Source organism: Nomascus leucogenys, chromosome 15 (assembly GCF_006542625.1).
Source record: "Nomascus leucogenys isolate Asia chromosome 15, Asia_NLE_v1, whole genome shotgun sequence".
NCBI lineage: Eukaryota > Metazoa > Chordata > Mammalia > Primates > Hylobatidae > Nomascus > Nomascus leucogenys.
In genome coordinates this window covers 27,913,516-28,490,231 of record NC_044395.1, presented here as the reverse complement: position 1 = coordinate 28,490,231, position 576,716 = coordinate 27,913,516, and the positions used below count along the sequence as shown (strand labels likewise).

General features: G+C 36.7%; 1 protein-coding gene across 1 annotated transcript; it reads right to left on the bottom strand.

Annotated features, from left to right (window-relative positions):
* Positions 1-155,655: 155,655 nt before the first annotated feature.
* Positions 155,656-513,385, bottom strand: GUCY1A2 (guanylate cyclase 1 soluble subunit alpha 2). The gene is made up of 8 exons (XM_030828948.1): positions 512,667-513,385; positions 481,200-481,261; positions 473,727-473,848; positions 427,988-428,706; positions 299,029-299,514; positions 264,232-264,375; positions 190,121-190,275; positions 155,656-169,350 (listed from the first exon to the last, which is right to left on the bottom strand). Exons 1-8 carry the CDS (start codon positions 512,973-512,975, stop codon positions 169,143-169,145), a joined length of 2,205 nt encoding a protein of 734 aa, XP_030684808.1. The 5' UTR covers positions 512,976-513,385; the 3' UTR covers positions 155,656-169,142.
* Positions 513,386-576,716: the final 63,331 nt, after the last annotated feature.

The following is a 576,716-nucleotide window of genomic DNA, read 5'->3' as shown; positions in this document are numbered from 1 at the left end:
GGATGGTCTTGATCTCCTGACCTTGTGATCCACCCACCTCAGCCTCCCAAAGTGCTGGGATCACAGGTGTGAGCCACCGTGCCCAGCTTAAAAAATTTTATGACTATATTCCATATGTTCTAGAAGCCAGATGAATGATTGAACTTTAAGTGAAGGCATGGAAGATATAAACATAACCCAACTAAACTATCTAGAATTGGAAATTTAAATGTCTAAGGTGAAAGAACATTTCATAATGTTAGCATAAGCTTAGACATTACAAGAGACTACTTAACAGTAATAAATAGTAAAACTGAAACACAAAGAGATTAAATATTTAAGGAAGAAGGGTCAGAAAAATGATTTGAAAAAACTAATGCCTGACAGCACACTACTTGACTTCAAAATATACAACAAAGCTATAGTTATCAAAACAGAATGTTTGTGGTATACGAACAGACACATAGAACAATGGAACAGAATAGAGCACCCCTCAAAAAAAATTCCACATATTTACATCATTTGACTTTTGACAAAACTGCAATGAACACACAATGGGGAAAAAGAGTCTCTTCAATAAATGGTGTTGGGAAAGCTGGATATCCACATGCAGCAGAATAAAATGCTACCCTTATGTTATATAAAAATCAACTCAAATTAAAGTCTTAAACAGTGGACCTGAAACTATAAAACTACTAGAAGAAACCATAGGAGGAATGTTCCATCAAATTGGTCTGTGCAATGGCTTTTTGAATGTCACCCCAGAAGCAAAGGCAACAAAAGTAAGAATAAACAAATGGGATTGCGTCAAACTAAAAAGCTTCCTCACAGCCAAGGAAATAGTCAACAGAAAGAAGAGACAATCTATGGAATGGGAGATAATATTTTCAAACTGTACATCTGATAAGGGATCAGTATCAAAAAAACATAAGCAACTCAACCCAATAGCAAGAAAACAAATAACCCAATTTAAAAAAATGGGCAAAGGACCCAAATAGGCATTTCTCAATAAGGCATAAAAATAACCAACTGATATATGAAAAGATGCTTGACATCATTAATCATCAGGGGTATGCAAATTAAAACCAAAATGAGCTATCATCTGACACCTGTTATTAACAGAATCATTATTATCAAACAGGTGAAAAATAAAGAATGTGGAGAAAAGGGAATCCTTGTACACTGTTGGTGGGAATGTAAATTAGTACAGCCACTATGAAAAACATGAAGATTCTTTAAAGATTCAAAAATAGAATTATCAGATGGTTCCACAATCCCACTGCTATGTATATATTCAAAGGAAATAAAATCATTATCTTGAGAAGAGATACCTGCACTTTCATGTTCACTGGTGCGTTATTCACAATAGCCAATGGATGGAATCAACTTATATGTCTATCAACAGATGAATGGATAAAGAAAACGTGATATATATGCACAATGGAATACTATTCAGCCTTAAAATAGGAGAGTTTGTCATTTGCTACACCATAGATAAAACTGGAGAATACTGTTAAGTGAGATAAGCCAGACAAAGAAAGATATCTACCATATGATCTCATTTATTTGTAGAATCTAAAAAGTTGGAACTCATGTAAGTAAAGAGTACAATGTTAGTTACTAGGAACTGGAAGGAAGTTGTGGATGGGGAGATTTTGATCAAACAATACAAAATTTCAAGATATCTATTGCACAACATGGTGACTATAGAAATATAAATAGATCTGAAAAATTATGAATATTTAGAAAGTAAATACCACACTTGGAATAACACTGTCAAATAGCAATCAAAGAGGAAATTTTAAAGTATTTTGAACTGAATGAAAATAAAACTATAACATATCAATATTTGTGAAATGTTGCTAAAGCAGAAGTTAAAGGGAAATTTATAATTAAATGCCTATAATATTTTAGAAAAAAAAAGCACTAGCAGCTTTAGCCCATCAAATCCGAAAATATAAAAAGAATAATACATTACAACCAAGTGTGATTTGCCCTCAAAGTTCAAGGTTGGTTTAATATTAATAAAATTTAATATTCAAAATGCATTTAATTCATTGTATTAACAGACTAAAAAATAAAAAGAATAAAGAAAAATCTATGACCAATATAATAGATTCAAATAAAGCATTTGACGATTTTTGATATTTACCATTTATTTATGGTAAAATGTTTCAAAATCTTTCAAAAAAACATGAGAACGTTTGTGACAAACCTAAGCTAAAATTGTATTTATTTATTTTTTGAGACGGAGTCTCGCTCTGTCGCCCAGGCTGGAGTGCAGTGGCGCAATCTCGGCTCACTGCAAGCTCCGCCTCCCGGGTTCACGCCATTCTCCTGGCTCAGCCTCTCCGAGTAGCTGGGACTACAGGCGCCCGCCACCACGCCCGGCTAATTTTTTGTATTTTTAGTAGAGATGGGGTTTCACCGTGGTCTCGATCTCCTGACCTCGTGATCCGCCCGTCTCGGCCTCCCAAAGCGCTGGGATTACAAGCGTGAGCGACTGCGCCCGGCCAGCTAAAATTGTATTTAATGATTTAAGACTACATGCTTTCCCTGTATAACCACGAATGATGCCCATTTTACTAATTCTATTCAGTGTTGTACTTGAAGTTCTAACCAGTGCAGTACCATCAGAAGAAAATAATAAAAATGTATCCAGATTGAAAAGGATGATATAGAATTATTTTTATTTATAGATGAGTTGATTGTCTACATAGAAAACCCCATGGAATCTACAGAAAGAGCTATTGTAACTAACTAGTGAGGTTAGCAACATCGCAAGATACAAAGTCAGTACACATAAACCAGTTGTATACCTAATAATAGCATTTTTTTATTAAAATCTTATTTACAATAATATTAAAATATAAAATTTTCACACCTATATCTGAGAAAAGACTTGCAAGACCTACAAACAGGTTAAACATTCCTAATTCAAGAATCTGAAATCCAAAATGTTCCAAAATCTGAAACTTTTGACACATAGAAGTGGAAAATTCCACACCTAGTGCTTGCTTTCTGATGGTTGACTGTACACACACTTTGTTTCATGCACACATTTTACCTTTGGGCTATGTATATGCAGAGTATATAAAACATAAATATATTTTATGTTTATACTTGGGTCTCATTCTCGAGATTTCTAATTATGTAAATGCAAATATTCCAAAATAAAAAAAAGAAAACTCAAAACACTTCTGCCTCCAAGTAATTTGGATAAGGGCTACTCAACCTGTACTGAATAGATACTGTGTTTATGGATTGGAAAATTTATTATTGTTAACATTTCCATTCTATCTAATTGATTTATGAAAACAATGCAATTTTAGGTAAAATTTCAGCAGAATTTTTATAGAAATTAAAAAGTTGATTCATATGGTAATATGAAACAACTTTGGAAAAGAACAAAATTGGAAGACTCACACTCCTGGTTTCTAGACTTACTTTAAAGCTACTATAATCAAGACAATATGGTGTTGGCATCAAAATAGACAACAGATCTATGAAAAAGAATAGAGACCAGAAATAGGTTAACACATATGTTACAGACAGAATGTTTTTCCACTCCCCCCGACCCATATGTTTAAGCCCTAACCTCAAGTGTGGCTATATGAAAAGATATTATATAAAGAGATAATTAAGGTTAAATTATTCATAAGCGTGGGGCCTTTGTCAGATAGGATTAGTGTCCTTATAAGAGAGACCAGAAAATTTGTTCTCTCACTCTTCATGGCAAGAATCTATAAAAGACCATGGGAGGATATAGCAAGAAGGTGGCCATCTGCAAGTCTGGAAGAGAGCCCTCACTAAAAACCAAATCAGCTGGAACCTTGATCTTGGACTTCTAGCCTCCAGAATTATGAGAAATAAATGTCTGTTGTTTAAGCAACCAAGTCTAAGGTATTTTGTATTGCAGCTCTTGCTGAGAAAAACAACTATATTGTTAGTCAATTAGTCAATTATTTTTGATTAAGATGTAAAGGAAATTTTGTGAAGAAAGGGTAACCTAATTAACAAATAGTGCAGAAGCAATCACATGTCCATATGCAAAGAAAACTCTCAATATATGCCTAACCCTACATCTAAAAATTACCTCCAAATGGATTATAGACCTAAATGTGAAATCTAAAGCTTCTAGAAACTTCTAAAAGAAAACATGAGAGAAAATATTTGTTACTCTGGGTTGGGGAAATATTGTGTAAATACAACATAAGTGTATAATCCATAAATTTAAAAATTGATAAATTGAACTTTAAAAAAAGCTCCTTGTCTTCCGAAGGACACTGTCAAGAGAATGAAAATACAAGCCATCGATTGAGAAAAAATATTTGCAAATTATATATCTGATAAAGGACTTGTAGCCAGACTATATACAGTATCCTCAAATTTCAGTAAGAAAAAAATTAATATACAGTGGGAAAAACACATGGATAGACAGAAGATGTATAGATGGCACATGAACAGATGAAAAGATGATCACTCAACATCTTTAGTCATTAGAAAGTACAAAGTTTTTACTTGTAAAAACAAGTAAGCAATGATATACCACTACATACTTACTAGAATGGCTAAAATTATTAATAAATATCAGCGATACAAAGTGCTGGTGGGAAAATAAAATGGATACCACAACTTTGGAAAACTGTTCAGCAGTTTCTTAAAAGTGTTAAACATGCACCTACTCTATGACCCAGTTATTCTACTCCTAGGTATTTACTCAAGAGAAATGAAAGTATGTAAGTCTGTACAAAGACATGTATTTACTATAAATTTTTATAATAACTTTATTTGGATAGCCCCAAACCAATGACAATCCAAATATTCATCAACAGATGAACATATTTAAAAACTGCACTATACTTATACAATTGAATTCCACTCATCGATAAAAAATGAATAAACTGCTCGCACAAAACTATAGGTATGACTCTCAGAATAGTTATACTGAGTGACAAATGCCAGACAAAAAAATTGAACATACTGTGTGATCCCATATATAATAAATATAAACATATACTACAATAAATATATAACATAATATAAAATTCGATATACATGGAATATATAATTACATAAAATGTAAATTAATCTCTGCTATTAGAAAGAATATTCGTGTTGCCTAGTAATAACAGACTTGGATAGAGTGGGAAGGATTGTAAAGTAGCATTAGGAAACTTTTAGGGATGATGGATATGTCTGTTATCATGATTGTGATGACGGTTTCATGGGGACTTATATTGGTCAAAATTGCTAAATTGTATACTTTAGATATTTTCAGTTTGTTATATTTAGATTATACTGCAATAAAGCTATTTTTAAAAACCATAATGATAATAGGTTGTTATTTCATACCAGTAGGAACATCTCTTTAGTGGTGAGTGAATGAACACCTTTCATTAATTCATTCCCTAAATTACATTATGTTGCCTGTGAGTTCCTATTTCTACAACAATGCTGTGCACCCATGTGAGATTTCTGTGACATGTATTTCCAGACGGTTGAGCATTGGTCCAAGTTGTTTCTCTGTCAGTATACAAACGAAAAGAGATTAGGATGATTCAAGTTTTATTTACAAAGATACTGATTGCTGGGGTGTGGTTGGGATGTAAAGAAACCAGAAGGGATTGTCCAAGATCCCTGGGAAAAATCAACAGCAATAAAATTGTTACACCCCTCAACTCAAGAAAAAGGTTTTTAGGACATTTAGGGAAAGTGTAACATTCAGACTTCTCTTGGGAGATGTGATGTTTGGTGGTGGCTATGATACATCTGATACATCACCACCGTGTGACCATCCTACAGGGTGGGAAACCAAATATTCGATTTTTCTTCTTTCTCCAGTCTCCTGCTTGGACTCTCAATGGCTCAGCTCAGCTAGAAACCAGAATGCATAAGAACTCTGTTGATGTAACCCATAGAGGTCAAGCTCCCAGGGAGCAGAGAATAAGTTGAAGAAAGGTGAGGCTCACAGTGAATCTAGAGGGGCATGTGGAGGACATGTGGCATAGGGTGAAAGTAATGTTGTTTCTAGAATGCTTGTAGAAGTTGGTTCTCCTAACGGTGGTACGTGAGAGTTTCCCCTCCTCTCTATCTTCATGAGAAACCTGATGCAACACGTTGCTCAATTTTAGGTATTCTTTTTCTTGATAAGCTCTTGGTTACCACAAGAAAAGTTGGTAGAAACAAACAAACAAAAAAGGTTAGTTTGAAAGAATTACATTTAGTGAATTCTTCCTGGATCCTATTACCTTGGGTCAGTACTTTTAGAGCTGATTAGACAAGGATCAATATCAAATTCACTGATAAAAAATTTGACCCATCTCTACTCTTGGCGTTCTATGTCATTTTTGGTGATACTTCAAAGATTATTAAAATGGTTCTATAATCACAGCTGCAGATGTTTTCAGTGCTATGGCAAAGGGTGATAGGAAGAAATGAGGAGAATCTAAGGGGCAAGATTAGCAAATTTCTTCATCCTACATGGCACTGGTTTCCTAATTTGTAGGGTTTGGGACTGGATAATCTCTAGATTCCTTTCTAAATTAAGATCCTGTATTTTGGTTAAAAAGAATGTTCATCTACTCTGGTGATAACAGTAATTTCAGATGCCACTATTTGCATATTGAAAGACCTTGAAGACAAAAAGGTCATGTGGGTATACTGGATGAAATCAGCCACAGGGATGTGTTTCTTATGACTCGTCACTTTTGCTGAACTCCCTTTGCTGACCCAGTGATCACACAGCAACTATCAGCTTGCTGACATTTTCAGTCTGTTTATTGAGATTGAGAATTGATCTTAATTACCAATCTTGAGATTGAGCTACCCATCTCTCTTATTTGTTAAATCTCCCTTGTCTGATAATAGCTTTGGCCCAATAGACATTTTATTCCATTTATGTTGCTAGCATCAGTGTAAAAGTAATTCTTTTCAGTACATCTATCCTCATGCATGTCCATTAACTCTGATAGTATTTATTTGTATGCAAAGCACATGTTCAAATGCATATGTATAAGCACATCTGTTATAACTGTCCCCTTTTTGATTGCCCTGTGCATAAAATCCAGCCTCCTCTATCCCTTATCACAAGCTCCTTATGGTCAGAGAAATCTGGAAATCCAGTAGTTCTTAATAGACCACCTTGCATACAGTGTTCACTCAAAGAGCATTTGCTGCTCCTTAGCTGGTAATCAAACAGGAAAATAGAGGCTAGGCTCAATCCACCCCTTAGCCACTGCTTTGAATTTGCCAACACATGCAGCCTCTTCAAGAGCAGTTAATAAGTGACGGGATTGAATTAGGTGTCCTTCCGTGATGGACATTTTAATGAGGTGGGTAATGAACCAAAGGTAGAAAGAATCAGGCAAAGGAAGAAACTAGAGATGCATGAAGAGTTTGGAAAACATATAACCCACCAGAATGATAGTGCCTGGACTAAACCAATGAGTTCTTAGGATATTTCTAAGCAATGAATATTTTTTAATGGAGTCATGGTTGGTCTTTTCAAAAGAATAAACCCAGAGAAATAGGCATGCAGTTTAGAAAAGTCTTTATTTAGTTTTTCTTACCTCTCAGTAACTAATTTTTCTTGAATATTTGAATGTGATATTTTCTAAATGTTAGAACTTCAGAGCCTACTAGAGAAAACTGGAACTAAACATTTTCAAGGGTATCCTTTTTCCTACATTTTAGTCCACCTGCCATTCATCTTGACTGTTAACACAAATAGCAACTGTGTCAAATTGGCGAATATACTCCTGAGGTTGTGTTGTAATAATTAAATTGTGAGGGTGACTAAAAGATAGAAGGAAGAAATACAGTGTCAGCCTATTTCTGGGATTTTTTTTTCTCTCTTAGCAGCCTTTATTTGCCTGCTGCTCTTTTCAAACTGTTATTTTATGTATTTCAGCTGGAAGATTCCAACAATTTTTTTTCTAGGAATCATGAATATTGTATATTATTTGTAAGGGTCCCTAAGGGCATCTGAAATTAAACAGTTGATCTTGGGGGATAAGGAGAAAATTCAAACGTAATTTCAACTTAATTTAGCATTTAGGCAATGTGGTGTGATAGATCCCAGGCTTTTAACTGGCTTTGATTTAAACCTAGTTCTGCTACTTATACGTTATACATCCTCAAGCAAGTAACTAACGACCCTCTAAGACTCAGTGTACTCATCTGTAAATGGCGTTTAATTTCTCTTAGCTTTAATATACATTTGAGAGATTAAATTAATTTCAAAGATAAAAATTTTCTAGGTAACAAACCTGGGATATCTTTTCGAAAACCCATAAACTAGGGAGTAGAAACAGTAGAAATAAAAAGGATTCAGAAAGGATATTTTGATGCCTAATTAGAAAGCTAACATGGGTATTTCTTTTCTAATTAAAATAATTATAATTTTAAAAACACCTCACAGAAAGTAGATAAAACAGTAATGGAAGACATCAATCAGCTATATATTTACTAGAGATACTCTGTCCAAAGTAGTTTCTATTATTTTTTGCCTTGCTTCATCGACGAGTTTTGCTTTCCGAAGTTTATGAGAGAAATACAGAAACATGTCTGGTTTCCTTTCCAGTAAACAAGAAAAAACTGGTTAGTAAAGTGGAAATGAGGGCAATATTTGGGGAAAAGTGTAGTCCTTAATAGCCAAGAAAATGAAAACTAGCTCATATGTTTATTGTAAATGCTTATTGTAAAATAATTTTTTCAGGAGAAATTTTTAAACTCAGATACCCTAATCCCATTGCCAGCGAATCAATGGGGATGGATAGTCCAATAATCTGAATGAAACGTTTCCCACGTCAATCTCGTGTTAGCTAGAATTTGAAGCAGATGTCCTAGACAACAGAATAACAAGTATTATAAGGTTCATAGAAAACCATAAACCTATAAGGGGAAGATAGATCTGGAGAAATCGGAGATTCTCAAATTGGATTCTGATGAGGAAGAAAATAGGGAGATCTATAAAGAAACATCTGAGGCACTCACATTTTTAAAAGACTTGTAGATAAGGTGGAAGGACAGATGTGTTAACCAAGGACATAGTGACATAATTTTGAGGATGTCAAATTTACATGAACTAAAAGTCCAGTGGTTGGGACAAATAGAGTAATATTAAAAATCACAATAACTAAACAGCATCCTCAGCTCCTGTTTTTCCCCCTTTCTGTTTCCTATAACTGACAGTGATCTTTTTAATTAGGATAAAGCAGGTTGTTAGTTAAATATTGCTGCATAACAAACAACCTCAAAATCTCAGTGGCATACAGCAATAAGCATCTATTTCTCTTTTATATGTTGGCAGGTGGATCCTCCTCCTGGGACCAGCAACCAAGCCAGAACATGTTCTCAGGAGAATGGCAGATGTATAGGAAAGAATGCCCAGTCGTATAAATCAATGCCAATGCTCTGTTTATACCATTTCTGCTTACATTCCATTGGCCAAAACAGCTACATGGCTGAGCCCAAAATCAAAAGACCCTTTTTAGGAGAAGCAATATTTTTGTCATTGTGAAGTTGAAGGACAAAAAGAATAGATATAAGGAAGAGCAAATAATTTGGGTCAATAATTTAATCTACCACAAACACTGATGAAATCATAATGTAATACCTATTTTTATTTTATTATGTCATAAAATTGAATGCCAAAGTATTGAAACATTTATTTTCTGGCTGAGGAAGCTGATCAAAAATATGAAACCTGTGCTCTGACTTTAAACTCTGTTGTCTCTCCAGTGGAAATATACTGCCTCAAAATATCTGAGGCATAATTACATTGCTAAATAAATATATTCAAATTTTTTAAATCCTTCAAAATATATTCATTTATTTGTTCAATATTTACCGAGCTTCTGCTATGTACAGGTACAGGGTTCAATCTAAGGATTTGCTAGCAAAAAAATCTGTCTCTTGATTTTAAAAGCATACAGAGTAGTAGCATTGACTTAAAATGGAAAGTTACCTAAAAATTTCCAAATACCTTGTTAATTTTGTAAAAAAAAATTCCACTTAAAAAAGCTGAATACAGACCCAGTAAATGAATACTTAAGAAGGTGAAGGTTTCAGAGTCAGTAGTAATAAGGGGTTGTATGGCATAATGGGGCGGGGGGAACATTGGATTAAAATCAGAGCATGTGCATTCTAAGGTCTAAATCTGCCTCTTAATAGCTGTGCTGACATTAAGAAAGTGATTTACCTCCTCTCAGGTTCTGATTTCACATTAGTAAAATTGGGATAATAATATCTGTTCTTCCTACCTCAGGTAAATGTTACATATCAAACCTGTGAAAAATATAAAATGCTTTAAAATTGAAGCACTATTAAAACGTTATTAAACAAGTATCAGAAAACAGATAAAATAATAGTCAAACTTGCTGGCACAAATCTAATCTGGCACTCTGCAACTGTATGTTACTTCTCAAAGCACCAGAGAAGAAAGTTAAAAGAACTGTTTCAAAGGACCTTCCAAATGCTATGACTCTACTTCTGTAGACAATTACAAAAAAAAAAAAAATTTTTTTTCCTCTGGACCGCTAGAGTTTGAATTTGTTGCCATATTGCAGAAGGCTGAATGAATATCAAACACCAACATATGTTCATGTTTCAGCATCCCATATGGAGAAAAACAGCTGACTTCACTGCTATTTTTGATAATCTGTTACTCTGGTGAAACTAGATACTCTTCCCTCCTCTGGAAGCTGACTGGAGTTACTTAGAATGGGATCCATTATTACTTGTGTTTGAGTTTTAATTAGGAATTAGCATTTCATTCAGGGGCAAAAGCTCACCTTCATAGAATCCTGTGTTCTGCAGTCAAAGAGCTTCTAGGAGATCATTCTGTAGTGAAACAAAGATGCCTTGTCTTATTTTATTTCTGACACTAATTGGACAACTTCAATATCTATAAGCATGATTTTGTTGTTACAGCCTCTTAGTTTTAGCCTCTTACTTTTTTTCACTTTTTCTGGTCCTCAGTAACCTCCACATCCATCAGTAACCCTCCCTGGATCATATTATTCATACTTCCATCCTTAAATAATATACCACCTGTGAAATATTCACTTCTCTGCATACCACACCGCCTCCCATCCTTCTAGCTTACCTAGTGTGGCTATTCCATTCCAGCAATTATTCAACCTCTGCAGAGTTTTTTCTTTTCTGAATTTGTTTTTAAGTAAACTATTTAATTTTAGACTAGTTTAGATTTAAAGAAACATCAGAAGAGAGTATGGAGAGTTCTCAGATGTCCCACATCTAGTTTCCCCTATTATTAACTAACTTCTTATGTTAGTGCAGGTACTTCGTCACAATTAGTGAACAATATTGACACCTTATTTTTAAGTGAAGTCTCTATTCTGTTTTCTTTAGTTTTTACCTAGTACTCTTTTTCTGTTTGTTTCAAGATGCCTTACAGACTCCTTTCCATGATGACGTTTACCTATCATGTTTCCTCAGGCTCTTCTTGTCTGTGACAGTTTCTCAGACTTGCCTTGACAGTTTAAAAAAACACTGGTCTTGTGTTTTGTAGAATGGAGATTTGTCTGTTGTTTTTCTCATGATTTGACTGAGGTTGTGGGTTTCAGGGAGGAAGACCACAGAGATGTACTGCCATTCTCATCATATCATATCAAGGTTGCATAACTATTGGCATGACTTATCATTGTTGATGTTAACCTTGATCACCTGGCTGGAGTAATGCTTGTTAGTTTTCTTCACTGTAAAGTTACTTTGTCCCCCTTTTCCATACTGCAGTATCTGGAAGCCAGTTACTATGCACAGCCCACACACAAGAGGTAAAGAGTTATAGTCTACCTCCATAAGAGGTGGAGTATCTACATAAATTATTTGGAATTCTGTATCACAGATTTATCTCTTCTCCCTATTTATTTATTCAATCTTTTGTTTACATCACTATGGACCCAAGGACATTTGTTTTATACTTTAGGTTATAATTAAAAGCTACCATATGTATTTTGTTGCCCAAATTCTTCCAGCCTTGGCCATTATAAGCTCTTTTAGTTGGCTTTCATGTCCCTTTGACATACTTCGCATCCTTGTAGTTATTTTATTTTCTAGCACTTTCCTACTTTCTAGCAATACAAGATGCTCCAAGCTTCAGTTACATATTTCTTGCCACAGTCCTAGAATTGGACGTCTCTGCAAGGAGCCCTGGTTTCTATTATTGGAGAATAATGTTAGAAACAAAGATTAGGGCACTATCCTAGAGACTTTGATTCATTAATCTACTACTTTCTCACATGAATGAGCCCCTATTTTTCCTCCTGTATTCTCATTTCCACTCTTCAACCGATTACCTAATAACTCTTTTCTTCTCAAGATTGATCATCCTGATCAATTCTTTTTACCTTTACTTGAGGATCTTGCCTCATATTTCATACTTTACTGAGTAAATAGATGCAAAAGAAATCTCTCATATTTTTGTCACCAAAACTGCCAATGGATCCATTTTTAACTAAATTATGCTTCTCCATCCAACACTGAGGTTGATATGTCTACATCTAAGGACTGAGAGAATGAGAGAAAGGTGAATTTCTTGTTATTCCATTTACAGAATTTCACATAATCCCCTTGCTTCCAATATCACACTCATCCTTGTACACAGCTATTTCTGTGCGCCTGATTTCCCTGAGTCAATTGCTCCTCAGGTTCAACTTCTTCAGGGAGTAAATATCCATCTTCTGCCGGGGCGGAGGCAAAGTATCACTGGTAAGAGGAGAGGAGATGGAGTTCCTACTGTTTCAGCCCACTTTAAATGCTAACCTTGAGAGACACATAGACCCACTGTTCCTTGCACCTTTCCAGGTTCTTTGGTTTGAAATCCCTTTGTTTGGCCTCCACTCTCTCACTTTGTTCCACTTCCCTTACCTCAGTCTTTGCCCATCCCCAATCACTTAGGTTTTTCTTTCTTTGCTAAAATCAGTTACCATTCATACATTCATAAATATGCTTTCCATAATCCAAAAGTTTTTACCTGCTGTGTTCTCCTCTCATCATCTGTAGGATTTTTAATTTTCATATTTATTTATTCCTATTTCAGTGAGACTTTGGGAAAGAGGTGAAATAAATAAAGATGCTCAATCTGCCAAGCTTTATCAAAGTCTCAGTGAGATTTTGAAAAATCCTGCCGTCTTAGATCAACTCTTTTAAAAATCACCTATTTGCTTCCCCAACTTCCAAGTTCCATTATCATTGTTAGATCTGAATGAGCAGAATCTAGTGTGAAAAACTTTTTGTCCTTAGGCCAAAGAGACTTTGTTTTGGTTCCTAATTGTTCTGTCTATGGTCGTATAATATCAAATTTAGGAGCTTAGTCTCTGAATAAATTGCTGGAGTAGCTTGTTTTATTTCTTACTATCACTTTGACTTAACTTTTTCTGTCTTTAAATGTGTATTTAATAATATAGCCTTATAATTTTGTTCTTTCTAATAAATGAATTTATGTGAAATACACTAACTCATTTAAAATTCAGAACAAACCTATGAGTTCCATATTATTTTCTTTGTATCACAAATGAGAAAAAGCCTAAGCTTGAGTGGTTTAAGCAAAGTTAAGTGTTTGAAACACATGAATTTTAGAAAAAGAAATGACCCCAGAAGGCGTTATTGGTGCAAAATACAGGTAACTCTCTCTCTCTCTGTTTTTTCTCTCTCTTTCTTATTGTAGGCACACTGAATTACTTGCCTTTCCCAGGTCATAGCAAAAACATGGGCATGTCTGTACTTTGGTGAATGCCATTTTTCTCTGCCTGTATTGAGCATTTGCTCTCCATGCTGTGTCTGATGAAGACTGAGCTCTGAAATCTCTGCCTCACAAATGAGTTTCTTAGAGACAGCGACAAGGCCTATATATAGTTCCTGGTACAGTGTCTGACACATTATAGGTACCTATTGATTACACAATTAACAATAGCTATAATAATAGTAATAATAATAACATTAGGTTGGCACACAAGTAATTGTGGTGTTCATCATTATTTTCAATGGCAAAATTGCAATTACTTTTGCATCAACTTATGATGGCATTCACCTACCAATTTATTCATCTTAGACACATTATGTAAAAGATACTAACATAAACTTTTGTGATAGATGGCTAAGTAGATAGATATATAGTTGATGGATTCTATCCAATATTCATTAAAATGTGTAAGGAAGGTGTATTCTTTTCTGTGGCTGTTATAATGAATTACCTCCTGTGGCTTAAAACAACAAAAATGTATTCTCATTGTTCTATAGGCCAAAATCTATGTTGCACTGCTCCATAGGCTCTAGGAGGAATTCCATTCCTGCTTTTGGCTTCACCATCCCTTGGCTGTGGCTGCATCATTTCAGTCCCTGTCTCCATTTTCACATGGACTTCTCCTCTGTGAATGTTTTTCTGTTCCTCTCTTTTACAAGGACACATGTGATCAACTCTCTCATCTCTAAATCCTTACCTTAATTATACATGCAAAGACTCTTTTTCCAAATGCTATTCACAAGTTCTAAGGATTAGGACTTAATATGTTTCAGTGGGCATTATTCAACCTATTATACTAGGTGTTCAAGTCAGAGTATTTGCTTGCAAGCAACAGCAAACAATAGAAATTGACCTACGTTGTCTTAGAAGAGCGGAAATTTGTCGTAGTATGCTACTGAAGGTTCACAATTGATTGGTTATCTGAAGGTCAGTTTTGGAAAATTATAAAGAACAAGGAGGTGGGTGTTGAGAGTCCAAGTGATAGCAACAGGAGGCAGCCAAATGTCTAGGCAGATAGGGGTGGGTCCTGGGTGAAACCCCACCTCCAAGCCAAAAAGAGCCGCTGAACGACTGGACTGCTGGTTCTGGATTAAACCTGCAACCCAGAGTGAGGACTTCTGTTCCTGTTTGCCCGCCCTTCCCAGATTGATTCTTTCTGAATAACACCTTTTAACCAATCTAATGTTGCCTTTTCCAATGCTATCTATAGCCTGACCTTCTGCTATTCTGAGCCCATAAAAAGGCCTGGACCCAGCTACATGGGGAGGAGAGAACCACCTGACTACAGGGGTGGGGAACCACCCCCTCATCCCCTCTCCGCTGAGAGCTGTTCCGTTGCTCAGTAAAATTCTTCTCTGCCCTCCTCACCCGTCAATGTCCAGCATATCCTCATTCTTCTTGGGTGTGGTACAAGAGCTTGAGAACTGATGAACCAGGGTAGAAGCTGTAATACAGGCAAGCTATGGCATACCAGCATCCTCAAGGGAGGGGAGAATGGGGCTCTACCACAAATAAGTATTTCAAACAAGGGGTTTGGGGTTAGATATTAGACACTAAAGATAAAAATTTTAAAAATTGTCCCCTAGGAAGAGTAACTATATTCTTCAATTAAAAAAAAAATGAAGAAACTAATACTCAATTCAGTAAGTGTAGGAAATAGGATAAAAATCCCAGGGCTGCATAACTCCATAGATTACATTCTTTTCACTCAATGATGCTTCCTTCTGAAGTATCAAAATTCACTTGACTTATAGAAAAGTTTTAGAATAATGATCAATTGTATATATCTTCCCTAATTTGCAGAATAAATAAATGTCAAAAATTCAAGTAACTAGTTTGAATGAGAATCAGGCCTTCACTTCATAGAGTGCAAAAACATTCAAACTTCATTCTTTAAATATTAAACAGTGCCCTTTAAAATCACATTATAAAAAGTCAGTTTTTTTCTATAATGCTGTCATTATTCCAAGCAATTTTGGAACTCATTCCTATTTTTAAAATTACCACCAGAGTTCCCATATTGCAAGTTTATGTCTTAAAGACCAATCAAGCATGTTTAAATTACATTATTGTGCCTATTAAAATTTTTCCTTTAAATGTCATTCTGGAAAAAAATGATTATTTCAAAAAACGATTTTTGACATAAACTTTAATCTGCAGGCCATTGTTCAGAACAATGCAGGTTGCTACAGAAACCTTAAATGCAGATTTAATGTCCTGCAAAAATTTAAGGGAAGAGGGAGAAATCGACTTATGATGATATTAATCACTTGCCAGCTTTGTAACAAAACAAAAATCTTTATTTTGTAATTGAAGACACTAAGAAAGTTTATATACCTGTTTCAAAATCTTAAAACTAGTAAACATTTTTAATTATGCATTAACACAAATTTTAAACTTAAAAAAAAGATAAGAGCAAGTGGAGTTACATCTCAGTTCTCTTTGAAAAAAAAAAGATAGCTTGTAAAGTATAATGAGGGGAATGAATCATGGAGTTTCTTTTTTGTTTGTTTGTTTATTTGTTTCTCTCACTTAATGTAGAATTGAAAGATGCTCCTGGAAACAGTGGTGGGAAAGAAGGATGTAGACTTCAGTAGCAAGTAACACCTTCATTGTCTTCCAAGGAAAAGCAAAACAAGGATTGTCATTTAAAACAAGTACTTGGTGAAAGAACTATGAAACTGCATATGGTCATTTTTTTCTATAAGAAAATGCCCCTTAACAATTCTAAATTTAATCGTTTTAATGAACATTTTTCTTTTCAATTGTTTTTAAGATAGTATATGAAAGGGAAAATGCTTCTCTCTCTCTCTCTCTCAGTTCACCATTAAGTGACTCTAATTTTTCAGACAAAATCAGGACATATAACCTGAGATTTGTTGGGATATATTTATAAATATTGAAATCAGGATCATTTGGGGGAATATCAAAAGTTTACTTATTGGCTTCCTACACAAATCACTTGATATTTGCTGGTTCCTCTGCCTAAATGCCCTTTTAATCTGGTAGCTTCTACTTATTTTTACGCTTAGTTCTATAAGGCCTTATTCAGGATTCCTAGTAATATTGACGCTATCTGAACCATGTTATAATTATTTATAAACCTCTATCACACATATCCATGAGTGCCTCAAGGATAGGACTCACCTATTATGAAGCTTTCCATTCTAAATGCCAAGTATAGCGCCTGATGAAACTTACTAAGTTATCATTAAATATTTTTAGAGTAGATACATCGTATATCAGAATGAATAGATGAGAGAAGAAATTGAATGAACAAAATTCTATCTTACTTGGGAAAGGTAACTGTTTAAAATATGCTCATTCATGAAGTCAATCATATGTTTTCTTTATTAACTCTAGCTTTTACTTATTGTCCCTATCACTTGTATTGGTTATTTTGTTCACATTCCTAGGAAAATGGTAAGAAGAATAGCAAAGAATGAATATAAAACAGCTTGAAACTTAAGATTGATAAAAGAGACTAGCCCTGTAATAATCTCTGTCATATTGAAATCCTCCCCAAGCCAGTTCCTAGAGCCACTTAAATACCTCTCTCAGATTAAGAGGAACTTTGCCTCTGAGCTAGGGAGTCCAGGGCTCAGAGTCTGGTACTCAAATGGCAAACATGAGAGTATATTTGAACTCTAAACAAGTTGAAGCCATTCCTTGACACTTAGCAGATTTTTCCCACATAACAAAGCATTGACATCTGCAAAGCTGTGGAGCATTGCTACTGAAAATTTACTGGAGAAGCAAACATTTTCTTGTTTTTCTAAATGTGAAAAAATAAACATTTCTGAAGTGTGTGTGCGTGTGGTTTTTTTTTTTTTTTTTTTTTTTTTTTTTTTGGTATGTAGATGAGAGGTTTCTATGTTGCCCAAGCTGGCCTCGAACGCCTAGCCTCACCTCCTTATGCTCCAGGACAACAGGCCTGAGCCACTGCGGCTCCTGGTTTTTCATCTGAGATTTCAGAAAAGTGTAGCAGGTGAAATTCTTGTCTCAGTAGTAGTGTTTTTGAGGAGAAGGAGAGGCAGTTGTTTATATTTCTTTTTTTGTTTGTCTGTTTGTTTGAGACAGAGTCTCGCTCTGTCACCAAGGCTGGAGTGCAGTGGTGCGATCTCGGCTCACTGCAACCTCCGCCTCCTGGGTTCGCGCCATTCTCCTGCCTCAGCCTCCCAAATAGCTGGGACTACAGGCACCTGCCACCACGCCTGGCTAATTTTTTTATATTTTTAGTAGAGACAGGGTTTCACCTTGTTAGCCAGGATGGTCTCTATCTCCTGACCTTGTGATCCGCCCGACTTGGCCTCCCAAAGTGCTGGGATTACAGGCGTGAGCCACCGCGCCTGGCTGGCAGTTGTTTATATTTCTAAGAAGATTGAGACATCTGATTTCTTCTATGTGAACTGGTAGCTGCTTTGTGAATATTTATAGGAATGACAAAAATCTCAAAGAAGGTTAATGAATATACAAATTTTCTCATTTGAGTAAAGGAAAACTGTAAATCCTCCTACTAGGTTTTTCAGCCAGGGGATTATCAAAGCCTTACGTTTAGGCAAAAATGATTATTAAGTCAATTAATAGGGAGTCAAAACATTGGTGCATGCTATTTATATCCATTTGAATTAAGCATATATTTTCTAATTTTGCCATGTGGAAGAGCTGGCAATAATACACTATATTCACCTACAGTTACTGATAGAAGTCTGGTTTTCCTTGTAAACTATAAACTTCTTGAATACACGGGTCAGATCTGTACTGTTTTTTAGCTCTGTTGCTGCTTTCTCACTGTATACACAGTCACTGCCAGGTGCTGATATAACTAAAGGGTCAGCTTTTTCTTTTTAATTACAGGCTATTTCCTGCTAATATTTTGGAGGAAAGAGGGGAGAGGTTTTCTGAAACTCTCTTCTGAGTTATCCACTTAATTACTACTTCTGGGAAATGCTTGATTTCAGATCTGGGAGAAGAAATATAGAAGATAAATCTGGAACATTGTGTGCCACAAAATAAGAAAACTGTGAAAGGAAAATGAGGCATTGTCAAAATGACACATGAGCCAGCTTGAGTAGACTTTCATTATCCAAAGGTGAGACAATTAAAGAATCAATAATAACTATGATTGATTAAAACACATTTAAGATATAAAAAGCCATGCATTGTTAATATTTTAAAGAGAGAGAAACAATAAAAACTCTTGGGATATTGGATAAACATTAGAGCTTGTCTGGGCACCAAGTCAATATTCTGAAAATTGTCACTGAAGGGAAAGAATTAGGCATTTACCTTGCCATTCTGAAGTAAACTGTATTTCAGGGTGTCCCAAAAGTCCTGTAGGTATGGAAAAGTGTATTGTATAGAAACAGTTCAGTTAATAAATGTAGAATTATGGTAGAATTAGAAAAACACTTTGCAATCTCTAATGAAATAACTGACTAAGGTAATCATCATCAATATCAAGGTTGATGGGTAATTTATTGTCTAAATTAATTACCAATTTCTTAGATTAGTAGTAATTTATTAGATTTATTAGTAATTAGTAATTAATTATTAATTTATTAGAGTAAAATAATTACTCTAATAAAATAAAGAGATACTTTGTGAGAAAAAAAGGGTGCACTATTGATAATTATGCCAGGAAATAGGCATAAACTGGTGCGATTCCAGGCAAATATATGTCAGGTCAGCCTGTACTGGGGAACCTGACAATAAAGAGAACAGGCTGTCACTGGCTGAACTCACTGATTAATTTTAGCAGAATAAAGATAAGACAATAAAACCTTATATGCCTCCTGATATGAGGTAATATGAAGAATTCAGCATTGTCTATGATGCATTGTATACATATATAATATCTCAAAAATGTGTATATATAAGTGTGTATACATGTATAATATTCAAGAATTTAAATCTTATCCCCAGTATACAGAAAATACAGGGGATGGAGAAGCAAGTCAAATGGTACCATGGGGAAGTATATTTGCTGATTACTACTTATATGACTAATAAATGCTTACATTGAACCATATTCTACAGGATCACAGATTTAGGCATGTTTTCTGTAACCTTAGTGGGCTCAGAAGAATATTGAAAGTGGTGGAGTTTGATGATGTGTCACTTTCTTTCATGGTAGTGGCTTTTGAATTAACAGTAATGTTTAAGACCTAGTATCACAAAGAAAACTTATGTTATAGAGAAAAAGCCAATCTTACCATATGAAGTCAAATAATTATTCAACAGATGATCTACTTTTAAAACCAACATGCTTCAATAATGAATGCAATTTTCAAGACAGAGGTAGGAACAGTAAGTTCTGTAAGGATTAGAAGTAAATAAATTCCATTTAATCTCAGCGGACCAGGAAAGCTTTATAGAAGAGATAAGTTTTGAGCTTGGCTTTTTAAAAAATGTAGAATTTATATAGAGAGAAAGGAGAGAGAATTCCAGACGGTCAGAAGAATATGTGCAAAAGCATTTAACAGCCAAAGATATTTGACAGTTTACAAACAAGCTCTACTGGAGTAGAGTTAATGGGAAATAAGACTGGAAAGATAGGTTGCTAATGCCTTCCTGGGTCCCTTGCATAGTTCCCCCAAGCATTCAGACCCTGTCCATCATGGAGGCATATTAAACCACATAGCTCAGTAGCTCACTAGAGTAATAATGAGTCAACCCTGTTACTGCACATTATAGAACTTTGTGCTTCTGGTTTTCTTGTTCTCCCCTACTTTAAGCCAGTCTTTTAGCTAGCTCTTGCCTGAGTGTTTGCCTCTTGGTATTTCAGAAACAGACAAATCTTTCATGAGATCCCAAACAAGCCCATTCCTAATATATCTAAGATGTAAAATAATAAAGATTACAGGTTTGAATACACTTATTTTATTTATGCAAACCCAGACTTCAGACTTTTAATTTTAATGGTGCTTTGCTATTCTAAAACGAAGATATTGATTTTTATTATTGATTGTTCTTTTTAAAGTCCGTTTCTAATATTCCTCGTTTTTGTTGTTGTTGTTGTTGTTTGGTTTTTTCTACTCTGTCTAGTGAAAGTAAGTTTTCTTGTTTGCTTTGTTTAATTGATTCAGGAGCTTACTTCATTGACCATTTTTTATGAGATAGGCTGATTTCAGAATATGTGCTCTGATTGTTTTAGCTAATTGCTCTTAATAATCTACTGCCGTGCAAAACTGGCACGTTAACGTTTTCATTAAAGGCACTGCTAACTCCAAATAATCAAAGCAATATTCATCATCCTTGGCCACTGTGCTGCCAATCTTGCCCACCACATGCATGTGAGCAAATGAACACAGGTTACATTAAAAACTAATAGAGTCTTTGGTTGCTTAACATTAGTGGCTCATTTGTTTGCAGGGAACAAATATCTTCTAACACTAGGTCAATTAAAGTTTATTCTACAAATACCAGTGATCTGGAAACTAAGCATTAACAGGGCTGAGGCAGTCCCAGGGACTGGATACTCAGTGTCTCTCTGTTACCCTCTTTTAGCATCTCTACTTTTCTCTGTGAATCTGCTCTAGGCCTTTCTATATCAATCAGGATTTTTTCACTTTCCAAAATTCTGATCCTTCAAAATTTTGTCTTTGCATTACTATGGCCATTCCAGTCTGAATTCTTTCTCATGGGATGCCTCCATGCAAATGTTGCCTTGTCTTTCAAATAAATAGTCCTAATCTAAGAGTTCCCAAGGAAGAAATTGATTGCCTCATTATATCTTACCACACCAGGCTATGGATATTAAATGTGAGATAATACAGTAATTTGTTGACTTGCCAGTTGACTATACTTGGGTCAATTTTACAACCTTCGTCTGATAGTCTGTGATTAAAGAACCAGGAGATTTTGCTACAAAATATGGTCACTGTTCACTTATCAGTGCCATGGGCAGAGATATTTGTTTTTGAAGGGAAAGTAGACAGGGTCATCTTGTTTTAACTTGTATGCTTCCAAAGATTGAAAACTTATTTCAAGGGGCTATTAGCCTGCTGAAAAGCACTAGCCCTGAAGGGAATATCATCTTCAATTGTGTTCAATATTTATTTGTTTTTTTTTAATATGTTTGTTGGCCATATAAATGTCTTCTTTTTAGAAGTGTCTGTTATTTCCTTTGCCCACTTTTAGTTTGTTTTACATCACTGATCATTAGAGAAATGCAAATCAAAATCACAATGAGATACTAACTCATGCCAGTCAGAATGGCAATTATTAAAAAGTCAAGAAACAATAGATGCTGGTGAGGCTGTGGAGAAATAGGAACACTTTTACACTGTTGGTGGGAGTGTAAATTAGGTTAACCGTTGTGGAAGACAGCGTGGTGATTCTTCAAGGATCTAGAACCAGAAATACCATTTGACCCAGCAGTCCTGTTACTGGGTGTACACTCAAAGGAATATAAATCATTCTACCATAAAGACACTTGTCCATGTATGTTTACTGCAACACTATTTACAATAACAAAGACATGGATCCAACACAAATGCCCATCAAGGATAGACTAGATAATGAAAATGTGGCACATATACACCATGGAATACTATGCAGCCATAAAAAGGAATGAGATATGTCCTTTACAGGGACGTGGATAAAGCTGGAAGCCGTCATCCTCAGCAAACTAACACAGGAACAGAAAGCCAAACTGCATGTTCTCACTCATAAGTGGGAGTTGAACAATGAGAACACATGGACACAGGGAGGGGAACAACACACACTGGGGTCAGTCCGGGGGTTGGGAGCAAGGGATGGGAGAGCATTAGGACAAATACCTAATGCATCCAGAGCTAAAAACCTAGATGACAGATTGATAGGTGCAGCAAACCACCATGGCACATGTATACTGATGTAACGAACCTATACGTTCTGCACTTGTGTCCTGGAAATTAAAGTAAAATTTAAAAATATATATTTATGTTGTATTGTGAGGGAGAATAGTTTATGAGTGTTCTCAATTGCCTGGGCATTCATTAAGATATAAATAACAGAAACAGATTTTGAGAGCTAAAGCACAACGTGAATGTATTAATGGAGTATGTCTATCTCAAAAAATTCAGAGCACAGCCAAGCAACTAAGATTTGGGAAAAACAAAAATCAGAATTTCTCTGGGAATATAATGAGTGCTACTTTTTAAAACTTCCCTCTAAATACTGTAAGTAATGTGACTCAGTTACACATAACTCCTACCCCTGTGTTTCTGAATTTAAAATTCTGGATTCCTAAGACAGAATAATTGACATATATATATATATATATGTCAGCTGTTCACCCTTCAATAGTCTGCTACAGGATCAATTAGCAGAAACATGGCTTCTGGAGTTTCTCCTGGCAGATGCATGGGCAATTTTGAGAGAAATAAACACTAAAGCCAGAAATTAAAGTCCAAACCCTTTCACAGAGTACTCAAATGTGTCAGTGTTCTTGTCTCACTCAACCTCTATTTTCAGCCTCATGTTTTACTACTTATTTTCCCTTTCCAGATCTTTATTTAGACCACACTGTATTACTTGACAGTGACTGATTATACCATTTACCATCAAACTTCTTGTCCCTGCCCATACTGTTCCCTCTGCATGGTAAACGTATCTAGAACTGTCCCAACAGCACCCCATTTTAAAATTTTAATTTCTATCAATTAGTTTAAAGGCATAATCTTCCCAGAGACAACCACTTGCAATTGTTTGGCTGCTTGTTTTGATATTTACATCCATATTGCTAAATAAAATATTTATACTGCATTTTACATTTTTTTTTCCCGCTTCACATCTAATTGTTGAACTCCCACGATGGTAGCTTCCTCCAACTACACAGGCTTTCCTCCCTTCTCCATGCTTCCAAGATAGTTTATATCTTTATAAGTTTTTGCTTGATAACTACTCAATGTGTACATCATTATATCCATGTAAATACTATTCACAGGTAAACCAGATAATATACATTTACTTTTTGCATAATCTTTTATTTTTTCTTGGAGTTAATCATTGATTCATTTTTGGTTGCTTTATTTTCTAATTACTTGGTACTAACATATCCACAAATTCTCTATCATGGGTATAAATCATCCTGATATGTTTAAACATGCTGAGTAATCTCACCATTTCATCTTTTTTTTTTTTTTGAAACAACTCTTCTGGAGCCTTTCTTTCTCCTAATAAAATATGGATCAGCTGTTTCCTAGAACTGTGGAAACCTAATTAACCTTGGATATCTATTTATAGTCTTTTTGGGGATTCCCTCTCCCTCTTTTCCTGTATTCTATTATTTTCCTCTCCTGGTTCCCTCCAAGTGCTACATGAAAAAGCATGGGTGGTGAAATCTGGAGAACTTTTATGACTGAAATGTGTTTATTCTATCCTCCCCCTTGATTATTTGGGCTACATGTAGAATCTTATGTTGAAAATCATTTTTCCTCAGAAGTTTGAAAGCATTGCTCCATATTAATTTAGCTTCCATCTTTACCATTATAAATTTGATGCCGTTCAAATTCTTGACACTTTGCATATATATTCTGTCTCTCTCCCCAACTCACTTTCCCCATCTCATTCCTTCTCTCTCTTATTCTCTCCCTCCCTTCCTCATCCTCTCTCATCTTTATTTCTGTCTATTTCAGATTTTAGAATCTTCTCTTTGTCTACATGTTCTCAAATTTCTTGACGATATCTGTTGCTGTTTGTGCATTTTCTCATTCATTTTGCTAGACACTTGATCAGCACTTTCAACTTGGAAACTTTTTCCCTTCGTTTCCAGTAATTTATTTTTATTTATTATTTGGTAATTTACTCCCTTTAGATATCTCTGTTGTGTCTGTTTTCAACTCCTACTTTCAGTTTTAGAATCTGTGGGATTCATCTTACGTTTTTTCTGTGGTTTTTTTTTCCTCTCCTTTTTCCTGTCTTGTTGTCTTTTTCTTGTTGTTTTACTTTCTTGAGAATTTGTTCATGAAATTCCCCCAAAGGAAAAGTTTGTGATGAATATGTGTGAATGTCTGTGTGTTAGTTGGATTCATAATGCATAAATTATGAATATTTTGCAGAGTGCCCCTATTAATTCTCTAAATAAAGGTTTGTTAATTGGTGATTCTTTATACTGTATTTCTCAGAGCAGCCAAATACTTAGGATTTTATGTTACAATCAAAACCAAGATACAAATGTCCTAAAAGAATGCTAAAGCTGTCAAAGTTTCTGTTTGTATTGCATATTAACATCATTTGGCTACTGTGTAATTAATTTAGAAAAATTAAAATGGTCTTTTGCATCATTTTCTTGATAAACCCATTCTATGAAGACCCACCTTGTTATACAAATAAGGAGGTAAAACTAGTTTTTGACGTGCTTTTCTTTTAAATGCCCTCTCCAACTCTGACCACCCTGGCTATCATACAGCACAATTATGCTTGCTACTTCTCCCCACATAAAGACCCTCCTGTCTACAAGTAATTGAAGGTTGATGATTATCACCATCAGGTAATATGTCTGCAGTTTTCCAGAAGCTCTCTTTTCCAAAGCCTTAACCCAAAGGATAGTGATTAAAGTGGCACTAGCAGTCATCTACCCCTCTAGGGGTAGACTGGAAGAAGAAAACATTTGGAGCCTCCCAGATCACATCATGTAGGTAGGGCTGCCTCACTCATATACTGTATGGAAAGCTGGAATACAGAAGAAAATGAATGAAGTTACCTTCTCCCAAAGCCTACCTCTTCATGAATATTCCCTTTTAGTAAATGGCATGGTCTAAAACAATTCCTAACTCTTCCTTCTCACTCATTCTGTTGGTCACCAAGTCCTTTATTATACCTTAAATGTCTCTGGAAATCCTGATATCTTCTCATGTTCATTGCCATTCCTGAGTTCATATCCTAATAATTCATTTCCAAATTACTGCAGTAACTTCCTCATTGTTTTTCTATCTCCAGACTTGTCCCCATTTGATTCATTCTCTATTCTACAATCAATGTTTTTGCTACAAAATACACAACTGACACCTTCAGCTTAAATTGTTTTTAGAGGCTGCTATGACTTTGAGGAAAACTCAAACTCTAAACCGTGCCATTGAGGTTGTGACATAGCTGGCCTCCTGGGACCTTTCTCACTTCTGCTCATGCTAATTTATGTTCCAGCCAGGACTGATCACATAATTGGCAGGGCCTAGTGCAGAATGAAAATACAAACACCTTGTTCAAATATTATTAAGAATTTTAAGAAGACGACAAGAAAGCATTTAACTAAGTGTGGGGTTCTTCTAAGCACAGGACTTACGTGACTGTACAGGTTGCATGACCATGAAGCAAGTCATGACCTGCACGACCAATATGCCATCCTATTTTATTTCATTTTTTTAGCTTCTTTTGCTCAGACTGTTTCCTCTGCCTGCTACCCTTTTCCATTATTACCAAGCTAAATCCTATTACTCCTTACAAACTCAGTTCAGATATCTTGAACTCTCAAAATACTTTTCCTGATCTCACCCCTCCCCTTACTTCCTGCTTTGATTAAATATCCCTCTTCTATGTTCCTAGGATACCCTGTATGTACGTTTGTGATAGATTCTATCATTAAATTGTTTATATCTTTCTCTTTCAGTCTGTACACTCTGACTTTCCCCTTGACATCCCAGAGTCTAGAACAGTTCTTGGCACACAGTATGTGCATAAAAGTTTGTTTAGTATAAAATTAAAAATAAATGTATTTTAGAATTAAAGCTCAGAATTTTAATTCAGTGTTTCCTTTCATAACAGCACACATAATTATTCTTTTTGTACATACTTAGGAGTGCATATTTTGCTGGCGTATATCAGGTAAAGTGTTAAAACACAGACTTCACTATATGTTATGAAGTTTAGAAGGAATAATTTGACCTTTAAAATTGATATGAGTCTATACTATAGCTATTAAGTACACAATTTTAACTCAGCCCTTTGATGCGTATATTAGCCTGGTGAATGATTACTTTTTCAGAAGCTTGGCATATTTTAAAAATACTCTAGGGATTTTTAAAAAGAATATGTTTCTTAATTTCTTACTAATGTTCTGAGTGACATTTAATGTCTAAACTAAGAACCAGAGAAATTGATCTATCAATCAGTATTTACCCTTTCCTAGAAGGCTTTAGCTGTTTTTTGCTCTTACTGAAGATATTATATTTGTAGTAGACTTTTACAGCAAAATACGGTCTCCTGTGGAGTCATTCGGACAAATATAAAACCCCCTTTAACTCAATTAGGTAAACTGTGCAACAATTTTATTCCTGTTTTAAAGAAGTGGAACTCTAACTGCCTAACATGGTGGATACCCCAAATTTACTCATTCATAGTATTTTTTAAGAATAACCTAATAAAAAGTAAAACCATCTCATTTAATTATTTCAATAAAAAGAATAACCTAATAATCCAATTAATTACTCAAAGTATTCGAAGCTAAAGTCTTTTCACCAATGTATTTTTAGATATTTGAAAATATATTGTACTTAAAATTTTCACTTAACCTCATATCAAAATTATGTCCCTGTTATTAAAAACCTTATTATCATAAATATTAAAAATTATATGTTTTTATGTGAAGATGGCATTATTAACTTATTATTTCCCTTTGTGTAAGTTTTCTGTTGTTGCTAAGTTTTTCTGAAATGAATAGCATTATAATAAATATATAGTAAATACATATAATTGGGTCAAATTGCATTATCAAATTGCTTTCTACAAACATTGTACCAAACTACATTTTAAATATCTGTGCATTGATCATTTCTAACATGTATTTTCTTTTTCTCTCAATATTTTACAAAGTATTTACTAATTCAGTGAAAATATTGTTTAAACATGTATTTGATTATTTATGAGATTTGAGACTTTTTTTTTACAAATTTTTATTATTTGTTTACATTTGTTTGAATACAAAAGGAAGTAGTAAAACTTTACATTAGTATCACTGTATTAATTATTTCCCTGAGCCATTTTCCCACTCCCTTTGATTAATGGAATTCTAAATAGTTCTTGCCTTATAGTACATTCCGGACTCCTCTTTTTCTTTCTTCCTCCTCTCTTTGTCTCTTATATGCTTATATTTTCAGGCTTCCTTCTCTTCTGCCTATACAACTCTCCCCATTTGATTTCATCTGCTCTAAGTGCTAAAGAAATCATTTATATTTTTATCTTCAACTGACGTGTCCTTTTCCTTTCTTTGAGCTTTAAACACAGATTGCCAACTGTTTACTGAATGCTTGTAGTTGGCTCTCTGATAGCTACTTCAAAATTAACAAATCTAAAATTTAATAGGTCATTTCCTGAGCAGCCCCAAGCTTGCCCCTTTCTGATGTTTCAGTCATTGGATAATCATATAACCATCATCCAATAACTCAAAGGCATATATTATCAGCCTTTAAATCTTCAACTATCAGATTTCATCAATTATAATTTTGAAATATTTCTCAAATTGTGTTCAAACCCACTGATATCATCCTTGTCCAAAACACGTTGCCTGGACTATTTAAATAATCTCTTAGCTGCAACCCTCCATTTCCAATCAATTTGCACATAACAGTGAGAATTATATTCTTAAATGCATATTCTATCATGGCACTCTCATTCTTAAGACCGTTAAGACTTCAGCTTCCAGCCAATATGGAGTAACCAAGACTAGATTTGTCTCCCACTTAAAATAACTAAGCGTGTTGACAAAAAATATGAAATAATAGCTTTCTTAAGGTAGATGTCAAGCAATGAGAGGCAGTGACACCTGAGAGACAGGAAATAAATTGCTCAGTCACAGCATGGAGAATTTCTAGGCATACAGTAAGATATAGGAGAGGAAATAGCTGCACAGAAAAAGAATTGCTAAAATCTTTCAAAAATCCTTTTCAATAATTCAAGAAAGAACTGATCAACACGTGTATGTGAGGAAACTCTAAAAGCTTCCTTCCAAAGCTGAAGGAAGAATCACCTGAAGAAATTAAGATTAGAGAAAACAGCAGTGGGAATATTTTATTTTGTCCTTGGCAGAGTGGAAAATCTTCTATTCTGGAAGTTTTACATAGGGAATTATATAGAATACTCAGAGGAATTGACTTAGTGAGGAATAATTAGGACTAGACTAAAGATTACTCTGACTACACTTAACCAATCTTAAAAGCAAGACATGAAATATTTCTCAAAAATTAAGGTATAAAAAGTCATTTTTTGGCTGGGCACAGTGGCTTACGTCTATAATCCTAGCACTTTGGGAGGCTGAGGTGGGTGTATCACCTGAGGTAAGGAGTTCGTGACCAGCCTGGCCAACATGGTGAAACCCCGTCTCTACTAAAAGTACAAAACTTAGCCAGGTGTGGTGGCGCATGTCTGTAATCCCAGCTATTCAGGAGGCTGATGGAGGAGAATCGCTTGAATCCAGGAGGCGGAGGTTGCAGTGAGCCGAGATGGCGCCACTGCACTCCAGCCTGGGCGACAGAGCAAGACTCCGTCTCAAAAAAAAAAAAAAGTCATTTTTTTAGACACAGAAAAGCTGAAAGAATTTATCACCAGCAGAGTACCCTACAAAAAATATTAAAGGAAGTTCAGACAGAAGGAAAATGCTACCAGATAGAACTACACATAAGAACAAAAAGCATTAATATGGTAACTACCTGGGTAAATACATAAGATTTCTCATTATTATTTAACTTACATTAAGCAATCATTAATTTTTAAACAAAATAACAATATAGGGTTGGGTTAATAACTATGTGGAAGAAAAATGATGAAAATATTGGCACAGAACCAAGAAGGGATAAGTGAAATTATATCAATATAAGGATTTTAGACTGTCTGTGAAATGATATAATATCACTTAAAGGTAGACCATGCTAAGTTGAAGCTGTTTAATATAAACTTGAATGTGACCACTGATATAACAAGGCAGAGTCATAGCTAATAAGCCAGAAAAAAGGACATGAAATGAAATAATTAATAATAATCCAAAAAAAGAAATGAAAAGAGGAAAAAATAGTTAAAAGAAGAGATGGAACAAATAGATGAAAAGCAAGACAATAGATTTGACCTTAATCATATTAAAAATCAAATAATTATAAGTGGTCAAAATACACCAATTAAAAGGCAAAGATTTGTCAAGTTGGATTTTAAAAAGCAAGGCCCAGCTGAATGTGGTGGCTCACACCTGTAATCCCAGCACTCTGGGAGGCCAAGGTGGGTGAATGGCTTGAGCCAGTAGCTCAAGTCCAGCCTGGGCAACGTAGCAAGATTATGTCTCTACAAAAAAAAAAAAAAAAAGAAATCAAAACAATTAGCTGGACATGGTGGCATGTACCTGTAGCCCCAGCTACTTGGGAGGCTGAAGTGGGTGGGAGAATCACTTCAGCCTCAGAGGTCAAAGCTGCAGTGAGCTGAGATTGTGTCACTGTACTCCAGCCTGGGCAACAGAGTGAGACTCTGTCTCAAAAATTAAAAAAATGAAAAAGCAAGGCCCAATTAAATGCTATCTTCAAGAAAGTCACTTTAAACATAAAGACATAAATAGGATAAAAGTAAATAGGAAATAAGGAAATAAGGAAATGTCACTTTAAACATAAAGACATAAATAGGAAAAAAGATACAACATGATAAAACTAATCAAAATAAAGCTGGAGTGATGATGTTAACAACAAAGTAGATTTCAGAGCAAAGACTGTTAATAAAGTTCATTTCATAATGATAAAGAGTCAACTGCTCACGAGGACAAAAATTTAGATAATTTCACAATTTCAGTTGGAGATTTCAAAACCATTCTCTCACTAGTTGATACAACAAAAATCAGAAAATCCATAGAAATATAGAAGACTTTAACAACACTCTCAGACAATTGAGCGTAATTGATATTCATAAAATAAAAACGTGAGGATGTTCATTATTTTTATGTGCACATGCAATATTTATTAAGATAGACCTTATTTGGGGTCATAAAGCAAGTATCAATAAACGTAAAAGAATTTAAGCCATAACAAATATGTTCTCTGACCAAAAAGAAGGATAAAAATCAATAACGGAAAGATATCTGGAAAATACCCCAAATATTTGGAAACTCCAAAGAAAAAAAATCAAAGGGGAAAACAAAATATTTTGAGCATAATAAAACGAAATAAATATCTAAATTTATTGGATGCAGCTAAAGCAGTAACTTTATGGCACAAAATGTGTATAATAGAAAAGGAGAATCTCAAATCAATAACTTCAATTTCACCTTAAATAACTAGAAAAAGTAGAGCAGATGAAGCCCAAAGTAAAAAGAAAAGTCAGAGTGTAATTCAGTGAAATAGAAAACAGAAACAATGGAGAAAATCAGTACAATCAAAAGCTCGTTCTTTAAAAAGATTTATGAGATTAGTAAAACTCATCCATATTGGTTAGACCAAATAAAGAGAGATTGCGTATATCACCAGTATCATGAAGGAGACACATACCCACTATAGGTTTTACAGATATTGAAGGGATAATAATAAGGAATACTATGACAAATCTTAGACCAAAAAGTAGACAATTTAGGTGAAATGTACACATTTCTTGAAGGACACAAGCTAGCAAATATAACTCAAGAAGAAACAGATAACCTAAATCATCCTATATAAAAGAAATGTGTGGCAGTTAAAACATTATACACACATTCACAGTTCAGATGGTTTCACTGGTGAAATCTAAAAACTTTTTAAAGGAAGTAAAAAAAAGTCTATAATATTTTCCATAAAACTGAAGAGTAGGGAACACTTTCAAATCAGTCTATCAGTTGAACATATTATTTCAAAACAAGACAAATATATTACAAGAAAAGAAAACTATAGGTCAACATCACTTGTAAATGTAGATTCAAAATTTCCAAACCAAGTTTTAGCAAATCTAAGTCATATATATATATATATATGACCAAATGGATTGATCCTATGAATGTAATGTTGATCTCATAAAGAGATCAATAATAACTAAAGTTATTAATGATATTAATAAACTAACAAGAACATATGATTATTCCAAAGGATTCTGAAAAAATGGCAATATCCAACATCTATTCCTAAAAAAATCCTCTCAGAAAACTATGATAGAAGGGAAGTTCTTGTACTTAATAAAGATTATCTACAAAACGTAAAGTTAACATCCAACTTAATAGTGACACACTGGATAATTTCTCCCAAAGAAGAAGGACAAGGTAGGGATTTCTACTCTCACCACTCTTATTCAACATTGTACTTGTGGCACTAGCCAGTAAGATAAGAAGTAAAACATACATCAAAATTAAAAAATAAGATATGAAATAATCTTTATTCGCAGAAGACATAACAGTTTATGTAGAAAATGTTTTGGAGTTTGCGAAAAGTAGCTCCTACAGTAACCAGTACGTATGTTTAGCAAGGTTGCACAATACAAAATCAATATAAAAATATCAATTATATTTCTATATTCAAGAAACAAACAATCCAGAATTGAAAAAATAAACATTCCGTTTAAAATAGCACAAAAATATAATATGCTTAGGGACAAATCTTACAAAATATGACATACTTAGAGATGAATCTGACAAATCTGACAAAACTACAATCAAAACATGGTTTAAAAAATCAAGGAAAACATAAACAAATGGAGAGAAATACCAACTTCGTGGGCCAGAAGACCAAGTATTGCTAAGATGTCAATTCTCCCAAAATTCAAATATTCAACACAGTCCCATAAAAATCTCAGAAGACTTTTTGATGAATTGAAAAAGTGATTTTAAAATTCATAAAAAATGCAAATGGCTCTAGAACAGCTACATTAAACTTGAAAGTGAAGATCAAAATTAGAGGACTAACAATACTTGAATTTAAAGTTTAATATAAAGCTAAATTTATAAGGAGTGTGGGACATCAGCATAAAAATTGAAAAAGCAACCAATAGAACTAAACAGATCATCCTGAAATAGAACCCTACACATAGGGACAGCTAAATTTTGGAAAAGGTGTAGAGGCAGCTCAGTGGGGAGAGAATATTATTTTCAGCAAATGGTGTTGTAGCTATTGAATATTCACATGCAAAAAAAGAACTTTAATCCATACCTCTTACTATATCAAAAACTCAAAATGGATCATATATTTATATGTAAAACTTGAAACTAAAAACATGTAAAGGAAAACATAGTAAAGAACATTCTTTGTGACATTGGATTAGACAAACAACAAAAGCGTAATACTTAAAAAGATAAATTGGACTTTAATATTAAAACCTCTGCTCTTTGAAAGACACTGATAAAAGAATGAAAAGGCAAGCCAAAGACTGAGAGGAAATATTTGCAAACTATACTTCTGATAAAAACTTGTATCCAAAATATGTAAAGAATTCTGTAATCTAAATAATAAGAAAATAAACAACCCTGAATAATAAGAAAATAAACAACAAATAAAAATTGGGCAAGATATTTGAACAGACACTTCATCAAAGAAGATATATGGATGACACACATGAAAACATTCAACATCATTAATCATTAGGAAAATTCCAGTGATATCACAGAAAATTCCAATGACATCACAACATGTTTATTAGAAAGGCTAAAAGACAGCTAGCTCTACGAAGTGTTGACAAGAATATAGAGGAACTGGAATTCTCATACACTAATGGCGGAAATATATTGTTTTAGTCCAATAGAGTTTGGATGTTTTTTTCCCCTCCAAATCTCATGTTGAAATGTGATCTCCAATACTGAAGGTGGCCCTAGAAGAAGGTGTTTGGATTATGGGAGTGAATCCTTCATGAATGGCTTAGTGTCATCCTTTTGGTGATAAATTAGTTCTTGCTCATTAGTTCTATTAGTTCTTGCTCTATTATTCCACACTAATGCTCTATTAGTTTACAAAAGAGCTGGTTTTTTAAAAGGCTTCTGGCACATCCTCCTTTCTCTCTTGCTCCATCTCTCACTATGTGATAGGCCTGCTTCTCTTCACTTTTTGCCGTAAGTAAAGCGTCTTGGGCCTCATCAGAAGCCATGCAGATGCTGGTGCCATGCTAGTACAGCCTGCAGAACTGTGAGCCAAATAAATCTCTTTTCTCTATAAATTACCCAGCCCCAGGTATTCCTTTATAATAATGCAAATGGAATAATACATAGTCAAAGGTACTCATCTAAGAGAAAAGCATATGTTCATACAGATATTTTAAACATGAATGTTCACTGAAGCTTTATTTATAACAGCCCAAAACTGGAAACAAATCAAATGTCTATCAAGAAGTCAATGGTTAAAGAAAGTGCTATGTCTTCATTAAAGGAAATACATGTTGGGCATCCCAAATTCAAAATTCCAAAATCTAAAATGTTCCAAAATTCAAAACTTTTTGAGTACTGATATGATGCTTTAAAATATGTTCATTGTAGCATTTGGATTTTTGGATTAGAGATGCTCAACTAGTAAATAGAATGCCAATATTTCAAAATCTGAAAAAACATAAAAAATCTGAAATACTTGTGACTCCAAGCATTTTGAATAAAGCATACTCAATCTTACCGTTTAGCCATAAAAGGGAATAAGCAATTGATACGTATAGCAACATGGGTGAATTGAAAATGATCATGCTGAATAAAAGAAGCCAGACAAATGAGGGCATATATATTTTTTTCATTTATATAAAATGTTAAAAAGTGAACACTAATCTATCATGACAAAGATGTTCAGTGATTATTTTAGTATGGGAAGGAGTATGATAGCACAGAAGGGAAAAATGACAAGGGGATGTGAGAAAAAATTTGGGGTTGATTAATATGTTCACTATATTCATTATGGTGATAGTTTTTCTGTTTTTATGGGAATAGTTTTACAGGTGTATACAGCTGTCAAAACACCAAATTGTGTAAACTTTATATATATGAAATTTATTATATGTAAAGTATATCTGTATAAGAAAAAAAAAGCCATAGACACTTTAAGCATAGAGGTTAGCATTTTAGCCTGTGCACATGCTGACTTTATCCAAACCTGGTTAAATCCTACTCTACCAGCATCTTTTAGCTTAAACATCACCTTCTGAAGAAGTCCTCCCTGAACCCCAGGGCGTCAAAATTCCCCTGCTACATGCTCCCATGCTGTCTCGTATTTTTTCTTTTGTACATCCAGATGCAAAATTTGCTTTTCAGACTCACTTGTAGCTTGTCTGAAAACAGAAACTGTCATTCTCTTATTTGTGCCTATGATCTGGAACCTTATTCAGTGTCTAGTTCATAATGAGCTTTCAAAAAGTAAGATTTCATTATATTGTAATTGAATTGAGGAGAAAGAAAGGAAACACTTTTAATCGGGCAAAATTTCCCACTACTCACAAAATGATTCCAGGTAGAAGCCCTCTTCTTTGCCTACCCTCAGATTTAAACCTACCCTTTTTTAGCCAAAACCAAAATTGTACATTCTCTGTCCTTTCTTCTGAGGAATTTAAACTGCCTGTTAAGAGGGCAAGAAATCCTTTCAAGTGGTCTTCTTAGCTTAGCTAGAATAACTAAAAACAGAAAAGCAAGTTAAGAAAGTTAATGTGAACTTGTTCTTTTCATATTGTTATCTCCAGACTGTGGACACTCCGAGCTGGCTTTATTTACCATCTGAAAGATGAAATAAACTCAATAAACTCTTAGTGAAGGAAGAACTATGACCCCACAGCAATGGGAAAAATATTTTAGCTCATTCAGACTCTTCTCTTGATAGAAAAATTAGAGGACCTCAGAAAAAAAGGGGAGTCTTTTCCCAAAGAAATATTCACACATAAAAATGCATAAAATGTGACCTGCCCTAGGTTCTTGTATGCCATTGAACAGGATCGTGTTAAGCAAAATGCATGATCAGGAACAAACTACATTGCATACTTATTCATGACATGTGCTCAATATTTTTGTACAGGTGATATATTTTTATCTGCACAAAAAATGTATATTCAACATCTGACATGTACCCATCATTGTGCTATGAACTTTAGCTATAGCAGTTGTTTTCAAGTGGGAGCAATTTTGCCTTCTGAGGGGGGATTTAGCAATGCGTGGACACAGTGTTAGTTGTCTCAATTCGGAGGTAAGGGGTGCTGCTAGCATCTAGTCTGTAGAAGCCAAGGATGCTACTAAACATCCTACAATGCATAAGACAGCCCCACACAGCAAATAATTATTCAGCTCAAAATATCAATAGTGTCAAGGTTGGGAAACCTTGGGCTAGAACAATAAAGTAGGTTGTGATGGCCCCTGCTCTCAGATAGTTCCTATCCTCAGTGAATTTGTGGTTAAAGTAACCCTTAAGACAAATAGTTACAAAGGCAGCAATGTGACTGTAAGCACACTTATGTCCAATTCATATTTTCACCTTAAATGTACAGCATAGTTTTTCGTCCATTGTAGGTGAATAATGAACATGTGATGAGTAATAGAATAGGTGATGCAAGTCTTCTTACTTTTCCTCTCTATAATTTTATTTAGGTATGGATGTAGAATGTGTGTGTATTTGCATGAGAAGATACATAGTGTGCTGTTGGGATTTCATGTTAATTTCTTTTAATGGCTTTGTTGAGATGCAATTGGCATACAGTATACTACATACACTTCAAGTATACAATTTGCTAAATTTTGAGATGCATATACACCCATGAAGACCTCATCAAAATACAAATAATGAACATATTCCTCACCACCAAAAAGTTCCTCATGATATTTTGTAATCCTTCCTACCTGCCACAATCTATTCTTTGACTAGCAGCTAACCACCGACCTGCTTGTTGTCACTATAAATTAGTTTGCACTTTCTTGAATTTTATATAATGGAATAAGAAAGTATGTATTCTGTCTTTTCTATCTACTTTCATGTGGCAAAATTATTTTGGAAAACAATATTGATTTTGTGTATCAATAGTTCATTCCTTGTTATTGCTAAGTAATATTTCATTTTATACCACAATTTCTTTATCCATTCACCTCATGATGGACATTTGGGTTATTCCAGTTTGGGGCTATTAAAAAAAAAAGTTGTCATGAACGTTCATGTCTTTTTGTTTGAGCACATGAGCTTTCATTTCTTTTGGATAAATACCTAAGACTGGTATGGCTATATCATATGATAGTGATGGCAGCAACAGGCCATCGGAGTGGCCGCTGCCATCAGCTGGCTGCAGCAAGGAGGCTGCAGCAGGGAGGCATGGGCAGTGGTGGCAGCAGCTGCAGGTGCAGCAATGGTGGCAGTGGGTCCCCTGTGCCCCATCCCCAAAGCAGTTGAATGCACTGTCACTACCCACACGTGGCTGGACAGGACCTGCCCCCAGGCCTGGAGTTTCCATGGCTCTGGACCCTGGCCCTCCATTGCTCCCCTCCTCCACCTCTTCTGCAGGGAGGGCATGGGGAGGAGGTGAAGCTGGGCCCAGGGGGGTGCAGCACTTCACAGAGCCAGAGGGAGCCAGGGGCAGGGGAGCAGCACAGTCAGGAACAGAGGGACAGGCAGAGAGGGTGCCCAGTGAGGACCTGGAGCCTCTGCCTCAGGCTGTGAGGAGGCCCAGCAGGAGCTGCTCCGTGGGGAGGGGGGTGGGAGCCCCACCCTCCCAGGTGCAGGAACCCTGAGTCTCTGCACTCTCGGGGCCAGGAAGGCCCTCCTGCCCCTGCCAGCTGAGGGGTGTCTGCTCCTGCTTCCTGACCTCTCCCAACTCCCTGCATTGCTCCGATCTTGAAGTGGGGTTGGGGCCAAGCCTGGTTACTGTCACAGCCCAGAAGGGTGTGTGCACACTCGAGGCAGCACTGGCATGCCAACCTCCTGCTGCCTCGGACCCCTCTGGACTCTGGGCACTAGCGAGCAGGAAGGAAGCTGAGGGTGTGTGAGGGTGACTTGGTGCTGGCCTACAGGTGCCCCTTGGCACAAGCAGCATGAGTGCCATGGATGGAAGCAGGAGGCAGACAGGCTTCTGGGCAGAAGAGAACAGGTCCTGGGTGAGGCCCCACCTTCAGGTCAGGGAAGGCCTGAAGGCTGGAGGCCAGGCTGCCAGTCCCACAGACTGAAGTGGGAACTTGTGGTGCCTTTCCTAGGCTCGCTCATGGACCAATCAGCCTGCACTTCCTCTTCTCTGAGGCCCATAAAAACCCAGGGCTCAGCCAAAGCTGGACAGATGATGGGACACCCAGCTGCAGAGAGGCGCTACGCTCTCTGCTGAGAACTGAACACTCCTCAGGATGACCAGCTGTGGAGAGGAGCTAAACACTTGTTGGGATGATCTGCCTGCAAAGAGGAGCTACCCTCTCTGCTTGGAGCCAAACACTCCACGGGACACCTTGGCTGTGGAAAGGGAGCTGCCCCCTGCAGGTCTCCTCTGAGTTGTTCTATCACTCAGTAAAGCTCCTCTTCCTCTTGCTCACTTTTCACTTGTCTGCGTACCTCGTTCTTCCTGGTCCCAGGACAAGAACTCAGACCCGTTGAATGGCAAGGCTAAAAGAGCTGTGAAAAACAGGGTGTGAAACATGCCTGTTGTTCACTACATTTCAGGAAAAGAGAGGGAGAGAACAGCTCTGGCCCTGTGAGGAGCCCTGACCTGGGAGCTCCCTGAGCCCGGGCTGTGAATTCCTCTTTGGGGCCCTGAAGTTCCTGGCATCTCCAAGCTTCTGGGTGCCACTGCATTCTCCAAGCTTCTGAGTGCCACTGCATTCTCCAAGCTTCGGGGTGCCACTGCATTCCCCAGTGCTAGCCATGGAAGCTGCTTGCTGTGTACCTGGTCCTGCCACAGCCTCACAGATAGCCAGTGTCTGGGATGGCACCTGGAGCTGCCCACCCTGCTGCAGCAGCCAGCATGTCTGACTGTGCACAGTGGCCAGACCCCACCCTCACTCACACACTCCTTGCTGCTCCACGCCTGACTTGCCCTTGGCAGGCATAGGATCCAGGCTCTGGACAGGCATGAAATCCAGGCTGGTAGCATGAGCCAAGTGCAGCCTGTCAGGCCAAGTGGGCAAAATGAGCCCAGTGGGCCTGAGCAAAATTTGGGCAAAGGTGCCACCAGCCACAGGACTCTGGCCAGAAAAGCAATACCCCAAGGATCCCATAACAATAGGTGTGTGTTTAATATTTTAAGAACCTTTCCACTGTTTTCCAAAATGTTTGGACTATTTTACATTCACATCAGTGGTATAAAGAGCTCAAGCTCCTACACATCCTCACCAACTTTTGTAATGGTTACTTTTTAATTTCAGTCATTCTAATAGGCATGTAATAGTATCTCATTATGGTTTTAATTTGCATTTCCTTAGTAACTAGTGATGTGGAACATTTTTCCATGTGTCCACTTGCTATCTATTAACATATTTGGTGAAATATCTGTTCAAATATTTTGTCCATTTTTATTATTTGTATATCCAGTTTTGAAAGTTCTTTCATGTCAGTGATACAAGTTCTTTATCAAGTATATGATTTTCAAATATTTTCATTATTTCTGTCTCTTATATTTTCATCTTCTTAACAGTATCCTTTGAAAAACAAGTTTTAAATTTTTACTAAATTTTGTTTAATTTTTTTCTTTTATGGATAATTTTGGTGTTATTGAAAATATGAAATCTTTGCCTAAGGCCACAAAGGTTTTCTCCTGTAGCAGCTTCTAGAGGTTTTTAATTTGTGGTTTTATATTTAGGACTATAATCCATTTTGAAGTAGTTATTATACATTTTGGAAGGTAGGGATCAAAGATTTTTTTTTATGAATATACATTTAATTACCTTGCAACTACATTAAAAAATCAATTGATCATTTATTTGAAGTTCTATTTTTAGGCTGTTTATTCTGTTCCATTTATTTATTTGTCTGTCTTGGTGCCAACACCTTACTTTGTTGATTACTGCTGCTTAATAATAAATCTTAGGCTGAGATACTGTAACTTCTTCAACTTGTTTTTTTTTTTCAAAGTTGTTTTGGTTATTCTAGATCCTTTGTATTCATATTCCATATTTTAAGTTCTATGAATTTCAGAATCAAGTTGAAAAGTAGTTCTCATTCAATTTATTGGAAGAGCTTTTTTTTTTTCTTTTTTTCTTTTGAGACAGAGTCTCACTCTGTCACCCAGGCTGGAGTGCAGTGACTTGATCTCAGCTCACTGCAACCTCCACCTGCTGGGTTCAAGCAATTCTTCTGCCTCAGCCTCCCAAGTAGCTGGCACTACAGGTGCATGCCTCCACGCCTGGCTAATTTTTTGTATTTTAGTAGAGATGGGATTTCACCATGTTGCCCAGGCTGCTCTCAAACTCCTGGGCTCAGGCAATCCTCCTGTCTCGGCCTCCGGAGTGCTAGGATTAGAGGACTGAACCACTGTGCCTGGCCTGAAGAGTTTTTATAGAACTGGCATTATTTCTTGCTGAGACAGCAAGGCTTTATTGTCCATTGTCACAGTGCAGCACTGAGTTCAGTGTAAAGTCCCCTAGTCACTGTGCTCTCTTTCCCCAAAGTGCATAGATTCTCTATATCCGCGCCCTATGTCTCTGCCGGGGAATGGGGGAGGGGTGGCATCAGCAATTCAAGACTGTCTCTCCTGCTCTCCTCAAAGCCTCCCTCAGCAATATAAAGTTAAAACCAGGTACTGTTATTGCTCACCTGATTTTTGGTTCTTGTGATGGTGTTTGTCTGTATGCAGATAGTCATTAAAATTTGGTGTTCCAGTAAAGGTAGGGGAGGGACAAACGGTGTAAGCTTCCATTCCACCATCTTGCTCCCAGAAGAAATTTTCATTGAGTGGAAAATTCTAAGTTGACATTTAAAAATTTTCTTTATCTCAAAAATGTGTATTACTGCCTTCTAGCTTGCATTGTTTCTAATAAGAAATCTGCTGTCATTCTTTTTTTCCTCTATTTGTAGCAGGTCCTGTTTTCTCTGGGGTCTTTTAAAATTCTTTATCACTGGTTTTAAGCAATTTTGTAATGATGTTGAGAGGTGAAGCCAGCTGGACTTCCTGGGTCAAGTGGGGACTTGGAGAACTTTTCTGTCTAGCTAGAGGATTGTAAATGCACCAATCAGCACTCTGTAAAAAAAATCTGGTAAAAAAATGCACCAGTCAGCACTCTGTAAAATGGACCAATCAGCACTCTGTAAAATGGACCAATCAGCTCTCTGTATAATGGACCAATCAGCAGGATGTGGGCAGGGCCAAATAAGGGAATAAAAGCTGGCCACCTGAGTGAGCAGCAGCAACCCAGTTGGGTCCCCTTGTCCACGGTGGAAGCTTTGTTTTTTCGTTCTTCACAGTAAATCTTGCTGCTGCTCACTCTTTGGGTCTGTGCTACCTTTATGAGCTGTAACACTCACCGTGAGGGTCTTTGGCTTCATTCCTGAATCAGTGAGACCACAAACCCACCAGGAGGAATAAACAACTCTGGACGCGCCACCTTTGAGAGCTGTAACACTCACTGCGAAGGTCTGTGGCTTCACTCCTAAAGTCAGCGAGACCATGAACCCACTGGAAGGAAGAAACTCCGGACACATCTGAACATCTGAAGGAACAAACTCTGGACACACCATCTTTACGAACGGTAACAGTAACTGCAAAGGTCCGTGGCTTCATTCTTGAAGTCAGCAAGACCAAGGACCCACCAGAAGGAACCAATTCCGGACACAATGTGACTTGATGTAGTTTTCTTTGTTTCTTAAGTTTCAGGTTTGTTGTGCTTCATGGATCTGCGGGTTTAAAGTTGTATTCAAATTTGAAATTTTGCTTTATTTAAATACTGCAAATAATTTTATGTCTCCTCTCGCTCCCTTTGATAAATACTATTACATATATACTGGGCTGCTTTAAGTTGTCCCATAACTCACTAATTCCCTTTTCATTTTCCTTCAGTTATTTTTTTTTCTTTGTGTTTTACTATGGATATTTTCTATTGCTGTGCCATTAAGTCCTCTAATTGTTTCTTCCACAATGTTCGACCTACCATTAATTTTATTCAGTGTATTTTTCATCTTAGACATTACAGTTTTTCTCTCTAGAAGTTTGATTTACATCTTTTAAAAATATATTTTATATCTCTAGTAAACATACTCAATCTTTCCTTTCACTTCTTGAACACGTGAAATGTTTAATTGTCCTTTTCAGTTAATTCAATCAGGCAATTTTTCTTCCTGACCTTGGATAGTTTCCTCACAGGGTTTTACTTTTAAGTTCTCAGCTGAACACATTAGGAGGACCTTGTGCCTGTCTCCGGAGTAATTTCTCTTTGCAAGCTTCTCTCATCTCTTGCACTCTGCTCTGTGAGTTAGTTGCTTTGCCTTATTCAGACTCCCAGCTCTGTCTCCTCAGCTGTGGTAGTCTGCCTTAATTCACCCTTCCTGCAGTCAGGCCTAAAAACTATTTTGAGACATTAATCTGGGTGAATTATAGGGTTCATCACATTTGTTTTGCCTCTCTCATGGAAAACTATCTCTTGTTGCCTGATAGCCAAAGTTAAAGCCATTGTTTCATATAGTTTGTTCAGTTCATTTAGTTATTTCATCTGGGAGGGCAAGGCCAGTCTGGGTACTCCATCTTGGCCAGAAGCAAATCAGTCATTTTGGAATTTGATTTTTTTATCTCCTTAGATTCAGTTTATCTTAAGCCAGCTAATGAATAGACCATTTGTCTCTTCTGCCATGTGCCTTAAGTAATAGTATTTTAGAGAAGAATGCTTGCCTCCCCAAAGATACAGTCCCCATTTAGTATATATTAAAGGTGGAGAAGAATGTGAATATTACTTAGTTATATTTTAAATTCAATGTAATTGAAAAGATTGAAGTCTGTGTTTTAAATTATACAATTCCAGTGACTAAAAGGAGAGAGAAAAAAAAATTGAAAATGTTCCCTTATAGAAGGTACTTCCAAATTCGTATGGAAACTACAAAATCACATATAAAGACATATAAATAAGACAGGATGCATCATTATAAAAGTATAAAGGTGGTACTAAAGAGTTTCTTAAGAAGGACAAATATCTTCTTGGAGGAAAAATTAAGAAAACCATTTCAAAAGCATCCACAAATTTCTGTCACCACGTCTATTAACCTGCCCTTTTCTATATCCAGATATTCTGGCTTCTTTTGTGTTACTATTAATGATCCTTCAGTGACCTAAAAAAACCTCCAAACTCCCCTATTTGCATATCCCCTTCTTTCTATTCATCAACATTGACCCAGACAGTCTCCTTTTAATCTCCTGCATCAAGATTTTTCTTTTCTTTGTTTTATTCCTCCTGTATCTTTTTCATCAGCTTACAGGCTTGCTTTTATTACTCCCATCTTAAGAAAAAAACAAACCTCTTGACAATAACTTCTTTTTTATGTACCAGTGCATTTCTCACCTTCCTCATGAGGTCAAACTCATTACTTTCTCCAATATCTCTCCAAGATCCTCTCTGGAGTTTTACTCTAATCTGGCTCTCAACCTCTACGGCTTTACCCGAACTGCTATTATCAAGATTACAAACATGTTTGTTTTGCTAAATCTAAGTTTTTCATCCTCATCTTCCATGAACTAACAGTATCTTACACACTTGATCACCGATCTCTTCAAGAAAAAACAAAAGCAAACAAAAACGTCTTTTTCTGAACAGAAATTACCCCACAGGCTTTTTCTTATCATTTTGGGTTAATTTTGTTTTGTCTTCTTTATCAGTTTTTCCACACCTCCGAAGCTTTTAATGTTAGAAGACTTGATCTTTGGATCACTATTCTTCTCTTGCTATATTCTTTTTCTCAATTATCTCATTCTTTATCATAACAATATAATAGTTTGCTGTTGATATTTTTTTAAGTGCAGCACATTCACTTGACTTCTTGTACTATCTCTTTTATAGCACCCATAGTATATTTTATAATATAAATCATGAGGAGACATACAAAAATAATAAGACATTAAATTTTAGCCTCCCTTTATATTTGTTACATAGGATTACATATATAAATTTTATCTATTTGTATACATAAAAAGAGCTTGTGTCTGAACTGGTAATTCTTCCAGTTAGATGTTCATTCCTGGCTTTCAGCTATTTTCTAACTATTTGTTTTTAAGTAATTAAGACAATGATTTGAATCAGTGCAAACTGCTTCCAGGCCCTACTGCTTCTATAGCTTTTCAAAATCTACAACTTGTTTTATTTGTGTAAGGCCCAGATAAAGCATATTGCTTGCCTTCTTTTCCTGTTTCTTTCTGTTTCTATTTTGCTTTATTTAAAATGTTAGCTAAAAATACATCTTTATTATTAACATACATTTCCAAATTTATGTCTTCCTACGTGATTTCTTCCTGCATTTAACTTTGCCATACTGTTAGGAAGGTGACAGCATAAATCACTTATGAAATAAGCCTTCCACGATGATGACATCCACATGGTATTTTTAAGTAGAATTTGTAAGTCTAATGGCAAATTTAAAACCTTGGCATCATAAGTGGGTTCTTCTTCCTTGGTTTTGCCAGCAATAACAGCTTAACTTTTCAGATCACTTTCTATTACCGATAAAAATATTAACCCAAATTAAACCTAAGAAAAGTGTATCGTTATGAGCCAGTATTCACTTAGCATTCTAGAAGACAGAAATAAATAATAAACTAGTCAAATAAATTTATAGAATGCTGCATTGTAATATGTGATAAGGAAAAATTAAAGCAAAGGAAACAAATGATTATTTTGAGGAGGGAGGCAGTTTGAGTTAGTGAAGTCAAGGATGGCCTTAGGTGATGTAAATAGCCTAGAGAAGGCAAGGGAGAAAGCCATGTAGTGGTCCGTGGAAGCAATGAACACTCAGAAGGAATAGTAAGTCTGAAGGTGCTTAACTGGCATATTTAGAGGACAGCAGGGGACTTGCTTGGTTGGAGATGAGTAACTTCGAGCAGGGGTTCCCACCTCCCAGGCTTCAGACCAGTACCAGTCCATGACCTGTTAGGAACAGGGCCACACAGTAGGAGGTGAGTGGCAGGCCAGCAAGCATTACCACCTGAGCTCAGCCTCCTATCAGATCAGCTGCAGCATCAGATTCTCTTAGGAGAGCAAACCCTATAGTGAACTGCGCATGTGAGGGATCTAGGTTGTGTGCTCCTCATGAGAATCTAATGGTAAATGTAATGTACCTGAATCACCCTGAAATGATCCCCTCCAACCCTCCATCCATGGAAAAATTGTCTTCCACGAAACCCATCCTCGGTGCTAAAATGTTTGGGGACTGCTGAATTAGCGAATAGTAGGAGATGATAGCACAGAAGAAAATGGGTTCAGAGAAGTACATTGTGTATGCCTTTCAGTACTTACTAAGAATTTAGGCTTTTTCTAACAGTCAGTATGAAATCTGTTGGGAGGGTTGGAGCAGAGGAGAGTTGTAATTTGATTTAGGTTTGAACAAAATCATTGGATTTTATATTGAGAATAGACTCTTGGTGGCAGATGATAAGACAAAGGAAACCAGTCAGGATGCTATTGCAATATTGCAGTGAGATATCGTGATGGTTTGAACTAAAAAGTTAGTGGTGGTGTTGGTGGGGAATGATTCTGGATATGCTGATACATTTGATATGGCGCATTAGAGAAAGGGAGGATTCAAGGATGACTCTTGAATGACTGGAAGAATGGAGTTGTCATTTGCCAAGATAGAAAAAGAAATCAATTTTTGGTCATGTAAATTTGATCTTGAGTAGACAGATGGTTACATGAGTCTGCAGTTAATGTCAGCAGTGTAAACTTGAGAATAAACATTGCATAGTTTGCATCTAGAGCCATGATTCTGGATTAGGTCACCAAGAAAATGGGCATAAATTGGAAAGAAAAGAGGTCTAAGCACTAAGCCCTGACACATTCTTACAATAACAAGATGTTGAAATAAAAGGAACCAATTAAAGAGACTAAAAAGGGAAAGCTAGAGGATAGAAGAAAAACCAGCAGAGTGTTTCAGAAAGATGGAGCAGATAATAACCAACTGCCTCAAACACTATATCTAGATCAAGTACAATGATTATTTACAAGAGAATTTACTCTTGCATTTAGCACTATAGAATTCATCATCTTAATGAGAGAAGTTTTATGATTTTTTTTTTTTTTTTTTTTTTTTTTGGACGGAGTCTCGCTCTGTCACCCAGGCTGGAGTGCAGTGGCGCGATCTCGGCTCACTGCAAGCTCCGCCTCCCGGGTTCACGCCATTCTCCTGCCTCAGCCTCTCCGAGTAGCTGGGACTACAGGCGCCCGCCACCACGCCCGGCTAATTTTTTGTATTTTTAGTAGAGACGGGGTTTCACCGTGGTCTCGATCTCCTGACCTCGTGATCCACCCGCCTCGGCCTCCCAAAGTGCTGGGATTACAAGCGTGAGCCACCGCGCCCGGCTATTATGATGTTTTATAAGAGATTAGAATGGATTTCGGATAGAATAAGAGTAGGAAAGTTGGGGAAAGCATAGACCACTTTTTCAAGAGATTTTTCTGTAGAGAGAAGGGAAGAAATGGAGCACTAGATGAAAGAAATGATGGCAAAAGAGGGTTTTAAAAAAAAGATAAAAGCAATAGCTTGTTTCTTGACTTACAAGAAAGATCCAGTAGTGATGGACAAAACTAATGCTGTACTAACAAAAGAGTATTTGCTAGGGCAGTATCCTTGAGTAGAAGAAAGAAGTGTGATTTAGTGCTGAAGTGTAGGGTTACTAGGATCACTGATGTTATATCCATAGAAAGAGAAGGAGTGGCAGATTCTTGGGCAACAGTATAGGCAGGGGTAAAAACGTGGTGGTGGGAATGTCTGGAAGTTCTCTCTTGACTATTTTTACTATTTTTTAGTAAAATTGTAGGGAAGGTCATCAGCTGAGCATGGCAATGGGGAAAAATGTTGGCATTTGAGAGAAGAGTATTAAATAGCTATCTAAGAGAGAGGGAGAACAAATGAACTAGAAAAATATAGTGGGCATTTATCAAATAGGTTGTTACTTGGATTAGACTTTTGGCTTAGAAAAGTGAATACAGCAAGAAAGGGGCAAGGAAGTGGAGAATGTAAAGAAGGTGTGATTATGACTGGCCATGATACTAGATCAAAGTCTGGAGGGAAAAGACTTGAGGGGGTAAGGGACAGTGAAACGTTAATAAGACAAATTGATTTTATGTTACCCGATTGTTTGAATAATTGTTGGAATTAGAGAGCTACAGGAAATGAGCTAGATAGGAAGTGGAGTTACAAAATATGGTGCTTGAAATTCAGCCAACAGAGAGGTTTTAATTATTGTTAGTTATATAGTAATAGGATGTGCCCATGGGTGGGAGTGGCTGAGTTGGGATGAAGGAAAATGTTATTGGAAGAAAAGTGTTCTAGAAGCTGCAATTATAATAATATGAATGGTGTCCATAGATATCAGTAGGGATTCTATAAATTGCCTCTTCTCTTACGCAATGGTTTAAATGTATGTGTCCCCACAAAATTCATATGCTGGAACTTAAGGGTCAATGCAACAGTATTAAGAGGTAAGGCCTTTAGGGGGTGATTAAGTCATGAGAGTAGGACCCTCATAAATGGGATTAGTGCCTGACATCATTTGGATGTGTGTCTCCTCCAAATCTCATATTGAAATGTAATCCCCAGTGTTGGAGGTGGGGCCTGGTGAGAGGTAATTGGATGGATCATGGGGCATATTCCTCATGAATGGCTTAGTACCATTCCCATGGTGATGAGTGAGTTCATGCAAGATCTAGTTATTTAAAAGTGTGTGGTACCTCCCCTCTCTCTCTCTTGCTCTCATTCTCACCATGTGATGTGCCTGCTCCCATAATGCCTTCTGCTATGGTTGTAAGCTACCTGAGGCCCTCACCAGAAACTGAGCTGATGTTGGTGCCATGCTTGTACAGTCTACAGAACCTTGAGCCAATGAAACTTTTCTTTATAAATTACCTAGCCTCAGGTATGTCTTTATAGCAACACAAGAATGGCCTAACAGAAGCCCTTATAAAACGGTTTGAGGAAACTAACTTGCCAATTTCCCCTCCCATCCTTCTCCCATATGAAGATACAGCATTTGTCTCATTTTCCCTTTTTATCCCTTTTGCTTTTTCATCTCTTCTGCCATGTGAGGACTCAGCAAGAAGCCACACCGGACACCAAATATTGGTGCCTTGATCTTGGACTTCTCAGCCTCCAAAGCTGTGAGAAATAAATTTCTGTTGTGTATAAAGTACTCTTTAATTCCTATTTATACGTCACCACATGAAGCCCAGGCTTCCCCAGTCATCCCTATTCCTTCAGACTGTGATTTCCATATAGCTCTGTACATTTATTTTTCTGACATGATCTTCCACATTTACCCATCTTCTGAATCTTTCACTGTACTCCCTCTGTAACTTAAAGCTGTCTCTCCTCTGAGGATTATTCCCACATTGGCTTTCTCTCCCGTACCTCTCTTACTTTAAACCTGGAGGTGAAGATTCCTCATTGCCTCATCCGCATCATTTTCCTGCATTTTCTTACATCATACCAGCTTTGACTGTCATGTCATTAAACAATACCATTGACACACCTTCCTTGTTTTAGCGATCTTCTGCCCCTACATAAATCTCTCTTATTCCTTGACGGTTGTGTCTACATGCCCCCTTCCAATCACATTGTCAAACTCTATTCCTGTCAAAATTCCTGACAACTTATATATCCTTCAATAATATGGCCAGTATTATGTTAGGTTGTCATTGGTTTGAGGTGATAGAGGTGCTCTATCCCTAGAAAGTCATCAAAGAGACTAGATACCATCTTAGGACATATTTTACACAAAAAAATATGAGTTAGTAGACTGAGAAAAAGATCAAGAGTTTTAAAAATAAAGTCTATTAAAGATATATGGCAATCATTCTCAAGTGGGGACAGTTTTGCCCCCAGGAGACATTTGGCAATGTGTGGAGACATTTTTGGTTGTTGCAACTCGGGGTGGGGGTGGGATGTGCTACTGGCACTTAGCGAAGAGAGGCCAAAGATGCTGCTAAACATCTTGCAACTCACAGCACAGGCCCCTGCAACAAAGAATTATCCAGCCCAAAAGGTCTATAGTGCTGGTTGAGAAACCCTGGTGTATGGTAATAATTGCCCTTCATTTTAGGATTTCCAATCAGGAAAATGCACTGATTTATCTCTCTTAAGCACACTAGCAGCTTTTATATAGAGTAAGAATACAGTAAAAACTTTTTTTAAAAAAAGCCTAAAACCTATGGAGGATTACAGGATTTTTGAAATATAAAAAGATGAAGTTCACACTGTTAGAGCCTCCATGTTTTTAAAAATTTCCTCCCCCATGAGTACAGAAAGCCTAACTAGGCGTTTTGTCTTAAGTTGAAATGTGGCGTGGTTCATGATTTCAAGTTATCATTTTTTATTCACAGCCTAAGGAGCTTTCCTCTTAGACTCTTTACTCCTGGACTTACATTTGGAAGAAGCATATTTTCAAGCAAATGTGATGTCATTGGTAGAAAGAAAAATCTAGCCTGGTCTTTCAAGCTGCTTTATTTAAAAGTGAATGGAAGGGGTTTATTAGCCTCATTTATGGTCCAATGGCATTACTCTGCAGAGTGACTGGCTTGAGTTCACTGGCTCTCATTTGTTTATATATGCATTTATTTTAAAAGTATTTATCGAATTCCTACTATATGCTAAACAATGTGTTAGCAATGGGGATACTCAGATAAACAGAAAAAGTCTCTGGATTCAAATTTCTTTCCATATGGTCAAGGATGAAAACCATAGAAATTATAATAATAATTTAGTAAATTGTTATTTAATGAATTAATTTAATAAATTAAGATAATAAATAATAAAAAGTAGGTAATAACACAAAGAAAGGAGTGACTTACAATTCTGTGTAGTATTGGAAAGTAATTTCAGAAGTGTTACAAGATAAAATGATACTTAAATTGAAATTTATGGGTAAAAAGAAAGAGAAATTTAACATTTGGGGTAGCCTACCATGTGTCAGACCCTCTACAAAGCACTTTCTGAGCTTTTCTCTTTTAATCTTCACAATAACCTTGTATGATACAGTTATTATCCACATTTTGCATTTGAGAAAACAGAAGCTTCAGTAAGTCAGTCAAGGTTACCGTGGAAAGAAGTGCTAGAACTGAGATCTGGATCTACGTCTAACTCCCAATAGATATGTATGTTGTTTTCAATAAGCCAAAAGGAGGAGACAGGTTTAAATACTGAGGATGCAATTTACTCACATTTACCAAGTATACCAGAGTTTTATTTCTCATTTAACCCACCTCACCTAAAACTCCCAGAGCATCTGATTCCCTCCATGTTGCCATAGTTGCCCTGACCCACAATGAACCCATCAATAGGTAGGGCTGAGTCAGTGAGATCATTTTTCAAGAATATGAACAAAAATATTGTACTCAAAAAGATCTTATGCCTATGGTGATGGCTTGCTGCTCTGCTAAGTCACTTCATGCTGGGGCTGAAGTAGACTAGAAAGAAAAAAATTGAGTCAATGTTGTATAGAGGCAACATGCTGTAGGATCAGAAACCATAAGGAAGCAGAGAAAGCTGTCAGGGGAAGAAGAAAGAAATTTCTGGAAAATAAAAGACACCAAGGCAGCAGCAGATATAGCTCTTGAAGGAAGCTTTCTGTTTCCTGTTAGGCCTGGCATCTTACAATATTACCCCTCTCCTCACCACCACCATGCTTACAGCCCTTTAACTGGAGCTCAAAGTTGGTTAGATCGCTTTTAATGAAAAGAAAAATTTGAACTGGAATAATACTAGTAAAAATACAGAGCTATGGGACAATAAGGAAGAAGTACTTTAGAATCACGGGAGCACAGTGGGCACCTGGTGTACACTAATGAACTGGAAGAGGAAGGAGGAAGGAGGGCAGACTGAGAATGTAAAGTGCCTTTTCTGTTGGGCCAAGGATTTGGATCTTATTCTAAAAGCTTTGAGGAGCCTTTAAATGCTTTAAAGCAGCTCTTGAAACTAGACTGGTTTATTTATCTCTGTATCCACAGCACCTGGCTGAGAGAGTTATACAAAGTTTATGTTTGATAAATATGTATTATATCAATGAAAAAAATTAGTGAGGAAAATAAAAATAACCATGGAGTTCAGTTCTACATCACAATTATGGTAAGTAAAACCATAACTGATAAGAAAGCCGGTTATAAGGAGCTTCGAGGATCAGGTATTAGAGGACACCTGCTAGTAAGCCAACAACAGAATGTGGAACTCCAGCCATGACATGGAACCATGAGGTGGGGGTGAGTGATGAGTAGTGTGATACAACTTTAAAGAACAAGGAAGCGTTGACAAAGGGTGAGGTAGAAGAGATCAGCATGAATCTCTTTAAGAAAGACCTAGTATGATCTGCTAACAATCTTAACATTAATGTTCTATAGTTTATAAGCAACTATTAAGGATTTTCCATAGAGGAATTAATTTATTAACTCCCTACAACATATAGTTATTGAGAAACAATTACATTCCAAATATTATTATTCATGCAGTGAATACCTTGGTGAACAAGATGGTAAAAAAGTTTATTGTTGAATTTACGTTATATTGGGAGAAGACTCATGAGAAAATACATTTTCTTGTTTATTATTTAAGCATAATAAACAAGAAAATGTATTCAACTTGTTAGAGGTAATGTGTGCTATGGAAAAGAAATTAAGCTTGATTGTGTGCTAAAATCTTAACAGAGTGGTTGGTGTAGACATCACTGAGAAGATGATGTTTGAGCAGAGATTTGAAGGAGATGAGGAAGTGAACCTGGCAAGTATCTAGTGGAAGAACACTCCAGAAATGAATTTTCTCCAGTCACCACAAACGGCCTAAGACAAGAGAATGTCTAGCAAGCCAGGGAAATCCAGGGGAGCTGTAAGGACAGAGTAGAAGGGGTGAGATGAAGAGAAGGAAATAAGATCAGAGAAGGAATGCAAGGCAAGATCCTGTAAGACTTTATAGCCAGACATATATTTTAAGGTGACTATTCTGTCAGCTATGCAGAAGATATATTTTAGAGGAATAAATTACTTGGTATAATTTTGGTTCTAAGCAATAGAAATTGCAACAAAAACATATTAGGTCATATTACAGGATATGAAAATTAAAAGCTTAGAACAGATTAGACACCGAAGAAGAAGTATAAAGGTGTACCAGTAGACTATCCAAAATAAAGCACAGAAAAGAAAATGAAAGTGTAAAAATGGTAGCAGAGCAGCATTGACCTATGTGATCTAACATATGTTTGAGTCCAGGAAAAATGGAAAAACAGAAAAAAAATGATAAAACAATGGACAAATTTCTTTCTAAATTCAATTAAAACGATAAATCCAAGACTCAATGATTTTAGCATACTCCTAGCGTCATAGAGAAAAACCACACCACACTAGTTAACCATGTTGCAAAAAAATTTCTGAAAACCAGTGGTAAAGGGAAAATCATAAAAGAAGCAAAAGAAAAAAGACACATTGCATACAATGGAACAAAGTTAAGAAATACCATAGACTTAAATTAAAAATACACCTCATTACAACTCCATGAACTAGATAATGTATGCATTTTACAAATAAGAAAAATGATGTTTGAGCTACATAGTAAAATCCTGTTGATCTGAACAGTATTATTCAGCAATTCTATGTAACATTAGAGATTGTAATTGGAAGCACTCTATCACCTTAACTCCAAAGTTCACAACTACCATAATTTGATGAAGGTAACAAAAAAATTACTACAGACTTGGTGTCAGAACCCTTGCATAGCTTGCTTGCCAGAAAATGATGGAGAGATATCTTTAAACTATCAAAAGAGAAAAATAAAGTCAACTTAGAATTCTCTATTATGCAGAAGTACCTTTTACAGCTGACTACGAGATAAAGACATTTTTTAAATAAACAAGAGCTGAGAGAATTTATCTCTCGTAGACTGGAACTACAAGGAACAATAAAAGTAGTTCTTTGGCATAAGGAGAATTATACCAGATAGAAATTTGATCTACACAAAGAAATAAAGATTTCCAGATGTGCTATATATGTTGGTGTATTACTCTCTTCTCATGCTGCTAATAAAAATATGCCTGAGACTGGGTAATTTATAAAGCAAAGGGGTTTAATGGAATCACAGCTTCACATGGCTTGGGAGGCCTCACGATCATGGCAGAAGTCAAAGGAGAAGCAAAGGCATGTCTTACACGGCAGCAGGCAAAAGGGCATGTGCAGGGGAACTCGTCTTTATAAAACCACCAGATCTCATGAGACTTATTCACTAGCCACCCACCCCCCATGATTCAATTACATCCCACTGGTTCCGCCCACAACACTTGGGGATTATTACAATTCACAGTGAGATTTGGGTGGGGACACAGAGCCAAACCATATTGGTGGGTAAAGAGAAAACACGTTTTTCCCCCAAAATATCAATTATTTGTTTATCTAACATTACTGCCACATTTAACACTCTGCTAGCCCTCTGCACCAAACCACCATCATCTCAATTTATCTAGATTTCTGCATGAGCCTTCTAACTGTTCTCCCTGCCCTGACTCCAAGACAGTCTATTCTCAACACAGTAGCCAGGCTTTTAAAATATATCTTGCAGATTATCTCACCCCTTTGCTCAGATTCCTCCAATGGCTACTCAGCTTGTTTTTAGTAAAATATGAAGTCTTCACAATACCCATAAGGCCTTATAACATTGACTTTCCCATTATTCCCCTCATCTCTAAGATCTTGTGTTGGAGTACCAGCCCATTCATTGATTGTATCCAGCAACGCTGGTCTCCTTGCCTAGTCTTTGACACCAGGCATTGTTCTACCTCAGGGTCTTTACCCTCATTCTTCTCTCTACCAAAACACTCTCCTCCAGGATATCCACATAGCCACTCCCGCATCTCCCTTGTTTTTTGTACAGTGGCACCTCAGGAAAGCCTTCCCTATCCATATTTTAAAATCACACATCCCCAACCCCAAGATTTCGTCTCCTTCTTCCATGTTACATTTTTTATATAGCATGTATTATCATCTGCCATACTCTATATTTTCTTATTCTGTGTACTGTCTGTATCTTTTACTAAAATGGAAGCTGCATAATGATTCAGATGTATTCACTATGAATTTTTTTTTTTACTTCTCCCAAGACAGTTGATCCCCCCTTCAGCTTCCCATTCAGACCATAGTGCGTGAGAATTCCAATTGATTACGTTCTTGCTAATACTTGGTATTGTCAGCCTTTTTCTCTATGGCCATTTTGGTGGTGGGGGAGGATTAACTCCCCAAAAGATGGAAAGTGTTGTTTCTGGGAAAAGGAATACATGCTATGGAACAAAAAGCACCAAATACTACACATGATTTCCGGGGAAATACCACTGTTCACAGAACTTACAAAAGTAAAACTATAAAATGAGCTCAATTCCATTCCAAACATCTCTAGGTTAAGCATTCAGCTGAAGGGCAAATAGATAAAAAGGTAGAATATTTCAGTGAATTTATGACATATGCTGAATTATTTCTCTTGTTCTTCAGTAAGCACTGACAGCAGATCCTTGTCAGGCAGATTGTTGTTGATTTCATGCTTTTGACAAGGCTGAAAGATTTTAGAGTCCAATTATTTAAATTGTTGTTGAATTCACTAGAGCAAATTTTAACTAGCAACTTGTGTGGAGAACCCTTTATGTATCTTTTTAATGTTATTGAAGTAAAATTTAAATACAGAAAGTGGCACATATCATAAAGCTCAATGAATATTCATAAATTGAATACACCAGTGTAAACCTTGCCCAGATCCAAAAACCAAAACGTTGCAAACATTTAAGTCTCCTTTATGTTCTCTTCTACTCACTATCCATCGTCACTGATAACCACTACTCAGACTTCCTCCTGATTAGTTTTGCCTATTTTTCCATTTTCTGTAAATTCGATCAAATTATGTTTTACTATTGGTGTCAGGTTTCTTTTGCTCAACCATCGTATTTGTGACACGCATTCGTGTTGTTGATTGTAGTTGTAGACTGCTTATTCTCATTGCTTTGTAGTATTCAACAGTTCCTTTCTGTATTCTACTATTAGAGGGCATTTGAGTATTTACAGTTTTGGGCAATTTTACTGCTACTAACATTCTAGTGGATCTTTTTTGGTGAACAAATACATACACAATTCTTTAAAATATATATCAAAGAATAGAATTACTAGCATATGGGTCCACCTGTGCTTAACATTGGATGATACTGTCAATGTTCTAATTTTATTTCTCATTACAAATAGTGTATTTGATTGGACAAAGTGTTTTACTATACGGTTATTGCAAGGATGTAAGTAAGCTGCTAATATATGCAAAATATGCAAATTTATCTTTAAACTATATACCATAAGAAACTCTCTTATTAGTTTTTTTTCCCTCAGGGAATTCTGTACTGTCTATTGTCCAATATTTGTTTCATATATTATTTCCAGTTTTCTAGCTATTTATAGTAGGGGAGCAAAAACAGGCAATCTATTAAAGCTAGAAACACGTCTCTTTCTTTATTTTGTCTTTATTTTCTCTCAACATGTTTTAAAGCTTTCTGTGTAGGATTCTTGTATGGAATGTATTTATTCCTAGATATTTTATGGTTTTTAATGTTCTTGTAAATTGTATCTTTTAAAATATTTTCTTTTATATTTTGCTGCTATATATAAATACGATTGATTTTAAAATATTAACCTGATCTCCAGCAACCTTGTTGAATTTGGTTATTAATTTTAATGATATATGTGAAGATTTTTTTTATTGTCTCAGTATGCAGTCGTGTTCAAATAATGACATTTTAATTTCTTCATTTCCAATCCTTTGTTTCTTATTTCATTTCTTGCACTATTATGGTGACTGGAATGTCCAGTATAATGTTACATAGAATTGGCATTGAATAGTGAGAATTCTTGTCTCATTCCTACTCTTAGGGGAAAGCATTGGATATTTCATTATTAAAATGTTTTCACTAAGTTTTTAAATTTGTAGACATTATTTAGAAAATTAAGGAAGTTCCCTTGTATTCCTGGTTTGTTAAAAGTTTACCATAAAGAGGGCTGATTTTTTTCAATGCTTTTTCTGCATTAATTGATTTTTATTCTTTATTTCTCTTAATGTTTTCTATCAAATGATTTACTTTTAAATGCTGAAACACATTTGCAAACCTAAAATAAACCACCGTTGTAGTGTGATAGCATCCATTTTATACAATTAAAGTTGCTTATTTTGTCAGGAACTTTTTCGTGTATATTCTTGAGAAATATTAATCTGTAATATTTCTGCCTTGTAATGTCATTGAAGACTTTGGAATCAAGGTTGGCGGTTTTTGCTTTTAAAAAAGAATTAGAAATCACCCCTCTTCCGTCTACCCTTCGGAAAAACCTATACCTGACTGATGTGGTTTATAAGAATCTGATAGTAAAGCCGTATGGAACTGGCTTCTTACAGGCCCCCTGCCAGAAGGGTTTTAGTAAGAGATTTACCTTCTATAATAAATGTAGAAGTACTTGGATTTTAAAAATTTTTTAGCTTTGCAAAATACAGTTTTTGAGAAATTTGTCTATTGAATTCAAATAGTCCAGTTATCTCTAATATTGCGTTATCTTTTTAAAATCTGTACAACAAATACTTCTGTTACTTTTGCAGTATTAATATTGGTTATTTGCAATTTGGGGTGTTGTCAGTATGAGATATATTTTCAAAGATCGAATTTTTGCTTTCTTGAATTTTCCATATTGTGTCTCGTATTTCATCAGCTTGGTTTTACTTTTATATCTTTTAGTCTAATTTATTTGGGCTAAATTTGCTCTGTCCTATTTCCAGATTCTCAAGCTAGAAGTCTAAATTATTGATTTTCAGTCTTTCTTCTTTTCTAATATATGTATTGAGGCTACAAAGTTTCCACTATGTTATGATATGAAAATATCATATCTTCAATTCCTTTTACTTAAAAATATTTTTTAAATTTCTACTCTGAATTCTTTTTTTTAAACCAATGTGCCATTTAAAAGTCATTGCTAATTTCCAGGCAGTTGGATTTTCCTAGTTATCTTTTTCTTATTGAATTTTAGCTTATCCCCCTGTGGTCACAGAATATACTCTGCAATCTTCTACATTTACTTAAGTTCTTTTGTTTGTATTTTTTTAATAGCACAGCCTATGGTATGTTCCATGTATAAATGAAAATAATGTAATTGTGGTTAATAGAAACAGTACTCTGTTGCCCTAAATATCAATTTGATTGAGTTTATAATTATTCTCTGCAGATCTTCTAAATCCTTATTGATTATCTGCTTGTTGTACCAGCAATAGAGAGAAGTAGGCTGAAGTCTTCACTAGGTTTTGGATTTATCTATTACTTGTTTTAGTTCTGTTAAACTTTATGTTTTATGTTGTGAAGCTATTAAGGACAAACAAATTCAGTGGTTATATATCCTATTACATTGGGCCTCTCGATATTATGAAATGACTTTATTCCTAGCAATGTTTAAAGTATACATTGTTGTTGCCATAGCTACCTCAGCCTTTTCATAATTAGTGTTTCCATAACATATATTTTCTCCTCTTTTTAGTTTCAACTTTCTGTGTCTCTTGAGAGATTCATAAAAGTGTTTTTGTTTTGTTTTTAATTCAATCTGGTTATCCTAGTCCTTTAATTGAAGTGTTTAGTTCATTTATATTAAATATAATTACAGAAATAATTGGGTTCTATTTTTCTCTTTCTTTCATATATTTAACTAATAAAGTATGTGTTTTCTTATTACTTCATTTTTTCTCCTAAGAACATGCTGGTGATATTCTATTAGTAGTTATTTAGAGACTAAAATATGCATCCTTGACTCTAAAATTTTATATAAATTATAACATTTAAAACTTCCCCCAAACTTCTAGGACCTTAGAACCCTTTAAACCCATTTACTCCCTCTCACCTATTGTATCATCTTTCTTGCATTTTAATTCTATATATATTTTAGACAACATAATGCATTGCAAATATCATTTTATTTAATCAGTATTCACTTTTTTACCGACTCATGTACTTTTCCTGAAGCATTTTATTCCTGTGGCAGTTTTCTACCACAGTTGAGATAATTTTCCTCACAAACCTAAGAACTTAAGCCTTAAAAGCTCTGTCTAGTATTTCTTGTAGTGCAGATTTTCTGTCAACCAATTATCTTAGCTTTTGCTTTGCTGAAAATGTCTTTACTCGACTTTATTTTTGGAAGATATTTTCATTTGATATAGAGTTGTAGGTGACAATGTGGGATTTTTTTTTTTTCCCTGAAAGCATCATAAAATTGTCTTTCATTGTCTTTTGACTCCCATGGCTTTAGTTGACAACGCGGCTGTACATTCCACAATTGCCCCAATGAAGGCATTCTATCTGATTCCTTTGGCTGCTTTTAAAAACGTCTGTAGTTTCTAGCAGTTTTACCACGATACTCCTAGTGTGATTTTCTTTATATTAATTTTCTTCTTCAGTTTTATCAAACTTTTTGAATCTTTCGACTGATACTTTTCAACAACTTTGGAAAATTTTAGGCCATTCTCTCTTTATGTTACTATTGTTTTATTCTTCTATGTCTCATCTTGCATTTAACCTATCCAGCAAGTTCTTAATTTCAGACACAGTACTTTTCAGTTCTAGAATATATATTTGATTTTTTCAAAAACAATTACAATTTTATTTTAATTATTTTTTCATATTTTCCTTAATACAGTAATCATAGTTGTTTCAAATTACCTTTCTGAGAACTTCAATATCTAGATCATCTGTGAGTCTGTTTCTATTGAATGTTTTTTCACATCTTCATTAGTCATATTTTTTACCTTTTTGTATATAGAGTAATTTTTGATTGTGTATAAAAGAACTAGGCACTGTGTATTAAAAAACTACAGAGGGTCCTCGTGGTGTTATATTTCAAAAAGAACATCCTATTTTCTCTGTTGGAGAGATAGGGTGAATGACTAATTTTAACACAGTTAGAGGTTCTGCTTGTCTAGGGCTGGGCTTCAGTGTTGTTGAGACTTTGCTTACCTCTCTTTACCTCCATTTCTAAGGTGTGACACTGCTGAACTTTTGACTGAGGTCCTGGCAGATCTTCTCATTTCCAAAAGACCATAGGAGATTTAACTTTGTTCTTCAAAGACTCTCAGCCCAGCTCTCCAGCTTTACTCCTTCAAAATATGGTAAAATTCTTAATAAGGAGACAAGTTGTGTGCTTGAGACAGCCTACATAGTCTTGCAGGCTGGTCTTCTTTTTCTTTCTTTTCTTTTTTTTTTCCCGTAAGCATGGCAAGTCTGTAACTCTGCCTTTAGAAGCTTTCAGTATAGTTTTGCAGGCTCCTGTGCAAATTTCCAATGAGAAATTTAACGTTTTAAAAATTAGCTTCTCAAAATCGCTAGTTTTAAAATTATGTATCTTTCCGGGCCAACCTGGATCCTTAGCCAGTAACAGAATTTTCAAATTCTCAAAAAAAAAAAAAAAAGATAAAACAGGTAGCAATGTCAGTTTACCTCAAAGGATTATTTTCTTTCCTCATAAAAATTTAATTCATCTAGTTCTCATTTTCTCCACAGAAATCTGATATCTTTAAAATATACTTCTGAAATGAATTTCCCAGATTTTAAAATTTATTACAGCAAGAACATTGGCTTGTTGTGCACAACTATGTTATTTGGAAATGGATATCTCTTTGTAACTTCTACATGTTCAAATTTGATTTGCTAAAAAGAGGAACTTGGGACAATTTCTGTAGAAAACATGTTTTTTCTAGAAATACACAAGGCACAATCAGTCCTAGAACCCAGCAAAGTAATTTCTTAAACCCCAATATGATCTCCTCTATTTACTTGTTAGTACTCAAAGTGTCACCACTTGAGAATTTTTTTAATATGAATTGTTGTCTTTGTTAAACTGCAATGGGCAACACTCACTTTATGCCCATATGCCATAGTATGAATTAATCAATTTTATTGAAAGCAAATATAGGAAAAAGGCAGATTAGAAATGATCTGAAGACACAAAGTACCTGGGCAAGAGAGTGAGAAGGGATATAAAGGAAGAAGAAAAAAATAACAACAAGAAATTTGCTGCCAGTTACCAAATCAACCAAGTGTCATACAGATTTCCTGTCTTCATCATCAGTAGGCATTGGGTAGGCACTAGTGATTCAGATCTTGTAATAGTTGCATTTGGTGTTTATTAAGTACTGCTTGCTCTTGTAAGTGCTTCTATTATTGTATAATTTCTAACATTGATTTATATTTTACTTGACAATAATTGTATATATTGATGGTGCACAATATGTTATTTTGAAATATATATACACTGTAGAATGGCTAATTGAACTAATTAACAGATGTATTCCCTCAAATACTTACTATTTTTGACATTTTAAAAAAATTTTTAGTTATTTATTTATTTTTCCATAAGTTATTGGGGTATAGTTGGTATTTGGTTACATGAGTAAGTTCTTTAGTGGTGATTTGTGAGATTTTGGTGCACCTATCACCCAAGCTGTATACACTGCACCATATTTGTAGTCTTTTATGCCTTGTCCCCATCCCACTCTTCCTCCCAAGTGCCCAAAGTCCATGTATCATTTTTATGCCTTTGCATCCTCACAGCTTAGCTCCCACATATCAGTGAGAACATACAGCATTTGGTTTTCCATTCCTGAGTTACTTCACTTAGAATAATAGTCTCCAGTTTCATCCAGGTCACTGCAAATGCTGTTAATTCATCCATCATATATATATATATGATGGAATACTACACAGCCATAAAAGGAATAATATACATATTATGGAATACTATACAGCCATAAAAAGGAATGGATATATATATATATATATATATATATATTTCATTTATCTTTTGTATTTTTTTTTTGAGACGGAGTCTCGCTCTGTCTCCCAGGCTGGAGTGCAGTGACGCGATCTCGGCTCACTGCAAGCTCCACCTCCTGGGTTCATGCCATTCTCCTGCCTCAGCCTCCTGAGTAGCTGGGACTACAGGCGCCCGCCACCACGCCTGGCTAATTTTTTGTATTTTTGGTAGAGACGGAGTTTCACAGTGTTAGCCAGGATGGTCTTGATCTCCTGACCTTGTGATCCTCCTGCCTCGGCCTCCCAAAGTGCTGGGATTACAGACGTGAGCCACCATGCCTGGACTTATCTTTTGTATTTTTTTGTTGGTTTGTTTGCTTTTTCAATTTCACTTAGTTCTGCTCTGATCTTGATTATTTCCTTTCTTCTGCTGTATTTGGATTTGGTTTGTCTTGTTTCTTTAGTTCCTTGAGGTGTGACTTTAGATTGTTTGTTTGTGCTCTTTCAGACTTTTTGATGTATATATTTAGGGCTATGAACTTTCCTCTTAGCACCATCTTAGCTGTATCCCAGAGGTTTTGATAGGTTGTGTCATTATTGTCATTCAGTTTGAATAATTTTTAAATTTCCATCTTGATTTCATTTTTGACCCAATGCTCATTCAGGAGCAGGTTATTTAATTTCCATATATTTACATGGTTTTGAAGCTTCCTTTTGGAGTTGATTTCCAGTTTTATTCCACTGTGGTCTGAGAGAGTGTTTGATATAATTTCAATTTTCTTAAATTTATTGAGGCTCATTTTATGGCCTATTAGATGGTCTGTCTTGGAGAAAGTTCCATGCACTGTTGAATAGAATGTGTATCTGTGGATGTTGGATGAATTGTTCTGTATATATTTATATTTGTTAAGTCCATTTGTTCCAAGGCATAGTTTAAATCCATTGTTTCTTTGTTGACTTTCTGTCTTCATGACCTATCTACTGCTGTCAGTGGAGTATTGAAGTCCCCCACTATTATTGTGTTGCGGTCTATCTCATTTCTTTGGTCTATTAGTAATTGTCTTATAATTTTGAGAGCTCCAGTGTTAGGTTTATATATGTTTAGAATTGTGACATTTTCCTGACAGACAAGGCCTTTTACCATTATATAATGCCCCTCTTTGTCTCTTTTAACTGCTCTTGCCTTAAAGTTTGTTTTGTCTGATATAAGAATAGTTACCCCTGCTCACTTTTGGTGTCCATTTGCCTGAAATGCCTTTTTCCACCCCTTTACTTTAAGTTTATGTGAGTCCTTATGTGTTAGGTGAGTCTCCTGAAGGCAGCAGAGAGTTGGTTGGTGAGTTCTCATCCGTTCTGTCATTCTGTAACTTTTAAGTGGAGCATTTAGGCCATTTACATTCAATATTAGTATTGAAGTGTGAGGTACCCTTGCATTCATCATGCTCTTTTTTGCCTGTGTACTTTGTTTTGTTTTGTTTTGTTTTTTGCTTTTGCTTTTTAACTTGTATTTTTATCTTATAGATCTGTGTGATTTATGCTTTAAAAGGTTCTGTCTTGATGTATTTCCAAGATTTGTTTCAAGATTTAGAGCTCCTTTTAGCAGTTCTCATAGTGGTGGCTTGGTAATGGCAAATTCTCTCAGCATTTGTTTGTCTGAAAATGACTGTATCTTTCCTTCATATATGATGCTTAGTTTTGTTGGATACAAAATTCTTGGCTGATAAATGTTTTATTTGAGGAGGCTGAATATAGGGCCCCAGTCCCTTTTAGCTTATAGGGATCTGCTGAGAAATCTGCTGTTGATCTGACGGGTTTTCCTTTATTGGTTACCTGGTGCTTCTGTCTCACAGCTCTTAAGATTCTTTCCATCATCTTAACTTTAGATAACCTGATGACAATGTGCCTAGGCAAAGATCTTTTTGCAATGAATTTCACAGGTATTCTTTGTGCTTCTCGTATTTGGATGTCTAGGTCTCTAGCAAGGCTGGGGAAGTTTTCCTTGATTATTCTCCCAAATATGTTTTCCAGGCTTTTAGAATGGTCGTCTTCCTCAGGAACACCGTTTATTATAACATAATCCCAGACTTGTTGGAAGCTTTGTTCATATTTTCTTATTCTTTTTTCTTTGTCTTTGTTGGATTGAATGAATTCAAAGACCTTGTCTTTGAGCTCCAAATTTCTTTCTTCTACTTATTCAGTTCTATTGCTGAGACTTTCTAGAGCATTTCGCATTCCTAAAAGTGTATCCAAAGTTTCTAGAATTTTTTATTGTTTTTTCTTTAAGCTATCTATTTCCTTGAATATTTCTCCCTTCACTTCTTGTATCATTTTTTGGATTTCCTTGCACTGGGCTTCGCCTTTCTCTTGTCCCTCCCTGATGAGCTTAATAACTAACCCCCTGAATTCTTTTTCGGGTAAATCAGGGATTTCTTTTTGGTATAGATCCACTGCTGGTGAACTAGTTTCATTTTTGGGGGGTGTTTAAGAACCTTGTTTTGTCATATTACCAGAATTGGTTTTCTGGTTCCTTCTCGTTTGGGTAGGCTGTGTCAGAGGAAAGGTCTAGGGCTGAAGGCTGTTGTTCAGATTCTTTTGTCCCATGGGGTGTTCCCTTGATGTAGTGCCCTCCCCATTTTCCTGTGGTTGTGGCTTCCTGTGAGCCAAACTGCAGTGATTGTTGTCTCTCTTGTTGGTCTAGCCACCCAGAGAATCCACTCGGCTCTGGGATGGTACTGGGGGTTGTCTGCACAGAGTCCTGTGATGTGAACACGTACAGGTCTCTCAGTCATGGCTACCAGAGCCTGTTCCAGTGGAGGTGGCAGAGGGTGCAGTGGATTCTGTGAGGGTCCTTAGCTTTGGTGGTTTAACGCTCTATTTTTGTGCTGGTTAGCCTCTGCCAGGAGGTGGCACTTTCTAGAAAGCATCAGCTGTAGTATTGTGGAAAGGGACCAGCGGTAGGCGTGGCCCTAGAACTCCCAGGATTATATGCCTTTTGTCTTCCACTACCATGGTGGATAGGGAAGGACCATCAGGTGGGAGTGGGGCTAGGTATGTCTGACCTCAGACTCTCCTTGGGCGGGTCTTGCTACAGTTGCTATGGGTATGGGAGTGAGATTCCCAGGACACTGGAGTTGTGTCCCTGGGAGGATTATGGCTGCCTCTGCTGAGTCATGCAGGTTGTCAGGGAAGTGGGGGAAAGCTGGCAGTCACAGGACTCACCCAGCATCCAAGCAAACCGAAGGGCTGGTCTCACTTTCACCATGCCTCCCACAACAGCCCCGAGTCTGTTTCCAGGTGGAAGGTGAGACGGTCTTGAAAACTTGCCTGAGGCTTTATGCCTCCTGGAGTATTTGGAGTGTCTCCCAGGTCCTGCAGGAGCAGTCTGCTTCCTTCAGAGGGTCTGTTGGTCCTCTCAGGATAGCTGGTTTTTTCTTGCCGTCAATCTGGGGGTGTCCAATGACTCTGTTTCAGCTACTCAACAGACCATCCGTAATGGGATCTGTGCAGCCAGTTCTAGCTGTTGAAAGTCTGGGATCAAGATGTTAGCAGAGGGGTTTCACCTGAGGTCTCTCTCCTTGGCTTGCAGATGGTCCTCTTCTCTCTGGGCCTTTACATGATCTTCCCTCTGCCTTTTATTTTTTCGTGTGACAGAGTCTCACTCTGTCTGCCAGGCTAGAGTGCAGTGGTGCGACCTCGGCTCACTGCAACCTCTGCCTCCCTGGGTTCAAGTGATTCTCCTGTCTCAACCTCCCAAGTAGCTGGGGATTACAGGCACACACCACCATGCTTGGCTAATTTTTGTATTTTTAGTAGAGACGGGGTTTTGCCATGTTGGCCAGGCTGGTCTTGAGCTCGTGGTCTCAGGTGATCCACCCGCCTTGGCCTCCCAAAGTTCTGGGATTACAGGTGTGAACCACTGAGCCCAGCCTATTTTTGTATAAATGTTATAGACAAGAAAACTGTAGCAGAAAGTTTGACTTTTCAAAGATGACATGGCAAGAAAGAAATATATCTAGGTGTTTAAAACAGAGATACATTAGGACTGGAATAGGGCAGCTTTTTGCTTCTTTTTGGGGATGCATGAAAGTCCAATACTGACTTCTGCCGCATAATAAGGGGAGGGAGGGAGCTAGCTAATAATTTATTATGTGCTATTTAATTCTAAAATTGTCCTGGTGGCACCCATAGTCAATTTGTTTACATTGTTTATGGATGAAGAGACTGATGAATTATACCCAATTTAACTGGTTCCTCCAACATTTCTTAGTAGTCCATTATCTAGAGGTGAAATACATTTGCCACAACTAAGAAAGAACTTGGAGAGCTGTATTTTTAAATCTATTGCATCTCCATTACTTGGCTGCACTTTCTTTCGCCTTAGGTACCAGATCCTTTACCTTTATTAAAGTCTAATATGCGTATGCTTTGTAGAGTCTCGTGACAAACTGTTGAACTTTGTGTAACCCAGCCAGTCCACATTCACATCTACTGCCTCTACATAGATACTTTTATCTCCTAACTCACTCACTGTCTTTAACAAGTTTGCAGTGACTTGAGGGAGATGATGCTTTAGTCTGTTTGTGCTGTTATAACAAAATACTTGAGACTGGGTAATTTATAAAGAACCGAAATTTATTTCTCAGAGTTGAAGGCTGGGAAATCCAAGATACAGGCACTGGCAGGCTCATTGTCTGGTGAAGGCTTCTCTCTGCTTCCAAGATGGTAGCTTGTGGCTGCATCCTCCAGAAGGGAGCAATGATGTGTCCTTACATGGCAGAAGCCAGAAGAGCAAGAGAGTTGAATGAAGCCTCTGTTATAGGGGCCTTAATTCCATTCATAAGGGGAGGAGTCCTCATGACGTAATCATCTCTTAAAGAACCCATCTCTTAATACCATCACATTGGCCATTAAGTTTCAACACCTGAATTATGTAGGGGACACAGTCAAGCCATAGCAGATGATCTTGAAAATAAGTTACTGTTAGGCAATGTAACTGCTAAATTACATATTTTCAGAGGTGAAATGTCAGAGTTAGGAGTATGCAGCTCTAAGTCCAAGAGAGGATTAGAGAAAGGCTTCTCAGTGGTGGTGACATTCAGGTTTCAACTTGAGTGACAAATAGGATGTACCAGTTACAATGAAGGGAATAGACATTTTAGCTTGAAGGAACAGTCTGTTCAATGATAGAAAGAATTGACGAGGAATGGTGGATTCTGACATTGTTAGAAGATATAGAATGGGTGTGGTGGAAGATTATAGAAAAAAGAAAGAACCAAATGGGAAGAGTCCCCGCATGTCAAATCAGGGAATTTGGAGATTTTTCTACTGAAACTTGAGAGTATTAATGTATTTTAGTAGAGGAGTAAAGTGGTCAGTTTTGAGATTTAAAGACTCTACCCCTACAGCTAGTGCTGTCATGTGTAGCCACAGACATTATGCCTTGTACAATTCTAGGGGATGCCATTTACCTCTATTGCTGTGTAAATAATGCCCTCTGAAGTTGTGTAACAGGCAGTCCTGCTAGTGGAAGCATGGAAGATAGTTCTAAGAGGTGTTCATGGAGACAGGGAGACTAATGTTAAATGAAAACAAATCCAGACTGAAATAAGTAGGAAGTTTATTTGAAAAGATATAGAGATAGTTCTCTCTCTTGCAGGGAGAGAGAACTCTACCTATAAGATCTGCAAGTATCTTAAAGGTCAGACAGAAAAAGGCCTTTCTTTTATATGGCAGGGTAAACAAGACTAGAAAGAACCAGGTTCAGGGAGTAGGACAGAGAATGGTTTTCCTGAGATCAGCTATGATGCTTGGGAGGTGCCTCAGGAGGAGCGGTTCTGCTTTATGCTGCTGGATCAGGCTAGAAAGAACCAGGTTCAGGGAGTAGGACAGAGAATGGTTTTCCTGAGATCAGCTATGATGCTTGGGAGGTGCCTCAGGAGGAGCGGTTCGGCTTTATGCTGCTGAATCAGGCTAGAGTCAACGTTCAGGTCCTTTGGGGAGGAGAGAAGTTTAAGTTTGGCCAAGTCAAGTAAACTAACATTTTGTTGACCAATGGAGACAAACAATTTAGCTAATCACTTATGAGGCAAAAAATGGAAATTGGAGGATCTGCGTCTGGCCTTGTCCTAAGGAAGCAAGGGGCTATTAAGAAATCTTAACTTCTTAGTCACATCGGGAGGACTGGCTCCTTGCAGTAAGTTTTCTCCAGGAACACAAAGGTTAAGAAGATTTTTTTTTTTTTAAACTGTTGCTGTTTCCTGGGATTACAGGGATTAAAGTTCAAATCTGTCATGACTTAGCAGACTGATATGAATGTCTAGGGAAAAAGAGTGGTTAGAAATTAAAATATTTACAGGTATTCCAAACCCAACGTGTTTGTGAGACACGATGAGTATCAACAAAGTGACATGCTTTTCTGGGGAAGAAAACAGAATTAATGTTGTTGTTTTTCTGGCAAAACTAAATGTCTGCCTCCAACTGTCCCCACAGTAGAGCCCCTTTCTCTGGTCTAATACTTACCTTTTACTCATGGATCTTCTGATACTCTACTCCTCACTATCTTATTAGGGTTGTTGTAAGTACTATAAATTACAATGAATGTAAAGCATGAATAGCATTAAAAGAAAAACTTTAGACAAATTAAATTTAACAGAGTTTAACTGAGCGAAGAACAATTTGCGAATCTGGCAGCCCCGAGAACCAGACAGGTTCAGAGTGACTCCAGGTCAGCTCTGTGGTCGTATAACATCGCTGGACAAAAAGGAAAGCGACACAGAAACTTTAAGTGAGGGACAGAAACAGCTGGACTGATTACAGCTGGGCGTTTGCCTTATTTGAACTGCTTTGAACAGTTGGCAACTCTTGGCTGGCTGAGACTCAGCTACTTTTTACACAAATAGGTTCCAGTCACCTTACACATCAAATTAAGTCACAGTTCACCATGTATGGAGAAACCTTTAGGCCAAATGCAATTTAACAATACAGAGCTTGGTATACAGTGAGCTCTCAATAATTGTTACACCTGCTTTTGCTTTTTTTTCATTCTTTTCCTTGCTGTAGCTGAACAAGAAATATGTTGTCAATAGGTATGCAGACCAGCACAGGACCTTATTTAATGCATGGATATGGGAAACAGACTGAAACAAGACAAATCTGATTATTAATTGCTGGTCAGTTTCTCTAGAAATGTATTATAAATCCATGTATATAAATGAATGTTCCAAATGCCAAGGATAAAAGAAGCATTTCTGCCCCACCTCTTCCCCCTACCCGCCTTTTCTGCAAGGAGAGGGTCCAGGTATGAAGTATTTCTACCACTTATCTAATTGGTATGCTATAACTCATGTAACTTAGAGGTTGTTTTATTCCCCTATCCTTCTTAGAATTCATTGTCTGCAAGTTTCTGGGAGATAACTGGGAAACTCTTTCAACACTTTCCATTCTATTACTTCCAGCAATTACCTGTAATTATATCTCCAACTAAGACAATTAGTAGATAAATACAAATTCTTTTTTCATGATTTTTGTTGATGCTATTTAAATTCTAAGAAGCTTTATTAATTTTGGCTGCTTATAATAATTTCTTTCTTTCTCCTCTAACCAAAATTGTTTAGTGCTCTGGTCTCAAAAGCTTGCTTGTTAGTCAATGAATTGCATGCAGTAAGTAAGACTAATATTCTGAAGGAAAAAAACAAACTACCTTAGTGAAACCACTGAGACTACAGGGTGGTAGCAATTATATCTTAACAAAGAAAGGACACTGAAATATTTACTAAATATTTATTTACATTCATAATAACTAAATGTATTAGTTTGACATGCATATATTTATCTATCCATGCATCTGTTGTTGTTTTTTTTCTTGAGGAGAGATTAAAATAAAACAGAGATATACTTATTTGCTCAAATGCTCTGCCTTCAGACATTGCTATATATGCACAAAAACTCCCAGGTAGTCTTACATGTAAATTTTAAATAGCAATTCTCTCAGCAGTCACAACACATGCAATCATATCCCACCAATTCAAGCCAATAAGATGACATGTATTTAATTTAGACCTTTGCTTGCAAAGTGCAGTTCACGGAAGCAGTAGCTGTATCACTCAGGATCTTGTTAGAAATTTAGAATCTTGGGCTCCACCCTAGGACCCCGAATCAGAATTTGCACTTTAACAAGAACTCCACATGATGCAAATAAACGCACATACAATTTGAGAAGCTCTGCTCTAGCCCAGGATGTACATTTCAATCACCTTTTAAAAACGCAATTGCCAAGCTTCTGGGCCAGATTTACTGAATGCAGATCTCTGAAGCTGAGTCCCAGGACTTGGTAAAGATTTTTACAGGTGATGTTCATAAAAAGCCAGGACTGGAGATCTAAGGGAATTCTTTAATGCTGTAACAGAGTGACTTCCTCTGACCCTAATTTGCTAAACCACTTGTCTGCACTTTAGAAAAGCAGATTTTGACAAAATAAAGAGGATAGATTCTATGTGTTCTCAGAGGCAAAAATTCAAGAATGGAAAATATCTCAGTATACTGGAAGGTTCTCTAAAGTCCATATTTGTATGAACAGTTGCATATTAATAGCCTTTTTGGAAAGGAGAGTTGCTGAGTAGTAAGGAGTCCAAAGTGCTCAGATTTTAATATACCATATATAGAAGATGGGTTAGAGCTGGCTAAGAAAATGTACAGCAAAGTGTCATAAGTCTATTATTATTTTGTAATAATATGAAAACTAAAACCTAGAATCCATTTATTTATTCATCATTTCTTTTTATGTATTTATTATGATAAATATTTTATTTTATTGAATGCATCCTAAGTGCGTACCTCTGTGGCAGAAGCTGATATAAGCTGAGCTATAAAAAGTATAAAGATGATGTACAAACACATGCTTTTTAAATTAATTTTTTTAAAAAAATTTTGAATACATAGTAGGTTTATATCTTTATGGAGTACATGAGATACTTTGATACAAGCCATAAGTAATAATCACATCATGGAAAATGGGGATCTGTCCCCACAAGCATTTGTCCTTTGTGTTACACACAATCTAATTATACTCTTTTAGTTATTTTCAAATGTACAATTAAATTATTATTGGCTATAGTCACCCTATTGTGCTATCAAATACTGTCTTATTTATTCTTTCTAAGTATACATATATTTGTACTCATTAATCATCCCCCACTTCCCCCTTATAGCCTCACTACCCTTTGGTTACCTCTGGTAACCAACCTTCTATTCTCTATCTCCCTGAGTTCAATTGTTTTGAATTTTAGATCCCACAAATAAGTGTTAACATGTGATATTTACCTTTCTGTGCCTGACTTATTTCACTTAACATAATGAACTACGTACAGTTCCATCCATATTATTGCAAATGAAAGTATCACTTTTTTTATGTCTGCAAAATCCTCCACTGTGTATAGGTACCACATTGTCTGTATATATCTGTCTATCGATGAACACTTAGGTTGCTTCAGAATCTTAGCTATTGTAAACAGTGGTGCAACAAACATAAGAATTCAGGTATCTCTTCCATATATTGATTACCTTTCTTTTGGTAGGTACCAGTAGTGGGGTCACTGAATCGTGGTAGTTCTATTTTTAATTTTTGAGGAACCCCCAAACTGTTCTCCATAGTGGTTGTGATAGTGACGGGGGACAGGAAAATCCCTAAGCAGACAGGGATGGATCCCCAGTGAAACCCAACTTTCAAACCAAGGACAGTTTAAAACCTGAAAACCAAGCTGCCAGTTCCAGATAAAGCCCATGACCAGAGGGAGAACTTCCATCCCCATCTTACCCACTCTCTCTCTATTGGTTCCTTCTGAGTGATGGCTTTTAACCAACCAAATGGTGCTTTTTCCAAGACCACCCATACACCAATCAGCATGCACTCCCCCATTCTGTTTTTTTGTTTGTTTGTTTTTGAGACCAAGTTTCACTCTTGTTGCCCAGGCTGTAGTGCAATGGCATGATCTCAGCTCACTACAACCTCTGCCTCCCGGGTTCAAGTGACTCTCCTGCCTCAGCCTCCAGAGTAGCTGGGATTACAGGCGCCCACCACCACACCTGGCTATTTTTTTGTATTTTTAGTAGAGACAGGGTTTCACCATGTTGACCAGGCTGGTCTCGAACTCCTGACCTCAGGTGACCCACCCGCCTCAGCCACCCAAAGTGTTGGGATTACAGGCGTGAGCCACTACAGCCAGCCTGCACTCCCCCGTTCTAAACCCATAAAAATCCTGGACTCAGTTTCACAGATGGCGACCCACTTTCAGGTTCTCTCTTGATGCTGAGAGCTTTCTTTATGTCGCTCAATAAAATTCTCTGCCTTACTCAGTCTCCCATGTCCACATACCTCATTCCTCTTGGTTGCAGGACAAGAACCCAGAACTCGCAAAACTGTGACAGTAAAAGAACAGTAGTGCTCCTGCTCACTGAGCTGCTGGCAGCAGGAGTAAAAGAGCTGTAACACTCCCTCCTGCTGGCTGAACAATGAAAGAGAAGAAGCCGCACAGTACTAATTTACATTTTCACCAACAGGGTACTAGAGTTCTCTTTTCTTCACACCCTTGCCAGCATTTGTTATTGCTTGAATTTTTGGATAAAAGCCATTTTAACTGGGGTGAGATGACATTTCATTGTAGTTTTGACTTGCATTTCTCTAGTGATCAGTGCTGTTGAGTACCTTTTCATATGCCTGTTTGCCATTTGTATGTCTTCTTTTTGAGAAATGTCTGTTCAAATCTTTAGCCCATTTTTTGATCAGATTATTAGATTTTTTCCTATAGAGGTGTTTGAGCTCTTTATATATTCAGGTTATTAATCCCTTGTCAGATGGGTTATTTGCAAATATTTTCTCCCATTCCATGGGACTTCATCTCACTGTGTTGATTATTCCTGTGATGTGCAGAAGTTTTTTAACTTGATGTGATTCCATTTGTTCATTTTTGCTTGGTTGCCTGTACTTATGGGATATTACTCAAGAAATTTTTGCCCAGGCTAGTGTCCTGGAGAGCTTCCCCAGTGTTATCTTGTAGTAGTTTCACAGTTTGAGGTCTTAGATTTAAGTCTTTAATCTGCTTTGATTTTTGTATATGGTGAGAGAGAAGGGTAAAGTTCTATTCTTCTTCATACAGATTTCCAGTTTTTCTAGCACCATCTACTGAAGAGATTGCCCTTTCTCCAGTGTATGTTCTTTGGCACCTTTGTCAAAAACAAGTTCACTGTAAGTGTATAAATTTGCTTTTGGGTTATCTGTTCTGTTCAGTTGTTCTATGGATCTGTTTTTCTGCCAGTACCATACTGTTTTGGTTACTATAGCTCTGTAGTGTAATTAGAAGTCATATAGTGTCATTCTTCCAGTTTGTTCTTTTTGCTCAGGATAGCTTTGGCTATTCTGAATCTTTTTGCACGCAAATTCTTATAGCTACATTCAGATCAATGAGATGAGACAGGGCCATTGCTTGAGTAAAGCTATAATTTTACAAAGAAAAATATTATGGAGAAATAAAGTAGTCCTTATTTTACTTCTCTCTTCTCTGCCATTAAGAATAATACACATGGCTGGTCACAGTGGCTCACACCTGTGATTCCAGCACGTTGGGAGGCCGAGGTGAGCGGATCATGAGGTCAGGAGATCGAGACCATCCTGGCTAACACGGTGAAACCCCATCTCTACTAAAAATACAAAAAATTAGCCAGGTGTGGTGGTGAGCACCTGTAGTCCCAGCTACTTGGGAGGCTGAGGCAGGAGAATGGTGTGAATCCAGGAGGCAGAGTTTGTAGTGAGCGGAGATTGCGCCACTGCACTCCAGCCTGGGTGACAGAGTGAGACTCTGTCTCAAAAAAAAAAAAAAGCATAATACACACTAACAGAAAGGGTACATGAAACATTACATACAATGAATTAAAACCCAAAAAGGAAATAAGTTGTTAACCGAACGTATAGTTATTGTTAATTAAGTCATGCCTGCAAAATTACCTGGCAGTGAATGGGAAGAACTTGCAGGTGTGTTCCTAGAAATATTATAAACATGGAGAATGTTACCTTCACTTGAAAAGTAGCACTTGCCTTATGGTTTTATCTACCAGTACCTTGCCTTTTTCACTGTACCATGGAATATTCCCTCAATATTGTTTAACTGAATTTTCTTGACAAACTCTTTTGTTACAAACAGCACAAAATATCTTCTAACCTAGTTGCACTGAAAACATATTAATTTTAAATTAAAATATATCACTTGTGAGTTCTTACATATATTATTAATTCTAAGTTCTATTCAGTGGTTACCAGTTTCTGCACGTTCAGGAGCACCAGTTTTGTGTAGCTCTTCCCAACTCTGGGTTCAACAATCCCATTGGTTAAAATTGGTCATAATGGGAACATGGGAAATTAGTAAATACTACAATTGGGGGTCTTTTTTTTTTTTGAGATACAGTTTATTAAGATATCATTGGACATTCCTGATGAATGTATTGGTGAAGATCTATAAAAAATGCACTGCAGGAAAAATATAAATTCAAGTAAACCTAAAAATTGTTTAATTTTTATAGTCTTTTTCATTGCCAGTCTTTTTTTTTTTTTCAGTTGCTATCATTCTAAAAAGATCTTAATAGTTTTCCTGGATATAATACTGGAATAGCCCCCTTAGTTCTTCTAACTCCATGGACTGTCTATTTCTGAACACTATATAAACTGACTCATTCACTATATATTATTTTGTGTGTGGCATCTTTTGTTAAATGTGAAATTTATTTATACTGTTGCATGAAACTGAAATTTATTCATTTTCATTAGTATAAAGTATACTCCATAATATGCTATAATTTATTTTTTATTTACTATTTATAGACATATTAATTATATCCTGTTTGAGGATATTATGATTGCACATATATATGCATTTCTATTCAAGATTCCTAAGACTGAAATATCTGGGTCAAAGAATATGTGTATGTTCAATTTCATCAAATACTACTGAAGAGTTTTCCAAAGGGGCTGTAAAAATTTATATTCCCTTCAGCAATGTATGAGGTTTGGGATACTCCACATTTTCATAAACACTTGACATTGCCAGTCTTTTTAATTGTAGTCATTTTGATGTATGTATAGTGGAGTCTCATTAGGTGCTAATTTGTTTTCCTCCGATGAGTAAGGAGGGTAAGTACTTTTTCAATACTCATTGGCTCTTAGGATGTGCTTCTTTTTTGGAATTCCTCTTCAAGTTTTTGTTTTTGTTTTGTTTTGCCAAGATTTCACTATTTTTTCTATTGATTTCTAGAAATTCTTTATTTATTTTGAAAATGAGCCTTCAGTTGGATATAAGTATGAAATCATGTTCCAATTTGTGTATTTGTCTTTTCACTCTTTTAATGGAATATTTTTATTAACAGAATTATTTCAATTTTATCACAGTTAAATCAATGCTTTTATACTACAAAATCTTTACCTAAACCAAGTTCATAAAAATTATATTTTATGTTATCTTCTAATAGCTTCTGGAAACTTTTTTATCTTTCTTGTTTGGATCTGATTTCATCTGGAATTTACGTTTATGTATGAACTAGGAGTCAGGTCAGTTCCTCATCACCTGCCACACATATGCGCGCGCGCGCACACACACACACACACACACACACACACACACACACAGACAGATAACTAGGTGTTCCAGCACTGTTTTTTGAATGGATAATCTTACCCTATAACCCTGAAGTATGTACTTTTTTATAGTTCAAAAGTTTGTATATGTATGGACTTGTTTCTAGTATATCTATTCTAAATCATTGGTCTATTTATGTATCCTAACACTAATATCATGACCTAATTAATGTAGTTTATAGTAAGTCTTGATTGGTGACATACTGTGTCTTCTCTATGTGTTCATCTTTAACATCGTCTTAGTTATTGCTGGATGCTTAGTTTACATGTATATATTAGAAATAGCTTGCCAATTTACATACATATACCTGAGATTTTGAAAAGGATTATATCGAATCTATTATATTGACCCTTCTCATCAATGAATACTGTATAATCTCAATTTATTTAGGTCTTCTATAAATCTCTTAAAAATGTTTTAGACTTTTAATATATCCTTAGATTTGGCTTGCTCATGTTTTGTTTAAGATTGTTAAAGCTGTTTGCATGGGAAATACTACCTGTAATTGTCCTTTTGTAATGTTCTTTGTTAGGTTTTGATATCAAGATTACACAGATCTCACAAAACATCATGGTAAGTATTCCATTCCAATTTTTTCTCTAGAATAATTTTTGCAAGATTAATGTCATGTCTTTAGCTGTTAGAAATCACCAAACTTCTAGTAGAAAACATCTGAGCATGGAGTTTCTTTTGGGGAAGGTTTTGAATAATGTATACAATTTCTTTCGTAGGTATAACTAATCTGATTTTCTTTCTTCTGTGGGGGGAGGTAAGTTTGATGAGTTGTATTCTTTATAGGATTTTTCTCCATGCCAACCAAATGTATAGCCATAAAGTTTTCACCTTTTCCTTGTAGTATTGTTTTCAATTTCTAAATTTCTTTTCTTTATTATTTCTCTTATTTTCTTTGGGTTAATATTCTGTTCTTTGTCGAACTCCTTGATTCAGATGCTTAGATTATTGATTGTCATTTGTAATATATAAACCTAAGTGTATAATTTTCTCTGTAGGCATGTATTTAGCTATATTCCATAAATTTTCATATGTAGTATTTTCATTATTATTTGGTTCAAAATATTTTCTACTTTTCATTATGATTTCTTCATTGACTCATGGGTTGTTTAAAAGTGCATTTTAAAATTTCCAGATATAAGAGAATTTTTCAGTTATCTTTTTTATTATTTCTAACATTATTCCACTGTGGTCAGGAAACATATTTAGTGTGATTTGAGCCCTTCTAAATCTGCTGAGACTTGCTTTATCACCTACAATATTTTTAATTTCAGTAAATATTTTACATGCATTTAATAAGAATGAGTGTTCTAGAGCTTTGTATGTGGTTATTATATTGTATGTAGTCAATTAGGTCAAATTTGTTAAATATATTGAAGTATTCTACAGTCTTAGTGACTTTTTTGGTCTTGTTCTTTGTGTTACTGAGAGAAATGTGCTGAAGTTTTCCACTTTTAAATGTAGAGTTGTACATTTCTTCTTCTACCAATAATTTATTTTATCATAAACCTCCTTGACAAAAAATGTTACCTGAAGAAATTAGTTGTTAAAACCAATAGCTTGTAATGCAGATCTTTTACTTTCAATCTTATATCCATAAAATATAATGTTCTACTTATATCTTTATTGATACAATATGATGGACAGAAATGACCAGGTTCCTGCTCCTACTCACTGGAGCCTCACCATTGCATTTAATAGAAACTAATCAAGAGATTTGCAAGCTGGAAGACCCTGGATTCAGGGCCACTGTTGGAGGATAGCATTGATGAATAGCAGACAAGAGCTCAGATTTTGTTACTCACGCCATGCATAAAATAGCCATGGTACCACCACTGACCCACGGGCCATACATCCTAACTGCAGGTGAAGTATCCATGTGAAAATAAACTTACTTCGGCTGCTACTACAACACTAAAAATATAAATTGAGAAAAAATATTTATAGTTCTTAGGCATAAGGAAAACCTTGAGTATCAGATTGAATCAACTGATTTCCTCAAAGACAGGGCCTATGCCTTATGGATCATTTTAGCTTTGGCACTAATTTTTCTATTTGGCTTTGATAACAGTTGATAAATATTTGTTGAAGGAAACTCTTGGTCCTGCTTGAACAGAGAGAGAAGAACAATAAGTCATGTTTCAGTGAGGCTAGAAATCCATGACAGCACAGATAGGTCTCCAAGGCTTCAGCAGTATCAAATACAATCACATTTTCCCACAAGACAGAAAAGGCTTTTTACAGCAGGATCACCTCTCCTATGACTATTATCTTCCTATGTCATAGATCACTGGAGGAAAAGCCCTGGAAACTGGATCACCTTGCCTGAGATAAATCTGAGTTTCTCAATGATTCTTTTTTTCTTTCTCCTCCTCTTCTCCTGGTGTCCAAACCTAAAATGGCTTCCCTGCTGATTATCCTCCAAAGGCAGCATCCATTCTCCAGAATCACTAACTAAGTTCCAACAGAACAAGGCTATATTTAATTTGGAGCCCCACAGATTAGTCTTCATTGCAGTATATTTGTAGAGATAATTATTTTAAGAGTAATATGCCCTTTAAAAAGCACACTGGTTATGTCTTCAGTTCTTAAGAAGAAAATTAAGTTTGAACATAAATGAGTTCAGGAATCAAGTCTCTGTGCCCTTATATACTGGGCTAGTTACATGAAACTTGTAAGGGAGGAACTTCCGTTAGCTGTTAAATATTTGGGGTCTTTCTGACACAATGCAGTATCCCAAGTACACATAAGAGAATTTTGTTGTAGATTTGTCAAGGCCCAAAGGGTAAAGATCTGTAATGGACACCGGTATACCAATATCTGTAAGTTTAGCTATGATCTCTCAGCAGAAATGATGGGTTGGACATAATACCCTAGCAGGACAAATGAGTAAAGTCAGTTAGGGTGCCAAATCATTTTCATAGACCAAGATAGATGGTATTCATCCTGCCCTTTCAAGGGGCTTCCTATAATTCTTGGTGTTTGTTTGTTTTTGAGGCAGGGTCTCTCTCTGTTGCCCAGGCTGGGGTTCAGTGGCACAATCTCAGCTCACTGCAACCTCTGCTTCCTTAGTTCAAGCTATTCTCCTGCCTCAGCCTCCTCAGTAGCTGGGACTACAGGCACACGCCACCACACCCAGCTAATTTGCATATTTTTAGTAGAGATGAGGTTTCACCATGTTGGCCAGGCTGGTCTCTAACTCCAGGCCTCAAGTGATCCACCCACCTTGGCCTCCTGAAGTGCCGGGATTAAAGGCATGAGCCACTGTACCCAGCCACTTCTATTTTTAAGTCATTAGTGGAAATAATTCAAAGAACAGGAATTGCCATAACCTTTCCTGAAGAATTACCTCTTTCAGAGAAACACCGACCACTTCCTTTGATGTATAATTGTCTCATCTGTGTTTGGCCGCTGGCTGCAGCAAAATCTATAAGACCTTCTTATAAAGGAGTTGCATTCCACCCAACAGGTGGTCTTGAATCTGTGCACTGTATGTTCACAGCTTTGAACAAACCTCTAATTGGAAATACCACCGATCAACAGGCGAGATCTGGCTTACCTAGATTAGGGCAACAAGTTACACTAAAAAACTTGCTAAGTTGAAAGTAACCGGTTTCAATATTAATATTCAGGTCCTCTTGCCTCTCTGCTGTGAGTCAAATTCAATATAAACCCAGTGGATCCCTGGAACTCCACTGATTCCCAAGATTCTCCAGTGTGAATCAGCCTCCTTGCCAACTTTCACCTACATCCGTTGCATTAATAAGTCCTGTCAAATGTACTTTCCATGTACATCTTGAAGACACGCACTTCTCCATCTTCACTCTGTCTGTCCTAACTACCATCTTTTCTCCTCTGGTCTACTTTAATGTCTCCTAACTGACCACTCAGTGTTTACTCCTACCTCCCTGAAGTTATCTCCATACAGTTGCAAGAATAATCTCTTAACACAAAAATGTGATATTACTGTTGAACCTAAAATCTGTGGTGGTAAATGCCTGTAATCCCAGCACTTTGTGAGGCCAAGGCAGGTGGACCACTTGAGGTCAGAAGTTCGAGACCAGCCTTGCCAATGTGGTGAAACCCTGTCTTTACTAAAAATATAAAAATTAGCCAGGCATAGTGCCAGGCACCTGTAATCCCAGCTACCTGGGGGGCTGAGGCAGGAGAATCACATGAACCCATGAGGCGGAGGTTGCAGTGAGCTGAGATCACACCACTGTACTGACAGAGTGAGACACCATCTCAAAAAAAAATACAATAAAATGAATAAATAATCTATTAATGACTTCTTTCGTTTTACTCCAATCTCATTATTATTGTCTACCTATTTTCCTATTTTGAAGTTAATTTCATGAGGGCAGAGACTGTAACTCTCTTGTATGCCACCAAATTCTAAAACCTAGAATTAAATAGTGGGCCAACCAAACTGCAAGCCAGCTTTCTATCACAGCAGACTCACCACAGGGTCACTGGACTAGATTCAGAGCCCAATTCAGGGAATTCCTTTCCAGATAATGCCCTGAGGCCTGGGTCCTGGAGGTCTTTGAGAAGACTAATGGTATTGTCCCTGCCCCACTTTTGCAGCACAAGAGGCAGTGGGAGTATTACTGAATGCAGTGTCCATAGGGAGTTCCCGGCCAGAGCCAGGAATACAAACTGAAAATGAGTTAGCCAACCAAGCAGGAATAGAGAAAGAATAGAAAGATAAGGAGGCAATTAAAATAAAGAATAAAAGGAAGCTGGGAAAAGATCTTTAGAATCAGATGCTAAAGAACTAGGACTTAAAAAATTTCTGATCCTAAGAGTAGATAGAGTGATAAACTTTAATACTCATGACATGACCCTTCTGGAAGTGAGTAGTGTCAGAAGCAGAGGGTCCACACGTTTCAAACCCTCACCACCATGTTAAATGCACACAATTCACTTCAAAATGTACTTGTTCACTCATTCACTTATTCATCCATTCATTTATAACATTTCTTGAGAATTTGTGAATATTCTTTGGAAACATTAAAATACACTAAAATGCAATTTACCTCAAAGCCTCTGGCTGTTCATCTGTAACAAGACAGATTGACTTTCTCACTTCTCATACTCTTCCTTCTTTTGCTCATCACTCAAGATTCAGTCCAAGTCCTCCTTTCATCTAGAGTTTTCCAAGTTCCCTGCTGGTTTCCCTTTATCTGAGCTCCATTAGCATATACGATGGCATCACATCTTTTAAGCCGTGAAGAGTGGCTATCTGTATTATTTCTTAAAGACTGGCGCATTTTATTATGTCTGGTGTGTTTCTCACATTGAACTTAGCTCAGATATGTGTACTTAGTGCGTGATAAATGCTTGGTACATATTTCAAACATATTGGCTGGTTAGTGTGGTCATTGTTCCCAGATTAAAACTCTAGTTGAGTTATTCCTCTTATTCTTTAGTTAATTTGTGTATATGTAAAGATCTTTCTCAGCAGTTATAGACGTTTATTGCGTCTGTCTGCCAGCCAGAACCCATTCTTGTGCTCTCCCAACTGGGTCCTATAATATCCCTTTGGCACACTAATCCCTGCTGGTAGATTTCTATTTATACCATTTGGGTTATTGGCTGCCTTGTATCCTTTAATGCAACCAATATAGGAATTCTGAAACTTTAAAAGTAAATACATCTTAAATATGTATACACAAACACATACTCATTTAAAGAATACTAATAAAATAGCATTTTTCAAGATTATTGTACTTTTTTATTTTCTTAAATACATGGAAATTATAAATGTTTGACAGAGAAAAGAAAATCCTTATAATCCCAACTTCACAATAAACTTTGCATTTTGTAAATATGTTGGCATTTTTGTACATTTCTGTCCAAATGCACACAATCTGGACAATTCACTTTGGAGCCTGCATTTTTCTTCTTCTGCTTCATATAGAAATCAGTTATCATATACTTATCAGTTACTTCATATTCTTTGTTATCCACTTTGTTTTGAACCTGTCAACTTCCCCTGAGAAGATGAAATGAAATAAAAAGAAGGTATGGTGTACTAAATATTATATTAGAAATATTAATTTTTCTGTATTGTATATCCTTGAAGTATTTTTAATATTTCTTTGGTATTTTATACATTATTTGTATAATTTTAACTGTTACTAATATTGTAGCCACCAATTCATGGGTGGAGGCAGCAATGCAAACACTAGTTTCTTTTACTTCGGCTTGTGTAACTGGTTTCCCACCCCTAGATGTCTGTTGTCAGATCACACATACACAAACACCTGCAGGATGTGGCTCTGTGAGGGGTGGTCAGAAAAGGCATATCAATCTCAGGATGTGAAAGGGAAGGAGGACAGACAAGGCAGGATGAAAGGAACTCTCAAGTGGAGTCTTCTTCAGGTTCAATTGCTTTTACAGCTTTACTCTTGCTCTTTGTGCAGAGTTGGAAATGTGTTATTTTAAAGTTAGTTTTTATAGAAACAAATGTCAAGAGAGGTGAGTCATCCTGATGTCTCTAAAAATAAACTCAGGTTGTCAAAGAAATCAAAACTTTGCCTTCAAGCTTAGCCAGCAAGAGAACAAGTCTTCCCACCCATGGGCTGTGCAGCTGCTCGAAGTAATCCCAGATTTTGAGGGCAGTATGGGGTTGGAATGAATGAAACTGTGAAGCAAAAAGAACTTTGGATTTTGGCTATATGCAACTCAAAAACGTCCTGTAGGAAAGAAGGAGAAAAATTATTTGACTATTTCAACTGAGGCCCAAGATAGGAATTCCTAAGGGAATACTATCTGTAGTGGCCAAGGGAAAGCTTCTCTTCCAGTCTGAAGGTTCATGGAAAGTGAACTGACAACAGACAGGTTAATAGGAGAAAAAAGGCATACCAAATTTAAGGTACATAGCATGGAGGGAATTTCAGTTGAATGGCTACCCAATAATTCACTGAGTTCCAGATGTTTGTATACCCTTTTTCGTAGAGGGGTGGGGGATGGGGATGTAGGAAATTAATGAGCCCAAAGAATAATGGCCTGGGACAAAGTTCTTCTGTGCTCTGGGGGAGGTGGAAGAAAGGTGGTGGGGGCGGGGGCAGTGCATAACTTTACTGTGAAAAAAAATTATCTTATTATGCAGATAAATCCTCCCTGGTAATCTTGCAGAGATTAGAATAGTCTCTGAGAAGAATCTCTCAGAAGAATAGATAAAAAGCCTGTCTAGGCAAGGTGACAACTCCTGGAGAACTTCTGTTCTCCAGCTCTCCAGTGGTTAATCTTTCCTGGTTATTGGCTGAGATCTTAGGGAGGGGGTCTTAAGCCAATTGCATTTCTTTTGGAGAGGAACTTTCTTAGATAAAGAAATTCCAAGGAGATTTCCTCCCAGTGCTTCAAGAAAGAGGATCAGAGAGACAGGGAGGCAGGGAAAGGTTGACTAGAGAGCTTGAGGCTGCTTCTTCAGTTCAGCATGTCAAAGCATTATATTTGGGGCTGTCGTTTTCTGAGCCCCAAGATTTCCATTGTGCAGATTTTAAATGTAGCTTTGTCAGCAGCCTAGAGAGTTAACATGTGATAATGAGCATCAATAGTGATCTGAGTTCTGAGGGAGAAAAAAATGCCAAAGCCCTCAGTAGGATATTTAGGATCTCAAGCTGTGGTCAATCAATATGTGCCCTAATGTAGACATAATGTGAAGATCAAAAGGAAATAAAAATTGAGTTCTAACTTTAGAGATAGTAAAACCATCTGATATAATGTGGCTGTGCCCCCACCCAAATCTCATCTTGAATTGTAGCTCCCATAATTCCCTTGTGTTGTGGGAGGGACCCAGTGGGAGATAATTGGATCATGGGGGAAGTTTCCTCCATACTGTGTTCCTGTTAGTTACTAAGTCTTACAAGATCTGATGAGTTTTAAGGGGAAACTCCTTTCACTTGGCTCTCATTTCTCTCTTTGCTGGCCGCCATGTAATATGTGCTTTCCACTTCCTGCCATGATTGTGAAGCCTCCCCAGCCATGTGGAACTGTGAGTCAATTAAACCTCTTTCCTTTATAAATTACCCAGTCTCAGGTATATCTTTATTAGCAGCATGAGAACAGACTTAATACACCATCCTATGTTTGTCGTGCTCTCACCTTCCTCCTCCGTGGCCCTCTCTCGCATTTCAACAGTCATCCTGATGGCCCGTACCCTTTGGCTGCTCTGCCTTGGCCTGCCCACTCAGTGACTGCATACTTCCTCCCGCCTGCCTGAGAATCCCAACTGGTCAAGTTTTGGTTTTGTTTCTTTGTTTTAACTGAGCACCTCCCTAACCTGTACTCAAGACTGATGATACAATGGTGAACAAGACAAAGTCCCTGCCATCACAAAACTTACAGTGAAAAATGACTCTCTCTCTCTCTATATATATATATATGTAATATAGATACTATATTATTTCATATATTATTTCTACTATATTATTTTTATATATAGTATATAGTATGTATATTGTATATAGAATTTTTATATATAAAATATATATACATACTATATACTATATATAAAAATAATATAGTAGAAATATAGTAGAAATAATATAGTAGAAATATAGTAGAAATAATATATGAAATAATATAGTATCTATATTATATATATAGAGAAATAATATACGATAATATATAATATAGTAGAAATAATGTATGAAATATATATATTATATAGCATGAAATATATATATACTATATATAGTATATAGAATTTCATATATTATGAAAAAAAGTAATATATGAAATTCTAACATATATGTAAAATATAGTAGAATTCTATATATAGAATTCTATATATAGTAGAATTTCATAAATGAAGAAAATATAGGGTAGAAGAAAGAGTGTGTGAGGGTACAGAGGTCTCAGAGATATTCTTTCTTCCATTTATACATGTCATACTTGCATGTGGTATATATTCAGAAGTACAAAGAGGTATACAGTTTAAAAGAAGCCTGTGTGTGCAACCTTGTAGTAATGTAGTAATGTTGAATGGATTTTACAGTAAACATCCATATACTCACCACTTCGATTCTACCACTAACATTTAATAGTTGTTTTAGCATTTATCTATCTATTTATCCACCTGTCGTGGACCATTTTGTGTTACTATAACAGAATACTTGAGACTGGGTAATTTATAAAGAGAAGAGGTTTATTTGGCTCTGGTTCTGCAGGTTGGAAAGTTTGGAGGCATGGCACTAGCTTCTGGAGAGGGCTTCTATGGTGCATCATAACATGGCAGGGAAGTTCAAAAGGAAAGTGACACATGTAAAGAGACAAAAATCCCAAGAGTGTCTTGGCTTTTTAACAACCAACTCTCCTGGGAAACATTCCGTCAAGAACTAATCCAGTCTCATGAGAGTGAGAACTCACTACCAAGCCATTCATGAGGGATCTGTCCCATGACCCAAACAGCTCCCACTAGATGCCACCTTCTAATATGACCACATTGGGGATCACATTTCAACATGAGTTTTCGTGGGGACAAACTATATCCAAACCATAGCACTATTTCTTTAATCATCTCTCTTTTTTAATGCATTTCAAAGTAAATTGCAGACATTACAGCCCTCTAAACATTTTGGTATGTATACCATGAATTAGAGCTCAGTATTTGTTTACATTCTCTTTTGATATAAACTTGAAATACAAAAGTTTTAAATGTTTTTCAATCCATGACCATGCTATGGTTCTACATTTGTTTGTGTCTTTTAAAATTTCTCTCAAAAATGTTTTGCAACTTTTCATGCATTTTGTTAAATTTACTTGTGTGTTTTATGTTTTCTGATGCTACTCATACAGCATCATACTCAATGGTGTAAGACTAAAAACGATTCCAATAAGATTAGGAATAAGATACAGATGCCTGCTTTTGCCACTTCTGTGTAACCTAATATTGCAAGTTCTAACCACAGCAATTAGGCAAGAAAAATAAAAGTCACCCAAATTGGAAAGAAAGAAGGGAAGTTATCTACATTCACAGAGAACAAAATCATACATGTAGTCAACCTTAAATATTTGACATAGACACAAAAACAGTTAGCAAAACTGTTAGAAATAATACATGAATTTAGGAAAGTTGCAGGATACAAACTCAACACTCAAAAATTAGTTTTATTTCTATACACTGACAATGAACAATCCAAAAAGAAAACCAAGAAAACAATTACATTTACACTAGCATCAAAAAGAATAAAATAAGAATAAACTTAACTAAGGGGGCACCAGGGTTATACGCCGAAAACTACAAAATACTGCTGAAAGAAATTAAAGACATAAATAAATGGAAAGGTATCTCATGTTCATATATTGGAAGACAATATTGTTAAGCTGTCAATACTACCCAAGGAGATCTACAAATTCAAAGAAATCCCTATCAAAATTCCAACAATGTTTCTGGCATACGTAGAAAAATTTATCCTCAAAGTCATATGTGATCTCAAGGGATCCCAAATAGCTAAAACAATATTGAGAAAGAACAAAGTCGGAGGGCTCACACTTTCTGTTATCAGTATCTACTATGTGGGCACCAAGGCCCTTGTCCCACTAAAGGTTCACTGAAAATCGCTGACATGAAACGGATTGATTAGTAGGAGAAAAGGCATACAGATTTATTTAATGTGCATACACAGGTGTCTTCAGAATGAAGACATAAAGATACAGGGGAAATCGTTCATTGTTATGCTTATGTTCAACGAAGTATGGACAGCTAGTAGAACTATGATTGGACAAAAAGTCTATGATCTAATGTGAATAGACTGAGTGGGGAAATCCAGCAAAGCCTGTCCATCTAGATTCTTTTGGCCTCTGTGAGCATGTATGTCTTCCTTCTGGGTGTGAGGGCACAGTCCTCTCTGGAATGGGGGTCTTAAGATCTACATTCAAACAAGGCAGGTCAAATAATTTCTTTATGGCCAATTTTTACATAGAATATGTTTAGGTTTTATGGCTGCTTTTCAGGAAAAGGGGTTCTGGTTTCTACAACCCAGCTTGAAAAAGAGGGGTTCTAGTTTCTATGGCCAACCTTGGGGGAGGATGGGACTGAGAGACAGGAGGGTAGGGGTAGGTCAGATAAAATCTTTTGTTTCTGAGGTTGCTGCTGAGTCCTTCATTTTGGGGTATTGTTTTCTGAACTCCAACAACTACAAAGCTACAGTAGTTAAAGTAGTGATACTGGCATAAGTATTGACATATAAGCAAATGGAATAAAATAGGAAGCCCAGAAATAAATCCTTGCACATATAATCAAATAGTTTTCAATGACGATGCCAAGATCATTTAATGGGGGTAAAGCAGTCTTTTCAAAAAGTGGTTCCGGGAAAACCAGGTATTGAAAACCATGTGAAAGAACGAATTTGGACCCTTGTCTTTCGCAATACATAAACGTTAACTCAAAATCAATTTAATACCTAAATGTAAGAGCTAAAACTGCAAAACTCTTAGATGAAAACCTAGGAGAAAGGCTTTGTGACATTAGATTTGGCAGTAATTTGGTGGATATAACACTAAAAGCATAGGCAACAACAACAACAAAAAATGATTACATAGGACTACATGAAAATTTATAACTTCTGTGCATCAAATGACAAAACAAGCAGAGTGAAAAGGCAACCATGGAATGGGAGAAAATATTTGCAAATTACATATTTGACAAATAATATGTAGAAAATGATTTCTAAAAGTCTTACAATTCAGCAACAAAAAGAACTCAATTTTTTTAATGGGTAAATAATTTGAGTAGACATTTCTTCAAAAGAGATATACAAATGGCCAATAAATACATAAAAAGATGTCCAGTATTGCTAGTCATTAGAAAAATGCAAATGAAAACCACTTCACATCCATTAGGTTAGCTATTATCAAAAACCAACCAACAAACATAAAACCAGAAAATAGCATGTGTTAAGGATGTAGAGAAATTGGGGTTCAGAGAGCCTCCACTCCTCAGCATGAACAGTAGAGCACAGGTTGAACACTAGAAGTAAAGTACAGAAATAATTTGATTGATTGGTTACCGCTAGCTGTTTGCCTCATTTGGACATGTTCTGAACAGTTGGCTGCCTGTAACTAGCTGAAGCTATTTGTGAATGTCTAAGACCCTGCTATCCATTACAAAAAATAAACTCTGAAGTTAGGTTTCAGTTTGTTCATATACTGAGTTAGGTTGTAGTTCATGACCTCCTGCTTACTTAGTTTAACATGGTTGAGAATCTTGGGTGCTCTGTCTTGTAGATAGGTACTGGTTAATTCAGGGACTGTAAAACAAGCATTTTAAAAACGATTGAATATATTTCTCACCATTGCTGTGAGGTGACATAGAACGCATGGAAGGTTGTTGGAACAAACATACTGAAAATAGAACTCTGTATCTTTAGCTTCAGACATTACACGGATCACAGAGTGGTCAGAAATAGGATAAGCTATTTTGAATTTAAGAGATACCCTAAGTAACAGGTAAAAACAATTTTTTGACTTTTCTGAAAATCAGCCTGATTGTTTTTCTTTTAATTTGTTCTTTAAATAATTACTCAGAAATAAGATTTAAATGGCAAAAATGGATACTTATGTATCTTTCTGAAATTAATTTATATATTTTTTCTACCAAGATGTCCAAAGTACTTTATAACATTATCAAAATGTTTCATCAAATGCCATTTTGCAGAGAATAGGGACATCTTTCAGTGGGAAATAGATAACTGAGAAGTAAAATAATGTCTACCAGATTACAAAACAAATTAGAAGTGGAGACCTTAAAGGAAAAAAGAAACGTTACCACATTCTCAAATTGAACATGCTTTATGCCATTTAAGTAGTGCTGAATAGCTCTTTTTGCTGCAAATCATTCCTTATTCCAGTTTTTTATTCTACCTGAAATTCTGCCAATTAGAGATTCATTTTCAATAACAATTCAGTATGAAATAGGAAATAACTCTGGGACTCTGAGGCTGTACATTGTTCACACATTTGTATGATTTAGTTGAACATATTTCTCTTTCTTTTGCTTTAACTGAACTGAACTGTATTGAAGAAAGTGATAGAGGTTGATGAAAGGGGAGTAGAGAGGAGAGAGATAATTGGAAAAGACTAGGATATTTATAATGATATTATCTGGCTTCCCTACTCTAAGACAGTGGTATGCATCCTGGTTGCATATTAAAACTGCCTAGGGAGCTATTTTAATAGGAAACAAAACAAACTCAAACAAGCAAGCAAAGATCAATGCCTGAGCTCCTCATCCCCTAAGGACAATTATATCTGAATCTTTGTAAGGGGCAGGGTGTTTAATGTTTTCTTTTGAAGGCTCACAAGGTGATTTTAATTGAACAACTGAGACTGAGAACTACTCTCTCAATCTTGATGCCGCGGTCATACCTCATACCAATTAAGTAGAATATCTGGAACAAGGAGCTAGGCATTGGTATTTTTTAAAAGATCCCCAGATAATTCTAATGTGCAGGAAGGTTTAGGAACCACTGCTCTTGAACTTACATCAGGATAATCTAGAAGACTTATTAAAACACAGATTGCTAGGCTCCACCCCCGGAGTTTCTGATTCTGCTGGCAGGGTGATTTGCATTTCTAACAAGTTCCCAGGTGAAACTGATGATACAAGTGTGGGAACCATTCCATAGGATCACTTTGCAAAACTCCTTAGCCTTAGGTGCTAAAATTAAAGTTATGCATACCCTACCTAGCAATTTATGTGCTCAGTAAATTTATTACAGAATTGATGTTTTAATGCAACAGGTTACATGGATAAAAATATTTCTTAGCAGTATTATTTTTAATGACCCCAACCGGGAAACAATCCAAATATCTACCAGCAATAGAATAAAAACAATTTGCTCAGACAATAACATGACATATAGCAATAACAATGAATAAATACATCTATATACACAGTATGGATGATTCTATATTTTATTTTATTTATTTTTGAGAAACAGCCTGGCTCTGTTGCCCAGGCTGGAGTGCAGTGGCACCATCTCGGCTCAGTGCAACCTCTGCCTCCCAGGTTCAAGCGATTCTCCTGCCTCAGCCTTCTGAGTAGCTGGGATTATAGGTGTGCACCATCACACCCAGCTAATTTTTTGTATTTTTAGTGGAGACAGGGTTTCACCATGTTGGTCAGGCTGGTCTCGAATGCCTGACCTCATGGGATCCACCCGCCTCGGGCTCCCAAAGTGTGGGGATTACAGGCGTGAGCCACCACACCCAGCCTACACAGTATGGATGATTATTTAAAACGTAATATGGAACAGAAAAAGCCAGACACACATATAAAACACATGCAATATGATTTCACTTATATAAATTTTAAGTAAAATGAGCAAGACGAAACTATATTGGTTAGGAATTCATACTTTGGGGTAAATCTAGTTTAAAAATTAAGTAAATTCCCTTAGTATGAGTAGTGGTTTCCTTTCAGGGGTGAGAAAATATTGCTATTGGGAAATGCCTCACAGGGTCATTGGGGTAATAAGAGTATTCCATCTCTTTACCCAGGAGGTTGTTATGTAGATGTTTTCTTTACAATAATTAAAATAGACTTGTTTTACATATGTTTTTATATGTCTATAATATTTCACCATAAAATAATCAAATGTAAAACAATAAAATTAGGAAGGCCAAGTAACTAGAAGATATTACATAGAATCAAACACTAACTTCAAAGGTGACACCGGATGAATCTCAAGTTGTCTATATTAAGGGAAATGTTATGTTTGAAGTCAATTCTATGAAGTAAATGGGGAACATTTTAATTATTTTGTTTGGAAAACTAGAGGAAAACCATTTTCAATTATTTTGATCTTTTGTGAGAAAATGGTGATAACTACGGCCTTGTTTGTAAGGTATACTGGTTTGTACATATTGTTCCAGTATAATTATTAATAGTGTCCTCTCATTGTCAAAGGGTTCTCATTTAGACAATGAGTTGTAAGTTTTATTGGAAAAATATGTTTTTTCAATGATGAATTTTAGTCTGTAGAATAATTTTCAACTGAGTGAATGCAGAATGGCTTCTTCATATGTTTATGGTTTTGAAAAAATATTATGCATTTCCAAAGCCATAGCATTTCATTTGTATTACAAACTTTTTTCCTTTCTCTTGATCTAAAAGATTTTGCCTAATGTAATGGTTCTGCTGAAATTAATCACTTTACATGCTTATACTCACCTGTCAAAAAATAAGCTGATTTCTTAAGAACAATGAACAAAGGACATAAATTTATGTCCAGACCCCAAAACAATAATTAATAGTCTATAGCCAATGCCCCCACTTTTCAATCTAAATGTCATTTGCAGAAGTAATTCTCATCATCAGTGAAAACTGGAATCATGCAAGAGAGCTGCGAGGAGACTAGAAAGGGGTTAAGAAGCGAGATGAGATGTCAATGCACAAAAAGAAATAAAACTCGGTGCTAAGTTTCTTCTAACTTAAACTTTCTAAGTAAAATCTCCAAGTACAACATTGGGAACATCAAAGTGTTCCCACATAGTCACATCCCCCTCTTTTCCAACCCACTCTTGAAAAGGAAAAAGCTAAAGCCTTCAGATCAGATTGAAATAACTCAGCAAAATGTATTAACGCTCACCTAATTCTTAGGCCCTCAGGATAAACTCCTATTGACGTCAGCAGGAGCTTTCTCTTGCAGACAGTTGTGAATTCATCCCAATAGGTTTCATCTGGGTTATTTAGAGCCCTGCAATTTTAGGATGGAGCTTCAAAGACCTGACCTGCCACTGCTGAGAAATTGGCATTGAGAATCTGAACCCTCAGGTGGTGAAAGATGCTGCTTGAATTTTGTTATCTGTAATGGAGAAATAGTACGAAAGTTTGCTTGACTCTAGAGGTTGCTCATTTGTGGCCATTGTCTAGTTAAGATTGTGAGCACTGGCCAATAGAAATGATGTTTCTGATTAAAGCGCCAAGAGTCAATTTATGCGCATACAAGCTGTGTTTGCATGTACAGACTGATTTGAGGAGGCAGAGTGAGTTAACCCAGACAGACCTTTTTTTTTTTTTTTTTTTGAGACATAGTCTTGTTCTCTCTCCCAGGCTGGAGTGCGGTGGTGCAATCTCGGCTCACTGCAACCTCCACCTCCTCAGCCTCCCAAGTAGCTAGGATTATAGGCGCGTGCCACCACACCCGGCTAATTTTTGTATTTTTAGTAGAGACGGGGTTGCACCATGTTGGCCAGGATGGTCTTGAACTCCTGACCCCAGATGATCCACCTGCCTTGGCCTCCCAAAGTGCTGGGATTACAGGCGTGAGCCACTTGCACTTGGCCCAGACAGACCTTTTTATAAAATAATATATCAGACCAGGATCAAGTGGCAAGAAAGAAAAGCCTGTGTAAGCTAGCTTAAGTTAAGGAGAATTTATTTTAGGCTAAAGCAACCTCTCCAGCATTTAAGGATGAGAAATGAAATAAAGCCAAGCCACATGGGGACAGACACTAGGAGAGAAAAATCAGTTATAAGATTATTCTTCCTGTGCTTCTAAAGCATGAAGTATCCTCCTCACCTTGCCTCCTTCTTTTTTCTCGTTTGGCTTCACATGGTTCCACATTCCTCTACTTGCCCTGATATTTTCATTTTCAATTCAGTTGTCCACAAATAGTCCCTGTACCCTCAAGGGCAACTTCTCAAGAGAAAGAATCGATTAGTACAACCCAGTCTACCCACTGTTGCTTCTTATGTTGGCATTCAACCCAAGCTGACTCAGCTAGTGGTGAGGAGTTGCTTCCTACAGAGGGGCTGTGAACGGGGTACATTCTCAGAAAGGCAGAATAGATTGGGTGGGTTCTCCAAAAATGTCTACTATAATAAATTAATACAAATTGTTTAAATGTACTATACCCTGGATGGAGCCGTGTATAGACACCCAAAGTGCTGGCCCTTCTTTCCTTGTCTTCCAGGTCAATATGAAATTTAGGAAAGTGGTAACCCACAAATGACAATTGTTATTTCAAATGACAATGTGAAAGATTCAGTTAGAGTCTTCAGTGTCCTGCAATGCAAATATATTCACACACACACACACACACACACACACACGTTTTCAAAGTCCAAGGCTTTCTTTCCTCAGAAGGCCTCTTGCCATTCTCTTAATGAAGACTCATGCATTTCTAACACGTTTCTGTTTAATATTCACCCTCTACATCTAAAGTGAAGAGTTGTTTTTAATGTTACTTTAATAATAAAAATATAGTTTAATTTTCCTAGCAAATGCCAAGATTTTCAAAAGATGATATACTTAGGTGCTGCTGAGCCTCTCAGAATAAATTTTAAGAACCAATGGAGTAAAATCTTCATCAAGCTTTTGTTGTCTTAATTTTCTATTGTTTTGATCTCATCTTTTAGCTAATTTCTTCCCTAAAGTTAGACTATTTGGTGTATTTTCTTTTAAAAGGAAAATAAGTATTGGTTATTTGTTTCAATCCCTTCAAAGTGAGTTTTTGCAAAAATTACATATTGCAATCTACTCTTCCTGCTAGAAGATTACAAAAGGCATATCTGACCCATTTCCAGGAATAATAAACTACTTTTTATGTGACATATTTTTTGGTGTTAACATGCAGAATCTGAAAGCTTGGGGTGCTTTTATCAATATCTTAATGTACACAATTCCCTTTTAAGTTTTTTAGATTTTTCAAGTTTTAATTATCATCATTTAGGGGTGGTAATGAAACTTAATATAGACATTCATTTATTTACTGTTAACCAACTTGACTTATGCCTCAAAACTTATGATCTGGGATGAGGGAGGAAGGTGGCAAGATCTTTCAGTTACTTAATCTCTAGCCAAGAGATGTTACCTGTGGCCAAGCTCAGCTAACTCAGTTCTGGCCATGAAAGTAGTTTGCCCTTCTAGTAGTAACTGTGGCCACTGTTTCTCCTGGCTAAGTCATAGTACACCTATGCTATGGTTTGAATGTCCCCACTAAAACTCATGTTGAAATTTAATTTCCATTTTAACGGTATTAAGAGATGGGACCTTTAGGAAGTGATTAGGCCATGAGGGGGTCTGTCTTCATGAAAAGATTAATACTATTATCTCAGGAGTAGGTTAGTTATGGCAGCAGTGGGTTCCTGATGAAAGGAGTGAGTTCAGCCTGATTTTTTCTCTCACATACACATGTGTGCTTTCTCACTGTGTGATGACTTCTGCTGTGTTTTGACACAGATGGCATCACATGGTGAGAAAGCACACAGATCTTGGACTTCCCAGCCTCCATAACTGTGAGCCAAATAAACTTCTGTTGTTTATAAGTTACTGTCCGTGGTGTTCTGTTATAGCAGTAGGAAGTGGACTAAGACAAGCAGTCACTTGATGAATATCTTTGGCAGATAACACTGGAGGAGATGTCAACTGGTAAAAGTGGTTACCTCTTTGAGTAGGAAGCAGGTTGATGACTGTGGCTTTATTCACTATTTTATTGATTTAATCATTCAACCAATTAAGCGACTATTTTTTTAACAAGTGTTTATTGAACTGCTACTATGTACCAAGTACTCTGCTAGGATTCGAAATAAAGAAGTAAACAAAAGAGATATGACCCCTGCTTAAGCTCAGTGGGGAATACAGTCACATAGATAATTTTTCTGTGAAGGGTTACAAGGATCTGTGAGAGAGTATAGGAAGATAGAATAATTGACACTGTGGATCAAAGAATGCCTTTGTATGTGGAAACAGCATTGAGGCAAATAAATGAATGTTACATAGGAGGCAATCAGGTAGTAAGGTTATGAGACATGGAGGAAAATTTTATATTTGAAGAACAGAAAAGTCAAAGCACCTAGCCCATAGAAAACACTAGCTAAAATGGCTCGAAATAAGACCGGGCCTGTGGACACAGGTCCAGATATCCTGGGCTCATAATCAATATTAACCATTGGGGCTTGATCCTAAGCACAATGGAAAACCATCCATGTGTTCAGAGCCATGGGTGAAATTATCTCATTAACTTAAAAAATAATGCTGAAATGGAGTGGAAAGGGTCAGAGATCAAGACTAAACAGACATTCAGTAAAGTGACTTTAAATTAGAGTTGAGACAGTGGAAATAAGCAAAGTGGGTTGATTCAAGATATCTTGAGAAGAAATATCCAATCTAACAGCAAGTTTGCTTACTTATGGGCATTTAGCTAATAAGAGTGAGCCCCATGATTTGGAATTAACCAGTTGAGTGGATGGTAGTCCCCTTTGCTAAGATGGGGAAGATTGAAGAAAAAGGGTGCTGTGAACTGGATTTTGTCCTCCTTTCCAAAATATTGTATGTTGAAGCCCGAACATCCAGTGTGACTGTATTTGGAGAAAGGCCTGCAAAGGGGTGATAAACGTTAAATGAAGTCACAAGAGTGGGGCCCTAATCCCATAGGACCAGTGCCCTTACAAGAAGAAGACTTGAGAGGTCAATCTCTTTCTCTTCCATGTGAGGACACAGCAAGAAGGTAACTAATTGCCTGCAAGCCAGAAAAAGAACGCTCATTGAATCCAAATTGGCTGGACTTTGGTCTTGGATTTCTGGCCTCCAGAACTGTGAGAAATAAATTTCTGTTGTTGAAGCCACTAAGCCGGTAGTATTTTGTTATGGTAGCCCGAGCTGACTACGAGGTGCTTTGGAGGATGTTTAGAGTTTGAAACGTGTGTGGACTAATTGATATAATGGGTCCAGAGCTCAGAGTGCAGTCTAGGAGGCAAATCAAAATCTAGACATTATTAGCATTTAAAAGACATTTGAAGTTACAAGTGAATGAGATTATCTAAAGCAAATGTGTAGATAAAGAGCAAGAATCCTGAGGACTCCTTCCATATAGAGTTTGCTACTAGAAAAGTAGCCAGACAAATAAATTGAGAAGGTGAGAGATTTATTATCAGGAGTTTGTGGTGTTTGGCAAGTCAAAACAAGAAAGCAGAAGAGTACTAGTCAAATATGCTGAATATTACTGAAACGATAAATAAGAGGAAGATAAAGAAGCTTCCAGTAGATTTGGCAATATGAGAGTAGTGAGCTATGGGAAAACAGTGTTTGTGTAGTGGTGTAGTAGAATCCATATTTGAGTGGGTCAAAGACTAAATCAAAGGTAAAGAAGGGGAGGCATCTTTTAGAGACGTGTGTGTGCGTGTGTGTGTGCATGTGTGATATTTGATGGTTGCGGGAAGCAGAGTAATAGGAAGGTAATTGAATCTAATGTGTGCTAATGACTCCCCTGGTTCTGGCCTAGGATGAGTCACAGTTGCTCCTTAGGCAATGAACATGCCTCTATACCTAGTACTCTATAAATGATACAACAAAGTTTCTCACTACCAACTCTTACAGAAAAGTTACTTCTGAAATACTCATTTTAGGGTTAGGTTTTCAAAAAATGCACTTCATAGCTATGGCCAGGGTTGTCTACATTTTCATTTCTTTGAAAATGGAATCCTTTGATATGTTCTCCACAGTCCTTCCAGGAATTTGCCTGTGGCCCTGAATCCCACCTACTTTATTTGGGTTTGTTACTTACTTTCAGACTCTCAGAGCAGCCCACCTGCCTCTCTACCTCTTTGTCTCTTATCAGCTTCCAGAATTTCTGTATATGGATTTTTATATCACCTTCAGGAACTTGTTTTCTCCATACTCTAAAACTCCATGATGACAACTTGACTTCCTGAACTATGTCTCATTAGTTGGCATTTGCCCTCTTTTGGCCACCTGGCATCCATGCCATCTATGGGCTACATGTATGGTGGTTAAGAGCTCAACCCCTGTGGAATAAGAGATGTGGATGTGAAGACCATTCATACTACCTAACAGCTATGAGTCCTTGGTCATATTTAGTTCTCTAAGCCCAGGATCCTTTTCCTGGAAGAAGGAGATAATATCCCTCCTTTTGGGTTGCTGAAAATACAAAATGAAACATTGTCCATGAATATTTTAAGCCTGTTGAAGTCTAATTAATAAAAATGATTTTTAAAACTGTTTTCCTTCTTTGTTTTAGAAATTAATAACTTTAAGCAGTCTGTAACATTAAACAACAGTCTGCCCTTTGATTGTTTTGTGGCTTAACTCTTTGTTTGTTTGTTTTTGCAAATAGGAGAAAAGAATCTTTACACATTGCTCATTGGCCATTTAGTTAGTTAATCCATGTGGCATTTCTGGACTCAAGAAAAATCACATTCCCTAAAATACAGTATAGGGAAGAGCACTGATGAAAGAATAAGTAATATGATCAAGTCTTCCCAGAAACTCAAGTGCCGCATTGTACCCTTGCCTTCTTCCCACTACTTCCAAACTCACTACTTCACTCTAGTACTAAGTCAGTATGAGGAGAGCTCTGTCCAATAGCAACATAATGCAAGCCACATCTGTGATTTTAGATTATCTAGTAGTCACATTTTTAAATAAATCATTTTATATTCACATTTTATTCACTATGTTGGTTTATTTTTATCAGCTTTATTGAGACAATTGTCATATAATTTATTTAAAGTATACAATTTAATGGTTTCTAATATGTTTGCAGAGTTGTTCAACTATCACTACAGTCAATTTTAGAACATTTTTATTATTCCAAAAAGAAACTCTTTGCCATTTAGCAGTCATTCCCCACTTACCTCCCAACGTCTTGCCCAGCCCTAGGCAATCAGTAGTCTATTTTCTGTCTCTACAGATTTGCCAATTCTCCTATTCTGAACATTCTCTTTTGTAGTTCCCAGGTAGTCAATGGCAGCATGTAGCCTTTTGAATATAGCTACTTTAACTAGCACAATGCATTTGTGATTCATGAGTGTAGTGGTGAGTATCAGGAGTGCTCCTTTATTAAGAAGTATTCCACTGTATGGATACATTACAGTTACTTACTCGTCTGTTGGTGGACATTCAGTTATTTTCAGTTCAGGTGGTCATTAATAAAGTTGCTACAGACATTCTTGTACAAGTTTTAATGTAAACACAACTTTTAATTCTTGTTAGGTAAATACCTAGAGTAGGATTGGTGGCTCATAAGGGAAGTATTATATTTAACTTCATGAGAAATTGTCAAACTATTTTCCAAAATGGCTCTACCATGTTAAAGTCTCACCAGTAGCGTATGAAGTTTCCAGTTGCCTCTCATTGTTGCCAGCACTTGGTATGGTCAGTTTTCATTTGTTTGCCATTTTAATAGGTATGTAGGGGTATAGCCACATTTTTAAATGTTAAAAAAAGATGAGATTATTTTTTATAATATATTTTATGTAACCCAGTGTTTCCAAAATAGTATCATTCCCACGTGTACTCTTGAGATAGCACGTGGTCAAAGCAAATGGTTAGTTTCATATGGTATATATGGTACTTAGTGTGACAGTACTGAACTGAACTTAGGATGGTCATGTCTATATTGAATTGAGACCTGGAATCTAGCTGAATTTATCTCTTTTCATTGAGTTTTATCAGTGTTGAGGAAACTCTGTTTTGAGTAGCTGCTTTCAGCCCATAGGATCAGTTTATAGTCCAGATAAAGAAACACATTGATTAATAGCAGGGGTCTGCCTAGCAGGTGTCTAATTCTATCATTGAGAGCAGAAATCATATTTCTGCCTTACAGTCAGGCTCAGATTCAGTGGTGAAAGTAGAGGAAAACCTCAAGGCAATTCATATAAAGCAAAGGTCAAGAAGAACACAGTGAGGAGAGAAGATCTAGGGGTCAGTCCAGTGTTTAGACCAAAAAAGAAGGGCTGAGAGAGACATTTGGAGTGAGGGAAAGGGAGAAGCATTGCTCAAGCTTAGAAAGCAAATATGCCATCAGAGAGAGAGAGAGAGAGAGAGCAAGCAAGCCAGCCCCCTCAGAAGACCAAGAGACAGTATCAGCAGATGATTAGCCCAAGCCAGGAGCAAAGTTTTAACAGAGATGTTAGTGATCAGGGGCTGGAAGAATCTGAAAAAGAAGCCAGACTTCTTATCCTATTGTTGGTTCAATTCCTAGGACTCGCAAAGACCCACTTGTACATGTTGTTACACCAAAGATCTCTTCTTGAGAGGGACTTGACAAAAAGCCACACCCGTTCTCAAGACCAAAGGGCATAGGGGTAAAAATTAATTGGAAGTTCATCTGAAATAAAGGGAGATAGCAGGCCATGCATAGACAACAGCATTAAAATGTGTACTACAAAAGCCATTTTTATAGATTTCAATGATAGGCCTACTACCAGAAAGGCAGCTGAGCAGGGCCACAATAATGCTTCTGCTGCGGTTCAAGCTATGACTTGTCCAACTGGATAGTAAGAAAGCAAAGCCTGTTGGAGAGAGAGGATGCTTAGGGTAACCATATAATTTATTGAGACTGCAAGGAGTTGCTAGCAATGGGACACCAGATAATAGACATAATTTGTAACTGTCCTGGGCAAATTAGAGCAAACAGTTACCCTGGGATGTTTTATCACTGTTATGGACTGAATTGCATCCCCCCCAAAACTCACATATTGAAGCCCTACCACTTAGTGTGAATACATTTGGAGACAGAGCTTTTTAAAAATGGTAAGTAAGATTAAATGAGTTCATAAAGGTAGAAATTCTTAAGGGTGGGATTGTAATCCAATAGAACTGGTGTCCTTGTAAGGAAAGGAAGAGAGACCAGAGATCCTCCTCTCCATATGTGACAAAGAACAGGCTTTATGGTGACACAGTGAAAAGGCAGCTGTCTACAAGTTGGGAAGAGAGGCCTCACCAGAAACCAAGTCGGACAGCACCTTGATCTTTGACTTTCAGCTTCCAGAAATGTGAGAAAATACATTTCTGTTGTTCAGAGCACCCATTCTGTACATTCTGTTATGGCAGACCAAGACTAAGCTGACTAAGACAATCACAAAATCAGAATCTTCATTTCTTTGACTAGAGCTACAAACGGAGTAGAACAAATGTGAATCAGGCTAACTTTGCTGGCTGCTGCCTGACATGTCCTAATTTCAGAGGAATACCACTGAAGTGGCTCTAGAATTGGAATGAAAACATCTTGAAGATCTGTTTCTAAATAAGGCATTCTGTTTGTGTTTAGGTGGGGCTTCTCTTAAAAAAAAATCCAAGCAATATCAGGTATTCTTAGGATGCAGTTATTGCTATTCAGTCCAAAGCTATGCACAGAAAAAGTCAGGATTTGAAAGGCAGCATGGAGGGAGAACAGTGGTAAATTGCTTTGACTTCATTCAAATCAAAGCCTACCTCATTTGAAAGTGGAAAGGCCGTGTGTTTCTGTTTCAATAATAACATTTATTCCTCTAGCATTTGTTATGTGTGTCCTCTATGCCAAACACCATACTACATAGAAGGGATGTAGAATGAGAAGGATAAATCCTCTCTGTTTTAATCAGTTCAGGTACACGCATATTGTAGAATATCATGATGTTATTTAAACCAATTTATTGACATGGTAAAATGTTTATGATGGTGTTAAATATATTAAAAAGCAAGCTTCAGACCAATTTGTATACTATTTTGAGTGTGTAAATGTTTATAAAACTCTAAATATTATAAATTTAAATATATACATAGAAAGTGTCTGGTAGCACATACACAAACCTGTTACTGATCACATCTGGAGTATAGAATTGGGACTAGAGGTAGGGAGGACAGATTGACTTAATTTCAATAAATACCATTTGTAGGTAGAGGGTTAATTAATTCAGTCTAGTTACAAAGGAGATGAGTAAAAATAAATGAAATAACGTATTCTAGGTGCTATAACAGAAATAAGCATAGAATTAGACCAGGATATAAAGAAGGGAGTGTTCATTTTCATATGGAATGATCAGAAATAACTTTTTAAGGGGAAGTAACGTGTGAGCTAAGTTTTGAAAACTGGATAATAAGAAAAGGAGCAAGGAAGCCAAACATCTCAAGGAAGAGAAAACTAGAGCTATGTAACATTTTAGAATGTTAGAGGATCTGCAAGTGGTCCTCTATACCCACTCTAGCCAGCCAAATATCTGGGGCACAATGCAGGGATTGTGCCCCAATCTCATCAACTTTATCCATGGCAAAGTTGATGAGAGAAGTAATCATAAGCAAATACAAAATTTAGTGAACCATGTTGAGTGTTAAATATTGTGCTGTGAGCTTTGTCATTGCAGATGATGGTGAGGAAATTGAGACAAACTTTTAAGAAAGGTTGAGGCCGGGCACGATGGCTCACACCTGTAATCCCAGCACTTTGCAAGGCCAAGACGGGCAGATCACTTGAGGTCAGGAGTTTGAGACCAGCCTGGCCAACATGGTGAAACCCCGTCTTTATTAAAAATACAAAAATTAGCTAGGCGTCGTGGTGCATGCCTGTAATCCCAGCCACTCGGGAGGCTGAGGCAGGAGAATCGCTTGAACCTGGGAGGCGGAGGTTGCAGTGAGCCAAGGTCACACAACTGTACTCTATAGCCTGGGTGACAGAGCAAGACTCCGTCTTAAAAAAAAAAAAAAAAAAAAAGGAAAAGAAAGAAAGAAAGTTTGAACAGGCAACAGTATGAAATAGTACAGGAAAGATCAGCCATCAGAGACCTGGGAAGAGATTTGACTATTAGGAGATCATGGTTACCTCTCACAGTGTTTAGTGAGTTGAAGAATGACGGGCATTGTGGGCAATGTTGGTAAACGACAGTGCCACAAGGTGGTTGATCACCGTAGGAGCTTAAGTCTCAGGTAGCCTGAGACACAAAATGAGCTATTAGGTTGCCTTTAAGCCATATGTAGACTGGAAGTTGCTTAGTCATCATTCTCAGGCTTGGAAGGGAACTTTGCATAGAAAGTTGCTGGGGAACCTTCAGCTCAAACCAATGCAGCCCAAGTGAGTGGGCCTGTTACAGCTTCATAGCAGGCAACAAAGAAGCTTAGAGCATCTGGGGGAAAGGGCCCTGATGGCTGTGAGAATAGAAGCAGCCAGGGTAAAAGAGCCCTTGAATAAAATAATTGTCTTTTGAGAGTTTCACAGATAATTAAAAACTTCTGTCCTATAAGGACATTTCTAGGGATGAACATCTAAATATTTTCACATCTGGCTCTATCCAGACCTATTATTCCCTATAAATGGCCCTTGGTGTGCTAATTCAAATGTCCCATTGAATTCACTTTTGCTTTAAAGGTTAAGAACTAGGCTTTGGCATCAGGTCGATCTGGGCTCAGATCCTGGTTTTGTCACTTGGTTAGGTTATGGGATTTATCCAAGCCTTCATCATACTACCACAAATTGAAGAGAGTATGTGAATTACCTCCTGAGTGTTCTTTGGAAGTTCCATTGAGAGATAGTATTTAAAGGCCTTAGCATAAAGTCATGCAGAAAGTAAGGACCTTAAAGGGGAAAGAAAGCTAGATTTATTTTATTATTATTTTAATAATTTATCTTTTCATAATTTTATCTGACAAGTTTTGCTCTTCCATAAACTCAATATAATTTTTTTCAGGTGCTCAGTTAAAGATAATCTTGAATTTTAATAAATATTACTGATGGTAAGCTATCTGAAATCCTTTTGGCTATAAATATTATTATTTTTTATTAAATAACAAAACACTAACTGGATATAGAAAATCTTCTATTTTCTGTGACTCTATACTCAAATGTAGTGAATTTATGTATTATTGCTCACATTAGATGTATTTGGAATATTGCTGTGATTTGTCTCAGTATAGTAGAAAATGCTAGTTTCACTTTGAGGTTAGATAGGCTGGGTCTGATTCCTGAAACTGCTACTCATTAATTTTATGGCCTCATGCAAGAGACTCCAAACTAATAAATGCTAAGATATATTGAGCATTTAGTACATACTAGTGCATTCCTAACTTGATTCTTATAATACACACCTGAAATAAGTACTAATAATTCCATTTTATGAGAATTAAATGCAGAAAGGGATAGAAGCGAACATCATTTGCCCAACATTGCCAGTAAGGAATACATTTGAACCCAGGTCTGTGAGGATGTGAATCCAGGTTTGTGAGATTTGAACCCAGGTTTGTGAGACTACAAAACTCATACTCTTCACTCTAAGTTATGTGCTGTGGCAACCTTTCTGTCAGTAAAATGAAACTAAAGAAAATTATTTTGAAGAGTTATTATGAAGACTGGTGATAACATATGTCATTTTCACATGGTGAATGTTCCATAAATGTTAGTGATTTTTAAATTCTCATTCATGTGAACCATAGTAATTTAAAATGGAAAAAACCCTGATATTTTGAAACTTATAATATATTCATAGATTTCTAAATTTTCTGGCAATAAAATGCATAACTGGACAGAATCAGTACTGAGAAATTGCAAGAATGTCATATGCAGTGAAGCTTCTGGTTTTCAATAGGGAAAAACTGGTAGAACCACCATTTAGATATTTACAAATAATGGGCAGTATCTAATGTTTAGATTTCTACCAAACGGCCAATTTTACCCAATGTTTGTGGGTGTGTGTGTGAAATACAGAATACCTCACAGTTCAGTTAGAATTTTAATCAACAAAGAATTTGTGTTCTTTTAAAAACGCCTTTTTATTCAATAAAAAAATCAAAATATGTTCTCAATGTTTTGTCTAACTCAGTATACTCCCTGCATGACCTGCCTTCTAACTGACCATTTTATTCTTCTTTTTGTCTTAATTTTTACCAATTCTCCTTTAGGTGAACTCAAAGAGCACTTTACATGAAAGCAAAGAATGTAACATTTTCAAACGCATCAAACTATGCCAAATGAGATGCAATCTGCTATACATATTTCAAATGGCAAGTAACTATTAGGATTGCTGTGTTTGACTTCAGAAATCGAAAAGAAATAACTAAACTGATGTATTTTTAATAAAGAGTTCAAAGAACTGTGATGATAAATGAGCCATTCCCCAAACTCTAAGTCCTCAGGGTGAATCACTGCTAAATTATCCAAACTAATAGAGAGGAGGAGAGGTGCAGGGCATTGGATGGGTTCAGTCCACTTCATGGCTGCTGCTACCACTCCCTCAGAGCTGGCCTCTCATGGCCAATACCTAGCCTTTCCATTTAGAATCCTGTCTCTTCAGCCCTACCTCTACTGGCCTGTTCCACCCACAGACTTTCCCATGAGACAAATAAAAAACAAGCCCTATTTAAGTTTACATCTTGCTCAAGGAGTGAAATAAGTTAAGCCTCAATTCATTTATAATTTTGAGCTTAGTTTACCCCCATTAATCAAAGATACGTATTCTCTTTGATGGCTACTCAACATCCTACTAGTAGGGAACATAATATTCACTTGAAGTTAGAACTTCTATTTAAAGTTATGCTGAAAGGCTGTTTTACCCTCCAGAAGTACCCTCTATTCTTTTATCCTTCCTTCCTTCTCCCTTTCCCCCTTTTTCTCTTTCTGAAATATGGGCATGAATCTACTTTATGATGAAGGAAAAAATCTTGAAATATTCTTTTTTTATTGTATAAAACCAATACACCAAATATTTGTTCATTGCTTTAAAAATGTGCTTTCTTCCTTTCCTCCCTCCTTTTTCCTTTCTTCTTTTCCTCTTTCCCCTCTTTCTTTCTCCCATTTCTTCTTTCTTACCATTTCTGCCTGTCTTCCTGCCTGCACTTTGTCATGTGTGTTGTGTGAAATGCTACATAAACATAAATAAATGATAAGGCAAGATCTGATCAGGAAATTCATAATCCTACTGGCCTATTGACCAGTCAATTTAGCTTATTCAGTAAAACCTGGTCAAAGAGACCTTAAAATTATATTTTAAAGCAAGAAACAAATGCTTGGTTTATTGATTTTATCCAGTAAGTAAAATAAAGAATATTTCAAGATTTTTTTTCCATTGTAAAGTAGATTCATGCCCATATTTCAGAAAGTGGCATATTCTCAAAAAGTCACATTTTTTTTTCAAATTATAGGGTTCCTGTTAAGGAAACTAAACAGGGAAAATGACTTGCCTCACACCGCTTTTATTAGGCAGTAAAGAGGTACCTTAGGGAGAAACTGTTATTTTTCTATTATTTTCATAATGGAGATGATGACATTGAAATGCTGTATTTCTCTCCACTCAAGCTACGCTTTAAGAGTGTTAAGCTACTGCTTTTGCATCACTAGTACTGAACGTTATGATTTCATCAGGACATCTTTTATTGCAAAGCGGTCTCAAATGAAATTCAGGGGAAATGAGATAAACCTAACATGCTGTTGCTTTGCCAAGGCCAATCTTCTGCTCACAAAATTCAAGTGCCACTTGTCTTTGTAATTGCAAGCATAGGGACGTATCTTCCCTCATTTAGAAGCACTCACATAGTACTAGATTATTATCAGGCAAGAGAGCATTTGAATCTTAAATGATCACGGATCCATATTAACTGTGCAATTTGTTATATAGTAATTTGGTGAGGGGGTCAAGTAGGAAATAAATTTTAGGTTTCTCTTTATTCAAGTTGACTGCATAAAAGAGAGTTCAAATCTTACTGTGCTTTCTACAAAGACAAATATACTACGATTTTTTTTTTTTTTTTGAGACGGAGTCTCGCTCTGTCGCCCAGGCTGGAGTGCAGGGGCATGATCTCGGCTCACTGCAAGCTCCACCTCCCAGGTTCATGCCATTCTCCTGCCTCAGCCTCCCAAGTAGCTGGGACTACAGGCGCCCGCCACTACGCCCGGCTAATTTTTTGTATTTTTAGTAGAGACGGGGTTTCACCGTGTTAGCCAGGATGGTGTCAATCTCCTGACCTCGTGATCCGCCCGCCTCAGCCTCCCAAAGTGCTGGGATTACAGGCGTGAGCCACTGCGCCCGGCCTATACTACGATTTTTTAAAAGGCATACTTCATTTGAATATAAATCAATTATTCAGTTTTGACTATTTTTTTTTTGTTTTTGGTTTTTAGAAAATGCTAAGCAGCTTTTAGAGACTATCATGTTATGATTGGCAAGAGGACAGGCATCAGATGGAAAAAGAAAGCAAGTATTCTCAACAAAGAAGATTGACAGTGTAGTAGTCCCTTTTCACACCGCTATAAATAACTAACCAAGACTGGGTAATTTATGAAGAAAAGATGTTTAGTTGATTCACAGCTGCATTGGCTTAACAGGAAGCATGACTGGGAGACCTCAGGAAACTTAAAATCATGGTGGTAGACAAAGCATGGGCCTTCTTCACATGGTGTCAGGAAAGAGAGAGAGGGTGCACCAGGGGGAAGTGCCACACACTTCTAAACAACCAGATCTCATGAGAACTCTATCAGGAGACAGCCCTAGAGGGATGGTGCTAAACCATTAGAAACTTCCGCAATGATTTAATCACCTCCCACTAGGCCCCACTGTCAACACGTGGGGATTCCAATTAGACAGGAGATTTGGGTGGGGACACAAAGCCAAATCATATCAGACAGTGAGAGTGGGAAATTGCCTTTATATTTAATTTGAAATAAATAATCATGGGCATTGATGTAAGCCAGTGCTTTCATGATGGTAAATTATCTTCTTTATTTTTTGGTTTCTGCTTTCTCTGATGAAGCTGGAGTTGAAAATGGTTACTCTGAAAAAATAATCTAAGCCTTTCTTCACATGAATTGTAGACAGGTCATTAGAAGTCTTCCTTGAAAAAAGATGTGAAACAAAACAAAAACAAGAAGCAATCTGCAAGTTTGACACAAGCCTAGCTAAGAGCATCTTCACCTTTTTTTTTTTCTAATCTCAGGAAAAAAATTGAGTTTTGTTTCATCAATTTAGGATTTTAGAAAAAACATCTAATTAAGCTAGGATAAGAGCAGTTAATTAAGCAACTTTGGACCACATCTGTGCTTGTGAACAACCTTGATTATATCAGTATGCATATATAGTAAGTGGCCTCTGAACATTGCATTTCAAATATAGAAATTAATAAATTGATGTTACTTTAATTAGCAATAATTACATAATATTTAGCAACACTCATTAATACAGTTTTTAAGACTCTCATAAAATGTAAGACAATATTGATTGCAAGACCCATTATTATTTTACAAACCATTAAGACAGAAGCTCTGCCAAATAAAATATGGCACAAGGCATTAAAGAAAATGTTGTGTTATGTATGAATTTTTCACACAAGCCTTTTATTGCTTGGAAATTTATATCCATCTATTTTAAGAATTTTGATAGTTTATCCTGACTTTTGTTGAGTTGCCTAGCATGAGTCAGGCAATCCCTTTACACATTCTGCACAAATAGAATGTAACAGAGTCTTATATATTCACAAGCATCTTCCTTTCTTTGATCTCCTAAAGTACTTGGGTGTTTGCAAGAAAACGTGGAATTTAGGTTGTCCTTACAACAATGAATATTTGCTTCCCTCTCTTCTTTCTCTATGTTTTTCCACATAAAGAAAAACTTTTGTTTCTACACTGAAATACTGTGTGATCTTTAACGTATTTTAAATAGCTCCACACTACTCAACAAAGGTAGTATTGACTATGATGATAAAGCCAGAAATATGAATACCTATGACCCAGCTCATTCATGTAGGAATGAAAAATATGGCGTGATTGTTGTCTGGTCAAAAACAACTATAAGCACCATAAATTTTAAGACGCATTCTTATTTTAGAGATTTATAAACATAACCGAAAAGAAATGTGTCTTAATGAAAAGATAACTTATTTATAATGGTATATATTCACATAAAGAAAAAGGCATATATTTTATAAGTATACTAATGAGTACTCTGGGAGCTTAGATGTACAAAAGAGAGAGCCACAAAAATGCAGTCTGAGCCACCGGGGGATTTTAGTGTTTGAAGACAAAGTGCCCTAAAGCACTTTTTGCAAACTCAACTCTGTAAAGATATGCCCATATAAAGGGGCAATCGTGTATAAAACAGAGTGCTGATACTTTGCTAAAAATATCAGGGTGAAAAAATATTGAGGCAGAAATCTTGAAAGAAAACAGGCAGTGTGGGGAAATAATAATTACCTTTTATCAATCAGTAAGGAATAAACAATAGCAACAAGTCTAGTTATCACAGTTCCTTAAGAAATACAGTCTTGAGTGGGGGTTAGAAAACTTTGTTTGTGAAGGGCCAGATGAGAAATAGTTTAAGCTTTGCTGCCCACATACGTTCTCTGTTAGATATTTTTCTTGTTTTTATTTTGACCACTTTTTAAAGTTGTAAAAACCATTCTTAGCTTGGGGCAGTGATATGGTTTGGCTCTGTATCCCCACCCAAACTCACCTTGAATTGTAATAATCCCCACGTGTCATGGGAGTGACGCGGTGGGAGGTAATTGAATCATGGGGATAGGTTTTTCCTGTGCTGTTCTTGTGTTAGTGAATAAGTCTCACGAGATCTGATGGTTTTATAAAGGGCAGTTCCCCTGCACGTTTTCTCTCTTGCCTGCTACCACCCGTAAGAGGAGCCTTTCACCTTCCACCATGATTGTGAGGCCTCCCCAGCCACGTGGAACTGTGAGTCCATTAAACCTCTTTTTCTTTATAAATTACCCAGTTTCGGGTATGTCTTTATCAGCAGCGTGAAGCAGACTAATACAGGCAGTAAGAGGCTGTGGGCTGGATTTGTCTCTCGGCTTGTGGTTTGCAGACCCCTGGTTTGCACTAGTGGTTGTCAAATTTTAGCATGCATAAGGGCCTCCTGGAGCGCTGTCTGACACAGATTGCCATTTAGAGAGCTTTTGATTCAGAAGGTCTGGGATGGGGCCTGAAAACTTGCATTTTTAACAAGTTCCTAGTTGATAACTGATGCTGTGTATGCAGGAACCACACTTGGAGAATCACTGGTCTAGTAGTGAAAAGCAGCTTTGGAGTAGAGTAGATTTGGATCCTTACCCTGTCACTAACCATCTATGAGAACTTGGGTAGCTGATTGAATACTGAATCTTGGCTTCCTCAGCTATAGAATGGACAGCAATGGGACCTACACAAGTTTAACCTCACGATTACAATTCACGAGTAAGATCTGGGGAGCACATAGCACCGTGCTTGGCACGCAGTGATTGCTACATACATGTTAACTATTAATCATCCCAGATGGAAGACCATTTTGAGGAACCCAAATTGGAATGAAAAAAGTTATATTATTTTACCCTCCATCGATGTATTTGGGGTGAGAAAAAATATCAGTGAGAAAGTTAAAAAGAAGGGAAAATGGAAGTAGCAATATAGCCCTAATTGAAAAAGTTACCAGGTTCTTTTACTTGTGAAAAGGCGTGGCATTTTCCTGAAGATGGATTCCTGGGATAAATGGCTAGATTTGTAGCCCATGAGCATGCCTTGTGATGAGCCATGTACCATGCTGCTCAAGAAGTGAAACAGCTGGGAGGCTCTTTTACACTAGAAACATGGGACTCATTTCTAGTGACGGCACAGGTGATAAACATCAACAGCTGTTGATGTTTCCTTGTTTTAACGTCTCAGCTGCTCAGAGGATACTTGAGCAAAGCCTCTTGCTACCTGGTGCAGCTGTTAGATAGTTGCGAATGCACTCTCTGGATCTGTTTGGTGTTCGTTCCTGCTGTGTAATAATGCAATAAAACTGATTTCCCCTTGGAAGTAAACAACTCAGCTATCAAAGGCACATTTGGGAGTTGGCATACGATTCACCTCTACCAAGACACAGATAAAAAGAGTGGGCTTCCCAAGTTAAGGAAGCTGTCCTCCTCTCGAACTTGCCTGGTATGTAATATATGCTTGTCACTAACAATTGCAGAATTAACAATGCTCCTAGCACCTAGTAAATGGTAGCTTTTTGCAGATCACCTTTAAAAGACTCATGGTGAAGCCAGTGATCCATTTGTCTTGCCTTAGGCTATTTCTATCACAAGAATGTCCATCTTCTAAGACAAGCTTTTTCTTATCTATCTAATGATGGATAAAGGAGCTCAGACGTTGGGTCAGATAGGCCTGGACATGCATTATGAATCTACGGAAAGTTTTTAACAAACCATTGAACTTCTCTAAACATCAGTTTCTTCTGCAATCTTTAACCGGTTTCATGCTTTACTCTTGCCTTTGTAAAATCCGTCATTCAGAGTAAATTTTTTGAAAAGCAAAAGCAAATCACATCACTTCACTGCCCACTTAAGACCCTTCTGTGGCTTCAGTAACACTAGAATTTTATACAAACATCATATCAAAACCCAAAGCCTCAGTATTCGAACTGTGATCTGCAGGATCACCTGGGAGCAGAATTGCAGGCTCTTCTACAGACCTTCTGAGGCAGTTACTGTTTTTTAACAATATCCTTATGTAATTCATATATACATTAAAGCCTGAGAAGCAGTGGCCTGTAAGGCCCTTCTAACTTTCCCATGAGTCTTACTTCATCTTCAACTACTCAACCTCTCATTCATTACACTGCGTGTGCTCTTCTTCTATCCGAGAATGCAAGAGACTCAGGGCCTTTGCTCTCTGCCTAAAATATCCAGTTCCAAGATTGGCTCCTGGCCAGTCCCTCCTTGTCATTTGAGTTTGAGATTAAAATGTTACTTCCTCAAAATCACCATCCATCCCTTTGTTTGGTTTTGTTTTTGCTTTTCTATTGTATGCCTCCACCTTAGGAGAATATAAGAGCTGGAAGAGGTGGGATCTGATCTGTCTTGTTTATTGCTCTATCACTAGTACATAGAACAGTGCCTGATATATAGTATATAGTCGACAAATAATTTTCAATAAATCCAGAAATTATATTCACCTCTCAAGATTGTTTTGGGGATTCAATGATAGAATATCTAATAAACATTAGCACATCTTGGTTGCTTACTCAATGTTAGCGCCCACCCTTTCCCTTCTTCTTCCCTTCTTTGCCTGTATAGATTGATACGCAGTGATGCCTAGGTTGTGTAGGTCATCTCTGTGATAATTGGAAACCCTCTATTCCACAATCTTGAGAGAAAGTCTAGCAGTTGCATCATTGATTGACTTCTCTGAACATCAATTTCATCTGCAATCAATCCCTAACAATTTGTCCACGAGTCAGAAACACAGTTAAGAAAAGGGATGGTCAAAGAGAGAATAGAATAGAGTACTTAGTCTGCCAGATAGAGATGGAACTGCACCCTTTACCTGCCTCAGGCTGGCCCTGGTTCTTGTAAAGATAATTCTAACAGGAATATGCAGTGTGAGTGATAATGTAAATGTAAATTTGAGTGCTGAGAGTCATAACCTATGCAGTTCATTTAATTTTCTGAACATTTGGTTGTGAGAATATGAAACAATTTGTGACAAATATAGGCAATTACCTATCCATGCAAAATATTTAAAATGTTTCACTTTTAGTACAATAGAAATATGAGGAAAATGCTAGAGGTTTAGAATTGAGGGAATGGGAAAAGCTAAAAGATCCATGAAACTTCTGGAAATGAGTGAAGTGGTGCACCTGTGAGAAACAGTTTGGAGGTACCTTTGTAGTGGCAAGAGCTTTGACTTCAGAGTCAGATGGACACAGGTTGGAATTGTTAAGCAGTAGGTAACTGTGAAATATTAATTTCTTAATATTACGTCTGGCCCTTGGTATTCTAATCTGTAAAAGGTAGAAAATATTAATACTTAGCTCACAGAGTCAGAATAAATGATCTATGTGTCAGAGTTTCTCAGTGCACATGGCAGGCAAACCACCTGACACAGTCTCTAATCAAGACACATTTGCCATTGTTATAGTTATTGGAAGTCAGGGGGCAGATGGACCCAGTGCTGTCATGTTTGTTCTGTTTCTCCATAACAAATATGTGTAAATATCTTTTGGTATTTTTTGAGACTGAGTCTTGCCGTGTCACCCAGGCTGGAGTGCACTGGCGCTATCTTGGGTCACCGCAACCTCTGCCTCCCGGGTTCAAGCGACTCTCCTGCCTCAGCCTCCTGAGTAGCTGGGATTGCAGGCTTGTGCCATGATGTCTGCCTAACTTTTGTATTTTTAGTAGAGAAGGGGGTTTCACCATGTTGGTGAGGCTGGTCTCGAACTCCTGACCTTGTGATCTGCCCGCCTTGGCCTCCCAAAGTGCTGGGATTTTCAGGCATGAGCCACCGTGCCCAGCCTTAAATGTCTTTCAAATGCCCCTGTCTTTCCTTTTTATACCCTCACACATCCCTCTGTCCTCTTCTACTTATTTCCTTCTTCTGGAAAAATTTCTCCGACTACTATTTGTATGGGTCAGAAACACAGAAATGGAAATACTAAAAGAGGGAAGGGGCCAGGCTGACAAAAAAAAAAAAAAAAAAAAACAAAAAAAAAACATACAAGTTTCTCCTGTTGTATCAGGTTTCATTGCTGTAACCTGATACAATTGGCTTCCTCTGGAAGTGGATCCCACTTAGAACAACTACACATCTGTGAAAGCAGTGAAGGAGAAAAATGAGACTAAATGGAAAAAAATTGTTATCTACATTGCAAGTAGATTTCTGTGCTTGCTATATTAACTGCAAGAGTAATTCTTCCCTTACCTAGCAAACTAAAAGTAGGTTAATATTCCACATGATTGTACTTGAAAAATTAAGCTATAGTGTAGCACAGATGGAATGATTTAACTAGCATCTGAAGAAGTATATAATTTATATTATGTAGGACAGTGCACATTGAGATTTATTCTAATGAAATGTCTGCTTTTTTTTCTTCTTTCATCTAAGATAGTTTTAATTATGTTGGTGGCAATGTCTAAATTAATTTAACTTTTCTCCTTGAGATTCTGTAACTATTTTTATTAAAATAATAGTAACATAATGAATGTCTTGTTACCACTCCTCATGGACTTTAAATTCTATACAGTTTATTTCTCACTGAGCTGTACAGCTAGGAGCTATATAAAATATGGCATTTATTATTATTCTGAACAGCTGACATAAATATTGGCAAATAATCTGTTTTATTCTTGATAAAGAAATAAATGTACTGGAATTACCATTAAAAACAATTTACTTGTAATCTAACCCCCTCATTTTCCAAACAAGAAACATAATTGCCCAAATACACAAGTTAATGATAGAGCCAGGAGTATAGCTGAGCTCTCTCTCACCTGAACCTTATTCCAAGCTCTTACCATGACACCGTATTGATTCTTTTTACATACATATGTTTTATAGCTTGAATGAAAAATACTGAAGACTCCCAGATTTTAAGCTTGAATTCCTGGTAGCTTGCCGCAGGCCTGGGATTGATTCTAAAACCTGCTGAAGTATAAACCAGTGATGGTCACTAAATCTCTTAAGAAGAAGAAAAGTGTACCATGAACAGCTTTATCCAACAAGGAATATTAGTTTCCTGTTGCTACTGTAACAAGTTACCACAAACGCAGTGTATTAAAAAAATTATTTTTTGACGTTCTCGTGGTTAAAAAGCCTAAAATAAGTCGCAGTGGGCTAAAATCAGCAGATTTTGAAGGTCTATGGGAGAAACCATTCCCTTGGCTTTTCCAGCTCCTAGAGGCCCCCTGCATTCCTTAGCTTATGACCTGGCATCACTCCAGTCTCTTCTGCTGTCACATTTTCTCCTCTGACTCTCATCCTCCTGCCTTCCTCTTATAAGAACCTTAGGATTACCTTGTGCCCACTTAGATGATCCAAGATTATCTCCCCATCTCGAGGCCTTAAATTTAATCACAAAAATCCCTCTGTAATGAAAGATAGCATATTTACCAATGCTAGGGATTAGGATGTGAACATCTTTCGAGAGCCATTATGCTGCCTGTCACATAAGAATACTATAAGTCTGTCAATTTTGTGCCTTGGCCTAACTGAGTCACCCCCTAACAAATACGTACTGTAATACTGATGTAGGGGAAGGTGGAAGCAGTTCACATGTGTTTCCCCACCGCCATTCATTCTGTAATCTCACAATGAAAGAGCTATCTCTAAGAAATGCCACCTAAAGTTTAACCTGTAAAGTTAAATCAGCAATTCCCATCTGTAAGTTTTATTTGTCTTTGTAACATTTTCTAGGGGGTTTGAGATTGTTCCTATTCTACTCTGCAAAACCTGGAAAGGGTTGGGTGTGACTATTCAAAAATGAATGTCTTCTGTAGACAACTGAGGTGATAGCAAAAAAAAAAAAAGTTGCTATCAAAAGAGATTGCAGACTTTCTTAACTAGGCACAGCCTGAGTGCCTATATTACATACTGAACACTCAGAGCTGTCAAGAAAGAATTCATGTATCCTAAAGCTCACTGCACATTCTATATGCCGTATCATGTTTTTTTTAAAAAAAAAAAATCTTTTAAGCACAAAGAGCTATTCAGGACCTCAACATGAATTTATTAAATGTTGACTCTCTCCCAGATATTGGCCTATATTCTAGGATAAAAAAGTGTATCAGGCATAGTATCTATCTTAAAATAAGGTATTGTTCAATGTGGTGGTTTTTAATGAACTAATCAGCATCACCTGAAAAGTTAAGAAAAATGCAAATTACCGGCCTCATTCAAGACCTACAGAGTCAGAAACTCTGGAGATGAAGCCCAGCCATTTTTGTTTCAGTAAGTCCTTCAGGTGATTCAAATGCATGGTAGCTTGAGACTACTGGGCTCATAAGTGAGCTAGAAATAGAAATATATTACAACACAATGTAATCAATGTTTTAATCATGTTGTGTATGTGATATGGAAACACAATAAGGCAGTTATTGGGAAAATTATACAGGCTTTACATCAAGGTGATGTGCCACCTGGAAGGGTGAGTAGGGGACTTTCTTAGGTTGTCCTTAGAATCTTGATAATGCTTTGAAATTCTTGAAGTTCAACATGGCTGATCTACATTGTGTGTGTCTGGGTAGAGTAAGGACTATTTGACAAACCTAGGAGTTACAAAGGAGTTAGATTTTGAAGGCTAAAATGAATGGCATGATCATATTTTCTTTTTAGTTAGAAGACTATGGCACCAATATGAACATGGATCAGAGAAGATAGATATCTGTGGTAAGGATATCAGATAAGAGCCTGGAATAAAATCAAAATGGCTAACAAAAAGGGCCTTAACTACGGGTATCTAATAATTTTTCTAAAATTTTAGAAACAAGCAGCAAAATTAAAAGAATTTTAAAGTGAACACAGATATAAATATCATCTAGACATTACTATTAACATTTTCCTAAACTTGCTTTATCACGTATCCATCCGTTCATCTATTACTATAGCCAACCACCCACTAATTTTATTTTTTATCTACCACAAAGTAAATTGAAAGCATCACTTGCCTTTGCACTGCATACATCAGCATTCATATTATTCACCAGTGCTTGATATTTGTATGCAATTTTATCTTTTTTAGTATCATTTATGTACAATAAAATGCACAAATCTTAAATGTACATTAGCTACATTTTGACAAATGCCTATACCTATTTGACTTGTATGAAGATAGAAAACCTTTCCTCCAGAAAATTCTCTCATTCCACTGCCCAGTCATTCCCTATGTTCTGCCCCAGAGACAAACACTGCCTTGATATTTTTTTGACTATTAGTTTGGGCTACTCTAGGAATTTATATAAATGATATTATACAATATATACTCTTTGCGCAAAGTGTGTTCCACTCAGTATAATGTTTTTGAGATTCATCTGTGTTGTGCATGTCATTAGCACGTTCCTTCTTATTGCACAATAATAATCCTTTGTATGAGTAATTATACCACAGTTTGTTCAAGCATTGTTGTATTGTTGAACACCTGAGCTGTTTCTAGTGTTTGGTTAGTACTAATTAAATTTCCATGAGCATTCTTATACAAATCTTTCATTTTTTCAGGGTGGACGTTGTAAGAGTTAAAGAGGAAAGAAACATGAAAAGTAGCTGAACAGTCAAAGACACGTTTGTTTTGGAGGATAAACCTGAGAGGTGCTTCAGGAGCATTCTCTCTTACAGACTAAGAGTATTTAAGTGTTCAGGGCGAGAGGGCTTATACACAGGCTTGGAATGTTTCTGCGTCAGGGAGAAGTTTATTGTGGGGTTGGAATGTCTCTGGTCGGAGGGGAGGTTATCTTGGGGCTGGCATGTCTCTGGTTGGGGAGGGGTTTATCTTAGTGTTGGAATGTTTCTAGCTGGAGATGGCATTTGTGATTTATGGTCATGCTGACATTAGCCATTAGGCTGATACCCTTTGGGTTGGATTTAGGTGGTTTTTGATCAAGGGGAACTTTAAAATGGTGGTGCTTGTCCAAGATGGTGATGCTCCTGCTCTGTCAGGTATACATTATGTTTTATAAGAAATTATCAAATAATGTTTCAAAGTTATTGTACTCCATTTACACTCCCACCTAACAATGTATGAGGATCCCATTTACTCCATATCCTTACCAGCATTTGTATTTGTCAGTCTTTTAGGTTTTAGCCATTCTGAAGGATATGTAGAGGTATCTATTTGTGATTGTAATTTGCATTTTCCTAATGAGAAATGAGATTGAGCATTTCTTCATGTACTTATTGGTTATTTGTATATCTTTTTGTGAAGTTTCTGCTCAAAACTTTGACCCATTTTTATAGGTTGTCTTTTAGTTGTAAAAGTTCTTAATATATATTATACTAGACATGGGTCCTTTGACAGATATTTTGTGATGCTTAATAATTTGAGAGTCAGCATGTTTAATAAGTCTTAGTATTGGCTGCCTAAAGTTTATTGAGGTAAATTTTGAGATTGTAGACAGATTGAGCAGGAAAGGATTCATGATCACTTAACACTTGCCATGTAGACAAGAAAAAAAAAAAAAAACTAAACTTATATTCTTGTTCTTGACCAACACAGTGTCAGTGCAGATAGAATGGAAACAAATTTCTGAGGCAAAATACTGAGAATCTGATCACAGTATAGATGATGGAACAGAAGGAAATAGAAGAGTTGAGTAAGATTCTAGATTACTAGCTCATACGAATAGGTGGGTTCAATTATAACAATACAAATAAGAAGTAAGTATAATGAGTTTGGTTTGAGACTTGTTATATTTGAGATCAATTTGGGCATAGATGTCTGATGAGGAGTATAGATGTCTAATGGGGAGCTGGATTTAAAGGTCTAGAATTCCTTATGAGAGAGCTATTCCCCCCTCATTTGACAGATTAAGAAACTTGATGTCTTAGAGAGGAAGAGAGACGGTATCAAAATCTCAGTGGCAGCTCTAGGTCTAGATCCATGTTTCTTGCTCCTTCATCTTGTATTTTCCCTACCGGGCAACCCACAGATGGCATTCCCACAGCTGAAGTCAGAATATTAGTGCAGAAACAAAACTTTATTTGATAAACATTTAAATCTTTTCCCCGAAGAGCAGCACAGCACTGGGAAAATACTAGATGTATCCTGCAGTTTATTCGCTGGTTTAATGCCAGCTGCTGGATTTACTCGCCTGTGGTAACTAGAGGTACAAGCTGCATCATGTTTCAAATGATGCCTGGTGTAGTTCAAAGTCCTCTGGATCTTCACCTTTTGCTATTAAAAAAAATTGATTTGACGCCCAATATGATGCAGCTTAATTGACTACCTGATATCAAAACAACTTGCCAAAAAAACAGGCGTTTCCTAAAGCAGATGCAAGGAGAGACAAAAACATAGCTGTTGTGATCCTATATTGAAGCATTGTTGGCTTCTCACATGGAGGCAGAAGAGACAAGAAGTGCCATTTTATCTTATTTCAGATTTAAATGTCAACAATTTCACATCTACTATTCTTGCAAAAGCCTTGAACTCCACTTCTTAATACCCAAAGCCAAGACCAATGACTTCTTAGTAGAATAGGCCCCATCCACCAACCGTACCAACCTCTAGATTCCAAGCATTTCTAAAATCAATTTATATCCAAGAGTTCCATTAAGAATTCTGGGACTTAAAGAGAAAGTTCATGAATATGACTTTATTGTAGGGAATGCTATCAATTTGAGCTAGAAGATATTTCACATTCACAAATAATAAAATAACAGATATACTGGGGAAGAGTTGATGTTATGCATGTGGGAACAAAAATTAAAATACTCTAGCTCCTATTAATGTAGTATCCCACCACTCAGTATAGGAGTAGAGAACTTCTTTAAATTGAGATTCCAAATGAGAATTAAATAAGAATCCTTACTAAATACTCAGGAATCCCAGACCCTCATCTGAAATCACTCATTTTCCTGTTCAGCGTATGGCACACCAATTTGGAACTGCTACCTTAGATGTGATTCTTCCTCCTTTTTCCCTCACCTGTAACTCAAATAGAAACAAGTTCTCAGTGATTGTACTTTTAAAATCGTAATAATACATTTGAGGAATTATTTTCTTTATCACATTATAGCACCAGTGTTCTGGATTTCTTCATTATTATCTAGGTCCAAAAATTTACTTAACATTTTAAGTGCCAACTATGGACCATGCATGGTCCTGGGTGCAGGGTATAAAGTGACAAATACGAGAAAGAAATGGTACCACGGGGTTTACATTCTACTGGATAATAACCCATATTTATATAATGCCTATTCTGTGCTAGTCATGCCCCAAGTGGGTTACATATACTGTGTTAACATCATGTAATCTTTACTACACTCTAGTACTTCATTACGCAGATAAGGAAACCAGAGGACAGAGAGGTTAAATAACATGCCCAAAGTCGGAGAGTAAACATCAGCTGGAGTACAAACTCCTTTCTCTTCGATCCATACTCATTCCCGTGGGAATTTCATCTAGTCTCATGTCGTTAAACAACATTTATGCAGCAATGACCACCAATTGATATCTCACTTATATTTCTCCTAAATTTCAGGTGCATAGATCCCATTGCCTATCCAATTTATCCACTTGGATTTCTAACAGATTTCAGTTGAAAATGTAACTAACTGATCTCTTGATACACCCCCCAGACCCGTGCCCTAAAATTACTCCCCTTGCAATAGCCTTTATCTCAATTGGCAACAACTGCATCTTTCTAGTTGCTCAGAATCCCCTGTTTCTATGACACCTCATGTACAATCTGTCTTGGCTCTACATTACAAAATTTCTGGCACTTTGCAGCAGCTCCACTGCTACCACCCTAGCATGAGCCACATCGTCTCTCCCCTGAATTCTGCGGCGGCCTCCTAACTTGTGTCTCTGCTTCCAATCTTGCCTCCGTATCACAGCCTGATAATCTTTCTAAATTTTTTCAAGTCCATCAACTTTGAAGTCATCTCTGATCACTCTGCTTTAGCAATGCTGGCCTTCTCGATCTCCATTGAACAGACAGGCTCTCACCTTTGGGCCTTTGCGCAGTCTCTGGCACCTACTGGGATGTTCTTTCTTCAGGCATCCACACACTAAATCTTGCCCTTTTTCCAAGCCTTCGTTCAAATGTTACATTCTCCAAGAAGTCTATCCTGTACTTGGTATTTAAAATTATAACATCCCTTTCCCTCGGTATTTCTATTCCTGCTCCAATTTTTTGACACTTACTCCTTTTGTCTTCTAAGATATTATATAATTTATTTAGTCTATCTTCTCCTACATGACTCTACAAGTCCCCCAAGAGGGCAGCAGTTTTTGTCTGTTTTGTTCATTAATGTATCTTGATAACGTACAATGTCTAATATCTAATAGCTGCTCAGTAAGTAATTCTTGTTTTAATTTAAACAGAACCACTTATAAAAAGTCAAGTGGAACAGCATTCCAAAGTTAGAAACAATCAGAGAAAAGAACTTGGGTGGCTATGAGCTTGGCAGCTTCTTGAACTGAAAGATCAGTGTAACTGCAGCCCAGTAACTCAATAGGAAAGTGGTATGAAGCTGTGCTGCTGGGGCAGGAGGGGCAAAACTGTGGAGGGCTTTGTAGGCCACAGTAAGAAGTGTGGGCTTCATTTTTAGTGTTGTATGAATCACCCAGAGGTCTTAAACAGAGTAGAGGCATAACTGAGTTTATATTTTAAAAATATATTGGGTGCTGTACGCAGGGTCAGTTGTAGGGAGGCAAAATTTAACATAGGCTGGTGGCATTTTAAAAAATTAAGACTATTTTGGAAAACTATTTGGCATTATCTTCTAAAGTTGAACTTAGATGTGTCATAGACTCTGCAATTCCATGCTTAGTTATAACAAATATATGTATTAACCTAGGCACTAAAAAGACAGGCACAAGAAGGTTCATGACAGCATCGTTCATAACAGATGAAAATTAGAATCAGTCCAAATGACCTCAAGAGTAAAATGGATAATTAAATTGTGACACATTCATACAATGGAATATAGCATGGCAGAAAAAAGACCCTCAACTCCCGCTGCAAGGAACTGTGAAAATTGATTTCACAATATCTTCCAGCAAAAGAAGCTCAACACTAAATGATACATACTATGACAACTGGTCTCCAAAGATGGCCCCTCAATGAACTAGGCCTCTAGGAATTCACATTTTTATGTAATTCCCTACAGCATTGAATTCAGCCTCAGTTGGAACTAACTTAAACCCACAGATTATGGTAGAAGTGACATGTGCCAGTTCTAAGCCTAAGCCTTAAGAAGGCTTTTTGTGCATTTGGGAATTCTGACCTGCATGCAAAATCAGCTATCCTGCTGAAAAGACCACTTGGACAGGCCCCATGATAAGGCCACATGGAAAAGAGAGGCCCTGGGACTACTTTGTAGGGGAAATACCCAGATGTCCCACGTGACATCAGCTGCCATCTGACTGTTAGCACATGAGAGAGCCAAGGCAAGAACCACCCAGCTAAGTCCAGCCAACTGTCAGAACCATGGGAGATAACAAATACTTGTTGTTTTAAGCCACTGAGTTTTCGGATGGTTTGTTAGAAAGCAATAAATAATAAAAACATAAATTAGAACATATTTATTAGAGAAGAGTTCTGTTTACAATATAAACTGCTCTAACAAAAACCTAAACATGTAGCATTGGCTTTGGTAATGGGCAACATTTGGAGGCCAGAAGGCCTAAACCTTACTGTTAAAGGAGGCTACAAGGACAAGGACGCTGCAATAATGGTGACCCTTGGAATGCAAGGACGCATAGTTTGGCAGCACTGTCATCTGTAGTAACATAGAAAATAGAAAATATATCTAATAAATAGTGCATATTTGGTTAAGGAGATTGCTAGGCAAAATGTTAAAAGTGCCAACAATTTTCCTTTAGCTTTACTTAATCAGATCCGGATACAGAAAAAGATTAGGAACTATTCAGTTTTCAACAAGATAAACATTTCCATGTCAAGACTTTCTGGGTCCCTGGCAAAATACTCTAAAACAAAGAAAGAGCCTTAGGGGGAATATCAAACCCAGTGTTTTTCATTTAAAATGTGATCTCAGGGTAAATGTCTCAAGATCCTTTTTTTTTAAGATCTCAGAAAAAATGAAGGTGGTGCCTCAAAGGCCCCCTCAGCTAGATGCAGGGCTTTTGAAATCCTAAAGATACTGTTTCATAATATCCTGCCAACTTAATCCAACATAGAGAGAGACCTGTCTTACAGAGATACGTGGGTATGGCTTTTGTCTCATGCTATAAATTATAATTTGAATTACAAGAAAACCCTCAAAGTTTTAAAAAGAACTTACGTAATTTTGAACTGAAAAGGAAAGAAGAGAAGCCATTTGAAATAGAAGAAAAAAAAAAGCAAACCAAAAGGTCTTTGGGCCCCTAAATTCTGACGAGAGGGAGCAAACCAAGAAAACAAACATAAATTTTTTATTAAAAAAGGAAGAATGACTCAGAAGCTGGAGCCAAAAGCTCTGAGGGTAGAACTAAGAGGGGAAAACCACTTCCAGGGAACAGAAATGGGCATTTATCAGGAGCTGGCAACAGGTGCCTGCTGAAAATCTAGAGTTCAGATTTGTTATGAAGGAGTGACTGCTGTGTGCTTGCTGGTTTTCCATTCTCTTTTTAAAGGGAAGTGTCTACTGTGGTCCTTTCATTACAGTCTCATCACTGTATGTTGGTGGTGGATGAAAAGTGGGGAGAGAACATCTCTTTAGTTCACATGTCTTCCCCTGAGAGAAGTCATACTCAGCCTTATCCACACCTGGACCTAATTTAAAAGACAAGGTCCTAAAATCCAACCCTTAGCCTGATGCTATATCAGAATGAGATCTGAGAATGGGACATAGTGGGTGCATTTTACACCTGGGAATGACACGAATCATTGGGGGCCATGTGGCAAACTGGTAGCCATCCAAAGATGGCTCCCCAGTGAATACTTCCTGATGTTTATGCTCTTGTACAGTAATTTTCAGGATCTCTTTCTCCGTTTATCTTTCACTTAGCATCGTGTTCTCGGTTTATGGATGCAATAATCTTCTTAATCTGTCTAGAGATACTAATTAGAGTTACTCTGATATAAAGTGATGCTCCCTGTCACACCCTGAATTAGCTCGTATTCCATTTGGAATTATTTTCTTCTATATGTGTGTGTATTTTTTTTCATGTTGCAACCTTTCCTCAAATAATAGCTGATGTTAGGTTGCCCATATATACTGAAGGATTAGATACTAAAACTCACTGAAACAATGGATGGAGCTTGTCAATTAGCAAGGCTTCATTTTAAGATCAACATTTGTTCCTGCCACAAAGCCTTGTACTGATTGCTCCTCCTACCTGGGAATTGCTTGAGAGGATATTTGCATAGCTAATTTCTTTGGGTCATTTTAGTATCATTTGAAATATCCCATATTCAGCAATACCTTCTCTGACAAAAGTATTATTATTTAATGTTACCTACTACTAACACCTCCCCTCAACCAGGTACATGCTCTCTCTACATTTTATTTTCTGAAGACTGATTACTATTTTAAATGATCCTTTCGGTTGACTTGTTTGGCTGTCTTTTGTACTAGAAAGTAAAACTGTGAGGGCAAGGGTCTCAAAGGCTTTGTTCACCACAATGTCCCAACACCTAGAACAAGGCACTGAATGTTGCATGTTCTTAATAAAAATTCATTGAATCAGTGATTGAGACCCAGGCAGCCACCTTGTTCTGGAAGTCTTGCACACGTATCTTAACTCCCATTGTCCAGTAAACCCTCTCAGTGCTCTAACGAAACTTTAGGAAACTGACTTTGAAAAGTTACAATAAAAACGGTTAAAATCCACTATGAAACTCTCTCCTTATGGCATTACTACTAAATCACACAAATCCAGGCCGAGGACACTATTTTCAGCAGCGTTTTTATAAGAAAGATCATCTCATACACCAACTGTCCTTTTCCTATAGAGCAGAATGAGGCATGGAAAAAAGAACACTAGAATTAGGTCAGAACACCTGGGTTTGAGTCTGGGCTCTGTCACTTATTAGTTGTATGATCTTATTCAAGTTGCTTAAAATCTCTGAGCCAATATCTTTATATGTAATTTGAGGATAATACACAGTTGAGGTTCTATATGAAAATATCCACATAGTGTATGTCATGAGTAGTGATTTAATGAATAATCCTTTTCTTCCTACACTGTATTTTACAATTAGGAAGCATTTTTCCTGTCTAAATTCCTCTATTCTTTGTTCCTAAATCTGCCTATTCTTTGTTCTCTATTGTGAATGTACTAACAGAAACTACCCACCAGATATGGTGATTCTAAAGTTTTACTTTAATTCTCATACCAAGCAGGGAGTGGGAAAAGCTGCCTGCTTTGTAAAGAAAATCTGAAATACAGCCATATTCATTCTTTTACATACTATCCAGCTTACAGCTGCTTTCATGTTATAACATCAGAGTTGAGTAGCTGCAATGGAGACTGGATCTACAAAGATCAATATATTTAGTTCTTGCCCTTTAGAGAAAAAATGTGTTGAGCCTTGCTTTAATCCATTGGCAAGCAAACTTTTAAGCAAATAAAATGTTTAAAACAGAATTTTAAAAGTAATTTTTGTATTACAAAAAGTTAAGGCAAAATGTGTAGAAGTCTTAGGTGATTGACATGTTTTAAAATCCCATTAAAAAACAAATTCAGAAAAATCATAAAAGTTACTGTTCTCTAAGGGACGAAGCTTTTACTTTGTAGAACAGTGGCTTCCAACTGGGGGAAATTTTGTCCCCCAGTGGATATTTGGAAATGTTTGCAGACATTTCACTGTTGTCTCAACTAGGGGTCAGGCAGCTACTGGCACCTAGCAGGTAGAGGCCATGGATTCTGCTAAATAGCCTGCAATGCACAAAGCCTCCCCCAACAATGAATTATTCAGCCTCAAATGTTAATAGTGCTGAAGGCGAGATGGAGGGACACGGTGTAAAACAAGCTGTGTACATAATTAAACAGCTCCTTTGGGATTTGTCATGGTATCTAGTGTAGCTTTCAAAACCTTTGACGTGCTGACCTTGCTCTCCAAGGAGAGTCCAAAACACTCAAGTAAGTCAGCCTTCTACTTATGACTGACTGACAAGTGTAAAAAGCATATGGCTGTTTATCACGATAATAGAGATGTTTTTGTTGTCCCTACATTCCCTCTTCCCAGGGTGCAAATAGTTACACCTTCGCAGGTTCCCCCATCTCTGCCTGCACCAGAGGCACTGAAACAAACCATGTCAGGTCATTAGCCCCTAAATGCTGCCCCATGGCTGAAAATGTCCAGATAATGTCCACGTGCTTCTGCCAGCCATTGCTAGCCAGCATTTCCCTAATCATCACCATTACAGGCTTATTTTAAATAAGGCTAAAATTTTTATTTCTTCTTCTAATCAGGCAGTAAAGGTATTAAGAAATAGCACCTCTGTATGAAAATTGGCTCCAGTGTCTGGTCCTCAAAATAGCATTCAGACACTGAAAAATGCTTTTGGGAGAACAGAATAGTTATAATGAACATTTATTATATATCATTTTCTCCCCACAGGAGAATAAATTAACAAATGGACAATTTAGTGTACCCTCAATGATTTTGTCATTAAAAGTGTTTTTATGCAAAGACAATGCTAACAAAGATTGTCTGAACACATCATATGCACAGCATGTCCCAGTTCCCTTTCTTATGGGGCCTGTGGGTACATTTGTATACGTCCACTTCAATATTGAGCTTGACTCATTTTCAGACACAACATTCTATGGTAGTGATGTAAAATAATATCTACTCTGTGCCTCTTGTCTTCTTTAGTGTCACAAATATTAATCAAATAGAACGTTTGATAGCCAAAGTTATTTCAGTCCCTGTAGTTGATTCTATGCTCCTCTGTGATGGTTAATACTGAATGTTAACTTGATTGGATTGAAGGATGCAAAGTATTGATCCTGGGTGTGTCTGTGAGGGTGTTGCCAAAGGAGATTAACATTTGAGTAAGTGGACTGGGAAAGGCAGACCCATCCTTAATCTGGGTGGGTACCATCTAATCAGCTGCCAGCATGGCCAGAATAATAAGCAGGCAGAAGAACACGAAAAGACTAGACTGGCCTAGCCTCCCAGCCCACATCTTTCTCCCATGTTGGATGCTTTCTGCCCTCGAACATTGGACTCCAACTTCTTCAGCTTTGGGAGTCAGGCTGGCTTTCTTCCTTCTCAGCTTGCAGATGGCCTGTTGTGGGACCCCATGATCGTGTAAGTTAATACTCCTCATTAAACTCCCATATATATATACACACATATATGTGTGTATATATATATGTGTGTGTGTATATATGTGTATATATATGTGTGTATATATGTATATATAGGATATATATGTGTGTATATAGGATATATGTATATATAGGATATATGTGTATATATATAGGATATATGTGTGTGTATATATATAGGATATATAAATAGGATATATATATATAGGATATATATATAGGATATATATAGGATATATGTGTATATATATAGGATATATGTGTATATATATATCCTATATAGGATATATGTGTATATATATAGGATATATATGTGTGTGTGTATATATATAGGATATATATATATAGGATATATATACGATATATATATATATATAGGATATATATATATATATATCCTATTAGTTCTGTCTCTAGAGAACCCTGACTAATACATCCCCCATACCTCACTGCATGAACAAACAGGAAAACATGGGCAGCCAAGCACTTCTGGGCTATATAATGTTCTGGGGCTAGTTTACTGTATTAGTCAAGGTTCTCCAGACTAACAGAACAAGGATATAGATAGATTCGATAAATATGGATATAGATACAGGCTTTTAAAAATTTCGGAGATTTTTATATTCTCTCTCCTTTGTTTCTTTTTCTTGCTCGATTAAATAGGGTAAAATTATTGGCTAAGTTGATCAAAGAGATCTGAGAACCAAAGCCAAGATTTAATGTAAAAATTGGATCCTTAATTATAAATAACCAAGTAGTCAGACTTCTGGCTATGCCTACCTTTACATGTATAAGTATCATGCCCCAGAAGAAGAAAATGCTTACAACAATAGCCAGATTATACTAAGGAAAATTTAAAATTACAGCGGAACATTCCAAATCCACAATAGTGTACTTTTAGAAGTGCATGTAAAAAAGAGAGCTCCTGAATTAGGTTAAACCAGGGATATATATTGATATGTGAAACCTTCGTAAAAGATTTTAATATTTTTATTGCCTCTTTTAAAAACTCTTTACAAGAGGAAATTAAAAGCTTAAGTGACTAATAACAAAACTTAAATCTGCTCACCATTTGGCTTAGTTACTATTGTACAATAAAGGCCAAAGAAAGGTGGATAATGTGTTTATGAAAGGGAGGCCCTCAGATAATACAGGCTTGCTTCTTTTTCAGAGCTATTCATGCTGAGTCCCTGCATAGGGAATGCTTTCTTTGCCCTACTAGTTAATGGAGTCTTTTCTGAACTCAATAGTTTTAGCTAACAAACAGTGGCTAAGTTAAAAATATCTATATCCAAAATATACCTTTCTGGTATTTAGCTGGCTATTCTGAAATCCTTTTTAAAATAAATTTATATCTATAAAGAAAATCTCCATTTGTAAAGATGTTTGCCTCTGCAACGTGGAGTGAGGAAGGACTGAGTCACTGGGAACCCTTACAATTGGTTTAAATTTACAAACAAATCTTACTTTTGTTTAAGGTGCTTTTTCTGATCATCCTGTCTCAACTGGCCTTCACCTAAACCCTCCCTCCTTGGTTTGGGCAAATGATGATAAAACATACATACCTGAAATCTCAGATTTATGCTTTTGAGATAAAAATTTTCTATCTTATTTCATCTAGCAGTCAACTGTTTAGATATAAAAATTTAGGATTGCTTAGCTAACAGTTGCTTAGGGCAATGAAACAGGTAATTGACAAATTGATAGTATGAAGGGGAAAAGGAAAAAAACTATTTGGAAAGTGGCAAATGAAAAATCTTTATGAAAGCTGTAACATCTACTTCTGTCTGTGTATCTATGTCTTTATGTCTGTGTTATGTGTATGTGATATCTCTAATATTTGGCAATTAAAGCTAGCTTTAAAATTGGTGGTAAAATAAAATAGAAATGTCTTCAGAATTATTAGTATTAAATATAATTCAGACTTTTTGCCTGGGTCTACTCATTAAACTAATTTATACTGTCTCTGCTAGATGTTTGAAGGTAATAACATTCCTACTTTCATAATTTTTTTGATACTTGCTTGATTTGTCCTTAAGCCAAAGCTATACGAGCTGGCTGCTGGGTTCCCCCAAAGCTTTGCACACACCTTACTGTGAGCTTGTGTCTTTGGTTTGGAGCTTCTGGATTCTGAGGTCTGGACAGGTGGCCATGATGATGTTAGGAATATATGGGATTAATAGTGCTTGGGCCACCATTTGCAAAGCAAATGCAAGCTCAATATGGCCCCATCCTTTCTGGCCTAGCTGCCTCTTGACCATGCTGAGAGGCATCAGTTCCTCTGAGCATCAGCTGCACAACTCTGTCTTCTGTCCTGAGCTTTACATTTGCTATGTAAATTTAGGGCCCAGACAGGCCATGTTCTTCATATCCTTTCTTGGGTGCCCCATGGGTACTTGAGAACCAGGACAACTGGGGAAGATATAAGGAAGAGTACTTGTGTAATAGTTTCAAAACTATTTTTAGTAATTTAAAATCCTAAAATCATGTTATGTTAAGTAACATATTACCATAAAATGTATGAGGCATCTCTAAGTAAATTACCAAACCATTAATTTTTAAATGTAAGTTTAAGTTTATATATGTTGGAATCTTATTTTTTTATGGTATAGAAAAGCTAAACATATTTAGATCTAATAAACATAAAAAATGAGAAAACATTTATAAAATTACATCTACAAATTTCAAATTGATGGAATAAAAAGAAATATAGGTAAAACTAGATTAATATATAAAGTTGGGAAAACAAAAAGAACAGATAAGAATTATAAAATGTTTATGGAAATCTCAATGTGGTCAAAAGCTAACTGACATTGGATGAATTTTTTTATAAAATTTTATTAAAATTAGCTAATACAAATTTGGTTTTCTTTTTTGAACAAGATTTTCATGTAGTCTTAATACGAAACAGTAGAAGATTTTTGTTCACCTGTTGAGTAAACTGCAAAACAAGAACAAAAACAAACAAAAAACAAAAGAAAAACAGAGGAGAGATGAGACTAATTCCATCTCATGCTGTTGTTATTGGGTCTTTTAATTGTTTGGAAAACTGAGTCTCCACTCTGTAAAAGAGTAAAAATACTTGCTTTTAAAAAAACTTTTTTAGTTATCATTTGGCTAAATAAATTATATTACTTTACATTGACCTGTGATTTGATTTGGATTAAGTATTAACCTTTGATGTATTTAACAGACTTTCCAAAATCAAATTTTAAATTCTAAAATTGTTTATTGACCTCAAACTAACTTTGAGATGTTCCCAAGGGCCCCTGAAGCATCCAAAAGACTGATAATTACAGGTTTATTTGATATGTTATGTTACATGGGAGGCATTGCAGTAAGAAATAATATTTAATTTTTAAGTTATATTTCTACAAATATAACTTAATTTGTATTTCAGAATTGTATGAAGTTTCTAAAACTCTGATATGTTTTGGTATATGTTATCACACATAATTATGGCTATTATTTTAAATTATCGAAGGCCACAGAAGTTACTGAATTTTTCATCAATTGTGTCTATAGTCATGAAAATTTATCTTGTCCCAGTTAATTGCTTAATTCTGATTATTTCTCTACAAGCTCTTTGCAAGCAATTGTAATTCTAAAATATTGTTTCTTCAAGGAGATTCATAAACAGAATGAAAATAATACTGACAAGCACTCCTGAATAAAAGTTTCTGATAACATTAGGATTATATCATTTGGCCTGAGTAAGAATTCCCAGAAATCTAATGAAGAGACTGAATGGATGATAAACCAGCTAGCCCATGCAGAATAATAAACAATTTAATACCAACAAAGTGCTTTGCCACATTTTCATGCTAAATCAGCCAGTATTAAAATGCTAAGATAGGCAATTTGAATGAGCTCCAAGCTCAAAGGTTCAATATACCTGTGGTCTCCCATTTAATAATCAGTGCTATGCACCTAAGTTAAAAAAACAAAATTGTTATTTAAGAGGATATAAGCTCAATGTGGACTCATGGAGAGCTTGAATGGTCTCCTGGTTCTTCTGAGTCCTTAAAGCTTCCTTTATTAAAAGCTCTGTATTCCATGACTCATCGTGGAAGAGATAAAATGAACTAAATAAAATACATATGCACATGCCCATATATAGTGTGGTGACTGTTCTGACTTTCTGAAAGTTTATACCAATGTTTGTTTTGTCAAATCTTTAATCCTGGGAAAGAGAACTTCTGGTTCATTCTGCTACCTGATGGATCCCATGACATTAATAGAGATATTTCCTTCAACTGCCATTTTCAATACATGTTTTCTGGTTTTATAGAAACTCTCCCAATCAGGAAGGTCAATGATATAACAGTAGCTAAAATGTTGTTAGGAACTGTATTTCTTTCATGAGACTTATTTGAGAAATATCCATTGATAGAAGTACTTGTTTTACTAGACATGTTGTAAAACAATTAAATAAGGCATTACAGATACAATTGCATTAGGCAAAACTAAATGAATTGAGGATTGCCTTGGTCAAAGGTATTACAGATTTGTAGCAATTGGATCCACTTTCAGTGTAAAGCAGAAGTTGACACCTTATAGAATAGTCAGTGGAAGGCTATTTATGTATCTTCTACGTATCTTCTCATGTGTCCTCCACTGCTTAACTCTGCTATGTGTAAATGCTGTGAGGCTTTAATACATTATGCCGAAGTGTATTTTCAGCAGGTAAAGGAAGCTTTTCATGATCTACTGACTGAGAGCAATCAAACCCTTCATAATCTAGAACTTAGAGATTGGATCTTCTGAAAACCAAGAGAAAAACTGTCTTTTCCACACACACTTCCACAAGCCTTTGGGACTTCAAACCTTGGGTCTGTAATCTCACAACTCAGAAGGGTTTCTCCAAACTCTTCGAATATGGCACACCATTGGAAACCTTAAGAATCAAGAAAGCTTCTCCCCAGAAGCAGATGACATCCTAGATTTGGACAGTTTCCTCCAGATCACAAATCAATACTTCTCTGCCATCACAATACTTTTAGCTCTCTTAATTGTTTTCCTTGCTATGAACAATAGAACTGGAAAAGGGGCCTTGTATTTACCCACTTCTATTTGTGAAGGATTTTGCAGCCAGTCTTATACATGGGCAGTCTTATGTCTTGATGAATGAAAGATGAAAGTCCAATGTGGGTTAGAAATTTTAATGGTACCTTTGTTACTTCATAGTTGGAACACTGGTCAGCTACTCTTAACCTACATCATAGGTTAGAGAGAACAGTGCCAGGAGTGTTAGGTAACAGGGGTACCTTAATGGCGCCGATTCCGGGTTCTTCTCCCCTCCTTGACCGGGCACTGTCTGAACCCGCCAAAGGAGGGCCAATCAGAAAGAAGCATCTCCCGCCTTCCCTTGGGCCCGCCCCACGTAGGCCCAAGGGATATAAAACCCAGCACACCAGCAGCTCTCTCTCTTCTCTTCTCCTCTCTCTTCTCTTCCTTCTCTCTCTCTCCTCTTCCTTCTCCGCTCGATACCTCCAATAAAGATCTCTTGACCGCGACCAGTGTAGTTTGGTCTCCTCCCGGCCCCTTTCAAGGAGAACTTCACCTTTCTGGCTGGGCATCAGTTTTAGGTCACTTTTTCCATGGCTTGGAGTAAATGAGGCAATAATCAAAAATTTATCCCTCATAATAAGCTCTATAGTAGGATTCCACTGCGAGGTTATTGTTGCACAATAGAATTTCAAAAATTATCTCGCTAAAATTGTACTAGATTATAGAATTGCTCAAGATTACCTACTGGATGACAAAGGAAAAATTTGTGCAGTTGCTGATATTTTTTGTTGGGCACGGATGAATATATAATGCATTATAAAGACTCAGTTGCAGGGGGCTAATGAACAGGCTGCTTGGTTAAAGCAAGTAGACTCTTCATTTGGCTCATTCTTTGACTGATTTGATTTTAGTTGGCTTGGATCATGGGGACCCTGGCTAAGGAACATACTCCAAACTTTGGTATTATCCTCCTAATAATCATAATGGTAGTCTCCTTGGTGTGCTACATTCTTTCAAAAGTTTAAATGTCTACATGCAGCCATTAATACAATGTCAAATGGTCGCTCTTCAACTGGAACGACAACAACTCAAAGAAATGCATAATCATAAGGACAACATTATCCACAAATGCTATGCTGAGACCGAAAACCCAAAATGATGTTAACTGGGAGTAGCATTAAAGCCCCAAGTTTTGGTCACTCTCACCTAACTGAGAACCTCATCAAAAGGGGGTAATTGTAAAATAAAATTATGAGAGGCAATTGTTTTGGACTGAGCTTGTACACTACATCACAAAAGACCAAACCAAAATAAAGTCACTCATGCTAAGTGCAATATAATCAAACTGAAACTTTAAACAAACAGATATAACCCTAAACAGACCAGCTTTTTTTTTTCTGCTAGAAACAGGAGATTCCAGCAAAATAAGAAAGTTTTCTGCTCTAACCCTTACAAAAAAGTAAGCTGAAGTGACCTTATGTTAACCCATTAGGTTTTTTTCCTATTGTTCTGTTTCCTTGTTTGCAGCATACGAAACCCACTGATTTGTTATTTCCCAGAAAAGTGGGAACAGATAAGTACCCCAGTAAGTCCATTTATAATGGTGACAGAGTGATGTCAATGCCTGAAGTTTTGGTCAATCTCTTTGGTCAAAATTGAGAGGCTGACCAAAAGGGAGGAATTATTATATCAAGTTTAGCCTAAAGTTGCCTCCCTAAAGGTTTTTCCATACATAGTAAACTGTAGCATAACTGAATGTGTAAACTAACTGTAACCTACTCATGTAACAAGTAGCAGAGTCTCAGCCAATCACAGGCAGCCAACTGTTCAAACCATGTTCAAATAAAGCAAACACCCAGCTGTGACCAATTCAGTTGTTTCTGTACCTTGCTTTCATTTTCCTTCTCTGTCCATAAATGTTACCTGACCGTGTGGCAGCCGGAGTCACTCTGAACCTATTCAGGTTCTGGAGGCTGCCTGATGTGTGAATCATTTTTTGCTCAATTAACTCTGTTAAATTTAGTTCATCTGAAAAGTTTTCTTTTAACACTTAAAAATGCCAATTGGATCAAAGACTTAGTAGAAAAATATAATTTATTAAATGACTCTATTAGACCTAGAAAGCTTAACAGAACAATTCAATATAGGAAAGAAAATGGAAAAAAGCCTACCAAGCTTTTAAAAATCATATATTTCTAGTGCTACTTAAACTGTACCAAAATTGAAAAAGAAACTAATTTAATGAAAAGAATATAATATTGTTACTAAAGCTTGATAGATTATTTTAAAAAGAAAAACTACATACCACTTAATAGTTACAAAAGCATAACCATTATCCTGTACAATTCAACTGCATATTCAAAAACACATTATAATCTACTGGGGTTCATTCCATGAACCCAATTTCAATAAGTAGAAAATACAATTCATTGTGTAAGTAGGTCTGAAAAAGAAAAATTCCGCTTACCTCCATAGATATTTTAAAATCCTCTAACTTTTTATTTAATGGGGAACCATTAGAGGCATCCTAGTAAAGTGAAGAAGTGACACAAGCATGATGACTTCTGCTACTATTTAGCAAGCTATTGGTAGCATTATGAGATGTATTTAAGTAAACAAAAGCAATTAGTCAGATACCTAGAAACTCACAACCTAACAAAACTGACTCATGAAAAAATAAAGTCTAAATAAAACTATACTACTAAGGAAATTGAATCAGTAATCAAAAAACCTCCCAACAAGGAAAAGTCCATAACCAGATGGCTTTACTGATGATTTCTACCAAACATTTATAGAATTACCACCAATACTCTTTGAATTTTTCCAAAAAACTGAAGAGAATACTTTTGACAAAGGTTATAAGTTGTCTCAAAGGGGGCAAGGCAGTCTTCAACTAACGTTGTTGGGAAAACTGGATATGAATATAGTTATAGAAAACCATGGGCAAAGAACTAAAGGAAATCAGAAAAATAAACAGTGAGGATGTCAATAAAGAGATATAAATTATTAAAAAACCAAGCATAATTTCTGTGCTTAAAAGTACATTAACTAAAATGAAAAATTTGCTACAGGAGTCAACAGTAGATTTGAACAGGCAGAAGAAAAATGTAAGTGAACTTGAAATTATCCAATCTGAGAAGCAGAAAGAAAAAGAATGAGATTGCCAGTTCTAACCTCTCCTATATAGGTTCCAGAGCTGCCACTAAAGATAAAGTATTCTATTTTAGCCCTCTTTACCACTTAAATGTCTGTATTCCCTTTGCAAATCTAGTTCTGGATGAAGAAATTGCTGGATGAAGGAAGATCATCCTTTCTGGCCAACTCCAGGGGTTTGCTATATCCTGGTTGCCTTTTTGGGTATCAGCACTTCGGAAGTCAAGAACGCCTAGAGAATTCTGTGCTTCAGTGATGTTTACAGATTGTGCCTAGGCCTCCTCAAAATATATTTTTCCCTGCACACACAGTCCTGGTGAGTGGGAGTTGAGATTCAGATTCATAGGAAGCCATTTACGTGAGTATAGAACATTTACCTTGACCTGAAAAATCTCAGAGATCCTTTCATCTCAAAGTGTTTTCCAAATACTTATCTCACTTTGCAGAAGTGTTCCAAGTCTTCTTCCTGTGTATATACTTTTGACATTTTCAGTCTCTTCCTTTTAACCTCTCGCTGGAAGCTCTTCAGAGACCTGAGGTTATCCTGATTATAGAATGTCAGGTTCTTTTCTTAAACTAACTCCTTAGGAAAAACATTGTTTTTCTAGATTTAAGAAGGAAAACTTACAGTTCAGCCTTCTCAATGTTCTATATTTAATTAAGGATAACCCTTTGCCTTTTCTTCACATACCAGTAAGCACCAACAAGTTGTGAAAACTAAAATTTCAAAACATGAATTCAACCAAAACCAGTAACTTAAATTTTACTATTGTTTATATTTGTGTTCTCGTTTGTTCATACATGAATACAAAGTAAAATATAGTTAATGAAAATTGAATATATCCAACAATGTACTCATCTTAATTAACTGGAACTCTGTCAGCCTATATTTCTGCTTAAACCCTATGTAGTGTTATTGGAAATTTATTAAATAGCCTTGAAGCACTTAAAGAAATGAAAAAAAGTGGAATCAGTAACAAATTTTTAAAAGTAAAACCTGCATTCATTTGATAAACTTTTAGGTCTGAATACATTTGAACAATTGTAAACTGGTAATTTTTTTAGTGATATGTATAGAAATTTTCCGTTAACTGAAATATTTGATTAAATCCTGATATATCAAAACAAGAGTGACAGTCAAAATATTTAACAACTTGTATGGTACAGACAACTTCATCGGAATGGGCATTGGTCATAAACAACCAGTTTGACCCATACTACTGAGTCTCTATTATAAGTCTTTTTGGGGGTTTTGACCTTAATTTTTTTTTTTTTTTTTAGCTTTAATAGTAGGCCATTTTCCTCATCACCATGCTGTTTACATTAGGCTTTAAGAATATTACTTAATGTCAATATGCTGAAACCTGTCAATGAGAACATTTCAGATGGTTCAAGATATTTTATATAACAGAATTTTATTTTGCTCTATATTCCCTTATACCGTGCAATCAATGAAAAATATACATGGTCTCTTAAATAACATCTAAGTTGTGATCTAGCTCTGATTTCTTAAGAAATCAGATGGCACTATGTGTCATCCCATTATTTAGCTTTATCAAATATTATTTTTGTCATCTTTGTTTCCACTCACTCTCTTTAAATATATATTAAACCAATACTGACAAAGTGATCCCTTCTGGATACCCATGTCTGAACATATTTATCACCAGGGGTTGTCAATATTGTGAATTTATCCATCTTTATACGTCCATTTTTCATTCTAGCTAATTAGAATTATATGACTAGATTACATTTTAAAACTATTTTTATACAGGTCTCCTTCTGTACATATGCATACATTTCTCCTGCATATTAAACATAGGCTTGGAATATGTGGTATCTGTAACTTCAGTTTGGCCAAACCATGGGGTGGGGGTTGTTTTGTTTATGTTTTATTTCATTTTAAATTGACAATTATTGTATGTACTTATAAAGTGCATTGTATTAGTCTCTTCTCACACTGCTGATAAAGACATACCCAAGAGTGGGTAATTGATAAAGAAAAAGAGGTTTAACGGAGTCACAGTTCCATGTGGCTGAGGAGGCCTCACAATCATAGCTGAAAGTGAAAGGCACGTCTTACATGGTGGCAGACAAGAGAGAATGAGAACAAAGTGAAAGGGGAAACTCCTTATAAAACCATCAGATCTCCTGAGACTTATTTATTACCACGAGAACAGTATGGGGGATACTGCCCCCAATGATTTAGTTATCTCTCACCAGGTCCCTCCGACAACATGTGAGAATTATAGGAGCTACAATTCAATATAAAATTGGGGTAAGGACACAACCAAATGATATCATTCTCCCCCTGGCCCCTCCCAAATCTCATGTCCTCACATTTCAAAACCAATCATGCCCAACAGTCTCCCAAAGTCTTAATTTATTTCAGCATTAACTCAAAAGTCCACAGTCCAAAGTCTCATCTGAGACAAAGCAAGTCACTTCCACCTATGAGCCTGCAAAATCAAAAGCAAGTTAGTTACTTCCTAGATACAATGGGGGTATAGGCATTGGGTAAATATAGCCATTCCAAATGGGAGAAATTGGCCAAAACAAAGGGGCTACAGGCCCCGTGCAAGTCCGAAATCCAGCAGGGCAGTCAAATCTTAAAGCTCCAAAATGATCTCCTTTGACTCCATGTCTCACAACCAGGTCATGCTGATGTAAGAGGTGGGCTCCCATGGTCTTGGGCAGTTCTGCCATTGTGGCTTTGCAGGGTACGACCCCCCTCCTGGCTGCTTTCACAGGCTGGCGTTAAATGTCTGTGGCTTTTCCAGGCACACAATGTAAGCTGCCGGTGTATCTCCCATTCTGGGGTTTGGAGGACGGTGGCCCTCTTCTCACAGCTCCACTAGGCAGTGCCCCAGTGGGGGCTTCCCACTGGAGAAGGGAGAACCCCACATTTCCCTTCCGCACTGCTCTAGCAGAGGTTCTCCATGAGGGCCCTGCCCCTGCAGCAAATGTCTGCCTGGACATCCAGGCATTTCCATACATCCTCTGAAATCTAGGCAGAGGTTCTAAAATCTCCTGTGCAGCTGCAGGCTCAACACCACATGTAAGCTGCCAAGGCTTGGGGCTTGCACCCTCTGAAGCCATGGTCTGAGCTGTACGTTGGGCCCTTTCAGTCATGGCTAGAGCAGCTGGGATGCAGGGAACCAAGTCCTTAGGCTTCACACAGCAGAAGAGCCCCACAAAACGCTTTTTTTCTTCCTAGGCCTCTGGGCCTGTGATGGGAGGGATTGCCGCAAAGGTCTCTGACATGCCCTGGAGACATTTCCCCCATTGTTTTTGGCTACTACCATTTGACTCTTTCTGCAGCCAGCTTGTATTTCTCCTCAGAAAATGGGTTTTTCTTTTGCAATGTCAGGCTGCAAATTTTCTGAAATTTTATTTTATCTCCCTTTTAAAACTGAATAATTTTAACAGCACCCAAGTCACCTCCTGAATGCCTTGCCACTTAGAAATTTCTTCTGCCAGATTCCCTAAATCATCTCCTTCAAGTTCAAAGTTCCACAAATCTCTAGGGCGGGGGCAAAATGCTGTCAGCTTCTTTGCTAAAACATAGCAAGAGTCACCTTTACTCTCATTCCCAACAAGTTCCTCATTTCCACCTGAGACCACCTCAGCCTGGATTTTATTATCCATATCATTATGAGCATTTTGGTCAAAGCCATTCAACAAGTCTCCAGGAAGTTCCAAACTTTCCCACATTTTCATGTCTTTTTCTGAGCACTCCAAACTGTTCCTACCTCTGCTTGTTACCTAGTTCCAGTTCCTTTCACATTTTCAGGTATCTTTACAGCAGTGCCTCATTCTACTGGTACCAATTTACTGTGTTACTCTGTTCTCATGATGCTGAAAAAGACACACCTGAGACTGGGTAATTTATTAATGAAAAGGGGTTTAATGGACTCACAGTTCCATGTGGCTAGGGAGGCCTCATAATCATGATGGAAGGCAAAAGCCATGTCTTACATGGTGGCAGACAAGAGAGAATGAGAGCCAAGTGAAAGGGGAAATCCATTATAAAACCATCAGATCTCATGAGACATTATCATGAGAACAGTATGGAGGAAACCATCCCCATGATTCAATTATCTACCACCGGGTCCCTCCCACAATACATGGGAATTATGGGAGCTACAATTCAAGATAAGATTTAGGTGAGGACACAGCCAAACCATATCATGCAGTGTGGTGTTTTGATACATATATATGGTGTAATGATCAGATCAGGGTATTCAGCTTATTCATCATCTCAAACATTTATCATTTTTTTTGTGGTGAGACAATTGAAAGTCTCTGTCTTCTAGTTATTTTGAAATATACAATATTGTTAACTATAATCATCTTACTTTGGTTTTCAATGGAACACCAGGACTGATTTCTCCCAGCTTTAACAATAATCCTTTCCTGTAATATTTTCCTTTATAGTTTCTCTGGGGCTTACATTAAAAATCCTGTAGAAGACTATTTTCAACTGGTGACAATTTAACATTGGTCATATAAAAATATTCTAGACTTTTATCTTCCTTCCCCATAATTTGTTATTTTGTTACCTTAATTTGCATTTTTATAGGGTATATTCCTTAACAACTTATTGTAGCTATAGATATCAATGTCTATTTTGATGTTTTATCTTCATAGGGGAGACTTAAAAGGTTATGTGCCATTATTACAGTAATGAGGTCTTCTGAATTTAATTATGCATTTACCTCTACCAGTCAGTTTTATACTTTCATATAATTTCATGGTAGTAATTGGCATCCTTTCACTTCTGGTTGAAGTATTGCCATAAACCTTCTTTGTAAGGCTGCTGTAGTGGTGATGAATTCCCTCAGCTTCTGCTTGCTTCCTTTCTGAAAGACAGCTTTGCTGGTGATATTCTTTGATAACAGTTGTCTTCTTTTCAGCATTTTGAATATATAATCCCATTCTCTCCTCACCTTCAAGGTTTTGCTGAGAAATCTGCTGATAATCTAATGAGGATTAAATATGACTTGACACTTTTCTCTTGCTGCTTTTAGAATGTTCTCTTTGTCTTTGATGTTTGGGAGTTTGATTATAATGTGCCTTGAAGAGGACCTCTTTGGATTGATTCTAATTGCAACCTTTAAACTTCATGTATCTCATTGTCCATGTCTCTCTCATGACCTGGCAAGTTTTTAGCTTTTATTTTGCTAAATAGCTTTCCGTGCCTTTCTCTGTCTCTTCTCCCTTTGTAATGCCCATAATATAAATATTTATGAGTCCATAGGTCTTGAAAGATATTTTCACACTTTTCATATTGTTTCTTTATTTTCCCTCTGACTAGGCTATTTCAAAAGACCTGTTTTGAGTTCAGAAATGGTTTCTTCTGCTTGATCTAGTCTGTTCTCAAAGCTCTCAATTGTATTTTTTATTTTATTCATCAAAGGCTTTAGCTCAAAGATTTTTTTAATATCTATCTCTGTTAAATTTTTCATTCAGATCATGAATTGTTTTTCTGATGTCACTGAATTGTCTATGTATGTTCTCTTTTATCTTGCTGAGTTTCCTTAAGATCATGATTTTGAACTCCTTTTCAGGCAATTTGTAAATTTTCTTTGGGGTGAGTTATTGGAGAGTTATTTTGTTTCTTTGGTGGTTTGAAGTTTCTTTGCTTTTTCATGTTTCTTTTTTCCCTGCATTGACATCTGTGCATCTGGTATAAGAGTTACCACTTCTAATTTTACAGAGCATCTTTCACTGGGAAAGATTATCACCTATAGATACATCTTCTGGTGTTGGCTTTGGTTCCAGGTGGGCACAGAAGTGTAGTCTCGTGCAGTTTCTTTAGCTGTAGTCAACTTCAGTGATGCCTGCCAGTGACTCAGTGGCTTAGGCTACAGAAGTTTGTGCAGCTTCTCAAGAGCAGCCTCCCCACTGGAGCCAAGGGCACCAGGTTGTTCCATGCACCAAGGGTATACCAAGGCTGCTCTACCACTGGGTCTGCCATGACCTCCCTGCTGGTGATGGGAGCACTGAGCTGTGCCATGGTCAAAGGTGCCTGGGGGCGACTCCACCACCAGTTCAGTCACAGCCTCCATGCTGGGCAGGACTGCCTATTCCTTGGAAGGCAGGGCACCTTGTAAGATTGAGTGCTCGGATTATGGCTATTCTTCTGGGCCTAGGCTTTGAATAGCAGGGTCAGGATTTTGCACCAACTTGAACGGGAAAGATACAATGCCTCCTATACAGTTTATTCTGAGAAGGTACAGCTGTAGCTCCTTGGCTAGGAGATGGTGTGTTATGTGTGAGCACTGTGTAGTGGCAGCAGAGCCTCAGGTTTGGGGAGTTGCAGTGGCTACTGGCCCCCAGTGCAGGACACACTAGCAGTGGCTTCGGTCTCAAGATAGCACCTTACAGCAGCAGCTTGGATCATGTCATGAGGTAGAGGAAGCACAATGTAGACTTCCACTTTGGAGCAATGCAGTCATGTGAACTCTTGGCAGCCCCACTCCAGACTGGGCTCAGGACCTGAGAGTACTAGATCATTCTCAATCAACAAAGACAATACGTTTTGACGGTTTTAACTAGGACTTCTGGGGACCTCCTGCTTACCTTTTCCCCACAGGAAGAGTCCCTCCTAGTTCCAAACTGACCCCAACTAGGGGGATGGAGTAGCAAAAACACAGTGTTTAGTTTCCTTTTCTATGCATCCATTCTGATCTGGTTTGCCTGTGTCCCACCCAAATCTCATCTTGAATTGTAATCCCCGTAATTCTCACATGTCGTGGGAGGGACCCAGTGGATGGTAATTGATCGCTGGGGGCAGTTTCCCCCATGATGTTCTCATGATAGTGAATGAGTTCTTATGAGATCTGATTATTTTATAAGCATCTGATATTTCCCCTGCTGGCATTCATTCTTTCTCCTGCCACCTTGAGAAGAGGTGCCTTCCACCATAATTGTAAGTTTTCTGAGGCCTCCCCAGCCATTGAAACTGTGAGTCAATTAAACCTCTTTTCTTTATAAATTACCCAGTCTTGGGTATTTATTCATAGCAGCCTAAGAATGAACTAATACACATCCCATGTCTCCATGCTCTACAGGAGATCTGCCAGTCCCCTGCTGCACTCCAGCACTCTGCTTCAAGAACTTTGGTTAAAATATGGTTGGTTGTTTGTTGTTTGGGTCTTTTTTCTTGTAGGGGAGAAATGAACATTAGGCACCTCTTGTTAGCCATCTTGCTGACATCACTCCTAAACCTTGATTTTGTAACTCTTTTTAATTTTTGCCAATAACTGGATTTGAAATGGGATATCATTGTTGTCTTAATTTGCATTTCCATGATTACTAGTGAGTAGCACACCCTTCGTATGTGTATTGGCCATTTGTGCTTCCTCTTTTGTGCTACTTATTCTCATGCTTTTCCTTTGTAGTTTTTGTATCTGTACATTTGTCTCTTCCCAAACAATATATTTTTAGATTTATTTACTCTTGAATATTATACAAATAAATCATATTTATATGATTTAAAAAATTTGTTTCTTTTGGTCCACATTATGTTTTAGAGATTTATTAATGTTGCACCATATTTTATTTCATCAATTTACATGCCTTTTCTTAGATCATTTTAAGAGCATACCATAACTGAATTAATCTTTCTATTGTTGATAGACATTTGAATAGTTTTGGGGGGGTTTGCCTTAAAACAAGGATTTTGTAAATATCCTTGTACCTGACTTCCAGTGCATATGAAAAATTTCTTTCACATATAAATATAGTAGTGGAATTAAGAAGCCATAGGTTATAGGTATGTTGTGTATATTCAGCTTTAATAAGTAATACGAAACTGGTTTTTAAAGTAGTCTTCCCTACTTCATATTTGTACCAAAAGTGAACAAACATTTCAATCTCTCTACACACTCTGGCCATCACTTGATATTGTTTGATTATTTAATTTTGTCCATCTGGAGGATGAAAATGGTGTCACATGGTGGTTTTAATGTGTATATCCCAAATGATTAATGGCTTTAACATTCTTCATATGTTTGGGACAATTATAGTATCTCTTTTGTGAAATTTCTTTTTCTTTTGTTTATTAGGTAGTTGTTTTTTTTTACCTATTTTTGGAAGTTCTTTAATATAGTATTCCTTTTCTAAAATGCTTGGGACAAGAAATGTTTCTGATTTTGGAATATTTTCATATGTATAATGAACTATCTTGGGAATGAGATCATGTCTAAACACAGAATTTATGTTTCATGTAGACCTTATACACATAAACTGAAGTTAATTTTATATAGTATTTTTAATAATTTTGAGCACAAAACAGTTTGTGTACATTAAACCACCAGAAAGCAAAGGTGTCACTACTTTAGCTACCCATGTGGACAATCTGTGGTTGTTTGGCATCACCATCATTCTCACTATACATTCATAAACTACCGATAAGCAATCGTTTTTTACATTTATTCACACATAAGCACTTAACATTAAAAAAATGCCATATTTAACACAATGAAAACATAATGTGTTCAGGGTAACTAAACAGCACAGTAGCATCACCAGAATACCTGTATCAGTTATTCAACAACAGTAACAACAAATAATATTGTTTTTTTTGGTCTCCATCTATGAATCTGTGTTTTGATTAAATGGTTACTATATACTGTATTTTAAATTTTTTATGAGGAGAAACATCAGAAGGAATTGAGGGCCCAGAAAGTAGGTTCTCTGGGGATGAGCAGGCATTCTGCTGGATGGCTTTTAAAACTATTTCTTCCAGAGTCATTTTCCTCATTAATGATAGTTTTTGTCTTAGAAGTCTATCTTTAATTTTATAAACTGATGTGATTTCTTGTTCTGTTATGAGGGCATGCTGCTCTAGTATGATAAAAGCACATCACACATTTTCACCATGTCATCTATAGGCACTTTTTCTCCAGTGTTAACATCATCTTCATTGTCACTATTATCACAATCACCTTAACTTGGAATTATTTTAACTAATTTACCACTGGTTAATGAATGAACAACTGGACCCTCATTATTGATGTTAAAATCTTCAATATCTACTTCTTCCAGCTTACAGATGGACTCTGAAGGTACATATTTAGCATAAAGGAAATGAAACATTTTTTTTCTCATTTGAATACAGAATCAAAGTCAACATCATGTTCATGATCACTGTACATAGCTCAGGCCAGAGGTTGTGCCAGGCATGCACACTGTGTCTTTAGTCACCGTGTTCCAAGCATTGGGAATAGCATGTATGGCATCTTTCATGCTAAACTTATTTTGAAGCCCTTCCGCACCCACACCTCTGTTCACTGCTATTACCATGCCATTCGAGAAAGTGTTTCTATATCTACTGTTCATTGATCTAAGGATATCTGGTCACAGAGTTGAATTAATAAAGTCATATTTGGAATAAAGCACATGACATAAACATTATTTTCAATGGGAATTATAGCTGGAGAATGAGCATAACAGTTGTCAAGAAATAACAAAATTTTATAATCGTTATCCAGTCCTACTTCACTGCAATCAGCATGTGCTGCTAGTACAAAATATTTGTGAAATCAATCAAAAAAGATGTCCCTAGGGATCTATGCCTTCTTGTTAGCATAATAATATAAGAAACTCACTACTTGAATACTGAGAGAATGCAAAGTTTTGCGTATCACAGCAAGTTTACACTTATGCATACTTGCTATATTAGCACATCTCCACACAATTAGTATTACTTGGCATCTTTAATTACAAGGCTATCTCATCAACTGTAGTCAATGTCCTCCGAAACAAAAATGCCAAATTAGTGATGCTTCATCATCACTATTTTTCTCTTGGAGATGCTGAATGATTGTGCGTTGTGTGCCCACATTTTGACTGTGACTCAGGTCAGGGCTAAAATTAGTAGTAGGGAGAAGAAGTTACAGTTTCGTTTACTCTTACATCAAAGGTATAGTTCTTTGTGGTCTGAGTTTAAGAAATGAAGGCAAAATACTGGGTTTATCTTCTATTTTCTGATGATACTAAGCTCTCAACTCACACATGTTCAATTCTACTGGATATGATAAAATGTTCAAGGGTAGATTGGCTTTATGGCTCTTAAATACTTGGCTCATGTTCTATTTCGTATACCTCAATTATACATATATAAACACACACACAAACACACACACACATGTAAATTATTTTTAGTATTCCACAGAAAGGCTGCAATGGGCAGACTGAGTGCTTGCAAAATTCATATTATAATCTTAGCCCCCAGTGTGGTGGTATTAGAAGGTAGGGCCTTTGGGAAGTGATTAAATCATGAGGTGGAACCCTCGTGAACAGAATTTATAACCTTATAAAGGCCCAGAGGAGCTTGTTTATTCCTTTCATCAGGTGAGGACACAGCTAGATGGCACCATATGTGAGGAAGCTGGCCTTCACCAGACAAGTATGTGTGTGCTTTGATCTTGGACTGGCAATGTGAGAAATAAAATTTTGCTGTTTATAAGCTACCTAGTTTATGGTATTTTGCTATAGCAGCCTTGAAAGACTAAAAGACCAAGGCCTAGGCACCTGGACTGTTCATCTTTCGAGAAATTGAACAAAGTATTTCTCTTTACCACTTAAGCTGAAAATTATCATTTTTGGACTGGCAACATTAATTGATTTACATTATTGTCATTACTCTTATATTTATACACATTCTATTTTGTATTTTTTCTTGACCATGCCTATGTATTCTCTTTTTCTGTTTCTTTGTATTAATTGAAGCTTTTTAATTTCTTTCCACACACTTATTTTTTCTTTGTTTTCTCTTTCTGTGTTTGAAAGTTTACAATTTATTTCTGTTTCTGTTGAGTTTACTTTTAAATTGTAACAGGCATAACTGATGTAGAAAGTCTAATGTTAATCAACATTTATATCCTCCTCTCAAGAATAAGCCTCAAAAAACTTAACTCTGATCACTTATTCTCATTTTACATGTTGTTATTTTTTGTATTATCCCACTTTGATTTTTTTAATCTCCTAAATTAGCATTTTGATTTTTATTTATGTATATAGTCAGTGCTTATTTGCATTTACCAAAGCATGCATTAATATCTTCCTTCCTATTCTTCCTACATCTCAGATCATCTTTTCTTCCAGAAATATATTCTTAAGTAGCTTTTTGTGATGAGTTCATCTTCATGTAAAAATGTCTTTATTTTGCCCTAACTTGTGAATTCTAAATTTATAGTCTTTTTCTCCCAGCACACAAAAATATACCAACTCCTTTCTGACTTGTGTTACGGTTACTGAGAAACATGCTGCTTGTCTAAATATTATTCCTCTGTGGAAATTCTATTTCTTTCCTCAGGTTACTTTTAAGGTCTACTTTTTTTATAAGATAATTCTTTTGCGTTTACTGAGATCAACAACTCTTCTCCTTTTTGTCATTTTCTGTTTGTACATTTTTGGTGGAAGTTTTTTTTCTGCTTCTATGTCTTGAAATTTTAGATTGTGAACTAATGTTTGGTAGTGCTTTATCTTTAGGAATTCTATTTCTTCTGGGTTGGAATAATCTCATTCCAGAGATATTTTGCATTTTCTTTTTGCTAGGCACCCAAGGAGTTTTAGCATTTCAGGGGAAATTTTTTATAGTAGCATAATTTCAGTAGCCTAATTCTGGCCTGTGGTCATCAATTCTTAGGAGAAATTATTATTTGTGTCCCACCTGAGTCATACTGAGACACAAAAACTTCCTCCATGCAACTGTCCAGGAGAGGATGGATTTTTTTCTCCCCAGTCCACCTTTTTACTGACCCCATATAAGTTTTGAATTTCTCCCAAGTGTTTCTATTTCCCTGTGGCCTATGACCTTGTGTCTGTTAGATGTAAAAATTTCTTATTTAATGAGACCAACGGTCATCTTTTTTTCTCCCTCTCCTCATACCACTACAAGGCTTCTGAAGCATCAGCTCAAGTGTTTCTCTGACTTTTTGGCTTCCAGTTCATCCTCTTACTTTCTTGTATGCCAATCTATATATTTCATCCTTAATTTCTACCTCTTTTTTAGAGGGGCACTTTCAGGCTTTCTCTTCTTTTACAGTGCTGGAGATAGAGGCCTCTCTTCTATTTTTTTAGAACTCCCACTCACCCATCAGAACTGAGCTCAAAGTCTACATTCTCAGTGATTTTTTTCTTTCATCTCTATTGTACATATCACAGTACTTCTTAAGATTCCCGTATCACATCATTCACAATTTGTATTTATACATTTGATTGTGCAGTTCTGATTAATCTTTGTCTCCTTTATAATTTATTCAGTTCCCTGATGGGAGGAAGCATGTGTATTACTCATGATTGTCCATGAGCCAAGCACAGCTCCAGGCACAAGTTTATGTTTAGTAAATAAATGTTTGATAAATTAGTGAATGTTAGAACCTGGATAGGGATGATGAAAAATTAACACATACCATTCAAGGGTTGCAATTCAGGCTCTTTAATGTAAGATGAGGAAAACTGGAGGTGATTTTAAGACAGGGAAAATTAACAAAAGGAAAGATTTAGTGTTCATCTGTAAATATTGGAGAAATACAGGTAATAACACTGAATCTGATGTTTAGCTCTGTAATCTACCAGGTGATTTTGGAACCGTTGCTAATTCTCAGTGTTCTCTTTTTTGACTGATAATAACAGATATGCACATACTAATGTTAAGATGGGGACAAAATGAAATAAATAATGTAAAATGGGACCTTACACATAGTCCAAATTTACTAATAACCATAGCCCTTTTTTACCTGGGAAACTTTAAAAGAGAATTTACTATTAAACTCAGCCTTAAGAAAACCCTTCTGAATATAAAGATGTGCAAGGATTGGCCATGAAGCTTGGTGATAATTGGGCATCTTCTGTTGGAAACCTGCATGTGGGGTCATTGTGATTATGTACAGTGGTTCTAGTTATCTTGTGCTGAGGTGGTGGTGGATTAGGTAGCCATTCTTATCTATGAGTCTTGATTAATTGCACATAACCAGAAAAAGCAGCAAAAGTTATTTGGAGAGTCCTTTTCATCTTAACTGGCTGAAAGTCTAGCTCTACATTTAAATGTGTTACTCAGTGTGTATCAGGTATTTAAATCAATCTTCACTCTCTTATATTAGCACTAATAAACTCAGAGTTGCATTAACTTATTGAGACATATTTATATTTGGTCCCAAAGCAGAAAAATCAGTCTTCTGGCTAGATACATGTTCAGTATTACCATTGATCATGAACCTCCTTCCATAAGAGCATGTAGGAATCCTTCTTGGTGAATGATGAGGAGCAGACAGAAGGCAGAGAGACAGGCTTTAAAAAATCCGTTTTAAGATTTTAATATCTCTCCACATAGTAGATTCTATCCCAAAGTCCCTACCCTCAATACAGTTAATAATTTAAAAGAGGCATGATTTAGCAGTGATATTAAAGCTCACATTACCTTTTATCTGGTCCTAGAATTGCTTTCATGCGTATACAAAGCAGGAGGCTACCTATGTGATGTGACTTATAGGATACTAGGAACTAGCCTTCATCTGAAAATATTACCTTCTATGCGCTATTTCATCACTGATGTTGATTCCTACTTTGAAAATGCAAATATCTCTACTGCACTGAATTGGTTACACTGGGTACTAGATTTGTCTAAAATGTGTTGCATATTTTGGGTGACCCACTGGCAGATTAAATAATCCTGAGATATTTGGCATAACTATGGCTAACCTGCTAAATCCACTCCACCCTTTTCCCATTGGATAACTGCCAATCAAAAGCTACACGGATGCTTATTTATTGCCGTAAACTATCAGTATAATTTTCTCCCTCTTTAATTCAGGCTGGGGTTCAGGGATGTGTTATAATCCACCTTCCACTAGTGAGGGTACAGCATTCCTCCAGTCAAAGCAATTACTTTAAATTTGTTTTATGCTTCACATCAGAACATAATCCAGAGAAAGAGAGAGGGCCTTCTTTTCCTTCAATGACTGAAGAAAAGTACTACCAAAGCCATTTTGTTTTACAAGAGAAGCCAGTCTGCAGACCAAACTGACAGGAAAAAGAGGGTGGAGTCACAGGTACACAAAATCTGTGCAGCACATCTAAATTTTTCAATTCTATGAACCTATAATTTTTCTTTATTTTTTTAAAAGCCCATTGCATTCAGTTTTCTGTTACTTGCTAGTATACCCATCTTAAAAGACACTCTTGCCTTTCCATCATTGGCTGTAAATGAATAATTGTCTGTTCTGTTTTAGATTCCTAAGGCTGGGACAACCTCCCTCCAATACTAGTGTCCCACAGTGGCATTAAAGTCTGTTGGGAAGAAGATAAGAAAAATTTCATAAAGGCAGAGATAATAGTGGTCACACTGAAGAATGGATAAACATTCTCTAGGTAGGTCAGGACAATGAGCAAGTATTCCTGCAAACTGAAAAATGAACATCTGTTGTCAACTGTGGCTCTCAATACAGCTAAATTGGGCTTTCTGTTACTCAACCTCTAAATTAAAAGCTGTTTTTCAAATTAAATTGATTTAGCAACACATAATTTTTTTTTCATTTTTTTTATGAACAAAGAAAGTTTTTACATATAAGTGCTGTTTCATGGACAGTGCTAGTGAGGCATTGTCAGGGTAAGAGACAATTGCATCTGCCATATCCATGACAGCAAGAACCACAATGCTTTGGTTGAGGGTGGAAAAGAAGTTATCTAAAGCAGAAACTTCAGGATTTGATGATAGCAAACACGTATTATGTGTTACATTTAATTATGTGATAGTGCTTTTGTGTGACCTTATCTCTAAAAACTCAGTAACATTTTGAATTTTAATCCTCTCTCTAAAGTTTAAACAGATCTTTTGGGGAGGACATCTCTTCCACACTCTGTTAAATTCATCACCTGGGCTTTGAAACAACATTCCTTATTGTCTAGGTAGCATGTGAGTCTTTAGCAGAACAAATTTTCAGCTTTGGCTTTTGAAGTTCCCTCCTGTAAGAGTCCCTGGGGCCAGGTTGGGGAGCAAATACTAATGTTTCTGTTTTTCTCCTTGGAGCCCACCTGTAACTCCGCCTTCCCTTTAGCATGTGAATAAATATCTTCAGGTTAATCAAATCATGCACATAAACAACTATGCTTGTTCATCCAATTCTTTTTTTTTTTTTTGAGACGGAGTCTCGCTGTCGCCCAGGCTGGAGTGCAGTGGCGCGATCCCGGCTCACTGCAGGCTCCGCCTCTCGGGGTCCACGCCATTCTCCTGCCTCAGCCTCCCCAGCAGCTGGGACCACAGGCGCCTGCCACCTTGCCTGGCTAATTTTTTGTATTTTTAGTAGAGATGGGGTTTCATCGTGTTAGCCAGGATGGTCTCGATCTCCTGACCTTGTGATCCGCCCGCCTCAGCCTCCCAAAGTGCTGGGATTACAGGTGTGAGCCACTGCGCCCGGCTTATTCATCCAATTCTTAAATTAGCTAGGACACTCTGTAGCCCATTTTTTTCCTTTTAATTTTTTTGCCACATAATAATCGTACATGTTTATGGGATATAGAATGATATTTTGATACATGTATGCAATGTATAATAATCTTATCGTGGCAATCAGCATATCTATTACCTCAAACATCATTTCTTTGTGTTGGGAACATTCAAAATCTTCGAGCTTTTTAAAAATATACAATACATTGTTAACTATATTCACCTTACAATGCTATAGAGCACTAGAACTTTTTTCTACTATAGAGCTATAACTTTTTATCCATTAAAAATCCTCTCCCTGTCCTCCCCTGTCTCCTCCTCTTCCCAGGCTCTAATAACCACAGTTCTACTCTTTATTTCCACGTGCTCAACTTTGTAGATCCCACATGAGTGAGAATGTGCATTATTTATCTTTCTGGGTCTGACTTACTTCACTTAATGTAATGTCCTCCAGGATCATCCATGTTGCCTCTAATGACAGGATTTTATTCTTTTTTATGACTGAAGAGTGTTCCTTTGTGTATATATTCAACATTTTCTTTATTTATCTGTTGATGGGCATTTGGGCTGATTTTATATTCAGGCTATTGGGAATAATGCTGCAATTAACATGGAGATACAGATACGTCTTTGAAACACTGATTTCCTTTCCTTTGCATAAATATCCAGTAGAGGGACTGCTAGATCATATGGTTTTATCTTTAGTTTTGTTGAGGACTCTCCATACTGTTTGCCATAATGGCTGTATAATTTACATTTCCACCAATAATGTATAGGAGCTCCCTTTTCTTTGCATCCTTGCCAGCATTTGGGGTAAGGTGATATCTCATTGTGGTTTTAATTTGTATTTCCCTGATGATTAGTGATCTTGAGAATTTTTTCATACACTTTTGGCCACTTGAATGTCTTTTTTTGAAAAGTGTCTATTCATATCCCGTATTTTAATGGGATTTTAAAAGAACCCTTGTGTTATTTGACTCTCTTGCATATTCTGGATGTTATATGGATACTTGTCATATGGATAGTTTGCAAAGATGTTCTCCCATTCTATAAGTTGTCTTCTCATTCTGTTGATTATTTCCTTTGCTGTGCAGAAGCTTTTTAGTTTGAGATAGTACCATTTGTCTGTTTTTGTTTTTGTTGTCTGTGCTTTTTAAGTCTTATCCATAAAGTATTTTACTAACCAATGTCCTAAAGCTTTTATCTTATGTTTTCTTCTAGTGTTTTGATAATTTCAGGTCTTTCATTTAGTTCTGTAACCTATGTTGAGTTGATTTTTGTATGTGATGAGAGATAGGGGTTTATTTCATTCTCGTGAATATGAATATCCAATTTTCCTAGCAGCAGTTACTAAAGAGGGTGTCCTTTTTCAGCAGTACATTTAATATAATTGATTATCTAGACATTTAGCATTTATCTAGCAGAAATGCATTAATGATTACAGCCAAGAACATAGTGAAATGATATGTAGGATAATACAAAATATTTAAATCAAATATGCATTTGATTAAGAGGTCGATCCCAAAACCTGTAAGATCAAGAAAGTGGAAACATTGAGCTGCAACTATATTCTGATGAATGTTCTCTTGGTAACGTCCTACTAATCAATACTTATCTTGTTACACAGAGGACACCATATAAATAAATCTTGAATTATAATTTAAAGATAGCTAATATTGGAAATTTAGCTTTTGGAAGATGTAACTGGTCTAATCTTGGATAGTTAGCTCTTTGTTAAAACAGCAACAAACTTAATGACAACTCCTGAGACTAAGGCCATCTGAATCACTAATGCTGTCAAAAAAGTTGTGTGTGGAAGTCACATAAAATCAACATATTCCCTCCTATTTGTATGTAATTTAAAAGTAGAGCATGTGATTTTTAGTCAGCCCCTCAAGCATTCTGCATTGAGAGACAAAGCTTATTAGTCACAGATCCAGCATCAAAGAACATTTTAAAACGTAAGCAATTCCCTTCTTCAAAGTGAGAAGATCAGCCAAGTTACATGCTAAAATAAGGAAATTAACAACGTCTCGAAGAGCCTTATCTTGTCTTAAAAAAGAGACTCATGCCAGTCTTCCCATGGGGTTTATTACAGGAATGGGAAAAGAGTTTTCCAATTTTACTGGAAATCTGGACTGACTGAAGTACAATTATCTAATTTAGTAGGAATATTTTCTTGTCATTTTCTAGCTAATAAATTTCACAGCTGGAACAGAATACAGAACTCAGAAATAAAGCAAAATACTGATTTTTGATACAATTGACAAGAACATACACTGGGGAAACGACATCATTTTCAATAAGTGCTGGGAATATTGGATTGTTGTATGCAGAAGAATGAAATTAGACTCCTATCTCTCACTGTATACAGAAATCAAGGTGGGTTAAAGACTTAAATGTAAGACCTAAAATTATTTTTTAAAAAGTACTAGAAGAAAACCTAGGGAAAACTCTTCTGGACATTGGTCTAGGCAAAAAATTCATTGTTAAGACCTCAAAAGCACAAGAAACAAAAATAAAAATAGACAAATGGGACTTAGATAAACTAAAAAGCTTCTGCACAGCAAAGGAAATAATCAACAGAGTAAACAGAAAACCTGCAGAATGAGAGAAAATTTTTGCAAACTGTGTATCATTCAGGGGACTAACATCCATAATATATAAGGAACTCAACAAAAAACTCCCCAAATAATCCTATTAATAAGTGGGCAAAGGGCATGAATAGACACTTCTCAAAACAATGACATACAAATAGCCAATAAGCATATGAAAAAATGCTCAACATCACCAGTCATCAGATAACTGCAAGTTAAAACCACAATGGGATGTCAGCTTACACCAGTCAGAATGGCTATTATCAAAAAGCCAAAAATAACAGATGGAGAGGATGCGGAGGAAAAAGAATGTTAGTGGGAATGTAATATGGTTTGACTGTGTCCCCACCTGAATTTCACCTTGAATTGTAATAATCCCCGTGTGTCAAGGGCAGGGCCAGGTAGAGATAATTGAATCATGCAGGTGGTTCTCCCATACTGTTTTTGTGGTAGATCTGATGGTTTTGTAAATGGCAGTTCCCCTGCACAAGCTTTCTTGCCCTCCTGCCATGTAAGAAGTCCCCTTTATTCTTTCTTCATCTTTCTCCATGATTGTGAGGCCTCCCCAGCCATGTGGAACTGTGAGTTCATTAAATCTCTCTCCTTTATAAATTACCCAGTCTTGGGTATTAGCAACAAGAAATGGACAAATACAGAATGTAAATTAATACAACCTGTATGAAAAACAGTATGGAAATTTCTCAAAGAACAAAAAATAGAACTACCATGTGATCCTGCAATCCTACTACTGGGTATGTACCCAAAGTGAAAGAAATTCTTATATCAAAAAGACACCTGTACTTATCTGTTTATCGCAACACTATTCCCAATATGGAATCAACCTGTGTGTCCATCAATGGATGATTGGATAAAGAAAATGTGATACATATATACACATAATGGAATCCTATTCAGGTATAAAAAATAAAATTGAGTCTTTTGCAGCAACGTAAATGGAACCAGAAGCCATTATCCTAAGTGAAACAACTCAGAAACAGACAACTGCTACCCTCACTTATAAGTGGGAGCTAAGTAATACGCACACGTAGACATACAGTGTGGACTGATGGGCATTGGAGATTCAGAAATGGGGAGAGTTGGTGGGCGGGGGGGTGAAGGCGGAGAAATTACTTAATGAATACAATGTACATTATTTTGGTAGTGGATACACTAAAAACCTAGACTTAGCTGGGCACAGTGGCTCACGTCTGTAATCCCAGCATTTTGGGAGGCCGAGGCAGGTGGATCACCTGTGGCAAACATGTTGAAACCCCATTTCTACTAAAAATAGAAAAATTAGCTGGGCATAGTGACACAGGCCTGTAATCCCAGCTACTCGGGAAGCTGAGGCAGGAGAATCACTTGAACCCAGGAGGCGGATAAATAAATCTTGAGATTATAATTTAAACATAGCTAATATTGCACATTTAGCCTTTGGAAGAAGATGTAATTGGTCTAATCTTGGATAGAGCCAAGATTGCGCCATTGCACTTCAGCCTGGGCAACAAGAATGAAACTCCATCTCAGAAATTAAGTAAATAAATAGAAAATACAAACTTAGACTTCACTTCTACACAATATATCCATGTAACAAAATTGCACTTTACCCCCTAAATTTACATAAATAATAAATAAATGAATAAATTAAAATAAATTGCATAGCTGAGATTGATTCCAGGTCTGTGTAATTGTTAATATCACACACTTAAATTATAACACCACGTACTTGCTTCTTTTGTTTCTGTAGTCATAACTTTGAACTAAAAGGCAGACATTCAGGTCAAAATCTGGTAACGTGCTTCTATATAACTTTTGTATCTTGAAAATTGAAATCGTACAGGTATTGCCTCCTCATAATGGAAAATGTCCTAGGTTTGAAGTCTAATGCTGAAAACCTAGAACTGTATGTAATCTATCCAGTACTGGGGTGGAAAAGAGTTACTTACTTCCCTTGTTCTGCTCATTGTAATTCTAATGGCATATGCACTTTGCATATGCCAACAGTTCTATTCAACTGGATTATTGGGCCCTTTTAACTTAGTGCTTGGCATATAGATGAGAGGAAATAGTAATGGGGAGGCTTTGTCCTAAGGAATTTATGTTACCCTCTATCCTATTTGATCATGGTGATGACTACACTTTTCATTGAAGTCCCTCCCTGATTAGTATAGCTCACTCAAGAGGAAACTGAGAACCTTGTGGGATCTGTGGTCTAGTCAATGTTTTATCTGGGGGATTTGTTAGCAGATACTAATCATCATTTGGTTAGAACATCTCTATCCATGGGAATTAGAGAACCAAGACAATCTCATAGCTGATATTATAATTATGATTTTGAATGATCTGAGTTCTGTTTTGAATAGAAAGACATAGCTTTAATTCTGAGATGGTTTCATTTTCCTGAGAATAAGATAATAAATAATCTCAAAAAATACAATTGTGGCAGAAATAGCTGTCCACCAAAATCCTTACTCTTCTTTCTGGTGACAGTGACTCCCTCCTAGACCAAATCTGAGTCAGGGTCCTCTCAGCCCCCTGTCTGATTAGGCCCCAACCTTGTCCTGCTTAGCCAGTTTTAGCATTAATCCTGCTGAGTCAGCTTAGAGAAAATGGCTCAACCCTTGATATCTCTCAACATTTGATCAAATTCCTCATATTCCACTCTCAATATCTCATCATGCTGACCTCTCATCAGCAGGAATCTTGTCAGATGTTTAGCCAGAATTTCCCTAGCTTTGATGTTTTCTTTTGGTAATTTTCCATCCCTCCATTGACCCCCACCCTGCTCGTTGGCTATAAATCCCCATTGGTCCTTGTTGGAGTTAGAGTTGAGCCCAATGTCTCTCCCCTACTGCAAAGCCCCATTGCAGTATCTCACAAATAAAGTGTGCCTTATCTTTAACAAGTGTTTGAAAGATTTTTCTTTAACACTGGTATGCAACTGGCGTGCATTTTCCATCTTTTTTGCAGTTTGATATGGTTGTGTGACTGATTCTAGAGGTGGGAATGTGAGTGAAAGTCATCTGTGTTGTTACCAGGCCTGGCCTATGAAATCTTTTTTTTTTTTTTTTAAGACAGAGTCTCGCTCTGTCACCCAGGCTGGAGTGCAGTGGCGCGATCTTGGCTCACTGCAAGCCCTGCCTCCTGGGTCCATGCCATTCTGCCTCAGCCTCCTGAGTAGCTGGGACTACAGGTGCCCGCCACCAGGCCCGGCTAATTTTTTGTATTTTTAGTAGATTCGGGGCTTCACCGTGTTAGCCAGGATGGTCTTGATCTCCTGACCTTGTGATCCGCCCACCTCGGCCTCCCAAAGTGCTGGGGTTACAGGTATGAGCCACGGCGCCTGGACCTGGCCTATGAAATCTTAACAGGTAGAGTCCCTGTCAGCCTGGGCCTCTAAATAGCATGAAGCAGCTTTACTCCAATCTGGTACCCTTTTGGCCTGATATATTAGTGGGAAATACACATTTATTGTAAGAGGTCTTTATCTGTTTGGATTGTTTAACCTAGCCTAAGTAATATGCAGAATATGAAGCCTTGAAGATGAGTGCTCCTAAAACAGAAGCCTAAATTCTGTGGCACTGGCTGAGAACCAAGGTGGGAGTTTCTGAGATCAAAAAGAGCTAGGTGGTAGCAAAACACTTGGTAAATATGCTGACCTTGGATAACTTGGAAGGCAGATCAAGTGCTCTGAGTGTCTACATTTACAGGAGAGTGGTTGAGGGGAACCAGAATATCAGTAAGTGTTGGCTTCTTCTTGTGTTACAAGAAGGTTTTGGACAAACCTGGGTGGTTTGCAGGTGGAAACTGGAGAATGCCAATGACTTCTGTCCTTCAAAAAAAAGGAGACAAGATTGATAAGGACTGAACAAAAGCAAGTGACTTATTAAGACTTCTCATTTTAACAAAGGGACTCTGCCCCGTAGCAAAGATCAGATAAAGAGTGCTACTTTCCCTCCCAAACCTTCCTTCCAGTTCTGTGCAACATCGGAGTAGCTGCCATTAAATTAAGGGACAAAGAAATAAGGCAGGAGTAAAAACTTCTCTCTAGGAGAGAACCTTGGTTTGGATGTCTCACATGGGACAGACTGGAAGCAAGCAGATCAGAAGCCTTTCAAGTTTTAAGGTGACTGTTTTGTCCAACAACAAAGACAAATGTGATCCTGTCCTGGATCATATTTCCAAATGATCCAATGAGTCAAATTTATTGCTTCATTACAAACATATACTAGCAGGGAGTGGGCTGTGAAAGCTATAAAGCTCCCAAGGAGGGCATGTTTCCTAATATCCACTTCAGATGCAGCCATGGTATGGAACGAACAAGGAAGAACTTCCCAGCCAATGGGGAGGAGTGCTACAAATGGAGCTGGAGGCCATAGATAATGATTCCCCATAGGGACTCCAGCCAGGGCAGGGGCTTCTTAGTACCTGTCTATCATGCCATGAACCAGAGAATTACAATGTGTTTTCCCTTTCTTTGAAATTTTTTATTGAAATTATGCCTTTGTCTTTGTCTGCCTTTCACTCATCTATCTATATGACTATGCATACACACATATATTTATGTGGGAGTCTGGGTAGAGAGGGATAAAGCAGACATTTGTGTTTCAGTTCCTAAGTGACCAGGTGATGATGGAGATGACTGCATATCACCCAGCACATCTGGACTTGAGCCAGCTGTTGTAACTGAAAGATACTCTATACTGTCTTCCTTGCAGAGGGACCTGAGGCATTCTACTTGTTCAGGAAAGTGTACAAATCAGTATTTGGCATGCAGAAGGGCAGTTGTGTGAAAAACTGCCAGTCCTTTGCCAAAACCATTTCTAGTTTTCCTGAGCACAGTATCACTTAACTGCAGTTTGCCTTGTAGTTAAGTTCCTGAAAGTTCAAACTGTTAACAAAAGGCGTCATCATGTGTTAAGTAGCAACCACCTTGGCTATGCCACAGACAACTTCTTAGTCTCTCTCTCTCTGCTTAAATTTTCTTACCTCTAAAATGAAGAAAGCAGGTTTTTGTAGGATTATTAAGATGTAATTGAGAAAATTGTTCATAAAAGCACTTTTACCGTGATTATCATTTAAGAACTATTCAATAAATGTTTCTTCTTTTTTACCTATTCAGTGTCAATTCTCTTATGGTCAGGGAGGTGGTTCTCAGGAGTAGCATGGCTTCTGAGCAGCAGATAACACGAGGACAAGGGCAGAGGATGAGAACAGCCCTGTTTTGTGAACACAGGATGAAGACTCCCTTAGGAACTTCTAGAAATAGATGGAGATTTGTATGGTTGAGACTAAATGGTTATAGAGGAGAGGGCCATTAAATAATGAAGATAACTCGATTCTGCATATATAGACTGCTGGAGTATAGGAACATCAGAATAAAATGGTCCTCTTGTAGATATGTGCTGCATCTCATCTAGTTGATGGTTATGCTCTTGAAAGTTACTCAGCGGGCATTCAAATGACATTTAATTATGATAGTAATATGAACCCTTTTCTCTGTCCTTTCAAGAAAGCAACTGGCTAGTCAGAAGACAGCTGAGTTATGCCTTTTCTTTGTCATATATATCTGGGGTACATAGCACTACAGTAATTATAACGTGTGCTCTTTGGTTTTGCAAGAGGATTAAAGAGATATTTCATGTTAAAAAAATTCAAAATTGGCCTTGTCAAATATTGTGTTAGCAGCTGCATCTGCAGCCATAAAGGTAATGCATTATGAACATCTCATTCACTCCTATATTTTTTCCCCATTCTTTCATCTATTATTCATTCACATTCTTAGGCATTGTTATTCACCTTCACTGTATGCGAAAAAATGCTAAAAGAATGTTCAGACTCCTTTTTGGTATTATTTATTGATTTAAATATTTTATAAGTGACAGTTTGGACACTTTTAAGGTAAATAAATGCATGACTTAACTAGACAATTTTGTAATGAATTATGTAAATATAACACACAACTATCATTTCCACTTTGTTTTATAAGAATCCCACGTTTCCATCACTTATTTTTCATATACAAATTCACCTTGTTCTGCAGTCTGTAAATGCAAAGACATTTTACATCATGAAACATGCTATTTACATTGTGAATGATTTAGAATAATAACAAATAAGAATGAGTAAAAAGTGGTGTTACATGAAAAGCAAAGAAGGTATTGTGGATATTTATAATCCTATATGAGTTATACTTTTACATGTATTCTTAAAATTCTAGTGAAATGAGGCATATTTTATCATTTCAATCAGAAAAAGTTTCTTTAAACCTGTACTACTAGATAAAGAAAAATATTTTAAAATATAATATGAAATACCAAATGAAACTTTTTTAAAATTAATGGTACAGGTTTAAGAGACGCATTCATTTTTTTAAAAAACAAAAAATAGTTGACATTTCAAAATATATGCAATTTAATCATGCCCTACATATATATTAGTATATATACCTGGTATTAGTTGATGATATTATAAGTTTTTGATAACTCAATTTTTAAAAGATATTATTCACAAAGTAAATCTAATAACAAAAGATGTACAATATAATTTACATTGCAAGCCAAACCAAAAATTTAGACCCATGAAATTGCCGCAAACAAATTAGCCAAAATGTTAAAATAATTCAAGTTAAATGAAAACCACCCCATGCAGAGGATGCTAATGAAGGCCAAGCACATTATAACTGTGTGTTTTCATTAAGTGATTTTGGAAACCTATTTATTATTATATAGTGCCTGAAGACTTGATGGAAATGCATTGGCTGTTTATGCATTGAAATGAGTATTAATAGGATTATTACTATTAGGATATTACTATTAGGATGATATTTAAAGTACTGTTTGGGAAATGAGACCCTTTGGTTTTGTAAAATGGCTACTCACATTTGAAGAGTCAGAATTCAGGTAGGTTGATTTTGAAATGAAGAATGATATGTATTATTTCTGGAATGCACTTAATCAGTATTTTAAAAGCATAATGAGACAGTTTTGCCACTTGATTACCGAAGTTATAATGTAGCTACAGGCAGCTGTTATAAAACTTCTGACTTTTTCGAAGGCAAAGTTCTCAGGAGGACTTTTTTTTTTTTTTAATAAAGAAAAAGCTTTCCATCCAACTTGAAGAAAAATCAGAAAGTATTGTTCTCCATGGACCATTATTCTATTTGAACCTAACCTGAATTCCCTCATAGTCAAAACCTGCCATGATGATATGAATTGATTTCCGCATAGTCAGAATAATTTTTGCTCCAAATTCTTAAAGGAGACAATGAATTAGTAGCTTGTAAATTTTGCAGATCTGGGCCTTCGATAACTTACGAGAAGGCAATAAAATAGAGGGAAAAATGGGACTGGGGATTACAACTGTTCAAATTTCATCTTAATTTCTTCTGTTTTTCTCAACCATATTTCTTCTATTTTTACAATCATTATTAAAATATTTCCCTAAAGAAATAAAAATGGTAAAGGTATTAAAAGTCATATTTCTTTATCTGAACAAGTATTAAGATTGTCTATCAAGACAAAGGTTTTCTTAACAGTGAAAATCACAGGAAGAAAGTAATCAGTATTTTCATAGGTACCAATTTATATGGTAGCTGCCTGTTTTTTCACAATTTCAAAATAAGTCAGTATAGGATAAACAAAAGTTAACAGAGAAATTCGTCCCTTTTGAAGTTTTAATTTTTTTCAAATATTTTATACCCCTTTGACTACCTCATCTGTTAGAATTTAAGACCCCTGAGGTACATAACAAAAAAGTCTAAGTAAGAAATGAGAACCAAAATTCAAGGGTATTTAACTCATTGAAGCATATCTTTCCACAGAGGAACAAATCATGTTTTTTTCTATATAATTTTCTATTAACACAAACTTATGTCATGAAGATAATTTATTAAGTGGTTTCAATATAATCTTAATACATAAAAATAAAAAACCAGAAAGAATACAATTTTAAGTTTGGGAGATTATAGATTCTTTAAATCTCATTCAAGATTTGTTCAAATTATTATAAAGTCAATAAGAAATACCTACAATGGAAGAATACCCTTATTCTTAAAGAAGATATTTGACTTATTTTCCCTTAGGAATCAAATACTCTGCTAGAAATGATTTAATTTTCCCTGAAAAATAATAGCTTTGGATTGAGATTTGTAAATGTTTGATCTCTTGATCCAAGCTGTATTTTTTTTTTTGTATTTAATAAAATGGAAATTTGTAAATTCTGGTGAATACTCAAAATTGTAGCTAAAAACAGCTATCTGAATATAGGTTTAAAACCTCAAAGACACAGAGCTAGGAAATATGGAATACATTGTATATTGCTTTTTCAATAGAGTAGACATAAAATTCATGACAGATGTTTCCAAACCTTCAATAAGAACTCAAAACATCATACTATGCCAAGCTGAATTACAGAGGGGTATCTAAGAAAGAAGACAGTGCATCAGTTATCTCTAGATAAAGAGCCAGTAAAATCAAGTTGCATTTGATGTATACACCTTATTGGGAGTAGTTTTCAGAAAGCAATTTACCTACAAACAGAAAAAGCATTTTTTTTTTTTTCTATTTCAGTCTTTAGCAGTGTGGTGCTCACATAAAAAAAAATGGCTACTTGAAAGTAAGAGGTTTTTCTAACTTAAGACATTTGTTTGTAAGGGGGTAAAAATAGGAGAGTGTCCAAACAGATTGACCCTGATACTTCTTGAAAAAGTGTTTAAATTCAATGAAAATGAACACACATAGATTTTTATAGACCCACATTTCTCTTGACTGACAGTCTCTGGAAGTCAAGGTCCCAGTTCTGTCGGTCACTTCTATCCTCAACTGATCTGTATCTACGTACTCATCTTCTTTCCCCTTTCCTCACAAATCCACAAAGCGTTCAATCATGTGAAAGTGAAAAAAGGAGGCCCCAGCCCAAATAGTAAAGTACTATTGTCATTTATCTTATAAGAGCTAGAAAAGAAATAAAGCAAAGAGGGAGGGAAGGAAAGGAAGGAAGATAGGAAGATAATTCAATGGAAAAAAGAGGAGCTAAGCATGCTAACAAGTTTTAAAGCCTAATTTACTGCACATAAAACCTATATATACAAACCATTCACTTCACATTCATCAAGAATTGTATTCAGGAACACCAAACTCACTTGATTCAAGCTATAGCCACACTTGATATTTGGACTCTTGCATGGTTTCTCATTAGCACAAAGACTATACTAATGTTTAATTAGATGATGCAGCAAATATTGATTGAAGACATACCAAATTTTCCCAGCAGATAATAAATTCTGCACTGGGGAGACATCAATATGTGACAAGTTCTTTCTGTCCCTTTAAATATTCACTCTAATTAGCATATTTATTAAATTTCTTGTTTGTTTTATCAAAGTTTTGACATGCTGAATTTCATGGCATTCTGTCATTTTTATGACATTCTGTTAAATATAAATACTGTGTTTAAAAATCTATTATTTATCCTTACCATCTATTTTCAGCTTTGCTTCTAGGTTAACAGGATTAGACAACAGATCTAATTTTGATGTAAGCGAAGTCTGATTTTTGTGTCTCTTTCCATCTTCTCTACTGGTATCCATTCCTTTCTCTAAGTTGCATTCAAGCTGAATTCAATTAAATATTTCATACATGTTCATAAAATGGGACTCCTCCTATAGCCAGGTAATCATTTGCATTTTAGTAGGATAATTTTTTTTTAGACAGAATAAAAGTGTTTTTAAGGATCAAATGAAAAAGCATGAGCACCTATTATTTCAGGTCATTGAGTTATATAACAAATAAATGAATTTTATGAGTGCCTGGTGACACACTTGAAACAAATTTTAAAAGAGGAATAGTAATTTGGGCTGCCATCCATTAATAATAATTTTTACACAAGAACAAAAATTAAAGAATTTTTCTAAAAATCCCCCTGAATTACTTTAGATAACTATACAGTCCTCTAGTTTATCTAGACCTTCTTGGCTAGAGTTTGATCTACCATCAGAAATAATTTCTTCTTTTTCAGAATACTTTGTAGTCAAAGAATACAAAAGCAATTTATCTGAGAGTCCAAGCCAAGGCTAAGTTTTGGTTTCAGTGTGGTAATTTTTACCAAAAAAAATCAGAAGGAGGGTTTCACATTATTGATAAATCAACTAGGTGTTTTCATATTTTGCTTCATTTTATGGAAATTTTAACTTAAAAGGCCAAAAAAGGAGACAGCCTTTCAAGTGGTTAGATACATAAATATTGATCCAGATTGCCCAAACCTCAGAAGAAAGTAATATTCATTTGCTAGCTTTTAAAGAGTGATATTGACCATGAAGAAATACTTCTTGGGAGGTAATAAAAGTAGAATTGCTGTAGGAATTGAGGCTTCATTGGGTATGGAAATGCATAGTTTCTTACTAGTCAGAGGTGATGTAAAAATATTCATATTTGTTGTTCAAATGATTTGAACATAAATTGGTTTTGACTTAGATTTTATTCCGAGAAGTTTACAGTGCATTGTTCTATATTCTAATGTGAACAAGCTGAAAATACAGTATTATTTGACTGTTATCCTTAATGTTTATGTTATTTTAAAAAGTGTAATATTTTAAGTAAAATAATATTGCCAAATTTGCAAACCCTGGCTCAATGCCACAATTTGTAAGTCTGTCATATTTATGACATTTTTTTCTGTAACAAATGGAAAATATAAAGTAAAAATCTCTTAAATGTAATTCACAATTAAGTGTTATCATCGGAGGATAAAACTCTAAGGAACCTAGAAACAAAATTAATTGAATTTCTCATTGCTGAAGAAGCTGACACATTCAGAAAACTTTCAAAAGTCTCTGACATTCTAAGTTTTGGATATGAGTGAGTTGACTCTTTCAGGACAATAAATCTTTGTCTTAAATTCTTTTTCTAACTGATAATTTTGATTAAAAATTGCTCAGGCTTGTTCCGTCCTTTTAAAGTTTCTGTTCTAAACAAACTCTGCATGAATTAACCAGTTACATGTAAGTGAAAAATCTTTGATGATTAAGGTACTACTTAACCACTTTTAAGTTAGAAGACTAGAGTCTTCACATGTCATAGAATACCATTAAATGCTACGGGGTGATTCTCTCTCCAGCTCACATACTCTGGCACATTCTCTAAGAGATAGATGGACATTTTTCTGCTCTAAAATTCCACACTTGTTTTGCTAGCAGCCAAACCCAATTTGAGAAGAGTGTGAAGAAGAATATGGTGTAGAGTACAGCCGCCAAAAGTTTAAAAATTTCAGGACACAAAATAAATATTTCCTGTTATTTGTGATTAAATTTTTCAACTGAGGGAATATGTAATTTAATGTCAGAAGAACAACAATTTTTTTAAATGATGCATAAGAAAAAAGTATATTCTTCTCACTGAATGCTAGCTCAGCCAGCCATGTTATAAAAGGAAAAAATATAGTTTGTTTTCATATCACTTGCATAGTGTCAGTTTGTTTTTCTAATGCTAATTTTAGCAGGGTTTTCTGTGGCATATGGCAGAGCTGGTATTTGGCCTTCTTTGTTCCTTCAGCCCAGATGTTCTGACACTTTCATTTACCTTCATCATTGTAACCAAGACTAGTTCTATCTGCCACCTTCAGAAAGCACCTATTTGTAGCTCTGTAAGCTTCTATCCCAGCTTCACTGAGATGTGCAGCTGCTGAGAGGTTGGCACTACCTCCTAGGAAAACTAAAAATGGCTTGTGAAGGGCTTCTCTTTTTTTGTCTTTCTCTTTTCTTTTTAAAAATGAGTGACCAGTAGTCAAATAAATCATTTGGCTTCCATTAAACCAGAGGTGTTTGTTACTGAAATTGCCTCTCCTTTAAGAGTCTCTACATCTTCCTGAATAAAAAATTAACTCTCTCTGCTTCATCTCTTCTAAAGCTCCTGCCCACCTCACTCACTCCATTTGTCCCTTTGTCCTGAGTCTGCTGTGTAAATGCCAGGCAGCAAAATGCAAAGAAGTGTCTTCAGAAAGTGAGGTGGTGTGAAGAAACAATTTTGCACATTGCTGATTTTATTCCAGTTATTACTTTCCTCTTAGATATAGGTTTAATGACATTTAATAGACCACAGTAAAAATATATTAAGTAGAATTCCTTCTTTATCTGCAAATAGCGAAAAGTCCACACAGGAAGACTGAATATAAAGTGATTTCTTCATTTTAAAAATATGTATCAAAAGAATCAAAAAGAAACTATTACTCAGACATGCCATTTGGCTTTTCTTTTCTGCTTTTAAATAATAAGCAACAGTACTTAAGTCTAATATAAAGAATGATCTGATCAGCAACTAGATGAATTAGCTGGAAGGATAAATTCAGTGTAATTTAATAGATTCAAATTAAATATTTTCCATTATTTATTTAACCCCAAACCATTCTTACTAAGGATTTAAGGATCCAGTGATATACAAGAGGATAATTGTCAAAGCCTCAGTAAATCAACAATCCTGTTTGATTTTGATAGGGAAATTTTCCAAACTGTGGGCAGGAGGATGCTAAAATTAAGTTTTGCTATGAGTAATAGAAAGGTAAAGACAAAATACTGCCAAACCCACCGACCATTCAAATGTGTTCATATTCATGTTTACAGGATTGTTTACCTCGCAGGGCAATAATAGGAGCTGTCATCTTATTTAGATGCTTAGGAATGAATCCTAAGCTTATATGCTAAATAATAATCTGATGTTTAGATATTGTTCAGTATAAACATAAATTTACCAGTTGATTTTAGCTGTAATCCTTATACATTATTCTAAATGATGGAGAAGTAAATTTAACTACTAAAGAACTGATTATCATTGACTATGCCACATTCTATTAAAATTGTATTTTAAGTAGACTAAAAACATGATTTTTTCATTTCAAAATCTGAAAGCTTTAGTGTTTTTTCAATATTACTGAATAATCATTTTCAGACATTTATTTATTGTGCTACAGGTGACTTTCAGTCAATCATATTCTGAAGTCAAAATACTATCATACTTACCAAAAACTTGTGTAGCTATCATTGAAAACAGTAATAATGAGCTCTTTTATCTTTACTCTTTCATCTTCCAAGACCATATCAAACCAACATTTGAATTAGTTAATCTGCCTTAACACCCATCTATATTTTTGCAAAGCCTACTTTCTCAATCACCTCTTCCAACCTATGCTCTACTTCCACTCATTTATCCATCCTTAACTTCTTCTTTACTATTATATACTACAAAGATCCAAAAATCGGGCAACATTATAAATAATACATAAATCTCTTTGACAGGAATAGAAATCGTGTTTTTATAGCCATTTTAAAAATTATGCACCAGAAATAATCTGATGTATATTAATCACTTTACAGCATGTTTGCAAATGAATAACTTCTGAGATAGATTAAACATGTCATTTGCCCAAATATTTTTAATCTGAGTCATTACTTGCTGCTCATTTTGCTACAGAATAATGAATATCTTTAAAAAGTCCACACCAGCTATATTATTGCTTGTATAAAACATGTTTCTGTTTTCACAAAGGCTCTATGAAATGCAAAGAAGTGCAAGCTTCATATGGCATCATCACCATGGCTTAAATTATTGCTTGAAAGGTTGTTATAAGGTATTGCTTGGAAATCACTTTTCAGATAATGTACAATTCAATATGAAAAGTACATAGTGAGACTAAGTATTAAGTTGATGTCTTTTCATAACATAAAAATCAAAGCATTCAGAAGTAAGGCTGTCACTTTGATATTTGCTTCTGTGTCCCAAAGGTCATAGTTTTTACCTCGGTGGTGAGGATTAGCAAATGTTGTAATATACTGCTCAGCTGTGGCAGTAACTAAGAAAATGGTACCGTATCTAGTATGCCTAATAGCCCTATAGTGAGCAATATTCATCCCTCATGCTTATCAGTGTTGACGTCTGTCTCTAAGTTTGAAGATTTATGCTCAGAAAGAAGACCACAAATTGGAAATCAAAGCTAAAATTAAAATTTGTGAAAGAAATAATGGTATGAGGCCTAGAGTATTTAACTTTTCAAAATAACTACAAATGAAATAATATTACTATCCCAGTCAACTTATATTTATTCCTAGTAATTGGGATTATTTGAATACTTTTCAATGATTCCCAAGTCTGGCTGTGTATTAGCATTACTTAGAGTGATTTTCTAAACACAGATTCCTAGGCCCTACCTGAGACCTACTGAATCCTAATCTCTGAAGGTAAAGACTAGTCTTCTGTATTCCTAAAATTCCCTATGGAATTCTTATGAAGCCAGCCAGATACTTCCAAGCAGATCAGTTGAACCACTGAATTAGGTCATTTCTTAATAAGGGTGGGATGGCAATGAGGTACTTAACTGAAACCGTGATCTGGTTATAACATATTAGAAATAAAGATGCAAACTTTACTTCTTGCATTCCCAAGTCCTTCCAAAGAAACTTATTTCTTTCAATCATGAAACATCTACATTCAATACACACACATACAAACTAAAAATATTAATCACTTTGTAAAACTATTTTAGAATATGGGATTAGCTGTGATACTTTCTGTGTTATAAATGTATCAATGACCTTTTTTAATTAAAGGAGAGAAGGAACAAAGGAAGGAAGAAAACAAGGGATAGAAGAACAGTAATACGCAGGTTTCAATTGTTTGGATCAAGTGTGAGGAAGGAATTTTGCACACTATCTCAATATAGCCTGACAAGATTGTTAATCTGTACGTAATATCAGTGTCTGCTCTTCATTCACCACCACGAGGATCTTGAAATTGAGTCCATAGCTGGGGTCAACTTACCCATTTAACAATAAATTTTGTTCAATCAGATGAATACAATTTATATGTATGTTAAACCAGCTGGTTGTGGTTTAGGAACATTCATATCAAGAGCTGCCCATAAATCGTTTAGAAATATGTTAAACTTTAATAATTCAGTCTCATGCATCATGATTTTTGGGCTATATCTATTATTAAGCTATGCTTATAGAAGCCCCTAAAATGACATAATTTTTGTAGTTGAAGGTCTATAATCTAATAGTAGAAACAACTAAGCCACGATATAGGGCTTGGTTCTTGAATTTGAGTTTCTAGATATTGTCAGCCGAAAGACACCTGGTGCTACCCAAAGCCTATTCAGAGTCATTTACAATTAATTTCAAAGGAACATTCAGTGAAGTTGCATGAAGTGCTTGGAGTCAGACTGTGTTTTGAAGAAGAGCAGAGGGTGAAGCTGCAGACATAATCAATGCCCCGGCACATCCAGTTCATTACTACACTTCAGAAGTACATTGTTGCTCAGGCCTGACTGTGTGTGGTCCTTCCTATCTGCCTGAATGAGGCACCAGCAACCCTTTCTGTAGCCATTCTGGGTTCAGAAGCGAAGAGAGAATGCTGTTTGCTGTGGCCTGGCTTGAGGGGGTGAGATGGTTTCTAGTGACAGAATGGAGTAAGAAAGGGTCCAGAATGGGCTAAGTCATTTTCAAAATGACAAGACAGAAACCTGTGTGTAAAAGTTTTACTTTTTGCCTTAACCATCCACAGCACCTGCCCTCAGAAAGTCAGGGACCCAAGGAGCCTTCAACAAACATATTTAATGATGGTCATAATTTTGAGCTCCTACTTGATGCCTTACGACTTTAGATATACACCAGTTTCATTCAGCAGCAATATGATTCTGTACAAAACACAGAGCCTGGTGGGGTTTTCAGAAGTCTCCATGGCTTTGCCTTTTGTTATCTATCAATTTAATTTTGCTTTATTGCTGGAACTCTTTGGAGGCATTTGCAAAGTTAAAAGTCTTGCTCCCCTTGTGAATGAGATTTTGTTTAAGTTGTTATTGTCCTCTTTTGCTTTGTTTTTCCTGGAGAGACACACACAGTCACACTAAACTACTGTGTCCGGACACTGCTGTTACTGGACAAGAGGAAGGACTGCAAGACTGTGAGAAGTAACATTTGAAGTGCTGAACCTACGGACCCACTCTCAAGTGTCAGGCATCAGCGTCTGTCTCAGAGTCCCAGATCAAAGCTCACTTGATTCCACATAATCAGATATTAAAAGGAAAATCTGAAATTACTTAAAATATAGAGCAAGAGATGAATATAAAGGCAGTTGGGTCCCATGTTACCTGGAAGCTATGTCTTCTTCCCCTTCTTCCCCTTCTCTACATTAGGTAGACAAGAGATCCAACTACTATGTTTCTGAGGCATATTATTATTTTTTATTATGGCCAATGTTACCTAATGATTAAGGTCCACAAAGAAGATACAGGGTAGTACATTGTGAGTACATATTGGGGGATTCTGATTTTGTTAGATAACTGATTTATTTGCAAATGATCATATTCTCTCCATCGAAATAATCCTGATACTAATGTGATGCTTTAGTGCTAATGGCTAGTTATAAGGTGACTTCTTCCAAATAGCAGCTTAAAAAAATATTAAAATGCAAGAGCTATAGGTGCCAAATTATATTTTAAAGTATTCCTTGCAGAGTGGGTTAAAACCATTTCCCCAATTTAATATCATTTGGTTTCTAAGGGGACATCACATAAATTTCTTTTATCTGCCTTACTAAAATGCATGCTGTTGGTAATAGTTTGTAAGTAAGCGAGAATACTGTATAGATAAAAGTCATATGAAATAACAAATGCCACCACATTGTTACAATCACAATTCCTAAGAGAAGAGATGTAGATGGCATTGTGTAGGACAAATAAAAATATAATTCTTTCTCCATCTTCTAACTTCTGTGATTGAAGTTTGAATGAACAGACATTTTATATAGTACCTCATAAACATATATAGCAACATTGTAACTACAATAATCAACTATAATAGATTAGCAAAATAACAAATTGGACCATTATCTCAGACTATAGCTTTGAAAATACACTTAGATTATAATGTATGAAAAATGTAGTTGACATCCTGTCAGTGATACATAAGAAATCTCTGGCACATTCTTCATCGTGACATTTATGGCAATGTAAATGGATACTTATTCTCTAAGTAAAATCATATAAACTAATACAGAATTTGTGATTCTTCTGACAAATTGAGATATATAAATACAATACTTCTCTCTAGGCCTATCACTAGTAATGAGGTGGATTTCCAATGATGCTTTTCAAATATGCTTCCCGTAGATATTAAGTATGGAGATAATAAATGTGTTTACAGTAGTTGCTTAGACAAATCTTTACAAAAAGTGAGAGAAATAGATTGAATATTCCTGGAAGTCCCTTTCAGCCTTATGGTTACAAAACACATTGTTCGTCACCAACCTTTTATTGATTTAATATACCATAATAAGTTCTAAGTTACTGAAGACAATAGGCATAAATGACATCAGTGAGCTTGTTCTCTCCCCATGCTCCAGTGCTACAAGGAGCCCATAAACATTGCTAAGGCATTTTCTAATATAAGCATGAGGATTGAGGTGCTCCCAGCCTGCTCTGCTCATACTGGCTGTAAACCTCCCCATTGTCCAGAGACATAGGCCCACAGAAGAGGGGGTCAGGCAAAGGTTTAGAGCTCAAGGTCTATTTCCTGTCTTCTCCACATAACGAGTGTTGCACTCATGTCCTTGTAAACCCCCAGGGCAAGAAAATGACTCAAATTATAAAAGGGATCATGATTATAACAAATATTTGCATATCTACAAATGCCTTCTAGCCACACACATAGAAAATTTAAAAACATTAAATGAGCCTCATAGACTACTTTGGAAATTAGTAAATATATTCCTTAACTGAGTTATGTCATAACCAAACCATAATGCAGCCAAAATCCCTGAACAGAAAAGAATATTGCATTCAGTAGACATAAGCTATCAATGAGTAAGAAAATGACCGCTCCAAGGCTTCAAGGAAACAAATGCTTCCAGCTTATTAACCTCAATAGAAACTTAGATTTTATATCTGATCCCAAACAGGAAAACTCTGGACACCTGATGCTCCTAATTTTAGTGTGAGCCAGTAATATTTTCATGCAGTATTGATTCATGAGAACAGGTCTTCATTTGAGCAGGACATGCGATGGAATCCTATCTGTAACTATAATGATTACTAGTTCTGAAGATTATACCTACTTCAGTATTCATGAAGGTGATTCACTGAATTTAAAAGCCATTATCAATCAAATTGCAGAACATTTTTTAAAACCTCAAAGCCATAAAATACAGAGGTTTCCTTGCTTTGTGTTGTACAAGAAGAAACAACATTCTTGGCAAAATGTCCTGACACTTCTTTGTCACTAATGCCAGTATCCAAGAATTTGCTCTCAAGAATAGCAGTTGGCTCTTAGGAGGCATCGACCGGGGAAGAGAAAGGGGGTAACTAACATGTCATTTAGTTGAATGCTGTTTATTAGAATGCAGTTTAGTGTTGCAAAAGCTACCTACATTTATAAGTGCTAAGTTGAAAAGGATCCAGTGTAGCAAAGCATTTCATTTTAACTGATATTTGTTAGAAGGTGGCAAAAAGACCTTTCTTTAATCTTAGTTACAGATATATCTGGTGTTAGGAAATTCCATTTCCTCTGGATTCCATGCTACATTAATTAAATCTAAAAGATATATTTACTAAGCAGACATATAATGCTTTCCCGGTATCTGAAATCCTTGGTTATATGTATTCTCAGTCCAAGCACTGATTTCTCTAAATAAGGGAAACTATATTAGATTAATAGGTTAGCGTTATATGTAATATACTAACAATACAGAAGCAGATTCTGAAAATCTAATAATGTTGTGTGAAATGTAGTTATTTAGAAGAGATATGTATAAAAATAGGTAATATCCCTAAAATATTTTGCCGAGTTACAATTCTTCCGGTTGGGAAGTTTACCACACTGCCATGATACATGTATGAAATGTCTGTTCAGAAAAAGAAACTTAGAAAATATTCCTCACCCACCAACTCACTAAATGTAGGAATATATAATCAAAACTGGCTCTCAAAAGTGGTACAAATATATAGGGAAAGATACTTGTATGTGTGATAAACAAGAAAACAGGGAATCTATTTATTGGTTAGTTCTGAAAGGGGACCCACACTTGTAATTAAAATATATGTGTATATATATGACCAAAAACACTCATATGAATGGACACATCTTATTTCCCTCATCCTCCGGCTTTTTACTGACAGCGGTCACCTCCATCTTTTAGTAGGATTATTGCCTGACATAATACAGAAATTTTGCTGCTTGTTCTCAGCAAAGCAATGAAAGAGACACAATCTCTTTCCATACCCCTGTGGTGACCCATGTTCTGGGCTTGTGCTTTTTGGAGGAGTCTTTGATCTGTAGCAGGTCTCAGAGGCTTGTCTCCCGGAGAAACATGGTGCCGATGTTGTAGGAAACCTTTTTTATTCTCGACGAAGAAAGAGAAGGCTTTGGTGGCTTTGGACCAGTCCTTACCTCCAGGAAATAGCAGATCCCAGGAATTTCCTTTGGAAAGTTGTCTGGAAGCTCTTCACGAGACCGTGGAATGAATGTGAAACTTTCTTCTCGTTTTAATAATCTAAGAAGAAAATACAGAGCACATGAATCAAGTAGGCCAGGGAAATGTAAATACATGGACAGAAATTTTAAAGGCTCGGGAAGCCTATCTCTGACTGTTCATGGTAACACTTCTATTTCTTTGTAGAAATCTATGTGGCCTTCATCAGATTCCAAATGCTAGGAAATGTTATAACTCAGAAAAGATCCCTTCATGTGATAATAATAAAAAAAAAACCCAAAGCTGAGTATGGTACTACCTGAAAATATTTGTTCAAGATTAATTTCTTTCTAAACAGCATTCCTTGAAAATATTTGTTCAAATGTTATTGTTTTCCCTAAACAAATGTCCAAGGAAACTGCATAATACAGGTTTTATTTCAAGCATGCAGGATTTACCTTGTCTGCTTTTAAAACCTGCCCAAATTCTAGTGCACTCCTTTTATGTTTGTTAAACTGTGAGCTTTAAATGTGTGTCCTGTATGTAAAAAACTTTAATCAAGTATTTAACTTTGTAGAACAACACTTCATGACTCCAATGTCTCTGATATCTGCTTGCTGATTTCTGGCCAAGCATGCTATCCAGACTCGATAGCATTATGGTTGAACAGGTTGATTCTTCTCTTCCAGTCACACATAAAGACTCTTTTTCAAAACACTAACATTGGAATAAATTTATTCTTTAAACTCATCCAGTTTCATGAAAGGTTCAGTTTGATACTTGTATCTAAAAGTGTGGCCCAACAATTCAATTTAATTCAACAGCTCTTTATAGACTATTTCTTAATGCCCAAGAAAAGCCTCCTAGACACTTCTGTGAATATAAGAAGTGGAACACATCTAAAAAGCTCACAGTTTTGTCAACAGATAGAGAAACAGAATAAAAAAATTAAAAACCCCAATAGACGAACAAAACACAGAGTAATATAAAAGTATAGAACGGAATAGGCTAGATGCCATCAGAAAAGTAGACATGAAAATTGCAGAACTCTAGAAGAAAAAAAGTATTTGCAGTGGGAGGACCACAAAGCTTTCATGGACTAGATGTTATTTAAAGGCACATACAGTTTCAACAAATGGATAAGGAAAACAATGTAACCAAAGGGTTAGAAGCAAGAATATTGTAAAGTTTCTAACCATATGATAGCATTACCCCGTGAGGTAAGAATGAGGGTTAAGGCTGGGGCGGTAGGTTAGGAAAAAATTTTAAAGCCCTAAACTAAGAGTTTAGACTTTATTTGGAAAGCACCTTGGATCCAAACCCATTATCTTTTTCTTAAAAACAACCCATCCTTCTAAGACAGATTCATGTTAGCAGCAGCTCCAAGTAGGAGACAGGTCGGGGCAAAAGAAACAATGAGCACAAGAAGAATAAAGGATGTGTGAACATATAAGAACACTGCACCATCAATTATGAGTATCTCTAAGGAGAAGAAGAAAATATTCCTCCTCGAATGCTATTAATGGATAGAAAATATTACCTAAAACAATAGTTGGTAGTACTAATAAGTTATAATATGAGCAGTCTATATTTAATTTTAAAAACCAGAGCTATATAGTATTTTGATTGCTAAAGGATATAATGGCAGTTAAAAAAACCCACAAAATGATTATATTCATTTGGTATATAAAAAACAAGTCTCCTTCTAACATTTCAAAATTCTTTCAAAAGCTAAAAGATAAACTATGCATCCAACAAAGGTCTAATACCAAGCATCTATAAGAAACATAAACAAATTTACAGGAAAAAAACACAACCCCATTAAAAAGTGAGCAGAGGACATGAACAGGCATTTCTGAAAAGAAGACATACATGAAGCCAACACGCATATGAAAAAAAGCTCAACGTCACTGATCATTAGAGAAATGCAAATCAAAACCACAATAAGATACCATTTAACACCAGTCAGAATGGCTATTATTAAAAAGCCAAGGGCCAGGCACGGTGGCTCACACCTGTAATCCCAGCACTTTGGGAGGCTCACAAGGTGGGCACATCACGAAGTTAGGAGTTCAAGACCAGCCTGGCCAACATGGTGAAACCCCATCTCTATTAAAAATACGAAATTTAGCCGGGCATGTTGGCACGCCCCTGTAATCCCAGCTACTTAGGAGGCTGAGGCAGGAGAATCACTTGAACCAGGAAGTGGAGGTTGCAGTGAGCCAACATCATGCCACTGCTACAGCCTGGGTGACAGAGCGAGACTTAGTCTCAAAAAAAAAAAAAAAAAAAAAAAGTAAAAAAATAACAGATTCTGGTAAGGTTTTGGAGAAAAAGGAACATGTATACACAGTTCTTGGGAATGTAAATTAGTTCAGCCATGGTGGAAGACAGTGTGGAGATTCCTCAAAGACCTAAAGACAGAAATATCATTTGATCCAGCAATCCCATTGCTGGGAATATACCCAGAGGAATATAAATCATTCCATTATAAAGACACATGCATGTGTATGTTCATTGCAGCACTATTCACAATAGCAAAGACATGGAATCAACCTAAATGTCCAGCAGTGGTAGACTGGATAAAGAAAATGTGGTAAATACACACTATGGAATACTATGCAGTCATAAAAAATGAGATCATGTCATTTCCAGCAACATGGATGGAGCTGGAGGCCAGTATCATTAGCAAACTAATGCAGGAATAGAAAACCAAATACTGTATGTTCTCATTTATAAGTGGCAGCTAAATAATGAGACCACATGGACACAGAGAGGAGAACAACACACATTGGAGCCTTTTGGAGGGTGGAGAGTGAAGGATGGGAGGAGGGAGAGGTTCAGGAAAGTAACTAATGGGCAGTAATCTTAATACCTGGGTGATAAAATAATCTGTACAACGAACCCCCATGACACTCATTTACAAATGTATGTAACAAACCTGTGCTTGTACCCCTGAACTTAAAAGTTGAAAAATGCTCATCTCCATCAAATTTATAGAGGGCGAAAATGAGTTCAGAATAAGTTAGACTGATTTGCTCAAGGAAACAGCAAGACAGTAGTGACAATGGAACTGGAACCTAGACCTATAAACACAGTCAAGTTTAGCCCAACAGTAAATAACAAGACTACGTAAGATAGCTCTCCATCACAAAACAACTAAACTAAGAAACAATGACAATAAGAACGGAAGTCATCAGTACTTTTTACTTTCTTTTCATTTTCACAAATGTCAATTTTCTTTACTATTAATATATAATCAGTCACTTCAGAAATAAAATGTAAAAAGCCCTATACAGTAGTTTAATTTGGCAGTGAATTCCACAACAATTTTGCTAAGCTCAAATAGAACAGTCATCAATGTGTAATACATAGGTGTCAATCATTGATGTCAGTCAATCAACAAACTTTTTTTTAGTGGTTATGACATTATAAATAGTCCTCTGAATGGAGGCAAGTAAGTGGGGACTTGCAGAATAAGTTAATATAACTAAAAAGACAAGAAATGCTCATTGAAACAAATTAGCAATACAATGATACAACATCTGATACAATCTAAAGGAAGAAATTCTACAGGAGAAAGGGAAAGATGATGACTATGGATTTAAGTACAAGAGTTAAGAACCACATATAGCCATAGTTCAGTCTTTCCACAAAGTTTCCTTAAAGCCCATAATCAACAATTAGGACTCCACATGAGCTACATTCCCTTCTCCCTATCTTTTAAGTCCTCAAATGTATCTTTTACAGTTGTTTGTCTCACCAAGATCTTTGTTTTGCTATAATTGAGATTTTCAACCCAAAACAAAAATGGGGTTACATCTATGAAAGTACTTGTAAATGACTGAAAGAAGATGGTACCAGCTGCTTCAGATGTCAGAACTTTTAAATAATTCACTGCACATTGGCTGGGAGGAAACTTTTCACAAACAATTGATCTCTTGACATTTTAAATAGATCTCATGTACTTTGCTAGAAATTACAGAGACGACAGCTTTTATGAAATGGTATTTGCTTTTCCCAGTAAACATTTTGGTATCCATAAACTAAATACAATTTTAAATTTCAATAGTAAAAATGACAGCATGTAAGGATAAATTGATTCAACCTCCTATGATATCCAGTATTTATTACAGCAGACTTTGTAGATAAGAACACTGAAGGGCAATATTCAGTTGACTTCCAATAGGACAATCTGAATGACTTACTGGGGGGGTTTGTGGAGGAGGTCAGGGGAATTATTTCACACAGCATGCCTGTTGATGATATGAGTCATGGTGCTGAGTAAGCAATCAAATGTATACAAGGATTAGGAATTATTTAGAACCTGATCATCCCAGAGCCTCGGATCCCCTCTCAAATGCTTTATTAAGTCCAAGTCCCTGGGTTGGCTCTAAAGCTCTGTCTAACAATCCATTTCTTTAGCACCCCAGGGCTGATATGGAAGCTTAGATTCTATATAAATCTAAATTAATCCCCAGCTGTAATCCCCAGCTGGTTGTTACACACTCTGGGAGTTTTGGCAACATGTTTAATACGCATTTGGAAATCACACAAATCCTAGTTTACCTGCCTGTCACCCTTTCTCTGCTCAACAGTTTTTTTCTACAAATTGTTTTTCAAAATAAAAATCCACTGCTGCTTTGGATCAAAGGATGGCTCCCAAGCATGTGCAGGAAGCTTGATTCCATGGAGGTCCATGGAGCTTCTCCATCACAGCTGCAGAAATGAAGTTGGTTTCTGACTCTCTCACCTCTTGTTTGCAGGCTCATTTCCCCCAATTTTCACCAAGCTCTGTGCTCTGTCCTACATCCTGCCTTGGGAAAGAGTCTGACACTTACTCATACTGAAGTACAAATGATCTAAATGTAGTTCAAATTTTAACACAAAACTCAGAATTTTAAAAAAGGGTCAGTGAGTTCAGCAGTCAACTGGTCAACAGGTAATCATTAAGTGCCTTCTGTGAGCTAGGCCTGAACCAATACTTTCCTATCTCTGATGATAATATGTATGGGATAGGAGAAGACTGAGAGGGAAACGAGAGAATTTTGAGTTTTGCTGAAAATGTCTTTTCATAGTGATTATTTTTATTTGCTAAGTTGCCCCATGAACAACCCCATGGACAGAATAAACCTTGCTGAAATGAATAGATCCAGTTCCAGCCTCTAATAGTGGCAGACTAGTATATATAGCTCTCTGACACCTGCACGTTTGAAATCATTGTGTGAAATTGGAAAATCTTTTGTTTGTTTCAATAACTGGAAGGATCTGTGTAATGCGCAGAGCTGTAAGAGAGTGACATTCTCAGAATGCTATCTACCAGAGGGTATTCACAAACTTGTCTACTCAGTACCCAGCTACTGCTCACCAAGGGATACTTGAAGGGCAAAGGAAGAGGCAGTAGAATCTGATGCATCTTGTAGAGGGGTAGAAAAGATATGAGGACAGTGACCTTTTAAAAACTTTAGATGTCAGAAATATCTTTAATTCATTCGTCTCTCAACTTGATTGGTTTAATTAGGTATTAAATTCTTGTTTGGAATTCATTTTCTCCTGCGTATTTGGCTGTTAAAAAGTAAGATGTCATTCTGTTTTTTAATCCTGTGCATGTGAATTTTCTCCTAGTCTTTCTTATCACCATCATCTTTCTATCTCTGGTATTGTGAAAATTAATAATAATATGGCTAATTGCATCTTTTTTATTTGGTACAATGACAATTAGTGGATCCTTTTGAAGCTTTTTATGTAGCAAACTATGTCTTTCAGTTCTAGGAATTTTTAAAAAGTTACTTAATAATTTTGTATGCCTTGTTTTATATGTTTTCTTTTTATGCATTTTGGCTTAGACATTGGACCTGGTAAATTAATCTTCTAATTTGTTTTCCTTTTTCTCAAATTATTCCCTCATTTTAAAACATTCTATTTTCTGGAAGATTGCATCCAACATTATTTTCCGACACATAAAGAATTTTAAAATTTCAGATATTTCATTTTAATTTCCACTCTTGTGGTATGATTATTTTTTCTTATGTTGTGTTCTTACCATTTTAAATCTATGAGAATATTAATCATCTTTTTATAGTTTTCTTTAGTTCTCTATATTGTCTCTTTTTCCTCTAGATATTAATGGACTAGATTTTGTTGTTTGCTTTTTTGTTTTGGTCTCTTTTTTCATGTCAAGGCATTCAACAAATTACTAATGTCTGTAAATATCTTTCTATTTAAGTATAAGTCATTATGACATGGTTAGAAGGTTTGTGTGTAGCAAAATAATGTTGAATTGTAGGTTTAACCTGACCATTTCATTAGGGTTCCCAAATATCAATATATTTACTGTTTTTCCTTGGGTCCAGTTTGTCCAAGTAACAATATTCCAATCATTCCTATGGGATTTACACCTGGCTTCCAGCATTCTGGAAGTTGAATTTAGGAAATAACCTGGGAATCTCACTGTTATGAATGTAGACTTTTATTTAATCCTCCCATATTTACCTTCCTGAATTTAGAATTCCTCTGTTTCAATGTCTCAGGAGAACAAACCTCTTATATCTTTCTAGAGTTAGCTGTGCCCCAAAATTTGTTCTCCCTTTATTTATTAGTAATAAAGTTCTACAAAAGTACATGGCTACCCAGCTTGAAACTACATTTCCCAATTTCCCTAGCTACTATGGTTCTGAGTAATTATTAGGTTCCTAAAATAAGATTGACCTGACAAAGTTTTGAATGGCAGAAGTGAAGTAGATTCTATTTCCCTTGGCAACTGACCATTAACAGTGACTATTGATATTGGAGTTTTGCAGAAGCAGGCTCCAGTTTTTAGCTTCCTAAGTGTCAAGAAAATGGCCCAGTACTGGTGACATGTTAGTCTACCATCTAACTTCATAATCATGGGAATGCATATTTAGGCATCCATTTTTCAGTTTCCTGATGTCCAAAGGCTGGTATGGCTGTGGCCATGGCTCCTGACCTAGACTATTATAGTTCCTATGGTGAGCACAGGGGTAGGAGCTTGTGCACCTGGCCAGTTCTATATTTTATGGGTATCATTTCAAGATATCCAGCTTAGAACCTGATTTTTATCTCTTCTCATGATTCTGTAAGCACATTATTCCCTGTATATCTTCCGACTTAAAATACCCTAGAGTGTTTTCTACCCTTGTACTCTTTCTGGAATCTCTTCTGGTCATATTTTGGATGTTTTAGATTATCCTCCTAATTAGATTGTGTGTGTGTGCATGCATGTGTGTGTGTAAACAGGCTGATATTTAGATTTAGAGTGAATATACTTGCCTCTTACCCACTCCCTCTTCTGTAAGACCTGAAACTTCAGATTTCTTTTAGACATTAAGCCAAATATCACTCAGGCATACACTTTCCACCTTCCTCTCTTCCATTTTTAAATCCTCTTCCAGTCTTTGTGTGTTTGTATGTGTATATGTTATTTTGCTCCAACAAAATGGAAGAGAGGAAGGTGGAAAGTGTATACCTGAGTGATATCTGGAAGTCATTTTGTTGTTGTTTCAAAAAAGATTAATTATTAACTTCAGAAAAGGATAATGATAAACTCAGGGCCTCAATTTGCTTAATTAGAAATTTCTGTTGTTACAAATTATTCACCTGAATATCTTTTTTTGCTAAGGAATGCATTTGGATTCTATTGTAATAGCAATGGGCACTGTATTTTTGGGTGTAGGAGAAGGATGACGGTTCTGAAAAATGAAAATAAAAACCATCAACACACATTATGTTTTCCTAAGTGTTGTAAAGTTCCTGAATTTTTCCTATTTACCTTCTTCTTTCTACTTGAGTGGAAGAAAAGAAGGAACTCTGCCCTTCTGCTTTGTGTTTCACTGCTCCAAGATCAGATGCAGTCTGAAGATAGGTCCAATGGAACTGTAGTTATTGAGTCGGCTAGACAGCCTGAAATCCCTTGAAATGCAATGACTCATTCTCTGGAAATACACCTTTCCAAATAAGGAAAGTAAGAATCTAGCTCATGATGAAATAAAACAGAAAAAGGATCTCACCAAATGTTTATGCATTTTAAGGTTGCAAATATTTTTACTTGCAGATGTTGAGGTAATTTTATAATTTGAGGCAATCTGTGGGATCTAAAATTCAGGCCAATAAGTTCTCCTAAAGGGATAGTCTTCCTGTATGTCCCCTGAAAATGATAAGGCAGAGAGTCTCAGAGGCACTTCAGCAACACCCCTGCACATTTTTTCTGCAACCCACCCAGGAGTAGGTACTGATGGCAAAGTGTGCTTAACTATAGGTTTCATACTCTGCATACCTGATACCTGCTAGAGAGTATACATCTTCTGGGATGTTCCTATTTGAGTGGCAAAACTAATGCCCTTTACATTCTTGAATTTTAGGATGCTAAATAACTAAAGAGCATTCTACCCCATTGACTTCTCTGGACCCTGTCAATTTTGACCTTTAACAGCCTAAAAAGTCCATTTCTAGTAAATGTCAAGGAATTTAAACTTTAAAACATTCATGCAAAAGTTTAACATGTCTATAGACAGAACTTTAAAAAGAGATGGTAAGTGAGAGATTAGAAAAGATAACTGTAAGCAGTTCTTGTAAGTTAAATAATTTCCTCACATTTTTCACTTCTCTGACCAAAAGTCTTTCTTAAAAACAAGTTCATCATTGTGCTGGTCTTTCTGTATAAAAGATAAAGAAGTGGAAAGAAGAAAATATGCACAATTATTTTAAAAAATGAATATTAGTTGATTTCATTACTTAAAAATTAGTACCAAGTTAGATTCCTAGACTTAAGAATTCTATGTTCTCTATTTTCTATATTATTCAACCAATCAGAAATAGAGTTAGCCTAAATGTATTCTAAGGAGATCATGCAAATTTTAATAACTTCAGCCCCCAAGAAGGCAAATCAACCTAGGAAAATATTTGGAGGCTAAAAAAAGGGCATACTTTTTTCCTTTTCTTTAAGAGTTCAACCGACTTCTTCTTATATGAACAATGTTTTATAGAAAATATTCCTTGCAAATTCCACTAAAATTATGCTTCTCAGAAATATTCATTTTTGTAGAGAGAAACTATGAGAGAGGAGAAGAGGTATAGGTAGGCTTAGTAAATCTGATCTCTTACATTTTAGAGTTTTTCTTTCCCTCATACAGGTTAGATAGAGAAAAATTAGTTGATGGCATTAGTTAAGTCGCTTAAATTCTCTGGTTTCTTAATTTCCTTGTGGAAAAAGAAAGATTTTACTCTAATTTATTTCAAAGATTAGTTACAGCTCTAACATTTAGTGAAGCTTGAGAATTTATAAAGTATTCAGTTTACAGAGGATCATATTCAAAGCAGCATGATCAAACATGTTAGTTTTAGACTTGCAAATCTGAAAAATTTTCAAGTAAGATCTCCAGAGGAAACACTGTCATGTTGGCCAATATCACAAAAACTGATTACAAAGCAATTTTGATTTAGTAATAGGTGACTAATGCATGAGAATCTTTGCACTTTAGTAAGAGCCACAGAAAGGATTCTTAACATAGCATTTAGAGCAATCAGATTTTTCCTGATGCACAGTGTTTCACACAAAAGAGCAGTGGGAAGAACTGACTGCTAAAAGATTAAGGCCCAATTAAGACTGGTTTCAATTCTCTAGTTTAAAAATGAATACTCCAAACATACTGTATTTTATTAAATATTAAAATGTATTTAAGTAATACAATTCATGATCTGTTTTTTGGAAGGTAGACTGCCTTGTTTTGAGAGGATTTGAAACAAACATATTTCCTTAATATAACATAGTACCATAATCAAACAAACAATATAATATAAAATTTTGCCATTTCCTTCAAAGGACAATGTACACACAATTGGAAAAAAGGAGAAATTTAAAATGATATAGAGGCTTGATTACATGCTAAACCTAAAAGTAAGAACTTTAAAGTTAAAAATATATTCATAAGGCATTAATTCTGAGAGTGAATAAATATGGCTTTCCAATTTCAAGGCACAGTATTAACCATACAATATATAGAATGGCTTTGTGTTTTTGCCCAGTCAGCCCTGTCAATTATTTCTTTAAAGGTTTTTCATACTTTCTATACCTCTATTCCCACGATCATGGCCTTAGTTCATGACTGTACCTTAGGCTTGGAACAACGCTGTTACCTCTTCTCTTATGGCCATTTCACCTCTAGGTGTTCCCTACTCCACTCCCTGTGGAACATTGCTTCTAAGTAAGCTTTTCTTTGATCATGTTGTTTCCAGGCTCAAAAACATTCAGTGGGTCTCATAGTATATAAGATCCTCTGTTATGTAGGTTGAAAATAAATTCACAGCTTTCACTGAAGGTTAAATATTGTTTTTTTTTTTTTTTTTTTTTTTTTTTTTTTTTTTTTTAAAGACAGGGTCTGGCTCTGTTGCTGAAGCTGCATTACAGTGGTGTGATCACGGCTTATAGCAGCCTCCATCTCCTAGGCTTAAGTGATACCCCTGCCTCAGCCTCTTGAGCAACTGGGACTTTAGGCACATGCACCAGGTCTGGGTAATTTTTTTTTTAATATTGGTAGAGATAAGGTCTCACTGTGTTGCCCAGACTGGTCTCAAACTCCTGAACTCAAGTGATCCTCTCCCCCGGCCTCCCAAAATGCTAGGATTGCAGGCATGAACCACTGTGCCTGGTCTGGATGTCAGAACTATAATAATTTTTTAAATAAGGATTTTTTGGAATAATGTTAGATTTATAGAAGAATTGCAAAGATATATAGTATAGTTCTGCAAGAAGTGAGTTCACTTACAGTCTTTACTCAATTTCATCTAATGTTAACATTCCACTTAACCTGGGTATATTTGTCAAAACTAAGAAATTAACAATGGTATATTACTATTAAGTAAATTGCAGACTTTATTCAGATTTCACTGATTTTCTATTAATGCTACTTTTTCTGTTCCAGGATTTAGTATAAAATATTTTTAGAATTATCTAGACCTAACCTAGTTTATAAGTAAATGAAAGATGAGATCATTTATGTGGCTTATCCAGGGCCATAAACTAATTAGTGGCAGAACAGGAATATGAAATTCACATTCTTTTATTTGGTCATTCATTTATTTAATCAGTCAGTAGTGATTCTTAATATTTTCTGAATCATGGTCCATTTTGAAATCTGATGAGAATATTAAAAAAAACTGTTTCCAGAAACAAGCACATGTGAGTATGCATAGAAAATGCTTCATAAACACACTAATCATAAGGCTTAAATGTAACAGCAGCCCCCAAAAACCTCAACAGTAATACTTTTATCTATGTTCTACCTTGGATTTTAAGTCAGATATTACTTGAATTGTTTCCACAGCCAAAACATGTTTAACACTTACTTTTCTAAAGAACTTGGCCTTTTTAGCTAAACTGTGGACATCTAAAAGAAACTTCAGAAAGGATTATTAAACCTGTGTTAATTAATTACAAAATAAATATTGACCTTCAGGCCACTAGAAATGGTGCCATTTTTAATGGAGAAAGGGAAAGGAAAATATAAGGAGTGACTTTTTCTTTTGCTTTACATCATGCTTAATTAGTAACTAATTTTCACCTTATAGTATTTTAGATAATGTGGAAAATTTATTTAAGGTTGGCATTATTTGTAAACGTTATTTATGACATATATTTATGTATATGATTCCCACATTTAAGCAGAGTTGCCAATCACAGTATTTATACTTCAAGGAAATTCTTTTTGTGTGTGAAATTAACAGATATCTCCCATATAAATAGGAATTATCGACATGAATACCAGATTAATGCCTTTAAATTCTGAATCCTAGAACTAGGTAATTAACTTTTTAGCAATGCCGTCATGAGGAGAACCACCAAGCTTTCCCTTCATACTAGTTAGGAATGGGACCTAAAGAAAAACAGCAAAACTTTACTTCTAGATTTAATCTTAAGCCTAATCATATAAGCCAAACCTATGCCAAATAATAAACCAAATCATAAAGAAAAATATGTCTTTTTTCTTTTTCTTTTTTTGTTTTTTTTTTTTTTGAGACGGAGTCTCGGTCTGTCGCCCAGGCTGGAGTGCAGTGGTGCAATCTCGGCTCACTGCAAGCTCCACCTCCCAGGTTCACGCCATTCTCCTGCCTCAGCCTCCCGAGGAGCTGGGACTACAGACGCCTGTCCCCTCGCCCAGCTAATTTTTTTGTATTTTTAGTAGAGACGGGGTTTCACCATGTTAGCCAGGATGGTCTCCATCTCCTGACCTCGTGATCCGCCCGCCTTGGCCTCCCAAGGAAAAACATGTCTTAAATTGCCAGACATACTCTTCATTTCGTATCTTTGAAAACAACTAACCACTTTTGCACAGTACATAATTATATATTTTCTCATTGATTCTTACAAATTTTAGCAATTAGACCTTTAAGAGTAAGCTAATAGGTAAGTTTTTACTATTTTTACTGTAAAAATAACTACAACATTATATTCTGATTTTTAAAGACTTCACTACAATGGCCTTAAATATGCTGGTAAATATATGGAATGACTGAAGTGGAATATTCTAAAATACCCCTACCCCCAAAAAAGACAAGATTTATTTTTTAAAAATTGGGAAGGCATCAGATTCCTGATCCACAGAATTACACTTTCTGGGGAAAATGCTTTTTGATATAGCAGGGAGACAAAGAAAGATATAGTAAAAAGACATATTGAAATGAATAGAATATCTCATTCAATTTTGCTAGAAATGACTTTTATTGGCACATTTAAAAGGGTAATATTAATGTTGCTGTTTGTAATTGGAAAAATAGAAATATAATTCTTGAGGCACAGCTCCAGTTTATCCTTTTGGGAAAACTATTAAGTCATTTGTCTTTACTGATTACATTTCTTTTGTAAAATATGTTTACTGTTTTGGTGCTTCCATAGAGAAAATGATACGATGATTAATAAAGTTATTTAAAAGACTGAAGGGTAGTAACATGCCAGCCCGAATACTTTTATTTTCTTTAAATATCAAATCACTAGAGCAGATGAGCATGTTGGTTTTTTTTTTTTTTTAAGAAAAGGCTATGGAAAAACTACTAGATAAGAATTTCTTGAAGTTTCTTTGGATCTTTCCCCACATTAAGCGTCCATAGGAAGAAGAGTAAATATTTATAACATAGTATCTCACCCTTGTATAATAATTATATTGACAAAGGAACAGAAGCAGAGTTTCTAGCTAGTGTTTTTGACTAGTATTACTGATTATTAAACTATATCAAACGTATAGTTTAATGAAATAAAAACTATACCCAAGGAATGTCATCATTCTTCAATTACTCCATTCATCTTTCTCTGAATTTACCAGAAAGATGCATTCCTCCAAGTTGTTTATAAATTCCTAAAAGCAAGCCTATATTCCCAGTAAATTATTATATGCATTAGAGACATGCTTACACAAAATGTTTTTTAGCCTCAGAGGCAACAGACAATTTTCTTTTTCACTTGGAAGCTTCCACTTGCCACAAGTTTGTCCCATATACTCATGTTCATTTCAGAGCTAGAGACAGAGATACTAATATAGTTAGAAACACAGACACTCCAAATAAACACGAATATCCTTCGTTTTTATTATCCTGAGTATAAAAACAACTCCAGAACAGCAAAAGTTCAACCTGAGGGCATTATATCTACAAAGAGAAAACGAATCTCCCTTGCTCTAATTCCACTTTGCTCCCCACTGCTCTCTTCACCATTTTCTTGCAGAAGAAATCCTCTCATCGAGGCTAGTAATATTCAGAAATTAATGGGTTTTTTAAAAAATAAAATTTGTGCTCATAAAAGTAGAGAGTAGAATTGTGGGTATTAAAGGCTAGGAAGGGTAAGAGGGGAGGAGACGATGTAGAGAGGTTAACAGATAGAAAATTTCAGCTAGATAGGAGGAATAAATTCTGGTGTTCTGCAGCACTTGGGGTGGATAGGGTTAATGATAATTCATTGTGTATTTTCAGAAAGCTAGAAGAGTGGAGTTTGAATGTTCCTCACACAAAGAAATGATAAATGTTTGAGGTGATAGATATGCTAATTATCCTGATTTGATCATTATGCATTGTAAACACTTATCAAAATGTTACTCTGTATCCTATAAACATGTACTCTAATGTGCCAGCTAAAAAATTTAAAAATTATTGTTTTTTTCCATGTTATTTCAAGTAGTTATCAACCCAGTGGGACAGCCTGGCCACGGATAAGATCTCAGGCTTTAGAGTAGGGCAGCTATGGGTTTGAATTATGACTCCCGCACTTATTTAGCTCAATGTTCTTAGTGACTTATTTAACCTAAGTTTCAGTTTTTCTCATCTGAAAAAGATAATGACAATTCAGAACTCACACTCTTGCTGTAAGGATTAAATGATAATATAAATAAACTGTAAGTAATTCAATAAATGTTTGCTGTGACTATAATGAGATATTGGAGCTAAAAGATGCATGAGAGCTCATCTAGGTCATCAAATAGCTTAACCAATATTAGATGCAGTTCTCTTAATTCCTAGGGTAGGAATTATGCACTATATTAAACTCTTGCACAAAAATGTGGTCTGTGCAATTTTAAACTTGGTGCTAGAGGTCTAAAGATAAATATTATAACTTCTTGAGTTTTGTAAGAGATGGTATGTGGGTATCCATGTCTGAGGGCAGGTTATGCAGTGAGAGGACTGTGGTCATCTTTATAAAAATTACTTATTTCTCAGGGTAGTTTCTTAGTGTCTTCTCCTCAAGCCAAGGGCTCTACTGCTTCTTAAATATAGAAATATAATTCAGTCCTACACTAGATTCCTGTCTTCAGGAATCTATATCTTAAGTCCCAGTAGAAATCCTTTATAAGCCATAGGTCTCATTTGTGAAAGTCCTTTTTCCTCCCCAGATTTTGCTTACATAATTTATATGTGTTTTTTTTTTAATCCTCAAAGACAGGTATGCAGAAGTAAGATTGGGGCTATATTTCCAGGCAGGTTTTAGCATTTAAATTTTCCCTTGTTGTAGGAAGAATAACCCCCACCTCCCAAGATGTCCACATCCCAATCCCTGAAAAATGTGAATATGTTAGGTCTCATGGTGTGATGTTTAATATTGAGTGTCAACTTGATTGAAGTGAAGGATGCAAAGTATTGTTCTTGGGTGTGTCTGTGAGAGTGTTGCCAAAGGAGATTAACATTTGAGTCAGTGGACTGGGAAAGGTGGACCCACCCTCAAGCTGGGTGGACACAATCTAATCAATTCCAGCACAGCCAGAATAAAACCAGGCAGAAGAACATGGAAAGGTTAGACTGGTTTAGTCTTCTGGCCTACATCTTTCTCTCATGCTGAATGCTTCCTGCCCTTGAACATTGGACTCCAAGTTCTTCAGCTTTGGGACTTGGACTGTTTCCTTGCTGCTCAGCTGCAGACACCCTATTGTAGGACTTCACCTTGTGATCCTGTGAGTCAATTCTCCTTAATAAACTCCCCTTTATACATACATCTATCCTATTAGTTCTGTCCCTCTAGAGAACCCTGACTAATACACATGGCAATGATGAATTAAGGGTGCCGATGGAATTAAGATTGTGAATCAGATGACATTAAAATAGAGAAATTACCATGGATTATCCAGTGGGCCTGACATAATCACAAGAGTCCTTAAAAGTAGAAGAGGGAGGAAGAGTCAGTAAAAGATATGTGATGATGGAAATAGAATTAGAAAGATGAACTATTATTGGCTTTGATGATGGAAGAAGAAGGTTCTGAACAGAGGAATGAGAGTGGCCTCAAAGCTGGAAAAGGCAAGAAAGCATGTTATCACCTAGAACTTTCAGCAAAGAATGAAGGCCTCATGATGCCCATGCTGATTTTAGCTAAGTGAGACCTGTGTCAGACTTGTGCCCTACAGAACTATAAAATAATGTTTGTGTTGTTGAAGCCAACAGTAAGTAATTAATCTAATTAGTAAGCAATCACATATATGATTACTTACTAATTAGATTAATTACACACTATATATACGATTACATACTTACATACATATGATTACTTAAGTAATGATTACTTAGTAATCATATACATATATAGATATACATATATGATTCCCACCATTTGAGCAGAGGTACATAATTCAATTAATCATGTGATTAATTGAATTATGTACCTCTGCTTAAATTTGGGAATTTTCCATGTACACAGCCAATTTTTAATCATATGACTATGATTTAGACACTCATCAGTAAGGGACTTTTGTTAATAAAAACACATAGGAATAAACTGATTACTATCTCAGCTCTTAGTTACAGCTCAAAACGCACCTTTGACCAAATTACCAAACCCATTCTTTCTCTGGGATTTCCAGATGAGGTCTGTAATCCTACTAGCACACATCATTCATCATGGCTAAATTTATAAATTATGAGATTCAAGTGCAGGAATAAGATGGTTTCTTCCTCCATGGAAAGAACAGGACGAAGCAGTAAATGAATGTCTGCTATGTTCCAAGTATAAGGAGCTTTAAAAATATCACATTAAATGCCAACAATAATCTTCATAAACATGTACCCATTTTAAAGATGAGATAACTTGGTCCAAAGAAATGAAGTCACTAAAGTTGATGTAGACAGTAAACTTTAGAGCCTGGATTCTACCTTAGGCACTTTGATTCTGAGCTCATGCACTTCACCACTGCCTAATCTGCTCGACTGTACATCCCCTCATACAATGAGCTGTTCAGGTATCAGTGGTTAGGAAGAAATTTGGTTTTAACAGAAAGAAGCCTTTCACAGTCAATTAAAAATAGGCATTCTAAAACATCTGGAAGTAGATCAATTGTAAAATGAGAAAAGCAAAAATGCTTAAAGATTAAGAAAAATTTCATACCAAAATAATTCAAGTCTTTCTACATTTTTAGTTTGCACTGTAGCAAGAAAAAATAATTATGCTGAGAGAAATCATTTATTTCAAAATTTGCTAAAGCCGTCCTTCATATAAGCAATTATTTCTGTTTTACAGATCAGCAGCATGATGTTAAGACAGTTGTTTATAATATGCACTATTTAAAAATATATATTATATGCAGTATTTAAAGTAATATATTAGTATATATAATATATATTATATGTACTATTTAAAGTGCATATATTAATAGTGCATATATTATGTGCACTATTTAAAATCCATATCCCATAAAAAACTTATCCCATCATTGGGATGATGGGAACAAAAATGTGTGTAAACACATTTATTGAAGAAAAATGAAAACGTCTAATTTGGAAAACTTAATAAAAATTTCTTTTTTGTAATGTCAGGTAAATAATGTTCATAGGAACAAACTGTGATAATTAAAAAACAGAAAATATACTAAGTGTTGGTCAACAGAGGAATATATGTATGAAATACTAAAATATGGTGGAGTCATACACTGGAATGTCATACAGCGATTAAAATGACAAGCTAGAACTATCTATGATTTAGACAGTCATCAGTAAGGGACTTTTGTTAATAAAAACACATAGGAATAAACTGATTACTATCTCAGCTCTTAGTTACAGCTCAAAATGCACCTTTGACCAAATTACCAAACCCATTCTTTCTTTGGAATTTCCAAAGAAAGATGTTCGAACATGGATAGATCTTAAAAGTATTAAATTGTGTTTAAAAGAAACCAAAGTTAGTGAAACAGTCATACAGTAAAATACCATTTATGAAAATAAAACATCTAAAATAAAATTATATTATTAATGGATACATACGTAGAAAGTTAACATATAAAACATGGGAATGGGGCAGGGCGCGGTGGCTCAGGCCTGTAATCCCAGCACTTTGGGAGGCCAAGGCAGGCAGATCACGAGGTCAGGAGATGGAAACCATTCTGGCTAAAAAGATGAAACCCCGTCTCTACTAAAAATACAAAAAATTGGCCAGGCGTGGTGGCACGCGCCTGTAGTTCCAGCTACTCGGGAGGCTAAGGCAGGAGAATCCCTTGAACCCAGGAGGCAGCGGTTGCAGTGAGCGGAGATTGTGCCACTGCACTCCATCCTGGGCGACAGAGTGAGACTCGTCTCAAAAAAAAAGAAAAAACAAAACAAAACACAGGACTTTGAAACACACCAAACTCATCAGGATGTCACAATGAAAGATTCAGAAAATTCCAAAGAAAATGTTTTGTTCATTTTTATTAAGAAATATCTGAAGCAAAATATAAAGTGTTTAACTGTGGTGGGATCATGGCTATTATCTTCAGTACTCCACAATAGTTGTAAAAATATTTTTAAAATTCAATTATTTGAATATTTCAGACCAAAAGCATTTGGAATGAACCATTCAAAAAATGATTTCAATTTATCATAATATCAAAACAGTCCACTTCCAAAGTTTATAATAATCATACAGTTTTTCAAGATAAACAGGTAATGTTGGACATTCTACAGAATGTAATTCAGGGATAAAATAGAGATTTCAAACTCTCAGCTTAATACTGGGTTTTACTTCATAAATTATATTTGTTCTAAGAATCTACCCACCTGTCAGCTCAACATGTCTATCTATGGCTCTGTTTGATTTTGGGGGGCCTGGGGGTGAAGGTGCAGAACAATAACACAACAGTAAGCTTCAGTGTATGCAGTAGTTGAAATGATTTCATTCCTCAGACCTTGTTAATCACTAAGGATCATCATAAACTAACTGTGGAAAAGACTACAAAAACTCTGAGTCACCACCAAAATGCACAGACTTGTATGGCTGGCAGAGTTTTTTGTTTTTTTTTTTTAATCTATCACTATGTAAACAAGGCCAGCTACTGTTTATGATGTCTAAGCTCCGGGCATGAACTCCTCACACAGGTTGGGCCCATTCTTTTACACATCTTTCTTTCTTTCTTTTTTAAAATTTTTTTAAGTGAAGTTGTCACAGAAGACATAAATCTACACTATGTTACACAAACATGGAAAATAAGTATCAATACCATGATGGGAATAAATGGAACCATGTAATAGGATATGAGTGAGGTAGCTGATCTTCAGTAACTTTTTTTCATCGTATAGAGCAGAAAGTATCAGAATCACTGATCTCTACTAGAGAATTTGACAAAATTCAATTTGCTATGGTAATTATTGTCAGATCATCTGTAATATGCCCAGAATTGTGTTGGGAAAATTGGGAGAAGTTTAAAAGATGTAAATCCTCTTATAAACATCCTGAAAATAGCAGATAGTTCTTAGATAAGTAATATTAGACAGAATCCTGAAACTTTGTCCAGAAGTTATCTGTGAGGCTCTCAAAATCTCTTGGGCTCCTTAAAATTAGTAAGAGGTGTGTCTTTATTCAAAAACAGTAAAATCAAGGTATTCACTACTTTAATGAGCTTAGCAAGAGCTTTAAAATGTATTTTTAATGTGAACTTTCTCTTGATTTTATATTTGTAATTTCAGTTTTCTTTCTCATCTATTTTGCAGAATCTGGAAGTATCTGTTTTTCATCTAAAAACTTTAAATTCTCTCTCTGAAATTTCTGATACCAAATTACCCTCTAATTTGGTATCAAAAGTTTGAAAATATCACTATTTTATTTATTATTATAGTCAACTTTTATTATCTTTATATTCAAATTTTCTGCTTGAGTTTTTTGTAACCATGTTGATAGAAAAATCAATGGCCACTATTCCTACTTTACATTTTTTTCAGTATGATTCTAAGTTACTTAAAACATGAAATTAATTAAGTAGCTATACAATAACGCCCGGAATAAAGCCAAAGTGTGATAAAGTAAGATATTTTCATGCTTTTCTTTGCTGTTAATTTTGAAGATGTCCATCTTGTCAATGTATTTATTCATTAATTTGATAAATATTTATAGAGTGCTTATTTTGCGCTAGACATTTTTATAAGTTTGGGGATATAATGATGAGCCAAACTTATCATTATGACTGTGAGAGACATGGTCGCTTCCCATATACGGGGCTTAATATCTAATAGGGGAGATTTCTACCAGACACAAAATAAGAATGAATTCAGGAGGCAAAAATGTGTAGTGTTGTCAAAGATTACCTTTAAGATAAAAAGAATTTAATGATGTTTTACTCTGTACCTGGTATAGCAGAGCATTCAAAATCCCAAAGTCCACAATGCTCCAAAGTCTGAAACTTTTTGAGAACCAACATGATACTCAAAGGAAATGCTCTTTAGAACATATTGGATTTCAGATTTTCAAATTTGGGATGCTCACCAGGTAATATAATGCACAAATATTCCAAAACTCAAAAAATTGCAAACCATAAAACACTTGTGGTCCCAAGCATTTTGAGTAAGGGATAATTTATATATATATAAATTTAAAGAGTATTTATTTATTTATGTATTTATTCAAAAAAAAAACAGTCCAATCACCTTTTCTTTTTGTTATTTTATTATTATTATACTTTAAGTTTTAGGGTACATGTGCACAATGTGCAGATTTGTTACATATGTATACATGTGCCATGTTGGTGCCAACCACCTTTTCTATTGTATTTCTTTCATTCTTATAAACAGAAACATTTTGAAAATGTTGAGATTTCTATTATAATGCAGATCCTTAAGAACATTTGCTCTCCTGTATTTTAAACAGGTATACTTAAGAAGGACAGAGACTGTGGGAAATGACAAACCTATATTCACCTCTCAGTCATGTCAGATTTTTCATGCACTCTCACAGAGTGCAAATAAAAGTTTGTGTCACAATTACTATCTATCTTTGGGTTTGGGCAGTTCTACCCATAGTATCTTGGAGAATGACAGGATCAAGAAAAAGAACAGGGTCTCACAAATGACAGCATAGCAGCCCAAAACAAAGCCAAAGACAGGAAGGAGGAGGCCAGAGAACACTTACTGGTAAGTGGTTGGGCTGACATTGATGCGCCGAGGGTGACTTCCCGACTCGAATTTGCTTGCCAGCGTGACATTATTTCCAAACAGGCAATAACGTGGCATTCGCACCCCAACAACTCCAGCCAGCACGGAGCCCGAGTGAATTCCTATCCTCATCTAAAGAAGAAAGAGGAAAAGGAACATATTTGTTTCCATTTGGTATGCAATTATTTTAATGAAAGGCACTGCTAATTTAAAAAAAAAAAAAATCTATGAGCTCCTCAAAGACAGGAACTGAGTCCTGGTCATTTTTGTGAGCCTAATAGCTGGATCATTATAGGGCTCAAAGAACATAAATGCTCTTGAATACACAAATGAATGGATTAAATATACGAAAAAGTTTATGTTTAATTTGCTACATAAATCTGGTTAAGTTACAGGTTAAATCAGATTTCATCTGTACATAATATGGTCTACCTTGAAAAGTATATTTTTCTCCACTTTCTCCCTCCAGTTATTCTTAAATAAAACCTTATTTGTTCCTTTCATAGCATTAAACATAATTAATTATAAATTAAATATTTATATTTCTGTTTATTTTGTTTAAATGTTGGATTTTCCCATCAGAGAAGGATATAGTTATATATATTATATACATGTATATAACATATATAGTATATATATTTCTTTACTGCCGAATATTAGACATTTAGTATAGTACCTAGAGCAAAGCAGGTATTCAACACTAGTGATAAATGTTGAATAAATTGGCTGAATTCCCCATTTAACTCCATTTTAAAATGGAGTTAAAATAGAGACTTCAACCCTTGAGACAGTCAATAGGCATTAATTAAAAATTCTGAAGAGTAAATTAAGTGCTGTGTATTTACTCTCTGATTAGTCTGTCTGGTCCATGCCTTGAAAAAGCCCTCAATGTACAGTTGATATATAATTAAACATGATTAACAATAATGGGGTTATATTGACACAGTCTACACCAAAATAACCGAAGCTAATGGATAACAAGTGGGAGATGATATCCTTAGTTCTAGGAGAATGTAGAGTGTTCCTTGGAGGGAGGAAACCTGACCCCTAGATGCCTACCAAGTAGCCAAATATCACCCCTTCACCACCAGGCTGTCTTTGCCACTCTGGTTGTAAGGATAAAAGTCAGTCTGAGAACAACCCTTGTCTTGGGGCTGGAGACTTCTGCATATATCAACTCATAGAAAGACAGGTTGAAACTAATGTGACCTAGCTGCATCCCCTGATAATCTTTTCACCTACTTTTAAAAAACTGACTCTAAAATTTATTTGGAAATTCAGTATGGTAGAAAGAGTCAAGATATATCCGAGAAAGATGACAAGTTACAGTATTTGCCCTACCATAAACATATCTAATTAGTGCATAGATAGCATCATATAAACAAATAGACAAATGGAGCATTTAACCCAGAAAGGCTGCCATGCATATGTAGGTGCTAGATTTATAAAAGAGTTGGCATTTCAGATAAGTGAGAAAAAGATGTCCTTTTTATTAGAATGCTCTGGATCAACTTTGTTTTATGTGGAAAAAAAATTCCAAGTAAATTAAAGATCTTGATGTAGCAGACATAACTTCACAGCTTTAAAAATAATTGTATTAATTAAGAAACAGTTGGTAGTATCAGTAAAACTGCAAAATATAGATACTTTAAAAACATAGACTTTTATTTGTCTCTCAATAATAGTTCCTAGGTGGGTCATCCAGATTGCCAGGCTGCTCTGTTCCCCTCAGTAATTCAAGGACGGGTCCTTTTCATTCGTCCTTCTCCACGTCTTGGCACATATCCAGAGCACCCTCATGTTCCAACTCATGGGATGTGGAAAGATAGCAAATTTATCATTTAAAGTGATCTTCATTTCTTTGTGTAGATCCATTTGTATCTGGTATCATTTTTCTTCTTCCTACAGGACTTCTTAAATATTTCTTATACTGTAGGCCCACTGCTAATAAATTCCCTCTGCTTTTTTATGTTTAAAAGTCTTAATTTTGTCTTCATATGTTAAAGATACTTTCACTGCATATAGAATTCTAGGTTTAAAGAGTTTTTTACCCCCAGTAGTTTAAAGATGCTGCTCCACTTGCTCTCATCTTGCATCATTTTAGATATAAAATCTGCTATCATCTTTATCTTAATTCTTCTATATATAACATATCTTTTACTTCTGGTTGCTTTTAAGTTTTTCTTTTATCATCAGTTTTAGGTAATTTAGTTACGATTTCCCTTGATGTTTTTTTCTTGTGTTTTGGGTTTGTTGAGCTCTTGGATCTGTGGGTTTATAGTTTTTATCAAATTTGGAAATTTTCTATTTCTTTGAATATTTTTTTCTGTCTACCTCTACCTCTCAGAGATTCCAATTACACATACGTTAGGAGCTTGAAATTACTTCCAAAGTCCACTGATAATCTATTCATTTAAAATAATTTTCTCCATTTATTTGGGATAATTTCTATTGCTATGTCTTCAAATTTATAATATTTTCTTTTGCAATGTCCAATTTATTATTAATCACATTCAACATATTTTTCATCTCAGACATTGTAATTTTCCTCTATAGAAGTTCAATCTGGAATTTTTAAAAATCTTCCAGGTATCAATTTAGCTTTTGAAAATATGGAATACAGTTAAAAATCACTGTTTTAATGCCCTTGTCTGCTAATTCTAACATCTGTTTCAGCTCTGTACCTATCCATTTGGATTAATTTTCCTCTTCATTATGAGTCCCATGTCTCAGATTTTCTTTATGTCTAGTAAGTTTGGATTGGATGCCAGATATCATAAATTTGACTTCTTGAGTGCTGGATAGTTTTATAATCTCATAAATATTATTGAGCTTTGTTCTGGGATGCAGTTTAATGACTTGGAAAAAATCTGTTCTTTTCAAATCTTGCTTTTAAGATTTGTTAGGCAAGACTGGAACAGTGTTTCATGAAGGGCTAATTACCCTCCCTTACTAAGGCAAGAACCTTGAGTACTCTCCCCAGTGTCCTTGATTTATGAGGTTTTCCATTCTGCCTGATGGAAACAGGCATTGTTTTCCAAGTCCTGTATAAGTGCTAGGTGCTTTTCCATCTAATCTTTTGGGTATCTATCTCCCTCACACCAGGGCTCAGGTAGTTTCTTCACATATGTGCACTAATCATTAACCTGCAGAATACATAATGAGGATCTTTGGAAGATGTCAGAGGGTCTTTTTGCAACTCTCACTTCTCTGACACTCTATGACCTTTAGCCTCCTTGGTTCTCCCAAGACTCTCAGCTCCATGTCTTCAACTCAAGAAGTTTGTTGGGTATCTCCTGGTTTGCCCCTCCCTGAGCCACAGCCTGGATGCCTCTCAAGGCATTTAGCTAGGACAATCATAGGGCTCATTTAATTTGTTTCTTATCTCTCAGGAATCACTATCTTCCATTGTCTAATGTCCACTGTCATGAAAACTGTTCTTTTGTATATTTTGTCCTGATTTTAAAAAGGTTTTTTTAAGATAAGACTGTAAATCTAGTCACTGTACTCCATATTGGCTGGAAGCAGAAGTGGGACTTACTTTTTTTTTAAAAGTAAACTATTTGAAAAAAGGCTGTTTCTGATGAGGGATTCTCTATTTGGACTTAAAGCAAAACATGCTGAGTAGCAGTATTCCTCTTAAACAAACTAGGTGTAAAGCACCTTTCTCTAAAATCAGCAAAGCACACTGCAATATTAGTATGTTTCCTTTTTTTTTTTTTTTTTTTTGAGATGGAGTCTCACCCTGTCGCCCAGGCTGGAGTGCAGTGGCGCGATCTCGGCTCACTGCAAGCCCCGTTTCCCGGGTTCACGCCATTCTCCTGCCTCAGCCTCCCAAGTAGCTGGGACTACAGGCACCCGCCACCATGCCCGGCTAATTTTTTGTATTTTCAGTAGAGACGGGGTTTCACTGTGTTAGCCAGGATGTTCTCAATCTCCTGACCTTGTGATCTGCCCTCCTCGGCCTCCCAAAGTGCTGGGATTACAGGCGTGAGCCACCGCACCCAGCCCAGTATTAGTATATTTCTTTGGGTTTGTTTACTTTCAGAAGGCCAATTTATATTGTTATCTTGTGCAATGCATGTTTGCTAGAAGTACACCCAAACTTTAGAAGCTAAGACTGTCAGTTTGAGATTCTAATTACTACAGCGATCTTTTCAAGCAGGAGGAGAGCAGAAGTGAGTATTACATTGACACATTTTACACTCTTTTTTTCTCTTCCTTCTCTTAAAAAAATAAAAAAAAGACTCCATACACCATACCAACTATTTGAAAGGCTTATCTAGTTCTATTTCTGCCTCCTTTCAAAAGACCTGAGGCTTTCTTTTCAGCCTAATTTTTAGAATTATAATTTATTATAACCTGAAAAATGCTGAAGACAAAAACTCTGATATCCTTGAGGGGGCAGAGGGTCATAGGAATAGTCATTAAATTAAAAAAAAAAGTCTTGTCTCTTAGAAAACTATCTAAAAGAGGCACAAGAGTATCAACAACCACATAAACAGCACTGACCCACTGTCACTATCCTGTCATGGAACAGGACTCAGAGAATTATTTAGTTTGGGAAGTAAGGCAATACCACTGGAAACTTACAAGCTGAATCAGCAGACTGTTTTCTTTTGCATTTCTTCTGACAATTTATTGAGATTTCCCAGGAATTGTTGCCTATATAAGGAAGTCACTGATTGCCTCATTCAGAATGTGCCAAGAGTATCTAGCACTAAGACAAACAGTGAGATACATTTAATTATCAATGAGTGCTTTACATTCATTTGGGCAAGATTTAACTTTGTTTAAATGGGTTAACCAAGCAGTAGCATTTGCATCCATCTGGCCAGTATGCTCTAGTTAAAGGGGATTACTTTGCACTAAACCAATGGTTCTCACCTGAGGTCATCTGAGCCCTTCAGTGGACATTTGGCAATGTCTGGTAGCATTTTTGGTTTTCACAACTGGGAGGGGGAGGTGCTACTGGCATCTATCTGGTAGAGTTAGAAATTCCTATAACAGCTCCCCAGCCCTGGAATAGAATTTTCCAGCCCTAAATGTCAATAGTACCAAGACTGAGAAACTCTGTACTCAGTAGACTTCTAGCAACCTATTAATCTTGGTAAACGAGGATAAACAAAAATATAAATGCTTTCGTCTGATCAAAGATTTGACAAAGCATACTAGACTTTATTTTAAGAGAGTGTTCATGGAAAAAAAAATTTGTCCTACGGATTTATTGAAAAACACAAAAACTTACGGATATATCGTGAGGTTAGGCTATCTATCACCCAATCTTTTATATATTCAATGTATAAAATAATGCAAAACTCTGGGACATGTTAAAGTCCCCAATTATCAAAAGATTCAGTTATTCTCACAATATTCTGCTTCTTTATTACCAGGTTCACAAACAACTACATTAAAAAAAATTCTTCCTGCAACTTTTAAAAGTAGAATGCTTGTACAGTTCTATCTCAGCAAGCCAAAACTCTCTTTTAGCTTAGTAAAGGAGTGTTGGGTTAGGAGGGCAGCACAGATCCTTTAGTCCAGCTCCCTCATTTTACAAATAGACTGAAGCTCAAAAGAGCACAATGAAAACATTACATTAGTGTTAGGGTCAGCTCTAGATCGTAGTTCACTTGGCTTCAAGTTCAGCGCATTATAAAAAAATGCCCAAATTGAAGTGATGCCTCAGGCTGTTTCTCCTGGGCCCATCAGACTTAATCAGATAAAACAAACAAAATCAGATTTAATCTGGTTTTACCTACTTCCTCTACACAGAAGAGTTAGCATATTCCAATTGAAACTCAGAAAATACTAGTTACACATTTATTAAATCCAACACCAGAAACCTTCCATCCCTTCTCCATCTTATTGTTCATGCTTTTCTACACTAAATATTTCCTGACTGGTCTACTCAGTACACTCCCTAAAATGCTTGATGCATTCAAGCCTGTGAGCTTTTACTCATATTGATTGCCTCATCTAAAATACATCCAACCTTAATCACAGACTCCGTTCTGAGTGCTCAGAGTATAAACAGAAATGTCTTCATTTGTTGTTTTAGAGTTTTCATTTGCTGTAAAAGATACAATAGCTAATTGAAATTATGATCATTGCTACAAAGTTAAAGTATAAAAGAGGGCAGGGCACTACTGACAGGTGAGTGGGGCTGACCAAGTCTGGAGAATCAGTAGTCTTTCTCGATAAAATACTCTTTGAGCTCAATGCTTCCCCACCTTTGGCTGGGTTTGGAAAGAATGATGCAGCTGTAGTCAGAGGGGTGGGAGGAGAACATCCAGGTACAGTGAAAATAATGTTCAAAGATCCTAAAGCCTGAAGAGCTTTGGCACATTTTTGAAACTGAAAGGAGGTCCCTCAAGGTAGCTGCTGCTTAAAGAAAAGGGGAGGGAGGCGGTCTGTAAGGCTGAGGGAATACGCCCCACAGCAGATCATACAGCACAGGGTTTCCCAATGTTGGCACTATTGACATTCTGGGTCGGATAATGCCTTTTCATGGGTGGCCTGCATTGTGCATTATAGGATGATTACTGTCCCTGGCCTCTAACCACTAGGCCAGTTGTAAACAGAAGGAAGAAGTTATGTCCTGTTAGTTCTGCTGCATAACTGACAGAGTACAGACTTTATATCCAATCCTGGCTCTACTATCTACTTAATGGTGGTAGAAATTCTCCAGCCAACAGCATTGTGATTTTCTTTAGGCAATTCGCTTTCTCCCGTTCTCAGCTCCACAGGTTTGGTGGGACTGACTCCACCCCCAGGTCCAAGAACAGACCCAAACTGGCAAGGGTATGACAGTCCCCCGAGGTTAGCAAAAAAATTAGCCGAGCGTGGTAGCGGGCACTGTAGTCCCAGCTACTCAGGAGGCTGAAGCAGGAGAACGGCATGAACCCGGGAGGCAGAGCTTGCAGTGAGCGAAGATTGCGCCACTGCACTCCAGCCTTGGCGACAGAGCCAGACTCCGTCTCAAAAAAAAAAAAAAAAAAAGAAAAGACGAGTAAATCTCAGGAATTGCAAGAGAGCTATAAGGAGAGATCCTCTTTTCCCCCAGCTGGTACAGGATACATTTGTGAACACGGTACAGCGTTCCAGTGAACGGCTAGAGCCAATCTGACACCATAGTTGTCTGAGTGAGGGGGACTTGGGCTGTAGCAGATCCCCTTGTAGAGCCTGAGGATAAGGCCAGTGCTGGGAAGGCAAATCAAAGAGAACAACAGAGATGCCAAGTTCATGGTAATATCAATTTTGCAGCTATATCTAGCCTCTTCGAGAGCTATTCCTACTTCTGGGCTTCTGTTATTTGAGTCAGTGGATTCCTTTAATTGTTTATGCCAGCTTATTTATTTTGTTGCTTGCAAAAGAAAGACTCTTAAAAGATACTCTAGCTGTGTGAATTTTAGGCATGTCAGCTACCTCTGTGAAGTTTTTATTCATAAGATAATAATGATAATACCTTCTTGGCATGATTAATACCTTCTTAGGTGGGCTGTTAGCAGAATCAACTGAGAGAAACAACAGGCCCATAGTAGACATTCAGAAAGATATAAGTTCCTTTCCCACACTTCCTGATAGCCATTATATTTCTCATGGTGTCAAGGACAATGCCACACACCCATTTATAATTAAATAAATATATTTATTCTGGAATGTGCAAGTCAAACGATGATTAACATTATGAGCTAGCAAGTTAATAAATACAAATTTGTATTGAAACAGTCTTATTTGTGCAAGAAAAATGTCCAAATTAAAATAGGTCTATAACAGAAAAAGAAGAAAGTCTTTTAGTAGAAAAAGCCAGTAAGCTCTTCACTCATGTTTGCATTTAAGTATCGCTTTTAGATTTATGTGATTAAGATTTTAGACTTTGGAAAAGTCTTTAACTGCTTTAACAGAAAGGAGCTTAAAATCATTGTGTACGTTGTGAGGTAAGGGCGAAACAAATATTTAATCCTTTCACCAGAATTAGTTAAAATGTATCATAAAGTTTTATTAAATACTCCTTTAACTAATAAAATTAGGTAAGTAAAATTTCTTTTTACATTTTTGTCTCGTTCTTTTCTTAATAATCAATATTTTTCTGACAAGACAGTCAATTAATATTTTAAATTCAAATGTTGAAAGCTCAAGATTCTTAGGAAGAAAACAATCAAGCTCACTCTAGTAGCTTTTAAAATTTCTGCTTATTTTCCAGATGTGCAAGGAAACAGGGTGAAATAATCTCTGTGGCTATGTGGCATTTTTCTATCAGACGACTCAGCCTCCAATCTGATGGTGTCAGAATGTCACATCAAGTAATACACTAGGACAAATAAATAGCACTTTAGGCAAAATATTTTACTGTGCTTACTGTAAACATTACAGAAACACCATTCATAGATAAATTTAACTTTACAGAAAGTATTTGACCAAATAATTATTCTCATCACTGGTAATTTCAGACCATACAATATGAACAATTATCACTTGTATAAAATAAAACACGGTAAAATTTTAAATAATTAATATTTTGCAGTTGGGGAAGAAAGTGGGTTTGTAATCTTGTTTACATTTTCTGATGAGGAAGGATAAAACCCTATAAACCACTGATTAGGAGGGCATGTCTAGAATCATATAGCTGATGGCACTGAATAAAATGTCAGATATTGCTGTGGGGATATAGCAATATGGCTCAAATTCACCACCACTTTCTCACAGGGCACTCATTAATGCGTATGTTTTTATTTAAATATATTCGATACCTGATATTTAAATTTGACTCAGTTTGTAGGAGTGTTATTATTAAGGCCTATAAGCTGAATCTGAAATTTACCTCTGTGCAAAAAAAGTCTTAAAAATCTTCTCAAAGTAGGAAACTGATTTAAGTCAACTGAGATACTTAGATTGAATATGCATGTACTTAGAAATAACCAGCATATAACTTAGCTGTTGAAAAAGAAGATCATTTTGTGTTAGAAATGTAGACAGTTGACATATTTAACAACATAGTGACATACTTGAAGCACACATAAACTGACCACTATAATGAAGAGTAATAGTAGAATTCGAGGATGAAAAACATATTTAAGGAATTCAAGAAAACAATTGTGACCTTTTTCTATAATTCGATTTTGATTCTCATATGTAGAAAAGAATTGGAAACCTTTCTCTGACATCCAGTCTTTGGCTATCTAACCAATGGCACTAAGGATACATTTATTATACTAATCACATTTATAGCATTAATCAAATCATTCTGTGATAGTTTAGTTAGTAATAAAGACGTCTTTATTGTATAATTGCCCAGATTGAAATCTACCTTTTATTAATATCCTTGTTAGTGGCTTCATTTTTAACAAAGTCTGTTAATTGCTAAAACTTCAGAGCTCTTAGAAGTTTCTATCTTGAGACTACCACTGGAAAATACTCCTACCTACTTATCAATTCACTCAGTTAATAAGGAAAATCATTTTCTGTCAAAATGCAGCTCTTAACAGATAATCCAGAACAAAATTTCTAGGAAGAAAAAAATTTCATAGAAGCATAAATTTAAAAATGATTTAAAAAACTTTAAATATGTAGAAATAAAATCCTTTGAAAATAGATAAAAGGATTTAGGAAAGGATCCTCATAGTATTACATGTGTGTTTATCAATTATTAATTCATTCATCTAAATTACTCAGAGAAAAAACAATGCATTTGACAGAAGTATAAGAAAAAAAGGAATTTTAATAATGAGTTTGACTGTTAAACATAATAATGCTTATCATCTTTTCTAAGCCATACCTTCTTTTAAAAATAAGGATAAATAGCATAGCTAAGTTTATGCTGCAGAATAAAAGTACAGGAACAATATTAAACCCCCCTGAGTTACAATTTAGAACTCTTGGCTACACACTGGAATCAACTGGGGAGCTTTAAAATTGCTGCTTTGAATTTGATTACTGGAGAGTAAGATTTAGCTGGTTTGGAATGAAGATTGGGTATTGGGATTTTTAACCCTCCCTAGGGTTTCTAATGTGCATCCAAGGTTGAAATCTATGAGTGTACAAAAATCACTTAATGTTTTACAGATATATTCACAAATAATCAATACTGCAGGATCCAAGTAATTTATATACCTCTACTCTTTGCCCAGGAAATCATTTTCGCCAGCATTCTATAAATTCCTTCACATCCATATACACATACATACTACTTCTTCAATTAGGAAACACAATATTCCATTTTGCTCCCAGGACACTGAAGTTATCAACAAAATATTCCTTTATATCTCCTGATGGCTTTTAAAGGCCACAAAAATATATGTTTAATTAAAATATTAGCAACTAGGACAGAACTGTGAACCCTCCTCAGACTTAATGCATTCCAGTTGGTGTAAGACAGAAGTTTTCTTGAGACCTCAGCACATCTGTTTTCGTGGCAAACACAAAACAGTTTGGGTGGCAACCCAGGCTCATTTATAAAGCATTTTATATAAACTTTTTATATAAAATAAAATGTGCTTGTGAGGGGCAATGGGACTCCAAAGGGAAACGACTTTGTCTTGGGCGTTGGTCATTCCAGAAGCCCTGGCAGCAGCATGGTGCTGGGGTGGAGGGCATTTTAAGCTTATGCATGCCGAAAGACGTGTTAGCTTTTTGGAAGGCGTCATCGGCTTTAGAATCTGACCCATCATTTATTTATTATATTATATTGGCAATCTTGGCAAGTTAAACATTTTGATAATCCTCTTTCTTAACCCTTTTTTTCATTATTAGAGATGAACAATGCATAATGATAATGTATGTTTATACAAACCCCTATAAAACTGATTAAATAGTCATGCAGTGTTATCAAGGGAACAGAACAAGGGAAAGTGTTTTCTGAAAAGTTAAATTGTTTTACGATTTTGAAAAATAACAGAAAGCTAAAATAAAATTCTAAGACATACAATATCAAATGTAAATCAAACTGTCATAACTAAGCCTAAGGAGGTATGACTACCAAATGTAATGTGGTGTCCTAGATGGGACCTTGAAACATAAAAGAACATTAGGGAAAAATTAAGAAAATATGAATAAATTATAGACTTTAGCTAATAATAATGTATTGATACCGGTTTGTTAATTGTAACAATTGTACCATATTAGTTTTGGGTGAAACTGGATGTGAGATACTTGGGTATTCTATGGACTATCTTTGCAAATTATTCTGAAAAACGAAAAACATTCTAAAATCAAAAATTTATTTAAAAATGTACGTCATATGCTTCTCCACCAATAAAAAGGACATATTTGCAAAATGTTTCTTTCTTGTTTTTTTTTTTTTTTTTGAGACGGAGTCTCTGTCACCCAGGCTGGAGTGCAGTGGCGCCATCTTGACTCACTGCAGCCTCCACCTCCCAGGTTCAAGCAATTCTCCTGCCTCAATCTCCCGAGTAGCTGGGACTACAGGCGTGCACCACCACGCCCGGCTAATTTTTGTATCTTTAGTAGAGACGGGGTTTTTCCATGTTGCCCAGGCTACTCTCGAACTCCTGGCCTCAGGTGATCTGCCTGCCTCGGCCTCCCAAAGTGCTGGGATTACAGGCATGAGCCACCGCGCCTGGCCAACAAAATGTTTCTTACTGTTAAAAATGTTTCTTATCTTCAAATTCAGACAGTAAGGGACTGTTATGTGAAATAAAATAATTGAAAAGATAATATCAAAAAATAATTAACAAGTGTTAGAAATTAGTCAACCAACCAATAACAAAGTTAATTCCTTTGTACATATACCCCATACTCTAATCCTCTGTGTATTAATGTTGTTACCAACATTTATTCTATTTGGGCAGTAGATGGCGCTTATGGTCATTTTACTGAGCAGATTGGCTCTTTAATGTCAGCAGTAGGTCTCTCAACTGGAGAAGTGTCTTTAAGATTTGACCCAATATTACTTTTAGGGGTTAATTATGAAAACGAAATCAACCTTATATTAAGGGTAAAAACTTTGGATTGGGTGGCAAAATTCAAACAATAAACAAAACTGGAAATTAAGAAATTGCTAAGCAAAATTCATAAGTCCCAAGGAATCCAATGGTGGGCTTCAAGGCATCCTCCTCAGCCTCACTGAAGTTATGAGCATAGATGTGCCTATGTTGCATCCATAGTATCTATCACCTTTTCAAAGAAGTTCATAGATTTCTCAAATTTTGAGAACCATTACCTTAAGTTTCTTTTCAGTGCCAAATCATTGCTGCATCATCAACACCCACCAGTGGATTTTGTATTTAGTAGGCAATCTTTAAATGCTTGTTGATTGAATGAATAAGTGAATTAATAAGCAGAAGAATAAATGAAAATGAAAGGAGATGCTATGCCAGGCACAAATGTTCCTCTCTCCCTCTTCTAAATACTTGCAGCATGATATTTTTGACACTGAAGTGATTGGATGCTCATTCATCTTTGTATTCCTCAAGATTTGCAAACAAAGAATGAGAAGCACCATTTAAACAAGAAATCTTGAATCAATGCTTTATACCTAGTCCTACTTCTGCTTGTCAGATTATTCCAATAACTGATAAAGCAATCTCAGACTAGACTTTATAAAATTGTATGTTGAGATCCTCCCAAATTTAGCTATTTTTAAAAAACTAGTTAATGGCTGCAAAAAGAAAAAAAATCTTGGTAGTGGGGTCTAAAATCACTACTCAAAACTCAAGATTTTTCTTTTAGTGTTTCAGTACAGCTGTGATGTTTTTATTTATTTTGATAATGCCATTAGTACAAAATAAAAGAATAATAGAACCATGAACCAGTGAGTCTATGGACTAGAATATGTCATCTGATTTAACTGGGGCTCTTCTTTTAACCCGGGCTTTGAGAAAAAAGCTCTGAAGTTTGAAATAAAAGGCTTGTTAGTATTTATTTATGATCAGCCAGTCATCAATCCCATTCAAGCAAACAAAAGAAAAAAAAAATAGGAAATTTTCTTTTTGAGAAGGGGCACCTGCTAAATGAAGAACTTATACAAAATAGTCATCAAAGACCAATTCTCTCTCTGTGTGTGTGTGTGTGTGTGTGTGTGTGTGTGTGTGTGTGTTGCACACAATGTCAATTTTAAGGAATCCCTTTGCATACAGAACCAGAATGGTTAGCACTGGTTTGTTTTGTTTTGACCCCATTCCCCCAGACACATGAAATTCAGAATAAGAAATACGTAGTTTTAACCAAAGCAATATCTTCAATAGCAAATGAATTTATCACTATTATTTATATGTTTACATATGTGTAATTTTATAGGACTATTAAAATAGTTATTTTGATATATTTTATTATGATACAAAGTCAACTGCATATCTTAAAACACAGCAAGCTGTTTGTCTCCCCTGATCCTTTATTATTGTTTCCTCTGACTGTGCCCCAACACTTCTCTTGAGAAATTCCCATCACCACAGAGGCCCAGCTTAGCCATCATCCCTGCTCCATGTCTGTGTTGTTTCCTCTGGTTTTCTCAACCCTTCATCTAGCTGGATAGTTTCTCACTTTTCAGACCACAGCTTAGAAGTCACTTACTCTGGGAAGCCTTTCATCAGGAACTTAGGAATCCCTGGTATGAACTATATTCACGATTCTTCTCTCCTAACATTTCCTACACTTTATTTTGATTGTTTTGTTTTGTTTTCATTACCTGTCTCCTTTGCTTAGTACTGAGCTCTGGGAAAACAAAGATATAACAACATTTGTCTTACTGTAATATTCCAAGCACCCACCAGAACCTTCCTGGTACATAGCAGTGACTCAATATTTAAGTAAAAAATGGCCAGGCTCAGTGGCTCACGCCTGTAATCCCATCACTTTCGGAGGCCAAGGAGGACAGATCACCTGAGGCTGAGTTCGAGACCAGCCTGGCCAGCATGGCAAAGCCCTGTCTCTATTAAAAATAGAAAAATTAGCTGGGCATGGTGGTGCATGCCTGTAGTCCCAGCTACTTTGGAGGCTGAGGCAGGAGAATGACTTGAATCCGGGAGGTGGACGAAGCAGTGAGTCAAGATCACGCTACTGCACTTCCAGCCTGGGCAAGAAGAGCGAAACTCCATCTCGAAAAAAAAAAAAAGTAAAAATATGAATTTAAACCACTTCTTAAAACATCTTTGAACATAAATTAATATGCTTTTTGAATTAGATATTTGAAATGTATTTTGTTTTCTTCAACTGTTTCGCCTCCTAAAGGGAGTTTCTTAAAAAATGAATTTAAGTAAATAATAATTTGACAGAAACTTGCTTAAGGTATTCCTCCATTCATTTTCAGTTTGCTTTTTCTACCAAGTTATAAACAACCACATGAATAAACAGAACAAGCTAACTTGGGTCAAGTGAGTGTATCCAAGCCAGGGCACCTGCCCTGTGGAATTATCTAAGGGTGGCCTGAGCCCTTTCAGAGATGTACACCAGGAACCAGTAACACAGCAAAAGGCCAGGACAGCTACTGTGGGCCTCAGCCCCACAAGCAGTCTAAGGGCATATGGCAGGCAGAATTGGCCAACACAAGAGTTTATTCATCAGACTCAATTTATCAGACCCTTCTACTTCTCAAGTTAAAAGGAAGAAGAGTACAAGAACCCAGTAAGGAACTTTTGTTGACCTGGGTTCATTTTTCATACTGTCACATAGCTAGATCCACAAAAATTGGCTCCAATCTCTGAATCTAATCACCCTATCCTTCCCTCCTGCCCTAACTCTCTCTGGTCACCTGCCCTTAAGTGCCTTTATCCTGTTTGCACAGGAGGAAGCTGTGGCTCTCTTGCTCTTGAGTGCTTATTCCAACCACACTGTGTAATCAAGGCTTTTTATTCTTCAAATTCTGAGAAGTCCTTGCTCAAATCATGGTTTAAGAATCTTGGATTTAAGCCTATTTGAAAAATCAGTGTTTCACTCCTGGTTATGCAATATATTATCTGCCTGCCCTTATGAGTGAGTCATTGTTACTCTCGCGGCTTTCATATCTCTGTGTGTAAAATGAGGAAAACATGATAACCTGACAGTACTGATGTAAGCATAACTATCCTCATCATCTCTGGCATTTTATTGAGCACTTAGAGTGCACAACACTCTGTGTCAAGCCCCTCGCATCTATTATCTCACTTGATTTCATTTACTAGATTAGCTTTACCACCAAATCTTATTCTCCTACTCAGATAAGCATATCTCCAAGTATACAGACAGCTTATGCAGATAATGTTTATTAAAAAGCCTCCAACAATCAATGTTATTACTTTTTAAGAATACTTTGGGAGGCCGAGGTGGGTGGATCACGAGGTCAGGAGATCGAGACCACGATGAAACCCTGTCTCTACTAAAAATACAAAAAAAAAAATTAGCTGGGCGTGGTGGCAGGCGCCTGTAGTCCCAGCTACTCGGAGAGGCTGAGGCAGGAGAATGGCGTGAACCCGGGAGGCGGAGCTTGCAGTGAGCCGAGATTGTGCCACTGCACTCCAGCCTGGGCGACAGAGCGAGACTCCGTTTCAAAAAAAAAAAAAGAATATTAATTTTCACAATAGAAATTTAATTACACTGTGCAGAAATAATTAGGATTGCAGATTGAATTATTTAAGAAATCCTTTATTTTGGTAGAGAACAACTCAGATATTTATGGTACGTCTATGTATCTTCTTATTGACATAAATTCTTATTGGCTAAAATTCTAACTATGATATTTATTTTCATGATGTATATTTAGGAGAGTATACATATTCTAAAATTATCAGAATTATACCAAATAGTTCAATTTAAAAATATATTTTTAAAAGTTAATTTAATCAGGTAAAGGTATTATCAAAACAAAAATGAAGCCATGGTAGAATATCATGTATAGTATACAGTAATATTTTAATATGTAATTACTTTTTATCACAATATTAATAAAGTATTTGTTCCCATTGATAGAGGTTAGTAATATTTCAGAGTACTTTGAGCCAAATGTTTGAAATGGTAAATTATGAGCTTAAAAGTAGTCAGTGACAGGCATTTGCATGTTTAATTAAATGCTTGACTCTCCAGTGACTACTAAAATGACAGGAGTGGACCCTAGTTTCTTACTGCAGATCTTTTTTTTTCCTCCTTTTATATACCCATCCATAGTCTGTGCAGTACTCTGGGGAAAAGGAGAGGACGAGGAAAAGTAGTTCTTACCCATTGCAATACCCCATTTTTCAGTTGGTAGGCTGGAACAGACTAGGATTTTATGAACTGTAAGGGCTTTTAACGGATTCTGAAATGCATCAAGAGTATAAGATTGACTAAGTATATTTTATTTATTGTGATAACACTGCATTCTCCCACAGTGCCTGACATATAAAAAGCAGATCAGGCTGGGCGTGGTGGTTCACGCCTGTAATACCAGCAATTTGGGAGGCTGAAGCAGGCAGACTGCCTGAGGTCAGGAGTTTGAGACAGCCTGACTGACATGGTGAAACCTTGTCTCTACTAAAAATACAAAAATTAGCCAGTCATGGTGGTGGGCACCTGTAATCCCAGCTACTCAGGGGGCTGAGGCAGGAGAATCGCTTGAACCTGGGAGGCGGAGGGTGCAGTGAGCCGAGACCGGACCATTGCACTCCAGCCTGGGCGACAAAAGCAAAACTCCATCTCAAAACAAAACAAAACAAAAACAAAAACAAAAACCACAGAAAAACAGATCAATAAGTGTATATATATTGGGTAAGCAAGCAAAAATTAAGTAGTACATTGACAGATTGTATTTCTGTTTTAGAGTATTAATATGGGCTACAGGATGGAGAATGACCTTAGGGGGGCGGGCAGGAAACACTACAGACTAGAAGTTTTTAGTGACATTTAAGTGGTAATGGTAGTGGAAAGAAGGAGACTGATTAGAGACACATGTAGGAGAAAAATTGATAAGACTTAGTGACCGACTGGATATTAAAGATAAGAGATAGCATTACAAAGAAGGGTGTCCCAAACCTGGCTTAGTGGGTTGGTGTCATGGATTGGAATAAGGACTAAAGGAAAATTAACAAGTTTCCTTTGGGTGAGATAAAGGTGGTGGCAGATTGTGAAATAATTTTGAATGAAAGAGTTAAATCTGAACTGAGAGATACCAGCTTTGAGGTGGTTCTAGATGTTCTGGCTGTTGCAGACTTACCAAAGAGTATGTGGCGTGGGAAACAAAAAGAGCTGGATGAATAATTTTGAAACATGAATATTTAAAAGATTCATAATCGGGGTAAAACCAAGGACCTGAAGCCAAGTGGAGAGTGTGAAATTTTAGAGCCAACAGGTTGGGATTGTTGGTCAGAACAAAATGGCGGAACAAAACTAGGAAGCAAGAGATGCACGAGAAGTCAAGTGTTGAAGTATAAGGTAAAGTGTGAAAAGAGTCCTTGATATCAACGCAAATCTGTTAGGACAAGGGCCATTCCCAAAGCAGGGCCTGTGTAAGGTCTGAAGAAAGAAGGAAGCTGCAAAGAAGGACATCCACATTGTGGTGAGTCAAGTCATCCTGACAACATGAGACCAGATTCAAGAGCTGTCCAAATTCAAGAGCTGTCTTGTGGGACGCAGCCCATCTTGAGAGTTTCCTGGCTCAGAGTCCTCTGAAGCAGACTCACTGAATCTGCAAACAGAAGCCAGCCACTGGCATTTTTCCACATCTGCAAGATGAGAACATGCGATGGATGACATGAACTTCTCTATTAGATGACCTTAGTCTCTCAATCTTGGAAGAAAACCACATTCTTAATTTCTTATGCCCCTGAAGAATTTTCAATCTACTAAACACAGTACTCAGGTCACGTTTTTCAAGGACTCCTTTGCTCAAGTCATTTAAAAAGAATTCAGTGAAAAAGGATATATACATTTATGGAAAAAAATCACAGGTTTCTTAAAAATAAAACGAAAAACAACTTATATTCAGAAACTAGACTTTGTACAGTAAAATCGCTTAGGAAGTATCTGGCCAATTTTGCCTCCTAAATGTCTCTCATATTTTGTTCTTTTCTCCATTCCTACTGTTTCTACTTTAGCAGGGATTTTCCTCCTCTTACCTGGCCAATCACACTAATCTAATTTCTCCACCTGACTCCAGCCAATTTCCCCTTCAAACTTCCAATACACAGCTACTAAATGGTTCTTTCTAAAACATTCTACGACATTCATCTGAACAGGTTTCTCCCAAATTAGAATCTCCCAATGGCTCCCAGCTTCTCACTAATAATATCCAGAGATCCCTGTGAAAGGAAGTCATAATGCCTAATGGCCTGGCTCCTCGTAAATGTCCCATTTCATCTGCTGCTCCTCCTGCCTTTATAATTGTTTCTCTTAAAACACTGCACGCCTTCTTGTTTACTAAATTCCCCAAATAATTTCATATTTCTGGTATTTTATACATGCTATTTCTTCTTCTTGCACCATCATACCTACCTTAATTACCTAACAATTTCCTATTCGATCTGTTAATCTTCAATACTCCTGTCATACAACTTCTCAGCAAAGGATCTCCTGGCTTCTTGCCCTCCTTTCTCTCACCCTTTACTAGCCACAGTTTATCATCCCATCCTCTCTGCTATCCCAGTTTCTTGTATATTCCTGTATTTTAGTACATATATATCATAGTAGACTCTGAGAATTCTACTGAAGAGATAGAGAAGACATCTTTTTGGAAATCCAAACAAATATTTGGAAATTCCTGAATTCATGATGCCACAGCATCAAATCATTTTTCCCAAAAAATGTTTATCTAAGAATGAGACAGAACACAAGCCATGTGGATGTGCAGATGGTGAACACTAATCTAAAATCACTGACTAGCTCTCTACTCAAGCCTTGCAGCATGGGTGATTTAAATGCATGCATGCTTAGGCAAAAATATATTTACTATATATAACTACTCTGAGATCACTTCTGAATAGTTAAAACTGAAGATGTAAATTTTATAATTACCAAAGATCAATATTATGACACTTACTTGTTTGCATATTTGCAACCCCATCTAAATCTACACTCTGAGAGGAGGGACTACGTCTATTTATCTTTATGTAAGAAGTAGTAGATGTTCAATAAGTGTTGATTGCAATGTTTAAACAATCACAAAATGCTCATTTCCCTCTCCCTTACTTTTGATAAGAATGACAGTGTGACAATGTCTTCATATTTATGAAAAGTATGATTGCCAAGGAGAAGATTTACTTCATTCAATATTGGTTTATTTCACTTATTGATTCATTCACCAAATATTTGTTGAGTTTGTAATACATGCTTTATATTGTTCCATGCACTAGGTATAGAGGAATAAATAAGACAGATGAGATGTCTGCTTTTATGGTATTTAAAGTAATGGAGACAGGCTATAAGCAAATAAATAAAAATCCCATACTGCCACAAATTCATTTTTTAAAGTCTTTTATTCTTTTTAAAACCTGGGAAGGAATTAGGTGGGAGGAAGATATGGGGATTGAAGCTAGAAGGAAGAATTGGTGGGGACTGCTGTCTTACTGCCGTTATCCAATACATACTCTGAGCGTTTATCACTTCAGATTCTGAGGATCTTTTAAGTCTTTTCAGTGTTCCTAATTACCTGTTTGTGTAAAAAGCATTGCCAAATGAATGACTAAAATATGTTTTTTTTTAATTTCTGTGGGTTGGGTGTGTGACTTTGCAAATGAGCAACTTTGCCAGGAAACTGAGAAATATATTCAAAAAATCTTACTTTTGTCATAGGGACTATGTCTTGCTGAGAAAATGGAAAGGAAATTAGAAGATACAGCCATTTTGTGGAAACTGCTCTTTAGAAGTTCAGGAAGATTTAATTATAGACCACTTTCTGCAGTGACACAAGCCAGCTTATTATTGTAATATCGGCATGGCAAAAAGTGACTCCCTCAATGACAAAATAGCTGTTTTTGTAAATGTAGAAGATGTCATACTTGCCAGAGTCATCACAATTAATTATGCCAGGCTAGAAAGAGTGAAAATATCTTGATATTGTTTCTCACAATTGCTATCTCATTTGGAATAATTTCCCCTTTACATGTCTTTCAAGGTCTAACTAAGGGATCACATTGATCCCTTATTTTTTATAAACCTGTTTCGTCTCTTGATTGTAATCTTCTTGTGTCTATGTACATTTCTAACCCCCAGGAATTATCTTTGTGGAATGCATAGGTTGAATGAAAAATTATAGTCTATTTTCTACATTGGCACAAACAGGCACATTATTCTCAAGTGATAAGCAAAAATGTCATTCTTTAATGACAAAACTGCTTTCTTTAACCAACATGGAATATATATATATTATAATAGATAATATATACTGTTTTTAAAACTTTTAGGTTCAGCGGTACATGTGCAGGTTTGTTATATAGGTAAATTGCATGTCATGGGTGTTTGTTGTACAGATAATTTCATCACCCAGGTAACAAGCATAGTACCTGATAGGTAGTTTTTTGATCCTCACTCTCCTCCCACCACCTGCCCTAAAGCAGGCCCTGGTGTCTGTTTTCCCCTCTGTATGTACATGATGTTTAGCTCACACTTAAAAGTGAGAGTAAATATGTGATATTTGGTTTTCTGTTCCCGTGTTAGTTCACTTACAATAATGGCTTCAGCTCCATCCATGTTGCTGCAAAGAACAAGCTCTCATTCTTTTTTATGGCTGTGTAGTATTCCATGGTATATATGAACAACATTTTCTTTATCCAGTCTACCACTGATGGACATTTAGGTTGATTCCATATCTTGCTATTCTGAATAGTGCTGCAGTGAACATACACATGCATGTGTCTTTATAATGGAACAATGTATATTCCTTTGGGTATATGCCCAGTAATGGGATTGCTGGGTTGAATGGTATTTCTGGCTTTAGGTCTCTGAGGAATCACCACACTGTCTTCCACAATGGCTGAACTAATTTACATTCCCACCAACAGCGTATAAGCATTCCTTTTTCTCCACAACCTCGCCAGCACCTGTTATTTTTTGACTTTTTAATACTAGCCATTCTGACTGGTGTTAAATGGTATCTCACTGTAGTTTTGATTTGAATTTCTCTAACGATTAGTGATGTTGAGCATTTTTTCATATGCTTATTGGCCATGTGTATGTCTTCTTTTGAAAAGTGTCTGTTTGTGTCCTTTGCCCACTTTTTAATGAAGTTTTTTGTTTTTGGCTTGAAAATATGTTTAAGTTCCTTACAGATTCCAGATATTAGACCTTATATTTTCTCCCATTCTGGAGCTTATCTGTTTACTCTGCTGATAGTTTCTTTTGGTGTGCAGATCTTTAGTTTAATTAGATCTCCTTCGTCAATTGTTGGTTTCGTTGCAATTGTTTTTGGCATCTTCCTCATAAAATCTTTGCCCATTCTTATGTCTAGAATGGTATTTCTTAGGTTATCCTCCAGGGTTTTTTATAATTTTAGGTTATACATTTAAGCCTTTGGTGTGATTCATCACCTAAACAGAACTAAAAAGAAAAACCACATGGTTAACTCAAAAGATGCAGAAAAGGCTTTTGATAAAATTCAACATCCTTTCATGTTAAAAACCTCAACAAGCTAGGCATTGAATGAACATATTTCAAAATAATAAGAGCCACCTATGACAAATCCACAATCAGCATCATACTGCATGGGCAAAAGCTGGAAGCATTTCCCTTGAAAACTGGAACAAGACAAGGATGCCCTCTCTCAACACTCCTATTCAAGACAGTACTAGAAGCCCTGGCCAGGGTAATTAGGCAAGAGAAAGAAATAAAAGGCATCCAAATAGGAAGAGAGAATGTCAAACTAACCCTGTTTTCAGACAATATGATTCTATACCTAGAAAACCCCACAGTCTCTACCCTAAAACTCCTTGATCTGATAAACAACTTCAGCAAAGTTTCAGGATACAAAATTAATATTTAAAAATCAATAGTATTCGTATACACCAGCAACATCCAGTCTGAGACCCAAATCAAGAATGCAGTCCCACCAACAGTAGCCACCAAATAAATAAATAAATAAATAAACTACCTACCTAGGAATACAATTAACCATGGAGGTAAAAGATCTCTGCAATGAGATTTACAAAACACTGCTCAAAGAAATCAAAGGTGGTACAAACAAATGGAAAAACATTCTATGTTCATGGATAGGAAAAATCAATATTGTTAAAATAGCCATACTGCACAAAGCAATTTATAGATTCAATGCTATTCCTATCAAACTACCAATGACATTCTTCACTGAATTATAAAAAACTATTTTAAAATTCATATGGAACCAAAAAGAGCCCAAATAGCCAAGGAAGTCCTAAGCAAACAGAATCAAGCTGGAGGAATCACACTACCTGCTATAGTAACCAAAACAGCATGGTACTGGTACAAAAACAGACACATAGACCAATGGAACAGAAAAGAGAGCCCAGAAATCAGGCCGCAAACCTACAACCATCTGATATTTGACAAAGTCGACAGAAACAAGCAATAGAGAAAGGACTCCCTATTTAATAAATGGTGTTGGGATAACTGGCTAGCCATATGCAGAAGACTTAAACTAGACCTCTTCTTTACAAAAATTAACTCAAGATGGATTAAATGTGGTATATTTTTATATTCATATTCTTCAATTTTAAGTACATAAAGTTAGCTTTATAAGACATTTAGCCTCATTTATTGAATTTGTTCACTAAGACAAAATGGAATATTTAATGAATCTTTAACCTACTAGAAAATATTTAAAATTTTTTTAATTTTAATTTTATTGTTATTATACTTTAAGTTTTAGGGTACATGTGCACAATGTGCAGGTTTGTTACATATGTATACATGCGCCATGTTGGTGTGCTGCACCCATTAACTCGTCATTTAGCATTAGGTATATCTCCTAATGCTATCCCTCCCCCCTGCCCCCACCCCACAACAGTCCCCGGAGTGTGATGTTCCCCTTCCTGTGTCCATGTGTTCTCATTGTTCAATTCCCACCTATGAGTGAGAATATGCGGTGTTTAGTTTTTTGTCCTTGCGATAGTTTATTGAGAATGATGATTTACAGTTTCATCCATGTCCCTACAAAGGACATGAGCTCATCATTTTTTATGGCTGCATAGTATTCCATGGTGTATATGTGCCACATTTTCTTAATCCAGTCTATCATTGTTGGACATTTGGGTTGGTTCCAAGTCTTTGCTATTGTGAATAGTGCCACAATAAACATACGTGTGCATGTGTCTTTATAGCAGCATGATTTATAGTCCTTTGGGTGTATGCCCAGTAATGGGATGGCTGGGTCAAATGGTATTTCTAGTTCTAGATCCCTGAGGAATCACCACACTGACTTCCACAATGGTTGAAGTAGTTTACAGTCCCACCAACAGTGTAAAAGTGTTCCTATTTCTCCACACCCTCTCCAGCACCTGTTGTTTCCTGACTTTTTAATGATGGCCATTCTGACTGGTGTGAGATGGTATCTCATTGTGGTTTTGATTTGCATTTCTCTGATGGCCAGTGATGATGAGCATTTTTGCATGTGTTTTTTGGCTGCATAAATGTCTTCTTTTGAGAAGTGTCTGTTCATGTCCTTCATCCACTTTTTGATGGGGTTGTTTTTTTCTTGTAAATTTGTTTGAGTTCATTGTAGATTCTGGATATTAGCCCTTTGTCAGATGAGTAGGTTGTGAAAATTTTCTCCCATTCTGTAGGTTGCCTGTTCACCCTGATGGTATTTTCTTTTGCTGTGCAGAAGCTCTTTAGTTTAATTAGATCCCATTTGTCAATTTTGGCTTTTGTTGCCATTGCTTTTGGTGTTTTAGACATGAAGTCTTTGCCCATGCCTATGTCCTGAATGGTAATGCCTAGGTTTTCTTCTAGGGTTTTTATGGTTTTAGGTCTAACATGTAAGTCTTTAATCCATCTTGAATAAAGATTATTGTTGCCTTTCCACACTGCCAACAATGCATTTAGATGGTGGTAATGATGATGATGAAGCATATCCTTGAAATAAAACAAAACAAAATCTTATTCCTAACAATGAAATGTTTAGTAGAATTGGATTTAGTGAAAAACCATTAGGAGAGCAAGAAATTCTTCAAGTTCTGCCTTTAGGATGGACAATTTTTCTCAGAAAATGTTTTCAGAAAAATTTTTCTCAGAAATTAAGGAATGAAATATGATTGATTGACTCATTTGTGAACATATACACACAAGGCAAATAGATGCAGAAGTCATTTCTTAATGGAAGCTGAATGATAACATCAATTTAAGAGGAAAGATATCAGAAACAAGATCAGAATAAAATGTAGCCTAGATTTCATAAAAACAATATCCTTACTTTCCCTGTCTCATTCATCTGCTACAAAATCACATTTAGAAATTTAGTCCCTGAGAAAAATAACACAGGAATGGAAAATTCAGATTTGGAATAATCACAGACAACTGTAATCTAAGATTATTTGGTATACTTTCTTTCAACACTATAATGGTTTCAAAAACGCTTGTTTTCCAGCGAGTAACATAAACCACCAAACATATTCCTGTTCAAGCTTGCCAAAAGGACATGTTACATATCATGGTTTTTTAAACTGCTGGTTGCAATCTTTCAGTGAGTTGTAAGGCTAAGAGTTTTAGGCCGGGTGTGGTGGCTCACGCCTGTAATCCCAGCACTTTGGGAGGCCAAGGTGGGCAGATCACGAGGTCAGGAGATCGAGACCATCCTGGCTAACACAGTGAAACCCTGTCTCTACTAAAAATACAAAAAATTAGCCAGGCGAGGTGGTGGGTGCCTGTAGTCCCAGCTACTCGGGAGGCTGAGGCAGGAGAATGGCGTGAACCCCAGGGGGCGGAGCCTGCAGTGAGCCGAGATCGTGCCACTGCACTCCAGCCTGGGTGACGGCGAGACTCTGTCTCAAAAAAAAAGGCTAAGAGTTTTATTTTTTAAATGAATCTTTTGTTTTAATTAGATGTACTTTTCATATACATAAACATATATGTGTGCTCTGGGTCAGGATGTAAAATGTATTATGAGCTGTAGTCAAAATATTTGAAAGCCATTGTTTAGAGACTACGAATATGCTAACAATGTTTAATGAATATTACTGCCAATAATATGTTGGTACCGGCCTGTAAGCAATATTTTCTCAAGAAGTTAACTCCTCAAACACTGGCCAAGGCATCATTCTCTCTTCTTCCCTTACCAGAAAGTCTCACCATTTAGTACCTCTTTAAGGTTAAGAGAATAGCTGCTTAAAGATCATATATAAAGTAATACTTTTTATTAAAATGAGATAAAATTTTAAGTCTAGTGTATGAAAGCAGCATTTACTAGACTGAAGACACAGAAAGACTGGCTCTGAAGAACAGAGATACGGAGCAGACACACGAGGTTTAGAAGTACTGAGTGAGCTGACCGAGTGGTGGGGACAGGCCAGGGGAACTGATTGGAACTAATATGGAAAGGATGGAAAGGAGGAGGAGCTTGGACAGGGAATCCAGTCCTCAAGAGCTCGGAAGAAAGACTGAGGAAGGCCAGGAGAAGGAACCTTGGCAATGAGATGCCCAAACTTGTATATCGAAGGCAATCAGGGAATCTCTCTTAGAAATATTATCATTCCTCTCTTGAAAATGCATTCATCAACTCCTCCTAGGGGAGCATTCCTCTATCTCCTAGAGACTCTGAAACATTTGGCCACATGTAGACTGTAGGCTATAACTGGTCAGTCACAGTGTATGACTGTGGATGTGAATAGGTAACAATATAGTTATCTCCCTTGAGACAAATTATACTGAGTTTCTTTTCTGTTTGTAAAACAGGCAAAAAAGGAAGAATGATTTAATAGTATTTTATGGCACCTTCCAAATACACTTTTAACGAACCTTATCAGTATCTCCAGAGAAAATACAGAGTTGACATGACTCACACACATCCACATACCAGCAACCATTGGAGCAAGAACTAAAACCTGAGTCTGCACTCCAAATTCTTTGCCCTTTATTTACACTGACCTGCTTCTCTACTTGAGAGAGAACAGAAAGAGTCAAAATCAAAGATATATTTTGCTTACCTCATGGCTCTGCCCTTAGCCTGCCTTGGTCTAGGGATATATAAGAATATCCTATAAACTTGAAGGTCTTGCTCTATCCTATCTTTTATGTACTCTTTTACAATAGGTTTTAAAAAATGTATTTCATAGAATGTAAGACTCCATCAATAGCAAAAGGTATGAGTATTTTGTGTACCACCAAGAAAAAATACAACCAATTAAACCATGACACGTTTTCATATCTTAGTATTTCCTTTAACAACTGCTAAAATATTTCTTTTAGACTGATTTAGATACAGTTTTTATCGTATTCATTCTATTCACACATAAAAAGAAAATATAAGCACAATAATTCTGTGAAGTTATTGCCAAAGTTCCTCATTTTCAGGGTCTAACTCTTCTGAATCACTTTTCCAAGTTGGAGGTATTGTTGTCCATGTTTTCCCACCTGTTTCATTCTCTGGGACATCAAGAATATTTCTTAAGAAGTTCCACTCTTCAGGCTTTGAGGTTGGAACATCTCGATTTTACCGGAAGATGAGCAAAACAATGTTTGCAATCACTAGGACCCATGGTCTTTCTTCAAATATGGTAAGACATATCCTGGGTTCAGTGATTTTAAACAACAGGAAGGAAAAAAGTGTGTTTTAGAATTGATGAAATAAAATCCTAGTATTTTCTTTTAATTTTAATTTTTTTAATTTTTTATTTTTATGGCTATATAGAAGGTATATATATTTATGGGGTACAGAAGTATTTCGATACAGGCATACAATGTGTAATAATCACATCAGGGTAAATGAGATATCCATCATCGCAAACATTAATCATTTATTTGAGTTATAAAGATTCCAGTTGTATTCCCTCAGTTATTCTAAAATGTACAAAAAATTATTCCTGACTAGTCACCCTGTTGTGCTATCAGATACTATATTTTATTCATTGTATCTAAGTATATTGTTGTACCAATTAGCCAATCCCATTTTCCTCTCTCCTTGCCAGTACCCTTTCCAGTCTCTGGCAACCATCATTCTACTCTCTATCTCCATGAGTTCAACCGTTTTAATTTTTAACTCCCACAAATGGGTGAGAACATGGAATAGTCATCCTTCTGAGCTGGGCTTATTTCACTTAGCATAATGTCCTCCAGTTTCATTCATGTTGTTGCAAATAACAGGATCTCATTCTCATGGCTGAATAGTATTCCATGTGCATATGTACCACATTTTCTTTATTAATTTGTCTGTGGACAGGTTGAATGCAAATCTTGGCTATTGTGACTAGTGTTACAATAAACATGGGAGTGCAGTTATCTCTTCAATATACTGATTTCCTTTCTGTGGGGTATATAACTAGCAGTGGGATTGCTGGATCATATGGTAGTTTTATTTTTAGATTTTTGGGGAACCTCCGTACTCTTCTCCATCAGAACTGTACTAATTTACTTTCCCACCAACAGCATGTGAGTGTTCCCCTTTCTCCAGATCCTCAACAGGATTCATTGTCATCTGTCTTTTGGATAAAAGCCATTTTTATCTAGGTTGAGATGCTCATGGTAGTTTTGTTTTGCATTTCTCTGATGATTAAGGATGTTTAGCACCGTTTCATATACCTGTTTTCCATTTGTGTGTCTTCTTTTGAGTAGTGTCTATTCAGATCTTTTACTCATTTTTTAATCAAATTATTAGGTTTTTTTCCTATTGAGTTGTTTGAGCTCCCTACATGTTCTGGTTTTTAATCCCTTGTCAGATAGATATTTCGCAAATATTTTCTCCCATTCTGTGGGTTGTATCTTCACTTTTTTGATTGTTTCCTTTGATGTTCAGAAGCTTTTTAAGTTGATGTGATTCTATTGGTCCATTTTTGCTTTGGTCACCAGTGCTTTTGAGCTACTACTAATTGAATATTTTCCCACTCCAATGTCCTGCAGAGTTTCTACAATGGTTCCTTTTAGTAGTTTCATAGTTTGAGGTCTAAGATTTAAATCTTTAATCTATTTTGATTTGATTTGCATATGGTGAGAGACAGTGGTCCAGTTTTTCTACATATGGATATCCAGTCTTCCCAGAACCATTTATTGAAGAGACGATCCTTTCCTCAATGCATGTTCTTGGCACCCTTGGCAAAAATGAGTTAACAATAGATGTATAAATTTATTTATTTCTGAGTTCTCTATTCTGTTCTATTAGCCTATGTGTCTATTTTTATGCCAGTACTATGCTGTTTTGGTTACCATAGCTCTGTAGTATAATTTAAATCAGGTAATGTAATTTCTCCAGTTTTATTCTTTTTGCTCGTGATGGATTTGGCTATTTTGGGTCTTTTGTGGTTCCATATATATTTCAGAATTATTTTTTCTATTTCTGTGAAGAATGTCATTAGTATTTTGATAGTGATTGCACTGAATCTGTAGATTGCTTTGGGTAGTATGAACATTTTAATAATATTGATTCTTCCAATCCATTAATATTAAATATCTTTCCATTTTTTGTGTGTCTTCAATATTTTTTAAAGTTTGTAGTTTTTAAAGGTAGAAAGTACAGGATTGCCTTTTATCTCCAACAGTGACACTTACAATGATCATTGCATTTTGCTTGTTTCTGATGATCAGGTGCTACCAGTCTCTTTGATCTGGGGAGCATACCACCACATTGCTCTCAGGGAAGCCAGTCCTTCAGCAGTATCTTTTGTCTATAGAGGGCAAGACTGGCCTACAGAGGGCAGCTCCACTGACTTTACTAACAATGTTGGTACCCATCCTAGTAGCAAATCCCTTAGCAATTTGGTAACTCAAACTGTCATTGCTTTTCTTTGTAGACACACATTTTGATTTTTAAAACAAGTACAAAAAAAGAACAAAAATTTACCAGTTTTATCACTTGGTGTCCCAGCAAGAAACAGATGGTACATTCAAAGTGGATTAATGAATAGAAGAGAACTTAACATACTTACTATTGCTCCCTCGTGACAGTTAACTAGTTAGTTGTATGGCTTTAGATAGTATATCCACTTTAGAATGCTTATTCACTTGAGGTATTTGATTACTTCTTCTTTTTTAAGGTAGATTTGGTGGCTCCACTTCTCTTAGAGTGGACCATCTCTTTCTTTTTTTAAATTATACTTTAAGTGCTGGGGTACTTGTGCAAAACATGCAACTTTGTTACATAGGTATACATGTGCCATGGTGGTTTGCTGCACCCATCAACCCGTCATCTAAATTAGGTATTTCTCCTAATGCTACCCTTCCCCTAGCTCCCCACCCCCACAACAGGCACTGGTATGTGATGTTCCCCTCCCTGTGTCCCTGTGTTCTCGTTGTTCAACTCCCACTATGAGTGAGAACATGCGGTGTTTGGTTTTCTCTTCTTGTGTAAGTTTACTGAGAATGATGGTTTCCAGCTTCATCCACGCCCCTACAAAGGACGTGAACTCATCCTTTTTTATGGCTGCATAGTATTCCATAGTGTATGTGTCCCACATTTTCTTTATCCAGTCTATGATTGATGAGCATTTGGGTTCGTTCCAAGACTTTGCTATCGTGAACAGTGCCACAATAAACATAACGTGTGCATGTGTCTTTACAGAATTATTCATAGTCCTTTGGGTATATACCCAGTAATGGGATTGCTGGGTCAAATGGTAATTCTGGTTCTAGATCCTTGAGGAATCACCACACTGTCTTCCACAATGGGTGAACTAATTTACAGTCCCACCAACAATGTAAAAGTGTTCCTATTTCTCCACATCCTCTCCAGCAACTGTTGTTTCCTAACCTTTTAATGATCGCCATTCTAACTGGTGTGAGATGGTATCTCGTTGTGGTTTTGATTTGCATTTATCTAATGACCAATGATGATGAGCTTTTTTTTCATATGTTTGTTGGCTGCATAAATGTCTTCTTTTGGAAAGTGTCTTTCATGTCCTTAGCCCACTTTTGATTGGGTTGTTTATACTTTTCTTGTAAATTTGTTGAAGTTCTTTGTAGATTCTGGATATTAGCCCTTTGTCAGATGGATAGATTGCAAAAATTTTCTCCCATTCTGTAGGTTGCCTGTTCACTCTGATGATAGTTTCTTTTGCTGTGCAGAAGCTCTTTAGTTTAATTAGATTCCATTTGTCAATTTTGGCTTTTGTTGCCATTGCTTTTGGTGTTTTAGTCATGAAGTCTTTGCCTATGCCTATGTCCTGAAGGGTATTGCCTTGGTTTTCTTCTAGGGTTTTTATGGTTTTAGGTCTTAATGTTTAAGTCTTTAATACATCTTGAGTTAATTTTTGTATAAGGTGTAAGGAAGGGGTCCAGTTTCAGATTTTTGCATATGGCTAGCCAGTTTTCCCAACACCATTTATTAAATAGGGAATCCTTTCCCCATTGCTTGTTTTTGTCAGGTTTGTCAAAGATCAGATGGTGGTAGATGTGTGGCGATATTTCTGAGGCCTCTTTTCTTTTCCACTGGTCTATACATCTGTTTTGGTACCAGTACCATGCTGTTTTGGTTACTGTAGCCTTGTAGTATAGTTTGAAGTCAGGTAGTGTGATGCCTCCAGCTTAGTTCTTTTGACTTGGGATTGTCTTGGCTATACGGGCTCTTTTTTGGTTCCATATGAAATTTAAAGTCGTTTTTTTCTAATTCTGTGAAGAAAGTCAGTGGTAACTTGATGGGGATAGCATTGAATCTATAATTACTTTGGGCAGTATGGCCATTTTCACGATACTGATTCTTCCTATCCACGAGCATGGAATGTTTTTCCATTTGTTTGTGTCCTGTCTTATTTCCTTGAACAGTGATTTGTAGTTCTCCTTGAAAAGGTCCTTCACATCCCTTGTAAGTTGGATTCCTAGGTATTTTATTCTCTTCGTAGCAATTGTGAATGGGAGTTCACTCATGATTTGGCTCTCTGTTTGTCTATTATTGGTGTATGGGAATGCTTGTGATTTTTGCACATTGATTTTGTATCTTGAGACGTTGCTGAGGTTGCTTTTCAGCTTAAGAAGATTTTGGGCTGAGACAATTGTAAATATACAATCATGTCATCTACAAACAGAGACAATTTGACTTCCTCTCTTCCTAATTGAATTCCCAGGGAATCAACGAAAAAAGGATACATTTCAAAATTATTTAGCCAAGAGTGGTCAAACAGAAAACTAACATTTATTTAACATTTACAGAGTACCAGACACTCTTTTACCTTGTTTCTAATTCTTAGACTTTACTTTTTACAGATTAGGGAATTGAAACTCAGAGAGGGTAAGCAACTTGCCTACAACCTAACGGCAGCACAGGCCAGTGCCTGAATTCAAACCGGTGGAGGATACTGCACTGCCTGAGCTATAACCCTCAATTCTCTCTTATGCTCCTAATTAGTTTCCTATTATCTATAAAACATGTCTTTTAGAATTGATTTTCCCTACTTTCTTCATTTCTTTCTGCCTCTTTTTCCTTTGTTCATGTTTCCTCACTCAACAGATACTTTATGGTGAACCACAAGATATCCCAATTCTCAGGAGACATACTATTGGGAAGTGTTACTCTTGTGTTTCCCCTCCCTCCTGGAGTTACACATGGGTATAGGTGAGCTACTTCTTTCCCATTTCAGTAGCTAAAACCAGAGTTTAGCTCCTCAGAGGTCCCTAGCAGCATGACTGACATAGCATCTTTCTAGTCTGCTGTTAAGTACCACTTCCTTTGCACCCTCATTGAGAGGAACCTTTTTTTTTTTTGAGATGGAGTCTTGCTCTGTCACCCCGGCTGGAGTGCAATGGCACATCTCAGCTCACTGCAACCTCCGCCTCCCAGGTTCAAGTGATTCTCCTGCCTAAGCCTCCCAAGTAGCTGGGATTACATGCACCCACCACCATGTCTGGCTAATTTTTGTATTTTTTAGTAGAGACAGAGTTTTACCATGTTGGTCTGGCTGGTCTCAAACTCCTGACCTCAGGTGATCCATGTGCCTTGGCCTCCCAACAATGTGCTGTGATTACAGGCGTCAGCCACCATGCCCGGCCTGAGAGGAACCTTTTTTTCTCAGTGGGAGTAGGTAAGGAAGTAGAAACAGATGCTTTTAAGAAAAACTGGTAAGAAGCTTAAAATATTTTCTGGATAGGTTTTTATTTTTCTATGGTTGGCCATAGAGCAGTGATGTGATAAAATAATATTTGAGGTGACTATTTCAGCAGCCTGTTTCTTGTCACCAAGACTTAACTTACATTGTTTTCTGTACTTAAAATGCTAACACCATTGCCCTCCTTCTATGATGATTCAGTATCACTTTTTCCATGGACCTTTCCTCTAATGCCCTGTTAGAAATGTTTACTTACTCTTCTCTTTACACCCTCCAATGGACCATATCACTGTATGTATGTATGTATGTATGTATGTATGTATGTATTTAGAGACAGAGTTTAGCTCGTTACCCAGGCTGGAGTGCAATGGCGTGATCTCGGCTCACTGCAACCTCTGCCTCCTGGGTTCAAGCTATTCTCCTACCTCAGCCTCCTGAGTAGCTGGGATTACAGGCATGTGCCACCATGCCCAGCTAATTTTGTATTTTTAGTAGAGATGGGGTTTCTCCATTTTGGTCAGGCTGGTCTCATACTCCCAACCTCAGGTGATCCGCCTGTCTTGGCCTCCCGAAGTGCTGGGATTACAAGCGTGAGCCACCATGCCTGGCTCCACTTTATGATATTATAGTTAGTCTAGCTGCACAGTCTTGGAGCAGAGAGCATGCCCTCTTTAACTCTAGTGTCCTTTATTGCAATGCTGTCCAATAGAAATACAATGTAGGCCACAGATGTAGGAGATGTACACAATTTCAAAATTTCTAATAGCCATAGTAAAAACAAAACAGTTAAACTAATTAAATAGCATTTTATTTAATATATTCAAAGTATTATTAGTTCAAACTGTAATCAAATTAAAAATCATTAATGACTTTTTAAATTCTTTTTGTAGAAAGTCTTCAAGTCTGGTATGTAGTTTTTATTTATAGCACATCTCAATTTTGACTAGCCATATCTAAAGTATTCAATAGTCACATGTGGCTAGTGGCTACCATATTGGACAGCAGCTCTGGAGCTGCCCACTGAAGCATACATGTGAGCTGGGGACCTTACATTTTTATTGAACAAAAAAGGCAGTGCAGTGGAAAGATCAGCAACATGTGATGGCATTGTGTATCAAAGGACAAGGAAGAAGGAAAAGGAGAAAATAACCACAGAAATGGAGCTTGGGAGAACAGGTTATGCTATTACATTAGTAGACACCAATAAATTATTGCAAATAGAGGATGTAAGGGACCAAAATAAAACAGGATAAGTTTTGTACTATTGTTGTCAGAATTATCCTGGAGAAAGCAAATGTAATGCTTTTAACAAAAGTGTGGTCATTCTACTAGCAGCACCCACATATGGATATTTAGAAAAAAGTTTACAATGGTGATAATGATGAGAAGACAAATAGATGTAACCTTTCCTCATTTTGCAGTCACAAGCAATTATCATGAAGATGATAGATTTTACCATTAAATAAAATGTCAACAATCAAGTGCACTGAATCCTTTTAGTTCTTAATCTAGATAATTACTTCATGAATTTGACTTGCATTCACTTCCACGTAGTGCATACAGCTAGATAGATAAAGTGAATGAAGTTATGACATTTGCATGTATAACAAGGCTGTTCATTTTTGTTCTCTCCAACTAATATATTTATCACTTGATTAAAAATATGACCCCACTATACCTACTTAGTATTACTTACCTAGCAATTACTGCCTTTCAATTGCATGCCATTTTATTCACAGTTCATGTTGTTATCAAAATACACTCAACAAAATCAAATAATAAGTGGGGAGAAAAAAGTAGCACATGAATTTCAAATGGATGAATTTTCTTTTTTTTCTCTCCAACTTTTATGTGCAGGATGTGCAGGTTTGTTACACAGATAAACGTGTGCTATGGTGGTTTGATGCACAGATCATCCCATCACCTAGATATTAAGCCCAGTATCCATTAGCTATTCTTCCTGATGCTCTCCGTCATTCCACTCACTACCCACTGAAGGGCCCCACTGTGGGTTGTTTCCCTCATGTGTCCATGTGTTCTCATCATTCAGCTCCCACTTATGAGTGAGAACATGTGGTATTTGGTTTTCTGTTCCTGCGTTAGTTTACTGAGGATAATGGCTTCCAGGAACCATCTGTGTCCCTGAAAAGGACATGATCTTGTTCCTTTTTATGGCTGCATAGTATTCCATGGAGTATATGTACCACATTTTCTTCATCCAGCCTATCACTGATGGTCAGGTTGGTTACATGTCTTTGCTATTGTGAATAGTACTGCAATGAACATATGTGTGCATGTATCTTTATAACAGAATTATTTATATTCCTTTGGGTACATATCCAGTAATGGGATTTCTGGGTCAAATGGTATTTCTGCTTCTAGGTCTTTAAAGAATTGCCACACTGTCTTCCACAATGGTTGAACTAATTTACACTCCCACCAACAGTGTAAACGCTTTCAAATGGATGAATTTTCAATGAGTAAACAGATATTACTTTCAATGAGTAAACAGGTACTTCTGAAGTACCCTTTTCATTTTTTTTTTGGTATTTGCCTATTAATCTGAGTCTTCTTTAGGTTTTGCTAATATGGAAAAGTATAAATATATTCTTTTGATGTTCAGTAGGTTCCCATTAATGTCATAGTACCACACCACTAAATTGCTACTACCCAAGCTCTAATTCTAAGAGTAGTCTTTTATTCCTTCACGTACTTCATCTAATCAAGTAAGTTTATATACATATATATTTTTGAATCCTGCTCCATCTCTTCTTTTCTATCTGTAACACTACTGCCTGAGTTCAGGCTTTTGTCAGCTTTCACATGACTCCTATAGTCACCTCCTAACTGATCTTTCTGTTCTCAAGCTTGTCCCTTCAAATTCATAATACATAAAGCTACCAGAGAGGTACCTTCCCTGCTTGAAAAAGGTCAGGCTTCTCAGCTGACCACAATGGTTCTAACAAAAATGTAGGGCTTCCATTAGCTCCACCCACATATGGGTATTTAGAAAAAAGTTTACAATGGTGATAATGATGAGAAGACAAATACATGTAACCTTTCCTCATTTTGCAGTCACAGGCAATTACCATGAATATGATAGAATTTACCATTAAATAAAATGTCACAAGTGCACTGATGTGGTTTCTGCCCAGCACCTGTCTCTCTTCCTGTCACTCAATTACCCTCCACTGACTTTGTATTAATAATGAACTCAGGCCGGGCACGGTGGCTCATGCTTGTAATCCCAGCACTTTGGGGGGCCAAGTCTGGCGGATCACGAGGTCAGGAGATTGAGACCACGGTGAAACCCCGTCTCCACTAAAAATACAAAAAAATTAGCTGGGAGTGGTGGCGGGTGCCTGTAGTCCCAGCTACTCGGAGAGGCTGAGGCAGGAGAATGGCGTGAACCCGGGAGGCGGAGCTTGCAGTGAGCCGAGATTGCGTCATTGCAGTCCAGCCTGGGCGACAGAGCGAGACTCCGTCTCAAAAAAAAATAAATAAAAAAAAAAAAATAAATAAATAAATAAAAATAATGAACTCGTGGTTTCCATGACTAGAGGGCAGGATTGGGACCTCCTTTACCTTTCATATGCTATGCATATACTAATTTTGTATTTATTTTTCTGTATTTTAATTATGTGTTTCTGTATTTGTCTCTTCTACTAGTTTGTAAATACACTGAGGCCAGGGAAAGCCATTAAGTTTGTAAAAAGTCTAGTTATTTGCATAATGTAGAATGTGATAGGATCTTGATTGGACAACCAAAGTCCTAGGGTAGTGTTTTACGTGTAAAGTGGCACTGAGTAAATATTTGTTGACATGAATTAAATCTATGAACATGCCCAGAACTGGACACAAGATTCCAGAGCTGAATACAATATTCAGAAAACTAAAAGGTTGCCTTTTTCTGTAAGTCCCTAGTTTAAGAATCCACCCCATTTTTAGATGAATCATGTTCTAATTTAGAAACCAGCTCAGAAATGAACTACCAAGAAGACCATGGATGTATAACTACATCATTATTAAATAAGGAGTATTCCTATCACCATTCATTACTCCATCAAGGAGAAGAAATACAGTTTCCTATCATTCATAATTGAAAAGAGTACTGAAAACAAGAAAGTTGAGAAGGATATGAGAAACTCTGTAAACTTCTAGTATAGCAAATATCTTTCTGTGTCTCATCAACAGAAATGCTTTTTTTTTTTTTTTTTGAGATGGAGTCTCGCTCTTTAGCCCAGGCTGGAGTGCAGTGGTGCAATCTCAGCTCGCTGCAAGCTCCGCCTCCCGGGTTCATGCCATTCTTCTGCCTCAGCCTCCCAAGTAGCTGGGACTACAGGCGCCCGCCACCACGCCCGGCTAATTTTTGTATTTTTAGTAGAGACAGGATTTCACTGTGTTACATAAATGCTTTTTAAATCATCAGAATGGTTGCCTTCCCAAAGAATTTAGCTTTTGTCTTGTACAAGCTTTCCCCACCCTTATCCTTTTGACCTTACATTTTCTTAGACATTTTTGAAGACGTGCTTATAAAAAATAATAAGCAGGAAGGTTTACTTGTCATGTCTTATAATAAGCTTGTTTTAGGAGTTATTTGAAGAGCAATATAAAACCTGTTTTACTGAGTGAACAAAGAAAGAGCTTGCTAGGGCTTCCCTAACATTCAAAAATAGTAATTTGTCATCATAGAATGATGGAGTGGGGGATGGGGCAGAACTTATATTATGGTCCATATAAAAGCAGCTAATTATGTACCTCATTAAAAATTATATTTTGGTGGGTACTCATGTTGTCAACATGGATAATGATTGACTTCTCTTTGTCCTTAAACTGCTATATACTTAAGCATTACTACTTTGACATTTCGGAAAAGGCTGCCTCATCAAATAATTTAAAAAAAAATCTTGTGAGTGTAAACTACTTTGTATAAAATTATTTAAAATACTATCTAAAACACTGTTAATTATGAAGGAAAAGAATAAAAATTATTAGATTTAATAGAGAAAAACAGGTTAAATTTACCATGAGTTAACAAAAGTATAGAAAAAAAGGAAAGGATTGAACGATTTGTCATGGTTTATCCTCTGAAATATTCACACTAAGTGCAACAAGCAGTTACTATATTACTATATTTAGACTGAAAACTAGTTTCTGTATTTTTATTTAATGGCATCTGTATTTAAAAGGGTCTTACTAAACCCCACACTGTTCTAGGGTAATGTGTAGTGATGTGTGAATGGACACACACACCCACACACTCCCTTTCTCTCTTGAAAAATAAATGAGAAGTACTTTGTCTAATTGGTTCTCCACTTCTTAAAAAACAGTGAAATTTATTAGCCATTTTATTATACCACTGGGTATTATAACTCTCATTAAATTGCCTCCCATTTTAAACAATAAAAACCTATCAAATATTTACTTTAATTACCATTTGTTGCCACATACCAGCATTTAGTGAATTGAGATTTTAATATTGAAATACTTTCTTGGCATGGTGTAAACACTAATCAATGTTTATTCTGTAGCAACAGCAGCTAAAGAATATTTCCTTCTCAACTACCAACCCATCTGTATACAATAGATATTCCATAAATAATGACTAACCATATGTAATGACTGTCCTAATATGCACATACAACTGTTGTCAGAATGAACTATATTTGCAAATGTGGTCCCTCGTGGTCTCTATGATGTCTTGCATCTGGATAATACATTTCATCTTTTGCCATGAATTCTTCAAACATTTTTTAAATCCTACTAGAGTTCTGTGCTAATGACAGCCAGAGGGATATATTTTGAACCCAGCAAATCTGTGCTATCTAATGTTACTTCCTCAGTTTATACTCCCTTTTTGTAGGCTTTTGCTTTGAAGCTTGCACATTTTCAATCATTTTGGTGGTCCTTATCAGTATGTGTTACAGGAACAAATGGCGAATTTCCATCTTTAGCCCCACTACTAGGACAAAAAAACTGGGGCAAAAACAAAAATATTTTCTCTTTGGCTAAAGGACAGGCACTGACTGCCTGGTAAAGTAGAAGCCATGAATGAAAGTCACTGGAATCTGGGGAGCATATCAGTGCCTGGCACCTAAGAGATGATCAAGCCTGGAGATCAGTAGCTCATAGTGGAGGGAAAAAAAAAAGCTTTGAATTAAAACTACCTAAGTTTGATTTTTGGTTCTGCCATGTATTACCATGTGACTGGGGCAAGTCTCTTCATTTTTCTTGGCCTGTTTTATTTGTACAGTGAAGAATGTGAGACATACTTTATAGGGTTTCTGTGAGGACTAAAAAATTAACATTTACATATGCTCTGAATAATATTTGCAACAAAGTAGAGTCTCAATAAACTACCAGTACTACTAAAAATAAAAGGATGATGATGATATTTGAATAAATGAATAAGGATTATACTCAGGGAAGTAAATAATAACCAATATGCATAGCTATATCCTCTGTTTTCCTTCTCCCTATAAGTGAAGCTCATTACCTTTTCAGTACCCAAATCCATTCCACTTTAATGCTGATCCGGAACCAGCTGGATGGACACAGGAAAGGAGAAAAGGAGTTCACTCCTCTGGGGCTTGAAAAGTCACACTGAGTCTATAAATTACCTTGGGCAGTATGGCCATTTTCACGATATTGATTCTTCCAACCCATGAGCATGGAATGTTCTTCCATTTGTTTGTATCCTCTTTTATTTCATTGAGCAGTGGTTTGTAGTTCTCCTTGAAGAGGTCCTTCACATCCTTTGTAAGTTGGATTCCTAGGTATTTTATTCTCTTTGAAGCAATTGTGAATGGGAGTTCACTCATGATTTGGCTCTCTGTTTGTCTGTTATTGGTGTACAAGAATGCTTGTGATTTTTGTACATTAATTTTGTATCCTGAGACTTCGCTGAAGTTGCTAATCAGCTTAAGGAGATTTTGGGCTGAGACAATGGGGTTTTCTAGATATACAATCATGTCATCTGCAAACAGGGACAATTTGACTTCCTCTTTTCCTAATTGAATACCTTTTATTTCCTTCTCCTGCCTGATTGCTCTGGCCAGAACTTCCAGCACTATGTTGAACAGGAGCGGTGAGAGAGGGCATCCCTGTCTTGTGCCAGTTTTCAGAGGGAATGCTTCCAGTTTTTGCCCATTCAGTATGATATTGGCTGTGGGTTTGTCGTAGATAGCTCTTATTATTTTGAGATACGTCCCATCAATACCTAATTTATTGAGAGTTTTTAGCATGAAGGGTTGTTGAATTTTGTAGATTCAATGCCATCCCCATCAAGCTACCAATGACTTTCTTCACAGAATTGGAAAAAACTACTTTAAAGTTCATATGGAACCAAAAAAGAGCCCGCATCGCCAAGTCAATCCTAAGCCAAAAGAACAAAGCTGGAGGCATCACGCTACCTGACTTTAAACTATACTACAAGGCTACAGTAACCAAAACAGCATGGTACTGGTACCACAACAGAGACATAGATCAATGGAACAGAACAGAGCCCTCAGAAATGATGCCGCATAGCTACAACTATCTGATCTTTGACAAACCTGACAAAAACAAGAAATGGGGAAAGGATTCCCTATTTAATAAATGGTGCTGGGAAAACTGGCTAGCCATATGTAGAAAGCTGAAACTGGATCCCTTCCTTACACCTTATACAAAAATTAATTCAAGATGGATTAAAGACTTATATGTTAGGCCTAAAACCATTAAAATCCTACAAGAAAACCTAGGCAATACCATTCAGGACATAGGCATGGGCAAGGACTTCATGTCTAAAACACCAAAAGCAATGGCAACAAAAGCCAAAATCGACAAATGGGATCTCATTAAACTAAAGAGCTTCTGCACAGCAAAAGAAACTATCATCAGAATTAACAGGCAACCTACAGAATGGGAGAAAATTTTTGCAACCTACTCATCTGACAAAGGGCTAATATCCAGAATCTATAATGAACTCAAACAAATTTACAAGAAAAAAACAAACAACCCCATCAAAAAGTGGGCAGAGGACATGAACAGACACTTCTCAAAAGAAGACATTTATGCAGCCAGAAAACACATGAAGAAATGCTCATCATCACTGGCCATCAGAGAAATGCAAATCAAAACCACAGTGAGATACCATCTCACACCAGTTAGAATGGCCATCATTAAAAAATCAGGAAACAACAGGTGCTGGAGGGGATGTGGAGAAATAGGAACACTTTTACACTGTTGGTGGGACTGTAAACTAGTTCAACCATTGTGGAAGTCAGTGTGGCGATTCCTCAGGGATCTCGAACTAGAAATACCATTTGACCCAGCCATCCCATTACTGGGTATATACCCAAAGGACTATAAATCATGCTGCTATAAAGACACATGCACACATATGTTTATTGCGGCACTATTCACAATAGCAAAGAGTTGGAACCAACCCAAATGTCCAACAACGATAGACTGGATTAAGAAAATGTGGCACATATACACCATGGAATACTATGCAGCCATAAAAAATGATGAGTTCATGTCCTTTGTAGGGACATGGATGAAACTGGAAAACATCATTCTCAGTAAACTATTGCAAGGACAAAAAACCAAACACTGCATGTTCTCACTCATAGGTGGGAATTGAACAATGAGAACTCATGGACACAGGAAGGTGAACATCACACTCCGGGACTGTTGTGGGGTGGGGGGAGGGGGGAGGGACAGCATTAGGAGATACACCTAATGCTAAATGACGAGTTAATGGGTGCAGGAAATCAACATGGCACATGGATACATATGTAACAAACCTGCACATTGTGCACATGTACCCTAAAACCCTGAAGTATAATAAAAAAAAAAAAAAAAAAAAAAAAAAAGAAAAGTCACACTGAGAATCCAAGTGAATCAAGGGACAAAAATCAAAAATCAATACTGTGACATTTTTGGTTTGCAAATACATATAGCCATGATTTTGTAGTTTATGGCCAAAGTCACTGAGGTTGACATTGGTGGTACAATAAAAAGATTATTTGGCATAGGAAGCTCTGTCATTTGAAGGGATGAGAGAACATTCCAAGGGAACTTAGAGGGGCAAAGCATCGTAGAAAAAGGAGTGTAAAGGCACCCACGTGATAAAAAATGGCACACTGGGCAAAACCTTATTTTCCATACTGAGTTGTGCAAATAGTCACTGTCCTTTAAGAATCAAAAGATGTGGATTTTTTTTGTTTGTTTGTTTTGAGACAGAGTCTTGCTCTGTTGCACAGGCTGGAGTGCAGTGGCGCAATCTTGGCTCACTGCAAGCTCTGCCTCCCAGGTTCATGCCATTCTTCTGCCTCAGCCTCCCGAATAGCTGGGACTACAGGCGCCTGCCACCATGCCCAGCTAATTTTTTTGTATTTTTAGTAGAGATGGAGTTTCACCGTGTTAGCCAGGATGGTCTCGATTTCCTGAGCTCATGATCCGCCTGCCTCGGCCTCCCAAAGTGCTGGGATTACAGGCGTGAGCCACCGTGCCCAGCCCATGAAATAATAAATGTGAGAAATTCTAGGTTTGAAAAGTTAAATTTTTTAACCTTGATACTTTTCAGAATCGCTAAGGTGCTAATGTGCTTTGCAAATCTTCATGTAGTAGGTGACACTTTCCGAAAGTTACTTTACTACCAAATTGTCATTTCACAAGACACCAATTGACTTGACAATGAGGTCAGTTTTTCAGATTGCTCTACTGGAGGATCTACTGCAATGAGGAGAACGCAATAACTGCTTAAGGATTAACACTAATAGTGTTTATTAGAAACAGCTGTGTACTCAGTTGTAGAACACATCCAGCAGTAGCTGGCAAAAGGCACATGACATTCTGGGTTGTTGCATTTTTTCCCTTTATCCACCCCTTTTGGGGTTTATTTTCCAGTAACTGGAAGATAATCAATTACAACTGAGACTTGGTGAAATATTGATATTAATTGGTAACCTATGAGCACACACTCCTGTGTTATCTTTCCCATGAGACAGATTTACAGGAGTGCTGGGGTGGGGTGGGGAGGTCGGGCTTCCAGGAAGAGGTGTACACAACAGCAAAGGTGGAGCTTGTAAGCATGAGGGACCTGATGGAAAGTTATGGCTTGTGCGAGGGCTACTATTCCCTTACTTGTTCGCTTACTCTTTAAACTGTACTCTTTTGAGACAAGTCTTACAACAGCAGTGCTTGCAGATCACTGTGGCTGTGATATCCTTAAACACAACAGCTGACAGTAGAAAGAGGCAGCAAAACTCATAGAAACTTGATGGGATTTCCCATATTCTTAAGCTCTCATTTCCTCCAAAGAAAATGAAATAAGAAAGAATAAAGAAGTTTCTTTAAAAATATCCATTTGATTTTAAGGGTAAGGTGGGTGGCTGAATTATGATGATACACCTTCAGAGCATAAAAATTACAGGTAATTTTCTCTTCTAAAAGGTGATTATGATAATAGAGCTATCCTCTTAGGAGACTGAAAGCTCTCTATGAAAAGAGAAAAGAAGCTTAAAAGTGACAACTGTCAAAACAATAAACCTGAAACAAACATAAGATGCAAAAGGATCCTGAGATAGGGCACTAGGCAGCTCTACCAGTAGGGTAACATCTAGCTGGCTGTGTATATGTACACATACTTATACAGGGTGTATATATGAATTCTCCTCACTATATGTATATGAATTGGGATAGCAGGAATCACAGCAGCTAAGGTAAAACAAGGAGACACAGCACCTCATTTTTCAGCCCTTCTGTGTTCCCTCCCTGTTAATTCTCTTAGGGAGCTAGATGTTCTTTATCCATTTGCAGATTCTGAAACACTGACAGATGAAATCTAGAACCATGGTATACATTTAAACCATACTACTCTATTTTCTAATTTCTTAAGAATTGAGTCTTTCTTGACCTTAAAACTATGACCTTTATTTCTAAACATCTCACGGTATATGGCTCAGGTTACATGATTTCCATTATTTTTAATATGCTAACGCTTACCTTCTTAGGTAAATTAATTATCTTTTTGGCCAATGGTTTCCAAACCATGGATTTAAAAATTACTTTAGGGAGTTATGAAGAGCAGTGTTTAATTAAATAGAATAGAATAACACAGCATAGAACAGAATAGAAAACATCATACCTCATTGTGCATAGCAAGGGTATTATTTCATAAATTTTTGTCTCTGTATGCCCAGCAGAATCATATACAGTCATGTGTCACATAATGACATTTTGGATAATGATGGGCTCACATATACAATGGCAATCCCTTAAGATTATAATACTGTATTTTCACTATACCTTTTCTTGTTTGGATACATAAATACTTACCATCATGTTACAATTGCCTATAGTATTCAGTACAGTCACATCCGGTACAGGTTAAGCAGCCTAGGAGCACTAGGCTATATCAGATAGCCTAAATTTGCAGCAGGCTGTACCATCTAGGTTTGTATAAGTGCACTCTGTGACATTTGCATAATGATGAAATCATTTAATGATACATTTCTCAGACCATATCCTTGTCATTAAGCGACACATAAATAAATGTATGTATTGTCCACAAGAGAAAATATTTGAAATCTATTGTTTTTGGTGCTATTTAGGTGTCAAGTTTTCCTTTGGGCTGTGGAATCACGTTACATAACCCCTGCCTAATGGAATCCTTCTGCTGCTCCACCTCACAGCCTCTGGACCCACCTCTGAGTTCAGCCATAGCTACTGGACTGTTCTTAGGAGCTTTTAGGCTTGTTCTACACTGATCACCTTTTGCCTTGAGGTAAGTTAATGCAGCCTGGAAGTGAGAAGGAGTTAATGTCCTTGGGGTGTTAACCAATATAGGAGAACCAGTGGATATATGTTCTTGCCTGCTCTTCCCTAGACAGATAATTTAGGAGGTATTCTCTATGCCTCTTAGGAGCAATCCCCAGCGGAATCTAGTCCACACTGCTCACAGGGGCATGACCTTGAAAATGCACTCGTACATTGCCCTTTCCTCCTCCTCACTCTTCACTCTCATTCCTGACCCTGGGATCTCCTTCCAAGTAAACTACCTACACCCAAGACCTTATCTCAGATTCTTGAGAACCCACACCATTATATCATGTAAACATCTAGCACTAAATATACCAGTAATACGATTGTATTAGGGTTCTCCAGAGGGGCAGAAACAATTGGATCTATGTATATATAAGAGAGTTTATCAGGGAGAATTGGATCACATGATTACAAGGTGAAGTCCCGTGATAGGCTATCTGCAAGTTGGGGAGAGAAGCCTATAATTTCTCAGTCCAAGTTGGAAAGACTCAAAACCAGAAAAGCTGACAATGCAGCCTTCAGTCTGCTGCAGAAGGCCTGAGAGCCCTGGGGAAGCCACTGGTGCAAGTTGCAGATTCCAAAAGCCAATGAACATGGAGTCTGGTATCTATGGGCAGAGGAGTGGAAGCGAGTGTCCAAAACGGGCAAAAGAAAAAGAGCCCGCAGATTCAGCAAGCCAGCTTATCCCACCTTCTTCCCCCTGCTTTATTCTAGCCATGCTGGCAGATGATTGGATGATGCTAACCGACACTGAGGGTGGGTCTTCCTCTCCTAGCTCACTGAGGCAAATGTCAATCTCCTCTGGCAATAACCTCACAAACACACCCAGAAACAATGCTTCACCAGCCATCTAGGCATCCCTCAGTCCAATCAAGTTGACACCTAATATTAACCATCACAACAACATAACAAAATATTGAATATTTTCATGAGCTATTACAAAGCTAAAATTTTAAATTATTATGCAGTAAAGTCCTTGCTGCAATTAATTAGAAAACAGTACCAATTCAAACTGCATAAAAATATAAAATGATACTACTATAAATGAAATGAATTCAGCACTATAAATGGTTGCTAAATAAGAAAGATATTTGATTTATACCAATTACCCCATAACTAAAGGATTTTTCCAGTATAGTGGTTTTAGCATCACAGTGGATGTAAAAAAAAAAATTATGTATTTTCATCACAAATTAAGCTCTTAATTACAAATGCAGTTTCCTTTTTTTTCTATAATAAATATTTCTTTCTTTTCTCTTGGGAAATATTTTCAAGATGTCCCTGGATTACAAGAATAGAAACACTTGATGGATCCTACTTGTCAATCAAATTGACAGCCATAAAATAAAATCAGTCATTCTGCTAAAGTATAACTTTTAAGGATGAATTTTTAGCTCAGAAATTTAATCATATGAGTGCTTCTGAAATAAAATGATGATGCCTGGTTAATTCTATGTGCTACTGAATATTAATTCACACATCTCCTCTTTAAGAATACCATTTCAATGGGATATTGTCATTGTGTAAAATGTATGACTAGCCCAACTGTTGGTGCAGTTTGTATTTTTTCTACTTTTCACTGCAAAGGTTGATAATGATAAATCTAATAACTAGTAAAGGGCAGAAATAGCTAATTATTCAACCTTTGGTAACTTCACTGAATTCTGTAAGTAGTCCTCTATATTCAAGACATTAAAATGTACACATATCAAAAGGAAGAATCTTCTCTATGTCTATTTCTAGAGTCTTGCCAGCTAAGGCAGTAAATGATATACAACAGAATTGGAAATGATCAGTTTCATTAAACCCAGCTTATAAAGACTCTCTTTCGAAGTTTTATTCTCCTGTGGTTACTATCATGCACCAAATCATTAAATAGCATCCTCTTCTCTATTCCCTTAGGGATTCCCTTCATGGGACTTGACACAGGACAAGGTTTTCAATGTGTCTGAGTAGTACTGATATGAATAGTACTGTATCACATCCCAGGGTTCTGAGCTGTGGTTCTTAAGAGACCACGTGCAAAAACATTTGCCAGTATTTTCTAATTTACGTTTTAAAATAAACTTTCATATTTTTATTTTAAAATATAAAGTCAGTATTATATTCCCCAAATGCTACCAGAGTGAATTTATTTGTAGAATTAAATTATAAAATAAATTTCAGTTTATTTAGTACCTTGTTTTAAGCACATGGTAGTGTCTTGATAAATATTTTATACGTAAAACCAACGTATGAAAAATGAATAAAGAATTAACAAATGTATATCAGGATATAATTTTCCATATTATGCTGCAGAATTTTATATATTTCTACATTGATAAATCTGTTTAATTCGCAAATAATAAATTCTTTGCACTATGATATACAAAGATGAACAGGACATAGTCCCAAACAGGAAAGTTCTCACAGCCTAGTACATACAACACAGGAATTTACACACACAATTTATTTGCAAGTTACAGTATGTTAAGTACCAACAGTAAATTGTGGCAAAGTTATCAGTTTCCTAAGGAAGAAGCAAGTAATTGCTACTAAGGAGATTGTGAGTGTTGGAGATGACTTCTTAGGATTTGAGCTGGCCAAGAAAGATGGATAGAATACGAAAATAAACAAAATATAAACATAACAAACCCTAATATAAATATAACAAACCAATTAACAACATGGCTAAGGTAAACTTGGTGAATATGGTAAAGAGATAGCAATGTACAGAATGGCAATAATCTGGAATGTTTAGTGCCATATTGTGGTTCCAAAAGGTTTATTCAATAGAACATAGTTTTATTATACTTTACGTTCTGGGGTACATGTACACAACATGCAGGTTTGTTACATAGTTATACATGTGCCATGTTGGTGTGCTGCACCCATCAACTCATCATTTACATTAGGTATTTCTCCTAATGCTACCCTTCTCCCAAGCCCCCACCCCCTACCCGCCAACAGGCCCTGGTGTGTGATGTGCCCCTCCCTGCGTCCCTGTGTTCTTATTGTTCAGCTCCCACTTATGAGTGAGAATGTGCGGTGTTGGTTTTCTGTCCTTGTGATAGTTTGCTGAGAATGATGGTTTCCAGCTTCATCCATGTCCCCGCAAAGGACATGAACTCATCCTTTTTATGGCTGCATAGTACTCCTTGGTGTATATGTGCCACATTTTCTTTATGAAGTCTATTACTGATGGACATTTGGGTTGGTTCCAAGACTTTGCTATTGTGAACAGTGCCACAATAAACATACGTGTGCATGTCTTTATAGTAGCATGATTTATAATCCTTTGGGTAGATAGCCAGTAATGGGACTGCTGGGTCAAATGGTAATTCTGGTTCTAGATCCTTGAGGAATCACCACACTGTCATCCACAATGGTTGAACTAATTTAAACTCCCACCAACAGTGTAAAAGCATTCCTATTTCTCCAAATCCTCTCCAGCATCTGTTGTTTCCTGACTTTTAATGATCATGATTCTAACGGGCGTGAGGGCATGAGATGGTATCTCACTGTGGTTTTGATTTGCATTTCTCTAATGACAAGTGGTGATGAGCATTTTTTCATATGTCTGTTGGCACATAAATGTCTTCTTTTGAGAAATGTCTGTTCATATCCTTTGCCTACTTTTTCATGGGGTTGTTTGTATTTTTCTTGTAAATTTGTTGAAGTTCTTTATAGATTCTGGATATTAGCCCTTTGTCAGATGGATAGATTGCTAAAATTTTCTCCCATTCTGGAGGTTGCCTGTTCACTCTGCTGATAGTTACTTTTGCTGTGTAGAAGCTCTTTAGTTTAATTAGATCCCATTTGTCAATTTCGGCTTTTGTTGCCATTGCTTTTGGTTTTAGTCATGAAGTCTTTGCTCATGCCTATGTCTGAATGGTACTGCCTAGGTTTTCTTCTAGGGTTTTTATGGTTTTAGGTCTTACATTTAAGTCTTCAATCCATCTTGAATTAATTTTTGTATAAGGTGTAAGGAAGGGATCCAGTTTCAGCTTTCTACATATGGCTAGCCAGTTTTCCCAACACTGTTTATTAAATAGGGAATCCTTTTCCCATTGCTTGTTTTCGTCAGGTTTGTCAAAGATCAGATGATTGTAGATGTGTGGTGTTATTTCTGAGGCCTCTGTTCTGTTCCATTGGTCTATACATGTGTTTTGCTACCAGTACCATGCTGTTTTGGTTATTGTAGCCTTGTAGTATAGTTTGAGGTCAGGTAGCATGATGCCTCCAGCTTTGTTCTTTTGGCTTAGGATTGACTTGGCAATGCGGGCTCTTTTTTGGTTCCATATGAACTTTAGAGTAGTTTTTTCCAATTCTGTGAAGAAGGTCAATGGTAGCTTGATGGGGATAACATTGAATCTGTAAATTACCTTGGGTCAGTATGGCCATTTTCATGATATTGATTCTTCCTATCCATGAGCATGGAATGTCCTTCCATTTGTTTGTGTCCTCTTTTATTTCATTGAACAGTGGTTTGTAGTTCTCCTTTAAGAGGTCCTTCACATCCCTTGAAAGTTGGATTCCTAGGTATTTTATTCTCTTTGAAGCAATTGTGAATGGGAGTTCACTCATGATTTGGCTCTCTGTTTGTCTATTATTGGTGTATAGGAATGCTTGTGATTTTTGTACATTGATTTTGTATCCTGAGACTGCTGAAGTTGCTTATCAGCTTAAGGAGATTTTGGCCTGAGAAGATGGGGTTTTCTAAATACACAATCATGTCATCTACAAACAGAGACAATTTGACTTCCTCTCTTTCTAACTGATTACTCTTTATTTCTTTCTCTTGCCTGATTGCCCTGGCCAGGGCTTCCAATACTGTGTTGAATAGGAGTGGTGAGAGAGGGCATCCTTGTCTTGTGCTGGTTTTCAAAGGGAATGCTTCCAGTTTTTGCCCATTCAGTATGATATTGGCCGTGGGTTTGTCATAAATAGCTCTTATTATTTTGAGATATGTTCCATCAATACCTAGTTTATTGTGAGTTTTTATCACGAAGGCTGTTGAATTTTGTCAAAGGTCTTTTCTGCACCTATTGAGATAATCATGTGGTTTTTGTTGTTGGTTCTGTTTTTGTGACGGATTACTTTTATTGATTTGCATATGTTGAACCAGCCTTGCATCCCAGGGATGAAGCCAACTTAATAATGGTGTATAAGCTTTTTGATGTGCTGCTGGATTTGGTTTGCCAGTATTGAGGATTTTCACATCGATGTTCATCAGGGATTTGGCCTAAAATTCTCTTTTTTTGTTGTGTCTCTGACAGGCTTTGGTATCAGGATGATGCTGGCCTCATAAAATGAGTTAGGGAGGATTCCCTCTTTTTCTACTGATTGGAATAGTTTCAGAAGGAATGGTACCAGCTCCTCTTTGTACTGTGGTAAATTTGGCTGTGAATCCGTCTGGTCCTGGACTTTTTTTGGTTGGTAGGCTATTATTGCCTCAATTTCAGAACCTGTTACTAGTCTATTAAGAAATTTGATTTCTTCCTGGTTTAGTCTTGGGAGGGTGTATGTGTCCAGGAATTTATCAGTTTCTTCCAGATTTTCTAATTTATTTGCGTAGGGGTGTTTACAGTACTGTATTTCTGTGAGATTGGTGGTGATATTCCCTTTATCATTTGTTTTTATTATTATACTTTAGGTTTTAGGGTACATGTGCACAATGTGCAGGTTTGTTACATATGTATCCATGTGCCATGTTGATTTCCTGCTCCCATTAACTCATCATTTAGCATTAGGTATATCTCCTAATGCTATCGCTCCCCCCTCCCCCAACCCCACAACAGTCCCCGGAGTGTGATGTTCCCCTTCCTGTGTCCATGAGTTCTCATTGTTCAATTCCCACCTATGAGTGAGAACATGCGGTGTTTGGTTTTTTGTCCTTGCGATAGTTTACTGAGAATGATGTTTTCCAATTTCATCCATGTCCCTACAAAGGACACGAACTCATCATTTTTTATGGCTGCATAGTATTCCATGGTGTATATGTGCCACATTTTCTTAATCCAGTCTATCGTTGTTGGACATTTGGGTTGGTTCCAACTCTTTGCTATTGTGAATAGTGCCGCAATAAACATACGTGTGCATGTGTCTTTATAGCAGCATGATTTATAGTCCTTTGGGTATATACCCAGTAATGGGATGGCTGGGTCAAATGGTATTTCTAGTTCTAGATCCCTGAGGAATCGCCACACTGACTTCCACAATGGTTGAACTAGTTTACAGTCCCACCAACAGTGTAAAAGTGTTCCTGTTTCTCCACATCGCCTCCAGCACCTGTTGTTTCCTGACTTTTTAATGATGGCCATTCTAACTGGTGTGAGATGGTATCTCATTGTGGTTTTGATTTGCATTTCTCTGATGGCCAGTGATGATGAGCATTTTTTCACGTGTCTTTTGGCTGCATAAATGTCTTCTTTTGAGAAGTGTCTGTTCATGTCCTTCACCCACTTTTTGATGGGGTTGTTTGTTTTTTTCTTGTAAATTTGTTTGAGTTCATTGTAGATTCTGGATATTAGCCCTTTGTCAGATGAGTAGGTTGCAAAAATTTTCTCCCATTCTGTACGTTGCCTGTTCACTCTGATGGTAGTTTCTTTTGCTGTGCAGAAGCTCTTTAGTTTAATTAGATCCCATTTGTCAATTTTGGCTTTTGTTGCCATTGCTTTTGGTGTTTTAGACATGAAGTCCTTGCCCACGCCTATGTCCTGAATGGTATTGCCTAGGCTTTCTTGTAGGATTTTAATGGTTTTAGGTCTAACATTTAAGTCTTTAATCCATCTTGAATTAATTTTTGTATAAGGTGTAAGGAAGGGATCCAGTTTCAGCTTTCTACATATGGCTAGCCAGTTTTCCCAGCACCATTTATTAAATAGGGAATCCTTTCCCCATTTGTTGTTTTTGTCAGGTTTGTCAAAGATCAGATAGTTGTAGATATGCGGCATCATTTCTGAGGGCTCTGTTCTGTTCCATTGATCTATGTCTCTGTTGTGGTACCAGTACCATGCTGTTTTGGTTACTGTAGCCTTGTAGTATAGTTTGAAGTCAGGTAGCATGATGCCTCCAGCTTTGTTCTTTTGGCTTAAGATTGACTTGGCGATGTGGGCTCTTTTTTGGTTCCATATGAACTTTAAAGTAGTTTTTTCCAATTCTGTGAAGAAAGTCATTGGTAGCTTGATGGGGATGGCATTGAATCTATAAATTACCTTGGGCAGTATGGCCATTTTCACGATATTGATTCTTCCAACCCATGAGCATGAAATGTTCTTCCATTTGTTTGTATCCTCTTTTATTTCATTGAGCAGTGGTTTGTAGTTCTCCTTGAACAGGTCCTTCACATCCCTTGTAAGTTGGATTCCTAGGTATTTTATTCTCTTTGAAGCAATTGTGAATGGGAGTTCACTCATGACTTGGCTCTCTGTTTGTCTGTGATTGGTGTACAAGAATGCTTGTGATTTTTGTACATTGATTTTGTATCCTGAGACTTTGCTGAAGTTGCTAATCAGCTTAAGGAGATTTTGGGCTGAGACAATGGGGTTTTCTAGATATACAATCATGTCATCTGCAAACAGGGACAATTTGACTTCCTCTTTTCCTAATTGAATACCCTTTATTTCCTTCCCCTGCCTGATTGCTCTGGCCAGAACTTCCAGCACTATGTTGAATAGGAGCGGTGAGAGAGGGCATCCCTGTCTTGTGCTCCTCAGCAAATGTAAAAGAACAGAAATTATAACAAACTGTCTCTCAGACCACAGTGCAATCAAACTAGAACTCAGGATTAAGAAACTCACTCAAAACTGCTCAACTACATGGAAACTGAACAACCTGCTCCTGAATGACTATTGGGTGCATAATGAAATGAAGGCAGAAATAAAGATGTTCTTTGAAACCAATGAGAACAAAGACACAACATACCAGAATCTCTGGGACACATTCAAAGCAGTGTGTAGAGGGAAATTTATAGCACTAAATGCCCACAAGAGAAAGCAGGAAAGATCCAAAATTGACACCCTAACATCACAATTAAAAGAACTAGAAAAGCAAGAGCAAACACATTCAAAAGCTAGCAGAAGGCTAGAAATAAGTAAAATCAGAGCAGAACTGAAGGAAATAGAGACACAAAAAACCCTTCAAAAAATTAATGAATCCAGGAGCTGTTTTTTGAAAAGATCAACAAAATTGATAGACTGCTAGCAAGACTAATAAAGAAGAAAAGAGGGAAGAATCAAATAGATGCAATAAAAAATGAAAAAGGGGATATCACCACTGATCCCACAGAAATACAATCTACCATCAGAGAATACTACAAACACTTCTATGCAAATAAACTAGAAAATCTAGAAGAAAGGGATAAATTCCTCGACAAATACATCCTCCCAAGACTAAACCAGGAAGAAGTTGAATCTCTGAATAGATCAATAACAGGTTCTGAAATTGTGGCAATAATCAATAGCTTACCAACCAAAAAGAGTCCAGGACCTGATGGATTCACAGCCGAATTCTACCAGAGGTACAAGGAGGAACTGGTACCATTCCTTCTGAAACTATTCCGATCGATAGAAAAAGAGGGAATCCTCCCTAACACATTTTATGAGGCCAGCATCGTCCTGATACCAAAGCCTGGCAGAGACATAACCAAAAAAGAGAATTTCAGACCAATATCCTTGATGAACATTGATGCAAAAATCCTCAATAAAATACTGGGAAACCGAATCCAGCAGCACATCAAAAAGCTTATCCACCATAATCAAGTGGGCTTCATCCCTGGGATGCAAGGCTGGTTCAACATATGCAAATCAATAAATGTAATCCAGCATATAAACAGAACCAAAGACAAAAACCACATGTTTATCTCAATAGATGCAGAAAAGGCCTTTGACAAAATTCAACAACCCTTCATGCTAAAACCTCTCAATAAATTAGGTATTGATGGGATGTATCTCAAAATAATAAGAGCTATATATGACAAAATTCAACAACCCTTCATGCTAAAAACTCTCAATAAATTAGGTATTGATGGGATGTATCTCAAAATAATAAGAGCTATCTATGACAAACCCACAGCCAATATCATACTGAATGGGCAAAAACTGGAAGCATTCCCTTTATCATTTTTTATTGTGTCTATTTGATTCTTATCTCTTTTCTTCTTTATTAGTCTTGCTAGCAGTCTATTTTGTTGATCTTTTCAAAAAACCAGCTTCTGGATTCATTAATTTTTTGAAGGGTTTTTTGTGTCTCTGTCTCCTTCAATTCTGCTCTGATCTTAGTTATTTGTCTTCTGCTAGCTTTTGAATTTGTTTGCTCTTGCTTCTCTATTCTTTTAATTGTGATGTTAGGGTGTCGATTTTAGATCTTTCCTGCTTTCTCTTGTGGGTATTTAGTGCTATAAATTTCCCTCTACACACTGCTTTAAATATGTCCCAGAGATTCTGGTACATTGTGTCTTCGTTCTCAGTGGTTTCAAAGAACATCTTTATTTCTGCCTTCATTTCCTTATGTACCCAGTAGTCATTCAGGAGCAGATTGTTCAGTTTCCATGTAGTTGTGTGGTTTTGAGTGAGTTTCTTAATCCTGAGTTCTAATTTGATTACACTGTGGTCTGAGAAACAGTTTGTTGTGATTTCTGTTCTTTCACATTTGCTGAGGAGTGTTTTACTTCCAGTTATGTGGTCAATTTTTGAATAAGTGCAATGTGGTGCTGAAAAGAATGTATATTCTGTTGATTTGGGGTGGAGAGTTCTGTAGATGTCTATTAGGTCTGCTTGGTCCAGAGTAGAGTTCAAGTCCTGGATATCCTTGTTAATTTTCTGTCTGGTTGATCTGTCTAATGTTGGCATTAGGGTGTTAAATTCTCTGAGAATAATGTGTGGGAGTTTAAGTCTCTTTGTAGGTTTCTAAGGATTTGCTTTATGAATCTGGGTGCTCCTGTATTGGGTGCATATACATTTAGGATAGTTAGCTCTTCTAGTTGCATTGATCCCTTTACCATTATGTAATGGCCTTCTTTGTCTCTGTTGATCTTTGTTGGTTTAAAGTCTGTTTTATCAGAGACTAGGATTGCAACCCTTGCTTTTCTTTGCTTTCCATTTGCTTCGTAGATTTTCCTCCATCCCTTTATTTTGAGCCTATGTGTGTCTTTGCATATGAGATGGGTCTCCTGAATACAGCACACTGATGGGTCTTGACTCTTCATCCAATCTGCTAGTCTGTGTCTTTTAATTGGGGCATTTAGCCCAGTTACATTTAAGGTTAATACTGTTATGTGTGAATTTGATCTTGTCCTTATGATGCTAGCTGGTTGTTTTGACCATTAGTTGCTGCAGTTTCTTCATAGTGTCAATGGTCTTTACAATTTGGCATGTTTTTGCAGTGGCTGGTACTGATTATTCCTTTCCACGTTTAGTGCTTCCTTCAGGAGCTCTTGTAAGGCAGGCCTGGTGGTGACAAAATCTCTCAGCATTTGCTTGTCTGTAAAGGATTTTATTTCTCCTTCACTTATGAAGCTTAGTTTGGCTGGATATGAAATTCTGGGTTGAAAATTCTTTAAGAATGTTGAATATTAACCCCCACTCTCTTCTGGCTTTTAGGGTTTTTGCTGAGAGATCTGCTGTTAGTCTGATGGGCTTCCCTTTGTGGGTAACCCGACCTTTCTCTCTGGCTGTCCTTAACATTTTTTCCTTCATTTCAACCATGGTGAATCTGACGACTATGTTTCTTGGGGTTGCTCTTCTCGAGGAATATCTTTGTGGTGTTCTCTGTATTTCCTGAATTTAAATGTTGGCCTGCCTTGCTAGGTTGGAAAGGTTCTCCTGGATAATGTCCTGCAGAGTGTTTTCTAACTTGATTCTATTCTCCCTGTCACTTTCAAGTACACCGATCAAACGTAGATTTGGTCTTTTCACATAGTCCCATATTTCCTGGAGGCTTTGTTAATTTCTTTTTACTCTTTTTTCTCTAATCTTGTATTCTCACTTTATTTCATTAATTTGATCTTCAGTCACTGATATCCTTTCTTCTGTTTGATAGATTTGGCTATTGAAGCTTGTGTATGCTTCATGAAGTTCTTGTGCTGTGTTTTTCAGCTGCATCAGGTCATTTATATTCTTCTCTAAACTGGTTATTCTAGTTAGCCATTCCTCTAACCTTTTTTCCAGGCTTTTAGCTTCCTTGCATTGGTTGAGAACATGCTCCTTTAGCTCGGAGAAGTTTGTTATTACCCACTTGCTGAAACCTACTTCTGTCAAGTCATCAAACTCATTCTCTGTCCAGTTTTGTTCCCTTGCTGGCAAGAAGTTGTGATCGTCTGGAGGAGAAGAGGCATTCTGATTTTTGGAATTTTCAGCCTTTTTGCACTGGTTTCTCCCCATCTTTGTGGATTTATCTACCTTTGGTCTTTGATGTTGGTGACTATGGATGGGGTTTTGGTGTGGGTGTCCTTTTTGTTGATGTTGATGCTATTCCTTTCTGTTTGTTAGTTTTCCTTCTAACAGTCAGGCCCCTCACCTGCAGGTCTGTTGGAGTTTGCTGAAGGTCCACTCCAGACCCTGTTTGCCTGGGTATCACCAGAGGAGGCTTCAGAACAGCAAATATTGCTGCCTGATCCTTCCTCTGGAAGCTTTGTCCCAGAGGGGCACCCACGAAATGCCAGCCAGAGCTCTCCTGTATGAGGTGTCTGTCAGCCCCTACTGGGAGATGTCTCCCAGTTAGGCTACATGGGGGTCATGGACCCACTTGAGGAGGCATTCTGTCTGTTATCAAAGCTTGAACGTGGTGTTGGGAGAACTACTGCTCTCTTTAGAGCTGTCAGGCAGGGATGTTTAAGTCTGCAGAAGCTTTGCCCACAGCTACCCCTTTCCCCAGGTGCTCTGTTCCAGGGAGATGAGGGTTTTATCTATAAGTCCCTAACTGGGACTGCTGCCTTTTGTTCAGATATGCCCTGCCCACAGAGGTGGAATCTAGAGAGGCAGTCGGCCTTGCTGAGCTGCGGTGGGCTCCACCCAGTTTGAGCTTACTGGCAGTTTTGTTTACACTGTGGGCATAATACCACCTACTCGAGCCTCAGCAATGATGGACGCCCCTCCCCATGCCAAGCTCCAGCATTCCAGGTCAATCATGGACTGCTGCACTAGCAGCAAGAATTTCAAGCCCATGGATCTTAGCTTGCTGGGCTACATGGGTGTGGGACCCACTGAGCCAGGCACTGGAGGGAATCTCCTAGTCTGATGGTTGCGAAGACAGTGGGAAAAGTGCAGTATTGGGGTAGGAGTGTACTGTCCTCCCAGTACAGACTCTCACGGCTTCCCTTGGCTAGGAAACAGAAATCCCCCGACCCCTTGCACTTCACAGGTGAGGCAATGCCACGCCCTGCCCTGCTTCGGGTCACCCTCTGTGGGCTGCACCCACTGTCCAACCAGTCTCAATGAGATGAACCAGGTACCTCAGTTGGATATGCAGATATCATCCGTCTTCTGCATCAATCTCACTGGGAGCTGCAGACCACAGCTGTTGCTATTCGGCCATGCTGAAAGCTCACCAGAATATAGGTTTCAACAACTAGCTTGAGAACACATTAAAGGTACTCATTGATTAGGATTTAGTTCTTATTTCCTAGGCAATGGAGAGTCAACAGAGTGGCTTTTCATTATTGTTTGATCATAAACAAAGAAGCAGCATGTAGCATAGTTAGAGAGGGAAGCTTTCAAAGAAAATGACATTTTTGCATTAATTAAAGAGGAGATTTTGTTGACACACTGGGGCCAGTCAAAGGGGAGAGATGAAAGGCAGAGAAGATATTTGAAGAAAGAATAGTGTTGGGGAGGGGTGTGGAAAGAATGTCAAGTTTATTCATATTGATGTCTTCTAGCATTTCATTTAGTTAGGAAAGGAGGGGTCTGTTTGGAGTAAGAGTAGCAAAGTTAAAAGTCAAACAAATGTAGTGACTATGCTCACTGCCTAGATGATGGGATCATTTGTATCCCAAACCTCAGCATCACACAACATACCCATGTAACAAACATGTACCCCTTAATCTAAAATAAAAGTTGAAATTATTAAAAAAAAAAAAGCAAGTATTTGTAACAGTCATAGCTAGGGGATGGTGAAACAAGATCCCTACAGATTTAAGGCCCAGTTGAGTTCAAAACATATGCATTCTTAATGGGTATTTTATTACCATGATTATGTAATTTTCACCAGTAATGTCCATCAATTCCAGAGCAAGAATTTTCTACTTAGGTAGTTCTGTATGATGGAAGACAAAGAAGAATAAAATTAGAGGGGTGATAGGAGCCATGTTGAGATAGGAGATAATGGGATTCTTCTTTTCTAGATAAGAAGGTATTATGGATGGAATTGTGCCCTCCCCCCTTAAATTCATATAGTGAGTTCCTAATCCTCAGTATCTTAGAATTTAACCTTAATTAGAAGTAATTGTGGATATAATTAGTCAAATTGAAAATTAATTATTAATATGAGTTCCTACCAGAGTAGGGAGGACCCCCTAATCCAATATGAGTAGTATCCTTATAAAAAGGAGAAATGGCCAGGCATGATGGCTCATGCCTGTAATCCCAGCACTTTGGGAGGCCGAGGCGGGCAGATCACCTGAGGTAAGGAGTTCGAGACCAGCCTGCCCAACATGGCAAAATCCTGTCTCTACTAAAAATACCAAAAATTAGCCAGTCGTTGGGGCAGGCACCTGTAATCCCAGCTACTCGGGAGGCTGAGATAGGAGAATTGCTTGAACCTGGGAGGCAAAGCTTGCAGTGAGCAGACATCATGCCACTGCATTCCAGCCTAGGTGACAAGAGCAAAATTCCATCTCAAAAAAAAAAAAAAAGAAAAAGAAATTTGGACACAGATACATATATGCCCACAGGGAGAATGCCATGTAAAGATTGGGGCTATGCTGCCAAGGAACTACCAGAATCCAGTAATAGTAGAGAGACCTGGACAGCTTCTTCCCTAGTGTCTTCAAATAAAACATGTCTTCAAATAAAATGGGCAACACGTTGCTCGGGATTCTAGCCTCCAGAACAGCGAGACAGCAAATTTCTGTTGTTCTAAGCCACTTAGTTTGTTGGTTCTTTGTTATGTCAGACATAGAAAACTAATATACTCAAAATAGACTGGAAACCTAAGAATGGATAAAGGCTTATACATCACAGTGATGAGTGAGAATGGTAGAATAGAAAGCAGCAGAAGAACAAGTAATGTGACTATGAAAAGACATTTGGAGTTGAGATTCTGTAGTTGGAACAATTCTAAGCTATGATGAGTTTGCAGGCATGGCTATATGTGAATTTCTAAAGTGGGCCGAACTTCAAGGAATGATACATAAAACGATCGTTCATGTGAGCATATATTTTTTATAACAGTCATAGTTTTTCACTTTTTAATACATGAATAGTATTTACAACTTGATATTTGGACAAAGTAGGTAAAATAATTTTATTCTAATTTTTTGACATACTTGAGGATGGTAACATACTTGAGGATGGTAACAAATAGAAGAAATGATGAAAAAATAAATATTCCTGAAGATGCACCACTATTTTTAAAGATCTGGTATTTTCAAAAAATTAATGTGTTCTGAGAGATAATACAGAAGAGGCGTGGGGATATAAAGGTACACATTTATTGTTTTTTCCTTCTTTTACAAGCTAACAAATAACTGGCCCATCATTTCCATAGAAAATACTAAAGGTTAAAAGGAGAAAAAAATCCATGTCAACTTTGGCTAAATTCTATGTGAATAATTGCCCCATATTCATAATGAGAGGCTCTCGCAGAAGGAAGACAGGAACTGGGGAAAGAATTAATAGTTTTAAAAGATTAAAAATGAAACAGTAAAAATAGTAATACACTGATAATAGAGAAATGACACTCAAGAGGTCAAGATAATTGGACCTTCTGCCACAGATTTGTGCAATTTTCCACCTCTTTCATGTAATAACCTCAAAACACACTTTCCAAATTATACGTCTTCTATCATGATGAACAGTTGCCAGAAAAAGAAAAACTACAAAATTATTTCTCCTTCTTCTGGCCTTATCTTCTTCGTTAGCTTCCCTGGTGAATTTCACATGTTCAGATCCTATTGCTAACTAACTAGTTAGATAACTTAAGTATAATCAAATACTTTTTTGATATCATCTTTTTATCATGTATGAAATGAGAGTTGATCTTCAAATTTCCAACTTTTAAAAGCTTACAAAATGTTAGTTATTCACAACTAAATTTCCTAAGCTACTATATAATTATCCTTTTGTAAATTATCTCTGGTGCATTTCTGGCTAAGCTAAACCACAAGAAAAGAAGGATGGGTGTCTTAGCCCCAGTTCAGTAAAGCAAAAAGGCTGAATTTACAGTTATAGTTGCAATGTTTCTTCAGACACCAGCAGCAAGTCAGAAAACATCTGGAGACCTCAGGCAAATACATTTGGCTCTAGAATCTGGCATAAATTGGCCATCAAAACAATGCCATAGAGACGGATAGAAATATGTTTGCCTGAGATAATTTTTAAATCTAAGTATCAATCTACTTGAACACGCTAATAACTTTCCCAGTGTAAAATAGGAATTAGTAATTTTGGAGCAAATTTTTGAAGGCATAAACAACCCTTGAAGCACCAAGTTTAAAAGGGAAGCTTTGCCATGATTGTTTGTGGCTGACACATTACGCTTAGATTTCTGATAAACTGCATATTTTTAAAATATGGTATGACTCTTGCTTCCCTGGACAGGCCTTTTTAACCACAAAGTAAGAGGTTTCACAAACTACAGTTAAAATGAAGAGAAAAATAACACAGAACAATGTTTGGATATAGTGTGCTACAGTAACATAACTAACTAGTAAAGAGATTTTAATATAGCACAGGATGCTGCACTGCATAGAGCACAGTGTGATCACTGTAATCATAACCTCATAATAGGTATTCTCACTGGTGTAATGAGGCAGGTCTACTTTACTTCATTATACTTTGGGTAGCAAAATTACTAATTTATATTTTGAGTGCTGGGGTAAAATATGAGCATGGGATAAGTTTAGTATGTTTCAAAAGGACAAGATTATGAATATGCAATTTAGAGTAAGAGAAAGATGAGAAAACACAATAAAAGAAATGGAGAATACTATAAGTTTATTAAAAACCTGGAAGTCAATGTATTTACTTATTTATATATGAGGTAAAAGACATGGCAAAAAGTTGCAAATATAAAAGAATATTTACTTGTGCGGCAAAGGATCAGAGAGATAAAAACTATAATCATACAAAGATATAATAGCTATCACTGCCACAACTAAATAAAATTCTCTACTTTCTCTTAGCAGTTGGCAACATTTAATTCAGTTTATTGAGCATGAATGTCTAGAACCATGATACAGCTTCTGTTAATTCATCAAATAATTCCTTAGGCTAATAAAACAGTTATAGTTCAAGACATTTGCACCCCAACAAAGGAGTACAAAGATTGAATGAAATTTACTAATACTGAAGAATTATTATGAAGAAAATTATTTTCTGGACTAAACGCTATTAAGTCAATTTAATTCCTTGATCTATTTTCTATATACTACATATAACTTGATTCTAATATTTTACATTTCCAGTTGTGTCCCTCTGAAAATAATTGGTATGAATTCTTTCCCACTGAAACTTTACAGTGATGATTTGTGACTCATTAAGCAGTAGTTTGCTCATATTAATTTCTGCCAGTATAATTTTCTTTTATGGTCATTATTTCTATAAACCCTCATTAGGCTGGCCAAATGTTTCACAGTGTAATTTTGTCAAAGACATTTGATGCTCCCACTAATTTTTAGCCAATAAAAATTTTTATTTTGTGCAGTTTTAGGCATTGCCTGCTGATTATTCCTGTGAACCAAATATATAAGTGAGAATTTGTGCTTACTTTAGAAATTATATTTATGAGTTATTTTAAGTATAGGAAACTTTAAAGAAGGAAAGAAAAATGGTCCATGATGGCAACTCCCATATAATTTCTATAGATACTAAAAGGCAATACATAAATAATTCATACATACATTGGGAAAATGTGAACAGATATAAAACTATAAGATCAAAAATGGAAAAAGCTCTTTCCCCTAAGTTAGCCAGTATCAACAGTTTTACGTACATTATTCATAACAATGTAATTTTTGTTGGTAAGTCGTTCTTAGGTAATTCATGGAAAATTGATGGCACTTTTAGGAAATTGAGAGAGAAATGGAGGCTGAGCAGTCCTGAGAGTGGGGGTCAGTGAGAGATGGGTGAGACCAACTCAAAAAGGAAGGCAAACAGTATAGGAGGCAGAAAACAACATCAAATCTGTTAAAAGCTTGATGGAGGTGGGAGGAATAGAACCTGCGTTTTCTTCCCTCCATAACTGTACTTTTTCATACATAAGATGCCAAGTACTATTGAAATAACTAAATATACGCTATTGCCTATTTGACATAGCTTTCAGATAAACTAACTAATTAAGGCAAACAAGTTGAATGGAATCCTAGAGTCAGAAAATCTGGGCGGTCAATTGAATTTTTGACTGAATGGATTTAAGTGACCAGATGTTTGGGTATTGTTGTAGACAGAATTTTGACTTGAGAGCCAAGAAAAAAAGCAGATTAGTATTTGGCACTCATGTAGTTCAGTCTGCAACTCAATTATGTGGTTTTGCACATGAGAGAAATTCAGTAAAGGCTTTCAGGCTGACTGATCAAACTATTTGACTACATTTTTCATTTTTAATCAGTGCTTTTCGTTATTGTAAATAAAAAATAATCTTAGATAACTTAATATCCAAAAAGGATCAACTGATACCATCTGGAAGATAATATGTCCAAAAGAGCAAATAATGCCTTTTGGATTCTCTGATACGGTTTTAAATTTCACTTTCCTAGTTTTTGGATTATTATGTTTCTACAAAAAGATCATTTCTTCTGTTTTTTATAAAAAGCTAATATTACAGAAGTGTATATTTCAATATTATTCCCAACTTAATTTTTTCTTCAGATATTTTGAAATTCTATAGAACTATCAATTTTCAACTCATTCTGTTAAATGTCGACATAATTGTCCTCATTATTTCAACATCTTGATGTAGAGTTACAGTCAAGAGCTTGCCTCGAGTTAGAATGCCTTCAAGACATTGCACTGCTATTACATCTTCACGCTTCTTTCTTAAGGAACAGGGAAAAGCAATAATTTTTTTAGGAAGATTAAAGTTACTAACTTAGTCATAAGGTTAGAAATCATATTAAATACATTCTAATTGTATTGTGAGTGGCAGTATAGGGTAATGGTTAAGAGTATGGACTTTGAAGTCAAACAGATTTGAATTCCAATTCTGAATCAATTCTTATTTAGTATTATTATTTACTCTTGACAAAAAGTCCCTTAACCTTTCAGTCTTGGTTTTCCCATTTATAAATAGAGATAACATCTAATTCATGGTCCATGATTGTTCTAATAATTATGTATATACACTACAGGCATATTTCACAAATATGAAAATATGCCTAAAACATACACATACATGTAAATAGTTATACAGGTGTATGTGTATATGTATATATATTAGGAAGGGAGAGGATATGTAAGACAGAGAGTGCTCACACACTCTAGCTCAGCATAATGCTGAGCACGTAGTAAGCACTAGGTGAGAAGTAACTCTTGTTATTAAGTACTCAGGTAATAAAATTCTACTCTGGGCATCCTCCAGTTTCCTATAATGAAAAAAAGCAAAGCTTTTTTTTTTTCCCAGATATATCTGGATTCAAATTTAGTTCTGCAACTGGCTAGCTACATAACCTTGATCAAATTACATAAACTTTCTAAATCTCAAATTCTTTAAATGTAAAATAAGATTAATGAAACTTACTTGGCAGCATTTTTTTTTTTGGGCGGGGGGTGGGGGGGCAGGAATAAAAAAGTGCATAAAGACGTGGCACAAGTCTGACATCTGGAAAGTGTCCAATATGCATTTTTTTCCTCTATAATCTCATACATATTTTTAACCCCTGATGTCTTTTATCTTTTAAGTATATAAAAATTGCATATATGCCCTTCATAGTTGTTGTGTAGATTAAGTGAGATAATATGTAAACTGTCAAGCTAACCACTACCACACAGTTGGTTTTTAATGCCTTTCATCCCCACTTCCCTAAGAACATATGAAATCTACAAAAACACCAAAATAATGTAGGTCTGAATGTAAATGACATCTTGAATATTTGCTCTACAAAGCATTATATTTCTAAAAGCCTAACCCAAACCTCTCGATGTTAAGGTGGAAAGGGTATTGAGAGAAAACTGAGTCTATTTCTCCTTCCTCACCAAGTTAGTAATTTGTAGTTGTTGGTTCCATAGACTGTAATTCTTGGGAGGATCAGGGATGTACCTGGTTTGCTTACCCTCACATTCCTAATACCTAACCAATTGTTTAGAAAACAATAAGCATTCAAAAAACATTTGTTGAATAAATGAGTAAAAGTCGCTGCCAGCAAGGCTCCAGCCAGATTCATGTAGAATCAGGCTTCATGTGAGTTGAAATAGCAAGCCTCCAAAGTAAGCCTTTTCTCCCTTGGGACACCCCATGCATACTCTGGATCTGTGTTTCTAACAACCTCCTGATTACATGGTCATTTGACCATCAAAATTACTCTGTTTCTTCAACTTCAGGAGGTTCCCCACTAAGAACTATTTGCATGTATTTTGGAATTTGTCAAAATTACCATATTTCCCTAAAGAGTCTGAATTAATGAGGTTTTCTAAATTCATTTTCTCTGAACAAACACATTAAAGCCAAGTGATAAAGCAAAATAATTTCTTAAAATGGAATCTACATGTAAATTTGGTCTTGTAACATTTACACACAAGGTGACAATTTCTGATGCAGTAGGAAGCATTACAAATGTGCAGAAATGAATTCAGCCATTAGGAAAAAGCAAGAGTTGCTAGGAAAACCACATTCCAAATAAGGAATATTGTAGTGGTGACCCAGACAAGTACCATATGCCTGACATGACATCAACAAAAAGCTTAATGTATTTTGAAAAGCACTTGCGACACTGAATTGTTAGTACCACATTTGCAACTCAGGTGATTAAAGAGTTACCTTCCAGTGTCTCAAAAATTCAATTGTAGGAACAGAAAAATACAAGACCTAAGTGAGTTAATAATAATGAAAGATTCTTCCTAGGGCTAACCAAGTTTTTTCTGCATGTTTTTCTGCATCTTTGGTATACTGTGTGTCATGACCTTATGAAGTTGAATGAAGCTTATTCAGTTTTTAAAATAATCTACTTTTTAAGTCCATACCTTCTATTTCTATGTGTTTGTATTGAATGTATGCATATAAAAAGACTTTAAAGATATATAAATAAAAATGTAAAATATGGCTATAATTGGTTGGTAAATTATAGGTGATTTTAACTATCTTCTGTAATACTAGTTTTCAGAGATCATTTTATTGTAATTTTAGAAAATAACAAGAGATTAAATAATTTTTAAACTTTTATTTGAAATGAGATATGAGATCTCAAAACAACAGGTCAAAAAGGTAAAAGCTAACTAAATCAATAGTATGATTAGCACGCAGATAGCACATTACTGTCTTATGTATTGTATCTTGCTATTTTCATGTCATTTTTCATATTGTAAGAGTCAGGCTACTCATGTTGGCCTATATGCATATAGCCTTAAAAGAGACTAAGTTAAAGTGTCAGTAAAAGATTAAAAACCCATTCAAAAACACCTAAAAAAGGGACCATATGCTAAAGATAATGGGCTAACCTCCTAAATGGGTTGATGAAATCACATTTACTGTCTCTACAGGGGAAAAAATTGGCAGATGGAGATTCCCATTCTTTACATAAACGTCAGATAAATAAAAACATGAGCTTCCTAACTGCTTGGAAGTTTCACACTTCTAAAGCACACCACACAAAAATCAAATAAAAATGAGTGAATTTGCTAATATAACTTTTAGCCTCTTCTATGGACATTGTATCTGGAGACAAGAGGCAGGATAAAATACATGAAATAGATTATAACTTATTTAAAGGTAGTTATCCTCATAGTGATAATATTTAACTAACAAAATACTCAAACCATGCCTCCACTAAAGAATATATTTTTCTTCCAAAAATGTGAAAGTCAAGACTGCTGCACAAAATCAAACTAAGCAATTTTGTGCTTTGCATGCACAGTTTCATGTGAATCAGTTTAGCTTTTTTTCCATCACTCAGTTTTGTTTTTCCTTTCACTAACTTATTAACTATTCTTTCTTGTAGCATAAATATGCAAATATATTCACAAAAAGACTGCTTGGGAAATCTGTTTGACAAATATCATAATAAAACTTTTCAGTAAGACTAGCATTTTTAGAAATGTATGCCTGATATACTATTTTATAGTCTGAAAATATGATTAAAATTGTGATTATATACAATTGGAATCTTTCATGATTACAGATAAAAGCTAAAATAAACTAGCAGTGGAATTCTGTCTCATTGACATACACATCACAGATACAATATTGTGTTTTAAATCATTATGTTGATGTCTTATGGAGGAATTGTAAGGCATTAAGGATGCTCTGTCTATTAAAGTTCAGCATTACAGCATCATGTCAGAAGAGTAATTCTATAATTAAAACAAATAATGTGCTCAATAAGTAGATTTGTCTATAAATAAATTTGTGTATTAAAGTTCAGCACTATAGCATCATGCCAGAAGAGTAATTCTATGCTTAAAACAAATGTGCTCAATAAATAAAAATAATTAAATAGAATATGACCTAATCTTTAAATTCAATGACTACCCTATGAATAATGTAAATATAAAACGTTTAAATATGTAGCTTCTGCATTACAATCCACAACAAACAATAAACAAGGGGAAAATATAGAAAAAAAGCAGAGCATCATGACTAATACATCCCCCATCCAATCTGGCCAGTAATTGCAGTTTACAAAATGATAGAAATAACACTCATTTTTTTCACATAACTGAATTTAATCAATCCCAATCTCTCTCTCTTTCTAGACAAGGTATTGTTATGCTGTCCAGCACAGGCTGGTGTCTAACTCCTGGATTAAAGCCATCCTCCCTCCTCAGCTTCTCGAGTATCTGGGACTACAGGTATGCCCCACCACCATCACCACATGCAGCTAGAATGTCTCTTACTTTCTAATTTAAAAACAAATTATTTTATTTTTGGATGGAATACCTTTAAAATAGAGAACTTATTTCTACTTTTTCAAAGAGGACATCTAACATACATTTAAATTTCTTGAAGACTAAAGCCATGAAAAGTCTAACTTTAATGGAATATTCAAGGCAATAGGAAGATTTGACAATATAAATGTTATTTAACATGCTTTTATTTAATGTATACACAGTATATATATTAGAAGCTCTGATTAACTATTTTTTATGCTTATTTTCTTCATTTACAAACTGGAAATAATAGCAATACTTCCTTCACAGAATTATTTTGAAACTTAGCATATATACATATAAAATAGCAGGTTATATCATTTGCATTACCCTATGCTGGTCAGCTAACAAACTAATGAAAAATTTTTGTACCAAGATATGGCAGAAGATAAACCTGAGAAGTGAACAGTAAACTTGGCGGTGCTTTTATCCTATGGGCATCTTCTGGCTCCAGAAAAGGTAATGGAAAGGTTGAGAAGCTGAGAAGCATTTTTGACAGCCAGGGCTAAGGGAACATAAACTGGAGCCTAAGAATTCCTAGGGCAAAGACGTTAGAAAGACCTCCCCACTTTGAGATGGGACCATGACCACAAGTATAAGGGTAATACCAAAACATAGAGGTGAACCAGAAGTAGACAGGTCCTCACAGAGACCAAAACCCAGCTTTAAATCCCCTGATCGCTGACTGCTAGAGCCCCTAGTCTCTTTCAAGAAGCACACTAAAATTTCCCTGCAAAATCACCCTAAGTCTTAAATTATTTCTATAATATTTTATATACAATCTCCAGCACTCAAACAAAAAAAAGTGTAATTAGTCACACAGGAAACAAGTAACATGACTGAAAATTAAGTGAAAGAACAAATGATGTAATAGACTGCAGGAGTTCTAGAGGCTGACTTACCAGGAGAAGCATTTATAATCATTACAGATGATTTATTCAAGAAAATAAATAAAAACAGTATGAAAAATTTTGTCAGATAAATGGAACTGCAAAACACTATAAACTGCTATAATCAGCATTTAAGCATCAAGTGGATGAGTTTAATAAATAATTTTTACAACCAACCGAGGGAAGTATTGGCAAGTTAGAAAATAGATCTAAGGAGAGTATATAGAATGAGGCATTGATTATTAAAAGGAAGCAAACTACAGAAGAGACTCATAACTTTGCTGGTACACTCACAAATATTAATACTTTAAATAAATACTTTTTAAAAACAAACAAATTTATAGTTCCAAATAAATTTACTATGCAGAATGATAAATCTATCGGAAAATATATCTATCTAGTCGTAAGTTTCACCAGTAATATTATATAGTATTTTTCCATATTGTTACAATAGAACAGTGACTTATGAAAACTGCTACTGTATGTATTATCTAGGAGATTAAAAGCAAATTTAAATACTTCTAATTGATAAACATGAGAAATGAGGATAACTGGGATCAGTATCTTAACAGTAATTTTATATAATGCCTATGTAGTTTTTTCTGACCCCTTAGGTTTTTCTCCTTATATGATTTTAATCTAAATGCGATTAAAAAGTACTAATTTGAGTTTTATAAATAAATAATTATCAAAGAATCTTAGAAAATTAATTAGGTTACCAAATACAGTCGACCCTGTGTATCCACAGATTTCACATCTGCATGTTCAACCAACTGTGGATTAAAAATATGGCATTAAAAAAATAAAATTGAAATATAAACAAACAAAAATAACAATTCAACAATTAAAAACTACAAACAAAATGATATAGTATTACAATGATTTATATAGCATTTACTTTTTGTTAGGTATTATAAGTAATGTAAGAGACTTGCAGCCCTTATATTAAGTAGTGTTGTATATGCATATAACCTATGGACATCCTACCACATACTTTAAATCTTTAAATCCTCTGTAGATTACTTATAATATGTAACATGTTGTAAATAATGAGTAAATAGTTGTTATGCTGTATTATTTAGAGAATGACAAGGAAAAAATGTCTATACATGTTCAGTACTGAAGCAACTATCACTGGCCTACCTACATTTTGACCCACAGTTGGCTGAATCAGAGGATGCAGAACTCATGGATATGGAGTGCCAACTGTAATTGGTTTTTCTTTTTTCCTAAATACAGTCTCAGGCTGAAATCTGATAGGGTTAATTAAATATTGCAATATTTCCAAAACCCAAATCCCTCCAAATATTAAAATAACATCAGGTTTCCTTTGCAAATAGCAAAAACTATTTAAAAATTAAAAATTAATTAGAGAATAATTATTGCATAATCTCAAAAAATCCTGTAAGCTCATTAAAAGTTGAAGCTTAAGGAGCTATAATTTACTGTGTTACAATACATGTAAATTGTACATTAATATTCCTGCTTTTGCACCAGTCAGTAATACTAATGTGTTTAGCAATCTCAATTGCAAATCAGGGAAATGCTGAGTCTTTTTCTCATAGCATTTCCCTGATTTGCAATTGAGATTGCTAAACACATTAGTATTACAACATGATTACACATTGTTTAACTCTAGTTCACAATGTTTCCTCCACACTTGCCTCATTATATAAAATGCACTGTCTTTGAACTAATGAAGAAAATTTGAATTTGTATGCCTATGAGATAAAATTTAATGAAAATAGTTTTCAAACTAAGTACAGAATTAAAAGACATTTGGACATACTCAATATTCTTCAAAAGCCTTAAATCGTGAAAATGCTATTTGTCTTTCTCATATACCCTAGGCACATTTTCTAGTTAATCCTTGACCCAACTTCCCTTTCCCTATCAACAGTGTTTTTTAAAGAAAGAATAAATCATAGGCAGTAATAAATATTTGGTTATTTTAATCAAAGTGTGGTTAAACTATTAGTACAAGTTAGCCAGTGAGCACTAAAAACTATTCAAAATACCTTTGGGTTCACAAGATTAGAGAACAGTGTAAAGTAATACATTTTTCTAGTGAATTCAGTTTGCTAGTGCAAACAAGGAAAAGAGAATATAAATATAATTTTACTTTTCAATTGTCTACTGTTTAAAATGTAAAAATTCAGTCCTGGCATGGTGGCTCATGCCTGTAATCCCAACATTTTGGGAGGCTGAGGCAGGAGGACTGCTTGAGGCCAGGAGTTCACGACCAGCCTGGGCAACATAGGGAGACCCCCATCTCTACTAAAAAAATTTTTTTAAATAGGTGTGGTTCCACGTTTGTGGTCCCAGCTACTCCAGAGACTGAGTTGGGAGGATCCCTTGAGCACAGGAGGTTGAGGCTGTAGTAAGCTGTGATGGTGCCACTGCACTCCAGCCTGGACAACAGAGCAAGACCCTGTGTCTCGAGGGAAAAAAAAAAGAAAATCAGATTCTCCTTTGAGAAGAATAAAAAGGAAATAGTCATAATGCTGTTCTTCCATATTTTCAGCCAGCAGAAGAAATACCATATTGATCCAGGGTGAAAAAGTTCTAATTACTTTTTTTATAAAAGCAGTTCTAATTAAAGTCAACATGAACTGATTTTTCAGAATGTATTGTATAGATAGACCATATTTATGGATGCTTTATAGATATAGTCTAGAAGTAGCCTCTGAGTTTCGTTAGAGTACTTATTGAATGATAATTTACTTGAGTATTTATAAACTGAAAAAACAAAATGCTACATTCTCTGGTTATTTTCAAAATTAAAAAAACATAAATGCAGGCAGTTTTACAATTAGTGAGTCAAGGGCATTACCAATCATTTCCAAGCAATTGTATATGACAATTTTGGCTCCTATTTCCCATCATTACAGGATGCCTTAAAGGTTCATAAAACCACATACAAATTATCAATTTACTTTTCAAAGTCTGGTTTCAGTTTTAGTCAATTATTGCAATTATAATAACTTGTAATTTAAATCACCTAAAAACTTACATAATTTGAGGTAAACACTAAGCTACCACATATCAACTGTACTACAACACCCCAACAGTTTTATAATAAAAGATTCTCTCAATAAGTTTGGAAATGTTCCCACAGCACCAAGCTAGAAGGCAATTTAAAATCAAATTAATATGCTGAAAAATAATCCCAAATCATGCAAATACTATAAATTAGTAACGAAACTAAAATTACTAAGGTGGTTTATTATTTTGAATTCTCTTTCTGCATTCTTATTAAATCTTTATGGACATTTCCTCTTCTGATTTAATAAGACTATCTGATTCATAAGAAATAGCTAATATGAAATCCCACAAATGAAAATATTGATGAACACACTGTAAAACTCAATTCCCTGGTTTTGTTTTCGGGTAATTTAACTGTACTATGACAATGCTAAATTCAAGACAAACATACTCTCCATAAAAGAAAATCCAACATCAAAAACAATCCCAAATGAGAAGCCTGTGCAGCTGGTAGGCTTGAAAATTTAAGAACTGATTAGTTCAATCTGGAATGTCTATATTTGCAGTGTGCAGCAAATCTGAGACAGTATTTCTTTTGTTTGTTTTCCTGGCAGTGGTAGAAGTACCATTCATATATTTGAATAACTCAATAATTATGCCCTGAGGGAACTTAAACTAGATTTTTATTTTTAATGCTTTTCATCATTAAAACTCTGATAGGAGTGGTTAGAAAACTCTCTTTCCACTTTTAAATGGTTAAATATGAACATATAAGTGCATATTAAAGAAGAGTAACAAAAAAATTTTATACTATGTTTATTTTCCCTATTGTATCGTCTTACCTCCCATCATCTTTCCCTCAGAGATAAGCACCAGATTGAATTTTGTATTAATCATTCCCTTTTTTTTTTCACATTTTTTGCCATCAATGCAGGTATTTCTAAATAGAATTGTTTCCATTTTTCCAGTTTTAAACTTTAGTTAAGTGGAATAATACTACAGCATTCTTTAATGACTTTTGTTCAAGATTATGTTTTTGACATTCATCCATGTTGATGTCAGTAGCTGAGGTCATTCATACTCCCAACTATATGGTATACCAAGGCATAAATATATCACAGTATCTATCCCACTGTTGATGGATATTTGAATTAGCTAGAGTTTCAGACTATTACAAAAACTATTCTTGTGTGTGACTTTTTCTACACGTGCACAAGTACTTCCCTTGTACATGTGTAAACATCTAGGAGAGGAAATGCTGTGTTGTAGGACATGCAAAAGTTAAACTTTACCAGGTAATGCCAAGTAAATTGTACCATTTATACTTCCACTAGCTATGGGTATGATTTCCTGCTGCTACAGATCCTCACCAACAGTGGCACTGTCAGACTTTCAAAGTTGTGTCAAACTAGTAGGGAGAAATGCTATATGATAGTGTTGTAAATTTCTATTAATTTGATTACTGACAAGGTTAACTAGATACTTATTGATTACATGTGTCACAAAAAATATTCTCCTAGTTTGTAATTGTATTTTAATTTTTTAGTTCTTCTTAACAGGAAGGTTTTAATTTTAATGCTCTAAACTTTTATATTATGATTTGCAAATTTTTGACCTGATGAGTTCACAAAAAAATCCTTCCCTACTTGTCAAAATTTTCTAATGACAAATTTATAGTTTTATAATATGAATTTTTACATCTACCTCCCCACACCAAGAATTGATTTATATAAAGATTCATCAAGTACAATACCAATTTCAATTAGTTTTCTTCATGAATAGCCAATAGTCCCCCAAGCATTTATTGAATACCTTGTCCTTTTCACACCAATCAATGTCACTTTTATAATTTTTTTTTTTTGAGACGGAGTCTCGCTCTGTCGCCCAGGCTGGAGTGCAATGGCGCATCTCGGTTCACAGCAACCTCTGCCTCCCGAGTTCAAGCAATTCTCTGCCTCAGCCTCCGGAGTAGCTGGGATTACAGACACCTGCCACTACACCTGGCTCATTTTTTGTAATTTTAGTACAGACAGGGTTTCACCATCTTGGCCAGGCTGGTCTTGAACCCCTGACCTTGTGATCCACCCCCTCAGCCTCCCTAAGTGCTGGGATTACAGGCGTGAGCCACCGCGCCCAGCCTGTTACTTTTATAATTTATCAATTGCTCTTTTTCTCTGGTGCCCTGCAGTCTCATTAAGATGGGTTTAGTTTTGGATTCCTATGGCTTAACTTTTGCAGAATTCTTTGGAAGTACTGTGTCTGGGTACTGATTACTGTGGGTACTGATTGACATCTTTTAATAGTTCCTGAAAATAATTCTTTTTTGTATTCACTCTGTTACCTCCATTTGGAACCTCAATTGAATATATATTACATCTTTCCACTCTCTCCACCGTGTCTCCCACATATTTTATATTTTACATTCTCTTATTCATATTCCCCATTTTTAAATATCTGAACTTAGTTACTGATAATTTCTTCAGTTCTTTTAGTGAAGAAATTCTTGCTTCATCTATGTCTAATCTGCTTTTAAACTTGTCCACTTTGTTCTCTTAAGCATTATGTTGATTGCTTAGAAGTTCTCTGATTCTTTCCCAAGTCTTGTACCTTTCTCACAGTTTTCAGCTCCTCTTTTTATTTTATAGTTACGTTAAAAATTGTCATTTTAATTCTATGTCTGATAGGTTTGATATCTGAAAACATCCCAGATAAGTTTTTTCACATCTATAATTTCCCCTGGTTCTTCCCCATAGTACTGTGTTTTCGTGTGTGTGTGTGGCTTTTTTCTTTTGTTTTTGGTATTATGTTATTACTCATTTTAAGAACCTTTATCTTCCAGGTGGGTTAAATGTAAAAACTCATACTATAAAACTGCAAATTTATCATTAGGAAATTCTGACTTAAGTCGGGAAGGATTTTTTGTGAACTAGTCAGGTCAAAAATTTACAAATTATAAAAGAAAATATGTGTCATTTAAAACATTATAATTAAACCTTCTGGCTTATCAAGAACAACTAAAAGATAAAAATACAACCACAAACTAGGACCTTATTTTTTACAACACATGGAATCTGTGGAAATAATTTGAGGATAGGATGGAAGTTGGCATCCTCCAGGGGGAAATAGTATTTCCTAGTTTCCTTCTATCATTGCTAATAACAGGGCTCTTAAGTTCAATTCACCAATTACGGTTTTTTTTTTCAATCTACACACATAGTGTAATTGTCAGGTTTTTCTCTTTCCTATGAGCTCAGAGAAGTGCCTAATAGTTTTTTTAAAAATATTTTTTGATACATTTAACGCAACATTTTCATAATTTTAATCAGGTGGGTTGTTCAGGGTCCCCAATCTGCTATAACGCCAGAACTAGAATGGTACTCATATTTTTAGCCATTTCCTGCGCCCCACCACCACCCCCGTGTTTTCTTAACTCTTAGCTGGTAAGCTGTTACAAAAGGGTGGACTTGAATACAAGTTTACTTCCCCAAATATAAGATTTCTGATTTCAAAGTAATGACACTTCTGGGATCCATCATTGGGCTCAAGCAGAAATATGGTAGATGACTTCATTCATTCCCAGAGGCAGACCTCAGATTGCAGACCATCAGAACCAAGAGTACAATACACCAGGATCTGGACTTTCCACTGTTTTTAAAGTTTTCACAGTTACTAGGCTGCAATCTTCAAACTCTGCCACAAGAAAATCTCCAGAAGTAACTCTGAGGGCTGAAGTTTCACAAGGAATACCTGTATACTATCTGCAGGAAGTTGTGCAGGTCCTCCATTTTCTTGCTTTTTTGTGTGTTTTGCTTCTTGGATTACCTCTAAAACTCCAAATCTCATCATCATTCTTGCTTGGATTTGGTGACCTGGTCACTGACAGTAAGTTCTTCCCTTGGGCCTAATCTTTTAGCTCTTTCTTTCCTCCACAGTAATTTGCCTTCCACAAACCTTTTCCTATCTTGGTCGTATTCCATTTGTTCTTTTCCTGGATTTATGAGTTATCTCTAGTCACTCCTTGTCCTCCTTAAGCACCCAACTTGTCTAGATCTATAAATTACAAAAAGTGGAACTTGGAAGGGAATTATTTGCCTCCTCCAGTTAATGGTGCACTTACTACTCAAACTAGATTGTTGGGAGGGTTACCTGAATAGGTCTTCCATCAGGTGTCAGCACCTCTTCTGAAAGTTCCATCATCTTCAACGCCATCAGAGCAATGGGTTTAGCATGGCAGAGGCTTTTTCTGTGGAGCCCTGCTGCAACACAGTAGGCATCACCTATTGTTTCCACCTGCAGCAATCAGACAAATCAAATGCAAACGTATGATAATGAGCCTGAAGAGAAATGATTAGTTATCTGCAATCACAAATGTTGCTGAAAAACATGTCGGCAAAACATCAATAAATTAAGCAATTAGACAACTGTGTATAATCACAGCAGAGTTTGCAAACAGCCACAGTCAAATACTGACATCTCACTCCAGGGTTGTTCATTAACATTATCACTAGAGATGATCATTGAAATTAGGAACAACTATAATATAAAATAATTATCCCCCACGAAAATAGAACTGTCAGTATTTTGCCTAGATAATTTCCAAATAATCGCCTTTTCCAGAGCCATCCCTTCATCTCCTTCCAACTTTCAAGTATTCCTGTGGAAAGTATTTTTTTCCCAGTTTTTCCACCTGAAGAAAATTGTTCCACACTTTTAGATATATGTGTAATTTTTCATCAGGTCTGTTCTTTCTTACTCTTAAAAATTGTAATGCCTAATGTTTCTTAAATATTCATACTCCATACCATTAATTGTGTCAACCACTTTATGTACATTGTCTCATTTTATCTTCGCAAATATCCTACATGAAAGAAACAAGTATTGGGCCGGGTGCAGTGGCTCACGCCTGTAATCCCAGCACTTTGGGAGGCTGAGGCAGCAGATCACAAGGTCACCAGATTGAGACCATCCTCCAACATGGTAAAACCCCATCTCTACTAAAAATACAAAAAATTAACTGGGCATGATGGTGTGTGCCTGTGGTCCCAGCTAGTAGGGAGGCTGAGGCAGGAGAATCATTTGAACCCAGGAGGCGGAGGTTGCAGTGAGCCAAGATCACACCACTGCACTCCAGCCTGGTGACAGAGTGAGACTTGGTCTCAAAAAAAGAAAAAAGTGGCACGTGTACACCATGGAATACTATGCAGCCATGAAAAAGGATGAGTTCATGTCTTTTGCAGGGACATGGATAAAGCTGGAAGCCATTGTTCTCAGCAAACTAGCACAGGAACAGAAAACCAAACACTGCATGTTCTCACTCATAAGTAGGAGTTGAACAATGAGAACACATGGACAGGGACATCACATGCTGGGGCCTGTCGGGGGTTGGGGGGCTAGGGGAGGGATAGCATTAGGAGAATACCTAATGTAGATGACAGGTTGATGGGTGCAGCAAACCACCATGGCACGTGTATACCTATGTAACAAAACCTGCATTTTCTGCACATGTACCCCAGAACTTAAAGTATAATTTTAAAAGAAGAAACAAGTATTAGTGATATTTGAAAGATGAAAAATTGAGGTGCAGAGGCCCATCCGTAACCATATAATTGAGAGTTAACAGCTACTGTAGGGGACTTTCCAGACCCTCTTCTAATTCTATTGTCAACATCCATTCTGAATGTCCATTGCTGTTGATAAATATTTTAAATATTTACCCCAGGTTAAAACTGCCAAATTTCCAAAGCATAGAACATGGAATAAAAGTTCTATTACTTTAGAGAAAAGCTCTCTAATTATCCACAATAGAGATGGTGGTATTAATGGCAAAAACTGCAATTACTTTTGCACCAACCTAATAAAATCCTCAATAGTTTTAATATTAATTAGGCTGAAGAGATGAAAAATTGTACTAAATGCACAATTCCAGTGTCACTTTTTCTGTGATGTGCTCCATGTTCCTTCCTTTAGTTTTTATCAAATAATTTCTCAAAGAACTAATCCTTTCTTTATTCTGTTTCGACAGCACTTCCACATCTCTCTGCTTTAACATTCAGCACAAGCTATAATCAATATGTATCTATATAAAGTCAATACATATCCCTGGCTACGATGTGAGCTTTTAAGAAATGGGACTATGTTCAGGAGATCAAGACCATCCTGGCTAACACGGCGAAACCCCATCTCTACTAAAAGTACAAAAAAAATTAGCCGGGCATGATGGCGGGTGCCTGTAGTCCCAGCTACTCGGGAGACTGAGGTAGGAGAATGGTGTGAACCTGGGAGGCGGAGCTTGCAGTGAGCGGAGATCACGCCACTGCACTCCAACCTGGGCGACACAGCGAGACTCAAAAAAAAAAAAAGAAAAAAAGAAATGGGACTATGTTTTTTCCATCTCTGTATTCAGAGCTTAGCATAATGTCTATAATATAGCTATTTATTAAATATCTCATATTTATTGAATATTTGCTAAATGAATAAATAAGTCAACCACGCTAACCATAATTACAATAAGTAATTTTCACTGTTTGCTTATTTTCATCATTCATTTTATGAGCGCCATCTAGATCTGTGTGCTACATAGATCTGTATAGGAAAAATATGCGTCAGTGATGGAGATGCTTCCAGCATAAATATACCAAGAATTATAAAATATTCTATTATTTTTAATATCAAAAATTAAATTTCCATGTAAAAGCATTCTAACACTACAATATTAAAAAGATATACTGCATGAAATTATATGAGCACTAATTTAGGGAATATTATGAGAACACTTAAGAAGCTCATGAGACCAACAGTGCAAAACTTATCACTTGATCATCAGGAAATATGCATCAAAACTGATTCAAATACCCCCAGATCTATCATTATATTCAAAAATTTCACTTTAAGACCTGTTTTCTGATGCCAGAAAAATGAAAATAAAATTATACTGTAAGAATAGAAAGACAATGCAATATGAGTTGGCAAAAGTTTTATTCCAAAGACTAAAATATACTTCCTAGAAATAATTCTCACTGAGGAAGACACCCATCAAAGAATAAACATCTAAAATGTGGCTATTTACCATTTTCCCCCAAATAAGACAATGTTCTTTGCTAATCTTCACATTATCCCACCCTTTCATATTTGTATACACTTTAAAAATCTATGATGCTATTAGCTGTGTACTTTGAAACTTATTTCTGGTAGTCAGATATCAGAACATATAGTCAGTAAATTCCCCGCACAAATCAAAATGCTTTGCAGTAGCTCTGAACATCCAAGTTCCTAGAGCACAATCACTTCCTGAAATGTCTATCATCATCATCGTCATACTCATCAGCATCTCAATTATCTTTTCAGAAAAAAAGTGATTTGAATTCCATTAAATGTATATTACTAGAATTTGCACAAGAATACATGGAGATTAGTTATATGTTGCATTTTCTCCTTAGGAGTATGTACTCTAATTGCATAGAAAAGTTAGACCAATATGTTACCAACTGATATATAAATGAATGAAGTACAAAATAAATGTGGGCACAATGTAAATATGACAAATTCATATTACAATCCATACATGATTGTATAAAACTTTAAGCGTGGCGGCTGACACCTGGAATCCCAACATTTTGGGAGACCAAGGCAGGAGGACTGCTTGAGTCCAAGAGTTCAAGACTAGCCTGGGCAACACAGTGAGACCTCAATCTCTACAAAAATAAAAATAAAAATTATCCAGGTAAGGTGGCCCTTACCTGTAGTCCCAGCTACTTGGGATCGCTAGAGCCCAGGAGATCAAGGCTGCAGTGGGCTATGATTTCACCACTGCACTCCAGACTGGGTGACAAAGCAAGAGCGAGACCTTTCTGTCTTTCTCTCCATAGGTGTGTAAACTAAATATATATATTTAATTTCCAAATATTAGAAACCAAAGGTTTCTATAGGACCAAAGAGGTAGGGAAGACACAGACATCAAAAAAACAGTGACACATATTAGGAAATGAAATTCTCACAATTATTCATAAATATCCAACATACAGAAACCTAAAAAATGTTTTCATAGGCTGGGTTAGATTATGATATAGTAACAATTTAACCTCCAAATCTTAATGTACTAAATAAGCAAAAGTGTACTTCTCATTCATTCTACATATCCATTTGGATTAAGGGATTGGAGCGAAGGAGAGAAACTGTGCCACATCTCTTCACTCCAGGAACAATGCTAACAGAACCTCCACATTGGGAACTAGTCGCCACAGCAAAGGAAAAGAGGTTCTGACCAATTGTACTGGAGCTCTTAAAGCTTCCTCCCAGATGTGACATATATATCTTCTTTTCATGATTCATTGACCAGAGCAAGTTACATGGCTATGCTTAATGTATAGAGAATGGGAAATGGCAAACTACCTTGTGCACTGCATGAATGAATAAATAATCACACATTCTCTAATATCAAAATGTCTGGAAAGTTTAAGTAATTGGCATATACATTAAGTGTAAGTAATATATCTTTGTGTTTTTTTTTTCTTTCCAGATATATTCGGCACCTTAAGAATATTGGCAGAAACACAACTGTCTTAATGCAGCTTTCCAGGAATGCTCCATTTTTCTCTCTTCTCCCTTCCTCTAAGGCAGCTCTATACAAGTTTAGCAAAATTAAATATATGTGGAAGTGTTAGTGGATTCCTTCAAAGTAATTAGTGGGTTTTGCTTCATGAGGAGCAGGAAAAGTGAAAGTAGAATGTATCAATTCCATTGCTCCTGAGTTTATTTCCTTGAGCTAAACCAAAATGAAACAAGTGGACAATGTAAACAGACTACAAAAAAAAAAAAAAAACTGTCTAAATGTTGACTTTGTTCTGAATTCCTTTATAATTGCCTCGGTGTTTTCATATAGTTTTAAATACAACAGACACAGTTTAAAATAGTGCATTTCATTTATTTTCACCATCTCCCACCTGTTCGTGAATGGCACTGGATAAGAATAAAGATGGCTAAACTAAGCATGGAGATGGGGAAAAGATAATGCTTATGCAAATGTCTGAAAAAACTTACATCATTTTCTGAACATAGAAGAGGAGGCTTAAGTACTAAAAATACATACAACTGCTCCCTTACATATTACTATAGCTGTTTTTATAAAACTTTAAATAATTTGCCTATCTCAGTTTATCTTTTCTCAAAACTTTAGAATCAAAATCTTTACATTATTCCAGAAATAAAGGTGGTGTAAATAAATATATTAGAGCTATGCATTCACCTTGTTTATTTTAAGACACGGTCTCACTCTGCCTACTTAGACTGGAGTACATTGGCATGATGTGGGCTCTCCACAACCTCTCCATCCCGGGCTCAAGCAGTCCTCCCACCTCAGCCTCCCATGTAGCTGGGATTACAGGGGCATGTCACCATACCTGGCTATTTTTTTTTTTTTAAATTTTTGTAGAGACAGGGTTTCACCATGTTGCCCAGGCTAGTCTCGAACTCCTGGGCTCAAGAGATTTGTCCACCTCAGCCTCCCAAAGTGCTGGGATTACAGGCATGAGCCACCATGCCCATCCCATTTACCTCATTTATTTTAGTTTTAGACCATTTAAAAGAATTTCTTTTCGCTCCTAATAGAATTTCATTCTCATAACATTTTTCTCCTTGACCTCTAGGCTAATACTTAAGAAATATCTGGGAATTTCTTGGATATTTGGGCACAGATGGAAGAAAGAAGTCAGGGTGAGGGGGTCAGTATTGAGGATAAGATTAGCCAAAAAGAACAATGTACACAATTAGGCAATTAACCATCCCTGTTCCATGGGACTCGTGACCACCTCAGTCCTTCAATCCAACAGTCCTAGGTCTGTCCCTCTTTGAATTTTCTATGGGGCATAAGAGCAGAGGGTCAGAGAGCTCCGGTAGTCTACATTACTGAACAATCTTCCCAGGACACAATCAAGAGAAGCAGCAAATTAGAAAGTCTGCTTTCCAGCTGTTTTGTGTTCTAGGGTGCTCTGGTGCCTTAAAAAGAGACAGAGAGAGAAGAGATATTGGAATGAGATGTAGGCAGACAGATATAGATAAACTTTAAAGATGAGAAATGCTTTCTTCTCTCTCCTAGTATCTCACAGAGCACCTGGACACCTCATCATGCTCAGGTGGGTGAAAGGTGACTGGTAAATTGTCCCATATTCTTCATGAGCTTACTGGCTGTCACCAAGAATGCTTGGTTCTTAGAAAGGATGCCGTATTTCCCTTGCTGAGAGAACTGGGCCACATCTGCTAGCCCAATCAGCTGACATTTCATGTGGTTCCTGGGTGACATGGAGGTTGGGGCACAGTAGAGGGCTTCTCCAATGGTTGGCCGAGAGTCTGAGTCCATAAGCAGTTGTGGAAGTCTTTGGTGACTAGAAACTGAACAATGAGGTCAATGGCGGTCTGCACAAGAATATCCAAAAGGCTGGCCAGGAAACACACATACACACACACACACACACACACACAAAACCATAGCCCAGGCCTTCATGGATACTTACTAGTAACAGAAGAGCAAGAAAAACTATGGTCTTAGGTAGATTAAGAGGCCCTCTACTTTTTGTCCTTCACTTTAGACATACACAGCAACTTGCCACTGTTTATGTCCCTGTTTTGCCAGATACTCAGTAGGGTGGCTGAAATGAACTCCTAACCAAAGATGAAAATCTATGTGATTGTGGTCAAGCAAAGGTATTAGGTCCATGGAATGCCCACGGGACATACTCGAAGATACGCAGCTTGCCACCAGCCTTGAACCCAGCCTTTCGTTGTTCCTGAGATTGCGGTTCTTAAAGATACACTGACCTTTGAAGCTAACTCGTAAATACCTACATCAAAAAGAGACAGGAAGGCTCTGACACAGACAAGGGTTCAAGCCGTGTAGAGGAAAGAATGCAGTTTTCACCATTTTCCTGGCTTAGACAAAGTGATGGGCATGTTCATAAAAGCCACATTCTTGAAGCTGGGAGCACTAAAAGTCCAGAGAAGCCAAGATGCAAGGAGGTCAGCACATAGACATCACTGTTGGCCAAACACAGGTCCAACAATAGAGGGCAGATGATCTGGAGCAGGGGCAACTTCCAAAAGTAGGAGTTGGCTACACTGATACCAGAACAGCCTGAGTATCTCCATGGGCTGTCCTGCTGAAGGTAACCTGGCTTTCCCTCCACATAACAGTTGGTATTTCAGGAGCTGGGCTAGAGATCCCTTTAAAAATAACAGCAATCTTATCAGGTTCTGGAAGGCTGTAGTCTGAGGACCAGGTGAAGAACCTATAGGTGATACCCTGCTCCTACAGGACTGGGGCATGGGATCCTTGCCATGTGACTGGAATGAAAGGAAATGCCACTTGTCCAGAGGCTCTGACCCCATGTTGTTTAATGATTACCTTGTTTCTGAAGTAGAGGTTTGTTCGAAAAAAGATTTCAAACATGTAGCATGTCCTTCGATGTCTGAACTCTTTTTACCTCTTAATTGAGATGGCCCTCAGCAAATCTGCACCTTGGCCCCTATGCATGACCTTTGGGTGGGGGTGGTTTCAAGAGGTGGCATCCCAGAAGGTGAGTATATTTTGTTTGATGAATCTGTGGTCTCATCTCAGTGTCACCATATCCACCCAAACTTGGGCTCCAGCTGGAGGAAGGCCCTGTTAGCCTGTGCAGGTACTGTCTCCAGCTGCAGCCTTCAGAAAGTCCTTGGCATTCAGAGGCCAGGGCTTTGCCTCCTCCTTCATCTCTGTCACTTTATTTTCCTTCATCATTTCCCCTTTTCTCTACAAGGATATCACTTCATCAACTGTTCTTCAACCTACATTTCTTCCTCCACCAGCATCTCTCCACCTTCTTTTCACCCACAACCTCGGCTGCTTTCCTCACCTCTCCTGCTGCTATTGAGAAAATGGCACACTCCTCAGTTATCACTTTTTTAGCCAGCTCACCATACCAGCTATTGCCTGAGTCCCGGTCCCAGCCATAACCCTGTAGGTTATTCTCCCAATATTTATGGGGGTTGAGAGGGCACTCCTTCCTGAAAGCAAGATGCTCACCAAGACCAGTGGTGCCAGTAGAAAACTAAGTCATCACAGGCGATGACTGGCAGGGTTGGGTAGCCTGAAAATTGCCATACCTCTGTCTCCCTAGCTCTAGAGGAGGGAGTGCCCCTGGTCCCAGTTGCTGGGACCAGAATAAGAGATAAACAAAACTGAGGAAGAAGGGGCTCCACTTCCCATAGGGAACAAAGAAGCAACCTCTACCTCTTTGGCATCTGGGCATAGGCATATGCATTTTAATCAGACATTATATTGTGACTCTACCTCCTCATTTTAATTTTATCCTTCCCCATAAATGTGATTACCAAAAAGGAAAGTTAATAAGATTTTCTTTTTACTTTCTGTAAGTAATCTTGTAGTCATTCAATATGAAGATCTGCATTATAGGATCTTATTTTATGATGTTAAAGGTTAATATTCTAGCAATAATTTTTGTATATTAATGAGATTAATGTTGCAGAGGCTGGAGCTCTGTACTTGTTCTCCATATGAAGTCATGGGTAATATCTACAGAACTAAGGTGTGATAAAGAGTCATTAAAGTAACCTTATAATACCTCTGACTTTCCATGGGCATTACTATCTGTCATATGAGAACTGAAAGTCCTCAGTTGGCACTGTCATTAACCTATAGAGGCACTTCAGAGAGAAGAATCTGTGTACATAGGTATCACTCCTTGCATAGGCTCAGGAAAATAAAAGGTCATCTGCTCCTAAAGCCCACCATCATTTTTAGATGTGGGTAGCTTTTTTCTCCAGTACAGCTTTAAATTCAAAGTCTGATTCTCAGAGACCCTAACAGAGAGGATGGATTGAAACTAGGCTTATTTACTCTTTCTAAAGGCCCCTGAAAGCCTCATGGGTGTACATATTACTTTTAAAGGAGAAGATGCAAAAAGAGAAGAAAAGCCATTTCCACTTCACTGAGTATATGACTTTTTAAGGGCACATCCCAAACAAAACTGCAAAGTAGGCAAAGTCTATCTCAGGACTCAGCCCTCAGTATTTTCAAGTTTTCTCTCCTGATTTCTAGATCTGTAACTTTCTTTTTGTTTGGCAAGGGGGGATCTGTAACTTTCTTACAACCATACCTGATGGACAAATTTCTATCACTCTCACAGTATGTATCATGTTAATGTGTGTGTGTGTGTTTATACTCCTCTCCACCTACTAGATATTTACTTAACTTCATATCCCTGGACCTGAGTACAGTATCAGGATGCCCATAAGAGTTCTATTAAATGCTTTAAATTGCATTCAATTTCTATATTTAGGGGTCAGAACTGGCCCTTAAGCAAGTTTTCAATTGCAAAATTCAGGACAATCTGCATAAGAATCACCCTGAAGTTATTTGTTAAAAATTAGATTCCCAGGCTCCACTTGGATTTACTGAATCAAAATATGGATATAAGGGCCAGCTATCTGCATTCACAAGCTTCAGTTGTTTTATATGATTCCCAAAGTCTGATTCTGTATATGAAGTGAGTTAAAAATAGTACAATATTCACCCAGATATTCACCTTTTTTTTTTTTAAAGAGCAGTGGCTTTCAGAAAGGAGAAAAACACTTCTAACCTGACCCCAGCTATTCCCATGTACTCCTTCTCTGTCTTCCACTCTATCCATAGGGGTAATAAACTTTTCCAGATATTTCCTTGTTTGTTGAAAGTGCAGACTACAATGACCAGTCCAAACGTGCACATGCACACGCATACACACCACACATGCTGAGAATCTGGCACAGTAGGCATTCAATGATCCAAAGAAAGTTTGTTGAGCTCAATTAAACACACCCAAGCTCATTGTACATAATGATTTAGCAATTCAAATGGAAACAAGTTTAAGGATTTACTGACAAGGCTACAAAAAAACAACAACAAAAACCAAAAACAAAACAAAAACAACTTCTTAAAAAAAAAATTTGTCTAATTACACTCATTTTGGTTGATATTTTTGACCCAAATACGGCTGCTTTTAAGGATGACTCTACACAGTGCTCAGCTGGTACAGTGTTGAAAAGGAGGTCACGGATATAAATAGAACAGTGATTTGGCCTGGGAACTACTCCCAAATGAAGGAAAATGGATTCCAAATGACTGTCTATCACAGAAAGCTGTCCTCCTGATAAAACTCCCAGTAGGTCTTTCAATGTGCATTCCAGTTCCTGCACAGGAATCTCCATCGTGTGGAAAATACTGTTTCTACCTCCCAGGTTGTTTGTTTATCATAAAGGATATTGAATACTGAAGCATGTTAGGAAAAAGAAATACATTAAAATATCTAGTCAAAATTTCATTCTAAATCATTGTTAGATGTGGGCAATTCAAAATTTCTGATAGCCCTGTAAGATCTTCAACAATAGGGCTCCAGTTTCCCAGGTTCATCCACCTCTACCACTGTAATTTACTCCATGTTCCAATCAAAATGGATCACTCAATGCTCTTTGAAAACTTTCTGTACCTCCCACTACCATATTAATACTCAAAGTTATTGCTCTACCTAGAGTTCACCCACTCACTTTTTATAAAATAATATTGAGTATTATTTTTCACAGATTTCTGATTTACCAGAACTTTAAATATATCCCCAGAGAATGGCAAATGTCTGCTATATTTTGAATAAACACATAAGGAGTGCTAAATAATGTTAATTGATGTCACAAAAGTAAATCCTGTGACCCAATTTAGCATATCATGTGAAAATATTACGAACTGATTTTTTAGTATTTTTTTGGGTGGTGGTTTCTTTTTTATTAATTTTTTATTTTTAATTGTGGATACACAGTATATATTGCACATATATAAGTATACTCTTAGTTATTTTTAAATGTACAATTAAATTATTTTTTACTATAGTCATCCTGTTGTGCCAGCAAATACTAGGTCTTATTTATTATTTCTCTTTTTTGTGCCCATTAACCATCCCCACTTCCCCATGACCACTGTACTACCATTCCCAGTCTCTAGTAGCCACCCTTCTGCTGTCTATCTCCATGAATTCAATTTTTTATATTTTAGCTTCCACAAGTGAGAACATGGCAAGTCTTTCTTTTTTTTTTGCTTGAAAACTTTATTAAAATCAGGATTAAACCTGAAAAAAGAACAATCAGAATGCCAGCCCTTTGCATAAAATCAGCAAGAAAAAGGAAAGGGAGAGAGAAAGAGAGACAGAGAAAGAGAGAAACAAAGTAAAGAAAAAGGAAGGGAGGGGAGGGGAGGGGGGATGGGGGGAAGGGAAGGGAAAAAGAGAAAGACAGAATGAGAGAAAAAGAAAGAAGGAAGTTTGTCTTTCTGTGCCTGGCTTGTTTCAATTAACCTAATGACTTCCAAGTCCATCCATCTTACTGCAAATGACAGGATCTCATTCTTTTTATGGCTGAATAGTACCCCATTGTGTATATGTACCACATTTTCTTTATTCATTTGTCCGTTGATGGACACTTAGGTTTCTTCCAAATCTTGGCTATTGTGAATGGTACTACAATAAACATGGGAGTGCAGGTATCTCTTCCATATACTTGTTTCCCTTCTTTTGGACATATACCTAGGAGTAGGATTGCTGGGTTGTATGGTAGCTCTATTTTTAGTTTTATGAGGAACCTACAAACTATTCTCCATATTGGTTGTATTAATTTACATTCTCATCAACAATGTATAAGGGTTCCCTTTGCTCCAGATTTTCTCCAGTATTTATTATTACCTGTCTCTTGGGATAAAAGCCATTTTAACTGAGGTGAGATGCTATTGTATTGTACTTTTGATTTGCATTTCTCTGATGATCAAAGATATTAAGCATTTTTTCATATACCTGTTTGCCATTTCTCTTCTTGTGAGAAATATCTACTCAGACCTTTTGTCCATTTTAAAATCAGATTATTAGATTTTTTTTCCTGTTGAGTTGTTTGAGCTCCTTATATATTCTGGTTATTAATCCCTTGTTAGATGGGTAGTTTGCAAATATTTTCTCCCATTCTGTGGGTTGTCTCTTCACTTTGTTAATTGTTTCCTTTGCTGTGCAGAAGATTTTTAACTTGATGTGATCCCATTTGTCCATTTTCACTTTCATTGCCTGTGCTTGTGCGATGTTTACTCAAGAAATCTTTGCCCACTCCAATGTCCTGAAAAGTTTCCCTAATGTTTTCTTTTAGTGGTTTCATAGTTTGAGGTCTTAGATTTAAGTCTTTAATCCACTTTAATTTTTCTATATGGCAAGACATAGTGGTCTAGTTTCTTTCTTCTGCATATGCATATCCAGTTTTCCCAGCATCATTTATTGAAGAGACTGTCCTTTCCCAAGTGTATGTTCTTGGCACCTTTGTCAAAATTGAGTTAACTGTAGATGTATGGCTATATTCTGGGTTTTCTGTTCTTCTCCACTGGTCAATGTGTCTGTCTTTATGCCAGTACCATGTTATTTTGCTTACTACAGCTCTGTAGTATAATTTGAAGTCAGGTAATGTGATTCCTCCAGTTTTGTTCTTTTTGCTGTATAGCTTTAGCTATTCTGGGTCTTTTGTGATTCCATATACATTTTAAGGTTATGTTTTATATTTCTGTGAAGAATATCATTGGTATTTTGATAGGAATTGCATTGAATGTGTAGTTTGCTTTGGGTAGTATGGACATTTTAACAATATTGATTCTTCCAATCCATGAACATGAAATATATTTCCATTTTTTGTGTCTTCTTCAATTTCTTGAATCAATGTTGTGTGCCTTTCATTGTAGAGATCTTTCACTTATTTGGTCAAGTCCATTGCTAGGTATTTAATTTTATTCCTCTGACTGTGTATTTTCAAATAGCTTGTCTTCAAGCTCACTAATTCTTTCTTCTGCTTGATCAATTCTGCTATTAAAGAGACTGATGCATTCTTCAGTATGTCAACTGCATTTTTCAACTTTAGAATTTCTGCTTGAGGTTTTTAATTATTTCAATTTATTTGTTAAATGTACCTGATAGAATTCTGAATTCCTTTTCTGTGTTATCTCAGATTTCTTAGTTTCCTCAAAACAGCAATTTTCAGTTCTCTGTCTGAAAGGTCACATATCTCTGTTTCTCCAGGATTAGTCGCTGGTGCTTTATTTGGTTCATTTGGTGAAGTCACATTTTCCTGCATGATCTTGATGCTAGTTGATGTTCACCTGTGTCTGTGCATGAAGAGTTCAGAATTTATTGTAGTCTTCACAGTTTGGGGTTGTTTGTACTTGTCCTTCTGGGGAAGGCTTTCCAGGTATTTGAAAGGACCTGGGTGTTAAGATCTAATGCCACCTGCATTAGCTCTGCATTAGTGGGCACCCAAGCCCAGTAATGCTGTGGTTTTTACACACTCACAGAGGCACCACCTTGGTGGTCTTGGATAAGACCCAGAAGAATTATCTGGATTACCAGGCAGAGACTATTTTTCTCTTCCCTTACTTTCCCCCAAACAACAGGAGTCTCTCTCTCTGTGCTGAGCCACCCAGGGCTTGGGATAGAGGGAAACAACCCTGTGGCCACCAAGACTGGGACAGTGCTGGGTCAGACCTAAAGCCAGTACAACACTAGGTCTCACTCAAGACCTGCTGTAACCACTACCTGGCTACTGCCTTTGTTTTCTTAAGGCTCTTGGGCTCTAAAAGCAGCAGGTGGCAAAGTTAGCCAGGCTTGTGTCCTTTGCTTCATTGCAGTGAGTTACCCCCAAGGCCCAGGGAGGTCCAGAGATGCCATCTGATAGCTAAGGATTGGAATAAAAAAACTTGGAAGTCTACCTGGTTTTCTATTCTATTGTGGTTGAGCTGGCCCTGAAACCATGATACACCTTCCTACTCTTCCGTCCCCTTCCACATGCAGAGGAGCTTCACCCTGTGGCCACCATCACCATAGGCCCACAGGGACATCAAACAGGCTACTGCTGATGTTCACTTAACGTCCAAGGGCTCTTCAGTCCACTTGCGTGAATGCCCCAGGCCTGGGGCTTATCCTTCAGGGCAATGGGCTGCCCTCTGGCCCAGGGCAGGTCCAGAAATGCTATGCAAGAGCAATGCCTAGAATCAGGAACCTCCATGGCCTACTTGTTGCTCTACCTCACTGGGGCCGAGCTAGTACCTAAGGTGTAAGACAAAGTCCCCTTTACTTTCCCCTCTGCTTTTCTCAATCAGATGAAGTCGCTCACTATAGCCTCCACAACTGAGACTGCTGAGTCTCACTTGAAGCCAGTGCATCTTAGAGTCTTGTTCAAGGCCCACAGAATAGTAGCTGGGTATCGCTGGTGGTTATTCAGGGCCCAAGGGCTCTTTAGGTAATGGGTCCGGCTAGGACTGGATCCTTCCCTTCAATACAGTAGGTTCCCTTGTGGCCCATGGTGTGTCTAGAAATGTCCGGGAACTAGTGCCTGAAATGGGGGCCTCATGACTCTAACTGGTGCCCTATCCTGCTGTGGCTGAGCTGGTATCCAAGATGCAAGACAAAGTCCTCTTTACTTTTCCCTCTCTTCTCCTTAAGCGAAAGGAAGAAGTCTCTTTTGGAGATGTAAGTTGCATTGCCTGGGGTTGGGGGAGGGGTGCTGCAAGCATTCCCTTAGCTGCCCAAGTTGGTATCTCAGTAAGTTGTGTCTCCCACAAGTCCACTGGCTCCAGGCCCAGCTCAGCACTAAAACTTGCAGTACTTGTGGCCTGGACTGACTTTCAAGTTTATTTAAGACCCCAGAGCACTTTAGTCCATGGTGGCAAGGTTTGGCAGAACTCAAGTTCTGACTACTAGCATGGGTGATTCCCCTCTGCCTAGGGCTGGTCTAAATGCTCCCTCTGTGTGAGAGTGTCAGCTGAGTTCAGCCTGGTTTTGCTTTCTGCTATGACGGGACAGCACTGAGTTCAATGCAAAGTCTCACAATCACTGCAGTCTCCTTCTCTCCAGTGCACAAATTTCTCCATGCTCTGCAGCTACTACAGGGGGAATTGGGAAGGTGTAGTGTCAATAATTGAGGACTGTCTTTCCCACACTCTTCAGTGCCTCTTTCAGTGATACGAAGCTGAAATCAGATACTGTGAGTATTCACCTGATTTTGGTTCTTATGGAGGTATTTGTGTGTGTGAGTGTGCACATGCGCGCATGTGCAGATGGTTGTTGAATTTGGTGTCCCCGTGAAGGAGACAATCAGTGGAAACTTCTGTTCTGCCATCTTGATCCACCGCTCAATAATTCATTTTTTAAAGGAGACCACCTTAACCCATAAATCCTACAATTTTTATATATCTACAGAATTACTATCTTTTATATTCTCAGAATAAGCATAGATTTAAAAAAGGCCTCCCCTAGTCCCTCTTCCAGAAGTTAAATTTGTCACATGCTTCCAAGTCCACCTCTCATGCCACATCTTTTCTGAAAGTATCCCCAGTTCTCAGTAGAATAATATATTCGATTCCTTTAGAACACCAATAAAATTTGGTTTTTATATATCTTATACTGAACTCATTTATGTTTCATACCAGAAGAGCTGGTACCATTCCTACTAAAACTATTCCAAAAATTGAGGAGGGACTCCTCCCTAACTCATTCTGTAAGGGCAGCATCATCCTGATACCAAAACCTGGCAGAGATACAACAAAAAAAGAAAAAAAAAACTTAGGGCCAGCATCCTTGATGAACACTGATGCAAAAATCTTCAACAAAATACTGGCAAACTGAATCCAGCAACAAATCAAAAAGCTTACCCACTATCAGCCGGGCGCAGTGGCTCATGTCTGTAATCCTAGCACTTTGAGAGGCTAAGGCAGGCAGATCATGAGGTCAGGAGTTCGAGACCAGCTTGGCCAACATAGTGAAACCCCACCTCTACTAAAAATACAAAAATTAGCCAGGCTTGGTGGTGGGTGCCTGTAATCCCAGCTACTCAGGAGGCTGAGGCAGGACAATCACTAGAATCCAGGAGTGAGCCGAGATCGTGCCATTGCACTCCAGCCTGGGCAACAGAGTGGGACTCCATCTCAAAAAAAAAAAAAAAGCTTACCCACCATCATCAAGTAGGCATTATCCCTGGGTTGCAATGTTGGTGCAACATACACAAATCAATGAATGTGATTCATCACAAAAACAGAACTAAAGACAAAAACCACATGATTATCTCAATAGATGCAGAAAAAGGCTTTCAATAAAATTCAACATCCATTCATGTTAAAAACTCCCAATAAAATAAGTATTGAAGGAACATACCTCAAAATAATAAGCGTCACAAATGACAAGCCCAAAGCCAATATCATACTGAATGGGCAAAAGCTGGCAGCATTCTCCTTGAAAACCAGCACAAGACAAGGATGCCCTCTCTTGCCTATCCTATTCAACATAGTATTGAAAAAGAAATTAAGAAAATGATCCCACTTAAAGTAGCAACAAAAAGAATAAACTACTTAAAATTAATTTTATCAAGGATGTGAACGATGTGTACATTGAAAACTATAATATATTGATTAAAGAAATTGAACAAGACACATCAGTGGAAAAATCTGTTCATGGAATGGAAAAATATTGTAAAAATGTCCATAAAACCCGAAGTGATTACAGATTCAATGCAATCGCTATCAACATTCCAATGCAATCCCTATCAAAATTCACAGAAATAGAAAAAAAATCCTAAAATTCATATATAACTACAATATCCAAAATAATCTTGAGAATGAAGAACAAAGCTGGAGCCGTCAGATTTCCTGATTTCAAACTAATCACTACAGAATTGTAATGAAAATAGTATGGTGATGGCATATAAACAGACACATACACCAATGGGACAGAATGAGATCCCAGAACTAAATCTACACAATCTTTTACAAGGGCACCAAGAAAACACAATGGAAGAAGAATCTTCTCTTCAATAAATTGGTTGGGCAGCTAGACAGGGTTGGGGAAATGAAATTAGATCCTTCTCTTACGACATACAGAAAAATCAACTTAAAATGGAATAAAGACACAAATGTGAGTCCCAAAACTGTAAAACTCTTAGCTAAAAACATAAGGACAAAGCTCTGTGACACTGGCCTTAGCAATGAGTTTTTTGGATACAACAACAACACAGTCAACAAAAGCAAAAATAAGCAAGTGGGATTACATCAAACTAAAAATACGCTGCATAGCAAAAAAAAAGCAATCAACATAATGAAAAAGGCAACCTACAGAAGGGAGAAAATACTTGCAAACCATAGGTCTGATGAGGGGCTAATATCCAAAATATTCAAAGAACTCATACAACTCAATAGCAAAAACACCAAACAGCCCAATTCAAAAATGAACAAAGGACCTGAATAAACAGTTTTCAAGAGAATACATAAAAATGGCCAAGAAGTATATGAAACAGCTCAAAATTAGTAATCATAAGGGAAGTGCAAATTAAAGCCACAATGAGATATCACCTCACACCTGTTAGAATGATGATTATCAAAAGTCTGAGATAACAAATGCCCATGAGTGTATGGAGAAAAGGGAACATTTGTACACAGTTTTTGAGGATGTAAATTGGGTTAGCTATTATGGAAAACACAATGGAGGTTCCTAAAAAATTAAAAGTAAAACTAGAATTTTCAGCAACCCCACTTCTGGATACATATCCAAAGGAAATGAAATCAGGATATTGAAGAGATATCTGCACTTCCATGTTCATTGCAGCATTATTGAAAATAGCCAAGATGTAAAATCAACCTGTGTCTATCAACAGATAATGAAGAAAATGTGATACACACACACACAGATGTATGTAATGAAATATTCAGCCATAATAAAGAACAAAATCCTGCCATTTGTGGATGAATCCGGAGGACATTAAGCTAAGTGAAATAAGCCAGACACAGAAAGATAAATACTATATGATCTCACTTATGTAGAATCCAAATAACTCTCTGTGTTTCTCATATGAACAGAGAGTAGAATGGTGGTTGCTAAGGGGTGAGGGTGGAAGAAATGGGAAGATGTTAGTCAAATGGCAGAAATTTTCAGTTATAAAGACTACATTCTGGGGATCCACCATATAGCATCCTGACTATAGTAACTAATACTGTATTTTATACTTGAAATCTGCTGAGAGTAGATATTAAATGTCCTCACTACACACACACACACACACACACACAAAGGTAATTTTGTCTGATAATAGATCAACTATGTATTAATTTGATTGTAATAATCATTATACAATCTATACATATATCAAACTGTCACATTGTAAACCTTAAATTTATACTATTTTTATTTAATTATTAATATAACTCAAAAAAGGTGGATAAACAAACACATAAAATCCAATAAATAAAATCCAAATCTAATAAAATAAATGTCTCCATAGTGTTATTACCCAATATCTAGATTAGTACTTAAACACAGTATGTGATCAATAAATTATTTATTGAAAGTGAAATTAATGAATAAACATAAAAAAATTAGCATGGTACCTAGCACATATTAGGCATTCAACCAATATCAGTCCCTGTCCCTTCTTTCATAGCAAATTCCTAAAGACATTCTCTCTGATCTTGGTCTTCTTTCATATGAATAACTCCAGATGGAGTCAATTGCTGATAATGTTGATTAATTTACAACAATTTTCCACATATATATCATTATTTTGAATTATGAATAGACAAATTCCAAACAATAATCATTGCTGAACAAGTTTTTTGTGTCAACTGCAACAAATATGTGAGACCTATAATACCGCTCCCATTTTATAGATGCAGAAGCTGAACACGGATAAGTTATGTGACTTAATTAGGTGACAGATATAATTAAAATCAGATTTTCAGACTTTATCTTCAATACCCTTTCCGCTACATTTAGCTACCATTGCACTGTCATAGGCAACTACAACAGTCCTCATCTGGGCTCTCTCTGATGATCAAAGGACCTTATATTAAGCAGAGGGCTGAAACATGCCTGATTGGATATGAGGCAGTGACACTAGTTATGGAATTTGGTAAGGGAAAAAGAGAGAAGCACAAAGTTGCCCTTTGATGACAGCATAAAAAGCTATCCAATATTAAACTTTGACTATCATAGGAAAATATAACATTAAAAAATGCTTTGGACAATCTTAAGAACAGCATTATCTCAATAGACAGCTTTCATAGACTCCAACACATGTGCTCCTATACATACATGTGCATGCCCTCCACCCCCAACACATACAGCTAAATCAGCAGTCTCACAGGGATTTTGCTTCAACTGATTTCTCATCTTTTTCCAACTTGAAAGTCATGTTACCCATTTCAAAGCTTGAAAAATGCATCAAAACTTATTTATATCCATTTTAACCCAAATTTAAGATGACAGAGTTAAATTCTCATCTTTCCACTTTAAAAGATGTTTGCAAAAATAAACACAAATCATTTAAAACTTATTAATAGGGAGGCAGCAGCATTGATTTGCAGTTTGACATACAGCTCCAACACTAAGAATTTAGAATCTTAGAATCTCATAAAATCTAATGTTGACAGTGGGGTGTTAAAGTCTCACATTATTACTGTGTGGGAGTCTAAGTCTCTTTGTAGGTCTCTAAGGACTTGCTTTATGAATCCGGGTGCTCCTGTATTGGGTGCATATATATTTAGGATAGTTAGCTCTTCTTGTTCAATTGATCCCTTTACCATTATGTAATGGCCTTCTTTGTCTCTTTTGATCTTTGTTGGTTTAAAGTCTGTTTTATCCGAAACTAGGATTGCAACCCCTGCCTTTCTTTGTTTTCCATTTGCTTGGTAGATCTTCCTCTATCCCTTTATTTTGAGCCTATGTGTGTCTCTGCACGTGAGATGGGTCTCCTGAATACAGCACACTGATGGGTCTTGACTCTTTATCCAATTTGCCAGTCTGTGTCTTTTACTGGAGCATTTAGCCCATTTACACTTAAGGTTAATATTGTTATGTGTGAATTTTATCCTGTCATTATGAATTTAGCTGGTTATTTTGTTCATTTGTTGCTGCATTTTCTTCCTAGCATTGATGGTCTTTACAATTTGGCCTGTTTTTGCAGTGGCTGGTAACAGTTGTTCCTTTCCATGTTTAGTGCTTCCTTCAGGATGTCTCAGCATTTGCTTGTCTGTAAAGTATTTTATTTCTCCTTCACTTATGAAGCTTGGTTTGGCTGGATATGAAATTCTGGGTTGAAAATTCTTTTCTTTAAGAATGTTGAATATTGGCCCCCACTCTCTTCTGGCTTGTAGAGTTTCTGCCAAGAGAGCTGTTAGTCTGATGGGCTTCCCTTTGTGGGTAACCCGACCTTTCTCTCTGGCTGCCCTTAACATTTTTTCCTTCATTTCAACTTTGGTGAATCTGACAATTATGTGTTTTGGAGTTGCTCTTCTCAAGGAGTATCTTTGTGGTGTTCTCTGTATTTCCTGAATTTGAATGTTGGCCTGCCTTGCTAGGTTGGGGAAGTTCTCCTGGATAATATCCTGCAGAGTGTTTTCCAACTTGGTTCCATTCTTCCCGTCACTTTCAGGTACAACAATCAGACGTAGATTTGGTCTTTTCATATAGTCCCATATTTCTTGGAGGTTTTGTTCATTTCTTTTTACTCTTTTTTCTCTAAACTTCTCTTCTCACTTCATTTCATTCATTTGATCTTCAATCACTGATACCCTTCTTCCAGTTGGTCGAATTGGCTACTGAAGCTTGTGTGTTCGTCATGTAGTTCTCATGCCATGGTTTTCTGCTCCATCAGGTCATTTAAGGACTTCTCTACACTGGTTATTCTAGTTAGCCATTCATCTAGTCTTTTCTCAAGGTTTTTAGCTTCTTTGAGATGTGTTCGAATTTCCTTGTTTAGCTCGGAGAAGTTTGATCATCTGAAGCCTTCTTCTCTCAACTCGTCAAAGTCATTCCCTGTCCAGCTTTGTTCCATTGCTGGAGAGGAGCTGCGTTCCTTTGGAGAGGGAGAGGCGCTCTGATCAACATTAGACAGATCAACGAGACAAAGTTAAAAAGGATATCTAGGAATCGAACTCAACTCTGCACCAAGTGGACCTAATAGTCATCTACAGAACTCTACACCCCAAATCAACAAAATATACCTTCTTCTCAGCACCACATTGCACTTATTCCAAAATTGACCATATAGTTGGAAGTAAAGCACTCCTCAACAGAAATTATAACAAACTGTCTCTCAGACCACAGTGTAATCAAACTAGAACTCAGGATTAAGAAACTCACTCAAAACTACTTAACTACATGGAAACTGAACAACCTGCTCCTGAATGACTACTGGGTACATAATGAAATGAAGACAAAAATAAAGATGTTCTTTGAAACCAATGAGAACAAAGACACAACATACCAGAATCTCTGGGACATATTCAAAGCAGTGTGTAGAGGGAAATTTTAACACTAAATGCCCACAAGTGAAAGCAGGAAAGATCTAAAATTGACACCCTAACATCACAATTAAAAGAACTAGAGAAGCAAGAACAAACACATTCAAAAGCTAGCAGAAGGCAAGAAATAATTAAGATCAGAGCAGAACTGAAGGAGATAAAGACACAAAAGACCCTTCAAAAAATCAATGAATCCAGGAGCTGGTGTTTTGAAAAGATCAACAAAATTGATAGACTGCATAGCAAGACTAATAAAGAAGAAAAGAAAGAAGAATCAAATAGATGCAATAATGATAAAGGGGACATCACCACCGATCCCACAGAAATACAAACTACCATCAGAGAATACTATAAACACCTCTATGCAAATAAACTAGAAAATCTAGAAGAAATGGATAAATTCCTCGACACATACACCCTCTGACGACTAAACCAGGAAGAAGTTGAATCACTGAATAGATCAATAACAGGCTCTGAAATTGAGGCAATAATTAATAGCCTATCAACCAAAGAAAGTCCAGGAGCAGACGGATTCACAGCCGAATTCTACCAGAGTTAGAAGGAGGAGCTGGTACCATTCCTTCTGAAACTATTCCAATCAAAAGAAAAAGAGGGAATCTTCCCTAACTCATTTTATGAGGCCAGCATCATCCTGATACCAAAGTCTGGCAAAAACACAACAAAAAAAGAAAATTTTAGACCAATATCCCTGATGAACATCAATGCAAAAATCCTCAATAAAATACTGGCAAACCAAATCCAGCAGCACATCAAAAAGCTTATCCACCATGATCAAGTGGGCTTCATCCCTGGGCTGCAAGCCTGGCTCAACATATGCAAATCAATAAAAGTAATCTAGCATATAAACAGAACCAAAGACAAAAACCACATGATTATCTCAATAGATGCAGAAAAGGCCTTTGACAAAATTCTACAACCCTTCATGCTAAAAACTCTCAATACATTAGGTATTGATGGGACATATCTCTAATAAGAGCTATTTATGACAAACCCACAGCCAATATTATACTGAATGGGCAAAAACTGGAAGCATTCCCTTTGAAAACTGGCACAAGACAGGGATGCCCTCTCTCACCACTCCTATTCCACATAGTGTTGGAAGTTCTGGCCAGGGCAATCAGGCAGGAGAAAGAAATAAAGGGTATTCAACTAGGAAAAGAGGAAGTCAAATTGTCCCTGTTTGCAGATGACATGATTGTATGTTTAGAAAACCCCATCATCTCAGCCCAAAATCTCCTTAAGCTTATAAGCAAATTCAGCAAAGTCTCAGGATACAAAATCAGTGTACAAAAATCACAAGCATTCTTATACACCAATAACAGACAAACAGAGAGCTCCATTCACAATTGCTTCAAAGAGAATAAAATACCTAGGAATCCAACTTACAAGGGATATGAAAGACCTCTTGAAGGAGAACTACAAACCACTGCTCAATGAAATAAAAGAGGACATAAACAAATGGAAGAACATTCCATGCTCATGGATAGGAAGAATCAATATCGTGAAAATGGCCATACTGCCCAAGGTAACGGATAGACTCAATGCCATCCCCATCAAGCTACCAATGACTTTCTTCACAAAATTGGAAAAAACTACTTTAAAGTTCATATGGAACCAAAAAAGAGCCCACATTGCCAAGACGATCCAAAAGAACAAAGCTGGATGCATCACGCTACCTGACTTCAAACTATACTACAAGGCTACAGTAACCAAAACAGCATGGTACTGGTACCAAAACAGAGATATAGACCAATGGAACAGAACAGAGCCCTCAGAAATAATACCACACATCTACAACCATCTGATCTTTGACAAACCTGACAAAAACAAGAAATGGGGAAAGGATTCCCTGTTTAATAAATGGTGCTGGGAAAACTGGCTAGCCATATGTAGAAAGCTGAAACTGGATCCCTTCCTTACACCTCATACAGAAATTAATTCAAGATGGATTAAAGACTTAAATGTTAGACCTAAAACCATAAAAACCCTAGAAGAAAACCTAGGCAATACCATTCAGGACATAGGCATGGGCAAGGACTTCCTGTCTAAAACACCAAAAGCAATGGCAACAAAAGTCAAAATTGACAAATGGGATCTAATTAAACTAAAGAGCTTCTGCACAGCAAAAGAAACTAGCATCAGAGTGAACAGGCAACCTACAGAATGGGAGAAAATTTTTGCAATCTACTCATCTGACAAAGGGCTAATATCCAGAATCTACAAAGAACTCAAACAAATTTACAAGAAAAGAACAACCCCATGAACAAGTGGGCAAAGGATATGAACAGATGCTTCTCAAAAGAAGACATTTATACAGCCAACAGACACATGAAAAAATGCTCATCTTCAATGGCCTTCAGAGAAATGCAAATCAAAATCACAATGGATACCATCTCACACCAGTTAGAATGGCGATCATTAAACAGTCAGGAAACAACAGGTGCTGGAAGGGATGTGGAGAAATAGGAACACTTTTATGCTGTTGGTGGGACTGTAAACTGGTTCAACCATTGTGGAAGACAGTGTGGCGATTCCTCAAGTTTCTAGAACTAGAAATACCATTTGACCCAGCCATCCCATTACTGGGTATATACCCAAAGGACTATAAATCATGCTGCTATAAAGACACATGCACACGTATGTTCACTGTGGCACTATTCACAATAGCAGACTTGGAACCAACCCAAATGTCCATCAATGATAGACTGGATTAAGAAAATGTGACATATATACACCATGGAATACTATGCAGCCATAAAAAAGGATGAGTTCATGTCCTTTCTAGGGACATGGATGAAGCTGGAAACCATCATTCTGAGCAAACTATCGCAAGGACAGAAAACCAAACACCGCATGTTCTCACTCATATGTGGGAATTGAACAATGAGAACACTTGGACACAGGAAGGGGAACATCACACACCAGGGCCTGTTGTGGGGTAGGGGGAAGGGGGAGGGATAGCATTAGGAGATATACCTAATGTAAATGATGAGTTAATGGGTGCAGCACACCAACATGGCACATGTATACATATGTAACAAACCTGCACATTATGCACATGTACCCTAGAACTTAAAGCATATATTAAAAAAAAAAGAATCTCATAGAATTAGGGGACCTACTGAAAGTTGTTCCTACCTGCTCCACCAAAAGGTTGTGGCATATCACTCCTGTGATCAGAGCATATGCTTCTGCCAGTCTATTTCATTGTTACAAACATGAATTTTCTTAAGGATCTTCTACTGTGCTGAAACTATTCTTTTAACTTTTGGACAAAGATCCTCTTCAACCTCCAGGAGCCAAAGAGAACAAGTATTTATGATATCCAACACATATTCAAAAATAGTGCACATTTGTTGAATACTTTAAAAAAGGAAACCCAGTTATATTTTTAGCTCTAGGGTAGAATTCAAATTGCAATTTACAAATTCATGTTCATCTTCTAATTACTACATTGAGGGCCTCATGTTTGTAACAAGGACCTTTGGCTGATAGTTCTTTTCAGCCTCAAAATAGTCCTGTGACATACTATTGTTTTCATTTTAGAAAGATGAACTCTGACTAGTAATTTGTCAAAGTTGCTGGAGAGACTGTACCAATTTATAAATGAATAAATATCTCATTTTATGTATTAAAAGTAATGGCAAAACCCACAATTACTTTTGCACTAACCTATAGTATATGAGTGCCAGAACAATTTTTTTGTCCTGGTTCTGCATCTAGGTAATTGGAAACACTAGCTATCTGACACATGAATGATTTAAACCATTACTTTCTAAAATTCGAGCTTTTAACTAAATCAGAACTAGATTCAAGTAGCATCTGCAACTTACTAAATTCATCTTCAAAAGGGACACTTAGTATTTGATAGCACAACAGAGCGATCATACTTAATAATAATTTAATTGTACATTTTAAAAGGGTCTAACTGGATTGTTTGTAACACAAAAAGTAAATACTTGAGGGAATGGATACCCCATTTTCCATGATGTGATTATCACACATTGCATGCCTGTATCAAAACATCTCACGTACTCCCTAAATACATACACCTACTATGTACCCACAAAAATTGAAATAAAAAATTTAAAAACACAGAAGAGACATCATAACACCTATTCCACAGGATTGTTCTGGAAAGTAAGTGAAATATCACAATTTAAAGCACTTAACACTGAGACTGGAACACAGTTTGTATTCGGTAAATGTGATTTCTGTTAGTTTCATTTTGCTTTCAGAAATTTTCACTTTTTAAATCACTATTATTAAGTGATAAATAGTGGGAGAAGTATTTACAGCATTTCTGCTATATAAAAGCATTAATTAAAGGTTTGTTTAAAAAAGGTAATAGAAACACCTCAATTCAGTGAGATTTGCATATTGCAATAAGGCTATCCTATCAGACAAGTGAGAGATAACGGTCCCGCCTAGAAAATCAATTTCCATTTTAGTAAACTCACCCTATGTACAAACTAAAAGCAAGTTGTTCATACCGTTCTGCTGAAGTGGTAGTGACAAAGATAAATGAGCAGCTTGAGCTTAGAGCTTAACTTCTTTACAGTTTATTGATACACAAAAGAGAGATACTGTGTAATAACACAATGAACTCTATAAGGCTAATGAAAATCTTTATTTTCATTAATGGATCAATGGGATGGTAGCATTTATTCTTTTTTTTTTTTTTTTTTTTTTTTTTTTTTTTTTTTTTTTTTTTTTTTTTTTGAGAGGGAGTCTCGCTCTGTCACCCAGGCTGGAGTGCAGTGGCGCGATCTCAGCTCACTGCAAGCTCCGCCTCCCGGGTTCACACCATTCTCCTGCCTCAGCCTCTCCGAGTAGCTGGGACTACAGGCGCCCGCCACCACGCCCGGCTAATTTTTTTTGTATTTTTAGTAGAGAAGGGGTTTCACCGTGGTCTCGATCTCCTGACCTCGTGATCTGCCTGCCTCGGCCTCCCAAAGTGCTGGGATTACACGCATGAGCCACCGTGCTTGGCAGCATTTATTCTTATTAGATACAGGAAATCCTAGCAATATGGACTAATCTACTTAGAGAACTTACTAGAGACTTGTATCATGAGGAAATTTCCATACTGCCTGTAGAAGTGATATACCTTCTCTTGAGATTTCATTCTGCTCAGGCTGCTATACCAAAACACCATAGACTGGGTGGCTTAAACAACAGGAATTTATTCCTTGTAGTTCTGGAGGCTGGAAAGTCCAAGATCAAGATGCCAGCCAATTCACTTCCCAGGTGAGGGCTCTATTCCCAGCTTACAAGTGGCTGCCATCTTACTGTGTCCTCAAAGAGGAGAGAAAGCAAGTTCAAGTCACTTCTTATAATGATGCTAATTTCATCACTGAAGACCCCAACTTCAAGACCTCATCTAAACTTAATTAACTCCAAAATACTCTACCTCTAAATAATATCACATTAAGTAGGGCTTCAACATATGAATTTTGGGGGTTCATAAATATTCAGTTCATACTGTTTGTAAAAATCAAAAACATCAATCTGTTTGCAGTTGCCACCACTCTTTAGAAATTAAATATCAATAGGTAGAATAACCTCAAAACACTGAAAAATTCAGCAAGACATGGCATTAATATTAACTTCTGCTTAGCAACTGAAAGTATTTTAGCCTTCTAACTGTCTTCAGAATATGCCACAACACTAAAAGAAATGTTCTCTGAATATAGAAGAAAAATAATTCAGGCTGCCATATTAGAATATAAAAAATAGACATTTGGGGTTCAGTTTCATAGTACTGGTCACAGACATCCCACGGGTCATTATGGCTTTCAGAAATATTGTCATCTTTATAAATTCCATATTGTAATTCAGAGTATGCAGATGGAACCATCTTTAAGAATCTTTGAGGCCCCATGAAGATGACACAAATAATGCATTTCGGAAAGCTATTTATCTCCCTCCCTCCTTTTATTTCTCTATCCTTCCTTCACAGTCTTTGGCATACAATGCAATTCTAATAACCTAAAAGAATAAACCCAAATAAATAAGCATTTTATCTATTTCTAATAAGCGTTGGACACACAATGTTTATGTACATAAAAATGCCTGCACATGTACAACACACACACTCACACAGACACACGCGCTTCCCATATAGGACCAGATATACCTGTTTGGAAGGTAATAATAGCTAATATGTACATTTACTACCATGAAGCAGACACTGTTCTAAGCACTTTACATAAATCTCATTTAAAAGCTCACGAAATAAAACTATAAAGTGATAAAATTAGTCTCTTATTTACAGATAATAAAATGAGGCAGAGAGATTAAATAAGCCATGAAAGGTGGAAAGATGAGAACTCCAACTAGTGCACTCAAGATAGCATTGGGATTCCACAGCCTTGGCTGAGTGGATTGAAAGAAACATATCTTACCCTTGCCTCTTCCTTATCTCCAACCAAAGTGCTCGCCAAAGGCAAATGTATAAATGAGATTAAACTCTCTTCAGGTAATTTTTACAGCATTATAGTATTTTGAAATTGACAATATAACTCCTCCCATAGAAAAGCTATCGGAACAGAATGCTTATCTGTGACTTTCACCTTACTTCCTAAAGCATATAAATGAGTTCTTTTCTATTCATTAAAATTGTTCTAAAAATACATGCTAATTTCCATAACATTTTTAAGGTTCTATGGAAGTCATGGCTCCTTATCAAATGAGTTGTAACTGTTTATTGAGTGAATGAATAAGTTGAATAAATTTTTGACTTAAGAAATTCTTATTTCCTAACTAAAAAACATTGTTGCTTTGTTTCCAACAAAATATCAGTAAAAGCAAATGATGTTGGTATTGATGGAGACTACTGAAGAGAAATAACATAAATCTTAAAGTGCTCAATTTAAAAAGTGTGTGCACTGATCATTAAAAGAGAAAATATGTAAACCTTGGGGAAAAATGAAGCAATTACTCTTTACTAAATGGAACTAGCATTTCATGCTGCAAATGATGTAAAATGGCATATACATATTTATAAAATTCCAACAATAACCTAAGTACCTAAGTACTTTGAAAGGATTTCTGTTTTACAACAAAACAAGGTGGAAGTGAAGCATTTCATTCTTCTGTGAGATCTAATTCGTGCTGAAGTGATGTCCTTGAGAATCTGTTGCATTTTCTGGAGGCTGGCTGAAGGTCCAGCGAAGAAGAGAGGGCTTTAGTAACTTCCTATCAAGTGGCAAGACAAATCAAAATGCTTGAGGCATAAAGCTGTGTAGCCCTAAAACTCTATGTCAGCAACATCTGTTTTCAGCTTTTACAAAGGAGGTTAAAGACGGGGATTTATGTCTGCTATAGCTCCTTAGCCAATGTACAAACTCAGCTGCTGTGAGTACATCGGTGAAAAGCCCCGGCAGTCTTCACCAAGATACCCAGACTAGAAGGGCTTGCCTGACTCTCAGTTTCCCTGGGATATTAACATGAACACTCAAAAGCAAACACTGATCACTTATATATAAGCTTATGTACAAGCGTCTCTATCATGGATATTTATCACTATTCATTTGCATTTTGTATTTATTTTTAGAATGTGCTATGGTTTGAATGTGTTCCTCAAAATTCATATGTTGTAAACTTAATCCTCAATACAAAAGTATTGAGCGTGGGACCTAATGGGAGGTGATGAATATGGAGCCACTATTTGAAGAGCTTGTAGGAATAGGTTCACTCTGCTCTCTCTTGCCCTTTTGCATTCATCCACATGGGGATATAGCAAGGAGACCCACACCAGATGCCAGCACCTTCATCTTGAACTTCCTAGTCTTAAGAACTGTGAGAGATTAAATTTCTGTTCTTTATAAATAACCCAGTCTCAGGTATACTATTATGACAGCACAAAATGCATTAAGACAGAATGTCTAGGTTTTTTTTCCCACAAAGTGGTTAAGGAATTATAGTTAATAGGAGTCTATAGTTAACAGAAGACTAAAGCATAATAATATGCTGGCATAAATTAAATGAAACGTACACGATCGTAATGGCTTTTCTGACCCCTTTAATTGGCATTATATTTATGGAGTTTGCAATTTATAAAGTTAACACAGTGTTTTCATTGGCCTTAAAAGACTTTTAGAAGAAGTCAATGTATCTAGTAATTTTCACACTGTATTAATTCCAAGAGTGTCCCCAAGCACATTTTCTGCATTTTCAAGGAGGGATATAACCAGCCTCCTAACTCTAGTATCTCAGTGATTCTAATCCTGTTTTAGCATTTAAAAGCTCAGTGGACATCTCTATATCCTTTGATGAGGTTGCCATATTCAGTTCCCCTTTGACACTGTAGACTTGTCCTGTGCACCCTCTGATTCTAAGCTTAATTCTGTCCAGGGAAAAGACTCTGCTTCTTTATCAAAGTTTGTACTGATACCCATATTTATACTTTCTACCTAGACATGTTGCCTGGTTTCCAGTTCCTGTCATCTAGTCCCCTTGGGTCCAGTCCCAAGGTCTTATATTCCCTATGAGTGAGCCTGGATTTCCTACTTTGCTAATTGGCCTGAACTCTGCTTTTCCAGCTAGACTTATAATACTTGCATTTCCTTGCCAATATGAACTTTGTGTTGTTGTTTTTCAGATTTTTAACATCAGATTCCCTAATGTAATAGAATTTGGGTCCTGCTATTTCCTGGTTGCCCTATCTTGTCTTACTGTTTCCTCTTCCCAATCTAAACCTGACAATGTTTAATGCCATGGACATTTGCAAAGCACACTTGAAGGCTGTGATGGGAATACTCTCCCCGCCACCTTTACTCTGACAGAGAAAACTATTTTATCACTAATATATATTTTTTTGAGACGCAGTCTCACTCTGTTGCCCAGGCTGGAGTGCAGTGGCATGACCTCAGCTCACTGCAACCTCTACCGCCTCGGTTCAAGCAATTCTCCTGCCTCAGCCTCCTGACTAGTTGGGATTACAGGCACCCACCACCACGCCCAGCTTATTTTTGTATTTTTAGCAGAGACAGGGTTTCACCAGACTGGCCAGGCTGGTCTCGAACTCCTGACCTCAGGCGATCCACCCAACTCGGCCTCCCAAAGTGCTGGGATTACAGGTGTGAGCCACCGTGCCCAGCCATCACTAACATTTTTAGAGTTACCAGGGCAAGATGATTTTTAAAACCAGATCAACTTTTATTCCACTTCACTATTTAAAAAATATACCTCTTATTGCCTGCACCTGGGACCACTGCTCCCACAATACCTCTTTTGGTATGCTACTTTCCATAGGAGGAATGAAGACAGAGGTGCTGGCTGGTTTCTAACAAAGAGAAAAGATGGCAGACGGGAGAATCTCCAACTTGACAGTATAACTACAGTTATTGATTCTGTAATGTCATTTTTAAACAGTTTCCACTCTTTGTTTCTATCATTTGATCTTTGTCTAGATCAAAGCCTAAATTGTACAAAAACTATAGGCTTTAAAATCAGACAAGTCTCAGTTCAAATTCTGACTTATGAGCTACGTTATCTGGATTTAACCTTTCCAAAACTCAGTTTTCTTATCTGAAAATGTACATAATGCCACATGTTATTCAAGGAGGGATTAAATGAGATATTTTATTCTTTTCTAAAAAGCTCTGGGCCTACTAGGTATGTATGTGTACACACACACACACACACCCACACCCACACAATCACATAACACACATCCCTGTATGTTTAGATAGATACACCTGTCTGAGAAGTTCTAATGGCAGCTAATATTTACATTTACTACTATGTACCAGATGCTATTCTAAGCTCTTTGAGTATAGGAAAGCTCACTGAAATGCTTATAATGTAACTGTGAGACTGATGCACTGAATATCTTTATTTTATGGGGTATAGAACTGGAGAAAAGTCAAGTTAAATTGGTTAAAGGTGAAAAGATGGGAACGCTAAAGATTGTATTTAAAATAGCACTGGAACACTGCAACCACGGCAGAATGGAATCAGAGAAAGGCAAAGTCTTTCTCCCTGCTTATCTAAAATCAAAGGTTTTCCCAAAGACAAATGTAAAACAAAGCAAAATGTACACGAATTTGCTTCAATAGTCAATGCCATTATTATTATTATTATTATTTATATGCCATTGATTTACAAAATTAGATACTGGTTCTTTATGTTCACGTGAGAACAATCTGAGAAGCAAAATATTACGTATGTTGTTTATGTTGACTTTTACTGAAAATTTGCCTTTCTAATTACAAGAGAAACAAAATTATAACCCAGGCTTCCTTCAATTTGCCTAGCTCTTACTTAGTATTCATACACCTGTAACATCTTGGTAGTTAAGCATTGGAAAGGCTTTCATTTTCTCAATGCTTGATATATACACAGCAAAATCCACAGCTTCTTCCTCAACCCTCTACTTTACAGAAAGCTTGATTATTTTAGCAGAATGGTCGTATTATGTCTTAATTTATCTGAATTCTACCACGAAATTATAATTCTTAACTCTATCATCTACCTGATGATAGGAAAACATGGAGTAATGACATGAAGAAGAGAGGGGCAACCACAAATTTAGAGACTAGTATCTCACGTCATAGCACACTATGAAAGCCCCATGTGGGCCACTCCATCTAGTTCTTTTCTCTTGGCATTTAGTTTTACCTGGCTTCCTTTCACATTTCTAACATAAAAGGTGGGCTGTACCTTATTTTTCTCTGTGGTATGGTTATTCTACATAATTACCCAAATTGTATACACACTTTCAATCTAGCAAAACTTTTCATTTCATAAAATAAGATTTGTGGTCCTTACAAAAAATTCTACCACCTCTGGGATTCTTTGTTTCAACAGCCATTAAAAATTTAACAAATATAGTTTAAAATAGCACATGGTATATTTTCTAGAAAATACACTAGAATGTTTATGAAGATTACAAATCAGCCTGCTCAAACAGAAGTTTTCTAATTTATATCCCTCCTAATGCATTTCTCCCAATGTACTTCATTTATCCTATACAGGACTAATATCTTTTTATTTGTCTTTCCCTCTCTGGCCAAACCATTATTGCTATGGATTTAGCATATATTGTATTTCCAGTCTGGATCTCCGAAACTCAACCTCCCTAATCCTGAATAAGCAGCCAAAGCTGCCCTATATACCTATCCTAGATACATGTACTTACTAGCTGTGATAGTTAATATTGAGTGTAAACGTCACTGGATTGAAGGATAAAAAATACTGTTCCTGGGTGTGTCTATGAGGGTGTTGCCAAGGGAGATTAACATTTGAATCAATGGACTGAGAGAGGCAGACCCACCCTCAATCCAGGTGGGTACCATCTAATCAGCTACCAGTGTGACTAGGATAAAAGCAGACAGAGGAATGTGGAAGGACTAGACTGGCCTGAGTCCTTTGGCCTCCATCTTTCTTTTGTGCTGGATGCTTCCTGCCCTCAAACATTGGACTCCAGGTTCTTTAGCTTTTGGACTCTTGGACCTACACTGGTGGTTTGCTTAGGGTTCTCAAGCCTTTGGCCACAGACTGAAGGCTGGGCTGTCGGCTTCCCTACTTTTTGAGGTTTTGGAACTCGGACTGGCTTCCTTGCTCCTCAACTTGCAGATAGCCTATGGTGGGATTCCACCTTGTGACTGTGTGAGTCAATACTCCTTAATAAACTCCCTTTCATATATACATCTATCCTATTAGTCCCGTCCCTCTAGAGAACGCTGATTAATACACTAGCATTGAAGATATGTTAAGAACACCAAGCCCTGGAATCTTATTTAGTTGTAATTAATTGCAAAATTTCCTAAACAAGTTTAGTTTAAGAAAAGTTGTGAACTAGAATTATTATGTGTGTATGTGTGTATATATATTTATATAAACATTTTGTAAGTTAAAACTTGTTGATTATTATTCATGACTATATGAAACTGTCCATGGTTTAATAATATATAGGAAAATTTGAAGATCACACAGAGTATTTCTACTGTTTTTCTGTGAGATGTCCTAGCTTATATCAAGGGAATGAATGCTTGATGTCTAAGAAATCAAATCATATTTTAAAACCTTGAGCCTGTTTTGGCATACTCAGAGGCATCACATTTCTTCTTTTCTCAAAATCTCACTGATACTTATGTTTGTCAGGGATTCCTGTGTTTTTTCCAGAGAATAATTTATTTATCTATTATCATTCTCATTTAGTTGTATAAACTTAGGGCTAAAAAAACAAAACAAAACAAAAAACATGACTGCTTTAACTGGAGGAAGCGAACACTGCAAATCAGTAGTTTAGAGGGAAAAGATTGGTTGTTGCAGAGACTGGTGTAATAGTGCCCCAAGTATGGAGGAAGGAAAGTGTTGCCAAATTCAGCTGATCTCCTCTGTCCTGGAAGTGACAGTTTAACATTATAGTATCTCTCTGGTTTAGAATCAGACATTTGGCTACCACTGCTGTAAATTATATGCCAATAAATTATAAGGGAGTTAAAGATAATTTATAAGAACTTAATTTTCTATAACAAGGAAAATCCCTCATACATATTTCATACTGAATGTTTACCACTCAGAAGAGATTCAATTAAAATATTTAACATTGGCTATATAGTCTACATAATGAAACTAAAGAGCTCCTTTCCCCAAGAAGACACGCCTTCATAAAAACACCCTCTGGATGATAATATAAAATTTACAAAGTGAATCAGACAGGTTCTTTCCAAATCTGCTTATGTGAAGATCATACTATAAAAATAAGTAGCTGGTCAATATGTATTAGTAAAGAAGCAAATAAAAACTGCAGTTCACAACTATTTATACTAAAAGTACTTGATTCCCTTCATATAAAAAAAGCCCTATGCCCTGACATTGTGCGATCTACGTAAGATTCTAGGTAAAGTTGTAGAGTTATTGATTAGGTAGATATGGAGCTAAATGACTCAAAATATTGCTATGATCTTAATAAGAAATTAATAAGGAGTTCACCAAATCAAACCAACATTGGTGGTTGGCACCAATTTTGGAAATTTTTCCATTATGTAGCTTGGAAAATTAAGGTACTTCCTCAAAAACTCATTAGTCATTTGAGCAATAGCTAGAGTATTTACATATAGGTTTTTTTTAGAATTAAAGAGATCTCACTTAATAATGCAATGCAAAATACTGATTAGCCATATTTGACAATACAATGCATGTTTTAATATAACTTGCTATTTCTTTTTAACTGTCAAAATAAAATTCTTAGTTTATATTGGAACCCCATTTTCTAAGCAAGAATAATTATGTGGTAAAAAGCCGCCTAGAATTCAACAAGTTTAATTTTTTTAACAAAAATAAACTTAGAGGAGTAGCTATATAGAATTTTTCCTTACTGAGCAATATCATGATTCTTCACAGTTATCTATGTCAATACAAATGAACTCATATTGAAAGTTTACTCATAAAGAAGAAATACCTGTATTATCTAGAAAGATTTCTAAATTAAAGAGTTGTCAATTATTTAGTATCAAGTTTAAGTAAAAAAATCAATTTAATTAACATGACAATTTACTATTAAATACATATATATATAAGTAACTAAACTCCCTTACCTTATAAATATCCAAAAATCCACACTGGTGGTCAAATCTGGTGTACAGTTCATTCAGCATGCTGATTACTTGCATGGGAGTACACTGGGCACATATGGCTGTGAAGCCAACAATGTCTGAAAAGAGCATGGTGACATCATCAAACTTTCTGGCCTGTACTTGCTGTCCTTGCCACAATTGCTGGGCTACATCACCAGGGAAAATAGAATATAGAAGATCCACTGTCTTCTTTTTCTCTTCTTCCAGGGCCTGGTGAGTTCTTTCTAAAGTTGCCTTTAATTTATCCATCCTTTTCTTCAGCCCATCTTGGGCCTTTGCCTGCTCACCAACCAAAATGACATCTCGGGTGGCATCATGGATAGGGATGTCTGAGAGATGTAGCCCTCGGCCCATGAGTTCATCCAACTTGTCCACACACGGAGAGCCCAAAAATAAAATGGAATTTGATTCTGGAACATGGATCATTTGTCCTTTGACTTCCATCACCTGTGAAATTAGCATGGAATTTTGATCAGTACTCTTCACATAGTAGGTTCACAAAATTTAATGTATTATCTGATGAATAGAAAGAAAAAATGTTTTATTAGCAATACTGAGTTACTGCATTCATATAAGCAAATTTAAATCTGATTTTCAGCCAGTTTAAAATTCATGGTTCTGAAGAGAAACAATTGTTTTATATCTCACTCAGCTACTTTCTAAAGACAATAATGAAATGGAAAGTGAGATCAGTGAAAAATGAAACAGGAAAACATTTTGTATTCAAGATGACACTCCAAGGTACATCATGAAACTGGTTTATGAGCCAATTCTAAAGCTTTCAGCCTGCTAAATAATAATAAAATTATGGTAAATCCATCTGTCAAAATAACTATATTTAACAGTCATTAAAATAATACCCCTTTCAGAAAATAAATCCAGGAGGTTAAAATGAATCAAAATAATTGTTTGGCCTTACGTAAATCATTTTTCAACTATTATAGTACTTTGAAAATGTACTAGTCATTGCACTTGTTAGATTAGTGCACAGTTCTCTTATTCTTAAAAATAAAAATATAAACCAGATATTAAGCTAGCATTATCAGAAAATATCACTCAACTAGCGTGTTCATATAAGCTAAAAATAAATGAAAAAATATTAATTATAATACTAAAGGAATTTGGGTCATATGATAAAGAATCTGAGGATAAAGTAATTTAAATCTTTTCCTCTTTTCTATGCCCTTTCACTGGAGAATTTAGGGAACTGAGATTTAATGGGAAACTTAGTGAACACAAGCTTATGCCCGGTAGCCTAATGAACACCTTCAGAGGGCACAAACAATGAGCACCAGTAGAAAAAGAAGGTGAAGCTGGGGTATGGCTACAACTATAACTATTTGGATTGGACTAAGGTTAAACTAAGTACACCTGGAGAAGAAGCTAGTTGTAATTACTTAGAATAGGCTAAAAGTCGAGCAGTTGGGACTGTGCATCAGTTTCATCTATGTTCCACTACCACACGGAATGTGCTCAATACATGTATTTTCCTGTCTTCTTTATAGCTAAATAGTTAAGCTAGTTGATAAAAACTGGTGGCACTGAACAAATATGGAATAAACTATTGGGATTTGGATTTTTAAGTCTGTTAACATTTTTACTTTTCTCCCTTGTACCATTCACCAAGATCTTGTTTATATAAGAAAATAAAATGGAATCTTGCTTGATGTTATAATTTTTATGGAATTAAATGCTCACTTTACCTTATGTAAAAATTCTGCTAAAGTTCAGTATTTCATCCTTTTATTTATATTACTCTTATTTATTCACTAAAATATTGATTATTTTCTATTTACTAGTAATGCTCTGCTCTGGATGATAAGGATAGAAAGATAAAATATGGTTCCCCTTTTCAAACGTATCACAGTATGGTGGAGAACCAAATCTATATCGGCCAGAGAATAGGAGGAGGAAGACATTCTAAATTCACCACCTAAAATAGGCTCTCAAAATACTGCAGACTATAGTTTGAGTAAAAAGAAAATAATTGTCCTGTATAATATTTACAGATTGTTTTGTATATGTTTCATATGTTCTTTGGGGGAGGAGTGTTGCTAGTAATACATACTTTCTTGTTATTAGGATCTTAAGGGCATGGTAAGGAAGATACACATAATGTAAAATCCCATAGTTTAAAAATTATGATATAAATTTTTTTAAGATTGACATGAGTGCCAAAACCTTGATAAGCTTAATAGGGTTAATCATATTTTTAAATGGCAATGATAACATCTGATACTCATATATTTAAACTTCTATGTAGTCTCTCTCTCTTCACATTTCTTTCCAATTACTTCTCTTTTCCTTCTCCATCTTGCTTTCTTCTTTCTTCTCCCTTGCTTCTTGGAGTTATACATTTTTCACCCTCCTCTCTTTATTTGGTGTTTGTCTCTCCTTCTTCTGGTCTCTCTTCTTCATCGCTTGGACTCTACTCTCTCATTTTTTTCCATTGGTTCCTGTTTTTCTTTCTCTTTTCTTCCTAGGTACCAACTTTAACATTTACCATCACAACTAGACCTTATTCTCTTTTGCCTTTATCATCTCCATCTTAATTTTAAATATGGAATCAGTGTACGTATGTATGCATAAGTTAATATATATTATTTCCTATATGTAATGCACTTTAAATATTAATTTATAAAAAGTCTAAATTGAATAGTTCACATTCCTGTCTCAAAAATATAAAACAGCAAATATGTCCTTGATTTATATGTGGCCATTAGTTTGTTTTCTGAAATCTCTACATAAACAGACCCTGAAACAAGAAAAAGTTGTTGATTGCCTACACTACAGAAAAACAATTCATAGACGATAAGCCCAAACAAATAAAGTAAATAACTTCCTTTTCAATATTTTCTATCAGTGAACTTTTTATTTAATAAATGGGCAGATTCAATGGCACCATCTGTATCTCTGTCACCAATGCATTTTTACTTTAATTGGAAAACAATATAAATTATCCTTCTTGAATTATGTTTCTCATAAATTCAGAAATTCATCATTATTTGCATTTATTAACTTAGCAATAAGCAAAACTATTATAAGAACTACATATTTGTATGTAAAAGAACTGTGGAAAATTGCTTAAAATATAAACATCTATCTAAGGTTTTATTGCAGCTTACATCATATTGAAGTTTCAATGAGATAGCACAGATGACATCAGAAAAACAAATTGTCATAACATTTGTCAGATTTCAGAAATTGGCAAGCATAACAAAGGGGAGTATTTTGCTCTGAGCTATAGTAAAGGGTTAAATGTCATACTATCACAAACCTTGGTTGTCAGGTTCTGTTAAACTATCTGCATTATTTCTTTTTTCATTTTACTTTTATACTCGGTTGGGGGGTACATGTGCAGGTTTGTTATATAGGTAAATTCATGTCATGGGGGTTTGCTGTATGTTAATGCATGATAGTTCTATGAAAATATTTATCACTGTTATCAATAAGTAATCAGAATTGAGTAAGTCCAGGTCATATAACTGCACGTTACATGTTCTATATTTTTGCATATCTTGAGCATGGCCTAATCCATGCTCTCATGGAGCTTCAAGTATTATAAGAAAATCATTTGATGCAGTGTTACATAATAGTTTGAAAAGAAGGATTTGGAAGAAGTCAGGCCTGAATTTGAATTTCAACTCTCCTGACAATTAAGTGGGAAAACTGACCTACGTTCAGTTCCTTATCCTTTCAAAGCCTCAGTTTCCTTATCTATAAACTGGAAAAGATGATAATGATGTTGAGGAGGATGATGCCTGTAGCTAACTCAACACATCTGTGAGTACTTGCTATTGCCCATGTACTGTGCTGAGTACTTAATTAATACTTAATTTATACTTTGTTACTGAATTTTACTCTTTTGCTAGCTATTACTATCCTCAGTTTTAAGATTTAGGGAGGTTAAGAGATTTGTTAAGAATGCACAGCTAATAAGCAGTAAGGTCAACACTCAAACCCAAACTGGACTGACTCCAAAGGAAACACTCTTAACCACTGTGGAAGCCTGATGGTGAAGGAGAGAGAAGCGAAGCAATTACAATTTTAAGTATAAATCAATGTGATGGCAAAACAACCTTAAAGAGATGTTCACAACGGGCTGTTGAAAAGAGAGAAGTTGTTGCTACAGATATAGATGTAGCTGCTGATATAGATTTGCATGACTATTCTTTAAAATTCAGTTCAGTAACAAAAAATGGGCACTTCTAGATTTGGTTTCTGGTCTTTCATATCCCTGCAACGTAATTTATGAAAGCACAAACAGAATGATATGTCCCCGGTGCTTCAATAATTAAAGGGGCTTCCAGAAGGGCTATTGCTCTCACAGAGCAACATTTGCTTTCAAAGAACTAGCTCTAGCTAAAAAAGGAGGAGACAATGCCCAGCCTGAGATGCTTCCATGTCCTTAATGTCCTGATATTCTCCCTCTCACACCCACCATCACTCACTACCCAAGAAATTGTATGGCTAGAGTCACCAGCAAGAGAAATTTTGCACAACAAATGCCCAGCTAGGAATCACTCTTCATCCACATGGGCTGAAAAATCCCCTCCATATAGAGACATAAGGATATCTGACCTGGAGAAGCTTGCTCTGCACACTCAAGCAGCATTTCCAAGGACAGTGGGAGCCATGAAGCATGAAATAAACCAAGATGAAAATAGCACCACATAACTTCTGAAAATTACACAGTCATTGCAACTAAAACCCACAAAAGTAGGCCAGGACCTACATGCCAAACCTAAATAGAGGAATTGACTGTTAAAATAAAAATTTTAAATAGAATCTAGAGTCTCCTAACACAATACCCAAATTATCAAAAATATAATAGAAAGTCAACCATCATAATAAGAATCATAATAAGAACCAAGAAAATCACAACTTGAATGAGAAAAGACAATCGATTGACGCCAACACTACAATAAATCAGATGTTGGAATTATCTGTCAAGAATTTTGAAGAGGGCGTAAGAAAATATTTCAATGAGCAATTATAAATTCTTTTTAAATGAATTTTTAAAACACAAAATCTCAGTAAAGCAATAGAAATATAAAAATAACCAATGGAAATTATACAACTGAAAAATACAGCAACAAAAATAGAAAACATGCTGGGTGGGCTCAAAATTAGAATGGAGATGACAGACGATAGAATCAGTGAATTGAGGACAGCTTAATATAATTTACTCAATCTGAACAACAGAGAAAATAGGCTGAAAAAAAAAAAGTCTTAGGGATCTTTAGGACAATAAAAAAGAAATCCACATTCATATCCTAAGAGTTCCAAAAGTATAGGGGAAAGTAAGGTTGAAATAGTATTTGAATAAACTATAGATGAAAATGTCTTAAATTTGGTGAAAGACATAAACCCACAGATTCAACTATATGGATTCTAAATAAGGATAAACTCAAAGGAATTCACTCCAAGATACATCATAGTTAAACTTCTGACAATTAAATCCAAAGAAAAGAATCCTGAAAGCAGCCAGAGAAACATGACACATTACTTACAGGAAACACCAATTTGAATGGCAGCTGATTTGTCATCTAAAATTATAGAGGCCAGAAGAAAGTAGCACATTATTTTTCAAAAACTGAAAAAGAACTGTTAACTGTGAATTCTACATCTGGGGAAACTATCCTCCAAGAATTAAGTGGGGTGAAAGGACATCTGCAGACAAACAAAAACTAAAAATCTTTGTCCTAGCAGATCTACTCTTAAAGAATGGCTAAAGAAAGGTCTTTAAACAGAAAGAAAAAGATAACAGAAAGAAATCTTTGAGCACCAGGAAGGAAGAAAAGGAACAGAAGGACTAGAAATATGGGTAAATACATAGATTATCTTCTCCTCATGAGTTGTCTAAATCATATGCGATGACTGAGACAAATATGATAATATTATACATTCTGATACTTTGATCATGAGTGGCCTCACAAGAGGAAGGCAGAGGGAGACCAAACATGCACACACACACACACACAAACACACACACACACACCACACACAAAGGAGAAGGTGACATGAACAAAGAGACATAGATTGGAGTGATGTGACCTCGAGCCAAGAAACCTCAAGACCTGCCAGCAGCCACAAAAAGCTAGAAGAAGCAAGAAACGGATTCTACCCCAGAGCCTCTGGAGATAGCATAGTCCTTTTGACACTTTGACTTCTGGCATGCACGACTATGAAAACATAAATTTATGTTGTTTTAAGCTACCAAGTTTGTGGTAATTTGTTACAGTAGCCATAGAAAACTGATACCTTAACAACAAAATCTACAAATACGATCTAATTAATATCTAAAATAATTTGACAATCCAAAAACAGCAGAATACTCTTTCTTTAAAAGAAAAAAAAAACCCAAGGAGATCATGGAACATATACCGACCAAATCCTAGGCCATAAAAAAACACCAGAATAAGTTTCAAAAGTTGAAATTGTACAGAGTATGTTAACTAGGTGAAATAATACTAGAAATCAATAACTGAGACAACAGAAAAATCCCTAACAATGTGAAAATGAAACAACACTTTTCTACACAATTCATTTTAAAAGAGGAATTGTTAAGAGAAATTAAATTGCATAAAATGAAATCAAAATGGAAATACAGCATATTAAAATAAGTAGCATGCAGCCAAAGCAGTGAAGAGAGTGCTTATAATCAAGGCGAGAACAAATCACGAATCAATAATCCAAGTGTCTACCTCAGAAAACGAAAAATATAAGAGCAAAATAAACCCAATGCAAGCAGAAGGGAGGAAACAAAAACCATAAGAGAGGTCATCAATGAAATTACAAACAGGAAAACAATAAAGAAAATGAGCAAAAAAATGGTTTCTTTGAACAAACATCAATAAAATCAGTAAAGTCTAGCAACACTGATGAAAATGACAGCTAAGTAAACAAAAATCAACATAAGGAACAAGATAGGGGTTATCACTATAGATAATATAGCCATTAAAAGAATAATAAGGGGATATCACAAACAGCTTTACATTAAAAAATTTGACAGTTGAAATGAACCAACCCCTTGAAAAAACACAAACTACCAAAACTCAACCAAGATGAAACTGATAATCTGAATAATTTTATAACCATTAAAAACATGAAATGTATAATTTAAAATTTTTTGAAAAAAATCTTCAGGCCAAATAGTTTTGCTGGAAAATTCTAACAACTATTTGAAAAAGAATTAACACCATTTTTTCAGTCTCTTCCAGAAAATAAAAGGCGAAGGAACATTTAAATGTGGTGCAGTTCCACCCCTTCCTAAAGATTACATCAGCTAAGTTAATGAAGAAATAATTCATTTGTCCTCTAACATTCATCTTCTAGCTAGGATATGATGAAGCATATGAAATGACAGTTATATCTGGACCAAATTAAACAATTACAATATGAATTTTCCTTAAAACATATTGATAGATGTCATCTTGCCCCAAAGATTTACCATTATGCAAAGTTTATCCCTTAAGCTTGGAGTATTTGCACTAGGACCTCCAGCAAAAATAGCTCCTACAACTTTAGTTCCAATAGTTCCTATTTAAGACTAGAAACTAACTACTAAAAGAAAACATAGAGGAAAAGCTCCTTGACATTGCTCTGAACAGCAATTTTTTGGACATGACCCCAAAAGCACAGACAATAAAAATGAGAATAGATAATGAGATTCTATCAAATTAAAAAGCTTCAGCACAGCAAAGGAAACATGAACAGAGTGAAGAAACGACATACAGAATAGGGGAAAATATTTGCAAACTATATATCTTACAAGAGTTTAGTATCCAAAATATATAAAAAACTCAACTAAGAAGAAAACAACCAAATTAAATGGGTGAAAGGCCTGAATACAGACATTTCTCAAAAGAAGACATACAAATAGCCAAGAGAAATATGAAAAAAAATGTCCAACATCACTAATCATCAGATAAATACAAATTAAAACCACAATGAGATATCACCTGATACCTGTTAGAATGGCTATTAAAATGATGAAGAATAATGAGTACCAGCAAAATGTGGAGAAAAGAGAACCCTTGTACACTGTTGGTGGGAGTGGAAATTAGTACAGCCATGATGACAACCAGTATCAACATTCTTCAAAAAAGTAAAAATAGAATTACTATATGATCCAGCAATCTCACTACTGAGTATATATTTAAAAAATGAAATCAAATGACAGTCATCTGCACCCCATGTTCACTGCAGCCAAAATATGGAATAAACCTAAGTGTCCATCAACAGATGAATGGATAATTGTGGTATGGAGTGTGGTATATACAAGCATACCTCATTTTATTGTGCTTCACTTTATTGCCCTTTGCAGATATTGCATGGTTTTACAAATTGAAAGTTTGTGACAACCTTCTGTTGAACATATCTACTGGTGACATTTTTCCAACCTCATATGCTCATCTCATGTCTCTGTGTCATATTTTGGCAATTCTCATAATATTTCAAGCTCTTTCATTATTATATGTTTTATGGTAACCTGTGATCAGTGGTCCTTGATGTTACTATAGTAATTGTTTTGGGGCACCACAAACCACACCCATATAAGACAGTGAACTTAATCAATCAACATCGTGTGTGTTCTGAGTGCCCCACCAACCAGCTGTTCCCAGTTCTTCTCCCTCTCCTCAGAGCTCCCTATCCCATGAGAACAACAATATTGAAATTAGGCCAATGAATAACCCTATAATGACCTCTAAGTGTTCAAGTGAAAAGAAAAGTTGCAGGGCTCTCACTTTAAATCAAATGCTAGAAATGATTAAGCTTAGTAAGAAAGGCATGTCAAAAGCTGAGATAAGTGGAAAACTACACCTCTTAAGTCAGTTAGCCAAGTTGCGAATGAAAATGAAAGGTTCTTGAAGGAAATTTTAAAAACTGCTACTCCGGTGAACACACAAATGATAAGAAAGTAAAACAGCATTGTTGCTGATATGGAGAAAGTTTTAGTAGTATGCATGGAAGATCAAATCAGCCGTAACATTCTGTTTAGCCAAAGCCTAATCCAGAGAAAGGACTTAGATCTCTAATTCTATGAAGGCTGAGGGAGGTAAGGAAGCTACAGAAGAAAGCTTGAAGCTAGCAGAGGATGGTTTATGAGGTTTAAAGAAGCCATCTTCAGCATTAACAGTTTGGAAGAAGTTTATTTCAACCCTCAGTGATGATTTTGAGAGCTTCAAGACTTCAGTTGAGGATATCACTGCAGATATAGTAGAAATGGCAAAAAGCACTAGAATTAGATGTGGAGCCTGAAGATGTGGCTGAATTGCTGCAATCTCATGATAAAACTTAAATGAATGAGAAGTTACTTCTTACGGATGGGCAAAGAAAGCGGCTTCTTGAGAAGCAACCTACTCCTGCTGAAGACACAGTGAACACTGTTGAAATGACAACAAAAGATTTAGAATATTACCTAAAATTAGTTGATAAAGCAGCACAGAGTTTGAGAATACATATTCCAATTTTGAAAGAAGTATTACTGTGAATACAATGCTATCAAGCAGCATTGCAAGTATAAGGAAATGTTTTGTGATAGGACAAGTCAATCGATACAGCAAACTTCATTGTTGTCTTATTTTAAGAAATTGTTAGAGCCACCCCAATCTTCAGCAACCATCACCCTGATCAGTCAGTAGCCATTTACATCAAGGTAAGACCCTCCACCAGCAAAAAGATTATGACTTGATGAAGGCTCAGATAATCATTAGCATTTTTAGCAATAAAGTTTTTTTATTAAGGTATATACATTTTTCAGACATAATGCTATTGCAAACTTAATAGACTACAGTATAGTGTGAAAAGAACTGTAAATGCACTGGAAAGCAAAAAATATTGTGTGATTTGCCTTCTTGTAATATTTGTTTTATTGGAGTGATTGTAACCAAACCCACAGTATCTCCAAGGTGTGCCTGGATACACAAGAGAACACCATTCAGCCTTGCAAAAAAAAAAATAGTCTTTTGAGACACCATGTTTGAAGATGAAGATATTATGTAAAGTGAAATAAGTACAGAAAGACAAGTACCCAAATACTGCATAGCCTCACCTATATTTGAAGTATAAAATTCAAACTCATAGAAAGAGATTAAAATGGTGGTTACCAGAGGCTGGGATATGGAAGGACTGAGGAGATGTTGATCAAAGAACACAAACTTTCAGTTAAAACATAAATAAATAAAAATAATGTAGAAGAGGTTTGTTTTCCTTGCTTATTTGTTTTCCTTGCTTGTTTTAATCATTCGATGTGTATGTGTGTTTTGATTCTTAACACACAATTATTCCAAAAAAATAAGGTGCTTTGAAACAAAACCAACTTTCCCCCATAAGGCTATCTATTTTTTAAAAAAATATCATCCTAATGTCTGCATTTATAATAACTATTCATTTATTTGTTTTAAAAATATTTACTTAATATCTAAAACCTACCAATAATATGGTCTTCCTTAAGAAATTGTCAACAGCCGCTGCAACCTTCAGCACACACTACCTTGATTAGTGAGCAGCCAATACTAGGCTAAGCACTTTTTAAAAAAATATTATTTATTTAGAGACAGAGTCTCACTCTATCGCCCAGGCTGGAGTGCCGTGGCATGATATTGGCTCACTGCAACCTCTGCCTCCCAGGTTCAAATGATTTTCCTGCCCCAGCCTCCCAAGTAGCTGAAACTACAGGTACACGCCACCACACCTGGCTAATTTTTGTATTTTTAGCACAGACAGGGTTTAAACATGTTGGCCAGACTGGTCTTGAAGTCCTGCCTCAAATGATCCACCCGCCTCAGCCTCCCAAAGTGCCGGGATTATAGGCATGACCCACTGCACCTGGCCTAGCCTAAGCACTCTAAATATGCAGGAACTAAAGCAGAAAGGATTTGCCTTTTTACTGAAGTGAACCATAGAAAAGTGTATATGTGAAGAGGGGATATTAACTCAAGGCTAATTATGCTACTGTTTATTCAATAGATTGAAATGTTGCCTTTGTTGAGATGAGATACTATATAATTCATATTGTTTATTCATTAAATAAACAAAAATACCAAAAATATAGCCCTTCAGACAATTTATCTTTCTGTGCTTTTTTATTTTCTCGTGTGTTTGCATTTAGTTTCATTTCTATTCTTTAAATCTCAGAAATTCATTCTAAAAATGGATTTGAATTCTTTTTTTGATAAATAAGCCATAAACTACATAACCAAGTTGATTTAATGTTCCATGATTAGATGTCACTTTTCTTTTTAAATCACAGCAGGATTCATATAATATTTAAAGGAAATAGGTCTATGCTTTATAGTTGAAAGAAGAACATCAACAAATATTTTGGCATTCTGTTGTGCAAATTTTCCAAATATGAAATGTTTATGTTTTGCTTTTAGATTCTGTATTCGATTTTACTTAACAAGCATTACATTTTATGCTATGTGGAGAATATTAAATTTATATGCAGTCTTTAATACCTTATACAAACAAACTGCCTTTTTTCCCATAGGGTGAAAATGATTTTATTTTTCAGCACATACACACAATCAGTAAATCATACACATTAAAGGCACAGAACTAGAAGTTTTCCTTGCTTTAAAACCAGCAGTTAGCCTGAACCCCTGGGGTGCTTTGGTCACCACACTGTCATTCACACATCCCATAGGAGATGTGGGTTCTATTTCTACGTATCTGGTGTATATAACTACACTTCAAAAAGCTATAATAAATATATAGCACCAGCATTCAATGTTCTGCAAAGACAGAAAATTCTACACTTTTTTCAAGGAAATATTACAAAAACAATTCTGCACAAAGCACTAACACAGTGTCACACAGGAATGAATGAAACCTCCTCAGCGTACTAGAGAACCATTTGGATGTGTAAAATCTTATTGGCCATTCTGACCCAGCCAATTTAACACAGAATATTCTGATAAAGCCTTAAAAAAGACTAACATCCAATTATTATTATGTTTGTGTATTATTTTATGTTATCATTAAATTATTATTATTATTTTACGTTAAAATTTATTTGTTCTTCCATTCCTCATTTCAATTCTGTGGATTAAGGGTGAGGAACAAGTCAGGGGTGTTTGTTTAATATATTGCTTAGTAATAAGGATAGTATTTTGACATTCTGGCTGAATTGCATTAAATATTTAAAACAAATAACTGGAATTTAGGCTGGGACCCAAGTTGGCAAAAACCATTGTTACATACTGAGAATCCTGGCTGTTGCATAAGCAGAATTAAGAAAATTTGAGTACAAAAGGAATTTTCTAAAGGAATAATAGAACAGTTGCTTAGTCTATGGCTAAAGAAATACAGAGAGCTGCTAAACTTGGTTTTATTTATTTTGCAAATTTTAGGATTCGTGTAGAAATTCAAGACTTATCTTTTTACATTACCATATGAACAATTTGCTTTTTTCTTTGGTTTGCTAAATATTAAAATTTTAATTGACCATGACACAGAAGTAAAATTATGAAATTTTCCACTATTATTGTTTTTTTTTCTTTTCTCAACTTTTATTTTAGGTCCAAGGAGCACATGTGCAGGTTTGTTACATGGGTAAATTGTGTATTGCTGTGGTTTGGTGTACAAATGATTTTATTACCCAGGTAGACAGCATAGTACCCAACAGGTAGTTTTTTGACCCTCACCTTCCTCTCAGCCTCCTCCCTCAAGCAGGACCCAGTTTCTATTGTTCCCATCTTTGCATCCATGTGTACTCAACGTTTAGCTCCTACTTATAAGTGAGAACATACGGTATTTGGTTTTCTGTTCCTGTGTTAATTCACTTAGGATAATAATAGCCTCCAGCTGAACAATTTGAATAAGTAATATAAATTCTGAGAGGTTTGGTCTCAAAAAGGTCTAGAGTTTAAGAAGAATATTTTTTAACTCCTGCACTCATCATTTTCCCTTATCAAAGTAAAGCATTTCTTTCACAGGTTATACAGTAATACCTCTATTAATGAAAAAAAGACACATTTGAATATCACAATTTGTCATCAACAATTTTGTGATTAAAATAATAGTTGAAGGCACTGGAATGTATTCTAGGAAGAGGGAGAATAGGGAATAGGATATAGAAGATACTATTTGTAATTGCTACTTTTTTAAAAAAAATGTATATTCTAGTGCCAGGGTTTGGACTGCTACACCCTGTTGTTTTTCAAGTGCTGTGAGATCATAGGGAAGAAAATGATATTTCTGTTTAGTTTCCTAAAAATAAAAACAATCACTTATTTTCTTCTGAAAAAAAAAAAAAGTAGATTCGGGGGAACATGTACTGTTTGTCACATGGGTATTTTGAATAATGTCGAGGATTGGGCTTCTGGTGTACCCATCACTCAAATATTGAACATTGTATACAAGAGGTAATTTTTCATTCCTCAGAGCCCTCTTGCCTTCACTGCTTTTGGAGTACCCGCTGTCTACTATTTCCATCTTTATGTCCATGTGTACCCACTGTTTAGTGAAGACTTATAGGTGAGAAGAGGTGATATTTGATTTTCTGCTTCTGAGTTAGTTCACTTAAGATAATGGCCGCCAGCTCCATCTATATTGCTGCAAAGGATATGATTTCATTCTTTTTCATGGCCACATAGTATTACTTGGCATGCATATACCACATTTTTAAAATAAAATCAACAGTTGGCAAACACTTAGCTTAGTTCCATGACTTTCCTATTGTGAGGTACTGTGATGAACATTCAAGTGCAGGTGTCATTTTTAATATAATGATACCCAGAAGTGGGATTGCTGGGTCAAACAGTGGTTCTATTTTTAGTCCTTTGAGCTATTTCCATACCGTTTTCCATAGAGATTGAACTAATTTACATTCCCACCAACTGTGTGTTCCTTTTCTCTGCATCCACACAAACATCTATTGTTTTTTGACTTTTTAATAATAGCCATTCTGACTGGTGTATGATGATGTCTTAGTGTGGTTTTAATTTGCATTTCTCCAAAGATTAGGGATACTGATCATTATTTCATGTGTTTGTTGGCTGCTTGTATTTCTTCTTTTGAGAAATGTTTGTTCATGTCCTTTGCCCACTTTTAAGGTAGCTCTTTATTTTTTTTTTTCTTGTTGAGTTATTTGAGTTCCTTGTACATTCTGGCTATTAGTTCTTTGTTGGAGGCATAATTCGCAAATATTTTCTCCCGTTCTGTTATGTTGTCTGTTTACTCTGTTGATTTTTTTCTTTTGCTGTGCAGAAGCTTTTTAGTTTAATAAAGTCACATTTGTCTATTTTTGTTTGTTGCATTTGCTTTTGGGGTCTTCATCATAAATTATTTGACTAGGCCCATGTTCAGAAAAGCTTTTCCTAGATTTTTTTTAGGATTTTTATAGTTGCAAGTATTATGTTTAGGTCTATGATCCATCTTGAGTTGATTTTTGTATATGATGAGAGATAGGAGTTCAGTTGTATTCCTATGTGTATGGCTAGCCAATTTTCCCAGTACCGTTTATTAAATAGGGTGTCCTTTCCCTATTGTTTATTTTTGTCAACTTTGTCAAATATCAGTTGATTGCAGGTATGTGGCCTTATTTCAGAATTCTTTATTTTAATAACACCTACACATGATGCAAAATATCAACTAGACTGGGGAACTATTGTCTCAAATATCATCTTGTCCAATCCATCCACTCAATGGTATAAATGAAAAGAAGGCATGGAGAGGAAGACAACTTGCATGGCGTCACAAGGCAAACCAGCAAGACGGCAAGGACTGAACCCTGACCTCTTGACCTACACAGCCCACCATAGACGGCTCTGTGCCAGAATATGTTTTCAAAAGAATGAAGGCTAGAATGTGGAGTTCAGTGGAATCCCAGAGCTAGGACATGAACAAGTCCATCAAGTAGCCTGTACATATATTAATCAAAGATGAATCACAGAGCTATTTCAACAAATAATCCAGAAACCATTTGTTTTAACAACTTTATTAATGATTTTCCTCCACATTCGTGAAAACATTAGAGATGTAAAGGGGCCCTTACATTTTCAGTCGCACTGCTATATTTTATAAGAGGAATTATACATTTGCTTTGTTTCCAATTTGGAGATTTGAGTGCTCTGGGTATATCCTTAATATTTGCCAAGAGTCTGCTCAACAAAGTCAATCTGTGACTCAATAAAAATCTTCTAATTATCCCTCGGATTTGTATAGCATGTTGGAATTTTCAAAGTTTCCACATACCTTGTTGCACTTTATCGTCCTGCAGTGGTGTGGAACACACAATCACAATTACTGTAATCAGGGAAGCTAAGATGAGGGAGGGTTGGGTGAGTTGCCAGAGATCACACAGTTTATAAATTAGGGAGCCCTGATTGGGGCCTGGACTGCCTGTCTCACTCAGTATTCTTTCCATACATGGTGTGGAAGGATGAAAAGAGTGAGACTTTTGAAACTAAAAATGGCCTGACTTTAAAGCCTAGTTCCACTACTTGCTGGCTGAGTGACGACAGGCTGATCACATGGTCTCTCAGGGTCTTAGCATCCTCATCTGTAAGACTGGGATAATGATAATTTTAACAGAACAGGATCAGGATGAATATGATGATTAATATTGAATGTCAACTTGATTAGACTGAAGGATGCAAAATATTGAAGAATGCAACAATTCTATTAAGCTAGAAGTTAAGATTGCCACCTGGATACTTTGAGCTCCTCCTACCTTTAAGTCAACAGGCTAAGGGAGTTACAGTGTTGGTTGGGGTGACTGACCTGGACTATCAAGATGAAATCAGTCTACTACTTCAAAATGGAGGTAAGGAAGAATATGTGTGGAATACAGGAGAACCCTTAGAGTGTCTTTTAGTATTACCATGCCCTGTGACGTGATTAAGGTCAATGGGAAACTAGAACAGCACAATCCAGGCAGGACTACAAATAGCCCAGATCCTTCAGGACTGAAGGTTTGGGTCACTCCATCAAGTAAAAAACCACGACCTGCTGAGGTACTTGCTGAAGGCAAAGGGAATACAGAACGGGTAGTAGAAGAAGGTAGTCATCAATACTAGCTACAACCACATGACCAGTTGCAGAAATGAGGAGTGTAATTGTCACGAGTATTTCCTCTTTATTTTGTTGAGAACATGTTTGTGCATGTATACACTTGTACTAAGAAAATATCTTCATTTCATTCATTTCTCCCTTATCATGTGACATAAGATTTATTGACTTCATGTCAGCATTTAAGTGTTATTACTTTATGTGACAGCATTTGGGTTGGGGATTGGTGCATTTCTGGTTGTACAAAGGATAGTTGTATTATGTGTAATTATGAACTTACTATTGTCTTTATTTGAAGATTATGTATGATTTCAGGAGATATGTATGGGTTCAAGTTGACAAGGGGTGGACTTGTGATGGTTATTACTGAATGTCAACTTGATTGGATTGAAGGATGCAAAGTATTGTTCCTGGGTGTGTCTGTGAGGGTGTTGCCAAAGGAGATTAACATTTGAGTCAGTGGACTGCGAAAGGCAGACCTACCCTCAATCCAGGTGGGCACCATCTAATCAGCTGCCAGCACTGCCAGAATAAAAGCAGACAGAAGAAAGTTGAAATATTAAACTGGCTTAGCCTCCAAGCCTACATCTTTCTCCTGTGCTGGATGCTTCCTGTTCTCGAACAACAGACTCCAAGTTCTTCAGCTTTGGGACTCAGACTGGCTTCCTTGCTCCTCAGCTTGCAGATGTCCTAATGTGGAACCTCACCTTATGATCGTGTGAGTTAATACTTCTTAATAAACTCTCCTTTATACATTTATGCTATTAGTTCTGTCCCTCTAGAGAACCCTGACTAATACAATGAAGTTTAAATGAAATAATACATATCAAAAGCATAGGCCAGTACCCACATATACATGTACACAACAACTACTATCAATTATTATTGTTGTTATTAAGCATTATGACAATGATAATGATTATTCAGCTGGCATATGAAAGATACTACCAACAGGAACTATTAATAATTATGTTGAAGAATTTATAATACATTTTATGAAGCTATATAAGCTTCATAAAGCTTAATGGAACGCAGATTAAAAATACACCCTTATTCAGTAGAGCATTGTCAGTAACAGTGAAACTGTGGAAACAACTAAAATGTCTATAGATTTCTGCTTAGTTTTATCAACTAAAAACAGTTTCATAAAGCATAAAAAGTGCCACATAATTATAATATCATGATGAAGGTTGACTTTGCACTAGCAAAATGTCTCAGACACAGATAATCAGAATTTGTCTTTCTAGACATTCCCGTGAACATGAACAACGTGTAAAAAACTCCTTGACAAGCTGATAAGAGTTCAACTGAAGAAACATTCCTTGGAAGCTTGCTGTGATGGTGAAAAGCACATGGGTTATTGGGATATGGCAAGGAAGTGCCCCAAGATCGGTAAAGGAAAGTTCAAAGGCCCAGAAGGAAAAGAAAATTGCATATTTAGAGTATTGAAGAAAGGCCCATATGATGATAGCAGAAAGCAAAAGGTTATTGGTCAGGGTCTTGTCAGGTTACAGCTATACTGACTGAGTTATGACCATTGGAATGTGAGTTTAGCCTATGTGACTCTCCACTTCTCTCTCTACTCCTTTCTCAGTAACCATGGAGGCCACATGTCTAAGATGGTAAAATCACAAGATAGGAGACTGGATTCCACAGTCTCTCTCGCAGCAGAGCTGCTCAGTAGAGGCACCTAACCTCCCTCAGACCTATGATGTGAGCAAGAAATAAATGTTTCCAGTTTTAAGGGACTGGGATTTCACAATTGTTTGTTATAGCAGCTAGCAATACTTACCTTGACTAATACACCAGGTCTTGGTAAGAAATCATTTTCCCCCAACTCCATCATACACTTGAGATGTGATCTAGACTCGCACCTCCTCCATATTAAGACTGTGGTGAAAAGAATCCATCAAGATTCTTTCCCAACCCAGTCTGACTATATTCACCCTCATTTTAATTAATATACTTCCCATTTTTAGGTTCTATGCCATAAATTAATTAAAGGAAAGTCCCAAGATTAACACATATTTTAATCTATAATTCTGAATCCAAAGCTTTGCTTAAAGGACTAATATGCAGTTGGTTTTATGCTCATTCAACATTAATCATCATGAATTATAACTTCATATCAATTTTTATCTCTTTGAAAGTAACTGTATGTGTAGTTTGCATTCCAGTCAGATGGTTTTAAAGCCTTTCAAGTATTCTCTAAATAATTTAAATGGTTTCTTAAATTTCAGTGTTCACAAGTAGTGTATAAATTAATACATTATTTGAGAAAATATTGAAGGGATAATCCCTCTAAAAATGAAAATCTCTAGGGCAAACTATGTATTAGAGACTTTATTCCTTTTTGATGTTTATTTTAACATTTAAAATTATCATCTGACTTAATTGTATAGTAACCTAGTTAGTATTAGAAGGTGTAAGATGGAGGCTGAAAGAAGTGATGTGTCCAGTCTATGGCTCAGGAAACAGAGGTGCAGGACTAGGATACAGGTATTCTTGTCTGGAGCATTTCCTTTGCCTACGTCTTTCACTATCCCTAGAGAATGAGCTTTTTAAAAACTTGCATATGTGTACATGTGTTATATGACACCCTCAGGAAAATCCCCTATATAAGGTCTAAGAATGTCTGCCCTGCCATGTAATGTTTGCTGGAATGTTTTCCTGACATCTTTAAAATGGAAATAATAAATGAACCTATATAACACAATTGTTATTTGGATGCACATTGGTTAATATTTAGAAATTTTCTAGAATAGTCCCTAGTATATCATAAACATTATATACTTGTTAAATTAAATGAAAGTAGCTATATAGTGGGCTAGAAGTAATTTTAGAGCCCTTAGCTCAGCACCTACTATTGTCCTACATACTATTAAGCTGTCTATATTAGTTTGCTAGGGCTGCTGTAAGGAAGTATCACAAATTGAGTGGCTTACACAACAGAAATTTACTGCCATATGTATTGGAGGCTGTGAGTCTGAGATCATGGTGTTGACAGAGCTCCATTCTCTCTCCTAGGTTCTGGTAGTTCCTTGGCTTGCAGCAGCATAACTCTAATTTTCACATGGCATTCTCCCTGTGTTTGTGTCTATGTCCAAATGTTTCCCTTTTTGTAAGGACAGAGGTCATACTGGATTAGGGCCCACTCTACTGGCCTCATTGTAAGTTGATTATTTCTGTAAAGAAGTAATAGAGAAACTTACCTGTAAGGAAACTTATCTCCAAATAAGGTTACATTCAGAGATACTGGGGGTTAGGACTTCAACGTATCTTAGAAAGAGGTACACAGTTAACCCATAACACTCACTCTCCTAAACAATCTGTTCACTAGATTATGGGAGTGATCCGCCTGTGATCTAACAGTCCACAGAATGCATTAAGAAAATGCTCAGAAGCAGTGAATCCATCTACCCATCTAATATTAGAACAACTTTCACCATTCTTGATTCCTTTTCCAAGCTTTATTTTTCTCCTTAGCACCTACTATCTACCATACTATTTATTTTACTATCTTTTCTCATTTATGTCTATCATGATGATAGGATGCTAGATCCGTAAGAGTGGAGATTTCTATCTATATGTTCTTTGCTATGTTTTCTACCATGTGGAACAGTACACACCATGTAGGCACTCTATAGACATTAATGGAATGGTTAACTTATATGAACTTAATCAACCATAAGTAAAGATTATTAACTATTGGAAAAGTAGACAAAATATCTTTTAATGTCTTAGACTTTTCAATGAGTCAATTCTCCATTTTCCCTTGAATTTTCCATTGCAAAGCATATTAGAAAAAAGAAAAAAGAAGTTTTAAGAAGAGCTATGCAGGAGTAGTCTCCGAGTGGCCCAGTCACCACTCTATAAAAGAGAAATTATTTTTTCAGCCTTATTAAGGTACAATTGATACATTAAAAATTTTATATATTCAATGTGTACAACATCATGTTTTGATACATGTACATATTGTGAATTGATTACCATAATCAAGCTAATTAACATATCCATCATTTCACATATTTATTTTTTGTGGCGAGAATATTTAAGATCTACTTTCTTAGCCTATTTCAGCTATATAGTACATTAACTATAGTCATCATCCTGTACATTAGGTCCCTAGAACTTATTCATCTTATACCTGCAAATGTGCACCCTTTGATCAACACCTGCCCATTTCTCCCATACCTCAACCCCTTGGAACCGCTGTTCTGCTATTTGCTTCTATGTATTAGCCTTTTTGCAGTTTCCACATATAAATGAGATCATGCAGTAACTGTCTTTCTGTGCCTGGTTTACTTCACTTAGCATAATATCCTCTGGGCTCATTTTAAATATTTTACTAATACAATATTTTAGGTTGCATCCAAATAGCACAAAGTAGCAAGAATCAGTAGAGACTACTAAACTGGACAAATCAGATGCCAAGTTCATTTTTGTTTGTTTATTCTAAAGTATTCCAGTTTGGCTTACCTATATTGATCAAAACAACTTGATAATTTCCATACTGATATTGTGCTATAGGCAAAAAATATCTATCATTCAGCTTCTGGCAGTAGGCTGGAAGGATCCTCATGAAAAACAAACAAAAAGAGTATATTTTGCATAAAATATAATTTTTATAACACTGCTGGGCTTAAAATACGTGAGGAAAATCTCCAAGGGGCCTAAGCAAAAATAAAAGCAAAACCGTTGAGCTAAAAGCTTAACTATGAGCTGTAAGCGCATACTTAAGATAGGATAGCTTGAGGGTAAATGCCAATCTATGCACTGTGGTTTGGAGATTTAGCTTTACCTTAGCAGCAAGGAAGATAAGCTGAAAATGAGATTCTTGGATTATATCTGAAACCTTGGAAGGGGCTAAATTTGTTCTAGGTTTGTAATACCTCCAAGATCCCTGTGGAAACACATGAACCTTCTCTTACATGGAATATATCTTTAAATTAGGCATCCTAGTTTTCCTCAGAATAAAATAAAGTCAAATATAAGGTCATAATCAACAATCACCAAGTTTACAATAAAACTTACCACCGGAAATGAGAGCAGGTAGGAAAAAACACAATAGATTTAGCTCACCAAGGGCATCAAATACTAGATTCTACGACTTGGAATACAAAATATACATAGGACATTTAAAGTAAAGAATGACATCACAAAATACAATGAAAGCCAATTAAAAACTGATGAGGGATATTTGGAAAAGAAAATAGAACCTTTATAAATTTTTTAAAAATGGTTGAAAGTAAAACAAAACAGCAGATGGGTTAAATAAAATATTAGATGCCACTAAAGAAAGCAAATGAACTAGAACTGGAAGATAGATGTAAAAATACTATAACATGTAGAACAAAGAGCTAAAGAGTAGAAAATATGAGGCGATCAAGTGATATATGATATAGAATGTGAAAATCTAAATTAATCAGAGTACCTGAGGGAAAGAATAAAGAGAATAGGGGAAAGGTAAAATTTGAAGTACCAGATTGTGAAACTCCCTGAAGTAATGAAAAATATGAACTCACGATATCAAGCACGATATCAAGCACATCCACCAAGAAATATAAATAAAACAAAATCCAGAATTAGACACTTAGTCATGAATCCACAGATACTCAGCACACAGATCATAAAAGCAGAGAGAGAAGACTGACACTAGATAGCAGTAATAGAAACCAGAACACAATGGAATAATATTTTCAATGGATTGAGAAATAATAACTGTCATCCTAGTGTGGTACACTCAGAAAAGCTATATTTTTATAATGCTAATGAGATCAACACAAACCAAGAGACTTCTCCATGAATAACACAAAAGAAAATTCTAAAAATGCATTATTGAAACAAAGAAAAATGAACCCAGAATAACCTAACATCAAAAAAATAGGAAACAAAGAATTGGACAAATGTAGGTAAATCTAAGCAAAAATTTTCTGTGGAAGATAATGGAATAATTATATTAATAACAATTTTGTAGTATGCTATCTTTTACAAGCATCCCAAATGATTCTTCGTATTGAGTTTAAGAAACAATTATGTAACTGACAAGTTTTATAAACCATATAGAGATTAAAAAGAGTAAATTATTAAGAATGAAAAAAGTGCAGTTGGCCCTGGAACAACATGGGGATTAGGAGCGCTGGTCCCCCAAGCAGTTGAAATTCCATGTACAACTTTTGACTCCCCTGAAACCTAACTACTAATAGCCTACTGCCGACCAGAAGCCTTACCAATATCATAAACAGTTGATTAACACATATTTTGTATTTTATGTTATGTATTATGTTTTACAATAAAGTAAGCTAGAGAAAAAATGTTATTAAGAAAATCAAAAGAGAAAATACCTATACAGTACTGTACCATATTTACCAATACCATAAGTTTACACTGTCTGTATACAAGATGAATCGTCTGTCTGAAATGACAGGCAACTGCAGCTGCAGGCCGCAATATACAGTATGTATAAAGTATTTCAACTTTTTCTGGTAATGTCATGACTTTTCTCTGCCTCAAGGAAGTACATTCAGCATCACTAGTGGGACTTCATGTGGGCCCCATGGTGTTATTCAAGAATTACATTATTGCACTAAACACAGTAAAAAATACACAAAAACCAAGAGAGGTAACTTTTTACTGTAATATGCAATTTACTGGAGAGATGAACTGCTCTTGCAGATCTGATTAGCATCACATGCCATTTTAAGAGGATACAATAGGACTTCAACAGCAACAAGAGGTGGTTATGAAATCATTGCAATAGTACAGTAGGTACTATAGATAATCTTAAGCAGTTATGATGTAATACTACATCTTTACATTTGTTTACATTTCTCTCAACTGCACGTGGTAGTGCCGGATACAGTCAGTGTTTGTGTGCATAAGTTTTTATAAATTTCAACTTTTTGCAATATATTTGTATATATTTTATAGTAGTACATGATGAAATAGACTAGTATCTACATTTCTTTAAACTTTTATTTTTGGTTCAGGGGTACATGTGTAGGTTTGTTATACAGGTAAACTTTTTAACAGGGGTTTGTTGTACAGGTTATTTCATCACCCAGGTACTAAGCCTAGTACCCAATAGTTATTTTTTTCTGATCCTCTCCCACCTCCCAACCTGCACACTCAAAGAGGCCCCAGTGTCTATTGTTCCCCTCTTTGTGTCCATGAGTTCTCATTACTTAGCTTGCACTTACAAGTAACAACATGCAATATTTGCTTTTCTTTTCTTGTATTAGTCTGCTAAGGATAATGCCCTCCAGCACCATCCATGTCCTTTGCAAAGGATGTGATGTAGTTTTTTATGGCTGCCTAGTATTCCATGGTGTATATGTACCACATTTCTGTATCCAATCCGTCATTGCTGAGCATTTAGGTTGATTCCATGTCTTTGCTGTTGTGAAGAGTGCTGCAGTGAACATTTGTGTGCCTGTATCTTTATGGTAGAATGATTTATATTCTTTTGGGTATATACCAAGTAATGGGATTGCTGAGTCAAGTGGTAGTTCTGTTTCTAGCTCTCTGAAGAATCACCACACTGCTTTCCACATAACTAACTTTTAAATTATTTCAATATATCTAGGCCACAAGTTTCATCTGCAAGTTTTCTCAAATTGTCGCAGATCTCCAAAACATTTTCCAATGTATTTATTGAAAAAAGAATCGGTACATAATTGAACACACACAGTTCAAATCTGTGTTGCTCAAGGGTCTACTGTATACTGAAAAATTAGTACATATAAATTTACAGTCACCACTGTATTGCAACTGTTCCCTTCGAATCCCTACCATATTATTAGTTTCTTCCTGAGAAGAATCCCCTTGCTATTTATGTTTAATAATAGTTTTTGGTTATTTTTCCATTTGTAGAACATGCGGTCTGGTCACCATTCCAAGCCATTTCAAGATCCTGTCTTACTCCATGCTTTGCATCTTCTCTATTCTGAGAACACACTCTATGCTAATACTTTCCTCACAGGCTGGAAAAATGTACTTTAATCCTGCTACGTCTCTGTCCTATCCATTCTAGGAGATGCTTTCCCAATGTCACCTCCATTATAAAATTGTCCCTGGTGTGCAACCCTACCCTTTCAAGTAGAAATAACCTCACTTATCTCAGATGTAGAATGGCTTTGCACAAGTCTTTCTTTTGGTGCTTAGCACATTCTCTCTTGTAGTATGTCTTCGTGTCTTACCCCCTTTCTAAACTGAAAGCTTTTTCAAAGCAAGATCTGTTTAAAAGTCAACTTTAAAAATAGGGTCTAGCATGGTACCTAACACACAGTAGTGTTTCAGTGAATATTTGTAGAGTCAATCAATGTATGAATGAATAAATGAAAATGTATAAAGTTGAAAACATCTTGGAAACAAGTAGAATTCAGTTGTAATTTCAGAGGGATCAAATATTTGCAAATTTATGTACATATATTCATAATTTTATTCATATCTACTGTTAACTAATAACTCTTGGACAAATTTTCATCATTATAAGCAGTCACAGACCGTGGGCAATTGCTGTAATGTATCATAAACTACATATCAGAATAATCCCACATTTGGCAATATCAGAGCCTACTATATACAAATTTTCGGGGTTTCTTCGTGATTTGAAAAATGTCATTCTAACTGGTGAGAAATGATATCTCATTGTGGTTTTGATTTGCATTTCTCTGATGGCCAGTGATGATGAGCATTTTTTCATATGTCTGTTGGCTGCATAAATGTCTTCTTTTGAGAAGTGTCTGTTCATATCCTTCGCCCACTTGTTGATGGGGTTGTGTTTTCCTTGTAAATTTGTTTGAGTTCTTTGTAGATTCTGGACATTAGCCCTTTGTCAGATGGGTAGGTTGCAAAAAATGTCTCCCATTCTGTAGGTTGCCTGTTCACTCTGATGGCAGTTTCTTTTGCTGTGCAGAAGCTCTTTAGTTTAATTAGATCCCATTTGTCAATAATGGCTTTTGTTGCCATTGCTTTTGGTGTTTTAGACATGAATTCCTTGCCCATGCCTGTGTCCTGAATGGTACTGCCTAGGTTTTCTTCTAGGGTTTTTATGGTTTTAGGTATAAGATGTAAGTCTTTAAACCATCCTGAATTAATTTTTGTATAAGGTGTAAGGAAGGGATCCAGTTTCAGCTTCCTACATATGGTTAGCCAGTTTTCCCAGCACCATTTATTAAGCAGGGAATCCTTTCCCCATTGCTTGTTTTTGTCAGGTTTGTCAAAGATCAGATAGTTGTAGATGTGTGGTATTATTTCTGAGATATCATCTCACACCAGTTAGAATGGCGATCCTTAAAAGTCAGGAAACAACAGGTGCCGGAGGGGATGTGGAGAAATAGGAACACTTTTACACTGTTGGTGGGACTGTAAACTAGTTCAACCATTGTGGGAGACAGTGTGGCAATTCCTCCGGGATCTAGAACTAGAAATACCATTTGACCCAGCCATCCCATTACTGGGTATATACCCAAAGGAATATAAATCATGCTGCTATAAAGACACATGCACACGTATGTTTATTGCGGCACTACTCACAATAACAAAGACTTGGAACCAACCCAAATGTCCAACAATGATAGACTGGATTAAGAAAATGTGGCACATATAGAAGATGGCCAAATAGGAACAGCTCCGGTCTACAGCTCCCAGCGTGAGCAACGCAGAAGACGGGTGATCTCTGCATTTCCATCTGAGGTACCGGGTTCATCTCACGAAGGAGTGCCAAACAGTGGGTGCAGGACAGTCGTTAAAGCGCACCCTGTGCAAGCCGAAGCAGGGTGAGGCACTGCCTCACTCAGGAAGCACAAGGGGTCAGGGAGTTCCCTTTCCTAGTCAAAGAAAGGGGTAACAGATGGCACCTAGAAAATCGGGTCAGTCCCACCCCAATACTGTGCTTTTCCAACAGGCTTGGAAAACGGCACACCAGGAGATTGTGTCCCGCACCTGGCTGGGAGGGTCCACGGAGTCTTGCTGATTGCTAGCACAGCAGTCTGAGATCAAACTGCAAGGCGGCAGCGAGGCTGGGGGAAGGGTGCCTGCCATTGCCCAGGCTTGCTTAGGTAAACAAAGCAGCCAGGAAGCTCGAACTGGGTGGAGCCCACCACAGCTCAAGGAGGCCTGCCTGCCTCTGTAGGCTCCACCTCTGGGGGCAGGGCACAGACAAACAAAAAGTCAGCAGGAAAGTCTGCAGACTTAAATGTCCCTGTCTGACAGCTTTGAAGAGAGTAGTGGTTCTCCCAGCACGCAGCTGGAGATCTGAGAATGGGCAGACTGCCTCCTAAAGTGGGTCCCTGACCCCCGAGCAGCCTAACTGGGAGGCACCCCCCAGTAGGGACAGACTGACATCTCACTCGGCCAGGGACTCCTCTGAGACAAAACTTCCAAAGGAACGATCAGACAGCTGAATTTGCGGTCTCACGAAAATCCGCTGTTCTGCAGCCACCACTGCTGACACCCAGCCAAACAGGGTCTGGAGTGGACCTCTAGCAAACTCCAACAGACCTGCAGCTGAGGGTCCTGTCTGGTAGAAGGAAAACTAACAAACAGAAAGGACACCCACACCAAAAACCCATCTGTACATCACCATCATCAAAGACCAAAAGTAGAAAAACCTACAAAGATGGGGAGAAAACAGAGCAGAAAAACTGGAAACTCTAAAAAGCAGAGCTCCTCTCCTCCTCCAAACGAACAAAGTTCCTCACCAGCAACGGAACAAAGCTGGATGGAGAATGACTTTGACCAGTTGAGAGAAGAAGGCTTCAGATGATCAAACTACTCCCAGCTACGGGAGGAAATTCAAACCAATGGCAAAGCAGTTAAAAACTTTGATAAAAAAAATAGATGAATGTATAACTAAGATAACCAATGAAGAGAAGTGCTTAAAGGAGCTGATGGAGCTGAAAGCCAAGTTTCAAGAACTACGTGAAGATTGCAGAAGCCTCGGTAGCTGATGCGATCAACTGGAAGAAAGGGTATCAGTGATGGAAGATGAAATGAATGAAATGAAACGAGAAGGGAAGTTTAGAGAACAAAGAATAAAAAGAAACGAACAAAGCCTCCAAGAACTATGGGACTATGTGAAAAGACCAAACCTACGTCTGATTGGTGTACCTGAAAGTGACGGGGAGAATGGAACCAAGTATGAAAACACTCTGCAAGATATTATCCAGGAGAACTTCCCCAATCTAGCAAGGCAGGCCAACATTCAGATTCAGGAAATACAGAGAATGCCACAAAGATACTCCTCGAGAAGAGGAACTCCAAGACACATAATTGTCAGACTCACGAAAGTTGAAATGAAGGAAAAAACGTTAAGGGCGGCCAGAGAGAAAGGTCGGGTTACCCACAAAGGGAAGCCCATCAGACTAACAGCTGATCTCTTGGCAGAAACTCTACAAGCCAGAAGAGAGTGGGGGCCGATATTCGACATTCTCAAAGAAAAGAATTTTGAACCCAGAATTTCATATCCAGCCAAACTAAGCTTCATAAGTGAAGGAGAACTAAAATACTTTACAGACAAGCAAATGCTGAGTGATTTTGTCACCACCAGGCCTGCTCTAAAAGAAGCACAAAATGTGGAAAGGAACAACTGGTACCAGCCACTGCAAAAACATGCCAAATTGTAAAGACCATCCAGGCTAGGAAGAAACTGCATCAACTAACGAGCAAAATAACCAACTAACATCATAATGACAGGATCAAATTCACACATAACAATATTAACTTTAAATGTAAATGGGCTAAATGCTCCAGTTAAAAAACACAGACTGGCAAATTGGATAAGGAGTCAAGACCCATCAGTGTGCTCTATTCAGGAAACCCATCTCACCTGCAGAGACACACATAGACTCAAAATAAAGGGATGGAGGAAGATCTATCAAACAAATGGAAAACAAAAAAAGGCAGGGGTTGCAATCCTAGTTTCTGATAAAATAGACTTTAAACCAACAAAGATCAAAAGAGACAAAGACGGCCATTAAATAATGGTAAAGGGATCAATTCAACAAGAAGAGCTAACTATCCTGAATATATATGCACCCAATACAGGAGCACCCAGATTCATAAAGCAAGTCCTGAGTGACCTACAAAGGGACTTAAACTCCCACACAATAATAATGGGAGATTTTAACACCCCACTGTCAACATTAGACAGATCAATGAGACAGAAAGTTAACAAGGATACCCAGGAATTGAACTCAGCTCTGCACCAAGTGGACCTAATAGACATCAACAGAACTCTCCACCCCAAATCAACAGAATATACATTTTTTCAGCACCACACCACACCTATTCCAAAATTGACCACATAGTTGGAAGTAAAGCCCTCCTCAGCAAATGTAAAAGAACAGAAATTATAACAAACTGTCTCTCAGACCACAGTGCAATCAAACTAGAACTCAGGATTAAGAAACTCACTCAAAACTGCTCAACTACATGGAAACTGAACAACCTGCTCCTGAATGACTATTGGGTACATAACGAAATGAAGGCAGAAATAAAGATGTTCTTTGAAACCAACGAGAACAAAGACACAACATACCAGAATCTCTGGGACACATTCAAAGCAGTGTGTAGAGGGAAATTTATAGCACTAAATGCCCACAACAGAAAGCAGGAAAGATCCAAAATTGACACCCTAACATCACAATTAGAAGAACTTGAATAGCAAGAGCAAACACATTCAAAAGCTAGCAGAAGGCTAGAAATAACTAAATTCAGAGCAGAAATGAAGGAAATAGAGACACAAAAAACCCTTCAAAAAATTAATGAATCCAGCAGCTGGTTTTTTGAAAAGATCAACAAAATTGATAGACTGCTAGCAAGACTAATAAAGAAGAGAGAAGAATCAAATAGATGCAATAAAAAATGAAAAAGGGGATATCACCACCGATCCCACAGAAATACAATCTACCATCAGAGAACACTACAAACACCTCTATGCAAATAAACTAGAAAATCTAGAAGAAATGGATAAATTCCTCAACACACACACCCTCCCAAGACTAAACCAGGAAGAAGTTGAATCTTTGAATACACCAATAACAGGCTCTGAAATTGTGGCAATAATCAATAGCTTACCAACCAAAAAGAGTCCAGGACCTGATGGATTCACAGCCGAATTCTACCAGAGGTACAAGGAGGAACTGGTACCATTCCTTCTGAAACTATTCCGATCGATAGAAAAAGAGGGAATCTTCCCTAACACATTTTATGAGGCCAGCACCATCTTGATACCAAAGCCTGGCAGAGACACAACCAAAAAAGAGAATTTCAGACCAATATCCTTGATGAACATTGATGCAAAAATCCTCAATAAAATACTGGCAAACCGAATCCAGCAGCACATCAAAAAGCTTATCCACCATGATCAAGTGGGCTTCATCCCTGGGATGCAAGGCTAGTTCAACATACGCAAAACAATAAATGTAATCCAGCATATAAACAGAACCAAAGACAAAAACCACATGATTATCTCAATAGATGCAGAAAAGGCCTTTGACAAAATTCAACAACCCTTCATGCTAAAAACTCTCAATAAATTAGGTATTGATGGGACGTATCTCAAAATAATAAGAGCTATCTATGACAAACCCACAGCCAATATCATACTGAATGGGCAAACCTGGAAGCATTCCCTTTGAAAACTGGCACAAGACAGGGATGCCCTCTCTCACCACTCCTATTCAACATAGTGTTGGAAGTTCTGGCCAGGGCAATCAGGCAGGAGAAGGAAATAAAGGGTATTCAATTAGGAAAAGAGGAAGTCAAATTGTCCCTGTTTGCAGATGACATGATTGTATATCTAGAAAACCCCACTGTCTCAGCCCAAAATCTCCTTAAGCTGATAAGCAACTTCAGCAAAGTCTCAGGATACAAAATCAATGTACAAAAATCACAAGCATTCTTGTACACCAATCACAGACAAACAGAGAGCCAAATCATGAGTGAACTCCCATTCACAATTGCTTCAAAGAGAATAAAATATCTAGGAATCCAACTTACAAGGGATGTGAAGGACCTCTTCAAGGAGAACTACAAACCACTGCTCAACAAAATAAAAGAGGATACAAACAAATGGAAGAACATTCCATGCTCATGGGTTGGAAGAATCAATATCGTGAAAATGGCCATACTGCCCAAGGTAATTTATAGATTCAATGCCATCCTCATCAAGCTACCAGTGACTTTCTTCACAGAATTGGAAAAAACTACTTTAAAGTTCATATGGAACCAAAACAGAGCCCGCATCGCCAAGTCAATCCTCAGCCAAAAGAACAAAGCTGGAGGCATCACGCTACCTGACTTCAAACTATACTACAAGGCTACAGTAACCAAAACAGCATGGTACTGGTACCACAACAGAGACATAGATCAATGGAACAGAACAGAGCCCTCAGAAATAATGCCACATATATGCAACTATCTGATCTTTGACAAACCTGACAAAAACAAGCAATTGGAAAAGGATTCCCTATTTAATAAATGGTGCTGGGAAAACTGGCTAGCCATATGTAGAAAGCTGAAACTGGATCCCTTCCTTACACCTTATACAAAAATTAATTCAAGATAGATTAAAGACTTACATAAAACCATAAAAACTTACATAAAACCATAAAAACCCTAGAAGAAAACCTAGGCAATACCATTCAGGACATAGGCATGGGCAAGGACTTCATGTCTAAAACACCAAAAGCAATGGCAACAAAAGCCAAAATTGACAAATGGGATCTAATTAAACTAAAGAGCTTCTGCACAGCAAAAGAAACTACCATCAGAGTGAAGAGGCAACCTACAAAATGGGAGAAAATTTTTGCAATCTACTCATCTGACAAAGGGCTAATATCCAGAATCTACAATGAATTCAAACAAATTTACAAGAAAAAAAACAAACAACCCCATCAAAAAGTGGGTGAAGGACATGAACAGACACTTCTCAAAAGAAGACATTTATGCAGCCAAAAGACACGTGAAAAAATGCTCATCATCACTGGCCATCAGAGAAATGCAAATCAAAACCACAATGAGATACCATCTCACACCAGTTAGAATGGCCATCATTAAAAAGTCAGGAAACAACAGGTGCTGGAGGGGATGTGGAGAAACAGGAACACTTTTACACTGTTGGTGGGACTGTAAACTAGTTCAACCATTGTGGAAGTCAGTGTGGCGATTCCTCAGGGATCTAGAACTAGAAATACCATTTGACCCAGCCATCCCATTACTGGGTATATACCCAAAGGACTATAAATCATGCTGCTATAAAGACACATGCACACGTATGTTTATTGCGGCACTATTCACAATAGCAAAGACTTGGAACCAACCCAAATGTCCAACAATGATAGACTGGATTAAGAAAATGTGGCACATATACACCATGGAATACTATGCAGCCATAAAAAATGATGAGTTCATGTCCTTTGTAGGGACATGGATGAAACTGGAAATCATCATTCTCAGTAAACTACCGCAAGGACAAAAAACCAAACACCGCATGTTCTCACTCGTAGGTGGGAATTGAACAATGAGAACTCATGGACACAGGAAGGGGAACATCACACTCCGGTGACTGTTGTGGGGTGGGGGAAGGGAGGAGGGACAGCATTAGGAGATATATCTAATACTAAATGATGAGTTAATGGGTGCAGCACACCAACATGGCACATGGATACATATGCAACAAACCTGCACATTGTGCACATGTACTCTAAAACTTAAAGTATGATAATAATAAAAAAGAAAAAAAAACGAAAATGTGGCACATATACACCATGGAATGCTATGCAGCCATAAAAAAGGATGAGTTCTTGTCCTTTGTAGGGACATAGGTGAAGCTGGAAACCATCATTCTCAGCAAACTATCGCAAGGAGAAAAAACCAAACACCGTATGTTCTCACTCATAGGTGGGAATTGAACAATGAGAACACTTGGACACAGGAAGAGAAATATCACACAACAGGGCCTGTTGTGGGGTGGGGGAGTGGGGAGGGATAGCATTAGGAGATTTACCCAATGTAAATGACGAGTTAATGGGTGCAGCACACCAACATGGCACAGGTATACATATGTAACAAACCTGTACGTTGTGCACATGTACCCTAGAACTTAAAGTATAATATACATACATATATATAAGAAGAAAATTGTCTACTGTAAAATAATTTAACATGAGCCACTGAATCCATAAAGTTTGAAAATATGACAGTGTAAGCTGGTTAAGAAATCATTCCTTCAGTTGTGTCCATCCAGCTATACATTCACCTAAGAAATAAGTTCTCTCTCATCTGTGCCAAAAATGATGGTATTGTTATCGGAAGAAAAGAAGCACTATTGATTGCACTATTCTTTTTTTCTGTGTTAATATCCATCAGGGCTACTGTAGTGGTGAAAGAAGATACTTGGAAAAATAATAACATGGAGAAACATATGATTGACAGGATCCCCAGTAATTCTGACAGTGATCTTATGATGGGTTTTGACAATACATGTTTGTATGAAATGACACCGTCTGCATAAACCCTTCTAGCTCAAGAGGGACTCTGCATGTCCTTTTTGCTTGGCTGGAATTCAAAGAAATACATATTGGTCGTGATTTACCTTCTCCAGAAAGGCAAAATAACTATATTGATATAGAAGTATCAGTAAGCTGAGGCAGTAGATGAAGAAGTTTGAAAGCAAATGCTGACAAAGAGATTAAGAAATTCCAGCAGTAAGAATACACACATACATACACATAAAGGGGAGTAAAATTTATTTCCTAATTATTCACATAATTCTGTGTTACTTTTTGTATCCTACTTTTGGCAACAATCAATTTAAAATGGTTCTATCTTTATAAAATTGCTAATAAAGAACACTTGCCAATTTCCTTTTAAAAGATGTTATTACTTTAATATACAGCAAAACATGACAGAAAATTCGGAACAATTCAACTATTTTCTTAAATTAGAAGTAAAAAATAAACTTTGGAAAAAATTTTGAGAGAAATTCATTCTTGTGCTTATTTCTCAGAAAAACTTTAGAAATAAACACATCAGCATAAAGTTTTAGTTCAAAATGGTAATAATAGAAGTCCAAATTTTATATTCATAATTTTTCCATTTGATGGAGTGATTCATTTAATTAGAATATTTTAATACCTTTCTAGTGCTATAGGATAAAGGACAACACCACACTCCCTTTACCTTCTGCTCTAGTTATAATAGATTACTTTGACTTTGTTAAATATGCCATGATCTCTTTTCTCCCTGGGCCTTTTGAACACATGATCTTCTCTGCCCTTCTACTAGTACACCCCTGCAAACACCCTCATCTCCACTGCCCCCCAGCTGCCCTTCACCTTACTATCCTCTATACCTGAATAACTTCCTACTTATACTTCTTAAATGCTTCAAGGAGGCTTTTTTGGCTCCCCAATATAAGTTAGGTGTATTTGATATAAATTCCTTAAAAAACTCCATATTTCTCTTTTCAAAACACTTATCATGCTTGAATTGTGTAATTAAAGTCCATCTTTCAAACAAGATTACAAATTCCCTGTGGACAGGGAATTTGTTTTGAATTTCTGACTTGACTCAAAGACATTGCCCGGTATATAGCAGGAGCTTAATAAATATTGGCTGAATGAACGAAATAAAGCATTCCATTCCATGTGCATATTATAAACATATTTTATATTTTTGCCCTTCAACCAATATCATAGCTCTCTGAGGGAGGGACCATGTTTTATACTTTAGTGTCCTTAGCAGTGCCTACAAAAGGGTATGTGCTAGATAGAGATTAACAACATTCTCTTATTAAAACTTCCCACAGCAGAAGAAAGTATAAAGTCTCTTCAAAGTACACATTTTCTGCTACATCTCACTATGTCTTAGAAATTCCCCCTTGTGCTTAATATATGTGTATAAACATATAAGTGTATGAACATTTATACAAACAAAACAAGCAAATGAAACCGTTCCATTAGAATTTTACTTTATTACCTTTTTTTCCCCTATTTACAAATCTAACTATTTATCATGTTAGATATTCTGAATTTCCTCTTCAGAATCACCTTCCACCTTCTGATCCTGCTCTGTACCCCAGGAAGATGACTTTTCTGGACTGCATCAAATCATTCCCCTGCACTCTAGATTCCAGATGGGTATGGCCAATGGTAAACGATGGCAGGTGACCAGAGTGGGAGAGGAGAGAAAGTCTGGTTTATTCATTTTCTTGGTTTGTTCTCTGCTGATCTGTGATTTGGCAGTGGCTGTATTCTTCCACCTAAGGCAAGAGATCCCACAGTGGGCCCTTCCCACCGTTAAAGCTTTCCCTAGGTTCCATCCCTTCCCTTGCTCCATCAAGATTAACAGTGTTAGTTGTTCCTACCATTGCTAGTCCCTAGGGGCTTCACCATCCCTTAGTGGTTTCCTTAAGATTGCCCACAACTTTGTTAAGAAGTCTCCCATTGAGTGTGCCATTGAGTTCCTGCTGGGGCCCTGACTGATATGCTAATATACATAAAGGCCACTATATAGTCCCTTTCTTTGAGTCGATGTTGTAGAATAAACAGAGCAATGGACTGTCTACTAAATAAAATAAAACCCTGCATTCTATATTCCCATATTTCTATAAGACTCTAAAAATGGCATTAGTGCCACTATTTCTTGTTCTTCTTGCACACTGGGCTTCCAGCTGAGAATCAGTCAGTGTGGTGTGTGAAAGGACAAAATGAACATCATTCATCTCTGAGTTAACTAGTCCAGTAGTTACTTTTCAAATGGACTTGCATCTGTATCTAGAGCGGAGCTTCTCAAACTTTAGTGTGAAACGGATCATGGTAGTGAGTAAAAAGGGGGTGGGGAGGAACGAAGGAGGGTGGTGGGTGGAAGGGGCCTGTTAGAATGTAGATTTTGATTTAGTAGGTACCACTGGAGCTTGTGATTCTCTAATAAGCTTCTGAGATTCTGTATCCCTAACCAGTTGATGCAGCTGATTCCTGGACCACACTTTGAGTAGCAAGGCCCTTGGGTGTCTGTGGCAGTGCCATGTCAGTCTCATAAGGATGGGAAAGGCTGAAAGGGTAGGACTCAAGGACTTCTCCCGCATCTTTGCCTTCATTTGTTTACATATTATGATTCCAAGTAAGAGTTCATTCAAGGGAGAAAAAGGTCCTATTTATTTATTTTTAAAAGTTAAATCATCAGCAAATTCCAAATTTATTATGTTCTTCCACACATGTAAAAATTCCCGTAAGGCTCTGCTTGTGAAAACAATTGCTACCATTTTGAAAAGTTTCTAAGGAAAACATGTAGAACGGATGAGTAGCTTAAAGGAGTAATAAGATACAATATCTGAATATTTTTAAGAAAAAAGTAATAAAACGAAATGATACATTGGACTTTGGGGACTCAGGGGAAAGGGTGGGGGTGGTGAGAAATAGAAGACTACACACTGGCTACAGTGTACACTGCTTGGGTGATGGGTGCACCAAAATCTATTCATGTAACCAACCACCACCTGTTTCCCAAAATCCTATTGAAATAAAAAAATAAAAAATTAAATTAAAAAGTGGATGAACACAGAGGGCTACCGAAAGGCAGGGAAATACACCTGTAGAGATATATTAGATATATTAGGGTGTAACAGCAAGTGGGAGAAGTTGAAAGTAAAAGCATACGAAAGTAAAGAATAGGAAAAAGGGTTAGAACTTCAGGAATAGTTTAACTGTAAAAGTGGAGGAAAGAAAGTTTTCTATACTATACTTTACTGATAAAGGTTCTATTTCTTCAAACATTTGGATTTTATTGAAATACTAGCCTAATGTTCATTTTGCAAGTGAAATCAATAGGTAGGATGGTTTACCCAAAGTTTCTAGCTAGTTGGTGACAGAGACACAATTAGAATTTAGTTCTCCTGACACCATACTAATTATTCTTATTACTTTACTGATTCTTTTTTCCTTTTCTCCTTCTTATCCTTACTTTTAATGTCACATTACTTTGAAAATTGTGAGAAAAATCTCCTATTTATTATTACAAAGATTGTTGACTCTCAGCACCATAGGATCCATCATAGAGCACCTAGAAACTTTCAGGAAATGAGGTGTAACATTGGTCAGCATCTCGTCATATCATTGGAGGGCACTCTTAAAGAAGTCATTATATGAAAAAGACACTTGCACATGTATGTTTATGAAGTAAGCGTCTTCTTATACAGAGTTCCAAGGCAATATTTGCAAATACAAAGAAAACTTGTAGTTGTTTATGTTTCAGATTTGGCTGGCATTACTTTTCCTTTGTATTCTGGAATCTGTGGACATAAGTATTTTTAACCTCAGGTACTAATTTAGATTTTCAATTTACTTTTGACATGGAAATATGGCCCATGCTGTCTGCCATTCTGCTTATACGACTTCTCTAAAACTTGTGCCTTTCTGAAAATATAATAAGGAAAACATTTCTGAAGGGTTTTTTCCATGTTTTTATGTAGTATATGTATTTATGAATTCGGAATATGTGCAATGCCTAAGAAACATTTATCACCAAATTCAGTAGTATGGATCATCAATATTTACTCATATTCATCTTCAATTTGGCTCTTCTCAGTGGATATCAAACTTGAAACCTTACTCTGATCTGAAGCCCTGACAAAGTTGGGTTTATTCTTTTCATCTGGTAGCTATCTGTGACTCACTGCTCTTAATTACTATTCCTTCAAAATATTTATGTTTCTTGTGTCTCACAATCAATATTTACAGGCTTGAAATACACGTTTTAAGCCTGTGGTCAAAGCAGAAACATAAAAACCAGGATTGTACTGTTTTGCTCTTTTTCAATATCATTGCTATTATCAGACATGTTTTCAATAAATCCTGTTTTGTTTAATATCTTGCCATGTATGGGCCTGTCTAACAGAATCTGAGTGGAAGGGCTTATTGTGCTATAAATGATAAGTGGCAGGATGTTATCAAGAACAATATCTTACTCTTCTCTAATATCACAGAAATGCTTTTGCCTGTGATTCTCACAAGTGAGTGAACTTTAAGGCATCATTTTTCCAGTTACCTTTCAGGTAAACATAACAGAAAAAAAAGGCTTCATTTGTGGAAAAGAATGGCAAATCCTTGCCATCAGTAGGTTAATCTTTGCTTATGTTATTTCCTTCACCTAAAGTTACCTCCGGCAATCTCCACATGTCCTAATTCCACCCATCTTTCAAGTTGGAGTTACCTGTTCTTCAAAAATTTCTCAACCCTGGCTGTATATTAGAATCACCTGGAGATGTTTTGAAATATTATCAATGTCCAGAGCCCACCCCAGGCCAAGTATATAAAAAGCAAATGGCTTATGTTTCATAGAAGTAATGTTTTCTTCTTAATTAAAATAAAACAAAAATACTAACAAAAATCCCTGAGGCTGATTTAAATAAAATGCTCCATTTTCCAATAATAGAGTAGGAAATTTGAAGTCCTTACAGTATTGCTCCCCCTCTTCTTTCAGAATGAGTTTTATATTTGCAATTGGGTGTTTCTTAACTGTTTACATGAAGGAAAGGAGACATATCCAAGGATGAGTGCTAGAGACAAACATGTTACGTGGATTGTCTTTGCTTTCCTGAAAGATCACTCAGGTGCTCATTGACTATCTCTTCCATATTGGAAGAAGTTAAAGAGCAGGTCAATGTAGGTACAATTTTTTTGTGTTCCCGATGCTCATTAGACATTTAACACTGTACTTACTTCTTTTTTGTAAAAGAGATCTCACTGTATCTACCAGATAGTTTAAAAAAAAAGAGGCCCAGAAAATTTGGGATAGCTACCTTAATGAGGCCATAGTTGTGCTTAAGAAGATTAGGAGCAGAATTAGAAAGTCACCATTTTGCCACCACTAATACAATTGATTCTGGCAAGGGTCATTAGTGATTTCTAAATCCATTCAATGAAAAGTTGTTGGAAAACAGGGTATGTTCACATGGTCTAAAGTGTCACCCTACAGATAACTTGTTAATCACCAAATGAAAGTTATCCTTTCAATGAAAAGATTTACAGCCAAAACCTTAACTAAGTAATTTAAGATAACATTACAAAGAATAGGATAAACTACTATTTTGTACCACTTAATTGATACAGTTCTTGCAAAACACATTTAATCTAATCTAATCATGAGGAAACAGTCAGAAAAATTCAGATTGTAGAACTGTAAAAAATGTTAAGATTGTGAAAACAAGAAGGGGACACTATTTAGAATAAAGGATGTTAAAGAAACATGAAAACTAAATGCAATGTGTAATACTCAATTGGATCCTAGGAGAGACAATCTATAAATAAAATTGTTGAGAAAATTGGGAAAATGTGAATATAAATTACATTTTTGGTAATATACTTTCAAAGTTAGTTTTGGGGGATATTGTGACTGTGTAGATGAATCATCTTCTTTGGAGATACATGCTGAAATTTTAGAAGACAGTGGAATTTAATTTTAAAGAGTAATCAGCGAATCTAGATTTGTTTTAACATTTTGCTAGTTTCCAACTTTTCTGGAAGCTTAAAACTTTTTAAAATCCAAAGTTGGTGGAAAAAAATCTAGATTTTAAACTAAAGCATTAATATCTTTTGTCTTTACAGGACTTAGCACATGGTAAATACACACTAAATGCGGGTTAAATACTTAAAAAACGATTAAGAAGGAGCAGTGCTCTATTTGTACTATTGTAGGGAGTCTATGATGGCTGACACAATACGGAGATTTTTAGGGGAAACATTTTGATTGGGTTTCCCAGATATTCTCTGACCTCTTCGACACTACTTGTTCTGAACTGCACATCTGATACCTTTCCTTCACCTTTGCTTCTTATAATGTCTAATATCTACTTAGCATTTAACCATTTCATATTTTCCTCTTATTTTCCTAAAGTAGAGAACTGAACAAATGAAATAGAAAATTATTCAAAGATATAATACAGGAACGTCTCTGTGAAATAGAGAATTCAATAGTAAGATAGAAATGGCACACCATGTATCAGGGGAAAAGGTTATTAAACTTCAATATTAAATTAAAAATACTATAGGCACCATGCAGAAATAAAGTCAGCCTCAAGGGACCAAAAAGAGGCCAATTTCAAATGTCCCTAACAAGAGGATTAGATATAAGAAAATAAAAGGTTCTGAGGGGGAAAATGTAATCCATGTTTATTTTGTACAGAATAATTTGCTCGAATTCTCATTATGAGCAGAAACAATCCTTATAAAAACCATTGTTATACATATAACTGAAAAATTATATAAATCCATTCACTCATTCCACCAACATTTAATTGGATACTCAATATCTGCCTGGCAGTAAACCAAGATACACATTTGTTATTGCGATATTGCAAAACTAAAAATATATATATATATATAAAAAATTGTGGTTTTTATAAGGATTGTTTCTGCTTGTATATATACTCACATATATATCTATATGATTCTACATGTGATAAAATGACATGATAAAATGAAGACGATAATAATATCTTTGCTGTAAGATAGTTGTAAGAAATAAATAGGATCTTACACATCAAGTATCTGACCCAAAGGAAATGCTTAACCCATAGTAATCATTGCTATTATTATTATTATTGTTTAAAACAACCAAGAACTATACACAAATTACTGCAAGATGAGGCAAAATAAACAAAGCCACAAAGCCCTGGGGACCCAAAGGAAGGAGCGGGCATTTCAGCTGAGCTCCATTAGTGGAAGCTTCCTGAAAAGGTGATGTTTCATTATATATGCCTTAGTAAATTTCAGTGGCACAAAAAAAAGTAAACTATTAATTAAAATTTGAGTCTGTAGAGGCTGAGCCCTAGCAATTTTTGAAAGGTATTTAAATCCATTGTATTTCCTTCTTTTTCAACATTATGTACTTATTTATTCATGGGATAAGAGGCTAAAGAAAGGACAGACCAAAACATTAATAAAAAGCAAGTTTTGAGAAACACTAAAAGAAATGAGAAATGCTTTTTTTAAATTAGAAATGTAACCCAATGTATTAAATGGGGAGAGCAAGAACATTATAAATGACTCCAGAAAATCTCTGTTTCTACAAAGGACCAGAAAAGCAGCCACTGCAATAAGAGTGCAAAACACCATGACCAAATAAGGAAGGATCTGGACACTGATTACTTAAAGTAACTTAATGGATTTAGATCTGTGGGCCCAATGATGTTTATTAGGCAGAAATTTGAAAACAGGCTGAAGACATCACAGAGCTCTACCAATCATAACACAGAAGGCATGGAAAGCTGGTGAAAATGCTGGAGCAAGTTTCCTTTTACATGTTGTTCAATTTTTATTTTTGCAATTAGAGGTATATAAAAATCAACAGAATATATGTCAATATAAATAGGTCAAAAGCCATGAGCAGAAAAAAAAGAGTTCAAACAGCAAGCATAAGCACACAATCAGTATATGCAAACTGTGAATATGAAATAATTGATTTTTCAGAAACATACAGATATTGCTAAAGATGTACTCTCTTTAACGTAACAGAAAAATTATATTAATTCATTCACTCATTAAACCAACATTTGATTGGATACTCAACATGTGCCTGGCAGTGAACCAAGATACACATTTGTTATAGTGATATTGCAAAGCTCAAAATCCATTTTTAAAAACTGAAAATGGTAGCATATCTTCTTCTTTTAACAGTGGATATAATTTTGGAAGCACCCCAAAGTGAGCTAACCCTAGAATGAAGTGGTTGACTAACTGGAGTATTATAATTTTGGTTATAAACAATTATGATGGAAAAGTACCAAAATTGTTTATTCATATAATTTGTACACTGGCTTTGAGAGAAGGACAGACATTCCAAAAGAACAGCTCCAAAAATGATTTTATAACAGCAGCATTAGTGGGAAAAGTGTGCTGCCTGCCAAGGACCTCCTATGAAAGATGCTTATTTGAATGTTTAGTCATTTATTGAAAATTCCATCTTATTGCTATATTGCATCTTGCACATGTGGAATACTTGTACCAAATGAAGTATTTTCAGCATTTGTTTTTAACTTTGTAAAAATGTGTGAGAGGAAAAGTTACGTTTTGAATTTTATTTAGAATTCCAGTAAGTCAAAGTCTTCTAAGCCAATTCTATTTCACAGAGCTACCATTTTCTGTACAAAAATGAGCTAGTAACTGATGAGCCCTGTAAGATCGTATAAAGTATCTTTAATCTTTGCAAACTATTTATCCAACAAGGGACTAATACGCAGACTATACAAGGTGCCATTCTATAATTTTCTGGATTACTGATAAAAGCCACTCACATTAATGTTCAACCCCTTCTCTCTGGTGTAGAGACTGGCATTATCTACTACCCAACTAGAAACACTTATTAATTAGCTCATATATGTACTGAACTGCATTAGGTCTTTAGGAAACTTTAAAAAGCTTTCGTCTATTGATGTACAATTTATAAATTAAGCTAAATACATATAATATGCAAATTATTATTTTACATATATTATATATGTAATATATAAGCATATATTTAACTTTATACAAGCCTGCATATGGTAATTATAAGCAAATTATAGAAAAAGAAGTATTACAGAGGTTCAAAGGAGGTAGCAATTAGTGTTTTGTGGTTTAAGCTGTTGGATTTGAAAGCTAGTACATAGTTATTTTGGTAAATATATTTGATTGAGTGTATTTTGAGGAATAATGTAGAAAAACACGAGCTATAAAATGTAATTTAAGCCCTCTCCCAGCTCTATAACTGAATTTTAAATCTTTTATTATATATCTACAGCTCTGTTTATATAAACATTTTATAATGTTCCAAAGGAAAAGGTAACCCCCATTTAAGACACTCTTTTGAAAAATATCTAATGGAAAACCACCAAAGCTACCTGAAAATTTCAGCAAAAGGAGAACAAGTATTCCATCCAAACTGAGCATTATCTTGGAAAGAATTTAGGGAAAACAGTCACAGGAAGGAGAACATAATATAGGTGAAGAGGCCCCTTTGTCTTTACTTTTAATAGTTTTATTTAGATCCAATTAACATACCATAGAATTAACCCATTCAAAGTATACAATTCAGTGGATTTTACAGATGATTCAGAGAATTACAGAATCATCATCATAAACCCTTTTAGAATAGTTTCATCACCCCATGAAGAAACTTTGTATTCCATTAGCAGTCAGTCTTCATTTCTCTCCCTCCCTGCCTCAGTATAGGCAAACTACTAATCTAGTCTTCACAGATTTGCCCATTCTGATGTTTCATATAAATGGAACCATATTCCCATGTTTCCTTCTAAGAGATTTATTAATATCAATCGAGTTCTCCATTTAGGTCTACAATCCATTTTTTCCCTTTTTCTAGTTGACATTTAATAATTGTATATATTTATGGAATGTAGAATGGTATTTCAATATGTGTGTACAATGGGTAATGATCAAATCAGGGTAACAAGTGTATCAATCACCTCATTTATTATTACTTCGTGTTGTGAACATTCAAAATCCTCTCATCTAGCCTTTTGAAAATACACAATAAATTATAGTTATCCATATTCACCATAAAGTGCTGCAGAACACCAGAACCCATTCTACCTATTTAGCTGTAATTTTTGTATCTGTTAACTAACCTCGTCCCATCTTTCTCTATCCCCTACTCTTCCCAACCTCACCCACAATTCTACTCTCTATTTCTATAAGCTCAAAATGTTTTTTTAGCACCCACATATGTGTGACAACATGTGGTTACTGATCTTTCTATGCCTGATTAGTTGTGTTTAATATAATGTCCTCCAGGCTTATTCATGTTGTTGCAAATGACACTGTTGCATTCTTTTTTTATTTCATTGTGTATATGTACTGCATTTTCTTTAACCATTCATCCATTGATTGACACTTAGGTTGATTCTATATATTAGCTATTGTAAATCGTGCTGTAATAAACATGAGAGTGTCAGCATCTTTTTAATATCCTGACTTCACGAGCTTTGGATAAATACTCAGCAGTGGGATTACTAAACTGTATGGCAGTTCTATTTATAGTTTTCTGAGAAACCTCCATGATATTTTCCATAATGGCTATACTAATTTACATCCTACCAACAATGTATAGGAGTTTCCTTTTCTCTGTATCCTTGCCAGCATTTGTTATTTTTTGTCTTTTTGATAATAGCCATTCTAACTGGGGTGACATCTCTCATTGTGGTTTGATTTGCATTTCCCTAACAATTAGTGATGTTGAATGCTTTATTCATATATTTGTTGGCCATTTGTATGCCTTCCTTTGAGAAACGTCTGTTTAGTTTCTTTGCCCACTTTTTAATTGGGTAATTTCTTTTTTTTTTTTTTTTTTTTTTTTTGCTGTTGAGTTGTCTGAGTTCCTTGTATAGTCTGTGTATTAGTCCCTTGTTGGATAAATAGTTTGCAAATATTTTCTCCCATTCTACAGGTTGTCTCATAACTGTTGATTGTTTCCTTTGCTGTGCAGAAGCTTTTAGTTTAATATAATCCCATTTACCTATATTTCTTTTTTCTCACCTGTGCTTTTAAAGTCTTACCCATAAAATATTTGCAAACACTAATGTCCTGAAGTGTTTCCCCTATGCTTTCTTCTACTGGTTTTATCATTTTCATTTTACATTTAAGCCTTTACTCCATCTTGAGTTGGTTTCTGTCTATGGTGAGAGAGAGGGGTCCAGTTTCATTCTTCTGCATATGGATATCCAGTTTTCCCTTCACTATTTATTGAAGAGTGTATTCTTTACCCAATGTATGTTCTTGGATCCTTTATTGAAAGTCAGTTGGCTGTAAATATGTGGATTTACTTCTCCATTCTGTTCCATTGATCTATGTGTCTGTTTTTATACCAATAGCATACTATTTTGATTACTATTGCTTTGTAGTATACTTTGAATCACACCACACCAGGTGGTGTGATGCCTACAGCTTTGATCTTTTGCTCAGTATTTCTTTCACAATTAGGGTCTTTGAGGGTCCCATACAAATTTTAGGATATTTTTTCAAATTCTGTAAAGAATGTCATTAATATTTTTGATAGAGATTGCATTCAATCTGAAAATTTTGGGGGGTAGTATGGCCATTTTAACAATATTAATTCTTCCAATTATGAGCAAGGATGTCATTCCATTTGTTTGAGTCCTCTTCAATTTCTCTAATCAGTGTTTTATAGTCTTCATCATAGCAATCTTTCACCCCTTTTGTTTAATTTATTCCTAGGTATTTTTTGTAGCTATTGTAAATGGCATAGTTTTCTTGATTTCTTTTTCAGCTAGTTCATTATTGGTGTGTAGAAATGCAATTTTACTGAACTCGTGTATCACTTCTAAGAGATTTTTTTTACGGGGTCTTTAGGTTTTCCTATAAACAAGATCATGTTGTTTGCAAAGAGGGAAAATTTGACTTCCTCTTCTCCAATTTTGATACCTTATATTTCTTTCTCTTTCCTGATTTCTCTGACTAGGACTTCCAGTACTGTGTTGAATAAGAGTGGTGAAAGCAGACATCTTTGTCTTGTCTCAGTTCTTAGAGGAAAGGCTTTCAGCTTTTCCCGATTCAGTATGTATGTTAGCCATGGGTTTGTCATATATGACCCTTATTATATTGAGGTATGCTCTTTCTGTGCCTAATTTGTTGAGTCTTTAACATGAAGGGATGCTGAATTTTATCAAACGCTTTTTCTGCATCTAGTAAAATGAACATTTGGCTTTTGTCCTTCATTCTATTGAAGTAACATATCACATTTATTGAGTTGTGTATGTTGAACAATCACTGAATCTCTGGGATTCCTATTTGATCATGGTAAATGATCATTTTGATGTGAAATTGGGTTTGGTTTGCTAGATTTTGTTGAGGAGTTTTGCATCTTTGTCCATCAGGAATATTGGCCTGTATTTTTCTTTTTTCTTGTATCCTTGCCTGCTTTTGGCATAAGGGTAATGTTGGTGTCATATAATGAGTTAGGAAGAATTTCCTTCTATTTGATTCTTTGGAATTGTTTTGATGGATTTATTTCTCCCTCATGTTTGAAAGATAGCTTTGCTGGATATAGGAGTTTTGGCTGGCAGTATTTTCCTTTCAGCACTTTGAATAGATCATTCTCTTTTCTCCTGGGCTGTCAGACTTCTATTGGAAAATCTGCTGTTAGTCTGATATGGCTTCCCTTACATGTAACTGAACTCTTTTCTCTTGCTGTTTGTAGAATTCTCTTTTACTGTTGACTGTTCGACTACAACATGCATCAGAAAAGATATTTTTAGATGAAATATGTTTAGGAATCTCATCTTTCTGTATCTGGATGTCTATATCTTTCAAAAGACTTGGGAAATTTTCAGTTATTATTTCACTAAATAGGTTTTCTACAGCTTTGCCCATCTCTTCTCCTTCCGAAAATCCAAATATATCTGTTTACTTTATAGCATCCCATGTGTCACATGGATGTTCTTCATTCCTTTTATTTTCTTTTGGCTTTTTAAAATTTTTTTGGTTTTTTGTTTTTATTGGGGCTGGGTTATTTTGGAAGATCTATCTTCAAGTTTAATTATTTCTTCTGCTTGATCTAGTCTACTGTTGAAGATATCAATTGTATTTTTAAAAATTCATTGAATTCTTCAGTTCTACAATTTCTGTTTGGTTCTTTCTTACATCTATCTCTGTCAAATTTCTCATTCAGATCATAAATTATTTTTCTCATTTCTTTATATTGCTTATCTGTGTTGTCTTGTATCTCACTAAGTTTCCTTAAGACCATTATTTTGATTTTTTTCAGACATTTAATAGACTTTTCTTTCTGTAGGATCTGTCACTGAAAAAGTATGTTCCTTTGTAAGTGTCACGTTTCCTTGCTTTTTCATTCTTGTGTCCTTATGTTGATACCTCTGCATCTGTCTTAATAGTCGCGTGTTCCAATTTTATGGACTGACTTTAGTTAGGAAAGATTTTTTTCCCTGTAAGTAGATCTTTATTGTTTGTTCAGTAGGGTGTTTGGCTTTTATTCTGGGAAGGTGCAGTAGTGCAGTCTCTGTATGATTTCTTTGGCTATAATAAATGTGAGCAGTATCAGTGAGTTCCTCAGTGACATTGGCTGCAGTTGTTGCTGGCAGCTGTGACAAGGACTTGCTGGGGACAAGGTCACCAGATGGGCTGGTCCTTGGGCATGAGTGATGTTGCTGGTAAACTTGGCATGCCAGTCCTTGGGCCCTTGGGTAGTATACACTGGCACCAGTAATGGCTGTGGGGTGACCCAGGTAGGCTGATCCTCAAGCCCCAGGCAGCATGCTTGGGCATTAGTGGTAGCTGAGGAGGGCCAGGTTGGCATGTCTTTGGGCCACTGGACAGTGTGCATAGCACTGGCAGTGACAATAGCAGTGGCAGGACAGCCTTGGGCCCATGGGAGTGAAGACACCAGAAGCAGTGTTTGTAGCTGGGCAGACCAGTCCCTAGGATCTTGGATGGAATGCCTAAATGAGGAGTACAGCAGCAGGTTGAGTGGCCTGTCTCTGGGGGCCTGGGAAGTGCACATGTGCAGTGGCAGTGACCATGACAGCAGATGGCAGCAGGTAGGCATATGCCAGTGGCAATGAACATGGTAGGCCTGTCCTCAGTCTTCTGGCTAGTGGACAAGGGTGCATGTGGTGGTGAGAAGGATGGACTGATCCTCAGGCTTCAAAATAGTGCATGCAGGCAAAGTGGGGTAGTACTATGTAAGGCAGACAAACCCTCAGGCTCCTGGACAGCATGCACAAGCATCAACAGTGGCGATCAGGACAGGCCTGCCCTCAGGGCCCCGGATGGATGAGCAGGTGGTAGTGGTGGCAGCTATGAGTGGGGCAGGCCAATATGCAGGTATCCAGAGGGTGTATGTGGGCACTGGAGACAGTACTGCCTATGGAAGTCCTGTCCTCAGGCCCTATGAAGGTGCACACAGTTGTGAAGTTGGAGTGGAGGGGAGGAGGTTGTTCTCAGTTGCAGCAGCCCAGGACAGGCAGCTCTAAGGCTCTGGGGAGTATCAGTTCCTTTTGTACTGGGGGCAGCCACCCTGGTGTGCTATACCACCTGTTCTCCAGGGTGTAGTGCACTGCATAGGCCAGAATCCTGGGGACCAAGCCACAATGCCAGATTTAGCTATCACTGTGATGTTGCAGCTTTCTACGTGAATACAGGGGATATAAGTGGGACTTTGGGGATGTGAAAATGCAAGGCCTGTTGGGCCTCAGGGAATAATGCAGTCTAGTGGAAGTTGGGTTCTCAAAGTGGCTCCATGCTGCAGCTGCTTTGGTCTCGGGGAGTGAGTGGGAGCCAGTGTAAGTTCCCTCTCTGGAACAATTCACTTGCACAGACCCTAGGCAGCTCCCTATACTAGGGTAAGGGCCTGTGAGTGCTGAGTGGCTGTCTGGTGGCTAGTATTACCAGCATCTGTGGTGGGAAAGTGGATGGCTGGGGATCTCTCACCTACCTTTTCCCCACAATGAAGACACCTTCCTCATTCAAACCGATCCTGGCCAGGCCAGCTGCTTGGCTGCCCTCTCCCTCCCTCTATGCCTCAGAGGGTCCCTGTCACTTCCTTGCTGAATTTCAGTGTTCTCTTAGATACTCTATTCAATGTGTGGTTATCCCCTTGCTGTTTTGGTTCTTTTTTTTTGTGGAGGAGGTGACTGTGGGACACTTCTAGTCAGCCACCTTGATCTTTCTCCCAGGTCTACAACCCATTTTGAGTTAAATTTTGTATATGTTTTAAGGTAGCTGCCCAAACTTATTTTTTCACATGGAGATAGACACTTGTACTAAAAACATTTGTTGAAAAAAGACTATTCTTTCCTTGCTGAATTATCTTGGCATCCTTGTCAACAATTAATTGACCATAAAGGTAAGGGTTTATTTTTGAACACTCAATTTTATTACACTGACCTACATGTCTATATTTATAGCAGTACCACTGTCCGATTAAGACCACTATCTTAATTACTGTAGTTTTAAAATAAATTTTGAAATCAGAAAGTATTAGTCCTTCATACTTCAAGGGTGTTTTATCTGTTTGGGTCTCTTGTATTTTCTTTTTTATTATTTATTTATTTATTTATTTATTTATTTATTTATTTTTGGTGACAGGGTCTCATTCCATCACCCAGGCTGGAGTGAAGTGGTGTGACCTCAGCTTACTGCAGCCTCAACTTCCTGGGCTCAGGTGATCCTCCCACCTCAGCCTCCCAAGTAGCTGGGACTACAGACATGTGCCACCACACCTGGCTAATTTTTTTTTTTTGTATTTTTTTTTTTTTGGAGACAGAGTTAAAACTACAAAAATTAGTCAGGCATTGTGGTGGGTGCCCATAATCCCAGCTACTTGGGAGACTGAGGCAGGAAAATTGCTTGAGCCCAGGAAGCAGAGGTTGCAGTGAGCTGAGATCATGCCACTGCACTCCAGCCTGGGTGACAGAACAAGACTCCATCTCAAAAAAAGAAAAAAAGGCCGGGGGCGGTGGCTTACGCTTGTAATCCCAGCACTTTGGAAGGCCGAGGCGGGCAGATCATGAGGTCAGGAGATCGAGACCACGGTGAAACCCCGTCTCTACTAAAAATACAAAAAAATTAGCCGGGCGTGGTGGCGGGCGCCTGTAGTCCCAGCTACTCGGAGAGGCTGAGGCAGGAGAATGGCGTGAACCCGGGAGGCGGAGCTTGCAGTGAGCCGAGATCGCGCCACTGCACTCCAGCGTGGGCGACAGAGCGAGACTCCGTCTCAAAAAAAAAAAAAAAAAAAAAAAGAAAAAAACATGTCAGCTATAAGAAAGTTATTCCTTCTTTACATGCCCAAAAGCCTGGGCATTTTGTTGCATCGTCATTTTACATAAGTAATATGACAGAAAGAACCACAGAGAATAAAAAAGATCTGCCTTTTTTTTTTTCTGAATCTGAAGCTATATGAGTTTTGGCAATCTTATTTTCCTTATCTATAACTCAGAGATAAGACCATCAGTTCTACCTGTCTTCAAGGATTAATTTTGAAGATAAAGTGAAACTATGTATATAAAATATTTCTGTAACTAGAAAGTTAAATTCTTCTATATCCTATTACGTTTATTATTTCTTGAATATAATATAAAAAATTATCTCTGCAGACAGTCAAAATTTCCATTAAGTATCTGAGAAGCAAGCCTGGCACCTTAATCTATGTCCCTGGGGTAAGTATTACAACACCACCGTGTGCATTGTACTGAAATGAGTACCCATGGTGATGTGTACCCCGTTCCTTTTTCTTTCCATTACTCTTTCTTCTAAAGTCTATATCACCAAAAGTAGAAGGCAGAGCTCTGCCAACTTCCCTACTTGGTGTCTTTATAAGAAATGCAGACATCATCTGGACATTCTTTTCACTTCAACTGAACAGTTTATACTAGTCCCCATAGTGCTTTTCACTTCTAGAAAACAAAGTTAATCTCCAAATAACTGGCGTTTTCCCTTAAAATGGACTATATCCTACCTACAGAATTACCTAAATGAGCTATTACATATCTACTTCTATGTCCAAACCTAGCATTAAGTGAATTAACTTCCTCATTTCTATAACCTTGGGAATAAATTTAGTCCATGTCTTAGCTAGGGCTGCTATAACAAAATACCACAAACTGTATGGCTTAAACAGCATTTATTTCTCATAGTTTTGGAGGTTGGAGGTCCAAAATCAGGGTACCAGAAGGGTCGAGTTCTTGGTGAAGACCCTCTTCCAGGTTTTAGACTGCTGACTTTTCACTGTATCCTCACATGATAGAAAGCTAGCTAGCTAGCTCTCTTTTTCTTACACAGGCACTAATCTCATTCCTGAGGGCTCCACCCTCATGACCTAATTACCTCCCAAAGGCTCCACCTCCAAATACCAACACATTTGGATTAGAATTTCAACATATGGATTTTGGGGGAACATAAACATCCCATCAGTTGCAGTCCCCTACTTACACATAGCTTCATATAAAACCAGTCATTACTGCTTCTCATATCTTGCTTTCTCAACCTTCAGCTGACCTGACCTTTATTCTAACTCCTCCCTCTATTGTAGGTCACCTTGCCTTTGCCAAATGATTCAGTTTTTTGAGAACGTACAGTCAGCCCCCTGTATCTGTGGGCTCCACATCCATGGATTCAACCAATTGTGAATTTAAACTACTTGAAAATAAACTGCATCTGCACTGAACATAGATAGACTTTTTTCTTGTCATTGTTTCCTTAAAAACACAGTATAGTAACTATTTACATAGCATTTACATTGTATTACATATTCCAAGTAATCTATAGATAATTTAAAATATACAGGATGATATACATATGTTATATGCAAAGGTTATATGCAAATACTATACCATTTTATATCAGGAACTTGAGCATCTTTAGATTTTGGTATCTGTCAGGGATCCTGGAACCAATCCAGGATTTTAGGAAGGAAAAGTACAAAAGGAAAAAATATATGATAGAAAGATTAAACTTCTGCAAACTAAACCCAAGATAGGCCTCTCAGCAATGACAACCAACCTGAAAGGCAATGTGCCCCAAATGTACCTTTCACATATATTGTCTAAAGCTTTCACTTCAATTCATCATCATGCCTAAATTTTCAATACTTAACAGATTTCAAAAAATAGGTATCTCTTAAAACGTAAATAAGTCTTGGAGAGTTATGGTTACCAGTGATTCACATCTTAGTAAAAATTAATGCAGCTAGATTGTTTACCTTTTAACATCTATTTAAATTCTATGAATTATATAAAGAAATGAATTATTTGTCAGGGAAAAAGTAGATTAGATCATCTTGAATGAGAAGCAATTTGTAAAGCTGAAAACTTTGGCTGTATACCACATTAAAGGACTTAGGGCACTATAATGTTAATACTCATCATATATTTAGTGAGTTATATCATTTAATCTTCTTGACAAGCCTATGAAATAGATACTATTGTTATCTCTGTTTTATAGATGAGAAAACTGAGACTATGGGGAATTAAGAAACTTGGCTAGGAATACAGCATCAAGAGGTAGAGGCAGTAGGATTTAAACACAGGTCCATCTAAACTCAGCACCAGAGTTCTAGGCCTCTATGATGACTGGCACGTATAGACCCAAGACCAGAAGTATTATGACTTATAAGGCAGATAAAAATGGATTACAAATATGTGAGAGAGACAAATTCCTTTGACAACCTTTGTTGGTATCAAATATTGTTCTAGGCCTAAATCTAGAAGACAAGGAGAAAAATCACTATGTTGCCAGCCCACTCCCAGCTTTCTTCAGGCCAAATCTTAGATGAGTACAATTCCAGGCCACTCTATTTAGATAACAGGTTTTCAGAAAGTAGCCTGAGAACATAATAAGAAATATGTCATATAAGCAGATAATTGTGTTTTGATTACAAATAGCTGATTTAAAATTGAAACATTGGAGCAGGGGCCATTCAATAGTTCCAGATTCCTTGATCACATATAAGATACATACGTTATAAAATCTAAAAACTCTAAATTAAAATTAACCCTGGCCTCCTTCTGTCATAATTTTTAGGGACTGTAGTTCATTGTTACAATAATTTGACCTACTACTGACATTATGTAAAATTAATGAATTCAGATTAAAATGAAGGGTAACAGTGCAGTAATTATAAATAATCTTACATCTACAATTCAATTATCAGGCACCAAACTGTGAACCAAGATTGTCAGTGAACTGATAACTTTAAATATGAATCCAATCCTGTGTTAAGGCTTGGTATTTTTGTATGAACACTTGAACTTCCCTGAAAAAACAGTACTTTATTACCAACAGGGGATAATAGATATTGTCTCATACTTAAATTGAGCTGGCCATCCATGCTTAATTTATGTATTTATTCTGCTGAACCTCATCAGTCTATTTTCCCTACCCTGTTAAAAAAGAAATTACAAGAAAGGTATAGTGCCAATGGAATTGTACAATAGATTTAATTAATTGACTTCATAAAAGTTTACTGAGCATCTATTATGCAAAAGGCATGATCAAAAATTTAAGTACTAGTCAGACAGATTCCTGTTCTCAAGAAAAGTGCATTTTTAAAAGTGAAATAAGATTCTACAAAAAATAATGACAATACAAATACCAGGTAAATGTACAGTCATACATCATCTAACAATGTTTCAGTCAATGACTGACCACTTATACAACAGTGGTCCCATAAAATAATACCATATTTTTACTGTACCTTTTCTATGTTTAGATATGTTTAGATACACAAATATGTTACAATTGCCTAGAGTACTCAGTACAGTATCATTCTGTACAGGTTTGCAGCTTCAGAGCAATAGGTTATACATAGCCTAGGTATGCAGTAGGCTCTACCATCTAGATTTCTGTAAGTATATTCTGTGATATTTGCACAATGATCATCACCTAAAAATGCATTTCTCAGCAATCATCCCCATTGTTAAGTAATGCATGACTGTACTGTAATCTAGCGCTAATGGGAGGAGTTTCATCTAATTCAGCATAAATAAATGAAGTTACATGAACTAATATGTGTAAAGTGCTTTTAATTGCTATTTTACTATTATTACTCGACATATTTAAATTTTATAAATTACTTAAGTTTATGTTTTAAAATGCCAAAATACATTTCAGTTTTAACATATTAGGTTAAAAAGAACTAATAATGTATACACACAGTGCTCTGCTGTTTTCCAGAGTACACAGACATAACTAAGAGTAATAGTATGAACATTGATTTTTTTTTTTTTTTTGCTGTGATGTAATACAGTAATGCTTGCAGAGGAAAAAAAGAAAACACATGACATGAACTAAGTGTCTGGTATTTATCAAACACTTTACATATTAAATATGTACTAAAATGTGTATTTTAATTCGTTAGAGTTTCTGTCTTTCAAATTATAGGTCATTTTCCTTTATAGCCCCATTGACATCAGATTTTCCACTATCACATTTGCTGTCATTAGGGGCAACTCTGCCCAACCATAGTGTATTTTACCATATTGTATCTAATCTGTTGTGGACTGGGAAACCAGACAACCAAGCATATTCAACTATGTATAAAGAGAGTGAGAGCATAATGAACTTTTTACGTGCCTGGTGACCCAGATTTTGTGGTCTATATTTTAGCTTCTCAGAGCTTTCTATACATACTTGGCTGAGTTCATAAAACTTGAAGCTGGCAGAAAATGCAACTCCATAAAAGGAGGTGCCAATGTCTATCCTTTCACTTATTGTTCTAATGGCTGAATTAACTCACAAAAATTAAGACAGTGCATCTTCTGTTGCTGCCACTGAATATGTAATGTCATCATAAATAGCTAAAGAATACCCACCCCAACCCTCATTTCAGCTTGACTCCAGTCCAAGGGATGAATCACAGATAAGAAAGGGAAAAACTCCACTCTTCCTGTTATAAACATAAATTTTAAGGAGGAGGAGGTGGAGGAAGACGAGAAGAAGAAGATTATTTGTTTATGAAGAGAAAGGAGGCAACTTCCTTCTCTTATCCTCCTGAGTCTCCTTGAGAACACAATGTGCTTGAGTCCTCTCTCTAACCTATTAGATACAAATGGTCTCCACAGGGTCTAGATAAACCCAGTCTCTAATTTCACACTGCAAAGATGTCTCCAAGGTTGCAGACCTCATAACCCCTTGAAATATAAACACTCTTAGAGCTAATCTAGGAGCCTATCTTGAGATGTAACTGAGGAAACAAGAGAAATGTTATTTCATTTTCTTATTCTTTGCTGTATAAATTGTGTGAAATGTCATTCTGTCTTCAAAGGTTTTGTGTGCTGTCTACATGCACGTAGTCTGTTGTGTTTACTCAATAACAAATCAGTATTCTTTTTTCCCATATTGATGTGGATAGGTCTCTCTTTGTTGCTAGGACTTTTTACTTATAAACTTCCCATTTGTCAGCCATGTTCCCATCAACTTTCAGTTGTGAAATCATCATCTTCCCCAAAGCACCAAGCTTCAGAAACAAGTTTGGGCTCTATCACCAAGAGTCATTACAGCTATGGTTAGCAAGTTAAAGGGATGTTCTTAGGATAATAAATACATCCCTAATTCTGAAGGCAGAGATGTGTATAAAAGAATAGCATTTAAAATTAGGATTTCCTTTTATATATTACATACTCAAGCTTACAATATGGTAATGCAATTTTTTCTTGAACAAATATGCTATTAAAAATGAAATGCTCAAAATCAAATATGGGGAAATTACTCATTTAAAAAAACACTTTTATCTCATTTTTCTATATTTTATTTCCTTAACAACACTTATCATTACCTAACATTAGCTTTTATTCAACAAACCATTTCTTTCTACCAAATTTTCTGTAAAATAACAAAACTCTGATAAACTAATGGTGAAAAGAGGAAAACTTCTAAAAGCAAGTGTTAAGGGAAGTTTTGGTTTTCCTCTTCATTAAACACTGTAGAGAAATCTGTACCTAAAGACATAATAAACGAAAAATGCAAAATTATGTAGTTGGTCCCTTTCGTCAACACAGATGACGTTAAGTGCTCTAAGAATGCAACACATAGCATCTATTGTTCTGCCCACCCCACTAATAGGTTTAGAACGCTGTTTTCTTCACCGGAGTCTGTCTTCAACATTCTGAAAGAAAAGAATTTTCAACCCAGAATTTCATATCCAGCCAAACTAAGCTTCATAAGTGAAGGAGAAATTAAATCCTTTACAGACAAGCAAATGCTGAGAGAGTTTGTCACCACCAGGTCTGCCCTACAAGAGCTCCTGAAGGAAGCACTAAACATGGAAAGGAACAACTGGTACCAGCCCCTGCAAAAACATGCCAAATTGTAAAGACCATCAGTGCTAGGAAGAAACTGCATAAACAGACGAGCAAAATAACCAGCTAAATTCATAATGACAGGACCAAATTCACATATAACAATATTAACCTTAAATGTAAATGGACTAAATGCTCCAATTAAAAGACACAGACTGGCAAATTGGATAAACAGTCAAGCCCATCAGTGTGCTGTATTCAGGAAACCCATCTCATGTGCAGAGACACACATAGGCTCAAAATAAAGGGATGGAGGAAGATCTACCAAGGAAATGAAAACCAAAAAAAGGCAAGGGTTGCAATCCTAGCCTCTGATAAAACGGTCTTTGAACCAAAAAAGATCAAAAGAGACAAAGAACACCATTACATAATGGTAAAGGGATCAATTCAACAAGAAGAGCTAACTATCCTAAATATATATGCACAGAATACAGGAGCACCCAGATTCATAAAGCAAGTCCTGAGAGACCTACAAAGAGACTTAGACTCCCACAAAATAATAATGGGAGACTTTAACACCCCACTGTCAACATTAGACAGATCAACGAGACAAAAAGTTAACAAGGATATCCAGGAATTGAATTCAGGTCTGCATCAAGCGGACCTAATAGACATCTACAGAACTCTCCTCCCCAAATTAACATAATATACATTCTTCTCAACACCACACCGCACCTATTCCAAAACTGGCCACATAGTTGGAAGTAAAGCACTCTTCAGCAAATGTAAAATAATAGAAATTATAACAAACTGTCTCTCAGACCACAGTGCAATCAAACTAGAACTCAGGATTAAGAAACTCACTCAAAACCGCTCAACTACATGGAAACTGAACAATCTGCTCCTGAATGACTAATAGATACATAAGGAAATGAAGGCAGAAATAAAGATGTTCTTTGAAACCAACGAGAACAAAGACACAACATACCAGAATCTCTGGAACACATTCAAAGCAGTGTGTAGAGGGAAATTTATAGCACTAAATGCCCACAACAGAAAGTAGGAAAGATCCAAAATTGACACCCTAACATCACAATTAAAAGAACTAGAAAAGCAAGAGCAAACACATTCAAAAGCTAGCAGAAGGCAAGAAATAACTAAAATCAGAGCAGAACTGAAGGAAATAGAGACACAAAAAACCCTTCAAAACATTAATGAATCCAGAAGCTGGTTTTTTGAAAAGATCAACAAAATTGATAGACCGCTAGCAAGACTAATAAAGAAGAAAAGAGAGAAGAATCAAACAGACGCAATAAAAAATGATAAAGGGGATATCACCACCGATCCCACAGAAATACAATCTACCATCAGAGAATACTACAAACACCTCTACGCAAATAAACTAGAAAACCTAAAGTATAATAATAAAAAAAATATATAATAAAAATAAATAAATAAATAAATAAATAAATAAATAAATAAAATCTAGAAGAAATGGAAAAATTCCTCGACACATACACCCTCCCAAGACTAAACCAGGAAGAAATTGAATCTCTGAATAGACCAATAACAGGCTCTGAAATTGAGGCAATAATTAATAGCTTACCAACCAAAAAAAGTCCAGGAACAGACGGATTCACAGCCGAATTCTACCAGAGGTACAAGGAGGAGCTGGTACCATTCCTCCAGAAACTATTCCAATCAGTTGAAAAAGAGGGAATCTTCCCTAACTTATTTTATGAGGCCAGCATCATCCTGATACCAAAGCCTGGCAGAGACACAACAAAAAAACAGAATTTGAGACCAATATCCCTGATGAACATTGATGCAAAAATCCTCAATAAAATACTGGCAAACCGAATCCAGCAGCACATCAAAAAGCTTATCCACCATGATCAAGTGGGCTTCATCCCTGGAATGCAAGGCTGGTTCAACATACACAAATCAATAAACGTAATCCAGCATATAAACACAACCAAAGACATAAACCACATGATTACCTCAATAGATGCAGAAATGGCCTTTGACAAAATTCAACAGCCCTCCATGCTAAAAACTCTCAATAAATTAGGTATCGATGGGACGTATCTCAAAATAATAAGAGCTATTTATGACAAACCAATAGCCAATATCATACTGAATGGGCAAAAACTGGAAGCATTCTCTTTGAAAACTGGTACAAGGGATGTCCTCTCCCATCACTCCTATTCAACATAGTGCTGGGAGTTCTGGCCAGGGCAATCAGGCAGGAGAAAGAAATAAAGGGTATTCAGTTAGGAAAAGAGGAACTCAAATTCTCCCTGTTGACAGATGACATGATTGTATATCTAGAAAACCCCATTGTCTCAGCCCAAAATCTCCTTAAGCTGATAAGCAATTTCAGCAAAGTCTCAGGATACAAAATCAATGTGCAAAAATCACAAGAATTCTTATACACCAATCACAGACAGAGAGCCAAATCATGAGTGAACTCCCTTTCACAATTGTTTCGAAGAGAATAAAATACCTAGGAATCCAACTTACAAGGCATGTGAAGGACCTCTTCAAGGAAAACTACAAACCACTGCTCAACGAAATAAAAGAGGACACAAACAAATGGAAGAACATTCCATGCTCAAGAATAGGAAGAATCAATATTGTGAAAATGGCCATACTGCCCAAGGTGATTTATAGATTCAATGCCATCCCCATCAAGCTACCAATGACTTTCTTCACAGAATTGGAAAAAACTACTTTAAAGTTCATATGGAACCAAAAAAGAGCCCGCATTGCCAAGTCAATCCTAAGTCAAAAGAACAAAGCTGGAGGCATCATGCTACCTGACTTCAAACTATACTACAAAGCTACAGTAACCAAAGCAGCATGGTACTGGTACCAAAACAGAGATATAGACCAATGGAACAGAACAGAACCCTCAGAAATAATACCACACATCTACAACCATTGGATCTTTGACAAACCTGACCAAAACACGAAAAGGGGAAATGATTCCCTATTTAACAAACGGTTCTGGGAAAACTGGCTAGCCATATGTAGAAAGCTGAAACTGGATCCCTTCCTTACACCTCATACAAAAATTAATTCAAGATGGATTAAAGACTTAAATGTTAGACCTAAAACCATAAAAACCCTAGAAGAAAACCTAGGCAATACCATTCAGGACATAGGCATGGGCAAGGACTTCCTGTCTAAAACACCAAAAGCAATGGGAACAAAAGCCAAAATTGACAAATGGGATCTCATTAAACTAAAGAGCTTCTGCACAGCAAAAGAAACAACCATCAGAGTGAACAGGCAACCTACAGAATGGGAGACAATTTTTGCAACCTACTCAACTGACAAAGGGCTAATATCCAGAATCTACAAAGAACTCAAATTTACAAGAAAAAAACAATCCCATCAACAAGTGGGCGAAGGACACGAACAGACACTTCTCAAAAGAAGACATTTATGCAGCCAACAGACACATGAAAAAATGCTCATCATCACTGGCCATCAGAGAAATGCAAATCAAAACCACAATGAGGTATCATTTCACACCAGTTAGAATGGCAATCATTAAAAAGTCAGGAAACAACAGGTGCTGGAGGGGATGTGGAGAAATAGGAACACTTTTACACTGTTGGTGGGACTGTAAACTAGTTCAACCATTGTGGAAGACAGTGTGGCAATTCCTCCGGGATCTAGAACTAAAAATACCATTTGACCCAGCCATCCCATTACTTGGTATATACCCAAAGGACTATAAATCATGCTGCTATAAAGACACATGCACACATATGTTTATTGCGGCACTACTCACAATAGAAAAGACTTGGAACCAACCCAAATGTCCAACAATGATAGACTGGATTAAGAAAATGTGGCACATATAAACCATGGAATACCATGCAGCTATAAAAAAGGATGAGTTCATGTCCTTTGTAGGGATATGGATGAAGCTGGAAATCATCATTCCCAGCAAACTATCATAAGGATAAAAAACCAAACACCGCATGTTCTCACTCATAGGTGGGAAATGAACAATGAGAACACTTGGACACAGGAAGGGGAACATCACACACCAGGGCCTGTTGTGAGGTGGGGGGAGGGGGGAGGGATAGCATTAGGAGATATACCTATTGTAAATGATGAGTTAATGGGTGCTGCACACCAACATGGCACATGTATACATATGTAACAAACCTGCATGTTGTGCACATGTATCCTAGAACTTAAAGTATAATAAAAGAAATATATCTACAAAAAAAAACTACACTACAGCAGGTGCAACTTAGTTTCAGCAAACATTTACATTCATATAATTTAACACTGTTAAATGGAATTTGATTAGTTTTGTGGGAGTCTTTTGGTATTTAGTTTATAAATATATTTTATTTTATAGTTGTATGCGAATTATATGTACAAGAATTCCAAATTCCTTTTAGGTTTGAACATAACCAATTAACATTAATGTAAAAATAATTTAAGTAAATACTGGGGATCAGCAAGAAGTTATTTTGTATGTTTTTGTTGTTGTTGTTACTTGTTTGTTTCCTTTCCTTTGAAAGAGCTTGCCATACAACTAAAGTTTGTAGGGGTGGGAGTTGTTATAATAGCTGCGTATGACCTTCAGAAAGAAATCCAAGATCTCTCATGAAATAGCTCTGGCTAACTTTTCCAGCCTTCTCTCTTCCCTGCCACTGACTGTATTCCAAACAAATCTACTTACCTAGATTTCCAGAAAGCTTCTTGTTCTCTCCCATCTCCATGTTATGCAACGTTCTTTCATTCTTTTGTTTTATTTTTAATTAATTGATTTATTTGGCTTAGCCTAAAGCCATACATCATATTACATTCAACCTTAAATTCAATGCTATGGAAAACTTCCCACGTTTCTTCCCCCTATTCTTGCTTTCTCCTAGGACTACAGGTATCCTATTTCATTACACTTGTTGCTCTAAATTACAGTGATATTTTCATTGGCTTACTACCATAAGCTTCTCAAGTCCAAGGACCATGTCCGTATTTCCAGTGTCTAGCTTAGTTCCAAGTGCATAATTAGCAACTAATAAACAATTTTAAATGAGTACATAGTGGAGTAAGTGAGCATGTCATCTGACTACCTGGAATTTGTATAAACTTAGAGGAATGTTAAAATATCCTAATAATGTGATGATTAATCAACCTTCAGTAATCTTCAGAGAAACATAGAAAACCAAATTATTGCCAGAAGAATTAAGATGAGTATATTTTGATCTAATTTCAAAAAGGGGGTAAAAATGAAATGTCAACACTAGCATTATGTCAAGGTTTTTAATTTTCTACAAACTGGCAGTCTTAAAATAATAAACATTTATTCTCTCACAGTTTTGGAGGCTAGATGTCCAAAAATCAAGGTGTTGACAGGGTGATGCTCTTTCTAGAGGCTTTAGGAAGAATCTCTTCCATACAGCTCTCTTAACTTCCAGTATTGTTAGCAATCCTTGCTGTCCCTATGCTTTCAGACATGTGAATCCCATCTCTGCCACCATGGTCACAAGGAATTCTCCCTGTGTATCTGTCTTTGTGTTTCTTCTCTTCTTACAAGGATACCAGTTATACTGTATTAAAATAATGACCTCATCTTAAGGTCATTTGATTATATCTGCCAAAAGCTTATTTCCAAATAAAGTCACATTCACATGGAAAATGAAATGGACATATTTCTGGGACTCAACAAATGTGCATTAAAAGAAAAGGTATGTCAAATTAACACGATTTCTATTTGCTTTAAGGTTATTATACTATTTGATCTGGGTAATGTCAAAGATGTAGTGTACTTTGATTTAGAAGATATTTAACAGACTCATTATGAATTAGGAGTATAGACAGGAAAATATTAGCTTGTTTAGGTGAATTAAACTAATTAGTCAAATCCCCAAAGTATTTTAGATTGCCTATTCTGCGTATTACCAGCCTTGACGTGTGTTCTATAGTGTTCTGCTGTAGATGTTGTCATGTATCCTTTGAAATTCTACATTTTTATCAAAAGTTAGAATTAAAGTATATTTATCTAAGTCACACAGGATTAAAAAACAAGCAGTTGATAACACAGAGAAACAGAATGAAGATTTAAGTGTCTCTACAGGCAATTATGCTAGACCAAAATTAATTATAATTAAATTGAACAAGAATAAATGTAAAACCTTGTACATAGGGATCATCTGCACGATTACAGGATTGGGCAGAATCGACACAGGAGTGAGTCTTGGAAAACTAATCTATGGGTTTTAAAGTCAATATATACAAATAATATAATGTAGCTGACAATTATAGCAATAAAAATACTAATATTATCATAAGTGACACTCATATTCCTACTCGCAGAATCCAGAGAAAGGTCATAACATTGCTACATACCAGTCAAGCTGCTTATTAATTAGACTATCTAGATTCTGAGGCTGGAATGTTCTATGAAGAGCATGATAAACAGTTTGAATGACTGGAACTTTAATTCTGAAGACAAGAAGATAAGAAAGAGACACTTTTAAATATCTGAGGGATAGTCATATAAAAGAGCTTTATACTAATTTTAATTTATGGAGTTGAGAATAGGACCAGTGAATACAAATCAGAAAGAGAAGATCTCAGCAAAATATATAGGCAAAAATGCCTGGCAATTAGCACTATTCAAAAGTGTAATTGCTGCTTTGTGAACTCTGGATATGAGCATGCTGTCTAGATGACCAATTTAAGTCCCAGTTCTTCAGAATGGTTCATGTGCACACACACACATACACACACAAAAGCTGTTCTTTTTTTTCTTTTTTAAAATTTTACTTTAAGTTCCAGTATAAATGTGCAGAACATGCAGATTTGTTACATAGGTATACATGTGCCATGGTGGCTTGCTGCACCCATTGACCCATCCTCTGAAGTTCCCTCCCCTCGCCTCCCATCCCCCAACAGGCCCTGGTGTGTGTTGTTCCCCTCCCTGTGTCAATGTGTTCTCACTGTTCAACTCCCACTTACGTTTGAGAAATGCAGTGTTTGGTTTTCTGATCCCGTGTTAGTTTGCTGAGAATGATAGCTTGCAGCTTCATCCTTGTCCCTGCAAAGGACGTGATCTCATTCCTTTTTATGGCTGCATAGTATTCCATGGTATATATGTACCACATTTTATTTATCCGGTCTATCATTGATGCATATTTGGGATGGTTCCATGATTTTGCTATTATAAATAGTGCTGCAATAAACATACATGTACATGTGTCTTTATAGTACAATGATTTATATTCCTTTGGGTATATACCCAGTAGTGGGATTGCTGGGTCAAATGGTACTTCTGGTTCTAGATCCTTGAGGAATCGCCATACTGTCTTCCACAATGATTGAACTAATTTACATTCCCACCGACAGTGTAAAAGCATTCCTATTTCTCCATAGCCTCACCAGCATCAAATGTTTCTTCACTTTTTAATAATCACCATTTTGACTGGTATGAGATGGTATTTCAGTGTGGTTTTGATTTGCATTTCTCTGATGATCAGTGATACTGAACTTTTTTTCATATGTTTGTTGGTCACGTATATGTCTTCTTTTGAGAAGTGTCTGTTCATAAACTTTGCCCACTTTTTCATGGGGTTGTTCATTTTTTTCTTGTAAATTTGTTTAATTCCTTGTAAATTCTGGATATTAGACCTTTGTCAGATGGGTAGATCGCAAAAATTTTCTCCCATTCCGTAGGTTGCCTGTTCACTCTGATGATAGTTTCTTTTGCTTTGCAGAAGCTCTTTAGTTTAATTAGATCCCATTTGTCAATTTTGGCTTTTGTTGCAATTGCTACAAAAGCTTTTCTTAATACATTCTTCACCAATAGACCAGTTTCATCTCATGTCAATCTGTTAATAATTCTCCAAATCGTCTGTGATCCCCCCATGTCTCCATGTTTTTGCATATTGTCTCCTCTGCCTAGCATGTTCTTTTGTTTTCTAAGCTTCATGTTCAAAGCCTAATTCAAATGTTAGAGCCTTCTGGAACCTCTGATATATACATCAATGTTATCCTTTATTATAGAATATTTTAGTAGCCTGTTCACTTCATTCGTCTATCTCATTACATTGAGAGTTTCAGCAGGAGGGTATTTTGATCCTATTTATCTTTGATGTCTAGCATAATGTCTTCTAATTAATACATAATCAAAAATATTTGCTGAATACATATTATATAGTGCACTCTCCCACTGAGCAGGATGTTATGTTAAAAAGCCTTACTTAAGGGCTCTTTAAAATCCGGTAGACTGTGGCCTTTGTAGAATAGGATTGAATACAGAAACCGAGTAGTCCAGGAATTGATTAATAAAGAAATAGCACATATAAGTATTGAGGAACAAAATCAGCAATCATACCATAGTCTGATAATAATTAAAAGGTGATCTAATTATTTATCCAAGAAGAAAATTTTTGAATCTTCCCTCCGTCTGCCTATCTTATGTCACAGTCTCAAAGCAGAGTTGTTCTGAATTGCAGACACTGCATGCTGACTTCGCTCTGTTCATTTGTTGTTTCCAAGTAATTTTAGTATGCCATTGTTATTTTCCAAATATTTCTGTAGTGCCACTTATACGTAGAATTTGGACAACTTTCTTTTCCAAAGAAGAATGCCAACCTTATTATTGGCATAAAAATCTCAGCAAACCAAAAAAGAGAAATGGGCACAACTTCTGCAAGAGTTAGCAACAGAACTACTCTCTCTGCCTCTTAAGTTATATGGGGTGATAAGAAAGGAGAGCCACTAAAAGAAAAAAAAAACTGGAAAAAAATATTGTAATATTTAATCTTTGAAAAAAAAACTTGGTTAAAGTTTCTCCCTAAGCAGAGATTATGGTTGAGAATCAAGACTGATTCCTATCATTTACGGGATATCTCACATTCAATAAAATCTTTTAAGATTATTTTAGCAAAACTATCTCTTACTCCTTATAAATACCCCAGGAATCCCCCAAAATTTATTGCTACTGAAATAAAGAAATAATCCATTATAGTAATAGATAAATTGAAGACAGTCTTGTGTTCATTCCTCTAATTCCATAAATAGGAAAAATATGAAAAGATTTATCAACCAGGTTTTGGTCCCCATTATGGCAATTAAATATTTTTCCTTTAGAATCCCTGTATTAATGCTACTATAACAGTATCATATTTGAAGAGAGTTGTATGACTCAGCAAATTACCAGGAGGTAGCAAGGAAATCTAGCTCGCTCCTTCTGCCAAGATACAAAGTGAGGGAGCTTAAGGGGAAAACTCAACACCATGACAAACATGCCAGAGAGGGACCTTGAAGAGACTTTGGAGCCCAAGTGAGAGTTCTGGTTGTATTTGTACTGTGCAAGAGTGGAGTCTTGACAGAAACTGATAGATGAACAACTAAAATCAGTTTAAATAATGAAGAAAATATACTGGCTTATAAACCAAAAGAAGCAGAGAAATATTTCAGTTTAAATCATGGTTGGATCCAGCGCTCAAATCATCTCACCAACACTGAGACTTTTTTTTTTTTTTTTCACTGAGACTCTTTCCTATGGGCTTTGCTTTCCTCTGCACTGACTTCATTGTTAAGAAAACTCTCTCTAATGGTGACTCTCAGCAGCCTCAGACTTAAGACTTACCAGCTTATCCACCTCAGTAGAGAGTGGGTGTCTCATCTCCCAAGACCTAGCAAAAGTTCCAGCCACAGGTTACAGGCCAACTATAGAATTCATTACTCTGATACTAAATGACCATCAGAGTTGGAGAAGGGCAAAATTCATGTATTGCAACAGGGAAAGGATGGAGAAGGTGCCTATCACCAGCAGAAAAATAGTATATTTTGTATCTTTTTTTATATCTATGCTTTTTTATATCTATGATGCATGCAGTCCTTTCCATTCCGGTGCCAGAGGAAATGTGGCACTTTACTCTGACGTTAAATATAATGAGGACACCATGGTCTTTGGACCATCAAAAACCACATCGCAGTTGATACTCCATTACAAGTAAAAAGGTGAATCCTTTTTATCCAACTAAGTGTTGACCCTTTCCAGGTGAAAGCAATAAAAGCTCCAGTTAAGATGTATTTAAAGTAAATATTCAGTCTGATATCAGTATCTTCCCTCTTGGAAGAATGCACTAATATCACAAATTTAATAATTAAAGAAGAAAATGTATAACAATATCTAAAAAAAGTAATTTACCATTCCTAACATAAAGTTACTTTCACAAGAACACATAAGATTTCTCTGAATGAGAAAAAGAATGAGAAAAAGAAGAATCCCTTCAGAATAGCCATTAACAAATAGGTGTTAAGACAGAGGGAAAGACGATGAGGAAGCAAAGAAAAACCACTGACTGACAACGTACGAATTGACAACCATCACTGTGGTCCAACTACAGATACGATATAAAATAACTGAATTGTAAAAAATTTAATAATTACTATTTTAATTCAAAAATATAATTTTTGAGTCAAACAATTTATAGAAATGTATTGTATCCAACATATGTAAATAACTAAGCAAGGTACTACATCTAACTGTACATTTACCATTCTTCCTGCCATCAAACTTTCTCTCCACCAGGCTCTCCTACAAATCATACGTGACCAACCTCCCATAAATACCATTTTCATAACAGTAGCCACTTCTTAAAAAACTTGGAATCATCCCCTGGAATTAACTGCATTAAATCTAAATCTCCTGTCCTGAGTTTTAAAGGGCTTTGTAACTTATACCAGCCTGCTTAGCAATCCTGTTTGCCACATTTCTTAATATGTACTTTACATTTCATTTTGATCTTTTTGTTATTCGGCTATACACTCCATGCTTCTTTCAACTTCCGTAACTTTGCTCATGCTGGTTTTCCACTGTGGTAGAAAGAATAATGGTCCCCAAAAGATATCCCAGTCTTAATTCCCAGAATCTGTGAATCTGTCATCTGACATGACAAAAGAGACTTTGCAGATGTAATTAAGTCAAAGATCTTGAGATGGAGCAATTATTCTACATTATTCAACTGGGCCCAATAAAAATCACAGGGCCCTTATAAGAAGGAAGCAAAGGTTATAGTGATGCAATTTGAAGATGCAGTAAAGGGCCATAAGCAAAGGACACAAGCAGCCTTTAGAAGGTGAAAAAGGGTTCCTGATTTGGCTTTCAGCTTGACTACTGTACAGAAATACTAGTGATTTTTGAATGTTGATTTTGTATCCTGAGACTTTGTGAACCTGCTTATCATCATAAGGAGCTTTGGGGCTGCGACTACAGGGTTTTCTAGGTATAGGATCAAGTCATCTGCAAACAGGGATAGGTTGACTTCCCCTCTTCCTATTTGGATGCCCTTTATTTCTCTTGCCTGATTGCTCTGGCCAGGACTAAGCAAAAATACCAAGGCAGGAGGCATAATGCTACCTGACTTCAAACTATACTATAGGGCTACAGTAAGCAAAACAGCATGGTGCTGGTACAAAAACAGACATGTAGACCAATGGAACAAAAGAGAGAGCCCAGAAATAAGGCCATATACCTATGACTATCTGACCTTCAACCAAGGTGACAAAGACAAGTAGTTCAGTAACTGGTGCTGGGATAACTGGCTACCCATACACAGAAGACTGAAACTGGATCCTTCCTTACACCACATGCAAAAATTAATTCAAGACAGATTAAAGGCTTAAATGTAACACCCTAAACTATAAAAACTCTGGAAGATAACTGAGGTAATACCATTCTGGACACAGGAATGGACAAAGGTTTCATGATGAAGATGTCAAAAGCAATTTCAACAAAAGCAAAACCTGACAAATGGGATATAATTAGACTGAAGAGCTTCTGCACATCAAAAGAAACCATCAACAGAGTAAACAGACAACTTACAGAATGAGAGAAAATTTTTGCAAAGTATGAATCTGACAAAGGTCTAACATCCAGCATCTATAACAAACTTAAACTTACAAGAAAGAAAAACCCAAACAAACCCATTAAAAAGTGGGCAAAGGACACAAACAGACACTTTTCAAAGAAGGTATACAAGTTGCTAACAATAATATGAAGAACACTCAATATTACTGATCATTAAAGAAATGCAAATCAAAACCACAATGAAATATCATCTCACACAAGTAAGAATGGCTATTATTAAAAAGTCAAAAAATAACAGGTGCTGGCACGGTTGTGAAGAAAAAAAGCACTTATACACTGTGAGTAGTAGTGTAAATCAGTTCAACCATTGTGGAAAACAATGTGGCGATTCCTCAAAGACCTAAAAACATAAATACCATTCGACCTAGCAATCTCATCATTGGATGTATACCCAAAGGAATACAAATTGTTCTGTCATAAAGACACAAGGAACATCTATGTTCATTTCATCACTATTCATAATAGCACATAGAACCAACCTAAATGCCCATCAATGGTAGACTGGATAAAGAAAATGTGGTACATATATACCACAGAATACCATATAACCATAAAAAAGAATGAGATCTTGTCCTTTGCAGGAACACAGATGGACCTGGAGGTCATTATACTTAGCAAACTAATGCAGGAACAGAAAATCAAATACTGCATGTTCTCACTTTTAAGTGGGAGCCAAAAGATCAAAACACATGGAAACATAGATGGGAATACCAAACACTGGGGCCTACTGGAGGGTAGAAGGTGGGAAGAGGGAGAGGATCCAGAAAAATAACTAATGGGTACACTAGGCTTAATACATGGGTGAGAAAATAAATCTGTACAACAAACCCCCCATGACATGAGTTTACCTATATAACAAACCTGCACATGTACCTTTCAACTTAAAACTTAAAAAAAAAAAAAAGAAGTTGGAAAGGGGAAGCAAATGGATTTTTCTCTGGAGCTTCCAGAAGTAATGCAGCTCTGCCAATACCTTAATTCTGGCTTTGTAAAACTCGTTTCAGACTTCTGACCTACAGAACTATAAGATAATTTGTGTTGTTTTAAGACATTAAGTTTGTGATAATTTCGTTACAACAGGACTCAGAAACTAATATAACTACCAACATTGCTTTCAATAAATACTGTTAATGTTCAGCACTATCCTATTCCTTGTAATGGATATGTCCTATATCAAGGGTTTCACACAAGAACAGTCTTTTTTAGTGTGTTAATTGTCTGAAGTACACTGTAAACCTTTTGAGAGAAGGGATCATCAGAGCTAATGCTTCACATACTCTACTGTAGTTACACACTTATGCATGCTTTTGTCGTATGTGTGTTTATTCAGCAAACATTCATCGACGGCGTGATTCATACAAAGTAATTGCCCAGTACCTGTGGAACTTAGTAAAACAAGCTACTGTCCTTGTCCTCTAGAATAATATCTTGGGAGTGGTAAAACATGTACTCAAAAAACTAAAGGAAAATCCAGAACAGGGTAAGTAAAATTAGATTCAAGAAAGAAAAGCTTTAGGAGTTTAGACGTGGAAGAGTTAAGTTTGTTGAGTGATTCAAAAATAACCTCCAGGACATGGCACATTGCCCCATTTATCTTTAATATGTCCATGTTTGATGTCTTTTCTTCCTTTCTACTTACCTCACACTAATCATCTTTCTTGCATCACTTTCTGGTATTTTTACTTGGTTTGAGGTTTGTTCCAGTGAGCAAGAGATGGGCCTAAAACAACCCATCCCTCTGAAATGGCTCTGAATCTCTTCTCTCTTTCCTCTGTTTCCATTGCCATTGCCTAATACCTGTATTTCCATTATTAATTACTAAGTACCATTTTCATCAGTATGCCCTCCAATCAGTTTTCATTAGCTAGAACCTTGTTCTCTCTCCAGAGTCCCTTCACTGAGCCATGAAATGAAAAGATTTGAAAGCACTTATGGGATACCGACCTCTCTATTGAGCAACTGTCTAAGTCCATTAAGGTAGAGCCATATGCTGCCATCAGTTAACCTAATTTTTAAAATTGACCTGTTATATTGTATGGCAGATATACCTGACAGCAATGATGACTTAAGCATACCCTTAGAATGACCCTGTATGGTCAATGTACCTGACAGCATTAACTTCAGCATACCCTGAGAATGCCCCTGTATGGCCAGTGCACTTGACAGCAATAACTTAAGCATACCCTGAGAATGACCCTGTATGGCAGATGCACCTGACAACAGTAACTTCAGCATGCCCTGAGAATGACCCTGTATGGCAGATGCACCTGACAACAATAACTTAAGCATGCCCTGAGAATGATCCCATGGCCTAAGAAGAATGTGTGTTCAGAGTTCTGAGCTAAGAAATCCAGGAACAGCCAACCTGAAGATTCATTCCTTATCTATAAGGAACCTCTGAACCCCTGACCCATCCTGTGGAATGCAAGCCCATACAGGGAGATTAAGGTCTTTTGTTTGGGGTTAAATGATGGTTGCCAGGTGAAGGTTCCTAAGGGGAGGGTGCTAAGTGAAGACTGCATGCTTTTTACAAACTGTAGTGGTTCTCCTGTCCAGCCCACTGCCGCTGGACCACCCTGTATGTAAGTCCCCTCAATAAACCCCATGTCTCATTCACTGGATCCAAGTCTCTCCTTTATCCTCTTCTTTATCCAACACAGTGCTGCTATCCCTATTGAAATCAACAGGGGTTTGGCATGGCATATATAATCAAGTTGCATGCTAACAATAAACAATCTAATTTTATAGCATTATCCAAACTTTCTTTCTTAAAATGTACTGGTTGTTTAGCATAGAAGAGGTTCAGTTATCAAAAAATTTGGGGAAGAGTGGGTTAAATGGTTACATAGATTCCTTTACTGTAGGGTTTCTCGGAGCCTTTACTATATTAAAGTGCATTGTGAATCCACAAGGGATACATAAGATGCAATATTTCAAAAAGTTACCGTGCCACAAAATCCTGGTTTTATTATTGTTGTTTGTTGTGATTGTTTGTTTTGGTTTCACTCACATGAACAATTTTGGAAATGACAATTTGGGAAATCCCAATACAGTAGAAAGGAAGCAGAGAGGAAGCTCTGAAATTTGAGTTTTAGTCCTAGCTCTTCCATTAACTAACTGTATGACTAAAGCTTCTGTGGACTGTAATAATTTCCTATTTATAACTGAAAGGGGTAAATTAAATTATCTCTGAGGTTCCTTCCAGCTCTAGCATTCTATGATTCTATTTTCCCTGAATTAACCTAATTGCCCAGTGGTTTGGATTGTGTTCAGACAGTGAACAACTAATACTTTCACTTCCAATTGGCACATCCCTTTTAAATGCTGGAAGTCCTATAATAACTTTATATAGGCCGGGCACGGTGGCTCACGCTTGTAATCCCAGCACTCTGGGAGGCCGAGGCAGGCGGATCACGAGGTCAGGAGATCGAGACCACTGTGAAACCCCGTCTCTACTAAAAATAGAAAAAATTAGCCAGGCGTGGTGGCGGGCGCCTGTAGTCCCAGCTACTCGGAGAGGCTGAGGCAGGAGAATGGCGTGAACCCGGGAGGCGGAGCTTGCAGTGAGCCGAGATTGCGCCACTGCACTCCAGCCTGGGCGACAGAGCAAGACTCCATCTCAAATAAATAAATAAATAAATAAATAACTTTATATAAATATGAAGCAATGTTACATATAGGGTTAATTGCATATAAACATTAGCCACACTCCAAATGTTCAAAGGATGAATTACAAATAATCTAAATTGGTCACAGAACTAAAGTAGCCTCAAAAGATGGCCATAACTCAGTCAACCTCTGACTTCATGAATTATCACATTTACTATTTTTGTTCTTTTTACCAAAAGTTCCTCAAGATCCAGAATGAGTATACAACTTGCTTGCAAATTCACAAAACTAGTCACTGTTAAGTCTGCCTTATGGGGTAGTATCCTTATTAAAAATTTATTACATATGAAAGTCTGCCTTATGGTGTATTCTTATTTTAAATTTATTGCAAGTGAAAAAGAATAAGAAAATGAATACCAATTTACCGACTGTCCACCTAAAGCAGTAAAATGTTATCAAAATGTCACCTATGTTACATTCTTCCTCTTCTCCCCAGAGGTAATCCACAGTACTTTCAACAGTAAATAAAACAAGAATGTAAAGAAAGCTCTACAGTAAATGCCAATTGCAACCAATTCGAAAGACTTGTCCAGATTAATTTGATGTATGGATTTTATTGATTTAAATGTTCTCTGCATGAACACACATTTAGTTTTATAGGATTTCTGAAATGTTGCGTACTAATAAAGGGATATTATTATAGAATTCATACATAAATGACTAGGCAATGATACAAATATTATCATAATATTTTTAAAAAGTATCAATCAAAAATCCTTCAGAATATTTCCAGACTATCAGTGGGCTATCTATCAATGACAAGGCTTCTAGCATTATGAGTAATTTTTTCTCCACTGGAAATTTTCAAAAAGCGCTCTCATTCTCTTTCTTTTCTTTTCTTTTCTTTTCTTCTCCTTCCTTTCTTTCCTTCTCTTTTCTCATTTCTTCACATTTTATATATTTTGCCAAAGAAAAATAAATATTGACTCAGTTTTTTACACTACATTTCAGTACATAACATCTGGAGGTGGGAGGTTTATAGATGCATCACCATTATCTAAGTGGCCAAAACATTTACTAAAGGTTATTACATAATTTGTAGAGATGTGGAGATTCTAAAGGAAAGACACAGTAGGACTAGGCTAGGACTTACATTGTGCAAAATGGAATTTTACATGAATCTAATTATTCAGGTGATTGCTAACTGTGCAGCTTTTCCCCAATAGCAGCAGCTTCCAAAATGTTCTCGTAAGAATTTAATGGAGTCAAGATTTGTAACAAGTAGCTCAAAACTGGGCTGGAGGGTGAGAGAAGAAAGAGGAAAAAAAACTTTGAACAATCACGAACCGTTTTCTAATGGTTACAGTAAGATAAAACATGTATTAGAAGATTTAAAATGTCTAGCGAACACAGACACAAAGCACTCTCCCAGGACTTTATAAATCTAATCCATAAGAGAAGCTATCTGGATATAGGGCTTGGCATGACTGTTGATCCTCATTTAACTGTATCTGTAATTTCCCCACTATTATTTCGCAGAAAGTTACACATGTCAAAAATATGCACTTATTGCCATCAAAATGTGTCCCCAAAAGAAGAAAATTTGTCCCCAGAGGGAAAGGAGTAGTATATTTGGTAGTGAAATATAAGAATATAATCAACTTACATAATAATTAGAGATGTGATATTAAGATTTTATCAGTTCTCATTGTGAAACTATAAAACCAACCCATGTTAGAAGTTCTCCAATTCCTCATCCAATCATTCAGATTCTCATCAGAAAAACACATGAAAATTTAATTCTGAGGGTTGTTTAGTTAAGTAGCAGATGTTCCAATATCTCTATGTCATCTTCCCTGCACATACAAGCCTGTGTTTAGAGAAATAAAAATTATATTTGCCTTTGATATTACACACTGAAGGTATCTAGAGAAAGTGAATTATTATTGAAGGGAATTAAAATAACACTACTGAGCCACTTAAATTCATTCTTTCCTCTGCCTGCAATTGCATCTGTTAAGTCCCACAACACTGAGAACAAAGCCTACATCCCAACCTCAAAACCTGATGATTTGACATTGATCTCTCATTTTTCATCTGTGCTTTGATGCTCAGTTCGGCCAACAAATAAGGAAACTCCTGGATGCCTTTATCTATGTGTGTATACCTTACACAAAAGTATTTTCATAGTGCATTATTTATATCTATGATAATGTATTCATTCATTCAAAAATATCATGCACTTAGTATATGATGAACATTGTACTGGACACTAGGGATTAAGTTGTTAGAAAAGCAACATGGTTTCCGTCCCCATGGAGCTTACTATGTAACGTGTAGGAAGAAGAGCTAGAGGATGCTATGAGAGATATACCAGGCAATTTTTATATATCAGAATTCAGGTAAGGCTTCTCTGAACAAATGATAATTAAATTTTGATCTAATTTAAATTTAATAATTAAATTTAGGCTTGTATATGCTATTCTTAAGATAAATATACCTTCAGAAAATTTACTCTCAAAGATAAGAGGCTAAAAGTACTTTGTATTAATTTGAATGCCCACTGGGGTAGAAAATATAAATTATGTCCTCTTGAGCAATGTACGTCACCAGCTCAAAAGATCATGATTTGAGTCAGGTGTTGAAAGTGTGGCACACATACACCATGGAATACTATGCAGCCATAAAAAAGGATGAGTTCATGTGCTTTGTAGGGACATGGATGAAGCTGGAAACCATCATTCTCAGCAAACTATCGCAAGGACAGAAAACCAAACACCGCATGTTCTCACTCATAGGTGGGAACTAAACAATGAGAACACTTGGACACAGGGTGGGAACATCACACAGCAGGGCCTGTCATGGGGAGGGGGGAGGGATACCATTAGGAGATATACCTAATGTAAATGACGAGTTAACGAGTGTAGCACACCAACATGGCACATGTATGCATGTGTAACACACCTGCACATTCTGCACATGTATCCTAGAACTTGAAGTAGAACAAAAAAAAAAAAAAGGAAGAAAGAAAGAAAGAAAGTGCTTCATTTTGCCTTTATGGTGATAACATTTACCAGGGCTCTGTTTTTACAAAGTAATATTGCAGAACAAAGATAGTGAAATTCTCTGATTATTTTGCACAATGAATATGTCAAAAACCAATTAACTTGTAGACATTTGTATGTTACATTAGACATTAGAAGCATAGAAGTTAACCAGTAAAAATTCAAGGGAAGGATACTTCAGACAGTGAAAATAGCATGTACAGTGTCTCTGAGAGTGACAGAGAGCACGGGAAGAATGCTAGGAAGTTTGGGAGGGGTACAGAGGAAAGGAAGGGCTAGGAAAAAGCCACGTGGAACGCTGGGTGGATGAACACAAGCCTGCAAAGTAAACTAAGAAAAAACAGGCAAAGGGGTTAGAAAGAGAAAAGGAAAGAGTGAAGTTACAGAAACCAAAGAAAGAAGGTATTTCAAGAAGTAGAGAGTATTCAATAATAGTATTACTGAATGGAGAAGTTTGATGGAATGAAAAATGTCCCTGGAGGTAATGAATGTTAGCAAGAAGCTGTACTTCCAGTTTTTATAATTTTATCAGAGTACCTTGTTTTAACCCTTCATTAGTGGTCAAAGTTTCATTCTGGCCCAAATGAGAGTTTAAAATTTGAACAATATCGCTTGGGTTTCTAAGTAAAAATTCAGTCTTTTCAAAAGAGGTAGCTCAATTCCTGGCCTAGTCAGCCACTCAATAGCTTTCTTTTTTCTTTGCTATTCTTAAGATAAATGTACCTTCAGAAAATTTGCTCCCAGCGATAAGAGGCTAAAAGTACTTTGTACTAATCTGAATGCCCACTGGAGTAGAAATTATAAACTATGTCCTTTTGAGCAATGTACATCACCAGCTCAAAACACCATGATTTGAGTCAGGTGTTGAAAGTGCTTCATTTTTGCTTTTGTGGTGATAACATTTACCAGGGCTCTGTTTTTACAAAGTAATATTGCAGAAAAAGATAGTGGGATTCTCTGATTATTTTGTACAATGAATGTGTCAAAAACCAATTAACTTGTAGACAACTTTTGCATGTTACAATTGCAGGGAAATACATGATTGATGAGTAAATTTATCTATCAATCTTACTTTAACTGAGCAGCACCACACAATTGATCTGTCCTATTAGGAGGAGAAAACAGTTACAGCTAGGGGTAAATGGGATGCTCTGACCATGGCCAAGATACCACTGCTCAGGTAGGTGGGAAAAAAATTCTCCAATGCTAATTTATCAAACAAATGACAAGAATTCATGTCCACTAGCATACATCCATTCAAATTAAAATACAAATTATTTTCTAATTATCCTCTGTTCTCGAAAATCCATACTATTATTCCCTTCCATTACTAACCCTAAAGTAGGGGTCAGTGAATACCAGTCCTAGTTTCAATATCGAACCACATAATTCCATTTCCCCACATATAAAATAGGGATAGTACACCATCCTATTTACCTTAAAAATGTTATACAGATTATATGAGATAACAAGTGTGAATGTACTTTTGTAAATGTTTTTAAAGCTCTATACAAATGCAACTTATTACAATCATCACATGTAGTATACATTAAGCCAATTACATAAACACAAGCATTTCGAAAAACACTTGTGCTTATAAAATGTTATTATTGCCCATAAAATGTGTGATGATGGCACGTTCCTCCTATTGGAAAAACTTCTAAAAATATGCTCACACACATATATCCCCCTACATATATAGAGAGAGACAGAGAAAGAGAAAAAGAGAGAGACAGAGATTCTCTGCATAGAGTTACTGGGGAAAAAGGAGGATAACTACATGTATCTGGCATACACAGTTCATTCTCATGCTGTATTCCTTCTTCCCCTTCTTGATCACAAGAGAGTCACCACTATTAAGTGGGTATACTGCCATCCAGAAAGGATAATATTTTATAGCCCCTCTTACAGCTAAGCGAGGCTCTAGGACTAAATTCTGACCAATAGAATATAATTTAAAATGTCACGTTGAATGTGTCTTTATAGTAAAAGTGTCCTTAAAGTCTTCCATCCTTTCCTCCTTCCTGTTAGTTGGAATGCATACATAATGCTGAAACTCAAGCAGACATCCTGGACCATGGGGAAAACCTACAGGCTATAAGAAGCAGAACAAAATGATAAAAGGTTTCTAGATATCTGAAACACAAATAACAACTCTAGACTGCCTACATATTTCTTTCTCAAGAAAGAAATACAAACTTCTGTTATTTTGGGTCTTCAGTGACTCACGGACAAACCTCATCCTATCTGGATACCACATATGTATATGATATTTGTATATGTATTTGTATACACGTATACAAAGTGTGTGCTTATGTTATCTACAATGATCTGTACAACTGTTTATAAACAAATATATATACAAATATTTATACATGTATGAACACATAAATTTGTTCATGTTTAATTTGAAATAAAACAAGAAAAAAGATCATGACTATTCAACTGTCTAGTAGGACAGACATTTTATTTTTTTATTTTTCTTTATTTTTCTTTTTTTTTTAGGGCAAGAAAAAGCTACACTAAGGAGCTCATTTCACTACAACAGCTGCATTTTACATTCTTTTTTTTTTTTTAATATGTACTTTAAGTTCTGGGATACATGTGCAGAATGTGCAGATTTGTTACATAACACATGCCATGGTGGTTTGCTGCACCCATCACCCATCATCTGCATTCTAAGTGGTCACTGGGCCCTTAAGCTCTCCTCACCTTCCTAATGGATGTTTTCGTCCTTACTCACTAGAATTTCATTCACTCTCCTGTAACTGTCACATGAATTTCTTTTTTCCATTCCCATCTATTTTCTCCTGGTGGGACAGACACTTTAAACATGGAACACTCCAAAAGGCCCACAGTATTACCCTCTTCAAAATCTCTAAACTGTCAAAAAGATAGTCACCAGAAATTATAATTCTAAATTTGATCTTATCACAGTCCATCTTAGAGTCCTCCAGTGGCTCTCTATTTCCTTCAGGACAAAGTCCAAATAATAATTCTGGGTTGCTAAGGGCGTACCTTTATTCCTCCTCTGCATGCATCCTGTACTCCAGCCTCACCCTGCATCTCTGCCTCTGTACAGAGAGGCATACCTCTTTTGCTTCAAATTCCTCACTCCAGCCCCTACATCGACCTTGCTGATGGCTAACTATCCTTTAAAATTCAACTCAAATCTTATCTCCTCTGAGTGTCTTTCCATGACACTCTTCCACACGCATCTGCTTGTTGCCCCTTCTGGGTTAGTTCCTTCATGCTGTCTTAAGATTTCATGTACAAATTTATTCTTTTGAAAAAAATCTAAGTACCTATCAAGCAGCAGGCACTATTTCTATTATAATCATCAGGTATATTAGTCATCAATTTTTCAAAACCTGCCACCACCCAATCCTGCAGCACATAAATAGTATGTTTTTCAATTTATTTGATCCTTTACACCATGTATATGGTGTTCAGTAACTGACTGATGAGTTAATTAGTTTGGGGCAATCTGCCCTACTCACCCTGTGGTCAGAGGTTCTTGACTTCATTTATCTTCCTTTCTCCACGTATATGGTGTCTAAATTTAGATAATATTATCCAGGGACAAAGATATATTAAATCTCAAAATCTGAAAGTCATCTTTTTGATCCATAAAGTAACTTCTTGCACTGTTCGTTCTCCACCAAAACTGCACTTAAGCGTCCAGTCCAACTCCATGCTTTTTGCCAGCCACCAAAGCCCTGCCTGCTTCACTTCATTTCAGATCCAGCTGAGACCTCATGCCAATCACTTCAATGACTCTGAGTCACACTACTGAGTCCCTCATTCCTGCCACCCTTATGTTGTATCATGGCTACCCAACAATCATTACAACTGGTTCAACTTAATTATTTGTTTACAACAGCAGATGCTACTGGGAGAAGAAATAGGAGCCTTTGACAGAGATGAAGATGCTTAGGTTAAGTGACCATCATAAAAACTAAGGTAGGTAGAGATATTCAGTGGTATACACTGATTAAAAGCCAGGGAATTAGGTCTCTCGAATCAGAATTAATTCCAGCCTTATATTCCCATTATTACATCAGAGATTGTCAACTGCTGCAATTTACAATGTCAACTTCATCTTTGGCCAGTAGGGCTAGAGTCCTCCCTAGTTCTTTATCAGTCTTTGAAGGTTATTACCAAAGTGATCCTGGATAAATCACTTCAAAACTTGCCTGAGAAAGTCTCTCTCTGAAGGGTGCGGGTTGGGGGAATGAACAATCACCTGTGCCTACCCAGGGCACAGGTGATTCTCTGAGTAACTTGTCTAAAAAAGTATTTTAAGGATGCTGAGAACCAAAAATGATTTTGAGGCCGGACGCGGTGGCTCAAGCCTGTAATCCCAGCACTTTGGGAGGCCGAGGCGGGCGGATCACGAGCTCAGGAGATCGATACCATCCTGGCTAACATGGTGAAACTCTGTCTCTACTAAAGATACAAAAAATTAGCCGGCATGGTGGCAGGTGTCTGTAGTCCCAGCTACTTCGGAGGCTGAGGCAGGAGAATGGCGTGAACCCGGGAGGTGGAGCATGCAGTGAGCCGAGATCGCATCACTGCACTCCAGCCTGGGCGACAGAGCAAGACGCCGTCTCAAAAAAGAAAGGAAAAAAAAAGATTTCGAATGAGCAAGCTATTTATTTCACAGGGTTTGAATGAGAAATTCATCATCACATGCTGCTGGGAAAGTGACACGATTGTTTTTGTTTCCTTTGCTTTCTGGTTTAAGAGCTGTCCTTTATAGCCAACAGGTGTTTGTACCACAGTAAGTGCAATGATTTAGTAAACATCTAATTCATCATTTCTAGTTGCTGAATAACAAAATTACAATGGTTTCCTTGTCCCATAAGAATCATTTTTAAAAGTTCATTGCTCTAGTGCTTTACTTCCTTTGATCATTGGAAAAGGAATCTGATTTCCTTTCCAATTAGACATCTTGATGTATCCTCCTACTTTGGCCCATTCTCTACCTTAGAACAACAAATTATTTTAAGACTTCTTGAGGACAGGAAGACCCGGGAGAGCTATAGATAATACAAAATGGCTATTCAAGACATAGCAAGAAAAGCCTCTTCAAAGGCACAACTTAGAAGGTTATAGGTTAATCCAGTATTCTCTATTTAGAAAAAAAAAACCTTAAAAATTGTCCATTAGATTAAAAAAATTACAATGCACTGTATCTCTTAAAATAATAAGAATTTCATAAATAAAAACTGGTTCCTCTAAATGACTTTTTGTTGCCATGACTCCAGCTTTCCACTTCTATTAGTCATTTAACAATACTTCCAAGGATAAAAATGTACTTTAACTCCTACCTTTCAGAAGAGAATCACATTATACATTCTCAGAAGTTTAGACACAGTATTTTTGGTATATTTTTTAAAAATGTTCTGCAAGGTAAGTTCCTGTGTGTTTAAAAAAGTGCCCAGAAAAACTGTGGAGATAGAAGCTTCAAGACAAATTAGACACAAGTCAAATGACAGAAAATAAATGACCATGTAACAGATTCTCATAAACTTCTGAAGAGACCATAGAGAATCCTGACTTCCTATCTCAGATCTGCTTAAATCCAACCCCTCTCGTCTCAAGCATTTCAAAATCTATTTCAATTGTCTCACAACTCACGTCCACAGCAAGAAAAATGCAGTGCTAACACATTTATTACAGGACCTTTGAAACCTGAAGAAATTTCAGAGCAAAGATAAAAAAATGATTTTATTTTACACAAGTGCTAAAACTGTTGGGTTTTTTCTTCATTTTGAAATCTCTTGAGATGGCTGCAAAACTATTATATGTCTTGGCTGCTTCACCTCCCACTGTCCAATAAAATTCCAGTCATTTCACAGTATCAGTCAACTACATATTGTGCCTTGGCTTCACATACCTGCCAAGAAGGTGTCTGAAGAAACTGAAGCCTACATTACAACCAAAGCTCCTTCAGTGTCATAAAACATATTAATTTTTGGCATTATGCAATTTAATGTATTTCAGAGGGTTCTTTAATGCTGATTTTTATTTATAATAGAAAAGCAATTACCAAAAATGCAAGCTTGCAAAAACTTCCGTACTAAGAGTCCACCTTATACAATTAATAAATCTCTTAACCTCTCAGACCTTCACATTACTAAAATGATGCATCTCTGCATAGTGTATTTTATGATCACCACCTAATCTGTCACTTCACCTGGCCCATGCTGCCCTTTCTTCTGATTTCAATTATTCCAATTAAGTAGTAATAAATTGTTATCTGATCTTCATTGCCCGTTAAATCTGCTACTGTATGTTTTTCCTTGCTTTAAGTTCAAAATCTGTGAATTTATTATCTATATGCTATAGGGGTACTTCATCAAAATCCAACACTTCACTAAACATTTCTCTAGTCTTAAGTGCACTTGTAATTGCATAACCAGCAACCTGTTCTAGCTAATTTAAGTAACTTCTCCTTTATTATGCTTCGCAATCTCACTACCTACAATAATATCGAGAGAAAAACAGTAGCACAACCCTTCCTTGACGTTCTGCTGATACTCTTCAGGATGCTGGTTTCTGGCTCTTTGGCTGACTTCACTTCTTCCACCTGAAACTTAAGTTCTAGTCGAGAAGGCTCAGTAAATGGCCACTGCTACATGCCTTCTCTACTCACTATTTGGGAAATTCACGATTCTGATTTCTTCCTGTATGTGATGGTTCATGACCTTAACCTGCCACACCTACCAAAATTTTTCCTGCTGGCCACAGAATAGAACCACTGGGAGATTATGCTATCCAATCAGTTTTTACACAAAATTTCATCTAGTTGATTACACACAACCACCTCAGATATGACTGCAATCTTCACAGCTCACTGTACTGCATAAACATTGCAGAAAATATCATTTAAAAAACATTAGGCTTCTGTTCAAGATGACTCTTTAAGTTTAAGCCTAGAGAAACTACTGAAGTTCCACCACACTGCAATGATGACAAAATATAAATAGAGAACATTATAATGTTATACCCTATTAAAGAGCAATTGGGTGGTTTCCTGGTTTGGGAAGTTATTCATAAAGCTGTTGGAAACATTCGTGTGCAAATCTTTTTATGAGCATTTTACCTATTTCCCTTCAGTATATTCCCGTTAATGAAATTGTTAGGTCATAGGGTCGAAGTATGATTAACATTACTAGTGATTGCCAAATAGTTGTGCAAAACGGTTATACCAGTTACATTTCTACCAGCAAAGTAAGAGAGTTCAATTTGCTCCTTACCCTTGCTGATATTTAGTATTGTCAGTCTTTCCAATGTGAGCCATTGGTAGTGGTATGTCACTGTGGTTTTAATTGGCATTTTTTGATAACGATAATGTAAGCATCTTTTTCTATACTTTTTTTGTCCATTTATAAAAAAATAGCTGATCAAGCCTTTGCTCGTATTAAAACTGAATTGTCTCTTTATTGATTTATAGTAATTCTTTATGTACTCTAGATATAAGTCTATTGTCAGGTATATTTATTGCAAATATTTGCTCCCTGTCTGTGTATTGCCTTTTCACTTTCTGCCTTTTGACGAAGAAAATATTTAATTTTGATGAAATTTAATTTCTAATTGTTTTCTGTTATTGTTTGTGCCTACTATATTCTGTTAAAAATGTCTTGCCTTTTTCAAGATCATGAAGACATTTTGTGATTTGCTCTAGAAGTTATATTTATGTCTATGATCCATCTTGAATTAATTTTTGTTTATTTATATGAGATAGGCTCAAGTTTGTTTTTCCATATAAATACTCAGTTACTGCAACACTATTTAATGTAAAAGTCTTCTACTCTTTATTGAATTGCTTTGGTGCCTTTGTCAAAAATCAATATATATTTGAACCTATTTCCGAACTTTCTATTCTGTTCCATTAATCTATCAGTTATTATGCCAATACCATACTGTGTTATTTACTGCCAGTTTATAGTAAATCTTGGGTCTTGCTTGTTCTCTAACATTGTTCTCTTCTTGAAGAAATGTCTTAGCTAACCTAAGCATTTTGTATGCTCATTTAAATTCTAAAGACAGCAGCGACTACAAAAATGCAGCTGAATTTTTATTGGGATGCACTGGAGTTATGTATCAGTGGGTAGAGAAATAGCATCTCGATGATAGTTTTTAAATCCATGAACATAGTATATTTCAACATTTACTTAAGTCTCCTTTAATTTCTCTGCAAAATTTTGCAGTTTGGGGTATAGAGGACTTGGACAGCTATTATTTTAGGTATTGGCATCGTAAGTATTTCCTAGACAGCAGTTGATGCTATTGTAAATGGCATTTTAAATTTATTAAAAATTATTTATTTATTGTTACTTATTCCATTTTCCAAATGGTTTGTTCATAGCATATACAGCTGTCTATGGTGATATAGTAAACAATATCTCTCATTTTCAGATCTTTCTCTCATATTCTGGACCTGTAATATATTTGCAGTCATCATCCTGGCCAGATTATAATTGAACTTTTGTAATAATTTCTTGCTTTCTGGACTTTCAACTAAGACCAGAAATTATAGCAGAATTGTTATGTTTACTTTCCCAAAAACTTTCCAGTGTCCCAGTCCTGAAATCTGTCAATCTTCCTACCTTTGTTCTTACAACTTATATCAAGTTAGCTAGCCCTAGCATTGCACCAACAGGAGTTTCCAAATTTATTTAATGCCCTTCCTCCTTCAACAAAGAATGTTCCAAAAAATAGTTGTGTATCATTTTTCCTGATCTAAGTAAATGATGTTCAAAAATTTCTTTATTTCCTCCTTCTAGTAAAGAATGCTTTAAAAGTCATTGTAAAAATATATTGAAGTGTGATGGGGGTCTTGGCATGAAAATTATCAAACGTCTAGAAAATGTTTAGGGTTGGCAAGAAACTTGTATTCAGCAAACTTGGTTAAAGCCATTATTTACATACAAGAGAATTCTTAAAGTCCTTTCCAACACTGAAAATTAATTATTCCTAGAAATGATTATTAAATAAAATAATTGTATTTAGTTCACCAGTCCATTATATGTGTTTAGAGACTAGAAAAGTGGGGCAGATGTATTTCTTTATAAGGAAACACTAACAATAACAAAAAAAAAGTTTCCTGCAAGGAAAGATGTTCACGTAGGAAAATCTTCTTCCCCAAAAACGTCAGGAACAATATTTAAGAGGAGCTTTAAAGGTATCTGTTATTTTTGATATTTCAAGTGTGCAAATCAAAACCAGAAAAATATCTTACAAGATCATCCTAAACATCTCCTCAGTCCCAGGGAACTAGGATCATATATGTGACATAATTTTTGGCTAAGCCAGAAAGGACTTTAACTTGACTTTAAAGGCAAGTAGCACATATTTATTTGTAACCACTGAATCAAAAGCATGTTGGTTAAAGACATCTTGCTGAAATCAAAATGTACAAAATTTCATGGAAGGAAAGAGAAAAGAATTTAGTCTTTAAAAAAAAACTTCCTCAATATTTAGGGAAATAAATAATCCAATAAACTGTTTGTTTCTTATTTCTGTCACATGTATGCCAAATATATATATACCACCTATACTGAAATATAAAATTATAGAGTACAATGTAACTATATAATTTAAAAATATATGGCGGTGGCCTCCAGTTTCTGGTCCCACATGTAAGGAACTTGGAAGTCACCACTTCATCCTAACAATAAGTAAAAAGCAGAATAAACTGAAAAATCAACAACTCTTCTTAAATCTGTAAGAGAAATGATGTCACTGGGCAAACCACTGCCCCTAAAATTGGAGAGAAAGACAGGCAGATACAGAGAAAAATGACTTACTGGAGCAGCAGCCCACAAGCAAAAACCTCCTTGGGAACTAGTGCCACAGTAGAGAAACCTGAACAGCAGTTTGCAATTACTGGAGGCTCGGTGTGGACAAGTCTGAGAGATTAAAAACTCCAGGGAGATCCAGTCATCCCAGAGACTGCACACTTTTGTGATTATTACTTCATGGAGATCTACTAGCTTCTCACAGTGAATACTAGAGGAAAATTCCCTTATGATTCCCACAAGGGAAGGAGGAAAAGACCCATTTAGAAACACACCAGATCATTTCGTACTTCTCAAAAATGTCTGCCCTCAGGAGAATATATCTATCCTACTAGGGTTTTGTCAGAGCCTAATTGACCTAGGTGAAAGGAAATACCCAACTCCAACAGCTCTAGCCTTCTGCATGGAGGAAGAAAAATACCCAACAGGTCAAGAAACAGAGCAAGTAAAGTTATCAGGGATAAAGAGGGTCATTACATAATGATAAAGGGGTCAATTTTCCAGAAAGACATAACAATCCTTAATGTGTATGTGCCTAACAACAGAGTGTCAAAACACATGAGACAAAAACTGATAAAAGTTTAAGGAGAAATAGAGGAATCCATTATTACATTTGGAGACTTCAACACCACTCTACCAGAATTGGGCAGATCTAACACGCAGAACATCAGTAGGAACATAGTTGAATTCAACAACATCAATCAACTGGATATAATGCACATCTAAAGGCTACTGAATCCAACAAAAGCAGAATACAAATTATTCTCAAGTTCACATGGAATATTCACCAAGCTAAACCACAATCTGGGCCATAAAACACACCTTAACAAATTCAAAAGACTAGAAGTCTTACAAAGTCTTGAAATGGGGTTAAATTATGAATCAGTAACAGAAAGGTCGCTAAAAAATCGCCAAACACTTGAATAACCTACGTCAAAAAAGAAATCTGAATAAAAATATAAAAATATTTTTGACTAAATAAAAATAAGAATACAACTTAGGAAAATTTGTGATTCAGTGAAAGAGTGCAAAGAGAGTAACACCACTGAATGCATATATCAGGAAAAAAGATCTAAGATCAGTTACCTAAGCTTTCACTTTAGAAGGCTACAAAAAGAAGAAAAAATTAAATCCAAAGTAGGCATGAGAAAAGAAATAAACTCAGAATAGAAATCTATGAAATTGAAAACAGGAAATAAACAGAGAAAAGTCAATGAAAACAAAACGTGGTTCTTTGAAAAGGTTAATAAACCTAATAAGCCTCTAGCCAGGCTAGCTAAGAGAAAAAGAGAAAGGATACAAATCAATAAGACCAAAATAAACAAGGAGACCTCACTATGCATTCTCTGGACATTACAAGGATAACAAAGAAATACTCTATGCCCACGAATTTGATAACCTAGATAAAATGGATCAATTCCTTAAAGACACAATCTGCTGAATCTCACACAAAAGATAATAATCTGTAAAGCTCTATATCTATCAAATAAATTTAATCAATAATTAATAACTTTCCAAAACAGAAATCACCCGGGCCAGATGAGTTCACTAGTGAATTCTACCAAAAATTTAAGAAATAAATTATACCATGCCATTTTTTTAAATCTTTCCCATAATATAGAAGTGATGAGAATACTTGTGATATGGTTTGGCTGTGTCCCTACCAAATCTTATCTTGAATTATAGCTCCCATAATCCCCATGTGTCATGGAATGGACCTGATGGCAGGTAAATGAATCATGGGGGCAGGATTATTCCATGCTGTTCTTGTGATAGTAAGTCTTACAAGATCTGATGGCTTTATAAAGGGCAGTTCCTCTGCACATGCTCTCTTGCCTGCTGCCATGTAAGACATACCTTTGTTCCTGCTTCACCTTCTGCCATGATTGTGAGGCCTCCCCAGCCATGTGGAACTGTGAGTCCATTAAACCTCTTTTTCTTTATAAATTACCCAGTCCCAAGTATGTCTTTCTTAGCAGCATGAAAACGGACTAATACAACTTCATAACTCATTCTGAGGCCAGTATCACCCTAATAACAAAACCAGACAAAGACATTACAAGAAAAGAAAACTACAGACTGATATATCTTATAACATAAATGCAAAAATTATTAACAAAATAGATTCACAAATCAAGCTGGGTACGGTGGCTTGTGCCTATAATCCCAGCTACTCAGGAAGCAGGAGAATCGCTTGAACCTGGGAGGCGAAGGTTTCAGTGAGCCGAGATCGCACCACTCCAGCCTGGGTGACAGAGCAAGACTCTGTCTCAAAAAAAAAAGAAAAAAAAATACATGTGTGTGTATGTACATCTATATAGTATACATACATACAGACATATATACACATACATGTATATATTCACAAATCAAATCCAAGAATGTATAAGTATACACCACAACCAAGTAGTATTTTTCTCAAGCATGCAAGTCTAGTTTAATATTTAAAAATAAATTAATGTAATCCATCAGATCAATAGGCTAAAGAAGAAAAAAATCACATGATCATATCAACAGATGCATAAAAAGCATCAGACAAAATCCAACGTCAATTAAATCTCTCAGTAAACTAGTAATAAAGGGGAACTTCATCAACTTAATAAAGAATATCTACAAAATCTCTACAGCTAACATTATTCTTAATGGTGAAAAACTAGCTTTCCCACTAAGATGAGGAGCAAGGCAAGAATGTACCATCTCACTACTCCTTTTAAATATTGTACTGAAGTCCTAGCTAATAAAATAATAAAGGGAAATACAATTACTATGGTTTGAAAAATGTGGTCCTCTCCAAAATTCATGTTGAAATATAATCTCCAATGCAACAGTATTAAGAAGTGTGGCCTTTGGAAGGTGATTATCTCACAATCCACTCTCATGAATGGGATTAGCATCCTTATAAAAGGGCTCGAGAGTGAAAAAAGTGCTCTCTTGCTATTCCATCCCTTCTGCCACATGAGGATGCAGCATTCTTCTCCTCTCAAAGACGGATATTGGAAGCACCATATTGAAAGCAGAGAACAGCCCTCACCAGACACCAATCCTGCCACTGCCTTGATCTTGAATTTCCCAGCCTCCAAACTGTAAGAAATAAATTTCTGTTCTTCATAAATTACCAAGACTGTGTTATCACAGAACAAATGAACCAAGACAAAAAGGTGTAGTGATTGGAAAGGATGAAATAAAACTGTCTCTGTTCAGAGATCACATGAATATCTATGTAGAAAATTCAAAAGAACCAACAAAACAATTCCTGAAACTAATAAAATGATTATAGCAAAGTTTCAGTGTATAGGGTTAAATATACAAAATTCCATTACTTTTCTGTGTAACAGCAATGAACAAGTAAAATTTAAAATTAAAAATACATTTACATTAGCATACCCCAAAATAAAATACTTAGGTATATACCTAAAAAATATGTACAAGATCTTTATGAGGAAAATAACAAAACTCTGATGAAAGAAATTAAAGAAAAACTACATTAGTGGAGAGAGAGTCTATGTTCATAAATAGAAAGATACAATATTGTCACAATATTAATTCTTCTCCACTTGCTCTATAGATTCCATGAAATCTCTGTGAAAATCCCAGCAAATTATTTTGGAAATATCAACAAACTAATTCTTATGTTTACATGAAGTAGGCAAAAGACTTGAAATATACAACACGATATTGAAGGAGAACAATAAAGTTGGAGGACTGACATTACCCAACCTCAAGACTTATTATAGAACCACAGAAATCAAAACAGAGTGATATTTGCAAAAGAATAGACAAATTGATCAATAGAACAGAATAAAGACCCCAGAAATAGATCTACAAGTATATATAGTAAAACTGATCTTTGACAAAGGAGCAAAAGCAATGCAACGAAGAAAAGATACCTTTTTTCTACAAATGGTATAGAACAACTGGATATCGAATTACAAAAAAAAAATTGAGTCTAGATACAGACCTCATATCTTTCACAAAAATTAATGCAAAATGGATCACAGACCAAATGTTAAACGCAAAACTATAAAATTCCTGGAAGATAACATACAAGGTAATATAGAACAACTTGAGTTTGGCAATGACTTTTTAGATAAAATGACAAAGGCATGATCTATTTAAAAAATTGATGAACTGGACTTCATTAAAATTAAAAATCTATGCTCCATAGAAAACAGTATAAAGAGAATGAAAAGACAAGCCACAGACTGGGAGAAAATATTTGCAAAATACATATCTGGTTATTATGCAAAATAGACAAAGAACCCTTAAAACTCAGTATTAGGGAAACAACCCAATTAAAAAACAGAACAAATATCTTAATGAATACCTCACCAAAGAAGATACACAGATGTCAAATAACTATAGGAATATATGTTCCACATGATATGGCATCAGGGAAAAATGCAAATTAAAATAATGAGATACCACTACACACCTATGAGAATGGCCAAAATCCAGAACACTGACAACATCAAATGCTGACAAGGGTAGGCAGCAGTGGGAACTTTCATTCATTGCTATTGGAAACGAAAAGCAGTACAGCCATTTTGGAAGACAGTTTGGCAGTTTCTTACAAAGTTAAACACACTCTTACCATATGATACAGCAATTGTGCTTCTTGGTATTTACCCAAATAGGTTGAAAACATGTATGCACACAAAAACCTGCACATGGATGTTTATAGCAGGTTTATTCATAACTGCCAAAACTCGAAGCAACCAAGATGTCCTTCTATAGGTGAGTAAATACACTCTGAACATGCAGGCAATGAAATATTATTCAGTGCTAAAAAGAAATGGGCTATCAAGCTATCAAGCCATGAAAAGACAAGCAGAAAAATTAAATGTGCATAATTAAATGAAAGAACTCAATCTGAAAACGTTACATACTGTGTGAGTCCAACTATATAACATTCTGGAAAAAACAAAAATATGGAGACAGTAAAAAGATCAATAGCTGCTCTCTGGGGTTAAGGGGTAGGGAAGGAGGAATAGACAGAGCACAGAGGATTATTACGGCAGTGAAAATATTCCATATGGTACTATAATGGTGGACATCTCATTATACATTTATCCAAACCCATAGATTACACAACACTAAAAGTGAACTTTAATTTAAACTATGAATTTTGGACTATAATGATGTATCAGTGTAGGTTAATGAATTGTAACAAATGTATCACTCTGGTAGAGAATGTTGATAATAGAAGGCTCTGCCTGTTGAAGGGACAGAAGGTGTATGGGAAATCTCTGTACCTTCCACTCAATTTTGCTGCGAACCTAAAACTACTTGAAAACATGAAAACTATTAAAATGTTATTAAGCCATATATTTAAGATTTGGGTTCTTGACTGTATGTAATTATACCTTTAAAAATTAAAATTTTTAGAATCTGGTAGAACATGTACAGAGAAAATACTTTGTAATGAGGCCCCCAAAGTGAGAAATTTTTGCAAGAGAAAGATATTAAGAAATAACATTAGGAAACGACCAAACAAAAAACACGATAATGAATGATGGCAAGGAAATCAATCCATACAATGAAAAGCTGACTCATTTAAAATGCATTTTAAAAAGAATATTAAACTTTACTGCATTTCCAGAAACAGTTCCAATGAAACAATAGAATCTAAAGAATATATCCTTAAATATAAAAGTATAAATAGCCTGCATATGAAATATTTAGTAGCAGCTCAAAGCATGCTGTTTCCTTGGAGAGATAAATAAAACAAGTGTGGGTGAATTTCACATATTGTAAATTAATTCAGACATAATTAAAGGACTTAGGCTTTGTCTACATAATGCCAGAACAACAACTACAGAGAGAAAATTCAAGCAACCTGTTGTTTAGTCTAACTTACTTTAAAAATCATATTTTCCTCCCCACAGAATTAAAATATTTATAATTGTTCTTTAATTACAAAATAATTGAAACTAAGTATTTCTAAGAAATTCTTTTGATAATCTGATGAACCTTCATCCCAGAAAAAGAATCCTATGCCAAATTTTGCATGTTAATAATGCAGGGCTTTCACAGAGCCTCTGAAACACACACATACACCCTACATTAAGAATCTATGGCCGGGCACGGTGGCTCACGCCTGTAATCCCAACACTTTGGGAGGCCGAGGTGGGCAGATCACGAAGTCAGGAGATCGAGACCATCCTGGCTAACACGGTGAAATCCTGTCTCTACTTAAAAATACAAAAAATTAGCTGGGCGTGGCAGCAGGTGCCTGCAGTCCCAGCTAATCAGGAGGCTGAGGTAGGAGAATGGCGTGAACCCGGGAGGCGGAGCTTGCAGCGAGCCGAGATCAGGCCACTGCACTCCAGCCAAGGGGACAGAGCGAGACTCCGTCTCAAAAAAAAACAAAAAACAAAAAAAGAATCTATAATATATGCAGTCAATCAATGTAAGATACCTGATAACTGCAAAAATGTTTTCACAAAACAATTTTATATTATTATTATTATTATTATTATTATTATTTTGAGACAGGGTCTTCTCTATCACCCAGGCTGGAGTATAGCGGCACTATATCTGCTCCCTGCAACCTCCACCTCCTGGGCTCCAGAGAGCCTCCTACCTCAGCCTCCTGGGTAGCTGGGACTACAGCTGCAAGCCCCCACACCCAGCTAATTTTTGTATTTTTTGTAGAGATAGGGTTTTGCCACGTTGCCCACGCTGGTCTCAAACTCGGCCTCCCAATTTACTGGGATTACAGGCATGAGCCACCTCTCCCAGCCACAAAACAAACATAATTATTAATCTAAAAGACATAATTGCATGGGCCAATTTAATGAAGTAAACATAACATATTTATACCTGAATAGGCATGTAATATCTGCAGTAAATCTGAATAAGACTCGTGTGTTTCTAATGATAAGCTTCCTTTTCTGAATAATTTCTGAAATTGTCTTCTATATACCCAGTTTTTCTGTATAGGCATAGCTCAGAGATATTGTAAGTTAGGTTTCTGAATACTAAAATAAAGGGAATCACATGAATTTTTTTGTTTTCCCAGTGCATTTACAAATTATGTTTACACTATACTGTAGTCTATTAAGTATGCAATACCATTATGTCTAAAAAAGCGACATACTTTCACTTTAAAATGATTTATTGCTAAAAATGCTAATGATTATCTGAGCCTTCAGCAACTTGTAATCCTTTTGCTGGTGTAGGTTTTGCCTCTGTTGTTGGCGGCTAACTGATCAGAGGGTTGTTGCTGAAGGTTGAGGTAGTTCTGACAATTTCTTAAAACCATAAAGTTTGCCATATTGATTGACCCTTCCTTTCATGAAATATTTCTCTGTAAAATGCAACGATATTTGACAGCATTTTACCCACAGAGGAACTTCTTTCACAATTGGAGTCAATCCTCTCAAACCCTGCTGCTGCCCTATTATGTAATATCCTAAATCCTTTGTTGTCATTTCAACAACGTTCATACATCTTTACCAGGGGTAGATTCCATCTCAAGAAACCACTTTCTTATAAGAGTCAACTCCTCATATGTTCAAGTTCTACTGTGAGACTGCATCTATGTAGTCACATCTTCAGGCCCTACTTCTAACTCTAGTCTTCCTGCTATTTTCACCAACATCTGCAGTAACTTCCTCCACTAAAATCCTGAAGCCCTCAAAGTCATCTCTGAGAAGTGAAATCAATGCATTCCAAATTTCTGTTAATATTGACATTTTGACCACCTCCCATGAATCATCAATGTTCGTAATGGCATCTTCAATGATGAATCTTTTCCAGAAGGTTTTCTTTTTTTTATTTTTCTAAATTATACTTCAAGTTCTATGGTACATGTGCACAATGTGCAGGTTTGTTACATATGTATACATGTGCCATGTTGGTGTGCTGCACCCATTAACTCATCATTTAGATTAGGTGTATCTCCTAATGCTTTCCCTCCCCCTCCCCCTCCCCCACGACAGGCCTCGGTGTGTGATGATCCCCTTTCTGTGTCCAAGTGTTCTCACTGTTCAATTCCCACCTATGAGTGAGAACGTGTGGTGTTTGGTTTTTTATTCTTGGGATAGTTTGCTGAGAATGATGGTTTCCAGCTTCATCCATGTCCCTACAAAGGACATGAACTCATCCTTTTTTATGGCTGCATAGTATTCCATGGTGTATATGTGCCACATTTTCTTAATTCAGTCTATCATTGATGGACATTTGGGTTGGTTCCAAGTATTTGCTATTGTGAATAGTGCCGCAGTAACACGTATGTTTACTGCGGCTTTATTCCAGAACGTTTTTTATTTACTTTGCCCATATACCCCAGAGGAATCGCTATCTATGGCAGCTGTAGCCTTCCAAAGTGTATATCTTAAATCATAAGACTTGGAAGTTGAAATAATCCCTTGATCCATGGGCTATATAAATGATGTTGTGTTAGCAGGCATGCAAACAACATTCATCTCCTTGTACGCCCCAACAGAGCTCTCGGGTGACCATTTACTTTGTCAAAGAGCACTATTATTTTGAAAGGAATCTCTTTTACTGAGCGGTAAGTCTTAAAGCTTGGCTTAAAATATTGAGTAAACCATGCTGTAAGCAGATGTGCTGTCATCAAGTCTTTGTTGTTCTATTTATAGTACAGGTAGAATAGATTTAGCATCCTTTTTAAGAACCCAAGGATTTTCAAAATGGTAAACAAAAATTGGTTTCAACTTAAAGTCACCAGTTGCATTAGCTCCTAACAAGAGAGACCATCTTTTGAAGTTTTGACTTCTCCTCTCTAGCTATGAAAGTCCTACCTAGATGGCATCTTCTTCCAATAGAAGGATGCTTCATCCACAATGAAAATATTTTGTTGAGTGTAGCTGTCTTCATTAATTATATTAGCTAGATCTTCTGGATCTCCTGCAGCTTCTGTATCAACATATGCTGCTGGTTTTCTATCATAATAGTGAAAGTATTTATAGTCAGCCATCAATATCCATGGATTCCACATCCAGAGCTTCAACCAACCATAGTTTGAAAATATTTTTTAAAAACCTGTTTCTGTACTGAACATATACAGACTATTTCCTTGTCATTGCTCCCTAACAATACAACTATTTCTGTAGCATTTAGATTATATTAGATATTATAAATAATCTAGAAATGATTTAAAGTATACAGGAGGATGTGCATAGGTTATATGCAAATACTACACTATTTTACACAAAGAACTTGAGCGTCCGTGGATTTTGGCATCCATGGGAGGTCCTGGAACCAATCCTCCCATAGATACCAAAGGACGACAGTACACGTGTCTTGATTATGAATCTATGTCTTGCAAAACATTTCAAATTTAAGAACTCTAACTGAACTTCAAATATGTCCAATCACTTACTGTGCTCAAACACTGATTTTATTCTTTAGAATGTAAACTTCTAAGAATAAAATAAATCTGTAAAATCTTTTTAAAAGATGCCACCAAAGTCCCAACAGCAGAATGCTAAATAAATATTATCTAATAATTACTACATCTTTTGAAATGATAAAAAAAATCATTACCAATTTCTGAAGCCTTTCACAGCCAGTCAGTTTCATTCTACTCTTCTTTAATGCTGTCTAGCCACATCCAATTTTCTCAGTTCAATTGTATTACATCACTATCTTGATTCAATTTACTTTGACCTTTACTGAACTATCTCTAGAGAAACAATGATGTGGAATTTCTTTATATTACATTTCAGCTTTACATGTCTTGTGGATTATATTCCACCAAAACATAAAACCAAGACAACTAATAAACCCATAGAATTTGCCTTGGAGACTTTGGTCAGGGTCCACTTTAAGGCATCCTAGTCCTCAGGCCCTGGTTGAATCTGTAGCTAACCATTCAAATGAAAGCTGGGTTTTTTGTTTTTTTTTTAATGATTTTGCTATCTGGTTTGAAATTGCTAGATACTATCCGAACAGAGAGTCATGCTTTTTAAAATACAAACTCTGAGTATATATTGTCATCTAAATAGCAAAGGAGACTGCCAAGGGCAGGGAAGATGATAGAAAGTGATAAAGAAAGTTCTGTGAAGTGTTATTACCTCTCTTGTGATTTACCATCAGGCCACAGAATGGTCACAAAAAATAAAATTGTCTACAACTGCTTGCAAGCCTTCTTGTAAGAATACTAGCAACATAGCAGCTCATAATTCCCAGTTAATAATATAAAGATAACACAGCTGATGTGGAACATTTTCTTAGAAGGTAGGAAGTATTTTTCCAATCCAGTTCCTAAACCTTTCATTAAATCACAAACTGTGGCTAAATAAAGGACATTGGAATAACCAGAATAATGCTCTGCTTCACTAAACAGAAAGCCATCAAATTTCTCATAGCTATCATAGTCTAACCTAAAGTTATTATAAGTAACCAAATTTATTTGATAGCAGCCACAAAGCCAGAGCTACTGATAATAATATGTTTTACAAAAAAATTTATAAAACAATATATAGATGTCTGATACCTATTCCTCACTTACCTCCACCTTTTCTGAACAAAGCTGCGGCTAATTATCCACAAAGCAGCAAAATATATACAGGACTTGGCCTGTATCTCATCCAAAATGGAGACAAGTAACATACTGAAAGTGTTTATCATAAGAAGTTTTCACTGTTTTCCTTACGTACAATGACAATGAAATTGTGTAATTCCTACAGTGTTATCTCAATATTCCATTACATTGATTAAATGTTTAGAATGTGTAACCACTGATTACTGTGTTAGGAAACATCTATGTCTCAGTAACTCAGAAGTTTTCATGAACTTCTTTGGAGATGTTTACCAAAATTACTCTTTGAGGAGCACTTAACAATCAATTTCAGAGTGTTTCAAATTTTTACATGAATTAATTTTGATCCGATGGGCTTTTTAAAGTTGTTTTTTAATGTACAACAAATATCTATTCATCTAGTCTCCTAATACGTTTCAGGCACTGAGGTAGATGTTGAATGAAGCTAAATAAAAGACAAAAACTTTTCCCACACTTATCATAAAATACATATTTTATTTAGGTCCAAAATCTACTACAACTTTAATATATCCAATCTGAGAGTGAGAGCTCAAAAAAACAGATAGGAGAACAACAGATTGCTATGACATATCTCCTTGAGGAAAAAAAAGTATGATGCCAATTGGTAAAAAATAATTAAGTGTAATTATCTTACTTTCTAGGTAGTTCTGGCTCTTGAAATGACTCCTGCTCTGAAAAAAAATTTAGATATGTAAGCAACACTATTTTGCATTACAGAAGTCTAACTCACAAAGTGTTTCAGTGACCTAATTGAATTACATGGCAAAATAATTTCATATCCTGAGTGTCAGAAAAGACAGGAAATGATGCATAATGCCTAATCATGAATATAAGGCACTGAGGTGGCTAGAAAAAGTAGTTGCCATTTCACGTAGCTCATTAGGAGTCAGCAAACATGGAAAGATACAACCAATGGCTCATTTACTTTATTTAATGCCTAAACACCCTAGAACAAAAATAGACTGTTATAAAATCATTTCTAATAGAAAGCTGACTCATAATTCTATCTTCCAGAGCATTAATTAATATGACAATCACTCTAATGTCAGACAGTGTCTTAGTCAGATAAAGCTGCAATAATATCATAGATTGGGTGGCTTAAATAACAGAAACTTATCTGGAAGTTGAAAGGTACAAGATCAGGTGGTAGCATGGTCAGGTTCTAGTGAGCGCACCAGTTCTATCAGACCAGGGCTCCATCATTATGACCTCATTTAACCTTAATCACTTCTTTAAAGTCCTTATCTCCGATACAGTTACATGAAGGGTTGGGGCTTCAACATATGAACTTTTGGGGGCAACACAACTCAGTCCATATCACTTAGAGAATTGGGATCAAGCACTTATCACTGACAAAAAAAGAAGCCCAAATAAGCCAAGACCCTGTGAAAGTTGCAGATACCAGGATGGAATCACTCATGGCCGGTCTAAACAAATTAGAGCCTGGAAAGCACAAAGGAGGGCAGCTCATGCTTACATGTCTGAGATAAGAACTGTCTCAAAAACTTGCTAAAATAACCCCATGAGAAATTCCTTCACGTCCTTAATGCAGCTCATGCTTTTCATGACCTACGGTTTGCATGTATGTACAGATTTCTACGACAAGGTTTATCACTAGTTATTCTTTAGAACTGCAGCAACACGGATAAGATGCTTTTAAAAGAACACTTGCTTACACCTTATACAAAAATTAACTCAAGATGGATTAAACACTTAAACGTAAGACCTAAAACTATAAAAACCCTAGAAGAAAACCTAGGCAATACCATTCAGGACATAGGCATGGGCAAAGACTTCCTGACTAAGACACAAAAGCAATGGCAACAAAAGCTAGAAGTGACAAATGAGATCTAATTAAACTAAAGAGATTCTGCACAGCAAAGGAAACTATCATCAGAGTAAACAGGAAACCTATAGAATGGGAGAAAATTTTTGCAATCTATCCATCTGACAAAGGGCTAATATCCAGAATCTACAAAGAACTTCAACAAATTTACAAGAAAAAAGTAACCCTGTCAAAAACTGGGCAAAGGATATGAACAGACACTTCTCAAAAGAAGACAGTTATGCAGCCAACAAACATATGAAAAAAATCTCATCATCACTGGTCTTTTGAGAAATGCAAATCAAAACCACGAGATACTATCTCACACCAGTTAGAATGGCGATCATTAAAAAGTCAGGAAAAAACAGATGCTGGTGAGGCTGTGGAGAAATGGAAATACTTTTACACTGTTGGTGGGAGTCTAAATTAGTTCACCCATTGTGGGTGTTCACCCATTCCTCAAGGATCTAGAACCAGAAATACCATCTGACCCAGAAATCTAGTTACTGGGTATATACTCAAAGGCTTATAAATCATTCTACTATAAAGACACAGGCACACGTATGTTTATTGTGGCACTATTCACAATAGCAAAGACTTGGAACCGACCCAAATGCCCATCAATGATAGACTGGATAAAGAAAATGCAGCACAGATACACCATGGAATACTATGCAGCCATAAAAAGGATGAGTTCATGTCCTTTGCAGGGACATGGATGAAGCTGGAAACCAGCATTCTCAGCAAACTAATACAAGAACAGAAAACCAAACACTGCATGTTCTCACTCATAAGTGGGAGTTGAACGATGAGAACACATGGACACAGGGAGGGGAAATTCACACACTGGGGCCTGTCAGAGGGCTGGGGGCTAGGGGAGGGATAGCATTAGGAGAAATACCTAATGTAGATGACAGGTTAATGGGTGCAGCAAACCACCATGGCACGTGTATACCTATGTAACAAAACTGCACGTTCTGCACATGTACCCCAGAACTTAAAGTATAATTTAAAATAAAAAGAACACTTGCCTAGTAACAGCAGCTCCACCAATGAACTGGGACACTAACTCCATTTCTGAGCCGCCTGAACCAAAGAACTGTTGTTTCCAAGCAGCTTATATTAAATTCTTTTCGCCAAATAAAAGCTTCCCCTGCCACTCCCCTCTTCAGGTGCACCTATGGCTTGCCACAGTTGTGCCTGAATCCTTTTTTGCTTACTCCCAAATACATTCATTGTATTAGGAGATATTTTCCTCTGATGTCTTTTTTTAGGGTGACAATTCATTTGCCTGGGATTCTTCTAGCTTTGGCCGAGACACAGTAATTCTTATCGTTATGCATGTAAGTTTATCCACACAATCTCAAGAAGATATAAATAGAGTTTCAAATCTTTTGGGCAGATTTCTGCAAATGAAAATTACACAATCCAAATACAATAATGAGAGAACTTTATTAGGATTATAACAGAAACTTAAGTGTTAGTAGTATAACACACATCTAAATATTAGTTCATGTACAGCAAATGTAGTAAAAATCATTAAAGTCTGGATACTAAAAGCATCATCAAAGAGATATTAGGCAAATGGCATTAGGGGTCCCTCATTAAAATCTTAACAGAGAAAGGAAACATACACATTATCAATTGTACTGCTTATCATTAGACCTTTCTTTACTAGGCATGCACTAAACAGTGAAAAACTCAATTTTTCTCAAATTAATCTATAAATATAATGTAATCTTAATCAAAATTCTAGTTGAATATTTTGAAGAACTCAACAAACATGAAATTTATGTAGAATAGAGATCTTTATATAACTAAATTACTTAAAAAGATATATATGGCACAATAATATTTATGTAAATCTGAAATGCATGCAAAATGTTACAAATTTTACAAGGATATACCTATACATGAAGTAGAAAATTGAGTGGGAGTATTGGAGTGGGAGCCGGTGACAAAAAAAGAAGTGATAAATAACATATGAATAAAGAAAAAAAAGAAGGACTTTGCAGAGAAAGAGGATGATAAAGGGTTTTAAACTGAAGATGTGAGGAATATCATTACTCAATTCTCCTATTTAGAGCAACTCTTAAAATAAAAAAGTGAATAAAATCAGATTCTTTTTGTAATAAAATAAGAGAACACTTTTAACAGCATAACTTATTGACCAATAGGATATAAATAGGTACGACCAGTACTTCAGGCACTAAATCAACCAGGGCTGGTCCAGAAATCCTTTGGCAACTACATTTAAAGAAAACAAAAAATAAAAAATGTAAAAAATAGGCTGGGGTCTGAGCTACCATACAAATAGGTCAATGACATATTTGGGATCATATGTTCAAACAAAAAGGCTAGAAGAAGGTGAAGAAATATTTTTGGAATTGCTGTTATATGCAATAATTACTAAAAAGTAAAAGAAGAAAATTTGGGCAGGGAAACAAGAAAAGGTCTCAGAACATTTAACTACCAGCCAGGAATAGTGGGGAATGAATAAAAGGGATAATTTCCTAATTACAATTACAGAAAAGTTTAAATCATCAAACAACAGAACCTTATTATATAAAAGATAATAAGCTATATAATAAATTTTGTGCACTACATTTTAATCAAACTATTTTGAGATAATTATAAATTCATATGAAGTTAGTTGCAAGAAATAATAGAGATCATGGATGCTCTTTACTCATTTCTCCAATAGTTACACCTTTAAAAACTGTAGTACAACATTGGAAACAATATTAACATTGATAAAATCTATCACCTGATTTTCCTGGTGGTACTCATCTGTGTGTGTGTGTATGCTTTTAGTTCTCTGCAACTTTTTCACACGTGTAGGTTTGCAATATCCACCACCATAATCAAGAGACAGAAAAGTTCCCTTACCAAAGAGTCCTGGTGTTGCCCCTTTATAATCACACACTTCCCTGCTTGCTCCTCCCCCAACCTTAACCCATGGCAACCACTAACCTATTCTTTTTTTAATTTAAAAAATGTTATATAAATTGACTCATACAGTATCTAATCTTTCAGGGCTGTCGTTATTCACTCAGCACAATTCTCTGCAGATGCATCCAAGTTTTGCATGCGTCAATAGCTCCATCCTCTTTATGGCTGAGTAGTATTCCATATGGATGTAGCACAGGCTGTTTAACCATTCACCCAGTTAAGGAAATCTGGGTTGCTTTTGGTTTTTAGCCAATATGAATAAAGCTGTCATGCAAATCCCGGTATAGGTTTTTGTATGATCATAAGTTCTTATTTCTCTGGGATAATACCTAAGAATGAAATTTCCGGGTCATCTGGTAATTGCCCACAACTTTGTGGGCACATTCATTCCTGCTCTTTGGAAGGTAAATTGGCATAAATTCTTTGAAAATCAAATGAACAGTGTGTATTAAGAAACTTAGATATATTCATATCCTTTGAGTCACCAAGTCAACTAAGCTAATTATCAGAAATGCAGGTACGCATTTATGTATAAAAGTTATTCGCTAAAAACATACTAAACAATGAAAATATTATCAATTCCATCAATAAATGTATAATTAAGTTACAGTATATCCTTATGACAAAAATCTGTAGGGCCATAGTAAATAATGTTTTCACATACATCTGTGGCATGAAAAAAGCTCAAAATATCAGTTTTAAATAAAAAATCCAAAACTATATGTAATATGACCCCTATTATATTTCAAAATGCATGTAAAGGGCCAAAAATACAACAATATTATAACATCCCCTTGGCTATGATTAGGGGCAGATTTAGCATTCTTCTAAATTGTTTATATATATAATAAGTCTCCCACACAACTCTAGGAACATGTTTTTGTAAACAGGAAAAAAGGCATAGAACTTATTTTTAAGGTTTTTAAATTAAAACCAGAATATCTTTGTGAAAACTACTAGTTAGTTCTGGCTCATCCATGACTATGACTCCATGACAATGTACATCTATCAGAATTCATTCCCCGCTTCTTTCTAGGCACAGGCCTATATTCCTTTCTTCAGTTTCCTTTGCAGTCAGTCTGGATATGTGACTATAAAATGTGAATGGAAATTATGCATACTGTTCTCAGGTCTGGTCCACAAACTCCCTTGCACAATACTCCACTCTTTGTATCTTCTTACATTGGCTGAAATGACTCAGACCCACGAAGCCATACATCAGCCTTGGTCCCTTACAGACCCCCATCATCCCAATTTGAAACATTGGCTGGGAACTGTTTCCTGAGAAAGACTTCAACTTTGCTTGTGCTAGTACATGTTGATTGTATTTGTTACAGCAATATAACCTACCCTAGGTAATATAACGACTCTGAGAGAAGGGGACTTAATACTTGCACCAAAACCAGTCTGCTGAATGTATGGGCAGTTATCTGATTGTGCCCTTAGTTGTCTATGAAAACACATTTCCTCCAGGGCTCCACTGTTAAGATGCAGACATACATTCTAGCACATAGTTGAAGTTCAGTAAGTATGTATTAAAGGAAGGAAGAAAGGGAGGGAGGAAGGAAGGGAAGGAATAAAGGGGAGAAGAGGAACCTGAAGAAGAAAAACAAACTCTTAGGAAAAATGGGTAACATACTGAATACAAGCTGTACAATTTAATGTTTTTACCTAGAGCTAACCTCACTATATATAAAAATGTTTAAAGTTCTCACAATAGCCACTTCTACTGAAGACTACTAGAAAACTAAGCCCAAAGTAAAAGAAAATTCTTGATGATCCAGGAACACGGAAAACAAAAACTATGCAAAAGCCACATATCATGTTAAACCCACTTGAATCATTTTGTTTACACTCTTTAGCCAAATACGATCAGTAATAAAATTAACTAATTTGTACTGAAGGCTCTCCTTCTTTCCTGCTTCTTCCTCTGAGAAGATAACAATTAGCAAAGAAATAAACAATAAACAGAAGCAGCAGAAGTTAGCAGCAGAAGTTAAAGCACAGGATTTAGGTAATCCTTAAATTAGACAATTATCCTTTAAATGCCCAAACGTTGATTTTGCATGTAAGTTACAATTTTAAAATCCCAAGAGATACAAGTCCTGAGAGTTTCACAAAATGATACTGAGTTGTATGCACAGCACCTAATATTTTTGTTCTACTATCAAGAAGGAAGAACCTTATTTTTGTGTGTGCACAAACATGAATGATGCTTTGGAAATACATGTTTTTTAAAGTCCTTTTTAAAGAAAACTATTGAAAACTATACATAAATATATCAAATTTGTATTTAGCTTGAGAATTTAGAAGTTTCTAAAATAAAATTCAAAGTTATAGTACATATTTAGATTATATTTTGGATGGCAAAATGACCAAATACTCTAATATTTCTGGTATTCCAATTAATCACTTGCATCCAACTGTTTGCTCTAATTTTTGAATCCATATAGAATATATGAAAGAAGTAATATGTTTATTGCTAATAATTAGTCTGAGTAGAAATCCAAAACTGCAGGAAATCTGTACTCCATTGCCACATCCCTCCAACAAACTAGCTGCTAAAAGAAAATAAAAATCAATACAAGTTTTATATTGAAAATCACCTGAACTCTTTATCTATATTCTATAGCTCATATTAACTCACTGGTTCTTACTAATTCATACCTAAATTTCACATCAACTCCCATCTTTTTTTTTTAACCAATTCCCGATGCAAATCCATCCTCAAAAATATAAGATTAAATTGTCTCAAATACAATTCACATTATGACTTAGAATTCTGCCTGCCACTTAAAAAATATTTAAAAATACTTGTTGAGCCATTTCCTATTTCATGGATCTTTCCAGCATTTTTCAAACAAATCTATGGAGAAAAGGCCAAAATTCCTTTTGAACCCAAACCTTTTCCTCTGACCCATATAAGCATTCTCTTGTTTAAAAAAATATGTTCTCCCCAGAACCAAATAAACTGCTATGAGGTTCAGGGGATAGTATAAATCTCTATTCTGTAGTATCTTCCATCTACAGACACTCATGAACTAAATTTTCCTTTTAAATTTGAGAAAACTGCAGTGGGGTGAGGTTTAACTCTGCAGTTCTCTATATTCAATTATTATGAAGGCTTGAGAAGACGCTCGGCACAATCCTGTCAATGAAATAGACGAAATGATTTCTCTATGCTCTAACAGCACTTGGATGCTATAATAATGAAAATAAAATATCAACCTATAAAGAAAAAAGAACAGCGCTGCACAAAAAGAAAATTGTTAACTGTGCTCTTTAATGAAAACTTCTGTTTCTCTATTTGACTAAAGTTGTGTCTACACAACATAAGAACAATCAGCTCATCAGTGAAAACTATTGTTAACCAAGTAGCAGTTTGATCTGCCTGCTTCCAAAAAACCTATACTGATTTCTACCACTGATTCTCTCATAAAAATTAAATATTTTGTATCAAACAAACACAAACTATTTGCCTTCGGCAAACACACTGTGGTGACATTTTCCAAACCTAGGAAAACATGTTGGTTTTAGACACAGTACCAGCATTCTATACACAGTTACGAATGTAAGTTGATGTTTTTGCTTATGTTGTGGAATTTTTTTTCAAAAGATATATATATATATAAAAGCAATCAAATGTTTTAACACACTTTGTACTAATCTATGAAACACACAAACACATTGTCTTAGTTCGCTTGCACTGCTACAAAGGAATGCCTGAAGCTAGAAAATTTATAAAGAAAGATTTACTTGGCTCATGATTGTGCAAGCTGTACACAAAGCATGGCACCAGCATCAGCATCTGGTGACAGCCTCAGGCTACTTCCACTGATGGCAGAAGGTAAAGGAGAACTGCTGTGTGCAGAGATCACATGAGGATAATAGAAGTGAGAGAGGGGGGAAGATGCCTGCCTCTCTGTAACAACCAGTTATTATGGCAACTAATACAGTGAGAACTCACTCATCACCATGAGGAAAGCACCAAGCTGGTCAGTCATGAAGGATCCAATGCCAGGACCCAAACAACTCCCACTAAGCCCCATCTCCCAGCACTGCCACACTGGGGATTAAATTTCAACATAGGATTTGGAGGGGTCAAACAAACCATATTCAAACTATAGCACACATAGACATCAAAGTACAGCTCTTCAAAATACAAATCCAGTACCTAAGTAAGGCTAGACAGGTGTAGACCTAATGCGCTATGTAAATTTATAAGCATGACTTGCTTCATCTCAACATTATTTAAGTTAAAATACTCAATACTCTCCCACTAAATTATTCTTAATTAAATGCCAGAGATTTCCTATAGGGGAAAATACCTTATGCCTGAAGGCCAAAGTGTTCCTTAGCCACAACATAGAAAAAGTACTAAATGTTAATCGGCAACCATCAAGTATAATCTGGCTAAAGACTGAAAGAGTGCTAATGTTTGTTGAGTCGTTGATTTGAATCAGGTAATGGAAAAAGCAAAAAAATAAATAAATAAATAGAAAGGAAAAAAAGAGAGAGAGGGAGGAAGGGAGGGAGGGAAGGAGAAAAGAGAGAGAGGGCCAGTGAGACGGAAAGCAAAATCTATTTGTAGGGGAGACAGGCAAGTAAAACAAGCAACTGTGTAGTAAGTATATTACATTTAATACTATGGGAGCATATACAAGTGGGTCTTAACATACATGAAGATATCAGTATCTATACAGATTTTCATTGAGTGACATGCCCTTGAACTTAATGGGTCACACTATCCTTCATTTACTCCCACCAAATATCCATTTATAGTGCCACTCCTAATGTACATAATTAATGTGAAAATGACTCTCTAAATTTTTTATGCAGACAAACAAAATTCAGCTACTGTTACTCCGATGCCATCAACAAATGGTGATAACAGCCAAGTAGGCAGACGTTTAGTTATCATGTTGTAAACACATTTCACTTGGCTTGGTGTTTCTATGTTTGATTTTGAGGTATTTTAAGAATGTCACTAGCCATGCTATGTCCAATAAGTACAAATACAACAAATACAACATTAAAAAGAGAAATAATTACAAAGAAAATTAAATAAAAATAAAAAATAATAATTACAAGGAAATAATTACAAGGAAAATTAAACGAATACAATATATTAAAAATTGAAAATCTGAGGAGAAATAATTACAAGAGAAAATAAAGATAATATTTTAAAAATTGAAAATATGAGAAGACTAAAAATGTTTCATGGGTGTTTGGAATTTTGCAACAGTATAAAGTATTTTGAAAGACAAAGAGTAAGTTACAAAGGGACGTCTAGTTTCAGTTCTAACATGTAAAGACCTTGTAAGTTGTCACTCCATCTTCCAACAAGAAAAAAAGATGAACAAACAGAAAATCAACAACTTTTCTTGGATCAGACAATGCAAGCCAGAAGAGAGTGGGCTGAAACATTTTCTGTTGAAATTTAAAAAAACGCCAACCTAGAATTGTATGTACAGCAATCCTGCAAAAGTAAAGAAGAAATAAAGACTTTTTCAGACAAACAAAAGCAGAAAACACTGCTAGCAGACCTGCCCTGCAGGAAATGTTTAAAAAAGTTCTTCAGGAAGAAGAAAAATTATACAGATCAGAAACTTGGATCTTTTTGAAGAAAGAAAGAGAGTTGGAGAAAGAATGAAGGTAAAATAAAATATTGTATTTTCCTTATTCTTAACTGACTCGATAGACAACTTTATTCAAAGTAATAATAGTAACAATGTATTGCTTGAATATAGCCTATGGATCAAAGCATATCAATAAGTGACAAGAATGGCAGTAACCTTATAGGGGACAGGGAGGGAGGGATTGGGTATACTATGTTACAAGGTATCTGTACTACCCACGAGGCAATATAGTGTCATTTGGAAGTGAATTTAGATCAGTTGGAAATATGGGTTGAAAAATCTAGGGCAACCACTAAAAACGACAACACATGTAAAAGTGCCACATTGTGCAACTGACAAATCAGCAGGAGATAAAAAAACACTTTGTAAAATGTAGCTAGAACATTGCCTAATTTTAATCCTGGGCAAGGTAAAAAGTTTATTCAAGAACATGAAGGAAACATGGTGATTATCTCGCTGTAAATTCAGAAGTCACTGAAGTATTTCTAAGTCACTTCCAGACATTATAGAAAAAGAGTGCTTCTTGGTTCAACCCAATTTTAATATAAATGAGCCATGTAAACCAAGTGAAAAAGAACGATGTCTGGTTTTAAGATTTCACACTATTTGTGCATTTTAAATCTCATAACTGCTTGCAAAGGCACTTGAGCATTACAGGCTGAAACCCCTTAAGTCACTTTGGATTTAAGAACAACTGAAAAACAGCCTTCTGGGACCTAACCTGAAATAGAGGAGCTTCTATATACACAGCATTTTTATCTGTTGTGGTTACTGCCACTCTTACTGTAAAGAAAAGAAAAAAACAAATCCATGAAGGGGAACAAGGGAAAGTAAGGGGATAAGATATATAAAGGACATGATCAAAATGCACTAACATCAACACACTAATTTGTGACTCTGATTATAAAGACAGCTTTCTAAACACTAGTCCTACAAAGTATTCCTTTGATTAAACATAAAAAGACAAAAGATTTAGTTGACAATTTAGTCATAAGCATAAAGTACTTTCTGGTTAAATATTAAGACTACTTTGAGAATCATAAATGACAACAGCTGTTATATCAATCCTGTCTATTAGTTGTTCAGGAAAAATCAAGAATTTATTTAGCAAAATCCAAAATTTTCATGGATTGCAAATTATCAGTCTATCAGTCTATGTATATAAAACAAATGTTATAAATTACTGACTCTCTCTAATCCACATTGATAAAATCATACCTATCTTATTTGGTTGTTGAGGGTATTAAATATAAGTAAGAAATCAAAGCAGGTAGCCCTGGGCCTGGATCATAGTACAGACTCTCAAATATCAGCAGTTATAAATATGGAAGGGATTTCAAGATATCCTTTATGTTCCTGCTTGAAGATTGTGCTTAAACCAGATGAGCCATATTTTAACTAGAGTGAAATGCAGTTTTCAAGTACACAGGAACATAGATGTATATGTATTTTTTTAGATAAAGGTAGTATACCAAAATTTACATCAAAGAAGAATAAGTAGCAAATTAGCATAGCAGGGTTCTGTCACGTTTTTATCTACTGCTAAGTAAACTGACTCGTTGGTTCAGTCCAGATATATCTTGATTACAGACATCATCACAGGAAAACCTGGGCTGAGTCTGCTCTTTCATATGAAAGACAACTTACATAAAATGTATAAACACTTGCAGAAATAAAACCTTATGATGATATAAAAAATTAGAATGTACAAACTAGAAATTGCAGAACTGAATATCCATCATTCCTAAATTAATTTTTAAAACATTTAATGAGAATCTATTATGTAATTAAAATGTTGTTCTAGGAGCTCACTGGGAATACAAGATGAAAAACAAAATAAGACAATTAGGCCCACGCCTTCATGTCACTAATAGTGAGGACACAAGACAATAAAGAAACAAATCATTACAGATAGTAGTGTTATAAAGAAAATAAACAGAGCACTGAGACTGGGCTACTTCTATTTCACATAGAGCAAGAGAAATGCCCCTCTGAGGAGTTGATATGTAAGCTAAATCTGAGCACTATGAAGCCATTTAAAAAGTTAGGGAAAGAGCATTTCAGACGAAACATGCAGCATATTCAAAGGCCCTGTGGCAACCAGAAGGAGCTTAGCATATTAGGAAAAGATGCAGGATTGGGGCAGCTGGATGAGACTGCTTGTGGTACAGAGTGACAAGACAAGGGTTGGAGGTAAACAGCAGCCAGATAGATCGGGCAATGCTCTTAGAAATTAGCAAAGCCCTCCCATTACTGGGTATATACCCAAAGGATTATAAATCACGCTGCTATAAAGACACATGCACACGTATGTTTATTGCAGCACTATTCACAATAGTAAAGACTTGGAACTAACCCAAATGCCCAACAATGACAGACTGGATTAAGAAAATGTGGCACATATACACCATGGAATACTATGCAGCCATAAAAAAGGATACGTTCATGTCCTTTTTAGGGACATGGATGAAGCTGGACACCATCATTCTCAGCAACCTATCACAAGGACAAAAAACCAAACACCACATGTTCTCACTCATAGGTGGGAACTGAACAGTGAGAGCACATGGACACAGGAAGGGGAGCATCACACACCAGGGCCTGTTGTGGGGTGGGGGGAGGGAAGAGGGATGGCATTGGGAGATATACATATTGTTAAATGATGAGTTAATGGGTGCAGTGCACCAACAAGGCACATGTATACATATGTAACTAACCTGCACATTGTGCACATGTACCCTAAAACTTAAAGTATAATAAAAAATAAATAAATAAATAAATTAGCAAAGCCCAACAAGGAGAAGCGGGTACCATGGGCAGACAATAATGTGATTCCTCTTCAAATTCCCATAAAATAATTTAAGCATTCTTTAAGCATTTAGTAGGAACTACTGCTCTGGGTAGAACAGAGAAGGAGAACGAAGGGTACAATGCCCTTGTTTGCCTGCCCGGCTCTGCAAAACATGCCTGCAGTTCACTAGTTCTCCTTGGAGGGCACTGTAGGGACTATCTGTTGTGATGGAGCACACCATAGATATACTTGCAACCACCTGTGTTCTCTCCTTGAAAAAAAATTGTGGTAAATGCAATTTTCTCTATTTATTACATTTGCAGTGACATTGCAGAGCCCCACATTGAATGTAGCACTTGGCAACTGTCCAATTTGCCTTCCCTTTAATTCTGCTCTTTGAAAGAAAATATTTTACCCAACACACCATTTTTTTAAAAATCCCACTCTTAAACAATGCATAATTCTACATATTTACTTGTAAGGAGACAACGGAACTCAAATTTGTTTGCATATTCCTCCTCGCCATGGACATCAGACATACATAAACACACACAAATTCTCTCTTCCACACATGTGCACACACATCACACATAGACATTACACACACATAGACATTACACATGTCACATTAATTTCAAATTCACAAAAAAAATGAAAGGAAATTTTCTAAATTTATTGGTGACAAGACCTGTGAATCTATTAGATCACTTACTCAGGCAAACAACTAAGGACAGAAAAGATTTACTGTGCACAATTCATCTCATGACAAGTAAAAAAGGTTAACAGCTTTTTATCTTTCTTTCCAGTCAATGAATCACAAGGTAGTTACCCACTCAAGTGTACAATGTACCTAGCATTTCAAATAATCAATATTAGAAAGCCAATAAAATCTTGATTTATCATCTTCTGGGATATACAACTTCAAAGTGGGCAACATCTTTAAAAACCTGATATTTAACCTAAATTTGATACTGCCCAGGTATATAGCCAAATAATTGTCTGTGTATTTCATCTTTAATACAAGACTATAATTACATTCACTTATTATCTATTTATTAAATTCCTATATGCAAAACATTTTAGAAGACACTGGGTACATATTGGTGGATAAAGGAGGCATTGTCTCTGCCCGCATGGATCTTTCAGTCAAATCACTGGACAAAAAACAAGCATGATTATATATTCTTATGGTTGCTCATGTTTTCTGTCCAATGTTCATGTTCAAAAACATGAAGAAACATAAGAATATATAACACAAATTGGCATACGTTGGTCAAAGGCTACAAACTTTTTCAGTTTTAAGATGAATAAGTTCTAAGAATCTAATATACAGCATGATGACTATAGTTAACAATACTGTATTGTACACTTACATTTGCTAAAAGAGTAGATTTTAGATGTTACCACAATAACAAAAAAAGGTATCTTGGTGAGGTGATAGATGTGTTAACTAATTTAATTGTGATAATCATTTCACAATATATACATATATCAAATCATCATGTCATACACATTAAATTTATATAATTTTATTCATCAATTATACCTTAATCAAGCTGGAAAAAAATTGGCATAGTGCAATGTGGAAAACTAACAATAGATAATAAAGGCATGTGGACTCCCCAGGTAAAGTGGTCAAGGAAGGAAATCAAATATCAGTTGAGATCTGAAGGACAAAAATTAAGTCAGTGATGCTAAAAAGAGGTAGAAGAGTATTTTAGGAATCAAGAACAGTGTATGCAAAATCCCTGAAGTAGAGAAAAGGTTTACATATCTGAGGAAATAAAAGGAAAATAAAGTGGCTAGAACACAGTGTGAAGAGAAGAGAATAACATGAGTTCACACTACAGAGAACCCACATTTTATTTTCTAAAATCTGAGCTTACTCTTGATGGAGTTTATCTACCAAAAGTAAATGAGTTACATGTTACCTCCACTGCTTTACTCACAAGGACAACTGTGAAGATGTCCAAGAAAATATGTTAAAGCACTTTAAAAATTGAGATGTGCTAAACTACAGTTCAAAAAATTACAGGTTGACTCATTGGGCAATAGATAAACTAGCTTATACCTAACCTCAAAAATCTCTGACATATAATTACATTTTTTATAAAGCTTAGAAACAAGTAAAAGTAAACAAATGTATTTACAGATATGTACATTAGGGGAAGGCCATTAAAACACACACACACACACACACGTACCAGGGCAATAACACCAAACCAAGAATGGTTATTTCAGTGGATGGAGCAGTGCAGAACTGGGAAGAAAGTGAAGAAAGTGGATGCAGGGAGTTTCCCAGTATAAAACTGGGAATATTTTAACTGTTACATTAGGCAGTGGATTCACAGGTTATAATCTTATTTATGCTTCATAACTTGCATTTATATTACATATTGATTATATTCTTTTGTCTGTATAAAACATTACTTAGTAAAAGATAAAAAGAAAAACTTCTAATGGCTTTTGTCATTAAGTATTAAATCACATTCCACCAACTCAAAATTTATAATACATTAACGTGGGTGGAGTGTACCTTTATTAACCATTGAAAGTGTAAACATGATTACGATTCGAGGGAAATTTTAATCTATTAAAAGAAACTGAACCATGTTTAATGGATTAAACATTTCCATTTGTTTAAACATTTCCATTTGTTTATCATTTAGATCTTATAATTACAAATGATACTTAAATAGACACTAAAGCAATCCCTGTAAGCTACTTCTTGTTACCATTTTGTTAGAAGCTCAAGTAAACAGCAGAAAATTAAGTTGTTGGTTTCTTTCACAGTACTGAATAAAGTCGATCATAATAACAAAATCGTATTTCCTTTTTAAAAATCTATACTTTATGGGTTTCTTCTATTCTAATTGTCCTTATTATACTTACTCTCAAATAATGGTAATTCAGTGCTTCATTAACTACTGGAAAGCAATGACATTCTAGTAATAAAAAGCAATGGAGTCTCTGCTTTCTCTGAAATTGTCTCATTCAGAATCCTATGATGAACCTCATTTTGATTTTTCTTTTTATATTTTATAATCAACGCAATATTTGCAACATGAACTAAAGCCAGTGAAAATATTAGGGTGTGTAAGGTCAACTGTTACATACTCTGCCTTACTCAATCCATGTGCAATGTAATATAATTATGTGATACCATGGGAAAAGCCAAAAACAGGGCATGGAAGTCACCTATTTTTAAAACTTGTTTATGGATTTCTCATTATTATTTCCATAGTCACTGAATTCAATTCCCATATCCTGAAATGCTCCAAGACCAGAACTTGCAGCATCACTTCTCTTACTGGACCTGACCAGAAAAATCCCTCAGATGTTTCCACGCTTCTAGCCAACTAGAGCATTCTAAGATGTCCTTTCTGCATATTCCCAGGGATCCATGCCAGACATGTGATCTTAAGACAAAATGTGGTCCAAAAAAGGCTTCAAAGATGATTAAAGGACTAAAACAATTCTAGTTTTAAAAAGAACTGCTACTCTTTTACTAAAAATGTGCTTTAAATAAATCTTTTAGATCTCTTCCTTGACCCATTATGACCATACCATTCTCCTAGTCCCAGTTTCCTTCTCCAATTCCTCCACAAAAAAACAATTGTCCACTCATTGATGGCCCCACAACACAATAGTCAAACTTCAATTTTCTTATCTGTAAAATGGCGATAGTAATTTTACCCCCGAGGGCTGTTGGAAAGAGTAAATAAAACTGTGTCTATAAAATGCTTATTCCAAGGCCTTCCTCATTGTAAACTCTTGATAAAGTAAGCAAACAAGCAAAAAAACAAACCCCTTCCATGTTAGGGGTTACCACAATGTATTTGCTTTTGCCTTCCACTTGAGTGAAAGCCCATTAACAACATGTGTTGTATTCATCATCATATCTCTAACATCTAGCACAACACAGTGACTAGTACAAAGTAGGCTCTTGGGAATTAATAAAATTACTGAATTTACTAAGAGAGTCACTCATTTCTTTGTCTAAGTAAAATGTTAATATAAAGTGCACATCAGCTCCACCCCCAAAAAGCATTTATTCTATACAATTTGAAAAAGTGATGAACTTTTAACACGTGTACAATTAGCTTTTTGCCTAGGTTGCTTTCCTCATGAAATTGATTCTAAGTGAGGTATCAGCAGACCAGGGTGCTAGCACCACAGCATATGGGAAATCAGATAACATTTGTTTCTCTGTTTCTTCAACTATAAAGTGTGGATGACAAATACCTGCCCTTTTACTTTAAAATGTTAAGGTGAAAGAAAACTTTGAATTCAGGTTTATAAATGAAATATTTTTATATGTGCCCTCCAAACATAGGATAAAGTCTTTGTGAGTTTCTTCATTCAACAATTGAATGTCTACCTTATGCCAGGCACTGTACTGGGTGCTAAAGAAACACAGATGGATAGGATATAATTCATGTCCTTAAGAAACTCACAATTTAATAAGAGACAGACATAGAAACAAATATATATGTATATATTCAACTATATATTTGTATATAAATACATATATTTGTTTATATGCCTCTCTTATTAAATTGTGAGTATACACACAAACACATATATATATATGTTTTTAAAAAATCTATACTTCATGGGTTTCTTTTATTCAAATTGTCCTTATTATAATTACTCTCAAATAATGGTAATTCAGTGCTTTGTTAACTACATACATATATATGTACTCACAATTTAATAAATATATGAGTGGTTAATTTAAATATATATGAGTAGTTAAGAGATTTCTTTAGGACTGGAAATCTCTCATTTCACATGTATACTCCCAATGTGCTTGCAATGAAATAAACGTTCAAAAATGGTCTTGAACTGAACCCTGACTGAATATACACAGGCGACAGTGGCAACGAAAGAAGATAAAGGAAGGTGACTAGGGACTCCAGGTCAAAATTCGGACTACCTGTTGTAGAAACATACTAGAAAATGAAAAGGAAATATAACAACATTGAATTGCTATGTTATGGGCAATGACTGAAATTGGACTAATAGTGAAAACTGGGGACCCACTAGGAAATGACTTCATTAGGGTTTTCTTTGCAATTTATGCCAGGCAGATTATAATGACAAGTATATTGGAGAAATATTGTTTAAGTAATCAGATTATTTTATGTTAACAGTGAATGTTTAAATATAATCACTAATTAATGGATGAATAATTGTATCGAATATAATACCTTACATAAGCAGTGCCCTTTAAAATGCTGTCACATGTATTCTCCTAGTTTGGCCTTAAAAACAAAACAGAATAAATTACAAAATCCTTAAATCGCTTGCTCAGCAAACATTTCCTGAACACCTGCTGTATGCAAAGACAATGGCTAAATGTCAGGGATAAAATAATGATCAAAACTCTACATGTCTGACTGAAAAACATGAAAGATGAAAACAACGCACAAATGTGTCCTACATGTGACTGGCCTAGGTGAACTCCAAGGACTCCTTTGCAAGGCCCACAGTCACACATCCCCGTAAACATGCCGTGGTCAATATGACATTATGTACAAGTTTAATGAAACATTGCGGAAATTTTTTAAAAAACATATGACAAAAAGGTATATTAGGAGAAAGCTTTTTTTTAATTTTTACTTCAGCAAATATTGACATAAAAAATGGGGATGGTAACAATATATGAAAACTATATTGAAGAAAATAGGGAGAATAATAGACTACACTATAAATTTATTCTGGATGAGGAGACACAACAGGTTATAAAATAAAATAAAAGCCTTGTGAGACAAAGGTTGAGAAGTTTTAAAGTATTAAACTAATCTGGAACCTGAAAGAACTACCATATATCAGAGGAAATTTTTGTAAAAACTGACAGGTTTTCCCAAGACCATTTGTAAAATAAAACTAAAATGACAAAGATAAGACTTGCCATCCATCTATTGAGATAAACCAATATTATAAGAATAAAATATATATTCTTAAATCTTTGAAGAATGTTACATAAAGCAATCAAGATGATATTAGGAATTTTCTTATTTGATTTTCGAATAGGTGGTAGGAAGGAAACTTATTTCAATTTTCCAGAAGCAGTACACATGTTTTGTCATAACATTTTTAAAAATTACCATTGCCAGTAGACTGGCAATTACTATAATCTACACTTGTGTCCACAGGACAATCAAAATAATTACTTAAATGTAACATTTTTTAAAATTAAAAATTTTAATGTTTAATTTTTTAAACATTAATTTAAAATGTTACTTAAATGTAACATTTTTTAATTCAGAATAGGTGGTAGGAAGGAAACTTACTTCAATTTTCCAGAAGCACTACACATATGTTTTGTCACAACATTTTTAAAAATTACAATTGCCGGCCGGGCGCGGTGGCTCACGCTCGTAATTCCAGGACTTTGGGAGGCCGAGGCGGGCGGATCACGAGGTCAGGAGATCGAGACCACGGTGAAACCGTCTCTACCAAAAATACAAAAAAAAATTAGCCGGACGTGGTGGCGGGCGCCTGTAGTCCCAGCTACTCGGAGAGGCTGAGGCAGGAGAATGGCGTGAACCCGGGAGGCGGAGCTTGCAGTGAGCCGAGATTGCGCCACTGCACTCCAGCCTGGGTGACAGAGTGAGACTCCGTCTCAAAAAATAAATAAATAAATAAAAAAAAATAAAAAATTACAATTATAGATTATTAAAAAATTACAAAAATAGATTATTCTACTGGCAATTACTATAATCTACACTTGTGTCCATAGGACAATCAAAATAATTACTTAAATGTAACATTTTTTAATTCAAAGGAAGAACATTACAAGCTCACACTGATTATAGTTCAACGGACAACTTCTTTATACCTTCTGCATTAATCATGATCTCTACATATATTTATATCTCATTCCCAAAATTGATCCTAGACTCCATAAAAATAAGAACTTTATACAGAGCCTATCATAGTATTTTTTTGCAATAAATGTTGTGTAATATTCTTTCAGAAGAATACACTAGTGAAGTTTATTTCAGGCCACGCATTGTGGCACAGGCTCTATCTAGAGCCTGACCATTTGGATCCAATATTGTCCTTGGCGTGTACTAGCTATATAACCTTAGAAAAGTTTTCTTAATCTCTTTGTATTTCAGTTTCCTCATCTAAGAAGTAGGGCTTAGTATGTCTCTACCTCACATATTTGCAACAGGAGTTAAATAAGATAATACATATAAGATGTCCAGAAGAGGGCCTGCTACTAAGCACTCAACAAATACACATCATCGCCCAGCTCGGTGGCTCATGTCTGTAATCCCAGCACTTTGGGAGGTCGAGGAGGGTGGATCGCTTGAGCCCAGAGGTTCAAGACCAGCCTGGCCAACATGGTGAAACCCCACCTCCACAAAAAATACACAAATTAGCCGGGCATGGTGGTGCATACCTGTAGTTGCAGCTACTGAGGAGCCTGAGGTGGGAGAAATCACCTGAGGCTGGGGAGGTCGAGGCTGCAGTGAGCCAAGATCACTCCACTGCACTCCAGCCTGGGTGACAGAGCAAGATCCTGTCTCAAAAAAACAAAACAAAACAAAACAAAACCATGTGTCATCATCATCACCTTAATAATCATAATCTTTGAAAGGGTAGGAAGAAACTATTATGCTTATCAGGCTAATTTGCATTCTGTACTTATCAAAGTCCATTAAAATCCTGAAAAAGTTTTCAAAAGAGAGAGACAGAGGGAAAAAAAGACAGAGAGAGAGGAGAAAGAGAGAGAGAGAGAGAGAGATTTCAACCAGAAACTGAAAGCCACTAACTTTAAAGAAAAATCATATTATTTTTAAACTTCAATAAACTCTATCAATTATTCAGAATAACTGCTGTAATAAAACATTGTTTTATATCTGCACTGGTAGAATTTTAGAGCACATTCTTCTGTCTCTTACTGCCAGTGAGTTCTATACCAAGAGGTATGAAACCTGTTTTAAATTATCCTCAGTTATGAAAGGGTAAATGATGTCATAGGTTCTGGGCCTCCAATTCAAGTTAAATAAAAATAGATTTTTAAGTGTTTTGATTAACTCTAGTAGAAACATAAATGGAATAAATACTTAGATGATCATTTTTACGCTAATTTTTGGCAAGACAAATACAATGATTTTTGACATTTTATACTAAAAATAAAGAAATATATTGTCTACATTATAATACATAATAGTTTATAAATAAGTTAATGGTTGGTCTGATAAGCAGTCTTGAGACTCCATGCTATCAACACTCAAAAGCTTCTTCCCAGTCATAAAGTGTGCTTTTGAAAAATACAACTGAAACTTACTATATGCTAAAAATAGTGTCTTATCAATTCACCTATGCCATTCCAAGAAAAATCAATCCAAACATTAAATGCACACAATGACAAAGGAGATAAAATCGGGGAATGAAGTGTCTTAAATAAAATAAACGTGGAATTTTGAAATAAACTATTCTTTCTGGTGATAGCAATCTCTGGTTAGGGTAAGGAGTAAAGGAAATATAATTGAAAATTAACCCAGGAAGCCCTCTCACCTATGATAGTACGATCTGTAAAAGTAAATAGAATGTAAGTATAATGAGTCAAGAATTAACAAGTGTAAAGATAGGAAATAATACTTCAGTCCATTTTTATACACATAATAACAAAAACATTTAGAAATTTATCAGACTAGGCCAGGCGCAGTGGCTCACGTCCATAATCATAGCACTTTGGGAGGCCAATCACTTGAGGCAAGGAGTTCTAGACCAGCCTGGCCAGCATGGCAAAACCCTGTATTCACTACTACTACTACTAATAATAATAATAATAATACAAAATTTAGCTGGGTCTGGTGGTACACACCTGTAGTCCCAGCTACCCTGGAGGCTGAGGCACGAGAATTGCTTGAACCTGAGAGGTATAGGTTGAAGTAAGCCAGGATCAAACCACTGCACTCCAGCCTGGGTGACAGAGTGATACTCTGTCTCCGTCTCCAAAAAAAGAAAGAAAGAAATTTATGAGACCATTTTTCCACCTTCAGGAAAGACGAGGTCAGAGCCTTGCTCAGATTATAGAGAACAGTTCATACCAGACCCACTGAATCATCTCTTCCCCTTAGAATTATCAAATTAGTAGTTACGGGAAACATAGCAGATAGACACATACTCTATATTTAGACTTAAAGAAGGCTCTGAACACATTTTTTAAATTAATTAATTTAAATTGTTATATGATAGTGGTGAGAAGCAGCCCTATAAACCGAGTATCGGCAGTGCCCCGGAGGTCACACTGTAAAACAATGGTTTGCTCGAAAGAAATGTCTGGGGAAAACTAAAGTGACCAAACCATATATAAAGTTTCCAAAATCATGTTCTTTAAGGAAAATCAAACATAGTTTTATAGCGTCCAATGATTCCCATCACGGACAGAACAATAATCTTTTTTCTCTATTTTCTCTATTTTTAAACTTGAATCTTCACCAATAAATAACAGAAGGGAATGGACAATTGTGTATTCTCTTCTGTAATTTAGTGGTGAAGATTCAAGTTTAAAAATCGTATCTACTTAAAAACAAAAAAAATTAACAGGGTAAAATGTAAAATCTTTGAAATACATAATCCTATAAAATCAAGATTAGAGGTCAGGCGCAGTGGCTCACGCCTGTAATCTCAGCACTTTGGGAGGCCAAGGTGGGGAGATCACATGGTTAGGAGATCGAGACCATCCTGGCGAACACGGTGAAACTCTGCCTCTACTAAAAATACAAAAAAATTGGCCAGGCGTGGTGGCAGGCGCCTGTAGTTCCAGCTACTTGGGAGGTTGAGGCAGGAGAATGGCACAAACCCGGAGGGCGGAGCATGCAGTGAGCAGAGATCATGCTACTGCACTCCAGCCTGGGCGACAGAGCGAGACTCCGTCTCAAAAAAAAAAAAAAAAAAAAAAAAAAATCAAGATTATAGAGAAACAAGCAACAGAACTATAAAGAATTTATTAGGTACTATTTATTTCTATAAATTAGGGGGATAAGAACACAAACTTCACAAAATTTTCTTTTTCAGTTGACATAGAATGTAAACATTGTATATAAAATAATATATATTATTTCACAGAATAATAAACTCTTATATGGAATAAGTCTTTTTTTTTTTTTTTTTTTGAGTCAGAGTCTCGCTCTGTCACCCAGGCTGGAGTGCAGTGGTGCCTCGGCTCACTGCAAGCCCCGCCTTCCGGGTTCATGCCATTCTCCTGCCTCAACCTCCCGAGTAGCTGGGACTATAGGCGCCCACCACCACGCCCAGCTAATTTTCTTTTTAAATATATTTTTAGTAGAGATGGGGTTTCACTGTGTTAGCCAGGATGGTCTCGATCTCCTGCCCTGGTGATCCACCCGCCTCAGCCTCCCAAAATGCTGGGATTACAGGCGTAAGCCACCAAGCCCGGCCTGGAATAAGTCTTTATAACCACAGAACAGGGTAGAATGGTAATTAAACTACTGAAAAATAGCTGTCATAATTAGTCATATTAAGACAGTAAGATAAGAATTTATAACCTACCTAAAAAATGTATCAGAGTAGCACAAAATTCTTTTAATGTAAGATGTTAAGAATTTCTTTCTAACTCCTGTTTATGGCAATTCTATTGTTAGATCTATACCTACCTTATTCATAATAATGTCTAAATTAGAAAAATATTAAAATGCAGGCTGCCATAAATCATAGTATGAGTTCTCCATATATGTTCACAGAGAGAAAGAGATTCCCTCACACCTCTTCTACAGTGGATGGAAGGATTTCTGAGCTGGTGTTCAATGGCCAAAAAAGTCATTGATTCACTCAAAATTTTGAGACATGTAAGCTTGAAATCACAATTCTTTGAAGGATGTACACATGTTATTACAAGCATTTTTAATATCAGCCAACAACAACTTCACAGATGAGTCTGTGCTGACAAGAAATATAATTCTTGACCTCTCCTTCAAAAAGCAAGAGTTTTGGAATCTTCCACTGCTTGTCACCTACAATAAGCTCAGATTTTTGACCCCCCTGAATCTCCACGAGAAAAAAAAACAAAAACACCATGTCTTCATTAGGAAAAACAGAAAACGAACCCAGATTATTGTGTGATTCAAACATAAATACAGTCATGAATCACTTAACAACAAGATAAATACATCTGAGAAGCACACTGTTATGCAATTTCACCATTATATGAACAACAGAGTATACTTACACAAACCTAGAGGCATAGCCTACAATGCATATAGGCTAAATGGTAAAGCTTATTGCTCCTAGGCTGCAAATCTATACAGCATGTGACTATCCTGAATACTGTAAGAACTGGAACACAATAGTATTTTTGTGTCTAAACATTGAAAAGGCATGATAAAATAGGGCTTTATAATCCTATGGGACCAGTGTCATATATGCAGTCAATCTGACTAAACCATCATTATGTAGTGTATGACTGTACTTTGATTTTGATTATTTTCAGAAAAATAAAATGTGGTAAACTGTACTCATTTCTTCACAGAATAAGGAAATGCTGTTAAACAGAATGAAGGGTTCTGAATCATAAATACAATAGAAACTGATCTCTCTAGTAACTGATCATAATCTTTAGCCACCAGTATAATAGAAATGTGTAAACTAGCTTTAATTGTCTAACAACTAAACTGAAATAAAACTTGTTAATAACTCATAGCCTAATTACTTGTTTACTATTTTACCATTTCTTAAAGGTTCAATTTCATGGAGGCTGAAAAACATAAATAAGTGGCTTTCTTATAAAGCACTCTTACAAGTTCAAAATGTTTTAAAGGCAGCTTTTACTATATATAAACTATTCATCATAGATCATAGAAATCAAGTTTTCACTGCATTTTGAGGAGCAGAAATTGTCTACTAAACTTGGAATCCAAATACAGGTGGCACTTTAAAGATACTTTATTGAGTTGAATTTTAAAAGCTACTATGTACTAAGCTTTGAAAGAAGAAGAATTGCTAAATAGTCAAAGCTTTTCTAAATCTCTCTATTCCACCAATTCATTACTTTTTAAAGTTAAACCATATCTGCTATGAAAAGAAAATAGAATCAAAGTTTTTTTTTCACAATACCACAAAATGTTTATAACATGGATACTCTCCCTATTCCTGAAACTAGCATTACAAAAATAACATGATCATATTATTTACCTTTAAAGTTTGGGTTCCTTTTATGAATCTTCAATAAAATATCCCTGAGTGACTGTCATTCATTTTCTTTATGAACTCTCAAGTATTATATAGCCCTTTATTTCACTAGGCAACTCCCTCCATTTTTAATGTCTCCAGTTGTTGGAAAGTTCCTCTTAATTCTTAACCAAATCTACTTTCTTATAACATCTATTCTTTGACTCTGGTTTTGCCTCCTGAAACAAAAACTTTATCTCATTTTTATATGATAACTATTTAAATATTTGAAAGCAGTTTTCACTCCTTTCTTATAACATTTTCATGCAAGACACTTAAAACAGTGCCAGAAATGTTAAGATACATAGATACAGATAAATACTAACGGACAGATAGATATGCCTTTTAAATACTAGTATTTTGGCATTTTTCACTAAGAATAAATGATACTAAAATTTAACAAACGGAGTAGGGCTTAGTCAAAACTAAGGATTAAAAATGAGAAAAACAACTAAGGGAATGTTAAATATGTCAGTGATAAAACTGAAACAAGTAATAAACATATTTGTGGAAGTCAGAAGAATGTGGTAGTTATTTTACAAGGAAATGGGAGCAAAGAAGAGAGGCCCACTGACTATGAGGTTGGCAACGAAAACAAGCTTCAAAAAGTTAACTTGCTCAAGGTTACCCAGCTAGCAAATAACAGTCTGAAATTGGGAAGTCCTGCTACAGAGACTGTATTCTTCTTTTTTGAGACAGAGTCTTGCTCTGTCACCCAGGCTGGAGTGCAATGGTGCGATCTTGGCTCACTGCAACCTCCGCTTCCCGGGTTCAAGCCATTCTACAGAAAATGTATTCTTAATTATACACAATACTGTCTCTCAATACTGCTTTTTTCTGTGCTTGCTCCAGGATGATGCCCTATCAAAGCATATGTAAAGCTAATTGTTTCTATTAGAATTATAATAATTAGAAATTACCATAAAACCCACTTGCAAAAAGAAAGATGCTATAGCTTAAGTCATGATTCAAAAGTTGCTATAGGAAAAAATACTAAGTTGTTATCTGAGTTCTGGAACTCAATTATACCAAATCTCAAAATCCTCGAAAAGTAAAACTATAACAAAATAATAAGAAAGGAAACCTAGTGTGTTATGTTGCCATGCCTTTGATATCTTTTCCTGTTTTGAATGTACTTTGGGGCCGGACACAGTGACCCACGCCTGTAATCCCAGCACTTTGGGAGGCCAAGGCAGGCGGATCACGAGGTCAAGAGTTTGAGACCAGCATATGGCCACACAGAATATATCCAGAGGAAAAACTGTTATTTCAACCTAAGATATCAATAGAAAGGATAAAGTGCAACTGAAGGAGATACTGAAATATGTAAACAGTGTTGATTGATAAAGCCCAGACTTACATTTCTATGAATGAAACTTTCTGAACAGAAGTTTCTCCATAAATATTTTTAAAGGACAGTAAATTGAAGATTATACAAGACAACTGCATAGGAAGTATCTTTTAAAGACAGTATCATATCTAGAATGTGTATTTTTAATACAATTTATTAATAGGAAAGCAAACAACAAGTATGGACAAAATATTTGTCTACATATTTAACTAAAGAAATTACACCAATGACTAAAAAGTACAAGAAAAGATGTTTACCATCTTTAGTCATCAGGGAAGTATAAATTAAAACCCAAGACACCACTTTGCACTCATTAGGAAGGCTATGATGAAAAAGACTGACAATACCAGGTGTGAGTGAGGATGTAAAAAAGTTGAACCTTCTTACACTGCCAGTCAAATGGGAAATGGCATAAGCTCTTTGAAAAACAGTTCAGCAACTTCTTTAAAAATTAAACATGTACTTACTATATGATGCAACAACTCTTCTCCTGCAAATCAGTTCAAGAGAAATGGGAATATATCCACACAAACTCTTGTATGTGAATGTTCATTGCAACATTATTCATAATAGCCAAAATCTGGAAAATCCAATGTCCATCAACTGGTGAATGGATAAACAAACCGTAGTGTATCTATGCAATAGAATACTGTTCATCAGGAAAAATTAACAAACTGCTGATGCATACTACACTACAGATAACCTCAAAAACATGATGGCAAACCAAAAGAAAAAGAAAGGTAATTAATTGTATGATTACATTTGTAAGAAATGAGTAGAAGAAGCAAATCTATAGAGATGAAAGTAGGCCAATGGTTGGCTGCGGTTGGAGGCAGCAGCAGGAATTAACTGCAAATGGGTACAGTAAACTTTTAGGGATGGTAAAGTTTTCTAAAACCACATTGTTATCATAGATGTACTATTATATTCATTTACTAAAAAATTATTGCACTGTATACTTACCAAAAATGTACATAAGAACAAACAGGAAACTATCAAAAATGAAGAGGTAGACAACACATTGAAAACATGTATTTTTTTTTCACTGAGACTTAAAGCTACTGGCTAAAATCATTCTAACTTGAAAACAAAAGGAACAGTTAAAGGAAGATTCTGTATGATTTTTAACTGAAGGGATTGATTTTTCTCCCTGAGAACCTACAAACCTTTAATAGAACTAAATAAAAATCTGGTCTCCAATAGGAGGTACCTCCTGTTATGCTCAGGGCTACAATCTTTCTTGTTAACAAAAATTAAATATGGCAAAATAAGCACTTTAAGCCTATAGATGACTATTGGGAATACATAATTCATCATGTAATCATGTACAGTGTCCTCTTACTATACACAATAAAGTAACTATACAGGAACAATGCCATTAAGCCTCCTGTGTGGTTCATTAAAAAAAAATACCATACAGCAATTTTAACCTTATACTAATTTTTAAAAACCCAGAACCAGCATGAACATCACTAATATCTGCATCAAAATATCATACATGAGCCTTGTTGCTCATAGTTTAGAAGAATCAGTATCATTAAAATGGCCATACTGCCCAAAGTAATCTACAGATTCAATGCTATTCCTATAAAGATACTATCATTATTTTTCACAGAACTGGAAAAAACTATTCTAAAGTTCATATGGAACCAAAAAAAGAGCCCAAATAACCAAAGCAAAAAGAACAGAGCCAGAGGCATCACATTACCTGACTTCAAACTATACTATAAGCCTACAATAACCAAAATGGCATGGTATTATTACAGAAACAGACACATAAACCACTGGAACAGAATAGAAAACCCAGAAATAAAGCTACACACAGCCATCTGATCTTCAGCAAAGTTGACAAAAATAAGCAATAGGGAAAGGACTCCCTATTCAATAAATGGTGCTGGGATAGCTGGCTAGCTGTATGCAGGAGAATGAAATGGGACCCCTGCCTTTTACCATATACAAAAATGAACTCAAGATGGATTAAATATTCAAAGTAAGACCTCAAACAGTAAGAATCCTAGAAGAAAACCTAGGAAACACCATTCTGGAATCTGGCCTTGGGAAAGAATTTTTTACTAAGTCCCCAAAAGCAACTGCAACAAAACAAAAATTGACAAGTGGGACCTAATTAAACTAAAAAGCTTCTGAAAAGCAAAATAAATGAACAGAGTAAACAACCTAAAAATGGGAGAAAATATTCATAAACTATGCATCTAACAAAGGTCTAATAACCAAAATCTATAAGGAACTTAAGCAAGCAAAAAATAACACCATTAAAAATAGGCAAAATACATGAACAGACATTTCTCAAAATAAAACATAAAAGCAGCCACCAAACATATAAAAAAATACTCAACATCACTAAATATCAGAAAAATGCAAATCAAAACCACAATGAGATACCATCTCACACCAGGCAGAATGGCTATTATTAAAAAGTCAAAAACAGATGCTGGCAAGGCTGTGGAGAAAAGGGAACACTTATACATTGTTGGTGGGAATATAAATTAGTTCAGCCTTTGTGAAAAACAGTTTGGAGATTTCTCAAAGAAGTTAAAAAGAGCTACCATTTGACCTAGCAATTGCATTACTGGTCATATATCCAAAAGAAAATAAATCATAATTCTACTAAGAAGACACTGCACTCATATGATTACTGCAGCACTATTCACAATAGCAAAGACATGGAATCAACCCAGGTGCCCATCAGTGGTGGATTGGATAAAGACAATGTAGTACATATATATCATGGAATACTATGCAACCATTAAAAAGAACGCATAGCTGGATGCAGCAATGCAGCCACAAAAAAAGACAAAGCTTGAGGCCACTATTCTAAGCAAACAAACACAGGAATGGAAAACCAAATACCGCGTGTTCTCACTTAAAAGTGGGAGCTAACCATTGGTACTCATGGACATAAAGATGGCAACAATAGACACTGAAGACTACTGGACGGGAAAGGGGGGACAAGGGTTGAAAAGCTATTGGGCACTATGCTCAGGATCTGGCTGAGAGGATCAGTCAAAGCCCAAACCTCAGCATCATGCAATATACCCAGGTAACAAACCCATACATGTACCCACTGAATCTAGATGAAATTCAAATTATTAAAAAATAATAAATTACATTAAAAGAAAAAAGGGCAATGATCAGAGAGCAGTTCTAGAGAAAGGTAAGCAACACACAAATTAAAAATAAAAGTCTCATTCATACAAGAACAGAGTGAACTCCAGGTAATTTTGAACGAAGTCATGTCTCAGCTCTGCTACTGTATAGAGAAAGCTCTAATGTCAGGTTGTTCATCACTAAAACTACAGTTCAATATTTGAAATTCTCTAATAAAATATTATTATCTGAACAAAGAAGAAATGCTAACACTTTCTCAAATTAAGGTTGAAGTCAAATAATGTATTCTTGACAGCAAGATGAAACTTGTCTTTCAACAGTTTCATTATGGTATAGTAAGATTAATAAATATATTTTAAAACTTTTCAATCATCGCCTCAGAAAAAGGTGGGCAACTGTCTAGAAAAGAGAAGAGAATATTTTGAAAACTGATTTGGCCACAGAAAACCAGACATTTCCTACTTTATTCTTTGAAAATTGTTTTCCAGCGTTTCATTGTAGCTTCTAATTAATAAGACAAATGAGAGCATATTTCTGGGAATTAAAAAAGAAATGTGTTTTTGTTATGCTTTTCCTCAGTCCCAACCCTGAGAACAAAAGTGAAGATGAATAACAATGCTATTGCTCTGTCACAGGGATGATGTATTTCAAATGCTGGGTTCCTTCCAAGGTGTTATTAAAGTTCTCTCAAGCATTGCTACTAAAAAAAAAAAAAATGTCAAAAGAACTCATGTTATTTATTGTTTCTCAAAATCCATTGCTGCTTCAGGTTGTGCCTAAGTTAACATATCCATTTTATTTTGGAAGTCACTGCACAATGCTCTGATAAACGAACATAAAAGACATTAGTAGATACAGGTAATGAAAACTCAATTCCAAACCTTCATGAATCTGACAAAGAGACCAGAGATTTTAAAACAATGATAGTATGTAAAAAAAAATGCAGATCCAAACAGAGCTCCTATAGAATGTGTGACAAGTGGTCTTCTAGTTGTTATTAAGGAGACAAGCAGCAGGGTCCAAGGCATATTTTAGAAAGATGTTAGGTGAGCTCAATATTTCTCTAAAATTATCAAACTTACTGATATCTGGTGCTTTCATCTATAAGGCAGTAAGTGAATAAGGGAATAAATAGGCAGAATGTTATAAGTGGAAAGGAACACAAATAATAATAGCAGTAGAAGCAATAATGAACATTTATGCAGTGCTTAACCCTGAGGTCAAAGATGGTAAGAATTTTACATGGATTATGTCATTTAATCTTCCCAAAAAACTTTCTGAGGTAAGCAGCCTAAACTATCAGAGAATTATTTTAACTAATTCTTGATGACAAGATGAGCCCTTCATGGTAGATAAGTCAGATTCTCCACACCTCTCTTTTAAAATGCATCTGAATTCATTGAAACATAGAGATGAAAGAAAGCTTCATGGCCAGTGTGGTGGCTCACGCCTGTGATCCCAACACTTTGATAGGCCAAGGCGGGTGGATCACGTGAGGTCAGGAGTTTGAGACCAGTCTGGCCTCAAACATGGTGAAGCCCAGTCTCCATTAAAAATACAAAATTAGCTGGGTGTGGTAGTGCACACCTATAGTCCCAGCTACTCAAGAGGCTGAGACAGGAGAATCGCTTGAACTGGGGCGGTGGAGGTTGTGGTAACCTGAGATCACACCACTGCACTCCAGCCTGGGTGAGACACAGCAAGATTCCATCTCCAAAAATAAAAATTTAAAAAAAAATTTAAAAAAAGAAAAAAATCTTCATGATCAATTGACCTCATATATATGTATATATGTTAAGTATGATTTGTAAAAGAGTAAAAATATTAGTTTGTCTAGGTTCATTAATTTCCAATGTATAAAACTGAGGTTCAGACATTAAAAAGATTTACTAAGATCATGGTTGTCAGAGGCACCTCTCTCCCAGCCTGTTGATACTTTCACCACACATCATGACCTTACCTGGCTGAGAAGGAAGCTATGTGCTATTACTCTCATTTCTAACAAAGCTATTCACTCAAGATTCATTCCATACAAAGAAGCTTTGTAATCTATATCAGTAGGTTATGTTTACATGGACTAAATATTAACCTGCAAACTGCTCATTAAGCTGCAAAAAAATTCATCTCAAATTTACCACAATGTCTTATAATTCAAAAGATCTATGCAATACATTTCCAAATTCTCAGAACAATATTTGATATACATGGGGTGAAAGAGATACACAGCACAAATTAGCATGGATTAATTCAGTCTTTATTCTCTACACTGAATCTGTTGGGTTTTTTTAAAACAACCAATTCATTCATACTTAATGTTTGACATCTGATAAGGAAAGAAGATGATGAAAGGAAGTTGAGTTTAGGGAAAGATGAAAACATACGAATACTGTAAGTGGGAAAAAGAAAATAGAGAGGGAGACAGAAGAATATGTGAGGCATGGATAATCACTTAGAGAAAATGCAGAGGAAATCAAGTGACAGAATCAAAGCTTGGTCAAGCCATCTGGAAGAGTTTTTTTCTAACCTCAAGACTGTTGAATCCTGCCACTGATAACTGCATCAGATGCCCCTCAGTGACATCCTTGCTCTTGATTTTTTTATGGCAGACATAGTGGTTCATTGGTATTAAATGCACAAACAAAACAGTTTAATTATGAGAGCCCTCAATGTTAGAAGAAGAAATAAATATAAATTATTTTAAAATAGCATTTTCTTATAAAAGCCAACTAAAAAATTAGAGACTTCAGACATCATAGAGGTATACATTAACAAGAATAGCTATTACGGGGAAAATAATGAAGACAAAGTCAAACTTATCAACAAAAACACAATTTTTACATATTATTTTTCTTTCTTCTTTCCAATGTGAAATTTGATGACTTACTAATTAAAAAATGTTATTCATCTGGGTAAGACTGTATGTGACAACTTTACTGACTATAGTATCAATTTGGGGCAACTGTAACCTCTCAAATGTCCCATTCTGGCAAACTCAGGTGAGTAAGCAGAAATAAACATAAGGATGAGTAGATTTCTATCCTTATTTTAACTAAAAATCCTGCCTATTACTTTATTTTTAAACTGCCACTAACATGTTTAAATGATAATTGCATCTCCTCAATGAGCACAGTTCCTTATTATTGGAATTGGCAGGGGGCCTTGACATTTGAGTCATCATTTCATTATGTCTATTTCTTACCCTGGTATACAAATTAAGTAGAAATAGAAGCCAAATGAAATATAAAGGGAAAAAACCTGAAGCAGTAATTTTAATATGAATTAATTTTTCCCAAATCGATAAAATATATAAAGCAACAACATTGATGATAATATATTCTAGTTCAGACATATTTCCAAAAATACCAACTTCAATTCTAAAGGCCAAAAATGCTTCAAATTCTCCTAGCCAAATATTGTACTTCTGTAAAACAGAACTGATATTTTGATATTCCCTAAATTACAGAGAAAGAATAACTCGTTTTAAAGCAACTACAAATGTGAACAAAAATACACATTTAACAAGTTTATACCATTCTAAAAGACTTCAAAATGGGTACCAATTATTAAACATACATATAATATACATATGTGACAATTTGTATTTAAAACATCATATGATCAAATAATACTAATTCATTCAGACTAAAATATCCAAATGTGCCAAACTGGAATCCAGGTCTATCCTTAGATATTTTCAAATCACTGAACTTGTATGATAAATTATTAATTTCCTAAATCATCTGATTTCATCATATTGAATAAATGTGCATCTTCCTATCATTCTCAAATAATTTTTTTTTTTGAGACACAGTCTCACTCTTGTCGCCCAGGCTGGAGTGCAGTGGCACGATCTCAGCTCACTGCAGCCTCTGCCTCCCAGGTTCAAGCAATTCTCCTGTCTCAGCCTCCTGAGTAGCTGGGATTGCAGGCACCCACCACCATGAGCAGCTCATTTTTTTGTGTTTTTAGTAGAGGTGGGGTTTCATCATGTTGGCCAGGCTGGTCTCAAACTCCTGACCTCAGGTGATCCGCCCACCTTGGCCTCCCAAAGTGCTGGGATTACAGGTGTGAGCCACTGCACCCAGCCATCTTTCTCGAATATTTTTTTTTTAAAAAACTTTCCATTGAACTTCAAAATTATAAAAATCATCAATCATGAAACTAATGCTGTATAAAATCCTCAAAAACATGTTAAGCGCTGCTTTCAGAGGGCTATTTCCTCATTTATTATTATTCCAGAATATGTATATTTTCACTGAGTCTTTAATTACTTCTGCAACTCTTCTTTCCTTTAGCCCAGAGCAACCTGTCATTTCTAATAGCTAATAGCTTCCCTCAAATGCTTGAAAACAGGCTAAATAGCCTAAAAGAACTTTATTTACCCTAGTACAAAATGTTGAAAAGACACTCTACTGGAAACTGAATGAAACTGTATAAATTTCTGTTCCGGAAATTAATGTTGTTTTTCCCTTTAATCACTGAAAGTATATTACTAAACATAAAAAATCACGGTTTATTTTTCTTTACATTTTGTTATCTATCTTAATGTTGACTATTTAAAATATTTTACCTGAGGGACAAAATGTTCATTTAAACCCAAATATTTTAAGATTTATTTCTGGTGTCTTTTTGTCAATTATTTATAATTTATAATCCAGATTTCCCAAAGGGGATTCAAAGAAATCCACAAAAAATTTCCTAGTCTTCACTTTACTCTCTCAACTAGCGATCATGTTCTAAAGCAATGAATTTCTATTTTAATACTAAAATTTAAACAGAAAAGAAGTCTTGACATAGTCAATTCTCAACTTTTGGGGAATACATTATTCTGCATATTAAGACAAAAATAGGATGTAAACCAGATGTTCCTAGATTATGAAATTTAGAAAAGAACATATTCAAAGTGAAGGTAACTTTTAGCATATATATTTAAAGATATTGCAGTCATGCCCCACAATGTTGAAATGCTATATTTCTCATAGTTTGACTACAGTCAGTGGAAATATTCATGTGTTTATATTATCAGGTTTTTAGTGAGTTCTATCATTTTTGTAATTGCTATAGCTAGTATGAATAAATGTCTTCTTTTTATATGCTGAAATAAATTAATGGAGGAGGCAGACACTATGCAAAATGGCTGGGAATAGGGCCAAATCTTTTTACATACATCCAGGGACCAGTAATCTTCTAAATGGCACTTTAAGCTCTCTTGCCTCAATAATTACAAGTACAGCCACCATGTAATTTACTGAAATAATTATCCACTCTTCTAGTTCCCATCACCCATCTCAAGTCCATAGCCACTTACCTTGTCTTTATTTTCAGAGCCAGAAGCCTCAGGCTTGGTTCTAATCACAAACGGGGTAGACAGTCGCAGCAGGACCCTTTCAAAGGTGGCATTAACCTTTGGAGATACAATCTCGAAGCAGTCCTCAAACTTGAGCACTTTGTGAGTGTCACATCGAAGCTGCTTCCTTAGACCTTCCCCCAACTGAAGGACTGACATGCTGGGGTCAAACATCAAGTGGAAAGGGAAGGCTCTACAGAAGGTGTTGATGCTAATTCTGAGGTCTGCAGGAACTTGGGAGGTTCCCTGTGGAAGGTTCTTCGTGATATTAGTATTTTCACATTCTTTGATAAGGAAAGTAAGACAGCTACAATTGCCTGGGTTTGAAACATCAGAGCATAGCTTCTCATTTGCAACCTGTTCCACTTCCACATCCAGCCGATAGATCTTCTTTCCTGCAGCCTTAATCATCCCCAGCATTGCAAACCCCACAATATGGTGAGGGTGGAAGTAGTGGAGCATGAGAGTACCTTCAGGGAGCTCTTTGCATAGGAAAGATGGTGACTCCAGAGTGGCCTGTTTTCCAAAAGAAGTTCTAATGTGTTCCAACAAAGCATCAAAGCCGTTAAAAAAGTCCTGCAAAGTGCCACCTACAGCTCGAAGGACTCTCTCATTCTCATGAAAGCATATATTAAAGAACTCTTCACCAAATCTTTCTTGAATTTCCTCAAACTTCAAACCTAGAGGTAAATGGGAAGCAAATGTTAGTGAAGTCTAATATAAATAATTGAATTTATAGCTTTTTAAGTGCTTATCAAAAGAGTAACTACTGAATAAAGTAACAAAGGTTATTTCTCTTAGATCCACAAATTTCCACATAGGTTAATTCACTCATCTTGAATCAGAAAATACAAATTTCAGTTCATCTTCAGGATGCCTCTGAAATGCTAATGAACATGAACCTTTTTGTTTGTTTTTAAATAGACTACATATTTTTAGACCAGTTTTAGATTCACAGCAAAATTGAGCAGAAGGCACAGTTATTTCCCATATCTCTCTGCCCCCACACATGCACAGCCTGCCCTATTATCATATGTCCCACCACAGTGGTACATTTATTACAATCCATGAACCTACATGATGCATCATTATCATCCAAAGTCCATGGTTTACATTAGGGTTCACTCTTAATATTGTATATTCTGTGGGCTTAAACAAATGTATAATGATATATATACACTTATCATATCACCTAGAGCATTTTCACTGCCCTAAAAATCCTGTTTATCCCTTCCTTCCCCCTAACTCCCAGAGCATCAGCTTTTTAAATGTTGCTAATCTAGCTGTTCGCTTTTCAGTAGCCTTGCAGTAGTTATCAAAAATAATATATTTTTCTTTTTCTTAATGATTTCCCCATTCTTCATAGAATATCCAAGTTGCCTACATATTATGTCCATATTACATCCATATTATCATCTTACTTCTTATCGAAATGCATGTATTAAGTGGAAAATATAAACCAGAGAGGAAATCTATGGCACATGAATGGGGATAGGCATCAAGCTATCTGGTGGAAACAAAAGGCTTACATTAGCAATCTCAGGGAAAGACATGCAGGTCAGCTAGACCTCAGGGAAAAGGAGAAAAAACAAGAAAATAATAATGACAGAACTCTGGAATGATTTACATTCTTTCACCCACAAAAGTGAGGGCAGCCAAGAATGGAGTAGGAATCTGATGAGATAGAATTAAAGGTTATTGTTAAGTTTTCCCCACATATAATCACTCCCTGATGCCCTGGCAAAAGAGTTCCACCTTATAGTGCTGGATATTATAATGAAAAATAAATAAGTGTGCACAATGTATTCTATAGTAATAAGAAGCAGGATCACATGTGATCACAAGATCCCCCCTTGAGGATGATCTGAGGAAAAATGAGGGAATTTATGTGCCAAGGAGGACTATAACACATATAAAAGATTTTGGCCTGCATATTAAAGACAGCGTCTACCTAAACTCTATTGCTTCTCCTTTGACATTGGTTGAAATCAATACATGTAGTTTACATATTCATATTTTCTTGCCCCATTTGCATCATCTCATTTGAAGTCCTGCCAATCAGGCAGGACTGGGAAAATAAGGTCACTTTGCTAGCGCCCCATTAGAGTGCAGAGCAATCTAGGCTGTCTACAGCTTAGCTGCTTTCCTACCTTTATCATTCCCTGAGTGTTTCTCCCAGCCAGAAGTGAGGCAAATCAACAGTGAATAATATTATTTTTAAAATAGTCAAAGCACATCTAATATTCTTTAAGAGCTTACTATAGAGTCTAAAACTTGTGGTAGCCAAGAAGTCAGTTTTACAAAGAACTTCTTAAAATCAATGTGATAGGAAAATGAGTAGAAAACCTAAGTGAGAAAGAGTCCCTTTATTAATAAGCATTTCATATTCATTTTGGTTTCATGGATTGGATGCTCAAGACTTGTTGAGAAAGTCACTTATTAAGATAAAAATATCACCACTCATCTCACATTGCCAGGTTACAAGACTGCTCTTCAACACATGTTGCATTCTCTAACAATAATGTCAGCCAGAACTGACAATAATAGTACTTACCTGTCCAGTTCTCTAGTGTAGAAGAGAAAACAAGATAGAAATATTCACTGCCATTAGTCTCCTGTTCTGACTGCTCTGTTGAAACTGCTTTCATAAATACTTAAATCAATATATACTGTTTTGTCCTTATCTTACTTAACCTTGTTTGCTGTTTTTCCTTTAATTTGACACTATTAATCACCCCTTCCTCCTAAAACTCTCATCTCTTTTGGCTTTTCAAACCATACTCTTCTGGTTTGATTACTCTGTCTGAACATTAATTCTCACTTCCTTCACTAAAACTTCTTTCTATGCCAAATCCTTACATCACCATCACTATGTTATAACTAGAAAACTCTAACACACAAGTTAAATTTATATACATATTCAATGACAGTCCTTTGTTGCTATGAAATCTTCCAGTTACGAAATTCTTATTAAAAACTAAATACACAATAAATAAAAATTCCTATAAACTGACCATATATGCTGAACTACAATATTCCACGTGTCACTGAAAATATTCCATGGATTGCTTCTAAACTTTGAAGAACTGTATTTTCAAAAGACTTCGGGTCCATGTGCATTGAAGAGAAAAAGAGAAGTTCTTCTAACTTGTATTTCTCATAACACTGAAAAGGTTCTCACAGTTATGGTGCACACAAATGTAAAGACAATACAGTGTAAGCTTATGTTCTGTGACTAATGCCAGGATCCCAAAGAATCATCCAGAAAATAAGAAGTAAGTTCACCATAGGCAACAAACTAAAAACTACTCTATGCGCAGCAATCCATTAACTAGAAAGCCTTGCTGCTTTATAAACGACCTATGTACTTTAAGGTACAATATTGTTAATTTTCAAATGATGATGCTAAGGAATACCAGATGCTAAAGTGACTGTTGTATCACTAAAAAAAAAATGAATTTTTTTGAATATTACATTAAAATATTATGAATGGCAATTCTATATAAACCCATAATATTCAATTAATAAAGATTTTTATTCCCAGAACTGTTAAACTGCACAAGATCAGAAAAGAAAAAAATTATTAGATTTGAAAATATTAAAACTCAGAAAAGATTACTTCAACTTTTACAAATATACTACAAGTCAATAGCCAGACTTTCATTTTAAACTTTAATCTCAAAATTCAGAAAGCACAGACAAAGTAATTCAATTCAGACAACTGATGCAATTCTGACTCCCAAAGTTCCGCCTACGATTGACGCAAACCCCCTACTTACAGTAAATCATTTGAAACATATAGACAATGCTAATCTCCTCACATCACAAGATTCTATGACAGCTTGACATCTGGGTCTATAAGAATACATTTCCTCAAGTGGCAAAATTTATAACAAAGCTGCTCTTATTAATGGGTAAGTTAAGTTAGAATTTTTAACTACTGTTTAATTCACCTCTTTAAAAAGGTGAATAGCATAAATGCTGGCATCCTTTAGCTGTAAATGAAATACGATCTGTTCCTTCATGACCTGGTCCTGTTGTCTCTCATCTGCTACCCCACCCCACCTCAGATGGCATTTCTTGAGGACAAGGACCTTGCTCTATTTATGTCTGCATATCTATCACTGGCATAATGCCTGACACCTGGAGAATAAGCATTGTTTCACAGAAATTAAGCATTCATCTAACTATTTGTTTGGTGAATATTACTAACCTTTTAAGGTTGCACTTGTGCCACATCTAAGAATATGAAAACAAAAACACATATGATTTTCTCTCATGGGCCCCTACAAAACAGTAAATTACATTATGGTTGGGCTACAGCAGGGGTACACAGGAGTACCCATGGAAGTAGAAGAAAAATAGTATCTGCCTCTCCTCAGAGAGACAATGTTTGAAGGGAGACTTAAATAAAAAAAACAGGTTAGGTTGGGCACAGTGGCTCATGCCTGTAAACCTAGCACTTTGGGAGGCCAAAGCAGGCTGACTGCTTGAGTCCAGAAGTTCAAGACCCAGCCTGCCCAACATGGTGAAACCCCATATCTAGAAAAAAATACAAAAATTAGCAGGGCACGGTGGTACATGCCTGTAGTCCATAGTCCTAGCTACTTGGGAGGCTGAGGTGGGAGAATCACTGGAGCCCAGGATGTTGAGGTAGCAGTGAGCCATGATCATGCCACTGCACTCCAGCCTGGGCAACAGAGGCTGGACCTGTCTCAAAAAAAAAAAAAAAAAAAAAAAAAAAAAAAAAAAAAAAGCAAAAGCAGGTAGTCCCAGCCTGGACAACATGCCTAAACCCTGTCTTTACTAAAAATACAAATAAACAGCCAGGCATAGTGGTGCAGGCCTGCAGTCCCAGCTACTCTGGAGGCTGAGGTGGGAGAATCACCTGAGCCCAAGAAGTCTAGGCTGCAGTGAGCTGTGATTGCACCACTGTACTCCAGCCTGAGTGACAGAGTGAGACCTTGTACTGAAAATTACTGTAGAAGAGTGTAAATGTCAGGAAGCATTCACTGGGGAGCCATCTTTGGGAGGAGAAAGAAGATCATGAAAAATAACTGAACGGTACCAGGTTTAATATCTGAGTGGCGAAATAATCTGAACACCAAACCCCCATGACACAAGGTTACCTATATAACAAACCTGCACATGTACCCCTGAATTTAAAATAAAATTTTTTAATCTGTGAATTTATGTTTTAAAACATACTTCAGAAATAAATTTTAATAATGAGAAATGTGGTATAATGAAGATGAAGCCAACCTCCATGTGAGTACTCTGAAACGAATTTTTTCACCTAATAACCACATCTAACAAGTGCAGTATCATAAATGTACACTACAAAACTATCAATGTTACTCCTTCCTTCCTTTCAAATCACAAAGCACATGTCCGTGTCTTTCTTATAAAACAGCAGATAGTCCCTTGTAGTATTTTTTCTGTGATCCTTCTATTTTCCATAAACATATTTAGAGGAACAATCTCTAAAAACACTATAATGTAGAATGAGAAAAAAGAAACCAACGGAGGAAGGACTATAACTAAATGAATTACAGAGAGGATTTCCCCTGAACCATGGAAAATCCTAAATCTACAGATGGAAAAAGCATAAATTGCAACCAGGATTGATAAGAAACACACACACAGACACACACACACACACACACACACACACCCCTAAGAATATCTGGTTGGATTCCTGGAAAAAAAAAAAAGAGAGAGAGAGAGACATAAAGATCTTTTAAGTTGCAAGATAAAACAAGTAATTAAAAAAAAATTTACTTTTCATCTGCAACAATGAAAGCTAGATGATGAGAGAAAAATACAGGTGAGATACTGAGAGAACTGAAACCTAAAAGTTTATTACCCAGAAGAGTATCTGGCAAAGATTCAGAGATTCCATCACTCAATGAAACACCTTAGAAAATGGAAAAAAAAAAAAAAAAAAAACACGTTAATCGAGCAACAAATCACTCAGAATGAAGAAGTAGAGGAATCTGGTTAAGAGAAGAAGGGAAAGTAGACACATTAGTGAGCAATGAACTTTACAACACACACATAGACACACGCTTTCTAACGTATGTATACATATACATCATATACAAATGTGTATATACATACAAATGTCCACACATTTATATATATTAGACATGTATTATGCATAATGACCTATTACCTGGAGAGTTGTAGTATGAACATTAATTTTAAATTACTGATACAGGCCAGGCGCACTGGCTCACGCCTGTAATCCCAGCACTTTGGGAGGCCGAAGCGGGCGGATCACCTGAGGTCAGGAGTTCGAGACCAGCCTGACCAACACGGAGAAACCCCGTCTCTACTAAAAATACAAAATTATCTGGGCGTGGTGGCACATGCCTATAATCCCAGCTACTCGGGAAGGCTGAGGTAGGAGAATCGCTTGAACCTGGGAGGCGGAGGTTGCAATGAGCTGAGATCACGCCATTGTACTCCAGCCTGGGCAACAGGAGCAAAACCCATCTCAAAAAACAAACAAACAAACAAAAAAGCTACTGATACATAGAAAAACTACCAAACTACCACAAGGTAAATTTTGTTCATATTCTGAAACTAAACAATCTCAGCAAACCACAGGGTTTGGATGGTGAGGACAGGGGAGAAGGTAGAGAGGAGAAAAGTAAACCTATTCTAAAAGTTTCTTCTTAATGGGATTTGGGGGGATAGGAATAATATAATCTTAGAAAGAAAATAATTGATATTTTGTTTTAAAATAATAAAAAACCCATGGGTCTAATTTTACTAAGAGAAAAAGGAAGATAATCAATAATGAAATGGGAAATTGGAGTAGAACTCTCCAAATACAAGGTCAAATATTACGTATATGTCAACATGATCAAAACAGCAAAAGACCAGAAACAAAAACAATGTAAAATAAATACGATAAATCAAGAAAATCATATAGATCACGGATTAAATGTAAATGAATAAATCATCCCATTAAATGAGAAAACTCTCACTCCCTCTACAAGAATTGTACTTATAAAAGGTGATTAAAAAATAAAAGGTTGAAAATAAATCAACAGGCAAAGAATTCAAAGAAACTGCAAGAAAAAAAGGAGGAATGGAGGGGCAATATTACTATCAACAAGGTAGAATTAAGGGGAGAAGTGATAAACAGAATAAAAAGAGACAAAGTAAAACAAAATCACAATTTACAAAGAAGACCTAAGAGACATAAACCAAGCAACATTGTAGCTAAATATATAAAGCAAAAACAATTAGGAATTAATTGCTAATGAGTATGGGGTTTCTTTTTGGAGTGATGAAAATGTTCTAAAATTGATTGTAGTGATGGTTGCAAAACTTTGTGAATATATTAACAACCATCGAATTATACACTTTTGTTAGGTAAATTGTATGGCACATAAGTCATATTTCAATAAAGCATTATATATTTTCAAAATTGTATATTTTCAAAATTAAGAATGAAAGAAGAGGCCGGGCACGGTGGCTCACACCTGTAATCCTAGCACTTTGGGAGGCCGAGGCGGGTGGATAACAAAGTCAGGAATTCGAGACCAGCCTGGCCAAGATGGTGAAACCCCATCTCTACTAAAAAATACAAAAATTAGCTGGGCACAGTGGCAGGTGCCTGTAATCCCAGCTACTCATGAGGCTGAGGCAGGAGAATCGCTTGAACCCGGGAGGCAGAGGTTGCAGTGGGCCAAGATCGCGCCATTGCACTCCAGCCTGGGCGACAAAGCAAGACTCCATTTCACCAAAAAAAAAAAAAAGAATGAAAGAAGAATTCTATACAACTATGATTATAGTAGGAAACATTAATACGTGTCTCTCAGTACCAAGGTATCTAATGAATAAATCAGCAAAATCATAGAGAAATTAAAATTGTATACAACAGAACAATGAAGATGAAAGAAAACCTTGATAAAAATAAAATTTTAGTGAAAAACTTTAATGTGTCCCTTTGAGAAATCAAAAGATCAAAAATAAAAAGCAAAATCAGAGAAATTAAATAAATGTTAATAATAAACAAAAACTAATAAAAAGGCAAAGTCCAAAAAATAAAATAGCAAAAGCAACAAACTCAAAACATTTGTATATGTACATATGTATGTATTATCTGTATGTAAAATTACAAAAATTGCTCAAATACTTGATCATAAAAATCCCATAAAATATTTTAAAGATTTTACAGATCACATTTTTAATAATAAAAAATTAATAATAAACAGAAATAACCAAAAGGTGGCATATATATTTGAGAGTTAAGCAATACACTCTCTTGGATTACAGGGAAAGTCAAAATTGGAATTATAACTTCTAGAAATCAATAAAAAGGAGCCTGCATCATACACAATTCTGAGGTACAACAAAACTATACTCAAGGAAAATGCCAGAAATGTTTTCAGCAACAAAAATAAATAAGTAAATAAAGAGTTTCCAAATTAAAAAAAACTGTAATGAGCTTAAGAAAAAAAACTATGGAGTAGGAATAGATAAAAGCTGAAATTAAGAAAGAAAATAAGTAAATTGGAATAAGAATACACAGGCACATATTAAGACAAATTAGATAAATCAGAAAAGAAACGTAACTTTCTGTGAACAAATGTGTAAACAGAATGGAAATGGGTAAGTATCTGGCAAAGTATAAATGACCAAAGTTGATCCAAGAAGAAATAGGCAACCTGAGTTCTGGCTAGCAATTAGGAAAAAAACTAGATAACTGCAAAGTTTTTAAAATATTTTCAGCCCATAGAAAAAAATTAAAATCACTCAATTCTTTTTATTAATCCCATATAACTTTATATCAAAAGCTGATATAGTATACTAAGACCAATTTCTCTTACGAATATTTGCAAAAATAGGAGCAGATAGAATCTAGCAATTTATAAAAGAATAAATTATCATGACCAAGTAGGATTTATATCAGAAATGAAATGGTAGTTCAGCAGTAGGAAATATACCAGCATAAATTATTACATTCATAATAGTAAACAAAATTTGATCATATCAGTAGATTCTGAAAAGTCTGAGATTCAACAGTCTTAATAAGCATTTTGAATAAAATAAGATATAAAGAAACCGTTCAAATATAATAAAAGATCTTTTCCAAAAACCAGAAGCAGCTTATTCTAAATAGTGAAATACTAAAAACATTTCAACTAAAATCAGAAATTTGACAAGTACGCTTGCTATCATCATTTTCAATATTATCTTGAAGATTCTAGAAAATACTGTGAGATATGAAAATAAAATCACCAGTAAACACATTGCAAAAAAGCATAAAATTATGTCTTTTTGCTGAAGTAAATCTGTGTATATGAGAAGTTTTAATATACCACAGAACAGTATTTCAGTTCAAAGGGAAAAGAATGGTTTACTTAATAAATGGCACTAGCCATCTGGAAAACAATAAAATTAAATCCCATCTCATGCCTCAAAGTCAAATTCCAGATCAATTAAAATCTTACAATGCAAAAAGACGAAGCAATAAATATTTTAGAAGACCTAGGGGACTGTAGGTATGCCTTAACCAAAACAAGCAAACATATAAAAAAGATGTAAAAAGATACTTGATTTTGTATGATATAAAACTAAGCTAAAACTGTCAAAATAATTTAGAATATAATTTTTTTATTTTAATAAAATTACGATTGTGTGTGTGTTGTGTGTAAGTTCATAATGCATCTCCCCTGACATTCTGCTAGTATCTCTATCCTAAATACCAATACTTTGTTTTAGGCCACCATGATCAGTAGTCTAGAATTATACATCTTATCATACTGTTTCTCTGGAAAGCCCTCCAATGACTGTTGCCTTCTGAATAAAGTCCAAAATCAGCAAGGCTTAGTCCAGCTTTTACTTACTGGCTCATCCTTCCCTCTCTCAATCCCCCATTTCACACCTCTACACCAGCCATTATGAACCACTTTTGAGTTTCCTGAACATACTCAACAATCTCTCTCTCATTTACAGGCTTCTGTACATGGCTGGTTCTGTGTTTTGTTTTGTTTTTTAACTAGGATTCTGTTCTCCTACCTACCCCACTTAGCTAGTTCTCTGCTTCACTTATCTTGCATGTCTTCACACCAAAATTCCTTCAGAATGCTTTCCTTGACACTCCGAGACCGAGATAGATGTCTCTACTTGTTAGGCTTCCAAAGCACCTTGTGATTACCCCCAGCCTAATATTTCCCACACAATAGCTGCTAATGTGTCCAATCCCTCAACCAGACTTAACCTCTTGAAAAAGAAAAAGGAAATGTCAACTAGGCCACCAAAAAAGAGTAGATAGATAGGGGAGGAAGGAAACCATTCCAGACTGAAGAAACATATATGCTAAGGTCCAGAAAGAGAAACTATAAAGTTTCAGAGAAACTAAACGAAGACCACTATAGTAACCCTAATCTTTGGTACCGTTTCTTGTTTGTGGTGAATCTATAAAAGAATAAACCAATGAATTAATGAAAACAAATACATCTGGATGTGACTGATCATATGTCCGTGCATAATATATGTAGTGCATATGTGATTTTTCCATTGCTATATTTTGTACCCTTCAGTATTCACTGGCAGGCCTTTTATCACAAGCTTGGGCAAGTTATGCCAAATGACTAATTTAATACGTGTGAATGCTTATTGTTTGACAAATTCTTGTTCCTTTGCCAACAAGGAGCCACAGGTGTTGAGTGCTAAGAAGGGGACAGGTTCAGGGAAGCACATGTCTAATCAGGCAGCCTCCTCAGGCCTCTGTGCTATGCCTGCTATCAGATGCTGGCCACCTGGCAGGTGACAAAGGGCTCATCACATTCCCCAGCCTTCCTTCTTCAGCACCCTGGCACATTGCCAGAGAAGACACAAAGCCAGCAGCAGCCCAGCAGCAGTGAGGTGCAGAGTCAAAGAACCAGCAGACATGAGCTAATTACAAAGAAGAGCTGCAGGAGCACCTGCTTCAGCTCTGTGACCACACCTAGCCCCTTCTTCTGGAATGCAATCTGCCACACTGAAAATAGGGCAGTGGCTCCCAAGCTTTGGAGTCTCCCTGCAGATAAGTATTCTCATCATTTCTCACACCTATACTTTTTACCAGTCTCTTACCTGCTGGCGAAGAAGGTCGGGGAGGAGATTACTGTGATGTACACAGATTCTGGCTTTCGCTGATGATGACTAGCCCTGTTCAAATTGGCGGCCACAGAAGAGGCAGCAGGAGAGCATGATTTCCACACGGATCGATCCTCAGAGGGCTTACTCTGAGCTGTTAATCAATGCTAATGCCTCTTTAATGGTCACTTTTTTTTAGTTCTTCTAAAAAAATGGGATACATGTGCAGAACGTGCAGGTTTGTTACATAGGTATACATGTGCCATGGTGGTTTGCTGCACCTATTGACCCATCCTCTAAGTTCCCTGCCCTCACCCCTCACCCTCCAACAGGCCATGGTGTGTGTTGTTCCCCTCTCTGTGACTATGTGTTCTCAACGTTCAACTCCCACTTCTGAGTGAGAACATGCAGTGTTTGGTTTCCTGTTCCTGTGTTAGTTTGCTGAGAATGATGGCTTCCAGCTTCATCCATGTCCCTGCAAAGGACATGATCTCACTCATTTTTATGGCTGCATTTTATTCCATGGTGTATATGTACCACATTTTCATTACCCAGTCTATCATTGATGGACATTTGGGTTGGTTCCATATCTTTGTTACTGTAAACAGTGCTGCAATAAACATACATGTACATGTGTCTTTATAGTAGAATGATTTATACTCCTTTGGGTATATACCCAGTAATGGGATTGCTGGGTCAAATGGTATTTCTGGTTCTAGATCCTTGAGGAATCACCACACTGTCTTCCACAATGGTTGAACTAATTTATATTTCCACCAACAGTATAAAAGCATTCCTAATTCTCCACAGCCTCGCCAGCATCTACTGTTCCCTGACTTTTTAATAATCGTCATTCTGACTGGGGTGAGATGGTATCTCATTGTGGTTTTCATTTGCATTTCTCTGATGATCAGTGATATTGAGCTTTTTTCATGATTGTTGGCCACGTAAATATCTTCTTTTGAGAAGTGTGTGTTCATATCCTTTGCCCACTTTATGATGGGGTTGTTTGGTTTTGCTTTTGTAAATATGGTTAAGTTTCCTGTAAATTCTGGATATTAGCCCTTTGTCAGAAAATCGCAAAAATTTTCTCCCATTCTGTAGGTTGCCTGTTCACTCTGATGACAGTTTATTTTGCTGTGCAAAAGCTCTTTAGTTTAATTAGATCCCATTTGTCAATTTCGGATTTTGTCGCAATTGCTTTTGGTGTTTTTGTCATGAAGTCTTTGCCCATGCCAATGTCCTGAATGGTATTGCTTAGGTTTTCTTCCAGAGTTTTTACGGTTTGGGGTTTTACATTGAAGTCTTCAATCCATCCTGAGTTAATTTTTGTATAAGGTGTAAGAAAGGGGTCTAGTTTTACTTTTCTGCCTATGGCTAGCCAGTTTTCCCAGCACCATTTACTAAATAGGAGATCCTTTCTCCATTGCTTGTCTTTTGTCAGGTTTGTCAAAGATCAGATGGTTGTAGATATGTGGTGTTATTTCTGAGGTCTCTGTACTGCTCCACTGGCTATATGTCTGTTTTGGTATCAGTACCATGCTATTTTGGTTACTGTAGCCTTGTAGTATACTTTGAAGTCAGGTAGCGTGAGGTCTCCAGCTTTGTTCTTTTTGCTTAGGATTGTCTTCACTATACAGGGTTTTCTTTGATTCCATATGAAATTTAAAATAACTTTTTCTAATTCTGTGAAGAATGTCAACGGTAGTTTGATGTGAATAGCACTGAATCTGTAAATTACTTTGGGCAGTATGGATATTTTCACGATATTGATTCTTCCTATCCATGAGGATGGAATGTTTTTCCATTTGTTTATGCCTTCTCTTATTTCCTTGAGCAGTGGTTTGTAGTTCTCCTTGAAGAGGTCTTCACAACCCTTGTAAGTTGTATTCCTAGGTATTTTATTCTCTTTGTAGCAATTGTGAATGGGAGTTCATTCATGATTTGGCTCTCTGCTTGCCTACTGTTGGTGTAAAGGACTGACTGTGATTTTTGCACACTAATTTTGTACCCTGAGACTTTGCTGAAGTTGCTTATCAGTTCAAGAAGTTTTGGGGCTGAGATGATGAGGTTTTTTTTTTTGTTTTTGTTTTCAAACAGTCTTGATCTATTGCGCAGGCTGGTACACTCTCAGCTCACTGCAACCTCCACCTCCTGGGTTCAAGTGATTTTCCTGCCTCAGCCTCCTGAGTATCTGGGACTACAGGTGTGCACTACCACATCTGGCTAATTTTTGTATTTTTAGTAGAGACAAGGTTTCATCACGTTAGCCAGGATGGTCTCCATCTCCTGACCTTGTGATCCGCCCACCTTGGCCTCCCGAAGTGCTGGGATTACAGGCGTGAGCCACCGCACCCAGCCAGGGTTTTCTAAATATAAAATCACGTCATCTGCAAACAGAGACAACTTGACTTCCTCTCTTCTTGTTTGAATACCCTTTATTTCTTTCTCTTGCCTGATTGCCCTAGCCAGAACTTCTGATACTATGTTGAATAGGAGTGGTGAGAGAGGGCATCCTTGTCTTGTACCAGTTTTTAAAGGAATGCTTCTCGCTTTTGCCCATTCCATATGATACTGGCTGTGGGTTTGTCATAAATAGCTCTTATTTTGAGATATGTTCCATCAATACCTAGTTTATTGAGAGTTAACATGAAGCAATGTTCAATTTTATCAAAGGCCTTTTCTGAATCTATTGAGATAATGATGTGCTTTTTCTCTTTGGTTCTGGTTATGTGACAGATTATGTTTATGCATTTGCGTATGTTGAACCAGCCTTGCATCCCAGGGATGAAGCCCACTTGCTCATGGTGGATAAGTTTTTTGATGTGCTGCTGATTCAGTTTGCCAGTATTTTATTGAGGATTTTCGCATCGATGTTCATCAGGGATATTGGCCTGAAGTTTTCTTTTTTTGTTGTGTCTTTTCCTAATTTTGGTATCAGGATGATGCTGGCTTCATAAAATGAGTTAGGGAAGACTCCCTCCTTTTCAGTTGTTTAAAATAGTTTCAGAAAGAATGGTACTAGCTCCTCTTTGTATTTCTGGTAGAATTCAGCTATGAATCCATCTGGTCCTTGCTTTTTTTTGGTTGGTAGGCTATTAATTACTGCCTCAATTTTAGAGCTTGTTATTGGTCTATTCAGGGATTCAACTTCTTCCTGGTTTAGTCTTGGTAGGCTGTAGGTGTCCAGGAATTTATCCATTTCTTCTAGATTTTCTAGTTTATTTGTGTAAAGGTGTTTATAGTATTCTCTGATGGTAGTTTGTATTTCTGTGGGGTTAGTGGTGATATCCCCTTTATCATTTTTTATTGTGTCTATTTGATTCTTCTCTCTCTTATTAGTCTAGCTATTTGTCTACCTATTTTGTTAATTTTTTCAAAAAATCAGCTCCTGGATTCATTGACTTTTGGAGATTTTTCATGTCTCTTATCTCCTTCAATTCTTCTCTGATCTTAGTTATCTCTTGCCTTCTGCTACCTTTTGGATTAGTTTGTTCTTGCCCCTCTAGCTCTTTTAATTGTGATGTTAGGGTGTCAATTTGAGATCTTTCTAGCTTTCTGATGTGGGCATTTAATGCTATAGATTTCCATCTTAACACAGTTTTAGCTATGTTCCAGAGATTCTGGTATGTTGTCTCTTTGTCATTGGTTTCAAAAAACCTTTTGATTTCTGCCTTAATTTCATTATTTACCCAGGAGTCATTCAGGAACAAGTTGTTCAATTTCCATAGAACTGTGTCGTTTTGAGTGAGTTTCTTAATCCTGAGTTCTAATTTGATTGCACTGTGGTCCAAGAAACTGTTATGATTTCAGTTCTTTTGCATTTGCTGAGGAGTATTTTACTTCCAAATATGTGGTGAATTTCAGGGTAAGTGCCAGGTGGCACTGGAGAAGAATGTATATTCTGTTGATCTGGGGTAGAGAGTTCTGTAAATGTCTACTAGGTCCACTTGATCCAGAGCTGAGTTCAACTCCTAAATATCCTTTTTAATTTTTTCTCTCGTTGATCTAATACTGATAGTGGGGTGTTAAGGTCTCCCACTATTATTGTGTGGGAGTTTAAGACTCTTTGCAGGTCTCTAAGAACTAATTTTATGAATCTGGGTGTTTCTGTATTGGGTACATATATATTTAGAATAGTTAGCTCTTCTTGTTGAATTCTTCCCCTTACCATTGTATAATGCCCTTGTCTTTTTGTATTTTTGTTGGTTTAAAGCCTGTTTTGTCAGAGACTAGGATTGCAACCCCTGCTTTTTTGTTTTTTTCTTTCCATTTGCTTGGTAAATTTTCCTCCATCCCTTTATTTTGAGGCTGTGTGTGTCTTTGCATTTAAGATGGGTCTCCCAAATACAGCACACAGATGGGTCTTGACTCCTTATCCAATTTGCCAATCTGTGTCTTTTGTTTTCTTCCTCTTTTTTTTTTTTTTTTTTTTTTGAGACACAGTTTTGCTCTTGTTGCCCAGGCTGGAGTGCAATGGTGTGATCTCGGCTCACCGCAACCTCCCAGGTTCAAGCAATTCTCCTGCCTCAGCCTCCCGAGTAGCTGGGATTATAGGCATGTGCCACCATGCCCAGCTAATTTCGTATTTTTAGTAGAGATGGGGTTTCTCCTTGTTGGTCAGGCTGGTCTTGAACTCCCAACCTCAGGTGATCCACTCATCTCAGCCTCCCAAAGTGTTGGGATTACAGGTGTTAGCCACCACGCCCAGCCCAGTCTGTGTCTTTTAATTGGGGCATTTAGCCCATTTACATTAGTATTGTTATGTGTGAATTTGATCCTGTCAACATGATGCTATTTGGTTATTTTGCACAATAGTTGATGCAGTTTCTTCGTGGTGTCATTGGTCTTTATATTTTGTTGTGTTTTTGCAGTGGCTGGTACTGGTTTTTCCTTTCCATATTTAGTGCTTCTTTTAGGAGCTCTTGCAGGGCAGGCCTGGTGGTAATGAAATTCCTCAGCATTTGCTTGTCTGGAAATGATTTCATTTCTCCTTTGCTTATGAAGCTCAGTTTGGCTGGATGTGAAATTCTGGGTTGAAAATTATTTAAGAATATTGAATACTGGCCCCCAATCTTTTCTGGCTTGTAGAGCTTCTGCTGAGAGGTCCACTGTTAGTCTGATGGGCTTCCCTTTGTAGGTGACCTGGCCTTTCTCTCTGGCTACTTTTAACAGTTTTTCCTTTTTTTGACCTTGGAGAAATTGATAATTATGTGTCTTGGGGTTGATCTTCTTACAGAGTATCTTAATGATGTTCTCTGTATTTCCTGAATTTGCATGTTGGCCTGTCTTGATAGGCTGGGGAAGTTCTCCTGGATAATATTCTTAAGTGTGTTTTCCAGCTTGTTTCCATTCTCTCCATCTCCTTCTGTACTCCAATCAATCGCAGATTCTGTCCTTTTATCAAGTCCCATATTTCTTGGAGGCTTTGGTCATTCCTTTTCATTCTTTTTTCTCTATTCTTGTCTGCATGTCTTATTTCAGTAAGGTAGTTTTCAAACTCTGATAGCCTTTCTTCTGCTTGGTCAATTTGGTTGTTGATACTTGTGTATGCTTCGTGAAGTTCTCATGCTGTGTTTTTCAGCTCCATCAGGTCATTTATGTTTCTCTCTAAACTGGGTATTCTAGTTAGCGATTCCTTTTATCAAGTTTCTTAGCGTCTTTGCATTGGGTTAGAACAAGCTCCTTTAGCTCATCATAGTTTTTTATTATCCATCTTCCGAAGCCTACTTCTGTCAATCCGTCCATCTGATCCTCCGTCCAGTTCTGTGCCCTTGACATTGTGATCATTCGGAGATGAAGCACTCTGGCCTTTTGGGTTTACAGTATTTTTTCATTGATTCTTTCTTACCTTCCTCAATTTGTCTGGTTTCGGTCTTTGAGCCTGCTGATCCTTGGATAGGGTTTTTTGTGGGGGCCTTTTTGTTGTTGTTGTTGATGCTGTTGTCACTTTCTGCTTGTTTTTCTTTCAATAATTGGTCCCTCTTCTGTAGGGCTGCTGCAGTTTGCTAGGGATTCACTTCAGGTCGTATTCATCTGATTCGCTCCAGTGCCTGGAGATGTCATTCAAGGAGTCTGGAGAGCAGTAAAGATGGGTGCCTGCTCCTTCTTCTGGGACCTCTGACCTCGAGAGGCACCAACCTGATGCCAGTAGGATCACTCCTGTATAGGGTGTCTGACAACCCCTGTTGGAGGGTCTCACCCAATTGGGTGGCACAGGAAGCAGGACCCTTTTAATGAAGCACTTTGTCCTTTGGTGGAGACGGTATGTTTCACTAGGGGGAAACCCACTTGTCTGAGCTGCCTGGATTTCTCAGAACTACCAGGAGGAGAGACCAAGTCTGCTGGTCCCCAGAGACTGTGGCCACCCCTCTCCCTAGAGGTTCAGGCCCAGGGAGATCTGAAATCTGTCCCTGAGCCTCTAGCTGGAGTTATTGGAGATCCTGCAGGGAAGTCCCACCCACTGAGGAAGGATGGGTTGGGATTAGGCCTGAAGAGGCACTCTGGCCGCAGACTGCCACAGAGGGTGTGTTGGGCTGTGGGGACAAATCTTGGGACCAAGTCATCCAGCCTCCCTGGCTTTAGCTCTAACAGGGGAAAGTGCAGCCTGGAGCTATAGAAATGGGTGCACCCACCCTGCCCAGGGAGCTTAGTGTGTTAGGCAGTTGCAAGTCCCAGTGCTGACTCTTGCCCCTCCCCCCAGGAGCTCAAATGGCTTAGACAGCAGGCAGCCACAGCTGGTGCTGGTTACCTCTTCTTCCCCCCTCCCCCCCAGCAACCCCTGCTTTTTGAGTTCCATAGGCTTAAGCAGATTTCAGCTGAGAGGCTATAAGAATCTGCACGTTCTGAGGCTGGGACTCTAGGCCCTGGTGGCATGGGTTCACGAGTGGGATCTTCCAATCCATGGGTGGCAGGGTTCTGTGGAAAAAGCAGTTTCCCTAGCGCACTCACTCACCACCGCCTCCTTTGGCTTGGAGGAGGGGGTTCCCCTTCCCCGTGTGGCTCTCAGGTGGGCCGCCTCACTACACTGCTCTTCCTTCTCTCTGTGGTCAGGCCAGCCTTCTTGTCAATTTTGACGAGAGAACATGAATACCTTGGTTGCCGATGAAGGATTCACACGCTTATAATTTTTTTTCCAGTGGGAGCCTCTGAACACCGCAGCTTCCAGTTGGCCATCTTGGCCCTGCCTTCAAAAAAAATGGTCACTTTTTTTTAAATCACTAAATTGTGATTGACCCTCCTCAACTGCTCCAACCAAGTGTTGGGAGCTATGCTGCAGTCCAGTTTGAGCAAAGGAACAAACTTTTTTTTTTTTTCCAGAAAAAAAAAATGTAAAGAAATGAAATTGATGGAAATCTGAAATTTTTTACAATTTTCCTATTGAATTAGGTAATAAATACTTAGCCAAAGGTCTAAAATGTATTTCATTAGACAAACAGCATTAGATGTTAAGAGTGACAGAAATTAGTATGTTATTGTGTTTCCCTGCTGTAGCTATTACAGCAGCATCACAGCATTTTTTCCAGCATTCACAAAAAATGCTAACACTTCTATGCTTCTAGAAGATGAAATCTTATGATTACGTATATATTTGTTTAAAGCAGAATTTGTGAATACACCATTTGGTATAACATTGATTCACGAAGCCATCAGGTACATGAGAACTTGACTGATAACCAGTCCAATCTCTCTCAAAACACAGCAGATCTCATTGACAGTCATCTTTCCTCTACTTAAACAGCACTCTGATGAGCAGCTCAGGAAGCTTGCTCTTCCAAAACTGAATATCTCCAGTAATTACAAAACTCCTTCCTTCTTGCATGTGGGGCAAAATCTATTCCTATAATTTCAGTCCACTAGTTCTAATATACCCTCACATACTAGGTGGTGATTTGAACAAATCTCCTCTTCTCACAGAAGTCCTTTAAAGTATCTGAAAATAGTTCTCATGTCCTCCTTTGTCTTCTCATCTTGTATTTTTCAAAGAAGTAATTCCAAGTGCATTAAAGGCAGCTTTAAAGAATTGTTTAATATAAAAAAAAAAGGTACACTAGGAAACACACACACAGTATGTGTGATTTGGAAGGATACTACGAGTTATGCTTTGGAAGGAAATAAGAAAGCAGTTGAGAAATAAGAAGTCTATTTCAGATAAGGGGAGCTAACACGAGAAGCTTTTAAGCTAGGATTACAGTCTTTCGCGTATATGTGCTCTAACCTGGGAAAATAGATGTTCAGGTTTATTCTTCTTCACTAGCATATACACTTCAAACTGTTTTTCCAGTATTGTATTTATTTGCCTTGTGCCGTTCACATTTTTCATGCCCAATTCCATTTTGATCATGAATATATAAAATGTTAAGCTGAAAAAGGAAGAAATTTAGAGCTGTGAAAATGAGTATCAATGGTGCATGTACTTACTGAACTCATAAGCACTGCTTTTTTAGCATCATGGGTGAGGCAACCCTAGAAAAGATTAAAAGATGCCAAGCGGAGCAACTATTCGTATTCGTTACAGTCTCAAAGTAGATCTCACAGAACACTGAGCTATGTTTGTCATTATGTCATTATCCCACCCTAACATATTCCACAAATAAAACACAAGGGAAAGGCTGAGACCTGAAAGAATTTTTTTAATGGTTATCTTTTAAAATTGAGTGAGGAGGGGAAAATATATACATGAATTCTTTCATTATTTTAGAGGAAACTGTCATCTGTTTGGTTTCACTGTTTATTTGGTGAAAGGATTATGCTCTCATGGATTCTCTTTTCTTTTGTAACACAGACATGTTCATTTTTTCAGTGTCCCCTCCAGTTTTTGTGCATACTCACACATATTTTATGTACTCGGATTCATAATGTTCATGATGTGCCCAAACACTTTATGTTTAAATTTTTCTTTTTTGTATAATCTGTCATCTCTAACAGATACTGGGAGTGTTTGTAGCTGTCAGCTCTCAACTGAGTCTGACTCTAGGCATTGCCTTCAGTTGAAGAGAGCTGCCGGCTCAAGATCCCCCTGCCTCCGCAGGGGAAGCTGCTTTCAAAGATAGTTCGTTTGGGAAGTGGGGAGTCATAACAAAAAGATACCTCCTTCTTGCCCCAGTCAGGGGCAATTCTGAAGAGATCAGCTGAGACCTCCGTTGTGATCGCTTCTGCAAAAGCAATTCAATTTTTCCCTCTGCCCCATCTACTTTCTTTACGTTCTCACAGGGAAACAGTCTGGTAAAACTCTTCAGTTGCAAACATGTACTTACTACCTTTCATGAGAATGACCCAGAAGGTAGAGCTGAGAACCACAAAGGATCATTCTCAGGCCTTGAAACCTAAAGAAGTTTGCCTGGTGGGATCACTGATCCTGAGCACACTGCCCAGGAGCTCGCCTGAGTGCAGATCTCCATGTCGGAGTCTGTTTCCTGGGGAACTACAGCTATACCAACATCACAAACATTTTCCCATGCTGTAGCATAATCTTTCCACGTAGTTCTCATTTAAGTGGCTGCTTAAAATTCTTCTAAGCAGAGCTATCATATTTTAATTGACTCTTTCCTTGTAGTTGGACTGTTAGTTGTTGCCAATATTTTGTCCTTTATACGAGCATTCAATAAACAGCACTAAGCTGTTATTTCATGTTTTTTCTTGTTTTGAATTATTTTTTTTAAATCTCAGGTGTGGGCAATTACTAAGATAAAGATATGAAGGATTTCAGTCTACTGTTCTTAAGAATTTATAGATTATAGTACTGTAAGCCATAAGTCCAAGTGTAAGATATATTACCAGGAACACTAAGGAATTAGAACAGATTATTTTCTGTATTGTTGTGTCTTTGATCCAAGACTCAGCATAGGATGCCTGAGAAGCCCAAAATAAAAGGAGAACAGAGTAGTCTGCTATTAATTTGTGCAGCACTCTACTGTACTTGGCTGAGTAAATCAGTACCTACACAATGCCAGCATCTAGTGAGCAATAAATATTTGTTGAATAGATATTTGAATGAATAAATGCATATTCAGGTTCCTTTACATTTTAATTTAAATTCAAGAGGGCTCATTAATGGGGAAATGTAGATAATGTAGAAAATATGGACTGGATACTGATAAGCCTTTGGTTTTAAGTTCTTTTTTTTTTTTTTTTTTTTTTTTGAGACGGAGTCTCGCTCTGTCGCCCAGGCTGGAGTGCAGTGACGCAATCTCGGCTCACTGCAGGCTCCGCCTCCTGGGTTCATGCCATTCTCCTGCCTCAGCCTCTCTGGTAGCTGAGACTACAGGCGCCCGCCACCACGCCCGGCTAATTTTTTTTTGTATTTTTAGTAGAGACGGGGTTTCAGCGTGGTCTCGATCTCCTGACCTCGTGATCCGCCTGCCTCGGCCTCCCAAAGTGCTGGGAGGTTTTAAGTTCTTAAATCATCACCATTCCAAAGCAAAAATGATGATGGTGTTAACAGCGGTAGTGCACGTGAGTACGTTAAATCCTCTTTTCTACAGAAGCTCACACAGAAGGGACTAAAAAGAAGAGTTAAGGAAGAACAAAGTAACAGCCAACACAAGCACCGAGTCAACTAGGTAACAACAAACCAAGTTTCTAAACATCTCACCAGGACACATACCACAATTTCATGGAAAGGAGTGCCAGAGATTAGAACATATTAGTGAAAATCCAAACCTTTAAATTTGGGAAACAGTGAGGAAGGAAGGAGGATGCTAAATTGAACAAAGTATATCTAGTGAGATGCACTGGCATATCCTGTAGACACAGCATAAGAACCATTCCCTGTTCTCAGTTTTTATAATGCACCAACAAGAATCGCATCTCAGATCAGACTAGTCTCTTCAATGCATTGTGAGCACAACTTGCTCATTCCAACTTGTGTCCTGCCACTCACCCTCCTGAAATGCCCAAAGGAGAGCAGCCCCCACCACAGAGTCATAAACAAACAAAGGCACTCCACTTCTTAGAGAACAGAAGGAAGAAAAATATGTCACATAGGAATGTTAAAAACACAAGCAGAAGCAGGAAGAAAACAGCACCAGAGACTTAGTTTATTCTCATAAATAGCTTAATAGGTAGACTTAGGGCTGCCTGAGCCAAAAGAGATATAAAACAAAAATGTCTGAATGTGGATCTTTTATTTTTTCCCATAAACTTTTAATATTCCCTCAACGCTATTTAACTCCTAAGGAAAACAGAAGGTTGTATGAGAGATCTTTCTCAATATTTGAAAGCAAACAAAAATGCATTATCCAAAAGGTCAACCAAATCTAGTACTTGGCAGGAAAAAGATATTACAAAGCTGTAAGATATTGAATTCACACATGATAAAAGATGCCATATTCCTTTCAAAATGCTTAAGTGTGCTTCATAAAAGAGTCACAATTAAAGAAGCAAGCTGGCTTTTCTCTTCTCAGAGCATTCCTAGCCTTGCCAGTATATTATTGCTATTTCCTTTCTAGCTTGCAGAAGAATGTCAAAGGTCTACATAGTTTGTTTTTTTCTATCCCACTAACAGTGAATCAGTTGGCTTGGTGCCCTAGAAGTCAAATAGATATTTGAGAAATTTTTCAGCCTTGTGACTATGGTAACCTTGTTCTAAGTAGAAATCTCCCAATGTAGGCAATCTTCATTTTAAACAACTGGACTACAGACTTCAATTCTGCTGTCTGTAAAGCTGACTACTAACATCCCTGTTTCACCACTCAGAACTGTCCAAACAAAGACTTAGATAAATAAGAATAAAGTTAAGTCCAATCAAGTTCCTATGCGGAGATACCAAGATTTACTCCATCCCATAAATCCTTCCTATTTTCCCAACACTTATACTAAGGTCAGAGCAGGAACAATGGTCAGTGAATACCACTGTTACTTGAATTTTTGCCTCCTATTAACAGAACTAGATTCATTCTATTATTTAGTTTAAAATTTTTTTCCCTAAGTATCAGGACTATGAGGTCCATGACAGCACGAAAATGTGTATATGGGGCTGGGTGTGGTGGCTCACGCCTGTAATCCCAGCACTTTGGGAGGCCAAGGCAGGTGGATCACGAGGTCAGGAGATCGAGACCATCCTGGCTAACATGGTAAAACCCCGTCTCTACTATAAAAATAGATATATATATATTTTTTTTTGTGGTAGCACGCGCCTGTAGTTCTAGCTACTCGGGAGGCTGAGGCAGGAGAATCGCCTGGACCGGGGAGGCAGAGGTTGCAGTGAGCTGAGATCACACCACAGCACTCCAGCCTGGGCGACAGAGCAAGACTCCATCTCAAAAAAAAAAAAAAGAAAAAGTAAAAAAATGAAACTAAAGTGTGTATATGAGTGTGTGCAGGAGTTGTGGGAGTAGGTGAGGGGAGTTAAATCACATAGACAGAAGGCCTGATTATGTCCTGCATATGTTTGCTTCAAATTTTTAATTTCAAATAAATTTGAAATGTGAGAATAATTTACATAAGCCTCAGTATTTCTATGCAACAATTAAGGTTTTAAGGAATTATATATATTTTTATATATATAAAAAATATATATACACATATATATAATCTGAAATGAACACCATTTTTGAAACTGATCTTTTGTCTATTCCAACAAAAAGAGAAATGAATATCCAGCATGTGCTTATGCTCTGACCTGTTATTAATTTAAAAATATAGGCAGTGGTAATAATTTTGACCATGTATAGCTATATTATCTTCTAACAGTTGACTTTACATGCCTATTAGTTCAGTAAACACTAAACACCAACTTAGTGTGATGTCCTGCTTTAAGTGAAGATCCTATGTAACTAATTGTACACAATGCTATATGGAGATACAGAATGTACTGCTACTAAATATAGAAATACTTTGATAGCACATTGCAATATTATCTAACGACTGATGACAGAACACGAAAAATAATGTATACTGGCTATTTAAAATGTCAGGGAAGCAATCAAAAAATTAGAGTCAACAGAGGAGAAGATGTCAATGATTGATGAGGCTTCTGAATTCAAGGAAAGTATTTGGGAAGTCCAAAATTATCATAATAGTAAGGGGATGACAAGAAGAAAGCTACATGTCCGTGTATAGATGTCACTCAATATAGTACCATGAAAATCGGTACCTTAAGCAACAGAAGTAGTCAGCAGTTTTATTTTTACTTTTATTCTTTGAAAATGTGATTTGATTCTTGAGCAATAATTTTCTGTGTAGAAGAAAGAAATGAAATGTTCTGGAACATACAGGAACTAATCACCTATTCTGGTATCAATTGCCCTGCAATATTAGATAAACAGAGTGGGACTATGTTCAGACACTACTCCAATTTCATCTTTAATCTCCATTATCACCAAATCACGTTATAACGGAGACAGAAAACAAAACTTAAGGAAAATAAACCCCACAGTTAGGCTCCAATCTGGACACTAATTATATAGAATTTGATGCATTCATAGATTAAACTAGGAATTTTATACTAGCATAAAAATAGGCTGCAAACTCTTAAACTCACGTTTGTTATTTTAGTTAGTTTTGTGGTGTTGTCTGTTTGTTTTTAATTGGGGATACAACCCAATAAAAACAAAGTTCCTCTGGACTTATAATCTATTTTAACTTTATTCAATCATTTTTGGAAATGTTTATTTTGATATAAGTTTAAACTTCGAGAAAAGTTGCAAGAATAGTACAAAAATTCTCATATCAAGTTTCACCATTTGTGAACAATTTGCCCCATTTGCTTTCTTATTATTTCTCATTCCCCCTTCTCTTTCACTACACACACACACACACAGACACACACACACACACACACCCCATTTGAGAGTAGGCAGCAGACATTATGCCCCTTCATCCCTAATACTTCCTTGTATAAAAATGTACACTTTGACACGATACTATCTTCTAACCCACAATCCATATTCAAATTGTGCTCATTGTCCCAATGATATACCTTATAGTTGTATTATTTCCTAGTCCGAGATCCAGTACAGGATCATGCTTTGCATTTGTTTTTCTTGTGTCTTTAGTTTCCTTTCCTCAAGAATACTCCTCAGTCTTTATTTGTCTTTCAAACAATAATCCTTGGATAGCTACCCCTCCGGGGCCTCTAGCCTTCCTGCTGTAGTTACAAAGAGTTAAATAGGGCCCAAAGAGTTAAATGTAGGTGCCTGACCACTAGGTACCTACATTCAAGTCAAAGAGAAAGACATGTAAACAATTAGGAAGCACATCATGAAGCGTGCATTAATAGAAGTATAAGCTGGGTTCCTCCTATTTTTATCAGCTCAAAACCCTTGCTCTCTAGATCTTTTCTTCTATCTCTCATTTGGAGTCAGAAAAATACTTTCATACCCAGAATAAATATTGTCAGTGCTCACTCTGGCAGCACAGACACAGAATAATCATTGGAAAAAGGTATTTATAAAATATTTTTGGCCGGGTGAGGTGCCTCATGCCTGTAATCCCAGCACTTTGGGAGGCCAAGGCGGGCGGATCACGAGGTCAGGAGATCGAGACCATCCTGGCTAATGCGGTGAAACCCTATCTCTACTAAAAATACGAAAAAATTAGCCGAGCGTGGTTGTGGGCACCTGTAGTCCCAGCTACTCGGGAGGCTGAGGTAGGAGAATGGCATGAACCCAGGAGGCAGAGCTTGCAGTGAGCCGAGATCGCGCCACTGCACTCCAGCCTGGGTGACAGAGCAAGACTCCATCTCAAAAAAAGAAAAAAATATATTTTTTAATCCAGGGAGTTGGCCAAAATAACATACAGTACCATGTAGCAGTATATACTAATACATACACACAGGGTATTTATTTTTCTTAGGAAACAGAGGTGGTTCTTTTAATGGAAGATGTGTCACAATTACCACTTATTTTTGGAAACAGAGAAAAATGCAACATGGTAAAAAGAGCAGTACTCCTTTCCTGTAGTTTAAAAAGCCGTATTCAAATATATCTGCAAGCATTTGTTGGCTAAGCGATTTGGAGTAAAGCACTTACACTCTGGGTCTAATTCCTTCATCTGTAAAATGGAAATAATAATACCTAATTATAGACTTTAGCAAGGTACAAAATAGTATACATGAAAAATCGTTACAAATAGTAAAGCATATATAATTTATACATGTGTATACATACATATGTATATATGTATGTGTATGTATGTACTTATGTATAGGCATATTTGTGTATGTGTGTGTATAGAGAGAAAAAGAAAACAGCAAGAGAAAGCTTAAGTATGCATTTGATTTGTGGATTTTACTTCCACTTCTCTTGGGATGGCTGTCTTCTAGTGCTCACACTCAAGCAGCTTTGCATTCTGTCCACTGAGTAGAGAAGTTTTATACCTCCTGTCATGTGGTCTTCCCATTAGCTTCTATGCTGATAGAACCAGGACAGCAGAGACGACATCAGCCTTACTCACTCTCAAATCTTCATGGCCAGCACAGGCCTGGCACATGGAGGTATTCAAAACACACTGGTGGAATGATGAACACCACTTGGGACTTTGTCTAGCCCAAAACACAATGCTACAGCCTCACTGTCTCCTTTCATTCATCTTAAATAGATCCAGAGTAGCAAATGCTACTCAGACATCAGTGGAGAAACCAGAACTTTCATTAACCTCAACCTCCTCCATATTAAAGTGAATGTTAAAAAAAAAAAAAAAATTCATTTCTGGAGCTCTAAATCCAGAAATATCAGTGAAACAGCACAATTACTACAGTCATATAGAAATCCTATGAGTTGCTTAAATGGATTTAAGAATATTATCGTTAACATATTATTTAAGCCCTTCACACTCTTTTACATTCCATTGTCTTATTTTTCTTTTTTTTTTTTTTTTTTTTTTTGAGACAGAGTCTCACTCTGTCGCCAAGGCTGGAGTGCAGTGGCACCGTGTCGGCTCACTACAACCTCTGCCTCCTGGGTTCAAGCAATTCTCCTGCCTCAGCCTCCCGAGTAGCTGGGATTACAGGCGCCCACCACCAGGCCTGGCTAGTTTTTATATTTTTAGTAGAGATGGGGTTATCACCATGTTGGCCAGGCTGGTCTCGAACTCCTGACCTCAGGTGATCCACCCACCTTGGCTTCCCAAAGTGCTGGGATTACAGGCATGAGCCACCACGCCTGGCCCCATTGTCTTATTTTTCTTCACAGCATGCATCACTCTGAAGTTTTTGTATTTGTTACTTGTCTGTAGTTTTTTACTGCCTGCCTCCCCACTTACTGTTTTCTCCCTGATGATCACCAGTACCTAGAACAGTACCCAAAAATACAAAATATTCAAAAAATATTTGTATTGATGGAAAAAAGTACTTAAAAACTATTCCTTTAATAGGCCAAATATTTCCTCTACAATATTATATACAGACTTCTGTGGATTAATCAATCTTTTCCTGAAGTTAATATAACAATATACTAGTCCAGCTGAAACCCTAGTGATCATTTAGAGCTCTGAATTAAAGAAGCTGTATAGATTTGCAGTAAGTTAGAGTTGCTTGACTACTAAATTTGTCAACTAGAATATTAAGCTTAAAAATAGCACTAAAGCAAAAATGTAATGACAAATTGAGAGAAGTAAACTTATGTTTACCAGATTTGAATTGTTGCTTTTTATTAAAATGTAAGATTGAGAATAAGAATAATGAAAATAGAAAGGTAATAGAAACAAACAAAAAAAAGAGGTTAATGAAAAACAGTCTGAGGTACTAGAAGTGAATGAAGAGGTGAATGAAGTCTCATAAAATGTTGTGGGGAAGTACACAGAACCAGAAGAAAGAGAATGAAAAGTAGAAAAATTATGGCAATTGGGTATTTTCAGTCAATGTTTTCCTGGGCACTAATCGCTCAGTGGAGTAACTCACAAGAGTCAGGATCATTTGTCACCGTTCTGTTTGTTCTCTGGCTGAAATCCCTCTTGGTATCTTCTTCGTAAAGATCCTAAAATGACTCTGCTTTATGAAAGCTCACAGAGAAGTATAAACTTCCCTTTCCTATTGCAGCAACAAATTATATTGCCCACTTTATTTTCTCCCTGGGGTAAGATTGTCCTCTGGGAATTAATAGGATTTCTGATTCTAACAATAGTAATAGTGGACAGGAAAGTGTTATCTAAAGCTCTCAAGTAAAAAAATCTAGCAGTAACCAGGCATTTTATGAAAACTATGCATGACCCACTATTTCTGACATTAGTTTGAACAAAACCCTATTGCATGTCATTGTGGAATTAATGACATGGGATGAATAAAGGGAGGGATTTATCTAGAACTAGGTATGCCCACTTATACATAAACAGGAGAAAATCAGAAAAAAATATGATATTCTAATTGGGTGATGCAAATGATGGCAGTCTAAGCCAGTAATCTAAGCCAGCAGTTATCAACATGAAGGAGATTTGGCAAAGAGATACAGAAAAGGCAAAAGGGAGGAAGGAAGGAATGAAGGGAGGAAGGAAGGGAAGAAGGGAGGGAGGGAAGGAGGCAAGGAGGGAGGGAAGCAGGAAGGGAGGGAGGGAGGGATAAATACAGAATATCTAGCAAAAGATAAATACAGAGCAACTAGCAAGAGGCATTAAGCCTGTATCTGGAAGACAAAAAGCAACTGAATGAAAGCAGAGTCCCAGTTCCTGTGTGGGATTCAGAAATAGAACTAAAGTCCTGAAGAGAAGTAGGAATATGTCAAAAGAATTGGGTGGAGTACAAGGCAACAACCCACTTTCAGAAATAAGACAGAAAGAAACACAGGATTTTAGAGTACCAACTAACAGTAGAGGTGACTTGGTATCAGATGTCCTAAGAATTGACTACAGTTTCTTAAGCATCCTTGCCCAAGAGCAGGATTAGCCTTGGAGTTAAATTGTTAAAAGTCATGGGTGTATACTAAAATTATCTGGAGAATGTATTTTTAAAATACAAAGTTCTGGTCTCTGCCCTGGATATGATTAATCAGAATATCTGGGTATCATGTCTACAGGCCTCTTTTATTTCTTAATGTCTCTCGATGATCCTACTGTACAATCACTTGTGGAATGTAAGGTCCACTGATCTAGACTCTAGCGTAGACATAAGCACTTTTGGGATTAGGATTCAAATCAATAATGCAATCATATTTCCCTAGGAAGAATAAAAGCATAAATGTATAAATATCAAAATTAAAATTGATATTTTCAGAGTTGGTTTTTCCTCTTTTACTTATCTGGCTCTGGACAATGTTCAATCCTGACCATTATGTAGGAGTCAGGAATTACTTCAGTATCCTTGCTTATGAAAATCACATGTGTTTCGTGTTTAGTTGACTTCTATATATGCTCTACCAGTTTATTTTCATGCCTGTCACCAACACTGGAGGTTCTCCCTCCACTCCATCAATGAGTCATGTCTTCTGTGGGGACCTACAGTGGTTCTTCTAACTGCCCTTTTCTACCTGGGAAGTGACGCCCAGTCCTCACATCCCATACCATTCCCTACCGCCCAACAATCTCTCTACCCAGCCTGATCCTAGACCATAATACTAGTGCATAACAGTGTATAAGCTGCCCACAAAGGCTAAAATAAAATTCATTTATAACACAGTGGAAAATTCTGAAAAGTACTTCCAAAATCTACAACTTCTTTCTTCATACTGGAAACTTACCATTTCTCAAGGTTAAGATCAGACTTTGTGGAAATATAGGAAAAAAACACAATAGACCAGGAATTGGAAGTTTGGTCTCAAACTTACTAGATTTGAAGGAGATGTCACTTTAGGTACTACTATGAGTAACAGAAATGGGAAAAGAGCACTCCAAAACACCTATAAAAATCACCCACAATACATAACAGTCCATAGCTACCCTGATGGAAAATTTAACATATGGAAATCTTTAACTGAGCAGACTCAAAGAAAATAAGAGATTAATATTTTTGCTTTTGAAAAATGGGACTAACAGTGGGATAATAAGGGGAATTTACCATATATAAAGTGTCTTACTTTAAGTAACATCTTCATTATGACACATAAAACTCTACTCACCAGATTAATTTAAATAAATTACAATAGAAATACTGTCAAAAGTACTTAAAATTGACTGAGGAACCGAACTCAAGACTAATAAGAATGACAACTCATCTAGCATAGAACCCAGGATGTTTGAATTTAACTCTAATCTTACTTAAATTTTCACTAACTGTCACAAGAATTAAAACAGAATGTTATTAAAATTTGTAGTTGAGTCAGAGTTATGCATCAAAGGACAATGAAAACAGAGAGATAACACAATGGACAAAAACATCAGCCTCATGCATGGGAAATAATTCATTTACTTAACAAAAGTCTTCTAACACAAAAGAAAAGGGTTGGGGGAGAAAGGAAGGTGGTATGCTCACTTGAGCTAAAAGATTCAAAGAAATAAAGACAAAAAGAGTATTTCAAAAAGCAAATGTGACAAGTCACTATAAATCTGCTCCATGAGATGGCAACAAAATAAGCTATGAGTTTGACATATGAAATGATTATAGGCCCACAATCATGTTTCTCACATAGTAAGGGAAAAATAATCTTCCTTCTAACTCACAGAAAAAGCAATAATAACAATTACTGTTTGGTAACAGAAGCAGTTGAGGGGTCAATAAGTAATGTAGCAGGCTCTACCATCACAGCCTCATAGTTTAAACACTGCCCTCCCCAGAGGCTAATGGTGTGACCCCATGCAAGCAGCCTGACCTAGCTGTGCTTCCATTTCTTCTGCTCCAAGTCAGAGATAAGTGTTTTTGTTTTGTTTTGTTTTGTTTTATCCAACTAAGGAGTTTTGCAGATTTTAAATGGCAGTAATACTATCTTTGAGAAAACAAAAATAGAAGAGTTTATAAGAAATTTGAGAATTTTGTTCTGAGAATGTATTAAGTAAAGAAGCTTTAGTTAAGTGAGTTTGACTCACTGGCTGTTGATAGTGTTGAAAGGAATCTTAACTCAGGCAAGCTGGGGGTTAGGAGAGCATAACAATATTAACAAAGACCATTTGTGGACATCTTATATTTCAACATCTTCAACAAATGGGACCCTGTTGGTTATATCACCTCAAAGTTACACTGAAATTCCTAAAATATTTCATTTCCCAGTGAGTAAATGATGAATAACTTCATTCCAGGAACTTATTGTTACTAAGCCAAAGAGAAAGAGTTTACCTATTACAGTAGTATCATGGGCAATCATTACTATCACTAATAAATTTTTAAGCAGTTTCTAAATTCAGTCATAATATCAGGAAAGATATTTAGAATGACAAAACCAGAAAACAAAATTCTTAATTATAATTGGTATATGCAGAAATTATAAAGAGATAACAGGTGCTGCTTCTGTTTATTAAAATTTCAAGGAGGAAGGCACATGTATTAGAATGGCTACAATCTAAAAAACGGAAAATACCAATTTCTGGAAAGGATGAAGAGCAATAGGAAGTCTCATTCATTGCTTTCGGGAAGGCAAATGGCTCAGCCACTGTGTAAGACACTTTGGCAGTTTCTTACAAGGTTAAACATAGTCCAACAATTGCACTCCTAAGTATATACCTAACTGATTTGAAAATGTAGTCTACATAAAAACTTGCAAGTGAATGTTTTATAGCAGTTAATTCATAATAACCAAACAAGTAAGGAACCAAGGTATCCTTCAATTAATGAATGGATAAGCAAACTGTGGTACACGTTAAATGGAATATTTTTCAGGGGCGTGGGGGGAAAGGAATGAGCTCTCTGCCAAAGACATGGATTAATCTTAAATTCACATTTCTAAACAAAAGTAGCCAGTGAAAAGGCTATATACTATATGATTACATTTATATGACACTCTGGTAAAGGCAAAACCATAGCACGGCAAACAGATCGGTACTTGCCAGGGCTTTGGAGGTGACATGGGGTTGAACAAGTGAAACACAGGGGATTTTTTTCAGAAGAGTGCAAGTATTTGGCATGATGTTATAATGGTAGATATATGACATTATGCATTTTTCAATACCTATAGAACTTTACAGCAGAAGAGCTAAACTTACTGTATACAAATTTAAGTGTGTGTGTGTGTCTGTATGTGTGTTTAGGAGGTCAAAGTATCATAGGATGGAAGACAATAATAAAAGAATCTAGCTGTATTACAAATATATGAAAAAAATCTCACTGGAAGTGGTGGGGTAGAAAGGTGCTTACCTAACTAACCCTGGATATGAGTGGATACTATAAAACTTTATACATAACTACATACTCCTAAACTACCCATAGGCACTGTATTTTAGTTGATAAAATTGTTTCCCCTGGGAGTTTCTGTTAACAATTCTGAAACAACTATAAACGTACACTGGAATTGAAGAATTCAGTAAATGGATGGCTAAAGGGAGTTATGTTTCTCCTTGTTAGAAAGGATAGAGACAAGCAAGAGGGAAAGGTTAGAATGATCCATATGGTAACGGAGTAAAGTTGGAGATATCAGTATTAACTCATATTTAGCATATGATGAATACATATAAAAATGTTTATAGATGGGCATATATGTATATGAGTTAGTCTACACACATATATTCTCTTGCTCTGTCAGCTGAGAGGGCGTAGAAGCAAAACACCCCAATAGCAATGAGTACAACCAATGCCCAGGTCATGGTTTCTAATACCATTCTCCAATAAAAGGTATCAGGGCTCCTGAGAGAAATGGCTCATTCTAGACAACTGGGGCAGGAAGTATGAAAGATGAGTCTGGAACATCTTATACTGCTGGGAAGTAAGGAAGTGCTCAAAACACACTATGCACACAAACACACACAATATGGGCATATGTCAGGCCAATGATGGGCATATGGCCACATACCAAAGCAAACAGGAAACAAACAAAAGATCTGACCAGTACACTTGAAAACTGTCAAGGTGATCAAAAACAACAAAAGTCTGAGAAACTGTCACAGATAAGATAAGCTACGGAGATAAGTCAACTAAATGTAATGTGAAATGAAAACCTAGAATAGGAAAAGGTTAAAAACTAAGGATATTGAAATAAAGCATGGAATTTTGTTAATAATAACCTATCAATATAGTTTTATAAATTGGGACCAAAGTACCATATTAATGTATGACGTCAAATGGGGAAAATGGGTGTGGGATATATCAGAACTTTCTGCGCTATCTTCACAGCTTTTTATAAATCTAAAACTACATTAAAACTTTATTTAAAAAAACTTAAAAGGGAAAGGAAAAATAAACATCAACCTACTGAAGAGTTCAGAAAAGAGAACAAAGACAACCTGAAGAATTTAGGAATCTGAAGGGTTGTCCTCCCTTCACACAAAGAAGATGTGCTAGACAGAAAGCTGCCAGTGATGGCGAAACAATGCTTTAGAGACACAGAAACAAAAATTTAAAATTAAGAAAAAGGACTGCCATGTTTTTCCAGCAAAAAAGAAAAGCTATGTCTGGAGAAATTTAGCAGGACAAATGGGAAATAGTCTGTCACAAGATTCAGAAGAAGATGTTCCTAAAAGAGAAAAAATATCTAGAAGAGAGAAACTACGCCACATTCCACTCAATATCCAATAACCAAAAATGGAAAGAACCAAGGTATCCTTCAATCAATGAATGGATACGCAAACTGTGGTACATGTGAAATGGAATATTTTTCAGGGGAGTTGGGAGAAAGGAATGAGCTCTCTGCGAAACACATGGATTAATCTTAAATTCACACTTCTAAACAAAAGAAGCCAGCGAAAAGGCTACATACTCAATATCCTTGTAACTTCTAAAACTGACTTGTATAATTTAAGGATATGTTTTTATTATAGTGTTTATCCTATATATATAGGAAGCAGTGTCCATACACAATGGTCTCATTCTTTCTCAGGACTATCTACTATATCTAAGTATTTCAGGAAAAGTATATAAGCAGAGAGCAGAAAACAGAAGTTTTCTCTAATTTATACAGAGCCACTACCCATTAAACAAATTGTTTAATAAGATTACAAATTGTTTAATAAGATGATACTCTTAAACTTTTCCATTAAAAGAAATCAACAGGAGGGAGCCAAGATGGCCAATAGGAAGAGCTCCGGTCTACAGCTCCCAGCGTGAGAGACGCAGAAGACGAGTGATTTCTGCATTTCCATCTCAGGCACCCGGTTCATCTCACTAGGGAGTGCCAGACAGTGGGCGCAGGACCGTGGGTGCAGCGCACCCTGCACTAGCCAAAGCAGGGCGAAGCATTGCCTCACTTGGGAAGCTCAAGGGGTCAGGGAGTTCCCTTTCCTAGTCAAAGAAAGGGGTGACAGACAGCACCTGGAAAATCAGGTCACTCCCACCTTAATACTGCGCTTTTCTGACGGGCTTAAAAAACGGCACACCAGGAGATTATATCCCGCACATGGCTTGGAGGGTCCTATGCCCACAGAGTCTCGCTGATTGCTAGCACAGCAGTCTGAGATCAAACTGCAAGGCGGCAGTGAGCCTGGGGGAGGGGCGCCCACCATTGTCCAGGCTTGCTTAGGTAAACAAAGCAGCCAGGAAGCTCGAACTAGGTGGAGGCCACCACAGCTCAAAGAGGCCTGCCTGCCTCTGTAGGCTCCACCTCTGGGGGCAGGTCACAGACAAACAAAAAGACAGTAGTAACCTCTGCAGACTTAAATGTCCCTGTCTCATAGCTTTGAAGAGAGTACTGGTTCTCCCAGCATGCAGCTGGAGATCTGAGAATGGACAGACTGCCTCCTCAAGTGGGTCCCTGACCCCTGACCCCCGAGCAGCCTAACTGGGAGGCACCTCCAAGTAGGGGCAGACTGACAGCTCACACCACCAGGTACTCCTCTGAGACAAAACTTCCAAAGGAATGATCAGGCAACAGCATTCGCGGTTCACGAAAATCCGCTGTTCTGCAGCCACTGCTGCTGACACCCAGCCAAACAGGGTCTGGAGTGGACCTCTAGTAAACTCCAAGAGACCTGCAGCTGAGGGTCCTGTCTGGTAGAAGGAAAACTAACAAACAGAAAGGACATCCACACCAAAAACCCATCTGTACATCACCATCATCAAAGACCAAAATCAGATAAAACCAGAAAGATGGGGAAAAACAGAGCAGAAAAACTGGAAACTCTAAAAAGCAGAGCACCTCTCCTCCTCCAAAGGAATACAGTTCCTCACCAGCAACGGAACAAAGCTGGATGGAGAATGACTTTGACGAGTTGAGAGAAGAAGGCTTCAGACAATCAAACTACTCCAAGCTACAGGAGGAAATTCAAACCAAAGGCAAAGAAGTTAAAAACTTTGAAAAAAATTTAGACGAATTTATAACTAGAATAACCAATACAGAGAAGTGCTTAAAGGAGCTGATGGAGCTGAAAGCCAAGGCTCGAGAACTATATGAAGAATGCAGAAGCCTCAGGAGCCAATGCGATCAACTGGAAAAAAGGGTATCAGTGATGGAAGATGAAATGAATGAAATGAAGTGAGAAAGGAAGTTTAGAGAAAAAAGAATAAAAAGAAACGAACAAAGCCTCCAAGAAATATGGGACTATGTGAAAAGACCAAATCTACGTCTGATTGGTGTACCAGAAAGTGACGGGGAGAATGGAACCAAGTTGAAAAACACTCTGCAGGATATTATCCAGAAGAACTTCCCCAATCTAGCAAGGCAGGCCAACATTCAGATTCAGTAAATACAGAGAACGCCACAAAGATACTCCTCAAGAAGAGCAACTCCAAGACACATAATTGTCAGATTCACCAAAGTTGAAATGAAGGAAAAAATGTTAATGGCAGCCAGAGAGAAATGTCCAGTTATCCACAAAGGGAAGCCCCTCAGACTAACAGCAGATCTCTCGGCAGAAACTCTACAAGCCAGAAGAGAGTGGAGGCCAATATTCAACATTCTTCAAACCAGAATTTCATATCCAGCCAAACTAAGCTTCATAAGTGAAGGAGAAATAAAATACTTTACAGACAAGCAAATGCTGAGAGATTTTGTCACCACCAGGCCTGCCCTAAAAGAGCTCCTGAAGGAAGCACTAAACATGGAAAGGAACAACTGGTATCAGCCACTGCAAAATCATGCCAAATTGTAAAGATCATCAAGGCTAGGAAGAAACTGCATCAACTAACAAGCAAAATAACCAGCTAAATTCATAATGACAGGATCAAATTCACACATAACAATATTAACTTTAAATGTAAGTGGACTAAATGCTCCAATTAAAAGACACAGACTGGCAAATTTGGATAAAGAGTCAAGCCCATCAGTGTGCTGTATTCAGGAAACCCATCTCACGTGCAGAAACACACAGAGGCTCAAAATAAAAGGATGGAGGAAGATCTACCAAGCAAATGGAAAACAAAAAAAGGCAGGGGTTGCAATCCTAGTCTCTGATAAAACAGACGTTAAACCAACAAAGATCAAAAGAGACAAAGAAGGCCATTACATAATGGTAAAAGGATCAATTCAACAAGAAGAGCTAACTATCCTAAATATATATGCACCCAATACAGGAGCACCTAGACTCATAAAGCAAGTCCTGAGTGACTTACAAAGAGACTTAGATTCCCACACAATAATAATGGGAGACTTTAACACACCACTGTCAACATTAGACAGATCAACGAGACAGAAAGTTAACAAGGATACTCAGGAATTGAACTCAGCTCTGCACCAAGCAGACCTAATAGACATCTACAGAACTCTCCACCCCAAATCAACAGAATATACATTTTTTTCAGCACCACACCACACCTATTCCAAAATTGACCACATAGTTCTGGAAGTAAAGCTCTCCTCAGCAAATGTAAAAGAACAGAAATTATAACAAACTGTCTCTCAGACCACAGTGCAATCAAACTAGAACTTAGGATTAAAAAACTCACTCAAAACCGCTCAACTACATGGGAACTGAACAACCTGCTCCTGAATGACTACTGGGTACATAACAAAATGAAGGCAGAAATAAAGATGTTCTTTGAAACCAATGAGAACAAAGACACAATATACCAGAATCTCTGGGACACGTTCAAAGCAGTGTGTAGAGGGAAATTTATAACACTAAATGCCCACAAGAGAAAACAGGAAAGATCCAAAATTGACACCCTAACATCACAATTAAAAGAACTAGAAAAGCAAGAGCAAACACATTCAAAAGCTAGCAGAAGGCAAGAAATAACTAAAATCAGAGCAGAACTGAAGGAAATAGAGACACGAAAAACCCTTCAAAACATTAATGAATCCAGGAGCTGGTTTTTTGAAACGATCAACAAAATTGATAGACCACTAGCAAGACTAATAAAGAAGAGAGAAGAATCAAATAGACGCAATAAAAAATGATAAAGGGGATATCACCACTGATCCCACAGAAATACAAACTACCATCAAAAAATACTACAAACACCTCTATGCAAATAAACTAGAAAATCTAGAAGAAATGGATAAATTCCTCGACAAATACACCCTCCCACGACTAAACCAGGAAGAAGCTGAATCTCTAAATAGACCAATAACAGGCTCTGAAATTGTTGCAATAATCAATAGCTTACCAACCAAAAAGACTCCAGGACCAGATGGATTCACAGCCGAATTCTACCAGAGGTACAAGGAGGAACTGGTACCATTCCTTCTGAAAATATTCCAATCAACAGAAAAAGAGGGAATCCTCCCTAACTCATTTTATGAGGCCAGCATCATCCTGATACCAAAGCCTGGCAGAGACACAACCAAAAAAGAGAATTTTAGACCAATATCCTTGATGAACATTGATGCAAAAATCCTCAATAAAATACTGGCAAACCGAATCCAGCAGCACATCAAAAAGCTTATACACCATGATCAAGTGGGCTTCATCCCTCGGATGCAAGGCTGGTTCAACATATGCAAATCAATAAATGTAATCCAGCATATAAACAGAACCAAAGACAAAAACCACATGATTATCTCAATAGATGCAGAAAAGGCCTTTGACAAAATTCAACAACCCTTCATGCTAAAAACTCTCAATAAATTAGGTATTGATGGGACGTATCTCAAAATAATAAGAGCTATCTATGACAAACCCACAGCCAATATCATACTGAATGGGCAAAAACTGGAAGCATTCCCTTTGAAAATTGGCACAAGACAGGGATGCCCTCTCTCACCACTCCTATGCCACATAGTGTTGGAAGTTCTGGCCAGGGCAATTAGGCAGGAGAAGGAAATAAGGGGTATTCAATTAGGAAAAGAGGAAGTCAAATTGTCCCTGTTTGCAGATGACATGATTGTATATCTAGAAAACCCCATTGTCTCAGCCCAAAATCTCCTTAAGCTGATAAGCAACTTCAGCAAAGTCTCAGGATACAAAATCAATGTACAAACATCACAAGCATTCTTATACACCAATAACAGACAAACAGAGAGCCAAATCATGAGTGAACTCCCATTCACAATTGCTTCAAAGAGAATAAAATACCTAGGAATCCAACTTACAAGGGACATGAAGGACCTCTTCAAGGAGAACTACAAACCACTGCTCAATGAAATAAAAGAGGATACAAACAAATGGAAGAATATTCCATGCTCATGGGTTGGAAGAATCAATATCGTGAAAATGGCCATACTGCCCAAGGTAATTTATAGATTCAATGCCATCCCCATCAAGCTACCAATGACTTTCTTCACAGAATTGGAAAAATCTACTTTAAAGTTCATATGGAACCAAAAAAGAGCCCACATTGCCAAGTGAATCCTAACTCAAAAGAACAAAGCTGGAGGCATCACACTATCTGACTTCAAACTATACTACAAGGCTACAGTAACCAAAACAGCATGGTACTGGTACCACAACAGAGATATAGATCAATGGAACAGAACTGAGCCCTCAGAAATAACGCCACATATCTACAACTATCTGATCTTTGACAAACCTGACAAAAACAAGAAATGGGGAAAGGATTCCCTATTTAATAAATGGTGCTGGGAAAACTGGCTAGCCATATGTAGAAAGCTGAAACTGGATCCCTTCCTTACACCTTATACAAAAATTAATTCAAGATGGATTAAACACTTACATTTAGACCTAAAACCATAAAAACCCTAGAAGAAAACCTAGGCAATACCATTCAGGACATAGGCATGGGCAAGGACTTCATGTCTAAAACACCAAAAGCAATGGCCACAAAACCCAAGATTGACAAATGGGATCTAATTAAACTAAAGAGCTTCTGCACAGCAAAAGAAACTACCATCAGAGTGAACAGGCAACCTACAGAATGGGAGAAAATTTTCACAACCTACTCATCTGACAAAAGGCTAATATCCAGAATCTACAATGAACTCAAACAAATTTACAAGAAAAAAAAAACAACCCCATCAAAAAGTGGGCAAAGGACATGAACAGACACTTTTCAAAAGAAGACATTTATGCAGCCAAAAAACACATGCAAAAATGCTCATCATCACTGGCCATCAGAGAAATGCAAATCAAAACCACAATGAGATATCATCTCACACCAGTTAGAATGGCCATCATTAAAAAGTCAGGAAACAACAGGTGCTGGAGAGGATGTGGAGAAATAGGAACACTTTTACACTGTTGGTGGGACTGTAAACTAGCTCAACCATTGTGGAAGTCAGTGTGGCGATTCCTCAGGGATCTAGAACTAGAAATACCATTTGACCCAGCCATCTCATTACTGGGTACATACCCAAAGGACTATAAATCATGCTGCTATAAAGACACATGCACACATATGTTTACTGCAACACTATTCACAATAGCAAAGATTTGGCACCAACCCAAATGTCCAACAATGATAGACTGGATTAAGAAAATGTGGCACATATACACCATGCAATACTATGCAGCCATAAAAAAGGATGAGTTCATGTCCTTTGTAGGGACATGGATGAAACTGGAAATCATCATTCTCAGTAAACCATCACAAGGACAAAAAACCAAACACCGCATGTTCTCACTCATACGTGGGAATTGAACAATGAGAACACATGGACACAGGAAGGGGAACATCACACTCTTGGGACTGTTGTGGGGTGGGGGGAGGGGGGAGGGATAGCATTAGGAGATATACCTAATGCTAAATGACGAGTTAATGGGTGCAGCACACCAACATGGCACATGTATACATATGTAACAAACCTGCACATTGTGCACATGTACCCTAAAACTTAGAGTATAATAATAATAAAATAAAATAAAATGAAATAAAAATAAATAAAAAATAAAAGAAATCAACAACATCAGAAACACAGCCTTTTTGCAGGTTTTGTGCTGGCCCAATGATGTCTAACATATCAGGCCAGGTACGTAGCAAGATCAGCTTGAAATCTGAGCAAAAAAACTGGCACGGTGTTTACTATAGCATAGCTATGAAACCATGTTTGTGTTGTGATGGGAAACACCATCACCCTTAGTTTGCTTTTTCAACACCTAAAATCTAAAGAATAATCCTAGTTTCTAAACTGAAATGATCCAAATTGCAATGCAACTGAACTTTCCTCAATACTGACAAGAAGTTTGTCTCATACAAGCAACTATCCCAAGCACATTTGAAAGAGCAATGCACTAAGCAAAATGTGACATCATGACGATTCTAAGAATTCGGAGAACTGGAAAGATGGTGTGTAATTAGCATCAGAGGAGTGATGACACAGTCAACTACTCTGGAAGGCAGCACAAAGTAATGAGAAGAACATGAGGTTTGGAATCAGACTGAAATGAATTTAAATTCTGCCTCTGTGGCTTGTTAACTCTGACCAAAGATATCAACAAGTTAGTTAACCTTGCAAAGTATCAATTTTCTCACCTAAAACAGTAAGCAAACCTCCTGCGTCTGATGCAAACATTATTTGGGGAATACTCTATAATAATAAAAGCAAACATTTATGTTCCATTTGTTTGTTATATACCATGCTGTTCTAAGTATGTACTTGATATAAATTAACTCATTTAATCGTCTTGGCAACTCTAGGAAGTGTGCAATTATATTATCTCCATTTTGCAAATAAGAAATATGAGGTAAGGAAAGATGAAGTAAATCATTCCAGTTCATACAGCTAGTAAGTAGCTGAGATGCATTTTCAACCCAAGTAGTCTTGCTCCAGTCTTGCTCTAAATCACTACGTTATAGTAACATTATTAAGTAATTTCCCCTCCAACTACCTTAATTCCAATTCATTTTAGTAAAATACTGAAAATATTTACTTTTAATGAAAGAGGAAATTGATCAGTTACCAAGTTATAGTAACAAGAACTATATTGGCAGAAGTTATTTATTGCTATTAATCTTAATTCACCAATAAATATGGTAAGTTGTTGCTACACTAATTCTCCAAGATAACAAATATGTTAAACATGTTCTCATCTACTAAACAAGTATATTATTTAATTATTCCCAGAAAATCTCCAAGTTAGTCTTAACCTAACCTTAAGCTAATTCTTCACAGTTTTATGACTAATTAAAAGGCTCCTAAATACACATTACAAATCATGGTGAAACAAAAAAGTATATACAAGTTGACATATAAGCAAAAAATTATTACTTATAAAAAAAACAGAGAGTTCCATACCAGCTAAAGATTGTGGAATCAGTGGCATCTTATAAATGATTTCACAGTATTTCAGGATCCCTGATACTAAGAAAATATTGTGAGGAATAAGCCCCAAAGGTCATTTCCTCTATCCTCCTTACTAGCCCTCTCCCAACAAAATAATCCCATGATAACATCGCTCCCATTCTGACTTAAATGTGTTACATTTTTAGAGAAGATAAAGCAACACTCTGACAGAGAGAGATCTTTAAAACAGAGAAAACATTAATGATATCTTTTCAGAACTATGAACTTCTTGACTATTTTGAGAGGAAATGCACTTAGCAAGGGCAGTATAAAACTATACTTTGAGCAATACTTAGCAAATAACTGATGCTTCCTAAACCTGCAAGTCTTTATATGCTATACCTCATCAGTAAATGAATTAACCTAGAGCTCTCATTTGTATTTGTTCTCTAAACTACTGTGGGAAGTCTTTTTCCTACAACCCAACTCCTCCATCTTGTACCTCCTTAAAGCTCTACAACAACTGAAACACCCACAACACCCTTAATAGTATTAGAACTTGTTAAAACTGAAATAGTCATAACTTCATTTATATTTAACTTATTATGACAAAGTAGACTATGCAATTTATCATCCTTCTCCCTTAACTCTCCTACTCACTTTGTCTCCCTGCCTACAACACTATGTAAACCCAAGCCATAAGAACAAGTAGCAACATTTCAGCAGAAAACATGGTACACATGCTTTAATACATGCTTCATCATACCATTCAACCATTACAATTTCCAAGAAAATACTAAATGTTGCCTCATAGAGCATAAACACATTTCTACTATTTAATTTGAGCTAAAAATAGGCTTTGCAGATTAGGGCTAGAAGAGATTTTCTATTTTTTGGACAACTAAAATTAGATCATTTTGGTATGCAAAAGACATTACGTACCAAATAAAGCAATAAATTTAACTCTAAAGTCCTCCAGCAGGGAGGGCACTGTCTACTATCTTTCTTTGCATGGCCACAGTTTCAAGGGCCCAGCCTCCATTATCACAGCAATTGCCAAAGCACCAAAATGTGGTGAAGAGATGGCAAGAAACAGACCATAATCAACATCTGTAATTTGTAAATGATGAGACAGAAGATAGAAACAACCAGTTTCTAAGCCAACAAAAGGGAAACAGACAGCAAACATTTTGATATCTGGAAGCAGTTTTTTCCCATTACTCCAGAGGCATGAAACACCCTGTAGGGCACAACATGCGCTCTCAGGGAGTCCCATGGAAGAGGTGAGAGAACAAATGAGTAACAGAGGCATAACAGGTCTTCTCCAACTCACTTTCTCCCTCTCCTCACATCCTCGATTTTATTCCATGCCACCCTCTAAATGCAAATTGCAACCTGAAGAGCCAGTAAATGACCAAAATTTCTAGAGGAGTTGTTTATACTAAGTAGGTAGAAATGCTCATCGTGGAAGGAGGAAAATTGCTACTATGATCATATTTTGTGATCTATAACTTCAAGTCTTTTTTGATGATGAAGTATAAATAATATACAAATAAGTGAATAAACCAACACATTTCCAGACTCTAATACAACCCTGTAATAGGTTAAGAAGGTAAGAGAAATATATGTTTGCCAATCTCAGTCCACCAATATTCTAATCACACTCCCCAAAGGTGACAAATATAAACCATGGAGTTGGAACACTGCCTTCTGCCATCCAAAAAAAAAAAAAAAGGTTCCCAGGCATCAAAATTTTTCTTGTCTTGGTTGAAATTCTGTTTTCCTGTGCCACCCTCCAACACCCTCCCAGAAAATAATTTATGTCAAGCTTTTCTGTCCATTAAGCTGACCAATTCTTTCCCTCTCATATATGATTACAGAAGACAATTTAAACACAACTTTAAAAAAAGATAAAATTTAAACAAGCCAAGATTAATCATAGCTCAGTGACTTGTTAAAAACAACGCTTTTATTGAATATGACCACTAAAGCTGTCCTCAGAGAGTCAATATATCAAGAGTTCTAAAAAGACATTATTCAAAGAGAACAGCTACCTCTTAGGCACATAATCATCTGTGCCAGCATCTGGTTGGCAGGTGGCAGGCATTAAATGTTAATCTTCAGAAATTTAAACTTTACAAGATTGTGCTTTAAATCTTGAGAACAACCAGTCATTACTTAGAGGAAGAAAATAATCAGACCTAGTATCTCTTTTGTAGAAAAAGTTAGTATTCATGGAAGTCTAAACCCTGTTACATGATCACCTTCTAAATTATAAACACCTCACTTACCCTAATGTCATCAGGCAGCACATTGCCTGCTGTTCTTCTCACTCGCTACTTATCCAACATCTTAGGGCAACCTTCGAAGGGCAACTAAGCTGTGCTGGGCCAACAGTGTCCCCTGGTGGTCACTATTTCAAATTGTTTGACCCAGGGTTTCTTTCTGTGGAAATTCTGCACATTCATTTACAAGCCACAGTCCAACTGCCTTTAGCACCCCAATATAATCATTATCTTTGAACACCTCCTATTCCCTCTAACTCAGTGATTCTAAAAATAGGGAGCATAAAGAAGAAAGACGTGAGGGTCAGGAAAATGTTTAGAAACTGGATAAGAAGCAACTTCTCAAAATATTAAACATCCCTTCACTGAGATTCTGATACATCCCTTTTAGTGTGACATCATCACCCCACCCCTTGAAATCACAATGCATTAAGAGAAATAGATGTTACTGAAAGGAGAGTCCTTGAAAATATAAAATCAGAAAACTTTAAACAGCTCTTGGGTAATGTCTCTTTTAATCTCATCCCTTATTTTCTCCAGTCATAAGATTTACTTGGGTATTGTGACATCCCTGCAGTTGTTCTAAGATTAAGGTGATGAATCTCTGGCCTCCTTTTCACTACCCATCACTGTCCTGCATGCTGTTATAGACAAACCACTAACATCTATATACATCCCCTCACAAAAGGTATACATTTTCTTATTATACAATGTTGTGTTTACAAAAGTTACCTAGGATGAAAATGTAGCCAACCAGCGGCTGGATTCCCGGCTTGAATGTAAAAGAAATCTACCTCTAGAAGTCTGACATGTTTAAAAAATCTGATAGACTCTTGGGTTGGGGTGACCTGGAAACTGTTTGTAGGAAAAACTCAGATGTCTCCAGGGAAAATACTTCAAAGGAAAAGAAAGAACATGCAAACTGGTTTGCCCTATTGTCCATCACCTGACCCCAAAAGAGATTCTGCATTCTGTGTAGAGTCGCTCACTAAGATTTGTTATTCCCCACTAGCACCCTCCAGCACCCCATGGATTCTTATCTGGGTCATAAAGAAAAAAGAATTCCAAAAAGAACTTAAAGAGAAATTTCTCACTAGAAACATCTGTAAGACATTAGGAAAAAAATATTTCTTTTAGAATACTTTGCATGGAATACAATGTAGCTCTCACACACCAAGAACGTCAGGTAGTATGGTAGTACAGCTCGGTTATGGTAGCTTACGGCTGTATAATTGGCTGCAATCTACAACAGTACCTTTTAGCCATGTTAGAGCATCCAAAAACAGCCCCTCTGTCATAAGTACAAATATATTTAAGATGGACACTCCCCCAACCCCAAGTAGGGCACAGACACCTCAGTAGATGACCTGCTTCACTGACAAGGCCACAGAAAGGAACGTTGGATCGTACAGTGTTAAGAGTACCTGTGGGCCACCCTTCTGCCCCAACCAGGACCTCCCAGAAATAATAGAGTATGAATGAGAGGAAAAAAAGATCCTACAACTTTAGCTGAGAATAAGGGCCAAAGAAATATGGATTATACAAAGCTAATACTATTCACATGTGAATATTTGAAATTGTTTCCCTGGAATTTAAGTATTTTTATTTTGATGTTTTTCCATCTCTAAGTAAGTGGCATGCAAGCCATTTCCACTCAAACATCTTCAGGAGAGTTAACACCCATCACTTCACAAGGTCTGGGTCTCAACTTGCCATATTCTCCACATCTCTCTTTGGTAGAACATGAAACATTTCCACCTCGACTTTCCCTCTCTTTCATTCTCTCTCAACTATATAAATATATAGTTCATATACCGAGTATATTAGCAGTACACTGAAGAATTCCTGAGACATCTTCAATTTCTTCTTTGTTGGAGTGGTCTGCATAGGAGCATCTGTTAGAGATATTGTGGAAATTCTTTTCTGCATCCCTGTAACTAAGAAGAAAACAAAATTAGCATAAGGAGAAATTTTTGAAAGCATCTGCGAATGCAACTCATATACACACGCACAAGCACACGCAGTCTATGCTTTCATCATAATCACATTTTAAAATAAGTGAAGCTTTGAGACATAATTCTGGCATAACCCACCATTCACATCAGCATTTGCAGTGTAGACCTGGAACTGGAGGCAACTGTTAACAAGAAAGCTATATGTGAAAAAAATTGAGGAGAACAAAAAATATATCAGCTTTGTATAGCTAATGTATCACTCTGTGAGCACTTCATCAAGGCTAGTGATCTGTTTCTATAAGGAAGCTGCCTAGAAAAGGAAAAGTTAACAATGTTAATTTGGTGTCCTGGCATTCAATGGTGTTGAAAGTAAACACACCATAACTTTTGTCACAGTCAAGAAGATAGCAGTATAGGCTGGGTGCGGTGGCTCACGCCTGTAATCCCAGCACTTTGGGAGGCCCAGGCGGGCAGCATGAGTTCAGGAGATTGAGACCATCCTGGCTAACACGGCGAAACCCCATCTCTACCAAAAATACAAAAATTTAGCCAGGCGTGGTGGCAGGCGCCTGTAGTCCCAGCTACTCGGGAGGCTGAGGCAGAAGAATAGCATGAACCCAGGAGGCGGAGCTTGCAGTGAGCCAAGACTGCGCCACTGCACTCCAGCCTGGGTGACAGAGTGAGACTCTATCTCAAAAAAAAAAAAAAAAAAGAAAGAAAGAAAGAAAAAGAAGAAGATAGCAGTATGGTGTATAAATAACATACACCAGGCAGAATTTGAGTCATGGTCTTACCATTTTCTATCTGTGAGATCTTGAGCAAGTAACCCAATCTCTGTTAGTCTAACTTTCCTGTCTCATAAAATGGAGGTACCTCCTAGAGTTCTTGTGAGGACTAAATAACACAATGCCTGTAACTGGATATTGGCTGGGACTTTTTGAGTTGTCTCTGAATGACAGCTAAGACAAAAAAGCTGAGGACATTAAAGGCCAAATCCTCCCACATTCCAAAGGGGTAGCCAAGAAGACCAGAGCTCTTCTTCAGGACTTAAGACGAGACTAAATAGCCACTGCCCCTGTCACTCTACCACCAGCTTACAGAACCAAAGGAACAGAAAGACTTCAAATTAAAATTTTCAGAAAAGTGAGGAGTTGGCCTAGGAAGAGAGTGCTATGGTACTTTTCCCCCTCCCCTCCTAGAAAAGGAGAAAAGGGGAGTGTTCCCTGCAGAAGTCCAGTTGGTGAGGGGAGTCCACAGCTAGTAGAGATTGGGGATTACCCATCTCATTCCCCAGTGAACGTCTGCAGAGGCAGTGGATTTCCTGATCATACTCCCCTGTCTGACTGATAAGAGGAAAAAGACTCTGGAGAAAGTTATTGACAAGGAAAAGAAATAGAGCAAAATTGGGAGCAACCTAAAGGCCCACCATTTGGCAGGGCAAATATGTGAGTTTCCCATGGGTTAGAGAAGAGAGAGGCAAGCTTGACTTGTCTGGTTGTCATGGTGCTCTTCCAATCTAGAGGCTGCCAGCCAGGGACAGGGCTCCCACTAGCAAGACCACAAGAGTGAAGTCCTTAGATGCAGGAGCTGGGGCATCTGAAACAGTCAGGGCAGAACTCATACATGCACCCCAGTGAGGGCATGACAGCCAAGAGAGGACTGCTACAACCCCAGTGAAATTTTCCATTTTCCATTTCATTCATGCTTCACCCAATACATCAGAAGAGAAAGGGACACCGAAAGGAATGGCCTGGAGAAGAGGAGTGAAAACCCACATCATACACTCTGTCATGCATTACAAGTCTCTCAGGCCAAGGCCTGACCCAGACAGAGAAAGGAACATTAGAGTCAGACTGGATATCAGAGTAAAGATTTAAATTGGTCTACAGTGAACTTCATAATTCTTGGAAATACTTAGAAAACAGAGCAATCTGTCTAACCTAACATTGAAGGGGATGTATCCTAGCATGCTTGATGTGAGTGGAGGGAAAAATAAAAAGGTTTCATGTTTGTACACCTCATTGAGATCAGACTCCAATAAACCAGTTAGGCAAAATGCTTACTACAGTTTCCAGAATGCAGGAGTCACTCAAGAGGTGGAACAGGGTGCACAGATGTTAAACACAGACAATCACAGGGTTATTTTTAATTCAACCTCCACCATTTTTATCAGAATGACCTTAAAAAAGTATTTTTTTCTCTCAGCCTCAATTTCTTCATCTGTAAAATGTGCTTAATACAATACTCTTATGCAATATTTTTAGGATTAAATAAAAGATGGAAAGTGCCCAGCATATCTCCTCAAACATAGTAAGCAATCAATAGATATTAGCTTTTGTCTAATTTGTTTATGTTCAAAAAGATAGTTTTTTCTATGTAAATATATAAAAAAGAAGCTAGATCATTTTTAGATTAAAATAAGCCACAAAATCTGATCATGAAAGCTTAAGTAATATCCTTGAAGTTTGTTTCCCAGAATAATCAGAATTCACCCACTATTAATTTCACTCTGAAATTCTACTGAAATTACTCTGGCTTAAGTTCTCCTCAATTGTCAAAAAAAAAAGAGAACAGAAGGTTGGCTGTATAAAACAAACATAGGGCCTACATTAATAATTGGAGCAATACAATTTAATTTTAGATGACTATAAGAATCGGTGTCCCAGACTAATATGAGTTTGGCAACAGTCCTACCCATGATATTAACACAACAATGCTTATTCTGGCACACACACAAAAAAGATAAAATTACTGGCATGGTTCTGAATACATATTTCTTTATTGTTTAAAATATATAGTGAGTGAGCACTATATCTCAGAAAGATTATCACATCTCTCATAGTAGTTTACTGAAGAAAACTGTGCTTCGTCTACCCTGCCATGGCAATCCATTTTTGTGAGCCATAGACCAGTAGGAGTCATGTAGTAGAAATATGAGTGAGAGCAGTTGGGTCAAGCCCTCTAGAGACAGAAATTTCAGTCAAAAAAAAAAAATCAACGAAAAAGATGTTCTCTGTAAGAGGAAAACTGTAGCTAGAACACGAACTGGGCATGTTCAGCTCCGGATGCTAAACTACAGATTCTAAACTTTAAAAGGCCCAAGGAAGACAGGAAAAGGTTGCAGCAGGAGGATAAACTGAAGACAATCAACAAAAGCTGAATTGCAAAAGAGTCATTTACTAACAGTAGTAACAATAATTCAATTCATTTATTGATTATCTTTGTGTACCAGGTACTATGCTAACTACTTTATGTGATTATATGACTTCATACGTTATTATCATTCAGATTTCACTTAAACTTCACTACAACCCTGTTATTATTCCCATTTTTAAAATGAGAAAACTGAGGCTCAGGGATTTTAAGTAACCTTTCCAAGATTATTCATAGCAAAACCTGACTTTATGTCTAGTAAGTCTCATATGTCTACTTACAAAACACAATCTTTCCACAACATACAAAGAGAAGAAAGGGCACAATGGCAAGAATTGTATCAGAAAAAAAAGTACCATTATAAACAGACATTCCTCTAACCTCAGTTTCTTTTAATTTCTAAAGTGAATCCTGCCTGTCTCCTACTGACTTCTTCTGCTTCTCACTGATCTTTCCATCCCACACCACCCAGAAAGTTAGTCCACTCCCTAGAAGTTTGAGTTAAAGAGCGACTAACATGAAGATGCACATTCAATGCCCCCTTACTCATTCTAGGTGGAGGAAAAACAGTGCTATGGGAACAAGAAGCTCTCCAAGTGAGCATGAATATGTAGAGTTTATATAGTAATCAAAATTTTCCACAAAGTCAACCTGACACGATTGGAGTTTGAGGTAGGTGATGGAAAGATACTTTAGATGGGGTGATCAGGGCAGGCTTTCCTGTAGAGAAGACATTTGAACAGAGACCTATATGTATATAAAGAATAAGCCATGCAAACATCTGGGGAAAGGGCATTACATAAAAATGAAACGATACATACAAAGGCCCTGAAGCTAAGGTTGGTTAAGTTGAGAAACCAACAGAAGGTTGAAATGAAGTGAAAAAAAGGGAAGTGAAAAGGGATGAAATTACAGAGGTAGGCAGAAGCCAGATCACAGAAAGAATTTAGACTTTATTCTACCATAATAAGCCATTATATAGTTTAAAGCAGGGGGTTCAAAGTGTGATCCCTGGACAAGCAGCATCAGCATTACCTGGGAACTTGTCAGAAATGCCAGTTTCTTGAGCCCTATCTGAACCTACGAAATCAGAACCTCTGGGAGCAGGGCCCAGTAATACGTGTTTTAACAAGGCTGGCAGGTGATTCTGATGCACATTAACATTTGAGAACCATTGATTTCACGTAAGAAGGTGGCATGATCTAGTTTTTTAATCGCTTTGCTGTGGTGGAAATACATATTGGAGGACAAAAGTAGAAACCAGAAAATTAGACCAGAATGTCTTGGTGAGAGATGATGACGATAGTGGAGATGAAGAGAAGATTTATCACATTGCATGAATAAATTATTTTAGCACTCATTTCCCCAACTTGAATGATCTCTATGAATAAATAAATGAACAAGTGAATGGATAAATTAAGGAACAGAATAATGTTTAAAGATAAAGTGGATAAGGTACAGAGAGGCTATCTTACTCCCTAACAGGAAGCCCCATCAGCTACTCCCTCCCAGTCCTTCTGTCTGTGACCCTTCGGAACAGCTGCTCTCTGCGTTGAAGTCTCAGTCTTGGCAGACAAAAAAAGCCTCAGAGAGTTTCTATGGGCAACCAGTATAAGAATCCAAGGAGCAGAACTGTACAATCCTAGAGCTCTGATAAACAAAACAGATTAAGGACAGAGTTTTCAAGGAAAGGAAAAGAAGGTTAGTGGTTGAAGGATAATTAAATTAAAAAGAGAAGGGCTAGCTCATACTCTGTTACCTGTTCTGCTTCAACACCTCAACACAAAGTATTTAAATGCTGAGTTATTTCAAGACAGCTTTAAGCAAGCCCCATTTCAGAGATTAGAAAAAGCATCTCCTTCCCACCCTCACCTGCCGAAAAATAACTAAAATTATGCTTGTCAGCACTTACTCTCAATTCTCAATACAGGGATTCCGAAATCCCTTTAAGAAACATATTCTTTTTCACAATTAGAGATAGAAAGCCTTAAATTGTACTTTCTTAAGAGGAACAACATACAGTTGTAAACACTTTTTAGTTCACGGGTGAGTGATATTAGCTGCTCTGCTTTTTTGATTGTGAAAAGAGAAATAAAAAGTAGCAAGATGGAGAATAAAAGGCAAAAGAGGAAGTTGGACAGGAAAGTCATCAATGAGAAAAAAGGCAAGAAAGGGGAATACAGTCAAGAAAGGCAAACGTGACAAAATTGCTGCCAACAAGCCCGCTTTGTCTTCATCAGCGTGAATGCAAATAAAGTCAGTGAGCAAAGGTACTTCAAGGCCAAGAAATCAGCCAACACCCAAGCAAAAATATGCTAATAGGCCTATTTGAATCATGCCAGACATCAAGACCCCTCTTTATAGAGGAGTCAAACTCTCTGTTTTCTTTATACTGTGTATGCAATAAACAGAACTAGGAAAAGACCATTCATCCAATAGACAAAGAAGCACCACAGACCATGTCTACATAGGTAGAAGGGGAGGGCTGAGGCAGCCAGCTGGATAAAAGGGAACTCCCTCCATTCTATCAATGGAGAAAAAAATTTTCTGATTATAGCAATATAGTTTGGTTATCTATTTTGATCACATTATAAGAGTCCCACTCCAATTTGCCTTGAAGGTATACTTTAGTTCAAAAATGAGAATATTTCATCAGTTATTTTATTTCAAAAGAGAAAGAGCATTCATAATCCCAGAAAATTAGACTTTGATGATGGATATTGTCATAAAAATATTAATAATAACAATAAACATAAGAGCAAACAGGTATGTAGTGCTCACCACATACAAGGAACTATTTTAAATATACTAACTAATTTAATCCAAACACCATACTTTGAAAGCAGCAAATTCAATGAGAGTGATTAAGTTTTATTTTAGGATATGTGGAGAAAGATTAATTTGACATTCTTTATCTCCATTAGGATAAACCATTTAAAATCACTAGTGGCCTCAAACTAAAAGCCATCTCTTGAGTTTAAATAATATGTTTTTCCTAGAACTACACTCTTGAGGATTAGTATGACAAAGTTTCAAAGCAATTCCCTTTGAAATGACAATTAACATAATCATCAAGCACTTAAAGTATATGGCATTGTACTAGGTGCTGAGAATATTTTTCCATTAAGATTTCTTCCCTTCTGTTCTGTGAAAAAAAATCACACTATACCCTAATAGCCAAAATTATGTTCTTGATCCCTATGGCAATGACTATTAGCCATAAATGTTAAATGATCCTGAGAGCAGTTCAAGAAGTACCACAGTTTGAATCTTGACTTCTCAAAAGTTCTTAAAATCTTACAAAGATAAATCACTGTACCATATAAAGAATACTAACAAGTATTCTTATTCTTAATTTACCTAACAAGGTAAATTAAAAATATACATTGCCTCTAATGTCAATAAATTTAATCTAAAAGCTAGATTGCATGAGTAAGTAAATTTAGGCTTTCATATTTGCCAGTTGCTTTCTGCCATAGCCAATTAGAGGTGTACCTCATACTCTTTTGGAGTTCTCTGTTTACAAAATGCTTTCATAGAAATTACCTCATTTAATCATTACATCTAATCCTTGATTTAGTTTTTATTATCATCACATTTTAAAAAAGAGATAAAGTTACTTAGTAAAAGATCTATGTGCTAATGAGGCCTTGAAGTCCTGTCTTTTGACATCAAGTCTTCTTACTTTACACCACGTCACAACCACCTCAAGAAACAGGCGATAATAAAGAAAAATATGTAGCACGTGACTCTAAGTAAACTAATTCCTCTCACTGAACTGTGTTAAGGCTGTAGTGATTCTTATCAAACTCTACTTAAGGATTCTAAAATCCCATTCAAAGCATCTGGGTTGGTACCAATGAAGCTTACCACATTAGTAAGGCATAATTATATGATTCAACATCGGAATAAAAGAGTAAGAACATGAGAAGACTGAGAAAAAAAAAAGGAAAAGCAATACCAGAAAGTAATTTCATTTAAAAGAATTAAGCACAAATAAGCCAAAAGAAATCACTCCAAGGGACCTCCCCCAATAAGCCTTCACCCCCGACACTATGAGAACATAGCCACTATAAAATAAGGTTGACCTGGGTAGCAGAAAATCACATACTCAACAGCTATGTTTGAGTAATTACCTTTAATTTGCCCCCAATAATAACCAAAATCAATTTTTACTTACCCAATAACTTGATGTTCATAATACTGCAGTGTCCTCTTGAGAGTTTGCTGTATCGTCTGAGGCTACAGAATAATAATAATAATAAAAACATATTATCAGCAAATCAGTACCATTCCCACTGTGAGTATCGTAGGCAGACAGGTGAAGCTTCTGATTTATCTCTTGAGAGTTTTCCTTCTACAATATTAACCCATTTTGCATCATGCCGTGTATTTTCCCCACAGGAACTAATATGAGGCATTCAGCAATTACCCAGAACTTCCCAATTTCAATTATGATAGTATTTCCTAGGAATGTGTTCTTCAATTCTTTTGTACCAGCTATTAAGTTCAATAAAATACTCAGTGGCTGCCTACAATAAACCCAGGCCTTGGGCGTAGCAGGGAGGGTGCCCTGCAGAAACATGAGTCACGGTTTTTCCTTTCCAGCATATGTAATCTGCATGAGGTAATGACCAACTGAAATTAAATGGCACGTCTTCATATTTTCTTCTACATTTTAACAAGGTTTTCAAGGATGGTCTAGCAAGCAGTGATAAATTGAGTTAAAAGAGTCAACTTTATAATAAGAGATATTTTTAAACTTAAATGATCTTTTTTTTTCCCCGTTCTTTGAGGAGACTAACAAAAAGGCAGAGTAGGATGGGAAGCAGGTGATCCGGGGCCCCACAGCCATAACTGTCACAGCAGTCAGCCTGACTTCCTCCATGTCCCAAGAGAATTCAAGCAAAGGTTCTTTCTGGAGCATACTGGATGGGCCACAAGTGCTTCAGGCAAAAAATGGGGTCTGCAACAAATATCTAAGCAGCTCATGACCACATTTCATAATCTCTTCTCCACGATGGCTCAAGACAGAGGATCTTAATCCCAGATCAAGAAATTAAGCAACAGAGACTGAACTAAGTTTCAGACTTAGAGAGCCATGAATGGGACACCAAGATCCTAGAACCTAGATTTTATTAGGAAGTTATGATAAGAAGAACCAAGTTCTCAGTAGCAAGAGAGAGAATGTTTTAAATAACAAAAACCTGTAGTCAATTAAGCAGAAAAAAGCACTCAAGGCCTCATCAAAACATTGATCCATTACAGCCGACGATGAATTCTTGGGGAATGCGAACGTAATATAAACCCTTCAAAATGCAAGGCAGCATGGTAGCCTTCTACCTCTAAAAAGGTAATCTGCAGAAAAGGTCTAGCACAGTGCTGATACCTAAGAAGTAGTTAATAAGTATATCAATTTCCAACTGCTAATCCTTCAAAGTGGCTGTCTTAAAAATATATCGTCTAAAGGAGACCCCAGGAGCTAGGCACTCTGGCTCACGCCTGTAATCCCAGCACTTTGGGAGGCCGAGGCATGTGGATCACTTGAGGTCAGGAGTTCAAGACCATCCTTGCCAAATTGGTGAAACCCCGTCTCTACTAAAAGTAGCAAAAATTAGGCGAGCATGGTGGTACATGCCTGTAGTCCCAGCTGCCTGGGAGGCTGAGGCATGAGAATTGCTTGAACCCAGGAGGCAGAGGTTGCAGTGAGCCAAGATCACCCCACTGCACTCCATTCTGGGTGACTGAGTGAGACTCAGCCTCAAAAAAAAAAAAAAAAAAAAAGGAGACCCCAGAGGTCTATGTCAAATCTCACTTAGACCCACTCCATGTCCACCTCTTTATAAAGACATCCAAGACAGATGTAACACTCCCCCTAACACTCTTCGAATCTTTAACATCCTCCTTGGTAGGCAATGGTTAAAGTTAGAGGAAAGTGAGCTTAAATTGAATCAAGGGCATCTACTGAGATCTACTCTACATTACCATGTAGGAGAACCCTTTCACCACACAAATCTAAGGCCTCAGATACCTACTGCACATTAGTCAAACCAATTCACAAATTAATTTTAGGAGGAATCAGCTTCCAAGTGTTCAAAGGAGAGGTACAGAGCAACTTCTTTCAACAGCTGCTTTTCATTTATACCAGGCCTCAGACTGGCACAAATGTTTCTACTCATCCAAACAGACTCAAAGCAGAGTAAATGGTATGCACCTAGGAAAGAAAAATCATTCCTGAATGAAGAGGCAATGGAATGGTTGAGAAATCTAAAGAGAATGAACCAGACATAGGGATCCTAGTGCACACACAAAGCATGCTTTAACAACCTAATCCATGACCAATCTAAATCCGACCATTATCAGTCACTAGCTCAGTACCCCTTGGATCTGGGCCTCTTGCACTGGTTTGGCAGTTCCTGAGCTAAGATAACTTTCCCCTTGGCAAAAAACTGAAAAAGCAGTGGATATCCACAGAGGGGTGATCCTTCTAATAACCTCTGGTCACAAAACATGGAACAGAAAGCAGGAACTAGAGTGTACAGGGCCAGTTAAGAACAGAATGACCTCATTTGTACAAAAGGACATTTTTTTTTCTGTACCAGGAATTTCCCAGTCATTAAAAAGCACATATTTGTGAAAGGAGTTAAGCCTTTTAAAGATCTAGCTTTTTTCTTGTGTGAAGCAATTACTTCCACTCCCAGCAGGAGTTAAATTTATAGTTTCCAGATACATTAAAAAGAAATGTTCTCTGAGCACATCCAACAAAGCTTCAGGTTGATAAACCATTTATGCACTTCCTATTTCTTGCCAAAGTGGGCAGCCACATTCTAATAGCCTAAACCACAAGCATAGAGGCTGACTACACAGCATCTCCTAACTTCAGCAATCCAAGACTGACTTCAACACAGCCCTGGCCCCTCCGAATATCTTATCACCATGGATTCATTCCAGTTTTCATAGTGTGTCTGATGGCCTCAACCAATGGCCTTATCAGTGAGAGACAAATTCACATAATCTCAGCCTCTCTGACCTGAGTAAAAAGCATGAAGTGAAGACCCACAAACGGGCCAAAGCCTTCCGTCAGATGACTTCTGCCTCTGGGGTGGTAGGGTCCAGCTCTCAACAAACTTTTATTAAGTGTCCATGTATGCCAGTGATGCAAGTCAATGTAGATCAGTGGGAACAACAAGGGCTTTGAAAACATGCAAACTGTCTATCATTTTCTTTAAGAATGCAGCTCCATAACTGTCTCCTACTTAAGAGAACCATCCAACATTCTACAGGCCAAGATCCCAGTCCTCTTATGTGCATCTGTCCTTTTCTGCAAGAAGGAGTTTGGAAAGATGATTTAGAAAAGAGGTTGTGAAGTCAAACTGAATTCAAAAGCAAGTTCTATGACTCACTAGCTAGATGACCTTGGGCAATTTACTTAAGCTCTTCTGAAACAAGATTCCTTATATGTACCTTATTTTTTTTTAGTTTAATGACCTTTTAAATTTTTTTGTTATTATACTTTAAGTTCTGGGATACAAGTGCAGAATGTGCAGGTTTGTTACATATGTGTACCTTATTTTTATGGGAATGCACTGAAATAATTAGAGCAACATCTCTGACACACAGTAGGTGTGTAATAAATGAGAGATATGGCTATGCTAAGCTGAAAAACATGGTTCCTACCCTCAAGAGTCTCATAATCTAGTGGAGGAACACAGTCTTCAATTAGAAAACTCATCCCACAGGTGCAATGTCTCAAGATCTTCATCACCTGAAAAAAATCAATAAAGCTACTGATACTTCTCATTATGAGAAGTTTACACCGATTCCAGGGAACAGAGGAAAATTCAGAAAAATGGCAGTCGGATTTATAAATATTTCCAATGAAACATTAAGATCAGTTAAGAGAGACAGTGATATAAGCAGAATTCTCAAAATTAAGGCTGAGGATAGTACTAAAGCCAGGCCTGCCAGTGAGTAGGAATGATGCTGAAATATCATAGCTAAGGTCAAGACCCCAGGCATTTACTTTACAGCTGCTAAGAAACACCCATGAACTTCCTTTCTTGTAGACAAAAAATGTGCAACAGGATTGCTGAGTGGCCTACTAATTTTATAGCCCTATGCTGGAGGATCAAAGAGACAAGGGTGGGAAAGGAGAAAATCCACTGTTCCTACTATCATAAAAAGAAAGTCAAGAGGTCTGTAATTTTTCTCTCCTTCCCCCAAACTAAGACAGATAGTGGCCACCTAATGTCCCAACTCAACACGAAGTGGCAATGGAGAGGAAGCCAGCTGGAAAGAGGAAGCAGCCATCAGTGTGCTGCACACATATTTTCTGGGGTTCAAACAGTGGGTACCAACAGAGGGTACCCAAAAGGCTCCATCATATGGCAGCAAAAAGCCATCTTCATCTCTAGTCTCATTAACAGCTTCACTATACTTGACCAACAGTGACTGAACCCCACAGACTAAATGTTATGCTCATGAAAGGTCATGAGATCCAAACAGCCAACCACGAAATAGTCCCAACAGAGCCAGAGAAACGATCCCTGAAGAGTGGGAGAAAGCAGTCCCCAGCAGCTGGCCCTGCAGGCTCAGACAGTCCCGCTGAGGCTCCCACACAGTCCCTGCTCTGGATATCCGCGCCAGATGGTGCGGGGATCAGGCAGGAGGCAGAGAGTAAAGATGTGTGTGTGTGTATGTGTGTGTGTGTGTGTGTGTGTGTGCATGCAGCGTGAAACACAGTTGTCATCGCACAAAATACATGTATGTCTCAATTTTACAGAGATGAAGAAGCTGCAGCTCAGGGAGGTTAAGTAAGTGTCACAAGATTACACATCCAGTAAGTAAATAAATCACTCCAAAACAGGACTGACTTCAAAGTGTGTCCTCTTTCACTAGATGCCTTTGAGGCTCCCTCTTACCTTTCACATTTTGCAAGTCTATATTCTTATTTGATACACACAGCACTTCATCATGCCAAAAAAATCCACACACATAATTTAAAAACAATCAAACTTCTCATTTCTGCTTAGTGACATATACTCACAAGATACAACCTTAATAGAAACAATAGGTCTGTCTTTAAAGAAACATCCATAAAGAGCCATATTATTTTATTTTTTTGAGATGGACTCTTGCTCTGTCGCTCAAGCTGGAGTGCAATGGTGCAATCTCAGCTCACTGAAACCTCTGCCTCCCAGGATCAAAAAGTTCTAATGCCTCAGCCTATTGAGGAGCTGGGATTACAGGTACGTGCCACCATGACCGGCTTTTTTTTTTTTTATTTTTTGATTTTTAGTAGAGATGGGGATTTCATCATGTTGCCCAGGTCTCAAACTCCAGACCTTAAGTGATTCACCCACCTCAGTGTCCCAAAGCACCAGGATTACAGGCGTGAGCCACTGTGCCTGGCCATTATTTTATTTAAACATGACAAAATTATCTCTCAAGGTCAGAAACTAAACGATATAGGTATATATTTAATCACTACTGCTCTAAGCCAATGGTTTTAAATTCTGCCTCACATTAAAATCACTTGGGGATCTTTATAAAAAATACCAAGGTCTGAGTGCCACCCCCAGATTTTCCAGCTGAACTGGTCCGGGGGGACCCAGTTGTTTCCAATGTGTAGTTACGGTTGAAACCTTTCACTTAAGGTATAAACATGATGAACAAGACAAAAACACTGTGAACTTTATCTGAATAAGTCGGCATTAATGAGAATAGTCTCTTAATTCAAGTATCAAGAGAAGTAAGCTTCTGAGATGGATACTCACAACTGCTTAATTCAAACATAGTCCCTTGCATTAACTGTCACTAATGACTTATAATCAAATATGAATTTGTTAGATAAGCAAAGAGCTATGCTGCTTGAAGCATAAATATGAGATATTTTTCTTTAATTTCACAGTAACCTACTCCCATGGAAATAATTCAGCATTTAGTTTTGTGCTAACATGCACATAAAAATACAACAGCTAGAATGATGTTGTTTTACACCAGGCACTGCTTTAAGCCCACTATGTATATGAACTTCTTTGATTTTCACATCACCACATGAGGTAGGTGTTATTATTTTTCACATTTCATGAAGGAGAATACTGAGACACAAACTTTAAGTTTCCCTGTGTCACACAGATAAAAAGGGACAAAGCCAGGATTGAAACCCAGGTAATATGGCTCCCAAATCTAAGCATGTAACCTTCAACCTTTACTGCACACAATATTTAATGTTTTTTATTTGGTTGAGCACTTTACAGTTTGTATTTTTAATATATATTATCCTAATTGATCCTTGCACCAATCAAGTGAAATAATCAGACTGGTGTTATTATCACTAAAAAAGAACCAAATTTAGAGAGATTAGGTAATCTGTTCACCATCACATGACTAAAAAGTAAAGAAACCCTGTTGTACAAAAAGAATGTCTTTTTTTTTTTTTTTTGAGACCGAGTCTCGCTCTGTCCCCCAGGCTGAAGTGCAGTGGTGAGATCTTGGCTCACTGCAACCTCCACCTCCCGGGTTCAAGCGATTCTCCTGCCTCAGTCTCCCGGGTAGCTGGGACTACAGGCGCCCGCCTCCATGCCCAGCTAATTTTTTTGTATTTTTAGTACAGACAGGGTTTCACTGTGTTGGCCAGGATGGTCTGGATCTCCTGACCTCGTGATCTGCCCACCTCGACCTCCCAAAGTGCTGGGATTACAGGCGTGAGCCACCGCCTGTCATCTCTTAGGAAACTGTCTTCAACAAGAAAGTAGTTTTTTAATATTACATAAAATTACAAAATCACGTGTATTCAAAGTAATTGATTTTTTTCTTGAGAACACACAACATTCTTTAAACCAAAGCTGTATCAACAAGAAAACCTATAAGCAAAAGCAGGAATTAAATTTTATTTTAAATAATTCCACTTCCCCTTCCTTAGCTTTCTGTCATCCTCTAGCTCACCTTTCCCCACCCTCTGGGCTCCCAACGTGTTTGTGTTCCTTTCTGTTAGGCGAGATCCTCACCACCATAATATAAACTCTCAAAGTAAGTATCCAAAAGCCATTCTTTGCATATTCCCTTTCTTTCCCTCATCAAAATTTCAAATCCCCTTACTACCTTGTTCTAAGATGATGCCCAAGAGGAATCCTAACTCCATTCCCTCAAAACCTCAAGCCTGAATCCTTGCTAAGGTAAATGATGGTGTGAATGAGCTTCTCTACAATACAGAAGATGGTCGGAATCTTTAAGAGTTTAATTTTAGTAAACAGGTTTGTCAGGGAAAGATAAATTGTGGGGACAAGGAACCCTTCTCGTCATCCTCCAGGTCACAAAGTGGAGATCACCACCTTCTCCACAACAGGAGAACACATTGTTTCTTAGGATACCCTATGTCAAATTCCACAACTTAATCAGAATTATAATCTTAGATACCCTTTCTTTGTAGGTAGGCCTATAGACACCAATGGATCAAATTATATGACTGACTTTTTTACTAAAACTAATCCAAATAATGTCATTTCAAACAACCAGTTTACTTCTGGAGAGGTAATTGTGTAGTCATCGATCTTGCTAAATATCCAGACATAATGTTTACTTTCCCAGCCTCTGGCTAAACTTACTACATATAACCCAAAAACTAAAAAATAAAAAAAGACTACAAATTAAATATAGAACTTTGAATCAGGACCTCTATATTACAAATCCAGCTGTGCTACTGACCTTTTTTTAAAAAAAAAAAGTAAAATTAGCCAAAATCTCTTCACCTGAAAGTCCTGGGGGAAAAAAAATGTCTCAATTTTCCCATCTGAAAAACACATGTAAGAGGTATGTAGTTCTCAGGGTCATCTTCAAGTACAGCACTGCAAAGTTTAAGCACTCGCAAATACAGAGTTGGAACATACTGGCAATTAAACAACCTTCTCTGGGTAATCATAACCACACTTTTTAGAAGGATAGCAGCTTTATAGGAAGGTAGGAATACCATTTCAAGTGACCTACACCACTAATTTGCTAAGCAAAACTATAAGTTCAGATAATTAGTTACAAAATGCAAAAATCCTAGGTGTGCTAAAGGAAAAAATAAAAAGCTAGAGATGCACTAAAATTAGGGTTTTTCTATCCATACTGGTTTAACATCTGGGCAATTTTTTCCAGTCTTCATTTTATTCTCCTTGTGAATACAGGTATATATTTGCATGACCTCATTAGAGCTTGGGGTAAAGGCTGACATTATGCTAATTGACCCATCTAGGGATTCAAACTAATAACCTTTGCCTTATTAGAAATGCTCTATTAGCAAACCACAGTCGTTACCATCATTATTATTGGTTATAATTAATTATACTTAACATATAATCAATATGGTAATTAAGTCTTCCTATACAAAATGTATGTTTGCTTTCTCAGTATTTTCCCCTTTGTTACATCACTTTAATGCCTTTCCAAAAATAGCCATTGAATTTCAATTTGATACAAAACCTAATACCATCAGTACTAATTTGAGCTGAAAACATACACTCCCTGAAGTATGAGTTAGTCTTTCTTCTGCCTTCAGGCAAGAACACACTTAAGTCATCCAAGGATGTCTGATGTTTTCAAAGAACTCCAGAGAGTAACACCACCACCTTCGGTTTGCATAACACATTATGGTTTTTACAAATCACTTTTTTTTCCATCCTATTAGATACAACAATCTCACGAGTCTCACAAAGGAAAGCACTGAGCATCAGAGAGGTTAAAGTGTTTTGCCTCAGCTACAGAACTGGAAAGGAACACCATCAAGACCAGATCATGGGTCTCCTGTGCTCTTTCTATCACAAGCTGCTTCCTCCATTGGTAATTTATTTCACTTTGGTGACCATTAGGAAATACTTCCCATGTATCTAACTGAAATTCCTTATTTCCTTTTGTCTTTAATGGAATGAAAATGAGATTGTTGTTTTCCCAAAATTGTAAACAGTGTCACTATTACTTAAATAGTTCCAGTATGCTCATTAACTTCTTAATAGTGAGCTTTTAGGAGATATTAATACTTGCTTCACTGGTCACCATCATGGCCAATTTGGTTCAGTGTGAATGAAAATACTGATGATAAGACAAGATGGCACTTCTTCTAGACATTTTCTCGGGAAAATGGATCATGGTATAGCAAAAGCCTTTTGGTAGACATGGCTTCCATTTTAAAGCCCAAAACCAAACAAAACTTCACAGATGGCATAGGGCTGATTCAGTCTTCAAAGTGTAAAACGGGGAAGCTTTCTGGGTTAAACACTGTAACAGCAACCAGCTACATGCTGAGTGCAACACTGGACCCTACGTGTCACATGCATCAAGTCATTTGATCTTCAAAATAATCCTACAAGAGAGTTAGAAGTATTACCCTAGTTTTATGAATGTTGAAAAATGAAATCCAGAGAAGTTTAAAAAACTTGCCCAAAGTCACTTAGGTAGTAAGTGTCTGAGTCAGAATCCAATCTAGGTCTGACTCCCTCCAAAACCTCCAACCCCTTAACCTGCCCTTCTAAGCTGAAATACATTGTTCTATCTTCACCAACAGCAGAAAAGATTATAGTTGAAAGGGATTAACTCCTGGCTAGCCTGTGTGATTTGGGATACAGGATTTATTTTTCTGAACCTCAATTTAATTTTTATAAAATGTCAAAATTTCTGAATAACCATTTCTCAGGGCTGTTGAAAGATCAAAATGAAATAAAACTATAAAGTGTTACACAAAAATGTGATGATTAAACTCAATGTATAAATCTCTTGATTATGAAGTAGTCAAAAAATTGCTAAGTTGAACTAAACTGACCATGTCTAACATCTAGGACTGTTGCCAGCTATGCCTTACAGCCCAAAGATGCCAATTAGTAAATGCTGCAAAGCTAATTATTGACATTCCAGCTCATAGGTACCCTACCGGATAGCAATGGATCTCATGAGAAAATCATTTCTAGTCTTTTAGACACCTTTGTGGCTTCAATTTGAGTATTTCCAAAGAATTCTTTATTGTGCCCCATACTTGGGAGTTTCAGTGAGGTATTTCCCAAGAAGAGTCTGAGAATAACGGAAGTAATATTTCTGCCTGATAGTTAAATTATAAAATTAACACATAAAACAAAGAGATATGTTGTCAACCCTAAATGCACTAACTCGAACAGTAATTTGTAAACCAATGGCAGAGAATTTGCTCCAGTCACATGCCTGGGTTTCGCTCCAGGCAAAGTAGGCCATTGAGCAATAGAAGCAACATATCTAAAGGTGACCAACAAAGGGAGGATATGTAAGAAGTGGTAAAATTAGAGACGGCAACCCAGAGGAAAAAGAAGGGGAGGGGAACTGTTTATGAAACATTATATCTAATACTGTTTAGGAGCAAATGGGCCCTCTGTCACAGTGAGAAAGATTATTCCTAAAGTAAGAAAAATTATTCAACCATCTTAACTAAAAATGAGTCTTATGAATGGCCTTGAACATCAGTTCTCACTGGCAAGGCCTTCCCTACAGCTGGAAAGCTCTATAAACTGGATTAAGGAACTTAGCATGAAATTAATTTTGCTTTGACTCTAAATGGATTAAAGCAAACTTCTAATTATGACTTGGTTCCTCACATAGTCTGATCAGGTAAGAAATGTGCTGAGCATTAAGATTTTGAGTAATAAGACACGTTTCACAGTTACTTCTCCTTGTAAATAAGTAAATCATCATTTACATGCCAACCGAAGTGCCATGGGCATTTTGTTTAGCCAGTCAGTGGCTGAGAGTCTGATTATTTCAGGACACTGATAAGAACACGTCCTTGGACTTTAAAAGTCTCAGATGCTGAGACATGCAGAAATCATCAAAATACTACTCAGGGTGGGTCCTGCCTAGCTCCATTGCTTCCACCTCTCTTGAAAGAAAAAACTCAGCAAGGGTCTGAATATAATTGGATCTAGTGTTGACTATAATCTGATGATCCAAACGGATATAAAACGTGCTTACTAGGCAGATGTTTGGCAGATAATGACTGCCACATCATCAGTGTCTATGATGCACTAGATTCCTAAGTTAGAGATACAGAATAATCACACTTTTTTCTGGAAAAAAAAATCATGCAGGCAGAAGATTAATACTGCATAACATAAAAAGTCTTTTTTAGTTTAACTCTAAACTATCTGAGCACATTTTTTAAACTAGGTATCACTCTATTACATATTATATTGCTTCCTCATTCCTTCTAATATATTATTTATGCCAAGATACATGGATGTATGGGTATGCATAGTTTATATACAATATATGTAGAGAAACATATACCCTTATGCATGTAACTATTTATCTGATAATCAAGACTTCCTTCATATTCAGAAATCAGATGTCAAGTAATGTCATTCTTCTTCCCACACTCTGCAGCATAAACTAAGCTGTTGGCAGTATCGGTGGCTTTTGTCACTTTGCTCATAGCTGCCTCACCCACAGAAGCCCAGAGCATACAAACATGACAGTGGACAGGCAAACTAGGTCAGCCTAGAGGCAGAGTCCTGAGGAAGAAAGAGCCCTTTATCATTTCTAACACAGGCCTATGTTGTGTAAACTCATCGCACAGTCTGGAACTAAACAACTGGTAAGAGGTGCAAGGCCCATGAAAATTGCTACCACCACTCCTTAACAAGTCAACAAAGTAGGAGCCATAGGGGAGGCAAGATAGGGAACCCCCGCCCCGAACAAGACTGTATATTAAGGTTAGAACTCTTCGTGGCTATACTGAGAAATAATAGCATGTCAGAAAGAGCTTAGGGTTTGAAATAGGAGAACCAGGCACTAAAATGTTGGTGGTTACCAACTTTGGGCCTTGGTTCCTTCACCCTTACGTTGGGCCTATCAAGAATCCATGTCCTGCCTACCTCATATACTTCCTGGGTGAATCAAAGTGGGATAATGTATGTGAAAAACATGTTTTAGAAACGCTAAAGAGATGTCACTTATTGCTACTGTCTTTTCTGTATGGAAAGTATGTATCAGCACATCAATCTCTCACAGTCCTGAGGTGGGGAAAACCGAAAAGAAAAAAATAAAGTGATGTCACTAATGCCTTGTATTTTTAGGTGTTAAAAAAACAGTATAGTTAGGGAAAGCCCTGGCTTTTCAAAATTCTCTTCAAATCTGCTTACTCTAAAAACTAATCAAAATAAGCTGTTTATCACAAAATGGCCATCATGATGTGAACTGTTGTGGGGAACATTTTCGAAGACCTCCAGCAAAAGATCAAAACTTGCTCACTTGAGAACCAAACTGTAAACTATGTAGTATTTCTGGCCATCTGTTTGTCTCATTACCTAATGGAAAATTAGTAACTCGGAAAAGGAGAGGGAGAGGGTAAAAGGATGTGAATATAAGAAAGGGATATTGGGAACAGCTGCTTACAGAGGAGAGGAACTTTTTTCAAATTCTTCCTAGATATTACATCAGTTTAAATATCTTGCTCTACCATTCAGCTTTACAAATATCTGTCAAACGTTGTCCTGCACAAGTTATATAAGTAAGCATGTGCACATATTCACACCGGAATTTTAATGTTATGATGCTTGAAAACAAGGTACTGATTGGATATCACTTACTATTTTCCAGCTTCTAAAAACATTTTAACTTCCTTGTATGCATAACGACTCTTAACTGGAATTTCCAAGGCAAACCCAGTATGGGGCATGCATTATTACCACAACACATATTAATCCATAAATTATTCCTATAAATAGCAAAATCTCTGGAATCTCTAAGCATTAGAAAACATAAGGACAACATCAGCCCCATTTGGTCCTGAATCTTATTTAAAATGAGCCCTAAAGTAGCAGTAATAGCTCATAAAAAATGAACTATTCTAAATGAACATAATCCAAAATTTAAAAGTATAATGCCACATCATCAAAAATGCTATATATTATTATTTTGTTTTTACTTCCCAATGTATCCATGTTATCACTACAGACCAAGAACATTAAATAATTTAGTGTCACAAAGGAGATCTTCAGATGGCTGACTGAGAGACCCCAGAAGCATCACTGCTATATAGTCATCACTACATGGCAGAGTCTTGTGGAGCCAGACACTAGATTTGATTTTAGCAGCACCAGCAGAGCTATCTCTATCCCATCCACAACCCCAGTGTTCCTCCAAAAAGGTTACTTTCCACCCCTATGCAGGTCCTTAAAATCAAGGGAGGTTCTTTTGAATTAATAATTTTACATGAGGTATTTAAAATGTACATAGTACAATTTATCTGGGAGAGTCTTACAGCAGATTTTTGTGGCATGAGGTTCTGATATATGAATAAAGAGAGAGAGAGAGAGAGAGAGAGAATAAGGATTACTAAAAGTAAATGTCCCCACTTAACATTTTCTTAACCTTAATCCATAATATGTCCGAGATTGAACTAGTATAAAATACCAAGGCAGAAACTGATAGACTTTAATATGCCTGTGATTCATTTCTATTAGTCACTCTGGAAGAGCAAAACCATAATAAACTTTGTTATTTTAGGTTTTTAAGATGTTTTCTTTATGTTATGTAACATTTTTACATGGTTTATAAGATTTGTGGATTTGTAATCACATAAAGTAGCTGAATACCTTATCTAATGGCCAAAATGTGTTGGTTTGATCTTATTCGTAGATCCTTATTAACAGATTCATATTTTACAGTTATACAATTGGTAATATTTTGTTGACTCATATTTGAAAGTGACTTACTAGTATATATTCTTTGAAAAAGTATGTTTCTTGGGGTAACTTGTAGTACAATACTTTTTCCAATTACATGTCCAATGGAATTGTTAATTTCTATCACTATAGTTGCCATTAGCGCCATTAAGGTGATATATTCCATCTGTATAATCAAAACAAATGGATATTTGTGTTCACGAGATGTTTGAGACCTAGATTATCTGGATTTTTCTAAATAGTCAAGAAAGCTAGATTGGTGGTAGAAAATTACATTTACAACTTAATTTAATATTTTATTCTTTCCATTTTTTCCTCACCCGCAACCCAAGAATGCAGCTGAATAAGGAGATAAAGTGCCTAAGTGCTTAGACAATCAGCAGGCAGCAGCCTCCTCCACCACAATTCATACAGTTAGCCACCTGCAATAAGCTGCAGGAGAATCCCATCCATTCTTCTTCAGCAAGAAAGTTAGGTTTATACATTGCAAGTATACTTTTGGAGAAAAAAATTTAACTCAGAACAAAAGGGAAGATTGGTTTTCTTTGAAATATGTTTACAATGGCAATAAGTTAACACAGAGAAAAAGAGAGAAAGACTCTATAGCTTGCAAACACTGTCAGGTCCACAAAGCAATTTACTGATCTTTATATCAGGTGGAAACAACAAATCTCTCTTCTCCAGTTTCCACACAGAAACTCCCTCATATCTGTCTGAAGCTTCAAATGGAATTACAATAGTCTGTAGCTAAGATTTACTCTTTCCCTCCGTCTCTGTTCCATTACAACCCAATCATCTCATTATTATCACTCCCTACAACAATGCCTTTGGAGGCATACTCTTTTGTTAAGGAAGTAAAAGACATTTTCATTAGTTGTGGCAAATTTTAAAAAGACACAATAAGGATCATTATGCCTACTCCAGATTTCTATTACATGGTACTTTTAAATTCAGAATCCAACAACAGGGTCATCTCTCTTCCTCTCTCCTGCCCTATGAAATCAATAGTAGATTGGTAGATAAATACATAGATATAAATAGATAAATATAGATCTTTCAAATATCCTATTAAAATAAATGTGGGTTTATATGTGTAAATACTATGATAAAAACACAATTTGTAAGACTCTCTGCATCCTTTCCTTTTTAGAAAATAACAAACTCCTTAAGCCAAAAAGCAAATAATTGGTAACACAACATTTAAAATCAAGACATGATTCATATACAAACTAAACCAGTCACACAAGGGAAAAACATGAAATTGGAAGAAGGCAAACAGACTCAGAGTGACCATGCACTGAGAGAATTTGGTCAATACTCATTATAAGATATTTATTTCCTTTTGTTAAGGGCTACATAAACCTACTGAATTAAGATAATAAGCTTCTTACTAGTACAATGACAGGTTTTTCTTAAATTTGCTGAAGGGGTAATATGAATTTTTCTTCCACAAGTTCTTGATTTCTCTTGGGAAGACTTTATACAAGAAAGAAGTTGGAAGAAAGATAAAATCTTTCTGAAATTTCATTCCTGAAATGTTTGAAACAGAATCACAAGAAAATAGGTGGCAGAGCAGTGGGTGGTGATATAGAATTATAAGTATTTTCCGCAAATAACTGAGACATCTCAAATCCCTGGCACAGAAACAACAAATATCTGCTTAATAAAATACTATTGAATTTCTTTAAAATATAGTTAGATCACGTAGACAGAACTTATTTTTTAATTGGGCTAATGACTGGAACCATTTTTTGCTCCACAGATTTGGGGTTCTGGCTCATGACACAGTAAAATTAAGCATGCATAGGGGGCATACAGATATATGAAATAATAAAAATTAAAATAACAGGACATAATAATTATTTACATTTGCATATTCTGTTTTTCTACTTTGTTTTTGCTGTTGTTGATTTTATTTTTCTAAAGTGCATTTGTATTCCCTATCTTTTTTGGTTCTTACAACATTCGTGTGGTATACTTAAAATAAATATCTTTACATTCACTCTAAATCTACTCATTTAAAAAATATTTATTGCCCAGGCACGGTGACTCTTGCCTGTAATCCCAGAACTTTGGGAGGCCAAGGCGGGCGGATCACCTGAGGTCAGGAGTTCAAAACCAGCCTGGCCAACTGGCGAAACCCCATCTCTACTAAAAACACAAAAATTAGCTGGGCATGGTGGCAGGCATCTGTAATCCCAGCTACTTGGGAGGCTGAGGCAGGAGAATCACTTGAACCCGGGAGGCAGAGGTTGCAACGAGCTGAGATCACAACACTACACACCAGCCTGGGTGACAGAGTGAGACTCTGTCTCAAAAAAAAAAAAGAAAAAAATTGTTGCCCAACCACAATGTGCCAGGCATATTGTAGTCATAAAATTTTGCAGTATATAAAATAGATAAAAATCCTTGCTTGATGAAATTGATCAAAATTCACCCAGAAAAGGAAAGAGAGCCAAGAAGCTATATTTGATGATGTATGTCCTATTTGGCCTTATTTCACCTTCCACACTACCTTTCAACAGTATAAAATATATTTAATATACTGACAAAATAGAGTCCTATTCACTTGGCTCCTAATACCTCGAGAGTTCCTTCCATTAGTGACCTTTCTACCAGTATCAAAAAAGTGTCAAAAAGAGCTCTAACACTGAACAAAGTCATATCAGACATGAAGAGAATAAGAATGGGTGTGTGTGTGTGCGTGTGTGTGTGTGTGTGTGCGTGTGTGTGTGCGCGCATAAATATATCAACTTTTATAACTACATATATATGTAGATAAAACACTTTTATAAGTAAAACAAGCTAATACAAACACAAATAAAAAACAGTTCCCTCCATATGGTGTTCAATTTATAAATGCTTATTTTTAGGAGGATAGGAGAAAACCCAAAGTCTAAAGCTATTGATAAGACAATCTAAAAGTTATTTAAGCAGTGGATTACACAAATGAAACAATGTACTCTCCATGACTTGAGTATAAAATTACTGAAGGATGAATTAGTGACATTTCATACCTGATTTGACATCCCACAGTCAGTGCAGCTACCATCATTAATATATATCTAGAGAACTGCAAATTGCATGGCAATTTAAATGTGATAATTGCTAGATATACAAAATTACTGGCCAGTGACTAAGTCATAATGACAAAATCTAGACAAGAATGTAATAATAAATTAGGTATGAATAAAACCAAAATATGACAGTAGCCTTTGCACTGTACTCCTACTATGCCATATTCCTACATTCCCCTTGAGTATAAGGAAAGAAGTGTCCTCATTCTTAGGAAATAGGTTAGAGAATGCCTCTAGAGAGATCCTATCCTTGATCAAGTCTTATCTCATCCATCTCCAGTTTTTTTTACTTATCTTTTACCTTCAGACATGAATTTCCAACTCTAATAAACTTAGATTTGGCCTCACAGGTGCTGCTATCTGTCTCTATTTTTATCAAATGTCTTGAATCAGAGATGTATGCCCACAATATCCTTTGTTTACTCACCATATATTCCCTTTTAAACTTTGTTAAATAGGTCTTTATCTCAGTTGCAGGATTGGCATTGCTTTTCTAAGGCCACTAGCAACCTCACTCATACTGGATTTGAAAAGATCATCCTTAAATTTCATTATTTTGCAAGTATCAACCACTGGGTCCTTGCTCCCAGCTGCTCCCAGTCACCTCCATCCTACAAACACACAAAAAAATCCTGTGACCTCTATTCTTTTTATTCTTTCTGTATATTTCCCCCTAATTCTCTGTTGTTCTTATTTTTCTCTCTCTCACTCAGAGTGTTTGTCAATTTTCAAGATACTAGCTATCACCTCTAAAGTAACTCTCTTCAACCACAAGCTCTTAGCCAGATTCCAATCCCATATCTTCAATCCTCTATTTATTAAATCAACTGGCAGGTACTTAACTGAGCTTGGTGATTCAGTAAACAAACCCTTAAAGATCTCACAGTCCAGAGCTAATCATTTTTACTAAATTCAAAATATCCAAATCCAAAGCTATCATTTTATTTATCCCAAATGCCGCCTTCCCCTTGCTAAATCTTGCACTTTTGTTAATGCCATGACAATTCTCGAACTCACCATCATGAGTTGGGTTCTCCAGGAAGCAGACTCTAAGAAGGAGATTAGCATGCAGGAAACTTATTAGGGAGTGTTCTTGGGATCAACAACCGTGAAAGGGTAAAGAAGAAAGCAGAATTGGGCACAAGGAGAAGTTGGACTATGATGAAGACTCAATGGAAGTCTCGGCTAACCCTACACAGAGATCTGATCTTAGAGTTGCCTAAATTAGAGCGAGAAGGCTTCGCTTTCTTATCGCATGGTGATTAATCATGGGAATGGGGCATGACTTTGAGCAAGGCCCCCCTCCTCAGGCCAGGTAATATATAGAGAGGACTAATGATTGAGGGCTGACGGTCAACAGAACCCCTAGCATCTAGAGGAATGAGTCCTTCATTACTAAAGGGCCATTTAGGCAGTGAATCACGATGTCCACCACATTCACCAAAGCTTGAAATACATAAAATACTGAAAGGCATATGAGGTTTGGAGTTAAACAGAACAAGATTCCAACCTTATTTCCGTCAGTAATTAACTGTCATCATAGGCAAGTTACTCAACTTCTCTGAATCGAAATTTTCCTATGAGATTATTTTGAAAATTTAGTGATACGTATTATAAAAGCATTTGATAAATTCTGGCTCCATAGCAGTTGCTTAATACATGTTAATTCTCCTTCACCCCTCCCCCATGAGTTATTTTTAACTACTCTCTTTCTTTTCCAAGCCCTAAGACTTCCTCTGAAATGACAATATACATCAATGAAGTTGTATAAAGACCCTACCTCTAGCTAGGACTATTCTAGGTGCTGCAAAGCCCACAGTGAGCAACCCTGACAAGGTTCCTCCCTTGTGTAACTTAAATTATAAGAGGGAAGACAGGTGATAAATAGGTAAACTAGTGAATAAGAAGATAATTTCTGATGGTGAGGCTATGATGAAAAGAATAAATAAACAGTGATGTGAAAGAGAATGGTTGGTGTAGGAGGGCTACTGTCTGATGAGGTGACACTGAGCTGAAAGCTGAAAGCTGAAAACTAAGAAAGAGCCCATCTTGGGAGAACCGAGCAAAGGATGTGGGTGGGGGATATTTCTGACATGAGGAATCGAACAACAGTCCTGAGGCAAAATGACACTTGCTTGGCATATTCAAGGAGTGTATCATAGAACCATGAGTATATAGAGTACCACAAGATGAGGTTAGAGACATAGCCTCTTGATGTTCTCTGTTAATGTCCTATGACCATGGAAAGGCATCACCCCTGCATTAATATTGTGAGTATTTAATGGAATAAAATTAATGGAACACTAAGCACACTGCCCAATAATGGTAAGCACTCAATAAATAGATATTATTATCATCATTACTATAGCTTCAACTGATCTTTTTAGATACATACCGTACTTTGACCCTATGTCCTACACATCATACAAAACTAGAAAAAGTCAGCATAGAATAAGGGGCAGAGACAGACAGAGGGACAGACAATAGCTGCTGTGGACATAATTTGGTAATTTTTTAAATGTGATTTTACATTTTTTAAATTTTTTTGGAGACAACTTCTCACTGTTACCCAAGCTGCCATTCAGTAGTGTGATCATAGCTCATTGCAGCCTTGACCACATGGGCTCAAGTGATCCTCTCACCCCAGCCTCCTGAATATCCGGGACCACAGGTGCATGCCACCGTGCCCAGCTAATTCTTCAGTTTTTTTGTAGAGACAAGATCTCCCTACGTTGCCCAAGCTGGTCTCAAACTCCTGGGCTCAAGCGATCCTCCCATCTCAACCTCCCAAAGTGCTGAGATTACAGGTGTGATTTTACATTTTTAAATACAAAAATGACAAGGTAAAATGTTTTTTCTGAGAGCCCCTACTTCATTCATGTGTTTAAAGTATATGGAATATATGCTGAATAAATTAGTAAGTGCTCATTTGATAATAAATGCTGTCTGAATTAATGAATGAATGTGAGAGGCAAGTGAATGAGTGAATAAACAAGAACCTGGTAAGATCGCATTTGTTTTTAAGATTTCTGGAAGAGACTATCTTTTGTAAGTATATTACCCCTACAGAATAACCCTGAAATGTCATATGCCCAAAAACGTTGGAAATATTTCTCATAAAAAGCATAAGAGCACTAAACAAGAACCATGACAAAAGGTAGTATCTAGAGCCTTTGCCAAAGATTGTGGCTAGAGGTAATTGAAAGTATCAGGATAACTGGTAAGAAGGTGTTAGAGAAAGGCACCAAAATCTACTGATCATGTGCTATAGTCCAAATACTGTGCTAGGCATTACTATGCTTTTAATCTTCATAATCCTATGAATTATTAACCTCATTTTATACACAAGAAACTGATCCTCAGAGAGGCGAATTTATCCAATGATGCCCAAGATAACAAGAAGACTTTGCCAGACTGCAAATCTCCTCTTTTCCCAGAATGTAGAGAGTTAAAGAACCTGAAGGAATATTTTGTTTTACAAAAAACAAGTGAAGCATGCAAGAAGTCATGAGTAATAGTAAACACAATGTCTTCCATTCACTGTTCACATTTTATTACATATTTACCCTTGAGTGAGAGATTAGTGAGATGGATGTGATTTCAGAGATGGGAAGTGGAGACAAAAGTTATTTCCCCAAAGTCAAATTAGAACAAAAATCAGAATGCAACATTTATTGAGTTGCAGGATCAGCCTCCAACCATTCTGTGCATGTACATACACAAATGGGCTGATAGGCATTTTTCAAGGAAAACAAGACAAGCACATTCACCAAATTATACAGAAGTCTAAAAGATAGGAAAACGGTTTGTTAAAATCTACTCACAATATCTTTCCCTTGCCTAAGAGACTCCCTGGTGGAATATGAGAAATGGTATGCACATTAACTTGGTCAGACCACAAGGACTATTTACTTTCTCAGTGCTTCTACGTAGAGCAAGTTTGCTGTTATCAAGCACTTGATTATCTAAAACACTGCCCACAACAGGATGTTCACACAATCTATAGCAGAGTGATAGTTAATACTCACAAGGACAACACTGAGGCACTGAAACACACAGGTGAACCTTTGGGATTATGAAGGAATTACTAACAAATTTAAAATCCTTTCACTCTTAAGTGTATTTCATAGAAGTTCATCTGCTCTCTTACAAATCAGTACTGCATATGCGATAGCTCACTTAGAATGTTTGATTCACCAGAACGAATCTCTACCTTTTTAATTAAGAAAATATCCACTGCACTCTCCAACACAACCTGAAATGTTTTGGCGGTCACTGCTACTCTAAAACCCGTAGACTGTCTTATACTCAAGAAGTGATGTATCAAGTCTGAGCCAAAAAAACCTTACAGTATACCAACTATTCATTGGAACCATAAAAAGTACGTCAATGATGTAGCTAAATATCCTTGGGCTTTTCAAGGTTTAGTCCTAACTTTGAAAGCATGATGTAAATACTAATCAAGCAGTTAATTAGAACTGAGTTTCTCAAAGACTAACTAGTTACCAGGTTACCTGATTCTGGTTTAGAAGTGAGGTAAACAAATCAGCTACTCCAAGAAAGTGAACTGAATAGTGAAAGAATGGTCTAGATATATTCTAAATAGTCTTAATTTCAGATCGGTGTTCAAACAGAAAAGCTAGAAATGTCTTTGGATTATTGCAGTTTTCCCTGTTTGGACATTCACTCATTATTCCTTAAGACATAACCCTCCACTCCAATGGATTGTTCCCAAACACCTCAAGCTCAATCTGACACATAGGCCTTCTAATGTATAAACAACACTATCATTGCTTTACACCTCTGCATGCCATACTCATCTTCCCAATTTAATCTACATATTCATTATCTCCAACCTCAACTGGGCCCTCAAAAAACACCCAGTAACACTTCTTCCTATTCCTAGGCAGTTCTCTTCCCCAATCTTTAAATAAGCAATTTCTAACTTTACACTTTTTTCAAGGACATTATCCCTCCCTGTGCCACTATTGTGTCCACTAATGATTATTGTAAGATAGATATATGGATATGCTGGTTTGCAGAATTTTATTTAATAGAATGTTTGGTAATACAGGATTTCTTACATGCTAAAATAATAATGAATAACATAGCATGATAGAAACTGTCCCTCTATCTTAGGATATACATATCTTTAGGAGATATACATCTCTTTAGGAGATAATATAGGCACCCTTGTAAGTGGCAGCACATCAGCGACCCCAAATAACTGTTGTGTCTACAGGCATTTTAAGATAATCATACTATTCGGCCTGGTGCAGTGGCTCACACCTGTAATCCCAGCACTTAGGGAGGCCAGGGCAGGCAGATCACCTGGGGTCAGGAGTTCAAAACCAGCCCAGCCAACATGGTGAAACCCCTACTAAACATACAAAAATTAGCCAGGCATGGCAGCGTGTGCCTGTAATTCCAGTTACCCAGGAGGCTGAGGCAGGAGAATCGCTGGAACCTGGTGGGCAGAGGCTACAGGGAGCCAAGATTGTGCCACTTTACTCTAGCTTGGGCGACAGAGCAAGACTCCATCTCAAAAAAATAGATAATCATACTACCCAAAGTGAGAGGCAATTTGCATAAAATCTACAGATTATTACGAAGTCCAAATAAAATGTCAGGTAGGAGAATGTTTAGAAAATCTTAACGCATTCTAAAAAATACCGTTATAACTATATTCCCGTTTATGTCTGAGAAAAAGCTACAAACAGAACAGTCAGATAAAATAATCAATTAAAAATCACAAAATCATTATAGCCAAAAGAGCAGTACCAAATACATCATAAACTACACAAGGACTTATTCAATCATTTATTCATTCTTTTAACAAACATTTATTGGGTGCCTTTATAATTCAGATACTCTGCTAGGCATGGGCATACATAGATAAATAAGACAGGATTTCCATCTTAAAGAGGCAGAATAAACCAAAATCAAGGTACAATACAATAAGTCCCATAATGGAGATATGAGTGATAACTTAGGATTCTATAGGGGAAAAAATAGAGCGACAGAAATCAGGATATATATATATATATGCATGTGTACATAAAAACAGTCAGAAAAACCATCCTCTCCCAGTATTAAGTTGGAGGGTTCATGTATGAAGAAGCATAGACATAAAGTAACAAGGAATGGAAGCATGTTATAGAACATTCTGATTTTTGCCATTGGCCACAGTAGACTCACGCATAACAAATATTATACAGTGAAAGGAAAATGAGTCAAGTGGACTTTATGGACTTATAATTAAGGTAGCATCAGGACCTCCACACAGATAACTTCCTTTCATGATAGATTATTAGAGTTGTCTGCAAATACAAATTCTTCAAATGTTGGATCACCATTTATTTACTTGGAGAATTCAATGAGAGACCCCCACCCAACTTCACCATTGAATGAATGGCTAAGGATGCAGAGATTAGCAAGCATTAATGTTAGTGTCATATTTTGGTAAGGTTTGAGAGGCGGCCCTATATATCTGATATCTGAACCTCCTATTGTTTTCTTCCCAGAAAAAAAAAATTCTAGCATCCAGATCTGTTTTTTCTCCCTTTACCTTTTTAATTTTTCATTGGCATGTAAACAAATCACTCCTCCAAAATGAAACAGTAGATGGAGCATTTGAGAAATGCTGTGTCAATCTCACTGTGAAAAACACAAATGCTGGTGATAATGTCAAATTCACCCTCAAAACCACCCTTCTTTTTTTCTACAATCCCCAACCTTTTCAAATACCTGTTTCTCTGTTTTGGAAAAAGAGATCACAAAATACTTATAGTAATGACATGTGAACTACTGAACATAAACATAAGCAATTAACAAAACATCCTGAGAAAAATGGGCAGAGTCCACAGATAATTAAAGCTACAAATGGTGAAACCTCAAATACCTTCTACCATACAACCAATAAGATTATTTTGACCACAAAAGATACAGCCATAGGATGTGGGGATAACAGCACCAATTCACCACCTTTATCCCTGTCCCAGTTAAGGTAATAGTTGTCTGGGATACATTAATCCCAAAGGAAGCAACTTTCAGGATCATTCTTTCCAAAAATCAGCCCCTAGAGCTCACTGCTAAGTAGTCCTCAAGGTATGGAATTCAGTCACCTCTAGACATACCTTCAGCGTGCTGAGCAATTACATGCAGTTTTGTTCAAAATGTAGTCTGGGCCCCTCCCTGGAACTATCCAACCGGATCCTCTGAGGATGAGGCCCAGGAATCTGCATTCTAACAATTTTCCTCAGGTATGTCTTGTGTTCAATGAAGCTTGAGAACTACTAGATTAAATGAAGAACTGTTTAATGAGCCTCAAAGCCTGCTCTGGAAGTGATGTCTCACTATTTATAAGAATGTTTACTCTTTCTCAATTCCCTACAACAGCCCCAGCAAATTTCCCGCCTTTCCGAGATACTTCCCACTGCCCTACTTCCTAAATGACTCTAGTCCTCAATGTTATAAGGTACTCTGAGCTAACAGCACGTAATTCTAGATCTTCAAATCCTGTCCTGAAGTGATGTTTAAGGGCCATAATTATGGCATTTCCATCTCCTAGTAGTGCATTTTTGGCAACAGTAGCCTACTTGTTGACAAACATTTCTTCTCATTTGACAGAGAATTGTGCAGAAAATATAAACAATCCAGACTCTAGAAGAGTCATTACATTTACCTAACTTCTTAAAATATTATATAAATGGACGACTCAAAGAGTCCAAGGAGGAGGATACTGTTCTATCTGCTCTTTTTGTAAAATGACTTCCTTCTGAAGTTTTGCTTTAAATAGCAGGTGTAAGCAAAATTCAAACAGGTTTGCACACTTGAAGATGTCTATCACAGGCTGGATGAAAAATCTAAATATTTTGGTTGATGGAACCAAATACACCACCAAAAAAAAAATCAAACACAACAGAAACATTTACAAAATTGAACAATTAAACAAAAACATGTATTTACTTCTCCTGAGCATTTTTTTACTTTTTTTGAGATGGAGTCTTGCTCCGTCACCCAGGCTGGAGTGCAGTGGCACAATCTCGGCTCACTGCAACCTCCCCCTCCCGGGTTCAAGCTATTCTCCTGCCTCAGCCTCCCAAGTAGCGGGATTACAGGCACCCACCACCACGCCTGGCTAATTTTTGTATTTTTGGTAGGACAGGGTTTCACCACGTTGGCCAGGCTCGTCTTGAACTCCTGACCTCAGGCAATCCATCTGCCTCAGCCTCCCAAAGTGCTGGGATTACAGGTGTGAACCACTGCGCCTGGCCCTCCTGAGCATTTTATTGAACAACCATACTATGCTAAACACAAGTTAAACATAAGAATATCAAGGACAGAGGCTTTAAATGTTAAACTAACCCACTGCCTCATGCATCGAACAAAGGGCCTGTGAAGAAAGCCTGCTCAATAGATAGCCCTTGCAAATATTCTCCCGGCCTATGTGCCTACATGTGTGTGAAATCTCAAAAAAGAAAATTATACCTTCCTAGTAACTCATGATCAACAATGTATATGTCAAATGACAGTGCATTTATTTTCCTATCATATTCAATAAAATATTTATATTATGTTTTATTTTACTTACAGCTCTGTATAGTTAACGGCAACAAAACAAAAAGGTGAACAAAAAGACTAATGATGACATAGATGGGAAAAATATATAATAGCACTCAAGTACTTCACCTACGCATCTTAGAGTCCTTAAAGGTAAATAAACTATACACTAAAAAGGAATATATAATCAGGAATATATTATCTATATTAAATATGTATTTTTAATATACATATTAAATATATAAAAATACATATTTATAATATATACAAATATATATTTATAATATATAAATATATACATTTAATATATATAAAAAGGAATACATAATATATAATACTATAATATATAGTCAGAAGTGTCTGACTTCTACTTACAAACCGAATAATCACTGATGTCATTTCTCATTGTCAAAATATATCTTTAAAGTGAAAGTTCTACTCTTCAGAAGGCTAAGGCAGGAGCAAGACCCTATCTCAAAAAAAAAAAAGAAAAAGACAAAAGAAAGCCTAGCAATTGAACCAACAGCCAAAGAAGAAGAGAGCACCGTAAAATATAAACAGTATTAGCTATGTAATTGTTGCATCTCACTATCAAGGCCTTTGAACACACATACAGATTAGTCTGAATGCAATAGATGAAGAATGCTTGGAATTCTCAGGCAAATGAAATAAATAACTTCTCTTTCACCTACAATTTTTCTAATTTAAAATTAACTTGTCATGAAATACCTACATTCTACCAAATATATATGTTCTTGTATTTTGATAGAATTTATAAAGTAGTTTTCATATTGCCATACAGCAGTCAGTAATCTGATGGAAATGTTTGGATCTGCAATTTTTATATGTCTGTATACACACATAAGTCATACCCAGGGGCCAAAAAGGGACTCCAGTTTTAATTTTTTTAATGGATTGTCTGGGCTATGCCAACAAAATACAGTGCTTATTACTTTTTTTTTTTTGGTACTTGACATCTGTTAACCTATTCTATAAACTTTTCCAATTACATGACTAGCAAGTGAATTATTGAGAAAAAAAAAAAGAAAAGAAAAAATTTAGATCACTTTGAGGCATTCAAATTCAGTTAAAATTAATAGATCTCACCCTGAAACTATCATCTATTGAGTTTGGGAAGCTTTACAAAGAATATTGCTCCTTATTCACAACCAATCTACAAGGTAGTTATTATTCCTAATTCACAAAAGAGGAAACTAAGGCTCAGAGAAGTTAAGAGCTTTCCCAGAGACTCATACATAGTAAGGGGCTCAGCAGAGGATTACTCAAATCTAAATTTGTCAGACACCAAAACTTTGTGCTTTCAACTCTGCCATGTTGTTTCTAAATGATTAGGGATAAGGTAAAGAAAGGCAATAGATTGCCATTAAATTCTGATTTCAGATTATAGTATCTATTTTCAACAAATGTGAAAACATTAAACAACTGAAATAGACTTTATATAATTTTATAATGGTAATGAATCTGTTTCTATAACTTTGTTAGCCAAATTAAGCCCCAAATTTAAAAAGCTTTAAATAAATTACCTAAATTTGTCAAATAGCCTACCCTACGAATATATTTTTTACATTTTTCATTGTCTACATGTTAGTTACACATATACTTTCTAAGGTTTTTTTTCAGGGTTTATACATGTCAGAGAGCTCATTTTATTTAATATCAACAGAAGCTAAATATGTATTTTATGCCTTTTCATTCTTTCCTCTATATGTATTAAGATAATTTCTTTCCCCAAAATAATAATTTATGCTTTTTTGTCACTTGAATCTAAGCTTCCCCCTTCATTTTTTCCTCTTCACTGGTCTCTGTTTCTTGAACAACTCCACAAGTCAGTAGCTCTTCTCTTCTTATTTGCCACTCCTCCAATTCTGTCACTTTTTTTTCCTGACATTCTGCTCTCTAAAGCTTCTGAGGTCTTCAAAGCCACTTGCAATGTTCTCTGTCAAGAAATCTAGAGAAGCCTTGCCCTTATATGACTCTAGTGGTGTATCTTCACTGACAGGCTGACACCAGCAAACCCAAAATTGATGTCGCAGTGATAGGGTAACTAAGCAACTCTCATTTAAGAATAAAATCCAAATAAATAAGTTGCTAAGTTCACCCTTGATGTTAAATCCCCAGCTGTTGCTTAATATGTATTTCCAAGTATTATATTATTTTAAAATAAAGAATGTAATAAATGATTTATACATCTTCAATCAGGTCTTAAAGTCTTGAGGGCTTTTGTTTGTTTTGTTTTGGAGACAGAGTCTCGCTGTCACCCAGGGTCTGGAGCACAGTGGTGTGATCTCAGCTCACTGCAACTTCCACCTCCCAGGTTCAAGCGATTCTCGAGCCTCAGCCTCCCAAGTAGCTGAGATTACAGGCGTGTGTCATCATGCCCTGCTAATCGGAGGGTTATTTTTATTATTATGGATGCACCCCAGAGATTCACAATGAACAAAACTACCCAAAGTGGATAACAAATAAAACTTCCCCTAGATTTTGCCAAGACAATTGGAGTTCTTATGTTTTCCCTTTATATAGTTTCATTAAAATAAAGATAACGATTAAAGAAGTTCCATGAAATCAGACTAGATATGTTTTGTTCAGCATTTGTCTTTCCAAATGCTCTGCACAATACCTGCCACATAGATACTACAATATTTTTAAATGATTGGGTGGATTAAATAGTATTTTGGTGCCCCTATCTTAAAAAGCAAACTACTTTCCTCAAAAGTTTTAAAACTTACAATATATGCCATGTTTTCCTTTTTTTTTTTTTTTTTTTTTTTTGAGACGGAGTCTTGCTCTGTTGCCAGGCTGGGATGCAGTGGCGCGATCTCGGCTCACTGCAACCTTCTGCCTTACGGGTTCAAGCAATTCTCCTGCCTCAGCCTCCTGAGTAGCTGGGACTACAGGCGCGCACCACCAGGCCCAGCTAATTTTTGTATTTTTAGTAGAGACGGGGTTTCACCATGTTGGCCAGGATGGTCTCAATCTCTTGACCTAGCGATCTGCCTGCCTCGGCCTCCCAAAGTGCTGGGATTACAGGCATGAGCCACCACGCCTGGCCCATGTTTCCCTTTCATATGCCAATATGACAGTTTGTCCAAAGCCTGGGAAATCCCAGACATTTAAAGTAATGTGTCCAGAGATATGTAAGTTTCTCATTGTTCAAGGCAAAATTAGAATCAGGTCTCCCCAATTCTAGAATTTTTTTTCAATTTCACCAATACAACTTACTATTATTAAATAGTATTAGAAATTATTATAACCTTTATACTCAACATCATTGCATCTTAAAGTGACTATTAAGCATCAAAAACCTGAGTTTGGATATCCCATGGGTTAAATAACTAGTTTAATAAATAAATTTTCATTTTTCTATTTGCAAATCATTCTGAATAAAAAAGAAATCCCAAGTGACTGAGACATGCCATGAAGAGACAACTGACAAAACAGGAGCTTCCATGGCAAGTACAATTTCTCCTGAAGTATATCGTGATGGCATGCAAGAAAGCTCACAACATTCAAAACTACTAGAAATTCCCATCTAAAAATGCTCTGGTAACGGCTACTCTCGGCGGTTCAAAAACAGAAAAAGTCCAGCTTTCATGAGAGAATAGAGAGGACATAATCCATCTCCTGAAGAGTACTCAAGTAAGTTTCAAATCCTGACAATGTCAAAAAATGAATCTACTGGAACTTTTTGAGCTAGTGTTCTAACTTGCCAAATAAACGAAAATAAGGTAAGGACTACCCAGAAATAAGTCACTGCTTTGAAATATAATCTCTCTCTCTTTTATTTGTGTCACTAAGTCTATTGGTGATATGGTTAACCAAGGAGAATTTTTCTATACATGTGTTATGTTGAAAATGTTTACACTATATTCACCTGTATGTTCTCAGCATCCACCTGACAGACCCTTTTCATAATAGAAAAGAACTATGGCATGGAAAGTATATATAACTGTTGCATTTATTTGATCATCAAAATTATTTTCAAATTGCTTATTCTGAAAATCATTCTCTGGATACATTCTTTTCATCCAGCAAAAAGCCGGTCATTCAAATTTAACTTATAAAAGTAACCATCAGAGATTATTTCCTTCCTCTTATTCTGGCAGAAAATACTGCATTTCTCAGTTTCTTTTATCTACTCCTCATGTAAGTTGTTGAAAATAGTCTTAGTTTAAATTAGCATTATCAGAGGCATTGACATTACTTTTTAGAAATCTGTAAATTCTCATAGGAAAAAAAAAAAAAAACCTCCAAGGTTATATCAACAATTCTCCCCAAACTAATCATTATCTTTAGCAAAATCATTTCATTAAATAAGAATCTGTTGTACTAAATAACTATTTTATTGCACAAACGTTGCTTTAAGTACTGACACAAGCCTACAGATGCTCGGGGTCATTGGACTCCTGTTGTAAATAAATATTTTCAACAATTTGCAACATCAAATAGTTTATAAAATTATGCTGCCTGGGAAATACTGGCAGGGAAGAACAGCAAACAGTAGCCAATCTATTCTGAGGATTGTTTTCATCATTAACTGATGAAAGAAAAAGTGGTAGAAAGATATACCAAATAGGAAAATACACAAGAATAGGAAGATGACTGTTTCTCAATATGTGTTCCTAAGAATTAAATTAGTTCAAAATAAATAATGTAATAAGTGATTTACACATCTTCAATCAGGTCTCGTAAAAGAAAAAAATCATTCTCCATTAATACAAGTGCCACAAGAATATTTGTAGAACTGCCTGGTACCAGTAGTCAGTCCCCTCAGGGTTCCACTCCTTCTTAGGTCCCTCCTACCATCATTTGCAGTAGTAATCTCAAAAGAAAGACAACAGTAATCAAACAAGATCAATGTTCAGATTCATTTTGGAAACTTTAAAAAAGTAAAAGTCCTAGGGGTGGGTAGGTCAAAGTGCTGTCAGGAGGAGTTAAAGCTCTTGTATCCAAGGTCAGGTTGAGGATAAAAGATGGGTGGAGGTTTGACGCTGTATCTTTTTCAAATTCTCTCTGCAATAGAGTGGATTCCTTCAAAACAGAGCTCTCCCAGACAGGGTAAGATTGGATCAGACGTCTGGCAATCCTGCAAGAGGTAAAAGCCAAGGGTAGCTGAAATGCCTGGGCAGGAATAAGGCAGGAGTACTCTGGAAGGATGCCTACAACCAGGGGGAGTTTGGTGTACATCTGAAACTGCTGATACAGACATCCCAAGATGAGCACAAGTTTGGAGAAGCATTTACTCACTCCACAAATATTTAGGAAGGGCCTAATATAAAGAAGCCATCAAAAAATGAGAGAGAAGGCACTAGAGAATCAATTGAAGAAAGAGTAAAGGATGAGGTACAGGTGCAAGAAGTACCGAGGGGTTTAAATAGCTAATGTGAGAGAGAAAGCACTAGAGAATCCATTGAAGAGAGAGTAAAGGATGAGGTACAGGTGCAAGAAGTACAGAGCGGTTTAAATAGCTAATGCATGCGAAGCTTAATACCTAGGTGATGAGTTAGTAGGTGCAGCAAACCACCATGGCACACGTTTGGTACCTATGTAACAAATCTGCACATGTATCCCGGGACTTCAAATTAAATTAAATTTTTTAAAAAAGAAAACCAGACACCAGGTTTACCCAGAGAAGAATAAATGCCTAGTGGATAAGAAGGAAAAAAAAAAAAAAAGCTACGAAGTGAGGACAACTCGAGATTAGAGATTTCTTCAACAGAAGGCAACTCAGAAAAGTATCTGGCAAAAAGTATCTGAAGATGTGAGAAAAAGGATGCAACATAGAATGCAGATAGCCTGTGGAATTCAAAGATGTCAGAGAAGGTCACGCTAAGACCAAGAGAGTGTGGGAAATAAGGAGAGGAAGGGTTTCCTGGAAGGGGTTGGGGCTCCTTTGGGATGCTGGAGAACAGGATGAAAGACAGGGAAGCCGAACTGCAGAACACAGTGCCTGGGAAAGTTTAGGGGAAAGAAAACAGGTGGGTGTGAAGCAGCACTGGGGCTGTCCAGGGGGAACAGTGGTGAAGTAGGGTTCATGGCTAGAGGTGGGCAGATAGGCCCCGAATCAGGATACCCCAAAGAAGTGGAATCTTATTCCTTCCCAGTGCTCTAGTCCCCTCTTCCGCCCTAGCCTAGGGGATCCTCTGTCGCCCGGAGCCACTGGAACCCTAGGCCGGGCAGGGTGAGGCCGGGCCGCCCCCCAGCGGTCGGGCTCTGCGCTCGCGCCCCAGCTCGCCCAGCGCCAACTTTACCGATCAGCGTTCTCTCCCCCGAAGGCGGTCCCCCCTTCCGCCCCCCGCTCACCGAGGGCGCCGTCAGGCGGCTGATGCTCTCGCCCAGCGAGTCCAGGTTGACCCGCCTCCGGCGCTGCACCCTCCTGGCCCCGGCAGTGGCGGCGGCGGCGGCGGCAGAAGCAGCCGGGGCCGGGGCGGCGGCGGCGGCAGCGGCAGCGGCAGCGGCGGCCGGGCTGGGCTCCAACGGCCCGGGCGGGCTCCGGCTGCCATTCCAGCAGAGCCTAGACAGGGGGCACTCCCCCTCCTCCTCCGGGCTGGTCTCCAGGTAGTCGGAGCCCAGGGAACTGAAGGACTCGGACGAAATCTTCCTTCGAGACATACTGCCGGCGGCGCTGCAGCGGCCGAGGCGGTGGCGGCGAGGACCCGAGCGGCGGCGGAGGCGGCGGTGGCGGGACCGGCGAGCGGCAACGTTAAGCGCGTCGGGGCCGCGGGGCGCTGCGGTCGCGCTCGGCGGGGCGGGAGTCCCCGGGGCCGCAGAGCCCCCCGAGCCGGCTGCTCATGGCGGGAACTTGGGGCGCCGCCGCACCCTGGGGCCCGGGCTCGGCGGCGGCGCCGGGCTGGGCTGGGGGCCGCCGCCGCCTCTGCTGCTGCTCGCGCGGCGCCGCCTCAGCGCCCGCCTCGGCGCATCGCCGTGCGCCGCGCTGCCGCTCACGGGGAGGCTCCGAGAGTGTGTGACCGCGGTCGGCGGGGCGGGGAGGGCTGCGGCCCAAGCAGAAGGGGAGGCAGAGGCTTCTGCCGCCTGCGCGCCTATCTCGCCCCTTTCCCTCTCTGCTCCCGCCCCTCTCCTCCCGCCTCTCTCCACTTGCTGCCCGCCTCCCTCCTTCTCCCTTTCTCCCCCCGCCCCCCCATGCTCTCCCTCCGCGGGAATCACGTGTCGCCATCATACTCATTGGGAGTCTCTGCCTCGCCTGTCGCCACGTTTCAGGAGCAACGAGGACACTTCGTTGCTGTCCTCTGCGCGCCCTCCCTGCTCCGAGGAGGTGCGCACAAGAGCTCGGGTCGGACTGAGGGCCCCAACCCCAAACGCCTTATCCTCGGCCCTCGGGAGCAGATGGGTCCCGGCGGCGCTGGTGGGGAGAAGGGCTCGGGGCTGGGGGGCGAGAGGCCTCCCCCTGGAGCCACCTTGGGGAAGCCTGACAGTGTGAAGCGGGGGTTAGGGTCCATGTTGTCCTTTCTCCTAGTTTATTTAGGAAGTTCCGAGGCAAAAGGGAAAGGCCAAGCGTCCAGTCAGCCCATTCCAGAGGAGACCCTTACAGGGGAAGGGAAGGACAGGGGTAACATTTTGGCGCCCATCCTGCTGTAGCAGCTCCTGGGGACTTGTGTTCCCCGCCTCGTGCGAGGCCGTGTGGGCGCGGAGCGAGCCCAGAACGGGGCGGCAGTGAGGACAGCGTCTGCTCTGACAAGACAGCCCTGTTGCTGAGCCTCAGCCGGGCGGGGTGCGCGGGGCTCCCGGCTCCGCTGGCTCCTCACTAGTGCTGGACAGCTCCGCTTGCCACCTAAAGCCGCCTTTGCAGGCGTTGAGAACTGGAGAACAAGTTCCTCCTCAAACTACCTAGCACCTGGCCCGGGGGAAACCCGGGAATGATCCCACGTCCCTCATCCTCAGGGCTCTTTGCGCCAAATATGCGATCTGTTTGCACCTGACTGCAAATGCTGCTCAGAAAGCTAAGAGGAGTAGGGATAAATGCTTCTCAAACTGACTCGCCACAGCGCGAGCATGTCTTGCCGCGAGTTTTCAGCTGTGCGGCTTCATTCCAAAGCTTATCTCTTTGCAAACCAGTCCTTCCAGCGCCTGACCCCACTGCCCCTTGCCTTAGCCCTAGAAAACTCTCATGCTGGTTCTGAGGATAGAGTAAGGGATGGGAAGAAGGGGCAAATGACAGTATCCCGAAAGAGGGGTCCCAGGCTGTACTTCCCCCTGCAATAAAGTGGATGAGCACCCTCCCCAGCTCCCCCGATCTGCGGAGAGAAAAGTTTAGGGGCTCTGGCTTTAGTTTCCCAGTGAAACCGAAGCCAAAGTGTTTTTTTATTAAAGAACTGGTCCTTCCAGGTGAAGGCAGATGGGTTTGTGTGGACTGTGTTTATTTAAAAAGCAAAACCAAACCACAAAACCTGTGCTGTACCCCCACCACAATTTGCTTTTAACTTCAAATCTTCCCAAGTGTTTGTGAGGGCTTAAATATAAATGCTATTTGAGGTTTCATTTGGAAAAATCCACTCAAACTGGTTCAGAGACGTACCTTTTTCCCCAGATCTTAAATGGGCTTCAAAGATAGAAAAGTGTATACTATCACTCAGACACTCCCCCTTCAAATTATATATATATGTATATGTATATACATATACATATGAGAAAGAATATTTATAATATATATTATATATATGTATTCTCATCCTGCTAAGTTTCTTTTAAAATAATAATTGTTACAATTATTATTTAAACTCTGTGGTGCATCTACTGTTGATTTCCCCATTACTTCAATTCTATGTGCATTTGTGTCCATTGAAAATTAGACTCAAATTACACTTTTAATGATAAAAAATCATCAATTTTGCTAAAAAGTTTCACTAGCTTTTTCTAAATTACAATGAAAATTACATTATTCTAACTTTGGGGTAATTGTTTAATATTTCTGCTACACAGTATCAATCAGCATAAAGGATTGCAGTTCCTAGTTCTCTTCTTTGGTACTGATTATATAATAGTCAAGTTCTTTAGAATTATATGATTTTAGTTAGTATTAAATATACTAAATAGCATGTGTCCTTCACCTTCTTTCAATAAACTGCTGCGCACACAAATAAATATTATGGTAATGGCAAATAAACTTCATATTGAACTTAGAATTGGAACTTTTTATTAACCATTCCAACTCTTGTCTCAAAGTCAAAGTTATTGAGTGCAAGGCAATGAGTATCATTTGTTTCTAAAATTTGTAAGAGGCCCAAGAGCCTTCCTGTTTACACTGGAAGTTTATTGCCAGAAAGAACTCTGAACCTATGGGACATTTTTTCTTTGTGTGAACCATTTGAATCAAAGACTTTTTACAGAATCTAGCCAGATGAAATCGTCTTACAATTTTCTGTATGAATTACACCCTGCCTTTGATCATTATTTTCCCATGGATTTTTAAACTATAAACAAATCAAGGCCTAGATATAGCCAGTACAACATCTGCTTTGCTTTCAAGGGTTTCCTTTGTATTTCTGTTCAGGAGCAGGGTTCAAAAGCTCTCAATATGAAGAGTGCTGTGTTTATATTAGAAATGACATTTTTAAAATGAAGCATAGCTACTGTCCATTAAAAAAAGAAGAAGAAGAAGCCTTACAGCTAGCAAAAGCAATCTAAATACTGTAGGTAGAGTAGTCCGCTGAGAATGAATAGTTTGTGCTCTGATTTTAGGAAAAGAAGCTTGCGCAAACTGATACCCACAAATCCAGCCCTGCTGGATGTATTGTATTTTAATAAAGTATTTAAAGCCCACTCTCCAACTGGAAAAGAAAAATGCAGAAATATACTTGGTTTATTTGTGAAGTTGGCATAGGCCAACTCAGATTGATCAAGCATTGGGAAAGACTTCCTAAAAAAACAGATTCTTCACTTTAGTCAAGACAATGACTATTTTACATTTAAACATAAAGTAACTATTGTTTGTGTGTGCCTTCCTTTCAAATAAATCAATCCTATTTATAAACTCTTTCACTTATATAGCCTCGTTTCACCTGATTTTCATCCTTCTCAGAGAAGTTGTTGAAGGAAAGCCACCTGTGTCCAATTCAAATCAAAACTACAATCAGTCCTCCTTCCCAAAATTCTTTGCATTTCCCAGGTTCAAACTCTTTACTAGTTTCTTTTCATCCATCTAACACTCCAGCAAGAAAATCTGCAAGATTTGCTTAAGCATTCCCTGGAGCAGAGCTCTATCCTGATAGAAGACTGAAGAATTTCTCCCTGTCAATCTTTACATAAATCTGGCAATTCACAGGAATTGTACATGTAATATTAAAGCAAGTTTTCTAAAGAAATATAGTAGCTGGTGAATCCTTAACTAGGGCAAGTTTTTCTGGATCCCTAACCTAGAAAATCACACACACACTCACAGTTCACACTGTTCACCTGCTAGTTTAACCCTATGTTTGTGTTCATGAATGAGATCTGTCTACTCTCTCACACTTAACATACCCCCTCTTTTACAAGAGGGCAAATGTGCTTTCTCTGAGAAAGACTGGCAGCAAATGAGATACTGTACTTCATATTGTTGCACAATTTTGTAAGTAAAACTAAATATTAAGGATAATATCAAAGTGAGAAGAACCATCTGCTGTGTTCACATATAAAGGGACACACAGAAGACAATGTAATCCATTGTCCTATAGTTATATTTTATCATAAAACCATCCCGAAGGGGTAGGATTCTTGCTGCTCAAAAAAGAATAGAGGAGGAGAAGGCTGGGGGAAAGGGGGAAAGAAAGAAAGACAAGCAACAAAGTCAATGCTACACTTAGTAGAATTTGTGACCCAGGAAGATAACTTAAGGGTGTAATAACTGACTTTTTTTGATGCATCAAATCCATGACAGCAAGAAAGAGGCAGGTGATCAGTGTATGTTGGTGCCTCTGGCAGACACTACTCTCTCCTTAAGTGGCTTTACATTCAACCATGCACCACAGAAATCCATCCTTCTCTAAGAAGAGACCCTATTAGTCAACAGTTTGAATACTAATATCAGCACCACAGTCTCCTACAACTCTCAGCCTTTTTGTTGCATACTCAACAATCCCAGGTCTCTATACACTTTATTTAAATTGGGATTCTTAATCCCAACATAATAGGACATATTTTTCCAATTATAAAGTTATGGAAATTTTGGCACAGAGATTTAAAATATCTTCCAATGTCATGGAGGTGATAAATATTAAAGTTAGAATTCCAATCCTGACTACTAAGCCCATGCTATTTCCACTGAAACACTTTTCCTGCCTGTCTCTTGTCCTCAAATGTCCTAAAAACAGATTTAAAAATATGCTGAATTAAAATCACAATGTGAGTGGGTTATTGCATTAAAATAAATATTAAATACACAATTAACTTGTATGAAATATGTCCTGGAACATAATGTGGAAAAGCACTGACATGTGCAGAAGTTCTACATTCTCATAGTTTCTCTGCTGATAACTAGCTCTGTGACCAAAATAAAGTTGTTAACTGCTCTGGGACTCAAACCCTTCACCTCTAAATCAAAAGTGTTGGATAAAATCCTTAGGTTATCATCAATCCTCAAAATTCCATAATTTTTCTATTTGTTGAACTGTTCATTTCCTTTCCAGATATATCTTGTGCCTAAAAACTGTACCCACATACATCATCATAAGGTTAGATTCTCTTTTTCTTCCCTGTCATATCCTTTCTGAGAATTCAGTTCTTCTACAGATCCCTCCTTAAACCACCCAAGATCCTCTCCTGATACAAAACTGCCATGAACATGGTCCGTGGAATTAAATGGATAAAAAAAAAAATTTCAACTGAATCTTATTTGGTTAGATGCTCACTATCTCTCTGTCTTTTCATAACCTAATTCTTCTGTCTGCTTTATTGTATTATATAAAGGAATTATATCTTCCTGTCTGCAGCTTATTAAGCTTGACAGCTAACAATAATAAGTATGAATTATCAATAAGAATGCCTCAATATAACTTTGTTAATGTTAATAGACACTTACTTAAATATGTCCAATTTATAGTAAATATGCAGTCTGTTATTTAATCATTATTTTAAATAATAAATCTTTTAAAATCCAATTTTAATATGACTAGAATTCTTAGAAGTATTAAGTATGAAGTGTGCTTTTGTCACTAGATAAGAAAACATTAGAAAAATGTTACTAATAATGATTAAGTGGAAATGTAATGGATCCCTTAAGATAATCCATAGGTAGAATTTTCTGTTTAAAAACTTAACAAATGACAGTGGATACCCAATGTTATGATCATTTCTGGAAAACTTTTCAAGTTGGACATTGAAATGAGGGCCTCAGTTATGAATAATTAGTTCATGCCTAAAAACCCATGTTAATCTTAAAATAATTCTAAAACATTTCTCCACCAAAAGGAGTGAAACTTTTAGAATAAAACTTACATTTACTCACTTCCGGCAGTTCTCCTTATAGTAAGTAAAACGAGCATTAATTATTTTTGTATACAAAACTGAACAGGCATCTGTACCACGACTGTGAACTAAAATCAAATGTTCCATTTCTCTGTTTCACATGGGGTCTCATTAGCACCACAGAAGTAGAGTAATCCTTGTTTCCAGATAAGCAATATGTACACACAATCATCCCAAAGTGAGCCTGTTTCAGTCCTCTCCTTCAGGACCCCCCAAGTGACTCTGTGTTTCCCTCCACAGCATGCAGACATAAGCTGGAACCATTTCTGCTCAATCTCCAAAAAATTCTTTGGACTTCTACCTCAGAGAAGAAAATTCCCAGATTTTCTTGGTTTTCAGGTTTTCTCGGTAATTTTTAACAGCACCCTAGGCCAAAAGAAATACCTAACAATTCAATTTAAAATGTAGGCCAGGCACAGTATCTCACGATTGTAATCCCGGCACTTTGTTAGGCTGAGACGGGCAGATCACCTGAGGTCAGGAGTTCAAGACCAGCCTGACCAACATGATGAAACCTCATCCCTACTAAAAATACAAAAATTAGTGGGGCATGGTGGTGGGTGCCTGTTAACCCAGCTACTTAGGGAGCTGAGGCAAGAGAATTGCTTGAACCCAGGAGGCAGAGGTTGCAGTGAGCTGAGATTGTGCCACTGCACTCCAGCCATGGCAACAGGGAGAGACTCTGTCTCAAAAACAGAAAATAAAAATAAAATATAGCCTGGTCCAAACCATTTACTAATTATTTATATCGTAACAAATTAGCAGCATTTGAAAACATAATAAAGTGAAAGAAAAATAACATCTTTACTTCATTATTAACTATAATTATTTAATTATTTTAGCTAATAAAGTTGAACACTGCACAGCTTTTCAAACCTTGGGATCATATTGGACATTGTCATCCTCATATTTTATTCCACAACTGATTTTCCCATGGTTATTGCTCGTAATCATAGCAGCCTCCAAAACCCACCTTCACAAATGCATAAAGTGATTAAAATAAGGTAGTACAATCCAGTGCTAAAACTATAAACTACCTCAAGCTAATAGTCTGTTTGGTGCTCAACTGACATCAAGCATCACTGTGTTCCTCTCAAAATGTTAAAATATACCTCAGCAGCCATGTGCATCCACTGCACCACCCTAGGACCTGTTGGTACATAGTTTGGAAACCAGGACTCTGGTTGCTCAGCTTCCAAAGTTCTCAGAAAAGCTTGTCTTTTATCTTGATTACAGACTCTGAGTAAATAGGCAATAAGATCTTACAAATATAAAATGAAAATGATGTATTTTAAGTCATTTTTGCTGCAATAATTTTGTATACATAGTGTTGCCTATGCATTTGTGGTTTATAAATAGTGCATTATTCTATATTTAAACATTTTATAAAGTTTTAACTGATTGTCTATAAACTGAGCTTCAAATACATAATAAGAAACAAAAGAATTTGCAAAGACAAATTATTTGCTTTTGATATTTATTAAACACACAATTTTTTTTTACCAACGGCTATACATGTGATAGATGAGCAGAATATTATCTCATGAAATATTATTTTTGAAAAGACTTCATACACGTAATTATATACATATATTTCTAAAATTATATATTTTTTAAATACAGACCCTGAAATCTTGAAAACCACTCTTTGTTTGGAAAGAAAAGGAAAGTCAAAGGTAGGACCCATTATTTCCTATAACTTCTATTGTCAAGCAAGGGAAAGAAGGCATTTTATTGTATGTTGCTGATAGAGAAACAAAGGCATGCAAAGATTGAGGAAACTGTCCATGGTCCTACGGCACATAGTTAATCACAGGTAAGCTCTTAGCTCTGCAAAATCTTATTTTATAGCTCTAGGGTAGAATGCTGTCTCTAAGAAAAACTATTGCTTGAGGAAAAAAAATAAGTCTGGCTCATTATTTGCAGAGAATTTTATTTCAGTCCTTTTCTCAGGTAGTAATAATAGGTTTGCATTAGTCCAGTTACACATAGCCATCATGGCTAAGTTAACTCATCCATTCATCTCAACACATATTTGAGTAACTGAACGTTTAATATTAAACCAAACACAATAAGCATTATAAAGATAATATATGGTTCCTACTTTTGAGAAACTTACACAGTAATAAGCATAAGGAAAAGTTAAATAACATGAAAAGTTAAATGGCCATAGAAAATAGTACTAGATAAGATGTCATATGGAAAATTAGTAATATAATATTCTAGGAGAAAAAGAAATATAAACTCTAAATATTTGCTTATGAAGGAAATGGGGCTTGAACTAGTCTTTGAAGAATGGGTAAAATTTTAATAGATGGAAACGAATTAATTGGGCATGGAGAAGAGAAAGAGTATGTTTTGTTTGAAAATGCTATGTATCACATCCAAACTGGATAAGAGAACGCATACTGAGAAATAGCAAGAAACAGAATAAGAAGATAAAGACCAGATTGGGAAAGATTGACTGAACTTTCTCTGACAGGCATTGAAAAAAAATAATTTTAACTTTTTGACCTGGGAAATGACACGAATAGAGTTTTGTACAAGTCAATAAAAGCTATTCAGTCATCTATAAAGTTCATAATTCCCACAAACATAAACCAGCAGCAGGGTAGACTGCCTCAATGTCCAGGAAACCAGTTGCAAACCATTACTGAGGTATGTGCAGCCTGAGTGACAGAGAGAGACACTGTCTCTAAAACACCAGAAACAAAAAACAAAGCTAAGCTTCCTTATGCTCTTCCCCCCTTCACACATACACACACATTTTTATATTAGTCAAACTTGAAGCACACCTCCTATAAATTATTTGCTTATTGTATTGTCCAAGAATATAACTCCAGTCAATAAAGTGTATCACCTCCTTATCTCAATTTACTATTTATCTAAATTGGCTAATTTTCCAAGCATATCAGTCTTTAATAGACCAGTAGGATGAAAAGTTAACCTTTACAGAAACTATTTTTAAAAAATAAAAAAGGTTGGGGGTGGAGCCAAGATGGCCGAATAGAAACAGCTCCAGTCTCCAGCTTCCAGCCTGAGCCACACAGAAGATGGGTGATTTCTGCATTTCTGCTTGAGGTACCGGTTTCATCTCACTAGGGAGTGCCAAACAGTGGGTGCAGGACAGTCGGTGAAGCACACTGTGCGCGAGCCAAAGCAGGGCAAGGCATTGCCTCACTCGGGAAGCGCAAGGGGTCAGGGAGTTCACTTTCCTAGTCAAAGAAAGGGGTAACAGAGGGCACCTGGAATATCAGGTCAGTCCCACCCTAATACTGCACTTTTCCAACGGGCCTGGAAAACGGCACACTAGGAGATTGTGTCCCGCACCTGGCTAGGAGGGTCCTATGCCCACAGAGTCTCGCTGAGTGCTAGCACAGCAGTCTGAGATCAAGCTGCAAGGCAGCAGTGAGGCTGGGGGAGGGGGGCCCGCCATTGCCCAGGCTTGCTTAGGTAAATAAAGCAGCCAGGAAGCTCGAACTGGGTGGAGCCCACCACAGCTCAAGGAGGCCGGCCTGCCTCTGTAGGCTCCACCTCTGGGGGCAGGGCACAGACAAACAAAAAGTCAGCAGGAACCTCCTCAGAATTAAATGTCCCTGTCTAACTGACAGCTTTGAAGAGAGTACTGATTCTCCCAGGACGCAGCTGGAGATCTGAGAACAGACAGACTGCCTCCTAAAGTGGGTCCCTCACCCCTGAGCAGCCTAACTGGGAGGCACCCCCCAGTAGGGACAGACTGACACCTCACTCGGCCAGGTACTCCTCTGAGACAAAACTTCCAGAGGAACTATCAGACAGCTGAATTTGTGGTCTCATGAAAATCCGCTGTTCTGCAGCCACCGCTGCTGACACCCAGCCAAACAGGGTCTGGAGTGGACCTCTAGCAAACTCCAACAGACCTGCAGCTAAGGGTCCTGTCTGGTAGAAGGAAAACTAACAAACAGAAAGGACATCCACACCAAAAACCCATCTGTACATCACCATCATCAAAGACAAAAAGTAGATAAAACCACAAAGATGGGGAAAAAACAGAGCAGAAAAACTGGAAATTCTAAAAAGCAGAGCACCTCTCCTCCTCCAAAGGAACGCAGTTCCTCACCAGCAACGGAACAAAGCTGGATGGAGGATGACTTTGACGAGTTGAGAGAAGAAGGCTTCAGACGATCAAACTACTCTGAGCTATGGGAGGAAATTCAAAACAATAGCAAAGAAGTTAAAAACTTTGAAAAAACATTAGAAGAATGGATAACTAGAATAACCAATGGAGAGAAGGGCTTAAAGGAGCTGATGGAGCTGAAAGGCAAGTTTCGAGAACTACGCGAAGATTGCAGAAGCCTCAGTAGCAGATGCGATCAACTGGAAGAAAGGGTATCGCTGATGGAAGATGAAATGAATGAAATGAAGCGAGAAGGGAAGTTTAGAGAAAAAAGAATACAAAGAAATGAACAAAGCCTCCAAGAAATTTGGGACTATGTGAAAAGACCAAACCTACGTCTGATTGGTGTACCTGAAAATGACGGGGAGAATGGGAACAAGTTGGAAAACACTCTGCAAGATATTATCCAGGAGAACTTCCCCAATCTAGCAAGGCAGGCCAACATTCAGATTCAGGAAACACAGAGAACGCCACAAAGATAATCCTCGAGAAGAGCAACTCCAAGACACATAATTGTCAGATTCATAATTGTCAGATGAAATAAGGAAAAAATGTTAAGGGCAGCCAGAGAGAAAGGTCGGGTTACCCACAAAGGGAAGCCCATCAGACTAACAGCTGATCTCTCGGCAGAAACTCTACAAGCCAGAAGAGAGTGGGGGCCGATATTCAACATTCTTAAGGAAAAGAATTTTCAACCCAGAATTTCATATCCAGCCACACTAAGCTTCATAAGTGAAGGAGAAATAAAATACTTTACAGACAAGCAAATGCTGAGTGATTTTGTCACCACCAGGCCTGCCCTAAAACAGCTCCTGAAGGAAGCACTAAACATGGAAAGGAACAACCGGTACCAGCCACTGCAAAAACATGCCAAATTGTAAAGACCATCGAGGCTAGGAAGAAACTGCATCAACTAACGAGCAAAATAACCAACTAACATCATAATGACAGGATCAGATTCACACATAACAATATTAAGGTAAAATGTAAATGGGCTAAATGCTCCAATTAAAAGACACAGATTGGCAAACTGGATAAGGAGTCAGGACCCATCAGTGTGCTGTATTCAGGAAACCCATCTCACGTGCAGAGATACACATAGACTCAAAATAAAGGGATGGAGGAAGATCTATCAAGCAAATGGAAAACAAAAAAAGGCAGGGGTCGCAATCATAGTCTCTGATAAAATAGACTTTAAACCAACAAAGATCAAAAGAGACAAAGAAGGCCATTACATAATGGTAAAGGGATCAATTCAACAAGAAGAGCTAACTATTCTAAATATATATGCACCCAACACAGGAGCACCCAGATTCATAAAGCAAGTCCTGAGTGACCTACAAAGGGACTTAAACTCCCACACAATAATAATGGGAGATTTTAACACCCCACTGTCAACATTAGACAGATCTACGAGACAGAAAGTTAACAAGGATATCCAGGAATTGAACTCAGCTCTAAACAAAGTGGACCTAATAGACATCTACAGAACTCTCCACCCCAAATCAACAGAATATACATTTTTTTCAGCACCACACCACACCTATTCCAAAATTGACCACATAGTTGGAAGTAAAGCTCTCCTCAGCAAATGTAAAAGAACAGAAATCATAATAAACTGTCTCTCAGACCACAGTGCAATCAAACTAGAACTCAGGATTAAGAAACTCACTCAAAACTGCTCAACTACATGGAAACTGAACAACCTGCTCCTGAATGACTATTGGGTACATAATGAAATGAAAGTAGAAATAAAGATGTTCTTTGAAACCAACGAGAACAAAGACACAACATACCAGAATCTCTGGGACACGTTCAAAGCAGTGTGTAGAGGGAAATTTATAGCACTAAATGCCCACAAGAGAAAGCAGGAAAGATCCAACATTGACACCCTAACATCACAATTAAAAGAACTAGAAAAGCAAGAGCAAACACATTCAAAAACTAGCAGAAGGCTAGAAATAACTAAAATCAGAGCAGAACCGAAGGAAATAGAGACACAAAAAACCCTTCAAAAACTTAATGAATCCAGGAGCTGGTTTTTTGAAAAGATCAACAAAATTGATAGACTGCTAGCAAGACTAATAAAGAAGAAAAGAGAGAAGAATCGAATAGATGCAATAAAAAATGAAAAAGGGGATATCACCATCGATCCCACAGAAATACAATCTACCATCAGAGAATACTACAAACACTTCTATGCAAATAAACTAGAAAATCTAGAAGAAATGGATAAATTCCTCGACAAATACACCCTCCCAAGACTAAATCAGGAAGAAGTTGAATTTCTGAATAGACCAATAACAGGTTCTGAAATTGTGGCAATAATCAATAGCTTACCAACCAAAAAGACTCCAGGACCTGATGGATTCACAGCTGAATTCTACCAGAGGTACAAGGAGGAACTGGTACCATTCCTTCTGAAACTATTCCAATCGATAGAAAAAGAGGGAATCCTCCCTAACACATTTTATGAAGCCAGCATCGTCCTGATACCAAAGCCTGGCAGAGACATAACCAAAAAAGAGAATTTCAGACCAATATCCTTGATGAACATTGATGCAAAAATTCTCAATAAAATACTGGCAAACCGAATCCAGCAGCACATCAAAAAGCTTATCCACCATAATCAAGTGGGCTTCATCCCTGGGATGCAAGGCTGGTTCAACATATGCAAATCAATAAATGTAATTCAGCATATAAACAGAACCAAAGACAAAAACCACATGATTATCTCAATAGATGCAGAAAAGGCCTTTGACAAAATTCAACAACCCTTCATGCTAAAAACTCTCAATAAATTAGGTATTGATGGGACGTATCTCAAAATAATAAGAGCTATCTATGACAAACCCACAGCCAATATCATACTGAATGGGCAAAAACTGGAAGCATTCCCTCTGAAAACTGGCACAAGACAGGGATGCCCTCTCTCACCGCTCCTATTCAACATAGTGCTGGAAGTTCTGGCCAGAGCAATCAGGCAGGAGAAGGAAATAAAGGGTATTCAATTAGGAAAAGAGGAAGTCAAATTGTCCCTGTTTGCAGATGATATGATTTTATATCTAGAAAACCCCATTGTCTCAGCCCAAAATCTCCTTAAGCTGATTAGCAACTTCAGCAAAGTGTCAGGATACAAAATCAATGTACAAAAATCACAAGCATTCTTGTACACCAATAACAGACAAACAGAGAGCCAAATCATGAGTGAACTCCCATTCACAATTGCTTCAAAGAGAATAAAATACCTAGGAATCCAACTTACAAGGGATGTGAAGGACCTCTTCAAGGAGAACTACAAACCACTGCTCAATGAAATAAAAGAGGATACAAACAAATGGAAGAACATTCCATGCTCATGGGTTGGAAGAATCAATATCGTGAAAATGGCCATACTGCCCAAGGTAATTTATAGATTCAATGCCATCCCCATCAAGCTACCAATGACTTTCTTCACAGAATTGGAAAAAACTACTTTAAAGTTCATATGGAACCAAAAAAGAGCCCACATCGCCAAGTCAATCCTAAGCCAAAAGAACAAAGCTGGAGGCATCACGCTACCTGACTTCAAACTATACTACAAGGCTACAGTAACCAAAACAGCATGGTACTGGTACCACAACAGAGACATAGATCAATGGAACAGAACAGAGCCCTCAGAAATGATGCCGCATATCTACAACTATCTGATCTTTGACAAACCTGACAAAAATAAGAAATGGGGAAAGGATTCCCTGTTTAATAAATGGTGCTAGGAAAACTGGCTAGCCATATGTAGAAAGCTGAAACTGGATCCCTTCCTTACACCTTATACAAAAATTAATTCAAGATGGATTAAAGACTTAAATGTTAGACCTAAAACCATTAAAATCCTACAAGAAAACCTAGGCAATACCATTCAGGACATAGGCGTGGGCAAGGACTTCATGTCTAAAACACCAAAAGCAATGGCAACAAAAGCCAAAATTGACAAATGGGATCTAATTAAACTAAAGAGCTTCTGCACAGCAAAAGAAACTACCATCAGAGTGAACAGGCAACCTACAGAATGGGAGAAAATTTTTGCAACCTACTCATCTGACAAAGGGCTAATATCCAGAATCTACAATGAACTCAAACAAATTTACAAGAAAAAAATAAACAACCCCATCAAAAAGTGGGCAAAGGACATGAACAGACACTTCTCAAAAGAAGACATTTATGCAGCCAAAAAACACATGAAGAAATGCTCATCATCACTGGCCATCAGAGAAATGCAAATCAAAACCACAGTGAGATACCATCTCACACCAGTTAGAATGGCCATCATTAAAAAATCAGGAAACAACAGGTGCTGGAGAGGATGTGGAGAAATAGGAACACTTTTACACTGTTGGTGGGACTGTAAACTAGTTCAACCATTGTGGAAGTCAGTGTGGCGATTCCTCAGGGATCTAGAACTAGAAATACCATTTGACCCAGCCATCCCATTACTGGGTATATACCCAAAGGACTATAAATCATGCTGCTATAAAGACACATGCACACGTATGTTTATTGCTGCTCTATTCACAATAGCAAAGAGTTGGAACCAACCCAAATGTCCAACAACGATAGACTGGATTAAGAAAATGTGGCACATATACACCATGGAATACTATGCAGCCATAAAAAATGATGAGTGCATGTCCTTTGTAGGGACATGGATGAAACTGGAAAACATCATTCTCAGTAAACTATCGCAAGGACAAAAAACCAAACACTGCATGTTCTCACTCATAGGTGGGAATTGAACAATGAGAACTCATGGACACAGGAAGGGGAACATCACATTCCGGGGACTGTTGTGGGGTGGGGGGAGGGGGGAGGGACAGCATTAGGAGATATACCTAATGCTAAATGACGAGTTAATGGGTGCAAGAAATCAACATGGCACATGGATACATATGTAACAAACCTGCACATTGTGCACATGTACCCTAAAACCTAAAGTATAATAAAAAAAGAAAAAAAAAGTACAAAACCAAAAGATAGAAAAAAAAAATAAAAAAATAAAAAAGGTTTAAAATTCCCCAAAAACCTAATAAGTGCCACTTCCGTGTTAAGGTCAGTGATGTGTCTTTCACTTAACGAACAGACCCAAAGTTTCTTAATTTGGTGTCCCAATATAATGACTTAGTGGATTCAGTGAAGAGGATTTTAAACCAGATTGATCAATAATAATTCCACCTTGACTCATATAAAATATAGTATGCTCTTATGTTCAATCTAATACATTTCTTTTTTCTATCAGAGAAAAAGGTTTTCAGCTTGCTACCTTTGTTTTCAACTACTGGAAAGAGAATGTTCATCCATACAAACTGAAAAGACTAGCTCTCAGGAATTTATTGTCAATTAGTGAATCAGGGTAAACATACACAATGAACACTTGCAGCTAGGTTCAGAATGTATTAGAGGCAGGGAAGAGAATGGAGAAAGACAGATGTATGTGTGAATATTGAGATTTGTCAAGATGACTGCAGAATATCTGAAGAAGGGAGGTGGATATCATGTGTTCAGCTGTAAATACAATTCTAGAACAAAGATTGGCCAACAGGAGTTTGAAATCACTAGACTGGAATGAAACCAAAGCAACGACTAGACGTATTTGCTAGCGGCACACAATATAAATAAGAGCAGCTTAGGAGACAACATTTGATTAATAAATTAATGAGCATTTTAACAAGTGGATTATTTGCGAAGAGAGCACAACTGAAAGTGCTTACTACTGTATTTGAGAAAACAAATGAAAAATGAAGAAGAGTCATTCCCAGCCATCCCATATACACTGTTCATTTTTATAAGGCAGTAGCCACCATTTGTAGCTTTGTTTAAAAGTGCCTCAAAAAGAGGTCCAAATGATTTGATTGGAGTGTAAATCCAAATGTTCCAACCAAATATCATAATTAATTACTTCAAAACTGTCTTTTAATGAGATAACTAAACATTAAAACCACTGAAGGGAAATGCTTGTCTTGTTCTCTATCAGTAATTCTTCTCATTGCTTCTTCATTTTTCTTAGTTTACATGGTGCTTGTATTTTCAGGAGGTTATGTAATGAACCATAATAAAATTAATTGTCTCCAGGCTGATGAGGTCATAGATTTTCAGTGTCGCTGAGTCCCAATTATTTTAGCAGAATTTCTTCCTCAGTTGTTCGTTATTTGGTGTCCTATTTCAAAAATGAGCACTTTTCCTTTTTGCTGTTTGCTTTTTGTTGGTAGTTTTCCATTAGCAAAAAACAAAACAAAACAAAACAAAAACAAAAAAAAAAACAGTGCCTTATCCTTATTATGTAAAATGACATAATTTCTGTGCAATCTATCCAGATTTTAAAAGTCACTGTAAATCACTAATAAGTAGTTTCAATTTATAAAATAGATTATAATATTCTTCATACATCTGGGAATTAAGTAAACATGAGCACTGGCAAAACTAGATTGTCACTCAAATTCACTGGAGTATAGCACTAATCACAGGAGCAGCTGATACTAGATTGGAGCAAGGTCCAGCATTCTCAAACAAAGCTATATATTTTTTAACAAAGAAGAACAATCTTTTTTCCAAGATATTGGTCCTCTGTTACTGTGACACAAAATAGATATATTCCTGTTGGGTAAATTGACAATTTGGAATTTGTCATTGGTGCTTTCCTGCTTGAATGAATATGTATACAAACAGAAATAGATTTCCCTTCTATTACTAGTTATTTATAAGAAATTTAAATTGTATAAAGGCATTTTACATTTTCTCTTCATTATACCTTCAGCTTACTTATATTGAACAAGGCAAAAATAGAAAAATGGTTTCATAGGGACAATAAAAGCATTCTTTCTATTAAACATTAATATAATGATTTCATATTATTTTATGTAAGGCAATTTCTTATCAAGACAGGAATCCATATTACAGGTGGAATTCATTTTCTTTCTTCAGCATGGTAATTGCCTCCACTATGATTATTATCTAAAGACTTAGAGGTAATATCTTCATGCAGAAAACACAAAGACTGTTTCTAATCTTGTTGAGAAAATGATAAAAATGAATATGCACACATTTCTTCATTCAAGAGCATTTATTGAGTAATATTTTGTGCCAGGAACTGTGCTAGACATTGTGAAGAGAGAAGAGTATAAAACACAATCTTTCTCTTCAAGTATCCAGCAATAGAGTAAAACACACATACATATACACACACGGGAGAAACAGACACACAAACTGATATTTTTTAGAATGGTAGGTTTAATGGTGGAAATACACACAGGATATAGAGGAGCACTTAATACAAACTTAGGGAAAAGGGAGTTTAAATACCTTCTTAGTGATTATGTGTGAGCTGAGTTTTAAAGAACAGGTAGGATTTTAAATGATGGAGAAGTTAAGGGAAGGGAAGTCTAGGCACAGCTTAGCCAGAGTAAAAGCACAAGATTGAGAACAACAGGTATGCACCAAGAAATACAAGGATGTCAGGGCTGCTAATAGTACCAAATTAAAGCAGGATATGGCTCAGAAGAATATGGTAATAAGAAATACATAGAATCCAGATCACAGAGAACCTTGTTGAGGAATTACTATTGAATCTTAGAAAGATCATGTGACATTGAGGACTATAGACTTGAAGAGCCAAACTTAATAATCAGGGAAAATAGTTAGGAGGCTATTTGAGTAATCCAGAAAAGATAAAAGGAACTTGCCTAAAGTAGAAAAAGCTGAATCCCACATTTAAATTCCAATTCTCTTGTTATGTAACCTTGCAAAAGGTTTTGACTTCTCTATGCTTTAATTTCTTTATCTGTAAAGTTGATATCATAATGCTTAAGAATTATGCACTATCATTCCATTCTGCAAATGGGAAAACTGATCATTGAAATAAGGCAGACTTGGAGGAGACGTATTAGACAAAAAGATAAGTTAAATTAACCGAATGCAGCAACTGCTTTAATATGGGAACTGAGAGGGTGGTGAGATTTAAGAATGACCACATATTTCAGTTTTGGAGACTATTAACGGATATAAAGAACATAGGAAGTGAAAATGGCCTGGGGGACACAATAAGGTCTATTTCTTATAATTGAATTTTACATAAATCCAGGTGAAAATGTCTAGCAGGCAGTTGAATGTATGGATCTTGAGTGCAGAAGAGAAAGCTGGGTAGAATACACTGATATGAAAATCATCAACATTTAGTTTAATCAAAACCATAAGAATGAAGGTGATCAACAAGAGTGTGGTAGGCTAAATAATAACGTCCCTGAGTATCTCAACATCTTAATTCCTAGAATTTGTGAATATGTTAGCTTATATGACAAGATGGAATTTATAGATGTAATTAAGTTAAGAAATTTGAGATGGAGCAATTATTCTGGATTATCTGGGTGGGCCCAGTGTAATCACAGGCTTCTTATAAGAGGAATGCAGGAAGAATCAGAGTTACAGGAGAAAGTGATGTGATGACAGAATTAGAGATTTGAGTGATATGACATTGAAGATGGAGAAAGGGGCCACAAGCCAAGAAACATAGGAGACGTCTAGCAGCTGCTAGAAACACATCCTCCCCTCACCACCTAAAGAAGGAACAGCCCTCCCACCACCTGGACTTTTGTCCAGTGAAACTGATTTTGGACTTCTGACCTCCAGAACTGTAAAAACATAAGCTTGTGTTGCTTTAAACCACTAAGTTTGTGGTAAGTTGTTACAGAAGCAATAGGAAACTGATACACAGAGATAGTGTAGTGAAAATACAGATAAAAATACTTATTGAGCAACACCAACATCTAAGATGGCTCTCAGAGGAAAGAGAGACAGACAGGCCAGGCAAGCACAATGAGGAATCAGAAGAATGTCATGTCAATAAATTTAAGAATGGAAGACTCCATAGTTAAACATGGTAAAGTAGTCCAATAATAGCTTTTAGAAATGGAAAACATGCATTGGATTTGTCAAGAAGTCTTTGGAAAGCTTAAAATAGTTTTAGTGAAGGCTGGAAGCCAGTTTGCAGTGAGTTGAGCAAGGTGAAAATTAGAAAGTAGAGATATCAAGTATACACTATTTTATGTTCTACTCTGATTTCTATATAAAGATAAATTTATAAAATTATATAGATATATAAATATATGTAAAATCACCCAACTGTGCTGACAACTGATAATCAACAGGTATATTTTGTCGGTGTTCTCCAGAGAAACAGAACCAACAGGACACACACACACACACACACACACACACACACACACAATGTGTCTTATATCTTATTACCTATCCTATTATTTATATATCATATATGTCATAAATATATATAATGAAATTTATTATAAAGAATTGGCTGATGCAATTATGGAGGCTGTCTGCAAGCTGGAGACCCAGGAAAGCTGACAGTGCAGTTTGAAGGCCTGAGAGCTGGAGGGCAATGGTATAGATTCCAGTCTAAGTCTGAAGGCCTGAGAACCAGAAGTACCAAGAGCAGGTGAAGATTGATGTCCCAGCTCGAGCAGTCAGGCAGAGAACAAATTCAGACTTGCTCTACCTTTTTGTTTTATTCAGGCCCTCAGTGGACTGGATGGTGTCCACCCACACTGGAGAAAGCCATCTACTTCACTCAGTTCCCCAATTCAAATGCTAATCTTCTGGAAACACCCTCATAGACATACCCAGAAATAATGTTTAACCAGATATCTGGGCATCCCATGGCCCAGTTAAATTGACACAAAAAATTAACCATCACAACAAGTAAAGGTCCTGGGTATCCAGTCAGATACTATAGGATAGCAGAGGGGTTTGAGGATGGGCAGCATAAGAATATGCAGAAGAAGATGTTAATGAGGCCTCAGAGAAAAGGGAACACTTATATATTATTGGTGGGAATATTAATTAGTTCAGCCACTGTGGAAAATAGTTTGGAGATTTCTCAAAGAACTTAAAACAGAACTACCATTCAACCCAGCAATCCCATTACTGGATATATACCCAAAGGAAAATAAATCATTCTACCAAAAAGATACATGTACTTGTATGTTCATCACAGCACTATTCACAATAGCAAAGACATCATATCAACCTAGATGCCCATCAGTGATGGATTGGATAAAAAAAAATTGGTACACATATACCATGGAATACTATGCAGACATAAAAAGAATGAAGTCATGTCCTTTGCAGCAAAATGGGATGCAGCTGGAGGCCATTATCATAAGCAAATCAATGCAGGAACGAAAAACCAAATACCACTTGTTCTAACTAATAAGTGGAAACTCACCCCTGAGTACACACAGACATAAAGATGGGAACAATAAACACTGGGGACTACTAGAGAGGGAAGAAGGGACAAGATCAAGGCTGAAAAACTGCCTGTTAGGTACTGTGCTCACTTCCTGGGTGATGAGATCATTCATACCCCAAACTTCAGCATCACACAATACACACAGGTAACAAATGTGCACGTGTACCCCCTGAATCTAATATAAAAGTTGAAATTATTTAAAAAAAAAAGAATCCGTGAAAGAAAGAAAAAACTAGATCAAATCCCTACAGCATAGAGAGATGCTTAAAGGACATTGAAGCAGCAACAACAAAAAAAAATTGAAAAAAATAAAAATAAAAAAGGAAAGTCCCCCCACCCCCGCTTCCAGGCCTTCAAAATTAACTATGAAAGGAGAAGAAAGATATGGGCATCTTGAAGACATTAATGGAGGATTGGTCCTAGGACCCCCACAGATACCAAAATCCATGGAGGCTCAAGTCCCTTATACAAATGGTGTAGGGTTTGCATATAACTAAGCACATCCTCCCGAGTACTTTAAATCATCTTTAGATTACTTATGTTACCTAATACCATGTAAGTACTATGGAAATACTGTTATACTGTATTGCTTAGGAAGTAATGACAAGGAAAAATGTCTATACATGTTTAGTACAGACATAACCATCCTTTTTTGTTTGCTTTTAGTATTTCCAATTCATAGTTGATTGAATCCATGAATGAGGAACCCACAGATATGGAGGGCCAATTGTATTAGTAAACATCACTGGAGTAAAGCGGACATTACTAAAGCAAGATCGGAGTGTTATATCTGGCTTAACCAGCTAGAATGCTAGTTGAAGAAAAGTAGATAATAGCTTTAGTTATGTAAGTAAAGTTTTATATATAGCTTTATTCTATAGGTTTTTTAAGCAGTGAAAATATCAGGGCTTTATTAGGTAAAGAAAAAAGTCAAATATGGAAGCCAAAAAAAGAGAAAATATGACAAATAATCATCATATGAATATCCAAAAGAGTTAGTAAACGAAGTACTTATAGCAAAGTTTTCAGATTAAAAATTTGCATGAGGAGAGATTAAGATTAATAAATTCTGTTTTGAAAAAATAAACTTCAAAATATACTTCAGCCATTTAATAAATTAGTTCAATGTTTTGTCAGTGATATGCCAAGTCCATAGCATCTATATCCACCAAAAGTAGCACTACATAAGTAATATCTGGCATAGGGTAAGACATTTTCCATCGAATCCTTTGACTTTTATAATATTGGTATTTCCTTCTGCATTTCATGCAAAGGTATTTCCCAAGCCATTGTAAAACACTCTGTAGATACTATGTGTACACACGGACATGATGTGTATATACATAGTATTCATTAATTTTCTAGTTCTGTCCACAGAAAGGGTCTAAAGGCAATGACACCCAGTTTTAATAAACACATCCAGTGTCAAGATCTTGGTATCTAAATGCAATTTCCAGTAAATGAAACTAGGGGTCCTAGAAAAAAATAGCTGACTCTAGGGCCAGCACAGGAAAAATATAAGATGAGTCTAGAGCAGCCGGGCGCGGTGGCTCACGCCTGTAATCCTAGCACTTTGGGAGGCCGAGGCAGGTGGATCACGAGGTCAGGAGATCGAGACCATCCTGGCTAACACGGCGAAACCCCGTCTCTACTAAAAACACAAAAAATTAGCCAGGTGTGGTGGCGGGCACCTGTAGTCCCAGCTACTCCGGAGGCTGAGGCAGGAGAATCGTGTGAACCCAGGAGGCGGAGCTTGCAGTGAGACGAGATTGCCCCACTGCACTCCAGCCTGGGTGACAGAGCGAGACTCCATCTCAAAAAAAAAAAAAAAGAGTCTACAGCATCTTGTAATGTCAAAAAGTAAATAAGCACTAAAAAGGAAAATAGAGAAATAGGGGTTATTTATGTGAAAAAGTCACTGGAGCCAACCCAAAAGTGCTCGCAAAGTCCAAACAAAGCTAGAACTTTGAACAAAATAATGGATTATTAGACTCTAAAACAAAGTATGAAATAAATACCCATGAGTCCATACTGATAAAAATAAATTATTGAAAAAATAAATAAATGGATAGAAGATATAAATCTTCTGTACAGAAAATTTCCCTTTAATATACGTAACTAATTCCCACTCCAAGAGAGGGAGCTTAATTCCCACTATGCCCCTTGCCCCCGCCACAGACACATGTTGAGTGTGAACTAGATTTAGTGACTTGCTTCTAAAGAATAGAATGTGAAAAGGGAAAAATAGTAATCTCACAGTGGAAAAACCTAGCAGACATCATCTTATCTGAGTGATTAAGGTTAACGTCACCAGTGATAAGTCATATTGATACTATGTCCCTCTAATATGTTGTGATGGGAAGGACACTCCACATCTATAGTATTTCTCTCCAAAAAAACTATAACCCAGGTTAATAATGTGAAAAGCATCAGATAATCCAAATTGAGGGACATTCTACAGAATTTTTGACCAGGACTCTTCAAAACTATCAAGATCATGAAAAACAAGAAAAGACTAAGAAATTGACTCAGGTCAGAGAAGACTAAGGATACATGATAACTAAATGCAATATTCTATCTTTTGGATTGAATCCTGAAACAAACAAAAAGGGCATTAGCAGAAAAAATGGTGAAATCCAAATGAAGTCTGAAGTTTAGTTCATAGTAATGTACCAGTGTTCATTTCTTAGTTTTAACAAATGCACCATGGTTGTGAGAGTTGTTTAACAGTAGGGAAATCTGGGTCAAGGGTATATGGAATCTTTGTATTATCTTCACAATTTTTCTGTAAATGTAAAATTATTCCAAAGTAAAATGTGGAATTTTTTTAAAGTTTGTTGGCAAGTTTTAAAATGCAGAATTTAACATTTGAGATAGTGAAATGTAACCACAGTGGTGAATGATTTTTTTAATGCCAAGATCTAAATATATTAGCTCCATCATATTTATGACCAATAAAAGTCCTACAAAATGTTTTGATGACCTATGGTAGTGATAAATTCTATATTCTCCTTTCAGAAGACATTGTGTTCTTCCTACCACAGATGATTTGGACAAACTCCCCTTTTTCACTTTGAGAAAGAGGGTTTTAAGCCAGAATCGTCTATCTGTAGGTGAGTCTGGGTCAAGGGCAAGTACAGATATTTAATTTTAGGGCACTCTACAGGGTGAAATCTTCCGTAATTAGTTTTAATTACTTGAACAGAGTACGACCAGCATTTTAAGACAACATAAGAATGACAGCAAGAAGAGGTCTGGGGCAATGATAGCTCAGACATTCTACTATCATATACTCAATACTTTTTTAGTTTAAGCTGAATATCAACTGGGCTACAAACAGCTAAATGTACCACATAACTGAGGTCTCTCCCTGCTTTGGTCAGCATGTTTTTGTTTGTTTTTCGTTTTTTGTTTTTTTTTTTGAGACAGGGTCTCGCTCTGTCGCCCAGGCTGGAGTGCACTGGCACGATCTTGGCTCACTGCAAGCTCCGGCTCCCAGGTTCACGCTATTCTCTTGCCTCAGCCTCCTGAGTAGCTGGGACTACAGGTGCCCGCCACCACGCCCGGCTAATTTTTTTGTATTTTTAGTAGAGACGGAGTTTCACCGTGTTAGCCAGGATGGTCTCGATCTCTTGGTCAGCACTTTTAATGACTCTTATACCTATTATCATAGACAACTGCTTAACATAGAAAACTCTGAATATTCATTAATTCCTTCTCGCTACATAGTTTAATCCCCATACTACTTTGTCTTTCCTCTCCAAGATTCTGCTTTGCACTCTTGACTGCTGTTCTCGATTTTTTCATCATACCCTCCAGAGTTCTGGTAGTATTGTTAATAAATACCCTTATTAGGTTAGGTATACTTCCAAACAATGAAATACTACTTTACACCCACTGGAATGGCTAAAATGAAAGCCGACTATAGGAAATGCTGCTGAGTATGTGGACGAACTGCAAACCTCTTATATTATTATTTAGAGTAAAAATTGTATAACTACTTTGAAAAACTATTTGGCAATTTCTTATAAAGTTAAAAATACACCTATACAAGAACTCAGCAATTCCATTTTTGGGTTTATATATAAAATAAGTGAAAGCATAGGTCTTCAAAAAGATGTGTATGAGAATGTTCATAGCACTTTTATTCAGAATAGTCAAAAATCATAAGTGACTTTAGCGTCCATCAATAGAATGAGTAAACAAACTGTGGTATATTATACAAGAAAATAATACACTATAAATAGCCACACTATTGATATACTCAACAACATGAATAAATTTCAAAAACGCTCTGCTGAGTGATAGAAGTCACACATAAAACAGCAAATTCCATTTATATCAAGTTTAAGAAGAGGACAAATTAACATATTGTGATAGAAATTTAAAAAGTAGTTGCTAGGAATAGGAGTGTGGGCAGGATGAATTGACTCAAAATGGGATTAAGGGGAATAGGGAACTTTCTGGGATGATGAAATTGTTTTATATCTCGACTTGGATATACAAGTAAATATATTTGTCAAAATGTATCAACTGAAAACTTATTATCTGTGCATTTACAGAAACCTAATTACTAAAGAAGTCATTTCTGTCCTAACTAATCTATACTTAATATCTAGTATAGTACTGAGCCCAGAGACTGTGCTCAGTGAATAGTCAATTAACGAATAAATATTATCGATATAATTTTATATTTATGAATATTTAGCACATAAGACCAGATTTCAAACTCTTTGGATGCACATTCCTCCTAACCCAGTGAATTTCTTCAGTTCTATCTGAGCATGCTAGCTTAGCGTTCCCCAGTCATAGAGGTAGGAGAAGGTATAGAAAATGGAAAAACACCCTCAGCATTTCAGTTACCTGATAAAAATGAGAGACAGATGAAAAGGAGGCAGATAGAAGGAGAAGGAGCAGAGATAATGTCTATGACATGGGGATAGAAACAAAGTCTAGGAAGAGGTATTTCATCACATGGAACGCTAGACAAATCTTTTTAAAAGTACTATTTTATGTTATATATGCAGATACACAATCAATCAGTACAATAATTTAAAATGCAAAAAAGGCAAACTCGCTATTTGGGCAAGAAAAAAATGATATATACATCCACTAAAGTAGATCATTTGGGAAGAAGAAATACTTTTTCCAGAGTTGTTTTAAAAAATATTAGAATGGCGTGAACCCGGGAGGCGGAGCTTGCAGTGAGCCCAGATTGCGCCCCTGCACTCCAGCCTGGGCGACAGAACGAGACTCCGTCTCAAAAAAAAAAAAAAAATTCACTTACTAAAGTTTGTAAGCTTTAGATGGTTACATACTCATTTTCCCATCACAACAGCAGCAGCAACAATCACAAAATTAAAAGCAGGTAAATGCCTGCTCTGATAGACCACAAATATCATTGTCTACTTATAATTTAGCCCCATCTTGTGGTAGTCTAGGAAACTGGACTAAAGGCTTTCACTGTCCGATTGTGTTTTTGAAACTATAGGCATAAATGATACTATTCCAGTTAGGTTTAAGCCAAAAGAAACTAGACTAAGAGGACTACATTTCCAGTTAGTCAAGGGTTTCCCACTCCTTAGCTATACAATAAAGACATTCAAAGAAGTCTGTGAAATACTTTTGTTTCCTTGGATAAGCCACTTCTCTCAGAATAGTTATTTTCACAGAAGACCAGTGCTAAGTAACACAAGCCTTCATGTAACGTTTCTCCTCTGCCTCAGCAAACCAAAAGCAAGAAAGCTCAAAATCTGTCTTTGGAAACTAGTTAGGGGAAGTCAAACCACTTGAAAAGAACAGAATAATGTTGTTCTATCATCTCTATAACCATTAAAATTTTGAAGGAAATGACAGTTTACAATACTATCAACAAAGACATTTTAACAAAGAGTCATGGTGATCAGTGACATTCAGCTAAAAGATTAAATTGGAATTTATTTCTTTGATTTTTCTTTTTTTTTTTAACATTCAAAATTATGTCGGGAAATGCATTTTCGCCTGCCCTTTGGCAGTAAAAGTGCTGCTGTTTTTGGAAGTGCCATTTAGAAATGTCTTAAGCCTGACCTTTCAGCACTAAATGAAACTTGTTCTATGTAACTGAAAATAGATATTTCTTTTAATCTAATTTAGAGAGTTAACCATAATATGACTCTGAATATCATGATTACACATATAAAAATTATCAAAATGAGAATTATTCAGACATGACCATGTAACTCAATTTCACTGGATTAGACACATCAGTAATTTACAAAAATACTTTTATTTGGATCTGTGTCAAGGTAGCCTGCAAATTTAAGTATGAAGATCAATGTGAATTATAAGCAAACTTCAAGTACTATTGCCCAGTACTGATTTATCACACCAATGACATGACATAATACCACAAAGTTCAAGAAACCTTTTCCTATACCATCACTTAACTTTAAAAGGAAGAATATGTAGCTAAAGTAAACAAAAAAACTTGGGATAAACAAACATACTCTTGCTTAATGCAATAACATAGGTTCCTGAAATTTAATATACAAGTCTCATAAATTTGGTAATATTTTCATATTTATTTAAATGTTTTATTTTTATTTTCAACTCATCATAAGTTGACATATAAATGTACTGAGGTTTTCATACTTTAAAAGGTGCCCACCTAATGAACCTATGCTAGAACAAATAATAATTGTGAAATAAAAAGATTCTTTTTAATGGAAAATTAGATGCATCAAGCTAACAAAATGCATCTAATTTTGTAGAATTCCTTAAAGCAAGGCAAATCTTTGCTATAAACACAAAGTTGCATTGCCTCTAACACTCCCTTTCCACTGCATGACATAATTCCCATACATTTCTCACTGGATTTTATCCCTATTAACACTGCTGGAAAACCATTTTCATAGATAAATGAATCAATTAACTAAAGGTTTTCTTTAAAAAAGAAATAAAATTTTAATGTCTATATTTTAGGCACTCTTGAAATGTGTGTGTGCATGTTTGCATATGTATGTGCTTATTCCCTCTGACTTCCATTTTTACAGACAGGTGTAATTATTAAACCTTTCTTCTTCCCCAAATATGTAACACAATCTCATTTTCTCCCCACTTACCCTAGGTTCTGCTCTCCTCTCCGTTTATCCTCTGATTCTCTTGCTTTATCTTTCCTCATCTCTCTTCTTTGTTTTTTTTCTTTTTTTTACTGCCATATCATAAAAATTCAATAATGTAATTCTTTTATCTTCCTTATTTTATCTCTATCTCTTTATACTCCTTGATTTTATCTTTCTTGATTGCCTGCATGACAAAGCTAATTCAATAAGTAAATCATGTGTGTGCATAATTAATTATATATTACTAAAAACTTTATATTCAAAAAATATAAATCATTCTATTATAAAGATACATCCCTGTGTATATTCACTGCAGCACTATTCACAATAACAAAGATATAGAATCGGCCTAAACGCCCATCAATGATAGACTGGATAAAGAAAATATGGTACATATACACCATGGACTACTATGCAGCCATAAAAAGGAATGAGATGGAGCTGGAGGCTATTATCCTTAGCAAACTAATGCAGGAACAGAAAACCAAGTACTGCATGTTCTCACCTATCAGTGGGAGCTAAATGATGAGAATACATAGACACTTAGAGGGGAGCAACACACGCTGGGGCCTATTAGAGGGTGAGAGTGGGAGGAGGGAGAGGATGAGGAGAAATAACTAATAGATACTAGGCTTAATACTTGGGTGATGAAATCATCTGTACAGCAAACCCCCACGACACAAGTTTACCTATGTAACAAACCTATATATGTACCCCTGAACTTAAAAGTTAAAAAAAGAACTTTAATGATAGCTCAGTACAGAAGAAATGTATTAATACTTAGAGCTTATGATTATAAAGTATTTTTAAATCCTTTAAAATTACATACATATAGTCAGTTCTCATTATTTGTGGAAGCTATGTTCTATAAAGTTGCTGTAAACATTGAATTAGCAAACACTGAAACATTGCTCCTACAGGAAATACAAGGTGAAGTTCCTGCAAGCTTCTGGTCACAACATTTTTATCAACCAATCAATATATAGCCTGTTTAATGATGTTTCTACTTTAAAACCTCTTCTTTAATGTGTATCATTGATTCAATAACATTGAATTAGCAGCCAATAAAACTGTAACCCCTGCCTGAATAAAGTTCATGTAACCCACATGTGTTCTCCCTAAGGCACATCATAGTGTTATTATGAAGCAGGAAAAAAATAAGCCTTGTACTAGGCTGACACACTCCAAGACCTAGTGATAGGCAGAGCTCTGGCATGGCTTTGATAATGCTATCTGCAGAGCCAGGGCCCTCAAGGGATGAGCCCCAGAGCCTCTCCCTCCCATCCCAGAGCAGGGATGAGAAAAACAAGTTCTTCTCCCCTTTCAGCTTCCCCCTTCTCCCTTACCATTCTTGTGATTATTTTTGCAAGTTTGTAAGAGTTTTGCAAGTTCCGGTTTTGCCATCTGTGCAGTATAGCAAAGGTCACAAGACACGCTTGAGTTGCAGTGTCTGTCACTGTTTGATAAACTGCCTTTGTTCTGCTTCTGTAAGCTTGCTTGCCTGCCCTGCAGGTTTCACGCCACTAAACTGGCCAACCCCCTTCAGTTGCATGTATAAAAGTCAAGCCCTGTCTTTGTTCAGGGCTCAGCCTTTGGATTTTAATCCGCTGGACTGTTGGCCAACTAAATAAAATCCTCCTGTTCAACCTATTGGTCTCTCCCATCCCTTAATTCCTGCAACATTTCCACTTAGGAACACTAGATAGTATGTTAGCACTATACTTACTATAAACAAGGAAAATCACCAACAAAAAACACAGAAGATGTGCTAAATAAACCTTAAAAAAGATACTCGTTTATAGTATGATAGCTGAAGCAGGAAAACAGAACATAGCCTTGTTTGACCGCAGCTGGGAACACATGCATTGGGTGACTCATTTTTCTCACTGCTCTTTGCATGTCTGTGAATGAGTGATACAAGTACTGATTGTGGGGTTGCAAATAAATTTTAATGAGTAGGCAAATTTGCAAATACAAAATTGACAAATAATGAGGATCAACTGCACTTTGGTTGCAAAGATATATAATGTCATGATTTATAAAACATATTTGAGTATAAAAACTTCAAGACAGCATTCTGTAGGGAAAATGGAACAAAAATACAAGACATGGAGAAAAAATGATGTATAATTTCTATTAAATAAAAAATTGTTCCATGTATTTTATAACTGGGTGACAATCACTTTATACTATAGGATACATTCAAAAGACTAATATAATTGGTACATTAGATATATCAGAGATGTTACATTTGAAGCTATTTAAATTTGTAATGAAAAACTTTACACGTCAACTTAAAAATGCATGAATGGGTGCAGATTTGTTGAAAACTTCCATAAAGTTCATGACCAAAGATGAAAAGAGACCTTTGTGCCTGATTTTGAAACTGAAGTCTCAGAATAGCTATGTGATATTGGACAAGTCCATTGTATTCTCTGTCTCTTAGGGTCTTCATATTATAGGAACCAAATATCTATCTGAAGGGATTATTCTTATGATGCAAATAAAATAATACAGGAAAAATTTGTATAAAATTTATAATTGAAATAATTAATAATCATAATAATATAATAGCTACATGATGCCAGGACATTGGTAATTCAAAGGTGCCTGAACTCCTATTGGTCTGTGAAAGCATTAATAAAACTGTAGAGCTGTCATTCATCATTTTTAAAGAATGACTAGTGGAAATCACACTTATATCTCAAAAAAGTGAACAAAGGTCTAAAACCATTTTTTCCTTTCCTAGCTATAATGTTTTAATTGATCAGAACTTCTGAATTATGGCTGCTGCTATTAAATTGGGAGTACATTTTATTTAATACAGGTGGTTAGATAGAGGACAGATTTCAAAACATGGTACGCTTGATGGAGATAGAAAATAAAAGACGTTCTTAATGATTAAAAGAACAGAAATATTTTATAATTAAGATATCAGATTTTATTTATATTTTATTTCTATCTTATTTATCTTTTTATATTTTAAAATTTTAATATAATATTAAATTTACAAAATCAAAATTAATATAAAAATTATAATAGTTCTTATAATATATATTGTATTTTAAATAATATATTATTTATATATTTTTTATTTATAAATTATTTTATAATTTAAAATATCAGAGTTCTGCTGGGGTTTTGCCACATCTCCCATAGAAAGATAGCACCTGCATTTCCCTCCAGCATACATTCCTATGAAAAATGCTGTTTTGTTGGGAAGAGAGTAAGCCTTCTAAAATGTAAATGAAGATGAATCTGTGCCTATTTATAGCAAACAATAAGCTGATGGCATGTAATTAATTGTACACAGTAATGAGGAGACGCTTTTTGCAGCTCAAGAACATTCTAAGCCAGTTGCTCCCACAGTCAGGGGAGATCATATCACACAATCCCATCTGGCACATACAAAATCATCCTCAGCTCCCTGTCCACATTATGCATCTGTACATCCTAGCAAACGTGACAGATCAATGTGACTGACAACAGACAGATCTAGCTACTTGCCTGCAGCAATGAAACTCCCTTGGCCAAGAACATGGGAGCAGTGCAGTGCATTACAATGAAGCTTCCTAGTCACAGGCCTGATGTTGGTAATGCTTCTTCTCATTTGTCTTTGTGCTTGCCTTTTTTTCTGGAAGCTCCTTAAACCAGCACCTGTTCCCATCACAGAAATGCAACAACTAAATACCAACTTACTAGTTAAACAAAGTCAGTAATGCGATCAAGGGAGACATACAACTATTAAGAAATAAAGTACTCTTCTGTCAGTTCACACAGACCACTTTATTAATGTCACATTTGGTTCAGCTTTACTAAAGAGACAGACTAAATAAGAGCTCCACCACAGAGCATCTTTAGGCACTACCAGGCCCATGGTTTGCATGTGAAGAATAAGATTCAGTGGTCATAGTTAATCGTAAGTGATAACACTACTTTGAAGGCTATATTAGATACACCAGCAATCTTGGCATCACAATACTCATCCTATGAACTCTAGGCCTTGTTCTTTTATTGCCACAAACTCAAGCATGGAGTCAAACTCATATGACCTAGCTGAAAATAGCTCTTTTATATGAGGTTCCAACACTGTATTTATTCACTTCTTTCTAGAGATAAGGAGCTTGTAATAGAGATATTAAAGGAGAACAAAAACTAAGATCATCTCAGCCACTATTCAGTTTTTTCTTCCCACGAGATATCCAGCTTCTTCCCACATCATCACTACATGAAAGGCCCAAATTAGAGGCTTTTTTAAAGCCACTAAAACAACCAAGAAGCCAAATCATACTCATCTTGTGACTATTCTAATTTCTAAGGCACTGACCTCACAGTTTTACTATTGCGGTCTCCAGATCAAAGCTTAAAACCAGCAAGAACAATGAGAACTGGCATGTGTGGTCAGAAGCAACAGTCACCAAGTCTGAGTCAACAGAGTGTGGTCTGAGGAAGAATGTGGAAAGTTTAGCATATGTTAAAATTGCCTGGTTGCTAATGCACAAGAATGACTATCTTTTAAATATCAAAATTTCCACACACACAAAAATCTATTCCCTAATTTACATACATGACAGCCCTTCACATTCACAGCTATAGCTAATTGTGTCTTTTCCCTTTTCCACCCCCACTTCCTGCTTTGTGCACAGCAAATTATTCCCAATTTTTAAAGCAATTATTTGTATGATTTGGTTGATAGATCTTTCACTAGTCTGGATACCCTTTTCCAGATTGCCAATGTTCCTTTTAAACAGTGATTTGATATTTAGTAAAACTTTACATTTCTACTGCACAGAAAATAAAATAACAGTAACTACCATTTGTGAGCCCTTACAGTCTGCCAGTCAGTATGCTAAGTGCTTTACAAGAATTATTTTTATGATGATTATTTAATCATTATTGTCTCAGTTTACTAAAGAGGAAACTGAGATGCAGGAAGCATAAATAAATTAAGTAGCTTACAGCTATTGAAGAGCCAGAATACAAACTCCATTCTCTTTGACTCCAAAGCTATTGCTGGAAAGTGATGCAGTTGAGTGGATATCAGTAAAATATGCCACAAAACCAGGTATTATATACCCTATTTTCTTGGTTCTAAGAAGCATATTTTCCTCCATTTTTAAAGTTTCTGTAATCAGAAGGTATCTTAAAATTGGTGTAGACATCATGTGTATCTGTGTTGCTTTGTTCCTCCCTACTCCCCGCAAAAGAGCTGTTATTAAATAAGTGAATCATCTTAAAGCTGACAGGAAAGTAGAATCAAGGAAACACTTTACTCCTTCCTGATTGTTGTCAGGCCTCATCCACCTGTCTGCCTCTACATGAAAGCACATCAATAATAATAATAATAATAATAAGGCAAATTCTAGTGGCTGTTGCCCCAACGAACTCTGGCAATACCTCAGCCCCTAGGAAAGTGCCCAAAATGTGTTTGTTCATTCTTGTGTTCACCAGTTCTGTGGAGCTAGGCACCAATACTGCCCATCTAGGCTGAACCATGACTTAATTCCCAATGTTTCACAAATACCTTTGCTACGAGAGCTCCTGTAGCAACAGCCTGAAGCTTTCTTCCCAGAGAGTCTGATCATGAGGCCAGGCATGGCAGGCAAAAGAATAGATTCCACTGTGATCTCCCTACCATGCCATCCCCAAGTGCTCCTATAGAAAATTCTGCCTGATAGGCCCCTTATGCCCATATAAATAAACCCATCAAAGAGTTAACTCTGAGTTATGTGCTCCACTAATTCACATGATACTCCAAATACATCTGAATCCCACCAAGCTCAACTGATCTACCCTCAAGACCCCATACCTACCCACTCTATATACAGTTGTCCCAGATGAGGAACCCTATATATTATTCCATCATGGGAACAATGTCATTCTCAAATATATGATTACAATTATTTCCAGAAGTAGAGGGAACTGGGCCAGGTGCAGTGGCTCACACCTGTAATTGCAGCACTTTGGGAGGCCAATGTGGGAGCATCACTTGAGGCCAGTTCGAGACCAGCCTGGCCAACATGACAAAACCCTGTCTTTACTAGAAATACAAAAATTAACCGAGTGTGGTGGCACATGCCAGTAATCCCAGCTACTTAGGTGGCTGAGGCAGGAGAATTGCTTGGACCCAGGAGGCAAAGGTCACAGTGAGGTGAGATAGTGCCACTGTACTCCAACCTGGGTGACAGAGTGAGACTCTGTCTCAAAAAAAAAAAAAAAAAGTAGAGGGAATCATGATCCTTCTGGTCAGAAATGTTTATAAAGTTGGGGAGACACAAGGGAGGGTCTAAGAGCTAAACTTTTTCAATTAGGAAAACATGAGATTACCAAATTGTGTAGGAGGATTGTTTGGGATGAGGCCACTTTGTCTCAAATTTTTTTGTACAGAAATACCTTAAAGTTAACATTTAATACATGCATGCTTTTTCAGTGTTCATGATGACCACTGACAATGAAAACCAGGCTCCTCCATTAGGAGTAGAGAAAGATCATCGAACAGAAATGCCTAAAAGTGACAACAGTGGAAGTGAGGTGAGCCTAGAGAGGCTGTGAATAGTACCAAGCAGCACATTTACATCCGGGACGAGTTGCAGGGTCTGTACTTATTTTATAAGAAATCTTTAAGAAAAAATGAGACTAAGATGATGTGTGAGGTTCATTGTGCTAGTGCTAGCAATCACAAATAAGTATAGAGCATTGTTTAACCATTTTAAACCTATCCAACCTAATAATCATAACAGCCACCATTTATTGAATGCCTACTGTGTGCCAAATCCTGTCCTGAGCCTTTTACATAAGACCATTGTTTATTACATAAGCAAAATGAGCTTTATAAACCAAGCTTTACTAATGCTAAACCAATAATTTTTTTTTTTTTAATTTATTTTTTTATTATACTTTAGGGTTTTAGGGTACATGTGCACAATGTGCAGGTTTGTTACATATGTATCCATGTGCCATGTTGATTTCCTGCACCCATTAACTCGTTATTTAGCATTAGGTGTATCTCCTAATGCTGTCCCTCCCCCCTCCCCCCACCCCACAACAGTCCCCGGAGTGTGATGTTCCCCTTCCTGTGTCCATGAGTTCTCATTGTTCAATTCCCACCTATGAGAGAGAACATGCGGTGTTTGGTTTTTTGTCCTTGCGATAGTTTACTGAGAATGATGTTTTCCAGTTTCATCCATGTCCCTACAAAGGACATGAACTCATCATTTTTTATGGCTGCATAGTATTCCATGGTGTATATGTGCCACATTTTCTTAATCCAGTCTATCGTTGTTGGACATTTGGGTTGGTTCCAACTCTTTGCTATTGTGAATAGTGCCGCAATAAACATACGTGTGCATGTGTCTTTATAGCAGCATGATTTATAGTCCTTTGGGTATATACCCAGTAATGGGATGGCTGGGTCAAATGGTATTTCTAGTTCGAGATCCCTGAGGAATCGCCACACTGACTTCCACAATGGTTGAACTAGTTTACAGTCCCACCAACAGTGTAAAAGTGTTCCTATTTCTCCACATCCTCTCCAGCACCTGTTGTTTCCTGATTTTTTAATGATGGCCATTCTAACTGGTGTGAGATGGTATCTCACTGTGGCTTTGATTTGCATTTCTCTGATGGCCAGTGATGATGAGCATTTCGTCATGTGTTTTCTGGCTGCATAAATGTCTTCTTTTGAGAAGTGTCTGTTCATGTCCTCTGCCCACTTTTTGATGGGGTTGTTTGTTTTTTTCTTGTAAATTTGTTTGAGTTCATTATAGATTCTGGATATTAGCCCTTTGTCAGATGAGTAGGTTGCAAAAATTTTCTCCCATTCTGTAGGTTGCCTGTTCATTCTGATGATAGTTTCTTTTGCTGTGCAGAAGCTCTTTAGTTTAATGAGATCCCATTTGTCGATTTTGGCTTTTGTTGCCATTGCTTTTGGTGTTTTAGACATGAAGTCCTTGCCCACGCCTATGTCCTGAATGGTATTGCCTAGGTTTTCTTGTAGGATTTTAATGGTTTTAGGTCTAACATATAAGTCTTTAATCCATCTTGAATTAATTTTTGTATAAGGTGTAAGGAAGGGATCCAGTTTCAGCTTTCTACATATGGCTAGCCAGTTTTCCCAGCACCATTTATTAAATAGGGAATCCTTTCCCCATTTCTTGTTTTTGTCAGGTTTGTCAAAGATCAGATAGTTGTAGCTATGCGGCATCATTTCTGAGGGCTCTGTTCTGTTCCATTGATCTATGTCTCTGTTGTGGTACCAGTACCATGCTGTTTTGGTTACTGTAGCCTTGTAGTATAGTTTAAAGTCAGGTAGCGTGATGCCTCCAGCTTTGTTCTTTTGGCTTAGGATTGACTTGGCGATGCGGGCTCTTTTTTGGTTCCATATGAACTTTAAAGTAGTTTTTTCCAATTCTGTGAAGAAAGTCATTGGTAGCTTGATGGGGATGGCAATGAATCTATAAATTACCTTGGGCAGTATGGCCATTTTCACGATATTGATTCTTCCAACCCATGAGCATGGAATGTTCTTCCATTTGTTTGTATCCTCTTTTATTTCATTGAGCAGTGGTTTGTAGTTCTCCTTGAAGAGGTCCTTCACATCCCTTGTAAGTTGGATTCCTAGGTATTTTATTCTCTTTGAAGCAATTGTGAATGGGAGTTCACTCATGATTTGGCTCTCTGTTTGTCTGTTATTGGTGTACAAGAATGCTTGTGATTTTTGTACATTAATTTTGTATCCTGAGACTTCGCTGAAGTTGCTAATCAGCTTAAGGAGATTTTGGGCTGAGACAATGGGGTTTTCTAGATATACAATCATGTCATCTGCAAACAGGGACAATTTGACTTCCTCTTTTCCTAATTGAATACCTTTTATTTCCTTCTCCTGCCTGATTGCTCTGGCCAGAACTTCCAGCACTATGTTGAACAGGAGCGGTGAGAGAGGGCATCCCTGTCTTGTGCCAGTTTTCAGAGGGAATGCTTCCAGTTTTTGCCCATTCAGTATGATATTGGCTGTGGGTTTGTCGTAGATAGCTCTTATTATTTTGAGATACGTCCCATCAATACCTAATTTATTGAGAGTTTTTAGCATGAAGGGTTGTTGAATTTTGTCAAAGGCCTTTTCTGCATCTATTGAGATAATCATGTGGTTTTTGTCTTTGGTTCTGTTTATATGTTGGATTACATTTATTGATTTGCGTATGTTGAACCAGCCTTGCATCCCAGGGATGAAGCCCACTTGATCATGGTGGATAAGCTTTTTGATGTGCTGCTGGATTCGGTTTGCCAGTATTTTATTGAGGATTTTTGCATCAATGTTCATCAAGGATATTGGTCTGAAATTCTCTTTTTTGGTTATGTCTCTGCCAGGTTTTGGTATCAGGACGATGCTGGCTTCATAAAATGTGTTAGGGAGGATTCCCTCTTTTTCTATCGATTGGAATAGTTTCAGAAGGAATGGTACCAGTTCCTCCTTGTACCTCTGGTAGAATTCAGCTGTGAATCCATCAGGTCCTGGACTCTTTTTGGTTGGTAAGCTATTGATTATTGCCACAATTTCAGAACCTGTTATTGGTCTATTCAGAGATTCAACTTCTTCCTGGTTTAGTCTTGGGAGGGTGTATTTGTCGAGGAATTTATCCATTTCTTCTAGATTTTCTAGTTTATTTGCATAGAGGTGTTTGTAGTATTCTCTGATGGTAGATTGTATTTCTGTGGGATCGGTGGTGATATCCCCTTTTTCGTTTTTTATTGCATCTATTTGATTCTTCTCTCTTTTCTTCTTTATTAGTCTTGCTAGCGGTCCATCAATTTTGTTGATCTTTTCAAAAAACCAGCTCCTGGATTCATTAATTTTTTGAAGGGTTTTTTGTGTCTCTATTTCCTTCAGTTCTGCTCTGATTTTAGTTATTTCTAGCCTTCTGCTAGCTTTTGAATGTGTTTGCTCTTGCTTTTCTAGTTCTTTTAATTGTGATGTTAGGGAGTCAATTTTGGATCTTTCCTGCTTTCTCTTGTGGGCATTTAGTGCTATAAATTTCCCTCTACACACTGCTTTGAATGTGTCCCAGAGATTCTGGTATGTTGTGTCTTTGTTCTCATTGGTTTCAAAGAACATCTTTATTTCTGCCTTCATTTCATTATGTACCCAATTGTCATTCAGGAGCAGGTTGTTCAGTTTCCATGTAGTAGAGCGGTTTTGAGTGAGTTTCTTAATCCTGAGTTCTAGTTTGATTGCACTGTGGTCTGAGAGACAGTTTGTTATAATTTCTGTTCTTTTACATTTGCTGAGGAGAGCTTTACTTCCAACTATGTGGTGAATTTTGGAATAGGTGTGGTGTGGTGCTGAAAAAAATGTATATTCTGTTGACTTGGTGTGGAGAGTTCTGTAGATGTCTATTAGGTCCACTTTATGTAGAGCTGAGTTCAATTCCTGGATATCCTTGTTAACTTTCTGTCTCATTGATCTGTCTAATGCTGACAGTGGGGTGTTAAAATCTCCCATTATTATTGTGTGGGAGTTTAAGTCCCTTAGTAGGTCACTCAGGACTTGCTTTATGAATCTGGGTGCTCCTGTGTTGGGTGCATATATATTTAGGATAGTTAGCTCTTCTTGATGAATTGATCCCTTTACCATTATGTAATGGCCTTCTTTGTCTCTTTTGATCTTTGTTGGTTTAAAGTCTATTTTATCAGAGACTAGGATTGCAACCCCTGCCTTTTTTTGTTTTCCAGTTGCTTGATAGATCTTCCTCCATCCCTTTATTTTGAGTCTATGTGTGTCTCTGCACGTGAGATGGGTTTCCTGAATACAGCACACTGATGGGTCCTGACTCCTTATCCAGTTTGCCAGTCTGTGTCTTTTGATTGGAGCATTTAGCCCATTTACATTTAACGTTAATATTGTTATGTGTGAATCTGATCCTGTCATTATGATGTTAGTTGGTTATTTTGCTCGTTAGTTGCTATAGTTTCTTCCTAGTCTCGATGGTCTTTACAATTTGGCATGTTTTTGCAGTGGCTGGTACCGGTTGTTCCTTTCCATGTTTAGTGCTTCCTTCAGGAGCTCTTTTAGGGCAGGCCTGGTGGTGACAAAATCACTCAGCGTTTGCTTGTCTGTAAAGTGTTTTATTTCTCCTTCACTTATGAAGCTTAGTTTGGCGGGATAGGAGATTCTGGGTTGAAAATTCTTTTCTTTAAGAATGGTGAATATCGGCCCCCACTCTCTTCTGGCTTGTAGAGTTTCTGCTGAGAGATCAGCTGTTAGTCTGATGGGCTTCCCTTTGTGGGTAACCCGACCTTTCTCTCTGGCTGCCCTTAACATTTTTTCTTTCATTTCAACTTTGGTGAATCTGACAATAATGTGTCTTGGAGTTGCCCTTCTCGAGGAGTATCTTTGTGGCGTTCTCTGTATTTCCTGAATCTGAATGCTGGCCTGCCTTGCTAGATTGGGGAAGTTCTCCTGGATAATATCTTGCAGAGTGTTTTCCAACTTGGTTCCATTCTCCCCATCATTTTCAGGTACACCAATCAGACGTAGGTTTGGTCTTTTCACATAGTCCCAAATTTCTTGGAGGCTTTGTTCATTTCTTTTTATCCTTTTTTCTCTAAACTTCCCTTCTCTCTTCATTTCATTCATTTCATCTTCCATCAGCGATACCCTTTCTTCCAGTTGATCGCACCTGCTACTGAGGCTTCTGCAATCTTCGCGTAGTTCTCGAAACTTGGCTTTCAGCTCCATCGGCTCCTTGAAGCCCTTCTCTCCATTGGTTATTCTAGTTATCCATTCTTCTAATTTTTTTTCCAAGTTTTTAACTTCTTTGCTGTTGTTTTGAATTTCCTCTCGTAGCTCAGAGTAGTTTGATCGTCTGAAGCCTTCTTCTCTCAACTCATCAAAGTCATCCTCCATCCAGCTTTGTTCCGTTGCTGGTGAGGAACTGCGTTCCTTTGGAGGAGGAGAGGTGCTCTGTTTTTTAGAGTTTCCAGTTTTTTTGGTCTGTTTTTTCCCCATCTTTGTGGTTTTATCTACTTTTTGTCTTTGATGATTAAACCAATAATTTTTAAATGTCAAAAGTTAAAAGGTAGACTGAAGGTTGCCAGGGGCTGGTAGGGAGGAGAGAATGGGGAATTACTGTTTAATGGATATAGCATTTCAGTTTTACAAGACAAAAAGAGGTCTGTAGATGGATGGTGATGATGATTACACAACACTATGAATGTATTTATTATCACTGAGCTGTACATTTAAAAATGCTTAAGATGCTCCATTTTATGCGTAGGTTATATGCATACCACAATTTTAAAAATTGGAGGAAAAGATCTAATGAGAACCAAAGGGAACCGTGTTTTTCAAATGTAATCCTTTTAAATAAAACACAGAATCAAATATTGAATGTTATTAGCACTGATATTCTTCTAGATAGCACGTGCAGTTTAGATTTTGGTTTACACATGAAAATAGAAGCAACATCACTAAGCAGCTCCCAAAAGGATTGCAAATATACCCATCCCCACCAGAGAAGTCAGAAAGTATGTTGTTAACTCTGGTAATAAACGTGATTTTGAGGATCAAATTGTTGATTAGCATCCAGAAGATAAGATCATTTTAAGCCAGCCCAGAGAGATGAAAACATTCCTAAGACTTCCAATGAGAGATTTTTACTCCTTTCTGGAGCACTCAATTTCTATGTGAGTAGAGTCTCCTGTCAGAACTCATTCCAGTATTTGAAACTGTGAGAAAATTATTTCTAATGTGAAAATTTGTACTTCATCTTGAAAAACAAAACAAAACAAAACACTTGCCTTCTAGTAGGCTTAAGATAAATTTCAGAACTTAACATGATGATCAAGACCCTTTTTGACCCGGATCCTGCCAACTTCACCAACCTCACGATGCAGGTCTCTCTTGGCTGTGACTGTCAGCCTTCTGTAATGAGAAGGCCTTGGAGCTACACGGTGGCTTTGCTCACCACACAGCTCTCTGTCCACCATTTCTTCTGTCTGGGCTGCTCTTCCCTTGTTAGGTGAGCCAATGCCTGTTTATCCTTCAGAGCTCAGTTTAACTGTCACTTCTTCTGGGAAGTCTTCCTTGACTCCCTCAGTATTGAAATAAGCTCCCCTGCTTTGGGGAATCTTCTACAGGACCCATACTTCTCTGTCCCGTCATACTGTGAGGTTCTTAAGATCAGGGATTATTTTACTTGTATCATCAATACACAGCATGGAACTATATACAAAGTTGGCATGAATAGCTATTTCTGAATGAATTAAATATGGAGACAGGATGCTGACTCTGGGCATGGCATGACCAAAGCCCTAGGTGTAGGACATAATCCTTACTTATCAAGGCATGTTTAATCTGTGCAGCATTGATCTAGGTGGAAATAAAAACAATTTGCCCACTGTCTTCTGTACAGTAGGCTTTTAAGTATGTAGAGAGTATTATATAATTCTTATATAGGAAATAAAAGTCTAATGTCTTTAAACTTTCTTTTCAAGCCTTATTGTTCAATCTTTTAGATTTATTTCCTTCTTCTGAACCCTCAAAAATCTTTCAAGACTTGACATCTACAAATTATTTTAGGAAGTAGTTTGTGAAAAGGTTCAGTAGATTCACAATTATTTAGCAAGGTCAGGGCTGGTCAGGGTTTCCTGCTGAATAATTCCTTTCCTAGAGGATCCCTTTGTAAAGCACAAATAAGCTGATGTAATTCCTCTGCTTAAAATCCCATTTTGGTTTCCCATTGCACTTAGGTTAAAACTAAAGGTCCTGGCCGGGCGCGGTGGCTCATGCCTGTAATCCCAGCATTTTGGGAGGCGGAGGTGGGCGGATCACAAGGTCAGGAGATCGAGACCATCCTGGCTCTACTAAAAATACAAAAAAAATTAGCCAGGTGTAGTGGCGGACGCCGGTAGCCCCAGCTACTCAGGAGGCTGAGGCAGGAGAATAGCGTGAACCCTGGAGGTGGAGCTTGCAGTGAGCCGAGATTACGCCACTGCACTCCAGCCTGGGTGACAGAGCAAGACTCCGTCTCAAAAAAAAAAAAAAAAAAAAAAACTAAAGGTCCTAATAAACAGGTCATACAAGTTCTGTCTTGCCCTTCTTGTTGATTTATCCCCTCGCCTCCAGCCTGCTCCCCAGCCTCATGCACTCCATTGTAGCTGGTACATAAACATGACTTATAGCTGGTCCTTAAACATGGATAGTTCATTCATGCCTCAGAGTCTCATCCCCTTACCTGGTGTACTTTTCCCTTAGGTATTTTCATAACCTGATCACATACTTCATCCAGGTCTCTGTCCAAATATATCCTTGTTAGAAACTCCCCATGGCAGTGAATATTACTCTACCTTGCTCAATTTTACAGCCTTCATCACTACCTGAAATTATATCACATAGTATATCATATGTGCCATACCAAAACACATCTATGTTTGTTTATCATTTGCAATTTGCATCTCCCCCACTATGCACACACAATCTGGTCTTGTCTGTCATGACCACTACTGTATTTCTAGCTCCAGAACAGTGCCTGAAGCATAACAGAAGCATATTAAATACTAGTTGAATGGATGTATAAGCCTGTTGATATTTGTTTACTGTATAGGCTGCTTTTAGAGGAGCCATCTATACAAATATTCACCACTTCAATCACTGGAAACTCTCGTGCAGGCCAGGTGCAGGAAGGAGAGAGTTCTAACCCCTGATCTGAGTAGACCAGGGGTTGTATCCTGGCCCTTCCAGTTATACGGCCTTGTTACTCAATTTCTCATAGCCATGGCTTCACCTTTATAAAATGTAGATAATAATGACCACTTCCTAGGTCTATTATGAGGATTCAATAAAAGTACCCACAAATTCATGAAAACACACATGCTTCACAAAGGGGGATTTTTATCTTATCCCCCTCAGGTCTAGATTAGTACCTGGCAAGTGGTAGGCAGATCTCTGCTGAATACTCTGAATGATTAATTCAGCAAACGTGTCAAGGGCTCAACACGGTGCTTCAGATGTCCGGGAGGCATAATCAGAGGGAGTTCCGCTCTCTATTGCTTCAATGTCAGAAAGAAAAAAACTTTGGAATATCTGAAACAGTACATGCTTGAGGAGGAAATTTTTCCCAAGAAATAATTAGGTTAAAAACTTATGAAAATGACAAAAGTTATATGAATTATAATATCCTCAGTGGTGAGGCCAAAAATTCTGATACTTTTCTTTCAGGGACTTTCCAGCCTTCTTTTTAGGCATGCAGAATACTTTTTGTTACATAAACTATATGTCAAAGACTATAAAAGTAATGTATCTTGACACATTCACTATCTGGACTCACATTAACTTTCTAATCACATCCTTTATAACTCTCCAACCCAAGCTCCATATCTAGTCAGACAAGCACATATCCCTTAATTTTATATCAAAGATTCCTGTGGTAGTGATGGCCTGAAACCAATGCCAAGCACCAATTGACCTCTCAATTGGGAGAATCATAAGGAAGGGTGGTTTTTAATACACTCTTATGAGGACACATGGGGCAGGGTTGGAATAGCCATAAAAGACATTTGATGCCCTTTTAAATATTCTAGTCTACCTAATACGTATTGAACCATTTAGAAGCCCTTAAAACAATCTGTGCATGCCAGTACTAATAAGTAATAATCTAACGTGAGAACTAACTATTGAAACTATCCTTATAAACTTTATAAAATTAGTCAGGGAAGAAGGGAGGAGAAAAATTGAAAATAAACCAAGTTTGCGCACAGCGTTATTCATTAGCTCAGCTTGCCCTCTGACCTGCTTCCTCATAGTCATTTGGTGCCTGTTGCCTCAGAATCACATAGATCTTGTTGCAAAAATATAGTCCTCCTTAACTGCTCTATAGATAACAACTTTAACATTATAAACATTAAGTTTTCCATTGGAGATATCCTTTCAAGGCCCCCATTTTTGTGAAACTACTGATGTCAGATGGTTTGAAGGACCCCACAAGAAGCTGACTCACCAAGGAATGCACTTTCCACATCCTGATGATTGTCAGCCCCCCCCCCCGGATCTCGACCAATCAATGACCCCAATTATCCAGCCCCTCCCTTTCCATGATCCAGCTCAGAACTCCTTGGTGTTGGATTTGAGAGTCTCCTTCCATCTCCTTACTTGGCATCCTGCAATGATTAAACTCTTTCTCTGACGCAATCCCTGCTATCTCAGTGAATTGGTCCATTATTGTGCAGCAGGCATATGAACCTATTAGTCCTTGATATGGTTTGGCTGTTTCCCCACCCAAATCTCATCTTGAATTCCCCATGTTGTAGGGAGGGACCTGGTGGGAGGTAATGGAATCATGGGGGCAGGTCTTTCTCATGCTGTACTCATGATAGTGAATAAGTCTCACAAGATCTGATGGTTATAAAAATGGGAGTTTCCCTGCACAAACTCTCTCTCTCTGTCTGCTGCCATCCATGTAAGATGTGACTTGCTCCTCCTTGCCTTCTGCCATGATTTTGACGCCTCCACAGCCATGTGGAACTGTAAGTCCATTAAACCTCTTTTTCTTCCCAGTCTCGGGTATGTCTTTATCAGCAGTGAGAAAACGAACTAATACAATATATTGGTACCAGTAGAGTGGGGTGTTGTTGAAGAGATACCCAAAAATGTGGAAGCAACTTTGGAACCGGGTAACAGGAAGAGGTTGGAACAATTTGGAGGGCTCAGAAGAAGAGAGAAAAATGTGGGAAAGTTTGGAACTTCTTAGAAACTTTGTTGAATGGCTTTCACAAAAATGCTGATAGTGATACAAACAGTAAGGTCCAAGTTGAGGCAGTCACAGATGGAGTTGAGGAACTTATTGGGAACTGGAGCAAAAGTGACTATTGTAATGTTTTAGCAAAGAGACTGGTGGCATTTTGCCCCTGCCCTAGAGATTTCCAGAATTTTGAACTTGAGAGAGATGATTTAGGGTATCCGGCAGAAGAAATTTCTAAGCAGCAAAGCATTCAAGAGGTGACTTGGGTGTTGTTAAAGGCATTCAGTTTTAAAAGGGAAACAGAGCACAAAGGGTTGGAAAATTTGCAGCCTGACAATGCAATAGAAAAGAAAATCCCATTTTCTGAGGATAAATTCAACCTTCAGAAATTCGCATAAGTAACAATTAGCTGAATGTTAATCACCAAGAAAATGAGGAAAATGTCTCCAGGGCATGTCAGAGACCATTGTGGCAGCCCTTCCCATCATAGGCCTGGAGGATTAGGAGGAAAAAATGGTTTTGTGGGCTGGGCCCTGTGTCCCTCTGCTGTTTGCAGTCTAGGGACTTGGTGCCCTGCATCCAAGCCACTCCACCCATGACTAAAAGGGGCCAAGCTACAGCTTGGGCTGTTGCTTCAGCAGGTAGAAGCCCCAAGCCTTGGCAGATTCCACGTGGTGTTGAGCCTGCAGGTACACAGAAGTCAAGAAATGAGGTTTGGAAACTTCTACCTAGATTTCAGAGGATGTATGGAAACACCTGGATGCCCAGGCAGAAGTTTGCTGCAGGGGCAGGGCCCTCATGGAAAACCTCTACTAGGGCAGTGTGGAAGGGAAGTGTGGGGTTGGAGTCCCCACACAGAGTCCCTACTGGGGCACCACCTAGTGGAGCTGTGAGAAGAGGGCCACTGTCCTCCAGACCCCAGAATGGTAGATCCACTGACAGCTTGCACTGTGTGCCTGGAAAAAGGAGATCCTTTTGGAGCTTTAAGATTTGACTGCCCTGCTGGATTTTGGACTTGCATGGGGCCTGAAGTCCCTTTGTTTTGGCCAATTTTTCCCACTTGGAATGGCTGTGTTTACCCAATGCCTATACCTCCATTGTATCTAAGAAGTAACAAACTTGCTTTTGATTTTACAGGCTCTGCCAAAGGGACTTGCCTTGTCTTGTATGAGACTTTGGACTGTGGACTTTTGAGTTAATGCTGAAATTAGTTAAGACTTTGGGGGACTGTTGCAATGGAAGGCATGATTGGCTTTGAAATATAAGGACATGAGATTTGGGAGGGGCCAAGGGAAGAATGATATGGTTTAGCCATGTCCCCACCCAAATCTCATCTTGAATTCTCATGTACTGATGGGAGGTAATTGAATCATGGGGGCAGATCTCTCTTGTGCCGTCCTCATGATAGTGAATAAGTCTCACAAGATCTGATGCTTTTAAAAATGGGAGTTTCCCTGCACAAGCTCTCTTTGCCTGCCGCCATCCATATAAGACATGACTTGCTCCTCCTTGCCTTCTGCCACGATTGTGAGGCTTCCCCGGCCATATGGAACTGTAAGTCTGTTAAACCTCTTTTTCTTCCCAATCTTGAGTATGTCTTTATCAGCGGCATGAAAATGGACTAATATAGTCCTACAACACTATTGTCCCTTTAACAATAAAGTTTACAATTCCAAATATAGTTTTAGTTTTTCAAAATATTCTCCTTTCTGGATGCTTTAACCATTTTAATCCTCATTTCTTTTCCTTCTTTATAACATGCATTTATGCAGAGGAAGAAAGAAAAGCTGTGTTCTTTAGAGAAAGTATTTAATGACAACAATTTACAGGAAGTAGACAAATATTTAACCAAACACACATTTAGTGTGATTCAAGTGGATGCCAAACCCAGTTATCTCTGCTGCATGCATGCCATCTGCTCAGCAAGGCACAAGAATCTGTAACCCTTCTAGAATGATAGAAGACAGGCTACACAGCATGAAAGATACTGGCAATTTTGAGGCAATTTTGTAATTAAATAAATACCAATTCTTTTAAAAATTAGTGTAAAGCAATACTAATATAAAATTACTGTAAAGCAATGGGTACAATGTACACCCATTAGGTGATGGCTACTCTAAAAGCTCAGACTTCACTACTACACAATATATCCATGTAACAAAATGACACTTGTACCCTTATAAATCTATTCTTTTATTTACTCTAAGGCAAATAAAAGAGAGGTTGTCTTGTTCATATGTATGCATGATTTCATCTAAGATCACAGGAGAACACATTTTACAATTTTCAGGTTAAATAAATGACATTTTTCCAAGTGTCATTCATAACTATCATATTTGGTTATCACATAAGATTCTATGAAGTAGATAAACCATAATTTATGTAACACCCCTCTTGGATGGTCAATTAAGGTTTCCATTGTATCTTTATTTCGGGTAATGTAAAAAATATAAATGTGTGTCTGCAAATACAACATTTAAAACTTCTATGTCAATTATTTTCTTTATAAATGTTCATATTCATTTTAAATCATTTATTTCCTTATTCAAGAAATGTTTTTAGCTTGCTACTTTGTTCAATGCTTTGTGCAAATAGAAACACTTGCTCAAAAGGACTTTGCTATTCCTCATTGCCATTCTTTAATGACCATTATCATTTAATAATGTGTCACAAAACCTGCAATGAATGTGCTCTTAATTAAAATAAATTAACATCAAGAGGCCTGCAAATTAGATTTACTTTATGTCCAATGTCTTCCTTTGTCTTAGTCTGTTCAGGCTGCCATAAAAAAAAACAAAACCATATTCTGGGTGGCTTAAATAAGAGAAATTTATTTCTCACAGTTCTGGAGGTTGGGAAGACAGATGCAGTTTCTGATCAAGACTCTCTCTCTGGCTTATAGATGGTCACCTTCTCACTACATCCTCACATGTTCTTTCCTCTGTCCTTGGGGAATGAGAGTGAGGGGGTACTGGAGCATTCTCTAGTGTGTTTTATTAGGGAGGCCAATCTGCTTTATTTAGTCTGTCAATTTAAATATTAAATTATCTGAAACCACTCTCGCAGAAACACCCAAAATAATGTTTGACCAAATATCCAGTCATCTTTTTTTTCAAAATGGAGGATTAGAGGCAGTGTTAGCATTCCTCTCCCACTTGGAAGGATAGAATAGTGGGTAGAGGTTCACACTGAATTTTTTTTTCCAAGAACCAATACAGGAACTTCACAGAAAAACTGAAAGAATCCACAGACCCTTTGAAAGAAGTGGCAGGCTGCAGCCTACTCCATGAGACAGGTGAAAAATTACAAGTTCTCAGAGTGTAAGAGGGGGACAGCCTGCCCTTGAACACACATACCCCCACCCCCCCACCAGGGAATATGAAGATCCAGGCCATGGGAGAAGGCCTTAACCCTATCCAGAGCTGGAACAAACTCAGGGAGCAGCATGAAATATGTAAGTAGAAGCAGCAGCAGGAAGTACCCTGCAGGCATTCCCAGTCTCCAGTATGAACCAAGGTAAGCCATTCCTGACTATATCTCACAGGAGCCCTTGGGGAAGTCAGCCAAAGAGCTCAGGGAGGTGCCACAGGATGAAAGAAGCCCCTAACTAAACTTTGCGATATAATCTCATTTGGGAATGAATTCCTGCTGCTACTTCTACTTGTGAGACAAAAGCATCAGGTAACCTATAAAGGAAAACCTATCAAACGAACAGCAGATTTCTCAGCAGAAATCTTACAAGCCAAAAAGGATTGGGATCCTATCTTTAGCCTCCTTAAGCAAAATAATTGTCAGTCAAAATCTTGTATCCACAACAACAACAAAAAAGAAAACTTCAGGCCAATATCCTTGATGAACATCAATGCAAACATGCTCAACAAATACTGGCAAACTGAATCCAGCAGCAGCACATCAAAAAGCTTACTACCATGATCAAATAGGAGTTACTCCTGGGATGCAAGGTTGATTCAACATATGCAAATCAAAAAATGTGATTTATTACATAAACAGAACTAAAGACAAAAACCACATGATTATCTCAATAGATGCAGAAAGGACTTTCAATAAAATTGAACATCTGGCTGGGTGTGGTGGCTCACGCCTGTAATTCCGGCACTTTGGGAGGCCAAGGCGGGTGGATCACAAGGTCAAGAGATCGAAACCATCCTGGCCAAAATGGTGAAACCCCATCTATACTAAAAATACAACAATTAGCTGGGCGTGGTGGGACTTGCCTGTAGTCCCAGCTACTCAGGAGGCTGAGGCAGGAGAATCGCTTGAACCCAGGAGGCAGAGGTTGCAGTGAGCCAAGATCATGCCATTGCACTCCAGCCTGGGTGACAAAGCCAGACTCTGTCTCAAAAAAAAAAAAAAAAAAAAAACAAAGAAAAGGAAAAAGAAAAAAAATTGAACATCTATTCATGTTAAAATGCTCAATAAACTAGGTATTTAAGGAATATACCCCAAGATAATAAGAACCATATGAATGGGCAAAAGCTAGAAGCATTCCCCTTGAAAACTGACACAAGATAAAGATGTCCTCTCTCACCACTCCTATTCAACATGGTATTAGAAGTCCTGGCCAGGGCAATCAGGTAAGAGAAAGAAATAAAAGGCATCCAAATAGGAAAAGGGGAAGTCAAACTATCTCTGTTTGCAGATGACATGATTCTATATCTAAAAATCCCCAAAAACTTCTTTTTTTTGAGACCAAGTCTTGCTCTGTTGCCCAGGCTGGAGTGCAGTGGCACTATCTTGGTTCACTGCAATCTCCACCTCCAGGGTTCAAGTGATTCTCATGCCTCAGCCTCCCAAGTAGCTGGGATTACAAAGGTGCGTGCCACCATACCCAGCTAATTTTTTTTTTTTTTTTTTTTTTTTTTTCCGAGACGGAGTCTCACTCTATCGCCAGGCTGGAGTGCAGTGGCTCGATCTTGGCTCACTGCAACCTCCACCTCCCAGATTGAAGCGATTCTCCTGCCTCAGCCTAATTTTTGTATTTTTGTAGAGACGGAGTTTCACCATGTTGGCCAGGCTGGTCTCTAACTCCTGATCTCAAGTGATCCACCCACCTTGGCCTCCCAAAGTGCTGGGATTACAAGCTTGAGCCACCACATCTGGCAAAAGAAAAAAAAAAAAAAATAACCTGAGAAATCTTCTTAAAGTGATAAGCGACTTCAGCAAAGTCTCAGGATACAAAATCAATGTGCAAAAATCACTACATTCCTATACACAAACAACAGTTAAGCTGAGGGCCAAATAAGGAACATGCTGTCATTCACAACTGCTACAAAAAGAATAAAATGCCTAGGAATACAGCTAACAAAGGAGGGGAAAGACGTCTACAAGGAAACTAAAAACCACTGCTCGGAAAAATCTTAGATGACATGAACAAATGGAAAAACATTCATGTCCATGAACAGGAAGATCAATAACATTAAAATGGCCATACTGCCCAAAGCAAGTTATAGATTGAATGTTATTCTTATTAAACTACCATGGAGACTCTTCACAGAACTAGAAAAAAACTACTTTAAAATTCATATGGAACCAAAAAAAGAGCCTGAATAGCCAAGGCAATCCTAAGTAATAAAAAACCAAGCTGGGCACATCACACTACCCAATGTCAAACTATACTACAGGGCTACAGTAATCAAAACAGCATGGTACTGGTATAAAAACAGACACATAGACCAATGGAACAGAATAGAGAAAACCCAGAAATAAGACCACAGACCTACAACTATCTGATCTTTGACAAAACTGACAAAAACAAGCAATGGGGAAAGGATTTCCTATTCAATAAATGGTGCTGGGATAACTGGCTAGCCGTATGCAGAAGATTAAAACTGGACCCCTTCATTACACCATATACAAAAGTTAACTCGAGATGAATTAAAGACTTGAATATAAAACACAAAACTATAAAAACCCTGAAGACAACCTAAGCAGTACCATTCAGGACATAGGTATGGGCAAAGATTTCATGAAGAAGATACCAATAGCAATTGCAACAAAAGCAAAAATTGACAAATGGACTCTAATTAAACTAAAGAGCTTCTAAACAGCAAAAGAAACTGTCAACAGAGTAAACAGATAAACTACAAAATGGGGGAAAAAGACACATGCACATGCATGTTTACAGCAGCACAATTCACAATTGCAAAGATATGGAACCAACCTAAGTGCCAATCAACCAACAAATGGATAAAGAAAATGTGGTATATGTACACCATGGAATACTACCCAGCTATAAAAAGAAAAGAAATAATGTGTTTTGCAGCAACTTGGCTGGATCTGGAGGCCATTACTCTAAGTGAAGTAACTTGAGAATGAAAAACCAAATATTGTATGCTCTTACTTATAAGTGGAAGCTAAGCTACGAGGACACAAAGGCTTAAGCAGAATATAATGGACTTTGGGAACTCTGGGGGATGGGGAACAAAGATTGGGAGGGGAGTGAGGGATCAAAGACTACATACTGGGTACAGTATACACTGCCTGGGTGACGGATGCACTGAAATCTCATAAATCACCACTACTTATGCATGTAACCAAAACCCACCTGTACCCCAAAAACTACTGAAACAAAATAAAATTTTTAAAAATCTTGTAAAGGCCATCGAAAATGAGAAACTGTCATAGCCAACAAGGCCTCAAGAAACATGACAACTAAATATATCTGGTGTCCTGGATGAGATCCTGGAACAGAAAGGGGACATTAGGTAAAAACTATTGTATCAATATTGATACATTATCATTAACTAAAGTTCAAACTTTATTCCAATTATTAAACTAAAGTTCATACTTTATTCTTTAGTTAATGATAATGTATCAATATTGGCTCACTGATTGCAACAAATGTGCCATACTAATGTGGGATATTAGTAATAGGGAAGGCTAAATGTTGAGTATATGAGAATTCTGTACTATTGTAAATCAAAGGTGTTTCTAAAGAATAAAGTCAATTAAAAAATAAAAGTAAATAAAAATAAAATTAAAAAATATATATCCAGGCATCCATTCTACAGGATCAGTGTTCTACCCTTATGACCTCATTTGACCTTAATTACTTCCTTAAGGCCCCCTCTCCATATCCAGCCACATTGGAGGTTGGGGCTTCAACATATGAATTGAGGGTGTGGGGAGTATACAAATATTTCATCCATAACATTCTACCCACATGCAGGATAGTTGTATTATGTTAGATGGAATTATGACCTTGTTGTTGTTTAAATTTGGAGATTAAGTATGGTTTAAGGAGACATATATTGGTTACCAAGTTGACAAGGGATGGGCTTGTGATAGATAATTTTAGGTGTCAACTTGATTAGGCCATTGAATGCCTGGATATTTGGTCAAACATTATTATAGGTATTTATGGGAAGGTGGTTTTTGATGAGTTTAACATTTAAATTGACAGACTAAGTAAAGCAGATTGCCCTCCCTAATGTGAGTGGGCTTAATTTAGTCAGTCAAAGACCTGAGTAGAACAAAAAGTTGACCCTTCTCCATACAAAAGGGAATTCCTCCTGCCTAACTGCCTTCAATCTGGGACATCATTTTCTTTCTGCCTTCAGACGCAAACTGAAACATCATCTCTGTCTGAGTTGTTAGCCTGAAGCCTTTGAATTGGAATTAACATCATCAGCTCTCCTGAGTCTGCAGCTTGCTAACTGCAGATTTTGGATCTTGGGTCTTGTCAACCTCCATAATTACATGAACCAGTTCCTTGTAATAAGTCAGTGTCTGTCTGTCTGCCTGTCTCTCTCTCTCTCTGTCTCTCCATATGCGTATACATCCTATTGGTTCGATTTCTGACTAATAACCCTGACTAACGCACACTTTCTTCAAGATGCTTTTTAAAACAAACTTAAACAACCTCAAACTTAAACTAAAATGTGCCTTATTTAAGAAGCAGTTGTATTAGTTAACTCAGATCAAAATAAAATGCCACAGTTCTGGGATCAATAAAATTCTGGAGGCATAAATATTCAGCTGTGAAGTAGAACCATAGTAGATTTTTCAGAATTTTAGAGAGTTCCATTCAATTTCAAGTCATCCACTTTATTTTACCCATAGCAGGAAGCTCAAGTTATTTTAAATAAAGTGTCATAACCAAAGCAACTTCCTTAATATTCTGATAAACCTCAGCTTTGGGAATGTGCAGAGAACCAAGTGGAATAAACCCTGGCACTTGCTTACTTGTGGTACAAATCCTAAGAATTTAACCCCTCTACTATACCAATGTAATACCAATAGTTAAAAAAATTATGTACCTATGTCTATCTATATAAATAGTTGTGTGTGTGTGTGTGTGTTGAGATGGATATATAGAGAGAAACAACAATAACAACAGAAACATTAATTAGAAGCATCTCTGTTTTCAAGGATGCAGGAAAAAGAGAACACTTATACACTGCTTGTGGGAATGTAAATTCGTACAACCATAAGAAGGCAGTATGGAGATTTCTCAAAGAACTAAAATAGAAGTGCCACTGAATTCAGCAATCCCACTACCAGGTATGTACCCATAGGAAAATAAAGCATTATATCAAAAAGATAACCGCAATCATTACATTTTTCACAATAGCAATGATATGGAATCAACCTAATCGTCCATCAATGGAGTGTTGGATAAAGAAAATGTGGTATATATACACCATGGAATACTATTCAGCCATAAGAAAACAATAAAATTATGTATTTTGCAGCAACATGGATGGAACTGGAGGCCATTATCCTAAGTGAAATGACTCAGACACAAAAAGTCAAATACCACATATTCTCACTTATAAGTGGGAGCTAAATAATGTGTGCATATGCAATTACAGGGTGGAATAATAGGCACTGGAGACTCCAAAAGGTGGAAGGGTGGAAGGAAATTGAGAGTTGAAAATGTACCTGTTGGGTGCAATGTTCATTATTTGGATAATGGGTGCACTAAAAGCCTAGACTTTGCCACTACCCAACATAGATGCATAAGAAGTCTGCACTTGTACTCCCTAAATATATATTAATTTTAGTTTAAAAAATAAGCATTTTTTTTTAATTTCCATATCAAAAAGGAGATGAATGTTACATTTGTTCTATATCCAGCATGAAAGCACCAAAGCACCTCTGATAAAGTCAAAGATTAGTTTTTTAAAGCCAATGGAGAAAGGGTGTTTTAAAGATCATCTTACTTTACAACTACTGTCTGCAAGGAAGGTCCCCTTCAAGTTACCAGGTCTAGATCATCTGATCTTTTTAACTCACAAGTCAAGAAGAATGAAAAGGTTTTAAAATGTTAACAAAAAAGTTATTTTAAGGGAATAGCTATCAAGACAGGTCAAATGATTACTGTGGATACGAGGGTAAAAAATGCAGGCAAAGCTGCTTCTTTTGAAAATGCTCTGCTTACTCCCAAAAAGAGGCACTTAGATCATGAATGGTCTCTGAAACCTGCACCCAAAGGCATCCTGTAGAATGTGTCAGATCATTGTTAAGATCTTCTGCTACAGTTTGGGTATGGCTTGTTGTACCCACTAAATCTCATGTTGAAATTTGATTCCCAATGTGGCAGTATTGGGAGGTGGGCCTACTAGCAAGTGTTTGGATCAAGGGAGCAGATCCCCCATCAGTGGCTTGCTGCTGTTCCCTTGATAGTTCCAGAGGTCTCTCTCTGGAAAGATGGCATTTGTCCTCTTAGGAATAGGTTAGTTTCCATGAGAGTGGGTTGTTAAAAAGACAGGATGCTTCTTGGGTCTGGCCCCTCTTTGTACACACTCACTTCCCCTTTGACCTCTGCCATGTTTTGATGCAGGACAAAAGTCCTAAATATTCATTTCTTTTAAGATATGGAAATTTTAAAAGGGATGCTTGTAGTTAATTTTTCTGTTATTATTGTTGTTGTTGTTTTCTCTCTCTCTGGGATAGAGAGACAGAGTAAATTTATAAGGTTTGTGCCTGAAGTAAACAAGTTGCCAAACTTGTTTCTAAAATAACCAAAAGCTGAGGAGATACCAGCACCATGCTTTTTGTACAGCCTGCATAACTATGAGCTAAATAAACCTCTTTTCTGTATAAATTACTCAGTCTCATGTATTCTTTTGTATTAACACAAAATGGACTAAGGTACCCTCTGGACTCAGAGAATATCAATCATTCATTCTTTTATTGACTGACAAATCATATATCTACTTTTTGGCACACATTATTAAGCATCTCCTCCTTTTCTTTCTTCATTTCTCACACGCATTGCCAGCACACTCAGCATCACCAGCTAATCTCATGGTGATTTTCTAAGATCTCTTATGTAGGGCTCCAACCAGATTTTCTCCCTCTGAAGACCTCTACATTCCAAACTTGTGCTTCAATATCTTTTGCCCAACACACAAACACACACACACACACACACACACACAGCCTTCCATCCCTTCAGCTAAGTGAATATCTCATTAAAGGCAAGTAAGCTGTGAATGATGACTACAACTTTCCCCACAGGACTGCATGTAAATTCTTAAATACTAATTAGTGGATGATAGCGTATTTTGGAAAAGAGATGGTAGTAAGAATATTCTTTTCTCAACAAATACTACCCACTTCTATGCCCACATCCCCTCTCATATACAAATATACACACCCACATTGTTAGAAGAATTGAAATTAGACCCTTAGGAATTAACTTGGAAAAGTTTTCTACTTCTAAAATGTAGCTAAACTTATTTCTAAAATAACAAAGCTGTGTCTTATCTCAAAGGACAGCGTAGATGAAAACACTGCCTCTCTTGGCAATATGAGAAAGATTTGAGTATTTCATTTTATCTGTATGTCTAATTAAAATGCGGAACTGAGTTATTTCATCAACACTTTTAATGCAGTCATCATCATCATCACCTCTTTAAAGGGGAGCAGTAGAGAGTATTGTCTAGTCTACACAACTTTCCAGAAATGTTTGGATTAATTCAATCACAGACTCACAATTTTGGAAACCATTCATTTTTGTTCCTTTCCTGTTAACAAAATATTTCAGGTAGAACACACATTCACTGGTTGTACTTAACCAGTCACAAAGATTAAAAAGGGACAGTGAGTCTTCTTTTGGCTTTGCTTGCCTATGTCTTTGGCTGTGTGTCAAAAGCACTCAATTTTGCCATCATAATGCTTTAATAATGTGGCTTGTAGTATTGATTTCAGTAAACAGACCCTAGAGAGCCTAATAGATTTTAGAGATTTATGAATGATAAGTAGGCCCATTTGGTCATGTCTTACAGACTAATAAATGTCTGAGCCAATTTCCTTTGCCTTTGTACACGCAGCATCTACTCTTTGCCTAATGGAGGCTTTGAATGGAAGTGGAATTGGCTGATGAAGAGCCCAGGCTTCAGTGCCTGACCACTAGGGTGGGAACCTGACTTTGCCAGTGACTGGTGATTTGGAAGTATTCATTTATTCATTCGAAAATATTAATAAATAATTCAAAATATTTATTGAGTACTGACAATCTGCTAGACACTCTTAAATGCTCATGATACAACAAAGAACCAAACTAAGCTCCCTGCCTTTCTGGAGTTTATTCTCACAGGAAAAGAGAAAGAGAGAATAAGCAATAGTTATTAGAAAACAAGTAAGTAACTATACATGGCATATTAGACTGTGCTAAGTATAACATGGGAGAAAATACAGAGTCAGTGACAGGGACAGTAAGGTGAGAAGTTGTCATTTTAACTAAGGTAGTTTGGGGAGAGCTTACTGACATTTAACAAACATTTAAACAAAAAGTCGAAGTGGGTGAGGGATTTATCTGTGTCTGTTGAGTTCAAGGAACATTATGGAAGCCACTTTAGCTAGAACACTCCAGATTCATACACTCAGTTACTTACCTAACAGTGAACAGCTACAATTGAATGTCACTCAGTCATCTCAAACTTTACATGTCTAAATTGTAACTCTAGATTTTCTCTCACAATACATCTTTGCCACCAACTCCAATCTTCTTCATTTCAGTGAGTAACCCTGACATCTACCCAGTTGCAGAAGTCAAAGACCAAGGAAATGAGCTTGATTCCATCTTACCCAGCCATACCCACATTCAGTGCATAATTAACTTCTGTCATAACAATCTCCAAATGATCTTGCAACTGTCCACTTCCCTGGGAGATTCTCTGCTGCCACACTGTGCTAGGCCCCATCATCTTTTTGTCACCTAACTGTCCCCTAACTAGTCTCCCCATGTCCATTCCCATGTCCATCCTTGTTTTCCTCAAATCCATATATCATGCAACACCCAAAAGGAACTCTTTAAATATAAATCAAACCATATCACTCCCTTGCTTGAAACTATTCAAAATAATAATTCCAGATGAAAATATAGTTGAATTTATTTATAATTCATTTATGCTGTGGGAGTGGAACTGGTCTTTTAATCACAGCATAAAACCTAGGTGCCATAAGGAACAACTTGATAAATTTGACTACTTGAAATCAAAACCCTGGAAAACAAAATACAAGCTGTGAAAATATATACTCTACCAGGCATAATTTCCTTGATTACAAATTAATCATTTCACAAGAAGCTCAGATAAATCAATGATGAAAAGAATGACCCAGTAGAAACGTGGTTAAAACGTAGGAATAGGATCACAAAAATACAAACATAAAAAACTTATAAACGTAAAAAAAGAAACTCGACTGCAAGAAATTAATTTCAAATGACATTGAGAAACCATTTTTTATTTCCCAAATATAAATTAAAACATTTTCTGATATCCAGTATTGTGGGTTGTGTAGGTAAATAGACACTCTTGTATAATCGGACAGAGCAGTTTTAGGTTGGTGAAGTTATTCTGGAAAGACATTTTAACATTATCTCTCCATGATATTACTTAATAATAGCACTTGCAAAAGTGTGTCATGATGTACCTATGAAGATGTTTCTTGTAGTATTATTTGTCATAACAAAAAGAGAAAGCCATAAAAATATCAACAGGTGACTACTTAAAAAAATCATACATTCATAATATAGAATATTAGGCACTTTTAAATAAGAATGAGATATTCTGTGAGTGTTGATATATTTTTAAGTGAAAGGGTAAGTACAGAATATGATACAAATATAACATCTATATATGGATATATAATATACATATATTACATATATATTTGCATAAAATTTTAAAGAAAAGAAACTTTAATAGTGAATACTCTCAGGAAAAGGGCACGAGCATCAGAGTGAGAAACAGAAATATGTGGTGTTCATGTGTATAAAAATAAAACTTTTATTTTTAATCAAAATATGCTATTTGGGCAGGAAGATTATGGATCATTTAATTTTTTGCATTTCTCTGTATTAAAATAAAAAAAGTAAATGCCATACAATTTCAAAAAGAGAAGATCTGATCTCAGAAATAACAATGTAAACTCTTTTAAAATAGCTTCCATGGTTCCCCATTGCACCTAGAATGATCCAGGCTTCTTACCATGGCCTAGATCCCGTAACCTGCATGCACTAGGCTTTGTCTACCACTTTCACCACTCTTTCCTGCAACTAAACAACATCCTCACTGCATTCTTTCAATTTCTCAAATGTGCCATAGTATGAGAGCCTCAGGAGCTTTGCACATGCCACTCGTTCTGCTAAGAATATTCTTCCCCTGGCTCTGTATGGCTAACTCCTCATTTTTTAGATCTTGGCCTAAATGTCACTTCCTCAGAAGATCTTTTCCCATCTGCTCTAACTAAAGATGTTCCCCTACTCCTAATTATTATCTCAGGTCTTAGTTTATTCCTTCATATTGTCCTCTAATTATTTTATTTTTTTCTTTTACATTTTTGGAGAGTAAGGGCAGGTGGACTTTCCACTAAAACACATCTCCTCGAGGACAGGGAATCATGTTTCTTTTGTTCACCTTCGTGTTTATGTACAACGCCTAGCACATAGTAGGTTTGCAATAACCAAGGTGACCATATAATTGATCACCCAGATAGTGACACTTTTCTAAAAAAAAAAGGAGGAGCTGAGTAATTCCTCCAGGGCAAAGAATACAAACAGGAGAGTTTTAGATTTCATGCTCAATGATTTCATTAGGAAAAAGAGACAGCTCAAAATAGACAAATATTACAAATCTGTCTTTAAAAGTCGTTTTCTGAACTCCCCCTCTCCCTTTAGGCTGTTTCTTGTTCCTGCTGTCCACAAACAGAAATGGCAAGGTTTCAATTTATCTTTTGGGTTGACCTTCTAATTTAATTCAGCCAGCTAATCTATAGGACTTGCCTCAAAGTATAATTCTTCTCCCTAATTCCAATTGCTGCTCCTTTACTACACTTGACTGAAAAATAACACCATGCAAACGGTCCTCAAGAAAACATTTCTAACTCAGAATTGGACTTTGTCCAGGCAGAACTCAGAACTGCAGTTAAATATGTTGTCAATTTCCCTCTAAACTGTGATAACTAAATTAATGAGAATCAACTTTATTTTCCACTGCTTGGCCAGAAGAGATTAAAAATAAATAAAGATATAGCCACATATCTGCCATGATCACTCTTATTAAATAATTCAGTCCCCCACAATGCCCTGGAGGGCTATGCATTTATCAATGTTATTACACAAATATGCATGTGTACGCACACATACACTGAATAAAAGGTAGCCTACAAGAGTGTAATTCTTGACACTCTAGGATGTCCACACATCTCAAAGGGACAAGTATATTTCTTTGCAAATTTCTGGGACAATAGTATGAGTTGGATGAACCTAAGTTTGAACTAAGCTCAAACAATAACCATAGAATTATTTAGACTTTTTTCCTTAGTTTCTTATCTTTCTACATGAGGTCAGTTTCTTATCTTTCTACATGAGGTAGGTACATAGTACCTAATTTGTAGGGTTTTGTGGGATTAAGTGGAAATCTAATAGTAAATCTTATTATCCAAATATCAGCCCAGTACTTGGCATATATCTCAAATGTTCAATAAATGTTAACTTCTTTGATACTTTTTCTCTCCCCCTACACCCACCGCAGGAGAGCGGCATGCATTTCCACAGGACACATCAACCTAACATGTATGCTTTGCAGTGGGGAAGAGGGTTATAAGGAAAGAGGAAAGGGGGAAGTGAATAATGAGGGTAAAGATCATAATGATTTGTCATTCTCCCTGTGAAACTATTTTGTGTTCTTGGTACTGCTGCTTGTGTTCCCTCCATTCTGATTCACAAGAGTCTTTTCTTAACAGCTTCCAGATACATGATGTTCTGACAAGCCAACTGAATACAGCAGTTTTACATTTTTGACTTGACCCTTAGAAATAAGCCATTATACTTTTAGCTTTTTTATTATTAAGTATTATACTGTACATAAAAGAAATTCCTCCTTCAGCTTCAGTAGGTATGAATGATGTAGGTATGTAAATCTGGGACAGAGCACAAGTCAAGGGGAGCTATCAACAATGGCAGAAGGGTCAAAGGTGGGTTGCAGTCTAGATGGAGCACAGAGTTCAAGTGTCTGCAGATGCTACTTGAGAACACTATAAACCAGGCTGGGCGCAGTGGCTCACACCTGTAATCCCAGCACTTTGGGAGACTGAGGCAGGCAGATCACTTGGGGTCAGGAATTCAAGACCAGCCTGGCCAACATGGTGAAACCCTGTCTCTACTAAAAATACAAAAAATGGCTGGGCGTGGTGGTGCATGCCTGTAATCCCAGCTACTCTGGAGGCTGAGGCAGGAGAATTGCTTGAACCCAGGAGGCGGAGGTTCCAGTGAGCTGAGATCACACCACAGCACTCCAATCTGGGTGACAGATCCAGACTCTGTCTCAAAAAAAAAAAAAAAAAAAAAAAAAAAAAAGCACCATAAGCCAGAATCAGAAGGTTGTTTTTAAGACCCTGAAGCATCCATGGTATCAAACCAGACACCTCAACTGGTCTTGGTTTACAGGACTCTCTGGAGTTTACAGGTTGGTGGCAGCATTGACTCTTCCCTTCCCCGCACCACTTCATTTAAAAACCTCAGCCCCAGTGTTTTAAAGTTTCTCCATTAATCAAATGTATATATCCTCAGGCAAACAGGACAGCCAGTAAATCCTTCTATTTTTCCAGAACTCCTGAGGCAGGCACTCAGATTAGAAAGCACCTGCTGGGATTCTTACTACCCAAAAAAACAATTAGAAAACTTTTAAACTCACAAGGGAGATAATGCCAAAATTTGAATCTTGCTGAATGTCTTTGCAACTCTTTCCCATTTTTTGGTGCAAAATATGAATGTAATTAGTAATTAGTGTTTGAAGTTTGTCTATGTAAAGCTTCAACTTAAAATATTTTAGTATCTGCTCTTTCCTTCAGCAATGCTAAATGAAGCATTGAAAATTCAGCTTTATACACAATTATCTTTTGAAAAACAAATCCTAAAAGGATATAATTATTTAAATTTAATTTCATAAAGAAACCAAATTTACCACATTTCCATTTTGTAATTATTTCCCTTTGTTTTCAAGCAGTTATGGCCATGATTGGTTGTTTTTTTCATAGTAATATTTCTTTTCTGGCACTTGAAGAAAAGATACGTAGCTTTCAAATTAACAGTGTTCTTTTACACTATTCTTACCTATTTGGAAACCCTATGATGCACAGGCACTTACAAAATTTGGAAAAAGACCACATTTCCATTTGAAAAAATTGGAAAATAATTACGAAAACTGTCACTGAATTTTTGGCTAACAAAATACAGCGAAATAGAATAGGCGAATGTCAATAAGTGAGTGCATTTAATGTAAATGAATTATTTGCTGTAACAATGATGCAAATTTATCCTCATGACTACTTCTTGCTCCAGAGTGACTCCTTAGTGTTAAGAAGTTAGGACTAGTAATAGGCCAAATGAGGTGTGGGTAGTACTTTACTTTATCTTAGAAGTGGCAGAGCTGACACTGACCTGAGCGAATGACATTAGCTTTCTCTTAATCCTTGGGTGCACTGATGTATTTTCCAGCCCTTCTTTGTGTCTCTCTTGAAGTGTGCCCCTTCCTTCTCACAAGCCCCTTGGGCCTCCTGAAAACATATAAACTCAAATATGTGCATCCCTCCTATAATTAACCACACCTCTCTGAAGTCCTTTGCACTGGAATAATTAACCTCGTGTTCATCTCTGTCACATGAAATTTCAACCCAATACCTGAAGGAGCCAAACAGAAGCTTGTTCTACCTATAATTCCCTGATCAAAGTATTAATGTCTCTCTGAACTTGTTTTCATGTATTTAAATTAATGATGATAATACTTATTTCACACTGCTTCTGTGAAGACTAAGTAGGCTAATATATGGGTAAACCCTAGTATGGTGCTACTAACCTCTGAACTCTAAACTAGAGAAAGCTGCATTTCTACACACCCTTCAGAACCCTGGTCTTGAGTAAGATTTAGGGTATTTACTTTATTTTTACTCCAGTCCAGCCAAAGATGCTGTAAAATTAATGGTGACAATAGCTATATTGAAATGTGGGGTGCCAATCCTATTGACCACAGGCACTGCCTCTTTGTTGGAGGAGTTATTTTCAAAGATCAAGGTTCCTGGAGTTTTACTAACAGAGAACCACTTAGCACTGATCTTTCTATGTCTTTATTCTGTTCAGAACATTATAGAAAAGACTTATATTTTTAAAAGAGTCTCTTTTGTGCATATATTGCTGTGTTAAAAAAAAAACTAATTTCCAAATATAGCAGTTCAAAATAACAAAGTTTCAAAAGCAGAGGTTTTGTTTTTAAGCCAGAAAACAAAAACAGCTTAACTGAGGGTCTCTGTCCCAAGGTCTCTCATAAGCTTATGAGGTTGTATTTCAGCCATAAGCTGGGACTGTTGTTTCATCTGAAGTCTTGATGGGGAAAGTGTTCAAGGAAATTTATTTCTAATCTGCATACAGTTGTTGAGAAGCCTTGGTCTCTCACCATGACAGCCTCTTCACAAAACATGGCAGCTGAATTTTCCTAGGGCAAGTGATTTAAGAGAGAGTGAGTGCTATGGTTTGAATATTTGTCCCCTCCATAACTCAGGTTTAAATTTAACCTCCAGTGTGGCAGTATTGAGAGGCTGGGCCTTTAAGAGGTTATTGGGTCAAAGGGCTCTTTCCCTCAGTAATGAATTAATTTACTTACAGATTAATGGATTAATGGGTTAATGGATTCATGAGTTTTATGCGAGTGGAACTAGTGGCTTTATAAGAAGAGAGCCTTGAATCAGTGTGCTCAGCTCCCTCGCCATATGATGTCTTGTGCTGCCTCAGGACTCTTCAGAGAGTCCCCACCAGCAAGAAGGCCCTTTGCCAGATATGGCCCCTCAACCTTGGACTTCTTAGCCTCCATAACTGTAGAAATAAATTTATTTTCTTTATAAATTACTTAGTTTTAGGTATTGTGCTTTAAGCAGAAGAAAATAGACTAAGACCATGAAAGAGTCCACAAGATAGAAGCACAGTCTTTTTTATAACCTAATCTCAGAAGCAACATTCCATTACTACTGCCATATTCTTTTCATTAGAAATAAGACCCTCAATTCATCCCAGACTCAAGGAGAGGTAATTACAACGAGAATAAATATCAGTATATGGGGATCCACTTATTCACAGACATAATCATTTATGTCTCAAAGAAAGGCTGGATGACTGCTCTCTGGCAGTGACCAATCTGTTGAGTTTCTGGACTGTCAGGGTGCTGCTGCTTTCTCTCTCACTTCTTTACCAAGTTTAGAGGAACTGGAAACCCATCACCCTTTAGGAAAGTTTATATCTGACAAGTATATCACAATGCTTCAGACCATGTTTATAGCCCATGCCTATCTAGTACAATTTCATGATGTGACTTTGTGAAAAAAGTAAATAAATAATATTCTCTAAAAGATCCATTGTCACTGGTATTTCTGTTCAAATTCTGCTCTTGGCCAAGCTAATGCAATATAGTTAGAATGTTGCACATTCTCTGATTGTCCTGGTATTTATAAGTCTTCCAACCGAAGCATGAATATTTCCATAAGCATTAGTTCAGTCCTCTGGAAAGCCATTTGGGCCAAAATGGAATACACCAGTGTATTAAATTTGGAGGTGTTACCCTTGAAGTTTGCTAAATGCTTCTCTTGTGATCTGAAGGAGTTAATATGACACACATGGCTTAATTTGTAATGAGGATGGTAATTGAGCACTGAACATAATAAAGCACTTTATATTGGTGTCCTACTGAGATCTGGTTTATAGTCTTTGGAAACAATGCATAAATATATAATGACTTTTTTTCTTTTGTGCCTGGGAAACTAGAAATTATATTTAAACACCACTAGAACACAAAGATTATCAGCCAAAGGAACACACTATCAATTTGAAAGCTAAGTATCTTTTCTTCAAATGCCAGAGAAGACATATAACTATGAAAAAACAAACAATCATGGCCATAAACACAATTGAAGAAACAACAATTTTCAAACTGCATTAAATGGAGCCTTGGGATTCCCTGTAAGTGCTCCCAGGGACCTACAGACAAGGGAAAGGGCAAGCCAACTGGACAAGGCTCTGAGCTCTCCTGAGTTGGGCTCCCACTCCACTCAAGGTAGCTGTGCCTTGATCTGTCTCACAAATAGGATTAGTTTACA

Coding starts and splice junctions, on each gene's coding strand:
- GUCY1A2 (XM_030828948.1), bottom strand. CDS start 512,975: ATGTCTCGAAGGAAGATTTCGTCCGAGTCCTTCAGTTCCCTGGGCTCC. Junction 299,515..427,987: donor GCTCTGAAAATAAAGACAAG/GTAAGTGGCTAT, acceptor CTAATTTCACAG/GTGATGGAAGTCAAAGGACA. Junction 190,276..264,231: donor CTGATGGAAGACCTATTCAG/GTAACCCTCCCA, acceptor TTTCTTCTTTAG/ATGAGGATAGGAATTCACTC.